General features: G+C 37.8%; 13 protein-coding genes and 2 pseudogenes across 35 annotated transcripts; 8 read left to right on the forward strand and 7 right to left on the reverse strand.

The window, feature by feature from the left end:
- Positions 1-35,987: 35,987 nt before the first annotated feature.
- Positions 35,988-46,868, reverse strand: LOC128019901 (protein O-mannosyl-transferase TMTC4). Of its 4 annotated transcripts, none has more exons than XM_052606234.1 (18): positions 46,487-46,867; positions 46,199-46,394; positions 45,932-46,047; positions 45,181-45,397; positions 44,376-44,460; positions 42,955-43,049; positions 42,682-42,774; positions 42,439-42,600; positions 41,957-42,159; positions 41,497-41,671; positions 41,237-41,368; positions 40,046-40,125; positions 39,816-39,923; positions 39,582-39,723; positions 38,886-39,000; positions 36,617-36,729; positions 36,435-36,504; positions 35,988-36,210 (listed from the first exon to the last, which is right to left on the reverse strand). In XM_052606234.1, the coding sequence occupies exons 2-18, from the start codon at positions 46,358-46,360 to the stop codon at positions 36,062-36,064; spliced, it is 2,217 nt and encodes a 738-aa protein (XP_052462194.1). In that variant the 5' UTR covers positions 46,361-46,394; positions 46,487-46,867; the 3' UTR covers positions 35,988-36,061. The 4 variants fall into 4 exon arrangements, with proteins under 4 accessions (XP_052462194.1, XP_052462193.1, XP_052462196.1 ...); XM_052606233.1 differs by having other exon boundaries at positions 46,483-46,866; XM_052606236.1 differs by lacking the exon at positions 41,237-41,368 and having other exon boundaries at positions 46,483-46,867.
- A 2,003-nt stretch (positions 46,869-48,871) lies between these two features.
- Positions 48,872-52,754, forward strand: LOC128019913 (phospholipase D1-like; annotated as a pseudogene).
- A 10-nt stretch (positions 52,755-52,764) lies between these two features.
- LOC128019362 (phospholipase D1-like) lies at positions 52,765-65,903 on the forward strand (annotated as a pseudogene).
- Positions 65,904-66,358: 455 nt separating this feature from the next.
- Positions 66,359-152,158, reverse strand: LOC128019899 (sodium leak channel NALCN). Of its 5 annotated transcripts, none has more exons than XM_052606230.1 (46): positions 152,039-152,158; positions 149,041-149,132; positions 148,821-148,882; positions 148,087-148,227; positions 146,718-146,900; positions 141,794-141,877; positions 141,551-141,690; positions 141,333-141,461; positions 137,784-137,935; positions 135,205-135,347; positions 134,529-134,633; positions 130,534-130,620; positions 126,433-126,564; positions 123,474-123,641; positions 121,394-121,585; positions 120,198-120,335; positions 117,157-117,231; positions 99,809-99,945; positions 99,163-99,304; positions 98,799-98,872; positions 94,868-94,969; positions 94,664-94,733; positions 94,471-94,562; positions 93,907-94,029; positions 93,646-93,702; positions 92,902-93,022; positions 91,242-91,373; positions 90,688-90,855; positions 90,060-90,164; positions 89,860-89,966; positions 85,433-85,553; positions 85,243-85,341; positions 85,058-85,151; positions 76,652-76,758; positions 76,489-76,563; positions 76,190-76,309; positions 75,730-75,798; positions 75,463-75,611; positions 75,154-75,247; positions 74,792-74,924; positions 71,791-71,906; positions 70,538-70,695; positions 70,154-70,304; positions 69,296-69,445; positions 69,085-69,196; positions 66,359-67,219 (listed from the first exon to the last, which is right to left on the reverse strand). In XM_052606230.1, exons 3-46 carry the CDS (start codon positions 148,860-148,862, stop codon positions 67,077-67,079), a joined length of 5,232 nt encoding a protein of 1,743 aa, XP_052462190.1. In that variant the 5' UTR covers positions 148,863-148,882; positions 149,041-149,132; positions 152,039-152,158; the 3' UTR covers positions 66,359-67,076. The 5 variants fall into 5 exon arrangements, with proteins under 5 accessions (XP_052462190.1, XP_052462188.1, XP_052462189.1 ...); XM_052606228.1 differs by having other exon boundaries at positions 69,085-69,199; XM_052606229.1 differs by having other exon boundaries at positions 69,085-69,199; positions 151,982-152,118.
- A 6,858-nt stretch (positions 152,159-159,016) lies between these two features.
- Positions 159,017-198,108, forward strand: LOC128019914 (integrin beta-like protein 1). Of its 2 annotated transcripts, XM_052606261.1 has the most exons (11): positions 159,017-159,198; positions 160,448-160,650; positions 167,136-167,282; positions 167,973-168,095; positions 169,132-169,272; positions 177,354-177,494; positions 178,094-178,240; positions 187,098-187,214; positions 191,264-191,410; positions 194,290-194,403; positions 197,829-198,107. In XM_052606261.1, exons 1-11 carry the CDS (start codon positions 159,107-159,109, stop codon positions 197,915-197,917), a joined length of 1,461 nt encoding a protein of 486 aa, XP_052462221.1. In that variant the 5' UTR covers positions 159,017-159,106; the 3' UTR covers positions 197,918-198,107. The 2 variants fall into 2 exon arrangements, with proteins under 2 accessions (XP_052462221.1, XP_052462222.1); XM_052606262.1 differs by lacking the exon at positions 187,098-187,214 and having other exon boundaries at positions 197,829-198,108.
- A 639-nt stretch (positions 198,109-198,747) lies between these two features.
- LOC128019915 (fibroblast growth factor 14-like) lies at positions 198,748-326,145 on the reverse strand. 3 transcript variants are annotated; one of them, XM_052606265.1, is made up of 5 exons: positions 325,972-326,145; positions 241,120-241,230; positions 238,775-238,878; positions 203,294-203,492; positions 198,748-201,640 (listed from the first exon to the last, which is right to left on the reverse strand). In XM_052606265.1, the coding sequence occupies exons 2-5, from the start codon at positions 241,169-241,171 to the stop codon at positions 201,501-201,503; spliced, it is 495 nt and encodes a 164-aa protein (XP_052462225.1). In that variant the 5' UTR covers positions 241,172-241,230; positions 325,972-326,145; the 3' UTR covers positions 198,748-201,500. The 3 variants fall into 3 exon arrangements, with proteins under 3 accessions (XP_052462225.1, XP_052462224.1, XP_052462223.1); XM_052606264.1 differs by lacking the exon at positions 325,972-326,145 and adding an exon at positions 324,135-324,888; XM_052606263.1 differs by lacking the exon at positions 325,972-326,145 and adding an exon at positions 251,938-253,207.
- A 6,577-nt stretch (positions 326,146-332,722) lies between these two features.
- Positions 332,723-334,485, forward strand: cfap97d2 (CFAP97 domain containing 2). The gene is made up of 5 exons (XM_052607167.1): positions 332,723-332,908; positions 333,202-333,282; positions 333,411-333,529; positions 333,603-333,783; positions 333,991-334,485. The coding sequence occupies exons 1-5, from the start codon at positions 332,813-332,815 to the stop codon at positions 334,156-334,158; spliced, it is 645 nt and encodes a 214-aa protein (XP_052463127.1). The 5' UTR covers positions 332,723-332,812; the 3' UTR covers positions 334,159-334,485.
- Positions 334,486-334,689: 204 nt separating this feature from the next.
- On the forward strand, positions 334,690-355,760 carry LOC128019917 (1-phosphatidylinositol 3-phosphate 5-kinase). Of its 7 annotated transcripts, none has more exons than XM_052606268.1 (42): positions 334,690-334,850; positions 336,960-337,150; positions 338,342-338,389; positions 338,565-338,723; positions 340,044-340,153; positions 340,402-340,573; positions 341,500-341,707; positions 343,031-343,114; positions 343,216-343,354; positions 343,427-343,584; positions 343,680-343,791; positions 344,634-344,781; positions 344,867-345,085; positions 346,133-346,195; positions 346,758-346,887; positions 347,077-347,257; positions 347,339-347,413; positions 347,492-347,599; positions 347,676-347,816; positions 347,991-348,117; positions 348,335-349,575; positions 349,843-349,943; positions 350,083-350,154; positions 350,312-350,483; positions 350,589-350,767; positions 351,056-351,169; positions 351,262-351,370; positions 351,456-351,610; positions 351,698-351,794; positions 351,902-351,962; positions 352,045-352,185; positions 352,275-352,395; positions 352,483-352,578; positions 352,884-352,967; positions 353,054-353,148; positions 353,255-353,314; positions 353,520-353,696; positions 354,333-354,436; positions 354,533-354,661; positions 354,804-355,065; positions 355,147-355,221; positions 355,315-355,760. In XM_052606268.1, the coding sequence occupies exons 2-42, from the start codon at positions 336,970-336,972 to the stop codon at positions 355,428-355,430; spliced, it is 6,324 nt and encodes a 2,107-aa protein (XP_052462228.1). In that variant the 5' UTR covers positions 334,690-334,850; positions 336,960-336,969; the 3' UTR covers positions 355,431-355,760. The 7 variants fall into 7 exon arrangements, with proteins under 7 accessions (XP_052462228.1, XP_052462232.1, XP_052462231.1 ...); XM_052606272.1 differs by having other exon boundaries at positions 344,867-345,034; XM_052606266.1 differs by lacking the exon at positions 334,690-334,850 and adding an exon at positions 342,827-342,853 and having other exon boundaries at positions 336,943-337,150.
- Positions 355,761-355,907: 147 nt separating this feature from the next.
- Positions 355,908-377,902, reverse strand: LOC128019918 (serine/threonine-protein phosphatase 6 regulatory ankyrin repeat subunit B). 3 transcript variants are annotated; one of them, XM_052606274.1, is made up of 28 exons: positions 377,466-377,902; positions 372,428-372,511; positions 371,178-371,256; positions 370,794-370,864; positions 370,393-370,593; positions 369,734-369,821; positions 368,729-368,871; positions 368,423-368,635; positions 368,259-368,337; positions 368,047-368,161; positions 367,881-367,963; positions 367,103-367,166; positions 366,352-366,420; positions 363,845-363,985; positions 362,804-362,869; positions 362,395-362,506; positions 362,028-362,099; positions 361,627-361,828; positions 361,460-361,547; positions 360,835-360,952; positions 360,544-360,763; positions 360,342-360,429; positions 360,160-360,243; positions 359,770-359,915; positions 359,564-359,646; positions 359,109-359,188; positions 358,815-358,906; positions 355,908-358,458 (listed from the first exon to the last, which is right to left on the reverse strand). In XM_052606274.1, the coding sequence occupies exons 1-28, from the start codon at positions 377,490-377,492 to the stop codon at positions 358,214-358,216; spliced, it is 3,153 nt and encodes a 1,050-aa protein (XP_052462234.1). In that variant the 5' UTR covers positions 377,493-377,902; the 3' UTR covers positions 355,908-358,213. The 3 variants fall into 3 exon arrangements, with proteins under 3 accessions (XP_052462234.1, XP_052462235.1, XP_052462236.1); XM_052606275.1 differs by having other exon boundaries at positions 355,908-358,361; positions 377,466-377,901; XM_052606276.1 differs by lacking the exons at positions 355,908-358,458; positions 358,815-358,906; positions 359,109-359,188; positions 359,564-359,646 and having other exon boundaries at positions 360,331-360,429.
- Positions 377,903-380,820: 2,918 nt separating this feature from the next.
- On the reverse strand, positions 380,821-396,828 carry LOC128019919 (splicing factor 3B subunit 1-like). Of its 2 annotated transcripts, XM_052606277.1 has the most exons (25): positions 396,672-396,828; positions 395,761-395,933; positions 395,565-395,666; positions 395,297-395,411; positions 390,884-390,963; positions 390,590-390,778; positions 388,887-389,124; positions 388,581-388,793; positions 388,338-388,459; positions 388,037-388,234; positions 386,194-386,295; positions 385,932-386,111; positions 385,751-385,837; positions 385,358-385,628; positions 385,104-385,249; positions 384,827-384,973; positions 383,559-383,684; positions 383,250-383,471; positions 382,982-383,164; positions 382,774-382,885; positions 382,411-382,531; positions 382,187-382,318; positions 381,822-382,094; positions 381,499-381,715; positions 380,821-381,386 (listed from the first exon to the last, which is right to left on the reverse strand). In XM_052606277.1, exons 1-25 carry the CDS (start codon positions 396,697-396,699, stop codon positions 381,228-381,230), a joined length of 3,936 nt encoding a protein of 1,311 aa, XP_052462237.1. In that variant the 5' UTR covers positions 396,700-396,828; the 3' UTR covers positions 380,821-381,227. The 2 variants fall into 2 exon arrangements, with proteins under 2 accessions (XP_052462237.1, XP_052462238.1); XM_052606278.1 differs by lacking the exons at positions 395,297-395,411; positions 395,565-395,666; positions 395,761-395,933; positions 396,672-396,828 and adding an exon at positions 391,267-393,140.
- A 1,186-nt stretch (positions 396,829-398,014) lies between these two features.
- coq10b (coenzyme Q10B) lies at positions 398,015-407,957 on the forward strand. Its single transcript, XM_052606283.1, has 5 exons — positions 398,015-398,183; positions 400,519-400,671; positions 404,913-405,105; positions 405,218-405,319; positions 406,529-407,957. Exons 1-5 carry the CDS (start codon positions 398,083-398,085, stop codon positions 406,694-406,696), a joined length of 717 nt encoding a protein of 238 aa, XP_052462243.1. The 5' UTR covers positions 398,015-398,082; the 3' UTR covers positions 406,697-407,957.
- A 1,280-nt stretch (positions 407,958-409,237) lies between these two features.
- LOC128019921 (60 kDa heat shock protein, mitochondrial-like) lies at positions 409,238-414,658 on the reverse strand. Its single transcript, XM_052606281.1, has 11 exons — positions 414,497-414,658; positions 412,811-412,986; positions 412,360-412,695; positions 412,181-412,276; positions 411,992-412,085; positions 411,741-411,909; positions 411,457-411,556; positions 411,049-411,294; positions 410,789-410,963; positions 410,505-410,683; positions 409,238-410,122 (listed from the first exon to the last, which is right to left on the reverse strand). The coding sequence occupies exons 2-11, from the start codon at positions 412,982-412,984 to the stop codon at positions 409,964-409,966; spliced, it is 1,728 nt and encodes a 575-aa protein (XP_052462241.1). The 5' UTR covers positions 412,985-412,986; positions 414,497-414,658; the 3' UTR covers positions 409,238-409,963.
- Positions 414,659-415,294: 636 nt separating this feature from the next.
- On the forward strand, positions 415,295-422,722 carry LOC128019924 (MOB-like protein phocein). Of its 4 annotated transcripts, XM_052606287.1 has the most exons (9): positions 415,295-415,463; positions 416,963-417,121; positions 420,075-420,137; positions 420,324-420,424; positions 420,862-420,904; positions 421,081-421,167; positions 421,308-421,387; positions 421,649-421,760; positions 422,207-422,722. In XM_052606287.1, exons 1-9 carry the CDS (start codon positions 415,461-415,463, stop codon positions 422,336-422,338), a joined length of 780 nt encoding a protein of 259 aa, XP_052462247.1. In that variant the 5' UTR covers positions 415,295-415,460; the 3' UTR covers positions 422,339-422,722. The 4 variants fall into 4 exon arrangements, with proteins under 4 accessions (XP_052462247.1, XP_052462245.1, XP_052462246.1 ...); XM_052606284.1 differs by lacking the exons at positions 415,295-415,463; positions 416,963-417,121 and adding an exon at positions 419,242-419,392; XM_052606285.1 differs by lacking the exons at positions 420,075-420,137; positions 420,324-420,424; positions 420,862-420,904; ... (2 more) ...; positions 421,649-421,760; positions 422,207-422,722 and adding exons at positions 417,223-417,312; positions 417,709-418,344.
- Positions 422,723-422,786: 64 nt separating this feature from the next.
- Positions 422,787-435,728, reverse strand: rftn2 (raftlin family member 2). The gene is made up of 9 exons (XM_052606282.1): positions 435,262-435,728; positions 429,158-429,338; positions 428,104-428,212; positions 427,300-427,465; positions 426,421-426,639; positions 425,332-425,438; positions 425,135-425,238; positions 424,968-425,046; positions 422,787-424,336 (listed from the first exon to the last, which is right to left on the reverse strand). The coding sequence occupies exons 1-9, from the start codon at positions 435,398-435,400 to the stop codon at positions 424,139-424,141; spliced, it is 1,302 nt and encodes a 433-aa protein (XP_052462242.1). The 5' UTR covers positions 435,401-435,728; the 3' UTR covers positions 422,787-424,138.
- Positions 435,729-441,374: 5,646 nt separating this feature from the next.
- Positions 441,375-498,372, forward strand: plcl1 (phospholipase C like 1). Its single transcript, XM_052606280.1, has 8 exons — positions 441,375-442,444; positions 481,589-482,212; positions 483,953-485,641; positions 489,265-489,627; positions 492,407-492,610; positions 493,673-493,748; positions 494,678-494,787; positions 495,651-498,372. Exons 1-8 carry the CDS (start codon positions 442,271-442,273, stop codon positions 495,816-495,818), a joined length of 3,408 nt encoding a protein of 1,135 aa, XP_052462240.1. The 5' UTR covers positions 441,375-442,270; the 3' UTR covers positions 495,819-498,372.
- Positions 498,373-551,901: the final 53,529 nt, after the last annotated feature.

Consider the following 551,901-nt stretch of genomic DNA (forward strand, 5'->3'; position numbering starts at 1 on the left):
GAGGTTGGTACTGGGGTTTACTCCTATGATAAGTGTACTGTAAATCTCTTTGGGTATACGTGTGTGCTAAATGGCCACTTTTTATTTTAGGGCCAGTCGTTGTGGTCAGCAGCCCTGTGGTGTTTGTGTAGCGATCTGACTCCCGTCGTCAGGTTTCACTCCTCAAGACTGTGACAACAGTCTCCAGTCATCCACTGATCTGAGACAGTGTTACAATGTTGGCGTTGGCTACCTGAGTTCAGCCAGGCCATACACCATGACAGAGCAGCCCACTCATGTCCTGTCTGGCTTCAACCATTTGGATAAACAGTTTAGACTTTCAAAGGCTTTCACCAATCTGCACATTTTGCCAGGCTCGATATGGGTCTACATTCTAGTGTCAGCTGAGTAATGTCCTTGACTTCTTTTGCTAAAATTATGTTTGTGGATTGTGGTTATGAAGTGATGAAATTTCTCTTCTGTATGGTGGAAGAATTAAATCATTTCTGAAATCACATTTATAAAGGATTTATTTTGCAGTGAATTACTGTAAAATGCTATCTAGGTTGAATGACTTTGCTGCTCTCTCTCTCTTCTTTTTTACAGCGTTCTACAGTAAATTATTCTCAAGAAAATTGTCCCTCTGTGAATGAATGTCACCACACACATCTGCCACTGCTTCAGACCCCAATTATCATCCTGAGAGTTTGAATTTGAACATTAACTAAATGGCAATGGGATTGTGTATATTCATACCACATCCTGATACTGAAAATTAAACAGGGTTCAGAATTATCATGTTATTAATTGGCCCTTGATACACAAGCCCAATCAAATTTGTGGTAAAACCACTTAGCCCCATGTTAAGGATTAATGACGGCCATTCGAAACAATTCAAAGCTTAATCAGTTTAACTGAGGAGGGTAAATTTAATATGATAATTGATCAGCATAAAGCAGAGTCGCATAGCAAGAAGGGTATGCAAATGAGTGACCCTTACCTAGTGACTAATCAACTGATGCACTGACGGCTCTGTTTTCATCAGGGAACTTTAAGGAACTTACGAGTTAAGGATGGCAAATCTTCCTTGGAGTCAAGGGAGTGAACTTTCCCCGTCTCACACTGGGCCCTGTCGCAGTCAACCCACATTTCCATAATTTGAAGGTTCCCCTGCCATGATAGCGAGACGCAAATAAGTGTTTCTAATGATATCAAATGGAGTTGTAGAGGACAGTGTTTTAATGCAATGAAGGGGCTCCCAGTGGGACTGTTATTGCCACTATAGAACATCAGTTACACAGTTGCAACAATAGTCTCTTAATTGATTCATTTAATTAGCAGGAGATGGAGCCAGTGCTGCGTCTTGTCATCTTGTATCTTAGGGGGTCCCGTACAGCCTGTGTGCTGTCTGCCACTTAACAGTCCCTGCACTTGTCACTCTCCTATTAAAGTGTAATTATATGTAAATTAAGAAAAAACACAAAACCTGTCAGAAGTTGCCCAATGAATCATTGGTAGATTTGACCGTGTTTCTGGAACGATGATAAGAGGAGAAGACAAGATTTTTTTTTTTTTTTTTTTTTTAAGTTTGTGTGGGTGAAGACGTTTGTTAAATTAATTTGTGTGAGTATGTGTGTGTTGGCCATAATTTGTGTGGGACTAAAAGTGTTTCTTCCTCATTCCCTGGATGCGATCACACTCATCACCTGACACTGGCACCTGCAGAGTAAGAAATTAATGTTACATAAATAATTTTGCATCTAATAAAGGAGACCTTCCTCACACAAGTTCCGCCATTCAAACAAGCAGCATTTTTTCGAGTTGTCACCAGTTTTAACTTCTTTCTGACATTGTGAATGACCAGTATTGATGGACCGCTCGCAGTCTATGGACGTGTTATTAGTTAATTCCAGGAAAAATGGAGGATGTGTTAAAATTGAGGAAGATCAGAAAGGGGGTGGTGGGGAATTCTGGTCTCCTGAAATGCTCCATTCAGAAGACATAAGTAATTGTACATATTACATTCGATCGCCCCCTAAAAGTGCGGTAGGCCCGGTGCAAAAAGTCTTGGGGCTTTTTCTATTGACTTGTGCACAGCAGTTACTCTTTGATAAAAGTGCAGAATATGGAGGCTTCTCTGTTCATTTGGGTTGGCCGCCCATTTTGCTTTCACAGTACTGTAACATGCTGTGCATTTAGGTCAATACGTGGAAAGAGGGTTTGCGAGCATCATGAGGCTGGTTAATGGACAGCCAAATTCATATTAATTTGACTGGATGCATACTAGTTGAACCAAACAATGAGGAACAGCGACCCATTAATCCTATTCAGCTGTGTATCCTGTTGTGAGACTACTGTCATCCCATACACAGGCTTCTCAGATTAATTAATTGATTGAACTGATTTGCCGGCACTTACAGCAGCAAGTGTGCTGTATTTGTAAATGTTTACTTTTAAAGGTGAGCTCGTCCCCTCTCAAGAGTGCATTGAAAGAGGAAGGTTCTAGTCGTGAACGGGGATTATCATTTTCTCAAATCCCATCAAATGCTCTTATCGGCGGTCATCTCAGAGGCGAAACGCTTTTTGCAGCCCTTTCATGCTGACTCAGCCCGCAAAACGAATCTCCATGGCTTGTATCAAAGCGTGATTGTTCTTTACACTTTGTTTCTGTGTGTTTTGGCTTTCTTTTCCTGTCTCAGTTACATAATGCATACTCGCCCCCAATTTGAGAAGGACGATTAGAGGTTGAAAGAGGGATATCTAAAAAAAAAAGAACAACTTTCTGGCCTGCTCCCGCTCTTTGCATTCATCTAGTGTGTTTTGAGAGGTATTGTGTTCAGCGGCTAGGGAAAGCTGTGGAATTTCCTGTTCGGGGTAGGCCAACGTGCAGCTCCGCACTCATCCCCCGCCCTGGTGAAAGAGCGCTTTCAGTGAGAACTTGGAGTCTGATCAGTAAGCTAAGAATATCTTGCGAACCTCAGGTCAAAACTAAATGTGCTTCAATGGTTGACATTGCTGTGTTTATTCGTAAAAGGAAAGTTAGAATGGACCAGTTGGATGGGGATGCCCCCTCTTCACCCACAGAAAAAGGGCGTTGCTTTCATTAATCATAATGATGGTTTGAGCCTTGATTTCATTGGCTGTGGTAATAAACCAAATATAATTTATAGCAGATTTCAATTGGCTAATAGGATACACAGGAGAGAATCTGCACACATCCTTCCTGGGCAAAATCCAGTGACTGAGAAAAGCACCAGTCATGATTGTATGAAAAATGGGTTGGGGGTTGGTGGGGGTTGTTATTGGTAATCACATAACTTGCTTGTATAATCATTGATAAAATATTTATTAGTACCACATCCAAATCAATGTGCTTTCTGAACATATTTTAGTACTGTGTTTTAGTTAAGTCGAAGTAAACAGTAGGCATACTTTATCAAATGTGTTTTAAGATCAATGAATTTTCGGATTCGAGGATTATCTGTGAACTTCCTGTTCCTTGATTTCACATTACACAGGTGATGCTTTGCAAATCGTATCACCATGAGAGGAAGCTTGTGTATGTTATGTGCCGCTTCTATTAAGTGTACACCATTTACCTGAATTATATATTTTTAAAAAAACATGCTTTTGATTGTGCAAATAGGGAGTCACGTTGTGCTCTCAACAACCAGAGCATGTCTTCCTTTTTTGCATTTACTGGAAAACCGATTTAATCGCATTAGATGCTCAAAGCTCTGAAACTCTTTCACATAATATTCTACAGAGAACGTTTCTGTATGCTTTTATGAACTGAGTTTGTCTCCCTAATATACAGCTTGATGTATGGTGTTCCTGTAGAATGACCTCACTCCCATGACTAATGACTTCACTTGGCCGATGCAGAAAGGGTCATGACACAGTGGATAGAGGAAATAGCCAGTAAGTGCGAGGTCACCCCACAGGAGGTTCCTTTAGAGTGTCACAGTAGTGTCACCTGCACTGATTCTCTACTTCAGACCTGGCACCTGACTCACTACTAGAAAACACTGCACAGTCACCGGTAGAGCCTTGCATTTAGCAGAACCTGGCCTCACCCAGGAGAACAATTGCCAAGTGTCAGTTTCAATAAAAAAAATTAAGACAAATTGAAAGAGGAAACAATTCGTTCACAACAGGACACGCGGCTGTTGAGGATAACCTGCCTTCAAAGATGATGGCCTGTCCGATCAGACTAGTTTAGCGGCAGGGCACTTCAAAGCATCTAGGCTCGACCAGCTTTCCTGCCATTCTTGTTTTTGGCTCTCTGGTTGCTATAAGTAGCCCAGCATCCTGTCCCCTGCCGTCTCAGGTGGATTGACTTTGTTTGTGTAGTTGAGACGCAGGGATTTAGTGCTCCTTGGAGCCTCCAGACGACTGTTAATAGGGGTGGCTGGTTTGTTAGCACTCATGTGTCATATATCACTCTTGAACTGAACAACTGAAGACCCCTATATACTCATGGCAAAGTTATTTTCCTTCTTAACTTTAGTGGGTAAAGAAGTTTGAAATGTTCCCGGATCAACATATTTAGATGATCCTGGATCAACATTATTGTCCCAGCCCTAACCCTAAACCTAACCCTATCCATAATTTATTCCTAAAATCAGTGGGAAATTATAGCTGATTAACAGGGGTGTAGAAGCACCTAATCCTGATTGTAAGCCTAAAACAGATATTTCCTGAAAAGTTATATCTCTGTTCTGATTGGTTGACTGGGATGTTGATCCGGGAACATGTTGTACTTGGTGAAATCACGCTCACCACCCCTAAAGGTAGTACATGAAATGACGATAAAAATAGAATTAATATATGAACATGGAAATATTTTTTCTTCTTTATCAGCAGCAGCTGTTTGGAGATTCTAGACTTTTGTCTCTGGAACAATGCATAGTTTTCCATGTTAATTACGCAGGCTGAAGAGGAGGAGGTGGAGGAAGAGAAAGCAAAAAATGAAACTGTATAGTCAACTTCATTTAGTGGTTTCTAATTGCACCCTACAGCCCCCTGACAGTCTGCAGGGGTCTCTCTACGAGTGGGACGCAGCAGTGTATTTTACACACGCACACACACTCCTGGATAAAGAGAGTGGCGAGAACATGAAACGGGTCAGAGATTAAACACTTTCTTTACACTGGTAATTAAGCCATCATCAGGCTGAGGGGCGTTTATTATCAGCCCGCCGCTCATCTAGATGGATGTGAATTCTGAGTGAGCTCTTAAGACTCCCATCCACACAAACACACTCGTGTGCACACATCCACACACACCCGCGTACACATACACACACTCATTTGTCTCAGCATAATGATGTCTTCGTGCACAGGGAAGAAACTATGTCAGGAAGCGGACAACTCCAACTCATTTATTAGGGCCTTTTATTCCTCAATATTACGTTATTGCTGAAATGATTGTATGGGCAGGGAGGTGCGTTATTTCACACAAGCTTTTATCATTTGTGCTTGCTGCGCTGGTGGATATGATTTTAAATGTATTATTTGAATCATTGACATCAAAAATAAATTAATGCTGGTTTTAAAGACATGATTTTGATTGTATCCTGACTGATATAAAAATTGGACAGGAAGAAAAGTAGTATTTGAAAAGCGCCGGCACATACAGCAACAGATGCAGCTTTATATCAAAGCATGTGTTTGTTTAAATATATACATACTTACAGTGAATTAAAGTAATATTTGAAGTCACAGTCAACATTTACCTTTCATTTTGAGCATTCATTTGTCTTTGTCATTCTTTGTGTTCACAGTTGATGTGACACATGTGTGTCTTTGGTGGTCTTGGACCAGTCATCTCAGCCCACCTCATGAATGGCACACATGTTCCATTGTAAGACCTCTGTGCATAATTGCACACAGTCACACCAACAAGGCGGCAAAAGTGGCACTTAGTCCAGTAAATTACCTTGGTCGAGTAATTACCAGCTTGTTCTGTATTTTTGTGGTCACCTGTTAGACCAGCTCCTGTCCAGAATGTACTGCTACACCTGCACCTTTTGTCAGGACCCCATAGCAGTGTCTCCAATCATCTCCTCTGCACCTCCCCCATCTTCTTAATGACTTTCAACTTTATCTCCCTTTCCACCCAGCAGAGAGGTTGTCTTCCACATTCATAACCGCACTGCTCTGATTACAAGGGAACAGGAGAGTGGTGGAGGTGTGTGGCACGCAGCGCCCGCCAATCGCTAAGTGTTTATGTAGTAACGCTTTGTGTCATTGTTATTAATGACTCGTGTTTCAGATATACCCATCTGGAATGGGTGAGGTGGGGCCCAGAAGCAGCCAGAGCAATTATGTGCCCGTTGGCAGCCGAATGGGACAATGAGGGCAGATAGAGGAGGAAAGCTTGGAGTCTGCATTGCATTATGAAATAGGCTACAGGAGTATAATCCACCAGGGTCTTTGCGTGTGCCGTGGTGTGTGCCAGGCTCCTAGGTGGACAATCTCAGAGACAGTAGGGAGGCCCGGTGTTATTTCTAGGCACATTTGGCATGGCCTCCATGGGTGTTAGCCTGTCAAACTGGAACAGAAGTATTAAAAAAGCAACTTTTGATTCCATGACTTTGGATACTTTGAACAAGGAATGGAAAAATTAAAAAACAAAGACAAAGGGTGAAAGCATTTTATGGATGTTGGCTATATTTTTTTATGCTGTCAGTCACTGGTAGGCTGACATAAAACCATTTATGGTAAACATAAATATGTGTGTATGTAAAATATGTTTAATTTAACAGAGGCATTAGTAAATAAATGTATAATGTAAAAAAAAAAATGGTTGGTTTCAAATAAGTTATTTAGAATTTTCTAATAAAAAAACCACAAAAACAATTATCTTGGTTTTGACAAAAATATAAAGGAGCACAACTGTTTTCAGCACTGATAAAAAATTACAAATTAATAATAAAAAAAACAAATTATTGAGCACCTAATTAGCATAGTACAATTATTTCTAATCTGGAATGATCATGTGACACAGAAGACTAGTAACCGCTTTATCATGACAGGAATAAATAACATTTTATAGTATATTAAACAAAACAAAACAAACAAACAGAAAAAAACAATAACAGATGTTTTAAACTGTAATATTTCACATTATTAATTATTTTGTCTTTAGGTTTGAGTACACACAGTGTCTGAGCCTCTGTTCGGCTAATTTAAAGATTGTAGGTTCAGGCCAGAGTGTGGGTGACCCATGAACTGACAGGTACCTTGTGAACCATATCATCATTGTGCCCTCGAGCAAGGCACACAACACTAACTTGTTCTACAGGGCCACTGTCCTTGCCATTAGTACACTGTTTGTCACTTTTGTTAAAAATGTCTTCTAATCAGCCTGCTGGTCATGTTCACAGATCTTAAATAGGAAAGCCAAAAAGCCTTGTTTTTTGAGGCCGGTGTTATGACGTGTTTACCTGGAATAATGGTGGCACCATGCCCAGCTGCCATATAGTAGGGATACAAGAGCTGGCCAGAGTCAGTGATGTGAGATGTCTCAGGTTGGATATCGAATGAGACTGTGAGTCCAGTCAACCCTACTGATGCTTTTATTGTGTCACTTGAGCCCCCTTCAGACTGCACGTCGGACATGGCAAATTGCCGGAACATTGATTTGGGCATTGAACCCGGGTCGGGGACCTAGTAACATTCCCAGGTTCAATCCCAGGACGAGCGCTGTGTGAACAAAAGCCAGATCTAATGCCGTATCGTAGTGATGTTATCGCGCGACTCTTTTACCGACTGTTTTGATGGAAGATCAACGTTCGCAACAAAAAAAATATGTGCAATTTGTAATGAAGCAGAAATCAGTTAGTTCCTCACTTTCTGCACTGACGCCGAGATCGTTCGCCAGCTTCAGTGAAAGTATAAAGTGCCTAACGTTTTCGACTTGTACATTACACGTCATGCCCTGATGTCACGTGTCACTACGGGACCTTTGTGTGTGAACACGCGCACATATCCCGGGTAATCACTGGCAGTGTGAAAGTGCAAAATCTAGCGACCCGGGAACAATTGCCGGAACACTTTACCCGTGTATTTGCGGGAATCGCAGTGGGCTTTGTACAGCAGCTTACCTGTCCTAACATAGTTTTGGAATCCTTGATTTCCTCCTTAATTTATGATACTAAGTAAAGATGAACACTCACAGTCAAGTGTGATTTGGACAGGTTGTTGCAAAGCAGCTTCACATTAATTAAACAGCAAAATAACAGGTTAACATGTTGTAAAAATCCATACATTTTAACTTCTTAAGGGCATTTTATCATGTTTTTTTTATTTATTTTTACTAATATTGATTTTAAGAAAGCACTTTAATCTGTACTTTATATCAGTGTTTTATAGCACTCAAACTATTTTATGACTTTGGTGTAGTTGCCTATAAAATCAGAGGACATTATCTTACCATTTTCTGTTTTTACAGCTGACTTACAGTAGTTCACTTTGTTCATCTAAGCAGTTCTTTTGACTTAACCTATGTATTGTAGGATGCTGTTGTGTTTCTTATGCCGTGGTTGCCATGGTTATATATGTACAATAGCCTTCCCAAGGTTGTGACCTCATGTGACCTGGGATCAGGAGGAGAATGTGGGGCTTCCTGTGAAGTATAATGGGAAAATTTGAACTTCCCAGACCTTCAAGTGTTCCTCAAAAATCTGTGATTTACGTTCCCCAGTGTGGTTTCCCTGATTGATTTTATGATGGAACTTCCTAGTTTTCTCCTGAATTGTATGAAGGGTGTCCGCACCAGCTATATATACAACTGCTGGACAGCTGGGGAAGATGATGCAATGTCCAAGAGTGATGGGGAACATGCTAAAGGTTATCATGAGGTCCATGTAATGAGGACAAGGTCTGAACTCTCACCCTTCCTTGCATTAAATATGAGTTATGATAAGACCATGACTTTCACCCAGTCATGCAGACACAAACACTTCTATGATTCACATGTATCAGGCTGCCAACCCATGGTAGGCGTTCCGTTCATTCTATTGATCGTGCATTTTGTGTATTGTGTGATTGAACAAGTGAATAACGCTAAATAATAACCAGAGTTTTTTTTTTCTTTCTTTTTTTTTTTCGTAGTTATATGGTTTACTTAGTTTTTGCAGCTTACTGCTATCAGGAACACAACTGCTTATGCAGTACTAAAGTTGCAACAACAAGCACAGCAGGCACTTGTTGGTTTGGTGCTTTTTGAGTTCAAATAGAACCAAAAAAATAAATTAATGTTTTAATAGTTCAATCATTAGGGTATTCAGTAAAGATCATGTTCCGTGAAGATATAACAAACAAATAGAACAAATCATACATCAATGGAAAGTTTATTTATTCAGGTTTCAGATGATGTATTAATCTCAATTTCAGAAAAAATGGACACTTATGATTTGTGGTCCAGGGTCACATTTGTTACATGTGCTGAATAATACCACTTTTAATGTATTGTCATGTAAAAATGTTTCCTCCAGGAACCCGAGCTGCGTCTTGGGGAACGCCTCCAGCGTGACGTCTCTGAATAACATGTGTAATCATTCCAATGGATGCGCGAGACATCATAGGTGGGTGACGTCAGAGTCCAGGATGCATAAAAGCACGAGCGGTGAAGCCGGCTGCCAGCCTTCTGTTTTCAGCATGTGTGTGTCAGTCGCTATCTGTTTGTGAGTCTTATTTATTGTCGTTTGTCCACTGATAAACTCCATTTGTCAAAGCTTCAATCAAGAGAAGTTTTGGGGGAGGGCAGGTAGCGTTCAGGCTGTGTGTTTTCCCTGCCAGCAAAAAAAAAAAAAAAAGGGTAGGGACATATGCAGCTCGTGTGTTGTCTGCTTGAGAGTGAAGCGTGCAATGTCAGCTCTCGAGGGAGTTGATGGCTGCGATAGGAGCGTTTTGCTTCACTCTCAGAAGGCTTTCTTTGAGGAGGGAGCCTTCACTGGCATTTCTCGCGGTGCCAGCCCCACTTTCGCAGAGGCGGAGCAGTGGTTGTGATGGTGGGTTTCACTTTCGGATCCGCTGGAAAGAATGTAGATGGGCAAGTCCCTATCTTCTTCCTTAACCACCAGATCCGACGCCCGCTTTGGGGGGTTCGGAAGCCTGTGTTTGCGGTACTTTCCCCCCAGTGAGAGGGTGTGATGTGCTGCCTGTCTTTCTCTGAGGAGATTGATGTGGAAGGCGTTGATAAGCTTGCCAGTTGCACAGGCACCAGTTGCACAAGCATCAGTTACACAAGCATATTTTGCCTAATATTATAATAAGCAGCATTAATGAGGATTGGAACTCGCGCAATAGGCTCTCGGGGGGCTGACTGTGCTTTCTCGCTGTTAATAGCGGGAATCCCACATGATATGTGCGGGTTGCAGACGGCTCGTCCTATCTCCACCCATGTTCACTAGATCTAGAGCTTGTTCTGGAAGCCCGTGCTGTGGTTTCTTTGCCCTCTGAGGCAGAGTTCGCTGCTGCTGCATGCACTCTCACCAGGGCACACTCCGAGGAGTGTGTCCGTGTGTACGATCTTGCGGTTGCGGACGCACTGCTACTGAGGCACGGCAGACAGATATGGCGAACAGGTTGGAGGCGGCTCGTCCTATCTCCACCTGTGTCGAGGCTTGGAAGCCTGCACTGCGATTTCTTATCCCTCTGAGGCGGAGCTCACTGCAGCTTTCATCTTTTCTCTGAGGAGATTGATATTGTTTGCATGACTGAGTAGCAATTTTTTTTTTAAAAAGACATACGCACCGCCGAGGCAACGCGTGTATTACATTGTTTCGTTTTGATGTGAGTTTTTCTATACCAGACCATGTTGACTCATCTGGTTGTTGACTACATTTAATTCTGAGGAATAAAATTACATATTTATCTGACTATGTGAAGTTACCTCTACAGAAATGTAGCAGTGCTAAGAGGCTTGCGACCTCCTGGGAGGTTTCCAGAGCAGCTAGTTCGGCTGTCTCCTGCCAGTGCACCGCTTCAGGGCACTGAGCTAACTGCTCTGATGACACCAGAGATCAGTCTTGAAAGGCTGATTCCCTTAAGCCCCTTTCACACTGCACATCGAACCTAGCATATTGCTGGAACATTGCCGGGTCGCCTTCTGTGTGAAAGCAAACACGTCCCTGGTTCGATTCCGGCATTGAACCCAGGTCGGGGACCTAGTAACTTTGCCGGGTTCAACCAGGGACGAGTGCTGTGTGAACAAAACACTGTAGTGAAAGGCCACAGAATCCGGTTCTGGTAGGCCCCAAGCAAGCTCTGGTAATGGAACAGAAGTAGAATCTCTCTATGGACAGAGGCCATCGAGGTCGTCCCTCCTTGTGTTGCAGAGTCTGGGTCCTACAGCCGGTACTTCACTGTTCCGAGGAAGAATGAGGTGTTTTGTCCTTTTTTAGATCTGCGCTTTTTGAACAGCTCAGTCAGGGGACAGAAGTTCAGCATGCTTGCACAAGCCAAGTCAGAGGACTGGTGTGTCACAATCTATCAAAAAGATGCACTTATCTCCATCCTTCTACATCTGAAGTTCCTGAGGTTTGTTTTGGGGGCAAAAGCTTTTCACTCTCACCCCACACTTTCACGACTCAACCACATTGACGATTGGTTGATATTAGCTCAATCAGAGCAGATGACGGTTCGGCATCGAGGTGTTGTTCTCGCTCACATGAACAAGCTGAGGTTTAGACTTAACGTCAAGAAAAGTGTGCTTTCTCCAGTTTTGAGAACCACTTATCTGGGCGTGGTGTGTGATTCGACCACGATGCAGGAATGTATGTCACCTGCTCGGATCGAGTTGATTCTCACTGCAGTCACGAGAGTGAGAGAAGGCAGGTCACTGTCACTGTCAACCAGTCTCAGAGATTGCTGGGTCTGATGGCTGCTGCGTCCAACATGAATGCTATTGGCCTGCTGTACATGAGACCCCTACAGTGGTGGCTCAAGACCAAGGGGTTCTCCCCGAGGGGAAACCCACTTTGCATGCTAAAGGTCACGAAGCAGTGTCAACGTGCCTTAGACATGTGGAGAAAACCTTGGTTCTTGTCTAAGGGCCCGGTGCTGAGAGCTCCTTGTCACCACATAATGCTAGCGACGGATGCATCCCTCCACGGCTGGGGTGCGGTCATGAGTGGCCACCCTGCCTGCGGTCTGTGGAGTGGCTGCCATCTGACATGGCACTATTTAACTTCCTCCCAGACCTAAAAGGTCACCATGTGTTGCGGCGCACCGACAAGACAGCAGAGGTCTCTTACATCAACCACCAAGGAGTTCTGCGCTCACACCATTTATACAAAATAGCGTACCAGATCCTTGTGTGGTCCCAGGGTGAACTCCTCTCACTGAGAGCAGTCCACATTCCTGGGCATCTTAATATGGGAGCATACATCCTGTTAAGGCAGGGGCCGAGGCCCAGGGAATGGCGGCTTTACACTGAGGTGATGAAACAGAAGGAGAGGTTGACCAGACTCAGGTGGATCAGTTTGCCACTCGAGAGACATTGTACTGTCCCATCTGAATTCCTCTGACTCATCCAGACACATTGGGACGCCATGGTACAGACATGGCCAAGGCTTCATCTGTACGTTTTTCCCCCGATTGCTCTGCTCCCAGGAGTTCTGGAGAGAGTGCGTCGGGACGTAGTCCGGCTGCTGTTAGTAGCCCTGTTCTGGCCGTGCCGGGTATGGTTCTGGGCCTGATTTCTCTTTTTTACGGCACTCCGTGGGAGGTTCATGTCAGGAGAGATCTCTTCTCGCAGGTGGAGGGTGTGCCCCTGCATGGAGCTTAGAGGCTGTAGATGTGGTCTCTGAGGAGGCACAACTCTTAGCTTCCGGTTTCTCAACTTAGGTTGTTGAGACCGTTCTCCAATCCAAAGCTCCCTCAATGAGGAAACTGTATGCATTGAAGGGGAAGCTTTCACTTCTTGGTGCGGACACCGCCAGCTCAACCCTGTTAACTGCAGGGTTTACCCACTCCACCCTGAAGGTCTACGTGGCGGCCATGGCTGGCTACCATGCCCCTCTCGGTGGCCAGTCAGTGGGCACAAACCCTCCGGTTACATGTTTCCTCCATGGTGCGCTGAGGCCCCCGGCCAGAGGATGCTTATGCTAAGTGGTGATCAGGATGCTATCTTAAGCCTCAAGTCCTCTGATCTCCTCTCTCTTGGGGGTCAAGACTCACTCCTTCTGAAGTTGGCCACTGGACAGGTTGTCCCCGATTACTGTCAGGCTCCTGTCTCTCCTTCTCTTGCTCTAGCTGTGCTCTTCCACACTAGGCAGAGATTTGAAAGTCTGGCGGCATGGGCATTCTCATTCCCCAAAAGTTCTCGATGCAGCTTGAGTTCCTGAAGAGGAATGTCTAAGGTTATGTATGTAACCCTGGTTCCTTAAAGGAATGAGACGCTGTGTCGCAGAGCCACACTTCTGGCATCTCTGGCCGGCGCTTGCTTCATCCTTTGAGGCTGGCTGCAGGCTTCGTCGCTCTTGCTTTTATGCTTCCTGGTCTTTGACGTCACCCGCCTATGACATCTCTCCCATCCATTGTACTGATTACACACGTTATTCAGAGACGTCATGCTTAAGGTATTCCCCAATGGTTCTCGACGCAGTGTCTCGTTCCTTCGAGGAAACATGGTTACGTACGTAACCTTAGATGTTTTTTTTACATTATTCATGTTATTTGTTTTTAAGCAGTTTGAGATAACCTATATAAAATTAAATTATGATTTCAAGACAAAGAAATGAAAGCAAGACAAATAAGCATTTTTTCATAAGTTTATTTATTAATGCATTTGCTTAAAATAAGTTTTTTTTTTTATAAAAAAAATGCAAACTAATATTATTATTTTTTTTGTTTGTTTTGTACAATGTTTCCGCCAAAGACTAATCATGGCTACATATAGACTAGAAGGCAAAATTATAAATCAAAAGAATTAAAATTAACGACTATCATCCCCAAATTAAATGTAATATTGCAGTTACATCTTGATCGCTGCCTAACATGTTAAGACTATGTTCAAGCATCCCAAATCTAAGCACATGCTTAAAAAATGAAGCATCCCTGATGAAAAGTTATTTTTGAGAACAAAAGCGCTGTGAAGATAAACTCGATGAAGGACATGGTGAATAACTTTTCAATTTGGGGGGAGGGGGCATTTTGCAGGGTCAGTGCCTAACAAACCTTTAAATGATTATTAAGCTGACCCAAATTCCTCAAAGCTGCTAATAACTGGCATAAAGGAAGCCAGGAGCAAGCATGAAATATGTGTAGCCACCATGATGGAGGAGAACATAAGTGGGCCACCCCAGGACAGATGACAGCCTGGGACAGATACTACTCTAGGCTCAGTGGCGAGAAGAATGACAGTGCATCATGTGTGATATGAGAAAAGAACAAAGGAGTATGTCATTTTCACTAACTCTGATTGAAAGCGGGCAGCAGTGCTTAGGTAATTAGACTCCTGTGGATAGGGAAAAAAAAAACGACTGGGAACTCGTGAAAACTGTGCACTGGCCTCACATTACATTTTTTATTTTTTTTGTTACATTTTTTTTTTTAGATGGGTTTGCCTTCCTTTTTGTGTGAGTTAGTTTTTTTAGTTTTGTTATTTGTGTATAAGTTCTTATTTGCCACATTCTTTTTTTCAGTCATTGTGCCTGTTTTCAGTGTTAAGTGTCCTCATCTGAAGATTAACCAAAAAGAGAAGTTTTTTTCCATGACTTTACAAAGTGGATAATGAGCAAAAGTGCTTAAAAATGCCTTTCAGATCCTTTTTGAAAGACATTTCATTTCCTTTAGTCTCCTTTGCAAATAAGATCTTTTCAAAGGCCAAAGCCAAGGGTGCTAACAAAAGCAAAGGCTGTCTACATCCACAGAGTAACTACATCAAAAAAGAAACCAGGTCCAGGGCCTAATTAAAGGGAGAGATGAGTGTCTCCTGGCATTAGCTCACAATAAGGGGCCGCGGCAAATCAATGGATACCCAACACTATTATTATCATCAACAGCAGTGAATTCAGGGTGATTTGACAGGGACAAAAAAAAAAATATATATATATATATATATGAAAGACAAGTCCAGGAAACTCCAGACACCTGCGTAATTGAACAGCCACACACACTGTGGACAAACTGTTTGAGAAACAACATGTCCTGGTTTCTGTAGTGATTTTAAACACATTACATTTAATGTTTCAGTGTCTATTTTTGAAATAATAATAGTAAGATAAGATAGTTGTTTTACTACATTGACTGGCTCTGGCTGTTACTGTAGATATGGTGTGTGTGTAAAGACATAAGTGGAGCTTTGTGTTGTTTGAAGTAGTTAGTCTCAGCTTAGCTGGATTGGGTTGCTCTAAAAACATGACCTTATGAAAACATTCTAGTTCTTGTGCCTAGGATTAGGCGTGACTTTTAGGTGCTTCAAAATAGATTTTGTCACACCAGTATACATTTATAAGTGGTGTCTTTCAATAAAGTTTGATGCAGCAATGCATTTAGGCAGCTTGTTTGAGAATATTTAGTTATACAAAATAATTCAAGAGCACTGACTGAGTGAACTTAGTGGAATTGTTTCAAGTCCAAAGCCCAGTAAACACATTAACATGCATATACAGTAGTTCAGCTTAATATCAGCTCAATTGTTTGTTTGTGTGTGTGTGTGTGTGTGAATATGAATATGCCTTCATCCAAGCATAAGTGTAAAGCTGTGAATTGTACCTTTAGCCAGGTGTTGTTTACTGGTGCTACTAGGCAGTAGCATATGGCTTCAGTCGTATATATATATACATATATATGGTTCACACGATAAATGCTTTATCTACCATCTACAACTCTCTCTCCTCCACGTTCTCATCCGTGGCTTCATTTCTATCTCTGCATCAATTAGAACTGTGATTAATACAACAAGCAAGCAGTTTAGAGGTAATGGGAGACAATTAACATCTCATTGCACCATAAAGGGCTATGCAAACTATGCTAGCCACTGCTTTTCTCTGCCTGGAATTGAAATGAGTGTTTGTCTTCATTCATACACTATCTAAAGTGAAGTGGCCCACAACACCATTAATCTAATTAGAGTGAGCTGAGAATGAATTCATGTCTCTCCAAAGAGCATGAATGCAGCGTTGTCACTGGTATTTAGCGCTGTGCACCCGAAGCCTCGCACTTCCAGTGTCGCTCTCGAAAATGAACCGTGTGCGTACTGAGACTTGTTGCTGTTTTTCTTATTTATTTATTTTTTTTATACCTCTCCACACCCTCTCTCTCACTCGCTTGAATTATTAGGACATTGCAAATACAATTGTGCACATCAGTGAATAGAGCCGTAGATGTGCTGTCATGGGCATTACAGGAGGAAAAGTCCTTGGAGTGCTGTTGAATTAAATGATGCATTCTGATTGACAGCTACCTTGAGACTGGGCTGATGGAGTCGTCAAGGCAGAATGCTAACAGGCTGCCACCACTAGCACACACACAAACACACAGCGCTTTGAAGAAAAACACTCGTGGGCATGTATAATTAGATGATATATATTTGAAGGTTATAGGGTGTATGTGCTGTAAAGTTAAAAAATGAAAACAGCTCCACAAATAAAAACAAGCCAATTAAAAACAACAGGGTGTTATTTCAGCACCATGCTAAATTTCAAAGCACTTTACCATTTTGTAAGGGAGATCTTTCTCACCCTCATGTTGTTCCAAACTCGTATGACTTAATTCTGACTGCGGAACTCAAAAGCATATTTTGAAATGTTTATGTCCACGCAGTTTTTCAAAATCTTACTTTATGTTCTACAGAAGACCAAAAGTCATGAAGGTACAGGGACAACATGAGGATGATTAAATGACGTTGGGTGAGAATGAGAGCCCCTTCCCTGCTGTCCTCTCACATCAAAATCCACTGGTATATTTGGTTAGAACTGCTTTGGACTATTTTGCTTGTAAACAGTGATTGATCTGTGATTCAGACGAGACAACTTTTTCACTGGAGAAAGCAATATTATGGATATACACGTGTGACGTGTAATGTACGAGTCGACAACGCTAGGCACGTTATACTTCCACTGAAGCAAGCAAAAGGTCTCGGCGTCAGCGCTGAAAGTGAGGAACTAACTGATCTCTGCTTCATTACAGTTTGCACATATGTTTAGGTCGTGAATGTTGATCTTCCTTCAAAACAGCCGGTCAAAGAGTCGCGCTATAACGCGCGTCATCACTTCGACACGGAATTAGATCTGGCTTTTGTTCACACAGCGCTCGTCCTGGGTCGAACCCCCCAATGTTACTATGTCCCCGACCCGGGTTTCATTCGGTAATCAATTCCGGGACGTGGTTGCTTTCACACAGAAGGCGACCCGGCAGTGTTCTGGAAATATTGCGGGTGCGACGTGCAGTGTGAACGGGGCTCTAGTCAAGTTGTCACAGACAGATAAAGAGAAACTATGCAAAAAGACAGAAATCAACAGACAAGGGGATAGACAATTCTGATGCATGTGATCTCTTTCATTATAACTGTTGGTTGTGTAACAGTGTTTTAGAGGGAGACTCTTGAATGTGTGTACACCAGGTCAAGGGTCACGAAAGGCTGCGAGTGACCACCCAGTCTCCACGTTTAGTTTCCGGACTTCAAGCGACCCCCCCTCACCTCCCCCTTCTTTTCTTTCTTTCATTTTCTGGCCCCTCCTCACAGCAACACTGGTTTTCATCTCTTGAAACAAAAGCTAACTGTTATGCTCAGCACTAGATCAAGGGCCTCCTTTTTTTCCTCCAGGAGAGGTGGAAAAACAAACATGTGTACGCCGATACCTTCTGTCGCTTCCAGATTCACATCTGCAAGCTCCACCACTCTTCAGCTCCTCCACCCAGCTGTTGGAGAGCCTACACACACATACACACACACTCCCATGGGACCGGCCTGTTTATCAGCCAGCCTGCCAACCACATGATGGATCCTACCACGAGCATCAAAAGTGACACTTGGGAGGGTGGTAGCACGGGTCAAAGCCGCACACGAACCTAGGGACTGGGCCAGGATGCTTGCTCTCAGCTGCAGACACTAATGTGTACGGATGCCCCTGAGAAAACTGTACTGTTTATACAGAGACTGTGATTCTCCCATTAGGTGTTCCAGCTTTGATGAGCACATTTCATCTCAGAATGGTTGATCAGCTGGAAGTTCCGTACATTTTTCTAAACTCACGTGATCGGCTCTGTTGGATCTGACATACCATGTCATGTTTTGATCAGGTCTTTGATCCCAGACACTATTAGTTGGCATCCCTTGTCTCTAAACAGTGGTCTGCCACTCTCGATTTAAAGTCATGTTCTGCCAGAGAACAAAGTATTTGGAGAGGTTTTACACGATCAACTAGTATCATCTGAAAAACAAAAAATAAATAATAAAAAAATAAAAAACAAACAAGGTAAATATATACTACTTTATGTACTATACAGGATATACTTAGTAATAGTGTAAGAATTTTCAAAGGATTATAATTCTAAACCTTTTTGCCAATTTTCAGTTGTGGGAAAATCCTGAAGACTTGTTTTCTTGACTTCTGACAATTATTTGTTTCTGTTTGAAAGTAGACACATAAGTATATATTATTTTATTATACATTATAAGATAATTACTATAATATACATATTCTTATAGGCCTATGTGTTTTTTAAAGTAAAATTACTAATTTTAAGGCATTTTGACAATAATAATAAAAATATGTATTTATAAATTCATTTTTGCAGTGGCTTTCTCTCCACAGAACTTTCAGTTTTCATTTATTTATTTTTTCCAAACCACAAACATGGGCTTCCTCTTGCACAATAGAGAAATATTGTAAGTTTTCACCAAGTTGTACCTCATAGTACATCATGTTCATGATACTTGGTGTAATGACATTAGTGAGTAGTTCAGAAGTATGAAAAACGGGACAGACTGTATATTGTTACTTAATATTTTCCTGATTAACAGTAGCTATTGCTATTTTAGTTCCCCAGCTTAAAAAAAAAATTGAATTTGTGGTGGTCTGAGCTAGTCTGAGGGCTTTTTTTAAATATATATATATATATATATATATATATATATATATATATATATATATATATATATATATATATACCTTATTCCTCTATTCCTTATTCTTTTGTTTTCCGCTCAATCTCGTCCTCCTTGAGTGTATTTTAATGAGCGTTGCTGTCCCGCTAGCGTTCCGTCCCTGGCGGGCCGCGTCTCCAGCGTGCTTTTTAATCGGGTCTTGGTGCAGAGAGAGTCCAGCAGAGTAAAGCTTCATTCTAATTTGGTCAAGTCTTATGGTGTCGCATTTCGCTCGGCCTGCGATCCTGAGTGGCAATTCAACAGTGTAGAGCAAAGTCTTTGTCCTTTCCTTGCCTAAAAGCTCAGTGCCTTTTCTTCTGAGGGCGACAAAGAGAGCATTCTTTTTATCAAACTGTACAGTAAATATGTTATCATGACTATTTTTTGACAGCAAATGTTACGTGAACATAGGTACCATAACAAATGATCCAATCTAGCATAATTGCACAAACTTGCACTCTCTTCTGACAATTAGCTACAGCTGGAGAGTTTGACTTGGAAACGGTTTATCGGAGAAGTAACCAGTGACCGGTGGAGGTCTCTTATTCGACTCTCTCAGTCTGGTACAAGTTCACGTCAGCAAGCAGCTTTTATCTGGCCAGTAATCTCTCAATTCCCTGGACGGTCATGATTACATGGTCACGCCGCTCATGGAATAAGATAAAAATGAGCAGGCAGATCTCTGTTGATATCAAATGTAATTAAGTTGTTTACCATGATAAATCTGGAACTACTCTTTAAGTGACAGTGATTGCAGGTCTTACAGAGGCAGAGGAATCTTTATTGTGAATAAACTGCTTTAGCATTTACTTTGGCTAGCACAAGACAATCTTTATTTTTTTATTATGAAGTAAATCCTAAGGCTATTTTAGCATTTGAACATGTATGAAGGAAGATTTCAGTGCACTCTACCTGTCAGCTAGATGCTACCTGTGAGTGATCTGAAAGAGGTTCTAGGTTCTAGCTTGCATTAGCCTTTTAGAAAAGGGGTTCTAACTTGCATTACTAGCAATGTTTACCTGAGCATCACCCTCCAGTATCGCCATAAAAAAAAAAAAAAAAAAAAAAAAAAAAAAACACGTTGACTGATGCTTTGATAAAGACCTAAATACGTCAGAGATAGGTTGCCATCTTCTGGATTCTCCGCAAAACTTCACCAGATACGCAAACGGTGTTTATGTCATTTCCTCACCTGACCTGTGCTGTAATTAATGTTTTGACATGTGAGGTGAGTATTTGTTTTGAAATAATGATATTAAGAGAGCCAAACAGAGGAAGGAGATACAGAGGCAGTAATATTTGGCTGTGTAGCTCCATTCGGTATACTGTACATCGGTGCTCGGTGAATCATGCTGTGGGTGGACTTTAATTAGCATCGCTCGCGCTGGAGTGCAGCCATCAGCCGGTGACGAGAGGAACAGGCCAGGATCTCGTAGCGTGTGTGAGTGTTTTCTGTGTGAGTGAGTCTGCTGTAAAGGTGTGGCTGCTGAGTAAGTCTGTGTCCAAGCTGAGTCGGCACAAGCCCCGGGAAGTGCCAGAAGACAGCGCTGGCATCCAGTGCTCAGCACTGTGGTGGTGGTTGTGTCCGTCGGGCTGGGAGACGCAGAGAAACACTGCCCCTCTGGCCCTGCTGGCTCATGTCTGACTGAGCTGCCAGGTGAGCAGAGCACCTTTGAGCCTCAAAAATATAATATCCTCCTATCCAAGCCGGGGTAAAGGGCACCTTTTTCTCCTTTTCACAATTTAAATATGTGAACATTGGCATTGTTTTTCTAATAGCTGCCCATTAGTAGATTACACAATTACACAGAACTGATGTTTTTTTTCTTTACAGTATTTTTTTTACAGCTAGATTATATATATATATATATATATATATATATATATATATATATATATATATATATATATATATATATATATATATATATATGAATTACTTTTTTGAAGGATTTTAGCCTTTCTCTAATTGCAGATGTTGCATATTATACTAAAAATAGTTAAGAACAAACAGAAAGTATTCTGAAAAGCTTAACCTTTTGTTTGAAGTCTTCAGCAAGCCCCCAAATTCAGAGCCACTCAAACAAATAAAGCAGTCCGTCATTCAAGATCACAAATGAATCTCTTCACATAATCCTGTTTTTCAAGAGGTCCATAATTAAAATAAAATCATTTAAAATGTGTATTATTAAATTATATTTTTTTATCATTTACATTTGATAAAATTTGGATAAAATAATGAGTATCAATTATGGTCGAGATATTTGTTATAACAGCACATCCTTGTTCAGCCTAGTTTGTTCATATCATGTTTTCTGTGATATGAGATTGTTTGATTAAAATTAAATCTTTGATTTGTTCTAATGAAATCAGCATGGCCAGTAAAAAATAAAATAAAGTTATGCTAAAATAAAAAATAAATAAAAAATACTATATTGTTAAGATTTTTTTTTATCTTTTTATTATTAAATTGTTTACATTAGACAATTATATATACAGACTTTGCAATTCAATACTCTAAGCTATTTAAAGACCCCTAAATCGCAGGGTAAATTATACATTAATAATTAAATATTACTTAAATAGGTTCAGGAAACCATAACATCTTCCAGTCATTTCTCCACACTCTTAATTTTACTGTCCTGAACAGCTAAATAGCAGAGTGTAATATGTATATATACATGATACACTGCATGAAGAAGCTTTAGATTTGAATCCTTATGTCTGACAAAATCCCTTGTATATTTAGTAAGTAACAGCAGCATGTGCATGTGGGCTGAATTATTGCTCCATGAATGCTGCATCTCATCAGATCTGCTTTTTAAGCAGAAAAATCAGCTGACACACTGAATTGTTTTCGGGCCCCTCAAAGTCTTTTATAAAGCCTCGATTTGATTGCTATGTTTATTCCTTCCTTTTCTGTGGACCTTTGTGTTTGCTCTCTGTTGTTAATAATTTAATGGACTTTGAAACCAAGACAAGAGTGGAGGAGAGACACTGATCCGTTCTTATATTGTAAAACAGATGTTAATTCTGGTAACTTCTCTTTTTCTTTTCTTTTGGGAAAAAATTAGTAATTTATTTGTTCTGTGACTTATCCCAATCATTAACCACCAATAGACCACCTATCATTGACTCTTTTATATCTAAAGTACTGTTAAAGCATTATAATAAACATTATATGTAGAATTTAAGCACACTCTAAATGTTCAACTTAAGTAGTTTTGTTCATATCTTTGTTATTAAAATGCCTTTCTGTTTCTATGACTTTAGCTCCTATATCAACCTCATTTGCCCTCTGATGATTGACAGGTTGTTGACAGGACTATTGCCGTAGTATTTAGCGAGGTCTCAGAACCCCCGCTGCTAAAGTGAATTTTATTGAGTCGTTGGTCAGTCACACACATAAAGCAAAGTCAAAGCAGTCTCTAAATTCATGCAAATGAATGTATTTTACATCCTGTCCTGTGCGATATGCTACTTGATCGCTTTGTCGAGAAAAAGGAAAAAAACAAAGGGTGCATGGAAAGTCAAGAGGACAGTGTGCCCCTTGGCCTCTCCCTACCCTGACGTAGAGGCCCAGGCAGTGTGGAGTATATCATCAGACCTAATTTACAATCTATGGATTTCACCGTGTGGAACGGGGCAAATATGAAGTGGTTAAGCGCTTGGCTAACAATGCTTAGCATTCAGTCAGAGGGGAATCTGTTGTGATTATCTAATGTCTGCAATTATGACTTATTAATGAAGAGATTAGCCAGTGAAGTGAACAGAGAAATAAACATGTAACTCTTTCACAGGGTTATGAGGAACAAATGACTGAGCACATTTAAGCAAATAAAGCAAACCAATTAAAACTGTGTTGAAATGGTAGATTTTTATAAAGAAAGAAATATATTTATGGGGAAGTGTAGGCGTGAAATAGATGAAATATGTATACTTTTGTGTTTGCAAATAATTAATATTTAAAAAAATAATAATTCAGTATTGGATGCAAGGCAAAGTTATTTCATGTTATGTCTTCAAACATGCAGAGGCACAGAATTATAATATTCTACCAACAGATGGAAAGAATGCTCATTTAGTAAACGGCTTTTTGATTTAACATGTAAATGCTCCTGCTCCGATGTTATCCATCTGCATAATTAGCCTTTTTAGTAATAAGAACACAGTGAGTGAGACATTAATTAGACCCATTTAAATGTTTGGAAATCCAATAGTGCATTAACACACAAAACGGGGCCTCCTTGGCTCCAGTTTGACAGTTTATTTATTTAGATAGTGTTAATTATATAACACTTCCTCCCTTTGTATCCTTCCTTTTCGATATGCACATGAGCGTTTTCCATCAGTGTAGTTTGTTTTGAATTTTGTACAGAATTCAAGATTTATATATTATTATTTAACGTCACATGCATGTTGTTAAACTGTATTGACTAATTTGTAATTTGTGTGTGTGTGTGTTTGGGAAATCAAACTGTGACTTTCTTTTAGATGGGGAAAAATCAGTTCTTTTAATTTAAACTGGTATTTTTATGTAAGAAATGTCAGAAAGCATTACAGAAATTTGTCCTATTTTTATATATTTTTTAATATTTGTTTGTTTGCTTGTTTTAATAAGGAACAAGCCTATTTCCCATATATTTTTATTTTCTTTTATTTTTGAAAGGAAGAGAGAGGTTTTGCCTTTACCTCTCCAAAGAGCTTTTGTAAGTGGTTTCTTGGACAGCACTGCCCCCATTGGTCAGTTCTGCAGCTGCAGATTTGTATGGTAGAGACTCTGGAGCTACATATTCTGTTGAACTTGATTTTTATCTGTAGCCTGATAGTATCTATTTGATGAATAAATTCCTACAAATAAAATAATTTTAATATTGTTCCACTTTTACAAGTGAATGAGTTAAAAAGCAAAAAAACATTTGCATTAGCTAAAACATTTTACAAAATGTTTTGTGCGTGAAGAAACTGAATTATGCTTGAAGCTTATATATATATATATATGCTGTATAATCCAGCAACTTTAACAAAGAATGTGAGATGAAAAAAAAAAGAACAATAAAGGTCTGATTAAAGGATTTTCACTTTGTGGTGCAAGCAGCAGGGTCCTGAGCAATTGTCTTTGCTGGGCAGTTGCTCAGCAGCAGAAGGTAATGGTGGGCTGGACCCCCTTTACCCTCAGAGCCTTCTGTTAAATTTGGCAGAAAAACACTGGGCCCAAGAAGGAACAAAGACGAACCTTTCCTCATAGAAATAGGAAAAGGCTTTGAGAAGAATGGTCCAATTTGACCCAATCTTCTAACCAATTTGCTATGGAAACATTTGGCCTTAAATTACCAGAAGCGCACTGAGGCTTCTCATATACTTTGCCTGTATGGCAGATGTTGCACATTAATTGGCATGTGCGCGGCTCTGACCCAAGGTCCCTAACTGAGGGTTTAAATAGCTTATCTATTATTTGTTGTTACTTGGCCGACTCGGCCGGCACTTCCAGACATGATATTTCACGCTTTGCAGTTTCCAGTGTCGGCGTGGGCTTTTGGGGGGAGCCCAGTGTTTCAGTGGTGATGTCGTAACAGCAGGTAAGCTCTAAACACCATCTATCAGGCACACATACTCGCCTCTCACACGGCCAGAGCTGTGACTGATGGACCTGTCTGTAGTATGGATGTTTAGCGCAGTGGCAAGCCATATGCCATTGGCACCGTTACCTCCTCGCTAAGCTAAAGACGGGTGGTGCTGAGTGAGAGAGACCAAGAAAAACACACAGACACAGAGAATGCAAGAAGCCCCTAGCGATTGACATGAGACCTATACCAAGTCTCCATTTTTTTTCTTCTCTGATTTCTGGAAAACCAGATGATAACAAATTCACCGACATCCATTCCATTCGATCCTGTCCCGCCCTATTCACCCCCACCTGCCTTAAACCCTAAAAAGCAGAGGATATTGTTTTTTTTAATAACAGTGAGAGAGTTCTGATGTATTTTTCCATCTGTTCGGAGCGGCCCACCGCCTGGCCGAGTGGCCGCCCCCCTTGTGAGAAGAGCACAGCTGTTACTGTAAACCCTGTCCAGAGAGCAGCTCACACCCCTCTGCATCTCTAAAGGATCAAATGAACAAGTTTGGCTCAGTGCAGTCAGCCTTTGCAGCTGCAATTTCAAACCTCTTTAAATCATTTTTCATGCTTACCAGAAATGAATAATGCACACATTAACTGGTGCCAGTTAATAAATTTCCATCTCACTGCACCTTTTTTCCCCCCTTTTCCAATAAGATCCAATGCATCTCATTTGGTTGTGCAAAACAGCTAAGAGGGCCCCCTTAAAAAAATGATTTTCTCCATTTGTCTCCCTGAGCAACAGAGCACTTTCTTTATTTTAAACAACCAGGCTACAATAAGTTATCCACAGTACTACATCAAGAAGGTGACACTTAATTATTATTATTTTTTTTTTTGCAATTATTTTATAGCGATCGGAGTATAACTTGTCTATAATGAGAATGTTTTTCATTTCATTGTGGTATTATATTAAATATAAAAAGATTGACATAATAATTTCATAGGGAGAAAAAAAAACATTTTATCAAAACTGCTTACTTAAGTCATGTGAGCCGTGAATATGCAGCAAAAAAAAAAAAAAAAAAAAAGGATCTATAGAGGACCCCGTAGACCCTTGTTAGAAATAAGTTAAATAATTTAACCTTTTTATGAATTGGCAAGGTTAGTTCAGGTTGTACAATGTCATTTTTAAGACATCATGGTAGCCTACTTATGAATTCATAATTCTTGATATTGTTGAGGTTTTTTTGTGTGTTTTGTTTTTACCTTGAAAAATATAAAAACCTTTTGAAAATATTGAGATATATACAGTCACATGTATTAAAAGTATAATGTATTCAAAGGGAAATGTTATATTCATATAATTTTAAATAAAATATTTTATTACTTTTACAAGATAGTTACACATCATCACTTTAAATAGATTTTCCCCCCTTTATAAGACAATCTTAAAACCTACAAGAATACAAAGAGTACAGATTTTTTGCTGTTAAAATTGAATGGGCTTTAAAATCAAATAAATAATTTAATCAGAGAAAAAGTTTAAATACAAAAACACACCCACATATGCATCTTAACTTGTTTCGTGTCTCAAGGACTTGTGAATGACAGGACAGGGTTGGCAGAAAATGTCTATGATATTAATTCAGCAAACCCAGACCAGCAGCTGGCATCAATGGCCTCTACTTGCCCATCGCAAACAATTAATCAGTAGGGCAGAGTTGGACGTGGGGACTGTTGGTGGCGGTATCACATATGACAATCATTTTTTTTTTTTTTTAATGCCTGGGAGTGTATCCTAGTAATTCGAGGAGTGCTCCTCAGATCAGGGCGATGACAGTGTCAGGCAAGATGCTCCCTAATGAGTGCCATCCCAATAATCACACATGTGCGTGAATCCTCACCCGGTGTCAGAGGAGCGGATGTACCGTGCCGGATGGCAGCTACTGTTCTGGGAAGATCTGCAAAATGTACATCAATTATACTGGAAGTCGAGGAGCCGACATCACAACCCATTAGTTTTGTTTAAAGGACTGCAGGGTGGGCCAGGGAGCACTTTAGAAGAGCAACATTGACAACATCTTGTCGGATTGATTAGCAGTCTGTCAGAGGAGCTCTGAGCTGTAAAATGTGATTCAGGGCTTGTTGATCTAAACACCAAGCAACTAATAACGTTCACAAAGTGGCACGTGTCAAGCACTGCGACTATGATCTAGCCAAAATATTGAAGCTTAAAAAAATCAGGTAACTGACTGTAAAGAGAGAGAGAGAAAAAAAGATTTCCCTTGTTTTCACTCAAGATAAATTCCACTGGCTCTTGGATTCAAAGAAGCACAGACAATTCCTATAAAGAACTGCAGGTTTGGAAACAGCGAAGCTTAATTGTTAGTGGTCTGAACTAGAGATGGGGGTTGCAAGAGAAATTGGCTCATAATGGTTAGATGACATCAGGAATTGGAAAATATTGCATTTTCTCCTCATTTAATCCACTATTAAATCATACTAGAACCATCTCAATCAGCAATTAATACATTAATTAATTGCCATGCTGTGCTATTCCCATAGCAACATACTCGCTTGTTGTGAAGTTGAGGTTAAATTTAGCATGCTTCATAAGTTCATTGCTAGATCAAATTTAATTTATTGTTCTGCTCTAGAGGTTTTATCTGAAACTTGCATCTGATAAACAAAAAAGGAGGCTACTTACAAATTGAAAGGCTTAAACTAAAAGGTTATTTTGCACTTTTGGGACTGACTATAAATTAGAACATAGCCTAAATCAATACTATAATATTGCTTAATACATTGCAAATTACCAAATAAACTATTGTTCAAAAATTTAGGATCAGGATGATGTCTTTTAAAGAAATGCATAGTTACAACAAGGACACATTAATTTGATAAAAAAAAAAAAATACTGATACATTTGTTACAAAGTTCTTTCCAATAAATTCTGATAAAATAGTTTAAAATAAAAATATATGTTTCCACAAAAATATCAACAATTTTCAACAAAAATAATACAAAATGATATTGAGCAAATTAGAATAATTTCTGAAGGTGCAGAATGTTACAAGAGACATGAAACTAGTGCATTTTAAGAAATTGTTGCCTGGGTAGGTCATTGTACTCTACCAAAATATTTAACTATGCTGTGGTTGACCAATAAGAATCAAGTATTTCAAGCTCTAATCAAGACTAACATATGTAGCCAATTCAAATTTACATTTGAATAAATGTAATTATCTATGAAGATTCGGGAGGAGCGCGTCAGATACTTAGCCTAATCATCACAGGTGGACCACAATCAAGTAATCAATCCCACAGTATAAATATCGCTGACTTACCTCTATCCATTGACGGTTTATCAGCATGCTGGTTCGCCTCGTCAGTCACCTTATCACAGACCCAATTTTCGTACCAACGAAGAGTGCTACACAGGGGATTTATAAGACCTGCTGCTTTTGCCGGACCCGAGATCATTTCTACCCAGCCAAACACGGCCGTTGAGCAGCATTAAGCGTCATCGCGACAGCTGCTATCCTCGCCAAGCCACACATCGTGGCCAATAGACCGTGCAACTCCGAGCTTGCCTGCTCGATACACGATCGCGCCGCCCGAGACCGAGCTCTCGTCGAGCGCTGGATTGCAGCAGAAAGAATCCAACCACGGTTCAGCCTTTCACCACGGCGTTCCGGCCGAGTGGCAGTTTGAGGCCGCTTCCTCTAGCGGCGCGCAGACTAATACATTTCCAGGCGAAGACGCTAAAAAAAAAAAAAAAAAAAACAGGTTCTTCTTTTTCTTCATTGGATTTTTACGGCAGTTTGCATTCAAAGTGTTGCATCTAAAAGCAGTTTTGCGGCTAAAGTTTTGTTCCGTCTTCTTCTAGTAGTGTTTTACGGAGGTTTTGGCAAACCAACGTAAAGGTGCATTACCGCCACCCGCTGATCCGGGGTGTGGATTCCGCATAGATTTGGACTACAGATACACCGTTCCGTCGGATGATGATGCCACTTTTAACCACGAAGCCAAAGGCATTAGGTTAGATTATTGTAATGCCTCGTTCTCAGGCCTTCCAGCTAAATCGTTGAGCAAGCTTCAGTATACAAATTCTGCCGCACGCTTGTACTTCTCCTCGCGAACACATTACACCGGTTCTTTCACAATTACACGGGCTTCCCGTAAACATGAGAATTGATTTTAAAATTCTTATCTTAACATACTAGGCACTTCATGGGACTGCACCTGAGTATTTTTGTGAACTCATCAGTCCTGATATTCCATCACGCTCTCTTCGCTCTACTAACTCTTCACTTCACCAGCCATAATGTGAGCTAAAGACCATGGGGGAAAGAGCCTTTTCATATAAAGCCCCTACGCTATGGTATGTACTTCTTCTGCATGCACCTATGTTGGGCGATTTTTGTTGATTAAGTCACATTTATTCAAGACCGTCTGTCTTTAATGAATTATTGTATTGCTTTTGGCGTTTGTTCCTACAAATAAAATGCATTATTATTATTATTATTATTGTTACATTCGCCTTACCGCGCACGTTTAAACCTCGCCGAAATGATACAGACATAAGTTCAAAAAAAAAAAAAAAAAAAAAAAAAAAAAAAAAACGTAAGTCTCTGTATAAAAGCGCCTGCTAAATGCTTAATTTAATTTAAACATTTTCATTTGCATGCAAGTCTTCTGGTAGGACCAAATCATTTAGGGACCTATTTTACCATTCACTGGCGTGATCACTCAAAATTAATCTAAAACGCATCTGCCCTCGTGTTTTGATGCAGGATAGCAAGCATGAGTAAAATTACCATCGCCTTTTAAGGACCGTAATACGGAAAACCGGAAAGTAAGTCTCTTTAGAAACCACTTGGAAGCAAATAGCACATAACTGCCGTTAACCCATTTGCTGCAAGCATCGCCAACGGCCCCAGTCTATGTTTCGTTTTCACAGCACGTTAAACATCACTCTCTTACTTGATCTGGATAAGCCGCGCATCAATTGAAGTCCAAAGACTTTGGCTTTTATATCTGACCAATATTTCGATAAAACATAATTCCAGTGATTAATTTTCCATCATGTCAGGAAAACTATTCCTATTCCTGAACGGTAAACGTCAAAGTGTTAGCTCGTGGACAATGTTGATCATGGATCTAGTCAGAAAGAATCATGAACAGAAACATCTTTATTTTGGGTATATAATTTCTGCCTCCATGCCAAAAATGGGGGGTATCTTGTAAGGGGTTAACGTTACTGCTATAATCATGTCTTTCGGTACAACGCCTTACAAGACTAAACATGCTCAATCGTTTCCAAAAGCCTCTGTTTCCACAGTCCATAATACAACGTGAAAACAGCGTTCCAAACGTATCCACTCGGGAGTCCGTCTAAAGAGCCCGGAGGCCAAATGAGAGGAAAGATGCTTTTCCAACAGGAACATAATAAGGTGGACAAGGCCTGAGGAATCGTCAAATCAGGCAACAAATTGCTAAGCTGGTAACACAGTAGGCTACCCATCCATTTTTAGCTTGCCCCATCAAATATTACTAACACTTTTTACTCTTCCAACAGCCAACATCTACAGCAGCCGAAGCAAGTAGCCTTTTATGTACCTCCTCACTGCCGCAGCAGTGTCTGCTCCCGCAGGGGCCTTTCCTGTACCTCCCCACCGCCGCTGCAGTGTCTGCTCCTGCAGGAGCCTTTCTTGTACCTCCCCACCGCCGCTGGAGTGTCTGCTCCCGCAGGAGCCTTTCCTGTATCTCCCCACCGCCGCTGCAGTGTCTGCTCCCGTAGGAGCCTTTCCCGTATCTCCCCACCGCCGCTGCAGCGTCTGCTCCCGCAGGAGCCTTTTCCGTATCTCCCCACTGCCGCAGCAGTGTCTGCTCCCGCAGGAGCCTTTCCCGTATCTCCCCACTGCCGCAGCAGTGTCTGCTCCCGCAGGAGCCTTTCCCGTTCTCCCCACTGCCGCAGCAGTGTCTGCTCCCGCAGGAGCCTTTCCCGTTCTCCCCACTGCCGCAGCAGTGTCTGCTCCCGCAGGAGCCCTTCCTATACCTCCTCACTGCTGTGCAGTGTCTGCTCCCGCAGGAGCCTTCCTACACCTTCTCCCTGCTGTGCAGTGTCTGCTCCCGCAGGAGCCTTCCTACACCTCCTCACTGCCGCGCAGTGTCTGCTCCCGCAGGAGCCTTTCCTGTACCTCCACACTGCCGTAGCAGTGTCTGCTCCCGCAGGAGCCTTTCCCGTTCTCCCCACTGCTGTTGCAGCGTCTGCTCCCGCAGGAGCCTTTCCTACACTTAAATATAAAAAAAAAAAAAATAAAAATAAAAATACCACACATCACCTCCGCCTAAAGGCATGCCATGCATCTGAGGTTGCGGAGATGGCATCATGTATCGACAATAGCCAAGACGATATTAGGCCCATTCTCCAACCAACGTTTTTTATAATAATCATTAGGCGGCCTACCTTAATTCGGCCTACCTTAATTAATCAAACCGCTCCGTTATCCCATCTCAGCACTGCATTTCCCGCTCGCCCGTGCCCTCAAAGGACGATGTGAGCCCGTAGGTAAAAAAAAAAAAAAAATCATTGGACAAGCGAGATGATCGTAGTGCCGACTTCATGAACTAGCAGTATTTAAATATAGTATTTATACTTAATACCAGTGTATCAGTACTTCCGAAAGTGTATATATATATTATTTTTTTTTTGATTATGGGCGATTCCATAGGCTCTTTTCGTGCACCTGCATGGTCAAAATGGTAAATAGTAAGCTCAGACAGTATAAAGAATCTTTCTCTTACTCCACCCATGCACGATTACATCGTCGATATGTACCATCGATCTCACGTGCTGACAATGACCACATCGCCGATACATGGCACCCATTTGGGGTACACTGGCACAGGAAATCCTAATTTATTTTTGCACGCTTAATTTCGGATACTATGACTGCACCAAGATTTTTTCGGACTCATTATCGGAAGCAGCTCATTGGATGTGCTAAACAATTATCCAAGTAAGCCTCACAGCGTCTACCCTCGTAGACAAATAAATCATCCTTAGTATCGAACTCCCTGCCAGGCGCTGCAAGAGGGCTCCCGGTTGAACCAACCTTTGCCTTCTCCATCCAACCATTATAAATCATCCTTAGTATCAAACTCCCTGCCAGGCGCTGCAAGAGGGCTCCCGGTTGAACCAACCTTTGCCTTCTCCATTCAACTATCAGCAAAGCTTACTCGTTTGACAACGCAAATATCCAAATCCTGCCAGATGCTTTCCCACTTAATCAATCTTGGACTTTCCATCCAACCACCAGCGAAGCTTACCCGAAAAAAAAAAAAAAAAAAAGCGACATTTACCTATCGAACACCAATGAGTACATTGCAGCCCAAATAAATTTTCCCTTCGATGGCAAGATGTACCCATTCAATACCGCAAGTTACGCTTTCGCCGAACACTAACGGGCTCTTCGCAGATAAAACAATCTCAATTTTCCCTCCGATGGCTGGAGTGACTACCCATCTGGTGTCGCAATTTTAATAAATATAATAAATGAAAATACAAATAAATATAGAAAATAAGTAAATAAATAAATAATAAATAAAAAGACACCGGATGCTGGCCATAGCCTCCCGACCAGATAACCTTACCTTTTTTCAATCCTATGGCCGGCAAGGCTTCTCTCTTCGATGCCAAGAGCTTGAGCTCCCATCGGATGCTGACGAGAGCCTCCCGGCCAGACAACCTCACCTTTTCCATTCTGCGGCCAACAAGGCTTACCCGTTCGTTGCCTGGAGCTCACACTCCCTTCGGACGTAGGTGAAAGCCCCTGGCTACCTGCTTTTCCATTTCTGTCTTTCGTACGGAGAAGTTTACCCGCCCAACGCATGGAGTTAAGGCTCCCATCTAACGTAGGCGAGAGCTTCCCGGCTAGACAACCTTACCTTTTCCGTCCTTTGGCCAGCGAGGCTTAACCGTTCTATCCGGGAGCTAAGCTCCTGTCGGACGAAGGTAAGAGCCTCCCGGCCGGACAACCTTTTCCGTCCTTCAGCCAGAGAGGTTTACCCGTTCGATTCCTGGAGCTAAGCTCCTATCGGACGTCGGTCCGAGCCTCCTGGCTAGACAACCTGACCTTTTCCACCCTTGGCCAGCGAGGCTTACCCGTCCGATGTGAGTGCTCCCATCGGACGCCGGCGACAGCCTCCTGGCCAGCCAACCACGACCCTACTGTGTGTTTCAGGTTACTAACCTACAAGCAAGCTGCTTAAATGCTGCAAGTACCTAACACACAATAAACTCTCCTTCCTTCCTATGGTCACCAAGGCTAAACCGTCTCTTGCCAGGAGTAGCAAACTCCCTTAAACGCCGACTACAGCCTAACGACCACGCAAACTTACCTTTTCCAACCTACGGCCTGCGAGGCTCACCCAGTTTGTCCCCGCCGGACGCTGGCAAGAGCCTCCTGGCCACCTATCGTTACCTTTTCTGTCCGCCATCCGGAGAGGCTTACCCGTTCGATGCGCGTGCTCCCTTCGGACGCCGGCGAGAGCCTCCCGGTTAGACAACCTTACCTTTTCCTTTTCTATGGTCAGCGAGGCTTACCCGTTCGATGTGTGTGCTCCCTTCGGACGCTGGCGAGAGCCTCCTGGTCAGACTTGCTTTACGTTTCCACCCTACGGTCGGCGAGGCTTACCCGTTCGATGTGTGTGCTCCCTTCGAACGTCGGCAACAGTCTCTCGGCCACACAACTTACCTTTCCATTTGACGGTAGGCGAGGCTTAACCGTCCGACGCCACGAGTCTCGTCCTCTCGCCAAATCCTGCAAAAAAAAAAAAAAAAAAAAAAAAAAAAAAAAAAAAAAGCTACCCTCAGCTACTCTCACATCTTTTAACCCCGTCTGGCGAGGCTTACCCGTTCGATGTTCTGAGTTTGAGGCCCCATCGGATGCTGCGAGAGTCCTCCCAGTCGGGTTTTCCTTTCCAACCCTCCCCGTCCGCCGAGGCTTACCCGTCTGTCGCGTGCGCTCCCTTCAGACGTCTGGCGAGAGTCTCCCGGACGGGCCTATGCTTGCCAGCCGCAAGTGAATCTCATCCAGCCGATGCCGTGAGTCGGGATCTCCCTTCGGATGTTGCCAGAGTCCTCCTTGTCGGCTGGCCCAAAAGCTTTTTATCTGCCTAACCGAGAGGACCCAGACGTCCGTCATCCTGAGTCTCAATCTCCTGTCGGAGGCTTCATGGGCCCTCTCGGTCAGCGTTAGGCCCTTCACCCACTGAATAGCAGGGGCTATCAGCCAGTAGGGCCCGTACGCCGACACCGTGACCTATTCCGGTCGAGGCAACTCGGGTCCTCCCGGTCGGGCACCACAACCACGCCGCTCCTCCTCATCGGCCGGCAGGGCTCACCGATCCAACGCCAAAAAACTCCAGTTGAGCATCGGCCCGAGCCCTACCGACCGGGCGCCAACTACCACGTAGTTCACTAGCTGCAGCTGGTAGGGCCTACTCTCTCAACGCCCAAGTCGCTCCCTCCGGAGTACGTAGGCCCTTCCAGCCTGCCAACGAGATAACTTCTCAGAAACCAAATCAGCCCCCGCCAGTACTCTGCTTTTTGGGGGGCATTCTTTAAACTGGCGGCTGTCCTCCTGTACATTTGCCTTTTTGGGGGGTACTCTAGCTTCGGGCAATTCCCGAGCTCGGAGCCCTTCCCCGGACAGCACGCCAAATACGCATACCATACCTCAGCTAATTATATGTAAGCGTGAACTAGTGAAATGTAATTATCTATGAAGATTCGGGAGGAGCGCGTCAGATACTTAGCCTAATCATCACAGGTGGACCACAATCAAGTAATCAATCCCACAGTATAAATATCGCTGACTTACCTCTATCCATTGACGGTTTATCAGCATCCCTCCTCCACCCCATCTCCTCACTTCAAGTTCACTTTACAATATACGGGGAAGGGGGGGTACTCTAGCTTCGGGCAATTCCCGAGCTCGGAGCCCTTCCCCGGACAGCACGCCAAATACGCATACCATACCTCAGCTAATTATATGTAAGCGTGAACTAGTGAAATATCCTATTGGTGTAGTCTTGATTACATTAAAAGAAAACTTGATGGGTAGATGTTCCCAGACAGTATTTTTCATCTGACTCCAGCATGTCAATTATATATGTACATTTGACAATACCATATATTGAATCAGTACTGTCAAGGTTCCGTTGTCCCAGGAACTCATTATTTGATAGTTCCTTTGATAGAAGCGGACAGTCATGCTTTTATGCAACACGGTGATAATATTGCTGGCATACCGTGTGAAATTCAAGCAAAGATGGAGAAACACCAGTCCAGCCATGTTGGTTTATTTTCAGCAGTGTGAATGAAAGTAAAAGTAGGAATAGCCTGAAAATACAGACAGACAGTGGTTACACAATAATCCAAAGTTTGTATTTTATTTTATTTTTTTATTGTTGCTCAAAAAAGCGATTCTAGAAATACCTTTATCTATATATTCCAACTGCATGCTGATATTTCAGATCTAAGGATGGTATCATTAGAACAACCCTGTCATCTTAGCAGCACTGTCTTTGCAATCCCGCTCTTCTAAAGTGTCCCGTTGGCCGGAGGAAGCAGGTGAAAAAATAGAAGCACAGTGCCTTTTAAACTAAGACAGAAACTTGTTGACTGAAGTTGTGTCTCGGGGTCAGCCATCTCTCAGCCCACAGTGCCCCTAGGGACCGCGTGCTACCTGCTTTGAAGCCTCCATTCTGAGCTTCACTGTTTTCTTTGCCGTCATGACCGCCTGCTTCCTACTTGGGTTGACCCAACGGCCCCCCGGCACATCAGAACACAGACTCACAAAACACCTTTCTGACATTAACTACAGCGGACTCGGAAGAACAAAAGGCCACGATCTGGTCCTCAAGACACGCATGTTAGATTTCGCGGAAGGCTTGTAAATAGACACGCTAACAAAAACCATTGGCCTATGGTGTGTGTGATTCCAGATAATTCAACATTTTAAAGTGCAATTTGTTGCGATGTCCACAGTGGGGTACATTCTTGGTGGATGGCCAAGAGTAACATACTTTGCAATTACAAAGTGTAACAGACTAATAAATAGAGGCCCAGCTGACATAACATGAGGTCAAAGATGAAAGTCAAGAGAGTGGATATGTTCCATATGTCTTGAGACTACAGTTACACGTGACAAACTCATTTGAGCCAGTAAAGAAACCATAGTTTTGACCTTAAAAGACGATAATGTGGCCAGAATCAAAGAACTGTGTATACAGCATCTGTATATGTTCAAAAAAGACAAAAGCAAAACAATAATAAGATGAATTCATTTATTTAGTCATGTAGTGACCGTAAAAAGACTTCGGTGGCATGCAGTTATCAAAGACGTGTTATCCAACAGTCCTTTGCCGCTGTTCTAGTTTGCGTTTTAGCATGTTGTAGTTTTCCTTGGTCCCTGGAGCGCTGGGATCCAGTCGAAGAGACAGTTCATAGTGCCGCTTTGCTGAGTCTAGTTTTCCCCAGCGGTGATAAAGAACAGCTGCAAGAGCACAAAAAAGACCTGTCATTTAAATCAAGGGTCTGTACAGTAACCCAGCATTGGTCCCCAGTGAACGGGAGAGGAATCACAGCCACAGCGCTTTGTTTATTGATTCAGCCACACCGATTTATGCCTGTATCGTGTAACATTGCAGGAGTCAAAACTTGCACGACTGTTTGTTTTGTGACAATACTAAAGTGCCAGCGGGATTCTGGGAGACTTACCAAGATTACCATGGCAACTGGCAACGTTTGGGTTGATCTTTAGAGCATTAAGAAAGAATCCTTCCGACTCCTGAGACACAAAGGAACATTGGTTATTATAAAGTTCTTTTTGTATCAGAGAAATAGTTTGGGTAACATTTTCACAAAAAGCAGCACTACATGGAAAAAAAGTTTGTATTAACCTTGTACTTTTCCTGTTTCCCAAGGACATTGGCGAGGGAGAACATGATGGTGTGATCTTTTGGCAATATCTTTAATGCTTCCTTTCCAATTAGCTCAGCCTGAGCCAGATTGCCTGTAATGAAAAGACAAAATATTAAATATAACATGAACTGTTACCTCACTAAGACAAAGCATTGCTGTTGCTCAATAAGTTATGATTGATAACTCAAACTGCTGGGCTTTTACCTATTGTAAAATAATTCAAACTACAAAATGGGGGGGGGGGGGGCATAGAATGGGTTCTATACACGTCAACTGATTTTTCTATTGAAACCTAAGCACAATGCAAGCTTCCGATGTAGTGTTTTCCCATAGCAAACTCTCTGCTAAAATTTCTAATAACTATCAAACACAATTAGTTACACTATATTATAGTATAAGATATCATATTTATGAAAAGTAAATATAACATTTTAGCATATTATATTAAAAACATAATTAACAATTCTTATTAACGCAATCCAGGAACTCTAATATTAATATTGCTTTGTTAAGGTTTCATTTTCCGCGCTACACCGGAAGTTGTGTTGGCCAGTGAGGCTAATGTGGAAGCGTTCGTGCATAGAGTCTGTTACACAGAAGTAGTTAACTTGGGATGGACTTTTGACTTGAGCTTGCAAGTAACTATCTAGAAACCACTCAGAACATCCTAACAAGCAACGAGCAAACACTATGAACCCCTGCAATGTGCTAACATCACACAGAACATCTTAGTACTGTAGCTCCATAGAACAAATGTAAAAAGAACATTTTGAAAAAGAACAACTTGTTTTTAGTGCCACACTCTTATAGCGTATGTGCCAAACCATTTCCATCATTAAAACTAGCCTATGGAGAAAAAAAGAAAGAAAACCTACTAAGAATTGTGAAGCTGAAAATTGTTTATATTTTTAGAAATAGTTCTAAATGTCACAAAAGGGCAACTGTATAGTTGTCATCCTGTGATTTCTGTTAACTGTGCAAAACGCCTCCAGAAGAGTTTTTCAACTCCACACATGGCTGATTCTTTTAGTTTCCTAATTAGAGGGCAACACAAGGGCTACTGACTTATTGATCTGGATGTCAAAACTCCCTCTGACCACAGACTCCGATAGATCTTCTCTCACGGGCTGGCCCTTAACAAATTTATGAGTTGCTGAGGATTCTTCCTCACCGTTGAAACCTAAACATGACTTATGTTTTATGTTTGCACACTTTCTTGGTGGGTTTTTAGTTTAATATTATAGGGAAACAAAAGAATTAGAAAGCATCTCCAATTTCCAGTTTGAAATCATTGACTTATTTCTGGGAGGGGTTTTGGGATCAAGTAAGGCTGGAAAATGCAGTGGGAGATGATGCCGGTGCCAGGATTTATAATTTCTGTTTTTTTGTTAAGGAAAATGGACCATGCCAAGACTCCTGGGAGATGCGTTTGAATAGACGGCTTCTGTCAGGGAATCGCACCATTCTCCACACGGCAGGGAAGAGTGGCCTTAAAACAACACACAAGGCTTTTAATACATAAATTTCAAGCATTGCTGATTCTTGCTCTTCCGGTCTAATCATGTTGGATTCTTATGCCGGCATTTCCTGGATAGGACAGGAAATTAATTCTGTAACATCTCGTAACATTTCTGTAGGGCTGGGCAGCAATTCTGTTATACTTTCCCAACTATACTATAGTATGTGCTCTTTATATAATGCAAAAAAGTATTGAAAGGTTATTAGATACTTCTAACAAAAAGATAAGTTATCCGTCCCTGTAGGGTCTCTGACGAGATAAGGGGGTGAAGATGGGATGCAGGAGTTAATTGTTGTAAAGGGTGAACTAATTATGCAGCATGGCCCCATGTGGCAGCATGCACCTGATGCTCAGCATCTGCAGAAGGGAAGTTCACACCTCTCTCACACACAGCTATGAGCCATGGCTATACTTGGGACAGCCTTGTGTGTTGGGACAAGGCCAAGATCATCCATTAACCCCCAAGGGCATGGTCAAGGTCATGTTTAATGAGAACACTCACTCAAGTCTAAGCATACATGAACACGAACTGCCCCGTCTGAATGTAACAATACAGATCTATACTGCATTGCTAAACTGTGATATATGCAGCAACTAGCCAATCAGAATCAAGTATTCCAGATGACATCTAATGAAAGAAGTATATCAGCTGTAAGTACACTAAGTTTATACTATTTATGGCAGTATGTACCGACCTTTTAATAAATCATTTTCCATCTAAACCTTACCAGTGTTGTCTAACAATATGACCATGTTGTTCCACGCCAGACTGTGGTCAGGCTTCAGCATGGTGGCGTTCTTCCAGGCGTTCAGCGCATCAATGCTGCGGTTCAGGTCTGCATACTGGGGATAAAACAAACAAGCACCAATCATAAACAGTGGGCCAGTGTGTGTCAAAGGCACTTCAAACAACAACAAAATAATTCTCAGGCCTTAGTATATCATTCTTCAAAATTGTTTTATTCTTTTAGATAGGAGAAAAAAAGGGCATGGAAATGATGTAGATTCAAACTTGCATTTTCTGCTAAATCAACAATGCTAAACGTGTCAGAAGCATGTGCATTAATCACTACGGCACATGTCTGATTAAAAAAATACTGTTGATAATTCATGGAGTAAAGTAGTCAAACCTTCATTAACACAAAAAATAGCATGTCATTACACATCATAATGGATAATATTTAGAGCGAAATAGCCAATTTCTTGCCATAATTAATAATAAATTGCACCATGTTGCTTTGTACTCACACAGGAAGGATGAACATTATAGCCCAAGACCAAAACCACCCTAGACATATTAAAAATCCATGCTGTAATATTACTGAAATTTATGTTTAGAATATGGGGAAATGTAATAAGTAGGAAAAAATGCTATAAATGTATTGAATGCTTTATACAAATTAAAGAGAAGGCACACCACTTACCAAACGTCCCAAGTTGTAATAACAGTCTGGGTATTTTTTCCTGAATCGAATTGCATTCCAATAGCTCTGTTCAGCCTTGTCAAACTTTTTCAGACTGTTCTGCACAATACCCAAATTCATCCAAGCTGCAGCAAAATCAGGCCTAAACCAATTGAAGAAACACAGCAGAATGATTTACAAGATTAAAGGTTACACAACTACACAGAATATATTTGAACTTAAAACTTCACTCACTGGATATGAACCGCAGATGACAGGAGCTCTTCAGCTTCCTGTAACTCATTTCTTTCCTTTAATATATTGCCAAGATTGTTCATGGCATGGACGTACTTGGGGTGTAATCTGTAACAACAAACAAACACAAAAAGTGAACACTACCTTATCTGACACGTGGTTTAAAGTGTTGAAATCAGGAAGAACCGAGTGATTTTTTAACAGAATCAGGGTTGTTGTTGTTTTTTTACCTCACTGCCTCTCTGTAGTACTTGACTGCAGCACTCTGGTTGCCTCTGTCAGCAAGGTTTTTGCCAACGTTATAATGCACCTGTGCAAGGAAGGAGAAAGTTAGAGAGCTCATCAAGCTAATGAAGTCACTGGTGTGCAAAACTGGACTGAATATAATTTAGAACAAATATTTTATCAGCTTTTTGTAATTTTGTCAAGTCAAAACCAAGCTGACTCACAGTAAACATATTAAAGGTTTAGTTTCCCTGGAGAAACCTAATGTTAAAAGTCCAGCTCAAGGCATTTTGTGTGTTGATGGGTAAACTGAAGTTACGGAAATGGATTTCACCAATGGAGGGGAGTTATAATGGAGGGATAAGTTCACCCAAGAATAAACAATATGCTAGTCTCACTTGAACCAAGTTTTGTTTCAAGCAAAGGAAAACCTTTGTCTTCTCTTAGCTTATATATAAATTCTCCAACATTTATTTTATTTGTTTATAACAAATCCTCATTTTGAACTTTTAATCCATGACCGGTGTTTCGTTTTGCTCTTTCCTCTGCGCTTCCACTTTAGTCACTTCTCACCAAAGTTAGAAATTACGATTTATTAAGTAAAAGTTTTAAATATGGGTATTATTCCATGGGGAAGTCGTGGCCTAGTGGTTAAAGAGTTTGACTCCTAACCCTAGGGTTGTGGGTTTTAATCTCAGGCCGGCAATAACACAACTTAGGTGCCCTTGAGCAAGGCATCGTACCTCCAGCTGCTCCCTGGGCACCGCAGCATAAATGGCTGCCCACTGCTCCGGGTGTGTGTTCAGTGTGTGTGTTCCCTGCTCTGTGTGTGTTCACTTTGGGTGGGTTAAATGCAGAGCACGAATTCTGAGTATGGAATACTTGGCTGAATGTCGCTTCATTATACGTACACAAATGCATCATTTCTGTTTAGAAGGCCCTTATTCACCCCCCTGAGATGGTGTGGAGTACATGTTATGCTGGATTTATGTACTTTATTTTCCTTCAAAATCTTGACCACTATTCACTGCCATTATAATTCTAATTGTATTTGTCTGAAAGAAGAAAGTCATATACACCAAGGATGGCTTGGTGAGAATAAGGATAGGGAGGGAGAATAAATCATGGAGTATTTTTTTTTTTGGTGAACTATCTCTTTAAATTGCAGCATGCCAGGGTGAGGGTTGTGCTCTCACCTTGGCATTGAGCGGGCAGACAGACAGGGCGCTGGTGAAGAGACTCTGTTCAGACCTCCAGTGTTGACTGCGCTGTGCAGAGCGAGCCACGTTCACACACAGCAGCATCAACGTGGCCGCTCTCAGCAGCCTCTGCGGTCATCCCACAGACACGAGACATGAACACAAACTCAACGGAACATTAGTAACACTGAATTATGGTCTGATGGTGAATATTAGGAGGTGATAAGTGGGAAATTGGTGTAGAACAGGCCACATACCTTGTGTTTCTTCCAGTGGAAGCTACAGTAGCCCACAGTGTAGGCCAAAATGAGGCAGTAGCCCGCTGAGGAGAGGTACAGCACCCGCTCGGCTATCACAAACCCCACCCTGAAGAACAGATTACTGGCTGGCAGGAATGGAATCGCCAGCAGTACCAGGCCAAATGTCAGAGTCCTAAAAACACAGAGTATAAAATACACTACCATGCACATTATGTTGAGCACATGAAACTAAAGTCTTTAACATTTCTATTTCAAATAACTGCTGTTATTTTGAAACTTCTACTCATTAATTAATCCTGAAAAGCTGTATCATCGTTTTTAACATGCATAATAATACAAAATGGTTCCTTGAGAACCAAATGCCATATAATGCCATATTATAAATGTCATTTTAAAATGCATTCAAATAGTAAACAGTTTCCATATGTCTAGATAATGCTTGTTTTGCTGTTCTTACCTTCTTCTATTGCTGTCCTGTGAGCACAGAGCTTGGTATACCAAGCCCATCAGACAGCACCACAGCAAAAGAGGCCAGACAATCCTCCAGTCAGTTGCTGATTGAATCAGAGGCACACAGCCCATTGACCAATCAAAACACAGCCACCAGGGACACAGCAGTAACCAGGCATTCAAGGAGTAGTAGTAATTATAGTTCACAATCTGAGAGGAGGGAAAAAAGCACAGAAATACTCTATTCTTTAAGGAGTATGTGGAAAAATATGGTACAGTCTGTCTGGGGTAAAAATAACTATTAAAATTATATTCAAGTATTCAGTTTATTTTGGTTTTGACTAGGGTCAGCACTCGGCAGAATGCCATTATTTTAGTTGTGAGTACCAGTGAAAACATATCAACAGCATAACAAGAATATTATCCCCCCTAAATAAATACACACTTCAAAGGGGCCATTCAAAAACCCAGACTGAAAGGGCTGCTTACCCTCAAGATGGCATTTTCAGCAAAGGATGCTGGGTTATCCACCTCAGTGAAAGATGGAGGCCCAGTTCCCATGATTCTCCACCTCGCGTACAAAAGAGAGGAACCACCAAGAAAGAGAAGAGCCAACCTCAGAAGCAAACCACCACTCACCAATCCACCAATCTGGGTGGAAAACAGGAAGTAGAAATCAATCCAAAGATAATTTGGGCCAATAGAGTGACACTCTGTGAATAAGTCACTTACATCAGCTGATTTTCTCCTGGACAGCAGCCGGTGAGCAAGCTCATAGATATCCAGATTACAAACCATGAGAATATCAAAAGCGGCATTCACTCCCTTCGGACACAGAAGAACAGGATATTTGATATTTTATGGATGACTTAAGTTCTGTATTGTAAAAATAGATGAGAGATTATCTTACTTATATATATATACACACACACACACACACACACACATAGCATATTACTTTATTTGACCTGCAACTCTCTCAAATGGATACATATTTTCACTCACCAAAACCGTAATGCCTTGCTCCTTGCAGAGCATGGCTACAGCACAAAGAAGAATGCTGCTAAATATCCACAACACAGAGAACTTTTTATCACCACCTACAGAGAGAAATGAGTCTCTATATTAAACCATATGCTTGATACAAAGTGAAAGATACTAAGTAAGAGATAAAGTAAGAGATTCTAACATGCAGTGTCTGTAAAGGATTCATTTTTTCCACGTCATTATTCACAGTTTGATGTCATCACAAACTTTTATGACTTACTTTCTTATCTATGCAATTATAATAAATGGGTCCTCAAGCGAGATGAGATGATTTTATGTCTTCAAGCAAGATAAGATTTTAAGCTTCAGCAAACAAATCAACCATAAAAGTATCCTTAAAGAAGTCTATAGGGTTTCTAAACTAATCAGTATGATCTTTTCAATGACTTGGTGGATCCATTTCACAGAAATGGTCTGTTATTTGTTCACAAAATCAGTGATTCAATGATCTCTCTGAATAGGTTAACAGTCCACTGGATAGAAAATTATCATTGAAAAACAATAATGACTTAAATTCCAGTCTGTTTCTCACACAAAGCGTTTGTAGACAATACAGTGGACAAGTTGAATGGACCACTTATATGATGCTTTTATGATGCTTTTGTTTCCTTTCTGGAATCCTGAAAACCTCAATTCCCAAGCAGAGGCTTGGAGCAACCAGTGCAATTTCAAAATTTCTCCTTTTATGATCCACAGATAGAAAACAAATCATATGGATTAATAAAGGCGATAAATGATTGAAATTTTAAAGTTTGGAAAAATTATTTTGAAATTGTGTGTCACAGAAATCCCCTTTCACACTGCCATTCTGGCAAATACACGGGTAAAGTGTTCCGGCAATTGTTCCCGGCTCACTAGATTTTTCAATTTCACACTTTCACACACAACCCGTAAGATCCCGTAACGACACGTGACATCAGGGCGTGACGTGTAATGTACGAGTCGAAAACGTTAGGCACGTTATACTTTCACCGAAGCAAGCGAACGATCTCTGCGTCAGCGCGGAATGTGAGGAACTAACTGATCTCTGCTTCATTACAGTTTGCACATATTTTTTCGTTGCAAACGTTGATCTTCCTTCAAAATACCCGTTAAAAGAGTCGCGCCATAACACGCATCATCACTTCGACACGGCATTAGATCTGCCTTTTGTTCACACAGTGCTCGTCCCGAGTTGAACCTGGCAATGTTACTAGGTCGACGACCCGGGTTCAATGCCGGAATCAATCCCGGGACGTGGTTGCTTTCACACAGAAGGCGACCCAGCAATGTTCCGGCAATATGCCGGGTTGGACGTGCAGTGTGAAAGGGGCTTAAATTTCACATAGTGGTATAATAACATATGTATAAGAGTATAGTGCTTTAGTTTATCAACTGACCTTGAAAGGCTTTGCAGTAAACCAGAAAAGAGAGCTGAAAAAAGAGGGCACACAACAAATCTGCTCTGCCAACAATGCCAGCCACCTACAAGACAGAGAGCCAACAGATGAGATTATTCACAAGATCAGCTCCAACTAAATACTTTTGGAGAGCTAAAGTACACTGTCTCATCAACCATCATTTATAATCAAGCAGGTCACAGCCATGAAATCCAGCCCAAGGTCGTTCATTTTTTTAAAAGCAGCTACACATTTTGCACCAAAACAAATTAAATCCTGCTTTTACAATAAAGGTAAAAAACAGGCAGCATAAAAACATCCTTCGCAGCCCTGTCGTCTGTGAAATTGCCTTTATTTCTGGCAGTGCCAAATTAACGGTGAAGGCAGGAGGCAGCAGTCATTACAGAACTGCAGTCGGCCCTGGCTGGAGCCCTGGGGCCACCTTCTTTGATTCATCCTGTAGGCCCAAGTCAGTGGTCTCTCTGAACCGCACCCCCTCCAGGTCCAGAGCCGGTCTTTCTGAACCTGATTAAAGAGTAGTTACCAGAGCATTGGCAGACTCTACCGTTCTCGGACACATCCATGGCAGGTCAGAGCGAGCATTAAGTAGCTGTTAATAGCCACGGCTGACTGTAGAGCCCAACATATGTGATGCACACCAGCTGCGTGAAGCTTTCTTCTCCACAGATCTTGTAATGTATATTTCATGTAACATCAATGAACATTGTGTTATTGGGCATTGTAGACAGAGATTGTTTACCGGGTAGAGACAGCCTGCTGAATCATGTCTTTCTGCTCTACTTACACTTTCCGTGTGAACTGGATGTGCAGCAAAGAAGAGTGCAGCCAGGAAGGAAGCTTTTGGGGAACAATTGTGTTTCACTCCTCTTCCATCGTGAACCAGGCCGCCAATTAATATTGCAAACACATCGATCATTAACACAGAAATAACACAGTGCAGGGCAATGTTGAGCATGTGGAAGCCAATCGGATGCAGTCCACCAGCCAAGAGGTAGTTGATCCTAGGAAAATAAGAAAAAGCCACAAATCACAAATATTAAAACTAATTTTTGACTTGTGCAATGATCACAAAAGTTTGGTATATTTCTGAAACACAAAACAGCAGAGATGCGATGACATACAGACATCACTGCATTGTAGAGTAACTTTTATGGTTGAGTTGATCTAACGGGGCTTTACTGATGCAAAACAGTGTCATTCTCATTAGCAGCATGCAGGACATGAATTATGCCTCCTATATAGATTCCTCACAGTTGCAACCAAATGCCAAAGACAATTCTAAAACGAGTTTGAAAAAAGGCAATATATGCATCCAGTTTTAACGTCAATTATTGTGGTATTCGAGTGAGGAAGCACTCGGAGGACCTCTTTTGATTTCCCACTGAGAATAAAATTACCACGCAGTCTAGTCCACACATCTAATACATGAAAAGAGGTTTGACAGTGTTCACTATAAGCAGGTTGGAATATTACCTTTTAATCATCAGTCACCCAGCAGTTATTGAAAGACTCTTTTGTCTTTGTAGCAAACGTACCTGAAGGTCAGGACGGTCAGCGGCCGGTAGGATTTGTGACTGGAGTTGCTACTTAAGTTACTTCCCCAAAAGTCATTTTTCCAGATGTTACTCAAAGGAGTGTCAGGATTCAAATCCTACGAAGAGTAAAAATTGCATGGGTTTGCTTTAAAAAAAAAATAGCTATAGAAAATCTGTTGAGACAATGTATATAAACTGCAATAAACTAAACTACTGCTCATATAATAAACAAATACATCAATAAATAACCAGGTTTGAGCTTGATACCTTGTTATTGATGATGGCTTCTGAATCATCAAAGACAAAGTCCCCATTATAGCTGTTTATGAAACAGATCAGGGCAACAAAGGCAGTGACCAACCGGGAGTGCAAGGGTCCCAGTTTTGGCAGGGGGATGTGATGATCCCAGTAAGGCTCAGAAAGCACCATTTTTCATATGGTTTCTGTTCATTTTGACCCACTACTGTGATGCAGAACAAAGAAAGTGAGTGGAGGGTTAAAATAGCAAAATAACACTCCAAAAAAATAAGAAGCGAAGATACTGAACATACCTACTGTATGCATTACAGAGATCTTTTAGAAAAGACGGCGTGACATCTCAGCACGGTTGCCTGTTTTGCGTCATGGCTGTACACACAGATGCAGGCAATGCATAGCAACCGGCTGTCAAAGCGAGCAAAGGATACGAAACCATTCACACTTTCTACGTTGTCTGCACGCGCGAGAATGACGATCGTCAAAACATGAGTCACAAATAATAGTATAAACGTGCACTGGCGTCAATAAATGTCTGCCCGCTGAAGAGAACGATTTAAACCTGTCGAACCACACAAATGTGAAAATAGAGGCTTAATAAGTGGCTAAATTATGGCTGATCCCCGTATGAGTCTCTCGCTTGTACTTCCTGCTAGCGCGCGGAGAAGAATAGCCTGTGTAATGTCACGTGATCTGAGCCAGCCAAGTGGATATAATGCAAGGAATCACTCACACAAACTAAAATGCTAAACAGACGGTTACATGACGTGAAATGTCAAGCAGTGAAACAGAGCGATATTTTATACTTCATCTAAAACTGTTAATTTCCTAATTGGGCAACGGATTTAAACAAAATGTCTAGAAATATAAAAATTATATATATGTCTTCTAGAAAAGGACACGCCATTTTGAATTCACAACCGAGTTACAATAAATATGTTCTCAATATGCATGCATAATGTAAATACTAATTGTATGTCAACATTACAAAAACATCTGAGCCCAAATCAACAGCAGATTGACGTGGAACAGCATTTATGTGGTCCAACAGTCCAAAATGAAGGAGTGGATGAATTAAATGTCACAGTGCTCCCTAAAATTTCTCTCTGGCAAATAGCCATTAAAAGGATGAAAAGATAACATTTTACTGGAGGGCCGGCTGTAAGTAAACAAACTACATGTATCAGCACCAAGAGGTGTCACTATAAAGTGTAGGCCTACTATTGGGAGGAAGCACTATAAAGTACTATTAAAGGAATAGGTCACCCAAATATAACATTTTAGCCTACCCTCAGCATCATAACAGTAAAGAGTCCAAACTTGACTCCAGTCCGTCAATTAATGTTTTTAGCGAAGTGGAAATTTGCATGTTTGTAAGAAACAAATCCACCATTAAGGCACAACTTTAAACCTTCACTTCTGGTCAAATTACAGTCCATAATCATTCATATGTTTCATCTAGTGATAAAGTCTGTCCCCTGTTTCCCACCAACATATTTGTTTAGAACTTTGATTAGATCTTGTTTAGATTTGGTCTGTGCACATTTTTATCCTAATTCAGACTAGACAACTTAATGCAATATTATGGATAAAAGAGTCATATTTTAACTGGAAGCAATGGTTTAACGTTAAAAACCCCTCTTAATTATGGATTTGTTTATTGCAAACAGCTTTTCAATTCACAAGACCTTAACTGAAAGATTGGAGCCATCTGGCTTACTTGTAGATCTCTGTGGTGTTTTTCAACTGTTTGACTCTAATTCTGACAGCACCCATTCACTGCAGAGGATCCTTTGGTGAGCAAGTGATGTAATGCTAAATGTCTCATATTATGATGAAAAACTAATTATTGCATGGCCTGAAAATGAGTACATTTTCATGTAACCATGCGGGTCATACAATTAGATTTCAAACCTATGACAATTGTGTTGCATTGTATATCTAAACATGTTCATGGAATTGGATAAAGGCAATTAGGCTTAATCTTGAGTCACATGCAGTTTTATATTGATCATCCAGTTTTGTTTACCTATAAAATACACCCTGAATACACAAGCTCTGATATAATTGAGATTTCAGCTACAATATAGACAACTTGTCATAATGATGATTGTCTCTACTTTTGAACTGCTGACACATCACTACTCACTCAGCAACACAAATACCACTGTGGCCAGTCCTCGTCTCATGAGGAATAACATCACAGAGCTGTAGCTGTAGCTGTCTGACTCCTGGTACAAACATTTCAAACACTCACACGAGTGGCAGAGCTTTAGGCTTTGAGCCTCTAGTGCAAGGAGAGTCAGGAGAAGTGTTTTTCCCCCATGGGCTTCAAAATGAGGTAAGGACTCTTTATATTTTCTTAGTTTGCCTTCCTGCTGTTCCAAGCTCAGATCTTTTCCCCTCTTCCAGCTTTGTAATTCACTTTAATGAAAGAATGTGCAGTTATAGCGGTCATTGATTTAGTCTGATGAAGAACATTTGTACAGTAATGTGGTCTATTACCTGCTTAATGAATTGCCTCTATTGTCTACTGTCATAGACTCACATCCTGTCTAATTACTCCACAAACTAATAACCTTATTTCTGTCAGAAAACAGAAAACATTATTTGCATTTACTTTATTCATTACATTTTTTCTTAAAAAGTAACAGATTTGTTGCAGTGTCATGCATATTCCAATAATTTACAAACAGTTTTTCAAATTCGTGTAGGCAATATTATTTATTAACTTTACTTCTAAAAGAAATGAATACACTCTCACATAACACAGCTTTTTCACCAATAAAGTTAATATAATACATTTGTTTAGTTGCAGAAAAGGTTTGTGGCCCATGACATTGCGTGATATCCAGCCATTTCCTCACTTTCATGCCATTTGACCCTGACCTTTCATTTCTTTTTTCATTACATGTACTGTCAGATTGCAAAAAAAAAAAAAAAAAAAACAATGTCTGTCTTGAAATGATCCACTCAAAGGTGCTGAATCCCAGCCTGTATACAATAGAGTTTAGCCATGGAGATGTAAAGAGGATAATCAAGCATCCTTTTAAGCACTTCCAGGCACTTCATCAGGAGCTGCTCAAATTCAGGGCCCTCTTAAAAATCCCCCTGCCAAGCCAAATGTAAGATGTGTTGTACTAATTTCCTCTTTATATGCATACATTCTCTCACAAACACACCACAAGTCTTGAAAACACAATTCACCCCATTGCCGCCGAGTGTTTTTCTTTTTCTTTTGGGTGGGTGTACTCAATTTGCCCCAGATGTATTCTCGTTAGCGCCCTTGAACCCTACGAAAAACCCTTTTCTCAGCCTCACTGCACTGTTACCTCTCAGTTAATCAAATCAGAGGTGCTTTCATGCATACACTCCAATCTTGTGAATTATTATAGGTTTCCTCTTTTTGACAGTCACTCGATCAAAAGGTCATTCAAAGGCTGTAAACTGTTTCATGGAAAACACATCCCAATGTTACCACAACATTACCCAACGTGTTTTATGATATAATTGCTGTAATTATATTTAAACCTGTTTATCTCAGTTCTAACAGCTGCAACTTGAGGACTATCTTAGGAATATATTGAAAAGGCCTTTAAACTGGACACATCCTGCAACAGTAAGTCACAACTCAAACATTTCTCCTTGTCCCCTTACAAAAAGTACTGTTGCACTACCATGTGATGGTAATGCAACGGCATAACTGAATGATCAAAGAGCATTAAATAATAGTGTTATTATCATGTTACCATGCCCAAAAATAGCACAATATTATGGTACTTTCTGTTAGTGTATAGTGAGTATATAAGATTATATATTTTTTTACTAACTAATTTTACTAATATAATCTGTCTGTGCAGTATTGTTGTTATCGTGGTGTCACATGATGGCAGAATGAAGGTTCTGGAAGGAACTCTACCTGCTGTGTCCACACTCATTAAAACAGCCTCTTTTGTAGAAAGTCTCTGAGAGGTGATTCCACACTTAGCTTAGTGCTTCACAGGCTAATTCTCTGACAGTCACACAATTAGCATTCGTTTGCAGGGCTAATTAAAGAGTACCTGTACCCGGAAACATTTGCCCCCTCACAGGTTTTCACCTCACACTTCCCTGGCTAATTATTAAGCTAGAACAGGACTGTACAAAGCAGATGTACTTAATTTTAGTCATCATAACTAAAATGTTTCAAAGAACTTATATGATGATATTTTGGAAGTAACGGTGGTGTATGGCTCAATCAAAGCTGGATTGAGGCTTATTGATGTTAACTGAATTTTATTTCAACTTGAATTTCTGGAATTGAGTCAGATCTCATTTATTCAGGATCTCAGACCAAAAGTAATTTAAGCATGTACATAATAACATGAAATAAAAAAAACTAAAAAAAACGCCTCATTCGTATTTGTTTATTTATGTTAATTTGCCTTGACAAAAGTGAAGGTCTAATCTAAAAGAAATCAGGAGGAAACACATTCTCTGTATGTTACTGGTGCAGACCCAAAAGCGCCTGTTACCGGTGGTCCAAAAGGTCCAAAAAGAGAGCTGTTTTACATGTTACACTCAGGAAATCATGATACTGTAAGGAAAACCAGAATTTTTATTTTTCACCTTTCACAATGTGAGGATATAATATCTTTCTGAGAAAAACACTTCAATCAGTAGTGCGTGATCTTTGTCTCATGGTTTCACAAGTAAGAACACAGAGCCCTGAAATGAATATTGGTGAATAACAGATGCTGATGTAGAACTTCTTGAATATCTTCATCTGTCCCTGACAGTGTTATTGTTTTTTCTTTGACGAGCAGCTACAGTAACATTACACTTACATAATTCACATGGCTCTTTAAAGCAAACACTGAAAGAGTCAGCCCCGGTTCGGATTGCGGCCTTGCTGAGCTTTTGGGTCATGGCATGTCTTCTTTTGCGGTTGTTTACTTATTTAGGTTATTATGATGTTTTCCCACAGCTGATAAAATGGCTCTCCCCCTTGTTTCAACTCTCATGCGGTGAATGCTTCATGTTTCAGATGTCTGGTGGTAAAGGACTCCTTTGTTCTCTACATGAGGCCAGAGGATGGCCAAGTAGGCACTGTGATTCTATACGATAAGGGATTTCACATCAAATAGGGACCCGGGAGACCGAAGTCAGGCATGGAGTCATGATTGAGAATCTTTGCAGGCAGGTTGAGAATTTTTTTTAAATATATTTTAGCAATTTCAGCATGCAATAATTGCTTTTGAGCATGCTTTCAAAAGCTTTATATACATATATGTGCATATACTGTATATCTGTGTGTATTCTCAGTATTCTCTAAAAGCATTTTATTTATATATTTATTTTATTTATTTTTTTATTTAGTTTTGCAATGACAAAAACACATATTAATCAACAGTTTTTGTTTTGGACAGGGCACTTCTTATCAAACCGTAATGGGTCTTTCACACCTGTCAGAAAAAACACTACATCAAAATGAAAAGAAATTATCCTGCCACATTAATTATTGACATTTATTAAGACTCTGATTTAAAACAATAGAAGACGTCATTTATTATTTCTAAATATATTTAAATTGTACAATATTTTTTATTTAAAGTATTACAGTAATCTCAGGAATTCAGCTAGTCCCTCATTCTTTGTTCTTTTTATGTCTACGTGAGTAACGCTTGCCAGAACATTTTCTCTTAAATCTCTGTGAAGTTCCCTGACACAGCTCTTAAATGAAGCGCCCTGTGCTACTTTTGAAGGTTTGTCAACGCAGCTGGATACCTTGATGGCATAGCTGATGCCCTGGAAGGAGCAAAGGAGGAAATCTTCATCACAGCCTGGTGGCACAGATTAAAATCATTTTCAATTACTCCCCATGGGCCTAGCTTTTACAATTCTGTGAGCGCTTATGTCGCACCTTTTAATGCACCATTTTTATTTTATTTTATTATTTTTTGTGACGGAAATGTGATTTGAGATGTTTTGCAAATGGAGAGGAAATCATAAATGGTTTTATAGTACTGTGGTCTCATTGACTAATAATTTTAACAGTACCCACTGAACCAAGCAAGAATATATCTTTAAAGGAATAGTTCATTAGCAAGTGAAATTTCTGTCATGATTTACTCACCCTGTTGTTTTAAGCTGGGTGACTCTCTTTCTGTGGAGGAGAATTTTGAAAAAGATTGCAGGATGTTCTTTAAAAATTCACCTTTTGTTTTTGAGAGATTTAAGAAAAAGCAATACATGTTTGGAACAACGTGAGGCTGAATGAATTTTTTGGGTGAACTATCCCATTAATATAAAAGAAATAAAGAATGAAAGTTGTATAGAAGTTGTCAGAGCATTGATTGGGTTTGATACAGCCATCAGGTTAAGCCCAGAAATCTTCCTCAAACGACCAGTAGTAGACGTGAACATGTGGAGATTAGACCATGTCCTCAAGCGGAAAGCAATGAGTCTGAACACCTGCTCAAATCTGGACTTCATCCAGTTTAATTTTCCATCTCACATATCCATATATTATGTTGCACCTCACAGTTCACCAAGTTCTCTTTGGTTTTCCCAGTCCAAAAGTTGTTAATGTTTTAGTGATGGGTCTCAACACCAAGAACACTCTGATGGGACTTCACCCTAACATCAGGGTGAGTCGATCAGTATGTCAGACATTGTCAAAAGCAGAATCTTGTCCAGAAATGTGAGTATTACCGAGGGGACCTGCCTCTCCAAATCAGCTTTTCACTCTTATGTCTACACACATCTCTCCAAGAACTAAGATTCAATCAAAACAAATCATAGAAAGCACAAGAGTACCCAGCATGCCGATACCTCAGGACACAAGAATAGCATGATACTTTGATCATGTTTGGACACTGCCAAAATTCTCTGTAGTAGAATGAGAAGGATTGCTGTGTTGGGAACCCTACGGATCGTGTCTGGAGATGGTCAGGTTCTTCCTTGCCGATCTTCTACATAAGAGCCTGAGGCTGCGAGGCTGCGAGGCTGCTTTCTCCCCTGGTGCCACAGGAGCGCTGTGGTATTCATCACCGTAGCACCCCAGGCCGCTCTGTGACTGACGTGCTGTCACATTATCTTATTGGAGCGCTGGTTGAGTCTAGGCAGAGGAGTGACTCTGAGAAGAGTCTTGGGATCTACACCCCAAGGATGTGTGCGACGAAGCAGCTGGGTGGAGGTATTCCTGCGCCCTACTGGTGTAGAAACACCTGCCAGGGGCAGCATCCTCCAGAGGCTTTACCAAAGCTGGTGGAGACGCAGCTGTTTCACACAAATGTTGACACCATCTACATTCAGGCGTTATTTTTGGCCACTGTGTTTCTTTAACTGATATTTGGGACATTTGGTCAATTGGCAAAAGAGTTTGGCGAATTGGGTCTTGTAAAATCTACGTGATGGAAGGATTCATTACATCATAGATCTAAAATAAAAACTTTCAGCCAGGTTATCCTCATAGTCATATGTTCTGGTTGTATATTGGTTGTATATTGCATATCTTGTGTTATGTAATACTTCATTTGGGTACTTCATGTTTGGGGTCGGAATGATTTTTAAAATGTATTTGAAACGCATTTATTTGATCAACCATAAATTTGTGAAATATTGTTACAATTTAAAAGTACTGTTTTCTATTTTAATATAGTTTAAGATGTCATTAATTCATGTGATGGCAAAGCTGGATTTTCAGCAGCCATTACTTCAGTCTTCAGTGTCACATGATCCTTTAGAAATCAGTCTAATATCTGCTTAATTGGTGCTCAAGAAAGTTTTTTTTTTTTTTTTTTTTTTTTTTTTTTTTTTTTTATCAAATCCTGATGAATTTTTTTTTCATGATTCTTTCATGAACAGAGTTCAAAAGAGCAGCATTTATTTGAAATAGAAATCTTTCGGAACATTGTAAATGACTTTACTGTCACTTTTGATTAATTTAAAGCATCCTCGCTAAATAAAAGTATAAATTTCTTGTGAGAACTGTATTGTATAAGTAGCATATTTTGCACAACAAACATACAAGAAATAGTGACAACTGTAAAAATGTTAATATTCTGAACATAAACTCAGTCTTCATTGTTCTTAAGCCCATCTCAATTGACTGACAGGTCATCCGACACCCTGATCATATGCCTTCCAAAGCATTGCTCTAGGCTCATCATGAGAAGTTGGCCCTCAGCACAGTCTTGCTCTATCCCCCAGCCTCACTCATGTAAGACCACCACTATACACAGTACTCTATAGGCAAGCATCATTACTATACTACATAGAATTATTAATCTCATAACCCATTCTGCTCCATCACTATATATAAGAAGTTTTTGTTTTTTATTTATTTATTTTAAAGTTTTTTAAGTCTCTTATGCTTGCCAATGCTGCATGTATTTGATTAAACTACAGTACAAATAGTTATATTATCAAATATTATTACAATTTAAAATAACTTTTCTTTATTAATGTAAAATGTAATACATTTATGTGTTTTAATGATGGCAAAACTGATTTTCAGCTGCTATTACTCCATCACATGATCCTTCTAATATATTGATTTAGTGCTCACTAAACTATCAGTGTTGAAAACAGTTGTGCGTTGCAAGATTATTATCTTTTTTTGATTCTATTAGGAATGACAATAATATTAGAACAAGAAAATCCTTGTTATTTTTTAGGGATTTATATTCAGAAAAAGGGCAAATCAGAAATAGATTTGATCACTTCTTCTCAGAGGAAGTGTAAGTGAATTGGACAGGAATAAACTTCTTGTAAATATGACCCATTGAGGGCCCCTCAATGTTTTGTAACATGCCATACATATTGCCAGCTGGGTTTTTTCTGATATCTGTCAAAGACCTCAATGGGGGAAGTCGAAACACACCTGAGAGATGCCTGCTAAAGCCTCCACTGAACATGTGTACCGATGCACAAATCAGTATTAAAAATAACATCTTCTGTTTAAAGCTACCCATTACAATGTAATGTAAATTCATCTGTAGAACCGCTGCATATTTATTTGTGTGTTATGTTATGAAGTAATTGTATTGATCTGTGATTCATACTTGAAAGCACTAACAGCTAACCTAAATTAAAATTGTAGTGATTTATATTTTGAAGCTGTTCTAACAATGGTGCTCATAAAGGACTGGTCCAGACTGCATTTCAGTTGTATGCTCACTGGGATTGATTTTGTGGCGGGTAATTCAGGGCCTCTGCCTTCTTATTCTTTTCTTTTTCCAACGAGCAAACGTAAAATTGCAATTATGGAGCATCTGGGGCACCCTTGAAGGGCCTGTGGATGATAATTCCAGTCCTTCTTGCTGGGCCTTTCCTTCCCCCCTGAGAGCTGCATTAAACATAAAGGCCCTGCATGGATGAGTGAGTCAACAAATGACTGGGGCCACTAAATGGGAGCTTGATTTTGTCTGTATGCCACCTCTCCCGGCCTGCTGCCTACCTGCCTGCCACTGTGTCATTAAATATGGGTCTGAGCTTTTAAATAAACATGATTTGAACCCAGATGAAGGCACTTATTGCATTTACAAAGGGTCTTCTCTTAGCATGCTTGAGTGACTGTATCTATCAGTGTGGGGCTCCTCAACTGTAAAATCTTTGCTAATATACATGAAACTGTTACAGCTGTTAGTCTAACCTTTCAAAACGTCTCCTAAGGAGCACAGTGATATTTGCACTTAATAAAATTATGCCCACCAGGAGAATAGTGCTCTGACATTTGCCATTTGTCAAGTCGAGGGCAATATGATCCCCCATGAGCCATTAACTCGCACACATCAGAGGGCATTTTACCCTCGTTTAGACTGGAGTCACTTACACTATTGTTTAAGTCATAGCTTCCCTGGACTGATGCTGCATGGGTGGCAATTACCATTCTCCTTTCATACTGCATGCTGACAGCTAGCCTGGCATATTAGCCATATAGTTAACATGGAAGTTTCCGTTGTTTAATGGTCCAGAGTGTGTATGGGAAAGGTTGTCTTCGCTGTTTGGCCCTGGATTGTCCACCAGTGAGAGTTCAGAATAAAGACTAAGTCCATTTAAAAAAAAAGAAATACTGCAGGGTGTAGACAGAATCAAAGCAGACAGACATCCCATGTTGCATACAATATATGTGTATGTGTTTTAAAATAGGATACCAAAGGTGCCCAGAGCTTAATATTTGTGGTGGAGAATAAGTGTTGCTAAACTAAGGGAAATAGAAATATATGATATATTGAATGGATAAATTATAAAATGATAGATAGATAGATTCCATTATATGGACAAATACACATAGAGGCATTTTTCTAGACATCTTCATGTTCCACAGAAGAAATAAAGACACAGGTTTGGAACAAAATAAATAGGGTGAATAATTAATGAAATATTTTTTATCTCTTTAAACTTTAAAAATGTTTAAAGAAATTGTTTTATAAAGTAGTTATTAAATATATGAACCTTATAATATGAAGCAAAGTACATCAACAATACTTTTAGTGCATAGAATCATTGGTATGCAGCTATTAGCTTCAAAGCTTATTAAATAACACGTGTTTCTTATGTGTATTCATTTTTGTCGTGTAGCAGTCAGTTGCCACGGTAGAGGAGGATGAGGACATGAAGCTTAACGCAGTGGTAGAAGAAATTCAGACGGGAGAAAGAGGAACAGGGAAAGCAGGAGATTCGGGCTCAGCGGAGGATCCAGGGGAGATCTGTGTGAGCTTCATTTTGACCTTAGTGGAGGAACGGGGAGAAAACAACCTAAACCTTAAATTAATTAAAATAAAGTGTGACCATTATGTGTCCAGTAATAAAAGTTTGACATGGATATAACAAATGCTTTGCTGTTACACAACAGAAGCTGTGTTTGTGTGTGTTCTGTGTGTAGAACATTACAGTAGGCTTAATTCCAGTTTAAAGTCTTAATTCCAGGACACCTCTCACTCGGGAATACACCAAGAGCCTTGCTATACTTTCCAGCATACTCACATAGAACCAAACACATCTGTGTGACATGCATATATTGATACGTAAATCCAGTATATAAATTTATACACATACAACTAAACCGAAGCTGACATGATACAGCTGAGAGAACTAATCAGTCTTTATAAGTTGATATATACTACTACTATACATACTATATATATATATATATATATATATATATATATATATATATATATATATATATACACACATACATGTACAAGCGCTGGTCATATAATTAGAATATCATCAAAAAGTTGATTTATTTCACTAATTCCTTTCAAAAAATGAAACTTGTATATTATATTCATTCATTACACACAGACTGATATATTTCAAATGTTTTTTTTATTTGGATGATTATAACTGACAACTAAGGAAAATCCCAAATTCAGTATCTCAGAAAATTTGAATATAACTTAAGACCAATACAAAGAAAGGATTTTTAGAAATCTTGGCCAACTGAAAAGTATAAAAGTGAAAAGTATGAGCATGTACAGCACTCAATACTTACAGTAGTTGGGGCTCGTTTTGCCTGATTTACTGCAGTAATGCGGCGTGGCATGGAGTCGATCAGTCTGTGGCACTGCTCAGGTGTTATGAGAGCCCAGGTTGGGCTCTGAGTTTTTTACTCTGTTCTCCCTTAGTCTTCATCCGTTCACTGTCATGTCTAGTTTCTTTCTGATTTATCTGTCACTGGGCATTCTCCTAATTTGAAGTTTGAATTTAAATATATTTTGCTGGATTCCTACTGTGTTTTGCGCCTATCTCCTAAGAGCACAAACCTATGACAAAACTCAACAAACCTTTTGATAATTCGGAACAGTTTAGTTAAACCCCAGATGAAGCATATCTGCAATATCACAGCCAAAATATAATCTATTTTTTATTTTTATTTTTGTAATGTTAGCGCTTTAGAATTTCAGACAAAAACAAACTAGAGAAACAAAATTTACAACTATGCAAATTAAATGATCCCTCCAACACCGAAGTGAGGGAAAGAAGACATAGAAGTTGTTTCCAACAATCTCTTGACTGAGGTAGATAACTTAATTTTTGTATCTGTTTTGTGAATGTCAATGTCAAGATATCAAAAAGTCTGAGATTTTAAGATTAACTAAATATTTAGCATTATTTAAACAAATTGTTATTTTTATTTTTAATTGCTAGAATGTGCACAAATACACCCTCCATTCAGAAGTCTCAATGTAAGAACTAAAGATCACAGAGCATGCATGAAGCCGAGGTTTTCACCCTCTCTCAAGTCTTTTTGAAAAGACATCTTTATTAGCTTGAGCTTAGCACCCCCTGCAGTTGCTCATTGTGTCCTGTTCTGAATGCTGTCAGCATTCAATGGCCGCCCGTACTCTCAGCCCCCTTTTAGAGCAATTAGAGGCCTTTTTACTTTGATTGTTCAGTAATTGAATTGGTTTGAGGCCTGTATGATTTCCTTTGGATTATGCCAGTCATATTTCAGGCTTGGCTACCGATCAGACACTCTGCTGGTGAATAATTAAAGGAGAGGAAGCCAGGTGTGTGTGCGGCAGAGAAAGACAAACAAAAGCCAGTTGAATGCCTCTGATGAGGTGTTTAGTGGAAATGAGAATTTACGGCTCAAAGACAGTCTCATTTATATCATTTTCTGTTGATTAGGTAACGCCGCTCATCACATTCACAACAAAGAAAGTATTGTAAAGTGGGAACAAATCCTGTCAGTGATTTGTATGGAAGGAAGGAGATATATTGACGACTAGCGTATACGTGGTGCATACTAGGTAGTGAATACGCAGTACCGTTCAAAAGCTTGGCATTGGATTTTTTATGCATTTATTATGCAAGAAGGCTTATCAAAAAATACAGTAAAACATGAATATTGTCAAATTTTATTGTTATCTAAAATAACTTCTTTTATGGTAACATATTAAAAAATTTTGTTTAATGCAAATCTGAATTTTCAGCAACCATTACTACAGTCTTTAATGTCCCATTATTCTTTAGAAATATTTCTAATATTCTGATTTGATGCTCAAGAAATATGCATTATTTTTTGTGGAAACTGTTCATTTTTATTTAAAGATTCTTTAATGAATAATAATGATAAAAAAACAGCATATATTTGAAACAGAAATCACTTTATAAATATTTTACTTTCAGTTTTGATTTACGAATTTTCTTCACATAAATACGACCAAACTTTTGAATGGCAATATGTTTATATAATAATTTTTTTTTTTGGCCTAACCTCAGAATTAAATCAGAATTAAGGTCATAAATAAACATTTGAATTCACATTGTAAAATACATCATCCTGCAGTCTTATCTAAACTTTTATTACAAATAACAGCTGACTTTTATTTTCGTATTTACAAATAATGCATTTTTACACGTGCTAAACTAACTTGCTATTATCTACTATCACAGAGCTAGAATTAGCAGCTATTCTCCACTCTCTAATCATATGATCAGTGTTTTAACTTTACGCTTATGTTCTGTACCTGTAATATGAAGAAAAAATTGAATTAGTTTAATTCAAGCCTTTTTTAGAACTGGTTATTCAGAAATGTGATTCACTATCAAGGTCACTGGAGTTATGAGTATCTCTTGGGCAGCTGCCAACAGCCTGTGAGCAGAGTTAATGTTAGTTCTCCCTCATCAGGGCTCAATGGATTTTAATCAACACATTATGCCAGTTGTTAATTGCCTGAGAACCATCTGTTTATAACCACACAGCCCAGATTACCGCTTACCCACAGTGTAAGCTGACATGGTGTACAGCTCGCTAATTTGCACCACAAGCATTTCCTTTAACAGGGGTGAAAACGTCAAGAAAACTAAAACTTCCAAAGAAACTCCAACTTAAATGAACAAAATCCGTTTTGTGACTTTTGATGTAATGACACTGTTTTATACAGAACAGAACAGAAAGTCTAGATGAGTCAAAAACAAAACAATGTGACCAAATATTGTGAAGAAGAAAAAAAAAAGTAGTATAATTGGTAGAGGGTGGCAACATCAACATTTCTTTTGTTTCCCCCGGAAACAAAGCTCGTCTCATGTTCAAACGACCTTTGAACCATGTTCGAGGCCCAGTTGAAAACAGTCTGAGTATAGTCTAGTTAGGACAATAGCCATTAAAAACCTACTTTTGGAAAAACCTTCGCACACATAGCCATCAATTTACTGTAATCAGTGGCACTGTCTAAGACTATACAGAAGAACAGAGACTTTTATTCATCCTCAAACAAATGCTCTCTGGGGAGTGGAGGGACCAGGCAGGGGTTGATGGTCAGCCCAACAGGCTTTCTGGATGTGGCACAGTAATTAGCGCTCTTTAGGGGTGTGATTTTTGGAGTCAACATCGGGCGTTTCTGTCTGATCCCAATCAACTCTCCTTTTATTTGCTAGCTGGTGAAGAAGCGTTCGGGGGTGACGTGCTACCCCTGCCTCGTGCCCAAGTCTCTATCCGCACCCATGGTGCCAGCTGAGTACAGTGGCAAATCAGCACAGGGTAATGTTCAGGTGAGATATCACCACCAAACCACATCGGTCCTGCTTTGAACCGGCAATATTGGCGAAATCATCCATGTCCTTTCTAGAATCATTTTTGAGAATCCGAGTTTGCACTATGTATTTAGAAATATGTGTTGTGTGATAACTGAAACCATCCATTGTGATTCTATCCTTGCCAGTGGTCTATTGGGACAAAGGTCCACGAGGAGTCGATTCATTTAGTGTATCAGCCATCCAGAACAACAAACATTTAATCTACATAGAGGTCAAATATATGACCACAAATGTATATCAACTTCACAGTTTGGTATAAGGCATATGTCTGGTCTTCAGTGCAGAGTAAAAAAAAAAAAAAGTTTTTTAGGTGCTCAGTAAACTTTAAAATATGAACTTGTATTCAAATTTGTATTTCAGAAGTGCTGTTTTATTCCAACTATCAGTTCATTGAAGAGTGCTAAAGTAAAATATAGAAAACAGTGTTGTTGCACTTTAAAATTGTAATGTTCCAGTTTTGGTCATACAAATAAAGCTGTGGTGAGCCTAAGGAACCTCTTTCAAAAACATGAAAAAAAAAAAAACATCTTACTGACACCAAACTTTTGATTGATATTGTTTAGATATGTACAATATCATGCACATGTGTTAAATATGTGAACCAACTAATAAATCGACTGATGAGATTTTGCTTCAGATGCAGTTCCTGTGCTATATTTGCATTCCAAGCCATCAAAGCAATCATGCACTTTAATTACAGGTAATAACCCTGCGAGCATGCGTCTACAGTAATCACCAAATTGCCACAATTAAGGGTAAAAATGCAACCTGAACGACAGCTCGCAGCAAATTACACGTGTAATGTGTAAACAACCCCTCACGGGCTACAGAGAGACGATTACAACCCCAGCTTCGACTCTCAACACTGGGCAAGATAAGAGGAGAAGTGAGGGTGCTGTGGTCACTGGGGTTCAGCGAGCGATGTGATTGGTTAGATGACAAAGAATTAAGAAATATGATTGGTGCAAAACAGGAAGTAGATGAAAAGAAACCCCTCTTTCTCCATTTCAGGACAATGTGCAGAGGGGAGCACTCCATTAGAGGCTCAAATGTGTATGTGAGCAGACTAGTATGTAGAAAAATAAACCTATACTATATCTGTAACATTTACAAAAATCATGTCCGTGTAATTCATTATAACAGGACAAGAATGAAGAAAGTGTGTTCGGATGTATTTGTATTTGTCTGCAGTGGACGATTGCTGGATCAAGTACCTCTCATTCTGTGGTCTGCGCACTCATGCTGAGCTGGATGGGAGTCTGGTCACTGAACACATTTACGTGCAAAGCAACGTCATGATCATGGACGACTGCCCTGTCATTATTGGTCAGCCACTCACATATCACAAAGTTCTCAGGAAATGATATCATTTTTGCCAGACATTTCAGGGATTTTATTCTTTATCATTTAATTTGAAAATATTACTGCTGAGCAGAAAATACATAAATAGTTCCACATGTTAGGACCAAAGTAGCAGTGTCATAACTGCTTGATATTTAGATTAGTAGTTGACAAATAATATATATTATATATATATATATATATATATTATTTTTTTATTTTTTTACTGGCTAGAAATTACTAAGACATCTTAAAAAAAAAGGCTATAGACTATATTTAAATGTAAAATAGAAATAATAATAACATTAAAAATTCAATTATAAGTAAATATTGAAATAAGTGTCATAGATATCCTGTGATACATACAATGATAGAAAAGCAACCATTACTTTTGTCTTTTGTGTTCAATTAATGCATCATTGCTGAATTCATTGAATTATTATTATTTTCGAATTATTTGAAACAATTAATGACTCTTAACTTTTGAATGGTAGTATATTACAATTTTGAAATATTAAGCAGCAACTGTTTCATCATTGATAATATTAAGAAATGTTAGCACCAAATCAGCAAATTAGAATGATTTCTGTAGAATTATGAGACCCTGAAGACTGGAGGAATGATGCTGAAAATTCAGCTTTGCCATCACAGAGATAAATTACAATTGAAGATATGTTAAAATAGTAAATGCAGCCTTGGTAAGCATAAGATACTTTTTTAAAACACACACACACAAACACACAAACTGAATTGTGGTGTACAGTGCCTAGACGTATGGACAGTCCATCATAACCCTTTAACTGCCTGCTCGACCAAATGTTTGAGCACATTTTGAGACCCTATATTTTATTGAGAGGAGCACCTAACTTAATTTAAGCTGATTGAGCCATCTCTACCATCTGGTTGAGGTATGTTATGCCAAAAAAATCCACTAGATGTCAGAGTGTCAATCAACACCACGAAGAAACAAAGAAATCTCCCCTGTAATGTGAGCCCTTCTTGGTGAATTGTTGCAAGGTAAGCATATTTTTTTTTAACATATTACACTGTAAGAGCCCTAACTGTACAAAATTATGTTACTTGGTGCCATGAAAAAACGTTAGCATGTTTTTAATAATTTTTCAAAAACTTGCTCAACCAAACGGTTGATTTGTCACTTTATGGTAAACGTAGAAAAGCTATGCCATGTTTTCAGATCATCCATATCTGCAGTCAGAATGTACAATTTGCTGAAAAATAAACTTCTGATCATTCATCGCTATGAATATAACACAGCTCTTGTTTATTTTTCGTTATTATAATGACAATTTCATTTTTTGCCACTTTTAGATATTTTTTGAAGTAAATGGAATGAATTCATAGAATTAATGTGTAGAAATCATAATTAATAGAGGCAATTACTTATTAAATGACAAATGCTTATGTACTAACATCACTAAAAATGTAAGAGGTTGTTATTTATTGCTTTGTTGTTGTTGTTTTACAATTACTAAATGGATGTCAATAGTTTCTATGGTACAAGAACTTCAGGCCCATGTACCAGAAAACTTGCAGTGCTGGGGGCACTTCATCACGATGTTAGAGATCCACTGCAATAGAGGATCCAGATAATCACCCCGTCCGAGAAGAGGTAGCTGGTGACAGTGCTTTTGAGTCCCTGGATGAAGATGATGTTCCCTCAACAAGCATGTCCTCTACTAAGGAAAAGACAAAAACACTCCAAAAATCCTTTCCTTGAAGGAGCCAGAGGATACTCCTGGCTCAAGACTTACACTCAGCATTGCTGGTTTACAAAGAAATGTTCATTTAGAAATAAATAAAATCCTGTTCCACTACCACACTTGACGACATGTTTCTTGAATCGTAAAATGCCATTATACTACTATCTTTTGCTATTTTTAGTTTTAGTTTTTTTAGTTTTGAATGCAGGAAGAATGTTTGTTTTGTTACTTTTAGTTATTTCTGTTATTTATTTTTGTTTAATGTTTAAAAAACAAGAAAACATATAATTTCCTGTATTAAAATGAAAACTTGAAATATTTTATGGCATACTTCAATAAATAAAGAAGATTCAATATACAAAACTATTTTATTTAGATTGTCTTTTAATAAATTAGTACTTCACATTTTCTCATCTTTATAAGTATGTTTGAATTCCGGCATTTTTACCATTGAGTGACATCTCAAACATTTGGCAGAGTGGATGATAATTATAAAAATTAATTACAAAAATTATGGGATGTTCTGAAAAAGAAAAAAAAAGATTGAGTGTGGAAACTAGCGACATAAGAAGACAAGAAACGCAAACAAATAATTTTTCAAATGCCTTTTTCTTGGTGGGGCAGAAAATAATTGTATGTGCAGTTAGATCTAAATATTATACTATGCTTGTAATATATATTATTATTGTTCTTGTTAGGTTTGTGCACACAAGATGGTCTTGCAAATGCACGTTATGTCATTTGAAATATTTAAGCTGTAAACCTGTTAGTCGCCACTAGGGGCCACTGCGGTCAAACAAAACACATGCAATTGCGGACAAGTGCAGAATAACAAACACCAACAGATGTTTATGAAAAGCAAAGTCACGCCTGTCTCCTCAGTCATCACAAATGCATTATTAAAATGCGATTGACGTCGCTCAAATCCTGTTTGTCTTTATCAGTTACAGTTATCCTCTTGTCCTTATGAATACGCTTTGAAGAAGAAAAAAGAGAAATCTCAGGGTTTTTCACTGAAATGTCCTTGAGACTCTCAGTAGAGGTCACACCCCAGTGCAGATCCAGAGCACGCTCCCAACACTCCCCACAGGGCACAGGTATTAACCATGATAGTGGGAAAAGCGAAAGAGTCTGATAGGTATCTGGGATCTGCTTTGGCTCTGCAAACATCAATGACAGGAGCATGCTGGGTAAGAGAGACCGTGAGATGGCTGTGGTTGTTGAAGACAGAAATTCAGCCCTCTGTCATGGATGAAGAGAGTTATCAGGCTGGCAGTTTCGCTCTGTCTCAACGGAAGTAGTGCTTCAGGTCTGCTTTCCTGTTACAGGTGAGCAACATGACAACAGGATTCCCCTTTGCAGTGGGAGATTTCACAGTCCTGTGAAATACATCATTAATATTCATTGGGTGAATCCCAAAAATAAATGTCTGACACTATTTTGACATTTTTCTTGAAGTAAAAGCCACAAAGATACAAAAAATAAAAATAAAAATAAAAATCATAAAAAAGGCTTCATTTTCTCCATATTATCCTGATATATACTTGCATTATTTTTATGATTAAGCAATTTTACCCATTCAATTGGTACTAAATTCAAATGTAAAACTAAACATTTATACACAAAATATTTTTATGAAATCAGTTTAAATATATTGTTAATTTTTGCTTTATTAAAATTTAGAATTTTGTTGGGGAAATATGCTTAATTCTTATGAAAATAATGTAGACATACTGCATAAAATATTTCTGTAAATATTAGTCCTAATATCCAGTAATAAAGTCCAGTTTCTTCTCATTATGTGAAATATTTTTTTTTTTATTTTTTTTTTCAGGTAAAATATGATCTAGTTTATACACAGCATAATTTAACCTGTTTATTTAAATATATTATCATATATATATTTTTGCTCTGTTACATTACAAAGTGTGTTATTTTGAGTGTGAAAGCAATCTCTTTTTTAGGCTTGTACTTGGCTTGCTGGGAGACAAGACAGACATCAGTGAACCCATCAGTGACCGATTCTACAGGGAACTCTGGATGGTGACTGCAGCCAAGAACGCCAGTGAAGATGACAAGGTAAATCACTCACAAAAGGTAAGAGCACAGCGCTGACCTTCCTCACCACACACTCGAAATAGCCCTTGATTCTTTCTGAGAACAGAGCTTCTTTTTGTTGCTGATTTTAGAAATGTGATTAACTGGCTTAGTCAGATGTTTACTTGTGCTCTGATTCTGCCTTTTCAGACTCTTTGAACCTGTGATGGCTGTCCTCTCTTTTGATGCATGTCATCTAATGATGCTGTATGTGCTGTCAGTTGCGTGCATACTTCTGTAGAGCAATCGAGGAGCTATCTATAGATGCATGTCTAAACCTTCATTCTTCTGCTGTTTTTCTGTTGTCCCTGTAGGTTTATAACCGAACTCTCTTAAATATACCTAGACACTGCAGCTGTTGTAAATAATTTACTTTGTTCTTCCGGTAATTATTTATTTATCTGCATAGTTCTTTTCGGATCTTCCTGATAATTAATCCAGGGAAAAATGCTTAAATTAACAATACAACCACCTCAGATAGTATGAGACACTTTTAATTTAAAAGCACGCAATAAATCGCTGCAATTTTCATTTTTACAAAATATATTAAGTACATTATTTCAATATATTATTTCAATTAATCTTAGAACTTACATATGTAGCTTTATCATAATAATTAAATATCTGGAAAAATCACAGTCACGTAGACACATAATACAGTTACATTCACTGTCTTGCCATAACTGATGCAAGTGTTTGCATGTTCTAAACTGTAAACCCACAGTTTTACAACACAAGATAACTGTGCATCTTATGAAGACAAATGATGGTGGCACAAAGACAAACAAGGAGAACGCTATGGCTTTGGTTAGGTGTGTCACATGAAGCATGTGAATTCCCTAATCATTACATCTAGATTTCAGTTTAACAGACTCTTACATTACGGAACATAAACTTCCTGAGGACACTTTACAGCTGCTCTTTCTTCAAATATATTAATCATTCTCGATACAATGCTCAGTTTTCCACCATAGTAGAGTGAGCATTAACATAGTTTATACTGACAATGTCTTCGTTTGAATTAGCAAAAGGTGGCTTGAACGGGTGCAGGTGATGCTTAAATCAGTGTAGAAACACCTACGTGAAGCTAATACAAAGAATCATTTCTTATGCCATTTAAGAAGCAAAAACAAAAGATTCAGCCGATTGATCCTATCTTAAGAGAAAAGGATAGAATATTAGCAAGCTGCTTTGCTTCATATATCGATGAGGTCATCGCCGCTTTCATCACTTTCCACTGTCAGCTGGCGAGTCCACCACTTTTTGACTTCAGACCCTGAGGAGGCCTCATCACTCACAGGGTTCATCTTACACACCATGGACTTCACACTCGTGCGCCCTGCGGGACAAACACAAGACTGCGATGTGAGTCACGGGTTAACCAGCCACACAATGTGCAGAATACTAAATACATGGAAAAATAAACAAACAAGTCTCTGTTCTTTTTCAAACAAATTCAGAGAAACTTGGTAAATTGTTTATTATATAACACAGTCATTTAGAATTTACACTTTAATTGGAAAGTCCACTTTAGAGATTTTACCAACTATATGCACCTATTCATCTACATGTCAACAAATCTTATTATTTGCAATTTAATGTCAACTAACTCATTAGATTGGCGCTAAAGTTAGGATTAGTAGAATAAACTGACACGTACTTATAGTTATAATGTCTAAAGTGGACTATCAAAGTATTACCTATAAAAATCTTAAAGCATTACAATATAAAATATTACAAATAATTTACTAATAAATTAATCAATTCCTGTATTCCTCTGCAGGATAGTTATCATAACATCCTTTAACAATACTTAGCATTACTTATATTGCTAAATACAGTTAAATCCATATATATTTGGACACTGACACAATTTTCATAATTCTGGGTCTGAATGTTATCAAAATAGAACTAAAGTTAAATATTCAAGATGAAATTGAAATGCAGAATTTCGGGGGATTCAAGGGATCGAACAAAAATATTATGTGTGACGTTTAGCAATTGCTATCACTTTTATACACAGCACGCTCAAATGTAATTGGACAAATGAATATTATCATAAAATATTAATCTTGAAAGTCTTGTTGAGAATCCTTTGCAGGTGATGACTGCCTGAAGTCTGGAACCCATGGACGTCACCAACGACTTGGGTTTTCTCTTTGGTGATGCTTTGCCAGGCCTTTACTGCAGCTGTCTTCAGATGTTGTTTGTTTATGGGTCTTTCTGCCTTGAGTTTTGGCTTCAGTGAATGAAATGAGTTTCAGATCAGGTGATTGACTTTGACATTGCAGAACATTTCACATTTCACCCCTTGATTGCTTTTACAGTATGTTTTGGGTTATTGTCCATCTGTACTGTGAAGCACTGTCCAATCAACTCCTGCCTTTGGCTGAATCCGGACAGCAGCTTCTGTCTATTTTCACATCAACAATAAACATGCATGTCCACACTATCACATTGCCTCCACCATATTTTACAATTTTTCTTCCTGTTATTCTGGTACAGGTTGGTCTTAGTTTAATCCGTCCAAAGAATGTTTTTCAAGAAATGGTCAGGCTTTTGTATATGATGTTTGGCACGGTCTAATCTGGCCTTCTATCCCTGAGGCTTGTGAATGGTTCGCACTTTGTGGTGAACCATCTCTACTTGTTCTTATGAAGTCTTTTCTTGACTGTAGACTTTGCCAATGACACATGTACCTCCTGGAGAGTGTTCTAGACTGGATGTTGTAAATGGGTTTTTCTTTACCATGGATAGGATCCTGCAATTATCCACCACTGTTGTCTTCCGTCAACATCCAGGCCTTTTTATGTTGCTGAACTTATGTTGATCTGATCACTTGGATTGTTTTTTTTTTTTTTTTTAATGGTCTGTTTCACTTGCATGGAAAGCTCCTTTGACCACATGATGTGAGTTTGCAGCAACAGCTTCCAAATGCAAATGCCACTCTTAGATTCAGCTCCAGACCTTATACCTTCTTAACAGAATTATATACTTATTTTTGGTCCCTTGAAAAAGGGGGGTGGGGTCTATATATTAAAGAGCTAAGTCCTAAACCCTTCCTCTAATTTGGATGTGAATACCCTGAAATTAAAGCTGAGAGTGTGTGCTTAACTGTACCTCATTTGTAAGACGCTTTGGATAAAAGCAATACTTTTGTAAATGTAACAAACTTGTTTAGTTGTGCAAGTGTTTGGTGCTGACCTGCAGGCAGTCTCCACTGTCCCAGCTTCCTCTGGGGTCGGTCGGCGGAGTCCTGTCGGTAGCTGCTGCGGTCTGACAGGGTGGGGCTCAGTAAGGTCTGCAGGCCACTGTTCTGCTGGGTCCAGACCAGGAAAATCATTTCAGATCATTTCATTACAATGACACTCAGTGACACGCAAAGTCTTTGAAGAATAGACACTAGTAGGGTTACCTCTGGTTGAGTGGGATTGTCTTGGTTATGGGCGTTGGTGTCCTCACTGGGGACGGTGGTCTCAATGCTGGGAGGGTTGAGCAGCCGTCGGAGGTCTTGTTGTTGGCTCTCTCTCAGACTGAGAATGATGCTACATGACTGCTGCTGCTTCTGAAGGAGGGAGGTGGTGTCAGTGTTTTCATTCAGTTCATCCTGTATGTCTAATATTAGCTTCCATCCCAGTGCCACTATGCTGATTTTCGATTTATTCTATTGAACAATGACAATAAAAGCATTTGCACTGAATATCAGCAGTTACATCAGTGATCCTATAAGAGGATCTGTGTTAGTTTATAGCTTTGACGTTGGCTACACATCGCAAGCCAATAGCACCTAACTCTGACTTCCTGTTCAAAACAGATTTCTTTATGAGAAGAGACAGCAGTTCTCTCAGTGCCCGTTTATACAACGCCTCCAGGCAGCTATTTTGGGCACCAATTCATATCTACGTGAATGAGAAAATCTCAGAAACTGCTTGCCAACCTCACATTTCAATGATCTTTTCAATAAATGTTGTTATTCCACAAAAATATGCGATGCAAGTTTTCCAATATTCTGTGTTTGGAGAAAAAATTTAAATAAGTCTCACTCAGACAAAAGTTAATGTCACACTGTCAAGTTAGACTGACAGACTGACATAAAGTCCCACAGCAAGGAAAAAAATAAATAAATACCAAATCTACACTACAGATTTATTTCCACATAAGTGAAATCAGATCTGGGTCATGTTGAAATGTACTGTGGATGTAGACAATGTCATACCGCTGATCTGTTTTCAGATAATTCATGTGTGATGTGTGTGTGTTTGTGTGAACTCACGGCTCGTATGCGTTTCAGGCACTTCTTTAACCACATGCGGATGGTTTGTTTGGCTACCTCCTCCTCTATAGTGTATTCAAGCTGCTCTCGCGCCAACAGCTCCTCCAGCTGAAGACTCTTCCGGATATCAACTGAGCGGTATGACAGCATGCTGAAACACATACACAATCAATGACTTCATATAGGCTGCAGATCAATGGACCAAATGAACAACACAACAGCGATGGATTGGCCCTTTCAGGGTTTGTTCTTTTTAAACCAATTAAAAAATGAGTTTTGATAGTAAGTCTTCTATATAGCACATTTTGATTTGTTGTGTTATGAACACTTTTGTTTTGCCCCAAAAAAAATGTGCTGTAAAGAATACTAATGGTCCTTTCTAACCTCAGTACATCATGGAAGGTGACATCTCCTCCATTGTGCAGACGCTCCATCTCATAACACATGTGTTTGAAGAGAAGCTTGTCTTTGTCCAGGTCAACTTCCAGACGACCTCTCAGCAGGCGGAGCAGAAATTTCACCCGAGAGGTCGGAATCACTCCCTGTTTTCAAAAAACCTGGGTAAACACCTGCTAGATATTATGGCCAAAAGGCTATGTAAGAACATTCTCAGACTTTCACTCTTGCTAGTGAGCTGCCTACCTAGAAAGCATTTTAAAGGATTACAGTCAAGTTCCTTTGGTCAATTTATAAGGACACATCATATGTATCCTTAGCAGAACAGGCAATCTCAGAATGAATTGTGAATGGTGAAGAAGTCAATAAAAATATTTATTATAAATACATAATCATTATCATTAAATATTAGTTTATAAAAAAATTGTCAGTTTTGGAAATGATTTGTTTGCTATTTCTATGCATATTAGAGTAATTTAACATGCTAACAGCCATTTTTTTTTGATGAATTAAAATATACAGCTAAATCAGAAAATAATAATAATAATAACACTAATAATAATAATAACTATATATATATATATATATATATATATATATATATATATATATATATATATATATATATATATATATATATATATTTATATATATAATTATATTTATATATATATATATATATATATATATATATAATTTTTTTTTTTTTTGCATCTACTAATGAAAAACGTTTTGCCTATGTAGTGTTCTAAATCAGCTTTGTGTGATTCCATGACGGTCAGGACGTTGTCTTGGAAGGTCTAGAAGACATTGAGGAAACTCACTAGAATTTGGACCAAAACTCATGTGTCTAATTATCATATTAACATATTCCTTCCTGTGCTCAGCTTATGGCCTCAATTGTTTGTAGCTCATCCCACTGCTGGTTGATTCATTAAGGCCAGTAAATAACTGGCGTGCCTCATTTAACTCATATACACGAGCAGATATTACTGATATTACGACCTCTCGTCTGCTCTCAATAAGGCTGTTTCCACCTAATGAAGACGAAAGCTCAACACCTCTCGCTATCTGTGACAGGCAGTAATAACCTCCAATTACTCTGGAGGTGAGAATGTCGATGTGTCTGATTCATTCATTTGCGGATTCAGAGGCAATGCAGAGAGCACACGCGAGTATTAATTTAATGTCATCCTCGCTGACAGCCGGTGATCACAGGCACGTCCCCTCCTCCTCCTCACCTCCCGCTTGTCATCCACCATGTTCCAAATAATCTGGAAGTGACGCAGGTCATTGTAGCTTAGCAACTGGTCCTCTTCGGTAGAGTAGAACAAAGAGAAATTCTCCACAATGATGGCTGAGGGGAAAATAGAGTGATTATGGTTGGGATAGCTTTCAGATAGGCTCACAGTACTTAAGTAAAAAACTCAAAAGAGACTCTAAACAAGTGTGCAAATGCAAACCGAAAAGCTGATGCATTGCAAGCTAATGGTCATGTTATACATACTTAACTTGTGTTCTTGCATTGCTGTGGTCGTATTAAACATCAAGGGCAATATAGTTACCTTCAAATGCCTCTTTTAAATTTTCAAGCTATAATAAGTTGACCATTAATGCTAATGACCATATAGCAGCTTTTGTGGCAACACTGGATATGCAATTAGCTGGGAAAAGCAACTAACACATTGAAAATTATATATTTCAGAGCATAAAGATGAGCGATGTGTGAGTTAAGAGTTTTGTGGGCCTAACCCAGCTGAAAAGACCAGCTAGGACTATCATGATTATGTTGGTTGAAGCTATAGTACAGGTCAGGGTTATTAGGGACCCACCGATACCATTTTTTCAGAATGAGTCCGATACTTTCTTTTTTGCCACTCACGTGCCACAATACGTGTAATTTCACAGCATTTTTGACTTTTTATATATATATATATATATATATATATTAGGTACAGAAACAAAATAATAATAATATGAATCATGTTAGCTGGCTTCATTTAGCAAACATATATTAACTTCAGTTATTTCCACACTTAATTATACCTGTTAAAAGTATTGTATAAGCTTTTGTTACTTTCACTGTTTATTTTAATGGCGCATTAGAGCTGTTCCATTGCAGAAGCTCAATACTGTAATTACAAAACATTTTCACAAAATAAAGTACGGAACCACTCATTATACATTATGCAAGTATGAAGATACTATTTTGGTGATGTAATTTGTGTCATGCACACTGTACTTGGACCCTCGTCTAGAAGTAAAAACCAAAATATACTTTGGCCTTTAAAAGCAAGCTAAACATGGGCAGTGCTTTAGATAAAGTTGTGTATGCTTGACATATAAAATAAATGTTATTTATATTGAATGCACTAATGGAGCAAACATCAATCAAGATCATGCAACGTAAGTGTGCTCTCTCTGACTCTCTCTCTCTCACTCTCCTTACCATCAAATGAGTTGAAAAATAATGTACATTTTACTTACTTGCTTTTGAAATATCCGACTGAACTACAAACTTTCCAGTGATGTCTATGAGATATTCACTCAACAAGCTCTAGCATCTGTGTCGCCGCGCGCTCTGCTTATCAGCTTGTGCATATCTGCTTTACAGGCATGGCTATTGAATGTTTAACATGATATGAATTACTTATATGTGCTTCATAGACATCCTTAATCTCTAATAACTCCATTCTATGCTCTGTTGTTCTGTTGTCTGTATTTTTTTTTTCTGGACACAACTCTATTCACACGCTGTGTGATATTGGCTTTTGGTATCAGGGCATTTTTACATGTAAAAGTATGAGTACGAGTACAGGAGCACAGTATTGGGCCCGATAACGATACCAGTATCGGTACTGGTGCATCCCTAGTTATTATAGTAAAACAAAAACAAAAACACAATTTTTCTAACTTGAATAAACTTAATGTTAACTGAAAAAGAAGAAGAAGAAAAAGAAAAAAACACTTAAACCTTATTTTAGTTTTCATGGCAACATTTCTCACTTTCATTTAGTTTAACTTGATATACTAACATAAGTAAAACTAAAACATATTTAAAAACAACAAAATTAAACTAATATACTACTAATACTAACAAACTTGTAAAAAGGACAAAAACAACAAAATTACAAAAAAAATTAATTAACATAAAATTAGAAAGTACTGATAAAATCTCATTCAAAATATGAATAACTATAATAGTATCTCAATGATACTAAAATAACACTGGTGCAGGTGAAGGTGATGAAGTCACCTATGGAAGCTAAGCTATGGAAGTCTAAAATTGCTAAAATTCAATGTTAATTACACAAACATTTGAGATTATGTCTTACAAATATTTTCGAGTCTCATACGCTCACCAAGCTTGCATTTATTTGATCAAAAATAGTAAAAATAGACATAATGTGACATATTATTACAATTTAAAATAATGTTTTCTATTTTAATATGTTTTAAATGCAAAGCTGAATTTTCTGCAGCCATTACTCCAGTCTTCAGTGACAGAAATCATATGCTGATTTAAGGCCCAATTTATCATCAATGGTGAAAACTGTTGTGCTGCTTAATATTTTTTGTGGAAACCATGATACTTTTTTCCCCAGTTTTCTTTGATGAATAGTAAGTTCAAAAGAACAGCATGTATTTGCAATAGAAATCTTTTGTAAGATTATGAAAGTCTATTCAGATCAATTTAACCCATCCTTGATATTGATCATTCTCTGTGTCTATAAAGGCCTATATACTTTTAAACTTCTACTGCATTAAGCTACTGCATAAATACTGCATTTGTCTAGTACATCAATTATATTTGGAACAAAGCATTCTAAAATCAATTCTGATTGGTGCACAACCCTGCTTGCTAATTAAGTAGCCTGTTGGGGACACCAGTAAACCACAACATAGGCACAGTGTGCACATCTATACAGTCCATGAACCAAGAGGAACAGAGACAGAAACTAAACTGGCTTTGGCCCAAAGTGATTCAAAGCCTCATTCATATTCATTAGTGACCAGTGCTGAGCTACGAGTGTGAGTCTCTCAGAGGAACAACTATAATTTAAAAAAATAAATAAATGAAAATAAATAATTAACATGAAGGGACATCAGGAAGAACAATGGGCAGTGATATTCTATTTTATGTGCTAGTTTGGCTAGCGTCTAAAGCAGGAGGAAATTAGATGCCATCCTGGAAGATGGAACAGGATATTGTGTCAGCAGTTAGGGGAAAGACATGCTTACCTACGAGCAGGTTGAGCATGATGTAAGCGATGATAACATAGAAGGAGCAAAAGTAAATGAGGGCGCCAGCATAGTTCCCGCAGTCCGTTTCCCAATAGCGATGTTTGTCTGGGGTGCAGAATGGCGGCTGCACCTGGGGAACAAGGCCGATAAACACACATAATCAACATATGGGGCTCGCAGCTGATGTGTTTTTGTTTAAATAAATCATTCAGAAGTGTGTCAAATAAAACTAGATGCTGTACAGTTATATTGCAATTATATCTGATTTATTTAACAGAATTGTTAACTTTTTTCTAAACGATTTTCACAGCGAGCAAGCTTGCTTGCGGGCAAAATGGAGCTGCCATAAAATCTCTTACCATGCAGTCATGCATGATCTTATTCCAGTCTTCACCTGTGACTATTCGAAACAGTACAGTGATGGCTTTCCCCGCGGTGGAGAAGTTTGCGTGCCTGTTGGCGAGAGAGGAAAAAGTAACAGCTCACGCAGAGTCACTTCCTCTCATGCTGTCAGCTGCACCTGAAAACTGATTCTACCAAATGCAAATAGGACATTCGAGCAAAACGTTTAGACAACACCAATTATATCAGCGCTGTGGGTAGTACTAAGTGTGTTACAAATCTGGCACAGTCCAATCACTGTCTCCATGTGTCACAAGATGGCTTACCTGTTAATGTTCTCGCCGTATTTGACAGTGCCGAAAAGGACAACACCAGCGAAAGCGTAGCACAGCAACAACAAGAACATGCCCACGATAATAAAGAAACTCTTGTACATGCTGACAACCACAGTTAGCAAAAGCATCTTTAATGTCACCTGTAAATAAAAGACAGTTCAGTAGTGGAGGAAAATGCCCTGAAGGGTTTGAAGTGGATATATCATTTTCATGTTATGGCACATATTTTTACAAGCTTAATCATTTATGTATACTTACATGCTTCCCACATATGGTGAAAAACCTGAATACTATCACACATGTGCCCATCATGTACGTGTAAGCATTCTGAAGAAACAGAAATACAATTATTTACAGCATAAAATACATTAAAATCAACAAAAACAAAAATTAAAGCAACAAATATTAAATTTAAATAATGTATTTTGAAACGTTTGTGAATGCGAAATTCAAACAACAGACTGACTGAAGATGTCATTTCATTTGGTATCAGAGTTTACTAGAAATTACATAATCTTTAGCATAATAACTGAAGATGTACTGTACACATCCAGTTTTTTATTTTAATTTTATATTCATAAATATAAGCGCCTTAAAACAAATACATTGTTTTCTGTTTTTCAAAAGGAATTCTGGAATTACTTTAAATGTTTATTGAAATAATTCAGGTAAAAGTTACAAAACCCTGGCTGAAAATGCATGACATTTTAATGTGTACCAGTAAAGCAAAGTGCAAAATGATCCATATGACTCCCAGGGACGTGACGAGTAGGTCATATCTGTTTCTCCTGCTCTGCCAGTATCCAGCTGGTGACATAGCTATCAGCTTCATAGTCACCTGCAGAAGAGCAAATTTCATTATGCCATGACCGTACAATACTTACGAAAGACCTAATGAACTATGAGGCCTCAGGTGAATTATTGTAACTTTTTTTGTGGCTGGAAAGAAATCTTGCTTTGACTGACTCATGAAAGCACAACTAAATGAATTTGAAATATATTCTTTAACATGTTTACCTCCAGAACAAAAATGAAAGTGAAAACCACAGACATTGTGGCCAAAGGAACAGTAACCGGGTCAACTTCATCCCACTGTAATACATACACATACACAAAATTAATTTGTCATTTTAGTGCAGAAATAAAACAAAAATGTATTTGTTGGCATTACCCTCCTCACCTTAACCGACAGGAGGACAGACTGTGCTAAAACCAGTACTGCAATACCTCGCTTGAAAAATGGATGTTGGGTAATATCATACATTTTTGCACGGAATCCACCGTTTTCTGTAAATGGAAGAAAAGGAATTTCAGTTTTGAAAGAACAGAAAATTAGGCCTTTAAAGAAGGATCCGGAGCTTTGGTTATAAAACAAAGACCTGGTTAAAATTCCCTGACCTTCATCGTAATCTCAACATTCTCCTTTATAATCAATTAAAAGACTCGCTGAAAGAAAATCATCTCAACTGTTCATTCAATGCATTTGGTAAAAGCTTTACCCTTGGCATTGCTTAGAAATCCACTACATCATCGTTTTGCTGTCTTTTAGCTAAAGGTCATGAGATCTGAGAGGCATTCATCATACACCATAATCACAAGTTCATTTCAACAGCCACACAGTGCAGACAGATGATTTGAAGCTGGTTTTAGTGGAGTTGGAATTGATGTGGTTACTCTGCCGAGTGCTGACGAAGGTATTGATTTTTCTGTTATTGTACAGGGCAGATTACCCGTCAGGAATCACAAAGGAAGCTCCACCTTCTGCCATCCACAACTCTCTATAGCTATCCCTCATTTTAGGTATTATATGGCATGCACTGAACATAAATGCAGCATTATTATTTAAGTATTATTTGTACACTATTATTATTATTTATTATTATTACATTTACATTTATTCATTTAGCTGACGCTTTTATCCAAAGCAACTTACAATTGCTATATATGTCAGAGGTCGCACGCCGCAACAAGAGGTTAAGTGTCTTGCTCAGGGACACATTGGTTTCTCACAGTGGATTCGAACTCGGGTCTCTCACACCAAGGGCTTGTGTCTTATTATTATTATTATATATTACAATTTGTTATCAATACTTTATATTAACTTTTTTATATTTTAAGCATTTATATTTATATACATTTTTAGTTTAAATAATTTGGTCAATTTTAATACCTCAATTTCAACATTTACATTTTTTGCACACTGTAAAAAATTTTGCCGTTAAATAACAGTAATTTTCTGGCAGCAGGGGTGCCAGTAAAGTACTGTTAATTTACAGCTCTTAACCATTAATTTACCACTCTTATTTTTTAACAGTATTTTACCGTAAATTCTACCATGGAAATTAACTCCACTCCCACTGCTTCAAACAGTTCGAGTTTTTAAACTAGCATTCCTACGATGTTAGTACTATGAACTTATTTCATTTGAGGCCACTGAGAAGGAATATTTCTTACACTTAATGTGCAGTAATAAAGTAACCAAATACATGACTATTACTCAAATCACTGCAGCTCATTGTCAGCTGTATTACACATGTATGTGCTGAAGTACTTAACACAGAGATCACCACTGTATCAGCGACTCCACATTTACTGCCTTTATATAAAGCAGCAGAAAATCAGAATTTGTGGCTCATCATTGACTGAAGCACAGGCTCTACTCTCCAGCACAATGGTGAACAACGAAACTACACAACTAACAGATCTCTCTTGTGCAAACACACATTAATACAGTCAAGTTCAGTATTTACTCTCATTATCAGTGTATGACTTTGCCTAATTTTTTTTCTATGGATGTTCACAAATATTTTAGTTAAATTAACTTTTTTTTCATTTGGTAAATCTGACGTTTACATTTTACAGTATATTACTGTTTTTCCTTGACTTGACGGCAAAAAACTGTAGAAAAACACTTTTTTTGCTGGCAACCATTAATTTACGGCAAGAAACAGTAGAAAAACAGTTATTTACTGGCAGCAGGGGTGCCAGTAAATAACTGTTTTTCTACAGTTTGTTTCCTGTAAATTAATTACAGTTTATTACTGTTAAATTATGTTTCATTCTGTTTTTTCTTCATCTTAAATCTTTAACCCTTTAAACCCCACAAGAAAATCCTCAGTTTTAAATGAACACTTATAATGTGTGCACACTACAGAGTGTTAGAGTAACACTGAATCAGTGAAGTTAATGAGATAATTCGGTGATTAATTGATGATTGAGCATAAGTGATAAACACCTGCAGAATCACTGAAGGAAAGAGAAACACAAGAACTACAAATGACTTCAGCCACAGCCTTAGATGAAATCAACTGAATAAAAGAATACATCAAATCTCTCAAGATCTGATTAAACAACTACTAAAACAGCTTCACCAGATTCACAATACTAACCAGACTGACTTTATTTCTGTCAGATGTCTACAGAAGAACTTATGGAGAGTTAAATAGGTTTAGGTGTTTTTTTCACTACCATGATGGAGATCAGTGTTTACTTTAGTTGGGCTCTTGAACGTGACTTTTCAACAACTAAGGTTTTTTTTTTTTTTTCATGCTGTAACAATGCGCCTTTGGAACCTGTTATAGCAAAACAAAAGTACACAGAAGAAAAAAAATCTGATATTGTTGTTTATAGATTGACAAGAACAAATACTATTATTTCTGATCTAATCCTGTATCTCTTCTCTTATTGAATATTGATACTACAGCATGAGAAGGAACACTGCTGAGCCATAAGTTATGAAAGACTGTTAAGAAAATGTCACTCATAATAAATAAAAAAAAAACCTTTGCTGAAATTTAGACAGAAATATCAAGAATCAGCGTATGAATCACAACAATGGTGACAATCCACAAAATAAATGAACAGATCAGTTCTGAACATCACAACACATGCTACTAAAACTTAAAACAAATGCAAAATTATAAGCACATAAGAATTCAAGAAAATAAGTGAACAATTCAGGGGCATAATTTATTCATGCCGCAATGCATGCTGGGAATCATGGATGAGTTTTATCCTGTGCTGGTACCCAGCATGCATTGCATCATGAACCTTTTGATTGTCACTATTGTTGAGATTCATATGCTGATTGTTGATTTCTCTCTTTGAGTGTTGTGGGGACTGCTGCCCGAAATACTTTTTAACTAAAACTAGTCGTTAAATCCATAAATACTGGTTATCACACTACTTTTCAATCTTACAAAATTGAAGTGTCATTCACTCAAATATTTCAACACCAAATTAATATTTGATTATTATAGCAACACTTTAAGTCTAGTAGATCATGCCTCTTAGAAACAACCATAATCACTTGACTATCAAAATTAATACTGCTGTAACAGATGCATCATAAAGATACAAATACAGCAATAAAACAAAATGTAAAGTGCAAAAGTCAATGATCAGGAGCCAAACTAAAGCAAACACTGATCTCCACAATGGTTATGTCAAACGAAACAGTAACATTATCATCTAAATCTCTTTAATTCTCAATAAGATCTTTTGATCTCTGTTCTCTGATCTGACAGAAATAAAGTCAGTCTGGTTAGTAATGTGTGAAGTTGGTGAAGCTGTTTGTTGATCGTTTAAATCTTCAGTTGATTTCATCTAAGGCTGTGGCTGAAGTCAGTTGTATTTCATGTGTTTGTCTTATGTTTTTTTTTTCTTCAGTGATTCTACTCATTAACAGCAGCTGTTGATCAGTGTCTGAATTCACTCATTAGTGTTCATTCTCTCTGTCAGGTGGACTATATTAGTAAACTCATGTAGGGAATAGTGAATGAGGGTGTAGGGTGTGATTTGAAACACAGACGCTGATGTCGACTTTGAACGTTGTTAATTTTACGATATATAGCAGCAGGCTACTTCTCGAAAACGATGAATATTACCCAGAATGCACTGTTTTAATGAAAAACAGTATTTTACTGTCGAAATTTGGCCGTTTTTTTACAGCGATTTTTAACAGTGCAAGCAGAAGTGTTTTGTCTGTTTTAATGACTTATCAAAAATCATAATAAATCAATAAATAAAATAATAATGAATGAATGTATGAATTAATTAATTAATAATAATAATAATAATTAGTAGTAGTATTCAAACTGCTCTGCCCGGCTGAATATATGTATATTAATTATTTACACACATTAGGCTTCCAAACTCTGGAATAGCCTTCCTGATAATGTGTGGGGTCCAGACACACTCTCACTGTTTAAATCTAGATTAAAAACGCATCTCTTTTGCCAAGCATTCGATTCATGCATCTCTTAAATTGTGACTGCAGTTGTATCAAATGCACATTCTTATTCTTTAGCTTGGGTTAAACTAATTAATTTTAGTTTCTTGGAACAGCAGCTATGCTAATGATGTCTCTATTTGTTTCTATGTTTGCCACCGGATAGGATTTACATAAGCTCCAGTCTGGATCCAGAACACCTGAGAAGAGATGATTGTGACCCCTCAGAGGACCCCAGAGGATGCTAACCCTAAATCAACAACAGAACTAACAAATATTGCTACAAGTGTGACTGCATCATATAATAATTGCTGTTATAATGTTCGTCTGGCTGACTACGTCTTGTATTATTTTTTCTGAAAAATCCTGTCATACGCGCACAAACTGATAGTCACCACTTATAAACTTCTACTAAATATTGTAGAAACCTAATTTTCTGTAAAGTTACTTTGTAATGATTTGTATTGTAAAAAGTATTATACAAATAAACTTGACTTGAATTAAATAGAATTTAATTAATTATGCTCGATAGTGGTAATAGACGAAAAAAGAAAGGAAATAAACCATTATTCAAATTTGATCGCTCTTTGAGGGAAATTTTAATTAGAAAGGCTGCATAACTTGCAGTGTGCCCCACAAAAATGCATTTTGTTTTGTTGGAACAAAATTAGATCAGTACTTGAGGAAGAGCATGCTGCCTCCATTCTGATAGCAAAAAGCCCATTGTTTACAAAGGCAGCATAGATGAACAAATCTATTGAAGTTTACAAAGAGCTGCTGCATGTTTTCCTATTGGTTAAAAGGATAAATGAACAACTCAGATGTACTAAATGACTAAAAAAAAGAATAAAAAAGCACTGAAAATCTGTCCATTGCACACTTTGGAGTTTGATTCAAAACATACACTTGTCAGTAGATTGGAGAAATTTTTTTTTTTTTTTTTTTTTTGTCTAATTGCCACATTAACTATGCTTGGATAATAGCCTACTATGATAATTATTCTTATTCTTTCCTGCTGTTATGAAACATGTCTTTGAAGTGTCTGTTTCCAGGCGAGCCAACTGCAGTCAAACATAAGAACATAACAAGCTACCGTCGTCCTCACAGAGCGAGCGTGCTGTCAAATCAATCAGTCAGTCAATCTACGGGAGATACAGACAGAATCGCTCTTCTCTCTTCGGCTCCGAGGTGCCCACAGAGTGCAAAGTCATTCATACTACAAGCAGCTGCAACTTCTGACTCAGAAATGGAGTGGTTATTATCAAGTGTGTGATTGCCTTTGGTGTGTACCCACCACTGAAAGCTTAAGTTTAGTTTGTTCTGTACTACAGCAGAAGAGAGCTGATTAAATGCTTCAGAAAACACATGCAAAGCAGGGATGGCTCATTAGCCAGCAGAGGAAGAGTGGAAGATGGAGGACGGGAGAGAAAAAAAAGAAAGAAAGAGATGAGAGACTGCTGCTGAATAGTACACTAGCTGCTCTGATGACGTTTTTCTGTGCATCTCCACTGTCATTTTTGGCTGTTTCAGTGATTCAGAAAATTCAAACTCCTCTTGAAATAAGAAGTAGAGCTGTAGTCAAGTCCGGCTTTGCCGAGTCCAAGTCAAGTCCAAGTCCAGGACTATTCGAGACCGAGTCAAGACCGAGTCCAAAGAGGTTCGAGTCCAAGTCAAGTCCAAGTCCAAAAGTTTCGAGTCCAAGTCCAAGACCGAGTCCAAATGAAAGGAAAAAGGGTCCTCTTCAAGACCACATACTTAACTACTGATAATGTTTGTGATGCGAGAGAAAGCATATCTCCTATTCTAAGAAAATCATTTTACATTATTATTTGTAATGATCACAAAGCATGTGCAAAGTAACAACTCTGTAGGACAGGGGTCTCCAAACTACATCCTGGATGGCCAATGTCCTGAAAAGTTTAGCTCCAACTGGCCTTAAAACACCTGTGTGTCTAGTAAGAGCTTGATTAGGTTCAAGTGTGTATAATTAGGGTTAAAGCTAACAGGGGCGTTAAACAAGATCCTGGGCCCTATGCATAGGCAGTCCTGATGGGCCCCCATGGCCCCCACCCATGAAAATATCCAGGTAAAAAATATATATTTCAGATTCATACTTTTCAAGGGCCCTCTCTTCCTTTGGGGCCCTGGTAATGAGTACTGGTTTTACCCCCAGTCCGACCCTGGGAGCTAAACTTGGATAAACAAACAAAGTTTGGAACTGTAAGGTCAAATAATTTTTATGTACTTTATTTTTTGTTGACATTATATCTGTGGTCAAAAATGTATATGACTATGCCTAATTGGCACAGTGCACAGACACACGCAAAGCTCGGGATATGACAAATGCGCGCAGCAAGGCTAGAATGGATACGTTTGGCTCTACTGGACATGCGCACATAAATACAGCAAAATTTTTGTCATACTATGCTTGTGCTTGCATAGACTAGTCGAGCTCTGTCGGAAACAATCGACTACTCCAGCATGCATTAACCATAAAGCATACAAAGTGTTTGCAAGTACGACGTGAATTTTAGAATTACAATATTGCGTGTAGCTGTTACTATATGACCTTATCTATGTTGCATGTAAAAATAAAATATGTAATGTAATAATTAGGGTTGTGCCTGAAGCCGAATATGGCACGGATAATGGCTTAAAAAACGAATAACGCTCAAGGAATAATTCTGCCTGAATACTCGGCTAAAGCTGACAGAGTCTGGTGTTTGCTAGATAACAGGTGAGCCAGGGCATCAGCGCCAGAAGTGAATGAATGTAAACTTTATGAGTGAAAAGATCGCAAATCAAACACCGCATTGTTGTCGCCTCTCTGTGCATCTCTCAGAAATCAGAGCGTTGCAAGAGTAATTTGACCTATAATAATACATCATAGCTACACGTTATATTATTTGTATATATTTAAAAGGCAAATATTGAAAGCTTAGGCTACCATGATACGAATGAATGGAATAAGCACAGCGCGCTCGCCAATCAAACAGCCGCGCTGCGCGTCTCAGTCTCTCAAAAACCAAATCAGTTCTCTCTCAAGAGTAGGCTAATGATCAGCTTAGATACGGATACATTGTCTACTTGTCCTACATGTTTGCATCTTTACCTTTTGCTGGTTTGCGCGGAACACACACATCTGTTTAGTGAAGTTCATTAACATTAAGACTCGCTTAAAGTGTTCTGCGTAATGAGAATGTGCGCATTGAATGGATTCAGTCGTGTTCAAATTATCACTAAACGTTTGTCAAGACATCTCTCTGCTTGCATGATAAATATTATTTTAGAAATTAATAATTATTTCAGTTTAACACGACATACTTGTTCAGTGATAACTACGAAAAAATATATAAAAAGTCATAACAGTCTTATCAAGTAACTGTACGATATTGTATCCGAATGCAGATAGGAAACATTTTGTGATTGTTACAGATACAAATACTGGCTGTTACATGAAAATGTAAATATGTAATGTCATATATAAAGTTTTTAAAATTTACATATGTAATTGTTGCATAAGGCTATACATTAATACGCGTTTATTGATTAAAAAAAGGCTATCTAGGTGTAGACGTAAATAAAACACAATCTAACAGGTAGAAAATTAAATTAGAAACATCTAAACTTTTCAGGTCGCAGTAAGTGCACCACTGGTCATGCCCATCCTTTCCCAAAAGCTAAGGCAAGATGGAGAAACAGTTGTACAAGGATAGCCATTTTTTAAATGAATCTATTAGCAGAGCTACTGCAAGTGATTTTAAGTGCTGGAATTCCATTTATTCTTTGCTGAAACTTCTGCGTCATCATGGAGAGCGGGTCATGGTTGCCCAGCAACAGCAGACGCCACTGGAGCGCGAGCGTAGAGTGCAGGCTACAGAGTAGGCCTACTTTGGAAATAAGGAGAGCGGCGCGCCTAGCGTTTTCCACACGTTTTCAGTCGCGACATCATGCAAATGTGGTTTTGTATTGAAGGAGAAATTTTTTATTTTATTTTTTTGCTGGACTCGGTCGAGACCAACTAGAAGACTTGGCGAGTCCAATGGCCAAGTCCGAGACAAGTCCGAGTGCAAATTCAACGAGTCCGAGACAAGTCCAAGACCGGACTCGAGTACTACAGCCCTAATAAGAAGCCTTAGTTATCATCCGATCTCTTTGACAGAGAAAGTATGAGCATTATGACTTTGAATCAAACAAACTAATGTAATTTATACATCAGTGTAATTAAAATACATCAGTATTTTTCTTGGTACTTCCACTTTTTCATACATGATGGCGCACAAACTACAACAGAGCAACATTATTATGGGGCACAAATTGCCATTTTATTTCTGGAGACCTCAAGTGAGCACTTACCTGGACGTGGGGGGAGGTGGAGGGGCTGAGCAATCTTCAGTCGACTTTTCAAATCTTCCCATCTCCTCTGATCCACGGTCAAAAGAGCAGTGCCCTAAACAAACACATCCAACACATCTAATCAGGGACCAGCCAACAAATCTTCTGTAGCTTCTTATCAGATAACAGTAAGAAAACTACAATACCTTATTTTCATTAAAGTTGGCTATGACAACACCAACAAAAAGAGTGAGCCCGATCATACAGCCCAAGAACACAAAGACGTGGATGTAGATGCCATGAATCTGTTTTAAGAGACAATCAAAGGTCCTAAAGAGTGCAGTCCTGATCTGTCAGTTAAGTATACAGTTTAGTGTCTTAATGAAGGAAACTTACCGGTCCCACTCTGTGTATGATGACGTCTCTCACCTCCACCCAACCCTTCAGTGACAGCACCTCAAACAGAGCCAGCATGGCATTGCCTACATTATCGAAATTGAAGTTTCGAGGGTTTGCCCTAAAAACAGCAGTTCAAAAGATATTTGGTATATTTATGTGTTTCTATTTTAAGAAAGAAAAAAAATCACCTCTAAATCAAGTCAAATATTAAAATCTTACAAAATGAAGTAAGTAAATTTTTAATTTTCATGAGCACATTAACTTTATTACTGTAATGCAGAAAAAAATATATTAGAAATGTAAAGTATGTGTGTACAAGTATAATTGTAAGCATACATCTTATTAGTATTGTTGTATACTGAAATTAATTTATACTGTTTTAAAAAAGTACTTGCAAAGAACGATTTTCACTATAGTATGTAATGGTCATGAAAATAATGTCACAATGGAAAAACAAAGACATTATTATTATTATTATTATTATTATTTTTAGATATAAACCACAAATGTGCATAAAGCAACATAAAGCAATGACATGAATCAACAAGAAATGTTGAATCTAAGTAATTGAAAACAGTTTAGGGACCATTTCTCACTATTAACTAGTATTAACTAGCATACTGCTAGCATATTTACTGTTTATTAGTACTTATAAAGCACATATTCTGCATGATCATATACTACATCCTTAATCCTACCCAATACCTAAACTTAACAACTACCTTGTAACCAAATAATTTTGTCAACTCATATTCTGAGTTAAATATAAAGTTCCACTGCTCTTAACACATGGAAAAAACAATAAGGGGGAAAACAGCTTCAGCTGTTCCCTGTTTTATAATCTGTTATGATGTCTGTCTGCCTGTCTTTGTGTGTGTGTGTGTGTGTATGTGAGCGGACTGGAGATGCACTGCTCTATGGGCTGAACATAAACACAAAACCCAGAGGATCAAACGCCCTTGTTCTTTTCCTGTTACCATGCAAAATTCTCAAAGGTAAAAGAAAAAAAAGATCTCTCTGTTATTCAGCCTAAGCAGAAACATTACTTGCTCTAGAATAGCTATGGACCCATGTGTGCCTTTTGCTGGTCTTCATTATTTAACGTCTCACAAATAATGTGCCATTGTGTTTTTACATCTAGAGCAATAGCAGACTCATGGGTGAGTGGGTGTATGATTGTGTGTTGTTTATGTTTATGCCTAGGGGAAGAATATATCAGCCCCCTGCTCTGTGCCCACAACAAACCATACAACTGGACTGCAACACTCATGACTGCTAATGGGGAAAATACAATGAAAGATAATGAAAATGTGGTGCTGTTTATGTGATGAGAGCATTCATCATACTGGTTTGTGCTGTCATAGATGAGCTGTTACTACAGGGATTTCTCAAAAACACCTAAATACTGAAGATGTGACAGGTTAGGTTTGTTTAATTATTCTGTGTTTTTAAAAGGAAATACATTTTATTAATTTGTGAAACAATTAGTATTTCCAATTTTAGACAAATGGCAAAATAATCATTTTGGTAACACTTTATAATAACTGCATGCTATTAATCATTAGTTAAGCATTAGGAAACAGTTAATTAATCATTTATAAAGCATTAATAAACATTTATAAGCAGTTTATAAATACAGATATAAATGCTTTATACCTGATTTAAAAGCATATCTATAATGTGTTTAATAATTGTTTTTTCATACTTTATTAATGATCAATTTATCATTTCTAAATTAAGTATAGCATTATTTACACACCAGTTATTAAGGAGTTGTCAGTGGTTCACTTAGAAATTGTAAGTAAATGATTAATAAATTATTCAAATGTGCATTCATACATCTTTTTATTCAGACATATAGTAATAGTTACTTATAGTGTTAATAAATGGTTTATTAACATGTATTTCTACTGTAATTCAGAGTTAATTCAGGTAGTTATAAAACATATGTAGTTGTTAGTTAACTATTTTTGTGAGCTCATCTAAAGTGAGAACTATTTATGCCTTGTAAAGCTTATACAAATGAGATTTAAAGGCTGTTAATATTTATATGTTCTGCATCACTGTGTTGTGTTTGTTTCCGTTTTTTGTTTAGAAGATAACTGAGCCTTTAAATATCCTTTATAAATGCTTTACAAGGCATAACTAGTCCTCACTTTAGATGAGCTCACATAAATAGTTAACTGACCACTACTAAATGCTTTATAACTACCTGAATTTACTACAATTCTTGTGATCTTATGAATCGCTGGCAACTCCTAAATAACTGGTTTGTAAATAATGCTATACTTCATTGAGAAATGATAAATTGATCATGAATAAAGTATGAAAATACAATTATTAAATACATTATAGATATGCTTTTAAATCAAGAATAAAGCATTTATATCTGTATTTATAAACTGCTTATTACTGTCTATTAATGCTTTATAAATTATGAATTATCTATTTACTAATGCTTAATTAATGATTAATAGTGTGCAGTTATTATAAAGTGTTACCCTATAAGTCGCACCTGAGTATAAGTTGCATCAGTCCAAAAATACGTCATGACGAGGAAATAAACATATAAGTCGCACTGGACTATACGTTGCATTTATTTAGAACCAAGAACCAAGAGAAAACATTACCGTCTACAGCCGCAAGAGGAGCTCTATGATTTCAGTGTAGGCTACAGGAGCACTGAGCAGCATAGAGCGCCCTCTCACGGCTATAGATGGTAATGTTTTCTATTGGTTCATTTCTCTTGGTTCATGTCAAATTAATTTTGATAAATAAGTCGCACCTGACTATAAGTCGCAGGACCAGCCAAATTATGAAAAAAAGTGTGACTTATAGTCCGGAAAATACGGTAGTTGGCAGGGGATTGCTTCTACAACATGTCAAGGTATTCTGAGTCTTTGTCAGGGTGTTCCTATGTGTTTGGTATTTTGAGTTGCTAGTGTTCTGGGTGGTTGCCAGGGCATTGCTATGCAGTTGGTAAGGTGTTTCAAGCTGTTTGCAGAGTATTCTGGGTGGTTTCTAGGGTGTTGCTATTTTGTTCTGATGAGTTTTGGGGTGAGTGGTTGCATATTGACCCTTACTAGACTCAGTGATAATCTGGTCACTAAATATGACTTGAGTCCCTTCTATATTGTGTTTCTTTGTACTGTATGCATGTGTTTGTCACTGGACAGACAAATTCAACAAATTGCTTAGTAAAGAAAAAAATATTAACAAGTCACAAATTTTATGTATCATTCATGTTTTAAGCACAAATGGTAAAGGGTAGAATAATCTTAAAGGGGGGGCGAAATGCTATTTCATGCATACTGAGTTTTTTACACTGTTAAAGAGCTGGATTCCCATGCTAAACATGGACAAAGTTTTAAAAATTAAGTTGTACGTTTGAAGGAGTATTTTTGTTCCAAAAAAACCTCTTCTGGTTTGTCACAAGTTTCGTAAAGTTTTTTTTCGAGTATGGGTCTGTGTGACGTTAAATGGAGCGGAATTTCCTTATATGGGTCCTAAGGGCACTTCTCCCGGAAGAGCGCGCGCTCCCGTAGAGCAGAGTACTGAGAGCAGAGACGTTCACTGATCAGAGCAATTCACTGATCAGAGCGAGAGCATCGCGAAAAGTCACAAAAGAAGTGTGTTTTTGGTTGCCAGGGCAAGACAACCCTGCACAGATTACCAAAAGAGAAACAGCATTAAGGGACCAGTGGATGGAGTTTATTTTTACAGAGCATCAACGGAGTTGTGCAAGTGTTTTTGTTTGTTCCCTGCATTTCGAAGATGCTTGTTTTAAAAAAAAGGCCCAGTTTGACGCCGGATTTGCACATCGTTTATTTCTTAAGGATAATGCAGTCCCAACGACAAAGGGTCACGATCGTGTGTTGGAACCGCATGCGGTGAGTAAAACTGCTTCAAATATCTCTGTGTTGTTAACTTAGCTAGCGGCGCGTAAGCACATCAAGTAAACAACATGCGATGTTGTCATCAAACTGCACTTTCCACATGTACAGCTTAAAAAAAAAAAAAAAAAAAAAAGATGACATAAAGTGGAACTTAGTCATTTTCCAAAACCGCTAAGCAAATATATACAGTTTCAGTACATACCACATAGATACGCCTTTGCTGATGCTGCTCTTGTTAAATTTCAACCTCTGGATCTGTGTCACAGCTTCCAAACGCTCTCAACGCAAAAGCCTACTGGCGCTCGTGATTCTTTAGCTCCGCCCACACATCACGCCTCTAGGCGCTCGTGTTTTTCCAGGAAAAATCGGTACAGACTATCTTTCTCTTATAAATATAATAAAAATAAAGACTTTTTGGAGTTATGAAGGATGCAGTACTACTCTATAGGTACTCAAGATTTACAGGATATTGAGTGAAAATGAGCATTTCACCCCCCCTTTAAGTATAAGCAACAGTCCATTTCATACCAAACTCTTGGCACCCAGAATCCTGGTTTCTTCTCGCCTGGCCTGAGCTTTAAATTCAGGTTCTTTGAAATGCTCACATTGATTCTAAAGATGCCATGGCAGTCCTCCTGAGAAAGTACACAAAGCACATCATTTCAGTTAAGTACAGAAGATCCTACTCTCTGAACATAGTTTGAAAAGTTGCAAGAATTATATTGTACCTTACTGGATATATGGGGATCATTACATTTGGCAAGTTTTCCAGCAAAGAGTTGCACCCCAAAGGTTGCAAACACCAGCATTAGTGTCAGAAGAAGAATAGAGACCTGTTTGGGAAATCAATAATCCTGTCTACAGCAAAATGGCTTTCCCACAAAATATGGTCAGTTTATTAATCTCACATACAGTAACACTATAAAAGGCTAAAAGAAAAGTACCCAAGAGGAGCAAAGCTTTAATAAAGAAGGTCCATGAAGAAATCTCTCAGACAAATACTGCTGAGTTAATGCATTACATTCCATTACTGCAAAGAAAAGAGCTTCTTAATTTTTTATTAAAGAGGTTATATCACAAAACATTTTAAATAAGTGTTTGATGTACTCAGAAAGCAAACCTCTTTGTTTCAAAATATCATCATCTATTGAAACAATGCTGCAAAAAAAGACACTGAAAAATAATTTTACAAAAAATTATAAATGCTAAAAAAAAAAATTTTAATAGGGATAATGAGGAAACAAAAAATTTAGCACAAAAAATGTATATTTTATAAGAATTAACAAATAGCCAGACATCATTGATCTTCTTTTATTAAGCAACTACAAGCAGGAAGTGGGCTGATTTAATACTCACCAGGAAGATCTCTTTGAAACCCTTCAGGACCTCTCGAACCACCTTCCTCATTTGGGGCACCAGTTTAAAGATACGCAGTGGGCGTAAGCAGCGTAACATCATGAGAAGCTGGGCACCAGACTCAGGAGGCACATTGTTTGGTAGCCAGCATAAAAAGATCAGACTGACCTACAGAGTGGGCAGAAAGATCACCTTAAAGGGCACAACTCTTCATTTAATCCTGATCTTGAATGTGAAAACACTAACTGCAGATAATTTTTTCTGCTTTATTAATATGAATGCAATACGTATTACTCATGAAATAGTCAGCAGCGCCGTTGTAGGCTGTTTTACTAAATGCAAATAATATTTGTGTGGGACAGGCATAATTCTTCTGAAATGAGTAAACAGGATGAAATTGACGTGGCTGGGTCATATAAATAAAACACTGTTTAGGATCATTAAAACACAATCTTCAGAGCCTTATTAGAGAAGTGAGTAATCAGCTAGAAGGCTGCCTTTCACATGTGTAGGAATGTGGGTTTTTCACAGGAGAGCTGAGAATGGAGTTTTACTAAGTAGATGAAGATGTCCATGACGCCACCGAAGTCTCGGATGACTGCAGTGGGAGTGAAGAACAGACCATCTGCCATGATCTTCAGGTTCAGCTCAAGGCTCATGAAGATGACAAAGACGTATTCTCCAATCTGCAGGGAAAGGGGTGGTTTAGTGTAAAAAAGAATACAATTTTTCATAAATCAGCTTTTTATAAAAAACTTAACTGAAGGTTTGCACAATAGGCATTTGACTTGAACAGACCGTTCTTTGTATGACATCAAAGTACCTTGAGAGCAATTAGAGAGCATTTTTACAATTTTTGATGCGATGTCAAATTATTCTTGCTGTTTTGCTTTTTTTGTTAAAGCAGTGTTGCTGTTGTTAAGTTATACAGCTACAGGTGTGTTGCTGTGTTGTGAGTTATACATCAGATATGAGATCACTTCCGTTCCGCTTTTGTGGGCGATGGTAGTGGTGTTAAATATTTATTGAATTCTCAGTTAAAAACTCTATAGGTTTGTAACATTCATAAAGCTCTTTATTCCAAAGAAACTGCAAGCTAGTCAGTGTATTCAGTAATAAATCAATGCATTGACTAATTTACATTTACTTTACTTAAAGTAATTGACAATGACAGTGACAGTGCCAAAATTCTCATTTAGAAGATATAAGCATTCAAAGTTTGCAGTTCGTCACTTTCGCCAAAACAGCTCAACAATTTATTTTTGAGGTCACATCGTACTACATCTTCTCATCAAATCTTCTGACAAATCAAATAGTATCGCATGGAGCGGGTCATATGCGCAAGTCGCCATATATTAAAAACTTTAATCTACACAGCCTCAGCATGATTATGATCACAATTTGTTTTACTAAAAGTTTCAATTTGAATCTAGGGGGTAATCTATTAGAGTCTGGCTGTCAAAAGCGGCTTTACCAAGCTCAATGGATCTGGCTCGAGCAAAACGCTATTGGCTATTTATAAAGGAGGCGGGGCTGCTAGATATGTCCCGCCCTCTCCTCATGTTTCAGTTGAAACCACACCACATAGAATAATGCTGTGTGTTACAAGGCACTTCAGGGGACATTTAATTACTTTTAAAAGCAAGTACTTCACTAACTTTACTCATGTAAAAATCGTTCTTTACAACTTTTAATGGCATAATATTTGACCAGTGGTATCAGTACTTTCACTCAATTAATGGAGTTGTGTACTTTGTCCACCTCTGGTCATAACACAAAAACTGATGCCAGGATAAAAATCTTTCTCCTGTGATCTTGAAAATACCCTTATCGGCTAAAGATCAGGTCATCCTGGATGGTCTGAAGTGGAGTTTCACTCAGTGGTGTAAAAAAGAGACAGAAGACTTTCAAGAGTGGCAGGACAATCAGTCCCATCTTTCTGTCTCATAAAGTACAAGATCGTTGAAACAGAGGCACCCTAAAAACATTCACTTTCAAAGTCAACTTAAATGAACTCAAAGTAGACTAAATCAGTGGGGAACATGATAAAATGTGCTCAAAAGGGCAAAACAAGTTAGAGTGACACTCAAAAGTGCTGGAATGCAACAAAAATGAGACATAATGACCAGCCTTCAGGAAAGGGATGAGGGAGATTTACAGGGTAAAAATGTTGTGTGTGTGGGATAGAATGGTGACCAGATGGGTTTAGAATACCTGCAGGGTAGGGACATGCATGACCCTAGTAAAAGGGGACTCAAACATCATGGAAATACAAGAGCAGATGGTGACCACGATCATCACCCAGTCCAGATAGGTTACCAAGCCCAGCAAATCACTGGAGAACACACACAGACACACACACATGCAAGGTTTAGTGCAGGTTAGATGTGCTACTCTTTTCCTACTCTGCATTCTTTATACTCTTCAGTCTGAGCTTACATAACATTGTCTTAATTTTGCAGATCTTTTGAAACTGGTGAAATCCTGCAAGGACATTGCAGCCCAAAAGTTTTCATCTAATACCACCCTAACCCACCCTGCCATGTCTAACAGATCAAAACTTTACAAAGCCCATTCTCATACTATATTTCTAGAATCGAAACAGACATACAAATGAGGGAATCTCAAGAAAACACGTGCAAGTCATATTTTAACCCCTAAAATATTAAAAAAAAAATTAGAAATACAATTACTTTCATAACAAATATCAACCCAAACCCCCGCCCCCCAAATTACTCATTTTTTGCACTTTTTTTTTCCACTGTTTCACAATTAAAGTAGTCAAATTTTTGAATTTAAATAATATATTATGATTTCTTTCATATTACATATATTTTTATTGATTATTTATTGCAAAAGAAAGATGTAAGTGTATGCTCCAATCTTTTTATTTTATATTGAATTGTGTACATTATCAGGCTTTCATGGTGCAAAAGCCCTAAACATTTATGGACTTACTATAATTGATGGTATTTTGTGCTGTTCACTGCACCTGTATTGGGATCCGTTTTTGACCTATTCATAAAAAGCCCATTAATACAATGTCAGCAAAGAAATGTAACACACATACATGCACTCACACACACACAGCAGTTTGTGAAACATGACATTTTTTCAGTGATTATGGTACAAAGGGATTAGTCATCTCTCTGATGCGTATGAAAATACTGTTGCAACTAATAATATACTGCAGTGGATTTGTATTTGCTTTGTTCTTACGCATTGAAACGGGCCCGTACAATCATTCGGCAAAAGTTTCGGAAGCGATGCTCTCTACCAACGATAAAGAGCGGCTTGTCAAAGTAAGGATGGTTTTCCCGGAGTTCCTCCTCTTGGACTTTTCTGGAAAAAAAAAATCTAAAACTTTACAGGCATAACAATAAATCATTTTCTCATCTCATCTTCAGTAAACATTGCTTTTATTTGTCCAGCTTTGGGATAAAGTATTGACACAAAAAGATCCTGGATGCACTGAAAGAACCTTATTAGTTCTTGTAGCATATTGTATCTGTAAATCAGATAAAATGTGATCTGAACTCTCTTTTACAGTCCTTCCTTGCCTTCTGAACATGGCAAATAAATACAGCCGACCTAAAACAAAGGCTTTGCTTCTCTGCAATATGTCTTGTTGTCATATACCGATGGCACTAAACCACCATCAGCATACAGTACGAGAGAAAGATATGGTGTAATAACTCCCACATGGCATGGTTCGTTTGGGGGGAGATAAGATCTGTTCAACTGACCGCGTGCCAAGGAGAGTGTACGGAGTGGCAGAAATACCGTTTCATCTCAGCCTGTTCCTTTTTCTCTTGTATCATCTTGATTTCACTGTCCTCCCGCTGGGCGTTACGGTAGCGGACCGTGCTGGAGTGCTGAAGAGTTCACACGCATGACAGAGTTCACAAATAATCACAGATAGCACTGTCAGCTATTATTCTGTGGTATCTGAGTGTGTATGTGTGTGTGTACGCACATCTTGTGTGAGTGTTTCCAGGGATTTCCCTCTGCTGATTCTCTGGCTGGTAGAGCCGTGTCGAAGGGACCTGTGCCAGAAAGAGCAGGTTAACACAACACACTAGCATAATGTAGTGCACATTAAGACTTTGCATCCATCCTATGCAACTTAAATAAATTAAATAGATGAGCTTGTGAAAGTCTGTCAATGTGCTTTCCTAACCGGCGTTCTTGGCGGATGTGATGCTGGACACTGAGTATGGATCTTTCTTTAGTTGGCTGGCCCTCAAAAGAGCCACTCTGCATACGTTGTGTAGTGCAGGCTCTGAAAAAATACACAGGTCAAGAGCAAATTAATAAAATACAAAACAAACACAGCGTGGTATACTTTTTTTATGCATCAGTGAGACTTTTGTTACTCTCCAATATTAAGCCAACATTAAATCAAAACTTCCTTCTAATTTAATTTCTTTGTCTTACTAGGCATGATTTATTTAAATAGGTTATTCATCAAAATCAATCATTAGGCAATCAAGTCCCATCCTAAAAGATTTCAACTGACTATTTTGTTCCACTCAAATAATTCACATTACAAAAGCTAAATGGCTTTCAATTTTTGCAGGGCACTACAAATGCAAACAAGTTTTACTATATATACTGTAAATGCATAGGATTGTGAGATGTTCTTCAGTAAACAGCCCTTAAGCTACGCCACTATTGTCTGTCATGTATGCTGTTGTACATCAGACGCAGCAGATGGTTTTATTAGCTAACACTGTGTTATGCCGGTGGAAAGAGTTCTAATAAACGGGTGCCCACGGAGAGGAAACTAATTAATCCTTTTTTTCAGAGTGGTCAAACGTGACCTGTTGTGCGCTAAAAATTCATGTTGGCAGTGAAGTGAAGACAAAGCAATAGGAGGGAATTAAGCTCCAAGGAAAAATTTGGCATACTTAGTATAGATAAATGAGGTTACATATCTACTAGACTCCAGTTCCACTTCTGACAAAAATTACAAAACTTCAATGATGATCAATTTACTCCATTTACTCCAAAGAAACTTTTAGTATGCATGTGGGACATTCTCAGCAAGCGACCCCATTTGTGTTTTCCCATGAGCTAATACTGATTTATTTAACAGCATACATACTTTAAAGAAAATATTTGCTTGTTTTAACTCTTTAAATTTCAATCATACTATAAAGTTTAATAACTATAAAGTTTAAAATGAACCATAATTTTATCTTTAAACGCAATTGATCATTCAATTTCATCATTCATCATATTAAGTTTCAGTTTTATGGAATATAGAAACAAATCTAACCAAATTTTTTATTGAAATAAAAACACTACGTATTAGGGATGTAACGGTACGTGTATTCGTACCAGACCGTTTCGGTACAGGGCTTTCGGTACGGTGCACGTGTGTACCGAATGACCGGATGCAATATTTTGTGTGCAAACATATGTAAATTTTCGTGTTTCCAAACGAACATATTAAGTGGTAAAGTAAAAATAAAACCGAGGAACGTACCGAACCGTGATTTTTGCATACCGTTATACCCCTACTACGTATATATATATATATATATATATATATATATATATATATTAGAGGTGCTCCGATCACGATCGGCCGATCGTTAATGCGCATCTCGTCAGTAAAGCCGGTTATCTAATCAGCGGTTAATTCCATCAGGTGCGTGATTTCACATAGAGCAGCTGTTACTACACAGAGCCGTTGATGCGCCAAAAAACGCTGAAAATGAAGTGGATTTGCGCATCTTCTCTATTAACAACGGTTCTGTGTAGTAACAGCTGATCTATGTGAAATCACGCACCTGATGGAATTAACCGCTGATTAGATAACCGGCTTTACTGACGAAATGCGCATAACGATCGGCCGATCGTGATCGGAGCACCCCTAATATATATATATATATATAGTTAAGAAGCCCCTTATGGTGCTTTTTCTGACATTTATTAAAGGCAAATCATTCCAAGCTATGTCTGGAGATGAAATCTAACTGGTGAGGCTGTTGCTATAATTGGTATTGGGAGATTGTTCCGCTGCTGATATCCCATTGGCTGTTTATGCTCCAAATCAGTGCTGATCTATGTATGCTTTGAAAATCCTTCTTCTGCCTACCACTTCCTCTCTATTGTCCATTAATTGCAGAATCATGTACCAGAACACAGCTAATGACAATTTCAGCTTCAAGAGAACATGTTGCCCTTATTTAAGGCCACTCAGAGTGAGTGCCTGGCTGATGAAGGATGTGCGTTTGTGTGTGTGTGTGTGTGTGTGTCTGTGTTTGGTTTGTGTGTCTGTGTGGGTGTGTGTGTGTGCGTGTGTATGCAGACAGATTGAATGCCCCAGACGGCACAGACGACGTGGGATGGCTACTGATGTGCCGTCTGTCTGCTTAGTAAGAGGAGGAGGGGTGGACAAGGTGAGGTGTACGTGTGTGTGTGTGTGTGTATAATACAAGGGACGCGGGGAGGCAACGACGTGATCTGAAACTTAACGACATGCAAGTGCAGTTGAAGCATTTGTGGGAATGTGCGGCTGCATCACTGCCAAATTTTTTTATATTAATTTGTTCATCCATGCTCACAGGTGACCCACTAACAGTTCTATTGATATGGAGACGCCATTATCTGCTCTGACTGCTGGGCTGGCTGGATGAAAAACATGGAGTCGAAATCATGGAAATGGAGGATCGAAATCAAAACATATGAATTAATGTGTTTTTGCCCAAGGCTTCCAGAGAACAAAGCAATGCTCTATTATTATTCCAGCTGGACCATCATATATCATTTATCATCATATTTTATGAATAAATATCTTAATACAAACTCATGTCAACATTTTAAGCTAATGAAAAAAAAATCACTGGGTCTCATTTATTATCTCAGTGAACATAAAAATTGCTATTGTAAATATGTGCACTTATTAAAAATTCATTAGCATTGACTTTATAAAAAAGACTATATGGAAATAAATTTGTATCCTTGTTAAAAAAATATATATCAATCCCAGCCATAGATTTTTTTAAAAGGGGGGGTGAAATGCTATTTCATGCATACTGAGTTTTTTACACTGTTAAAGAGTTGGATTCCCATGCTAAACATGGACAAAGTTTCAAAAATTAAGTTGTATGTTTGAAGGAGTATTTCTGTTCCCAAAATACTCCTTCCGGTTTGTCACAAGTTTCGGAAAGTTTTTTTCTAGTATGGCTCTGTGTGACGTTAGATGGAGCGGAATTTCCTTATATGGGTCCTGAGGGCACTTCTGCCGGAAGAGTGCGCGCTCCCGTATAGCAGAGCAGAGAGAGGCTGTGCACAGACAATCACTGATCAGAGCGAGAGCGTCGCGAAATGTCACAAAAGGAGTGTGTTTTTGGTTGCCAGGGCAAGACAACCCTGCACAGATTACCAAAGAAAAAACAGCATTAAGGGACCAGTGGATGGAGTTTATTTTTACAGAGCATCAACGGAGTTGTGCAAGTGTTTGTACCCTGCATTTCGAAGATGCTTGTTTTACAAACAAGGCCCAGTTTGACGACGGATTTGCGTATCGTTTATTTCTTAATGATGATGCAATCCCAACGAAAAAGGGTCACGATCGTGTGTTGGAACCGCAGACGGTGAGTAAAACTGCTTAAAATATCTCTGCCTCCTTGTTAGTGCATCCCCTCCCATGCCGGAGACCCGGGTTCAAGCCCCGCTCGGTGCGAGTCGTTGCTGCTGCTGCTCTCGTTCAGTTTCAGCCTCGGGATCTGATTCTGGATCATAAATAAATGGCTGAATCTGACTGTTAGCCATGGTTTGTTTTGGATGATGGTTTTTTCCTCAAGGTAATGTCACAGCTTCCAAACGCTTTCAATGCAAAAGCTTACTCGCGCTCGTGATTCTTTAGCTCCGCCCACACGTCACGCCTCCAGTCGGTCGTGTTTTTCCGGGAAAAATCGGTACAGACTATCTTTCTCTTATAAATATAATAAAACTAAAGACTTTTTGGAGTTATGAAGGATGCAGTACTACTCTATAGGTACTCAAGATTTACAGGATATTGAGTGAAAACGAGCATTTCACCCCCCCTTTAATAATATTAAAGATCTGAAATTGCTGTGAGAAAATCACAAGCTCACCGCAGAATTTTATTGACAGTGGTTTCCTTTTCCATGAGGTTACGGGCCCAGATACTAAATACTGACTTGCGGAGCTAGGAAGAAAAAGCGGTTTAGACAGTAAGATGCACGAAGGAGACACAGATCAATACACAGTACAATTCAGATGGATATATTTGCAAACAACTATTATTATATGGGTAAAGCTGAATTTGATATCAGCAAACAACAACATCCCAACGTAATCAACAAAATCTAGTTATATAACTGCTGGTTATTTAAGTCTTGTTGCGTGGGAAATAGATCTGTTTCTTTCAGAACATTCATGAGCTTATTATTTAGTCCCTTTGAGAGGGCAGACTGTAGGAGTGATGGAGTGTGGTACCTTCTGATCTATGTATTTATTATCCTCAATGGCAGACCTCTTGGAATGGTCGCAGGATGAGGATGACGCTGAGGGAAGGCGACGGAACAGACAGCTGGGGTCCTGCTGCTGTCGGTCGATGAACTGCTTCATGAAGCTCTCCCTGTGACACACGCCCACGGCACATGCATAATGAAACAGTCACACGCAAACACACGAGGGACTTCATGTTTTCAGAGGATTCTTGAGGGTGAAGTAGGAGGCATTCAGTGTAAAGGAATAAGTATGTTTGCCAATATGCTTGCTGTATTTAGAAGAATGAATCTGTCATGTGTTTAGAGTCAAATGTGAATCCACATTTCAATCTGTTGAAATTCTAGAATAAATAAGATTTACACGTTTTCTGACTGATCTGACTGACACTTTCCCAAGGTTTTGCCAAGGCATCCTAAGAAGGCTCTTAGCATGTAGCCACAAAAGGTTGTTGCTACATGGCTGCTAAGGTGTTTAGGGTCATTGCTAGGGTGATCTGGATGGTTGTTAAAATATTCAACATGACATGGTTGCTAGTTGGATGCTAAGTTTTCTTTTTTGTACATCGAATGAAAAAAACTCCATATCTTTAACAATTCAAAAGAGATGAGGTATAATTCAGTGGACACGGTACCTGATTCTGGGCACAGTGAAGTCTGATGGCAGTTTGGAGATTTTCACCATCTGTGGTCGATTGGGGAACTTCTCAAAGATCCGTAATCGCAGAGGAAGTTTCTCTTTCGTATCAGCATTGGCTTCACTCTGTTTCAGCTGGGGACAGAAGCCAGAAGACTCATTTGAAACAAATGTTCCATTCTGTGACTCCACATAGAGACTACACATTGTGTTTTCACACATAGCCTTCAAAACATTTGGTAGACAGTCCAAAATTTACATAAGTTGTCCATTGTCCAGTTGTCTCTACTTCTGATTCCCCCTTTTGAAAACTCAGCTGGTCTATACAAGTAAAATGCAAAGATAGTGTATTTTACATTCAGTTCCTCACTTCTGTTTGTTTGAGAGGACGGGGTTAGCCTGTTTGGTGCACTGCTATGAATTAATGTGCCCCTTTGAGGCTTAACTGACTTTATGTGCCATAACCTTTTATCTTTCTACATGTCTATCAAGTAACATAAAGGCCTCAGAAGATTAAGTCAGAGTACACTAGAGAATCACTTCTCATTCTCCTGTCAGAAGAAATGCATAAATTAAAGTGAGTAAGATAAAACTAAGATGACAGATTGTTTCATATTTTATAAACATGCCTATGAATGCATATTAAAAGAAATCCACTGAATGCCCTACTGATTAAAAACAACAACATGTAACTACAGTTTAATTAATTGTTTCATATTTTCTAAACATACCAATGCATGCATATCAATTAGAAATCCACCGAATGCCCTACTGATTAAAAAAACAACATGTAACTACAGTTTAATTAATACTAAAACAATATTCTAACTAATTAAAATGTTAAGCATTATTTGATTTCCTCTCTCTCTCTCTCTCTCTCTCTCTCTTAGAGAACAGGATATTTGTTTGGCAGCATTTAAAGCAAAACATTATGTTAAGAGAGTGCTGTTCTGCTAGGCTGCCAAGAGATGGCAGCTGCACACAGTTTCAATGCAGTTATCCATCCATTACAACACTGGCTGTCAACTAGTTTTGCTTCAGGACCTAGACGTCATTCGGAAATGCAAAATACCTAAATCATGCACCAAAAATAAATACATGAAAAAAAAATCCTTATAATATATAGACATACTGTACATTTACATTTAGTCATTTAGCAGATGTTTTTATCCAAATGTATTTACAAATGAGGACAACAGTAGCAATCAAAACCAACAAAAGGCAATAATATCTAAGTGCTGTGACAAGTTTTGGTTAGCCGTACACAGTACATACATGTGTGTACGCGTGTGTGTGTGTGTGTGTGTGTGTGTGTGTGTGTGTGTTCGTGTGTGTGTGTGTGTGTTATATTGGTTGGTATCTTTCTAATTAGCTTCTGCATAGTGTCGTACATTTTGGTCCAAATAACATAGACAGATATTTAAAAAAGAGATAACAATAAAAAGTGTTCTGTGAAGTGTTCTTTATAAGCCTATTTATATTGCTACTTAAATATTTATAATACTAGGCATGATTATGTGGTTAGTTATATTATATTTTCTCACAAACAATTATCGGTTTGATACCACTGCTGCAATACAATAAAATTCAACACACTGCCTTTTAGGGAAGCAAAAACTGAAAATGTGTATTCAGAAATAACTTTGTCCTCACTCACACAAACAGGCTAAAACTGGTCAAACAAACAGAAATTGCACAAATATCAGAGAGCAATTAATTTAATAATAATAATAACAACAACAATAATAATAATAATAATAATAATAATAATACTAATAATAATAATAATAATAATAATAATAAACACATTGGAATTCTTTTTCCATTTGGTGTTTGTAGATAAATGATGCATTTCTGATTAGGAGTGAGAACCACCCAAATTAGGCTCTCTGATGATAGCTTACCATTAGAAATAAGTGGGCTGACCTGGACCATTAAGAAAATGAAAAGCATTTGGCAAGAGTAACCAAGAGGAGCCATCAAAAATAGAAATGCAAATAATTACATTAAATCATATTACTGTAGTATGACTCACATTTTTTTTTTTTTTCATTCATCAACTGATTTGGCCATACATTCAGACATCTGTAGTGCATCACATGATGTTCTTTCAGAGTTACAGACAGCAGGTCATGCTGCTGGAAGTGAAGCACTAGTGGAGAGAGGTTGTGCTAATGTTGCTGATAGTAAGGACAATGCTGTTGGACACTTGAGCCAAGAGAAAATGTGCTCAGCATGGGTCTTGACGATTTCAATGTATTAGGGTGAGAGTAAAAACCGACTAAGACCAAATGTGACATGCCAGTATAGTAATAATAGCTTCAGCACCACCAATATGCTGCACCCTGAAATATAACCAATTGTGAATAAAATCAGCCTAAACCAATGTGTGGCGAGTGGGGCGGGGCCGAGAGGCGTGGGAACGAGGAGTGAGGCCAGGTGTAGTGATTGGAGATGAGCTACACCTGAGCCCCACCGCTAGTATCGAGTCCCACGTAGGAGATGGAAGGATATAAAACTGGAGTGACGACCGTGAAGGACGAGAGAGGACCAGGCCTGGGACATTATTTTATGTTTGGCTTTTTATTTATGCGCACCAGTCGTCCGTGAGGGGCTGGTGCGCCGTTTTGTATTTACTTTTGATTATTAAAATGAGTTTTTGATTGTGCGCTGGTTCCCGCCTCCTTCTTCCCGATGAATATGGAGATTTGCATATTATTACAGTGGTGCCGAAACCCGGGAGAAGGAGGGACGCGCTGCTGAAGATCCCTCGCCGCTGTGGTGAATCCGCGGTGCCCTCGAGCAGGCGAGGTATGTGCCGCCAGGGACGCTCGAGGCGGTGGGCTGGAGCGAGTTGCCGGGGACGGGCGAGCTCGCTGCCGACCGCCCACGACAAGGAGGGGCGGCTGCCGTCCGTGAGGGAGCGGAGGAGTCGGCGCCGTTCGCCAGGGGGCCGGAGCCTGCCGCCTCCGTGACGGAATCCGGAGGGGCAGGGAACGGGGGACTCCTGCCGCTGCCCAAAATCGGAGGAGCCGTCGCCGTCCATCGGGCGGCGGAGGAGTGTCGCGCCATCCGCCGAGGGCCGTCCAGTGCCACCGCCAGGCACCGCGGAGGAGATCACCCAGCTGGTGGAGGGCCGAGCAGCAGTGCGTCTGGGAACCGGATTTTTTTTTTTTTTTTTTTTTTCTCTCTCCCCTCTCTCGTCCTTGTCGCTCCTCCTTCCATCTCCTTTTCTCTCGCCTCGTCTGTCCTACCCCCAGGTTCCTGCAGGTCCCCGTGAGCGGTCCCCCCCGGAGGGAAGGGGGAGGGGGGGGGGGGAGTAGAGCGCAGTCTCGAGGGTACCCCCCGGCCTGCGAGGGGCGATGGGGGTATGTGGCGAGTGGGGCGGGGCCGAGAGGCGTGGGAACGAGGAGTGAGGCCAGGTGTAGTGATTGGAGATGAGCTACACCTGGCCTCACTCCTCGTTCCCACGCCTCTCGGCCCCGCCCCACTCGCCACACAATGCATGTGGCAATTACGAAAATGTCCACAGGAATCCATTGTTTATGAACCACAAGCATGCAACAAATATTCAAAATAGTCCTTAAGTGACAAAGAATACATAGGGAAATCAACCATTTGAGGTGCTTTCATATTCTTGGCTGCTTGCTGGAAAACATAAAAGCTGCTTTAGTCTGCACTCAGGTAAAGTTTAATTTCCCTGTCTCCTATTCAAAAAATAGTCTACATTTGTTTTAGGGCATCTTTATTGTAAAACGGTGTGTTTGAAATCTTTCAGGTCCCCAAGGTTCCAATCAATAGCTCTGCACTCAGCGGGGTGGCTTCAACTCTGCACTTTACTCAGCAACAGCCTCTGATTAGCTCTCACACAGAGGAACACACGACTGCAGAGAGAACAAGCACTCCTAACTAAATTTACATCTCTCTAGTATAAATGTGAAGAATCCTCTCAGCTTTACAATGCCAGCCCTCTTGTTTATTCCAATCTGGTAGCTAAAACAAGTGTTTGTATAATTAATCACAAATTATTCAAAGTTTGAAGACATCTTAAGGTTACTGATACTTTAAAGCAAATGTTCACCCAAAACATAGATCAAATCAAAAGAGATCAAAGAGTCCCAGACCTGTACGACTTTTACCAATAGTGTTTGGTACCATTTCGAAAAAGAATACATAACAACTTAAGTTGCACTATGTAAATCACATAGTACGTAACAAGTGTTAACTAAAACTAAAATGTTAAATGGAGAAAAAAAATATATAAAAAATCTTGACCTTCTTGACCTTGACCTTTTAGAAAAGAAGATTAATAAATAAGATAACTTAAGTAAAATTCTGTTCAGTTTAGGCTGCCGCACCAAAATGACTAAAACTGAAATAAAAATTAAGTTAAATATAAATATAAAAAACAAATAAAAATTACAATAGCACACAACAAAACTATTCAAAGTAAAATGAATATATAAAAATGAAAGCTAATTAAAAATATTATAACAAATATTATATAGTATATAAATAATACAAAAACAATACTGACCTAGTCACTGTAAGCCTTATCATGGAAAGATTAGTGAGATTTTTCTAAATATCTCATTTGTGTTCCACAGAAGAAAAAAAGAGAAAGCCATACTGGTTTGAGTAAATGATGACAGAAATTTCATTTTCATTTTCGAGATGTGGTAAGTACATGTGATGGAGTGCTGAACAGGTAGGCAAAGCAAAATTCAATCAGCATTGCTAGAAATGAAATCCACTCTGATCAATATATAAATCAATATGAAATATGTGAAAACATATGGGTTCACATACATTGCATACAGTGCAACAAATCATGCTGATTTGCATATTTACATGATTGCCTGTAGCTAGCTGCAGTCCCCCCCGATGGCTTGTGGTTTTATATATATATATATATATATATATATATATATATATATATATATATATATATATATATATATATATAAAAGAATACATAACAACTTAAGTTGCACTATGTAAATCACATAGTACGTAACAAGTGTTAACTAAAACTAAAATGTTAAATGGAGAAAAAAAAAGCTATAAAAAATCTTCACCTTCTTGACCTTGACCTTTTAGAAAAGAAGATTAATAAATAAGATAACTTAAGTAAAATTTTGTTCAAATTTTGTTTTGTCTATACTAAGCAAGCTATGATGACTATATATATATATATATATATATATATATATATATATATATATATATATATATATATATATATATATATATATATTAGTGGTGGACATAGATTAATTTTTTTAATCTAAATGAATCTAGATTAATTAAAATGGCTCATTCGAATTCTGCTGAAGGCATTCATAATATGTGTGTTACCCAAATAAAATTGACAAACAGTAAGTCTTTGAGAAGGGGTTTATCAAGCTAGGTGGTGCATTAGAAAAGGGGCTCATCTCCTGTTTTCAAAATGCATCACAAAGTGCTTGAAAATGTTGTAAACTAATTCCACATTGCACAAGGTGCAAACAACCTTAAGCCTGTTTCACACCAATGTTTAAGTTTTTTTTCAAGTTTGTAGGTGTCAAGATACAGAAACCAAATAATTAAATGTAAAATAGCACTGGATAGTCTTCAATGTAAAAATAAAATATACAATCAAACCTACATTTATTCAGACACCTTCAACATTTCTCACATTATTACAGTTATATATCAAAAATTATATCTGGTGTCTGAATAATTTTTGGTTTGACTGTTAAAACTACAAAGTAATTCAGTCAAGAGCAGTGAGTGATTTTCTTTCATTTTCTTGGATTAACATTACAGCAGCCAGTAGCTAAATTAGGCGCAGTCATATATATATTAGTGGTGGGCCGTTATCGGCGTTAACGTGCTGGGTTAACGCGAGACTCTCATCGGGCGATAAAAAAATTATCGCCATTAATCTATTCTCAAAGTTGGGTTGGGATCTGGGTCTATACTAAGTAAGCTATGATGACTTTCACCTTGATATTTTATATACCCGACTGGCTGAGGTCTGCTGCACATCGTCACGAAAGCTTATCTTTTTCACATGTTTTTAAGCCTTACCGCTTGTCGATTTAAACATTAAAGCATCCAAACACAAGACGCGGAAAAGCTGAACAGAGTAGCGCGTGCCGTGTTAGGTGCACACGAGAGAGAGAGCCGGGTAACACGGACAGCGACACTGAACCGAGCTCTCTTCTGCGAAGTTCTCCTCGAAGTCCCTCCTGCACCTGAACGAACAAAATGCAAATCGCAGTTTGCACAAACAAAAAGATGTGAAAGAGCACAATTCAATACTTGCGGTGTTCTGGTGTTCAGGGCTCACGCAGAGGCATCTCGAGACGCTAAAAATAAACGTTTTCAAGTGCTCTTGACTACTTTGTAGTTTCAACAGTCAAACCAAAAATTATTCAGACACCAGATATATTTTTTTATATAAAGCAAAACTGTAATAATGTAATAATCTGTAATAATAAGGTGTCTGAATAAATGTAGGTTTGATTGTATATTTCCTTTTTACATTGAAGACTCTCCAGTGCTTTTTTACATTTAATTATTTAGTTTCTGTACCTTGACACCTACAAACTTGAAAAAAACTTAAACATTGTGTAAATAGCACAAATAAATAAAAATAAACGAACATACAAATTAAACAATTTCAAACAGGGCCCATTGGTACAACCTTCAGAATGCGAATGAGCCATTTTAATCGAGATTAATCTAATTTATCTAATCTAATTTCAAGATCACAGTGAGATTAATCTAGATTAAAAAAAAATAATCTATGCCCACGTGTATGTATATATATATATATATATATATATATATATATATATATATATATATATATATATATATATATATATATATATATATATATATATATTAGTGCTTTCAATCAATTAAAAAAATCCCAAATTAATCGCTAATTTTTCTGAAATTAATCACGATTAATGCTACCTAACATCAAAGTTTTTAAATATAATTTTATATTGCAATAATTTCACATCTTCAAATGTATGTACAAACAAAATAAAGACAGTATATTTTTTACATTTGTTTAATGTACTGTTAATATATATATACAATTTTTTTTATTTTTTTTTTATGGCATATGGCCATAGCTCTTCATAATGATGAATCATATGTATCGTTTTCCATAAATCACAGAGGTGGGAGCCGTGCATCTGAAATGAATGTGTTAGCCTTGGGAAACATTAGGGTGATCCATTCATTCCTATTCGCACATTCTTCCAATTTCAGGCTCAGGTGAACCATACCAGAATATTCTCCAAGTCCCCCACCTTTCAGTAAGACAAGGGTCCAAGTTATTGAACAATTGCTGCATGGTCTGTGAAACTTTCACAAAGGAGTCCATAATAGTGTGCTCCCAACGTCATGAATGATTGATTGGTCGGTCTACAAATCCAAAACAACACTGGACCCCATTGATAAATATTCATTGATTGAATATTATATTATATGGGATCACATAAAGATGAGCAAATGGTCTAGTGCAGGGCGACTGCATATGTAAATATCTACTGAATGTATGGGTCTATGAGTACATGCCATATAAAAACATGCATCCATCGCCGCGCCTCACTCCCGGATCATCGAAAATGGGCAAAAAGGCGGGAGCTGGTTGCTGAAGCCACACCCACCTAGTTCGATGGCAGGGGCAATCCACCTGTCACTCGAGTGGCCACGCCGTTAATTATGCAGAACTTTAAGGCTTAATGCTATTTAAACGGATGGGAGGTAAAAAAAAAAAAGAAAAAACACTGCCTCACAGTTGCATGAAGGGCAAAATTAGGTATATAGACCAAAATATATTTTTGTACTGCTGTAAAGGCTGTAAGGCTGTTTTTTTTCTGCTGTAAAGATGGACATTTTAACATGGGGAGTCTATGGGACTGACTCCCTTTTGGAGCCAGCCTCTAGCGGCCAGTCAATGAATTGCAGTTTTAGTCACTTCCTTGTTGGCTTCAGAGAGAGAGAGCGTTCTCTAAATGACTAATTTGCTGTTTAAAACTCCTCATGTGAGTGTCTGCATCATATACACAGTTTGCCGCAAGCGCACCGCGGGTCATGTGACCAGAACTAACCAATGAGCTTCATCCTTTCCCGTAACAACGTTGAAAACTCAGCCAAGATGAAGGAACAGCTGCTTATAGCTGTATATGGATTGCCATTTTGAAATAAATTTAGTAGCAGAGCTACTGAGAGGGATTTTTTGTGCTGCAAATCCATTTATCCTTTGCTGAAATTTCCGCGTCTTCATGGAGAGAGCACGTCATGGTTGCTTAGCAAAGGCAGTAGCCTCAGGAGCGCTTCTGCCTGAGCGTTTTGGAAAGAAGGAGAAAACAGCGCGCCTAGCGTTTTCCACGCGTTTTTAGGCGCGATATGTGAACGGCCCCTAATCCAGCTATAAGTGTCTTTAGAATTGTATTTTCCACATAATATGACACTTAAAAAAGTTAAAGTGTGAAGTTGCAGTTTAGGGTTAGCGATGCCATTATTTTATCCTATTTGCAAAAAATTTGGACTCATTTTGGTTTATTTTTTACTTTATTTTTTTGTTTTTTAATAGTTTTCATAGCAATATCTGCATCGCTGGCACTTAAACTGACAGAAAAATAAAAGCTTGCAGACAGGTTATTGCTAACAGAATACCACATTCGGTAAGGCAAACCTTATGGGTCGTGGCCTAATGGTAAGAGGGTTGGACTCTCAATCGAAGGGTTGTGAGTTGTAGTCTCGGGCCGGATGGATTGTGGGTGGGGGTAGTGCATGAACAGCTCTCTCTCCATCTTCAATACCACGACTTAGGTGCCCTTGAGCAAGGCATCGAACCCCCAACTGCTCCCCGGGCGCCGCAGCATAAATGGCTGCCCACTGCTCCGGGTGTGTGCCTGTGCGTGTGTGCGTGCGTGTGTGTGTGTGTGTGTGTGTGTGTGCATGCATTTCGGATGGGTTAAATGCAGAGCACAAATTCTGAGTATGGGTCACCATACTTGGCTGAATGTCACTTTCACTTATCAATGCTATCATAAACAGAAGCATTTAACACTAGTACACAGTTCTGTAGAACAAGTAGGTTATATAATTAAATAAAATACACAAACCCTAGCCATGAAGAAGTCTATGCTTTTTCATTCAGTATAGTATTTACATTTTCATGAAGTCTAATCATGTTAAAAACATTCATACAATAGCAATGGTTATTAATGAAAACTATAGGCTAACAGTAACATGTATTGTTGCATGAATAACCTTTTGAGGTTCCATTTCAGTTGGGCTGCCGATTTAGTTCTAGCATGCATGATAAACACATTACACGTGCCACTCTACTCTAAACCAGACTTGGTGAACTTCCATAAGCAGCTAAGGGGTTTAAAAGGATCATTTTCTCCTTCTCATTTAGTATCTAATGAGGCATGGTGCTGCATAGGCTATAAACTCCCAGACCTCTTAGAGACACACCTTTGCCACCGGAGAGGCTGACTGGCTGAGTGTTTAGCATTGCCAGAGTGGCGCAGCATGGTAAAGGCAAACCATCTGAGGTTACTCAAAAAGCTGTTCTACGGTGACATTGAGGCAGTTCTCATGGCCAGCCATATCTTTGACTAAAGCTTCTTTCATAGACACAGCTGTATCTGATTGTTGCTCCCTCCAGTGTAACTAAATGTGGCTACTTTGCATTTATTTAAGGATTATTCAAGGATTAATGTCTGCAATTGGATGACACAGTGTCACCATCACAGTGGCCAGACTGCAGACTGCAGTCCAGATCTTTCACCCATAGAAAACATTTGGTGCATCATAAACAGGAGACAAAGAAGACCTAAGACAGTTGAGCAACTAGAAGCCTATATTATTCAAGATTGGGACAATATTCCTATTCCTAAACTTGAGCAACTTGTCTCCTCAGTCCCCAGACGTTTGCAGACTGTTATAAAAAGAAGAGGGGATGCCACACAGTGGTCAAGATGGCCATGTCCCAACTTTTTTGAGATATGTATAAATGTTATATAACATATGTTATGTATATGTTATGTAAATAATGACATTCTGATTGATGTAATTCAATGCAAACCAATCAGGTTTGAAACAAATATATCACGATATGCAGCACAAACTCAAATTTATAAATAAAAATAAGGATTTTTAAATATTGTGCAAGTTGCCCACTTCAAATGAAAACTTATGATTTCTAGGTCTTCACCTAAATCTAAAACTCAGTTGGATATGAACAGAGAACATAAATAAGATTGTACAAATTCTAATGAAATTGTAAATACTCATGAAATGTTATGAAACAGTGTTGAAATATGACCAAATTCTGGTCTGCGCAGCCTAGGTGAGATCAACTGAATTGGAATGTAAGAGTAAGTACTGTAATTACTTTTTGATGAAAGACAATAAAAAAATACAAATAAATAAAAAAAATTCTTTGGAATAATGCAAACTGATGAACTGTGCATAATAAGACCAGGAAAGTGTCAAAGCAATTAAGGTCAATTTTGATTTCATGTTGAAACCTTATCATAAAAAGCCACAGGGGACCAGCATGTGTGTTTGTGTGCAAGTGTGAAAAAATGTTTATGCCACATCTTTTAGACTGGGTGTGATAATATACAAATGTGTGTACAGTATGTGTGTTTTTTTGTACATCTGAGCCCCAATGCATTTTTTTTAGAAATTTCTGAGCAGGACCAGATGTGCTTTGTGGAGATGAGTGCAAGAGATGGGAAATTAACAGAAAACAAAACTAAAAAGAAAAAATAATTAACGGACATGATATCGTCTCTTGTGAAAAGAACACATTGTATGCTTTGACTGCTGGAACTTAATACTCTTAGAAAAGGAAATAATACAGAAGTTCAAAATTCCTGCAGTTTATCTTTGTTTCATTCAAAAACACAGCAAAAATATCATAGCCAACTTTTTTGTCTATTACTAGACCTGGATATATGCAACAAAAAATGAGCTTGCTTGGACTGGAACTCTGGAGTTTCTTTCTTCCACACTTAAATTGACTTCAAGCAGCCAGGCAGTCAGGCTAAAATATCAGTCACACGGTAACTCATTTCTGCTGGAAGGGTGAAGAAACCTGTTAAGAATCTATCTAGGTCATCTTAGAGTCTATTTTAGGACCATTAAAATGTGTCACATTATTTTCATGGCAATAAAATATACCCAAGTAAATTTTGATTGTTTTAGTTCATAAAAAAAAATTGATCATAAATTTGATTATGATAGTACATTAAAAAGGAATTATATCTTTTTAGTGGGAATTTAGAAACCTTACACAATGCAAAATACTAATAAAAATAATAAACCCTACAAATAAAAAAGAAATATGATCTGACTGATATGATCCATTGAGATTTACACAGAGAACGTATATACCGCCATATGGAGCAGGGGATGTAGGCACTAGATGGCAGTGTGGTTAGACCCAAAAGACCCCAAATATCTGACACCAAGCACATAAACAGTTGACACTGTGACCTTTTCTTAAGTTCATTCTTTAGACAGTTAATGTGTCAAAGAAAACATTCATTCTGACCAGCTACAAAATAGCTTCTTCCAACAGGAGACTGTTAAAGACAACCACTGCCTTTTGATAACAGCAGCACTGCTTTGTAGAAAAAGTTTTTATGAATGGACGCTTCTTCTTCGCAAAATGACTCATAGTTATTGTATCTAATTAGTGTTGCTTGTTACAGTATTGTACTATTGCTCGTGCTTAGGGTTATGAGTTTTGGAAAAATTGTATTGGTGACATTTGAAGAGCTATGCAGTGAGCCTTTATTGTCAACAAGTACTGCGGTATACTATACCATTATACATTTGACAAATGAAAGTTTGACATGCTAGAAGCTTTTGATTTAAAGTGTGATGTCTGTAGCTCTTGAAAGAGTTCAGGGACCTCAGTCAACCAGCCAACCATTGTCCCACTGCCAGATTCTCCCCCTCCTTCCCTGAGGGAAAGTTCTCCATTTGATTTCTGTCAATAAAAAGATAAACATTTCCCCTATCAGCTCTGGACACTTCTCAAGCTTCTAACAACCATCCATCCCTGCCATCAGAGAGGCCGAATGAACAGACTGCATCAGGAGATGAGGCACACAGGTGATGTGTAAGAAGCAGCGGTCAGAGAGAGAGAGACCAGCTTATTCAGGTCATGATGACACTGTTCCTTCCCCTCTCCCTCTACCTCTCCATCTCCCTTCACACATGCACTATTGGTAGTAGTTTGGGGGAGTTTTCAGGAGTGATGATATTACTGCATCAAGGTCGAATTGCTGCAAAGTGCTCTTCTGCCATACATTATAGTTATCATTTTTTATCCGCTTAGAAATTCGCCACGTTTTATTTTGTGCCACCATACTTACTCGTGTAACTACTCATGTAACCGTCTTTAAATAGTGAAAACATGGAAGTGTTTGGTGGCTTCTAAATTTATCCCTGTTTGGATCCTAACAAATAAGTGGTGTTAAGCTTAACACTAACATAGTGGTGCCACACGCTACATCGACTGTGTGAAAGCACTTAGACGTAAATTACTCAAAAAAAAAAATTAAGCAGCAAGAAAAATTTTCCTAGAACACCAAATTAGTGTAGTAGAATAATTTGTGCTCATGACACTGAAGAATTGAACAACTTTTGCTGTAAATTCAGCTTTGCTATAAATTACATTTTAAAATATATTAAAATATAAATTTTAGGCTGTAACAACATTTCACAATATTAGTGTTTCACTGTATTGTGAATCAAATGAATGCATCCTTGGTGAGCATAAGAGACATCTTTCAAATACATAAAAAAAATGTTTTATATAGTCTATATCATCATACTTAGGGGTCCTTGGCATCAAAAAGCCCCTGATATAAGGCACAACCTTCCCATTCATCTCAAGTAACCTCATACACAAAGATCTCTGAACAATTCATAATATAAGCGTAATTTCAAGGCATAAATGCATTATTTCAATCAGAGTGCTAACAGGGGCAAATTGCAGCCTGAACAGGTACGGACAAGTCTTGACAGAGGAAAGAGGGAAGCTCATTAAACACTTCCTCTTATTTCTGGCTGATCTGTAACGTGTGGAACACACTGGATATTCATTAGCTCTCCCTCCTCTTATCCTGTCAGGTTTAATTGCTAATGATCCTTTCTGTGTGTGCAGGTGCCTGCCGTGATGCCTGACAAATTGAATCTACCCTTAAAAAATGGAGACTTCTATAAAGGAGTGCGTACAATTTCCAAGGGCGGTCCTTTATTCCGGTGGTGGTTGCTTACAGTATCTCATTCCTGTTGGTTGCAAACTACAGATGAGGATATGATGCATAGCTATGGCTAAAACACTGAGCATCTGTGACTTGTGCTGTTGCTGAGGGAATCTATGTCTGAAGTTGAGCTGGAGTCGAGACTTGTGGGTGGAGTCAAAACGGCCCTTCTGTGGCCATAATGGAAGAGCTCTATTCCATGTTTATCCATCAGTGCCTGTTAATCCACAAACATCCAAGCCATTTGTGTCTGTAACTTTGAAATGTGCTTCAAATAAAGAAAAATCATCTGCCAGTATTGACAGATTCATGCCATTTTCATGAATCTCATGTACTGTAATCAGCAAATGATGATGAATGTTACCATGGGAGAATCAGATTGATTACCTCGTTGTGTGGTAAATACCACCTCTGTAGAACTGTGTGTATGTTTTTTTTTGTTTTTGTTTTTCAACACCTGTGATGGCGAATCTTGTTGAAATTATTCTGAGCAAATCTAAAAATAATTTTGTATGAGTAAGGCTTAATGCACATCTGAGAAGAAATTTATTTTTGAAAACTTTTTGGAGAGGAGCAACAAGGTCAGTTTAAGCCATGTTTTGAGCTTTCCTTGCTAAAAACAAAAAAACAAACAAACAACCAAACGTAAAACAACAGCTTAAACCATCATAGTTTTTTTATTAAAATAAAATTAAATTAAATTAAATGTGCAGACAGCAATCAGCAATCTTTCAGTTCCTGAATTACATTAGTCATGTACTTTATAAAATATATGGCAGCTACTGTTCCACTCATTAAATGCATTTTTCTAACTGCATATTCACCTTAAATGCACAATTTTACCGACCAGTCTTGTCCTTTGAAGGGTACACAGAAGCAGCAATACTGACTCTCCTCATCTGGAGTGCTACCAAAATGAAGCTATGTGATGTTCCAACAAGTAATGAGTCATCATTTCAGTCCTCTGTCTCCACAGAGCCAGTTGTCTAATTATAGATGCTCAAACTTTAGGTTTAAAGATTTGCATTCTTAGCTGCCAGCTACTACTGTATGCCAGAAAGATCAGTTATCATAGGCAATATCAATGAATAGAGATATGGCCCATTCAAAGATCTGAATAAATGAGTCCAACAAGCAACACTACAAGCATATCCTGAGTTTAAAATCACTTTCAAATGGCCTTAAAGAAACACAGTATCAAATAACATTATGGAATGCCAATAGATCTTTCTGACTGAAGAATTGTGAACTGTTTCCCTGTGAAAACAGTTCTATTCTCTGAGGGAATGAATGAGGGATACAGTAACAGGCTGCTCATTTTACATAGGGAAAATAAATAAGCCATTGCTCATTGTATGGAAACTGGTAAAGTGTTTTTAAGGCACAATTGGACAATCATACAATAATGACTCTCTATTTAAATTCAACTGTGACCCCCCCCCCCCCCCCCACCCACCCCACCACCAAAAAATAATAATCATATAATAATTCATTAATTAAAAATACACACACAGACACACACACACACACACACACATGTTAAACGTCAAATATGGTTTGAGTGGCTGTAATTGTGTTGGATTATACAGCAAATTTCGAAATAAACCATTAAAAAAATAATAATAAAATAACACCCTTAAAACCACCCGGTGATACATTCTCTAGATTTGAATTCTCTAGAACTGTCCGTGGCTTTACCTTCAATCAAAGTGAGATACTGTTCCTGTCCTTAGAGATGTGTCATGTCTGATAATTATAGCATGAAACAAGATGAAATATCTTGAAACAACCCTAACCCTACCCCTTGAATTTATGTTGCAAGATTTTTCAGAAATTAGTATAATATGCTGATTTGGTGATCAAATTAATGCATACTGAAAAAAGTTTAAAAAGATGTTTAAACCCAAAATGTTTAAAGGGGTCCTATTATGCTTCACTTTTTCAACTTTAGTTAGTCTGTAATGTTGCTGTTTAAGCATAGAAAAATCTGCAAAGTTACAAAGCTTAAAGTCCATTTCAAAAGGAGATATTTTATTTAACAGAAATCCCTTTTCAAAAACTACAACAAACGACTCGTTTGGACTACAACACATATTTGTGATATCACAAATATCGAAGCATGGGAAGAGACCTGGTTGAGCTGCACTATAGAAGGCAATGAGTGTTATCACTATGTCGGAGACACGCTAGCTTTCCCAGGGCAGATGGACTGGAGTGGTTACAATCATCCAGGTTTAAATCAATCGTTTAAATCAAATTGATTTCATTTTGATGCAATATTTACACTGCAGTGTATATATTGTACCTTAAAAAAAGGAGAGAAGTGGCTGACTTAGTGAAGTGGTGTCAGGATAACAATCTCTCCCCAAATGTCAACAAAACTAAGGAGATGATTGTTGATCTAAGGAGGAAGAAGGAGCAGCACTCAGCACTGTGCATTGGTTGGACAGAGGTGGAGAGAGTGAGAAGTTTTAGATTCATGGGTGTTCACATCACTGATGATCTAACCTGGTCTCACAATATTACAGAGCTGGTCAAGAAATCATGTCAACATCTGTACTTTTTGAAGAGGCTGAGGATGTTTTTTCTTTTTTTTTTTTTCTTTTTTTTTTATTGGTCTTATGAAGTATTCTAATTTGTTGAGATAGTGAGTTTCTGTTAAATGTGAGCCAACATCATAAAAATTTAAAGAACAAAAGACTTAAACTACTTCAGTCTGTGTGCATTTAATTTATTTAATACACAAGTTCGACAATTTGAGTTGAATTACTGAAATGATCTTATCCACGACATTCTAAACTGAAATTCACCTGTACACAACCTGGAAGAGCTGTCATAAAACCACTGTGAGGGAAAGGACAAAAACATGTCCGGTTGTTATTTGTTCAGCTAGAACTGGTTTTGCTCAATTAAGGTCAGCCTTTGAATTGTGCTTTATTAAAGCCACCTGTAATCTTGGAGAGCAATCACATTCTAGCACTCTATTTTTTGGATTGCCCCCATGCTTGAAGGACCTATAAAATAGGCAATTTTACAGGTAGAACCGTGGATCAGTCAGCTGTGTCTGAGGTATAACTGATCTTTGCATGTGAAGATGCCTGGAGCTTGACAGCCTGGTGGACTGAAGGACCACATAGCTCATGTCATTTATGTGAGAAAAGCATGGAGAAAAAAGAGAAATCACAGGAAACCAGTCCTTCCCTTTCAATCTACACTATTACTTTTACAATTTCTCCAATTATCATATTTCATAACACTGAATATTGTTATAACAAATTGCAAATGTAATCATGCAAATTGTGATGAGCTGCTGGTTTCTTTTGGTTTTTATCTCTCTCTCTCAAAACATTTTCAACAATTGCTGAAATATGTTGCTGATGTCCTCAAGGAGAGAGGTGGCATGCTGTTATCCACTGAGACTTCTGACCTCTAATTGCTTTGAAAAGCCATTTCCTATGATATTTGGCACTTTCATTTGCATCCTATGAAGAAGGTGCCTTGTTTTTTCTAAGTGCACTTGCCAAACGGTTCACAATTTCTCACGTTAATTATGCTATGAGTCATCGTTACCTGCATGTCACAGCCCCATAAAAAGGTAAAAATAGACAGAGAACAAGATGGAGAAGTGTACTAATTACATGGTTCACCCTGTTTGCTGATTTTCCTCAAATGCAGAGAAGAAGACACATTAAACATTTTTTAAGGCTATTATCGTGCTGGTTGATGAATATTTTTGGTTGTATTATGATTCCATGGTTCACAGCACAGCACAGTTTTAGTTAGGGAAAATCTGACACTGAATGGAGGGATTAAACAAGTTGGTTTAATTCAGATTTGCTAATTGTGCTGTGTAAATGTTTCAGAGTTCTTCCCCCAGGAAACTAGATAGGTTTAAATATTCAAAATGTTACTGATCAAGAAACATTACAAAATATAATAAAAAATAATGTATAACTGTAATACTAGTTTATTTGTTTGGTTTCAAATGGTAGTGTATAACATAATATAAGCAAAGTTAATAAATGTAATAATGTCTTACCTGTTTTAACTTTTTCAAGTCTTCATCCAACTCAAGATTGTCCAAAATAACAGCCACAAAAAGACTCAGAAGGATCTAAAAGACAAGAACATACTGAATTTAGCTTTCATTACAATTTACCAATACACCTATATATGCATTTAGAGTACTGTTTGGACAAAACAAAAAAAGACATTACAATATATTTAAGACCAATCATTTATTAATCACATATCTTAACTGAATATCTGAAGGTCCCAGACGTTTTAAGATATAAACACTGTGATGTGGCCTCAATATTCTCAGTAGGTGTATTGTGCTCATGGGGTGATGTTGACAGATAATCTGTTTTACAAACATGAGCTCTGTCCAAGACATAGTTATAATCCATCAATAAAAATAATGTTTGATGAAATAAGATACTGTGATAGTCATGTCAGAGCCCAAGGAAAACAAAAATGTTTCACAATAAACACAGCAAGCACATGAGGTAGAGTCATGCTCAGGATAACAACAAAAATCTAAATCAATCACAGCTGACTGTGTCTTAGATGTACTCAGCGCTTTGATATTTAATGACACTTAAAAATGCATTAGGCATTGCGTCTTTTCTCTCCATCATAATTTAATTTTTTTATTTTTGGTGACAGGAAATGAATAAATGATTCAGCCATGTCTTGATTACATGCTCGGTCTGTTCTGTCATTAGAATGCGCTCTCATTCAAATGTCAAATTTAAATGGCTGGTCCTCACTCACTCAATCTTGTCAAAAGTCAAACAAAAGGAAAAAAATCATTACGACCATAGCACAATTATATCCCAAGTACATTTTGTTCTCAACAGAGGATATTTCCAAGAAATGTGTAACATAAATCTATAGATAAAGACTTAAAGCATAAATACTTCATTATCTTTGACATGACATACAGCCAAGTATGGTGACCATACTTAGAATTTTAACCCATGCTGCCCCGAGACTCATACTCACAGCCTTTGGATTACAAGTCTGACTCACTAATCATTAGGCCATGACTTCCCATTAAGTATGCTGTAGAACTTTTTATGGTGGACTGCAATGGCAAATGTTTGCTTGTAATATCTGCAATGAGGAGTGGCAGGGGCTGTGATGTGGCTGTAAAATCCCCCAAATATGTTTTTTAAAAAGTGACATGACATTCAGCCAAGTATGGTGACCCATACTCAAAATTCGTGCTCTGCATTTAACCCATCCAAAGTGCACACACACAAGAGCAGTGAACACACACACACAGTGGGCAGCCACTTATGCTGCGGCACCCAGGTAGCAGCTGGGGGTTCAGTGCTTTGCTCAAGGGCACCTAAGCATTGGTATTGCTGGCCCAAGATTCAAACCCACAACCCTAGGGTTAGGAGTCAAACTCTCTAACCACTAGGCCACAACTTCCACCTTCTTGGTCATGGTGTCTCCTCTGCCAGGTAAGTTTTTTAAGTATAAAAATATGGGTGAAGGGAGTGTTTGATGTAAGGTGTGAAAACTGGAAAAAAGATGTGCATAAGGATGTTTCCAGAGGCAATTTACTGATATATTTCCTAAGCAAGTGTTGTTTCTTATCTTTCTGTTCATGATTAGGAGGCAGCACAGGAATTTATCCGTGTCCACTCTATACACTATACGATTGCTTGTAGCCTAAAAAAACCCTTGGAAGTCTTTATATTTACTGACTGAAGAAAACATAGCAGACAGTACTCAACTGCTGTACTACAGAAAGTCCTTCACACAGACTGATCCACTTTATTCACATTCACTAAGTACCTTAGACATTCAGCTAGAGTGCTACATCTCTTCAAACCACACAAAACTGCCAATTAGAGGTTGGAATACTGCTTACACAAACATCCAACCTGCTACAGAATCTCTGAATATGGTCTCTTGATGGCTAGGTAAGCCAGAAGATCAAGAGAAGCAAGGGAGGACAAAGCATGATTCATTTTCTAACAGTCTGGTTAGCTTTCAGTGGAACAAACGCAAGGTGTCTTTATTTTAGGTGCATTTGCTTTGCTGGTGTGTCCGTGAAATTGGGAACACATGGAGCATGCACAACACGTTGAACTGGTGTCCTTTATGGGATACCATAATGAAAGACAATGTCAAAAGTGATGAGGTGGATCAGGCCTCAGACAAGTCACATCACACACTGCCAGCTCTCTTGTTAGTGTAAATCTTATGTAAATCCTATGAACACATGCTCCCATAGTTTTAACCTGCCCCAAAAGTTTAGTTTCTAGAATTACATTTTGAAGCCTATTATTTCAGTACACTGAAAATGTATTTAACTGGATAGCATCACCACAATACTGTATGCCATATTTTTGTAGGTTAAATCCCAGAAAGTAGTTAGAATTTAGCACTTTATAACTTCCAGTTCCATTGTCCTGAAATCAATGGATTTTTTTGATTGGGTTTTTGGTTTAAAACCTGAAATAAGATTTGTGGTTAACACAAGCTTAAAATATTTTCATGTTTTATTCTATAAGATAAAATAAATTTACTTGTTTTGAAAAAGGAGGTTGCTTCCAAGTGTTTAAAAGAGACTACAGAGGTTGTCGAGGACCTTAAACATCACACTGAACAGGAAAATTAATCTAATCACTAGTCCAGTTTCTCATTGTGTTTATAATCACACTCTTAAAAACTATTATCACTTTTTTGGAAACCTTATGGTGGTGACATTGAAGTCATACGACTGTGGTAAAATTAGTTTATAGCCTACGTTTACATTTTGACTTCTGGTGATTGTATGTAGGTTTCAAAATTTGTGTTAAAGTTGTGTTGTGTTAAATTGTGAAGATTATGATGATGATGAACAAAATTTGTAAAAAAAAATTTTTTAATCTTTCCTTAGTCACAAAGCTTGTTTTTTGCAGTATTGCAAAAGCCAATGGAAAAATCCAATTGGGTTTTTGTCAAGGGAGCCAAGATGATGCTAACCTTTGAGTTGGCCTATAAAAATATGTCATTATTTCAGCACTTTATAGGAGCCCTTTTTTATCTTACAGAAAAACTACAAAAAATAATATTTACCAGTGTGGCAAACAGGTGATAGAGTATGAAGTATATGGCCACCACTGGAGCCCACATCGGTCCCACTGCCACCAGAGTTTGGTCCATGACATCCACCCATCCCTCCTGCGTAAGAATCTGGAACATGGACATAAATGCCTGCAAGAAAGAAAAAGAGAAACGATCAGCCTGTATTTTTTATTATTCAGAATTTTTTTTTTTTTTTTTATCAGTCCTTAACCTTGACAGCCCAGTGCCTCATCTGGTAATTTTGAAAGTCATATGCAGTTGGAATAACATGAAGGTGTAAAAACTATTTCTGACTGAACTAAAACTTTAATAGTTCATAGGCATAATAGATAGGAATAGGTTTCATGAATTTAATAGATGGTGCTAATTGTCCTGACTCTTGATTTGACCTTTCCAGTCATTTATCAAAACAAAATGGACATTTTAAAAATGAGCAGAAGCAGAGTAACAATTTTATATTTGTCGCTTTTCCTAAATATATTCTCATGTTTATACAAGGATATTTGACTTACAAGACAGAGCGCAACATTCACTGAAATGGATGCAAATACAGAAAGGAAAAACTTCATCATATGGAGATATGAGACCACATTTTCATGGCCTTTTATCCATGGAAGTCAAATGGAGGTCTAAACCCAGTTGGTCCCAAATCCGGTCACAGACACACTGTTTCTGCGTGACTGCAGATGAAGATAATTTTATATTTTGCAACAGTTCTATTGACAAGAGAGCTGAGTAAACATCATTATCTTCAATGGTTATCGTGCCACCCGTCTTGGAAATGAGCAGCATCTGTTTATGTGAGTCCCTCCAAATCCCAGCATGCATTGGGATCAGTGGAGTCCCACTAATAACGTAGGATAAAAAGACACCACTAATGAGAACCCCTCTCATGAGCATGTAGTATTCAAAAAAACTTGGAAGAGAGCACATCTACTGACAAATTAAGTATTATAACAGATTAAGAGATATTTTGGTCCACACTGGTTTCTGAATTATTTTCTAGATTTAACCAGTGTTTTTCTGACGTGATAACTGTTAGTATTTTAGTATCTCAACTATTCAAATAAAAATGGTCAAGATACCAAGATCTGCAATTATAAGACAGATTTCAAGAACTTTATTTGCTCCTCCAAGACTAAATTATTCTAACTACTTTCTGTGTCTCAAGAGAGAGGGAGATTTACCCGTGGAAATGTGGTGAAACGATCCAAGTCCTCCACAAAGCAGAACATCTGCAGACTGATGGCAGACATCACTATGAGCAGACTGGCAGTGAACACTACTAGACTGCCGAGTTTCTTCCCTGGACCGAAAATCTTATACACAAAGTCTTCCAGTGCTGGAGAGATCTTTATTAGGCGGACCACTCGCAAAACCTGCAGGTAAGAAGGAAAAACATTTACATTTTCTTAATTAAAAACAAACTTAATATTTACTTAATCCACATCTTGGAATTATAAATCAACTAATCAGAGCATCAACAAATCAATAAATCCAGAGATGCATCTCATTACACCTGTTTTAAATAAATATCATCATGAAAATGATCACAAGAAGAAGGCCCATGGAGCATATTTGTTTTATTGATTTTTAATGAGCCGACACTGATAGTGGGTTTTTCACTGTAATAACTTGGCTACAAATTGCATTGTTGCTCATGCAGTTACTAAATTACTCTAGGTGACAACAAATTTGAGTAATGATGCATCTAGCCTGAGTTTTGAACAAGAGCAGAGAATGGATATTGATCCATTTGCTTCTAGCTGAATGTGACCTGAGAGTCCTACTGCTGTCGTTACTTTCAAACCTAGAATAATCATCCAGCAATCCTCAGGAGAAGGTTTTTCTGCACAACAAACACATCAACAAATCTGCTTCTTTGGGGTTATGTAGCTTCAGAGATCTAAAACTACGGTGCCCATCCAAGGGTGCTGACTATTAGTCATAATTATTTTTTTTTACTCTGTTTCAACTCAATTCTAATCACAGAGTTTCCATAGCTCAGTTGATAAAGAATGGTGCTAGTAAGACAGGTCCGGGTCTGTTGTGAGTGCGTTCACGACGCTGCTGACGTACGATGCTGCAACAGTTTGTGTAATGTACAAGAGATTTCTTACTGCATAGTTTGAGAACCAATGGAAATCGAGTACTAATTGGTCTCTCCAGAAACGTAAATGTAAGACCTATTGAATATGGCAAACTGGAAAGCAAAAGCTTAGTTTGACCTTTACAGTCAAACAACAAAACATGGCTGGTCTTTCTAATAAGGAGCTAGAATGATTATAAATGATTAACATTTTGCAGATTCTGCAAGGTTTATGTATTCTAATGACCTCAACTTGTTACACACATTGCAACTATGTGTTACTTATAAAATATGTGCATAATTCACATTGATAAAAAAACATCTTCAAGCACATAAATATAGATAATGTAATAAAAATGTGGCAAAAAAGATTACAGAATATTCAACAATGCAAAGAAGCGATTATGTTCAAAATGTTTTAGGATATGAGTTTGAAGCCAGACATTGCTATTACAATGACTCATTTCACTAATGATAGAAAAATAAAGAATGCTATTTACAAATCAAATTTAGCTTGGTGACTGCTCATGGTGAATCATGTGTCTTCATGGCAGTTTCATAATGAGCCCAGACATGAGGGGAGGATATGAATATTCACGGACAGAGCTCCGCCCCTCCTGCAAAGAGAAAACTGGAGGGGGAGTGCAGGTTGTGTCCTTAATGAGGCTTGTCAACGTGAGCGGTTTTCATCCATTCCCATTTCCTGCTGTTGCCTGGAGATGTATGAAAACAAGCTCCACCATGGCCACCAGTATACGTTATGCCCTCAAGCACAGAGCCTTTTACAAATATTGTGGCTGCCGTGTCATGGCCTTAGTAAAAAATAAAGAAATAAACTTTTCTGTGCATAATTTGCCAAAACGATACTATCGGTAGTTAATTATGTCTGAAAAATAATCTGAGAAGTTTTGAACAATGACATGCAGTATTGTACATGTTGTTTAAGATCAGCTTGGTAACGTGTTGGCAGTGAGAAATTACATCACCTCAAACTAAGTTCTACTATCAGAGATTACTAAAATGTAGCATGCTATCATTGGTCTCAAATCACAAATTTCCAACACTATACTGTAGGTTGATTAAGGCGGTTTTCAGGAATGTGCATGCAGGTAGTTGCACAGTAAATTTTTAGTAATGACTAGTTCAAGATTATCTTTGGATCAGTAACTGTTTCTAACCTGGAAGTAGGTGAACTGCGAGTGGTAGAGATCAGGATAAATGTGCAGGGTGGTGCCCACTACAAGCAAAGATTCAAACTTGTGTAGAGAGGAACTGATGTAGCCAGTGAAGCCCAAACACCAGATTTTCAGAAGAGCTTCCAAATCAAACAGCACAGTGAAGGCGACCTGAAAATGACAGAAAGAGACAATGAGAGGCAGGAAGTATGATAATGGAGAGCTGTTCCTTGTGTGCCCATTTCTTAGTAATTGCTTTTTGAGTGTCCTTAGATCCTTTGGTTTTTGCAAAGGGAACACGTATGTGAATACGTGCACATTCAAACAAAGAGGGTTGAAGAACCATTTCCATTGACAATAACTCTGCTTTTCATGTATAAGATACGGCATATAGGAAGTGCGTAATAGGAAATAAATGCAATCTTAGCGAACAAAATAAAACTAGTATCCCTAATATGGTCTGATCCAAATAAAGAGCAGCATGGATTAATGATGAGATGGATCAACCTGTGAATATGTGGGGTGCTTCTTCCTCCTTATCTCTGTCTTTCAGATTGGAGTGGGCGGGTGGCCACACTTCTCTATCTCTTTGTTCCCACTGTGCCACCTGCATACTGATTGCAGAGGCAGTGCGTGGCAAACAGGACACATATACGCATACATACACACATATCAACCCAGCACTTGGTAAAATGGAGTGATGCCCACAAGCTGTTTTCGCCCACGATGTCACTCAGTTGATTTAATCTCTGGGTTTTAAGGCGACAGAAAGTGATGAGGATTAGTATACAGTATATGAGCTTTCAGCTAAATCTGCTGATGCATTTGAATGCAGTAACAATATAAGGGTTCTTCTGCCCATCTCATAACTCTTGATAACAGTGCAAAAGTGTGTCTTTTAAAACTAATAAACATTTAAAAGACAAAGAAAGGGAAGAAAACCCATCCCAGAAAAGTTTATTATCAAGTAGCATCTTGACACTAAATAACTGTAAAAGACATGAAGACTTTCATAGTGGGATTCACATTATGCAGCACTCGTGGCACCTGTAGCAAATGAGCTCTTAGGGGGAAATATTAATAATTACTCATAACTTATCATTAATTTTTAATATTTATATCAGTTTTAGGATTAACTGTAGCAGAATTAATTTCACAGTTGACAGTTGGTACGAATGATGTTTTATCAATTCAAAGAAAGATTATTTTCCTTGCAAGAAGGATAGCTTTCTCACGGTTAATACTAAACAGCACAAGAGCAACAAAATCAAAAGTGACCTTGATTTGTGAACAGTGAATACAGAGAAAAATCAAGTATATGAAAAAGGTTAATAAATGGGAATAGGTATGACACAGCCAAAGCATAAATATAGGATTACAAGAAGGTAAAAGTAAATGAGAGAGAAAGGGAGCAAGAGAGAAAGAGAGAAGTGGGGGAGGGTCTTTTGTGGAATGGCCAATACAAGGCATGAATTTTGAGCGGGATCAATTTTTTCTTTGTCTACATTTACAGCCCATTTGCATGTTTATTGCTGGTCTGGAGAATTGTTGCAGTTGTTGTACCCAAAGTATAGTAAAAATAGCAGCATTTCATAATCACACAGTGCACATGCATTGTTAAAGAAACAGAGAGCAGATCGTTTTGACACCAAGAAAGAAATGGCTAGAAGATATTAAAGCAGAGCTACATTCTTTCACCTGGATATTTTCACAGTTGCTGGAGCGAGGAACAAGGAACGCGGAGAACGCAGGAGAATTGCGATACACAGACTTTAATCTTCTTACACAGGGTTACACAAAGCAGGCAGAAACACACTGTAGCACATCATTGACGAACAATACTGGATACCGGACATGGAAAAACGCAGGGCTTAAAAAACAAAGAACTAATTGGGACACACCTGAAATCATTGAACATAACTGATACAAGGGAGAAAAAAGGTCATTTGGAGAACAGGTGGAGAAAAACACAAGACACAGGAACACTGACAGACATAAGCATTTAGAGTTTAACTAATCCCCATAAAGAGTTGTAACTAGACTAATGCAATAGGGAAACATACATGTGACACATACATATTTATATACATTTTATATCTGCTTAATTATGCCCTAAATAAAGAAAATGTATTTATGTGTGTGTATTATGTGTATTGTAAGTGTGGATTCAATGGGCCATAGTGAGTGTGCTGCTGTTGTGATCATCTTCTCGTTGGAATGTATTTGAAGTCCGATGGGGCAATCAGAGTACTGTTCTGTTTAGCCTCTTCTGGATGATGGTGGAGACCCTTGGAAATTTAGCACCCATATAAACATAGACTGCGGGGCCAGGTCTGTAATTCACAACATTTATTCCCGTTCAGAGTTGCATTAATTGTTTGTCAAAATCTAGTATTGATGATGGGAGAGTAGGAACGCTGCGCATCTTCTCCAGTACATCCCAAAGATTCTCAATGGGGTTAAGGTCTGACTCTGGACTCTGAAGTGATCAATCCATGTGTGAAAATGATTTTTCATACTCCCTGAACAACTCTTTCACAATTTGAGTCAGATGAATCCTGGCATTGTCATCTTGGAATATGCCCGTGCCAACAGGCAAGAAAAAAATCTGTTGTTGGAATCCCTTGTAAAATTGCTGCACACATTAACCCTCTGGGGTGTTTTGGGGGCCTGGAGAAGTTTTTACATGTCCTGACTTTTGTGCTTTTTTCAGTTGCTTATAAACATATGAATGGCTAAAGTCAGAAAACACCATATTCAGTAAAAACTGGGCTACGATAATACGTTAATAGCATGTATGTACATTATTGTGTTTTTGAGAAAGCAACGTTTATGGTGGCTAGTGAAAAACTAAAATTTTGAAGTCATTGAAATAAGGTCATAAAACAAAAACAAACAATTTGCGTTTGTAGACCCCAGAGGGTTCAACAAATTTCTAAAAATCTATTTTGACAGGTCTTACCTCAGCCAGGTAGAACTCATCATTGGTAAGTTTATGGTCCTCCCCCTTGTGGTAATTGCTAGCAGCTACTATCACGTCGACGGCCACCATACTGAGGATGAACATGTGGAAAACTGAAGATCGCATCAGTTGCTGCAGAAAAAAAAAGATCAGACACAGTGTTGTCAAAAGCATGTCTTTTGAGGCAACTTTGTAACTGTGTTGTAAATTTTAACTGTGCACACACTTCAGTCAAATGAGATGCATGACATCTATTCCTTGAGCTGCAATATTGAGCAATTTCTTTGAATCATTTTATATATGAAAAAAAAAACGTAAAAAAAAACGTAAAATACGTTTATATATATATATATATACGGCAAACATACGGCAAAGATCACCGCAGTTGCTATAGTTATTACCTCTAACAGTAAACAGAACACAACGAACCACAAAGCCAAACCCTTGCTAAAATCACACTTGTATTAATATATTTTTGCCATGGAGAGTACAAACATAACAGAAAACAAAAAAATGTAAACCAAACTGGACAGAGGATGAAAAGGCAATTATTGTTTTCGTAAGTGGTTATAATAATTATAATAATTAGGGATGCACCGAATCCAGATTTTTGGGGTCCGGCCGAATACCGAATCCATTCTTTAAGATTCGGCCGAATCCGAAACCAAATACCGAATCCTACTCGCATCCTTATTCCATTAACACAGTAAAACACATTTGAATGAAGTAAACAACGTCCACAGCAATGTATTTTTCATTTTATTTTATTTTAAATGTAAAAAAATTTTTTTGTAAAAAGAATAGGCAACATTATGCCAGGATGAGAAGTGAGAATTTTTTTTGGACAATTACCAAGATTATGCTTACCCAAGTAAACAACCAAAACCTTTCAATAAAAGTGCAGCAACGCAAAGAAAAGTGTTTTTCTTTTCTTTTTAAACATCTGAATATGTTCGGTGAATAACTGAAATTAATGTAATTGAGCATTAACTCAATAAACATGGATAGTAAGCTGTTTAGTTTTCGTTTATAACTGTAGGATAGGCTAGGATTAGAACAGTAGCCAAATATTACGAAAAATATTACGGAAGATCACACACATCTCCTGCATCATAATTAAATTAACGTAAAACCTCTACTCCTTCACATGAAATGAGAGTTTAATTAGAAAAAAAACAAGATGCTCTGCATTAACAGGTGACAGCCGGTTGGGAGTGTGGGAACGAATGTCCCCAGCAGTACTGAAAAGTCTTTCACTGGGCACAGAGGTAGATTTTTGCCATTTTTGCCAGAATTGGAAATCGCTGCTGGTTTGTCTTCCACCACTGAAGAGGATCCTCTCTAAGAGGAATCAAAGGCTTATCTCCACGTAAGCACCCGATGTGACTGGCTTGGTCTGTATTGCTACGGTATAAATCATCCCAGCCGCTCAAGATTCCTGAACAGTTTATAAAACTGATATAAACTCATATAAACACCTTCACACAATCAACGGCCGCATGAACCCAGCAAGCCTAGGGTTCGGTTTGGTGAAAAAAAAGCCGAAACCGAACCCCGTCAAAAAGCCCAGTATTCGGCCGAATCCGAATCCTGGATTCGGTGCATCCCTAATAATAATAATTTTCAGCCTTTCATCAACCATTCATCGTCTCCAAGGGATTATTCCGATCATTAAAAACACGCCTTGGTATTTCCTCCTCTTCAATTAACACTAAATCAAGCCATCGTATTTTGAGTTTAAGTTGACTTAAGGGAGCTGTTTTGGTCCCTTAAATTTATTAAGGTGAAATGGTCACTAAGGACTTTGAAGCAACGCTTAAGGGAACACTTAGACAATTAAGGGGAAAAACTTAATAACAGCCATAAGTTCCTTAAGGAAACCCTTAGGGTTTTTTCTTGCAACCCAAGTTACACTAAGGGTACCCTTAACCTTATATCTAAGGGATTTCTTAGCTTAAGGTATTTCATGCAACCGGGCACAGAACTTGATCTGAAACCTACTCCAGTGGTTCAAACGAAGGTTTGCAGAGAGCCTCTAGCACAATAGCCTAATATCACAGAGAGACGCGAGATTGTACTGGAGGCCTCAGCCATTCAGTTATTCTGAATCAATCCGAGTACAATCGTGATTAATTAGATTCAAAATTTTAATCTATTGACAGCCCTATTAGCAATACATAAATAAATATGACCTGACCATTTCTTTGTGAGATTCACTCAGGATTCTGTTCAAAACTGCGGCAAGATCTGTGCCCCGTAAGGCAAACTATTGCAGCATTTCCACCGAAATTACCCGGAACATTTGTACCAGGAACTTTTTTCACCCCAGACCTGTTGCTTTTTGCGTTTCCACCATGGTCTAAAGTACCGGGAAGATTAGGCAAATAGATTGGCGACATAGGTCTGCGCGCGTTTCTCAATACAAAGTACACTGATTTTGTACATGCATCCTCTGTAGTCCAGACTTTGTGCGTTTGACTCGGCAGTGTGATGTCCGTGACAATGCAAGTCTGGTAATTCTGCAAACAGCAGAGTACTTGATAACATCAGTCAGCTCTCCTTGACTATTGCAGTTTTCCTCAGTGTATATTTACAATAAAACAAATTATGATATCAAATACCACTTCCTTCTTTCGTTTTCATTTGAACATAATAATAGCCGCAGAAATGTAAGGAAATGTGTATGTATACAGTCATTACAATCAAACGAAATATTATATCAATTTGCCTTTTTTGTTTTCATTTTAACATATAGATAAATTGAATACAGACCAAAGATTACCTGTTAGATTTACCCAAATTGAATTCTATTTTATGTTAAACCACTAAAGAGACATCAGAGCCAGCGGCACATATCAGAAGGTCTAGCCAAGGTGAGGCTGCTCTCAGCGGATACATGAGGACTGAGCTCCCGCTGATATCGTGGAGCTCACCGTCTCCAAAATAGGCTAAACACATTTTTAAATAGGAATTGTCTTTATAAATAAACCACAGATTTGAGTTTTAAACAACTACATTCTCACCTATGATGAACTACACCTCCACCAACTTGCTGCGCTCTCTCCCCATCCAACCAACTGTAAACTTTGCCCCTCTCTGAGGAAATACAAAAGCTTTTCTTTACCTGATGGGTTCAACTCATAGAAACCTGGCCCCAGAAATGTCATCAAATACCAGTCATTGGTCTTTTTTACTTGCACTGAATATTTTCAAATGTTCCCTAATCTACAGTTGAAAAGGCTTGTTTAAATTAAATGTAAGCTTTTCACCAGGATTATACTGTCAATTCTTAACCCAAATGTGATGCATTAGAATGTATCTTTGAATATGAACTTCTATGTGACTCTGCTAAAGACCTATTTTCACTGATGATCTCTCTTCCTCTGTGTAGGCAAATCTAAAAGTCAGGACTGGTTTTTAAAGGTAAGTGCCATTACACTTTCTCCAGAAGCTGTCCTTTCAGTTATTATGTTATTATCAGCCATCAAAAGAACACTCTATTCTATGACCCTTCAAATCCAACTCATAATTTCTCTGCAATATGCATAATTTTATGCAAAAAGCATAAAACACAACATTGGCACATTTTCAAAATAATAAGCCATTTAAGTTTTTGTCTAATAAAGTCAGTCTGAATCCTAAATCAATCCCTTTTATATGTATTAACAAGTACTGAAAATAGTGTAGAACAAAACCAGAATATGGCAAATGGCAAGTTGATTTCATAAATCAATGCATATTTAAAGTAAAACAGAAAAAAAAACAACAACAAACTCTTGTGCTTCTGCAGATGTATTCAGCATAAGATTGAACCACATATGTGGGTATGTAAGTTTGTGTATCTTGCATGTGCTAAATTGGGTTCACAAAAGGGGGGGAAGGCAAACTTTGCTCTGTTCATTCCACAGTCTATTCATACTCTGTCAAAATCGTACCAGCTAGTTTGAGCAAAATCTAAATGTGGCTACTGCGTTCAGGCCACCTGCAGCACATTACTTGCACTCCCACACAGCAGTGTATCATTAGATGTGGCATTCAGGCAATACTGAGGGTGTGCTGATGTTCGGGGGCATCAGTGTCATTAAATCGCATGTCTGGTACCTGGAGGCAAGCAGGCGCCTGGCCATGTGGTTTATTCACGTCCACAGCCACAAGCTGCCATCCTCCAGACGCGTCCTCGTGAAACATCTGCCACCAGCAGGAGAGATGGAAAGAGAGGAAAAGAAAGGAGAGAGAGATTGTTAACAACTGTGAATGATAAGCAGTTTTTGTTAATACACACTCACACCAAACTAAATGCCATCAAAATACATATTTGACATCAAATAATTGAAAGAAAAAAAAAAAAAAAAAAAAAATGAGGGCTTCGAAGACAACTGACAATCTAGAAAACAACGGGCAATTACATGATATTCAATGGAATTGTCCACCAACTTCTTTACCATTTCATAAACATAGGCAAGGTCACAAGAAATTGGCTTCATGATCCAGCAAGCATCTATTCACATTTCAGAATCTAAATGCACCATGACTTCACATGACGAGGATACAAGGAGACAGCAGCGGAGACAACAGGGACTAGAGGAGGGAGGCAATGTTACAGCAGGCACCTTGAATCTGGCAAACAACAGAGGCTACTCATATCCATATGTACACAGCTCAGAATTGTCAGACGGCTCTGTACTTGAATATACATGTCTATATCACATATTAAATGTTGCCGTACATTTTCTTAATATATATCAAGCTTCAGACAACATTTTGTGAGCCCCTCCCATTGTTCATATCCCAAACCCTTCATTAGAAGTGTAAGTCTGCTTATGGCTGTTCCTAATGTGTACTGCTGCTGTTCCACTTATGTCTGTCTTTTAACAGTTCAGAAGAATAGATAACCAATTAAACCCTTGAGAAATGACAGTCATTAAGCTGACAATGCCCCTTCAGCTCTGACAGATTAAAAAAGGTTACCTACATAAATAGATATTTTAAAAGTTGCCCCTCATAGTCTTGTAATTATAACTTTGCCGTCCATGTGGTAATCTTCTTAAGGGTCTTTCTGAATTATATAATTTTTGTATAAGCCAGTCACAAAAAGGATGGTGCAAATCTTGCCCAAGAGTATCATCAGGCCCCCAGAGAACCTTATTTTACTTTTATTTCTCTCAGATTAAAGGCATCATTCCAAGTCTTTTTGTCTAACACTTAATAAACCAAGGTTTTGTGTACCCTTAGATATCTTTCTTCATATCTTCATAGACATTTCAGTATAATTAAAATTAAGATACAGAAAGTTTTTTTTTTCAAGGACACAGCATGAGTTATATCTGAAGCACATACATCATATAGTTCCATGGACAAATTGCCTTAAAAATTATAAAGAGTCTTATTGGGCTTTTCACACTTTAATTTGTTAATTAATTTTTAATCCTGGACAGTCAGGGTTCGACATTTCACACTTTAGATTTATTTTCTCAGAAGCTACACAGCAAGATGCAAACCTCTAATCAGCACAAAAAATAAAAAGGCAAGATTCTTCACAAATGTGAGCCAGTAGAGATGATGGACAGATGAGACAAATATTAACCTTTATCTAAGTGATTGGAAAGCAAAATGTGGAGAAAAAAGGTAACTGAAAATGATCCTAAGCATACAACCTCATCTGTAAAGCTTGGTGAAGGTGGTGTCATGGCATGGGCATGTGTGGCTGTCTCTAGAACAGGTCCTCTTAATTTTAATGATGACTTAATGTATGATTATTCAATAAAATGCCACAAAACTCATTAGAAAGTACTTCATATTGGACCAGGACAATGACCCAAAACACCCTGCCAGTTTATTCAATGACTTTATCAGGGCAAAGAAATGTAAAGTCTTAGATTGCCCAAATCAATCTCCAGATTTAAAACCGATTGAACATTAATTTCACCAGCTGAAGAAGATACTAAAGACATAAATTTCCCAAAACAAGCAACAGTTGGAACTGGCTGCATTAAAGTCTGGGGAAAAGCATTTCAAAGCATAAGAGTCTGATGATGTTTATGGGTTGCAGAATCGCTGCTCTGATTCCATGCAAGGGTTCTGTCACTAAATATGAAATTTTAATCTTTTACATCTGCCTTCAACTCAACTGCTCCAATACTTATGCTCAAATCAAATAGTGGGATGAACCATAAAAGTGCTGTCCATTTTATTTCTTAAAATATTTGGTTATTTGGTATGTGTTGAAAGACCTAATAATAAAATGTGACATTCTGTAGTTTTGTCGCATATTCATCTTTTAATCATGTTTCCAAATGTCTTGATTTCACACCAGAGAAAGCTATTTAGTCTTTACTGTTCCAATACTTATGGAGGGCACTGTATTACACATTCTCCTACAGTAGCTTCCACCAAACCCAGACTCACCCATCAAGAATGTCAAACAGAGAAGCATGAATCATCAATCCACAGAACATTTTTCCACTGCTCCAGAATACAGTAGTGGCGTGTTTTACATTATTTTATCTTATTCTTGATGATGTGAGGCTAACATGTAGCAGCTCGGTCATGAAAACCTATTCCATGAAGCTCTAGCTGCATAGTTTTCTGCTGATTTTAATGCCAGTGGAATATTGAAGCTATGGAAACAGCAGAGCATTAGCAACTTTAGCACTATGCACCTCAGCACTCGGTCAGGGTAAGCTGCTGCTGCTCCTAAAAGCTTTCACTTTACACCTGTAGTAATGGGACAGATCGAAACAACTGAATTAAATGATTAATAGTTTTTCAAACACTCTACTTATCAAATAATTAACATTGATAATAATAGGATTTTTTTTCTTCTTCTTTTTTTTTTTTTTTGTTTGGTTGTTGTTGTTGTTGCACCAAATCAGTACATTAGAGTAACTTCTGAAGGATCATGTGACACTGAAGACTTGATTAATGACCGCTGAAAATTCAGTTTACCATCACAGGAATAACTGTCATTTTAAAATGTATATTAATATAGAAAAAAAATATTTGATCAAATAAATACATGTAGCCATGGTAAGCATCATTCACAAAACATTAACAATAATAAGATTTATTTTGGATTACAGTGATCATAATTTTAGGGATCCTTTGTTTTCTTTGTGATTTGTTTTTTGTTAAGTTTCATTCTGAGATCACATGTATCAGATATTTCTTCATGAGATTTACTCCCTTAAAGCAGTGCCGGAAGAAATGTTGTGTGCTATAGTCATTATATTACCCAGAGGGAACTTCTACAGCCATAAGACTTGAATAATTGTGGTCAGGTCACTCTTGTGCTGACAAAAGTGTTGCCAGCTTCACTCATGCCAGCCTCCAAGGTTCTGCTCCAGGACTGTCTCTGGCACTGTGACTGACGCAGTCAGGGAGACACTATGCCTCAGTTCACACAATTACACACACAACTTTTCACACTACGCCTCCACTCCAGATTTTCTGTGCATTTGCACCATTAGCTCGGTTAGTGTGAATTTCTCACCAAACATTATGTAGGTGATGGTTGTATAAAATCAACAGGACAGGTTTCCCCACAGGAGAGGACTGCAGGCAGGAAAGCAAGAACATTTAGGTTTAATTGATTCTCTCTATCCTTAAAGTTGATCAGTCACATCAAATTTAGGGTGAATGACAGAACTGCAAACAAACACACAAACACACACACACACACACTTTTCCTCTCTTTCGGTCTGTTGCATTTTTAGCAGCGTTCCTCTATGACTCACCCTTGAGTCTGCCAGCCGCCCAATCAGATCTCTCTCTGCCGTTCGAGGCACCCACCTGACAAGCAGCCAAATTTTTTTTAAAAGAACAGCTTGCTGTTGGGTGTATCCTGCCTGCTGCAGGCCACAGAAGCCAGACTCACAGCCTCCAGGGAATTATGGGAAGAATTCTTTCAGATGTCCGTGTGTATTGGTCTGTGCTTAATAATCATAAATGCTGATATTGAATGTTTTAGTATTTTTGCTTTAGTTGGTTTAATTACATCTGCCCATACATATTGATTAAAGAGATGAACAAGTGTGGGAAATGAATCATACACCAAAGCTCGCTTTTTGTGCACATGTGTGTGAGTGTGTTTGGTTTACCTGTGTAGTAGCTGTTGACGTGGTGCTGCTCCGGGACCCCCACATCTGCTGGAACTGCACTCTGATCTCAGCAAAGGTTTCTATAATCACAGCGATGAACACGTTCTGGCAACATGAGTAAAAAAAAAAAAAAAAAAAGAATTAATGAAGGGCCATAAATGATTCATTGCTTATGTTTGTTGTCTGACATATATTTATATATATATATATTTTATAATTTTATATTTTATAAACTGATGGATGTTTTTTAAAGGTTTCCTTTAGTAATCAAAAGATGCAGATTATCAATAGAGCTTAATTTGCATTGAACCACGAACTTTCCTTACCTGTGTAAATAAAAAAAGGTCCACAGTACCTTTCAAACGTTTGGATTCAGTTTTTTTTTTTTTTTTAATTAATATTTTATTCAGCAAGGATAATTTATTAAATGTAAAAAATAAATTATTTTTCTTTTTTTTATAAAATAAATGGGGCATATTTCATAAACCTTTAAAAAGCTTCAAATAAAAAAAAAAATCTATGTACTGTATAAGGCCCAATGTATAATAACACAAAATATATTAGATACCTAGAATAACCCTCACTTTTCTACGTCTAGAAATGAAGAAGGACCCATGTGCAGATTATGACTAAGTTTTTGAAGATCGCTGGTGTGAAAAGAAAAGGATTTTTCCACCTTGACCAGCCAGGCGAGGAAGAAGATGAGAGTGATGAAGTAGAAATATGAGCGCCAGCGTGGGAAGCTGTCGATGGCTCGATACATGATGAAGACCCATCCCTCCTGAGACGCAGCCTCATATACAGTGAATATACTGGTGCCTGAAAGAGGAGACAACAAGCAGGGTCATGACAGGGACATGAGAAGACAGAGGAGGGGGAGGAGCCCGTTTCTAAGATGTTCTTGTGCCCCCAGAGAGGTCCGGATGGGCACTGAGACATAAATATTCAGACATAAACACAGTCTTGGCATTAGTGAACCTTGTCAGATGCTTCCTATTACCCAGCTATGCATTTCTCTCTCCAAACAGCTGAATGAGATGGTTATTCTGACTTCTGAAGTGCTCTTTGGTGCTTGTTGTGCTGGAGAGTAACAGTATCTGTGTATCAAAGGAACTAGGCTAAATGAAGAACTACATTACACACTCAAGGAAAGATTGCTTTCATGGTTATGTTGTATTATGTCTTTTTAATCATACAAGTGTTAAATCATAAACTTATTCATAAAAAATTTGAGGAAAGAGGACAAATCCCCAAGAGACTTAAATTAATAATCTTCTATTATTTACAGTATTATTTAGTAATTATGTTATTTAGCCACCCTCACACAGTTCCAAACCTTGTGTTATACAAAAGGAGATGTTTAGCTATAAAAAAAAAAGAAAAAAAGCATTTCATTGTCTTTTCCATACAATTAAAAATGAATATGGATGAATGTCATTGTGGCACCATCACACAATAAAATTACTTAAACCAAACTTCAATATACTTATAGATACTATAGTATATAAATAATACAAAAATTACACTGTTACTTAAAAAGCATATACATCATAAACAATTGACATCCAGACAGTGTGGTGCTTTCTACTTCCAAGTCCTCAATGATGTTATCTCTGCACTCACAGTGACCCATGATGCTGTGCTGTGATTTGGCTGCCAAAGCCCAGCAGGAATCATGCCACTAAATTCTGCTTCCTGCCATTTCCCACCAGGTCCAGAGGCAAAATGTGCCAAGGACACTGGCAGAGGTCTGTAAAGGTTAGCTTCACCAACCAGACATCATATACTTTACATGGACCTACAGTACAGTATATTAATGAAATACACTATTTCACTTGGCTTTCTCTCAAAACATATATATTGTTAAATCAATATGGAATTCACATTAGATAAAGTACATACTTCAGAACAAAATTTTACAGAGTCTTTACCTGGATGAATTAGAGGGAAATGCACTTGGCAGACTAAGGACTCCCATTAAAAATCACTTAAGAATAAGTCACTGTGGCCAGTGATGCCTAATAAAAATGGAAAAATAAACTCTAGAGCATACTAGGACCTACATTTCTAAGAAGAAAAAAACAATAGCTCAGCAATCCTTAAACACTAATATTCCAAAAGATTTGACTGAGTTCCTACAGCGTAGTTAATAGTTTTTAATTAATTTAATTCAAATAAAACCAACACAAATTAGACTTTTAATGTAATTAAACGAGATGCATTTAAATAATTAACTTGTTTAAATAAATAAATAAAAACATGGTCTTTAATTTTGTGGTGGAGTCAGTGAAAATGTTGTCAGTCCAACAGGAACAGCAGAAAAATAAAAATGCATTAACCCAAACATTGGACTTTTTCCCAATTGTACTTCATGTTTCTGCATCCCTGAATCTTGGAAGCCCAAAAAAGGCATTGTTGTTGAGGCTGCAAACCTTACTGTGAACGCGGATGAATGGATGACAGATCACTGATGCAGGAGTGGTTCTGGTTGACTTACACATGACTTATCTGTGTACTGAACTCTATAAAGAGGAAGAAGAAGGGCCCTTTCGCAGATGTCAATATTCTGTAAGTCAATGGTTGAAAGCCTGTTCAAAACAATTTTTAGGATAAAGCCTCCCTTCATGGCTATTTGGAGATTAGTGGCACTGCTCTGTACCTTTCTAGTGGATTTATCTCAAATGGGAGCGATAAAAATGTGGCATGGTGGTTCGTATAGATCAAGGTGCTTAAATAAACTGGTCTATTTGTGAAGCTGCCTTCACGATGCTTGAAATATAAGCTTTGCTGAAAATAATACATTTCCTAAATGCAGCAACAGAGGGCATTTATCTGTGTATGTCTGCTTGCGCATTATGCATACATCAACTAAAAACGCTTCAGCCAACAATGCTACAATTAATCAAACTTAGTCAAAAAAGGACTTAATTGCTCTAAATCACTATGAATAATTACAAAGGGCAAAGATGCTTTAATTTTCCACAGACAACTAAAACTAAGACAAGCGACTTTAAATTTCCTAGTAAAAAGGCCAGGGATAATGATTTTGGTGTATGCCATGGGTGTCCGATATGGCTTTGAGGAAATAATTCAATAATAATCATAATTCATCATTTTTAGCAACAGCAGTGCAATCTTTTCAGTGCAAACTGGAGATAAAGAAAAACCAATAATTAAAACTCACAGAAACTAAACAAAATTACAAACATTTTTATCATGGCAGATGGACAAATGTGAAACATCACAATGACTCACCAAGCTCATTGAAGCCACTGTATCCGAGTTCCTGTCTGCTGAGTCCCAAGTCTTCCAGATCCACACACTTAAACCCTGCCGGACACTGATAACCCTCCCCATTTGGAGAGCAGTGTGTATCAGGAATCGCCAGGCTGTTCCATGTCACATTACTGGAAATAGACCAGAGTGTGTTTCCAAAGAATCATCATCAAATGTTAAATCTGATCAAATGAACCATTATTTTGTAAGAGGCCATCTGGTGTTTTCTCACAGACTAACAGTGTTATACTGCTCCTCTCTGGCAACATTTACACAATTAGCTTTTGGGACTGACAACCGTATTCACTAACAGGTGCGACTCAAATTTCCCTATACATGATACAGGAGTTTAAATAAGTAAATCAATATTTAAAGAAGTATAATAAATAAAACTATACTGTATATCATACATAATATTAATTACTTGCATTAATACTTTTAGCAATAAACCCAGTACACACGAAAATTAAGAAAGAAAAACATAAAATACCCGTTTTCCATCTTTTCCCAAAATAATGACATTTTTACTCTTCACACTAAGTCCCGTGCAAATCATGCTGGGAATCCAATTTCAGTAATGTCAACAGCTAAAACTGGTTTTGAGTTGAGATTTAATGCAGAACACAATTAAAAGGCAATGAAAAGAAATCAAGTTAAGTTAACAATTTTGTTTAAATCAGTTTTTTCTGTTTTTCTCATTGACACACACTGTATTTGTGACTTGATTCTAATAAAACAGTTATTTGAGAAGACTTTCATTCAGGAATCATCTATTAAATTAAATTATATTCATTGGAACATTTTTTTTTTTACATGAAATACATTAAATACTATTTGCCAAAAGGTAAAATATATATATATATATATATATATATATATATATATATATATATATATATATATATATATATATATATATATATATATATATATATATATATATATATATATATATATATATATATATATATATATATATATATATATATATATATATATATATATATTGTTTTAAAACAAGTCCCAATGTCTTAAGCAGTTTAAGCTCTCAATATATGTAATAAATGTTAAAGAGATAGTTCACCTTCAGTTGCTGGTCCCCATTAACTTCCAATCCATAGTATGAAAAAAATATATATGTAAGTCAATGGGGACCAGGAACTGAAGGGGAACTATCCCTTTAATGTTTTAAGGGTTTTCAGATATTTAACAAGAAAACAAGAGGGAAAACAACGTTTTTTTTAACTCAATCCTGTTTTACAGTGACAAATAACATTTGTATTGAAGCTTCATGGAATTGTTTTTTTGTTTGTTTTTTTTTTTTTTAAGAAAATTCCTACTATTTGCATGCTCTCATGTGATTTTATATGTTGCTTAGGTTACAGACTGTATCTGTTCTATTTGGTAACTGAACTGTATGAACAAAACAGTATTTAGCATTCCAAAAAATAAATTACAACTTTTTTTAATATTGACATTAATAGAAATGGTATATCTGGAAAGATGGTAAACATATATCTATTCTAATACACACAGACAGCTTTAGTTTGGGCCACAGGTGTTACTTTAGGAGCCACTTGATGTCTCTAATGAAAATTAATGGTTTCAAATTGGCTAGCCAGACATACTTTCAAATTGTTTATTAAGGACTCTGAAATGAGTAGGGAACATTGATTGCAGTATCACAAAGGACAATCAGAGGCAAAGCGAATCAAAATAGCTCTAATTATACAGTGATAACTAATCCACCATAGAGATCATCCCTGTGAAAAACGATAACAAACTCAACTCAAAATATACTAATAACACCATAAATTATTAATTTTATTTGAAAATGGACATGCCTTTTGACTAATATTTCTTCTTTTCTCTATGACTTAAATAAAAAATACACTTAAATGACAAATAGAGATATTGTATCATATTGATCACCTGTCAGTAAAATTCTATTTTCTATGTCTGTAATTGAGAGAAATATGTGGGACATTTTCTGAACAAGGTGATGATTGGCAAAGTCATGAGGTCTGTTTTCATCCATATTTAGGCACCTGAAAAATAAAACGCTATCTATGACATCAAATCTAATGTATGCCTAACAGACACAAGTCTAGTAAACTCCCTTGCGAAATTAATTCCATTGAATCCCTGTGGGATTCAAATCCCTGCTACTCTGCACCTTGGACACGTACTGTAATTCTGCAAGATAAACAACAAGTTTTTCTGAAATACACTTCCACTTGCATGATGCAGGAAAATCCTGCCCGTATACATATATTATATGGCAGGCAATATTCTTTTGCCTGTGCAAATACCCTTTTGAATGATAATATGTTGAATGTCAAGGTCTGGGTGAGATATCTTGACTTTCAATATAGGAGCTCTTTTCTCTCATGCACATAGATGGAGGCCAGGCTGCTGAAAAGAGGCGAGCATGTGCACAACACCCAGGCAACACAGGAAACGTTAATTATAATGATTAGTGCTCAGCACACTCCTCTGTTGCTGATGGTTTAGACTCTTTGTTTTATAGCCGGCTCTGACATGCCACTCATTTGCAACGGAATATTAAATAGGCCTGGGTTTTAAAAGAGAACCACCTCCACAGCTCTATGCACACACTGCATTAAGATGGCGCTCAACCCTGCTTTCGTCACACCCTTAAGTTGCGATGCGTGCGAGTGTTCCAGCAAGATTTACTGTTCATTTTTAGCCATGAATTTCTGTTGGCTTATCAAACGCCTCCATGTGAAATTAAAAATTCAGACAAACATATCATATAATGTGGCTGTTCTTACTGTTTAGTATTTATGAAGCCGTGACTTCACATGATGAAAATGATGATCTGTTATTAATACCATTTACAGCTGCTGATGGGATTTATATTCCAAAGAACAGATGTGTGTGGGAGGTGTACAGCAACAGACGCATACTTCTTATCTTGTGTTGATGCAAGGAAAAACTGCAGCATAATGTTAAATCACCTGATTCATCCCAGGGATAATAAACCACAAGAAGTGGGATAAAGCTCACCACAAAAAGAGAAGTTCTTAACTTCTTGGGCTATTAAGTTAAATCCAAGACTGCTGATTTTATTGGATCTAAAATTCTACCATGGGAAGTTTTTATCTCACAATTCTGACATTTTTTTTTTTCTCACAATTCTCAGAACTGAGAGATATAAACACAGCAAAAATAAATGTGATATTAATAAATAAACTAAAATTAAATAAAAAGTTGAAATTACCTTTTTTATTTTTTATATTGTGGAGAAAACAAAAAAATAGAACTGCGAGATGTAAACTCATAATTCTGAGGAAAAAAAGTCAGAACTGTGAGATATAAATGCAGAATTGTGAGATGTTATCTCAAGGAATTTATATTTAATTTACTGTATATATATATAAGAATTCTGAGAAAAAGTGTCAGAATTATGAGATATCAAGTCATCAAGTTACCTTTTTAATTTTTTTATTCTGTGGTAACAACAGGCTCCATAGTTTAAAAAGAATAGTGATGAAACTTTCTTACCCTTTCTGTGTATCATTAGTGACGCAGTGATGATTGAAGGTTCCAAACATCTGAACCCCCAGGATTCCATACAGGAGCAGAAAGAATAACAAAAAAATGGACACACTCCAGATCTGCTCCCCTGATCGCCTGAAAGGAAGTGAATTTTATGTGGCTGATGTGAAAACAAGCTGACATTTGTCAAATTATTTTTTCTTTTTTGCTCATGGGGCTCTTACTTGAGAATGTTGGTTATGCGGGTACGCGGCAGTTCAAATCGGAAGTAGATTCGGAAGGCTCGGATCATAATGAGGGCCCTCGGTATGCGTAACATTCCCCAGGGTGACATTTGGTCCACAATCTCTGCTATTTCAAACACCTTGAGACCATTCAGATGAACAAGTGGGTGAGCGGAGTTACATATGGAGCTCAGTTCTTTTTAATTTGAAAGGAACATTTTATTTGTAAAATAATCTCCTTACCTGAAGCACAAGTGAGACCCAGAGGAAGACCACCATAAAGCCATCAAACATGCACCAGCGGTCTTTAACATAGGAGTTCTCTCCCTGGAAACAGAGGCAGGTGATAAGACACAGGCTGTAAAGGAAAGTCCACTGGTGAGTGGCAGCTGGTCCGCCAGTTTAATGAATAATTGTGGCAGCTGTTAGCAACAGAGCAGACAAAATTCAGCAAACAGAAGGGTGAGCAGTATTTATCCTGCCACGCATCACCTAACAAGTGTGTGCCCTAAACACCTAAAAGAAGTGGTACAAAAAATATTTTAGAGCTATCAAACTATGTCTCTAGTGGAAAAGCACACAAAGAGTTGAGTGAATAATAAAGACAAATAATATTATTATTGAGTAATAATAATAAAGACAAACCAATAACAGGAGCTAGGAGTACTTTATATTCAGGTAGTGGATGCATAACATGCCTATATATTTTCATTAATGTTACTGGTCTCTTTTAAGCATTTCTTTAAAGCTTTCAAAAGTTAATTTAAAATAGTTCTATTGTAAATTCATGGTTTGATAAATAAAATAAGACATTTATAATGTGACTAACTCATTTCAAATTTCTAATGTGACTAATTGATTTTTATTTCAAATATATGTCTCGTGGTTTCCACAAAACAAAACAAAACATGAGCATCACAACTGTTTTCAATCAGCATATTAGACTGATTAATGAAGGACCATGTGAAAAAGTATTTTAAAATAGGGGGGAAATAGCAATATTCCTGTTTTTACCAGGGTTGTTTTAACACACAAATATTCCATATATTCTCTTAATACATATAAGGTCATTACAGATTTGATTTAAATAAATAGCTGCATGTCACACAGCAAGTGACATCACAGGGTTGGTCAAGTCAACTAGCTATTCACACATACAGCTGGTGCACAGGTAATGACATCAGAGGTGTGACATGCTCAGGTTTGTTTGCTTGAGTGCAGATTGTATTCACAAACTGGTGGCTTTTCTTTGATAGAGATACTTCGGTCGCTGAAGCACTTGTTCTCCCAAGACATCTGCCCAGAAATCTCCTGGTATTTGATATGGTGCTCAGATCTTACATTACCCACAAACATGATTTATTAAATGGATAGCTTATAAACTATTAGACCTCACAATAGCCACAAACATGATTTAATAAAATGGATAGCTTAAAAACTATGTGAAGGTCTGACTCACTTTATTAAAACGCAACTGGCATTGATGTAATATTTCAAATATTGTTTATACTGATGAATGAGTTTTTAAAATGAAATAGATGGCATAATTCACAATAGATAATGAATTATTTGCATCGATTCAATCCTTAGACTACTGCATTAGCAACTAATGCTGTCTCAGAGTCCAGAATATACCTAATAGCAAAAATGTACCAGCTAACATTTACAGAGAAAACAAGAAGTCACTGAATTTAACAGATCATAACCTGCACTCAATATAACTTTTTTCTGTAATGCAGTAATATAATGCATTACTAATAATATTTGAGTAATATTCTTACGCGTTACAATCTCAGTAACTCAAGTTACAACAACATATTATAACTCAAATTTAAGTGGTGAATTTACCAACACTGCAAACAGCACCAGATAATAAATACTGTGGGGAAAATAGTTTGTGTTTCCTGTTGCTGTAATTCAATGGTTGAGATGACTGCAGAGACTACATTTGTGAGACGAACATACTCCCGTTCATCAAAAGAAAAGGACAAAATGCATAGTGAGGTGCAATCGATGTGCAACAGCGAACTCAACAGGGAGAAATAGCATGAGTAACTGAAGAAACACCTGGACTGGTGCCACTAACAGTAAGCTAACGGAGAGAGCTGTGGGTCATCAGAAAAGAGAAAGAATGCAGCGGATGAGCATGGACAAAGCAACAGGAGTTAAGTTAAGCTACACATAACTGTTTTTATTATATTATAGTATATATCATAAAAGAAATGGATACCCAAAATATATTTGACTTCAATCATTAACAGATAAAAAAAAAAAAAAAAAACGTGACATGCAGCTGAGTTTGGTTAATTTTTGTGTGGCACAGTGGGCTACAAACGATTTCACTGAAAGGAATAGAATAGAAGGAGGAATCCCCCATAGAAGCCCATTATAAGGTAACAGCTTAATGTGGTTTAACGTAGCCTACCTTAACAGCAACCTTGCTTGCTTCATAGGCTATTCCGTGTAGCAGTGTAGCAACACTGAAGCCAGGAGTTAGTAATTTATCTTCCAGTTTAATTTCTTAACATCAATTTATTTTTAGGCAGGGCAGAGTCACATTTAAAGTAGGCCTATGACACTTTTTAACATTAAAGCAATGCATGATGGCTTTTGAGTGAATTTACCGCAAATATATTACAATTAAAATGATAGAAACATGGTTTTCCCCGGTCATTGTTAAGGTAGGCTACGTTAAACCACGTTAAAGCTATAACAGACTATGGGGGAGAATTAAACCTGTTAAGCTGTTTCCTTATAATGGATTTCTATGGGGGAGATAATGCATAATGTGATATTATTTAATTTAATTCTTATTTAAATACTCTATCTACAATTTCAGTTAAGGCACAAAACCTCAAACAAAATCAGGCCAAAACGAAGTTCGTTTTGAGTTCGTTTCAGCAGTTCGAAACAGCTGACCAAAGCAAACTTTCTGGGGGAGTTTGTTTGGCTCCTAAACACCTTTGAGTTTCTATTGGTCCGTGGCGATTATGCAATCGGTGGGTGTGTTCTGAAACTCCACCTTCTTTGATGATGATATTTTTTTACCCGGTTAGTTTCTCATTCAATGGAGGTCAAGCAAAAGATAACAATGTCTCTGGCCTAGTCACTAGCAAAATCAATACACTGGAGTGTCAAATAGCTGAGCTGGCACAAATATAATCACACCTGTATGATCGCTCGTGGAGAGACTTTAAAGATTCAGAGAAAGCATTTAATTCCTAGAAAGAAATTGCAATGAAGCTTGGTGTGAATGACCAGGAGTTACGCAAAAAGCGACGCAGAGAAACATCCAAGAAAAGTTTTCTAAAGCCTTGAAAAGAATGAAAGGAAAGAGTAAAGATATAAGGTAGCAAGTACCAAATACATGTGTTTCAAATAAATGCTACACCCCACTACTGCTGCTGTTGTTCTTCCAATAAGCAAATTTAAAGGGTATTGCCAAACGAACATACAATAATATATAAAAAATGTGTTACAATTTTAGTTTAATATAATAAACACAAATAAAATAAATCCTTTTTTCCATATCATGCTAAAGTTTTACAGACGATGAGACATTCACACTTCCCATAAAGGACTGATTATGGTTCTTATGTATAGCAAACATGATACTTGACTCTGAACTGCGTCTAACCATTATTCTTTTGTTTATAATATTCTGACCATTGGTGCCCATCTCACACCTAGACTCCATACACTTCATCATTGTTGTGTTTAGGGGATACGTGCGAGAGTTGCGGGTCATGTTTACATTAATCTACACCACGCCTCCAGCAGCGCAGGGGTGTCAGAATGTTCGGAAACAGTATACAGTTGCTCAGCCTTTTCAAACTTCTTTTGCCCCCAAACGAAGAATGAAAATGAACTACGTTTGAAGTATACCGGGGCCTTAAAGAGTGTCAGTGGTCCACTTGAGATAGGTAGGTGGGGGTAATACACTTATAAGTCTGCAATCCGCCATAAAGCAAGAAGAAGAATGCCTCAAGCACCTGCTGTTGAGAACGGCATAGAAGGATGCACTCAGGAGAGTTTCTAACAGTTCAGACAGTGCGTGAACCAGAGGTAAATATATATAAATATATATATATTACAAGACTGATAGACTGCAATGGTTTGAGTTACAAATCTTGGTTGGTGTTCTACTGAAGGAACACCTACATCTTGAATGCCCAGAGGGGAAGCAGATAAACATCAAATTTCATTTTTGGGTGAAATATCCCTTTAAGCATTTTAAAGTGTCCCCCACACACACATACAGCATTGCAAGCGTTGCAGCGCAGCCTGTTCATGACTAAAATATAGTCAACCAAACATATAGTTAATTTAAATAGTCCGTTATACAATCCCTGGTGTTCAGCCTGAGCTCGGGCCAAAAGCATATTTGCTCATGTGAAGAGGATGATTTTTTATTTTTTAACCTAAACTACGACGTAACATAAAATTTATGTAGACCTACATACCTGTATCTAAATATGATTTTATACATTTAGTAGACCTACCACATTACTCTCCATCGGATGTATAACAAGCAGCAATAAACTACACTTTGACATTTAAGAATGCCTAGTCATACTTTGGAAATTTTTGGGTGAAAGTAACTCAAAAGTAACTAAAAGAAATGTAGCGCATTACAATTCAGAGACACTAATACTGTAATGTAACCAATTCCTTTCAAAAGACAGTAACTAGTAATATATAACGTATTACATTTTGGATGTAACTTGCCCAACACTGAAAACAAATATACTGGCCTAATTAACTCAGTGGAGGTCACTGTCACAAGTATAATAATGCCGTGAGTTACTCTATTTTAATAAAATTATAATGAATGTACTAACTTCGCATACAGTATAATTACTGCAAGGTTAATCACCCTGTCCTCACACAATCTCAGGTCTAAAAGAACAAATTAATTACATAAACCTTACTGCTTTCCATGCCAGAAGAACGATAAAGACATTTCCAGACATCTCTGTGCAGGTTCTGGAAGCAAATGATTCACTTTCTCAATGTCTCTCTGTGTGGTTGTTATCCATGATTCACCAATTAAATGCTCCATACACTATTTAGCCACCTGCCTATTTTAGTCACTTCTGAAGGACAGTCTTTTTTCCCTCATCCAATTTCTGTTATAAATCATGACAATGCTGATTTAGTGTATTACCTTGATGATGCCTCTGATATGCATTTTGGCGATCATCTCTGCAGTGTAGAGGAACATCAACAGCGTGTCCAGGGCGAAGGTGACATACTGCAAAGGCGGGTAGTGCTCAAAGGTCATAGGTGTATTCATACACACCGAAATGACACTAATTATGGCACAGGCCCGCAGGAGAGAATGCACCCACTAAGGACAAAGAACAATCCGTTTTAGAGTGTGGAACATCCTCATAGTTTCAGTTTTGTACCTTTTCCTAACACAGTGGATACACTCTCAAAGAAAAAGGTCCAAAAACAATCACTGGGATGGTACACTTGCAAAAGGTACACTTCTGTACCTTATTTACCCCAAAGGGTGCATATTAATATACTAAAGATACATATTAATGTACATATTTATACCTAAATGGTACCTATTACTACATTTTAAAAGGGTACTGCCCCAGGTGACAGCTTATGTTGACAGAGAGCATAGTGTCTATTGGGATTTGTGTGCTATATATACACATTTTCTTATACCAAACACATATTCAGTGAAAGTTTGGTATCTGCTGTACAGTACCGGGTGTTGGATGAACAGCAAGTTAAATTTCAATTTGTTCCTCACAAAAAGCTCTTCTATGGTCTTAACACAAAAGATGGACTACATGAAGCTTGAAAGTCCCGAGTCATTGTATACTTTTGTTATAAGAAAACGAGTGAACATTATTCAAAACTCCATTTGTTAAATGCAAAAACAAAATCATATAGGTTTGAAATGACAAGAGTTATAAGTAAATAATTTAACTTTTTGGGGTGAACTACTTATTTAACAATAGTTATATAGAATATTATATTGGACCAATGATATTTTAATGTGGGTGGGCCAAAACCAAGCCACTGTCAAAATGTGGATATACATTTATACTTATAGATAGTGGACACTGCAGTTTTTTACTTAAATGTCTGATGCTTCTGGAGTCTATGCGTTCAGTTATTTTAGCTGTACAAAACAGACAGTTATGCTGATTGATATTGCAAAGTATCATTTGTAATCTTATTATTTTAATGCATTATCATAATCATAAACTCAATGGCTTGTAGACTATTTTACTGTTTACTGCACTTTCTTATACATCTAGTTATTTACCTACACCCAATAATGAAGTCTCACACATTTAGAGGAAATTGCTTCCCCGCTAAAGAAATAAGGGTGACATATGATCTGGACAAAATAACAATAGTAATAATGTAAATGTGCCTTATTGTATGAAATTGTACCTAGCTAGGACAAGATTTAAGCTTGTCAAGTATCTTTTCTGTGCGTATGTGTGGATCACAAGTTTATGTGTAGAATATCCACATGGTAAAGTTTCAGAGAGTTGTTTACATACTGGTTTGTTGATCCAAAGAATGTCAGCACTGTCTGTCAGTGTTTCATCTGGCCCAAAATCGGTCATGGGCTGGGCCTCGACCCGCGAGCTCTGCTTCCTCTTCAGCATGCTTGGGCTCGCTGTGCTATAGAGAGAGTGGATCTGGAAGACAAAAGCACATCGACCACAAATGCTCAATTAAACCACACATCAGCCAAAGCTCAAATCTGTTTGTAGCCATGAGATTTTTTTTTTATTAGATGCTAATTCTATATGTGCTGTAAGAATTTATATTACAAAATTGAATTTGGCAAAATAAGAAGAAGTTACAAAAGGCTACATGCTAATTACTATAATTATGAGGTCTGAAAAAAACAACTCAGATGAAGTGTCATGTCAAAAGTCCTAAGCAAAGAAACATCTAGTAACTAAAACATGCAAACAGATTTGAGCTATGTATTCATTGTGGCTATACAGTACGACATGAGGACACAGCTCTGTATGGTACCGGACATTATGTATCGCACAGCCACCATTAAACAAAATCAAGCAAATGACGTACATAAAACACAAACTGTTGACTTGACATAGAAATACCAACTTACCTTCTACAAAGATCACAATGGATCTTCAGCGTAACACAAACGGCAGGCGATCGATTATGAGACTGCATAACATTGGCACTAGAGTCATTCTTACCGAGGACAATAATAAAACATGGATATCACACACTCACTGAAACAAAGCGCACATACCAACGGGAAAAGTAAAGCTGAAATTGCTCCAGCACTGCACATAACATGCGTTCAGGCATACCCTGTAAATAACACACAACAGTTAGTCAACATGGCATATGGTGTACCAAACGGGTACAATTATATAGACAAATAATGTCCACCACATCAGACAAGGCTTATATGCAACACTGAGTGGCGGAGTCATGGACGGATGGGACTGTGGGACCAGGTTACTCACGGTCAGGCTCCTCATTGGTGCATTCATCCCCGGCATAGAGAGGAGTTGAATTCAACAAGAAAGACAGCTGATTGGATGAGTTGAGGTCTAACCTGCAAGAACATCATTAGCCTTTTATTCTTTTTTATAAAAGAGTCGCGTCAATGAATGCTGCATCGCACAACAGCTGAAAACTTGACCTTTACATGTGATATCAACACAAAAGTAACAAAACCACTCCAGCTATTTGTCATGTCCAGTAAGGTCAGGCAGGCCTTCATGTGTCAAAAATTGTATAACATTACAAAGAGCCTTTCCGAAGTTGATAAACATTTCAAAATCAGATGTAACATACATCAAGGTCATTCAAAGGTCAGTTTGAACAATGACAGATTCATATTTAAAGTCTGTGTTATCTGCCAGTAAAAAAAAAAATGATAAAACTTGAAGCCTAAAAATGGAAACTTGAATCTTAAAAGTTTTTACATTTATGCCAAGAACATAGTGGTCTCCTAAGAACAGCTTTTATGCAACCACAGGCAATTCAAAAAAGCAATTGCTACAGTTAGCATAATAGATAGAGGCTCAAAGACAACTGAAAACAAAATTGCAGGGTGTAAGTGCAGTAATGTAGGAGTAAGTTGCAGAACACTACAATTAGTTTCACTTTTGCACAAAGGACTATTTGCCTAAAGGCAGGATGCAATCTCTAAACACTTTAATGCTGTCTGCCTGGTGTCGTGAGTTGTAAGGCTCATTTGTTACATATGTGGTTTTTGTTTTAGATTAGATTGGATAGGCTACGAGAAGGACAATTATTCCCCCAAATACTTTTTTGTTGCTAAAATTTGCAACAGAATATAAAGCAGTATACAGAACAACTAATTAGGTTGGATATCCAATCCCAACTTCATATTTTCATTTGATCCAAATCATAAGAACTAAAGAAAATAATAGAAATAGGAATTCAGTGAACTGCAAATGAATTAGAGGTCCCGTTCTTCATGATCCCATGTTTTAAACTTTAGTTAGTGTGTAATGTTGTTGTTAGAGTATAAATAATATCTGTACAATTCTTAAGCTCAAAGTTAAATGCCAAGCGAGATATTTAATTTAACAGAAATCGCCTACAACGAACGACCCGTTTGGACTACATCCCTGAGGACAGCTTGCTGAGGACAACTTCCTCAATCTCAATCAGTTTAATGCCGGATTCGCACAAAGATTATTCTTGAAAGATGGAGCAGTTTCCTCTTTGTCTGGAAAAGGCGTTGTTTATGGGCCACAACTGGTAAGTGTATTTTATAATTTAAGTTGGTGCGTTTAACAGTTTTTGTAACTTATTACACAAAGGGCAACGCTGTTTAACTTTATTAACTAGATGGTAGGGCTGTGCAAAAAACCGAATGCGATTTTCATGCGCATCTCGTCAGTAAAAACACTCCTGTGATCATAAGTACATCTCCAGCACGTGCGTTCAGTTCAGGATTGCCAGGTTTTCAAAATAAATCCTGCCCACTTGCTTCTCAAAACTAGCCCAATCGCGTTTCCAGGAGGGCCGCGTGAGCTCAGCTTGTGTCGAATCACATCACAGGAACTGCTAGCCCAATCAGAACTCGGTACGTATTTCTGAAGGAGGGACTTCATAGAACAAGGAAGTCATCAGCCCGTTTTTATGACAGTGAAAACAGCGGTATACAGATAGGTGAATTGTGTGAAAAATACTGTTTTTTTACATGCAAAACATGAACACATGTTATATTGCACACTGTAAACACAATCATAGCTTTAAAAAAAGCACGAAAACGGGACCTTTAATACTAACAAATTTCTCTGTGTATGAGCAAATAAAAATGTGTACAGCACCAATAACCGGAATAATATTTTTTTTGCTCATGTTTTATTTTGAACAAACCCATTACCATGGTCAGAAATTAACCAGGGCTGAGGGCAAAATTATGACACAGATATTTTAAATGTGTTGTAAATGTGCCCCATATTTATTCATATTACTTTTTTTTTGTAGATATACACTTAGTCATACCAGCCAGCCATCCATCTAAAGTGTTTCTCTGTCTACCTTGAGACCTTACATAGGACATAGAGTCTACACATAGACCCTAAATATCTCACTCAACAAGCTGTCACATATATGTATGTGCTACAGAGGTGATTTCACTGAATTTGACAGAAATAAGATTTTTTTTCCCATGGAGAGAAAGAAAAATCCTAAAAGAAAATCAATCTCTGTGCGCAAATATTGTTTATACCACTGGTTGCTGCATAATTCCTGGTTAGGAGTCCCTAGAATTAAATCAATAATGTATTTATCTTTCTCTATCTGTCTCTTTTCATGTTCAGCCTCTAAGTTCTGTGTTTTTACCAACACAACCACCTAGCCATGTTCAGATCCACATCAGCAATCTAAGGTTAATCCGAATAACCCCATATAATTATGCAAATAAAAACCCTGCTTCTGTTTGACTTAGGTATTCAATACAAGACCTCCATTTTTACAGACCACTGCCAAAAGCCACTTGTCTTCAAAGATGTATCACAATTAAAACAAAACTAACTCGAAATCATGTCAGCATACTTGTGGCTACTTGGCACACCGGAACGCAGTGACATCATCAGCCATGATACATGAGCATCATGCAGGGAGATTCCTCCTGCTGCTGCAGGGTTACCATGGCAACAGATGAGAACAGAGCTACTGCCGCTATAGCTCTGGCTAAATAACCTCTTTTCAAGAAAACACAAATAACACCAAAAATAAAGCCAAATCGATTATGACATTGTGTGAATTACTGTCTAAATTTGTCACAAGCTTATCCGAAACGGTTTTCAATCTATGACCGCGCTGAATTATTGAATAAAGGCCTTTCGACTGCGTAGTCGGTTGTATACACTTCCTGGTAAACGTGCAAACAAGCCACATAAAAGAAAAGACATATCTTACCTAAAACTCTAGTCGAATACACATGTCGAAACGACAGAAAAACGCACTGTGACTTACTGGTTGTTGAAGTATCGCCGTTAACGCGGTGTATAATCCATGACTCGCACTGAGCTCGAGCTTCAGGCACAGCAGCCGCGCGACAGATGCGCACAGGACGCGCGTGACCCGCTCCAGCACAGCGCGAGGGATGAGATCTCGCAGGCCTTCACGTGTGTAATATCAGTATTAACATAAACAAGTTTGCTATTATTTTAATGGATGTTAAAAGCTGATAAACTGTCATTGAATTGAAACACTTTGAAATCTGAAATTTAATTTTAAGCGAACGTTAAATGTTCTTCAATAAACAGCAGCTCTGAATACTAATATTGATTCACTTATATCATCTTATCCTGAAATTGCCATTGGAAATAATATATAACAGCTAATGATAATATTCCGTTAGAACGGGACTTTTAATAGCACTGTATTTTATTACTCTTTCGTTGCTTTGACTCTACTAATTTTCAAGTCGCCTTGGATAAAAGCATGTTAAATGAATAAATGTAAATGTAACGTAAATGTAAATAATATAGACATGACCGGGACTAGTTACAAGAGGGGTTAGTCACAAAAGCTATTTGTAATGTATTTGAGTGAAAAGTCTGCCGTGATTACTCAATGTTGTTGTTGTTGTTGTTGTTTTTCAGATTAAACACCTAACAAATCCAATAATGATATAACACTAAAACAACAATTAATATAAATTCTCGTTTCTCATCATCTGAAATGACAGAAATCAAGGGTTGAAGGGTTAAAGGGTAGTTGCCTGGAGGTTGTTTTTTAATAAATGTCAGAGGCAAATTGTGACATTTTTATCTGGGGCAAGTTGTCACGTGTCTTAAATGTTAGACTTTTATTGTTAAAATATATTTTTTAATGAGTTAATGATAATTTGGTTGTCAAAAAATAAGTATTTGATATTAGGTAGTAAATGTAGATTACGGTTATTACGGATTACGGTGGATTACACAGTCTCACCATCACCACAGAACCGTTTAAAGTTGTTTTTGACCTACCAACATTGGATCAAAGTTTGTGTTCAAGCCCTGATTACTCGCTTCCTCTTGAGTTTAGCCTACATTCCATACGTTAGGGTCAGCATACACCCATTAATGTATGGATTCCAAGGGACAGTGCTTGAATAGCTATGTGAAAACACATACCTCTTTGTAGTTTTCTACTTTTGGAGTAACGTTCAGGAAATTAGCTTGTAAAATGTGAATATTTTCCTTTAATTATTGAAATGTGTGTGTGTACAAACCGAGAACAAGCAGAGGCTCGATAACTTTTTTATGTATTAACAACCAAAAGAGAAAAGAATAAATATAAAAAAAATAATAATAAAGAGGGACTAGGGTTTTTCTTGTAGATCATAAGCCATAATAATAGAAAGCAGAAATATTGCATTTTTCTTTTTCATCCTTTTAAAGGGCTTTTGAATACAAAACAAACTCGCTATGAAATGCATCAAAGGCTGATTTTACTTTCAGGAACCTAGATTTGTGCATATAAAAGTGTCCCAGCGTAATGATGCTCATCTTTATCATTGTTTATTACAGGTCCATAGATAATGTTTTTAAGGGTGAAGCTCAGGAAGTGCTCATGTACCTTTACAATCTTTTTCTCAATTGAAATTAACCTGGGTCCTTATTTTTGCTCTGAGGTTAAGTTGTTATAAAAATGGATAAACTAATTTAACCTAATCAAAAGTTCATAATCATCATAACCTGCTGTTATTTGATCCGTCAGATTATGCTTAATATGTGTACTGTATTTATGAATTTGTTTATTTGTCAGGAAAAGTCAGCTATAACTATTTTATTTCATATTTCATTTTTATTTCAAATAATTATTTATTAATGGAAAGTGCAGCCATGGAACTACATGAATCATATAAATCTGGAAATATAGTTAAATTTCATTCCATTCAATTAAATGTAAGTTTATTTGTATAGTGCTTTTTACAATACAAAATCACTGCAAAGAAACTTTACAGAAAATTTAGTTTCTACAATATTTAGTAGTAGCTCATCAGTGTTGACTGTCAATTTATGTGCATATGGCAGAAATTTACGTAAATATTCATTAAAGACATAGTCAAACAGACGATGAACGCTATTAACGGCAATTATTATATGATGCAATCAAACTTGTAGCTAAATTTGTTAGTTCTGTATTTTGTTTCAGGGTTGGCATCATCTGAGGTTCGCTGAGGGGGTGACATCATCTCTTCTCAGGTGTTCTGGATCCAGACTGGAGCTTGTGTAAATCCTAGTTACATCCCATGGCAAAACAGATAAATATATAGAGACATAATTAGCATAGCTGCTGTTTAAACCAAGTAAAAATAAATAGTTTAACCCAAGCTAAAGAATAATAATGTGCATTTGATCAGATGTAACTGAAGTCCAAATTTATGAGATGCATTATTTGAATGCTTGGCCAGAGAGATGTGTCTTTAATTTAGATTTAAACAGAGGGAGAGTGTCTGAACACACATAATATAACATAATATAGTGTGATATTTAAGGGGTCATATGCACCGGCGGCGCCAGGGGGGGTCTTGGGGGGTCTCAAGACCCTGCCAAAAAATGCCTTGACCCCCCATTTGACCCCCCAGCCTCTTCCTGATTAATATATATATATATATATATATATTCGGGATAAAGATCCAAAAATGTTTCTCTTCAAACTACGCAGAACAATAATAAATAATTATTATTTCGACATTTATTCATACACTGAACCGAGAACCGTTTCTGTCGGACGCGTCCGATTCGAGAACCGATGAGCTGATGATAACTGCGCATGCGTGATTCAGCGTGAAGCAGACTGACACAGAGCGCATCTGAACCGAACTGATTCTTTTGGTGATTGATTCTGAACTGATTCTTTGCTAATGTTATAAGCGCGGGTAAACCAAAAGCTTGAATGAAGGGCAATCATCGCCAATGACGGCATTACATCGAGCGCAAAAGAACCGGTGAACCATTTTTTTTTCAGCTGGTTTATTTGATCGAATTGTCCGAAAGAACCGGTTCACTTGAGCACCTGCTCCTTTGCCCCTTAAGTGCCCTTTTGTCAAAGCAAAATTTCCTCAATTTTTTTTGTAATAACATAGACTTTTGTGAATGCCTGCCCACGCCCAATCATAATATTAGTACAATTTATTAATAATAATTTAGCCGTAAATAAAATGACCAACATGATGACAGTTCACCTGACTACGACCTCATCCAACCTAGAAGATTCCTCATGCTGCACGCGCATTTTTTAATTGCTAGAGGATATTTTCAACATCGTGGCAGCTGGTAAGTGGTGTTTCATTCTCAGCGAAGTGATTTTGGTGTTTATTTACTTATTATTATTTTACAAGAACGATGTGATGTGAGAACATGCAGATACGTTGTTTATATCGCTGTGTGTAGCCTGTAGTGTAGAAGTAACACTAGCGTGCTGTTTGAGGGAGAAAAGTTTCACAGCCATCGAGGGGTCTGGTCTTTTTTACGTTATTTGAATAAACTTATTATATTACAGTACTTATTTATTTTTAACACGTAAAAATAATTATCACAACACTGGTAAGGCTTATTCAGATTTTCTCATTCTCTGAATTATCATTATAAAAATAAAAACAATTCAGAAATGAATTAAAATATAATTATATTTTAAATGTGATGCAAATATTTTTTCTACAAAAGCAACAGTGTTTACAACAGCAAGACCACTTTAGCCTGTAAACTCAATAATATCTATCTGGAAATAAATGTAAAAATATCAATGTCAATAAAAATGCATAATATACCTGACATGAAAGTGCAGTGTGAAGGATAAGAATAACAAATGTAGCCTGTCATTTGTTTACATTGCAAAGGTGTTTTTGTTGTTTGGTAGCAGAAATATGCAGTTATTAGCCATGTCCACTGTATTTTTTGTTGGTTTTCATGAGACCCCCCTTGAAAAGACCAGGACCCCCCCATTGCCCCCCCAATCAAAATTGTCTGGAGCCGCCACTGGTCATATGACTTTGCTGAAAAATAAACTTTATTTCGTTGTATATGTAAGTAATGTATGTAATGCAATGAACAATGGGTTTATGAACACATAAAAAACACCTTATTTTCCACATACTCTACATTATTGTTACTTCTCTATGCCCCGCCTTTCTGAAACGAATAGATTTTATACAAAGCTCATTGTTTTGAAAAGTGAGGTGTACACTGATTAGCTATCTATCCAATGCATTGTGATTGGCCGAATACCTCAAGCGTGTGATGGAAATGTTATGCCCCTTACCATACTGTGATGCCGTGTCCCGTTGCGATGAGATAAAACCAATACAACCCATTACAAACGAGGCATTTGTAACATTCAGTGGGGACATAATTTATTATAATGACATATACTGTCTTTTTACACATTGCATCGTGCTACTTAACCCTACTTAAGCTTCATCGGAATGGTCCGAAACTTGGTGACTTTATTGGTACTTGGTATATGAACACCGAAAAAAATTGGGGACAGGATTTGAAAAGTCTAAGTGGTCATAAAAAAATAGTCACACTCAGGGTCTTCGGGTCAAAAATGACCCCCCATAGTAAATGAATGGGAAATTTGCAAAAATATGAAAATATTTTTTTTGTGTGTACAATCTACAAATCAGCCACGATGCAGAAAAAAAGCACACAACAGTGAAGGGGTTAATCTCTAAAACATCAAGAGTGCAAAACAGACAAAAAAAATTCACACACACTTATACACACAAAAACACACGCACAAATGAAAGTGTATCAGTGCAAAAGCTAATTTTGGGAAATGTGTGAAATAAAAGAAATTATTCATCAATGTAAGAAATAAAGTGCACAGCAATGAAAGCATGAGGCTGTAAGCCATCAAGGTTGCAAAATAGACACACTCACTCACACACACACACACACACATAGGGAAATATGAGACTGGTGAAACTATAACAGAGAAATGTGAGAATATGTGAAATAAAATCAATGAATCAAATAAAGGGGAGACATTGGATCCAAAATGCAAAAGTCACACACCATGTCTCTTTCTTGAATACACACACACACACACACACACACACACACACACACAAGCAGGCGCGTACGCACGGACGCATACGCGCACAAACAGAGTAAGGTCAAAGGATGGAATTCTTCCCTAGTAACCTCCAGGTCTATTCGAGCGACCCAGGCCCAGTGTGACACTTTTTTTATTTTTCTATTTTCCATTTACATGTACTGTTTGAAAATTATTAAACGTTTGCTGTTATTTTTTTTTGTTCATAATTGCTGTTGGCAATTTTGAAGAGTTACTGTTCATTGAATTGCAAAAAATAATTTTAATGGAAATGTTTATAATAAAAGGTTAATAAAAATATGTTATGATTGAAATAATGTAATTTTGTTTTATTAAGTTAGAATTAAAACAATGGGTAACAAAATGCTTTAAAAAAATGCGTTCTCTTTCTAGTGCAATGTTCAGGTTTGACTGTATTATAAAGTAAAACTGGCACTTAAAATTACCATTTAAACCAACCAAAAAAAAAAAAAAAAAAACTTGACAAAAATAGTCTTTGAGAATCTGTGATTATATATTAAAATCCACAACCTGAAATAAATAGGCAAATATGTGCAAAAATCACTAGAATTCACAAGCCTTTCTACAGAGAGCTGTACATTCTCTATAGTGGTAAAAATGTGCTATTGCATGATAAAAATGCTTAATTTGTCCACCGGATGGCACCAATCTAATTAAAAAAATTGTTTACTATAGGCCTTGGCTGTACTTTAAAATAAAATACAGCATTGATAAAAAAAATTGCAAAAATTATATATATATATATATATATATATATATATATATATATATATATATATATATATATACATATATATACATTTTCTATTATATTCAATGTGAAAAAATTGATCATAATTATTGCATGAAAATTCATTATTATCATAAAATTCTCTCAAAACACCAAAAAAGAAAGAAAAAATATTATTGAACAAAAATACATTTGATTGATTTTACTGAAAAAAATGTATACCTGAATCCCGCCCTCCGGGTCATCTTTGACCCGAAGGTCCTGAGTGTGACTCCTAAATGAAGAACCCCAGAGGGTTAAACATAAAACCATGTCTGCATTTCTGATCAGAGAAATGGCAAACAAAAAGCGCTAATCTATATTGCTTAAAAATCATCAGTGCTAAATTCTTTAAATATGGAAACATACTTACAGGCTGTGAGTCAGCATTATTTGTCAGAACACCGTCATTGTAGGCTACTCTCCCGGGAAACAGTCCTTCTCCTCTGTAAAATGTGTTGCACACATCTGAATATTTGGTTTGAAGTATTCTGGAACAGTGTTGTCAATAAAACTTAACCACTGATTTCTAGTTGTGTCCTCATTTGGAAGACCAAACAAAGTAGATTTCCTTTCACGATGAAACACACAGCACTTCCACTTCCAGCACAGTGAAAATCAAAGTTACACCCAGAGTCTCTTTAAGACAAGTCATGTCACTCTGTGGCCATCTTTGAAATGCATCTCTTTGTATGGGGAAACATAAAATTTCCCAAAACTGTTCACTAAGCTTACTATTAAATTTCATATTTCAAATCAACAAAAAAGTCTAACAACAACTGTGTCATAAATGTTAAGCATAATGATTCAATATTAGCATAAACATAATTGATATCACAGTAAAATAGATTTAAGCTAAAACGGTCTTTAAAAATTTTCTTTGTTTAACCAATTGTCTCCATTTCATTTTTTGTGTTCTGTTTTTACAGTGATTGCTTTAGCAAATCCCATTTTTAAAGGACTGAAGCAAATATCTTTATGAACAACTGTTTTGAATTATGGTGATAAAGTTTTCTTTTTGGCATTCATCTCTTCCTCCTGCCTTTGCACAGAGAGTCACAACTAATCAAAGGCATTCATATGAAGTATGAAACCTCTGAAGTGTTCAAGCTGGATTTGGCCAGCATGTTCTCCCTCTGTTTGGGAAAGTGAAAATTCCTGAAGTCACTTCACTTCAGGTTTCTTTTGGGGATCTAAACATGCATGCAGAGACTTTGGTGAACTCCGTCTTAGTTTTTTTTCTTCTAATTTTGCTCTCCGCCGTTCAAGGAAGTTTACGGCAGTCACTAAGGTGAGTTTAGCTGTCTTGTTTTTCAATCATTTTGACTTTTCCACTGTGCAGCCACTGGATTTTTACAGACGGGAAAGTTTCTGTTGTGTGCTCACAGCTACAGAACTTGTCTAAGGCTTGTAGATTTCAATCTTAAGCTATTTACTCTTCTTTCTTTTTTCATTGCCGGCAATGTTTTATTTATATTTACTTAATGGCCATTTAAGTCAGTTTTTTTGCTTCAAAGAATTTACGGTATTTCCTTAAAATAAATATATGTACTCTTTGATCTCTTCCTGTGGTTTTGGCTAAGTTCCCCAGTTGCAATACTGAAATTTTTACAAATTACTAAGTGGTTTATACATAGCAGTTGCACATTCACCCTAATGTGTACCACAATGCATGTTTATGCGCTTGCTGCACATAATCAGAGAAGGACTAGAATCAGATTGAATATGCTGTTGTGGCTGACAGACTTGTTCCATTTAATTGCAACCATACCCTCTGAACAGTGTTTGCTTTTTAAGTGTATTTTATTACCCTGTAATGTGAGAAAGGCCAACTGCAGAGACAAGAAGCAGGCGGAGTGTGTAAGAACACTACCAAATTAAAAAAAAAATTCTTAGGGAAACTTGGGTGGAAAAATAATAAACAGTGGAATACCATTGTTTATTTTCAGTAGGATTGTAATGCAGTTCTTGTTCTTGACTTAACCAGAATACACTGCAATATACTCTTTGATTATATATAATATAATATAATATAATATAATATAATATAATATAATATAATATAATTTTATCCACAATTGTAAAGAAATTTGAAGATTAAAGTTATTTTTACAGCTTCCAAATTCAGATCTAGCAGACACATTTGTATGCACAGTGTCTACACAAGTTTGCTGTTCTCTGTGGGACTGAGTGCTAGCAGAATGATATCTTATGAGTCATGGCTCCATTTCCACTGAAGTGGTGATTTCCACATGACCTGCATTATAGAGATTTTTTTTAATCTTGAAATATTAGCTTGCAAGCATACAAGAAGATGCAAACACAGAATCTGCCAAAATCTGATCCATCCTCAGAAACCAAACAAGATTTTTCCTCCAGAAAGCGAGATTAGACTGGTTGTCATTACTGGTGAAAGGAAGGATTACAAACCACCACCCACCCATCCACCATCTGGCATATGTTCACCTTCAGGGAAAGAACATAGGTTTGATGTGGAAGGCAAAGGTCACAGGGTGAATGAACACTCTTGTGTCTTGCAGGCAGGTGGGTGGAGAGTGTAAGATCTCCCCTGAATCATCACTGAGGCGCTGTCGGACCCCCGATGGTTTGATCTGTAGTGGGAGAGGTGAGTGTGAGTGCGGGATTTGCATATGCCAAGTCACGGAACCCGGAACATTCTATGGACCACGTTGTGAATGCCATGCCTGGATCTGCCCTGCATATGATGGGAAGATCTGTGGAGGTAAGAGCTGTCTCACACTTTCCCAACACAGCATTCCCACTTAGTCCTTCACTTACTGAATGTCATGTTTCAATATCAAGTGTCTTCTGCAAAAAAAAAAAAAAGGCTTTGTAGATGTGTGCAAGACACACATCCAGCTTCACTAAAGGCCCTCGATGTTCCATCCAATAGTGCGTCATTAGCTACAAGTTCTCATTTGAATTTCACAGTGCCTCTCTACAGCCAAACATAGGCACTTTCAAAGGAGCCTGTTTGGATGCCATGTTGTTGTTTTTTTTTTTTATTTTATTTTTTTTTTTTTTGACTGCTTCAAAGGATAATTTTCACAGATACTTCCTTTACTGTGTTGAATGCTATTTTAGTAGTTTCCACTGGATGGTGAGTGTGTGCAAAATTTGATGTGAGTCCAAAGAAATCTATTAGCAAAGACTCATGAATAACCTGACTTCCAAACCCTTGACTAACAGCACCATGACCTACCGACAGCTTTGAAACATTTTATAATAAGGACACAGTGGTGCTGCTAGTGTAAGGTATTTACACTCCATAGAGAGCAACTGTGACCATCCACTTTCAAGCTGCCTTGGTTCTGAAAGTATTATACCTTTTTATTTATTCCATTCACTTTTTAGAAGTTGTTCAATCATGGCTTCAAAGCCATGAACCGAACCAACAAATGACATATTTTTGCAACATTTTCGGTCTCTACAGTACAAGTGCCTTCTCTGTTCAGGATTGTGGGTAGTGTAGTTTTTTTTTTTTTTTTAAAGGAAGTTGAACTAGGACTTCTGCAGAATCATATATGATCTGGGATTGGACTCTTTTGAAAGGTTTATACATTACAACTAAAAAAAAAAATTTTCCATGAAGAATATGAATAGGGATTTTGATTACTTTACTGCAATTGCTCTTTATAGCTGTTATTATACAGTAGTTCTTTACTCTGATAGACCTGATAGACCATGATCAAAAACACCCATCTATATATCTATATATACCACCTCCAGTTCTGATCTGTACACACGAGAGAGAAATCTTGTTCATTGCAGTTTGGGATATTCTAGACCTGTATTTTGATGTTTTGTGCCAATTGTTCACATCCCTTCACTTCACTGTAACTGAAGTTTTAGAATAGCATCAGATGAAACGTATACCCCAAATGCTGTGAGAAAGGCAGTTTGTCTTCCGTTCAATCTTTTTGACCATTGCACAAAAATATCAGGATATGCAATCTGAGCAGCATTGTTTGTATATTGCTTTGAAACACTGTCTTGTCATTTCAATCAGCATACAGGGCAAATAAGGTCTTGTTTACGTGCTCCAGTTTTATAACCACAACCAGCTCTTTTGAAAAACATATAGTAGACCTTGACAATAAGCTGCATTTCTTTGCCTTCATTTTATATTAATTTGATTTCTCATTACAAGATCTGCATGATAAGTAGAGCATTTAATAAGAAATTGCGGTTCTGACTTAAGAAGAAAAACCTGTCTTCGTCTCTGGAGAGTTGCATTTGTTCTGGGAGACTCCATAAATCATTTTGCTTATAAACACCTGTTTTTGTTCACTGACAAACAGATAGACATGATAGCATGTCTTGACCCAGCAGTAAGACTGCATACTAGGACTTTAGGGTGCACAAAAATACACAATGTTTTCACTTGACAGCTGGTCACAGGCTTTGTGTGATTTATTTTTTGGGGGTTTGAACGCATCTCCAGTGTTTCAATTGGCTACATGTGATTAACATATGTGAATATTTATTTTTCATTTGTTGTCACCAAATAGCACAAATCCAAATGTACAAGCATTTCAATGGGATTTGAATGGTTTGTACAGACTGGGAAAAATGGAGCACAATTTCATGGTTTTCTTCTCTTTTTATGTGACCTGGTTTTGCTTTTGTCTTCTACTTTATTGGGACAGAGCTCAACGTGGCAGTTCCATTCCATTTTCCTCACTCATTTCCCCCTCTCTCAAAGCAAGTTAATTGGGGTTTCAAGAAGCCACGTGAAAGATTTGGCACAGCGCTGCATTAACTTTTTCCTCTGTAGCTCTTTTCCATCTGTTGAAATTCTCTCAGCGACTTGGTGTGACCTTCAGTTTTGATCCTGCTGTGTGATGCATTGTTCTTTTTTTATCAAGCATGTGTTGCCATCTAGAGACCTTTCCTCTCCAATGAGGTATTTGTGAAGAACCGATTTATGTTCACAGAAAGTTATTTTATATACATCAATGTCTATCAATGGCTGTGATTTATGATACCCTTGAGATCTTTAGCTTTTTTAATGTGCTAGACTGAGCGTGTCAGAAGAGTGATATTCCATGTTTTCAGGTCCCAGTGGAACTCGGTCAAGATGTGTCTTTTTGTTGTTGGACTTCTGTTCTTCACAAGAACATTCTGATGGGGAAATGACATATCATCAATATCACATAACCTTTCTTTTAACTTGAGTGCCACATATTTAAAAAAGCTGCCTTGCACAGTCTAATAAAGACATTTGCACATACGATAAGTAACCAATAGCACTTTTTAAAATGCTTAGGTGAAGTGTGCTAATAGTTTTCTTACATATATGGCCTTGACAGCAGTGTTTATGGTTCTGGTGAACAAACATGTGCATTCTAGCAAGCCGCTGTCACCATATAGTTTGAGTACTAGCTCAGGCAGCAGGTCTGATTCATACTTCAAATTACATAGAAAAGGTCACATGCCTTCCAGATCAGTATGCATTTGGCGATACAAAGGAACAGGAAATTGTGTCCGAACAGGGGACAACACTGTCATTTCACTGCAAATATGAATGATGATGCCAAAATGACACTTTCATTTCCTCTCTGGTATTTCATCCAATTAATAACACACTATCAAATGTCAGGTGAGAGGAAATAGGGAAAAGATGAACATGACATGGGCCGGACATGAATGCACATCTCCAATATGAGTGCTATACAGCTCAAAATGCTAGACCACAGATCTGCCAAGTATCATTAATCATACATTGTCTATAAACGTATTACACTCAGTGACCCTCATTCTTTACATGATTTGGCCTGTCTTCATCGCTGCAGGTCTGCTGTAGGTATGCAGCATTATTAACCAGGACAGATGTCTCCCTCACACCCAGCCCAGCCTAGCACATAATCATTTCACGCTCTACAACGCAAAGCAGGAGAACAACAAGGGGAAATAATTACCTCAATGTCTTGTTTTATACAAAGCTGCTGTTTAACAGGCTTGGAGGATAAAATGTCTTCAAGATCAAGCTAGCACATAAAGGCCCTGGTTTACTAAAGGTTTGTGTGGATACAAACATGTGCAAACTTCAATGAATTAACAAAGAGCCTGCTGAAAATTGCATGTTTTGTAAAGCATAAAAAAAAATCTTGTCGGTTTTTGTGGATGTTCCTTAATGGAATTTCGAGTGCCATTTCTCTTAGACTGCACCTTGTTTGTCTCAATCCAGTGTTAAACTTGTTCGAGTAATTCCTCGGTGCAGCCCTGTTTTATTTATGTATTTATTGATTTATTTTTTCTCATTATGATTTGTAAATTTAGGCTGCATTTACACGAAAAAGTCATTGGTGCAGAAACTATTTTCACTCATAAATAGCTAATAAATTTCACAAATAATTACAAAGAAATTAGCAATTAACAAGTTGGATTAAATGTCACATTTTGACATTCTTGAGCTGAAAATGTAAGCATTCTAAAATGAGCTGGATGCTGCCTAAAGACAACATTGCCTGTGATTCTGAGACAATTCTTTCTATTCTTGTTTCCTAAAACAAATGATTGTAATCAGAGTTTACACCCCATCTTCCTATGTCAGTATTTAACATGAACAGCACTGTCTGCAATCGGAACAGCTATTAGCATCTGATGACTCATTAATCTGCTCGCCGTCTACAATTTATCTGATGTGGACACACTGTCTATTAATACTGTTCACAGCTGTTTAGAGTGAGTCATACGGCTCAGGGTGGATATGACCGTCTTGGTCCATCAGCTGGGAGGGGGTAAATTATGCCCCTGGTGGCACAGAAGCCAGGACACAGTGGACAGCAAGGACCAAACTCTTCCTCCCACATTTAGGTGGGTGGCAGTTAATGTCAAAGTGATTGTGTCTGCATGCAGGATGGCATCAAATGCCTTTCAGAGAAACATGACTACGAAAGTTAAGAACATATTAAATGGCACTAAAGAAGAAATGTGTTACTTCTTTTGCTTTGATCTTGTTTTTAGAATACTAGTGCTGCCTTCTGTTGAACTATTATAGTTGAACTTGTTTAAAAAACATTGTTGTGTTTGTGTATTTTTATTTTATTGTATTTTACTTTATTAATTTACTCATTAGCTTTTTTGTCTCATCAATTCCCTTTTAATTTTTACAGCTTTCCCGCAGGTTAAACAGTGGGTTTAACAAGTAAGCAAAAAAAAAAAAAAAAAAAAGTTCATTTGTCCTTTTATTTAAGGCCACTGGTGTTCTCAATGTTAAAAACTAGTCATTTAAAACCCCATTAAAGGTCAAATATTGGTTCAGAGGAAGATACCACACCACATTTTAACTGTTATTCTGTAATGTCTGGTAATGTCTAAAACTGCACCAGTCACATGTAGTTCCACTGCTATAACAACCTGCCTGATGTAGTGATGAGGAATGCCTTGTTAAAAGATCACATCATAGCCAAATAGCTGGGCTCATTTCTTAACATTTTACAATACCAATTTGCTTTTAATCTATAGGGCACAGGACAGATGTATGCTCCATTTGGCATTAGCAAAAATCTTGCCTTTCCCTCCAGATTGGCTATAAAAACACTAAATGTTTGTGACAAGCTGCCAAGACTCTCTGGTAATGAGTACAGGAGCAGAACAAGGCTATTGTTAAGAACTGATGGATAGCACTTGAAGGCTACATCAAATTTACATGATGGATAAGTGCAGGGAGTGATTGAAGATGACACTTCAGAATGTGCTAAGGGAGCTGAATTTACTATAACAGGATATATTGGTAGTGTATTTTGTCTGCCTTTTTTTTTTTTTTTTTGCACATCCATTTTCATCCATAGAGTCAAGAATAATGATTTGTTCGGCAATGAATGGCAATCATAACAATGGTCTGCCATAGAAAAATAACCGCACTTTTGGTATTGTTGCATGCATATTAATAGGAAGAAATAGGAGAAAGAGACAGTGGTGGGAAATTAATGAAAAAGTTCATTTAAGTATTTGTAATAAATAGAATTGCTTATATTTTCTAGTAAGAGAGTTTTGTAGAAAAATCTGAAATTTTTCCTGTCATTATTCACTTAGCGACACACAGCTGCCTATAGAAATAAGTGTTGAAATAACTGTGAAACTGCAGGACAGACTTTATTTACATGGTATTAAATCCATTTATGTCTGTCAAACAAGAGTTCAATGGCGTGAGAAGCATTAAAGTGATTTTTACTGACCCTGTGGTTGCAAAGATCTGCCGAACTTCATGACTCAACCTAAGCCAGACACATTCAGTTCTGTTCCTGGGCGGCCATGTCCCAGAAAGTTTAGTTCTGAGGCCAAGTTAACACTTCAGAACCAACTAATCAAGGTCTTCAGGATTACTGTATTATTACATGCAGGTGTGTTTGATTAGGGTTAGAACTAAGCTCTGCATGTCATGCAATGGAATATTTCCCTCACCCAAGCTTTGCTTTGTTATTTAATTTGATCCATTAAATCAACTGCACAAAACTATTAGGTCATTCTTTTAATACTTAATTTTCTTTCATGGGTTTAAAAAGGATGTCAAGCAATCTGCCTCATTTGGCAAGCTTCTACCATATGGCACATAAATTTGTCATTGGCACCCGCAACAAAAAATATGGACAATGTTTTCATCTCCTTTTTAACACTTCATAAGCCCATTTATTTCACTTTGTTAACCATGAGCAATTTTATGGCTAGAACGTCATTTAGCAAATGGGTTAACAAATTGTCTTCACATGCATTAAACTCTGAACACGACCTGTTCAGGGATGACTCTGTGATCCAGTCTGACTGAGCATTTTTCATTTTAATGAGTTCGAAATTTAAACAAGCGTAACAATAAAATACTTTTACACTGACCAGTTTGCACACATCTAGTGTCTAGGGTTGTGCAATTTCATAATACCGGTAGAGTGGAAGTGTACCAGAAGGAATCTTCAACACCTTTTAGCTGTGAAAAGCACACATGTGAGAAACTCCCATCCTCCTCTTTGTCAGGATTTCCTAGGTAGGCATGCACACATGGAGAGTGTTAATGTCTTTCACATCACCCTGGCCTTCACCCATCTCCAAACACCTTCAAATGTGTTACTAATCACAAACTTGATCTCATAGTACGCTCATCCAACACAGTATCACTTGTTATCAACCAATAACAGTGTGGGCCTGTACCATGACCGCTTTTTACTCAAAACAATCAATAACTGTATTCGGTATCTGTGTCCAATGCAGATAATGGGATATGCAAATGTGGAAAGTGTTTCTGTGATGAAAACTGGTTTGGGGAATCCTGTCAGCACCAGGAGGAATGTTCACTCTCCAGCAAAACCAGTAAAGACCTCTGTCGCAATGTCCAGGGTGTAGTTTGCTCCAATGCAGGTAAGATGTATATGATATTTGATATTGCATGGGGACCTATAATAGAACTAAATGTCAAGATATGTGGCATGCAGTTGTCCAAACATTATTTCTGGGTGGTCTAGAAAATAACAGCCTGCTTGTATTTCACACCTTGCCCCAAACCCTGTACTTAACCTTTACTCTGACCTGAACATTAACTTTAGGTGATGCATCTCCATGTTTTTTTTTTTTGCAGGGGGGGGGGCAGCTGGTTGTAGATAGGCCTGCTATGTGACACTTTGTCATTAATACATGTGTGAACGGGAAAATGATATGTATCAGGATTTGGCAAAATCCACAATTCAAGAATCAGCTTGTTTTGGGAATCATTTTTATTCACACTTCCACTTGAAAACTTATTATGAAATTTTATCAATTAACTATTCATTTTAGGTTTATATATGTACAGTATATAGACAATTCATAATGAAATATAAATTGACACTTACCATACATTTTTTTAATTGTATTCTATCTGCATCAAGTTTGCAGTCTCATTTCAAATTCAGGAATTCTCAGTTCATACTCTTGGCATGCATTTCCATATTCCTTGGGTCTGTAGAGTTTGTGTGAGTCGTAGTGTGTCTTCATATGTAGAAGTATGCTGCTGTGGAGCAGTGTGACAGCATGAGATCTCTGGGTTTTGACATTGATGAGTCTGACCGACAGGCACCTGTCACTGCGGCAGCTGCATGTGCCATAATCCCGATGGGAAGAGCCTGATCAGTGGACGCTACTGCGAGTGTGACGACAGCGAGTGTTTAGATGAAGACTCTCTAGAAGTGTGTGGAGGTATGATCACAGGGTGACCAATGCTTTTAAGTGAAAGTGACGTGACATACAGCCAAGTATGGTGAGCTATACTCAGAATTCGTGTCCTGCATTTAAAGTGCAAAGTGCACACACACACACAGCAGTGAACACACACCCGGAGCAGTGGGCAGCCATTTATGCTGCGGCGCCCGGGGGGGGGGCACCTGGGGGTTCGGTGCCTTGTTCAAGGGCACCTAAATCGAGGTATTGAAGGTGGAGAAAGCGCTGTACATTCATTCCCCCCACTTACAATTCCTGCCGGCCAGAGATGCTAACACGCAACCTTTGGATTACGAGTCAGAATCTCTAACCATTAGGCCACGACTTCCTAAAAACCAAGCCCAAAGGTCGCAGGTTCGAGTCTCAGGCCGGCAGGATCTGTGGGGTTTGACATTATGGTTCTAGGCTGATCTACAGTGACCCAAAATGTTTTTATACACATTTCCATTCATTTTACTGTTTTACGCTACTGCATATTATAGGGCTGTGTTCAAAATATCGATACAACGATGTATCGTAACACTCTGTCAAGAATTTATTTTGGTGAGCTATACTTTTAAAACCTGACACTTGCCTACACCAGATGTAAGTGTCATGTTAAAAGCAAATAGAAACCATTATAATCACTGACGCTGTTTACAGTGGACACAAATGCCCATTCAACCTGAGTCTATGTGTTTGAGTCTCCTGACAACAGGACAATTAGATTTATTTGGGGGAAAAAAACCTACAACCTTGTGTAATTTTCATTTATCTTACACAAGTAAATATACTGTGTACTGTATATGTATATGTATATATGTATGAAAGCCACTTTTAATGCTGGAGATCCATTTTAGAAAAGCATATGGTTTTCAATAGCATGATATAAAAATGATTGACATCCTCATTCACTTAATGCTAATGTTGTCAACTATAATAATGATGAGGTATTAAAAAAAATAAAAAATAATAATAATCTGAAAACTCTGAAACTGAATTTCTTTCTTCTCTCGTCCTGTGTTCGTGGTTGCAGGCCATGGAAAGTGTTACTGTGGAAACTGTTATTGCTCGGCTGGTTGGCATGGAGATAAATGTGAATTCCAGTGTGACATCAGCCCATGGGAGAGTAAGCGGAGATGCACATCTCCAGATGGCAAGATCTGCAGCAACAGAGGTCTGTCTTTGTGCAAGCATTTACCTTACTCTGACATAACCAATATTTTCAGTCACCTTATAACTTTACCTAATAATAGATTCACTTAGGTTATCCTTAATGCTACTGCAGGGGCATCTAAATCAAATTAGATTTCACAATTTTTGAGGGGTTTTCCACAGAGAATCTGTACTGAAATAAGTCTAATTGTTCCATCAGTTGTATACAACATAAGTAATTTCACCTGACAAGCACAAATGAGAGTGGGACAATGCATTCTCCATTAAGACACGTCAGGCTGCCAAAAAAGCTTTGGCACTCCAATTGCCGGTGAGCCTCAAGGGAGCTTCTCTCAAATTGATTACAACAAAAGGGTGAAGTGGTACACAGCATAAACTCAACCTCCATCTGAACCACTGTCTGTGGTTAACTAATCTGCCCGCAAACCGTGTCCACTCATCAGAAGCAACCATGCTGCTTTTCTGCCTCAAAAGGTTTCTAAAAACAGCAGCATTTAAGCAGTAGTTACATATTCCGAGTGTTCCTAGTTTTTAACACTTTCCAATAGGGTATACAATCCCTCATGGCCTTCCTTATGCATACTTATCCTTACATTTTACCATGCATGTATTTTTATCATCCTATTTAATTTATCTTGCTCTAAAAGAGTTCACTTGCTAGTTCCAGTGCATATGGTGAAAGATATCAATTATTTTGGGCTCTTTTAAGCAATCCAGCCTCATTTTGTGTATTTTATATTCTGTTAAATATATGTTCAGCACTGTGAATGGCAGGTCTCAGTGGATCGCTGCTATTGTGTGAAATGACAGCCTCTTTTAGTCAGTCAACCTCTCAATCCATGATATAGCTTGCCCTTCACTTTGAAATACAACCATGCAAAGTTATATATTTAAAAACATTTTGGAGAAAAAGCAAAAATGCTTGTGTTTTAAAACAACTACTGTAATGAAAGCTACTTTTTAAAACCAGCCCAGAATGTAGGACCACATGTGCAAAGCTCTTTTTGCAAGATTCTATTAAATGTGATTCTGACACATACTGTATGGGATGCCAAAGGGAGGCCTCAAAAAGGGGACAGCTTGCAGACAGGCCAGTAAGTAAAGAGTTGTTACATTTACAAATGATGTCTATGAAGAAAGCTAAGCTGGTTGGTCCCTTAGATGGGATACGTTCTCAGTCTGGTCAAGGTGTTGAAACGCTATCCCGGGCTGAAATCTTAGAGGTAGAGACAGAAAGGACAACAGTATAAGATGTAAAGCTGAAGTTTATTAAAAAGCAGTGTTAGAATTTGATTAATAATGGAGACAAGTGGTGTAGTTGATTTATATATAGTATAATATCAATAAAATATAAACATTAGCTTTTTCTTTTGATCAACTGAATGTATCCTTGCAGAATAAAAATTATTTATTTTAAAAAGAAAAAATCTTACATAACTCAAACTTCTGAATGTTAATGTATATCCACCCTAGTGAAAAATTTATTTTAAACACATTTACATATTTATGTTCATAATAAAAATAACCAGCAATTGTACTTTTTGTATACTAAACTGGTATACTTACTTATACTTAAGTCTGCTAAATGCACTTTAATTGTGGGTAGTACTGCTTAAGTCCAACTAATGATATACTGAAGTGTATTTGATTGTGCTTAAGTAGAACTTGCATGTATATTTTAGGTACACTTTAAATATCTTAACTTTTAAAGATCAATATTATTTAAAGTTCATACAATCCTCATCAGTAGTGACACTATAACATATTTTAGGCTTAATGTTAAGAAATGGGACTTGTGCACAAATAATACTCCAATTAATGTTTAATTTAAACCAATTAAAGCTGCAGTCGGTAACTTTTGATGCTCTAGTGGTTAGTAAACAGAACTGCTTGCGTCTTGCAGAAAAACATCGTAGCCGGAGCTACTTCTCTCTGTTTAAGTCTATGAAGAATCACAAAGTTACTGGGTTACTCCGCCACGGTGCCCCCGAAGCAATCTAAAATAGTCCGAATATAAACACTTATTATAGGTGCACCCTAGTGATTCAGGACAAGCTAAAAACATGGTTTGGAAAATGGATTCATGGTGTACTCGCTTATTATATAAATTTATCTACATTTTGAACACAAACAAAGTTACGGACCGCAGCTCTGATTGGTTGTTTCTTACCGGGAGCGGATGACTTTCTGCAAATGGCAATAGGACCACTGGCAGGAGCCAGAGGAGCTTGATTTTTTCACAGATTATCTGTCTCATATTCTACTGTCAGGACATAATGACAGGTTTAACAGATATGTAAAAATATATATTTTTACAAAAGTTACCTACTGCAGCTTTAAATCAATTAATATATATATTTTATATCAATAAGTATCGAGTGATATGTCAGTAAATATGTATACTCAGTATGAAATAAATATATTACTTTTGTACTAGGGCAATATTGACCGATGCAGATTTAAAAAAGATCTAATATTGGCTAATAACCGATATTGTGGATCTCTAATTTACCAAAGGTTATGTAATGATTATATAACTAGCATTTGGAAGACACACTTGGGCTTCAGTTAATCACTTCTTCCTTCCCTCAATGGACTCCCACTGAGTCTTAACCCAGTGTAAGCAAGTCACTGATAAGGTTTACTGAAGTGTGGGCTACATGTATAACTGTATTTGCTTTTCTTTGTTTTACACTAAGCCACAATATACTCTTACAAGCATGACTTTAATAATACAGCTCATTCATATTTAAGCATTTTCAGGAGGTTGCAGAATGCAAATCAAGTGCAATGTAAGGTCTAAATTCACAAGAGGACAGATCTTTGACAGGCCTTTAAATTGTGGCAGGTACAGTGGTTTAGCCCCCTGCTCACAGGACGCCAGCTGGCTCACTTCCCAGTGTGCTTCCACTGCACAGATAATAGAAAACAGGATTTCCAGTTGTGCTTCAACTGGTCTGACTTGGATTCATCAGAGTGGAGGTGTTTCCCGCAGCTCTGTTGCCATGACTGTCACCCCAGCAATAGATTAACTGGAATTTAGAGTAAGCATCCTCATCAATCCTTGCCATGCATGGCCCCTTTATTGTCAGCTGGGCTCTGGAGGATTTGGCCCCCAGGAGAAATTTGGCTTTCCTTGTCAGCATCACTTCAATTATAGTGCTGTGCAGCTAACTGTTTCAGTCAGCCCTAATCCTCCTAACACAGGCAAAACAATTTGAACTCATATTCCAATGAACGAAAAATGGCCTTACCTGGCACAGACCCTTTGGTTTTAAAACATAAAACATAGTCTGTCCTAAAAGTAATTCTTTAATAAAAACTTCTAAATACTTTAATAAAAAAAATAAAAAAAACGAAATACTGAGAAAATCGCCTTTAAAGTTGTCCAAATGAATTCATATTACTAATCAAAAATTAAGTTTTGATATATCTATGGTACAACATTTACTAAATATCTTCATGGAACATGATATCTACTTAATATCCTAATGATTTTTGGCATAAAAGAAAAATCCATCATTTTGACCCATACAATGTTTTTTTGGCTATTGCTAAAAATATACCCCAGCGACTTAAGACTGGTTTTGTGGTCCAGAGCCACATATATCACCATTTCCACAAAAATATTAAACAACACAGTTTTCTAGGCCTATTGCAATTATCTTTTGGCAGGTCTTCCAGCCAGTTCTCTCAAACCTTTACAATTAATCAAGAACGCGGCAGCAAGATTAATTTTTAATGAGCCGAAAAGAATACACATCACCTGTTTAGCAATTTGCAATGGCTACCAATAGCTGCTCGCATAAATTCAAGGCATTGATGTTTTTCATACAAAACCACCACTGGTTCTGCACCCATTTACCTAAATTCATTACTTCAGACTTACCTGCCCTCTAGAAGCTTGCGTTCTGCAAGTGAACATCGCTTGATTGTGCCATCCCAAAGAATTACAAGGTCACTTTTACAGACTTTTGAAATTAATTGTTCCCTCCTGGTGGAATGACCTTCCCAACTCAATCTGAGCAGCTGTGTCACACACCTGGACTCATTTAGTGTTTTTGCCCCAGTGACCCAGTTTCTGTCTTCCGTGTTTAGTTTGATTAGTTCCCAGGTGTGTCAATTCTATTCCTCATGTGTTCCATGTCCCTGTTAATTTAGTTATTCCATCCACCTGTGTTTCCCGATTATCTGTTGTACATAAGCCTTGTCCTTCAGTTCTGTTTTGTCGGGTCTTCTCACTTGCAGCTCACTTGTGACATTTGCTACTTACGTGTGTCTACCTCTGTGCTCCATGTTGGATATCCCCTGTGTTGGATATATTAAAAACCTTATTCCGTTTATCCTCGACTCCGTATTCCTTCAGGCAGCGTAAAACCGTGACAGAAGACCCGACCTCAAAAGAGAAAGTAGAAAACTGCGTCTTTCCCTCCGTTTTGCTTTCGTTTTTTCTCAGTCTTTTTGTTTTGTAGTGTTTCTATGGATCCCCTCTATCGTCCCGAATTCCTCATCCTTCTGCTGAAGCAGGAAGGACGTTCTCTCGAGGACCATACCAGACAGTTTATTCTATTAGCTAATGCCACCAGCTACCCGGACAACGCGCTCTGCACCTTCTACAACACCAGCCTGAACTCCAAATGCAGAGCGTTGTCGTCCGAAGATGGTCCTCGAGAGGATTTCGCCGCATTCGTGGAGTGGACTCTGGCGAGAAATGGGTCACCTCTCACCGTCTGCCCCATAGAGGACCTCGCCAGCCCCACTCCCGACCCAGAGACCAGCCAGCCACCATCACGCCGCACGGAGCCAGAGCCCACCACAGCCGCAGAGTCCGAGCCATCCACTGACAGGGAGCCGGATCTCGAGAGCGCGACTGACCAGGTGTGTGAGCCGGCAACACTGTGCATCGTGGGAGTCCTCGTGGAGATCGAGGGCGTGGAGGAAAGCCCTGCCCACACTCCTGCGACTGAGGGTGAGCTATATGCAGTCTCTGAAAGTCATATGGAGCAAGTTCTGGATCTGATGGACTGGTCTACGGAGGTAATCCCTAATATTCCTGTTTCCCCGCTGGTTCCGTCCAGCCCTGATTCCCCTGTATACCCTCTCAGTCTCCCACTCCTACCTCCTCCAGTCATTTCCTCTGCTCCATTTCCGCTGGTTCCGCCCAGCCCTGAGTTTTCTGTTTCTCCGCTGGTTCCACCCAGCCCTGAGTTTTCTGTTTCTCCGCTGGTTCCGCCCAGCCCTGAGTTTTCTGTTTCTCCGCTGGTTCCGCCCAGCCCTGAGTTTCCTGTATCTCCGCTGGTTCTGCCCAGCTCTGAATCTTCTGTTTCTCCGCTGGTTCCGCCCAGCCCTGAGTTTTCTGTTTCTCCGCTGGTTCCGCCCAGCCCTGAATTTTCTGTTTCTCCGCTGGTTCTGCCCAGCCCTGAGTTTCCTGTGTCTCCGCTGGTTCCGCCCAGCCCTGAGTTTCCTGTTTCTCCGCTGGTTCCGCCCAGCCCTGAGTTTCCTGTGTCTCCGCTGGTTCCGCCCAGCCCTGAGTTTCCTGTTTCTCCGCTGGTTCCGCCCAGCCCTGAGTTTTCTGTTTCTCCGCTGGTTCCGTCCAGCCCTGAGTTTCCTGTGTCTCCGCTGGTTCCGCCCAGCTCTGAATCTTCTGTGTCTCCGCTGGTTCCGCCCAGCTCTAAATCTTCTGTGTCTCCGCTGGTTCCGCCCAGCTCTGAATTTTCTGTGTCTCCGCTGGTTCCGCCCAGCTCTGAATCTTCTGTGTTTCCTGTATTCCCTCCCAGCCTCCCTCTCCCGCCTCCTCCCAAACCTGCTGGTCCCTCTACTCCTCTTTCGCTGGTTCCGTCCAGTCCTGATCCTCCTGTCCTTCCTCCCATCCTTCTCCTCTCTCCTCCTCCTAGACCAGCCAGTTCCTCGTCATCCCTGCTGGTGCCAGCCAGTCCCGCAGCTCACCCTCAGTCCGCGCCATCGGGGCGCGGTGGTTCGCCGCTGGACTGCCAGTCTCCAGCTCCGCCTTGGCGTGTTAAGGCCCTGTCTCCGCCTCCAGCCTCCGAGCCCTGGACTCCTCCTCGGTCCTTCGACCCAGCGGCTCCGCCTTGGCTCTTAGCTCCCTCGTCTCCACCGTGGCCTGTCATCCCACCTGCTCCACCGGGCTCCCTCGTCCCTCCGGCTCCACCTTGGTCAGTCGTCGACCATCCGCCGCCTCGGGACTCCACTCCTCTGGTTCCACCTCGTCACTCCATCCCTCCGGCTCTGTCAGGCTCCTCCTTCCCTCCGGTTCCACCTCCATCCTCGGTCGCTCCGGCTCCACATCGGTCTGCCAGGACCCTGCCTCCGCCTTGGTCGCCTGAGCCTTCTGCTCCACCTAGGCCCTCCGGAACCTCGACGTCCCCCTGGCTCTGCGGCTGTGCTGCTCCATCTTGGGCTCCTCACCCACCGGTGCAGTCTCCGCCTGTCGGCCCCCTGGTGTCGTCGACCCTTCCTTCACCATGGCTCCTCCCGCCGTCGACTCCACCTTGGATCTCCGTCCTGGCTGGTCTCTGGTGGACCATCTGGCTCCTCCTGCTCCTGTCTCCTCCCTGGCTCTTCCCTCCGTCGTCTCCTCTCTGGCTCCTCCTTCTGTGGTCCCTGTCTGCTGGCCCCCTCCTGGGAGTCCGTCCTCCACCGGAACCTCCTCCCAAGTTCCCACCCACGCCTCCCTCTGTTGTTTCTACGGTGCGAGGACGCACCTACCGGGAGGGGGGAGTACTGTCACACACCTGGACTCATTTAGTGTTTTTGCCCCAGTGACCCAGTTTCTGTCTTCCGTGTTTAGTTTGATTAGTTCCCAGGTGTGTCAATTCTATTCCTCATGTGTTCCATGTCCCTGTTAATTTAGTTATTCCATCCACCTGTGTTTCCCGATTATCTGTTGTACATAAGCCTTGTCCTTCAGTTCTGTTTTGTCGGGTCTTCTCACTTGCAGCTCACTTGTGACATTTGCTACTTACGTGTGTCTACCTCTGTGCTCCATGTTGGATATCCCCTGTGTTGGATATATTAAAAACCTTATTCCGTTTATCCTCGACTCCGTATTCCTTCAGGCAGCGTAAAACCGTGACAAGCTGAGTCCTTAGCCATCTTCAAGAATCGGCTACAAAACACATCTCTTCCATATTTATTTGACCCTCTAACTTTAACACTCACTATTCTAATTCTATTCTTTAAAAAAAAAAAATCAAACTACCTTTCTAATCTTTTTGTATTCTATATATTTTCTTTTTATTTATTATACAATTATAAAAAGACCTCTAACACTAGCTTGCTCTATTCTTTTTCTATTCTGTTTTCTTTTTATTTATTATATTATTTAAAAGCCCCTGCTATGTGTACTGTGTTTAAGCTAACTGAGGCTTGTTATTGCACTTATATGTCATTGCTCTTTTGTTGTTTTTGATTGCTTCCAATGTCCTCATATGTAAGTCGCTTTGGATAAAAGTGTCTGCTAAATGACTAAATGTTATTGTTTTCCACTAATAATAATAAGTAATGTTTCCTGACCACCAAATTGGCATATTAGAATGATTTCTGATGGATCATGAGACAATGAAGATATTTATTCATTATAGTAATATAATGCAAATTCAGCTTTCCATCGCAGGAATAAATTTTAAGGTCTAAAATAATTTTAAATTGTAAATAATGCACAACATTACTGTTTTTACTGCAGTCTTGATGAGGATAAGAAACTTATTATGAAAACATCATAAAATGTATTCTAAGGTATCATTAAGTAATTTTCAATGAGCAATGATGGCTTGAGAAAGGCTTGTTTGAGCATTTTTTTAAATGTTAAAAACAGTGTAATGAAATCATCCAAGCAGATATTAATTTTATGAATGAATAAGCACCACAATTAGCTTCTTTTATTAAATAACGTTGTGCCCTTTGTGGTATTTTTTATGTTTACTTTAGTCTTACTTTACTCCTGTAAAGTCTTGTATAAATGTGAGAGTCATGCCTGTTAATATGATTATCAATCTCAAACATAAATCTACCCTAGTTTGACTCTCAAAGGAGGTTTACCATACTTTCTCCCTGTCTTTGTAGGCACATGTGTATGTGGCGAGTGCACTTGCTATGATGTGGATCCCTCAGGAGACTGGGGTGACATCCATGGAGAGACCTGCGAGTGTGACGAGAGAAGCTGCCATGCCGTGTACGACAGATACTCAGATGACTTCTGTTCAGGTGAAGCAAAAATTGAAACATTTCTGTAAAACATCTCGTTCTTATTATCACTTTATGTTGTATTTATATCATCTGTATCCCACTCGTCACTCTGGCAGTGTTTTTCTCCGATTGATATGGTCAGTTTTGTCTTTATCAAACCCCCTCGAAAGGAAATGGTTTACATTCCAAAATCCAGCTGCAGAAATACTGACAGTTGCTGGAAAACAAGGCAGGGTAGAACTGTTCGGTATCCGTTCACTCCACCTCTTCGTGATTTTGCATTAACACAGGACATGTAGATTATCCTGAGCTGAAGAACAACAGATGTGGTTCAGAAACATTTCAACATCTGTTTCTAATGCTGAGGAATAACTCTGCGGTCATATGTGCTTAATTCTTATGTTCGCCTCAGAGGACCAGGTTGACTATACATTTTTTTACATTCATTGTTAGCCAGATCTGTGAGTGATGCCCTTTAACATCCATAAACCAACACACATACACCACCAAAGTATAATCTTTTTCCTTTTCTGTATCTAGGGCAGCTTCATGGCAGAGCTTTGGTCAACCGTTCATCCATTAAAGGACTCTAAATCCTGCTATGTGTCTGTTTGAAGGTCACGGCCAATGTAACTGTGGCAGGTGTGACTGCAAAGAAGGTTGGTCTGGGAAGAAATGTGATCATCCTCTCTCCTGTTCGCTGTCTATGGAAACCAGTCAGAAGAAGTGTCGGGGAACCTCCAGTCTGCCCTGCTTTGGCAGAGGTAATTATGATTAGTGTCTATTCATCTGTGCCAGAGTGGGTTCCAACAGCAGCGTTTCACAGATCCGAGGTGTTAGGTGGGTGGGTTGCGTGGTAGGCCAGAGGACTCTTAAAGGTGAAGTGTGTAATTTTCGACTCTCCTGATTAGTTGCTCCATCATGGTGTGATGCAAAGCTTTAGCGGAAATAACAATGCTAAAATTAGCAATCACTTTAGCATGCCAGTCTGAATGGATTGGTTTGAATGAAACACATGTTGTTACGTAATATTGTTGTGGCAGTATATGTCATTCTTTGAGCCTGTAGATTAATTCGAAATTAATTTGAAACGTGTCTCTTTGGTAGTTTACGGCTAAACACAAACAGATGCAGGATGATGTCTGAATACACAAGACAAACAGTGGATTTTGATAGAGCTGTGTGAATCATTGATTTCTCCCTCTTTGGATGGATTGTTTGTTTGATTCAGATTATTGATTTGCAAAGGTACTATGATAAACCACAGTTTATTTCTGTTTCTACTTGTTTTATTGCTCTCTACTTGATCTGACCCTTTAAATGTCTTTTTCAGGATTCAGTTATATTAAACATAAATTTTTGTCAAGCTAATTTAGACATCACCACATACAATTTTTAAGGGTTCCCTGGCAAAACTTGTTTACATACTTTCCACCAACATGCAGTAGTTACAGTAATTTTTACTGCAATAAAACTTTGCATTTGTGGGTTGTAGATTCTGATAGAAAAATTTTGGCACAGTTGAAGATCATATATAAATTTAATGTCAGTTTTATAGTAGCATGAATATAATAACATGAATTGTAGTAAGAGTGGCGTTTGGCAACTTAACAATTAAAACACATTCATTATTAATATTTTTTAAATCAGTCTCATATGAATCCGTGGTACTTTTTGTAAGGGCAATTATGAACTTCAGGTAGGGGTGCTGGCCTGTCTCTGCATGAGACTTGTTAAAAAGAAAAAATATCACAGTAGATGAATCAGAACTATAGTGCAATTGTTCAAAAAAAAAATGCTATTTCCATAGTTCTCCACTGTGAAAGAAAAGTGAAGAGTGATAATAATAGTCTTGTTTCACTGAGGTGATAATTTAACTTGAATGGATCCTGTGTTCTGTGCACTTGTTTTTTAAAGGACTTCCATCCCTGTGCTCTCTTACACTTTAGCGATGTAGAGCAGATAATATAACTTGTCTCATTTTCAAAGTCAAAAATGTTATGATATTTGCTGTAATGGTTGAGTTAAAAAAGTGTAGCCTACACATAATTCAATTAAAAACTTGTTTTACAATGCTACAGTAAATATTAAATGCTAGTCCGTGTTTGTTGTATACAGTGTCAGTAATGATTAGATCCAACGAACCTAAGAAACACAAATGTGAATGAACATGCAGGCTGGAAGAATAAGGTACATAGCAGCATTTGTGTTTATGCCTCAAGTCTTTAGCACGATTCCTCTATAGCACCTGAAATAACACTGAAACTGGCAGCAAGTCTTGTGTTGAAACTTATAAACGAATGTGAACCAGATGCATTGTATTAAATTTTATTTTATTTTTCTTCAGAACCATGTGTATAAAAAGCTAAATCCACATAGGGATTTCTGGCTTGGATCTTTTCACTCTGAAAACTGTTTGTTCTGGTCTTTTGAGGGACATAGAGAGTAGGACAGGAGTTCTGTACCTCTAATAAAAAAGAAATTATTAAATTTTAACAAAGTCACTCAAATTATTTATTAGTTTTAATTCCTTCAGCTGTATATTTAAAGCATCTAAGGAAATAAAAACTATGAAAGAATGAAAGAATTCCTGGAGGGAAGCCATTTTATTTAATTTATTGCAGTACTGACTGACTGAAGATGTACAATCATGTATTCTAATTAAATAGTCCATTGTTTATTAATTATTTAAATAATTATGATTGGTTTAATTATTAATAACCAAGTATTACTATATTATGCATAACAAATTAAGTAAAGTTAATTTTTAAAGTGAAGTAAAAAAATAAAAAATAAAGTTACTCTTCATATATTATAGTAGATATTTTACCAGTTCCTTCTTTTTTAAGTATTAAATGGGTTTAGATTTTTCCCGTATAATGTTTTTTCACATCACAGCTCAGGATAGTTGCCAGTCAAAAACTTGGGACTGTGCCATCAGCCAATCATATCATTATCCTGCAGCTCCAGGTATTTACAGAGTCTCATTTATAAAACTCTCCGTAGATTTCATCCTAAAAGTGTACATATGCACAAAAGCTAGATTTAGCATATGCACAAAAGTTTTCAGATTTATAAAACCACACCAGAACCTGCGCAAATATCCCTTTATAAATCCCAGTTAGGTCCCAGTTAATCCACCCTGACTCCTCCCCAAAATCACCATATATGGAGCTTACATGCCTATTTTTCATATGCATAACCTCGTCTGCATATAATTTCTATGCATATTCCCATTCATGTGACACCATGTTTAACACCGTCAAAGGTACAAGACTTTAAAGAAATATGAGATTATATGAGGAATATAAATGCCATTTGTGTCATACACATTAAATTTTATAGCTTAAAATAATCCAGTATCCTTGTTATGTTTTAGAATAAATATATCAATATATCCATAAAAACGAGAGTTGATCTCATTCATTTCCACTGGATAAATAATATTTAAATTGTTTAAATGTATGTATATATATATATATATATATATATATATATATATATATATATATATATATATATATATATATATATAATCTAATTAAATTAAATAAATGCTGTTTTGATGACAAGGTGAACATCTTTTAGCTATTTTTAGTTGAAAGATATATATTTATATATATATATATATATATATATATATATATACATATATATACACAGTGGTTATAAATGAGGCCCCTGGTGATTGGCTCAAAAATGTTTGCTTTTTAGAGGGTCCTGCACCAGCCGAGCAACTGCCATTGAGATGAATGGGGGTGCTAAGGGATAGCTTTCTTTAGTTATTATAGACCTCTTGGTGTGTTTCTAGATCTTAAATCTTTTCCTGAATGCAGTTTGAATGAAACCCTGTGGCTTTGCAGTTCAGCATCAATAATCCATAGATTCACTGTCCCTCCACACTGTGAGCTATGAGACGTGGCCAGCAAATGATGATTTATTCATCTGTTTACATAGAATTTCACCCATTATTGGAGCTATAGGGCTGCTTGCTGCATCCATTATCCTGACAGCAGCTAATTATCCAGGTTTCCTCCATTCTGAATTTCACTCCCACAATTAAGAAGGACTGTCAACTTGGCTGAATCAATTCAACATTTACACAGTTCCATGGAGAAGCCCCATATGAGGGATTCCCATGCCACGGGGCAGTTGCTTGAGATTCACAAAGCATCTGACTAAAATTAGATTTTGTGTGTGCTAGCATTGCTTCTTTTACTTTTGTGCCCAAGATTCGTAATTGCCGGTGACTCATAACAACTCATAGCAGATGGACAGGGAGAAGAAAGCAGGATTCAGTGAAAGACCTTGTAAATGGTTTTGAGTGGAGACAAAAGCGCTAGCTGAGATGGCGAAAAGTGAGAATCTGGAGGATTTCTCATTCTCTTAAGCCTGGAATATCCTCCAGGAAACACCTGTTCTGAGAGGGTTTCTGCTGAGACTGGAAGACAGTGTCTACTGCAGATAAGACGATTCTTTTGTGAACTTGTCAGCAGTTCTATTGCTTATGATCTTTACATCTCATTTCATATTTAATAGTATCGTTTCACATGTCATGATTGTCAGGTTTTTGGTAAGGGAGGAACTCAGGTGCAGACAGGGATTCTCAAACAAAGGGTTTATTACAAAAAGGGGAAAAACAAAAACCCACGAGGGGGAAAACACGGAGCAAGGTAAAGACTAAATAACTAAAACAGGACTGGACTAACAAGATAAACAAGGACTCTAAATACTAGCTATAAACAAACACTCACGGTAATACAAACACTTCTTAAGGAACAATCACAGAGTGGAACAATCACAATCACAGGTACAATCACAATGACAATGAACCGACGCAAGACAGAGCACACTAGGAGATCTAAATAGGGGTACTAAGACACGACAGGTGTTACAGATAGGACAATCAAGACACGACTAGGTTAACAAGGGGGGCGGGGCAAGGGAACGAGACAACACAAGCACATGGCCCAAAGACAAGGCCATGCGCTTGTACACAAAACACGGGTCTGTCATGATCCTGCCTCAAGACTAGGAAAAATCAAGGACACGAGGGCAGAATCATGACAGAACCCCTCCCTTAAGGAGCGGCTTCCAGACGCTCCCCAAGGGAACATCAAACACGGGACATGACTGACATGACAGACTGGGACACAGACACAAACCAACAAGACATGACAAATAATAACAACGGTAAACAAGAATACACAATGGCAGGGTTAGGGTGACAAATCAAAAAAAACAAACAGGGAAGGGGAGGAGGCGGGAGTACAAAGTTCATGGGGGACAGACCAGGGTGGGTGGGAGGGGTAGGGATCTTAGAAGGACAGGACGAAGGCTGACGACGGGGGGTACGGGCAGGTCTGGGTGGTGAGGGGCGGGGAGGGTTCTCGGGATAACTGACAGGAGCAGACACAGGACGCGGGGCAACACTTACGGGACGCGGGGCAACATCAACAGGACGAGGGGCGACTACATCTACAGGACGAGGGGCGACTACATCTACAGGGCACGGGGAGACAACATCTACAGGGCACGGGGAGACAACATCTACTGGGCACGGGGAGACGACAGGACACGGGGATACAACATCTACTGGACACGGGGGCACATCAACGGGACACGGGGCCACATCAACAGGACACGGGGAGACAACGGCTGGACACTTAGGACTTCTGGGGACAGGGTCAGGGGACAAAACAGGACTGACAGGGACTTCTAAAATTTGGACAAGACGGGACAAATAATCAGAAAAGGCTTTAGCAGCCAGGACAATTGGCATCTCCTTACGAGATGAGACAGACTGTACAAGAGTCTTTGCTGCAGAGTCGGCCGCGGCTCTCTCCTCCGCTCTCACGACTGCAGCTCTCTTCTTTGCCGGCTCGGGCACGCTCACCGCTGCTGGCTCGGGCACGCTCACCGCTGCTGGCTCGGGCACGCCCACCGCTGCTGGCTCGGGCACGCCAGCTCTCTCCGCTGCTGGCACGGGCACGCCAGCTCTCTCCGCTGCTGGCACGGGCACGCCAGCGCTCACCGCTGCTGGCACGGGCACGCCAGCTCTCTCCGCTGCTGGCACGGGCACGCCAGCGCTCACCGCTGCTGGCACGGGCACGCCAGCTCTCTCCGCTGCTGGCACGGGCACGCCAGCGCTCACCGCTGCTGGCACGGGCACGCCAGCGCTCACCGCTGCTGGCACGGGCACGCTCACCGCTGCTGGCTCGGGAGGAGACAGGGTCACAGGACCGGCAGGCCCCTTCTTCTTCCTCTTCCTCCTCGGGCGCGGTGCAGAGGCTACAGCTGGGTCAGAGGCGGGTTGGGGGAGTTTGGTCTCGGACAGGGCAGACTCAGACGCCGAAGACTCTGAAGCCGACTCCCATGAAAACCGTCTCCCTCGCTTGTTGGGGAGACTGAAGGTAGTGGGAGGTGCCTCAGGACTCTGGGGGGGACTTGCCTGATCCCCCAGGGTTGCCACGGCCAGGACACGACCCTCTGGGACCGTGGGCAGCTGGGTAGGTGGGGACCTCTGGGGCTCCTCCTCTCGCCCGCTCGCTCCGGAACGACCTCCCCTGGTCCCCCGGAACACCACAAGGCGAGAGCCCTCAAAACAATCTCGCTGGCCGGCTGATGCCATCCAGCATTGCCTCCTGTCTGCTGAGCTCCATTGTGTTCGGTTCATTCTGTCAGGTTTTTGGTAAGGGAGGAACTCAGGTGCAGACAGGGATTCTCAAACAAAGGGTTTATTACAAAAAGGGGAAAAACAAAAACCCACGAGGGGGAAAACACGGAGCAAGGTAAAGACTAAATAACTAAAACAGGACTGGACTAACAAGATAAACAAGGACTCTAAATACTAGCTATAAACAAACACTCACGGTAATACAAACACTTCTTAAGGAACAATCACAGAGTGGAACAATCACAATCACAGGTACAATCACAATGACAATGAACCGACGCAAGACAGAGCACACTAGGAGATCTAAATAGGGGTACTAAGACACGACAGGTGTTACAGATAGGACAATCAAGACACGACTAGGTTAACAAGGGGGGCGGGGCAAGGGAACGAGACAACACAAGCACATGGCCCAAAGACAAGGCCATGCGCTTGTACACAAAACACGGGTCTGTCATGATCCTGCCTCAAGACTAGGAAAAATCAAGGACACGAGGGCAGAATCATGACAATGATAGGATATCAAAAAGATATTTACTATATGGTTGTATATCCCTTCACTTGAAAAGCAACAAATGAGTGATTGCACTGACGGAAGCTACTGAGTGTTAGTTTTTACACCATTCATTAGCTCACTAATGTACTCTACAGATTACAGCACAGAGCCGTATACAAAGAATGCATCTTGATTAAACATGCACAGCAGCAATCATTCAACACTCCCAGCCATCTTACAGGAGAGGCAGAAGAGGCCTAATTTGCCACGCAGATGTTGACTGATATCCAGTGTGTTGTAGGAACTGCTTGGTGTGATGAGCGATCTTTTAAAGCAAATCAGCAGAATTAGGGCTGATTGCAATCACTTCCTCTGAGGTTGATAATGGTAGCCTTCTCTGGTGCACATACACCAAGTGGTGTTCTGAGGGAATGTACTTTCTGAATATGTCCAATTTCTATGTATATGCATGCTGTTGAATTGTGGGTTGAAGGTTTAAGTTAAACAGGTAAATGAATATAATTATGTACCAAGGTACCAATATGCTATAGAAATGTGACATTTTCAAAACAAATATCCCATATTAGTGAATTATACACATTGATTTATGAACATAAACAAGCACAGTCCTTTCATTTTGGTGGTCCATATATACAAACCTACACCCATTTGCATCTAAAACCCTACTAAGAAATGGTTAGTTTTGGCTCTTGACATTTCTTGATTGCACTTTAAAAGACCGACAGTGAGAAACCTCCTTACTCCCTCTAGCACCGCAGAAGTCTCATTTGCATGAACCTCTGTATGTGGCAGGTTCATGCTTCACAGGACACATCAGGATACACTCAGCACGGCTCCGGCATGCTTGTCATTTAATGTCAGAGCTGCCAGTGGTCTGTGCAGCTAAACACTGGTATCTTTACGAGCGTGATTGTCCTTGTCAAGTTTGTGGCAAAAGAGTGAAACAGTCTTGGCATTCATCAACAACAATCATTCCTGATATGCCAAAGAATATATTTTCAAAATGGCTGTGCCCAATTCACATTTGTCCTAAATAGTATGAGAGATTAGAATTAGTGTCCTGCATTAAACACAAGCATCACAAAGGTGCATTTTGTAAGTTAACTTACTTTTCGAAAGTGTTTTTTAAAGAACAGTGCATACTTTTTTGGCTATATTATCTAGTTGTCAACATGCAATTACCAGGTGTTCCAATGTAGAAAAGCACACCAATACATGTGATTTTATTATGCAGTAGAAATCTGTAAATCATGTCTCAAGAAAACTGCTGAACAGTGACAATATTGTATAAGTCCTAGTCTAACACAGAACAGCTGGCACGGCTCCCTGTACAGCGTTTACTTTAAATCCCCATCTCAGGGTTTAAGCACCATGATCATAAATGTATAATAATGTAACTCTTAGAGATGTATTAGGGCTCATATTATTGGAAATTGATGATGCTGAGCCATTATGATGTTTAACAATTTAGAAGAACGCCGCTTTTGTCTTGGCACCTCCGCAAGCATGGCTCCCTAGAGAACTGAACTTGCCGGATGGCTGTCTCTCAAATATAGTGAAGGAATTAATTGTTTCGATTCGGACCAAAGCGCAGTACATGATCAGCGAGGGAGCCATTAATCACAATGAAACTGCCAGCGCTGCTTTCTCCATTTATTCACATATAATGCAACAAGCCACTGTGAAAGCTTATGGAAAAGATACACTTTGGCTGTCTAGTGCATCATGGGTTTCGTACTGTCTGTATAAACGCACTGAATAATGAGCAGTATCAATTTATGCTCAGTAGTTTAGTTTGTCAGTATGATATCTTGAACATTTCCACTTGTCGCTGACAGTTCCGTATAAATTGGTACCGGTGATGGATAGCACTATTAGAGGTGTAAAAATGAAAGGAATAAATGTTTTTCTTTGCGTGTTTTGAGCACTTCTCTGTTGCAGGCTTAGCTGTTAAATGTGCGGTAGCTATTGCAAGCCTAAGGGAAGGACTACATGACGTCACTCAAGCTAATCGATCAATGAAAAGTGTTATGACATCAACAGTTACCGTGGCAACAGCAGCATGCAGCTTTTATCTGCTTGGCAGGCTGAGGGGTTGTCAGACAGGGCGTTGCTTTGTTGTTCTCCTCGCCTGCACGGAGCTGGAGTTGTAACGGCTGTCAATGTCAAACAACGACAGTGCCACTTTAGCAGACTAATGTGCTCTATGATAAGCGTAGACCGAGGCACTGAATGCTTTCAGTGCTAAGAGCTTTCCAGTTGACCTTGATGAGCCAAATTCAAGGTGAAACGTAGATTTTAACTACTTTCATACAAAATCTTGATAACAAAATACTAAAAATAGCCACGTATTAGATTGCTTTGGTTTTCACTGTCATTTTCCTTTTTTTGGTTTTCTTGCCAGTCACAGAGTATTTGTGTGTTTCAGGGCAGTGTGTGTGCGGCCAGTGCACATGCCACCCACCCGGAGATAAACGTGTACACGGCAAGAACTGTGAGTGTGACGACAGGCAGTGCGAGGACCTGAACAGAGAGACCTGTGGAGGTAATACAAAGAAACACAGACAGCAGGACAAAATAAGCATTAACGTAAACTTTGGCACTGTTTGTCCATCTCTAGATTGTGCTGGTCTATGAGAATCCTGTGAAAAACAGAATGACCATAGTAATGTAATGCTCATCTAGACTGCATCTATTTGATAAAAACAACAATCCTATTAGATATTATTACATATAACTTATATTTAGTTTAATCTTCAAATATTTGTATTGATTTTCAACCAGCGCAGGGTGCCATTCAAAGAACCCCTTGTGAAAATGTGATGAAACAAGCATTTCACCCGTGGTACAAGCCAGCATCTAAAGAACGACATTTCCCCTCTTTGGTGGGGATGCAGATTTAATGCAGCTTCTTTCTGAATTCTTATTGTGTTGTGTCACCAAGCGACCAGCCGCCACAGCTCGGCCCACTGCACTTGTGTGGCACAGCCCTAGGAGATGTTTAAATATGTATAGGGCTCGTCTGCTGCAACTGCCCGACTCACAGTCAGACAGATGAGAGCCTGCTAAGGGAGGACAAGTGTGGAAACACGCTGTGCCTCCAGCTCTCAGTTCAGAGAGAGACAGCAGTCACACACACTGATGAAATGTTCATCTCAGCTAATTGCATAGACGGTCCTGCAGGACTGAATTGTTGTTCAAATAAAGGGCAGCCTTCAGATATGCCTATCATGGGATCTTTAGCCCTTGAGAAGCCATTTCAGTTGTATTAAAATGAAAGTGTTTTACTGAAATGCAGGATCATCAATATTTCAGACTGGATTTTACATATTTTTTTAATGTTTAATAATTTTATAAGGCACTTGCCTGAGCGTTTAAGACTAGGCTGCATTGTTTCAAAATATCCTTCCAAATATAAGTGTGAGAAACACGGTGAATTTGAACATGCCCACTCTCGAATTGCATTTACAAGCAGGGTTTGCAGGTGCGCTTTAATTGAAAGGACTGGGGTGCCACTCACCAAAGCAATTAAATGCTCTCGTAGGCTGGCTGATTGAAGCAGTCAAGCATGTAGCTCTACCAAGAGTGCATCAAACTGCAAGCCTGTATACCTACACCCACAAAATAAATGACTGAGAGAGAGCAAGACAAAAAGTCACACAATAATGTCTTGCAGTTTTCTTGAGGTGCTATGGGAATACATGCACACACCACCACCACCCCCAAAACAATACCTGTTCTGTTTATTTAATCACTTTGGCATAACCTCCAAAATAAGTATATTATAACTCTGTGTTAGGACAAGCATATTTCACAAATGAATCTACATTTTGATTTGGCCCACAAAAAAATACATTTTTTTATCTCAGTTGTGGAACGCAAACAATTGTTTTTAATTTTCTCTTTTCTTAGCATTGATTTGTATTTAAAATTTATTTTATATATAAAATACATGCTATATATCTGTAAGTCCTCAGACATGCCTTAGATATTCAGAAAACATACTAAGCAATGAAGAGACTGTTCATTCTCTATCTTTTGATTTGGGGCACATCCTTTTGTTTAGTTTTAATATCTAGAATCCATTTCTGCCCAGCCAGATGTCATCTAGGGGAAATCCTCATTTCTTTACTTTACCGAGCACTGTTCCAGAAACGAGTCATTTCGAAGGAGGAGCTGTTCTATAGCTCAGTGTGCACCTCACCGTGAGTCACCAACTGCTCTTTAAAGATTAAGAGAAAAACACTGTTCAGCTTCAGGGGACATTTCGTTTCCTTACAGCCTACATGAAATAACGCCCATGCATACAGTCACGGCCAAAAGTTTTGGCAGTGACATAAATTTTGTGTTTTGCAAAGTTTGCTGCTTCAGTATTTGTAGATTGTTTTCCACGTTTCTATGTTATACTGAAAAACAATGATAACCATATCATAAGGTTTTATTGGCAAAAATCTATAACAAGTCAATATTTACAGTGTTTACTCTTGTTCTTCATAACCTCTGCAATTTCTCTGGCATGCTGGATATTAGCTTCTGGGCCAAATCCTGTCTGATGGCAAATTATTCTTGCCTTATTAGTTCACAGAGTTCATCAAAATTTTTGGGCTTCTGCTCTTCCACTTGCCTTTTGAGGACTGGCCACAGTTTCTCCATGGCATTGAGATCCGGGGAGTTGCCTGGCCACAAATCCAAAATTCCAATGTAATGATTTTCGAGCCACTTCTTTATCACTTTTGCTTTGTGACTTGCTGCTGTATTGTGCTGGAAAATGCAGGAAACACCACTAAATTGTTCATGGATCATTTGGAAGAAGTCACTCTTGCAGGATGTTTTGATACCGTTCTTTATTCATGGCGGTGTTTTGGGCAGAATTATGAGAGAGCCCACCTGCTTGGCTGAAATGCAATCCCACACATGGATGGTCTCAGGATGCTTCACTATTGGCACAACACAGAACTCGTGGTAGCTTTCACCTATTCTTCTCTGAACAATCAATTTTCCAGATGTCCCAAACAGTCAAAAGGGAGCTTCAGAGAAAATAACTTTGCACCAGTCTCCTGCTGTCCAATTCTTGTACTTCCTGCGGAATTTAAGTCTGTCCTTGAGGTTTTTCTTGGAGAGAAGTGGCTACTTTGTTCCCCTTTCTTGACAACAGGCCATTGTCCAAAAGACGTGGCCTCACTGTGCGTGCAGATGCTTTCACGGCAACCTGCTGCCATTGATGAACAAGCTCTGCACTGCTGGAGACACAATTCTGTAGCTGACTCTACAGGAGGAGGCGGTCCCTGGGACATTCTGAAGACTTCTTCACTGCAGTCAAACCTCTCTCTTTAGTAAAACAGTAAAAAATTAGTTTAGTTTTTTGTGAAAAGTTCATTTTTTTGGACATTGAAGTTGCAAATGCATCTGATCACTCTGCACAATAATCTAGAAACAATGTGAATGAACACCACCACAGCTTAGGCAGCAAACTTTGCAAAACACCAAATTTATGTCACTGACAAAACTTTTGGCCATGACTGTAGATCTCCCGAAGCGGCACTCACCTTTGAATATCAAAGTGACAAGAAGTGATGAGGGAATGCAAAATCAAAATTGTATCAACTTAAAGGCTAAAAACATACTCACCCACTACAGCTTTAAACTCATCTCAATTGGTAACAAACTACTCAAAGGATGACAGAGTTACTGTACATCCAAATGTTATGTTTTTATTTGGAGTACCAATGCATCACATATAAAATGGACCATTTTGTCACAGAGATAAAGTTGGTTTGCCGTTGGATATTTGGCCGCGAAAAAAAAAATGTATAGATGTATAAAAATGTTTTGTCTGAAAATTCAAAACACGGGAAATCACGAGTTGCAACACATCAAGGCATAATAATGTTGTGTTCCAAGCAACCCGTAACCTGTGTTTTTCCAACCTTCTACCCATGAAAGTGCACTGGAACAGCAGTCAAACCCGTGACTACCCACCCGTGAACTCGTACTAGATCGATGTACTCCTAGTTCTGAGCTCTGATGTCACATAGTGCGCGAAACGACAATGGCAGCCCCCAAGGATAATATTGCCTACGGATGCGGTGTTTATGCAAGTGGTACACAGTAAAAAATAGATTTTAGGACAATATAAAGTTGCAATAAAATTTATAATATAGCTACAATTCTTTGCACTCGTGAAGTTTGGCGTGACTTGCCTGGAATGCTACAAAGTCTATTTAAATAATAGGCCTATCGCCTGAAAACAAGGACTGTTGTTCTGAATGCTAATCCTGAGAAAACTGCAAGTATGATATCTATTTAGGCAGCAGAAACAAAGGAATTGACTGCAAGCACAGTTTATGCAGTTAGATCGTTATGAATTACATTTAATCGTTACATTATCAGAGAGGCTATAGAGGTTCATCCCACGGGATTCATAAGTGATACGACCCATAAACCACAACACCACTAGACAGTCTGGAAACGAATCCCTGTCTGTATGAACCAATAATATTTGCCTGGATCAATCAGTCCGTTGCTTTGTTTTGGCAGATACTTTCTTTGGTAAGGAGAGACAGTGATTGTGTGTGCGCTGTGTGTCTCCCCCAGGCCACGGCTTCTGCTCGTGTGGCCGCTGTATCTGCCATGATGGATGGTTTGGGAAGCACTGCCAGTTCCCCCGCAGCTGTGACATGACGGACGAGCAGAGCAAGAGCCTGTGCGAGACGGCCGACGGCGTCATATGCTCTGGAAAAGGTAGGAGATATGATGCTTCGAGCGGCACCTTAAGATGTAAAATTTGTCAGTCATCTTTTAAAAATGAGAGTGGGTTCCCTCATTTGTTTGGTGGGAAAGAACCTGCGTTTTTAAATCGATTTCCCTCATATGGTCCTCTGGTGGATAGCAAACACAACTCAACCATTTCCACTAATCAATTCTACACTTTGGGGAGGGTTTATAACACTTTTAGTTGATAGAGACAGGAATTATTGGTGAGAGAGAGGGAATAGGATTGGTCAATCAAATTTGCATCTCCATAGATGGATGAACACTCACAATGTTTCCCGCCTATTTGTTCTAATAAAAGGTAAAGAAACACAGAAAGTAAAGTCAAGCAGAATATGTAAAACATGTTTGCTGACTGTCTGACAGAAACCTTAACATGTAATTTGCTAAACCAACCTGTACAGCTGGTCTCAAAACTACACACAGCACTAAAAATTGAGCTTTAAGTTTTTTTACACTTTAATAAGAGTTTCACTATGTGTATATGACCTGTCAGCATCCTGGAAAAAAACGAGAAAGCTTAGCCAATTTCTACATGACACATAGTCCTCTGAGTATTCATCTCCTATCTCTGGGCATGTAAAGTTAAGAGACACACTAATACACTTTATACACAGGGTTTGTCAGCGCCAATGACGGAACACAGTTTATTTTTGATGCCAGGTTGTGAAAATGAGATCTGGTTTCACATAGGATACTCAATCATTTTTTCAAGTGAATGTTTGAAAAGCAGGAAAAGTTTGTTCTGCTTGTCATAACAACATCAACATTATTAAGTCTGAAACATTGGAAGAATTAAATGGATTTTCTTTTTCACAATAAAGATTCATGGGTAGGTGAATATGTGGGTTGCTTGTTGTAGCTCCCAGTAGAATAGTTCTTTGGTAAATGACAAGGGATTCACTGTCTGATAAGCTGCCTACAGTTTAATTGATAAGACTGACTTATCAAACAAAAAAACAAATGCATAGTTTGTTGCTTTGACTGAGTGTGGAATCATGGGAGCTGTCGTCTTTATCCCCACAACCGATGTAATCCGACGGGACTTGGGCAGAAATCATGTTCATGGATGAGCTACGTAATGTATTAAAGATTTATTAACATCATAGTATGAAGTAATGTGAAGCGGAAAGCCACTGAAGTAATTGCTAAGGAGAGACGAGGGTGACACACGGTTCGAAAGCATCAGAGCTTTTATTATGCAACAGTCAACCGCTTCGTGCAAATGTGAGGCAAAGCAGCGCTGTTTTATCATACTAGACTCAAAGAAAGTTCTGTTATAATGTTACTCTGTGCGGTCGTCACCTGTCTTATTAAGCGCATAACATATTAAAGCATCTTTGGTGTTTCCATGTTTTCTGCAAAACATGTAGAAATCGAGAGTGTATGACGAGGGTGTATGACGTCATGGGCAGGCGACACAATAACACTATGGCCACGGTCTGTGATGAGTTAAAATGGCTTATTTCTCTGGATTTTAACACTCTTCAAAACATTTGGGATAATGTAAGCACACAAGTCAGCAAAATATATAGCACTGTTCTAGTGGTTTTTGGATTTTTTTAATAAAATAAAAACTTACATATTGTGCCTTTACTGAAAGACCAGTGCCCTCCTATTATGCAATTTCCCTTAATCTTGTTCGTATGAGAGCCAAAATTCATTAGACCACTTTTTTTTGGAGTCATGTTGACTATTATTATGTATTATTATTATTATTTAAAGTCCAATATCTATGTTTTTGCAAAGCATCGTAACCCTAAGTACATCGTAGAAATTATTGCCACTGAATAATGGTCTCTATGATCTGCTCAGCCTTTTGATGCATTTGGGAAAGTGGTCAGTAATTTAAACACAGCAAATGCAATGTTCATTCAAATGATGAAATTAAATTAGCACACAAATTATGAAATCCAATTAACACTTATTTTAAAAAACATTTACTCAAAGGGTGAGATTACACTTGACCTGTTAATTGGCCAAGCAGGCAAGGTTATCAACTAAATTGCGACCCCAAACCCCTTCCATATTGCTTTAGGAAACTGCAGTAGATTATAGACAATTTCTTTTGCACATGTAACAATAACAGTATAAAAAACAAATAATATTGCTTTCTCTAATGAATTCAAGTTTATTTGTATAGCGCTTTTCAAAATACGAATCGTTACAAAGCAACTTTACAGAAAATAATGTTTCTACAATATTTAGTAGTAGCTTATGGTGGTGACTGTGAATGAACAAGTCATCTCATCTGAATCAGCTTTTCACTTTATGGCACCCATTCACTGCAGAGAATACATTGGTGAGCAAGTCACGTAATGCTAAATGTTCTCTACATCTCATCTACATCTTAGCTTGAGGGTGAGCAAAATTTTAGCTATTTTTATTTTGTATTTTTGAGTGAGATGGACATTAAAATTCAACATACATTTAACAAATGCATTTATTTATTATTTTTATTTATTTATTGACATTGAAATGTGACATTTATTTGTAGGCTAATTGTCCAAAACATGAAAATAATTATTGGCTTATCAGCATTGGCCAGAAATGTATTAATGGTGCACCTGAATCATCAGCCAATGCAGAATATTTTCAAATGGCCAAATATCGGCCAATTGACTGGCCTAGCTTGTATATTGGCCTATTCCTGCCTCACCTGGAATTTGACCTTGTAAACAACAGCTGTTTCACGCATTTAGGAAAACAATTTACTCTATTTAAATTCCAATTAGGAACCGTATCACAGCTTCAAGTGTTTTATAATCATGTGAAATAGCACAGGAGATTAAGGGAAGACTAATGGATCTCCAGTCGTTGTGTGACGGAAGGCTAATTTGTTCTTGCAGGCTCTTGTCACTGTGGTCGCTGTATCTGCTCACCACAGGAGTGGTACATTTCAGGGGAATTCTGCGAGTGCGACGACAGGGAGTGCGACAAACATGACGGGCTGGTTTGCACAGGTATGTGTTCGAATGCAGCACTGCTCCTTCAAACACCCACTCGTGCACTGACAGATCTCTTTGTGATGGATATTGAGGTTCTCTGATGTGGCTGCTGTTTGATTAGACAGCTCTGTAAGGCTCTTAGGCTGAGCCGTCCAATCAGTGGGCTCCTGCTGTGTTGTTCTCATCCTGCTTTTCAATGGGAAAGAAGCTCCAGAGAGAGTCAAGGTTTTCCTTAAGAGTAGACTAGTCGTGCTAATAATAAACACAATAAATATTTATTATCATGATAACTCAAGGGCTTAAGGATCCTTGGACAGCTGCTTAGAAACTATACTTATTGGTCTAATGACGTTGTTATTAGTTGCCATGTCATTTAATTAATTATTCAGTTCCTGGTGCAGAGATGCAAAATGTATTACAAAACAAGACAAAAACAAAACTGATAAAAGGAATGCATAAATGTGTCTGTTAAATGTCACTGATTAGCATATTAACGATTTGGGCATATGTCATCATTTCCATATTCATAAGGATTATTAAAACTATTTTCTCATATTGCTCAGGGAAAACCTTCTTTTCAGTATAGATGAAATGCAAAAGCATACAATCAGTCGATTCTTTCCCTTACCTTGGGTAAAAGTAATGGTACCCAGCCTTTATAATTATAATCATGCAAAAATGTGCCTGCCAGTTTCTAAATAATAATTTTCATGGCTTCTTCAGTAAGATATTCTCATTACACCCACAACTGATAAGCGCTGTGGAAAATTGTAATGTATTAGGGAAAGCCGAGGCTTAATTTTTATGCACAGCAGATGCGAATTCCAACTGTTTGGACATTGATACAATATACGGCTCTCAAGCTTTCTTGTGAACGAAAGCTGCTGTCACATACAGCTCTTGTAACGGCATATGTAAACAACCTCACAAATTAGACTTTTAAATTAGTATGTTTCTAAGATACTGATGTTATACTTGAATACAGTGGTTTTTACACACTGTTCATGTTAGAAATAAAAGAAAAATTTAAAAGAAAAATAAATATTAATGTATAAATTAATACAATTATGAATAATATAACTTTATATTATTCTTTTTATTATTATTACAACATTTTGTAATAATAATTCACAAATTTTTCAATAAATTCTAACTTGCCCTATGGGTTCCTGGGCTCCAGTTGTAAACTGTTTGTTTACAAACTGAAGCAGTTGTAAATTTGAACTGGCTGTAGTCGGCATCTGATCATCTTAAAACAATCTGTGACACTCTGAACCTCTTTCAGTTAGTCGAGACACCTACTAGACTTAACTAGAGGGATCACAAAAAGTCCACATTAATTGATCTAATTTTTAGTAATGCTCTTCAGCCTATGTATTTGCTAATGATGTTAGTGACCACTGCGTCATTGCCACAGTCAGAGATACCAAATTACCCAAGCATAAGACATGTATTATTAAGAGACGATGTTTGCGTCATTTTAAGTTTTTTTTTTTTTTTTTCTTTGTTTTTTTTTATGATGTAGTACATTATGATTGGGATAGGACCTTCCTAATCCCTGATATTGAGTCCGCCTGGAAATATTTTTATGATGGTTGTATATCATCTATCAATAAGCATGCACCTTTGCAATGATGCAAAGCATGCAAAAATTGTGTTAAAAATAGGGATAATTCCTGGTTTTCTGAAGCTCTTATCCGTGAGCATGATATTGTATGGGCAAAAGCTAGGTAAACTGACTAATGACCTGCTTTAGGCAGCTTAAAAATAAATGCATAGTCGCTATCAGAAAAGCTAAGGCTGATTACTTTATTGCAAATACTACTAATTCAAAAAATCCAAAAAGTTTTTGGCAGAACATAAAGTTGTTAACAGGCAGTAAAAATACTTCCCTTCATGTATAAATATGGACTCCACTAGTATCTCAGAAAAATAACAAATGCTCAGTTATTTTAATAAGCATTTCTATTTGAATCACAAAATCGTACATGTTCTGATTCCAATTTTATTAACGCAGAAAGGCATTCAAAAAGGAGGAGTTTAGATTTCAACACATCAGAAGCTTAGATGTTTATAAAGCACTCAGATTGCTTGACACAAATAAATCACCAGGCCCTGATTGTGTGGAACCTATATATTTGAAGTTAGCTGCAGATATTATTACATCCCCTTTCATCTTTCATTAAATACCGGTGTCATCCCATAAATTTGGAAATCAGCTTTTGTTGTTCTACTATTAAGGGGGGTCCTGCATTGTTAGATAATTATAGACCAGTTTCAAAGCTCTGTTTTTTATCAAATATCCTAGAAAGTCTTATCAGTGAACAGTTGACATGTTATTTGAATGCAAACAAAGTGTTGTCTATTAATCTGTTGGAATTTTGCAAGTTCTAAATGATATTGTGGGTTCAATTGATAATGGTGATTTCTGTGCCTCTCTTTTTTATTATTTATCTAAGGCTTTTGACACGGTGGAACATTAAGTATTGCTGCATAGATTGAAAAGCATTGGTTTATCAAGTCATGTTATTCTTTGGTTTAAAAATTAATTAAGTGGAATAATTCAATGTGTACAAATTGAAAGTAAACTATCTGACTCATTGGAGACTGCTAAGGTGTTCCCCAAGGATCTGTGCTGGGAACCTTTTATTTACCATTTATATAAACAGTCTCGACAATGACAAAGATGCTAACAGAGTGGGTTGGCCCTCTTTGTCTAGTAGGAGAAAAATGCATTGGTACTTAATTATGTATAATAATTCATATCCTTCATATCTTTGCAGTATTGTACAACAGAAAACTGTTGAGAAATATTTTCTACTTTCTCAAAACTATTACTCATTATAACTATAACTATAACTCATTTTAGCCAGGTCACTCCTGTGAAAGAGATTTTAATCTCAGAGAGTCTTTTCTGATTAAATAAAGGTTATCAAAACCCTGCTTTAATATGTGTAAAAATACATAGCACACAACTACTGGAGAAAAGTTTATTTTTAATTTTTATTAGATTAAAACATTTTTTTATTACTTATTACTTTTGTAATGGACAATTATTTATTGGTTTTGATTCTAAATGCAAACAGGTGACATGTTTAATCAAGTGTTACTCAAAAGTTTACTCAAAATTACACATTTGAATTGGCTTAGTAAGCTTCACAGATCATGATTTTGGTGTACACCAAATTATAATGTACATTTACAAATGCTGGAAAAAAAAGGAGAAATCATACCATGTAATCTTACCAGTTCTGTCACAGGGCCTGAATTTGAACTGAATAGACAAGACCCCAGAGAATGTGGCTCCAAAACTTGCATTTGTACTTGGTTTCCCATTACACATTCTGCCAAGAGGGTGTGAAGAGAGAAAGCATGTCGAGACTTGGAGAGTGATGATTCGGATTTCTCAGTTCTGTCTCTCCTCTCAACTTCTGTTCCAGGGAACGGTGTGTGCAACTGCGGAAATTGTGACTGCTGGGATGGCTGGACAGGAAACGCCTGTGAAATCTGGATTGGAGAGGAGCATTAACCTCTTGTAGACACTTAAAGACTGATTTTGTTGTCAATCAAGACAAGAAAGGCGGCGGCTGCACCAACAGCGAATAAGGGAAAATTGATTTTTGAGATTTGTGCAATATAACTGCATCCAAATTTTCTAAATTAAAGCAGTTCCATTACATGCACATACATAAAACAGCTGTGGGAGATGACATCTATAATCCTCTACAGTTTTCCATATAACTATATATATATACATATATATATACACATATATACATATATATATATATATATATATATATATATATATATATATATATATATATATATATATATATATATATGAAAAATGTGTATCATAACGCTTGCATAGATTATTGACTGACACATAAGCAGTAAAAGGAGAGGATAAGAACATTATATTATTATTCAGGTTGCTGTTTTTCAGAGCTCTGTTTGTGTGCAATATTTTTATGACCCTATTTTATTTACAGTAAGTTCTATGTGAGAAAAAATAAATTAAACAGCCTGATCCCAACAAATTTAACATGCTCTGAAATGTCATCAGAATGAGAAAGCTATTTTTTTGCAATCGGGCTAAACAAATGTAGAATTATTTCTTGTCTTTTTTATTTCTATGGTAACTGTGATATTTAGGGCCTGTTTGCCTGCAAAATGTTACAGGTTTTTTTTAATGAAATTGTAAAAAAGAAATACAAATAAAAATGTTAACGGTATATTATATCGACCCAAGTAATTATAAAAATAAAACAAACAAAAAATAGACCCTATTACATGTTAATATTTGTATATATTGCACAAATATTGCATTGAATTGGTTAGAGATTTCAGTACACCTTTATATAAATATTTTATTCAATATGTTGTCTCTGTGTATACAACAAACACAAACTGTACAGTGCAGACAAACTCATTGCATATATGTATGTAAAATTAGCAGAACATACCAACAGTCCATGATACACATAGCCTACAACATGCAGTTCATATATACCACCCTCTTCCCATGCAACAGATGAAGTAACTGTCAAATCAATGTTCAAAACCAATCAACAGACAATGGAGACCTTCCTTCACCACTGAAAATCAGAAATACGGAGAAAACACAGACATGATCAGCGTTTGCTCATTACAATTTAATGACGTCACGCACACGACCTGAATGGAACCAAACAAACACAGACATTTGAAAGAGGAAAAAACAAGCGAACGTACTAACTAATGCACACATACTCACAAGTCACTTACAAAAATAAATTCAACCTTCGTAAAACCAGTTCACTGGTCTGCAGGGCAGCTATAGCCCAGCATGTAGAGCTCATTGGAGTGAGTGATTTGTTTCGTGTGGAAGTGGGACACCAGCCTGGAACTAATTTCAAATATGAAGCTACTTTTCCTGTATAGTACTGCATCTCATTCTAGCATTAAATTCGACTTTGTACATACAAATATTAAGTCTAATGTGCTTGAACATCTCCTAATATGAAACTAGCTCAAAATCCCAATAAATGAAAATATAGGTCTTCAATTGAAGTGTAGAATATATTTGTATTTAGCAGCATAGCCTCGGTCTACTTCATAACATTCTAAACAGTATTCATCATTCAAACTATGAAAACTGTTAAAGCAAGACAGGCTTCATGTCAGCTCAACTGATAATTGGCTAAGTAGATGTGAGTAGATGACGATTTCAAACGCAAAGTGCCATGGTCTCAATCCAGAGTATGAGAGAGCCTCATATAATCATGCCCATTCAGTGTAGCCCTATGGCTCAAACTAGCTTTAAACATTTCTAGCCATCCCATACTTTGGTCCTTGAGAAGACGCATGCAGGTGATTAGTAATAGGTACCCCGGTTTTATACTAAATGAACAATCGAAGTGAAGGATATCATTTGTAATCTCTTCAAGTTTTAATTGAAACGATTTAAAAAGTCGAGACAATTGTTCTACATGATGAACCCTAGTCACAGTGAGGACAAAAACCGTTACTAAAAACCGAGTTACTTAAATTGTTCGGCTGGATTCTCGTGTTTACGTACTTTGGTAACAATCAACTTCTGTATGTTTGTGGATTAAGTTGCTACTGAATTTGTTTGTGTGTGTCAGTGTCTGGGGCATGAGGCACCTTTAACCCAGCACAGACTGGGTACATGTTTTTGCATGCTGGGTTAGAGGTCATCACAGGCACAGGATGAGCAGTACTGGACTCTGCATGCTGAGCTAGGAAAATCCCTCTCATTTCAGAATCTCTGATAATATCTGGTAGTTAAAAATCTTATTTATTTACTTTTTTTTTTCTTTTTTCTTTATTTGTATACAGTGAAAACATTGTTATAGAAGCCATTTCTTGCACTGCGTCAGCGCTGCAAGAACAGAACATAATACTAACCTTGGCCATGCCTTTGCTGAACAAAATGGGTGTGCAGCCAATAGTAATGGTGCCTACTTATATTGAGCCATTTAACCGCACAGGCCTGAAGTAGACTGTATTTATCTACGGCTGCCACTCTTGTCACATTTAAGGTGCTCACCAGAACTAGCCCATAGTTCAGAGGAGTCAGCATGTCAAAGTGGGGCCTTGACCAGAGGCCTACAAGGCCTATAGATATTCCTAGAGCCCACGCTCTAAATTAAGAGCAAAGAAAAGTGGAAAGTCACCTAGTTACTGGGGTTGAAACCGATTTACACCGTACTAGATAGTGATATGTACTCTATACACCTTCCCCAGCACATGCCAACTCCTTGTGTTGGACTGCTGCGGGCATGACTTGTGCACTCGCCGGCATACTTGTGTCCCTCTCTAGACATTGCAAGAAGAAGACACGAGTACTGAACCTTGGATAATGAGTTTGATTTTCTTTAGGAGGCTCCATCCCCTTGAAAGATTGATGTCTCTTGACCATTATCAACATGAAAGGACTTTGTGGAAAATCCATCATTGTGGTTGAATGACTGCACACTAGAACGCATTGCACACTGCCCCAATAACAAATTTCGTAAGTAACCGACAAAAGGGAAAGATTTGGAAATTCGAGCTATAGAGACTGTGGGACACCTAGAAAGAAGGAGACACAAGAGCGTACTTGATAAAAAAGCAAAACAAAAAAAAAACAAGTTGAGGATTCTAATCCATATATGTATATCTTTACAGTATTACCCCAGAGCGTAGCTGGTGTTACTGTGTATATAGAAAATAGATTTGAAATGTATGGTCTCTGCTGCGACAGGGTTCAAGCAAAGGGTTGTAATGGGTGACTGTTAGCAGGCGAAAGAACCGCCACACAAGCGCCTGCGGTTTTCGATTACAGAAAAAACATCAGCTTTATTGTATGTCAAAAGGCATTCCATATCAGTTAGGGCATTCCTTGGTGAAAGTTTAGCTGGTTTATCCAGTTGCATCCTCCTACGTGCACAGCTGACCACTCTCCCGGAGCCAGTCCATCGTCAAATTAGATCAGAGGAGTGAAGATGGACGGAGGGAACAGGGAGGAGAGAGCAGAGGATACCTGGATCTGATCCACAAACATGGAGAGTCTGACAAAAGAAGCACGGCTCTCCCAGGCTGAGCATGGCTGAGATGGGATCTAGCTATGTGGTGGGCTTGGTTTCCTTGCTGACAGGTTTGCCTCCGTTCATGATGGCCGGCTCTGTGCTTTTACTGGGAGGCACGGCAGGTTTGGGCACGGTCTCCCCCACGTCATGCAATGATGGCTCTCGGTACATAGCGACTGCAAAAGACATTAGAGGGCAAAAGTCAGCCAGGTAACCACAGTCTAATTGGAAATAATTTTGGGGGCCGACCAGGAAATTGACTAAATAATAATTACATTTAGGATAGTTTGCCCCAACTAAGACTCATTTTGAAACCTGAAAATTGGCAAAAATGACCACATTCACTATGGAAACTTTGACAGGACATGTGCAAGTGTTTCAAAGTGCGGACAAGTTGTCAGCTGGGCTCAACCATTTCCTTAGTGGTGATGGGAAGGTGGTCTGATCTCTCAGGAGGCATTTGACTAGGTTCACTGCTTCACGTAAGTTCAAACTTACTGTATTGTTAGCAGTGCCGCTACTGGTGCTGGCTGGTGCCACAGTATTAGCCAAGAAAATAATAAACACGACAGGATGAGAGACTGGTCTAAAATGTGGGCACCTGTACATGGATATAAAGCATTGCACAGGCAGAAACTGGCCACACATCATTGCAAATTACACCTCAAACTGTATATAAAGCATCAATCTCACGCTAGCCAGAGAAATTTTACAGTGTGCCAATAAAAGAGCTGTAAGAAATATTTGAAAAGACAGGTTGTCCATCATAAGGGTACGAATGTGGGTCTTAGATATGTGGTGCTGTGAGTTTTTAATCATTTTGTAATCAGATAATTAATTATACATTTTGATTTGACCTCAAATCGAGACCTTGGTTTTCACCCAGGATTTTACCCATAACATAACAAACAACGCTGATTTTGCTGATTACAGTGTTTCTTAACCAATTTTATAGATTTCTAATTTCAATGCTTTCAAAACAATTAGACTCATGTAATGTGCACCGCATTATTTCCAGGTAAGCCATTTAACGAGCAAATTAGATGAAAACTACTGCTTGTTCTATTTATTGCATAACATGTTCCATTTATTATCTGCAACAAATATCACTTTGTTTCAATTTTTTTTTTTTTTTTTTAATTCCTACAGTATATGTTTGCCTATATGGTACATATTTTCTCGGTTTTCTTGAGTCAATATAGGACCGCTCACATTATGCTAAACTCTGTCTGGCCTCTATCAACAGACTATGATTCAGTGTCAATCAGACTGTCTCTCAATTCATTTGAGACTGCTGTCCCCTTCCTCTCTTTTCACCTCTTCTTACATTATCTCCTCTTGCTCTTTCAATGTCCGCCTCCTCTCTTCTCCTCTGCTCTCCTCTCCTCATCCTACATCCTCTCCTATTCCTTTCCCATCATCTGTCATCCTCCTCCGCACTTACGCTCTCATCTTTATCTCTTCTTCCTAATCTCTCTTGTCTTCTTCTACCTCCTCCATCTTTGTAGTTGTTTGTATTAAACGTTTTGAAAACATGAACCTTGTACTGGAGATTTTTTGTGTGTGGGTTTTCAATAAAAATTATGTATGCTGTCATTTTTATTAAGGCGATGAAAATGTACAGCCTGATTTGGAAACGTGTTCAGATGCCTGCGTTCCTTGTTTTGAAACCTTGACCTTGTGTGTAAGCCATTTGAGGAAAAACTGTAAAAAGGCATCAAGCTAAAGCCTCTATCTCTCAGGGACTTGGGCACTTCATTACCATTCTGCCAGTGTCACAGTGACCTCGATGTTAACCATTCTCTTGAGGTTTTCAGAGCATGCTTTACCTTCTAATGGCTTGGGCAGGAAGTGAGCAGCTGGTTTAGTTTTCTTCACCCGGTTCCCCTTCATGGCCTGGCCATCTTTATTTAAGCCAAGGAACCATGCTCTCCCCGACTCCTGCTGCCTATACAGCATGGATGAGTAGATCACATAGTAGTTTTCAAACACAGACTCTTTAAACTTGCATTCCGGCGTAAACAATTCCTGTAAGAAAGAGAGACAACAGAGTATTGGTGTCACAATGAAGCTGTGGGCATTTGTGTGGGATTTAAAAGAAAAAGGGTTCAATAAACTTAACAAATTTCAAAACATCTTCACATGAATAAATGAAATAAACTAATCTTCAATTAAAACTACTTTTATCACTTTTGAATAGTAAAGTATAGATTATATCTCTTTACCTAATTTATATATATATATATATAACTAACTATTATTACCTGTATTAATAATGCATCAATTTAGCATTTTCATTTCTATTGCATCTTACAACCTTCCTCCAGTTCGATCATAAACCCAAAATCAGGACTGGGGAACCCTGATTATCACATACAGTTTTACGTCAGATGAGGGACATTTCCTATCAGAACCGCTATTGAAAAGACTCAATAGACACTTCTGTCTTGGGCAGCGTGTGCGATATGGTGTCCACTCCAAATAACATCTATATGATGTATATTGTTTAATTAACAGAATAGAAACTGCAAACACTGATACTTTCCAAAATAATATTCAAAATCCTCAACATTTTCCTATTATTCTGTATGCATGGTGAGCCACTGCAGGTCTGTCTGCTGATACCTGAATGAGCATACAGACAAAATAATTGGCCCCGAGACAAAATGTGATATTCGCTCATGACAAATTAATCTCTACTTTCACCTTCACTCTAGGTGCCATGCTCAGCCATGCAAAGTCTATTATTTTCTTCTAATATCCATATCCAGTTGCACAATCCACACTCTGGCAAGGGCATTCCAACCTTTTCTTAACCATTTTTCAGCCCATCTGACTGCACACCTAAAAAGAAACTCAGAGCAAATTGTGGGCATACTGTACTCCCACACTTCATTTGGCTCCACAAAATTTCAATTTGCAGTTCATTTGAAAAGTTTAGGATCATGCCAGACTGTGAATCTAGCAGGAGCAGTAAACATTATCTGTAAATATTAAATCTAAAAACAATTTCTCAAAATGAACATGGTTTTCTCTCTATTCAAACTACAGTTGTAAATCTGGTTAAAATGCATATTTTCCTAAACATCTCACACTTCCTTATCTAGAACATTATACTCCACCAGATTACAATAATAAAAAAAAAAAAAAAACAGGACAGCTGTCACACAGAGTTGTGAAATGAAGATCTTTTTTATGGCTCTGTTTATTTGCTTTCAGATTTACATATATGTCATATAGCATTATCACTAAAATAATTAAAATATAGCTATTATAACAATTTCAATGATTTACTAAAATAAAAACTCACTATGTATGTACAGTAGCAACTATATATATATATATATATATATATATATATATATATATATATATATATATATATATATATATATGTATACACACACACACACACACACACACACACACACTGTATAATTATTGCATTCTGACTGATTTAAGGATTTTAAAATATTGCAGTACACAGTCTTCTCCAAAAGGACTTAATTTGACCAGTGAAATCCATTCATCTGTTCTGTATAACCCATTATTTGATGCCATCTGTAAACACTGTGTACATTGCATTACCCGGCAAATAATTGCATCGATTAAAGCTTCCAGTCTTGCTGTCAATTCCATAACTCCACCACTTCAATAATCCTAGGAGCACTTCTCTCTATTGGTAAATAACACCAAAACTATCATTTATAAATCTACAAGTTCCATTAACACCCATCATTAAACTACACATTAAAGACCTCATGTCTGACTAAGACAGCAAGTTCTAAATGCATAAATATGTGTCTCTTCTAAAAGTCTCTTCTAATTGACAAATGAGGCTGATTTTACAGTAATGTACTTCCTAAATACTTTTTTTACGAAAATAATACTGATGAATATGAGATTTAATGTCTCATATATTTAAAATGGTCAGTAAATCAAAAATGTTAATCCACTAAAATATGTAATAAAGAAAGTTAAACCTACTTTCTCCCAGTATATTCTTTCAAAAGATATTAAAGGGGGGGGGGGGGGGTGCTATTTCATGCATACTGAGTTTTTTACACTGTTAAAGAGTTGGATTCCCATGCTAAACATGGACAAAGTTTCAAAAATTAAGTTGTACGTTAAGTTGTTCCCAAAATACTCCTTCCGGTTTGTCACGTTTCGGAAAGTTTTTTTCGAGTATGGCTCTGTGTGACGTTAGATGAAGCGGAATTTCCTTATATGGGTCCTAAGGGCACTTCTGCCGGAAGAGCGTGCGCTCCCGTATAGCGAGGCTGAGCACAGACATTTCACTGATCAGAGCGATTCACTGATCAGAGCGAGAGCGTCGTGAAAAGTCACAAAATAAGTGTGTTTTTGGTTGCCAGGGCAAGACAACTCTGCAGAGATTACCAAAGAAAAAAACCGCATTAAGGGACCAGTGGATGGAGTTTGACCCAGTTTGGCCCAGTTTGACGACGGATTTGCATATCATTTATTTCTTAAGGATGATGCAATCCCAACGAAAAAGGGTCACGATCGTGTGTTGGAACCGCAGGCGGTGAGTAAAACTGCTTAAAATATCTCTGCCTCCTTGTTAGTGCGTCCCCTCCCATGCCGGAGACCCGGGTTCGAGCCCCGCTCGGAGTGAGTCGTTGCTGCTGCTGCTCTCGTTCAGTTTCAGCCTCGGGATCTGATTCTGGATCATAAATAAATGGCTGAATCTGACTGTTAGCCATGGTTTGTTTTGGATGATGGTTTTTCCCTCACGGTAATGTCACAGCTTCCACATGCTCTCAACGCAAAAGCCTACTCGCGCTCGTGATTCTTTAGCTCCGCCCACACGTCACGCCTCCAGCCGGTCGTGTTTTTCCAGGAAAAATTGGTACAGACTATCTTGCTCTTATGAATATAATAAAACTAAAGACTTTTTGGAGTTATGAAGGATGCAGTACTACTATATAGGTACTCAAGATTAACAGGAGATTGAGTGAAAACGAGCATTTCACCCCCCTTTAAAACAAACCGGATCCTAGCAACTGTTTCGTTTTTTCATCACAGAATGCATCACTCCTTGCCAAATAAATATATTAGAAATATAAAAAGGTAAAAGTATTGTAACCAAACACAGCTTTGGACCCAAAAGCAGAACACAGACTAAAATTACGCAAATAAAATGTATTTATTGCCAAAATCAAGCAACACAATCCATCTCTCATTTGCTGCTGAAAATTGTTGGCTGAGGTGAGCTGGAAACTAAACAAGAGTTGGCAGAGTTGAGTGAGTAATTTGTTGGTTGGATATGGCAGGCAAAATGCAGGCTGAACGCAGGTGGAGTGAGATCTGAAGCACAGAAGAAACAGAACTAGAGCTCCAACAAAACACATAACACAAATCTGGTCTAAAGACACTGGGAGGCCTTAGACAGTACCACATAAACAGACTGAACGATCTAGCAGAGAATGGTTGAAGACCCAGGGTTTAAATACTGGCAGATGAGTTGACACACCAACTCACAGACACTCAAAAAAGGAAAAACACAGCTGGCCAAAAAAATCTAAATCCCTGACAAAATGTTCAGTTGTTCAATCATTTTATAAGCCATTCTTATCACACAAAAGTGCTAAGTTGAGTTTGCCTAGAATTCAGAATGCACAGTAATGCGGTAAAAGTATGTGCAACTGTAATCATCTAAATTACATAAAGAACAGAAATGTCCAAATAGAAGGAAATTGTCACACTTTAGTAGTTTGGGGACCAGTCTTCACTATTAACTAACTATTAAGTACGTTTTCTGCCTCCTAATTTGCTACATATTAACAGTTAGTAAGGTAGTTGTAAAGTTTAGGTATGGGCTAGGGTTAAGAGACAAAAAAATATGGTGATGCAAAATAAGGTTAGTCAACTAGTTAATGTTGAGAACTGGTCCCTAAAGTTTTACCCCTTAATCCTTATCCTAATACGTATCAAACTTAACAATTAACCTACCTTACTAACTATTAATAACAGCCCAAGCTCAATCGAAACCCAACCCTAAACCTACCCAATAGTGTTAACAAATGCAAAACTGATATAAAAATGCATTTGTTGATACAACCGTGCCATTTGAACTTCCTTATATGCAGGTCTGAACTGTTTCGTCAAAGCATAGTTTCACAGGATTTGTACTGGAGCTATTCACCACACAAGTGCAACTCCATACTGAGTGAGCTACCAAACAAACCTACTGAATATGAAAACCCATACTTATAAAGCTGGATATGTGACGCTAACATTCAAAAGTATCAGTTCTGAAATCTCGCAGCATGTTAAAATTGTTTTGAATATATAACATAATATTCCTCAAGTAGTTAAATAAAAAGTAGCTAAAAGTAGGCTTCATTAATCGAATCTGAAAGTTGTTTTACTGCCTCTAGTATTATTTCAACTGGAAACTGCAGCAATTCTTATATATAGCTAAGTTTTTCAGTTTTGCAGAAATGTATTTAGAGGCACGTATTACAAATGAGCCTATGTTGATTAAAAAGCAGCAAATTGGGTGTTTATTGAGGCAGAAGTCGTAGTTAATGATTTGTTAATAGCGAGAATTGTACCTTAAAATAAAGTTTGACCATTATTCACCCATTTCTTAGACTTCATAATACATTAAAAAACATAAATGTTATGAAAAATCTTAGAAACTTTGTCATATCACCCTGTCGCCCAAGTCTGGTTACCCATTTTCTAGGTTAGAACCTGGATGGGAAAACTATGTTGCTGCTGGAAGAAGTTTCAGTGAGAGGGGTGCTTACTTGTGGTCTGTGTGGGTCCTAATGCCACAGTATAGTGGGGACACTATACTGTCAAAAGCACCATCCTTCGGATGAGATGTTAAACCTCAGAGGTCCTGACTCTCTGTGGTCATTAAAAATCCCAAGATGTCCTTCGAAAAAGAGTAGGGGTGTAATCCCGGCATCCTGGCCAAAATTTGCCCATTGGCCTTTGTCCATCATCATGGCCTCCTAACCATCCCCATCCCCACTTATTGGCTTCATCACGCTGTTTCCTCTCCACCAAAAAGCTGCTGTGTAGTGGGCATACTGGCTCAATATGGCTGCTGTCTTATCATTCAGGTGGATGCTGCACACTGGTGGTGACTGAGGAGATTCCCCCTTCCTTGTAAAGCGCTTTGAGTACCCAGTTACTAATTATTATTATATTATTGAATGAATCGATGGAGACAGAGCGACATACAAACAGACTGCCTACAATCCACCACTCATTACTCCAATTTCAAAAATGATTTTATTGCTCTTAAAAATGTTCCAATAATTAAACAGACAATAAACAGAGATGTGCAGTCATTTGGTAGTTTTGACATCCTTCAATATTGTGGACTCCAATCCGGTCTCAATAAATCTATTGTTTAATTCTTGTTTTTGTCTCTCTCCACCCGTTGTGTTAATCACAAGCAGAATTTAAAAACAATAAAGTGATACTGACAGCTAATTGGTTTGAAAGGTTACTGCTGGTAATGATTGGTCTTTTATTTGGAAGGAGGCATTTTCAGCTGCATTTTTTCTAACAACATTTCATCATAAGCATATCTAATCTGGGGTGTGTTTCCAAAAAACAATAGTTGCTAACCTGTTAGTTGGTTGGCAATGGGAAATTGCATTGCAAACAACAAAGTTGCTAACTTGGTTAGCAACTATGGTTTTGGGAAACGCACCCCTGATTGGTTAACTTACATATTAGAAGAGCTTATTCTATGTGTTAATTACAAAGTCTATAGAATAACCAAGACGTGTCACTCGTATAGTTTTTAGGGAAAAATGCAATGCTCAATATGGCCACTCTATCAATGGAAGCCCCGCCTTCTAAGCAAAAGAGCCAATCGCTAGTCGTTTAAGTCATTGTCTGCTAGAAGTCCTGGTTGCTATAGAAACAGTCAGCATTCAGGAGATGCACTGGCTGGTCTAGCCTGAAAAATAAACCTTTTTTTAATGCAATGCTATTGGAGCATAAGAAACAACATTTATGAGACAGTTGTTGTCAGATTTCATTGGTGATTTCAAATCTGAAATTTAATCATAAGCTTGGCAAACAGTTTTGGAGAATTTGATGTTTTCCCATTCAAAGATACAGTAGCTGTTCTTTCATGCCCGAGAGGCATTTCAAAGATTGCTGCAGAGTGAAATTAATTGTCTTAAAGGGAGTTTGGTTAATTCATAACTAGTGCACATAAAATATCTACATCTGAACTAAAATAAATAAAAGATTAAAGGAACAATTAATTGTATCGTTTTAGCATTACATCTATGTAGAATGCAGTTTTGAGCAGGCTAAACCTCCTTTGATGCTAAACTTGATAGCTGACTGCAAACGTCTCCCATGGGTCGGCACAAAGAGAGCCGGCGGTCAATACAATGAAAGCTTTATTTAATTTTACATCCTGGCCAACAAATTAGACTGGTGATATGTGTCACACTGTCTAACTTTGATCTCTGACAGAAAACACTATGAGGAAGAAGCAATCCATGCTTTTAACCACCTTCTGCCGATGCTCTTTTCTTGACAGCTCTTCCTTTTCACAGCCTACTATTAAAACAGCACATACCTTTCTATCGTGTAACCATGGTAACGCTTGAAAGGCTCCTGCCTACCAATTAAGTTTTTTTTTCCCATCTTTCTTTTTTATTTTGTTGAATAGAGACACCACTATTTTTTATATTTGAATATGCATATACATTGGGCCTTTTGTATGTGTTTCATAAGTACCTATGTGAAACAATTCAACATGGGCAGGGTTGATGATCTCAGCAGAAGCATGTTGAGAAGTTAATTACTATGAAATAATTAGAGGACTGTTACTAAAAACTTAAATATAAGTCCTCTGGCATTTCACTGGGCTATCAACCATCAACCATCTCCTGTGAATGTGCAAATGTGCATCTAAAACTGATGAAATGACTGAAAAAGGTAATTGTTGAACAGATATTAAAGAAAATGAGATGAAAAAGGGGTAGAAGGAAGCAGTTTGGAAGGAAGAGTCGATCTACTGCACCTGCAATTCACCCCTTGCATTTGTTCTGCTTTGAATGTGTGGCCGTAATTGACCTTGGCCAGTGCCAGAAAGGGCAGTTTACTTCAGACAGATAATCAACCCATCCCTCAGAGAGCAGACAGAGAGGGATGGGGGAAAGAGAGGGAGAGCAAGGAGTGAAAAGACAGAAGTGAGAGAAAAGAAAGGTTAAGGGAGGCTGGGCTGAACTACTGTAGGATTACAAAAAAAAAAATAGACAGGGGGAGACAGAGCACAAGAAAGCGAGTGAGACGTGCAAAAATGTGGCAGGCTGGGCTCCCTCGTGCTGGCCTGCCAAATCATATCTCACCCACAGAGAAAAATTGGAAATTGTCTAATGTTAACGGTTGAATCAAGTCTATTAATATTGAAGAGACTGAGCTTCCCTTACATCTCTGCTTATGTTGAAACATCAAAAGAGAGCCAGATAATATGAGCTTCACTGATTTTCCTCAACCAAGCAAACAACAGAAGGGATGCTTTTAAATATGGATGGTACATAAATATGTATCTTATCGGCAGGCTCTGATGAACCTCTTGGCAACATGGGTGTCTTTTCATGAGGAATGATAGGGTAGGGCCACGAGAGGCTTTTTGATGGTTTTGTGCTCATGTAATCAATCTAATGCGGTGCAAACAAAAGGAGGCATATATCGGAAAAACCAGCTTGTTCCTTTTAAAATTCGAGACGAGGGTGGAACTTCAAGCACCGCAGTTTGTAGCTGTATCCCAATGTGAAGTGTGCAGACTCCGAAGTGTGCATTTGAAGTGTGATTGTCCCAATTCAGGATGCACCCTCCGAAGACTGCATTCCAAAGCTGATTGTGTCACCGCGGCGCGACACAAGCTGATATAATTGGAAAGTGACTTCAAATGCACCCTCCGTTTCCCAGGAAAAAATAAAGTGCACATCTGATGAACACTTCGCACACCCAAACAAATCCCAAAATCACTTGCATGCAGATGACGATGGTGTCTATATTTAGAAAACACAGCAGGTGAGAGTTCCGCGGGGGAATTCACATTGAAATGTAAGTATTGTGTTTTCATTTACTCAAATACCTAGCGAAACAAGTGTTAAAAGCCAGGGTTTTTTAAAAAACCTCTCCTATTTTAGGAATATTCTGGAGAAAATGAGCCTGCTGGGGAAAGACTTAAAAAAACACAAAGTAAGAAAGTTACAATACATTACAAATAAATTTTTGCTTAAATTCATTGTGCTGTTGTTGTTAAAAGGCATGGTTTATTTGCTCTGCCTTAGGATTGCAATTGTCTTGGGACAGGTGAGGGAGAGAGTGATGAGCTGGTCGAGATAGTCAGGAAGGACATCCAATTCCAAAGAGAAACAGAGGAGAGAAGAGCACAGAAGATCAGGGAGAAAATGGAGGGAATGTTCTCTGTTCTTGAGAGAATGTTTAACAAATACATTATTTATTAGCCGTTCTCTATTAGCCAAAAGAAAACAGTTGAAAAAAATGGGCACATTACGTTTTTTAAATGTCATATTGCCAATGAAACAACCTAATTTCTATAGTTTATTTTTGTGATGAAAGTTCGAAATGAAATGAATATGTTGTATACATTATTCATTTTTGTAGTGTAATTTATTTGTTAATGAGCCGGAGTAATTTCTGTACATTTTATATTTTTGTTTTGCATATTCACATGCAAATAAAAGAGAATTATGTATATTGTATTTTTTTTTTTAATGCAGATTATACCTTTTTATTTTTCCACAAAACATTCATCTATATATATTTTATTTTTTTCCTGTAAATATATTTTTTTTCACACATTAAAACAAATTGTTCTATATATTACTGAAAGTACTTTTTACAACTATTTACAACATATCTTAGGTTTAACATTAAAAATAATAATAAATAAAAACATTAGTTTTGAGCCCAGCCCTGCCTCCACGTGTTCTGGTGTCTTCGGGAGGTGAATCTCTTGGCGAAAGGCCAGCATCTCCTCAGGGACTTGGAGGACAAGGTGGTGGACAGTGGAATGAGGCATATCAAACACTCGAGATCACTCTGTATAATGTAGCACTGGCAGAGTAAGACAGAAATGAAACACCAGGGTTTAGATTGTGGCACCCATCACTGTCGCCATTCACTTCTCAGAAGATCTAGCAGCACTGTCAGGGCCTCCCTGCCAAAACTGTTAAAAAACCTGTCCAGCACTGGCACATTCAGCTTTATCCTGCAGTACAGGGATCTGGTCTGATTTAGGGAAAGAAGGAAAAGAGAATTTCAGAGCTATGACAACATAATTAGTAGAAGAAATACTGAGATATTTTAGTAAACTACTTAAGCAACTACTAATAGCTTATTGGGAAAAAGTTACTTGTCATATTTATAACCTTAGCTAAAGGGATAGTTCACCCAAAAATTGTCAGAATTGTCCTTTTTGGCTGAACTATCTTTAAGTAAAAGTATTATCTTGCATACTCTAATATACTTAAGGTATTGAGAGTAAAAATAAAGGTATACAGTATCGCTCTGAAAAATAATTCGTCAGAAAGGTTTGCATTACATTTACACTTACATTTAGTCATTTAGCAGATGCTTTTATCCAAAGCGACTTACATATGAGGACATTGGAAGCAATCAAAAACAACAAAAGAGCAATGACATATAAGTGCAATAACAAGTCTCAGTTAGCTTAAACACAGTACACATAGAAAGTGCTTTTAAATAATATAATAAAACGTGTGTTCGAAGTGTGTTCACTTAACTTTGGGACACAGCTTGTGTGTTACTGTACACTCTCTTCGGTTGCAGACATGTGAAATCACACCATTAATTTCTGCCTCAATAATATTTATATTTGCATACTATTCTACTTTTGCAAGCTCTTTGCGTACAAAATGCTACAGTGATACTTCTTGTCAGTCAACTACTGACTTGTAGTGTCGAACATGCTATTAATCCTTCCTCTCTGTCTTTCATCTCTTTGTTGATTATGATTATGAAGTGAATTTTTTTTTTTTTTTTGATGATGATGAATAGCTAAGAGCCCATTGCCTTTTGAAGAGCAGTCTAACCGCAAGCCCTCCGTTCAGCCTCCCTGAAGAGAGTGACCTTTCGGCTGTGGTCGATTTTTAACACCAGCTCCATGAAAGAAAATGTCCCTAGATTTTGAGTGCACTTTAAGTGTCTCTGCTTCAGCTCTCTTGTGTGTTTACTCAGAAAATAAGGAGAAAAAAAATCATGTGAAAACCTACAGCAAACTCTGTTTATACTTTAGGTTCTAAATCTTGAATCAAGCCTCATTTCAATGCAAACCAGATGAGAGGATCAGAAATCCAACATCAACTATAGTATTGGTAAAAACAAACAAATTATTACCCTGTTGAAAATATCTCAGTGCATGCAGTATTTATGCCACTCTTGTCTGAATGATACATCATGCATAAAGCTCTAAGAACAGAGAGACACTAATACTGAATGGCTGGTTGTGGTCCAGTTCACACTGGCACAGGCTGGTACCGAGAGCGGAGAAGGACACCCTTACTGTAGCAGGGTCATTCTCTGAAAACAGTGCCATTTGAGTATTGTGTGTGTCTCTGTGACTTACTACTGATAAATTTATCACAATACTAAACTTGATCACATTATTCGATAAGTTTAAATCAAACTGTTTAATGTGTAATGCATAAAAACATAAGAATAGGAGAATTTTATTTTTAAATGTATGTTTTTCATTAGAACATCAGCCATTTAGCATGTCCCCATTTATCAGTATTTCATTTTGTTTACTTGTATTGGCCTGCATTTGGGCATTCAACTGATCAAAAGTGACAGCAAATACATATGATGTAAATTGTTACCAAAAAAATTCTATTTTAAATAAATGCTTTTTCTTTAAGAAAAATCCACACAAATAGTATACAGCAAAACTATTTTCAAAATGATAAGATATGTTTCTAGAGCACAAAAATCTGATTACTCTAGACTGATTTCTGAAGATCATGAGACAAAATTACTGATTTTACTGTATTTTTTATCAAATAAATTCAGCCTTAGTATAAGCATAATAGAGTTATTTTAAAACTTTTTTTTAATTAACCTTAAACTTCTGAATGGTACTGTAACTGTACAAAAATGGAGGCATACTCAAAAAAAATCAATCAATAAATAAAACCTTATTTGTTGACCACTAAACTTAATATTGGGGGATGTCTACGGCTATTACAGTCTGAGGTGGGAAATATTATTTTCCTAAATTCAGCAGTAAACTTTTTTAAAAGACATGATTTAAAAAATAACATTTTTAGCACAAATGGCACAATTTCCTGTGAATGACAGTCGCAAGTCAGTCTAAGAACTCCACACAATGCTCGCCCTTGAGGGAGATCTCAATGGATAAACTTCCTGTGAGCCAGGGCTGGCCACCAAAGAGCTGTTGATCTTTAAATTGAGGCCAGTCTGGTCTTAAAGGAGTAATCCAGCAGTCATTATTGACTAGCCAGGAGATGTGAGGTCTCTCTAACAAGCTGACAGACTGCAGCAAGGCAGTACTCGGGGCTGTGGCAGTCACACAGTGCACAATTCCCTAGCTGTCAGCCTGAGAGAGATGTAGATGACACACAGTCCAATGCCTTAAGAGAGAATCATGGATTTTGCCTTTAGGCCTTCAGCTGCATCATGGGATTGATTTGAAAAATGCATCAAATATTTGTGCGGTAAACAACAGCATTTTGTCAGCTTGAGGAATCCCTAAGTATTATTCAGTGGCCAACATTTCCTGCATCACTTATTCTGTGGACATTAATAATGCCTCAAATTGTGCAGCTTGATGTCAAGAAGTGTGCTATTTCTTTCCTATGAAAATAGATGTAAAAAAATCCATAGACTTAAATTGAAGTAAGATGACCACCTATGAAGATGCTAAAACTACTTAGAACACACCATGGCTGCAAATCACTCAGAAAACCATAGCATTTAAGCTGAAAATCACTGAAAACAATGTGACAGCAAGGTTTCTACACTTAGCCGCTCACATTTTTTTCATGTGTTTTTTGCTCTTACTCATCCTTCAAAACAACCAACATGACTGATCTTGGGATCTGTACTGGCATTTATTTCTAGAATGACTGTGTGACTCAAGAAAGCCTGTAATACCTGGAGATAAATGTCAGTTAGCATCTCAATGGCAGTTGTCCGACTTGGACTAGCGACTAGGCTGCAGGTACATGAGCTGTGACGTCAAAGGCTGCAAAGATGGAGAACTCCATTTCACACTTTTAAGAGTCCTCTAAAGAATTCTGTAGGGATGTGGGTTTAAGCTAAAAATATAGCAGGGTTGGTTTGAACTTTTATATGCATAGACGTGTCTCCCTCATAGACAGGATTTTCCTCCAGCAGGGAATCCTGTCTGCCAGCGAGCACAGTGAGTCACCTTCCACCTCACATTCACAGCTTGTGTGTGTGAGCAAACGTGTAAATGATTATTTCAAATCTTTCGTCCAATATCTGTTTTGAATCGTTAGCCAATAGTTCCTTCAATCCTATTTGCCAGATTCAGCACATGCAGTCTGGTTTGGAGATGTGCACTTTATCACAAATGAAAATCTAGGGTGAAATTTGCTGGACCATACTCTTTGAAAACTTGCATTTCATTTTGTGTAGCCAAAAATACAGGAAGGATATCAGGGTTTTCCACTCAAATGCTCAGGAAATTGAGGAATACTTTTTTTCACTAGGGGTGCACCGATCAAGATCGGCCGTTCAAATGCGCATCTAGTCAGTAAAGCCGGTTAATCAGCCGGTAAATTCCATCAGGTGCGTGATTTCACATAGACCAGCTGTTACTACACAGAGCCGTTGTTCACTGACTAGCTGCGCAAATCCACATTCATTATCAGCGTTTATTTGCGCAGCTAGTCAGTTAACAACGTCTCTGTTTAGTAACAGCTGCTCTTTGTGAAATCATGCACCTGATGGAATTTACCGCTGACTTGAGAACCGGCTTTACTGACGAGATGCGCATTAATGCACCCCTATTTTTCACACAACCCTAATGCGGAGACAAATAGCACAAATATTAAGCTTTATTCCACAATATAACATATCTGTTGAAACCTTTTGTTTCCCCAGATAACACCGATGGAGTCTGAGTGATATGGCTGTTCTCCAGTCAGAGACTCCAACAGAAGATATTTTTCTTTGTTGTTTCAAATTGGGCTTTTACATGCACCTAGGGAGTCAGACTTTGCCTTTCACTGGTCCAGATCGTTGCTCACAGAGATCTGTCAAACCTTCTACACAGAGGAATATGAACTGCACCACGGGGCATATTTAAACCGTCCATCTCTACAAGCATGGGAATGCCTTTCTTTGGCAGTTAAGAAACCCCATCAGGATAAAATTGCTGAAGCCCTGAGGAAAACTTGTAAATGTAAATGTAGCTACTGAAGTTGTGGTATAGTGTATACATGAGAGATATTATTTTGCTTTACTGTCTTTACAGTACAATTGTGATAATGTAAAATACTAAAGGAATTGTTCACCTAAAAATGAATTCTGTTTTCCTATATTCACTCTTGTGTCTTTTTAAATCTGTTTGGCTTTTCTTTTTCTTTTTTTTTCTTTTTTGGGAGACAATGAAAGATATTTTAGTACTTTTGTCCATTCAATAAAAGTCATCCATTATTGATTTGAACCCCATTAACATTTATTTTATTGACAAACACAGTTCAGAAACAGTCTTCAAAATATGTTTGTGTTCATTTTTGAATAAACTATGCCTTTAATTTAAAAATAAAAAGATATCCCTTGGGAAAGTTTAAACAATTTTGTAAAGGGGTCATATGATGCAATTTCAATTTTTCAAGTGTTACAAGCACTTGGTGCATAAAGAAGATCTGTAATGTTGCAAAGACTAAAGTCTCAAATCCAAAGAGATATTTTTATAAAAGTTAAGACTTGTCCACGCCTTCCTAAAATGCTTCGTTTATAAACCCCCCCACACGTCTACATCACAATGTGGTAATATTTGAATAATGCAAATGTTCTCACAAAGAAAGAAGGTGTACATTTTATTCTCGCTGTTGCTGCCGATGCCATGTCATGGAGACATTGTGTTTCATTGTGAAAGCAAAACTACTTAGTCCTGTGTTCTGACTCATATGATGAGGGGTGTAACATTTCCGTCACACGCATGAGTAATTCAGCCAAACACAACGGAATGGACAGCTGGCCAATCAGAGCACACTTCACATTTCAGAACAATGAGCTTTGTAGAAAAAGACGTGTTTTCAGAAAGGAGGGGCATAGAGGAGAAACAATAATGTGCAGTATATGGAAAATAATGTGTTAGGTTTTTTTTACCTTAAACTGCATAATTTACACATTTCATTACACCAAATTAAAAAAATAATATGACCCCTTTAACCCTCTAAGCACCAAAGTCGCAATATTCTGACAAGATGTCATATTTAATAAAATAGACTGTAGTTCCTAATATGGTGTAATATCTCATTTGTGTTCCCTTCGATTCTAGACTATCTTTACGTCATGTTCCTATTCAAAGTGTTTGAGGTAAGCTACCGTGTCATTGATGTGGAAGCAGTTCAGTTCGTAGCATGCAAATAAATAGTGAGATTTGTGAGACAAAATTGTCAAATGGATAATAAAAAGTCATATTGTGAGGATGTGTTGCAAATGTTATTTGCCGATTCTGACTCTGAGGGGGAATATTTGCCTTTTGGAAATGACGATCAGTCGTCTAACAGTCGCGCTTCTCCCGGTACATCTTTGCAGCTCAATAGTGCCGCAGTGCAAGGTGAGAGTGTTTTACGAAGCACAAATAAATGATCATTTTGTCCCTTTGCACAACGGGGATGGGGGTGGCAGGGGTGGACGTGGTCATAATGTCCATAGGAGAGCTGTTGCTGATCGCGCATGCTCTAAGGGCTGCCGGCAGACAGTACAGGTGCAGTCAGTGTGGAGTAGGTGCGATCTGCGCTGTGCCATGAAATGAGAGGTACCATCCTCTCAAGAACTATAAACTGTGTCAAATAGATACCTGATTGGGCTGATAGCTGGTCAACTGATCAAATATAGACACATGCATTTTACTATGGCACAGTAATACAGTAATAAATGACTACTTTAAGTTTTTTTTTTTTTTTTTTTTTTTTTTTAAACAAACAAAAATAAAAATGTAAATATGTTCAAACATCCATTCACTGAATATTACTGATGAACTGATCAAAAAGTAGGCTACTGTTCACATGCGCTTTACTACTATATAGTGAAGTATTATAGTAATAATTTAGTACTTTTTCCTGTTTTATTGTTGGCTTCCTCTTCTCTGATCATTTGGAAAGAGGATAAAAAGACACACATAAAAAAACATGCAAATAACAAACATCAGTTCAGTATCTACTAGGGATGCACCGGTTGACCAGCCATAAATCGGAACCGGATGGTTTTTGTTTGAAATACGCGATCGGCAATCGGACAGTTTTGGGTATTTTTTCGACCAATTTTTCCGGAAGTGCGCCCACGTGCACATACTACATTGTAATCATTCACTATCATGTCATTTGTGTGAAAGTATTTCGAAATCTGTGTGCAGGACACGAACAGCCATTCAGTACTGGAGGTGCAGAGCTACATGTCTGAGGCACAGATAGCAGGAAGAGAACAGCCGACTGCACAAAATAACAGTCCCTTTCCTGCTCAATGAAGCTACGCAAGTGTATCTGTACCTGTCCGCGCCCTGCCCAAGCGGAGACAGTGAAAGATCTTCAGCTCAACTTCTCACGTGTTGGATGAGAAATAAAACGTACTAAACTGTGACAAAACTTTTGTTTTTTTTTGTAAAGTAGAACATGCATACATGTTTGAAAAGCCAGAAGTAAATGTCAGTTCTGTATAGGATGATTATTTTTATTTTACCTTAAAATTATATTGACTGAATTTGATTTTAAAATCACCTGCAGTAGCACACTGACAAAAAGTGTTTCATTCATCCAATTAAAACATTTTAGGGTAATGATTCACATCAATATTTTTTTTACTTGAGACAACAGTTATTTATTTTTCATTGGCTCAAGTAAAAAAATATAGATGTGAATCATTACCTTTATTTTTTTCATTTTTTTTATTTTATTTATTGGATGAATGAAACACTTTGCATCTTTGTTTTATTCACATCAACATTATTTGATTTTAACATTTTGGAATAATATTTATACAGCATACTTTTATTTAGTCTCTCTGGTAAAGACCAAATTTAAAAACTAAAATACTGAATGCTGATTAAGAAACATCTTATTGTGGTGTTTGGACTGTAGAACTATGCAGTTATTGCCTTTAATTTCACATGGTTACATTTAAGGCCAGTTCTATGTAGTTTCAACCCAAGTCAAAAACAAAAGCTAAATGCTGATGTCTATACCATCTATGTTTGTATTGAATGTAGGTTACTTACAGTGCAATTACTGCCGTTAATTTCAGATGGTTATGGTTATTTTTTTCAGTTTGGCCTATTAAATACCAAATAAACATCTTGTTTATGCACACTTTCCTTTCTTTCTTGTTTGAAAAAAAATCGGAAATCGGTATCGGAATCAGCCAGTTTGCTTATAAAAAATTGGTATCGGAATCGGCCATAAAAAATCATGATCGTGCATCCCTAGTATCTACTATTTCCTGAATATTATTAAATTCGATACAGTCGCCCCAGATGACGTCATACAGGGGCGTAGCAAGCTTTTCAAAAGTGTGGGGGATTGATGTGGTTTGTTTATAAACAATAAAAATTATGAATACAGTGACAGAGGAGTACAAAATGCAGGGCTTAAAGTTCAATTTACTGAATTTCAGGCTTGCAGCGTTTGGCTGGGAAAAAAATAATCCTACATTAAAAAAAAATCAGAAAAGGGGAGAAAAAAAACGTTTTTTTTCTCTGATGTATAAATAATGTAACAATTTACTGTTTTTAAACATTAAAATAATATACACTTTTCTTTCATAGTTCTTCAACAGGTATGCACACAGCTATAATAACAGTATCCCAATAATAGCAATTAGCATTAGTCTAAAAAACTAAATATAATACCGAAAACATTCGACATGTCAACAAAACGATAACAGAACATCTTCCCAAACACATATCAAGCTTATTTAAAAACCTCTAAAGCATAAACACTCATTCAAAATACCTGGAAAAGGGAGATGTAAATAACCATAACCATAAGTTCCCGCCTCCTCAGCACGAGCTGACCGATAACACCCCAAGAGAGGCGGGACTTAAGGCAGAACAGCCAATCATCAGCCGCTCACACTCAAAGCCGGTGTCATGTTTGAGAGGGAGAGGAGGCAGCAGCAGCGAGCGCAGACACAGAGCGCAGAGAAACGGAGGAGCTACTGTAGTAAGGCGTTTGTGCAAAACTGCAGAAAAACTGCAGAAAACGTGCGGGTGTTGAACTCTCTCATCGAGAAAAGTGTGGGTGTTAAAACACCCACATCCCCCACGGGTGCGACGCCCCTGACGTCATAATATGCAAATTAGATACGTCTATTTACACCCCACGTAAACTTTTGGTCATGCCCAACATTATTATAATTTACAGTATATCTCTATCTTTAAGCCCTTTGAAGCCACAAGCTTTTGAAATCTTGATGTCAAAATACTGATTTCTTTCCGAAAAACCCTGGCACCTAAATGGTTAATATCTAATCTCTTCGACAGCAATGAGATAAAAATGGAGATCAGCTGTTGCATAAACTACACAATGGAGCAAATATCTAACAATGTTTTTAATAATATAATGCGTGCCGCCGCATTTGTGTGTGCAATTGAAGAGCATGTGCTAACACTGTATGACAGCTGATAGGACAGGAAGAAAAAAAATTTCTGACATATGGCCTGACTCTGATCTCATCTGACTGCAGTTCACTATTGTTCCACTGAAGATCCCTCGTCATCACTACTTTTACCATGCCCGTTTGACTAGTGCCTGATGCTGAGGCGAAGTTCTACATAAAAAAATAAAAAAATCAAATAAAATAAAATAAAAACCTTCTTGTCAAGAAAAACAAATATATATATATATATATATATATATATATATATATATAGTATACATACAGAAATTAAATGCACAATATTTTATTCATGCTATGGCACATCATATACATACAGAAGTTAAATTATCAATATTTTCTTCAGCACTTGCATTAAATTCTTGTTTGTGGTCTTTTTTGGGGCTTCACATTAAAAGTGACTGGTCAAATGCAGTTTACATACAACATACAGTGACATTCTTTGTCAGATTAGGTAAAGCAGATTATACTCATGTGAATCCAAATAATTATAAGCATGCATTAACCTTAAATAGGGCTTTATTCATTGACCTGCAAAGGAATAATGCATCTGTATCATCACTGGAATATAATTTAATCCTAAACTATGCAATAGCCTACATTTATGAAATCCAATGCAACTGTTTAAATTAATCAGACAAAGTGCCCTCACAGAAACTATGAGATTAACAGCAATGGGTTTACCCCTTAAAAAAATTTGTGTACAATTTAAGGTATAAATATTTACTACGTGTGTCTGGTTATTAGATTTAGTCAGTATTATATACACAGAGGGAAAAAAAGTGTCCAATATATATATTTATTTATTTTTTTCCTTCATATCTATGAGGGCTGGGCACATCTCAGCCGCTCTGACAGACTTAAATGTTGCACTCCTAGTCACAAGCTGCATCCCAAGATGTTTCAGGTATTTAGATTAATGATGTAACCCCTTAAATGAAATAAGAGACGTCTGCTAAACGAGGGGCTCGCTCCGCACAACAGCAGCATCTTTACACCTCATAAAAAGACCCTTTATGAACGTGTTGTAATTGAGATCTACGGTCAACAACCCCGGATGACATGCAGGAGTTATGACTCCCGGCAGAGCATTTGGACTTTGTTCAGTGACATGTGTTAGCGTGTGCACTTGTTTGCGGAGTTTATTACAGGGTGATCATTTTAATAGGATACCCATTAAAATGAGAAGCAACTCTCTGTGCATTATGCCAAGTAACACTGCTACAAAATGACAGTAATATTACCCACACAATGCTTTGGCATGCAATGTATCACAAAGGCCAGAGATATTTCAATACTAGCACTCATAATACAATTAGATCCTGCTCAAGAATGCAGGTCGATGGAGGAGTACTTAGGCCTAAGTTTGGATCTTTGGATTTTGAACATGGTTTGCAAACCAAGCCAGCGGTCTTTCTTCCCTAAACTCATCTGTTCAACAGTCCTGTAGATCCTGTGGAGCCAATTTTGAGCAGATCTAAGCCAGGCAGCACAGTCCAAATGTACTGTGTGGTAGGAGAGATGTGATTATGTTGGGGGTCTATCTGTGTTTATAGAGAACTGAGAGATGCCACCCCACACCGCACACACACAAACCATCTAAAGCCCAGAAGAGAAAAGCTGCCAGAGCTGTCAGAGCAGACGTGTATGTGGGAAGGGGAGTGGGTGTTCGTGTATGTTTATAAAACAAGACTGTGGAGGGATCCCGAACAGTTGAAAATATCTCCCCGTCTGGCAACGGGGATGAGGCACGCTGTTAAAGGTAGTGTGTGGGTTGAGCGTCTGTGCTATGCAGAGCGTTACCAAACGAAACCATCTGCGCCTCAGAGATATCTTCTGAGAAACAACTGGAGACGCTGTATCTCGCTTTTCATCTCATAGCGGGTGCATACAGAAATGCCACAGCTTGCGCTGAGAGCTTAGAAACACATTGAGATGCTCCAATCCACAGTTATAGCTGTGACATATATACACCATAACTCAGATTAAAAAGGCCAACTGACTTTGATTTAAGAAGAAACTTTGTTTCCACAAGTAAACTAGCAAATATTGTAGGATTCATCTCACTCTGGATATATGAATAAAGCATAAATTTAAGGATGCAGTATATTTAATGGTATTGCATAAACTAAACACAATTATTGGGGGAGATATTCACATGCTTATAAAAATGTTAGAAAAACATTTGTCTGAGATCTGCGATCATGTATTAATGCTATTGATTAAATGGAATGGATGTTTTACATTAGCTAATAATAACCTCTTTAAATGTAGTGAGATTAATCTGTCATCTGCTTTTACAGTACATGGGTAATCCAATGAAAACGTGACCTTGTCTTTTTTAATCATTACCTCTGTGTCCTGCCATTTCACCCTCTGTGCACCTCACCCTGCTACAACAGCAGCTGTTGTTTACACTTGTTTTTTATTTTTTGTTGTTGTTATTTATGACCAACCCCTGTCAAAGTTCTCATAGAACCATTAGTCTGAAATTAGAGCCTGAATATTTAAAGCAATGTTAGAGACTGATACAAGTTGTCAATTGATAAAAAAGTATAGCCCCAAGACTTTAATATTACATGAATGCATGAAAAAAATACTTCCTTGCCTTATCTGTGCAAAACTATATCCAGCTCCAGTCATTCTGCAACACGTGCACAAAACCAAAATTGCTTTATGTTGGTTAAGCATAACAAAGGGTGTGTCTCAATCAGCTGGCTATTTCAGTAGTCAAGGAACTGATCCGGGAGTTGGCCATTTTAAAGGAAAGGACAATTTCCTTTACTGAATTTGTACTGAATTAAAATACTTTGACTTGCCCATTTCAAGTGCATTATTGTAAATGTCACATTTGTTTAAAAACCACTGAGAAAGGAGTTCAAATTATTTTCTATGGTAATTGGGGCCCTATGATTTCTTCGATGCGGAAAACACGGACGGAATCACAGAATCCAATCATAAATATGGAATTTACTGAATAATGTGGAATGTCACAGAATTTGTCTTTTTTTTTTATTAATTAATCAAAAGTAGGTCATTACACTTAATTCAAAAGGTCATGTTGACTAGTATATGTAAATATTGAACCTGTTGCATGTTCTGTGTGTCTGAGTGTGTGAAGGGCACAGATGTTCGGTTTCATTTACTACACACATACTGAGGCTCGCAGTCATTTCAGCATCTGTTGTCTCACTAAGTGAGGACATAAATACATTAATAACATCTCCAAAACTGTTCTGAGAGTCACTTTACATGCATTTTACAGTTTAATTTGAGTAAAACTAGCGTCATATCATCTAAACATGAACAGTAAAGGTATTAACGGCAACCCGTCAAAAAAAAAAGTCTGGTTTAATTTGAACACATTTGTACCAGAAATATGTTACTATTGTTCAGTATATTGTAGTCTGCTACTAATACTATAATAAAACAAACATGATTTTTTGTATAATCACACAACATTTCTTCCATGTTCCCTTTGTTTGCTAAAAAAAAATTAAGTTTGCTTAATGTTATATAATTTCAAGATAAATTTAATTAATGTATATAATTAATGTATATACCTTCATCTGATGACCAGAAACATTTAAATACTCAACACAGCATTTTTGAGGCGGAAGAAAAAACATTTCATAAGGCTATTTTAAGAATAAGTTTGAATAAATTACGCAATAATTTAAATAAAACGGAATTTAGGAAAACAATAAAATGGATTTCATAGGGCCCTAGGTAATCGACAATATGATTGCTGGAACATCCCTACAATGTTAGAAAGAGATGAGAAAAAACACCAGTTCCTTTGATGAATTGTGTTATTGCATCTCAAGAACACAGAGTGGGAAGTTCCTGTGCTTTATAGTTCTTAAACCCATTGGTTTAATTTCCTATAAAAATAACTAAAATTACTGACATTAATTCACAACATGAACAAATAATGACAACATGTAGTTATGACATCAAGCAACAGAAGACAATATTGGAATATTTACTGCCTTTCCTTTTGTAATGTGGTTTGTGATGTAAAATTAATCTGAATGATGTGAAACAGTATTGATTTCTGTACAGTGCTTTCCTTTTGAGAGGAAATAAAAGATGCTCTAGAGCTCTAGGGTCTGTGTGCGTGTATTGTTTGCTGCAAGAGGTGAAGGAGTGCTGTGTTCTTTACATTTTCTGAGCACAGCTTCATCTCTGTGATGGCCCGGTGCGACGACAAAGTTATAGAACAGATCTGTGGGAAGCTGTCTGTACTCTTGGCCTGAGGGGCTGGCATGGAAACATGCTTATTGAGCATGCAATGGTGCTCATTAAGTTTTCACAAGCAATTCAAAAACACTGTGTAACAAAAATATGCAGTACTTTGTTCTGTAGACAAGTGTGAATGGAGGAAAAAAGGAATAGTGAGATAAAAGGATGAAAGAACATTGACAGGGACATCTGCAGAGAAGTGGTTATTCAAGGTCTGAAGTGAGATTGTATGACAGCCTTACAGCCAAGCAAGCTAATGGAAAAATCAAACACTCTTCACTAGAATGTCCTCCCTTTTCAAGTATTGATGAAAAATCTGATTCATTTCACCAATCCATTTGAGCTATCAGTGTTCACGGAAGTCACTTTTTTGCAAAAAATTACATATTTAGATAAAAGTTAGTTAGGCACACATCACTATTGCTCATATTTATTGTTCTTCTAAGCAATCAATAAAACAGACAATAAAACCATTAGAAAAATCCTATAAAAAACCTTAGGCACAATGCCATAGAAACTTAAGAGTGGGCCTGTATATTATTACCTAAGTATCCACACAGAACATCTTAACAACACCCTCATATAGTCCCTTCTGTGATAAATGTCCTGACCAACAATCTTTTTTCATATGATGTGTGAAGGTAAAAAGGTTTAAAAAATTTGGGTGTGCTAGCTTACTAGGGTGAACCCCTCTGTATTATTACTGAATGACAATTGTCTGTTGAATTTCTCTAAGCTAAAAAAAAAAACCTTGCTGGCAGGTTTAACATCTGAAAAAAAGAAAAGAAAAAAAAACCTTAGCGTAACACAGGCTTCCATAACAAAGCCTGGATATGTACAAGTGGTTGATGCAACTTTTGGGCAACTTATAAAGCTGGAAATACCAACGGCTCAGGTGAACTTGGCACAAATCTCTATATTAAAGATCTGGACTATAGCTGCTGAGAAGATCTACAAGTATATTGCACAAAACAACAACCAGGACCCAGATTGAAAGCCTTAACACTGTATTTTTTATTAATTTATTAATTTATTTATTTTTCTCTCTCTTGACTGATGAAATTCATGTTTTATGATTCCTGTGGCTTTTGTTTTCTGTTAACTTTTCTATCCATTAAGTAGCCCATTGTAAAGAGACTGTGGGGTTAGGACGAGGGAGGAAGGGTTGGCAGGGATGTTGAATTGATGTGTTTTCATGTTCTCATATTGTTAACAATATATATTTTTTTTTTTATCTAATATTTGAATTGTATTCAAAACCTACAATATATAATCTGATAGTTACACAATCTAGAAAACACTTTCCCCTACAAAGCTTCAATTAAGTTTTGTTAGCAGACTTTACTGTTGATTGCTACTTTTTTTTAAATGGTAGCCTGAGGCTGATGCTATTTGAGTAGCTTGGAGTTAGGCAAGCTACAGTTTCAAACTCAGTTAATTGCTGAATGTGTTTTTCTGTAGACCTTGATGGCTTTAACATTGCTATCTACAGCAGCATAAAGAAAAGGCAAGAGTTTGTGATGCTTTTATGAAACATTCATCCAGCCCTACTACAAAAATATAATAAAATAAAATTACCGTTGGAATTTTTTGAAGCATCGAAAATACATTTTGGTCCAAAAATAGCAAAAACTACGACTTTATTCAGCATTGTCTTCTCTTCCGTGTCTGTTGTGAGAGAGAGTTCAAATCAAAGCAGTCTGGATATCCGGTTCGCGAATGAATCATTCAGTTCACCAAATCGAACTGAATCATTTTAAACGGTTCGCATCTCTAATACGCATTAATCCACAAATTACTTAAGATGTTAACTTTTTTTTAATGTGGCTGACACTCCCTCTGAGTTCAAGCAAACCAATATCCCGGAGTAATGCATGCACTCATCAAATAGCCAATTTTTTTAAAAATATATATATTTTCCTTAACACTGAAATTTTTTAACATTCTAGCAGACATTATTACAATAAAACAAAATTTGATTTAAATTTTTTTAATGATTTTTGTGTCTTTCTCGGATGGTTTTAAACGCTTCCATGCTGCTGTCATGTTTGTTGCATTAGTGCACCCCTCTATTTGATCCCATCACGTCATTGTTCAGTACAATTTATTTGGTCTTTTGGCTTAATTTCGGATGCCGAACATTCTGTGCATCCCTACTTAGCATGAAATAAATGTATTTTAAAATATATTCATTAATATATTCATTTTTCAATAGGGAAAGCATGTCTGTAAAACTGAAGGTGGGCAAGGCTGGGATTCAATCCATAGTAAACACCACCCACGATCAGCATCTTCTCTAAAAAAAATAAGATTCTAAGCTAACTACAGGTTCTCCAAGTCCACTCTGACAGTTGACTATACGCAAATCAGTGTTATCAGGCTGTTCTGCTAAGACACAACTAATTTAATCTTTTCAATTAATGTCCTGGTCAGATTTGTAGCTCCTCTTTTATCATTCCATGGGCTCATTTGCACATTTTATCTTCAGACAGCAACAGGCTGCACTATGCTTTGACATATACCACCATTAGAAAGACAAATGAAAGGATATATTTCTTCATGGGTTATAAGTCTTTTCACAAGTGAACATGTTTTATGGCCTTGGCTTGCATTATTGAATACTATATGGAAAGTATAAGCAGAAACAATGGCAACTATAGGAAGCTTATCCTGTGGGAACTGGCTATTGTGCCCCATGAACTTAATTTATCATGTGCAAACAAGATTCACGGAGGAGCAAGTAACATCAAGATCTTTCTTTTACTACAATATAATGTACATACATCAAGAAGTAGCATTCAACGTGGAGCAGCAGAAAAGACTTGCATGATTTGGGATGTATTATGCATTACCAATAAAAATGTCTGCCATGCATGTTAAGCAGTCTTGCCTTTTGAGTTTAATATGCATGGAAACCTTCATTATCTTCTATGTAATTTGCTCATAAAGTACAAGTGAGCTAACAATAGCGAGAAATAGTTTCTGCTCACGAAACACTGAAATAGCACTTATAAATGCACAATAAGTGTTCTCAGAGATGTATAATCAAAGAGCAATTGCCGTTACAGACATGACATCAGAAAAGTGCTATTAGAGATTGGGAAATCCACTTATACTTACAGGCATGACAAAAAAGGACCTGGATTTTTGGAAAGCAGTAAACTACAAAGTTAAAAGAGTTAAAACAGTCAAATATTCTCATTTGTAATTACTTTGGAAGATAAATCTGAATCTTGATTTTCTGATTCATCCAATGAGTTGTAGGGAGTATCCTTTTATTGGTGTGAACAATGTGAGCATTCAACAATCGCTTCCTCTAAATCTGTCAACACACTACCAACTCACAGTCTAGTCTTGTCCTCAGATTGATCAACTACAAATTAACACAGTTATGCATTGTGTCTTTATTATAGTCTCATTATAAAGATCATAAACATTCACTGGGAAGTTAAACAAATTTATACAGTACGTGTCGAACATTGCATTCAAAAATCTTATAAATGCCTGATATTATTTTTAAGGGAGGTAGTTGCACATGCACTTCATTTTATCAATTGTTGATAAAACAGTACTTCTTATTCCATTTATACTAGAGACTTCACTCAGCAGTCTTCCTTCCCACACTGACAGCTCCATGCAATACAATCTTTCTATTCATAATATAAAAAGACTAAATATCTATGTCTACTCAAACAACCTCGGTCAAGAAAACAGAAAATGTTTTCCATAAAAGCATAAGCCACTAGGGCTTCAACAGACAATGTCTTAAGTGAAGTGTAACGGATATGCAGATCATCGATTCATGTGTTTAATTCAGATTTTCCAAATGAAACTCTTTTTGCACCAAGTGCCTGGCCTGGCACCAGCCTGGCTGGACTTAAATTATTTACGATGCCCATGCAAGCTTCAAAGAAGAAATGAAAATCCCCAACCACATTCCAACACTGGAGACAAAGGAAACCTTTCGTATAAGTTCCTTACTTTCATTTTATTATTAATATGTATTTTTAAATATGTTTATGGATTGCATAAAATGGTTAATCCTTGTTATGTGGAGAGTATAAGTGCTAAGCTTATACTTTAGGAAATGTCTCCCCTCACTTTAACCTTCTCAAAGAGAGCCATGTTTCTGCAACCCCCACTTTTGCAGGTCGTAAAAGTTTACGACCACACAGGACAGGAGAGAAGCCAAATCACTGGCTTCTTTTGAACAATGCATTCTATGGAATGTTTTCATTAACTTTCTGTTTTTATGTTTTATACATGTATTACGTATTCCCTTTTGGTACATTTAGATGTTTCCCAACATCTGCAGTGTTATCATGTGTTAAACAAATCTTTAAATATGTGTAATTCTACATTTGTTTATAACTTCATGTTTTGATCACATATATCTATTATGTTTAGTCTTGTTCTAATCGTCATGCTCTGACAGACCCATTTATCTAGCGCAAAGTAATGAAATATGTATGTTGAATTACAAACTTGCTAGAATAATCCCTGGAATTTGGACAAGCCCTAGATCTCCAGGGGGGGGGGCTGTCTTCACAGAGACAAAGGAACTTTTCCCTCCGTTTCAGATCGCGGACTTTCATTGGCTGTTTACGCGAAAAAGGGGCGTGAACCATTTCAAGCCATAAGAACGACCGAACAAGGTCCGCCGCTTTCTTCTTCCTCTTCTTCTCGTTCTTGGTTCTCGGACACGCTGCTCTCCTGTGCGACCCTCCGCGCGGCCTCGTGCCGCGCTCATAGCGCAAACCCCCTCAGCACAGGAGCTGAGAGAAAAAGACATTTTAATGGCTCCTTTGGAAGCTTTCGTTTTCGTTCTTTTCTTTTCTTTTCTTTACTAAGTTTATTCAACTATTCGCCTCTCCACGCAAGGAAGACGAATTCTGACAATGTTTGTTGAACCTTTCAAATACCGCGCGAGGACAGAACAAAGGACCACGTGCTCCACGCTCACGCAAAGATCCAGCGAAGCGTGCACGCGCGTCACATGGCCTCCGGCACACGCACGCTGTTTTCAAAAGGACAAGCGCACAAAGCTTCATAAAAAGACCACGCTCACGCGCTGGGCCATGCAAGTATCACTTTTCTATGGAGATTTAAATGCTGGTTTAAAGTGTTGTTATGATCTGATTTGTTGTTGGCTTCCAAAAGTTACTGACTGTGATTTTCATACCTGAGCTCCTTATGTGATCTCATTCTATTTTCTCTCTCTCTCTCTCTCTCTCTCTCTCTTTTATTTGGATTCGTTATGTATTGTATAAAGCTTACTGTTTGTATTGTCGTACGCATATTTACTCTGTGTGATTTGTAGTTTGATGTATTACTAGTTTAATTATTAAAAACCCATATACTGACGATTGGCTTGGACTCCACCCCACTCACATTACGAGTCACTGAAATGTCTGATCTATAGCTACAAGCTCTAAATTTAGAAACTAAATTTATCATAAGGATAGGATAATATTTTCATGGCCAGAGAATACTTTTCCTTGAATTATAAGGCGTGATAACTTTATTGAAAATTGATAGGTCTACAGTGGTTTGCTGGACATACCACGGTTTGATTTGCAGTAATTTACAGTAAGAGATATCACAATAATTGATATGAAGAATGTAATATTGACATATTAATGAGTAAGTTACAGTGCCCTGTGATTATTTATTGTTATAGGCAATTGAGCTATTTTTCATAATCAATCAAATTTAATGTAACTGTCATCTGAGATCTAAATTAATCATATTCCTGATTAATTATTCAAATTCCCTATATATCATTTGAGTTAATTATTCTGTAAAACTCATTGTTGTTACAGAAGCCTGACTGCTCACAACAACATGAAAATCCTCAGACATAGCCAAAGCTTTTCCTCCTGTGCCATCAAGAAGATCCTCCACCTCTCAGACCGTCTCCTGCTCTCTAATCAATACTGCGTTCTTTCCACTCTGTTGCACTCAGATTATCTGTCAGAGACACATAATGCATAGCTCCAAAAGTAGGCCATCTCTTTCTTACAGCATCCTTTTTTATGAATACATAGGCAGATTTTACAAGGTGATTTTACCTTACACAACCCCCACCCTTTCATTCGAGGACTAATGTAGCTACCAGCCTCCATTATGAATGCACGGCCCTTCCACAAAGGAAAACTGGACATTCAATTGAGTGGACTGCTCTACATTTTTATTCACTTGTGAACTAACAAACTTACATTACCATCATGTCGATAACTAAAAGGCAGTTGTAACGACCAAATAGCAAATTATGTTAGATGTTCTTTATAGATAAAGGCCTTTCATCTATCTGTGAATGACATCTCCATCCTAACTGCTTTCCAGAATTATAAGAAGGAAGCTAAACTCCCCCTAAAGCAGGTAAAAAAGCTTTACAGAACACCATTCTCTTGAGAACATACATTACTGTTCAATTGTTTTGGGGTTAATAATAATAATAATAATAATAACAATATTTTTATTCAGTAAAGACACATGAAATTGATCAAAAGTGACAGTAAAGACATGTATAACTTTATAAAATATTATTTTAAATAATGCTGTTCTTTTGAAATTTCTATTTATCAAAGTAATTTCAAAAAAGAATTCTCGGTTTCCACAAAAAAATTTTTTTTGTTCACAGCCTGTGTTCCAAAGCTCATAAAGTCATTATATGGCTGAAAACAGATGACAAAAATTCATTTAAATTGAAAACGTGGCCAAACTTGCCTGAAGATACGGCCAGCCTAAAATAGACTAAACTGGCATGGATGTAATGCCACTGTCGGGGAGCAAGCAAAGGGTTCCATTTAGATGTTGCCTTACAGTGAAATTGCTTTCGCCTCCATTAGTCACCTGACCTTGTTTTGCCTATGTGTTTCCAAATAAGACCCCTCTCTGTTGCACAAGCTGGCAGAAGGAAACTTTATCAGTGTGTCAAGCTCCATCTCACTGGTGGGGCTCCATTAACTCTGCGACTGGTCTTTCACACGGCACCTTCCTCCCAAACCTCCATCCACCTTTGACTGCACTGGTTTCGTAGGCGAGCTACTGTAAGCGGAGTTCTATATCAATGCCAGTAAAAAAAAAAAAAAAAAAAAAACACTGACATCTTGTCATTGACCCTTAGGCTATGTGATGCAAAAGTGCTTATGCTTAGTGACGGTCTATTCAAAATTGTATTGTCTGCACAATGGACATAGTTATAACTATATATGGGCTAAAATATAATTCATCTTAACAGAATGAAAATAGGCCTATTTATACATGACTTGTCCCCTGATTCTAGCTTGCTTTGACCTTATTGTTCATTATTGCATGAAGATGGTTTCTCACCAGTCCCTGGTTCCTCTCTCTGCTGCCTTTGTATTCAGGTAGCACTGTTTGGTGAAGCTTATTTAAAAAAAAATTATAATAATAAAAAAAACACTGCATGTTTGCATTTTCCATTCAATAAGGCGTTTCATCATAAAATATTATGCTCTGTGATTTTGGTTGCTTGTTCAAACAAAACAAAACAAACAAACAAAAAATGTGTAGGAAGATTTAGACGTGAACGTGAGAATAAAACTCTTGAGAATATAATCAGACTGAGCCATCTGCCATCACTGATAAAAATACCATGGGATGAACTCACTCATATCGTCTCTGTTACAGTTTATAACCTCAGGGGTTTTTTGTTGTTGTTGTTGTTTTTGGTCTGAGTTTCCTTGCCCTTTGGAGAAATGTTCCCCTTAAGACAGGAACAAATATATCAAAAAATTGTGAAGGTATTTTATTAATTTTAATGGCACTGATAATTTTGCAATCGTCAGGTAGTGGCCTTCAGTGGGAGGGCAGGGATTGGACGGTGCTTATCTCTGACTGGACAGGTTATGTGAAACCTCTGGTTAGATATGAAAAAAAAAATGCTGTAAGAAGACAAGTTCTTATCTTTAACCAACATATACAAGAAATCCTGGCAACCAGTCAACTCATAGCAGGAAACATTGAAAGATTTGAATGTTTTTATAACCCACTATTATACCCCAACACCAATTAATGAGATTACAAGTACTGTAGATAAACATCAAGTGACCGGAAATATTGTCATTACTTCAGGAGATGACAGATAAGGTTACATTAATTCATAGGACTAAAAGCTCTATCACTTAGTAATATGGCAAAAAGATCCATAATAAGATTCATGCATTACTGCACAATGCTTTGGCTGCATCATACAGTAAGTCTTCATAAAATAAATCAAATACTTGACTAATCAAATTGGTTCTATAGTGCACTGAGCTTTATAAGCAACCTCTGGTAGCAATAGTTCAAACTACACAATCACCAAAGGGATGTAAGCCTACAGGGGCTAGTCTACTGATGTGAAGAGTCAATCTAACACTCATGAAAGGTAGCTCTAACAAGTGTAGCAGGGCGAGAAAGCTATAGACCTCAATCCAGAGGAGGACAAACAGCTTTGAAGAGAGCCAGAGATCCACGAAATGCCAAATCACTCGGCCATATAACGTCATAAAGAGACTAAAATAAATGAATATGCCTAATGTTCTTTGCCATTTGTTTTAATAGTTAAATGCAAATTTCTCATTCACTCAAGCAGACAAGTATGTTTGCTTTTTAGAGCTTTGTATTGTTTTGTATTTATATAATTGCATAACTGTCACACCTGCAGCCACCCATAAATGGAGCTTGATTATTATTCCAAAGGAGGAATCAGCCTATGAACATCAGCGGCAGAGTGGAAAGCAGAGTTTGAGCCCTTTGAACAAAAGAGATGGATTGAAAAATGGAAGATTATTGAAGTCTTTCTTTTCTCCCAGGCATGAATCCATTGTGGTGAAATTCAGGATGCTTCGATACTATCAGGTCACTTGTACTCCCGCGCTTGACAGAAAAAAAAGGCTCGACAGACAAAAGACCAGGATGCAGTGCTAGAGCTTCTTAATGGAATTCTGCTCTATTCAACAGGACTATCGTATTCTCTCAGCCTGACTCTAAGAGAGAATAGAGATCAACTAATCAAAGTGGGCCGTCAGTGTGCCTTCATTTATGTTTGACTGATGAAGGCAAATGAGTAACGATTGATCGTACACTATGAAATGTTATTAATCTGTGATTCAGTAAAGTCCTGGAATGACAGAAATGGACACACAATTGTTTCAAAACTCATATTAGCCACAGCAGACAAGTTTTAGTGGTCTCTGAATAATAATAAATCTCATTCTGGTCTACTTTCCTGCCTTTCAGTCTTTCCCAAAACGATACAAATGCTATTAATTCCATTTATTATTTCTATTAATTTAATTTAGCAGAATGTAAAAATCCCTATTAAGTATTTAGCTCTTCAAAAAGGTTTAAAATTGTTCTCATGTTTGCTGTAGCGCTAGAATTAAAAGTAATTTTTAATACACATCTGAGGGCATCTATAAGTGCCTTTTTTATTCACTATTGAAAATGGCCTCTAATGGATGGAGGGTCAGGTAATAAAGACACATTCTTGTAGAAAAGAGAAACAATGACAAATGAATGTACAAACCTAAGAGAGCAGACAGAGAAAAAGGAGGGGAGCTTTCTCTGCCATTACTTGAGTCATTCACACAGGAACAGAAAGAGCAGAAAAGAAGCAGTGATAGAAAGCTGAGAGAGCGTGTGGGCACATCCATAGAGTTGATTAGTAAGCCCATTAGGACCAAGAAAAATGTTCATTCTATAAGACTCCCCAGTGAAATATGCTGGGTCAGCTGTGGCTGAATTTCGAATCAAAGCATGTGGAATTTATCAAGCAAAACATTTCACATCGAAGTCCAAATTATGAAACAATAGTCTAATCCAATTGAATTGATCTATTTTAAGTGCGGCTAAAATGTATGTCCAGAACTATCTAAATAATTTTGGTGGTCACACCACCCTTTCTCTGTATGCAAAGTTATCTGTACAGTATGTGACTATTACATTTACAACTACATTTAAAGGCACAACATGTAAGATTTTTTATTAAAATATCCAAACACTACTAGAACAGTGTTATATATTTTGGTGAGTTGTGTACTTACATTATCCCAAATGTTCCAAAGAATGTTTAAATCCAGAGAAATAACCGTGTCCATAGTGTCATGCCTGCCAATGACATCATGACCCCTCAATTTCTGGTGTTTAACATAGAAACACCAAAGATGATTTAATATGTTGTGTGTTTTAACTGACAGATGAATCGCACAGAGTAGCATTATAACAGAACTTTCCAATGTATTTAGTATAAAACAGTGCTGGTTTTTTTTTCCAATACATGCATGACCGGAAGGAGCGGAAGTGATCGGGGTGGCATAATAAAAGCTCCGCTGCTTTCAAGCCATGTGTCGTGTTCGTTCAGCAGCCTCATTTTGCTTTGATGGCTTTCAGCCTCACACTGCTTCTTTCTACTACGTTAATAAATCATTAGCTCATCCACGAACATGATTTGAGTCACGTGGGACTGCATCGGCTGTGGGGATGAAGATGACAACTCCCATGATTCCACACTCCCATGAGTCACGGCATCATCAAACTTCTTTGTTTGTTTTGAATTTGTGCTCTAGTGGTGAAAAATGACATATTGTGCCTTTAAATGTATTAATTCAGAAGACACTTTTATCCAAAATGACTTATAAATGAGGTGATTAATTCTAAGGAAGTAGCAGCATAAGAAGTGCTATAATGCAATTCCAATATTTTGGGCGCTATAGATTGTGTATCGACAGCATTCACTCAAGTGCTCATGGAAAAGATGAATATGTACTATGCAGTACTCAGTCAAATAATGACCAGCACCTGAGAGGAAAGGAAACACCTCACTGATTGCCATGGTTGCCAGTAGTTAATGACCATCTGGTAAATGTGGACACACTGCGCTGTAGGCTAAATGTAATGTTTGATGGTAAACATCAAGACTTTAATATAGTACAAATGTTTCAGCAACAGATTTTGCTAAAACCACTAATGCACATGCAGGTGTGCATAATTGTAGTTTGCATTTAAAACTAAACTATAAAAGAGACATGCTCTATTATGTATTATAGCTAACAAAAAAAATATCTATTGAAAGTGAAGATGATTCTACTTAACTTAACTCAGCTACCCGTATACCTACCCTGGGCTCTTTATTACTTGGTAGCAATGGTACTCCCAACTTCAAGAAGTTAGCAGCACCAACAAAAATTTAGGAGCACGCACTGAATATTAAGAAGCATCACAACTTGAGAGGAAGGGATGGCAACATCCTGATGATTAAAAGCTTCAGCAATTGAACCTGATTCTGAATTCTTGACCATACAATGCCCAGCATTTCTTGTTATGGTGCATCGATCTTTCATGGCCAATTCCGATTGCTAATGATTTAGAAGCGAGTAAGCTAATTCTGATTCTTTTTTTTTTTTTTAAAGCAGGAGACAAGAAATTTTTTAAATATGAGCTCATTAACAAGATGTTCATCTGTTCTATTACAGTCTGTATCTGTAGCCATTTAAAATTAAAGACAACCACAGCATTTTAATCATGATCCAAACAATGATGCTGAATACTGTACATGAGCAGTTTCAGACATAAATAAGAATGTATTATTTCAAAATGTGATGCAAAAACAGAATGGTCTGACTTGAGCTTTGTGAAATGATGCTACATAAAACATCTGCAAGAAACAAAAACAGCAAACGGTCTGAATGAAAATGCAAATTCACTCTCTGACAGCAAGCAGTGCTTATAGAACTATATTATATATATTATATATAGAACTAAATTCTTTATATAAGCAATAAACAGAGGCAAGAAAAACTTTAAACTTTTCTCAAGACAGTCAGTTCCCCTAAGAATACATTAATTTAAACCCCCACGACCAATTAAATATTTAGGATTTTCTTTATGTGTTTTGCACATAGAGAAAAGTGAGCCTGCGTTATGCCTGCTACAGTACTTTCTTCTCTTTGCGTCCATCTTCAGCATCTCTAGCCTCTGTTAATGGCTTTTACAGACTTCGTAATATTTCCACAAAAATTTTATTTTGGAAAATTATTTCAGTGCAGTTTGTGCAAGTCAAGAACAGAGATCAGCTGAAATAAAACAAAAACCGGTCGGTTCCAAGTTAGTTCCCTGTCACGTGACATCCGAGTTCAGCGGAACGGAGTGATTGATGACTAATATAACCAATCTAATATAAAATGCGCATTAAAGTTAAGAATGTAAAGATGAGGCTTTATTGGTTATGTAACGTTGGAACAGAATGGTGGACCGGTCACTGTTTTGGCTCACAGCAGCCATACTGTGTAGTAATTCGAGAACGTTTCGCAGAGAAATGAAGACAGGTCGCACCACAACAATTATGTGCACTCTCACAAATGCTGCCAAATATATTTTGGGGTCACACAGATTACATATGAGGAGCATATACAACCAAAACGGTCGCAATTTCGAGCTCTGCTATCTGGAAAGAAAAAATGTATGTGTATAAGTCCAACATCAGTTATTACAGAATGAAATAATAGATCACAAGATGTTCTGCCCAAACATTTGTGGTGGTCACAATGACTCATCATTTCTCTGCCGTCAGAATATTTCTTCAGATGAGTTTGAGCTCAAGGTGTATAAAGCAGTAGAGAAGAGGGTATCAGCTTTGAGCCTGAGCTGATGTGTCATTGTAAATGAGATGGCCATCTCAGAGTGAACCACTGGCAGTTATTGCAAGCGAGACTGGGCAGACTACAGATTTCAAGTGTCCAAAATCGCAAAGTCACGATGTTTGTAAGTTAAACTATGTTAGATTTAAAATCCAATCAATACCGGTTTCAGAACCAGGTGGGCCTCTCTATAAGACATACTTCAGTCTAATTGCAAATGGCTATTTTACCAAATTTTTGTGTGTGATATGTATTTCTATGGCTATTAAATAATAGCATTTTTAGAATAGCTAATGCAAAATCAGTTGCGTATCAAATCTCCCATGTACAATCACTTAGTTATTACATCTATGGGATACTGCCATAGAAGGATGCTGCTTACAGTATGTAGACAGTAGTTCACTAGGTTCTGTAACAGCACAACAGAGTCTGCAATCTGTGATGCCTGAATTTGTCACAAACATCTGAAGTTCAAGCAATAGGATTGTTAGAATTGTTATCCCAAGTATATGACCATATACTCACTGATGTGTACAGATGGCCTTCTCCATTCATGGCAATGTACAAGCCTGTCTTCACAGACTGAATAGCAACGACCCGAAGGCCCACAGGGATGAGGTTGAACAACGCTGTAAAGACAATACAGGGTAAACAAACGTAACTTTCCCTTCAATTCAAAAATCAACATATTATTTATAAAATAAGAACTGAGGAATTCATGTAAAATTTGAACATTACAACAAAACTTACTATTTTTGTAGAAAATTTGTATTATGTAGTTGCTAAGGTGCTTCTGAATGTTGCAATGCAGTTATAAGAGTGATTAGGATGTAGAAAAACCTCTAACCCTAATAATACTGTAATAATAGCAAACATCAATAAAATGATAAAAAATGGGCTTCAAATCTAAACCCATAAACTGAACATGGCCCGCACTCTACAGAGTGCATAAAAGGGGATAGTGTGGAGTATAAAACTGATAAACAGAAATTGAATGGGGGCCTCATATTATGTAGAATAATTGTTTTTATGCCCAGTGGGCAGCAACAGAAAACTGGCGCTACAAGCTGGAGCATAGAAGGCTGGCGATTCGAGGCAGTAGTAGTGTGTGGCAGATTTAATGGATCTTTTGTTATTGGAGCAGCTCTTCGGTCTTGTTAGGTAACAGCCATTGTTTGTACTGGATGGGAGAAACCGCCTAGCTGGTGACACTAAGTGCATCCAAAGGGGTGATTTAAACCTACAGTTTAATGAACTCAATTCAACACACTGGTAATTGGCAGAGCTCCCGGGGGTGCTTGAATTAAAATAATTTCAGAAAAGCCCTGGTCCGGAAGACTCTGGCGTGGCAAAATATGAGTTGGATTGTTACATCAAAGTGAGTTTCTGGAAGTGCTCCATGGGCACACTGGAACAGATTCTTAGAAGGGCACAAAATGGACTTTGCATCCTTGCCTTCCAAAGAGAGCAAGATATTGAATGCTACTTCATTCTTTTCCTCTTCATCTCTGTATCTATATTTATGTAGTCATGAACTGTCGTTTTTTTTATATATTTTACTGTCCACTTATAATGTTATCAAGATTTTTACATTAAAAAAACATAATATTTTAGCACTAATAGGCTATTTTCTGTCCTGTTTTGAACCCCGCTCATCTGTAATATAATGGACGCTACTGCAATTATAAAAGGTAAAAAACGGATAAATACTCAGTTCATATCAAAGGATCTGTAATATTAGACAAAGCAAAAGTGTTCACATTATAAAATAAAAAAAAATGTAAGCCATCTTTACCGGTTTGTTTCTGTGTAAACCTCCATTCGTCTCTCTTGTTATTAACACTAAGTGCGCAAATCAGTGGGTGGGGCTAAACAGGCAGTGATGTAGAAGCAGGCATTGATATTCTTCTGCAGAGGTGGGGTTTACCCATGTTTTAGAGCGGCACATTCCACAAGTTGTCATTTTGGTAGATCGGCTTCAATATAAGCTGTTTTTTGACTAATGTGAAAATGTTAAGTTCTGAAACATACAAGATGTTTTTTTTTTACTATGAAGACCTCTTATATGTCAAAAGATCAAGGGAATTTTTATTTCTCAGTTCATGACCCCTTTAAATAATAGATGAAAAACAAAGGTGTCGGTTCAAAGAAAACATCTCCAATTATTTGTTTGCTGATCACATTTGGTTTGACATTTTTATCTAGTTCATTCATTTTAAGTGTGCCTTATTTGTTCAAAACTGTCTAAATTCTTTTTGGAGTATATCTACATTTGGGTTTACAACTAAATAAAAAAAAAGGAAAATATAGTTTCTGATGTTGTTTGATTACTTCATTGAAACTTTGGTTACTTTAGTAAAAATGTAATTTACCAATAATAACCAAACAATGTTTTTATATTGTTATATGCCAAAAGTACAGTTATTTTCTGCATCTGTGTAGATGTGTTTCTAAGTGTAACAAATGTCATCTCTTGCGTGTGTGACTGACAGAAAGCCCTCTGTGTGTCACTCTTTCATTACAGCTGCATATGAAAATCAAATTAAGCAGCTGGCCTGAAGCATTTGAAAAGCAGGCCCAGTAGAGGCTAATAATACACCACTGCCTCCTGAGTTACCACCTCACATGCACACACATCTCCCCAGGGACCAGCCTACTGCCATATCAGCAACAGTGATAACTACATAAAATGAATCAGTAACAGGGATTTTATAAGTGTCTGTAGTAAAAATAATGATATGCATTTGTGGTCACATTCCCTTTTAAGTGTAGCTGTAGCATTTTGAGCACCAGAAAAAAATCCTTCTGAAACATGTTCATGTTTTGACTATTTATTATGTGCAATAATGATGAAATTAAAGGGAACTCACAAGAATTACTACTGTCATCCTTAGTCCCATCCAGAGATCCATCTGTGTTCATTTGCAAGTAGTATCCCTGCCTGCAATATAACCTGGTCACTATACCCTTGAGCTGGGGATCTGTGGAGAAAGACAGAAAACACTCAATAATCAACAAACACATATTGTTACATTAACGTGATGAGATAACCATAAAGCAGAACAGTAGAAGATATAAAGATAATTATAAGTTGATATCAACAGGGAGCTTAACAGAAAAATCAGTGAGGTAACCATGCAAGTGATCTCGCTCTTCACATGAACAGTTTGAGTAGCACTGTAATCTGGTTGCCAAAAAGAAGGGCATGGTTTTATGATTATACATTTTTTTGGTGTACAAATTGTCCCAGGTCTGTTTTTGGACAGAATTGAATTAAAAATAAAGATAAAGGAAAGGGTATCCACTCCTGTGTTCCTTTTGGCACATGAGAGTGGAGATCTGAAGGAAATAACAAACCAAAGAAGTTTCTATCAGAACACTGTCCTTTACTTCAGAGTTCATACACAGATTCGCACATTACAGCTACACTGTTTTTTGAATTGTGTTCAATCTGAAGTATCGATAAGGGAATGTCAAATGTGTACATACTAGACGGTGCTAATTGAAAAGGACACAACAGCAGTTTGCTCTGTTAGAACTCATCTAAATACAGCAGACACATGGTGGAGGAGCGTTCAAAATCAGCACCAAGCATTCACACCAAATTATCTTATTCCAAGTCTCCTGAAGCATTACACAGAAACATGCATCACTCCAGGATTGAAATTAATAACTGTGTCTTCAAATCTAGCACAATGTACCAAATTTGAATCCAGACATCAGCTAAACGGTCATAAAAGTTTGGAATGACATGAGGGAAATTGTATAACAATAGTGTGAGAAAAAACATACTACTGTTGGTTGTTTACCTCTGGGGAGGCTGTGATGTTCTTTAGCAAACACTGCTCGAGGGTAATCACATAAATAGTTGCGAGTGACACCAATTTCATGACACAGGAAGGAAAAACAGGAGAATTTCTCACAGTATAAAGTGTCGAAGCCTAATTTGGCTATAAGGCTCTCTTGTTATACACTTAACCAGCCTTGCTGTGCTTAATTCCAAGATGGTAAACAAATTACTGCCTTGTCAAATTGATGTAGATACAATGCTGCTGTTTACCTTTGGCCTGCTGTCCTGGATTTGCCTGTGTTAGGCCAGGGCAGAGCTAAAGAAACTGACATATCAAAGGTAAAGAAAAAAATAAAAAGACAGAGTAAAAGAGAAAAGAACAAAAGGAAGAAGGAGAGGGTGAGTTTAAAGGGAAAGATAGATACAAAGAATGCTAATCACAGTGGTGCTTTATGATATCTAACTCCGCCTACGCAGTGATACTGCTGAAACAGCATCTTAAAATGCTTAAAGACAGCAAAAAGCTCCCCAGCATTTACTTGCAGGAAAAAAAACAAAAACAAGATATCAAAACAGATAGACATGAGCTACGGTTCCATATACAGTGCATCCCCAAATGTAAGCTTGCCATATTTAGGGGATGTAAGGAAAATTAGATTTGTACAAAATGTAGGTAAGTTTTGCCCATGCAAAACTCACCACCATGAGACGCCAGGATGTTGCTACATGTGGTTGTAGCAAGTGTTCGGGCTCTTTTTTTAACATGTAACTATGCAGTTGCTAAGGTGTTCTGGGTAGTTCCCAAGGAATTGATATGTGGTTGCTTTGCTCCGTGTTTTGCATTTTGCTATGAAATATGTTTGTTATGGTGATACAGCTGGTTGCTGGACCAAGTCAAAAGAGCCAACCTTCAAGTGTCTATGATATTCCTGTTTTAAAGTAATCTATTATGGGACTTTTTTCAACTGTTTTATTGTCCACCAGGAAAAATCATGGAAAAGTAATAGCACAAATCTCTTCAAAAAGCAATCCGATTTTAAGTATAACTGTAGCACAAATGGTACAAGACCAGTTTTGAAACTTGTCTCTACATATTAGAAAAAGCTAAATCGATCTAAAAAAATGCCATCCAGGATATCAATTAATGGAATCATTAATGATACAGAACATACATCTCTCACTCCCTCTATTGATAAAATTACTTCAGTTTTAAAGAAGATTGATGTTCATAACATCCATCCTGATAAAAGGTTAGCAAGCAGGTGCACAGTTTTGTATGTGTGGTGGAGAGAGAGAGACAGAAGGAGATAGACAGGTGGAGGTAGCTGTCATCAGACAGACGGGGATGGGGGGGCATGTCTCACTGCACACAGCACCAGCTGCAGACTTAACCACATGTGATTGACCCACTATAGACTTTCAGGAATCGGAGAAGGGCTTTTCCAGCTTTCATAAGCACACTCACACTGTTCACAGTCACAGGAAGGATACATACTGGAACTACTAGTTTTATGAAATTCCTGCTCTCTTCTACAAATGTTGATCATATATTATGAGAAAGATATTGCAAGAATACAACAATATGTGTATATTTATTAGGCATGAGCCATTTAAGTCAACTGCTGTCATCTCCCAAACATTTAAATCAGTACCAGCCACTTCTGAGTCTGCAGAATCAACCTCTGTCTTCCCAGAAGCAGCCAAGAGTTCTACTGATATTTCTGTTCCAGCCAAACCCACTCCAGTCTTTTCTGAGATGGCAAAGTTGGCAGTCAAGTCGCTTCCAGTCATCTCTTATTCTGAGTCAACTTCCGTCATCCACAAACCAGTCACATCCACTTCTGTTATTCAAGAGCCAGTCAAGTCAACCATCAGCATCTTTCTGTCAGTCAAGTCAGTTCCTGCTACTTCTGAATCTGCAGAGTAAACCTCTGTCTTTCCAGAATCCGCTGACTGTTCTCCTGTTATTCCTGAGTCAGTCAAGTCAACTGTTGTCCTTCAGTCAATTAAGCCTGTCCCAGTCACTTCAAAGTCTGCCAGGTCAGTTTCAGCCACCGCTGAGTCCACGAAGTTCTCTGCAATTCCATTGGCCGAGTCAAACAAATAGTATCCACTCATCGAAAGTTGAGGAAGAGGAGAATCTGTGCTGTCTACAGTCCTTCCTTCTCAAGTCCCAAATCCTATAGTCTGTGGTCACAGAGTATGAACTGAAAGTGAAGCTCCTGAGTCCATTCTGAGAGCCCACTCCAGAGATATCAGTTCCTTAACCCCCTTTAGGGGAAGTTGTTCCTAAGCCCGCTGTGGAGAGAACTGAGCAAAGGAAAACCGTGTTTTTACTTCACTTCCAAACATTCATGGATTTGCACTATGCTGCTGCCTGCACTGTCTCCACAAACAGATAAGTGTGACATAATATATCTCTTTAAATAAATACAATTTAAATTCACGTCCCGCACACTTTAATGCCCTTTGAATGGAACATATACACTCGTTAACTGGAATCAAGGTGGAATATCCGGTGATGTCCACTTCACAGGGCACTTATGGTCGAATAGAATAAGAGAAACACACGAAATATGCAGATATACACAATATACAATATGCACTATACAATGCTCAAAACTAGCGTTTGAATCATCAATGGCAAATTCTTTAAATTTGTAAACGTACTTACAGACTGTGAGTCAGAAGCGCCACACTGTCCCTGCAAAGTTGTTATTGTCCCACTGTATAGAATAGGGCTGTCACTTTTGTGCAAAATCGTGTTTGATTTTTACGACATACATGTTCATTGAATCGATTGTAAAATCGATTTTCCATGTCTAAAAAAAGATGTTTCCTTTTTCAACGTCAAATAACGGACGAACATAAAGAGAGTCAGCAATATTTCTTATTTATTGGCATGAAGTTTTGTGCAGAATAAAAAACAGCAACAGTGACTTAACATTGAAATCATTCACGCCAGAGGTTATATTTGCATTTGGTGTGAACGCAGCATAAGAGGTTTCTTCGACGTCACTGGGTCTTATAGGCGCGTAAAATCGCGTATTTTCTGTCTAGCTTTCGCAGCGCTTACTGCACTTTCGGAATTCTTTATTTTCTTTTTCTGCTTGTTTGTTACATCTATATTTTTTAATTGCTTAATTCTTTTAAAATTAATACATACATATTTGTACATATTTGGTTAAAATCGATTTTCCATGTCTAAAAAAAGATGTTTCCTTTTTCAACGTCAAATAACGGACGAACATAAAGAGAGTCAGCAATATTTCTTATTTATTGGCATGAAGTTTCGTGCAGAATAAAAAACAGCAACAGGAGTGCAACATTGTCGAAAAAATATATATGCAGAGGGGACGGCTGCCATAACAAAAGAAAACCATCACTGCAGGCTTCAACTCGGCTGCATTTATGATTTAGGCAATTCAAAAATCTCCAAGATTATTTTATATAATGATTCAATCCATTTCAAACAACTGTTTAAAAAATGAAACTTTAAATGGACTTGAGAACAGGCCATGTGTATATTTTTATTGAACATAACCGACACTTAGGCTAGGCGGCACTAGGCAGGCATAATGAAATGCGCAAAAAAGGCTAGGGCCATTACAAATTTATTGGACAGGAAAACAAGTCGATCAACATTTTCGGGGTCCAGAGCAGAGCATTTTTTATTCACTATATGTCCAGCTGTTGAGAAGACGTGCTCCGACAGTACTGATGTCCCAGGGACACTCAGGTACAGCTGTGCAAGGTGGGGGTATTACTGCCAATTTTCCACCACAAAAGCCGGTCGCTGTCAGCTGGCAATATTCCTTTCACATATTCCTGCTCCTGTAACTAGATGCGGGAATGAGGCGAATTCGTGTCTACCGCGCCGCAAGACCTCCAGACGGTCGTAAACGTGTCTTTACATAGACTTAACATTGAAATCATTCACGCCAGACGTTATATTTGCATTTGGTGTGAACGCAGCATAAGAGGTTTCTTCGACGTCACTGGGTCTTATAGGCGCGTAAAATCGCGTATTTTCTGTCTAGCTTTCGCAGCGCTTACTGCACTTTCGGAATTCTTTATTTTCTTTTTCTGCTTGTTTGTTACATCTATATTTTTTAATTGCTTAATTCTTTTAAAATTAATACATACATATTTGTACATATTTGGTTAAAATCGATTCCCTATTTTCATTTTCGAAACTTTTTTTGGTTGGTCCAATCGATTGTGCAATCGATTTTCGAACCAAAAGTGACAGCCCTAGTATAGAAACAGCCACTGACATTGTTGGCTACTCTCACAGGAATCAGTCATCACAGCATCTCCACAACATGGCGGCAGCAACAATACTACAGCAAGAACCAAAGTTACGCCTTCTTTCTTTGCGTGAATATTTGGGGGGCATTATGAAAATCTTCCCAAACAATAACTTAAACATGTGGTGGGTGTTTAAAATGAGATGTTTTAGGAGGGCTTGGTTGACTCTTAAATTGTATAAAGAACATCTCTTTGGGTTTGAGACTTTAGTCTTTGCAACTAATTCTGAATAATTTGTAATATGTAATTATTATTATATGAAACAAGTATTTAGAAGTGACTATGATAACAAAATTGTGAATATTCATTACCGTTATGAATTGCATTACCAAATATGGCACATGTCTAGTATGCACAGTGCACACACACACATTATTCTTCTCACCGCTTTAAATGACAGTGGATACCATGTCATATATTACTACATCATGGAATGTGGCAAAAATTAAACATGCAAAACCGAAAAGTAATTTAGTCATTATATGTGAATTGACATCAAGTTCAGAAATGTACACAGTCAAGGACAAGCACCACCTTACACTCAAGACTAAAGGAGGCGCTATGAACTTTCAGTCAGAACAAACTAAGTGTATGCAAGATTCATCAAAATTTTTAATGATACTTAGCATTGGAGAGAGATTAAAAGCTAGCGTTACTGGTGGTCTTCATTTCCACTGAGTATTCTAATTGGACACAAAACGTAACGTCCTAACAGCGTGTTGGACCATGTTTTGCCGGGACGAATCTGTTATATTTATCACTTATCTAGATAATAAGCATCAAACACTTAACATTCACAGTGGATAAATGCAGAAACACAAAAAGACAATAAATACTGCAGAACAATTGCTTGATTGATAAAGACGGCTAATGATTTCTGCACCCTTCCTGGCTTACATGCTTTTAGTGAAACTTCAATACAAGGTTAGAGTTATACCTTTTGCCATATAAGAACCTTTCACCTACTAAATTTATAAATTGAGTTTGCAACAGGGCATTTTAGTAAGCAATCACTTTACAACAATATTTATTTTTTCATGGCCATAGGACATAAAATGTCCTGTGGAGTAAAAAGGGTAAAAATTGCTACATGGCAGCACTCTGAGATGCAATCAAACAGATAACCTCTCTGTTCTGAACCAGTGTTAATTTTGACACGAAATTTTAATTTAGTTTTAGTCTTAGTCTTTTGACTATAATTCTTTTTAGTTTTAGTCAAGTTTTAGTCATCTGATTTGTTTTAATTTTAGTCTTATTTTAGTCGACTAAAATTGCTTGGTATTTTAGTCGACTAAAATTGCTTGGTATTTTAGTCGACTAAAATAAGATTAAAATCAATAACAGATTTACTAGACAATTTTTTACAGCTGGTATAGGAAACAAACTTAAACAAAATATATAAAACACAAATTCAACTTTATTTTAACACAACTGTGTCTTTATTTCGATTCAAAAGCTTTTATGCAGCAACAAACACTGTCATGATAATGTAAACAATAACTAGCTGCCAATTGACCATCAATAAAAGAAAAATAAAGTTAGGTCCAGGACCTTAAAGCTTACAGCTGAGCTGAACAATAAGTTCATACATTTAAAGTAAATATTTAATAAGTTGGCAGCTAGGTGGATAAAAAAAGTAACAAGATTTTATAAGGTATTCATTTGTCTAGCAATATTGTATGTTTTAAATACTACAATATTGCTAGATTTGTATGTATAATGATAGGATGTGAACATTCATGTTTCACATGACTAATATAGAAATATTTGTGATATTGTCAACAAGTAGAACATTATAAAATATACTAAACATTAGTATTAATCAAATGTATTTATCATGATATTACGTATTAGTATTGTGCTCGCATCTAATTTGAAGAAGGGACTATTTTACAGTACTTTTCGGTTCGTAATATTTAATGCTACAACATCTACGCACTGCACTATTCCAATTTTGCTTAGCTCAATAAACAAAAGAACATCGTTGTAAAATTACATTTGAGAAAATGTCCGGGTGGCTCGTCTGTAAATGTCTTTTCAAATTGGTTGTGTTCTTGCCACGAATGAGCGCTCTGCGTGCTTTACACTTTGTTTTGTTTTGTTCGTCGTCAAACGTGAAGTGAGCTGTGGACATTTTGTCGCTCTTTTAGACCGTAGGGACTTTAAGCAACAGCTGCGAATGGAACGGCTACAGCGACCGGAAGTTTGCCGTCACACCGCTGTAGCCAAGAACGTAAAAGTCACTAAGCAACGGTAAAACAGAACAGCGCAACGCAGCATTAATTCATTTATTGAGATCCAAAAAAATATATAATTTAAAAAAGCAAGAGAAGGATTGCTTTTGGCGTTAAATGACAATCTTTTGTCAGAAGAGGAGTTTTTAATATTGTATGATGTAAATAAGTCTAAAAACATAACATTTATTTACCTAACCTCTCACGTTGTAGCGACTCCGGCAAATCAGCTGTTCTCCCGTAGTAGACCGTTAAATTAGAACGTCACAAAGTAGCAGTTAAATTCGCGCAGGCGCAATACAACGCCAGAATGGCGTTGCCGTTCCACCAGAGGCTGTTGCTTAAAGTCCCTATCACCTCTTCGAATGCCGACTTCCCGGGAGCTCATAAAAACTGAAAACCTTCGCTTCACGTCTCAATAAGTCAGGCTCTGATTGGTTCTCTTCTCTCATGCAGTCTGTTCTGTTTTGCCGGTTCTTTTGCCGGTTCTTTTGCTCATTCCTCGCATCTCTGCCGTCTGCTGATTTGATTTTCGTCACAGTCTATTTTCGTCTCGTCCTTTATTCGTTGACGATAATGTCAATCAATTTAGTCATAGTTTTAGTCTCCATCAGTGCCTTCTATTTTAGTTTTCGTTTCGTTTTCGTCGGCAAAAATATATTCGTGACGAAAATAATGACGAAAATATTTAGTCAACGAAATTAACACTGTTCTGAACAAAGAGATTTAAAAAATGAAAGATGCACTTGTGTTTACCGGATTGATGGAGACCTTTCATGTCTGAAGATATTTTTCAGATTTTATTTCTGAGGTCATGGACATTAACAAACAACTCAGACTCCTCATTTTATTAGAATCGCGTCTTTCATATATTCAGATATGGTTGGTTAAAAATGGCAAATATACCAACTGTCAGTCAATTTTTATATTTGACCTATAAGGAGCCAATTTCATTTATAGACCTTTATTCTGAGATACCTATATGCCAGCCTAAGGTCATTTGCAGTTTTACAACCGTTGTTTGCTATATTGTACAATATGGCTCCAGTGAGATCTCGGGTAAAAGCTAAAACACACTGTGCAACAACAACTGTCAGTCTTTATAATGCACATTTTAGCTAAGATTTTGGTCACAGCTGACAGCATGGACTGGGCATTTAATGTCAACAGCCTGTGTCCATTCTTTTCAAACTGAAATGGTATCATACAAAATAAAACAAGACTTTGTGTTGGAAAATCTTTGCTTGAAAATATTAAGACATTCATGTTCTCTTGCACACATATATATTACCAGCGTTCTCCTACGAAACAATAATGACAAATAAAATGTACAGTGAGTGAGCACCTAAATTAAAAGGTTTCTTGGGTCTACCACTAGTGTTATTTATACATTTATAGAAGTCAGTATTAGCATGATAATGTTCAATCAATGCAACTTGACGCAAATCTCTGTAATGATCTGGATACGCTAATGCCTTATCAATAATAGCATTCTGTTTGAGAGTCTAGAAAGTCAGATATATCCGTATGAAACAGTATATAAGAACTGTTCCTTGTTTAATGTTTTTGATTGGTGTGCTGGACAAATTATAAATCACAGGCTTGAATTCCACACTAGCACTCCAAAACAGTACATTTCTTTTAGCAAATAAATTTTGCCATGATGATCAACAACATTGCTCATCTTGCTATACATTTGACAAACCTAAAGGACACAGAAAATACGCTTGAGCAAGGTCTTTTTTCTTTTCTTTTTTAACTACTATCTTCTCTGATTTCTTTTTAACACACTGCCACAAGGCAAAATGTCTGAGTTCATGGTCTGTACTTGCTTTTTAATACTCAGGGGAATATATATTTTGTCTGCATGTCTCGACAAATGTCAGAGTTAAAATGGAGACGAATGTAGCATCTCACTGCCTTGTATGATGCAAGGCTATGTTAAAAGTCTACTCAGAATGTTCTTAAATGTTCTTAATGCTTAAAGAAACCTTATTTTCATTTTAATTGTAAATAGTGATAATGTTGGTAAACTTAACATAAATGCCTTGTAAGAAGATGCTTTCCCCCCAAAAAAGTTAACACTGGGATTGTAAAGGGAGGCCATGAGCTGTTTGCCATCTGTAATAAGATGGCCGTCACAGGTGCACGTTAACCGAGACGTTGCAGGCCTAATTCATCACTCTCATTTTCTCCTGGCAACAGCTACATCTTTTACTCACTACTTATTTGTGCAAGATTCGCCTCTGGACATCTCTGATAGGTACTATGATATACAGTATGCCAAATCGCCACCTGTATTATAGTTTTATCAGACTGTAGCTCAACTATTGGATAAGCTGCCAGCCTACAAGGTTTTATATATATTTCTGTTTGCAAACCAAAAATGCACACACAACACACTTATATTTTCTTGTTCTAAAAATGTGTATATCCCTTGTGATAAAACATTAACATACTAACTCAACAATATACGATTGTCCTGAGCTAACTGTCAATTTTTAAGATTGTCTCCTGAAAAACTGCTAATCATTTTCTGATTTTCTGTAAAGCAACCCTACGTACTAGAAAATTTTAAATTGCTATTTAAATGTGATGTATGAAAAATAAATCTTTTTTTTTTTTTTTGTAAAAAATACTTACATTTAGAATAATTAATCTTTACAGTAGGTCCCATCATAATTTAATTTTTCATCTAAAAAAAGTCTACATTACTGTTCGGGTGACAGAAAGCATGTTTTTATTTTAATCTTACCTAAACTGAATATTATGTCATTGCCATTTCTATTAAGATAGCTGTCATTGGATGTTGTTTACTGATGATGTGACAGCTTTTTTTCCTTCAATTGCATTCATGAAACGTGCAAATAATTCAACATCAACACCTCCCGAGGGTACAGAAAAGATTCAGATTGCCAAATCTCAGAATATTACAAACAATGCATATACATCTAGTTTGAATCAAAACAACATCTAGCTGTGATATACGTGGCCTTCAGAAACTGTGGAGAATTGTTTTGAGAATTATTTTGAGAGTATGACGTACATATATTTAAGTTGAATACGTGGTTTCATTACTTACTTGTCTTATTACTGACTTAATAATTTGTGTTAAAAAAAATGACAGATTTGCAAACTGATGGAAATAAAAACAGTCGGTCAAGGAAATCTGTCAAGACGCAAAATAAGTCTTAAAAACCCTGTAAACTATTCTGGTCAAGATTGCAGCTCCATGCCCTTGTTGTCAAAGCTGAATGTGAAAATGAAATGAGGGCGTTATTATCTCAAGACATTAAACATAGCATATACTTCTTATGTGCACAATTATGGTTCGTGTACAGAACTTCCCACACCTTGTCGTCGTAGTCTGCGTTTCCTGAGGCCGAAGATTCGCACTTTGGAGAAGATGTCGACCAGATTCCCATTGCAAAGCCCTTTATTCTTATTGGGGCTTTTTCTCCTTCTGTTGGTGGATGGTCGGTCTATATGCTGCTCCCGTGCCTGTCTCTTCTGGCGGATCAAACCGCTGGCAATCGCCGCTGCCATGTCTCAAAAACAGGGCTGTTGAACCCCTTACACACACGCACAGAGAACAACAACAAACCGCCCGATCGGTCTCAATTATTGTCCCATTTTTGCGACTGTTTGTGTGCTCTGCCCTCTGAAATGCACGGATGATGATCAAAGATATCCACACATCACCAGTGGCGAAATAAGAAAATGGATTTGCATAATGAATACAAAGGTGAAGTGTTACTCAACTGTCCGTATTTCACATGTTGTCCAATTTTCATTTCGGAGTCACGCGGCTCGCAGGTTACTTTTCATTCCTGATTTCACAACGCTTTTCGGAAAATTATTATCATATGAGTTGTCCGGCTCCTCCAGATTGTAGAATATGAAAATATATTCAAGGCACGCCTGAGCGTCTCACTGATCCGTCACTTTCCTTCCTTTATGTCTGACCCGGTCCTGGTGAAATTCAGCACCCTGGCCAGCGACATCCACTCCCGGAGTCTGAACAAACAACGCGTTTTTCGTTCTGAGCTGTCAAGCGGAGAAAAGCGACCACCTTCGTCTCCCAGGTGGAGCCCTGCGACTACACATATTAATATGTCTCACATATTTACCAAGTTTAGCAGATATCCACGCCAGTTCCGTTCAAACGTCCACTCATCTTGAGAATAACCGACGGCGCAACGACGGTGAATTGAGGTAAGTTTGAACTAAGGTGTTTCTTGTTGATAAGGGATCTCCTCAGACGTTCACTCCCCATTCAGTCTCATGTTCTAGGTCGCGTGGTTTTTCAGTAGCGATGTGCGTTTTTTCCCCCTTTTCTAAAGCAGCAGGAGAGAATGTAAGCAACACCGAGCTGCTCCGGTGAGGATTACGTCTACTTGGTGTGACAAGAACGAACAAATAAATAAACTCAAATAAAAAGTCTTTGCCTGAAGCGGGAGCATACAAATGCGCAGCATAAGTGCTAACGTTAGCAAGGAAAGAAAACGTATTCAAGAAATGCTCCTCTTCATCCTCCAGTTCGAGCTCATTTAGCGTCTCCAACCGTTTGGAGCGTGTGAGACGCACGCGCTTCCCGCCTCAGCCTCACAGATCAACGGCATCAACAAGTCTTGACGGCCACGCGCTTCCCGCCTCAGCCTCACAGATCATCAACAAGTCTTAAGGACAAACCCCTCCTTTGCCATCGTTTCCAAAACGTAAAAAAACACCCTTCAGTTAATGTCAATATAGATCATGTATTTTCTGATAAGAACCGATGACAACATTTAAATATTTTCCAAATGTATCTAGTAGAATTTATCAAATAATGTTTCTAGAGGCTAGTTGGTAGATGCCAAATAAGTGTGTATATATATATATATATATATATATATATATACACACACACACACACACACACACACATAGGCTATAGACATTCAGATGCTATTCGAATTTTAAAAAAAAAACGTATTTTAAAGTGTATTAACGACAATCAAGCAATGTGTTTATTTTATTTATGTTTATTTATTGTTTGTTTTTGTTTTTTGGAGACAGAAAGCATAAGAATTGAATGTCTAGGAAATGCATTTCACTCAACTCCACCGACACGCCCCACGAGATCGAAATGAAGTAGAAATGCATCACACCTCTGAGGTGCTATTGAGACCCCCAGTGCTTAGACAAACACACCTATGTAACGCATTGCATGGATGAGTACCTGTTTTTTGCTATAGGCATACATTTATCTGTCGCCTGTTTCTTTAATCATATGGTAATGAGTGTTGCGATAAGGGCTGGGGTGCTAGTTTAATATCATGCCCCAATAACACAGAGTATTTTCTCATTTAGATTAATATCACCAGAGAAACACAATCACAGAGGAGGAATTAAAAAAAGAAAAACTCAAGAGGGCCATCTGCTGTTTGTCCCTGCAATGAAATATTCAGTCTTTCATCCCCCTGCTGTTTTCAACCCCTTCCACCCAAAGAAGCAATATAACTCTGGAGTGGTATTTCCAGACCAGTCACTGCTTGAGCAGATTAAAGAGAAAATACAAAAATATATGGAACATGCAATTCAATCTAACAATATATAGATTACATGTATAGACTTTCGCAAAAGCCATTTTGCATTAAAATGGGGAAAAATTACTATTAGCATACCTTAATAAACCATACCAACACAAATATTCTAGATTGCTAAAATACTGAGAGCATAAGCTGACTGCATCATTGCCGGTGGAGCAGCCACTGCAGTTTGTGCAGCCGCCAGCAGCGGACACTGTCAGCTTAACTATGTCTCCTTTTACAATAGCACAGACAGATCACTAGGTTTCATGTCTAAGCCATTAACATAAAGACATCTATAATTCATTTGCATTTAAATGTTACTATATTTGAAAATGTATGAATCAAAATGACTTTCTGAATAGCTTATATATGAAAGCTGTTTGTATATGCAAAAATAAAAAAACAAAGACAAGCAGTAACGTATTAAAGCCTTAACAGAGGTATTACACTCTAACATCACATAACAACAGGTTATGCAAAATTAAAAAAGTAATCAACGAATCTGTGGTACAAACTAAAATATATGTATATACACACACACACACACACACACACAAAAGTCTCAGTAATGAGATTAATACAGAAATGGATCATTCACTTCAATAAAAGGAAGCGTTCAGATGACAAACGGACTACACAGCAAAAACCCAGGGCAAAAAGACAGACCAAATAGGGAACAAGCATTTAAATTCTAAATCAACTTGCACACACAAGTGATTACTGTATTTCTTTAAAAAACAACAACTGCATTGTCATCAGGATGAGAGTGTGCACATACCTACATGCTTTCTCCTTCTGAACGTATGAGACTCCATAGCAAACCCATTGCACATTCAGCCAAGGTAACAGCGCATTTCCCTGCCTGGCTGTCAATGACACGGCCCCATTTATAGGGTCTATAGTCACAGATAACATTATTAGTAGGATCTGCCCCAAACAATTGCTGTTCAGCCAGCTGAGGCATTCTCCTCTGAGGCTTCAGAGGCAAATTTTTAAATAACAATGTTTCACCTTGAACTTTTAATGATGATGAGCTGAAATAAACTATTTTGCTCAAGTTTACCAAGAGGATAATGTGGAGGCACCCATGCGAACAGCACAGCTCAAAGATCATAAGAGAACAGATGTGTAATTCAGAAGCAGCACTTTTGATGTAGAACTAATTAACTGCTACATAAATGTGAGCCAACTCCAGCCTCCCACACTGTCCTCCACCTGGTCTTCTATGAACATTAGCTGACAAGATGAATGAAACACGAAAAGATGAATGTCCGTTCTAGTAAATGCCATATGATACAATACATTCAAAATCAAAGAGAATGGAGAGCTGGCCTTTAAAAAAAATAACATGAGATGACTGCAACTTCTGTTTTATACAAATGCAGCGCTCTGATGTTGTCCACACATCATCAAAGGGAAAGAGATGGATGAGATAGCGGTGGCAGGGAATAAGAAATACAAATTTACTAAAGCCCGGAGGAGCAATGAGAAAATAAGAACTACATCTTACTTCAAAAAATGTAACAGCAGACATAGACACCAAATAAACAAGTCGATCGTTTGTATCACTATGGAAGGCTTTAGGGCAATATGGCTTTTATTAGTTGTCGTGATGACAGAAGTTGTAAATTGGACTTAACATCATATGCGCCGAGTCAAGAGGAAAACAGGAGATTTACTGCTTTGTTTAAATCAAATTGTTTCACACTGTTGGGGTGGAAGAGAGAGCTTAATTTAATTCAGGACATAGTAATGATTTTTGGTTAGTGTTGTCATCTGGGTTTAATCGGCTTTGTGAAATGTCACCGCTCTGAGAAGACGTCGACATTGATGAAGATGCTGAATGTGGTGGAGAATGTGGTGTTTTACAGAGAAATCTCACCATGCTGTACTGTAATGATTTAGGTTAATAAAGCAGACTTGAACAAAATTAAAGGAAAATGAGAAATTAGTTTTCTGCTTAAATGGCAGAGAATGACTTTCTCTCTCATATCGAGGGAATTATTGGATAATAAAAGAGAGACATTTAAAGAAAACAATCTCATGCTCTCATTTTCATGATAGTTTTTTTTTTTTCTGCTACAAATTTATAGACAGCTATTCTGAGTCATAAACAACAACACTTAAGCAATATTATTGTAATTTTGGTAATATTTTGCCTAAAAACAATTGTATTTTCTGTATGACATATTCCTCATACTATTTTGAATGCAGTATGTTTACTGTGCACAGTTTGAAAATGTTCTGTCTGTGTGGAAGGACCTACTACATTTGGCAAAATATTCAGTACACATGCAGAGGACACTACGTGGGATTTTGTAGCCCACAATGCAGTGCACTCAACTTTACCTTTTACTTCCTATGTGATTAACAAACCAGGAGTAATATCATGATTTTAAAATATTTAATTTGAGTCATGATTTAATAAGACAAAAGTGAAGAATGTGTACACAAAACATTAAAAACACAAAATAACCATATTTTCTTTCCAAGATGTTAAATGAATATGACCTGCTGAATTAAACACACAACAAATGGAAATTATATGTTAACAAAGTTTTCTACATTTTACATCTGTGCTTATTTGTCTATAAAAATTGTCTGCAGTATACACTGCAAAATAAACTCTAAAAATAAGCCAATTTGACTGTATTTCAAAGATTATATCAAACCTGATTATCTCACTTTAAGTAAAATGCAGAAACTGATTTGTAAAGCCTGTATCTGCAAGCCAGTGTTATTCTGTTTTATGAAAAAGATAAAAGAGACGAGTCAGTGTTTAAATCAAGCTAAAAGCCGATGTAAGACGAGCACCTGTGTTAAATCAAATTGCGGATAAGTTAGACAAGAACAAAGGGGATCTAGCAAATCAATACAAGTCTGTTTGAGCTTGAGGGTTTTGCCATTAAGCCTGACATTTAAATATCAACAACAAATCTCATTAGAAAGGTGAGAATGTCAAATGTATCCTAATGTAGTCAAATGAGCAAGGATGCTTCCCTGTAAATAACCATATATAATCTTTAAATTACAGCCATTTTATCATGGGTCAAAAATACCAGTATAAAATAATGCATAATATGTCCTACACATACACACAAACATTATTTATTTTATATAAGTTATCATTATTTAATAATTGTTAATAATTATTGGTGTTCATATAGGGTTAGGTATTTCAACTTCAGAGTTCTGCTGGTATTTTTCTTATTGATTGGATTTACAATCTCGTAACCACTGAAAACACCTTAGCAGCTGCACAGCAATTAGCCTACTACAGTCTTGGCAATCCTAAATGTTTTGCAGAGCTGAGCAACACACATTTCACTCTGAAAATGTACAAATCTATCTTTTTTTTTTATACTGACACATGACCCCATTTTAAGATGCTCAGTATGTGTGAACACTGGGAGTTCTGTCTTACATGAAAACTTTAACGCCTTCAGAAGTGTAAAGTAGCATTGTGACTTCCTAAGATAATTTTCAGCTAGACTGGAAAGAAGTGTGGAATTCTGAGAGTGATAAAAGGTTTCATGACATTACTGAAATTGTGGGGGCTTTTTTTGTACTGAAAATGTCATTGGTTTATAGTCACCGTGGACATGTGTTCCGTTGTTCCGAGAAGAGCATTGCTCAGTGATGTACACCACTTCAAATTTGGCTCATCACTGACCCCTGAACAGTGATAGCAGAGTGAATTTCTCATAACACTGGGAGAGAGTTTAAATGACAGAAAAGAACACAACTCATCACATGCCATTACTCCCACCAGAGGGATGGGAAATGCCAGGATGCGCTTCAAAGAAATGGATATAGACAGAGCTGCTCCCTGAACGACAGTTAAAAATTCAGCTCACATCTCTGCCTGTCCTTTGATCCGGTTTTAAGTATGCAACACTCAGAAGTGTCTTGTCAGCAGTGGAGCAAAAAAAAAAAGCTCATCCGAGGAAGCCTGGGCACAGACTGTGAATTTAAATGAGCTGATTCTCTGCCTGGAAAGCCCTCTTTTTTCTAGTCCGTGAGAGAGAGGAGGAAAGGACTCTGAAAGTAATCTCCCGTGGAAACCCAAGGGACCTCCAAGCACACAAAATGGGCCAAAAGTGTATAGCCTTGAGAAACCCCTGGAATGTTATTATTTTCAGTTCAGTTGAAGAAAAAATGGACAAGAGTTGTTTGTGAATTGGACGCTTCTTATGCTGTATATGTTTTCAGTTTAGCAAACAGCTCAAAAGAGTCATTTCAATATGTAAACTGGACTACATTGTTTGTTTCATATTATGCTGAACCACTTTTTCCCCATCTTTCTCTCTGATAAAACCCAAATGCTATAATCTCAAACTAAAGCCCAAGGGTAGAAAGTAGCCTACCTATAGCCTGCAGTACCATGTGAACTATTCAAACAAGATGACAGACTTTCAGAAAGGCTGTGAGAAAGTGAGAATACCCCGAAGGAGAAGTTGGCACACAGGGAACGTCCCTTCACTATATCGTCCGCAGTGTATTTGCTCCCACACACCACATGCTGTGGCCTGTTTCTTGCGCTGGTCGGAACCAAATAATATAATGTAAAAACACACCCACCTAAAATCCTAACAAAAGCCTTCGGGACACCCACACAAACCCCTACATATAAAACACACACATAAAAAAAAAAAAACTTTAACCTTGAGAAAAACAGACAGCAACAGAATAAGCTGGAAGGAGAGACACAAATCACTGCCCCTTACAATTCATGAGATAGATGGGATTTCTATAAGGTTCATCCATTGAATGCTAATACCAGGCAAGCTGCTTAGACTAATGCCCATCCTTAATCTGAGCCTTTTCCTCTGGACTGCCGCTTTCAGCAGTTACATGGAAAATCCCGGTTGGTCAACTTACTACAGTGCAGTTTTTTTACAGAGGATTTCTTACAGTAGCTTGCTCCCAAGGATTTGTTCTCTTGGCTGAATTGGAATGCATAATGAATTCACACACTGACAACATTTGTTATAGTGATCTCCATTTTTAACGACAGGGGCAGATTATAATGTGATAGAAACACATCTGAGTCAATATTCTTCTGAGGAAGGTTTCTGAATCTCTCATGAACAGCCTTAAATGGGCTTTGTTCCATTAGTCAATGTGTTGCTATTCAGAGAAGCACAGACGTGACTCTAAAAGCATGCACACACAAATGCCTTATCAGTGCTGCAGTCCTTTCAACTGACCTGGATCCTGCTTAAAAATTTATTATGTTGCAATTTTATACTGAACTGTACTTTTGTTTCAGACTTAAATATCACTTTCCTTGAAAACTGAACTGGAATACCTAACCATGAGAAATCTCAAGCTACGTCAACAAAAACCTAGTGCAGGCTGTAAGTCAGGTCAATGTTAAATCAATAATTTTTGTGTCAGAAAGAGAAGAGTGAAGAAAATTCTCCTTTTGTGTTGCACAGATGCAAGTCATGCAGGTTTTGAACAATGTAAGTTGAAAATTATTACAATTATTACAGAACTGCAGTATTTAACATTCACAATCCAGGAACCCCAACTCAGACTCTAAATAAACCTACGGACTCTAAATATTAAAAGATAGATTTGATCAGTAACGTTTTATAATAAATGACATAAAAAATGATATTAACAACATTAACATTATATAATAAGTACAAGACATTTAGAAATGTCAGAATAAAATTTAGTAATGTTACAAAAAGATATTAGCATTAGTTAAAGTGAACGAACAATGAACGATACCACTATGGCATTTATTAATCTTAGCTGATGTTAATATCTACTGTACATTTGCTAACAAACTGTGTTAGCAGAAGTGATACCAAAAGTTCTGTGTTGTATCTCTTCTCCACAGGCCCCCTGGAGAACCTTTAGGGACCCCCGATTGAAAACCCTGTTGTTGTTGTTTTTTGTTTTTTTTAATTCAACAATATTTCAACAAAAGAAGTAATTCAACAAAACAGTGAAATAACAAAAAGGCTATATGTCACATGTTGATCACATACACTTCCTCAGTCCTGCTCCACACTACCTGTGCTAATGTTGCATAATCCTTTAGTATTTATGTTACTCCTTATAATAAACTTTTTTATCTAGACCTCAACAAAGTAATTAGATTCAATGCTTTTGCTTCCCTGCAGAGGAAACCTTAAGTCCCACAGAGCCTTGAAAAACCGCTGACCAGCTGTTAATGGCCAGGGGAAGGTCAGCTGTGGAGAACACAGAGACAAAGACCAGACTTGGAATCTTCTCATCCGTCAGGAAAACAGATTAGCTGTCTAGCGTCTGGCCTACAGCAAGCAGAAGTCCACATAATACTGTTAGTGGCTGTAGCACAGGTGTGAACTAAGATACTGTAACAATATAAAAACTTCAGAATCACGGGAAGGAGGAGGCGGGAACTGGCGGACATTTAAATCAAACTTTAATAACCAAATAAACACAAAACCAAGCACAAAATAAAGTCCAGGCCTGGTCCTCTCTCGTTCTTCACTGTCATCACTCCTCTTCTGTATCCTTCCCGATCTCCTCCGTGGGAGTCGAGACCATTGAGTGGAGCAGGTGTCGCTCATTTCCAAATCACTCCACCGGCCTCGCGCCATTCCCATGGCTCTCGGACCCTCCCCACTCGTCACAGATTTGTACAGTCAACACTTCCACAGTTAGTATCTCCAGGATGTGTGCAATAACCCTGCCACACTCTGCTCAAACACACTGCTTGTTTACAGTGTGCACAACCAGAGCAAACACAAACCAGCCATTATGCACCCGTGATAAACTCACATACTGACATATTTACAGCAAACAGATTCTCCCTTGAAGGAAAACACACATTTAAATGTCATATCCGAAACAGACAGTGCAACACTGGATATCTGAAGAAGCTCTCAGATCCACAATACCACAATAACCCCCACCACCATGACCCTTTTTTTATTCAAAGCTTGCAGGTTATTTTCCACAAGCATCAACAATTTGCTTTGTTAGGGCAAAGCTATAACAACAGAGTTTTTACTTTACATTAAAGTGATAGCTCACCCAAACATGTTTCTTCTATGACAAAAGAAGAAATGCAAACTGCACTTATGCTCTGTGCTCTTTAGAACTTTCCATCTTAAAAGTATATAAAAGAACCCTAAAAATTATCCATATGACTTCTGCACTATAATCCAAGTCTTCAGAAATCACACAAAAGACCATTGCAAGTGGAATCAGATGGTCTGATTTATGAGCAAATCATTCTGATTTGTGAAAGAGAAAACATTCCTTCACAAATCAGACACTGCTACTTTTCTCTTGAGCTCCAATTAGCTCCATACCAAGGAGAGTTACTGTAAGGGTCCTACAGTATCTAAATTTTCATTGAATAATTTACTTTAATTTTATTAAATTCTCATCTGTTGCTCACAAAAAGTCGTCATAATGCTTCAGAAGTCATTTTGGAGGCTGGTCCACATTCACTTGTGATATATTGGAAAGAGCCACCAAAATCTTCAAATATTCTCCTTTTACTTTCTATAATTAATGGTAAGTCGTTTAGGTTCCGGTAGACATGACAGTAAGCAAATAATTACATTTTGTATGAACTATCCCTTGAAGTGTGTTGTAGAATAACTTTAAAACTATGTGCCATAATACTGGAATACACAGTCTGAAAGGGGAGAAATTTTACAGAAAAAAAAAAACTTTTCACAGCAGACACAAGACCAATTATAATGATCTATATATTTATTAGAGTCCGAAAAACTAAATTGCCAAAGTGCTGAAATCCATTTATTGAGTTCCATATAGGAATAACAAGTACTAACAGTTGTGTAAACCAATACTAAAAAGGTAGGATATAAGACACATTTGTAAAGTCCTTGATGGGAAATTGCAAATGGAAAACAAAATGTAATAGCTTTTAAAGTAACAGCACACAGGAGTGAACAGTAAATGCTTGAAAATGTGTGTTTTTGGTGATATTTGTTTTATGCTATGCTGTTATAAAACCACAAGGGGGAGGTCAAGAGCGCAGCAGAGACCAGCTCAGTGACATCAGTGAGAAATCACAAATTCTAATTGCAAAATGTGGCTAAACAATCCCTCATGACAGCTATTATCTGTTATGTCATGCTGTGATGACTTTTTCAGCCTTTTAGCTGAATCATGAATACAACACAAGTGACAACAGTCATATTATCCCAAACACAATCTTTATCTTAGGCCCTCACAGTTTTAGCAGTTTGGCAACGTCTAGAAATGCTCTTTCTGTACTTCAGCCGTTTCTGAGTCTCAGGTATCATTCTAACAAATGTGTTGCAAATACATTTGCCTGAAAATTAGCATTCTAATGAACAAGGCAGGCAGGATAAAAAAGCAGATTGAGAAAAAAAATCCTGCAATGTCTTTCCATACACATTTAAGACAGCAAAGATGCCCTCAAGTGGTCAGATCGGGCTACTTCAAGATTTAAGGGGGGGGGGGCACTGCAGAGACTGCAAGCAGTTCCTCGCTGATTTAATCATAGCATGTAAAACACAGCACTGACCTGCGAAAGACATTTACTCGTATTTTAAACACACGCTCATTGCATATAAACAAGAGACGTCAGGTATTCATGCATTAAATGGCATCAAATTCATCACACACTGGCACATCATTCATGAGCAGGAAACATCTGGTACAGAGCTGGATGACATGCTTTCTGTGAACTGCTGCAGGCTCCATTTCTCACATTCTGAACCATTAGGTAACGGCACTGTGTCCTGGCTGTCAGAGCTGCATGAGGTGAAATGCAGACTGATCTATTGTCCTTTCCTCACCCTGCTATGACATCATCAGCAAGAAGATCTTTTGGTGCATGTCATTAGGGAGTGTATTATTTCCCTTCCAAAAGTTACGTAATACAGACGGCTCTGCATAGGTGCTCACTGCTCTAAACCACACCAAGGATTACAGCCTGAAGCCAAACGCGATCCAATATGAGTGCAAGTGCATGTTAGTGTGTGTGTTTGTGTGTCACGGCCCAAATTACTACAAATATTCTGTGCAACACTGTCACACAGGCAGTGAGAGAATGAAAAGCTTTATTTGATATTAAGGTGAGGGTGAGAAGCACTAATCCCACTGATCCCATCTGTTAACTGTGTCATTCATTAAACACATCAGCATTTTTAATTGATCCAACTATAGATGCTGCATGTTTAATCTGCCTTCTAGTTGTGTAGTTAATAGGTTTATAAATGTATCTTCCTCTCACGCATGATGTCCCATGATCACCCTAATATTGACAAGGTCACCTAGTCATACAAAATTTTGACTGCTTTTGGTGATTAAAGATACTTTTGTAGTTTAAAATGAAAATCACAATGATTGTGTGTGAGAAACAGACCAAAATTCAAGTCCTTTGTTGGAAAAGCTTTTCTCTTTGCTGCAGCTTTTAAATCTCATTCGTGTTTACTCAAATTCAAACTTTTTTTATGTATATTTTTGGTCTGTTCCTTAATAAAAAGTTATTTTTTTAGCTTCAGAAACCTTGGGAAGCATGGCCCACTCCAGCTTTGAATTTCTGCAAAATATCTCCTAACAGAATTTAAATGGCAAGAAAGTGAATAAATGATGAAAGGATTAACTATGGAAATAAAAACTTGGCTAACATTACAACATTGCAGCTAAAACTACATTTTTAATGTGATACTAAAGGATTGCTCACATTACCAATATTTTGACAAAAATTCCTGAAAAAAGTTATATTGTCTATTGTCAATTCTGTAGCGATGTATGGTTTATGATGCTCTCACAGATGTCACTTTCAAATCAAGCAGTTGGTCAACGCAGCAAATTTGCATGACTAATTTGAACCCGTTGCAAACTCTGCAAGCAGAAATCTTTTGCTTGTATTATGTACATAAATGAACCCAGGTGAACACATTTAAACAGGTTGTGAACGCTGTTTTGTTTTCACACTGTTAAATAGAACTTTTTAACTTATAAAGTCCAGTACAAACATTACTGCCACTTGTCAACGGCAGCTGTGACAGACCAGATCAATCAACCATAGGCTAGATTGTCCCATTTAACAACATTTAGTTTGAACTACATAGCCTTCGAAGGCGTGGCCTTCACCAGTATTAGCCTAGCAACATGCTATCGCCAAATTCTACTTAAATCAGGCGAGAGTTGCTTCTTCCATGTAAACCATTATTTGTATGTTGTACAAAGTTGCTACCTATTTAGAGAGTTCTGAATCAGTCATTAAGGGGGTTTCTTGGAAGGCAGCTTTCGGAACAGAGCTATATCATCTTGACTGTGAGAATCTATTGTTCTCTATCCTGAAGAGCTACAAGATTCAGGGTTAATAGAATGACAAGAGTAGACATCTTAAAAGTTCAATTTAGAGATTGGATGACATCTTTCGGGATGGAGAAAGAGTGGTAATGGAGCATGACAGGATACATCTTTTTCAAAGGAGAAAGAGAGAGAAAGAAAGAAAAAAGGAAAGATAAATGTAGCAGTGCTCATGTTGTCTACTCCACAGTGACCTTTTAGCACTAGCTATTTATAACCACAAGAGGGGAGAAAAGGCGGGTTTTGTCCTCTCCCTTTTTTCCCCACCTCCCCCGTCCAGGTCTTAGTCAGTCTTATTGAATGGCTTAAATGGGATTGCTTCCAATCATCTATCTTGAGTAAAGATTCATTGGCATTCTTCTTTAGCCACAAATACATGATGCCTACCAGGTCGTGATTTACAACACCCATCAGCTGACATCCAGTGCTTTTCAGTGGACGTCTCTTTTTCACTTAAATCGTTTTTTAAAAATGATCCACAAAACACCTGATAGTCTCTATAAGACACTCTTCATGGTCTTTTTTATAATCACTATTTTTATTGCTCATACAAATACCATACTAAAATACAGTTTCCAATGCTGTGCAGCTTCAGAACAATGACTTTTTATAAGCAGGTTCTTTAAATGAATAAAAGAGTGTAACAAGAAAAGTCTGATTCACAAACAAATAAATCATAATCATAAATATATATTTGTTTCTAATTTATGATAATTTTACAGTTAATATAAACCTAAAAATGAATATAATTCTTTCATCATTTACAGTACAATAATAATATATTACACTATTAACACTGGGATTCCAAAAACAATGGATCTTTATTAAACTCATGATATTCATTATTCATAATGGAATGGAATTTCATTATGTGGAAGAGAGAGAGAGAGAGAGAGAGAGAGAGATAAGAGACTTTTCAAGGTTTGGAATGACATTAGGGTGAATAAATGATGACAGAACTTTTATTTACCCCTTGAGGCCAGTTACTGGAATAGATTGCTGTCTCTTATAAAAAATAAAAAATAAATTGTTTAGCATTATAATAATTTTTCAGTGAAGTAGCATTTTTGTTTTTAAAAATGTTTGTCTTAAAGTACTAAAAGAACTGTTAATGGAACCAGTAAGTAAATGGAATCGTTAAAACTAAATGAGAATCAAAACCATAGAATTCCTTGATAATTCCAATCCCTGCTTGTAACACCCTAGCAAATACTAGTGCTTGTACAAAAAATCTGTTTGGTGTAGTGGTTGTGGTTTAAGAGGGCTGAATGAAAGGGTGGGGTTTGGCTGAAAGCAGCTCTCAAGCGACCAGACAGAAGTCTGAGTGTGAGCGACAGACGCCAACAGATCTGGGATTCCCCAGTTTACTGATTCTCCACACGTTCCCTCAGCCTGACTCTCATCTGCCCACTTTCTCCCTCTATCTTCTCTCTCTTTTCTCTCTCTCTCGTCCATTCAAAAGATTAAGGTGAATGTCATGATGCAGAGGGAGACCACCGTTGTTAGGTAACAGCATAAGAGCTCCCTAAAAACTTTCGTGGATGGTTTATGGCATACTGTATCATCCCACAGGTGCATCCATACTGCATCAAACAAGCTCAAACACACACAAATATTTTTCACACTAACGCCAGCATCCAGTGGGGCATCTGCACTCTAGATGCCTGCAAGCACACAGTCACTGTTTACCCATAATCCATCAGTAAAGGTCAAAAACTATAAACGTCAGACTGCAATTCCTAGAACCCCACTATTTATGACAGTCTCCATCTACTATGTCTGCTCTGAGCCATTTCTAGAGGACGACAAAAAATACTAACACAGCCAATTTAACACTTCCTCATGCAGAAAGCTGCCAAGCAGAGCCAGAGTAAAGGAAAGCGTGAATGCATGCGTGTTTGGTGGGGGGTCTCTACGATAGGCTTCTAACAGTTTGCAGCAGCAGCAAAAATGCCCTCTGTAAGTTTTACTCATAAATGATTAATCTTATCATGAAGGTGGGCAAAGGCAATACGGCATAAGGAAAAGGCATTTTAAACCTCCATCCCACTTAGACTGCCATAATGTAAAACTGTGTGTCCTATGGGCTTGACCTCCTTTGTGCCCATGTTCAGCCACTGGGGAGGATCTAGCTGCAATATTTCTGCTAGAATTACTCAATCAGGAAGAACTGCACCAACACACCATCAGGTGATTAAATACCCTAAAGAATCTAAAGTTTTAATAGATCAAAGAAAACACGATCAAGGAAGCCATCTGTCAACATCCATTTTCTGTGTCCTGTATTGGGGTGTAGTATTATTGCTGTACTGTACAAAAGCATCTGTCTAGAACACTCCTGTTTCTGTAGTTTTAGCATTTTGGCACAGTTTACACAGCTAAACGAATGTCTGCATCAGATCCGCTGATGGTTTTCGCCAATAAGGATCTACATAAGCTGGATAGTGATATAAGAGAGTGGATGGAACAATCTTAAAGCACACATTCAATTAAACTAACTCACCAAAGTGTTACAGCGGGTCCATCGACTGAGAGCTGGCAAGAAGCATAACTACTACTAAACGCTGTCTAAATATTAGTATGTTCTAATTCATGATATAAGAGACAGAACTAGTTTGTGTGGTGAGTATAAACATGAGATTTTTCAAAAACATAAAAAAAAAATCTTACCACAAATATTGGAATGCTAGTGTGTGTTTACATAAACATTTGTCTGAATACTAGTTACAGCAGTTTTTTGTGTTCAGGTTTGCTTGTGGTTACAATGATCTTACAACTTTCCTCTTGTAGATCTGTCAGCTCTCCTGACAACTCATAAACACATCCATTATTCGCTATACTGTACACTGGGCCACACAGATCAATCAGATAGCACTATTTATTTATTTATTTATTTATTTATTTATTTATGGCCATCAGGACTGAGGAGAACCAACAGGACAGCAAAACAAATTTTATGGACCCACTTATTAAGTGGCCTCTACTAGGTACTATATTAAGTGGTCTTAACTACTATGTACTTACATTTTAATTAATAATTTAGTACAATGTACTTATTGTGTACATACATGTTTTACATTGTACTTATATTTAAAAAAAAATGACATGTAATTACATCTGTATTTAATTTCTGTAATTACATTTATAATTACACTGTTGACCCATACTTTACACCTTAATCCACCAACTTACCCATAACTTGAACCCTCTCCCTAACCTTACCCCATCCCACCTCAATAGCAGCAAAAGTGTTTTACAATACAATATGAACACAATAAGAACATTGTACTTATTTTTTTATTTAAGTACATAGTAGTTAATGCCACCTAATATAGACGGTTTCAACGGCATCAACATAAACAAACGTTAATGCGCGTGAGCGCTTTTGTGGACCTAACTTAACTTCCGGTATAGATTCCAAATAGAATCAATAACAACAGTCAAGTCCCTCTAGAGTAGATATTTTTTGATAACAAACAAAATGTGTTTTCTGTGTGGATCAGGCGGACTTAATGAAAATGCTAATTCATTATTTGCCAGCAGGAGATGTTTTAAAGCATAGACATAAAGCGCGAGAAATAGAGGTTTCCCCAGTAACAGCTGTAAACAAAGCAGAGCTGGTACGCTCACACGCTGCTTTATCAGGCATATAACATGCAAGTCTTCTTTCAGAAATACAGCGATATAAAAACACCCATGCATCGTTTTGATATTTAAACATAAATGTAAGGAATTATTATTATTAAACGTGCAGTACGTAACGTTACGTTAGTCATGTTTATTTAACGAAGCCTTTTTGAAAATCGATCAGTTTTAAAATTGTGGCGAGTCTCCAAAAATAAATAAATGTATGGGGAACACATCCCGCAGCACAACCACCTGAGCCCAACTTCAGTCTACTCATCACCTTGGCTTTAACTGCGTTTGTAGATGGCACCGCAGCCAGACCGATATACACAACACAGACCGGAAGTTAACTTAGGTCCAGGCGCGTGCGCCCGATGAAACCGTCTATAAAGTGGGACCAATTTTATTTATTGCAAACCTCTGTAATTAAATGATGACTATTTTATAATGGCATAAACAATTGACACATGGCATAATGCATAATGAATATTATTCCTGAGTCCCAATCACTCCATGAAAAGGACAAGTTAAGAATATTATTTGGTGAAGGACTTCCTCTTTAGTTGTAGTCATATTTATCAATTATTGTAGTCATATGCCACAAACTAAGAGGCAATGTAATGAGTGAACACATTTACATTAGTAGTACCATTAATGTTTATATATGTTTTTATTCTGTTGTTCAGTGTGTCATGCCAATAAAGCAATATGAATTTAACTGAAATTGAAAGTTTTATCACTTATCTTTTAAATTACTTGAAAAATCTAAAACGTTGTTATTAGTATTATTAATAAAAAATAAAAAAAAGTTTTTTACTTATTGCAACCTGCTTTTTTGTTATCCCAAACACTATAGTTTATGTATAGTATCTTTCAACATTTGTTTCAATGTGCTTTGCCTGCTCTCTGACAAAACATCGACAAAAAGCACATAATGGTAATATGAATTTTCACCAGCTAGTGAAAGTGTTCAATGTCCACAGACAAATTGGATTTAGCAGAAGAGAGTGGTTATTGATCCATTGGTCTGATGTAGCTTACACCAAATAGTTGATCAAAGGTCGTACAACATGTCCTTGTGAGAGGTTACACATCTGGTCCATGCCAAATACATTGATGCCCTGATAACCACACAATGACAACCCCAGCGTGTATCAGATTTTATGGGCATCGCAATAATAATAATAATATTAATAATTTATCATTCCATGACAGCTGATGCATAATTAAAAAGTTCATGCAAGATCAAGATCCTATCTCCTAACAACTGAAGAGACGGGCTTGCAGTGACGTCAAGGGAGGCGACTGCTCTTTGACATAGACACTATAAGTAAATCCTATGACACAAATTACAAAGACATAATGAGAGCTATCACTAGCTTTACTATCACATTTTTGTGATATGCACTAGACCTCTGAGTTACTCATTTGTCACTTTGGATAATAGGCACCGATAAATGTATTAATGTAAATGTACCCAAGCCACCAATTACAGGCAATCTATTTTATCCTATAGAAACAGGAACGGATCCAGTGTGGTCTCAGTGTGTTTTGGGCCTTTAAATGATGGATGAGGTTTAAATACAGCAGGAATTATCACGGGGCTCTGATTACACAGTCCCAGGAGAAAGGTGATATTGAAAAATGGCACAGTTGAGCTTTGATGATAATTAAATTCCAAAGACTTCAAAAGACTTTACTTTTGTGGTAAACACAGAAATCTACATTTAAGATAAATAAAGGTATAAGCAACAATTATAAGAAAAACGTCACAATTTGAGATAATGAAATCATATTTCTAAGAAAAATGTTAACATTTGTAATCTAAAGTTGCAATTACGAGAAATAAAATAAGAATTATTAGAAATAATGTCACAAATGTGAGATATAGAGTGGCATTTGTGATATATTATTAAAATTTTGGAAAATAATGTTTTCATTTTTTATGTACTTTTCTTTTGTGAAATGTGCTTCTATATTAACATTCTGAGCAAGATACTCTTTAATCAACAATCAGCAGAATTCTCATCATGACCTCCACAAAATTGTATCTGTTCAGGAAATTATAATTTTTTTTTACAGTCGTCTAAAAAACTGGCTATAACTTAATTTAAACTTGCACACCACCTCTTCATGCATGCACTCATTGAACATTTCACACTTTCTTTTTAACACTGGCTCTATAACCCTGGCACCATTCCACCCTTATTGTCAGGCCTCTTTCATGCTGGTTCAGTGGATGTCTAGCTGTGATGTGGGAATGTGTCAAGATCTGATTGTCCCACTATAATAAGCAAAACACATTAACTCCCCTCCTCTCAAGCCCAAGACCCAAGCCAAAGTTACAGCCTAATGAGGAAGATCCAGAAACATTACGTACATTTTTTCAGGTTAAGTGGCAAGCTGTCAATTACCACAAAAAATAACTGGGACTTGTCTCTCAGTTACATAATAGTATATTTAATAGAGTAATGCACTATTTGATGATACTTAATTTATTTTGCCATAATTATAAAAAAGCCAATTATTTAATTTAATATTCTTTACATTTACAAAATTTAGATTTTATAATATCATGTTTACTGTTTTTCTCACACAGTAAAGTTATTTCTTCATATAAGGTATATATAAAAGGTTCTCTCATAAGAAACACATTGTGAGGTGCTTGAAAATAAAAAAGTCTGAAAACCGCTGCCTTATTTTGTTTACCCCAAAGAGATCTGCATTTGCATTGCATTCCATTGGAAGTGCATTATTGTACACAATTCACTTTATTTTATTAAACTAAAGATGCCAAAATATGCTGTCAGTACAACTTAAAGGGAAAATTCTGTCAGAATCTACTCACCCTCAAGTCATTCCAAAACATGTATAACAAACCTATCATAATTTTGTTTTTCTGTCCATAAATAAGAAAATGTTGTTTGGAGTCCATTGACTTTCACTGAACAAAAACTATGTTCAAAACATCTACTTTTGTGCTCTGCAGAAATAAACAGAAGTCACAGTTTTGGAACAACATGAGGAGATGTACAGTTAATGACTGAAATATTAGGTTGTTAAACCTGTATTCCATTAAAGGTGTACAATGCTGTGTGTTTGTATGTGTGTGTGCTTGCTGGTGGGCAACAAAAATATAACGTGATTTGCAAGAATGAACTGTATGCATGGTGACAGTTAAGGTCAATCCCACAACCAAACCTGTAACTGTTTGACACCCAGACAGGGACATTCATTTATCAAGTCAAACAGTGGCTGCAAATGACTCAGACTTTTCTCTGGAGTGGTGGGGGAAAAGAGGGCACAATGGAACAAAGCACATGATATAAGGCATGATATAATCCCGGTCAGGCTGCAGTAGACGAGCTGAATTCAGAGAAGGAAAATGATTCATAAGTGCTCTTCTCCGTGCCGCTTCATTCATTATAATTCATATTGAAATATTACAGAACTCAGCATCTGTGAACAAATCAATACATCTCTGCACCTCGAGCCAAAGATGGGATGGACGGCAGGAGGTTAAGAGATGTCCGCCACAGAAAAAAAAAACAAACAAAAAAAACAATAAATTAACTTTAGCTTTATTGAGCTTCCTCAATTATTCACCAACTGCTCTATTAAACCCCAAGGGCCTTTAAAGATACTGTAAGGAGATGAGGGAAGCATTCTGAGCCGTGTTCACTTCCAGGTCTTGGCCCATCTGCTTAATGACAGCTCTCTCCACACGCAGCAACCCTCAGGAGACTGTCGTTAAGAGACCTGCCTCTTATATCTGTGCGCATTTGATATATGGCACTCATAGCCATACGTCCTTAGCTCTACATACTCCAGCGAAGCTCAGCTAGTGAGCAGGTTATCCTGCAAAACACTGACTTCACCACAGGGACTTGTTCTGCAGGTTAAAGAAAAAAAAACCTCCGCCTGATATGTGGCGCCAGATGCTAATTTAGCGCACTAGCGGGGTAGAGTTCTAAGGGGAAGGAGTGGGGAGTGAATAGGGCATTAAATCATAAGCTGAGCTCAGGGTTTCAGAGCGGCAGAGATAGAGAGAACTATAGTAAAGGAGAGAGAGAGATGTCATCTCGTTTAACCTCCTAGCGGGCTCTCAAGGGACCATCAAGCCTCCACCTGCACCCACAGCCTCTGAAGTGGGTGGCACGCTTAGTTGGAATGCATGTGGGCAGCAGGCTAAGTGTTTCTATGGGTAGCACAGAATCTTCTGACCTGCTGGAACCCACAAGAAACCATCCCATAATTCTGAGCATGCACCTGTCATCTCCCCTGCATACAGGACAGTACTTTGTAAAAGAAGAGCTATCGGCACCTCAGCTCACTCAAGAATGCCAAAGTAAGTGGCTTTGATCATCAGTCTGGTAAAAGCATCAACAGTTGCCATTATCTGTGAAGCAGAGATGCTGTTAATTGGACAAGGCCCCGCTGATGTTCTCCTAAAAGTACTGATGTGACACTGCTAATTATACTACTGTATTTGTGATTAGTGTAAATCTGTGTGAATTGAGGTAATCCTAAAATGTGTCAAATGTCCACTTTCTGTCATATGAAGTATTGGGAAATAACAACTGGGTCTCATGATAATTTGTATGTATTTTATGTAAAAAGTGGTTCTGTAAAACATTCATTTACTACAAGTTTTAAAACAAGTTTTTTACATGCAATAAAAAATACAAATACTTACGTATTTTCAGTATTTAAAAGGGAAAAAATTGACGTATTGACTGCACCTAAAAATATTGGTTCCTGGCTCAAGGTCCGATGTTGGGTGTTCCTTGTCATCATGTAATGCTAACGACAGATGCCTCTCTCAAGGGCTGGGGGGAGGTCATGAGTGACCACTCTGCTCAGGGTCTGTGAGAAGGCCATAATCTCACATGGCACATTAACTTCATGGAGATGCCGGCCATGTTTCAAGCCAAGACTTATGGGGAGATCATGTGCTTGTCCGCACAGACAACACATCACAACACATCAAAACACCCTTTACAGGCTGGCACACCGGATCCTTCTGTGGGTTTAGGGGAAGCTCCTCTCACTACGAGCAGTCTACATCCCTGGGTATCTAATTCAGGGGGCAGACATCCTATCGAAACAGGGTCTGAGGCCTGGGGAATGGAGACTCCACCTCTGAGGTGGTGGAGCTCCTTTGGAAAGAGTTTGGCCAGGCAGAAGTTGATCTATTTGCATCACAGGAAATGACACACTATCCACTCTGGTTCTCCCTCATGCATCCAGCTCCACTTGGGCTTGGGTGCCATGGTGCAGACATGGACGAGGCTTCGTCTGTACACTTTTCCCCTGATCGTACTGCTCCTGCGAGTTCTGGAGAGAGTACGGGGTACGTCTGCTGCTTCTGGCAGGCACTTTCTGTTTTGTGCCTGGAATTTGCCTGGCAAGGGCATTCCTTTACCCGAGGGTCGGCTGTGTCCCTAAGGTTCCCACTTCTTCACCAGGGTCCATAGTACTACAGGCATTCTGTCCTTCTCTGTTCATCGAAGCTAACTTGCGCTCTGCCAGATGTGCTTCCTTATACTTCCTGGTTGCTCACATCACCATGCCCATGACGTCTCGCTGCTTAATTGGATTCATTTTACAAAAATATATATTTTAATGCTGTATTGTTACCCCAATTTGTATGTTTTAAACATTTAAGTACATCTAAATTGTATGATTTTAGCATCAATAAAAACTTACAAAAATGTACTTTCTGTGCTTGTAAATATTTATGTATTAATACCTACGTATAAACATGAGAACAGACTGGAAATAATGTGTTATTTTAATGAATCAGTTCATTTAGACAGTTCGTTGAAATTACCTGGTTCAAAAATTACTCTTCAGTTAATTCAAGGCTCTATGCATGAAGCTTGTATAGCATAATATGTATAACATTAATTTACAAACGTATAGTTATCTAATTTCTGCCTTTCATCACACCATAATAAAAATATGATAATGAACAGCTGCTATATATATATATATATACATATATATACATATATATATATATATATATATATATATATATATATATATATATATATATATATATATATATATATATATATATAGTAAATGTATCATTCACTGAAAAAAAAAATCTATGAAATTTTACTTAAAAAAACAGCAGCAAGTTGAGGAATATACTAATAGAGGATATTGCAGGTGCTTGATGTCATACACACAAACACAAAACACCATCATGGTAATACACAACACTTAACTAATGCAATAAAGATTAATTTAACAACACAAGATGTAAAATATATCTCTAATGTACATAACCGATCAGAAAATATATATATAAAAAAAAAACATTTTCAATAAAAAAAAGAAAAAACATCAAATGTGAGCTTTCACAAAGAGAATTCTGAGAATGTCAGCATTACTGTTATTTATGGTATCTTTTTATAGAGATAAACAGCATGCACAAAGCACAAAAAAAACCTGAAAACTAGGGTCCTTCTAAAGTGTAATGAACTGTAGGCTGAACTACTAACATGGCCTGGGGTCAAGCAGACTGCTGAAGGCTGGATTCTGAGTGTGCAGTCATGTAGGATAACTTTAGGAGAGGATATCACAATGATATACAGCTCACATGATTCATATACAGGAAAAGCAGCATTTATATAGGGCTTAATTTCTATTAAATACAATAAATTGATAAGACAGAAAGACTTACATAGATTTTGAAACTGTATATCATATTATAGGCTATCATTACAGCTGGCTACACATCCCTTACAGAGTGTCATCAGTGATCTTAAAAAATGTGGTTTTATAATATATATTATATACTATCACTGTGTTACTAAATTACTCATACTGTGATATAAGATTTTGGTCATACCGCCTACTCTCATATTGCACTCTCTCTGTCCCTTCATACTCTCCCCCTACTCATATACAGCAGCCTTGGGCTTTAGAGAGCTAATGATAGGCAGAAGCCACTGAAACAGACTGAGAATGCTGAAAGGAGTTGAAATAATAAATAATACATTTATTATTTCTTAAGTAATGAAAATAAATAGTAAATTGCATTAGTAATAGTATTCAAAATATGTAAATAATCTTATTTTATTACAAATAAAGAAAAATCTAACTATGAATTATGAATTTAATAGTACTGTATATGAGCCCAATTACACAAATTACACACAAAAAAAACAAATGATTTAAAACATGTCTTTCTCTCAAAAATTGTAAACAACTTGTTTTAGATGCTGACAGATGCTGTGTCAGTGTCTATTCATACTCATAAAAACATGTACTGTATGTGTGTTAGAAACACATTTCATGTACGAATATCACTAATGAGATCACACTGGGGAAGCACATTTTACTATTGTCTGCTCAAATTCATCACCATGGACAGCTCCAATAAATACAAACACCTGCAGAGATGCAGTTCTCATGACATCCATCTCCATTATGCCCTTCTTGCTGGATTCTGAAAAGTGGGTTAAATACTCCAAACATACTGGAAAAGAAGTTGCTACATACTAGGGTAGAACAAAAGGATAATTCCAGCTAAATCAGCCCATATAGTACCTTTACACAATGCTGCTATTTAGAGGATGGTCCATAGAACTAGACCCTGTCTCTTGATGTTACACAGAGTGGTCACAGAACTACCGTACATTCTATCACTAGCAAATGACAAGATTTATGGACTTTATTATTTTTTAGAGCCAAAGAGATTACAGGCCAAGTTCTCCACATGTAGTTCTTACAGACAGCAACAGCACATAAACTGGGCACAAAAATGTATTTATTTAATACTACTTCAGATGGATGGATGGATGGATAGATAGACAGTAAAAGTGAGACAAATGTGTTTATTAATTTAATTGTACTGCCATTTCTTTCAATAAAATGCATCACTATGCTATTGTGACTAACAGCAATGAGTGTTATAACCAAGCACATTATTAGACCTGGGCATCACTAACTTATGCACACACATACCCAGTGTTTCTGGCTCTGTACAGTATTGCTTGGTTAGTTGGAGACATCTCCAGTGGGAGAGTGCTCTTTGGTGCAGTCTGAACTGATAAGAAGCCAGAGATGTGGGGGTGGTGTGGGCTGGGTCATGCTGACTGCAATGAACCAGGACTGATTAGGTTCAGTAGCGCTGCTTGCAATCGATGGGTTCAGGAAATCAGATGTGGTCATAAACTGTACAGCCACCACCTAACCACTGAATGTTTAACATGGATCTAAAAGCACTAAGGTGATTTGGCAAGCAATACAAGCAAAAAAGCATCACCAGCTATGGCCTACTGTAGTCTGAGCCTCAGACATCTACAGTCCACTCACTGACCATCTGATGCATACTGCTCACAAAACTGGAATGTGAGTTCTCAATCTGGAAAGCTTTAACCTGGGGTGCGTTTCCCGTACAACGATGTAACTCACTGATTAGCCACCATAGTATGACGCATTGTTGTAGAAACTAACTAGCCAGTCATGACTGTTTCCCGAAAATGGTCACATCTCCATCGTTTGAACCACACAAGTTCAACAATATAAGGGCAATTGTTAATTATGTCACACGAATGTGGTGGAGTAAAAACTAATAAACTGCTAATGAATTGATTCAAGATCAATGCTGCTGTATTGAACATGGCACCTGATTACTAAATTACTATATTTTGTTCCCTGTCATTTTGCTTTATGTGATGTTTGATTCATCTCAGGCTCCCTCTTACATCATACTCCAAGGTTCCATTATGAGAGAAAATTGTTGCATTATTCCAAATAAATGGATTATTTTACGTGATTAACAAAACCCAAACATATCCACAAAATAAAAGAATGAGATCCACAAATAAAAACAGTTTCACAAACATGAATTAAATTCACAAATAAAAATTGAGACTTACAAAATAAAAAAATATATTCACAAATATATTTTTATTCTACAAACGTATTTGTGGATTTTGAGACATTTCTAGTGTCAAGACGCACACCAATCCACAAACATATGGACTCCACTCACCATCTACTCAAGCCAATCAGATGAAAGCCACACTTTGCTGGTCAATCGTAGCATGTTCTCACTATAACAATAATAATAATAATAAACACGTTGGTGCACAGTACATATAGGCACTGTAGCATATCGATTATAGAAATGTTTAAATGTATCAGAAGTATTGAATATATATTGGCTAATATTGAATAACTAATTGTGCATGCTCATTTTTACATTTTGCATTTAATAACACTGTTCAATCTTTAGGAAATATCAAAATGAAATGATACTAAATATCAATAAATTAAATAAAGAAAATATTTAAAATACATATAAAATTCTGGACTTTTGGTCGTACCTAGGATAGCAAATTGCACTAAAGGACGTAGAGCTTTTTCACATTTGGCTCCCATACTCCGGAAAAGCCTTCCTGATAATGTTTGGGGTTCAGACACACTCTTTCTGTTTAAATCTAGAATAAAAACACATCTATTTCACCAAGCATTCGAAAAATGCATCTCATTATCTTGGACTGCATTTATTTCTGATCAAATGAGAATTATTATTCTTTAGCTTGGGTTAAACAAATTAATTTTACTTGGTTGGAACAGCTAATTATGTTTACACAAGCTCCAGTCTGGATCCAGAACACCTGAGAAGAGATGATGTCACCCCCCCAGAGCATGATGCTAACCCTGAAACAACTACAGAACTACCAAATTTTGCTGTAAGTTTGATTGCATCATATTAATTGCTGTTAATTTTTTTTTACTTTATTTATCAGCTATTGGCTGACATGAAAACAATTCTTAGCTTAACATATCAGTAATATAACTAATATAATCTGTTCAACACATCAATCCAGCACAAGCTTTATATAAGAATTATTTGCATGCAGTGTGGCAGAGTACAAATGATTCTATGGAAAGCACTGAACTGATTTGATCCATGAGAGTCTGCTTAGTGATTCACTCATTCGGAAAATAGTACACACTTCACACAGAGTCACTGTCAAACATAAGAGTGTAATATGATAGTTGTAAATACAGTGTGTAAAAGGTGGCAAAGATCATACACAGCCTCCATTAAGCGATGAATATCCCCTTATTTACATAGCAGCAGTCACATGGTCCCCTGCACTTCCTGCACTCAGACATACACTTCTGCAGGTACGTTTGAGAGCAAATTACCTCTTTTTATGCGCTCTTAAAGCGGTATAATGCTTAGTAATGCAGCTCATTCACATGATTGCTAGGCTTGAAAGTGAATGGGCAGAGTACCGAGTGATTAAGATCTCCACATTTGTCAGGATTACTTTCCAAACACGCAGCAAATGTAAATCACAACCGGACGCTGAGTTCCGCTATGGCGGGGTTTTCGGTGGCTGACAATAAAACACTAAACCTAATTACATGGCATTTGATACAGAACCATAGTAATTAGCAGTGAACTCTTTTGAAAACTGAGCATTTCCTAAAGAAGGGCAAATGGAGACAGAGAAGACCAGGGCATGACTCAGAAGGAAGCCAGCGATCAATCAGAAGTGGATCTTCTTTCTTCTTCTAGCTGCATAGAACACGGGCTCTTAACCAAAGTCCATTGAGGAATGCAAGGCTTTTAGCTCAAATGATGGAGCTTAAGATCCGCTGCTTCTATTTACTAAATTTTATTAACACAAGCATGTGGATGTTATCTTAATCAAAACCAATCTGAGCAACTCAAGTGTTGTCTGTTAGGTGATGTTGCAGGCGATTCCAACTAAACAAATTCGGAAATGCATTTATCAGAAATCCCCTGCTAAGTGTGTAGGGAGCAGTCAACACTACGCAGGGACCCTGTGGGTCAGAACACAGCTCAAGATGTTGCCAAGTAGGCCATTTTTTGGATCAACATTATTGGTCTTATGAATTATATTTCTTTAAACGATGACTTGACTGGATATTATTATTATAAAGCCATTTTCATCTGATTTAACATTACTTAAATATTAAAGGTATATGTTAGCAATAGTGTTAGGGTTCTGTTTTTGATGGGAATGTTGTTCTAGGACCAACAAATGATACTGATCCTGGAACTCATCCTACTTCACATCCCACTTATCATCCTAAATCACAGTCACCATGTGGCACTTGTGTCATAGAGCCACATTACACAGGAGCATACGTGTTCACAGATGCACAGTTTATGTGCTTTCTGTGCCTATTGCATGTTGGAATGCCACACTAAAGATTCAATGAGTCAATGCAAAAAAAAAAAAAAAAGCAGGCATATAGCATTTTACTGTTTCAGCAGCATAATCTGATTTCACCTGTCCATTCTCATGGAGGCATGGAGGAGTGATAATTGTTACTGAAGGCCCATTCTCTGACTGTACATTATTATAAATCTACGCTATTTGATACAAAAACCATATTAAACATATCTAGTTCAAATTTGATTTTTAACTTAATTCAGTTGAATGGGTTAGAAGCTTACACCACACCATACACTGATATATAAATTAATTACTTAAACTAAAATGATAAACAAGCATAGTGTATAAATAACAAAATCATTAAAGATTTAAACACTTGAAACATCTCATAAAAGTACAAAATAGCTGCTGAAACAAACTAATAATATACTAATGAAATAATATAATAATATATATATATATATATATATATATATATATATATATATATATATATATATATATATATATATATATATATATATATATATATATATATATATATATATACACATATATACTCATTAATATGTATTGTTTAAATGAAGTAGAAGACTCCAAGCTGCTGTTTGTATGCTTTTCCTTCTATTCTAGCTTAATGTGGAGACACAATTATAAACCATTAACCATATATAGACTGACTTCCGAAAACACTGTAAACACTGTGGATCTGTGGCACTATCAACATTGCTATGTTTATCTGAGTTGCATGACACAGCACCTTTTGTGTCTGGGGTTAGGACTATCCAGTGGAACCTTTTGGAAATGTTTGGAATGAATACTTTTGTGATTCCAGTTGTGGTCAGAAATTACACACAACTGCTTTAAATTCATCTGATTTGCACAGAATGACTTCACATGGAATGCTGCAATAAGGCCAAGCTACCTCACTAACCAAAGCCAATGCTCAACATTTTTTTAAGAGAAAAATATTTTAGAAATTCAAAACATTCATAAATATTCAACACAGCTACTCAGTGAGCAATAACCGCTCCACATCTCAAGTGTCCTGTTTAATATGGGTTTTATTTTCCTGTCTTAAAGCAAATAGTGATATCTGTCCTTAACTGTTCTAACTGTAAGAAAACTGTTACAATTCACACTTCTTTAAAACACTCATTACACCCAGGGATAACAGGGAATGGAGTGCAAACTCCATTGCAAAAAACTATGAACGTCTACAGCACTCCCACACAAAACATCTTCATCATTCCTCAGTGCACCCTACAGGTGATTCATTGTCACCCTCACAGTGGAAACAGACCTTTAACCATAGTTGCCAAGTCCGCGTATCATATGCCACTTTGGACTTCTTTTTTAGTAAAGTTTTGTGAAAAAATTCTGGGACGCGGTTCGGGGTTTTTTAGACTTATTTTAAAGAATATGGTTGCTTGTTAGGAAAACCTGACAAGTAAACTCTTTTAATCTATGTGTCCTGCTTTGTTGCACTTTTGCTTTGCAGATAAAAGGTTGGTTTCAGTTTAATATGTGTCAGGCTCCGTTATTGGTAATAAATAATTGATAAATAATATTGATGATAATAAATTATTTAAAAATATATATTGGGCTTGTTTTTGAAGATGCGGTTGCTTATTTGTTTCCAGAGAGTTGGCAACTATGCCTTTAACTAAAGCCCAGAGGTGAGGAGAAATGTGCCCAAAACCACCTCTTTCCTGAGCTCAGCATGAGAATGAGAATGTAGCACTTTAAGTGTATTTTTACGACATGCAAAACAGAGTGAAATTATTTAAATAAGTGTTGAAGAGAGGGAAAAAAGTGAGAGGGATGCTATTAAAACCTGTCCTGTGGAGCCGTGGATGTATGGTTAATATAGGTACAGGTGATGTATGCTCAAGTCCAACCTGTTATTTTGTTCCTGTTCTCTCTCACTAGCCTAAAATAACATAAAAGAGCCTTCTCACTGTACATGAGTCACTGTGTGGCACAACAAGAATAGCAGAACATCCTTCACTGGGACATTTTCAGGGTGTGAGCTACTCACAGCAACACAGATATGACCATAAAGTTGACTAAAGGCAAAAACATGTTAAAAACAGCCCTGCTAAAATCACTTTAGGTGTAGTATTCATCTGTATAATTCAAAAGTAGAAGTTTAGATTGCTTTGTAACTCTATATATATAATTCTTAATCTAATTTTAATCTAATAATCAAGTAATTTAAAATGATATACTAAAACCCCCATGATGCAATCACTATTAATTACAAAAATATAATAATACAACAGTAAGTTCCTAATTTCCAATTTGATTAAATGAGACACCAAGAGTTTTAGTCTTTCTACATTGCTACACACAAAGTAAATGTCTTTACGAGTGAGTGTCTGAATCATTTATTCAAACGATTTGTTCAAAAACACAGTTCATTCAGATGTGACTGTGATTGAGTCACTGAATCAATCACTCAACCAATTTATTCGAAACTTGATTCTAATTAGGAACAAAGCAAGTCTGGCTGAATTCGGAATAGAATACTACCATACCACTCTTGCAATTTTTACATCAAAGACATGACAGAAATACTAAGACTTTTTTCTATTTCAGCCACTGTGTTTATGAGAGAGTCATTGAATCATTTAAAACCCTTGTTTCATCCAGAAACAAAACAACACTACTCTAGGTCTTTCCCAATACCCACATTTGCAGTCTTGGTCACTTGAAAGATCATGCATGTGGCGGGAAGTAAGTGTGCAAGACTGTGCCTGTTCTGAAAAAATGTCAAAGCTCAGTGTCTATAAAGTACACTAAAGTACACCAAGTTACACAGGGCGTATTACACAGAGTACTGAAGAGACATTCAGAAGTTTATTTTAAAATGCTAAGCACTAAAAATCAAAATGTGTAAATAATGCTGTAAAAGCTTTCTTGTATTTTTACAACACTATAAGTGTGCCCCATCAGGTAGTCAAAAGTTCTGCACACACTTGCAGTCTTCATGCCCACTTGAACACTTGGTCTAAATGTTGCAATCAGTAGAAAGTTACTGTTCACTGAACTGAAGCATAAAATCAATGTCACACTCACAATCATGCTGTTGGTCCAAATATGACAACTCGTTGTTTCTTTTGCTGTGCTACAATACATCAAGTAGCGGATAAACATTGGTGCAGGAAACACCGTCAGACCATTGCAGGACAGGATTCTCAAAAAATGCAGACACTGAATAACTGAACGCTCACAAGCATGACAATTTTTCATTTGCAGTATTTTTTTTAATGGAAAAGGTTCTTGATTCCCAACCCTAATTGTGAATAATTCAATACTATTTCATATTAGTCCACATTTGTCATTTCATTGCGATGGCAGTGCTGCTTTTCACCATAAAATACTTGGCGACTTCAAACACAAGGGGAAGGTTAAGTGTCGCCTCAAAAACACAGAATTATCTAAAACTCCAGAAGCTAAAAATGTACGAACCTCACTCTTACAACAAACAAACAAACACACATCCTCACAAAAACTGAAAATAATTCTGTCCCCTATGCATACTGACTAAACTAAGCTTGGATCACTTGGAATTGTCATGTTGGAGAGTCATGAATAAGTCATGAAGTCAGTAATAAGAGGTTTGTAATTCCCTTGCAGTCACTTATCATTAGCGAGCTGAAAGTGGAAACAGCATCAGTCTGCAATTAACCGACATGTAGCTTCTGCTACTGTGCGATGCGCGACAAGCACATTTTCCCATTTTCAAAATTCCATTGTTTTTCCTCCTTATCTTTGGTACACACAGACTGGCAGAAAATGTCCTGCTGAACAACTCTGTTAATCTTATAAACAAAGGTATGACAATGGTCATAAAACCAAACAGGAGGGATTAGGATATCACGTTGTACTCTTACTGCTGACTGTAAATCCATACTGAATGTGTCTTGGGGCAGGGGCTGCTGGGTCCTTTGCTGACACATGCATTTGTGGCTGTTAGAGATGGCTATTATCGAGAGAAAAGATGGAAGCTGAGGTGATATGATAATGACATCCGTAATTGGATTCTGCACAGATCTTAACATTCACCCAGAAGTGTGGTTCCCAAAGGTTGGCCAGCATGCCAGTGGTCAGGAAATATCACTTGCATGGGGACTATAGTCAAGTAATGCAAGTGTTTACAAATTCAGATTAAGTAGCTTTTTAAATTAAATAATATAATGTTTATAATAGTAATAATAATTATAATATTGTTTTATAAAATAGCATTTATGTATTAATTTTTTTTTTATTGATACCAAGTAACACTGTGCCTGTAATGGAAGCATCTGACGTCATACTGTGACTAGGAATGCACAAAGGTAATTTATTTATTTATTTTTCAATTTCAACTATTTAGTGAGTATTGGAACAATTGCATATCCACCTTAGTTTTAACAAAGCATGGTGATTTTAACTAGAATGTATAAGGCTTTCGGTGTATAAAAACTGTCTGGTATGCTGCTTGATATTGCAAACTCGTATTTGTAATATTTTTAATTCCTTATCATAAAAATAAACATGCTGTTTATTGGTGCAAATTATTTTACTGTTTTCTGTACTTTCTTTGTCATTCTTCTAGTTATAAACCTATTGCAGCTAATGCATATAACACTTTCACAGAAAGTGCTTACTTGGGAAAGATATGGTTAAAAACAAAGATGATTTAAATAAGTAGGCCAGAGACCAGAAACATCATGAGCTGGATTTGGTGTTACAGACAGAAGTTTATATAATAATTTAAAAGAGAGCAATCATGTTTTATCTCTGTGTATAGCGCACAGATCCAAGGAAAAAAATCCTTTAGGCACAAAAAAGATATTCCTTTCAGGTTATTTAAATATATTCCAAACTTCATAGCAATCAACTCATGAATTTTCGTAGATATAAAACACTATATTTCAGATGGATTGGGAAAATAAAAGTGGTTAGAGTAAATGCAGTAACAGCTCTGTTGAGGTGCTCTGTTTATAGTTTATAGTGAGGCCCACACGTTTTATTGCAACAATGGTGTAACTATCTAGTAACAGACACAGCATACACTACAATTTACTATTTATCCAATCCAACTACACAGTGTGTCAGTGAAAATAATGTGATATTTCCACTTCCCTAAAATAAAAATAATAACAAGTAGATTTCCTTTTGTAGCATGTTACTTTTGATAATTATCATATAAAGCATTATTTTTTGTGATAAACAGTATTTTATCATATTATATTACATTACATTATATATTTACACTTTAATAGGCACATATAACTAAACATATTGGCTTGAATAGAGCCGAGATAGGCAGGTGTGTGTTATGTAGACAGTCCAGGTCATAATAATACACTCATGTTTCATCTAATGGCTCTGGATTATGTCTGGGAAAAATGGGGCTTGGACTGGATTAACAATATTTAGGGGATGAACTCCTTTTTCATAACAGATGTACCACAAAATGGTGGGATAAAAGAGCATCTGACTCCAACATTCCAACAATAAAAGATAAGCACAAACCAAATTAGAGAAATATGATGTCTGATTTAATTAAAAGTGTGTGTCTATGTAAGGCCAGCATTTGGAACCAGGGGTTCTGTAAGGGGGTAACAGCAGACAGTGGGGTGATTCACACCCGTGACTCGGCACCCTGAAGACTCACTCAGCGCCACGGAGCCATCAATAGTGTGTTATCAGCCCCCATCAGGTGACATGCCTATTCTTAGCATTTCCATTCGGCGCTCAGAGAAAAATCGCAACCAGAGCAGGTGGCTTCAGGACACTGGCGCTAAACACCATGACTGTTATAATATCAGCCCTGGACATACACGCGCACACATGCATGTGATGTACAGACACTGATATACACTAACAGCCTCATTGAAGCCTACAAGGTGACAGTAAGAAAATGTTAATGTGCTGTGTAAACGTGTGTGTGAGCTGGACTATGACTTCCTCTCTCTGCAGGGCTGACGTCACCTGTGCGGTCTGGTCTGGTTAAAGGTATACTCCATCCCAAAATGAAAATGTTGTCATTGATCAATTACCCCTATGTCGTTCCAAACCCATAAAAGCTTTGTTCATCTTTGGAACACAATTTAAGATATTATGGATGAAAGCCGGGAGGCTTGTGTCAGTCCCATAGACTGCCATTAAAAAATACACTGTCAAAGTCAAGAAAAGTATGAAAAGCATTGTCAGAATATTCCATCTGCCAAACGAACAAAGCTTTTATGGGTTTGGGACAACATGAGGGTAAGTGATAAATGCCAAAATTTTCATTTTGGGGTGGAGTGTCCCTTTAAAGTGAGCAGATCTCTGTCAGGAACCAGAGCAAAGAGAACTTATTATTATTACTTTCCTCAAATTGCAGTCAAAATAGTACACTTCAATAAAATTCAGTGAAACGTTTAGTGTAAGGAGCTAATTAACTTCTGAAAATATTTACTGTCAACCTTACGAAGTCCAATAAATATTATACAAGTGGTTTTATTATCCATATGGCAAACCTGATGTCTAAATACAGTTTAAATCTATAAACATGAAATAAGCAGCTATGATGTATAAAAATGCAAACGAAGAAAAAATATTAATAATAAATAAATAATAATCATGAAATATACCTTAAAATGGTGATTTTAGACTGAACCCACCCCAGAGGTCTATCAAAATATATTTGTATGTAAAAATATTTTTTTTATGTAAAAGTTACAATCTTTAAAACTGTGTAAAAAAAAAAATAACAATAATAATAATAATACTACAGAATGGATATTAGGGGGCTACATTTAATAACATAAGCCATCCCCTGTATGTTAAAGGTACTTTATATGTAAGATTATGTTGGACATAGTCATCAAATACATCTAAAAGATTTCACTATTGACAAAAATTAAAAATCAAAAATCGGATTACTGCATCTAAATTATCGGACAGCAAAGTCCACAACATTGATGCAGAGTGTGGGTGGTGTAGGTTGTGCACTAGTGTAGGTATTATATCTACACTTATACCTCCTCTCTGCTCCTGTCTGTTCTCTTCATCCTCTCCCTTTTGTTCACTCAATACTCAATGATATCACCCTGCTGCCCACAGCCACATCACCCTGCAGCCCAGACTGGTTGCCCACTGAAGATAAGCAGGGTTGAGACTGGTCAGTACTGCATGGGAGACCTCCTGAGAAAACTAGGTTGCTGCCGGAAGAGGTGCTAGTGAGAGTGCTAGTGGTCTGTGTGGGTCCGAATACCCCAGTGTAGTGATGGGGACACTATACTGTCAAAAAGCACCATCCTTCAGATGAGAAGTTAAACCGAGGTTCTGCCTCTCTCTGGTCAATATAAATTCAATGGCACTTCTCGTAAAGTGTAAGGATGTAACCCTGGCGTCCTGGCCAAATTTCCACCACTGGCCCTTGTCTATCATGGCCTCCTAATAATCCCCATCCAAGACTCTCTCTCCTCTCCACCTATAACTGGTGTGTGGTGAGCACACTGGCGCTGTTGCACTGGTTGTGGTTGAAGAGAGCCCCCCCCCACACACACATGATTGTAAAGCACTTTGAGTGTACAGCAATACACAATAAAGCGCAATTTAAAATGCATCATTCATTCATTCATAGTAGCTGCTGTGCACTGGTGAACTATGAGCTGGGCCACCTCTTCAATCTCTGTTTATCCTACACAAAGAAGTTGCTCTCGGAGTTGCCCGGTTATAGCAAACACAGTGTTTTTTAGCTCTGTGTCTTTCTCATGGCCAGTACAATAAAACAAACAGCAGTATGGAGCACTGCATGGTCCAGTGTACTGAATATGTGCTAATGCTTATCTAAGGAGATCTAATAGTTTGAGGTTGGGAAGTTTTTTTTTTATGTTTTTGAAAGATGTCTCTTATGTTCAACAAGGCTGTATTTATATATTTAAAAATACAGTAATACTGTAATCCAAGTAATATTGTGAAATAGTATTACAGTTTAAAATAACTATTTTATATTTATATTTTCAAATGTGATTAATTCCAGGATGACAAAACTAAATGGTAACACTTTAGTATAGAGACCCATTCTCACAATTAACTACTTGCTTATTAGCATGCCTATTATTAACAAATTGGATGTTTATTAGTATTTATAAACTACATATCCTGCATGAACTTATTCTTCATCCCTAATCTTACCCAATACCGAAATGTAATAAATACCTTACTAACTATTAATGAGCAGCAAATAGTTAGAGGCAAAAGTCATAGTTAATAGTTTGTTAATGAGAATTTGCTGAATTGTCAGCATCATTACTCCAATCTTCAGTGTCACATTGTCCTTAAGAATCATTCTAATTTGCTGATTTGGTGCTGAAGTGCCACTTATTACTATTATCAATGCTACTATGTATGTATGTATGTATGTTGTATGTGTGTGTGTGTGTGTGTGTGTGTGTGTGTATATAGAAAGAAAGAATAAAAGAATAAATAATTTGCTCAATTAGTAGGCCTGTGTGCACAACACTTCTCATTTCCCAAAATCCACAGCGGCTGCAAGATTATGATAACACACATAAACTTCAATTACACAAGTAGTCCATATTACTTGCACTTTCAGTCCTTGTCTGGAAGTGAAACAGAAATAATATATATATATATATATATATATATATATATATATATATATATATATATATATATATATATATATATATATATATATATATATATATATATTATTATTATTATTAATTTTTTTTTTTTTTTTCAGACCACAATCACCTTAAATCACATTACTATATAGTAACAGTTTCTGAATTTGTAATTAGGGACTTCTCAGGAAGACGGAAGGCAGTAATGTTTCACACTTGGTTAGAGCTGGCGCTTCACATATTACATAACCTCCAGCTTTCTGTGCCTTGAGGGTTCTGCTAAAAGACTTTTATTAATTTTTTTGGTATCATTATTGCTGGGTGACGCTGTGTTCACACCCTATGTAGATATAAACTACCAGTCATATCTGCTCAGGCGCATGACCCTGTAGGTTACTGAACCACATCAAGCAGACTATAACAGTCACGCAGTCAGGGCTAATACGCTCTGACATTAACAAGAGGTGGATAAATTGGTTTGATGTGTCAAGTACTCAGAGTGGAGGAAAGCTATCTGGGTCAAATTCAGCTGACGTCCTTCCACACTTCCTGTGCCAACCTGACCTGAGCAGACTACGTTACACAAGGTAGGGACAGCCAGCGCTAGTGACAATTCCGGCCATCATGTAAAAGTAAAAAAAGTAGCAATATCATACTGAGATACAATGGGAGAGAAACAACACCTGCATCCACTGAGTTTCCCAACAGTAACTCGTTGTCATTCCACTCAACAGTCACTTTATAATAACATAGAGAACCCTTCAATAAAATAATAATATAAACATTACATGGCTTTCAGAATAGTACACAACTGTAGCATAGTGTCCTATAGATACAGTAGGAAAAGATATTCGGTCCACCTGTAGGGGTAAACAAATTCTTTGTTAATGATCTATTTTCTATCTGTGAGGTCACGCTCTCCCATGCCATTAGACTGGAGAGATTAGTGAATGCACAAGTGAGGAAGTGGCTGGGACTGCCGAGATGCCTTACCAGCATTGGCCTGTATGGCAATGGAGCCCTCTCCCTGCCAATCTCAAGCCTGGTGGAGGAGTACAAATGTTCCAAATCAAGGCTGGAAATGACTCTCACAGAATCACAGAGGTGCTGCTCCTACCCTAGCAACGGGGAGGAAATGGAAGCCGTCGGCAGCGGTTGTGGTGGCAAAGGCTGCCCTCAAACACCGGGATATAGTGGGGCAGGTCCAACATGGCAGAGGGGGCCTTGGATTGGAAGCAGCAACACCCACATGGCAAAAGGCTACTCCAACCGAACGGCGGCACATGGTGGTGGAGGAGGTGCGCCACCAGGAGGAAGCAGCCAGGTGTGCCAAGGCTATCTCCCAAGCCCAGCAAGGCCGTTGGATGAAGTGGGATGGCGTGCAGAGGAGAAAAATCACATGGAGTGAGATGTGGGGTATGGAGGCTAATAGACTAAGTTTCATCATCAGGGCCACATACGACGTCCTGCCCTCCCCAACTAACCTACATCTCTGGTATGGAGAGGACCCAGCCTGTCCCCTGTGTGCAGGTGCAGCCCCAGCAACCCTCAAACACATCCTGGTGGGTTGTAAGACAAGCCTATCTCAAGGAAGGTACACCTGGCGCCACAACCAAGTGCTGAGGTGTTTGGCTGCCGAACTTGAGAACAAGAGGGCAACCACCAACCTCTAAATGCCCAGACTGCCATCCCGCGGAGAACAACCTTCATGAGGGAAGAGGAGAAACAGTGGACTAAGCCATCACTCCCAGACTCTGGCCCACTGAATGCAGCCCGGGATTGGGAAATGCGGGTAGACCTTAACCAGAGGCTCACCTTCCCACCCGAAATTGCAGCCACCAACCTGCGCCCAGATCTTGTGCCAACTTAGCAGCTGAAGCAGAGGGGTGGGGCTGGAATGTGAAGGTGTGGCCAGTGGAGGTGGGATGCAGAGGTTTTGTAGCCAGCTCTACCACAAGGCTCTTGAAGGAAGTAGGGATCAGAGGGCAGTCCCAACGAAGAGCAATCAAAGAACTTGCCACTGTAGCGGAACGGAGCAGTCACTGGCTGTGGCTGAAACGTAGGGACGCAACATGGGCTGCCAAATGATCGCATGGTGCCACCACCGTGCGACACACACCCGAGTCTGATCAACCCGTGGTGGGCCAACCCCGGCAGAGGGTGTCTTGTCATAAGTGGTCGAAACACCCAATGAGGTCGGGCACACAACTGAAGATGTGTCACACTGATGGCACCATGAGAAATTTCACCCCACACAAGATGGCATCCCCATTCAATTGTTGTGCTGAAAGTTAGGGATCTTTAACATCCAGTCCTACTAAGAATCATTCAGTTTAGTCTGATATATAGTTGGCAAATGATGTGAGGGGAAAACTGGGTCACAAATAATATGGTTGCAAATCTAACTATATTAAGTTGTCTAAAAACTGAGAAGACAGACAATTAGATTATTGAATTAGGTAAACTAAAATTAGATTATTGTCTTGCAGTGCAAAGATGAAATCGACAACACGCCAACAGACAACACAGAGAAGGTTACTTATGATATGAAAAAGTATTAGCTTTCAGATTTTGTCATTTTTTAAGAAATTCAAACAATAAATACCGTTTCGAGGCTCTTTAATATGTTGCGACAGATCACTGCAGTGGCTTGGTTCAAGCGGCACGTCAACCGATCATCTCTTCTCTACTAGTTATACTGTAGCACAAAATACACATGAATGAACATCAAAAGGTATCTTGTTTCAACCATAGAAAGATCTCAATAAACACCATTTAATAAATACCAAACAACAGCAAATTCTGCGTTATGATTGGTCATTTTAATAATGCTTCCTTTTCCAAATATAGCCAAATCTATTGAAAATGTCTCTTTGGTTTCTTCATGGAAATGATTTAGAAACCTAATAAGAAGCTTAATTTTACTGATCAGTTTTTTAACGTTCAGCTGCAATGCCACACTCACCATTTTTCTGACATCAGCTGAGCATTCAAAGGCTCTACCTACTCTGAAATGAGATAAATGTTATTATCAGCTGAAAAGAGTCAGGTGGGTGATACAGTCTCTCCACATTACTTTATTTAATAGAAGAGCTATTACTTCATGTGTAGATTATGTAATAAAATGACTCAAGTTCTATCACAAAAGCACAGAGATGGACTCGGACAGCCTTACTAATTAAAAGAACCATTCACTTCTGAATAGTAACTGCAATGAAGTGGCTGTTCACAGGCTGGCGTTTAAAACAGCAGACAATCATTAGCAAACTTAGAGAACTATTCTCTGAGTTTGCCACTATGCTTTACACGGACCCTTACACTTTACAATTAGGTTCCATTTGTTAGCCTTAAGTAACTGCACAGTTAAAGGGGTCAAATGATGAGATTTCGAGTTTACCTTTCTCTCTGGAGTGTTACAAGCTGTTCGTGAATAGATATAATCCCTAAAGTTGCAAAGAACGTTCATTCTAAAGTTACGATTCGTCCACGCCCTCCTAAAACACCTCGTTTAAACACGCCCCCACATGGCCTTCCAAAAGAGGACACAACTAGAAATCAGTGGTTAAGTTGTTTTTACAACACTGTTCCAGAACAGTTAGACCCAAATATTCAGATGTGTGCAGCGTATTTTACGGAGGACTGTTTCCTGATCCTGGGAGAGTAGACTACAATGCCGGTTGTCCTGACTCACCGTCTGTAAGTAAGATTACATATTTAAATAATTTGCTACTGATGATTCAACTGCGAGTTTTGAGCAATGTAGAGTAGCGCTTGTTGTTTGTTATTTCTCCAATTACAAATGCAGACGTGGTTTTATATTTGCAATGCATAAAAAGACAGTATAATTAAACGTAGTTAATTTCAACATTTAGAAATACATAATTAAAATCAAATGCATTTGTTAATGTTACTTATTGGACTAATGTGAACTAACTATGAACAGTTTAATTTGTATTACCTAACATTAACAAAGATAAATAAAAACAGTAATAAATGTATTGTTCATTGTCAGTAAGTGTTAGTTAATGCATTAATTAATGCTAACTAAAGGGACCTTATTGTAAATTGTTACCGATAAACAGTTTGACAATTTGCTTTTAATAATAAACCACATGCTGACCAGGTTTTTATAAACAATAAAATGTGAAAATTGCCTCATTGCTTAAATTCTATTCTTCCATTAAAGCAGGGATGCTCAAAATTCAGCCCGTGGATGAATTTCAAATGGCCTACAACTTGTCTGTTAAAAAATATTATATGTCGCCCGCCAAGCATAATGTACAAATAATGACACAGTTTCACAGTGTCATCACAAAGTGACACCACTAGATTTTAGGCCAAAGATGAATGACAACAATTTTATAACTCACATGCGCTGCTGTTTCTTTAGCGCATGAAAATTGCCAAACGCACCAAAATCAGAAGAGCGCTGCTCGTTTGAAGCACACTGTGTGGGTCATTTTTAACTCTGCCCCGAAAAGACAGTTTAGTGCAAGCTCAAAATAAATGCGTTTACTCACTGACTGGTCTCAATAACATGACCACTAAACAGCACTGTGACAGCCAGTGAAAAGCGTGAGTTTGGAGCAGAGGCTTCCAACACAAACCACAATGACTTGGTGAATAAGGAACACTTTTCAATCCACAAATCAACATTTACAATGGAATTACTGTAGCAACTCTAACTGTGGTATGGTGGCAGAAATGTTGGTTAATGACATAATTTCATTATATTATTAATGGAGACATGAAGGCCTATTTAAATCATTTTTGTGCATATATATTTATACTAAATGAATGTGTTTATAGACTAAATACTATAAAGCCATTCTAGATCTGCAAAGAGAGCGAGAGGGAGGGAGGGTGAAGGATCTGGCCACCAGGTGTGTCAACAACATAAAATCTGTGCCCCTTTAAAAAAAAGTTTGGTCACCCCTCCATTAAAGGGAAAGTTCTCTCGAAAATGGAAAGCTATACTTTCCTCACCCTCAGAATGTCCATTTTTTTCTTTTCCATACAATGAACAAGAAGAGGGTGATTTAAACTAAAAAAAAAGCTAAAAAAAAAAAATTAATAAATAAATAAATAAATTCCATGCATCATGTGTGCAATATTTAAAGACTTTTAATGGCGTGTGACAGCTTTGTGTTAAGAACAGTTTAAGTCATTATTTGCAAAAAAAATTCACTTCATAATTTTGACAAAAGAGCAACGCAGACATTTATATTCTTAAAAAACATACTTTTGTATTTCATGGAAGCACTTTTGGGTTAATTATTCCACCGTTCTGGAGCAACAGTTCATATTGCATTTGATATTCAACTGAATTACTCACCTCTTTGAAAGATTTGAATGAGGTTAAAATAACAGCTCTATGTAATCAGCCTGTACGTACAACATGCCTGGACTTGCCAGGTTGAAGACAATTAAATAGCCAATTAACAGCATGCTGTGGAGAGAGGCGCTCAGCTGTGCACCAGTGGTGATCGACTCCAGCAAGTCCGCCTGTAAAGCATGGCAAAGGTGGAGTATGAAGCTGTTCTTTCAGGGATATGGCCTGCACACAGACCTCAAAGAATTATCAATCACAGCCAGACATTTCCAGCAAGTCAGCAATACAGCGGCCACACAAGAAACAGCAGTCTAAGTGCCACCCATGGGCTACAGTAGAGAGATAAACCAGGGAGATAAGACCATTTGTAGGCAAGCAGGAGCTAATAGTACTGTTAGTCCTAATGCCTTTTTGGGATAATGTCTGGGGCCAGCTGGCATCAAGAAAGAGGACATGTTCTCCTCTGTGCTGCTACTTTTTTCCCCCAAGGATAACAGAAACTGGTTGCTTTAAGTTGAAATATGACTAAACATTATTCATATTTGCTGTGCGTGTTATATATTGTGTTCGAATAAACAGAATAAAACAATATTAGTGATGCATTGTGTGGATGTACTTCATATCAGTCTAGAGGACTAACACTTGACACTGTATCTGTCAAGCCCTGGTCAAACAGCAAAGCCCCTTAGAGGACAGCACTGCACAGTTCTGCATTACAATGCAAATGAATGAATAAATAATAAATAAGAGTTGTTGGCACCAAAAACAATAAAAATGTAAGAGTCATTGAAAATAACCCTTAAAAACAAAAGCAGTGTTCCTGGCTACAAGACTGCTTACATGAGCATTCAGTTGATCCAAACAGGAAGCCAAACCCTGAACGTGGGATGCAGCATTAGACTGTAGCCAGAACTCTAAAGGCTGCTGGTTAAGAGCATTTCAAGGCATTGTTTAAGCAAATAATGGCCAGTGATTAATTTCCATGACACACAATGTATGAATAAGTAATAAATGTGCTAAAACAAATACATCATGAATATTTCACAAATACATTTTTTTAATCAACAGTCAATGAAGCCAAAATTGGTATTTTTATAGACTTTTTTATAGACTTCTTATAGTAAAAAAGCCCTAAATGAACGCATATACGGTCAGAAGTATACTGCACTAGGCATATGTTCAAAACTATAGGTTTTATGAACAACAATAACAATATCTTGTATAAACAGCTCTGCAATAAGGATAGACATAAATGTTCTACATTTGCTTTTTTGTTCTAATTTCATGTGTTATGTCATGAGTACACACTTACTTATAATAAACTGAGTAAAGGGTTATGCGTATTTGGCATGCTGTCCAGGAAGAGGGCTCTGAGCTCTGGCTACTTACTCCTGAGCCCAGGGTACTCCCCCTGACAGGGGTCCGAGGTCAGCGTTTAGCCAAGACCCAAGCGCTCCCCCCAAGTGTTCCTCCCTGTGCTGGGTTAGGGTTTACAGGTTTACAGTGTTGTTTTAACCGAGCTCCAACCTCCCGCTCTCTCTCGTGAGGCCAATAAGGAAGTGACTAAAACTTTCTTTGACAACTGTGAGGGTGGGTGGATTTTTTTATAACTCATCCGTTTAAATTATATTTAGACTTAAAGTCTGCATAATTAAGGGCGTGGCCACTTGAGTGACAGGTGGATAGCTGCTGCTGACACTGCCATCGCACTAGGTGGGCGTGGCTTCAGCAAGTAGCTCCCGCCTGTTTGCCCATTTTTGATTATCCGGGATAGAGCTGAAGATCTTTGCCCGAACCCGACAGGACCCAACGGGACACACCATCAGTGAGCGCAGGAACGCGCTGAAAACATCTAGATTCAATCATTTTCCTTCACAAAAACATGTAAACCTAGCCTAATCTCTGTGAGTAAAGGTTTTTCAAATGATAACTAAATATTCATTGAGTCTTAAATGCATAATGTGGACGGAGTATTTACGCTAATGTTGGCATTATTCTTTTATTAAATATCATCTAGTGCGAAGCAAATCTGGCAGAGCCTTTATCTTAATTTCGTTATTGCCAAATACCAATATTAATTTAAAATTTATCTTTTTTTTAAATGACTTGTTTTTATTGGTGAGTTGGTCTATTTAAAGGTTAAATGAGCCTATGTCTAGAATACTGAGATGTTACGATGTCACAGAGGACTTATTGCAACTTCCAAGTGGTCTAGTCTACGTTAGTTATGAATAAATTATGTTAAAACATGTATAAATGACTCATTCTTGACAAAAGGCAAAAGAGCTGTGTGCATGCGCACATTTGAATAATGTCGGGCTGTAAACGGGTTCGGGCTTTAAGTCTATGGTCTATTAATACAGTCTATGGTATTAATGTGTTTCTCTATTTTTCATGTCTATGATATTCAAGAACTGACTGCAGATCAGCACAGAATTCAATGATCTTGTTGATGGACCGCAGCAAGTTCTTTTGCAGTTGTATCCATCAAAGTGCTATATAAAAACTGTGATAATTAATTAATGTCCATGACAACAAATGAGATGTGGGAACTGAAACCAAGGAACACATGAATACAAACTAAAAGTCCATGATAAAAAAACTAAAACAAATGTTTATATTTAGCATATATTTAGATAATATAGACCGAATATATATTATAATTTAATTATTAATATAATTTAAATCAGAGGCTTATTTCTCTACAAAAAGCTTTAAATTAATTTGCAGCCTTAAATATAAACATACATTGGCAAAAAAAAACAACAACAAAGGGTTAAGCTGTCATGTTATGCTACTGCGGGAAGAACATAAGAGACAGAGTAGAAATCACTGTCTTTAATCACGAAAGCACATGATAATCTAGGAGCTGGGCAAACACACATAGAAACAAGCAGAGCACACAGACTGGGACTAAAATACAGGGGATGATTAGGGAAACAAAGGTGCATGGGATGACTAATCAAACCAAAAGAGGAGAGGAACATGACCAAATAAGGAAAAAACAGGAACAGCAAAGGGGCAAAACACGACACAGAACAGTCAAGAATCCTGACATTAGCTAAATGACCCTCCATAAATAGCTGATTCGCAGATAATCAAATTTCTTTTTAAATCAGTTCTTCCAAATAAATAATTTGAAGGAATCAACTCACTAAAATGAATTTGACTTTCCAGTGCAGTATATAAGAGAGTGCATTTAAATATCGCCTCAGCAAGTGTGTGGAATACAAAATGAACAAAAATTATAATTTGTCATATAAACACACATATATACATATCCATACAGCAGGAATATATCTGCAGGCCATGAAATTTTCACAAAGATGAAAGAATTTTTAATAGTCCTCAGCAACCATACTGCTGGAGGGATATGACATTTATTCATTCATAATGCAGTCAAGGCACAATAAAACACAGTCACATTGTTCTACTGACACACACACATGTGCCTGAACCAGGAAATGACTAACTCCCTGAAATGAGTAATCCGGAGTATGAGTCCCAGTCGCATCATTACAATGATGTGGCCCCATTAACTCTGGATATGATTACATCAGTTCTCCTTAAAGACATATGTACATATGTATCAGCCATAACACTGAGGTTTGCTTTAATATTAGCTTTAACATATACCTTCTTATAGCACAGACATCTATTTGATTTATACTGCATGTGCTGGAAGCTGTTAGATTGATAGTCAGAATATATTTTTGTGATGTTTATGATTTAAAATGCATACAAACATATACTTAAATATGGTTATCAAATGGTTGTACAAAAACAAATGCAGTGCAATATATAGATGTGCTTACTGGGGAATTTATTGTTGATAAGGTTTTGTCACTTTTTAAGAGTTGCTGAATCAACAGAGGTATCAATAAAACATTAGGAGGATAAGCCTATGTTCTCTTTCTCTTAATTCTGATGTTTTCTAATATTAGGACATTTTTCTTTTTATGTTAAACAAATATTATTGAAGTATTTTATGGCTTACAATAAAATACTATTTCAATCTTTCTTTCTTTTTTTCTTTTTCACATTTAATTCTTAATCATTTTTAAGTGAAAATTGTTTCCTACACTAAATAAATCCTACACAAATTGTGTAAGTGTGTGTGTGGAAACACAACATACTATTAATTCTCAATTACTGTTAGCTTCTCAACTGACCAGCCTACCTTTGCCAAATCATATTAACAGATCTATATGAATATACATATGAATCAACCAAGATGGTGAAGCTGAACAAAATACATTTTTAAAAAATACATTTGAATTCATTTTAAAAACTATTTCTTATGTAACTTTAAAAAATTTAAAAGCCGTTATTTAGCCTACAGATAAGTGTCCTTGTCTGTTACCCTTACCTGTTGGCATCAACACTCCTGCATGACTTCAGGAGGGTAATCAAATAAGGGGCTGTGTGAATCAGAGAATCCAACAACAAAACTGACCCCTGATCTCCCCTTAAGTCACCACTGCAGCAAACTATAGCCACCTCAGCAGTCATGTACTTCAAGGACACGCTAGAGTCTCTCTATAATTAGATGGTGTCCATACACAAACAGCATTCTAATAGTCCCCCACTGTAAATTACATGAATCCAGGCTCTCGGATTGTAAAACAGATTCAATTAATAATAATTTGGATATATAGTTATAGTCTGTAAACATAAAAAAAAAAAACTTTTTCAATAGTATATTCATACATTTAAAGAATATACAGTATGTTCAAATTCTAGCATGCAAAAAATTTTTTTACATATATGTATATATGTATATATGTATATATAAATATATATATATATATATATATATATATATATATATATATATATATATATACATACAGATTTTTTTTTTTTCTGTTTAAAGCTATACATACCATTACATATCATAATGTCTAAATCCATAACATGATAAGAACATTACAGCTTTAAATAACATGCACGTTTTAACTGAAGAATTCGTGTAAGGGCTTTTATAAAATAATAACCTTCACATTCAGCTGTGAAATAATCCAAAAACTGGCATTGTAACCTTTAACTGTTTCTGAATGAAAATGAATTTGTATAGTAATAAACATTATATCACAGATGCTGTCAATCAAGCTTGACTTGACCCAGAATATTCCTTTAAGACTTCAAGCTCCTTCTATAACTCTGTCTGACTTGTCCATCCTTTACTCCAAACTTTTACCTCCTCTTCGCCAGAGATCCATGCAAACCCACAACATCCATTTGTCAGTGTCATCAAAAGATTCGGTTTCTGAGAGATAAGAGTTTTTTTTCCTTCTTGACTCATTCTCTTAACGGTCTATCCATTCAGAATTGATGAAGGACAGAGGGAGGTCATCTTAAGGGATTCAACAAGACACTGGCACGCAGAATCACAGGTCTATACTCCCCAAGGGGATCAAGTTCTCCTGACACCTGCCTTTCTGGGCAGGTCCAGTGTTTAGATGTTGCCCTCGCAGGGAAAAAGGATACAGGCCGATAGATTGAGAGGAAGCACAGTTAGCCACAAACAGATTCCCCCCTCTTTTAAAGCCAGCAGAGCAGTCCTCTGTAAACACACTGACATTTGATAGAAGAACATTACACCACAGTGAATAGTGCTTTGTGTGCTTGTGGGCTTTACCAGCTACCATATGTTATAGAAGTGTTTAAAAAAATTTACACATTCAGTAAAAAAAAAATACAATCTGTATAACTGAATCATTATCCTTGTGTGGATTGTTGCACCACACACTTAGCTTAGGTTTCATTTCATATGCCTGACAAATGTCTTTGCTGATTTGTAGGTGTAAATCACTAGACACACAATGCAAGTTTAAATGAGCTTTTCAAACTGAAGTCTTGAGGGCATCAAGTGGATGCAAGGGTGCCGTAAAAAAGTCAAGAAAAAAGTAGCGTACAAATGTAACAAATATATAAATAAAATTGACCAAATTTAATAATAAATTTGTTTCTTTCCTGGAAATCAGGAATACTCTAGCAGTTATAAAAATGACTCCATGCCAAATTAATAATTTTGCCAAAGCAAATATACTGTTTAAACGCTACAAACCTCGCCATGATAGTTCAGTCATGGTGCTAGCTAGATGCCAAGGCATTGCTACGGGGTTGCTAATGATTTTGAGGCACAATTCATAAAAAAAAAAAAAAAATCTACTTTTTACTGCAAAGTTTGAAAAAAAGAGTTGAAAAGAGTGACAATTAATTTAGGGTTTTATTTCCACCTGTTCAATCACTTTTAAAACAAACAGCACACTAACAATTCTAAATAGGAACAACACACAACCCCAAGTATAGACAACAATAATGATGATGTCTGCATAAGCAAGCACCGCTAATAATTAATGAATCCTGCAAACTACACTTTCAAAAACTGCATGCAACGTAAAGTTAAAGTAATGTGATTCCGCTTTTTGGCGGGAAATCTTGGTGCATTGGGAGCTGCTGTTTCAGCATCTGCTTAGTCAACCCAACAATGACTGGTAACTTAATTACTTCCAGACCCCTTACTTGAGCCTTCTATAGGAAATAATGCTGCGTTGGGTAAAACGATCACTTTTGAATCTCCGGAGGGGAATAAAGGATGCGGCAACTCTGAACGCTGCCCACACTCTCATGAGACCAGCTGGCTTCATTTGTATAAATGAAATCAGTGAATTACAGTAATAATAGTGGATAAGTTATAGAGGTAATTTATTAGCCTCTACAGTCATGTCACAAATGAATGGTTCCTTACTTTAACGTAAACCGGGGCTATGTGGATATTGCATAAGAGACTGGTTAGGTCTTATGGATATATCATTGCCATTTTCAGTGTACCAGTCCTCGGAGCTATAAAGATATTAGTAGGAAAAATTTTGCTGCCTGGTTCATTGATCCAGGACTTTGAACAAAACCCCCATCTGTCTCTTTTTCATATCCTTCTTTTATCTCTCAGAGGCCTCTTTCTTTTTCATAAATTAACCCATCATTTTGACATAATATGTCGCTCTGTCTATCTTACCCTCTCCTCTCTCTATCTGATACCTATGTATCACACAACACTTCGAGATACAGAACGTGACATACTGTTACCCTGCAAGGGCCGTTGTTAAATGTGTAAAAGGATGGTTAACCCAAAATGACAATTCTGTTGTCATCTACTCAACTTCATATAATTTGTGTTGATTCTTAGTACCATAAAGTCATAGTAAAATCATTTTTCTCCAACGTATAAATAAAAACCCTCAAAAAAAAATATTTTACAAAAAATAAGCCAGCTTCTTAATAAGAATCAGGTCTTTATTTCCAACCCTAAGAGTAGTTGAACTATCTCTAACAACTGCCCACTTTGACCCCATATTCGGATGTAACTCACAGCACTGGTAAATATCAATCTGTGTTCAAAACTGATCTTTCCCATGCAATCCTCACTACAGTATACCCTCCTCTTTGCCTTTTTCTCGCCGTTCCTTAAAAGAATGATGAATCATGTAGCAGCTGCTTAGCCCACTCAATGGAAAACATTAAAACAATTTCTGCATCAGTTCCCCTGTGGGAAAGCCAGTCAGTGCAACAGGTTAAATGCCTGTACGAGAGGATGTCAAATATGATAATTACTCAGTTTTAAACCCATAACCTTTAACAGAAGACAAGAGCCCTTGAGAAAGTTCAAAATATTGTTTTACTTGTACCGCACAATGCCTTTAACTGCCAGAGAAAGCAGACCCCCTCATGAGGCCAGTGTGACATCTCATTAACTGCTGCTATTTGACTTAAACTAATACAACGTTTCTAAAGAGACAGCAAAGGTGAAACGTTACAAAAACGTATAATGTTGTAACTAATTGTGCAAAAGTTCTTCTGTGAGAAAGATTGTGACTTGGGATGAGTGGAAAATAAAGTGAAGTTAAAACATCACTGTGGTCTGGAAGCCAAAAGCAAATTATTAAAGTGAACTTTCTAAAGTAGAAGAGAGGGCACATTTTTTTATTATTGTTGTTTTTTCCTGAGTTTAATGGCCACTGTATATTTTATACTGACACCTATGAAGTTTGTTTACCTGTTGTTGCCATTTAACTGTTTTTACCCCTTTTTGTCTACATACTTTTGTAATTAAAATTCAAATTGATATAAAAAAAATAACAGCTGAATATCCATGTACATCACATAACATCACGTAACATAAGTATTGCCTACAATGGGTTGTGAATAGCACTTGATGTTGACTTTAAGGGAGGAAGGGTCCAAAATTCAGGAATTGTTTTAAAGTCTTCTTTTATCAAAATAGCAAGCAACTTCATAAAAACAAACATACATCCATTATTTCCCAGCTTTTTACATAACTCCTCAATATTAAACATCTAAACAAGACAAAGACAATGATTCAAGAACACTCTATTCAAACGGATTACAAAAGGCAGTTCTGAAGTTCAGTTTCTTTAGTCAACAGATCCCAACTCTGTTGCTATGCCACCTCTGAAAGAGCCAACTATATTTAGATGGCCATTATTATGAGGGTTTTCACGCATCACGACCAAGATAGATGGAGGAGGTGTAGTGACGACCTATCTTATGTTTGTTAAATGAGCGTTACACAGCACAGTGCCAATGTTACGTCCCTTTCGATGTGTGACATAACCTTGGGTGGACAATTCCATTAAAAACTCACCTACAAATAGTTAAACAAATCGTTATTTCCAATTGTAGAAATGTTTTTTTTTATAGGACACTTTAAAGGACACGCGCCATCTGGTGAATGAAAACACTTAACCACTGCGTGTTACAATAGAAGACTAACATATATGGTAAAAACGAATCTTTTTAGCCATGTAATAAGCGGGATAATGATCAGCCTGTTGGGGTTTATTCTGAGACAACAACCGGATGGATGTACATTATCCTGCTTATTACACAGCTCAGTGGAAAACTTGATTCTGATTGGTCAGTCGCAACATTCCAAGGTATGTTATTCCTCAATAACAACCAGTAAAAGCTGATAACACAGGCTCATCCAGATAACTGAAGTCAGCGCTAAACGCTTTCTAGGAACAGTTTTTATTCATGGAAGCTTTACAGTTGGTTATCTAATAACATTTTAAAACTCAAATCAAGATGCGTGTACATTTGCTTAATTAGGTGATCCTGCTGTCGTTTGCTTGCTCTTTCTTGTTTTGGTGATTGTTTTGTACACTGTAAAGGATTATAAGATACGATTTTAAAACAGCTTCTTAAACCAATGTCTTTTATCGCCATAATTGTGTATGTGCTGAAATGCTGTGTAATAAGTGGTATGACTGTACCATATCCTGTAAATATCCATCTAGTTTGAACTTGCTGCTTGCTAGCAACTGCTTTCTTCAAAGAAGCCTTGGGTTCAAATATTTCAACTCAAATCTATATTTTGTGTATCTATATTAAATCTATATTTATTATTAACTTATGTGGCTAATAGCTGCGTAATAAGCAGAATAATGTATATCTAATCCTAAGTGACATGAACTGAAAGTGAAAGTAATATCAAAGGAAGATCACATTATTATATTTTGATAAAACATTACAAGTATTGCTTATTTATTTATTATTTATTTTAGAATTAAAAGCACCCATGAATAATTCAAAATAAGACCAGGAATGTGTATTATGAAAATAAACAGGGTAAATTTAGACTTTAATAAGGTAGTGTGGAGAAAGACTCACTACTAATGAGCAAGTCGGGGCTCCTCTTTCATGGACTACATCCAAGAATGTCCTCTCGGGCTCTTGTAGTCCAGAGAGAGGAACGCATCCTCGTTTGATGTTAATGTGATGTACTGACTGAGATGTGAAATAAAATCAAGGAAATGATTTAGCAAAGAAGGACATTTCTGCATCAAAATGCATTGTAGGTTTCGGAAACAACTTTCATATCAACCAGCCATATTTTACAGCTTTTGTCAGTTGGCTTGAGTATAAATAACAACAGTATAAATCTAAAGAACCGCTAATATTTGATGTAACAAGTGGAATGATATTTAAATTGTTATTTGCTGTGTGGGAATCATTAGGCACGGGCAGATTGCAGATCCAAAAGCCAAGACTATTTAGACTCTGTTCAGTACCACAGATGTTTTTAAATGGTCCTGTGTTTATGCTCTGTAGTCTGAACACTGTCAAAGGTTTCTCTTTACAATGTGATTTGCAACATTGCGACTCGCGCCCATTCTCGCTGTAACTGTCTGATTAACAGCTTGATTATAAAGGGAGCCCTCTTTGCCTGCTTTCTGTATAGGCCTATAATCTATTCACAAATTCTGTATAAGCATGTAATCTATTCAATTTAAATAATAGTTTTATTTTTCATGCTGTTAAGAGGACCAATGGTCGCACATACATTGCAGCGTTTCAGGAGAGACAACTGCATTTAAATGTAGAGTGAATCTGCTAAAATATCATTCTACAAGTCACTCCCCGTCCGATGACTGACATAGTGATGAACATAGAAGCAGATGATACCAGAAAGAAATAAAGCTAATATGTCAAAAACAGATCTTTATTAAGTGTAATACAGTCTAAATAACTGTATTAAATGATTTAGTCACCTCTGTGTCTGTGATTACGTCAATAGCCACAATGCGCAGGAGTTATTAATTTCAAATGGCTCGGGTATGGAATTAAATTAGTGCTGCTGTGGGATAACAGATTGCATGTTCTTTCAAGTACTTCGGTAACGTGTTTACCAAACAGGAGCAGGACTCTGGGACAGATTTTCAGAAGGACAACATTAACAATTTGTTAACGTTTGCAATCAGTACTACTATCACACACTTTTGTTCAACCGAACAAAGAACTTACTTTGCTAAGAGTATATTGGGGCCTTAAAGAGCAACAAACTGGCCAATGACAAAATCAGTCTGCACAACAGTGAGATCAGAATGTGTGTCAGAGTTGGCAGCCCTGCAACCCTGCAGCACCAGGTCTTCCCATCTCTCCTCTCACCCTCCAGACAGGTAAGGAGGATGTGAGGGGATGCCAGACGCAGTGAATGCATAATCATAATCAACCCATATTGACAGAAAAACACACCTTTGCTGTGACACTCATATATTTAACTCAGGTGCTGTCCATTTCGTCTGATCATCTTTGAGATGGTTCTACACCTTCATTTGAGTCCAGCTGTGTTTGATTATATTGATTGGACTTGATTAGGAAAGCCACACACCTGTCTATATAAGACCTTACAGCTCACAGTGCATGTCAGAGCAAATGAGAATCATGATGTCAAAGGAACTGCCTGAAGAGCTCAGACACAGACCAGAACCTTTCCTAGAGCTGGCCGTCCGGCCAAACTGAGCTATCGGGGGAGAAGAGCCTTGGTGAGAGAGGTAAAGAAGAACTCCAGATATGCAGTTGGGCGGTGGAAGAACGTCAACCATCACTGCAGCCCTCCACCAGTCATGGCTTTATGGCAGAGTAGCCTGACAAAAGCATCTCCTCAGTGCAAGACACATGAAAGCGCCCATGGAGTTTGCTAAAAAAACACCTGAAGGATTCTCTGGTCTGATGAGACCAAGATAGAACCTTCTGGCCTTAATTCTAAGCAGTATGTGTGGAGAAAACCAGGCACTGCTCATCACCTGTCCAATATAGTCCCAACAGTGAAGCATGGTGGTGGCAGCATCATGCTGTGGGGGTGTTTTTCAGCTGCAGGGACAGGACGACTGGTTGCAATCGAGGGAAAGATTAATGCGGCCAAGTACAGGGATATCCTGGATGAAAACCTTCTCCAGAGAGCTCAGGACCTCAGATTGGGCCGAAGGTTCACCTTCCAACAAGACAATGACCCTAAGTACACATCTAAAATAACGAAGGAGTGGATTCACAACAACTCCGTGACTGTTCTTGAATGGCCCAGCCAGAGCCCTGACTTAACCCCAATTAAGCATCTCTGGAGAGACCTGAAAATGGCTGTTCACCAACGTTTACCATCCGACCTGACAGAACTGGAGAGGATCTGCAAGGAGGAATGGCAGAGGATCTTAAAATCCAGGCGTGAAAAAATTGTTGCATCTTTCCCAAAAAGACTCATGGATGTATTAGATCAAAAGGGTGCTTCTACTAAACACTGAGCAAAGGGTTTGAATACTCAGGACCATGTGATATTTCAGTTATGTTCAAAAATGTCAACAATTCTGTGTTTTTCTGTCAATATGGGGTGCTGTGTGTACATTAATGAGGAAAAAAATGAACTTAAATGATTTTAGCAAATGGCTGCAATATAACAAAGAGTGAAAAATTTAAGGGGGTCTGAATACTTTACGTACCCACTGTACATATGCAGCGCAGTGATAAGTTTTGTCAGACTGGCCCTAGCTTCGGATGTCTGTCTTCCCTGATATTTTTATGTGACGGCACATGATTTACACTTTGATTCATTGTTTATTTACAACCATGCAGAGAGAGGAAGAAGAAAATGAAGAAAGTTCTGCTCAAATCAATCATGTCCTTGCACACCCTGGTGAGTGAATTAGGGGGGGACAGGATGGCAGATTTTGTTTGTGGATTCAAAAATGTTAATCATGCTAGATCAGCATATTTGCTGTGGTGTGTGATACTGACTCTCTGACTCTGATCTCTGACTTACAGTTGTTCTCTAGGGAGGTTTCTCTGTCTTTTTTTCAGTATATTAAAGGCTGTTGTCCATTTGACTGCACATTTCTTTGTTCTTTCCCTTAATGAATTACACTTAATAAAAAATATATATATAATTTGTTTACTCGTATGGACATATGATTGGCAAAAATGTAATTCAGATATGTGAGCCTTCTGACTTGTACTTGTCAGAATTGAATTATGCACATGTTGACAAAGTGAACCATTACTAGTCAGATTGTATTACAGCTGTCTAATTGGAGTTTTGACTAGTCTAAACTGCATTACAACTTGTAACACTAGAGGTATTAAAAGCAGGAACAGAGCTGTCAGAAGCAACACAAAACAGCAGGTACACCAGGTTGTACTTACACTGCATATCAGGTTTGATTGCAATGCGTATGCGTCTTTCAAAAATCACTATAAACCCTGAGGTTTCCATTTTCTAGTGCCCTCAATATCAACCAGCCTTCACCATTGGGGCTGAACAGCCAGAAATGAGCTTGTGAATGCTAACCATGCTCTTATTCTTCTTCAGAGGTAAGCAGATGCTCTGTGGCACTGGTGACCAACTGGAAACACTGATATGCTGATGAATACTGATAACCTTTGAGAAATGTCAAGTGTTACCAATACAGTACTTCTCTATCACTTAGATATCATGTCGTGCCTGATATTGTCAACAGGGTCTGGCTGTAGACATGCACTTGTACTCTCAGAAACCTGCGCTACCGCAAGTGATGGTTTTTCTCAACATTTTACAAAAGTAGCCATGTTGTGAAGACAAAAAAAATTACAATGTCACTTCACCACTCTCCGCTATCTGTGACCTCACTTACAATCGACACAAATCGTGCATGTTGCCAATGGATATGATACACTGTGGATATTAAACAATTAAAATTTTAGTACCATAAAGTATAAAGTCCTGCAAGTCAACTGTAGGAGGAAAATACAAGTGTAATCAGTTGCCACATAACTGCAGAATATGAACACAATGTGCAAACTTTCACTTTTCCTCTCATACAGCAAAACGCTTAATGCAGCATAAAGGACTATGATTATAATATGGCAAAATTTTATATAAGTCTTATTGTTAATGTCTGAGAGTGTAAGTGCATGTCTGCGGCCAAACCCTTCTCAATATTGTTCTTACAGTTTAGAACAGACCATGTTGTCAATTTCCAGTAAAAACAGTCTCACCATGGAAAAATAACACTTGTTCAGTGCTGCAAAACAAAAAAAGCTATACATAAAAATATCAGTTTCACTTTGAGCATTCCCTAAACACTGTAGTTACAACAAAACTTGTTGTTACTGGGTTCGGACGGAGGCCTTCATGGGCCCCAGCACATCTCTTATTGACAAGGTAAGCTTGTACCTACGGAGTACAGTTTTATTCAACCAGTTCTGACTCCCAATGCGTCAAATAATGCCACTTGCATAAGACCCCTGCAAGTCACTATGTAGACACCAAAGGGGCCTGCATCTTTATAGCGAAATGCCTGATAACCATGAAAAACATATCTTGTCAATACAATGACAGGCCATCATGAAATTAATTTATCACAACATCCTGATTTAAAATGAGTCCACACTTTAAACAACACCATATTGTTTTATCGATTAAACATTGTTCTGTGTATCTAATCAGCTGCCCCTGTGTTTTAAAAAAAGTAAAGGATACTTCTAGGAGTTAAAACAGTAGATTTATTATTTACACCTATCATAACCAATAAAGACACTATTATTAGGACCCTGTTGCATGCAATTGTATCTACTCATTATATTTCTATGGTGTTTATTCCTTTTGACCTAGAAGAATATTCAAGTTTAACTTTAAAAATCTTTTTGTTCCTTAAAAGCCCAATGTCACCTTCAATCATTTTCCATCTGTCTCTAATTCTCCCCGGAAGCCTCCTCCTCTCTATGGTCCCCTCTCTGTTTGAAAGCATAATTATTAAAGAAGGTACTCAATTAGTCCTAGGGCAGATGAGTAAACACTAACAGTCCTCTAAATAATAGTAATTCTCTATAAACATACAATTAGCTGTGCAGTGATGCTGTCTGCAATGGTATCATTACCAATTACAGTAAGAAAAAAAAATGCCAAGGGAATTTACTGTATTAAAAGTTATAAGTCTTACATAGTAAGAGTAGCACCGCAAAAAGAACTGCGGAATAAGTTAAGCAGCCAATAATGCTGGAAATAATATCTTTCAAAAGGTCAGCATAAAATGTTGACAAAGCTAGCTAAGTGTAAACGTAAGGCTACAAAGCACAGGGGATGTCAATGATGATGGATGAATACGAGACTTGAAGATTAATGCATTTTTCCTAAAAAGAGCAGTTTGGAGTTGCTCCATACAGCTTAGAAGCAGTGCTGCAAAAGGCAGACATATTCTGCAAGAGGCAGTGTTACAATACTGTCAGCTGCACTGCAGCAAAAATTACACAGCACAACCTCCAGTAGCTCAGATCCCTGAGTAGACTGCTGGAAAAAGAGAAGGAGAGGGAGAGAGAGAGATCTACTACTTGCACATATACAGTCAAGCTGAGAGACAACTGTTCGCTTTCACACGTTATTCATACTGTTTGCAATCCAAACAGCACTACAGTCACCCACAAGGTAAGCCTGACAGCTAGCGCTAGCAAACCAAGCACTACAGTAGCTACAGGCTAGAATAGAGCTAATATACATTCAATAATATTCAGTTCAACCAAAAACGAATAAACCTATACTACAAAGAGAAAAAAAACCTTAGCCTGTCAGTCGGCACACATGCTTTGACACACTGTGGTAAAATCCTGAAACAGTGATGCTACTTTTGCATGCAGAAGTCTATTTCAACACAAAAATCTGCGTCTTACTCACGGACACAATTAAGGTTGTGCTAATCACTGAAAGCACTGGTGTTTTTAAAAGTTTTTGTGGTTATTTTAGTGCTACCAAACACACTTTCTGTGTTTTAAAAAGCCAAAATGGGTATCTGGATTGCAGTCCCTGAAAAAAAGTATGTCAGGTCATGGTAGTCTGCTGCATCCTTCATAAAACTCATCTCTTTCAGCACAGTCACTGCAACATTTACCTGAAGTTCATGAAAATAACAATGTCTGGTTTTGAAACCGAGATATATCTCATCACCTATTTATGATCCACTATCCATGCTCTTGAAGTTGGTAGGAGTCATTGCAGTATGCGTCGTCACAGACGCTAATGTCTAAAACACATGTTGCAAATAGTAACGCTTACATAAATAAGTGATCTCACATACCATTGCATTCTGAATGTTACAATTCTGAATGTGTTACAATTTGTAACGCAGGTTAAGCAACACAAGTATGTGCTGCATTCTCACCACAAGGGACAAGACACCACTGCAGGCATTAGCACAAACTGTCTTGTATGGTCAGTTTTCTCTTTTTTAGGTCAACCACTGTCATGCCACAGCAACATTTTGGGCTATTTTTCAAACATTCACATCTGCGTTTGAGTGTCTGGCCAATGAATGAAAGCAAATTGCCAAATACATGTAGTCTGGGGGGAGGGTCACTCCAAAATCAATGCTGTCTGCATCATTCACAAGAGAAGTGGCGTATGGTTAGGAATCACTATAAAGCCTCTCGCTGGGTGATTCGCATTGATGACTACATAAGGAAACCCAGACAGGTTACAGAGAAGGAGGAAACTCTATAAGCAGTTCTTACAGATAAAAAGACCTGGTTGGTGCAGAGGAGTTGTTTGATTTCAACAGGGTGCAGCAACCATTTTAACAAAAGGAAAACTAAGGTCTCTCATACACAAAAATCATACAAATAAATGGATATTTTTCTGTAATTGTTGCATCTGTGGTTATAGGTCTATGCTGTGCCTATTTAGGGGTTTTCCAACTTATTGGAATGCTGGTAGAGGAAAATAAAAATCAATTTCACACTTGACTGTTTACGTCACCACTATCACGGCTCAACTTTGCTCAGGTATATCAGAATGTAAACGGTACTATTTTTAAGAAGGTTATGTAAGTGCAAGCTCCATGTGCTACTAAATTACTCCATTATCATGTGGCCTGAATCAAGTCTGATGTAACAAATATACAGGACCTATTCAGTCAATGTGATTACCACAAATTACATTTCAAAGGAAATTATGTACCAAACCATTAAGCATGAGGACACAGCCAGAACAAAATAAAAGGAAACAAAAAAAATCTCATGCTTGAGGCATCTGATAGGCCCTGGTCATAATAATAAAACTGTACAGACAGTTTAGAGTTTGTTTAGATAGATCATATGCTTACTGCATGCTTACTGCTATTTCTTTCCGTGTCTGAAGCATGAAATGAGTAGGGTGCTCATAGGCAACCCTTTGATAAAGGGGAGCACTGATAAATACCGTCAGAATAGCCCACAGAACGAGGAATCCAACTCCTCAGAATGGGAGAGAACTCAAGCGCTCGAAAGGAATCACCATGCTCACAATAACCCTCAATGATGAGGGAAGCAATGCTTTAACGTTTGTCAACAGAGACACACTGTTTGTGTGGACCCCAAGGTTTACCGTGGTCTAAGCCATCTCAGAGAAAGGGAACAAGGCTAATAATGCGTAACCCTTACCATACAGGATTTTAGAAAGTGCTCAACACGCACACTTACCACCATGTGTATTTCAGAAAGTGCACATGCTTACCATGGCATGGATTTAAGAACTTCCCAAGCATCTATCCACAGAAGCCCTGAAATACTGAGCCAAACAGGAGAGGCAAGCTCAAAGATAACCCTCTGAGGTGAGGGGAGCACTGCCTGAGACAGCATTGCAAAAGAAGGTTCTCGCAAATGCCACCTATACTTCCCGCTCAATGGCTCAGCAAGAGGGGATATCCTGGTGACCAGGAAGCCCCTCAGGGTGACTTAGATATGGCGTACCACATTGGGCAGCCTGAAAGCATAAGCCCAGCCCAGACATCCAGGAAATTTTTGCCTTGCTGTGCTTTGCCGGGGGCCTGAGGATCAGGAAAGCTCCTGCAGAAATCTGTGACCCAGCCGCATGATCCAGGAAGCATGAAGCCAGAACCAAGGCTATCATACCTTCTGGATACAACATCGATGAGTGAGGTAAACACTGCAAGTCGAGCACTCGGTTTCTGATTCCAGCAGAGGGGGGTGCTCACCGAGGACCTAACCTATAAAAAGGACAGAAACGCACAGGTCCCAGACAACACTGCAAAGAAAAACTGGCATATGGATTAAACACAACCACCAATGCATTAAATACATAGACTTGGACCTTCATGGAATTAAGGATTTGAAGGCCGTTGAGTGCACCTTCAAAGAACATAGCAGAGCCAGCCTGCTTAGTAGCACATAGAGCAATATCCATGGTGCGGCACAACTCAGCTACCTTGTCAGGAGAAAGACCCTTGCCTTTATCCAGGTCTTTCAGCAGGTCAGCCTGATATCCCTGGAGCACCGCCATCTTGTGCAACGAAGTGACAGCCTGACCTGCTGCTACATACGCCCTGCTATTCAAGTGAGATGTATCCTGAAGGGGCTTGGATGGCAAGAAGGGAGTCTTTAGAGATTATGTCTGACCCATAGAGATAGCATCCAGCTAACTTCCAACATCCTCTCATACGAAGGGCAGGAGGATTGTGAATGCTCAGCCTCAGCTTCTTCACCCCCCTTCAGACATCTCCTGCTCTTTCTGGGTGGAACCCAGCAGAGCACTGGCCCCTGGGTCAGACAATGTTAAAGCTATAACATCATCCTCCAGCAGCTCACTCTCGTCCAAAGCCAACGAGCAGGAGAGGGAAAGCCTCTCTTTAAACTCATCGGCCAGATCCACCTGCGATCCCCATGAGCTCATTCTCCTCCGTGCCTCAACTGCGGCGGATTCTGAACCATTTGTAGCAGATAGCTGCCCCCCTTTCCTCAAAAAGAGAGAGACAAACGTGATCAGCATTTTCTCATCTGAAAACGTTTGCAGTGCACACAGATTGCCCCCTCGAGGACATTGCATGCATGCTCTTCGCCCTAACAAAAAATGCAAAAATCAAGTGTGTCATCAGGTGTCAGATAACGCCAACACAGATGCAAACATTCTTTAAACGCCTTTCTAGTGCTCACCATAATGTAAGGATAAAGATTGCCCTTACCACAGAATGCACGCTTCAAACAAAACATTCAGTGAAGACGAAGAAGAGGATGACATGTTCTTCCAGCACCTATTTATACTATATTTACAGTGGTAGTGATGTCATGGGCTGTCGCCGGCCAACAAGTAGTCTGTGTTTTTTGAATGTATGCTTCAGACATGGGTCATGATGAGGCGTTTCCCATAGCGACCCCTAGATGACGCATATCGAAGTTCCCTTGAATGGGAACAATTAGTTGCACTGGAATTAGAACTGGAAAGATTCTACATTTTTAAATAATTCTGTAAAGTAATTTACAGAATTGCAGTTGAGAGAAATTAAACACAAAAAGGAATATTCATTAATATAACAAAAGTTTTGCAAGAACACTTAAATAATGACATGATTAATTCTGATAAATTCTGATTAATTTTTACCTGATATGTACAAAACATTTTTATCTAAATAGTTTTCTCAAAATTGCAAACTTTATTTTCTATTTAGTTATATAGCTTGACAGTGTCCACCACATTGTTTTCAAATAACTTTATATCAATAAATATTGGCATATATATATTATAGCATTCTGGGAAATAGTGATCCACAGACATTGGAATTCTGACTGATGAACTATTAAGTTATAACTGATGTTAAAATTCTATATTATTTTGTATAAATAAATAAAAATAAAGCAGTAAAAACCAAAATCAGTTATTTTAAATATTACAAGTGCAATAAGGCATAATAACATTATAATGTACATTATGACGGAAAAATGGATTTTCATTCAAATTATTTAATTAAATCATTAGAGTCAAAAGAAATCTAAAAATCAAAAGAAATTTCAATTGCATGTTAGGTAATCTAAATATAAACTTAGAGCAAATAAAGATACAGAATAAAAAAAAGTGTAATATTGGCCAATAACTAACATGTTACCAATATATTGTGCATCCTTAAAATATCAGTTTTTATCTAGTAACATTTTTCTTTAAATTATAATTACATTTCTCCATTTTGTGTGCTTCTTTGATTTAAATGGTATGGAATAAAAATTTAAAAAGCATTCTCAATTCAGTTCTGAATGCCACACAACCATGCTTACTCCAGCATCTCTGATCCAAAGCTGAGCACAAACATGGTCACAATCACAGAATCACTGTGTGACAAAAACATTCCTTGTTCATATCATTCATTTTGATTTGATTTTCTATCATAAAATGTAATCTGTGTTACTCTGAGCGAAAGCCTATCGCTTCATATGAATCCATGTCCTGGAGCATGAAGAAGCTTGTGCACAAAAAATCAGAGCACTGTATCATGCTCATGCTCAGTCATGTGACCTGGACTCCAGAGCTGAAATAGTGCTGAGATGTGTCGTGGGTAAAACAAAGACAGGTTTAAATGCATAATTCCCTATCCCACTACAGTAGCCCAAGACATGGTAGACTGAAGAAAGACTAATATTGGCAACCTGGGACCCTCCAAATTGCCACATGAGATTTATTGTGGAGGTCTGCAACATACTGTTACAAGCCATGAGAGAATGATCCACTTTAATCAGTGGGGATCGTTTTTGACAACATAAAAAAAAGGTTGAGCACACCTTTGTTAATGTCACAGTTGTGATGCATGCAATGATGATGATGATTTATTCCCGCTGTATGTGATATGAATGCATCACATCTCAGCAGATAGAATAAAGGAGTGACTTTCACAGATCATTTATCCTTGAAATGACAAATATGACTCCAGAGAAATACCTCCTGATTATATAAATGTGATAAGTAACAGCAAATTGAATGCATTCAATAAAAGTACAACACAGATTTATGGCTTCTGGAAACTTTAATGATACTCAGAACTAAAGCATAAACATGAATGTAATCTGAATTACAGCCTTAATAAAAGTAAAGTAAATACTGTAATAAATGTATATTTTAACATTTAATTCAAGAGCTATTTGTAATGCATGTGCAAAACAGTACGTATACATGCAAAAATGTAAATCATAATTTAAGTGTGGATATTTTTAACATGCTTTAAAGTTTAAAACTAGATCTAAGTCACTTGTAACTTGTGTGAAGCTTTTTGATGAATAATGAATTTGCAAAAGAAATTATTACATAGCAAACATAATTCTTTCTATGCAAAAAAAAAAAAAAAAATTAAAATCAGAAGAATTCTTATAAACTAAGAGAAAACGGTATTTGAATCCACATGAAAGCAAGATATTGCACTTATGATATATAGACAATGGCAGATTCACACAAGACATAATCCAGACTGTTGTTTAACCTTTGAACACTGATGGAAGTACAGAGAGCACTTTGTCCTCTGAGGGTATCAAGGCTAATGCCACCTTTCAGGGCAGCCGGCCAAGAGCAGTCAAACTATCCAGCTTTGTTGTGCCGTGTGGTGCTGCAGCATGGAGCCACAGGAGCAACTTGATGGCAGTTTTATGTAAATGTCCACTGCGTCTAATGTGTTGCAGAGGTCTGTATTTGTTTTAATTGGACTCCTCTATATGTAAAGTTTATTCCATTTATGGGGCCAGAGAGAATCCTAACACAGGCCATGAATATTATCGGCAAACACAGCTTTAATTGTAAAGAAGCACTTTTGGAGACTAAGAACAAATCTTTAACCCTGCAACATGCTGCAAGAGCAGCAGTCAGTTACATCAGACGACTGAGACACTGTGGGCTATTTCAGAAAAATAGCTCAAAAAGTAGGACTTTTAGTCATAAAACAACTAGCTAAAGTTTCATTATATTGATACAGCGGAACTAAAACTGTTGTTGTCATCGAGACAAAAAAGAAACTATATGAAAATCTTTTCCAGCTCTTTCTAATTAGTATATTTTGCAATACAGTGGATTTCAAATATTACTCTAACAGCAACAATATATTCGGCACAAACATGAAAATTGCATGATGCAAATATACTTTAGCAATATCCAGATATTACACAACCCAGCAAGATCTTTTTTTACCCCTTATTGCAAAATGTGCAAGAAAAATATTAAATAACAAAGAGGTGATGATGACATGGCTATGAGCTACAGAAAAAAAAATTAAGGAACCAACAGTTTGGGAAAGTGATGAACAGGGAGAACAGGATTCACTGTATCACATAACCTCTGTCTGCAATGTTTCCTAGGTGATTCTTCATTTAGAGGCAATTGACTACTTGAAATCTTGAAAAATGAAATTTCTTCACCACATGATGATCATGACCTTCAAGTGGATTTCAGTTTAATTTGTTGTGTGGATTTTTGTCCACATTGTGTGTGATGGTAATCAGAGTTTTCAATTTATTATATATATTTTAATATTTGGGCACAACATGGAATTGCTAATACAACAAGTAAGCTAGCAGTCAGTTAACTATTCAACTTAACAATTAACCCTCTCAAGGCAGGCGTTGCAGATTTGCAACAGTAAAGTAACTAAAAACCTTATTACTCCAGATACATATTTTATGAATCTGGAGTACTAAAAACTTTACTATAGGTTACTAAATTGACTAAGTTACTAAAACTTAATTTGAGCCTGAGAGGGTTAACTATCAAAATACTTAAACTCTGGCTAACTCTGGATTTCAAAAGTTAAAGAAACAAAATAGACATTAACCAGGGAAGCGTCATATTAAAATTCTGAAAGGAAGAAAAAATAGGCTGAGGGATAGAAGTACAGAGCAATCAGTGGATTGTACTGTTGATGAAACGTCTTTCTTAAAACCAACTTTTAAGAACCATAAAACTGTTTTTTTTTTTTTTTTTTTTTTTTTTTAAGTTGTGAGCTGAGAAAATGTAATGATCTCGGATTGTAGAGGCTGTCAAGTCTATCACTCACAGCATTGTTTTCATCTGCATTAAATTCGATATGAAAACTCTGATTACGGTCTATAGAAGCCATGTTATTTAATTAAAGGGATAATTCACCCAGAAATGAAAATTTGATGTTCATCTGCTAACCCCCAGGGCATCCAAGATGTAGGTGACTTTGTTTCTTCAGTAGAACACAAACCAAGATTTTAAACTGAAACCGTTGTAGTCTGTCAGTCTTATAATGGAGGTGAATGAGAATCACGGCTAAAACATACAATAAAACTGAAAAGAAACATACACAAACAAAACCAAAATAAATCCTGAGGCTCATGACAATAAACTGAAGTGTAAAGACACAAAATGATCGAAAATGAACAGTATTTATATCTTTTTTTAAACCTTTTTTCACGCAATGTCCAAACTGCTAAAACTCTCCTGAGTACATCCTGTTGTGTGCGTTCTCAGCAGCAGGCACGTGAGGAGTATTCTTCTTCTTCTTGCCTTATGGTGCATCGCAGACTTATAAGTGCATTACCACCACATATCTTTCAAATGGACTATTGACACTATCTACAATATCACTTAGGAGTGTCAATGGTCCACTTGAGAGATAGGTGGCAGTAATGCACTTATAAGTCTGCAATCTGCCATAAAGCAAGAAGAAGAAGCCTCCTCACGTGCCTGCTGCTTGAGAACACGCTCAGGAGAGTTCTAACAATTTGGACATTGCATGAATCAGAGATAAAAATGATATAAATACCTTTCAGTGTCTTGCAAAGACCAATCTTTTTGTGTCTTTACATATCAATGTATTGTGACAATCCGCTGGGTTTAATTTGGTTTTGTTTGTGTACATTTTTTTTTTTTTATGTTTTAGCTGTGATTCCCATCCACGTATATTGTAAGACTGATAGACTGCAACGGTTTCAGTTAAAAATCTTTGTTTGTGTTCTACTGAAGAAACAAAGTCACCTACATCTTAGATGCCCTGGGGGTAAGCAAATATTAAATTTTCATTTTTGGGTGAACTATCCCTTTAAAGCTATTATAATCTAACTAGAATGATTGTTAAAGAAAACGTTTTTAGAAAAATCATATAACATATCCTGTACAATATTTTGTTTACATATGATGAACTTCTAAAGTTCAGGGTATAATTTACTAAATTTGCACTTATGTCACAGAGATGCTTTAATTGTAGCTGCTTTACTCTAATGCTGACAAAGAAAAGTAACTAATATACCACGGATAATACAAAGGGCTTATGCAAAGATCACATGGCTAAACAAAGTCTTTTCTAAAACTGTTTTAAAAACATTATCCTAACAAACACAAAAACACTTTTCAAGACTTCAGTTTCCCCCTCAGTAAAGTACTGGAGCTGTACTGTATGTGACAACAACAACAACAAAAAACTACCTGAAGCATTACCAAGATAGCCACTGAGTGAACCAAGACACACTAAAAAGGACCATCAGGATTTCACTACTAAGAATCAATGTGGACCACATTTGTAACAAGATTGAGACATTCATGAAGTCTTCTAAATCAAACAGTGTTTGTACCAGCAGAACCTCTGTGTGATACTAAAACTCTTTTAGACTTATTAACTGAACTAAATGGCTACAGGTCTGTCTATCTGACATAATATTCACTTAATACACTTAGTATAACTTTAGAGGAAATTACTTTAAAACTTGAGCTTGCCAAGCTACTCATTATATAAAGCATTCTCTACCATTAATTGCTCAAGTTTCCTTTATTTTTCTACTAAAAACTGGTGACTCAGAAAGTTTTTATTTATTTATTTTTTTATCATTGAGTTAAAGGTGCCGTATGAAAGCTTTTTACTCTACTAAAGCATAAAATAGCATAATATGTTTGCAGTTGAAACATGCTAATTTAACATGTTTATCTGAAAAACAATGCTACTGTCAGAATGTCGGAATTTGTTTTGGTTTGTGAAACCAGCCCACTTCCGGTTTACACAATTATGTTTCGGCACCCTGGGTTGCCAGCTGGTGGAAAACACAGCATATTTCATTTCATTCATTTTCAAGTGCGCTCGTTCCTGTTAGTGTCATCAATCTGGCAACCTGCATGTGTGTTAAGTCTGAGGAGGATGGGCCGGGTGAAAAAAACCCTCTCCAATATTTTTAATTTGGACTGCAATACCTAGTTCAACCACTCAGTGTCAATCCTACATACAGCACCTTTAAAATGAACAAATCAATTCACTAAAATGAATCAGACTTTACAACAACACTTGAGAAAGAACATTCAAGATTGTTTCTTATTATTTCCTAAATTCACTTGTGCACAACAGTTTAACAAATAACGCAATACAGCATTTTGTCATGCTAGTAAGAAAAAAACAAATCCTATACACAAAAGACAAACTGTTTTGAAATCAAAGCTACTGTCACACTACTGAAAATGTAGTTATAGGTTATTAGCATGAGCTGCTGTTCTGTTTGTATTCCACCATGACTGCATCTAACTGTTGCATATTGTCCAGTCACATCACTAGTTGACACGTTGCATTGTTGTGCATTTGCATAAAGTTGAACTCTGCTCAAATTTGGCGAATCACCAGTGGTCACATATATTGTCTCAAATCACCAACTGTCATTGAAATTAATAACTTCTGGTCACTTTGTTGCTGTGAATCGTTCTCAGTGTAAATGCCCTGAACAGGCAGTTTGACAGCATCCATTCCACTAAAAACCCTCTAGTCAAGAGTCCCTGATAAACACAACAGGAAAGAGGTAGTTACATAGTTAGTCTGTTGAGAGGGAAACACAAAGGAAACAATTAGGAAGCAAAAAAAATAAAAATACACCTATACACAAAAGACCTCCAAAAAATACAATCTTATGATTGGATACAGTATGTATATGTACATTTTGTATTATATTGATTATATTTTTTACCATATTTTATTTAAATACCAAAGCATCTTAGCATGTGCACATTGTGCAGGTGTTTGTGAACACATTCATGAGTTCTTGAAGACTATTAAAGTTACAATTTCACCAGATTTAGAGATTGATTTGAACTTCACTTTAGAGATTCACTTCATGCAGCACATTGCAGTGAAATATTTATTTTGTGAACATTTAGGAACATAACAGGGAGTGGTAACATGGTATCATATGTGAACAGAAAAAGAGGGGCCTTTTAAGGCAGTAGAAGCTTTGTAAACAGGACTGTAATTTTCAAAGTGCATTTATGGCAGTACTGCGGAACATCTAGATTTTCAAGGGCACCTTTACCTGCACTGGACATTACTGTATGAAAATGATTGTTATATGGATGAGGGTCAGATTGGCCATGAAAGTGAAAGAGTATTGATTACAGCAGAAGACTAGATTTGATTTTGCTTGTAATTTAGTTGCATGCATGTACAGGAAACATGAAGTGCTTTGGCCACAAGTATTTGTAGGATGTGACTCAAGATTTAAGCAGAAAAGGAAATAGCAACTCAAGGTATTAGCATATTTTAGCTGCTCAAACTTCACACACACACACACACACACACACACACAAAAAAAAATCTAAATACTTAGACACAGTTACAGCAATAATCTCAGTGGTTAAAACGAGTGGACTATCATAGTAATTATATTTATACTATGTTGTGTCCAAACGGGCACAACGCAATAAACCTACAAGTGATTTCTTGCATGTAAATCTAAGTCCAAACTAGCCATGAAGGTAATAAGCAAAAGTACGGTTGCCTGGTTTTAAACTCTGCAGCTTGGAGCTGTATAGCCTAACTCACAGTAAAAGCTGCAGTAAAAGCCTGTTCCATAACTATACAGTTTATTACACATAAAATATGTTCAGATTGGCTGTGACTGTGTCACATTGTGCAGTTCTTTCACCTCACGTATGTAAATTACTTTCACCTGAAAACTTCACACTTAATAAATAAATGGTTTTAAGCATTATTAGATACTTCAAATATTACACTACTGTAAAATTTTGGGGTTTCAAATAAATTATGTCCTTTTAAACATTACATTACTCAAAGAGTTCTGAAAAAAATCATGTATCATGGTTTCCACAAAACTACAACTGTTAACTATTAAACTAGTACAACTGATCTCAACATTGACATAAGTATCTTGGATCTTGACTGATGGATCTTGACTGATGAAAATTCAGCTTTGACATCACACTTGAATGAAAGGACGGGCCCAAGTCATATCTATGGAACAAACAATTATGGGCCTTAAGAATATTGTACCATGTAGCGATATCTTATCAACCACCCTCTATTCTACTGTACAGTACACTAAAAAATATAATTTTAACCTTGGAAAAAAAATTTAATAGGTTAACAGTAAGTTCCCGTACTATGTAACGGGAAAAACTGTAAAAGATCTAACCAGACATTTAATGTAACTTTACAGTAAAATGCTTTTAATTGTACAGTTTTTAGAAGTAAACAATAACAAATCAATGTATAATTTACAATCAAAAACAGTAAAATGATATTCCCAGAATTCCCTGCGTGACACTCCACATTTTAAAGTATTTTGTTTAAATGTGCTGTATGTAAGTTTTTGACTCTACTAAAGCATAAATATTCCATAATATGTTTGCAGATATTTAAGAAGCATGGTGAGATAGCTCTCTGAAAAACAGTACTAAACTCAGTTATTCTCCTTTGAAAATGTGTGTTCCGGGTCGGAATGTCGGTCTATGTTTTGGTTTATGAAACCTGCCCACTGCCAGTTTACCCAAATGTATGCCAGTTGGCGGAAACACAGCGTATTTCATTTCAATCATGGAAGCTGGCAAACTAAAGGGTTCGGAGCATCAATCTGGCAACCTGCGTGTGTGTCAAGTCTGAGGAGGAGGGACCAGGTGAAAAAAACCCTCTCCAATATTTAGAATTTGGACTGCAATATCTAGTTCATCCACTAAGAGTCAATCCTACTGTACATTTACTGGTTTACATTTAAATGTTCTTATTTGTAAATTACAGTTTTATACTGTAAAATGGCCATGAATGTGTTAACGGCATTTTGTCTTTTTTTTTTTTTTTTTTTTACAGTGTAGTAACCACATAGCAACACACTAAAAATCACTCAGAGCAACTTACTTAGCAACTGCATAGCCATGCTCAGGCAACCACTCACAATACCCCATAATAAAACCGAATTCTGCACATAAGAATTGTTTTCTTAAAGCAAATTATTTGTTCATAGTATGTGACAAAGATGGTGTTTATAATGTTTCAAATTCTTGTGTTTCCCCTATGAGCCACAGTTTTGAATTTTGAACAGTTATTACAGGCGCTGTTTTGACTATAGTGGATTAGTAGTTAGCAGGCAATTTGGACTTTTGAGCAGGGTTTGAGCAAGCTTTGATCAAAAAAAAAAAAAAAAAAAAAAACTAAGGATGGCTTACAGCAAGACTGGACTGCTATCTCAAATTCTACTGATAGTCAGCTAGAGTCCGCATAATGAGGCATAATGCATCCATCCCACAATAAACAGAGTTATAAACTAGAGGAACAGCCAGATAAATAGACTAATGCATCATGCTGTTTAATTCAGCAACTGTCACATTATTTCCACACAAAAAAAAGAGCTTTGGTGCAATTTTGCTGCAAGTTGTTCTTACATAATCTAAAGACAACTCAGACAGTCTTGCTTCTGATTTGTGTGTCATGAACCAGCAACAGACATGTCCACAGATAAATCTCAACACTGCTAATTCAGATCACGGTTGAAATCTATGGTATACTGGTCTACGCTTAAAGGAATAGTTCACCCTAAAATGATCATTCTGTCATAATTTTCCTACACTGATGCTGTTTCGAACCTCTATGACTCACTTTTTTCTGTGGAACACAAAAGAAGATATTCTGCAAAATGAGGTTCCGTGTCCATAGTGAAAGGCAATTGGGTTTTAAAATATGGACATAATAGTTGAAGCATATATCTAAATACCATCTTTTATGTTCCACAGGAGATAAAAAAAAAAAAAGTCAAAACATTTTTGGGTGAACTATGCCTTTAACAGTTGCAGTAGTTAGTACAGTCTGAACTGAATGAGTGTATGTTTCTCTGACCCTGTAAGTTGCGATGCAGAAACATGCAGTAAATATATATATATATATTTTACATTGTGTGTGTGTGTGTACAAACTTAACCATATTTTGGAGACTAATTTGTAAGCAAAACCTGACAAAATCCTCAAAAACCTCAATTTGGGGACGTCCTCATTTGTAAAACTGGTATAAAAATAAAGTAAACAAAGTTTTTTAGAAATTGTTAAAATGCAGAAAGTTTTCTGTGAGGGATTGTGGAAGGGTGGGGTGGGTTGAGGTTAACAAGTGTATGAATATATCTGTAAATAAAACAATAGAAGTCTATGTAATGTCCCCATTTAGACAGCTAAGTGAACGTGTGTGTGTGTGTGTGTGTGTGTGTGTGCGTGCTTTCTCATTTAATATTATTTTGCCACCAGAAGTCACAACAGGATCCAGTCTGCCAGTTCTGCACAGAGGAGTGATCTAACAGTGTTATGACAAACTATTCTATAAATAAATGCCATCTGAGAACAGATTGTCTATTTGAAAGTGAATCCTATGAGTCTTATACACTCTAAAAAGAACCTAAAACTAAGCTACATCCATTACAAGCATTCATGAATGAAAGATTATATGCACCCCTTCGCTTGCATCCCGAGAGAGGAGCTCTGTAACACCACGCAGATTCCAGCAGGTTGAGAACCAACCTGTGTCTACCTCAGTCCTACAACATCAGCAAAAACAAACCTTCATTGCAATCCACATTGCGAAGTGCAAGACTTTGTCCCTGCCAGGAAAACATTAGCCAACACAAAGCTATCAGAAAGTGCCATCTGCTGGAACAGAAGGCAGCCATTGAAACCACTCTTTTAAAACTCTGGAAAAACGTTGCCTGTGACTTTTTCCTAAAAAAACTGAGATAAATACTGAGATGAATTCTGTTGAACACAACAGAACTAAACTAGAGTGATTACAGTTCATGCGGCCCCTGCTGCATGCTGTGTTTCTAAAAATACAGTCTGTGTTCTGTAGACTATAAGCAGCAGGCCTCTTCATTAATGTTATGCAGCTAAGACCCTAATAGCCATGGTAAACTAATCAAAAACCTCACGCTTTGCTACTTCTAATCACTGACAGAGTAAAGAAAATGATGGATTCATCTCACTACGAACACATCACCCCGGACATTACTGCTAGAGATAGACAGTCACTGCTGGCTTTGATTAAACTTTTGTCCTAAATTGCATTTTACACTAACAGCTTCCATTTGAATATAGATTTACCTGATAAATTTCCTCTTTGTAACCATTAAAATGTCTATAAGATTTTTATCTAATCAATAAACGTGTGATATTTCAAACATTGCTTTAGGTCCTTTCTATCAAAAAGCCAAAAGAATTGTTCTCAAAAGTTGGTAGAGCAATATCAATAATCACTTCACATCAGTGCTTTTGGAATATATACACAATGAGGTGGTATGGTACTATAATAAACCCAATTACAGTGTCAAGGATGATAGACCGTCCATTAAACTACATTGGAAAAATGTGTCATGTCAGCATGGGAAAACTGCTATGATCTACTACGCTGCAGTGTCAACGTCTGGAAAGAAGGTGTCAACATCAACTTAGGACTCCCGCCCTTCCCCTCATGCTCTGCATAGTATTCCTTTGTGTCCATATTTGTCAACAGCTTTGTTAAAATAAAACTGCGCAAGTGTGCTCTGCAGACTGCCTTGTTGTGATTTGTTTTTGGGGAATGTGTGTCGAATAGACTGTATCCATCTTGCTGTGAAACAACAGGGGGGTTGTACATGTTTTGACTGGAATACTGCAAGCTGATAATCTCCTCATGAACAAGTGAACAGAAAGAGACATCTGACATGAGGTCTTTGCACTGCACACAGTCACATAAGAATAATTGCTGCACAGGAAAACCAGAGAGTAGCATCACTTTAAGTGATGCAGGACTGAGAAGGATGCTGCAGCATCTCTGAAATGAACCCGAAAGCCTGTTTCACACACATACGGCCCGACTAAGACTGTTTGACCTGTCTTAACACTTCATACCTGTGGGATTTAGTTGAAAAAAAGTTGCATGTTGAAGCATTCGCCTGTAATATTGGTCACAGCTCAAGTTACCCTCAGCTTGCCTGCATTCACTGACTTGCTGCACAAATTTGACTGCAGATCAGCACACACAGAGGGGAAGAAGACGCAATGGCACTTACCACTTGGGTTCTTGTTTTTCTTAAGACTCTTGCCACAAAGACACTGCAGCATATGCGTTCCTTTGCTGAAAATGTTCCAAAGAAACCACATTGATTTGGGCGAGGAGCGATCCAACAGCTTAGACACCCTGATAAAGAAAAGATCCCTGCGGTTGCATAATAAGAAGAACACAATGGGATGCTCAGTTTTCCAGTAGTAGTATCATACAAAAATATGTAATACTATCCAAGCGTCTTCATGCAAGAGGTAAAATATTCTCTTAAGACCTGGCAAAACAAAGGTATTCTTCTTAGTAATAAAGGGTGGTCGGTAATAAAAATAGATACTCTATAAATTGCATGTGCTGCAGAGGGGGAACGTGCAGCCCGTTCTAAACTAACGTGAAAGACACGGCGGATTCTTTGCGTTCCCTTTTAGTTCATCACTCAAACGAAGGCTGGATGGATGTGCACGGCATCAGAAGCCTGGAAGGGATGCATCCCATTTAAAAGCAGCGATACCTCCGAGCAAAGCGCACATTTCCAGCATCAGCTCAGTGTTGCTCAGGGAAGTCTTCCTAAAACCTGCTGCTGCTGCTGTTGCTGCTGCTGCTGCTGGTCAGTAATATCCATGAGCTTTCATCAATGTGAAAGCACTGCACTGATGCTGATGCTGAGGATGCGGTTGGAGTGCGGCTTGATGTTTCACCGGTGCATTACTGATCCCGTTGCCTCCCGAAACATCTCGCACGTATTCCTCTTTGCCTTGTATCGGTGTTGGATACAGACAAGAAGGAGGAGGGGTTGAATTGAAAGATTGCCTTTCCATTACGTAAAACACGTGGTTTGGGCTCTAGCATATGACTGACGTTTTCGGCATTTCGGCATAGAGTAGCGTTGGGAAATCCGATGCATTTTAGCGAATCGGTTCATTCGAATGGCTCGTGTCGGTGTTGAGGTTCGTTTGAATCATCGCTCAAAAAGTCGAATGCCAAATACATTTTCCCACGTTCAAATCTTCTCAATAATAAAAAGAAAGAAAGAACGTAAAATAAAAAATAAAAATCTTACAATTTTACTCTCAAGTGGAATTACAAACAATTCGTAAATGGAATCGGTTCATTTGAACGGCTTGGATAAACCTGTTTGTTTGAGTCATTATTCAAAAGTGTTTCACGCGCGGCATATAAGTTTCATTCGTTTGCAGTCAATAAATATTTGGCTAAACGACTGATATATTCGATTAAGAAGGCTATTTGGAGAAAATTGGAGAGCGTAGAAATATTCTAGAAGAAATCTTTTTTGCAGCATGGCACAGTCTTGAAAAGAAATTCCATAGTGGAACCATTCAGTGGGCAGGTTTTTTAATGTGAAGGACATTTTACAGTTTTCTGAACAACCATTTTCCACTAAAGAAACTTTTGTGCAATGGAAAGCTTCCATGGATGTTAAATGTTCTTCATGGAACCATCGATTAATAAACTTAGAATAAACTATTTAGAGTAAATGGGATGCACCAAAAATGTATTCCAATCTAGCCACCTATCAATAATTTAGCATAAACTTTCATATTAATGATAAATGTAGGCGTTGCAGCAACATAGTGCCTAAATTGGGCCTCTTTACAAACAAAGTAACATTATAAGAAGAAAAAAATTGCACATAATAAAAATGCATCATCTAAGGCATTACACCATTTCAAGACTCATAACCTGCTTAAATAACAGGTTCCAGGTCATTATGATAATGCTGGTGTTTAACATAATTGTTTTCCTTGAACAAAAACAAAAGAGCAGTGTTCAATTAACAGAATGCTCCACGCTTTGATTTGCTGCATGAATCTACTTTAACGACCTACTTTTGTTCAGCCCGAGACTTGCCACTCTTCTGTGATGTCTAGGTCTTCTGGGAGGTGGGCCCCTTTATGCCTCAATGTTTCTTGACTTAATTCCCCACAGAAAGTCTGACACAGCCCAATCATTCCCAATACAAGATGATCACAGAACCCAAATCTATGAGTCACCAAAGCAAGGGCCACTTCCCTGATTAAAGCAACACCACATTGCTGTGAATCTTTAAAAGATGAGCAAAGTACATCAAATTGTGCTCTGTCATTGTTTGAATCATGTGTGACACCTTTATGACACAAGTTTGAGTTTTGTAATAGCACTTTGGAAAGATGACATTTGGCCTGGTTTTAGTGCCTGCAGAGACTGTCTGTTTAAGAGGTAATGCAGTACTGAGGTTTTCTTCTCTGCTCTCAATGCCTGGCCTAGTATTGATCTGTTTCTTGTAATGTAAAACATCATTGTACCCCAGGGAAGATCCTCTGACAGTTTTGTCGGGATTCATTATCATACTTCTTTTTGATTATACTGTAAATTCCTCATGCTGGAAGATTAAGATGTGTTGTTATTGCTGTACTGTACCTTTGCATCAATAATAAAAAAATTAAAAAATTACTGCTACTTTGCTTAAAGACTTCTTGCAACATGCAAGCATGCAACATGCAATATCTTTACATAAATGGAAGACTAAAATTAATTTATTATTAACTCTGGAAAACTTCATTTTGAATGGTCATTCTGGGCATATTGGTTGAATATTTAATGACTGAACTTTATTTTGTGACTATATTAAACTATTTCACAGGGCTAGTTTTCTGTTCCACTCTACATCTGAGCTTTCTTTTTACTTCTATAATAAAATCATTTAAACTTTTTTTATTTATTTACTAAGTAGACATGCAATAAAAGGGATAATGTAGAGTCAGCTGCTCATTATCATAAAGAAACCCCTTCAATCACTTCATAAATTTTATGATAATGACCATCTGACTGCATTTTATCCCTTAAATAACTCATAACCCCATTATGAGTTACATAAGGTATACAATTTTTTTTTTTTTTATATGTTTTTTTTTTTTTCATCTAAACTCCCACAGCTTAAATCAAAACTTTCCACTCTAATGGAAAAGGCTCATGGGCAGCAAATGAAGTTTTAATGTGAATCTTATTTGATGAGCACAGTGTCTGCACATCCTCTTCCTGTTCATATGGTCACAGTGCTCCAGTCTGTCCCTTTCACGTTTACTTATGACACCAGAGTACAATTCACTTGAATAAATGACCCTGTGTGACCACGTATATCTGGCCTGACCTTCCCTGCAAATAAATTAAATAAATTCCAGTTTGTGGCTGTGAATGTAAGAGTGTTTTTCTACCAATAATGACAACGCTGACCCAGGTATCTCTGAGAATAAAAAAAAATATGTTTGTTGACCATGTTTACAAAATCACCTTGCAGCTAGGTGAAATAAGATCTTTGAGTAGTTTTGTTCATTTTCGTAAAGGCAAATACAGTACAAGTGCCCCCACAAGTATGACTAACAGGGCAAGAGTACTGAACCTGCCAAATCCCACACACATATGAAACAGCACCTCTTCAAACAGTCACTTAGAGATGTTTTATCAGAATGACACAGTGCCATCAGTGCTGGCATATGCCTGCTTTTACAGTCTTTGGGTTTGGTTCTACATTCATTTCAATTTGTACAACTCATGTTAAAAGTCTCTCTTTGGACCAGTTCTTTAAAATTACAGCTCAGTGTTTCATGTGGTGAATGAAATGTAATTTAACAGAATCTAACAAGCATTTTATCTGATCCACTAACTGTTGAACATAAATCCTTGAATTAATTTGTCAACCCATTCCAATGCTAATTCCCGTTCTTTTGGCAATGCATTTGGCCCAGGTCACCAAGAAATCAAGGCTGCATAGCATGAGGGATGAAATATTGTGGGATTATAGAAATATGCGATTTATCCAAAAGTACCCAAGAGTGAGAGCGTAATGCAAGCAAAACATAAAATGTTATTTAAAAAAAAAATGTTCCTTGGTTGAACCTGAGGCAAGTTAGACCTTTTACTGTCAGAGCTGCTTTAAAAGCACAGTAGTGATTGAGCCGCAATGGATATAGTGGGCATATTTGTCCATCATCCTTACTGTCCCAGTGCTGCTGATGCACTTTTTCCCCTTCCATCAGATGACTTAACATATGCAGGTCTTTGATTGTGCCCATGGATATTTCCTCACAGCAGTACTTTAATGACATTGTTCTAAACACAAAAACTGCTCGTGGTCGGTGATAACCACCTCTCGGTGTCCAAACTGAAAGGAGCAACATGTTCCATCACTCAACATAAAAAGCAGTGCTCTAAACAGTTTGCTGATGTTCACAGTATGTACACAGTATGTTACTACAATGCAAACATATAAAAATCTATAAGAAAAAGCAGTAAAATATTGTTCAGATGAATAAATCAGAGTTCAAAAAGACCATCTCTGCAATCGAAAACTCAAAACATACACTCGCACACAATAATCTGATGTATCTGTATGCAACATGTCCTAACATTAATTTGGTCAACTGAAGCACTAAATCAAATTTATTAAATGGAGAATACTCACTTCAGATTTGTTCAGTTTATTTTCAACATATTCTGTATATTTGTATAATACTGAACATGTATTAGTTATTTTGTATAATATTTTGTACAATAAATATTTAATGTACATTTAACACTGTCCCTGGCGAACAATTGCCCATTAGTGGTTTTGCATAACACTTTCGATTTTTTTTTTTTTTTAAATTGTCATACAAGCAATAAAATGTCTTACATTACTCTACATTTGTTTATAATTTTTTTTTTGTAATTCATTAATTGAATCTGTTGAACATGAGATGCCAAAGTTTCATACTTAAAGGTAGGCTGGGTTTTTTTTTTTTTTTCTTTATTTCTTTCTTTCTCATATTGATTCTTGCTCTTGAGATTAAGATAAGCAAAAAATAAATAAAAAAAGAGGTTAGTGTTCATGGTGTCCTCTGCTATTGTTGATACGCATGTAAACAGCTGGCACAGGCTTTATTGGCACAAATACTGGGCATCAGACAACACAGAGTTTTTTTTCAGTTACACTGTAAATAAGAGCAAATGTTTTACACATGTTTCCTCAGCAGCGAGAGATCCTGTCGAGGATGAGACGTTCACTAGACGTTACCCCTGCTGGGACTTGTTGCCTTGATCACTTTCCATCACATTGAGAGAAAAACACAGATCTCACAGGCTCCTAAAGGAGCACGTCTGGCTCTTCATTGTCAGTAGAGACCAGTGCTCCCCAGCAAAACAAAAGGGAACAATGGGTATTTGTCTCAGGCAACGTTGCCAGTTGAAATGTCTTGAGAATGTGCCATGCTTCCAGCTTATGACATTTGTAGAAAACAGGTGACAACACTAAAATTAAGCATTAAAAAATCTAATAATAGGCTTTGAATGCTTTTATTCCTCACATATATTGGCAAGAGTGGAAGCAATTACTGGATAAATCCTTCTAGCATTCATGCACATGTCTCTCCAGTTCTGGCACATTAGTGTAACAGGACAATTTGCTGTATCATAGCACTGAGCAAACATCTGAATTGACCATCATTAATGACGTATGTTCCGGCAGCTGATGTTCAATTTGCTCTTGAAGTTCGCAGAAGGCAAGGAATAGATCATACACTATGCTTGATAATTAGACATCAACAGGTCCAATTGCGCAAGAGGGAATTTTTGCACATGGGCATCATCTTTGGGGATGGGAGCTTACTAAACACGCTTTCTGCTAATGATGCCTGCTTTGCCCGTTCCCTTCTGAGTTTCCCTGGAGCTAATTTACTGGAACATTGCCACCGTTGAGACTTTTCCAGGCTTTCGGTCCCTTTGCATACAGATTCAGATAAGGAAGGAAAGCAACTTATGTATGTCAAGCAGAAAGAAAAATGCAACCTTTCCAGGTCACATCATCAGAAAAGATGATTCATCCTATAATCTGACTCACTAGCCAACAGGCATAAATTAGCAGCTTTTAATTATGGCAAGCATAATACATTATTCATCATCAATATTACATCGGATCATAATGATAATAACAGAATGCAGAGAAGTCTTGCTTTTACAGTATGTCTATTGTCTACCAATTTAACTGTACTATGCTAAAAAAAAAAGGTCATGCACCATCCTAGAGCAAATTCAATTGCTTAAATTCCATGTAAAGCAAAATTAAATGTGTTCTGAGTTTGTCACACCACAGAAAAATCTATTATTAACCAGGCAAATTTGAATGATACAAAGGTAAATAAAATAATGTATAAAAATATATTAAAAAATAAATAAATAGGCAGTATTGCCTTAACATGGACTTGAAATGTTGCTCTGGAAATTTAAAGGAGTTCTCATTCATAAATCATGTAAACATTAGCTTACATTTCTTTCAGATTTTCCTCCTAAAATTCCCTACAAGAAACAATAGACACAAATGATTCCATTTCTGATATACAGTATAAGTAGAGAGATAAAAAAAATTATGTGGATCATAGACAATTTGGTCTTTGAATGATTACTTTGGTATATAATTTGGTTCTTTTTACCAATAAGAAAAAACCTAGCCATGCACAGAATAGTGTAGAATACACAAGCTGCAGAACGACACACCTGCAACCTCCCACAACATCTTGTGGAGGTGAGTTCTGCACTGGAAAGCAGCAATTATATTTTCCTTTGCATATTTTCCAAAATCTTGATCAAACTTGTTACAGAAAAAGGCTATTTGTTACTGTCTGATCAATCGTACACACTAGGCAATTATTAGAGAATCATAAATGCCTCAGCTTCGGGGTTAACTAATCATATTTTGCTTCTTTCTGTCCTGTATGTCTCTCATTTGTCTATATATTTATTTATTTTTTACTCATCACAATACCGATTACTGGAATCTGGAAAAAAAAACAGGACAGAAATCTATCAAAATGTGACATGAAATGTGTTTTTTGTTCAACATGCAGTAATGCAGTAAAATGAAAGCACAAGACGTCTGTTTGTATTATTCAAAAAGAGTAAGAAAGGGAAAGATTGACGACTGTCAAATGTTACAATCCTGTTTTATCAAGTTGCATCAAGTCGGTGTGATGTTCTTTCTTCAATGGAACAGGAAAAAACCATAAAAGTACTTGCTCATTTAACTTCTAACTGTATAACTACATTACAGTGTGCCTTTTTTTCACAAATTTTTTTAACAAAGGAACAATGTAAAGATTACTCACACCATTTCCTTTGAAGAAAGTCAATCATACAGATTTGAAACAACAGAAGTAAATCACTATAGAATTTTCTCTTCTGAATCAACTCCTCCTTTAAAAAAGGCAAACAGAATGAGCGCTATCAGGAGCGTGCGTCACTGTCTCCTGAGGGTTTCACCATCTTGTAATCCTGCTCGCAGCAGTCTGGACAGCTTCATTACTCACCTAAGCTACAAATTAGACACGTAAGATTTTATTGCCTATCATTAAATCATGAAGCCATTTTCAAGGCAATAAACTCCGACCTCAGTGGAGAACAAGTGACTGATATTAAAGTAAGTTATCATATAGTAAGAAACCAACCAAACCAATGCAGTGAGGCGACTCTGCAAGTCATTCATTTTCATTAAGAAGTGTCACAGAAGTCCTGTGCATTTTTATCAGATAACTAATGCTTAAACTGTGAATTTTATATTACAAACACACAGATAATTATGCTATGAAACTTTACAGCTCTAAAATCCATTTCAGTTCTTTCCTCAAGCATCTCGACTCCTGTTTAAATGCAAGTGATGCAATCTTCACACCATCAAACCCTGTATGTTAACCACTCTCTCAATATTGTAGCAGTTCATAAACCTTCACAAATATGACATTTCTGAAGAAAAGGCCATGAGATAACTGCTATTTAAATCAAAAATCAAGAGAATAATTTGCACTTCCTTAATCATTATATGAACATAATCACTGCTGCTTGAAGTGACGAATGGAGTTCAGTTCAGAAGAGGTTATGTTTACATGAACCACACCGGTACAACAGAGTCATCTAAGTAACTAAGCAACTGTAGTCAAGTTTTAAACTCTTCTGTTATAAAGCCATTATGTTAACTTCTCTAAGCAAAATGCTAATATGCTTGCTCTTTAAACAACTGTACAACTATAAGATAAACAATCCAGCCAAAAATAAATGACAGAATTCACGATATTCAAATTCATTAATGCTTAATGACCACTAATACATGAACTAATCTACTTACATATGCTGTTTTTTTATGTCATTTCTTGGAGGATGAAGTCACTCACATAACATTAGTCTTTGCTAGCATATGAGATCTGTGCCACCTCTTAAAAGGTTACACATAAGATTAAAAGGTTGCTTAAATTCTGTTGGGATCACACACACCATATATTAGAGGTCTTGCAGCGTTTGCATGCTGCTGTGCTAAAACAACAGAGCCATCCAGGACACAGAATATTCATATCGGACAAGGACAGTATGTAGGCCAGCCTCTAAATGGGTGAGGTGCCCTCTCGGTGGAGCTGCTGTGTTTAACTTAGGAAAGTTTTGACAGCAGGAAAATGATTGGCAAACGCATTTAGGAAAATAAACATTCATCAGACTGAATGAATGGGTCCCGTTTACAGTGCCTGTTTCATAAAAGTAGACCAGCTACACTTTCTTTTTGAATGGCTGCCATGGCAACAACCACATGACTTGCTCAAAACTCAAACTGAACTCCTGTCTCTGTTCACTGTGGCTTTTGGTGCAGGTGGATTCAGGCTATAGCGAAGCAAAGTAATGCAACATCAAGCTTACCAACCCGTTTTGCCCTGTGTTAATAAATATCTGCAATACAGATGGGACAAAAACTGCTATGAGATGCACAGGAGCAAGGTAAAATGACAAATGGCTGGTTTATCTAGGACATGGTACAATATTAATATGCTTTTGGTTATTCAGTGGTAGGCTATTATTTAAGATTTAATGGAGTACCATGTGGATACCGTGGCACCCTTTTTGTGAGGAATATGACCTATTTGGCAAAAATTCCTTATGAGAGTATATCAAGTGCTTCTATGTATATAGTGTTATAGATTATTTGGTATTAAAATATGTTTGTTTGGAAATGACTATGATAAAAACAAAAACTACAGCATAAACTGTTATCATATGCGTAATATTTCAAGGTTAAATCCGCAAAGCCAACCATCAACACAACTCCACCGAAAACCTATAACCATCTTCTTGTCAAGCTGAAGAAAAGACAGGTAGGAAAGCTAAACGACCACCAGAGGGCGACATTTACACCGCTTCATCCTCAAAAGGAAAGCTTAGGAAATGTCTGCATATCAATTTTGTTAGTAAACCAATCATTCTCTCGTCTTATCATAACCAGCTTGAAGAAGAACGGGTTTCGAGAATCAGAAGGGAAAATCACATGCTCCTAGATAAAATGTCCCATATAACGCACACCGGCGGAGGAGTTGACTGTAGAAATGACTATATTAAAAAAAGGTAATATATACATATTACATATGAAATATTATTTAATAATATCATACAGATTGCACTTCATTTTCTGTTTCAGCCTTGGCTCAGAAAAAAGACAGCTGGAGCTGCTTCACATCACTAAAGAGAATCGGGGTCTCCTTCAGCGTTTGTCCACCTGCGGGCCCCGTTACAGCGTTCAGGCGTGGCACGAGCAGTGGCTCCATAACCTCCAGCTCAGGGAGACTATAGGGAGATATCCACGTCTGCACACAGCACAGGTCATTACTAAATATTACTATTACAAATCTGACTAAAATGTGCAGTAGAGCAGATATTTCCCATTTTGTCCAGTTTTACGTCAGCATACTTAATAATTTGATGCAATTTTTAATCTATGCATTTACTTATTTATGCATTCTGTATTTGTACATAATGCATAATTATGCATAGTCTGACTTGGGTCTTTTCATATTCTGTGTTAATAGGGATACTCCTTGCCACCAATTTCAGCAGACAGACTTGGGAAGGTAGAGAACAAGAAAACTGCTAGAAATAAGCATGAAGGGCCTGCTGACACGAGGAATGAGAGGAAGGAATGTGATGAAAAGACAAAATCTGAACACAAAGTTACTTCATCTGAAGATGAATACTAGTTCATGGAAGACAGGGTGTAAATATTAAAAATTAAATAAATAGTTTTCTATGTGTCTAGAAAAGTAGAAATATTCCTGTCAAATTAAGTGAAAAATAAGTAGCCCACATAAAAGATTAATGATGGATCATAACCGCTAGGGGTCAATGTACAGTCAATGTTCTGAACACGTACAGCTAATTTAATCTTTTTGCTGTTTTTGTTTTCTTTTATTTCGCATTAGCTCTCTTCTTTGTTTTTGTTTTCTATTTCGTGTTGTATTGTAATTTCGTTAACTTCATGAAATATAAACATCCCATGTTAAATAAAAGCATTAAACCAATAACATATAACGAGATATGACCATATGATTCCTTTAAATTAATTAATGAAACACCTATTTTATCTACACATACGTCTTTCATAATAAAAATAGTTTATAAACTCTAAAACTGTAGATGAAAAAATACTATAATGCATATGATAAATAATATTTTAAAATGACCAGTTTTTATCGATTAGCTATGCCTAACTTTACGATCACGACAAGTGCTCACACTGCTCGAACTCTCTGTAATCGACTAAAAAGCTCTGATCAAGTCGCCTAACATCACAAGGGTGGAATTACTGAAAATGTCTCTGGATTAAATGCATTAATGTTTAGTGACATCTCTAAAGAGCTGACATAGACATGGTGTAAAAAAGGCGGTAGAGGTACGTCTAACATTTATGCTATCCTGTGATGATATATGTACGAGTTCATCAGACAGCTAGTTTTGCTAACTTTACTGTGGCCTTTGATGGATGAAACAGGAAATTTGACGTTGTTAAAGAAAACTATCGTGTGTGTCTGTTAAATATATATTGTAAGATATCCGTAAGCAAAACTGATCTAATGATAAGTCTAGCAGATTAAACTGATGAGTTACTCTCAGATAAAAACAGCCTCTACAGCATCTGCTTAATAGTGACACAGCACTGTGTTTATATAGATTAATTTTCTCTGTTTCATTCTATTATGTGTTAGTATAATCGCTAATGGGCATTTTGCAATACGCTAAAATTATGTTATCCAGTTCACATGTGATTTGTTTTGAATTCACTAAAACAATAACACAATAGCGCTCTTTTATGCCGTTTTTGTAATAGCACTGCGCATTTATAGTTAACAGTCGTAATATTAGCTGTACATGTAACGTTATATGATTAAAAAATATATAATAAACGCCAGCGGAATGCGAATTGACATGTCCTACTATGGCGAAGGCTTGACTGCTGGACGTTAAGATATCAGGAAGTATTGAGAATAGTCTTACCTGATTGGGTGAAAGACACACGTTGGTATGTTGGCGCTCATCACGTGGCCAGTTAACGAAACCAACGAAGACGAAGGTATGGCTTATGAATATTAACAGCGTTAGTTGATTGGACGCTCTTACCGGTAACGTCAGAACAGACTTATTAATATTCATGAGGAAGCTTTCGCCAAGTTCGCCATAGTACAGTTCTCTAGCAATCATATGACTTGTTGCAACTCGTGTTCGTGTTTTGTAATTTTCCGGCTTTTGTGTAATTTTCTGTTCCTGTGTCTGAAATGAGTGGATAATAAATGCTGTAGTGATTGGTATCACTTTCTCAGCTGACTTGCCTACAAAGACCAGGGTCCTGTACCATGAAGCCTGGTCAGCAGGTAAGTTTCAGTTTAGTTTGCACCAATCCTGGGTTTAAGGTACTATGAAAGTGGCTTGGCTTTTAGTGGTCTTCATCACCGTGACCAATTGATTTGACCAATCAGCTTCAAGCAAAGTGACACATGTCTGGCGCAATAAAGCCACTCCCCCAGTATCTCTTCCTACAAATCAAAGGACTCTACATAGTAAATTATTTTTAAAGATAAAATTGTTTTTTAAAATTATTTTATATGGTTTATTTAATTATTATAACCAAGCTAGCTTAGTTTAATAGTAATTAAATTACTTTTATTTTAAATGAATATAAACATAGATAATATGTGATATAAATACGTTTTAGAATCAATATCTTTAAACTCATATTAGTGTTTTTATACCTATAAATATGATCAACTCTATAAACTAACTTTACAACTTTTATTTGCACTAGGGCAAGATGTTTTCTTCAGGTTTCCCTCTTTCATGGAAAGATTGTTTCATCTCATGTAAATGTGTTTAAATTCTTCATATTATTTAATCTTTGGTAGTGAATTGCAATTGCAATGACACTCTCTTGAGAAGTGAATCACAGTTTCAAGGCATGTGATTGGCTGTTCATCACTGATGCTCCTGCTCCATTAACTCAGGATCAAGCCTAAGTTGACAGAGGAAGTTGATGACCAGCTTCATGGTACAACTAAACCAGATTGGAGTGGTTTGGTTTTGTCAACTTGAAACTAATCTCGAATTCTGAATTTGTTCAACTACTTCATTGTACTACAAGCCCCAGGACACTGAGTAATCATTTCATAAATATTACCGGTAGTTGACAGAATGATCTGTCCTTGTGATCCTTTTTTTTTTTTTTTTTTTTGGTCAAGTTTCGTTTTGTAGTCAGCAAATCTGTGTGATCACATGTCTTCATTCATAGTGTTTTTAGTGAGGTCCACATTATATAGCTCATGACTGACTTCTCCATTAACTTAGTGCTTTAGAGTTACTGTGACAAGTTTTATTTAGACATTACTGAGACATTGTTTATTTACACACTAGACATCTACACACTAAGAGTACCAACCCAGTGTTTATATAGTTTTCAAATTCAATAACACATATATTATTGTATTTGAAATTAGTTTGGATTGTCCCTCAGGGGCAGTGACATGGCTGCCGAAGATAAGGCTTCCTCCTCGTCCTCTGCGATGGACTGGAGCTCCGAGCAGCCACTCTCACCCACCAGTCCGTCCCATCTAACGCACTTCAAACCCCTGACCCCCGAGCAGGAGGAACCGCCCCTGCGCTCCGCCTACAGCTCCTTTGTCAGTCTGTTCCGCTTCAGTAAAGGTGAAACAGAATGTTTTTCACACCATTATGCCTTAATCAACATCTGCACATGCATTTCCATTTTTCTATTTTCATTTCACCAATCATAAGGTTGGTTTCAAAGGTTCACTGTTTGTTTTCTGCCATTAAAACAAACTGTGTTTTCTGCCATCTGATTCATGGATATCATCCTACATGAAACTGTCCTTTTTAATGGGTTGATAAAACTTGAAATTGAATGCATAGTACTCTGTATTCCTTTTTGACTGCTTGGTTGCACATTTAAAGCATAAACATTTTTAGCATTTTAATAACTTTTATTAAAAGCACAAGGTTTTATATATATATATATATATATATATATATATATATATATATATATTAGTATTCATTTTGGTTTTAGTGAATGTGCTTTAGGGAATCGATTGAACAGTCAGTGAAATTGAATAAATGTAATGTCATGTGACATTGATCAAAATATGATCACATATTGGGATCACATGGGACACAGCGCCTATTCTGTGTGCTCTCATGTGGACTTTTTTAACCCATAGTTTTTTTGTTTTGTTTTTTCTTGTCCCTGTTTATAATATTAATAGAAAATTCCTGCTGGAAGTGTTGCAGTACAGGAGTAAAATGGACAGTTTAATATGAAATTATAAGATGGTATCACTTTCTCAGCTGACTCGCCTACAAAGACCAGGGTCCTGTACCATGAAGCCTGGTCAAACAGAGCTTTGAGAAATAATATTGAGGTGCACTCTGTCCAGTCAGCACATAAGAGTTTTACTCAGAACTGCTCATAGGGCTAAAAGGAATAGACGATCTCTATAAAATTAATAGTTCACTCTAAATTAAGGGGTAAGTAACTTACTGTGAGGAACTGATGTGCCCTAAGAACACTTTAGAGAAGTAAAACTCCTACTGCATGTGCACTTAATTACGAAAAGGAAATCTAGTGGATTTAACAAAATATCAACATTTGTATTTGTGTTGGACATTTGGTGAATTGTGTTTAGGTAATTTATTTGATCAGGTATCAGAAGCTGAAGAAATACTCTGACAGAGAAGTGTCTGGAATTCTAATTTATTTTCTTTGAAAATACTTGATGTATTGATTTATAGTTAATCAGTATAATAATCCATTAAAATTTTACATTCAAAGTACATTTAAAGTGATCAGCTCTTATCTTTCCCTTTCATTCCTTTTAGAAAAAACGGGTGCAAACATTGCACCAGCAAAAAAACTTGGTAAACTTGGTAAGTCTAGATTTTGTACGAAAATACAAGTATAGGAAAAAATGATTTCAGGAAAGAAGAAATGTCAACACAATGCAAAACAAACAGTTTCTTTAAATCAGCCAATCACCACGAAATTAGAAGTCTTCTACCTTTTGACTGAGACAGAGCTTGTTTGTTGCTCTCAATTGTTCAGAGGATGGACGGCCTCCTTCAGTGATGGAGAAAAGTCAGTCGGCTTCATCATCACCACAAGGGACGCGACGCAACTGGTCCAGCCCCTCCAATTCTATACATGGCTCCGAAACCCACAGGAAACATTCTGAACTTTTCAGAAGAACCTCCACTGCTTCAGGTACAAAAACACAAGATTACATATACTTGTGCAACTGTACACATTTCTTTTTTTGTTTTGTTTTTTCAGCTGTCCACAGTAATTGTCCAGGTTTTTACATTTTTGTTACATTGCACCTTTTGTTTTTGAGGTGAAATACGACCCAGACATGTATTCTTCAATAGAAGACAATGTAAAAATCATTAGTTTTTCTGTAGACAAAACCATTGTTCTGGATTCCTGGAAACATGCTCTTTTTAGAGATAGAAAGTTCAATCCTATCAGTGGTTTCTTGGATTGATGACTAGACACTGCAGCGTGGTTCTCACATGGTTTTACAGTGAAGATAACAGTGATTCAAAGGCTAGACTCTGCCCTCATATGATCCATTCCACTCTCAGGAGGGCCACCAGACATTTACTATTAAGGAAAATTAAGGCAACGATTCAGGAAGTCCATGGAACTGTAAACCTGGAAAACTACATTCTGGAGTTATGACTATAATTTGAGTGGTAAACAAGTATTGTGAACCATCACTTTTTATTTGGAGGTTGCAAGATGATTAGAAGCTGAATATTTTGTGAGTGCTGAACTATTTTGAAGATAAAATATATATGATGTACAGAAATCTTTTAGGCTAAAGTTCCTGTATGTTCTTTTTTTTTTGTTCACAGTGGACTGGGAAGGTGAGGATTCTTGATTTTATTTCATATGCACAAAGTCAGTTTCATATAAATTCTGCTTCATTCATCAACACTGAGTTGAGTTATGTGTGAACTGCAAAAATAAGCAATTTTCTTTATCAGTATTTTGTATTGTTTCTTGAGAAACCAATATACTAAGACTTGTTTTAAGAGCATGTATCTTTAATTTTAGTAGGTACATTTTCCTTAACACACCGCCAAATAGCTTTATCTTATTTTAAACATAAACACCCACCACCCCAAAAAAATTATTCTCAGGTGTGTGTTGTTTATATAAGGGTGTTTATATATGTTTACTGGGAAAACATACAGAAATACTGGTTAAGAAAGGAAATTTTGCAGCATATAGTTTTAAATGAATCACATTTGTTTCATGTGAAAGGATGTCAAATGTTGTGAGCTGAACATTTTGGTTATGAGCTTTAGTTGAGTAATTTAACATGCTTCATATTCCCCAAAATCCTCGCTGACATATGGCGGCTGACATAAGCAATCATTGACAGGATATTTGACTGCAGGCTTTGTTTTTGAATGGGCATGTGTGCCATGCATTTTCACCTGTATATTGTACTTTAGAGTAGATTTAACATGTTGTTTTGTACTTGACTGTTGCTTTTTTGTTTTATTGCATTCATAGAGGGTCGACGGAAATCAGAAGCACCTCTAGGCAGCCACGATCCCCGATCAGCTGTCCAGCTGCGCACAGCCCTCAAGAGACTCAAGGAGATCATGGAAGGGAAAAGTCAGGTATTGATTTCCAGGGAACTAGTCCACAGTTTAAATTTGTTTCTGTATTTTTAAGACTTTTTAAGATATATATACGACATGGGGCATGTTCGAGTATATTTTGCATTCTATATAGATGACTCTAAGCTTATAGACAAAAGTGCCAATCCACCTTCTCCAGAATTTCGTAAAAGTTAGTTTTTTATTAGTTTTTTATTTTTTTATTGCAGGTGGATGTAAGTGATATTAATCGTGTTTTTATGTTCCAGGACAGTGATCTGAAACAGTACTGGATGCCGGACAGCCAGTGTAAAGAGTGCTATGACTGCAACGAGAAATTCACAACCTTTCGACGCCGTCACCATTGTCGACTCTGCGGTCAAATTTTTTGCAGCCGATGCTGCAACCAGGAAATTCCTGGCAAGTTCATGGGTTATACGGGTGAGTGTTATTGTGGTGTTCACGCTGGCTTGTGGACGTAGCCTCTTTGAAGAGGCTTTCGACAAGAAGATGAGCAACTATGTCAAATTAAGAGTAAGACTACCCTTTAGCATGCTGCGTGTGCTTGCGGTGGTTTGACTTTTTGGGGTTTTGATTTCAATGGTTGTAGAGTGACTTTTGAACTTTGTGGACTTACTTTGATTTTTAAAAAAGGTAAGAATTTGTGTTTGTGCACTTTGACTTCTAGGAGGAACGATTCTTTGAAACTTTGGTTATTCTTATATTCATGTTGGTTTTGGAACAACACACATTTAGCTGTAGTCAGGGAGCGCTAGTTTAGTGGTCCTATTCTAAGGGGGAAATCATAAAAAGTTTCAGATAATAATTTTTTGATGCAAAACGCATTTTTATGGCTGTCGAAAGTCCGTTAGAAATTAATTAATTAATATTTAAGCAAATTACCATGTTAAATACCGTATTTTTCAGACTATAAGTCGCATCAGTCCAAAAATACGTCATGACGAGGAAAAAAACATATATAAGTCGCACTGGACTATAAGTCGCATTTATTTAGAACCAAGAACCAAGAGAAAACATTACCATCTACAGCCGCGAGAGGGCACCTGACTATAAGTCGCAGGACCAGCCAAACTATGAAAAAAAGTGAGACTTATAGTCCGGAAAATACTGTAATTGTTGTTTAAATTAAACGCTCTCAAACAGATTTACTACATTTTAATTTAATGTTCTTATTTCATTCTAATGTCCGCTTTAGTTTTTAAAATAAATAAATAAAACCGAATCTGGGTTGAATTTGAAAGATTGGTTGAAAAACACACAGCTTTTTTATAAAAACTGAAATGGCTAATCTTGGTGGTCTAATTTCTCGAATCTTGTCTCTTTTGGCTTTTTCCCTCATACCGCAGGTGATTTACGGGCTTGTACGTACTGTCGCAAGATAGCATTGAGCTACGCTCACTCAGCTGACTCGAGCTCCATCGGAGAAGATCTCAGCGCCCTGTCAGACTCGCCCTGCTCAGTGTGTGTCCTGGAGCCCACCGAACCGCGCACACCTGTGGGGGGCCGCAAAGCCAGCCGGAACATCTTCCTGGAAGAGGACCTGGCCTGGCAAAGGTAAGAAAACAGAATCAGAAAAGGGCCGAGGCATAAGGACATATCACTATCTATTCCAGTGGTTCCTGCTCACTTTACCTTATCCCTCTGGTGTTTCTCTGCTCTGCTTTCACTCTGCTTTCTTACCATAATCATTGCTCTTGCTGTTTATCTCTTTCACTTGAGGATCATGGAAGGATTGGCTCTCCCAGGTCGAGCTAGTTAAGTAGCTACCTGATGATTTATGATTTTTCTTCCGTTCATCATATAAAGCACAGACAAATTTGTAGTTAACAAATAGCATGGGATGTAGAAAGAAAAGTGTACAATTTAGATGCTGTTTCTTAGTTTATTATATCCATAAAAATATTTTGCGATTAAAATTGAAAAAAAAAATCTGATGAAATCTCTCAAAAAGATGTTTGGGGTTTTATTTCACCCCAAAAAAAATCATACATTTGTAAAATGTTACTTCTTGAGAAAAAAGCTAAAAAATTAAACTGTTTAATGCTTTATGCAGGGATCACCAAACTCGGTCCTGCAAAGTTAAGCTGCAACCCTATTAAAACACACCTGAACATGCTAATCAAGCTCCTACTAAGTATACTTGAAACTTCCAGGACTGTGTTTGGACACCTCTGGCTTAATGCATGGAAGTAATGTTATAAAACAATGCAATAAAACTCAATTTCCTAAGAAGTTCTGTTTTCTTTATGCAGAATGTTTTTTTGTTTTTTGTTTTTTTTTGAGTCAAATATGACCTGGACATGTTTTCATCTTGCTAGCATCGTGGACTGGAAGACAGTATTTAGACAGGGTGGACACAAGTCCACAAATATTGTAGTCACACTTCCATGCTGTGTGTGTTTTTATTGTACTGTAGTCAGTATTTACTCTTTTATGAATCATTATTGCCACTAAGCTTTTTAATCTGACAGTAAATCATTCCAATTCATTTTTGCATTCAGAAGGTAATTTCCCCCTTGACATACTAAATTACTAGAAACAGTCAGAGGACTATTGTGATGCAAATTAACTTCAACTCTTTCTGCTTGCCTATTTTCAATCAGCTGGCTCCTGCTCGTGTGTTGTGAGTCTGTCTCAATGCTCATCTTTTCTCCTTTCTCTCTCTATGCATAGAAAAAATTCCATTGGGATGAGGAAGAAGTGAGTTTTAGTGTTACTTTTGTTTTGCATGACCTCCTAGTGAAGACATGCTGCTCTTAAGTGTGACTCTGTTTCATGCATAGCTTGAGTGTCTTTATTTATGTAGTATTTCAAAGGGAAATGGTTAAGCGGTTGCTGAGGTTCATTTGTATGTGTGTGTATGTGTAATTACTCTAGTCATCAGGAATCTCAGAACAGTGCTCTCAGTGCCAGACTTACAGCAGTCCAGGATGATATGGGCAAGTCACCAGCCAGAAAGAGGTGTTTACCATGTATTCTGGTCAAAGATTTTCTTGTTCAATCCTGTGCTTATTTTTTTAAGACTATTAATACAATATTTACCATTTATTGTATGTGTTAAGGTCAGCTAGTGTGACCAACCTGTCCTTGGACCGTTCTGGCTCATCCATGGTTCCTGCTTACGAGAGTTCAGTTAGCCCACAGAACAGCCGAGCCGTATCCAAGACTGACCACAGCGAAGAGGAGAGAAAGATCTTGCTGGTACAAACTGTCTTTAACAGGTTCCTCCTCAACTTTCGAGTTGTAAATTATAACAGCTGATTATTTTTGTAGGATTCTTCTCAACTTAAAGATCTATGGAAGAAGATTTGCCACAACAGTACAGGAATGGAGTTCCAGGACCATCGGTACTGGCTGCGTACTTACCCCAACTGCATTGTGGGTAAAGAGTTAGTCAACTGGCTCTTACGAAATGGCACTATTTCAACTAGGTAAGAACCAATAAAACTGGTTTTGAGAGGGTGTTTTTGTTTGGTCAGATGCTTGTATGCATTTTAAGTGTTTAATTTTTTCCTGATATTTCCAGGGCCCAGGCCATAGCTATTGGACAGGCTTTGGTAGACGGCCGCTGGCTTGACTGCGTTACCCATCATGATCAGATCTTCCGTGATGAGTATGCCTTATATCGCCCCCTCCAGGTGAGAAGAAATATTCCGGGCAGGTTTATATTTGGACAGTTGTTTAACCCTTGTGCGTCTTTTTTCTTTTTCTTTTTCTTTTTTTATCATTTTCTTCATTTTGGCTTTGTTAAAGGGATAGTTCACCCAAAAATGTAAATGTTGTCATCCTTTACTCTCCCAAACCTGTGTGAGACAATAAAAGAAGATATTCTGAAGAATGTGGGTTTCCAAACAGTTGACGGTAGCTATTGACTACCATAGCATTTTTTCCAACATTTTCAGAAAATAGTTACACTTAAGACCTGAAGAACATAGTTGCTCTCATTCAAAGCAATGAAAAAAGGCCAAATGAACTGTAATCGGTGTTGGTGTATTGATATGTATGTCAGTGTGGTTTGCATGTGTGTACTGAGAAATGTGTGAATGTGAATGTTTTTGCTAATGATTGACATATCCAAGATTGTAATAGACAAGCAATTATAGATAATCTGCTTATCATTTTTTCTAAGTATTAACTAGCTTTTATAAAGGGCTAAAATCCCGAAAATAAATGCATTTTTTGTAGTTTCAAATTGATTGATCTGACCATATGACCATATTTTTCTTACACAGACTTTTTTTTTTTACTTTTTTTAAATTTATGCATAAGGATTACTGTGCCAGTTGTCTTTGTCAAATCTAATACTCGGTTTATATTGAAATTGCATGACTAATAATGTAGCTGGGCATTACATGCCAACTGAAAACACTATTTTTGTAATTCTGATTGGGCTTGTGTATTGTTAAGAGCATTATACAAAAAAACTAATTGGTTTGATTTTATCTGTTAATATGTTAGTAATGCGTTTGTTGAATTTCAGAACACAGAGTTCTCAGAAACCCCTTCTCCAGACAGCGACAGTGTGAATTCCCTGGAGGGACACTCCGAACCTTCATGGTTTAAAGACATAAAGTTTGATGACAGTGACACTGAGCAGCAGGCTGATGAAAATGAATATGTCACACCGAGTAAGTATCCCATGATTGTTAACTTCCTATATCAGTCGGTATGTATTTACCTCACCAGCTTGCTGGGCCTCTCACAATTTTCCAGATTCGGCCAGCCCCAGCAATAGAACTTCTGTCAGCAGTTTCCACTCTACAGTGGACAGTGACTCAGCTGCCTCCATCAACATAAACGTTGAGCAGGACAATGTCAATTTTCACATCAAGAAGCAGGCCAAGTACCCACATGTGCCTCCTTACCCAGCCGAGCAAAAAAGTATGGAGCCCCATGACCCATTCACCCCAGAAAACGACATCCATGCACCAAGTGAGGAGAGGCGGAGAGGCCCATTGGCCATCTTTGTATGCCTCTGTCTGCTTCAAAAGCAGCACTAACTCTAAACCCTAGTGAGCTGCATCACTATATACTGCACATAGGCAGCTACCTTGTGAGGCCTACAGCTTACATGCTAAGAAATCCCAATGATGACCTATTAAAGCTGCAGCAACTTCACATTCAAGGTCAAAGAGTGGATTTAAAATGCTGACAGTAAAATTGTGCAAAAAGCACAAACAATTTAAGTTATGAACAATTTAATTGTGCCTTAGGGGGCAAAATAAAGAATGTAAATAATAAAGAAAATGCATAAGGACCTCTTTATTAAGCACAAAAATAAAATGCCTTTATTATTAATTCATTTTAATTGTTTTTAAATAAATTGTAACTCTGAATAAAAACAAAATCCCCATAGATTTTCATAATGCATTCTGGGATTGCTTTATGCTCGATGAATGCATGTCCCACTGCCTTAGACTGAAGCTAAAATGAGGCATCTTTAGAGACAGCCCAATTTTACATCAGAAGCAGGGTGGTGATGTGTGTAAATCCTATCTACTGTAGGTAAGCAGCTCACTAGGGTTTGTAGCAAAACCGATGTCTTGCTGAACTGAGACTCACCATTTAATACTAGTCTGACCCTCCAAACTATAATTAACAGTTGACAGCCCTAACTATAGCATATAGTATAGGACGAATGAGTTTTTCCTTCATAGTTTCACATGATTTCCTTTCCCAGTACAGCATTTCATATTAATACATTTACAGCTTGTCATACTCCCTCAAAAGCATGACTTGATTCTACGTAGCGCGTGCCTCCGTTACAAAGCAGTAATACTGTTGGAAGTTAATTTATTGTACTAGACTGGTGCATGGTTTTATGACAACTTTTACTCTAATTAACATTTACTTTAATTACATGTTAAATCTATATAATTCAGTGTCCTCTGATGTCTACACATGACTGTTCTGTCTCACATGCTCTCTCTCTCTCTCTCTCTCTCTCTCTCTCTCTCTCTCTCTCTCTCTCCATGTCAGTGGAAGTCCTGCTCTCTGAAGACGGAGGTCAGCAAATATCCATCAGTGATGCCTTTATTAAAGGTAACTGTTTTTCACATCCTTTACCGTAGTTTAAACTTAATACTTCCATTCAAATGTTCTGATTCGCTAAGACATATATGGTTTTGTAGTTAAAAGGATAGAATGGACAAAAGAACTTAAGGTGGTAACCGATTATAAACGAGTATTATGAAAAGATAAATCTGAAACCATTTGATCATAAGGCCTGTCAGAAATTCCCTACAAGCAAATCACACATATGGGACAGAAAGCATGGCATGAAACTTCATCCAAATTTTTTTCATAAACTGAATGCAAAGCTGTCATAACTGCATTTTTAGGATTTTTCAATGAACAGAGAGTTTGAAGAACAGCATTAAATAGTCATTTGTTAACATAAATGTCTTTACCTTGATCCTCTTTTGTCAATTGCTTTGGATAAAAGTGTCTGCTAAACGCATAAATGTAAATGTACTGAATTTGGTTTTTGGTCAATTGAATGCATCCTTGGTGAGTAAAAATTACAGTCTCTTGAAAAAAATCTAAATGGTGGAGTGTCCATGAATTATTGTCTCACCTATGCTAATGGGGTTTTCCTCTGTAGAGTCTCTGTTTAACCGGAGAGTTGAGGAGAAAGCTAAAGAGATGCTCGTCACACCTCTCGGCTGGCATCACAGCTCTCTGGACCAGCTGCGGGAAGAGAACGGGGAAAAAAAAGCAATGGAGCGTTTACTGTAAGACTTCAGAGGATTGTTGTTTTTAATGCATAAGATGTTGTTTTAAGGTTGGTTACTGGCATTAATTTACAATTAGGAGCAAAATTTAAAAACATTTTTTTTTCACAAGCATCACGTATAAATCACATGATTTATGAGTTTAGGGACTTCTGGATGTGCACATCATGATGAATGCTTCCTCTTCAGATCTGCTAATCACAGTCACATGATGGCGCTGCTGCAGCAGCTGCTGTACAGCGAATCACTGTCTCTCTCCTGGCGTGACATCATTGTACCTGTGGTGAGGCAAGTTGTGCAGACGGTGCGACCGGATGTACGCAACTGCGATGATGACATGGATATTCGTCAGTTTGTACATATCAAGAAGGTGAAGAACAAAAATGGACGGAAAATCAACTAATCTAGTTTGCTTGACAAATATATCTAATATGTGATTTTTTTTTTGTAGATTCCAGGAGGGAAGAAGTTTGACTCTGCTGTAGTAAACGGCTTCGTTTGCACAAAGAATATTGCACACAAAAAGGTTTGTATTGATTGAACATTATGCCACAGAGATGGTCGTGTAATATTTGTGCTAAAAGTGCCTGGGCTTTCTCAACAGATGAACCCTTACATCAAAAACCCCAAGATCCTTCTCCTCAAATGCTCCATTGAGTATCTGTACAGAGAAGAGACCAAGTTCACTTGCATTGACCCAATTGTGTTACAGGTAAGGTATGATACTTATCTCCAGCAATACGCTGAAAGCACGTGCAATAATTTAATTTGCAATTTGCTCGTTCCAGGAGCATGAGTTTCTGAAGAACTATGTTCAGAGGATTGCTGACGTCCGACCGAACCTGGTGCTGGTGGAGAAGACTGTGTCCCGTATCGCTCAGGACATGCTGCTGGAACACGGCATTAGCCTTGTGATTAATGTCAAACCTGTTAGTACCTTCTTTAAAGCAGTCTACATATTATTTGTCTCTTTAAAAATGTACTCCACATAGTTGACCATTGATAATGCCCTAATCAGAGAGGACATGGCAAATGGGTTTTTATGGGTTATTTTGGTCTGGCTGGTGAATGTTTCAATTAATATCTCTCTTTTATCACCACAGCAAGTCCTGGACCATGTGAGTCGATTGACTCAAGGAGATTTAGTCATTTCAATGGATCAGCTTCTTACAAAACCTCGTTTGGGTACCTGCCATAAATTTTACCTGCATTCCTACCAGCTTCCAAATGGTGAGTCTCCATTTCTATTATTTCTGATGTATGTCAGGTTTTACTAACTTTTCATTTTAATTTAATCAATACCATATCATTATTAATTTATCAGTATCTGATGATATTATGTAACTGTGCATGCTCATTTCCCCTATTTTTAGATTTTGATTTTGCCATCATGAAGTTAACTGTTATTGTTCATTTAAAAAAATCTTTGTAAAATTCACTTTCACAGATGAAATGAAGACCCTTATGTTTTTTGATGGCTGTCCTCCTCAGCTGGGCTGCACCATCACACTCCGTGGTGCTTCAGAGTATGAGCTGGCACGTGTGAAAGAGATCATCATTTTCATGGTGTGTGTGGCTTACCACTCACAGCTGGAGATCTCTTTCCTCATGGATGAGTTTGCTATGCCTCCTAGCCTGCCTCAGAGTTCCTCTTTCCCATGTCTGCTGGAAAGCACCACTTTGGAGGAAGAGGAGGAAACCGGTGGGGAATGGGAGAGCCGAGATAATGATGGTTCTACACTGGGGGATGAGAACCTCACACTCCTTCCAGAAGGAGACTTTGAGCCAGGGCTACAGGAGGTCATCAAAGCCCACAGTAGAGTGCCTTCCATCTCTGAATCTTCTCATAAAGATGGAGAAAGCCCCAGAAAAAATATAAATGCCTCAGTTGCTTCCTTCTCTGGAGGAGAGGAAGAGGTTATAAAGACCTCCACCCCTCTTTCATCCTTCACTTCAAGTCTTCCCCAGCCGGTGTCACCACCTTTCCTTATTTCAGAGCTGAAAGAGACATCACAGGAAGTGATTAAAGGCTCGGGTGAGGAGGAGAAGAATAAAGAACTAGAGGAGATGGTCCATCAGGACAGCACAAGCTCTGAGACCTCCCTCCCACCAGCCCGGCTCTTCAGGGACCCTTTACAGGATGACACCGGCCTGTTTGTCGCCGAACATGTAGCTTCTTCAGATGACCGCCTTAAATCCATCTCAGCTTTGTTTAAACAGGAGCTTAAAGACATTATCCTCTGCATTTCACCGTTTACTACCTTCCGGGAGCCGTTCCTGCTCACGGCTGATGGACTGCATTGTCCTAGCCGGGATTATTTCCCAGAACAGGTTTACCTCTCTCCTCTTTTGGACAAGGACTCGAAAGAGCTGGACGGACGCCGCAAGAGGCAGCTGCTGAAAGAGTCCGGCCCGAGTTCTGGCAGCCTGACCAACGGTACTGTGTCGCACCAACGGACCATCCAGATTTCGTCCTGTCACAAACTCACAGGTGCCCGTATAGTAGAGCAGCTAGGCAGTAGTCAGGAGCTGGCACGCATGCTGGCTGACTATCGTGCCCAGGGAGGGCGCATTCGGCAAAGGGAGGGAATGCAGTTTTGTGAAGCTCCACCCACAAAGACGCCAATAAAGTCAGACAGTGAAGAAGATAAAGGGGTAGGACTCAATGAAATGACCTGGGCTACTAAGGTGAGGGTTTCTTCTCTGCTAGTATGTTTTATTCTGTTACTTTATTCCACATTCTGGACAGTGAGGCACTTTCAATGTTTAGTGTGCACAACAGGGTCTGAAACTTTTAAAAATTAGTTTTTGGTCAGTGAAAGAACCTTATGAAATCCGTCAAACTGATAATTTATGAGCTGTATGATCTTTTCAGTTTATGAAGGCAGCTGTTTTTGCAACTTTTTTCCAAAACTTTAAATGCAGTATCCTGATTATTTGTTTGTTCTGTTTCAGTTGGACTGTTTAAATCCAATCAACCATCAGAGGCTCTGTGTGCTGTTCAGTAGCTCATCGGCACAATCTAATAATGCCCCAAACCCCTGCGTCAGTCCATGGTAAACTCGGAGTACACTTGCATTGTCGTATTCATTTAAGATGTATTAACAGTAACATGACTAAGTGTGTTACTGACTATTTTCTGGATATGCAAACAGGGAGGTCTAGGTTTTTATTGCATCTGCTATGTAATTACAGGATTGTAACAATGGAGTTTTATGGAAAGAATGACTTGACTCTTGGCGTATTTCTGGAGAGATACTGTTTCAGGTAATGTATTAAACCACACAACTATTTTTGTTTCCTTTTTACCTGGAAATTGTGCATCACATGTTTGTCACAGTACCAAAATTTCAGGAGTCAATGCAAGTGAATCATAGTGTATTTGTAGTTTACTTTGATTTTGTTTTATATGGGTGTGATTCAGACCCTCTTACCAGTGCCCCAGCATGTACTGTGAGACCCCCATGGTTCACCACATCCGGCGCTTTGTCCACGGTAACGGCTGTGTCCAGATTGTTCTGAAAGAGCTGGATTCGCCTGTACCTGGATATCAGCACACAATCCTCAACTACTCCTGGTGCCGTGTGTGTAAACAGGTAACACATGGGAGCATTCGGATTATAAAAAATTTGAAAATCGAACCAATGTACGATATTATGTCCTATAGTATTACTCATGAATTTCTACCGATTTTGTTTCAGGTGACTCCTGTAGTCCCTTTGTCTAATGACTCCTGGTCCATGTCCTTCGCCAAGTATCTAGAGCTCCGTTTCTATGGTAACCAGTACACCCGTCGGGCCAATGCCGAGCCTTGTGGCCACTCCATCCATAAAGATTATCATCAGTACTTCTCCTACAACCAGATGGTGGCTTCGTTCAGGTGTGCATCTTCACAACATAGATCTCTTTATATCTGAATATGTTAGGGGTTGCACAGACTAGTCGACTTTAATGCTAGTCACTTGTGCTATTGAGGGCACAACAGAATGAGAAATCTTCGAGATCCACATTGACATGCATATTCTTTAAGCGCTCCACAAGATGTGTGATTATAAGACACAAGACGTACAAATCTGAACCCCTTGTTCAACCCCTAGAATATGACTACCTTAGTGCATTTTTATAAACTGTTAATCCAAATGTATTCATGCCCTTCTGTCATCTGTAGCTACATCTCAGTGAGGCTATTCGAGATCTGTCTGCCTCCTCCAAAAATCATCATCAGGAGCCAGGGTCCCTCTAAAGCCAACTTGCAGCAGGATCTCAAAGACTTCTCCCATAAGTAAGATTCCCTACTGAACTTCTCTTGCCCAGCCTCATAAACCTCCTCCAGATATCAGCTCAATTCATTCATGAATTCTCTAACATTTGTAGGGTGGCTCAGGTATATCTGGCCATAGATGACCGTCTCACCTCCTTAAAAACTGACACCTTCAGCAAGACTAGAGAAGAAAAAATGGAGGACATGTTTGCACAGAAAGACGTAAGTTTCCTTTCAGGACTTTACTTGTGTAAATACAATTTTTATACAATGCTAAGTTAGTTTAAAGAACATTTTTCTGTCTAAGATGGAGGAATCCGAGCTTCGTGGCTGGATAGAAAAGCTACAAGTGCGTCTGCAGACCAGCGCGATGGACTCGCCACAACAACTACAGGCTGTTCTGGAGTCAGTGGTGGTCAAGAAGCAGGGTTTGTGTGAGACCTTGCAGTCCTGGAACAACAGGTGAGGACTGTATTCACAGGGCCATAGAGACTGAAACTAAACATCTGCCACCAGAACAGTAGAACTTTTATTTTATCTCGTCTCCAGACTTCAGGACTTGTTCCAGCAAGAAAAAGGCAGGAAGCGTCTGTCTGTTCCTCCCAGCCCTGGCAGACACAGGCAATCTACATTAGATGAGAGCAAGGTCAGTCAGTCATTTAGCAAATCCCTAAATAGTTTGCCCTAAGTAGTTAGCCACCTCCTGGACTTCAAATAAATCTTTTCCATTTCCATTTTGTTTTTGATTGATAGACTAGTGCCTTGGAGACCTCTCCTCGTAACCCATCCCCTGTGGTCCCAAATGGAGAGAAAGGTGAGTTCATCTGCCTTTTATTCCTCTTGGAAAAATAGCTCTTGATTGTTGCACGTGGTCAATTCACAGCCTTTTCTCACAGAGGACCGTCACCTCAACACTTTTCCGTCAAGTTCAGGGTCTTCATCATTACTTCAGTTACCGTCTCCGGGTGAACAAGCTCCAGATGTCATCACGAGCGGACCATCTTTTCCTGATCTGGACTCTGTCAGCATCCCCGAGGGTAAACGTACTTCGGACACTTCCTTGTGATTGAGATCCCACATGACCACTCCACCTGACTTTCATCTCTCTGCTTCTTCTACTGTTTAGACATGTTCGAGGGGCACTTACTTGGTTCCAATGACAGTCAAGTAAAGGAAAAGTCCACCATGAAAACCATCCTGGCCAACCTGTTACCAGGCAACAGCTACAATCCCATCCCGTTACCTTTGTAAAGCTGTTATGATATTATGAGTATGAAACCAATGCTTTTCTTTCTTGAGCTGATAAAGGTCTTTTTAATTTCTTGGTTTGTTAGTGACCCAGACAAGCACTATTTGATGTATGAGCACGAGAGAGTTCCTATAGCTGTGTGTGAGAGAGAGCCCAGCTCCATCATTGCCTTTGCACTCAGGTACACAGCTTTCTGCACATGTATAACTAAAAAGTAGATATGGGTATTTTCTTTTTGATACATTACACTGAAATGTCTTAAAGGGCTTTATTTTTATAGTTATATTTTTTGGTAGTTTATTTAAATTGTTGTTCAATCAGAGGAAACATCATTTCAACTAAACAGCCATTTTTGCAAATTAGATTCAGTGAATCAGCATTATGAACGATTCACTGAAGCGGACAGTGAGATTTCTGTGAACGAATCAAACTTCTCAGCAATATCTGCATTTTAAATAAGACACTCTTACTCTTTCCATCATCCAGCTGTAAAGAGTATAAAACTGCCCTCGAAGAGCTTACAAAGACAACAGCAAAGACTGGAGCTGATGACATATCTCAGGCCACTAGGTGCATCATACACTCCTCCTCTGCTGTATTTTCTCTGTGTATATTAGTAAAACAAAAGCTGACTTCCTCTTTTTTGCCATCTATAGTTCCGGAGAAAGTAGAGCGAAGAACAGCCCGGCCAAACCTAGTGAAAGCATCACGTCACAGTTGAGCCGCAGCAGCGTTGATGCTGACCCACTCAGTAAACCTAGCTACAGTTTACCACTTACAAACACCATTTATATTTTGCTCTGGCTGATATGGAATCACTTATGGGACTAAATGTTATATGGTATATTTTTTTGCAGAGGAGCTTGAAAGTGGAGACAAACAAAAGAAGCAGACAGGAAACCCACACATTGAGCTGCGTAAGTATCAGGTTCAAATAGCTGACTGAAACATTCATTATACTTAGGTAAATATGTTGACCCTCTGACATTAAGTAATTGTGGGTCACAGCTAACCTCTTTTATTAAATTTGTAAATATATTTTAGAAATAAATTAGCTATTTAATGATAACAGTAATAATAATAATAGGTATACATAAAATAAAAATCATATTTATAATGCAGAGTTCTCCGACGCAAATGCCAAGTTTTACTGCCGGATTTACTACGCGGAGGAGTTCCATAAAATGCGGGAAGAGATAATGGAGAGCTCGGAGGATGATTTTGTGCGATCGCTCTCCCACTGTGTCAACTGGCAGGCTCGTGGCGGGAAGTCTGGTGCAGTTTTCTATGCCACTGAAGGTGCGACCTAATCTAAGATCCTTCAATGCAGATAATCATTCATGAACCCCCCCCCATCCCCCCACCACCACCAATTAAAGGGTTAGTTCATCCAAAAATGAAAATTATGTCAATAACTTCTTACCCTCATGTCGTTCCAAACCCGTAAGACCACCGTTCATCTTCAAAGGGTCAGTCAGAATTTGTTGAAACATCGAAAATACAGTTTGGTCCAAAAATAAAGTCGTCATTTTTTGTTATTTTTGGACCAAAATGTGTTTTCTAACACTAGAATTTAGATTACTATTAGAATTTTCTAATTCTAACTGACCCTTTGATGTCACATGGACTACATTTAAGGATGTTTTCATTACCTTTCTGGACATGGACAGTAGACTGTACACACATTTTCAGTGGAGGGACAGAAAGCTCTCAGACTTCATCTAAAATATCTTAAACTGTGTTCCGAAGATGAACGGAGGTCTTACGGGTTTGGAGCGTTTTAGGCTTGTTTTAGGTTTGGTGCGATATAAGGGTGAGTATGACATAATATTCATTTTTGGATGAACTAACCCTTTAAGGTTGTTTTTTTTTTTTATTATGTGAAGACTTTTAAGTCATTGGATGTGTTTTGCTAAACTTGCTGTTTCTCCTTAGATGACCGGTTTATTCTAAAGCAGATGCCCAGATTAGAGGTCCAGTCCTTCTTAGACTTTGCACCCCACTACTTCACTTACATCACAGGAGCAGTTCAGCAAAAAGTAAGGAAATGCACACATCCCAGTGATGTCTGAAGCAGCGTTTTTTGGCCTGTTTTAGGTTTTCCTCTCAAAACTGTTCTTGCATCTATTTAACAGCGACCCACCGCACTTGCTAAGATTCTGGGAGTGTTCCGTATCGGCTACAAGAACTCCCAGAACAACACAGAAAAGAAACTGGACCTGTTGGTGATGGAAAACCTTTTCTATGGGCGAAAGATGGCACAGGTACATTGATTGAGACTTTAAATTTGCAACTTGTATATTTCTGATAACTGATTTGAAGTTGTACTGTGACAAAAAATATTTCAGTTTGGGTCTTTTAATGTTCACATTCTTTTACGTGGTCCTGTTACCTGTGTTTGTGCAGCTGTTTGACCTGAAGGGATCCCTGAGAAACAGGAACGTGAAGACTGAACTTGGAAAGGAGAGCTGTGAGGTGGTGCTCCTGGATGAGAACCTCCTCAAACTGGTGCATGACAATCCTCTTTATATTCGCTCACACTGCAAGGCCATTCTGCGTGCTGCCATCCTCAGTGACGCCCACTTCCTGTCCAGCCACCTCATCATTGACTATTCCCTGTTGGTGGGCCGTGACGATGCCACGAAGGAGCTAGTGGTGGGCATCATAGGTCAGAAAATCTTCTCTGTTATTTTAAAATCAATATTGGATTTTTCTTTAAGTGTTTGTTAAAACTCTCCTATATTTGAAGATTACATCCGGACTTTCACATGGGATAAAAAGCTGGAGATGGTGGTCAAATCTACTGGGATTCTCGGAGGCCAAGGTACAGTTATACTCTCCTAAAACATACATAGCCATGGTATTCTCAGAAACTGAAACTCTTACCTTTTATTTTAAACCCATGTTTCATCACCAGGTAAAATGCCCACGGTGGTGTCACCAGAGCTGTATCGAGCACGTTTCTGTGAAGCCATGGACAAATATTTCCTCATGGTCCCTGATCACTGGACAGGTCTTGGGCTCAACTGCTGATGGACAAAAAGGGAACATTATAGCTGGAAAGGGATATGCTGCTCTCTCATGTACTTTGCGGTGATTTTAGACCAAAGTGAACCCTGTATTATCTGCAGTGGTGTCTGAAGCTGGGTGAAACTGAACCCTTCTTTCTATGCTTTGAGCACAAATCGACCAAATCACATGTGCCAAGATCCAGTTCCAGAAGATCCACTGAAATGAAACGGCTGAACTTTTTGAACCCTGTTAAGCTGTAGTGTTTGTTTATAACCTATTAACTGTGGAAGGTGTAAAAGTTTATAAATGTACAGAGATATTGAATTAAAGATTATTCATACTGGTAAAAAGTGTCTTATGATATTTAACTTTATTGTCTGATCAGTTATGCATTATAGTATTGCAATATACTTTGAAAAAGTCAAGTGGAAAACAGACCTGTTCTTTTCATTTTTGTAATGTATTTTCAAATGGATAAAAAAACACTCGACACAAAACTCTTCTTAAAACATTTTAATAGTCAAACAATTTATATAAAAGAAACTTGAGCTGACAAAAACCTTTAACATTGTAATGAAGGAACCATAATCTAGATTGTCACACATTTCAAAGCTTTTTTTTTTCTGTTATAATACTGTTTGACTCATTCCTCTGCATCCTCCCATTCACAAACCATCTAATTTAAGAAAAGAAAATCAACCATGTGCTGCTGTTATAAGACAGTTGTGTGCAATATTTGCTCTGGTGATGATAATGTCCATGAGCTGATAGGTACAAAGTCTGTTTTCTATTGTAAATCACACACACATAGGCGCAAACATCAGGACCTGGTAAAAAAAGAACATTGGCTTACAATTGGCAGGTGTGACCCAAACTTATCTTTACCTCTTCAGACTTTCATTACTCTCCAATACATACATACAAACATAAACCCAACTCTGAAAATGCAGAACAAGGCACTGGACACGGTGGAGAAACTGGCACATTGTGGACAAAGGCAAACAGACAAACATTTCCATTTTGAATTGGTTTTAGAAAGTTTCTGACAGGCAAGATTTTAAAACATCTTAGCTAAAAACTCTTTATCTTTTCAATATGTATTTCTGAATTAGAAATCTTTTTTTTTTTAAAGGATTGATATTCAACAAGTGCAAATTATAAAAATAAAAATAAAAAATCAGAAGGAAAGAAAAAAGAAGACATGGAATGTTATTATATTCCATTTTTGAGATGAACAGTTCACCCCAAACTCACAATTCTGTCATTATTAACTTCTTCTAATGTTACTTCCCACCCCTTATGTTGTTTTTTCTGTTCATGGGACACAAAAGGAGAAGTCTTTTGACGCAATACATTAGCTTTGTGTGATGAACAGACTAAAACTGAAGTCCTTATTGACTGATAAACTCCCCTTCAGCGAGCTTTTGACTGCTGGTCTCTGGAGTTCAGAGTCCAGTTACAGATTGTTCTTTTGAACTGGTTCTTTTTGATGATTTGAACCAACAGCTCACTGAAGGAAGAGATTATTAGTGAATTAAAGTGTTAATTTTGGCCTCTTTCTCATTCAAAGCATTTGTATGATTTCAGAAGACTTGGAATAGAGTAGGTAGCTCTTCTGGAGGTATTTCTTTGTCATTTTTGGAGCTTGACAGACATCGTCACTATGAACTGTTGGTGTATTGAAAGAGCCACATTAAGATAATTTCACTTTTGTGTTCCACAAAAACAATGACATGAGGAAACAATGGCAGAATTATAATTTAGGTGTGAACTATTAATTTAAGCACCCATTTACTCCTATACATAAGTGCATACAATTGTAGTACCATTGTTATCTAAAGGTTAATAAATATCGGTGCAGGCTTGAGAACATCCTGGTTCACATAACATAACATGCCACTAGAATCTAAAATTCAACCTGATTATTTATGTATTATTTAAACACTCTCTATGTCTCTATATCTGAGAAGGAACCTAGTGACAAAAGTGTCACACTCCAAAAGCGTCAGATGTAAGTAGACCAAGGCCTAGAAATCTACTTATATCTATGGGATAAAAATGCTCTTTTCACAATATAAATCTCAAAAGCCTTCTATTCACAATGTGTCACATACAATGTGTGAAGTTTAACTGGTGTACGATCTGGAAAAGCAGTACTTGCATTGGATTTTCATCACATTACACTGGGTTTCATGTACTTTTCATCTAACTTGTCTTTAAGGCTGAAATACACTACACAATTTCACAGATCTGAACAGATTTTTAAAAATGTTAGGCATCAAATCTGCAATACGGCTGACTTTTGGCAACTGCACTGATCCATCCGGGCACAAACTTAGGAAAAAGTTGCATAGTGTATTCCAGTGTTTACTTACAAATAAATACTAAGGGAGATTGGTAACAGTGACGGCAATTCCTCTGTAGGTCCAAAAATTAGATTTCTCGTTTGGTCCCACAGTGACAACACGGGTGAAATGAGTGTAACTTCCACATGGTTTGTGCTTTCAAAAGTCCACAGACTAAGACACACCACGCAACGCACTTCACATTCTCATCCTTCAAGTGTGAGAAGTCAGTCAACATTTAGCAATCTATCATCATCAATCAGCCTGTGTTAAAAAGTGATTAAAATGGCTTTCGACGAAATCTCCTGTGCAAACAAGTGTGGCAGAACAAAAGTGGACCGTGACTTATATATGTTATAATCTCTTGTTTCCATAATCAAAAATCCATACAACTTCTGCAAGGTTCATGACGATCTGTCCTTTAAAAACTAACACCAGAGCCTCTAGAAGGAGCCGGGGTCAAAATGTCTCTGAGTCCGAGTCGTTTTCAGTGGTCGTGCCCTCGCTGGAGGGGCAGGAGGGGTCTCGTGGACTGCGGGGGTCTTGGGGGCTCTTGGCCTGGCGGGGCAGAGATTTCAGCAGGGCACCTGGGGAAGGAGCTCCAGAGCTGCAAGGGGAGCAGAAAGGCATCATGGTAGCCAGAATGAGAGCCAGACAGTCAGCCACTTCCCTGCTGGGAGCGCAAGCCAGAGCAGGGGTGAGACCTGCGGGGAAAGACAGCCAAAGAGCAAGATATACAGGAAAGGGGATGGGAAAGCAGAAAGAGGTGAAAGGAGAGATGGAGCGGTGGAACAAAAGGACGGGTGGGGAGGTGATGGACGAAAGCATCATTCCATTAGTGCCTCGCTAGATATGCAGCCAAACACATGGTCAGGGGGCAAAAGAGGACATGCATGACACCATCAAAGCTTTGAAAGTAACACAGCGACTGCCTTAGCAAAAGCCTCTATGTCACTAACAAAAGAAGAAGAATACAGAGACAGGCAGAGAGCGATCCACATACACTATCAATCTCTGCTTAAACTAAATCCGCAGAGATTTTAGTTTGAGGAAGACGCACCATTCTCATCAAGTACTTGAACACTGGCCCCACGAGAGAGCAGCTCTTGCACTGTCTGCTTCATCCCACTCCGAGCAGCCAAATGGAGAGGTCTGGGGACGTGAACGAGAAACGAGTGAGCATCGGTTGCTTCTTCAATCATTTCTAAGAGCATGGCACAAACGACATCATGGGTTTGAATCCCAGGGAATGCATGCCATGAAGTGATAAAATGTATTGCTTAAATGCAAGGCAAGTTGCTTTGGATAAAACATCTGCCAAATGCATAAATGTAAATATAATAGGGGAACCCACGTTTGCAGTGCAGCGTTGGTAGCAACGAGGGCAGAGTCTGGAAGTTTGCCAAGAATGAGCAATGCACATTCCTCCATTCCCTGGACAGAGAGCAAGCAGAAAATTTTTTTTTTTAATCAAAAATACTGTTTGCAAAGTTGTTTTTTTATATCTGGCACAATTTTATTGTTTGATAATTATATGACGTTTTAAAACCCTCTGATTACAGTCACACATAGGTGTCTGCATACCTTAAATGGATTTTTTTGTTTTTGAAAAGACCAAATTATTATAATAAACATCAATAAAATATGGTATTGGATAGAGTAGATATAATGAAAACCTTTGCGCCAGTGAACTATATAGTTTATAATTTCTTTGTATAAATTCTTGATAAATTATAAAAATTATTATAGATAATTAATTATAAAAATTACAGAGACTGATGACCACAGCAAGCAATGGGCTATACTTACATTACTGCAGGCTAGATGGAGTGCTGTATTGCCCTTCTGGTCAGTCAGACTGAGGTTCACGCTGGAACCAGTAAGTAAATCTTCTGTTTAAAACACGCCACACTTTGCATAAGCACATTCAGTTGAGTCCATTTTCATACTTCATTTATACAAATGAACAGAGGCATAATGCAAATAAAAGGCATGAAAATGTGTTGAATACATACCTACAACCTCCACCCTTCCTTTCTCTGCTGCCATAATCAGGGCACTGCGTCCTGATTGGTCAACCTCATCCACAGATGCATTATGGGCCAGGAGAAGCTGAACACAGTCTACGTGGCCAGCGAATGCAGCTGCGTGGAGAGGCGTCCTGATAAATAGAGACAGCAGTTTTTAATAGATTTATTTAAAAAACATAAAAAAAACTGATTAGGCACATTTCACTTCTTACACTGGTCTGTTTCTCAGGACTATCTTAAATTTTCCAAGCCACAGTAGTAATGACATTTAACTGTGTGCATGAAGGTGTATGAAGTCCGCTCTCAAGTTCTCAGATGTGTATAGAAATATATATTTTATTTAAAAAAGATATAATAATAATAATACTAACTAACCTGCCCTTGGAGTCTTTGCAAGTTATAATCTTAGATCCCATGGCTTCTAATAAAAGGCTGGCACAGGTCTCATGGCCATTGACCCTGCAGGACAGAGGATTCAAAGACAGACATGTTGAAACAGAGAAAAAAAGGTGCAAAAGAAGACAGGGATGAAGAAAACAATCTCACAGCAGACATACACAGCACAGTGCAGCGGGGTGAAGGGGTTCCCATCAAAGTGACGAAAATCTCTTTGTTCGAGTAGGACCTCCACGCAACCCTCATGACCTAGAACACATACAAACACAATGCCAGTCCACTATAATTCACCAAAGCTACATTCCATTTACTGATAAATAAAAGCGTCTTTTTAAACTCATAATGAAGGCTGTTAAAACCAACCATAGTAACAGGCCCAGTGTAAAGGTGTGTATCCCTGGTTGTCTCGGAATAGGGGTATCGGGGGTTCAGAACACGCAATATTGAGCAATTCGCTCAACCAGGATGCGTGACCCCTCGCCGCAGCCAGGTGGATAGCTGTCCGACCCTTGGAGTCCCCCTGCAGCACGGATGCCTCCAGCTCCAACAAGGACTGAACACATTCCTCCTGTCCACACAAGAGCTGATAGAAAGAGAGAGAGTTTTTAAAAAGTCCTTTTTATCTTGCACTTGAATCAAGATCAGGAAACTCACCCCCAGGTGAAGCGCAGTCAGACCTTGATGATCAGCCAAGTCCACACTGGCCTCACGCTCCAGGAGAAGAGACACAGCATCCACATGACCCCCAATTACTGCCAGCATTAGAGGGGTCCTGCAGACACAAACACACATATAACGAATTCCCATTAATGCACACTCACCTGCAAGAATATCTTTAATTGTGTTCAGTCGGTCAGCCATTATTAAATCAATCAATAATCATGTCCATGGGTAAATGGTTCTCATAATATTAAATAAATTAGGGAGTTGATTAATTTTATTATTCGTATTAGTACGAATAGTAAGTGTGTTCAGGTTTGATTTTAGCACACTAATTTAGATCCTCAAAAAAAAAAGAAAAATAGTTATATGCATTTTAAAATTCTTTAGTTGCATAGTAATTTTAAAACAATTTAGTCAGCAACTTTTTATGGGTAGCAATTGGGTAACTTTTGTTTTAAAATTTGTTTGTTTGAATTTTGTTATTTAATTACTTCAGCTTGCCATCCTACAATACCCTTAAGCTGAGAAGTAATAAGACATGACACACTCATTCCACTCCAAAATCTCGGTGACATTATGATGAACGATTTTTAGAGTTATTAAATGGACTACTCACTGTCCCTGAGAGTCCGCTGTATCTACCAGATCTGCATTATCAGAGTCTTCCAGCAGGAGGCGCACACATGATGTATGACCATTCATTACTGGAGACAAACAAGAGTGGATTAAATACTGCATGAATGTGTACGACTGTGTAATATCCCCCACACACAGATGTAATACCTGCAAGGTGAATAGGTGTACGTCCTCGGATAGTATCTCTGCTTTTCGGCGAGGCCCCATGGTTCAGAAGTGTCAGAGCGCAGTCAGTGTGGCCCCTGAAGGCAGCAAGAGCTAATGGAGTCCGGCCCACCTCATCCACTTGATCCACCTCGCAGTGACCCTCCAAGAGCACTTCTAGAGCCTGTGCATGACCGTGGTACGCCTGGAAACAAAGACCAACTGTAGTATTAAAAACATGCAAGCTATGCTTTCTTATGCAAAAGTGTGCTTCAGGATGCTTAAGTGTTCACGGCGATAGCCTTGGTATTGATATATGCCATTGATAAAGTGTTATGATTAGTTTTTAGCATGTTGCTATGTGTCTGTTAGGAAGCGTTGTAAAGGTGCAAATTTGGACTCACGGCCAGATGCAACGGGCTCCTGGTTTGGCTGTTCTCTATCTCATCTTGTCGGTTCTCATCTTTGTCCAAAAGCTGAAATCAGATTTAATCTGGATTACAGCGGTTTTCATTAAACCCAATAAAAAGCTGTTCTGAATTCAACTGGAACAAATTCATTCTTGCAAAATAAACATATGCAGTGCACTAGGCGTCCAATCGGTTCAACAGACAGCAGGCATTAGCAAGCACATCATTTTACAACATGACTGGACTACCACAAACCGAACTAAAGTCATTTGCATGTTAAGTTACACATTTAAATCTACAGTAGAGACAGATGCAGGAGTACAGATGGAGGAAGTGCCCTGAGGCATATTTGTGTCCTCACCAGTTTCAGACAGTGTCTGTGGCCGTACGCTGCAGCATAATGAACAGCACTGTAATCTTGTTTATCTTGGAGTGATGGGGCGGCACCATGCTGCAACAGGAACTCAAGACACCTGCACACAAAAATATTAATATATATTCAAATACACACACACACACACATACCATAAAAAATGCAACTATACAAAGTAAAAAAAGATCAAGTGGAGTGAGGAGTGAAAATACATTTAGTTTGTCCCAGACATGAAATGATGAGGTAACAGACGCACGCAGACACAAACACCTAATGTTTTGGCATCAGAGCAGCACACATGTAAACAGCACGAGAGACGGTGAGACAAGGAGGGGGGACACAGAATTGAGGCTGAGCAGACACGGGCCACTCTCCTCTTTAACTCCAGAGAACTCACAGAGCTGCCTCCTTCTCCCTCTCGGCTTGAACTCCATCACTCTCTGGTTCCAGGACCACACGCCGCCTGCAGAAAAAAAAAAAAAATCACACACACCTCACAAATCTTACACACAGATCATCCTTACTCAACAATAACTCTTCATTTTTTTTTGTTGTAAACAAGTTGTAAACAAAACTGTATTACCATTACCTGACTTAATATTTGTTTTATTACTAACTATACAGCCAATGTTGGGGCAGCTGTGGCCTGGTTAGAGTCTTGGACTTGCCAGTTCGAGTCTCACTGCTGGTAGGAGTTGTAGGTGAGGGGGGGTGAATGAACACTCTCTTCCACCCTCAATACCCATGGCTGAAGTGCCCTTGAGCAATGCTGATTCAATAGTTTAATAATAATTTGATATGTTACATGCAGTAAGTCTGTGGTATCATGGTGTAAATTAAATTAATTACGGTTATTGTCTCATTACTTCTTTGTGCCGTTGAATTCTAGCACCTAATCTAATTAAACAAAGCAAAAAAGGTGTTTCCGTATGCCATATAGAGTCGACGTCCAACCCTTTTGTCTTTGCACATAAACTACCCCAATGATAGGAGACTTAAAATAGCCTGTGGTTGCCATGGTAACACAAGTATGGCTGCTAGCAGTCTCTGGAGATGGGGACTGAAACCGCACTCGTTTTCACCTGCTGTAGGACAACAGCTGCCTGTGTCTAAATCACTTAATCGGGTTAGACATGCATTTACAATTGTCAATTACATGTTGTTTGGCCACAGCTAGCTCCATTTCTGCATGGTAAACAATTCATGTGGAGATATTTTGACCATCAGTCAAGGTGTATTTCACGCCACCATAGACTTATGAGCTGCAGATTTTCCCAGTGAAATCCCTCGTAATATCTTGCTGCAATATAAGTCTATTAGTGTAAATGTTTATTTTAGCAAACTGAAGGACAAATCAATTATTTTATTGAATCTTTTAACTTTATAAAGAATGGAGGAGAAAATCACAGATGTCGCCGTTTGTGTAAATGTTGTGTACCTCCTGTCCAGGTCCGAAGCAGCGGCGTAGTGCACAGCAGAGCGCCCCCACTGGTCAGTGGCATTAATGCAGGTACCGCAGGACACCAACGTCTCCAGACACTGAAAGTGCTGGCTAGCTGCTGCATAGTGGAGAGGGGTCCTGTCAACACCCACAAGTCACGACAAAAGAGAGGGAGAGAAAAAAGAATTTGACAAAAATTAAGAAAGTTTCAGTTTCAGAGTACAAACAAATTCCACAAACAAAACAGCTGAGAAAATGTAAAAAAACAAACACAAAAAAACAACATATATATATATATATATATATATATATATATATATATTAGTGCTGTCAATCGATTAAAAAAAATTAACTAATTAATCGCACAATTTTTTTAAATTAATCGCGATTAATCGCAAATAAAAGACTGAAACTTTTTGGATATGTGAATGTAAAATGTAAATAATTAATGTAAACTCAAGACAAAGAAACTATTTAAATTCAAAATATGATTGTTTATTGGAATTTTTGTTTAACTTGTAACACAGATTTTCTCATGTAAACAACATACCTGCAATAAACCATCAATATCCTCCAAATTAACTGTTGGCTTGAAAGCCATATTTATTACAGAAATAAAAACACAGGCATGTAAGTACCATTTGAATTTCAAAACAATCAATGCCAATAAAAAACAAAAATGATTTCCATGTTGAATTCTAAGTGGACTGCAAAAAAATTCCAAAGTATAGTCATTGCCAGTGCTTTAAGTGGGCCAGTATGCACCGGTACTCAGTACCGCCACTTCCAAATATAGCTCTTGAGCGTACCGCCACCTCTCCGTGCGCCCAGAACGTGCTTGTAGCGTACCGGTACGCTCATCTGGACATCTGTTTTAATAGAGGTTTTAATCTTTTACCTGCACTGCCGATTTTCAGAGCGCCCTTCACAATGCAAGCTTCCTAATTCATCCCACCCAGAGCAGAAACTACATTACCCATTCACCCTTAAGTTATACAAGTGAATAGCGCATGTGTCGCTTTTCCCACTGTAAGTGTCAACAACTCAACGTGGCCGGAGAAGGTGTGTGAAACTCGTTGTGAGTTATACTAAAGCAAAATCTTGAGTATTTATTGTCTGATAAACATTAAAAACTGCGGAGGTTGAGTCGTCCTGCAGCCCCTGCTGGCTGTTCATTGGCTGCAGCATCTTTTTTTCTAAGTTCTAAAAAAATACCGTAGACGGCAAGGCACAAATTTAGATATTCATTTATCTAATTAATCTATAGCCTATGCACAAAGACAATATGATCTTTTTGTCCCCTTTTTGTTTTAAAGCTTGATGAAGAGAGAGAGCGCAAGTTGCTGCAGCTGCGAGGAGGACAGTGATGCACGCGTACAGGAGTGATTGACAGTTCGCGGCACTGTGTACAAAAAATACTCCGCTACACAATTATTTCGTTATTTTCGTTTAAGCTTATTAACGTTAGCGTTACAGAAAGGTCTGATTTACGCACTGTTACAGTCATTGTTTTTTTTTTTTTTTTAAATAATGACATTTGAGTTCATGATTTTAATGTTGCTGTTTCTTGTGGCAGACTAAATGAAGAGTAATGTTTCTTGTGGCAGACTGAAGAGTAATCCGGCAGAGTTTTATACTGAAACTTTCCGTCTAAAAGTCCTTCCTTGGTCTTATCCATATTTCTTTGCACGTTGAACACACATGGCCACAACTGGAAATAAAAAAAACTGCAACCGCGTTAATTGCGTTATTTTTTTTTTAACGCGTTAAATATTTCAAATTAATCGAATGCGTTAACGCGCTAATTTTGACAGCACTAATATATATATATATATATATATATATATATATATATATATATATATATGTATATATATGTATTTAAAATTAAATGACTCAAACGATTAATTGCGATTAATCGCATCCAAAATAAACGTTTTTTTGTTTACATAATATATATGTGTATGCTGTGTATATATTGAAGAAAAATATGTTGTTTATATATTAAATATATTTATATATATAATATAAGAATATTAATATATAAATATATAAACATAAATATATTCAAAATATATACTGTATGTTTGTGTATTTATATATACATATGTTCCGTTCCTCGTTTTGTTAATTGATTATTCCTTTCCTCTCATTTCTTTCCTTGTGTTTAAAAACCCTGTCTGTTCAGTTCCTTCTTGTCCGCTATTAATGTGATGTTCGTATGTTTGAAGATTTGTGTTTGGTTGTGCCCCTGCTCTCCTGTGGATTATTAAAAGTAGCCTTTCTATATCTCCTTCATCATGCACTTTACTCTACATACCTGCATGTATTACACTTAATGCATAAAAAATCTTTAAAAAACATGTTGGTAACATGCACTGAACAGCACAGATATATTTAGTACTGAATGTTTATTAGCACAACTCCAGCTGAGGAGAGGACAGACATGTAAAATGAAAAAAAAATATCCCTATGTAAATGTCTTGCTTTTACCAAGAACTTACCTTCCATGTTTGTCCCTGCGGTTATGATCGGCTCCACTGCTGAGCAATAGCTTCACACATTCCACATTACTGACAGAGAAAGAGAGAGATAAAAAAAACTTTGCCATCAGCACGAGTATAAGGAAAGATAACAGGTCCAATAATACCAGCATTTTTCTAAACAATGGACAATAAGGTAGTCATTAGTTTTTGTATGGTATTTATACATAATTGGGTATTTTATTTGGGTATATATAACTTCATGACTTCGACATTTTGTATCACAATCCACATGATACAACAGCAGTTATAAAACGTCCAATCAGAAACAGAATAAGTAAACAGATCCCTGTAGAAAAATCACAAAACTCAATATAAAGTCACACCATTAAAAGGTCCAGTCTCCTTATTGGTAAATACTCTGCATCAGTCTATTTAAATTTTAAATATACAGTTTTTAAGTTAGATTTCAGCTAAGCCAAATACATACATACACATACACATACACATACACATACACATACACACACACACACACACACACACACACACAAACATATACATACGTATATGCATATATATATATACTGTGTGTGTGTGTGTGTGTGTGTGTATATACATACATATATATATATATATATATATATATATAAAGTAGTCTTAGCCAACACCAGCACAACTCCAACTGATCAGACACATATTTTTTTCCACAGTCCCATTTTGCACACAAAATCCAGATCTGCAAGAAAGACAGAAAGACAGACAGACTCACCCGCCAGCAGCAGCGACGTGCAGACACGTCCTTCCCAGGTTGTCTGGTGTATCAATTTGAAAGCCTGCAGACAGGACCGAATCATTATTGAGAGGGCACATTATTCTATACCTCCATCCTGTAGAGGAATGGAAGTATGGGGAGGGAGGAAGGATGCCATGCAAGGAAGAGGAGAGTGTCTCCACACCCAGAAGCAGACAGCCACAGTGTCAGACCGCAAGAGGGGAAAGAATGACACGGGGGGGAGAGGAGTCCAAAAAAGAGACAGTGTGAAAGAAAAAGACAGAGAGAAATAATGTTAGTTCAAGAAAAACAAAGACAGTGCACACAGGATAGACACGACAAACACACATCACTCACAGAGGTGAGAACACAAATGTGTGCAACCAAGCAGAACAATTCAGATACAGCATCTACAATCTAAAACTACAAACCAACAATCAAGAGTCAAGAGTTAAGAAAGCACACAGATATAATGAATGACATGTCAGACCTAAGCAAAGAGACATGACGAAAATTCATCAATTCAGAGACAAAAACTCAAAGTCAACATAAAAAACCTAATTACAAAAGGAAGCATCCCTTTTATGAAAGTCATTTATAAAGTTTTTCTGAGTCACATCAACTTGAGGGGTATCTCATGGTACAGTACTTCGTCCCTTCCTCATCTCAAAATAGACAATATTTTTTGTATTTAGCCGAAAATGGTTTCCGCCAGGTTTCCAATGTAATATAAAGGTAGTGCAACTGTAGCTTGATTCGAAGGTGTAGTCTGTACCTGAGGAGAGAAGCTTCCGGCAGCAGTCAGCATGAGCATTCAGAGCGGCCAGATGCAAAGGAAACATGCCATGCACCCCTCTTCTGCAGAGAAGGAAAGAGCATATCAGAAACAACAAGATGTTTTACCATGATTGTTTAATAAGGATCCAAAGACAGGGTCAAACCTGGTGCAGTCAGCTCCACTCGTGATTAGAGTGTTTATTAAAAGTTCATGGCCGTATCGAGCAGCGACATGCAGTGGAGTGTTTCCATCCTTATCGACACAGTCAATCTCTCCACCTGTATCAGAAACACACACTTGTACTCTCAGTGTACGTGCAAATCAATCACAGGGGAACACTAAGCTTTAAATAGAGCTAAAAAAAAAAAGTCCTACCATTTTGGATGAGTGTCTGGGAGCGTGTGAATCGTCCATGAACTGCGGTCAGATGAAGAGGGCTTTTCCCATCACGACTCTGAGGAAACATCAGGAAATGTTTACTGGCGTACGGCACACGGGATTTGGACTGTCTGTCCATATGTGGTCCTAGATGGACATACCTGGACGTTGACATCAGCTCCGCTGTTGACCAGGAACTCCAGACACAGCGCGCCATGAGTGGACGCAGCAGCAAAGTGGAGTGGTGTGAAGCCCTTGTTATTCGGATAACTGACATTAGCACCATAGTCGATCAGCTCACTGACCACTGCATCTTGTCCATTAAAACAGGCCACATGCAGCGCTGTGTTCCCAAAGGCATTGGCTTCATCTATCTATGAGTAAAGCATGCAATATAATAGTCAGCTCAAACTAGATGTTTTTCCCATGCTTGCTTCCCTATAAGTATCTATTCTTTTCCTGGGTACCTCCACGGCCAGGCTGAGCAGGTGTTTGACCACAGCGATCTGACCTTTGGAAGCAGCTGCGTGTAGAGGCGTGTATCCCCTCTTGTCCTTGCAGCTGATCTCGGCCCCTTGACTCACTAGTAAACACACTACATCTAAGTGACCTGCAGGAGTATACAGAGAATATAATGAACACTTCAACACAGATTTAGCAGATTAAAAGAATAGTTCACCTAAAAATGAAAATTCTGTTATTAGTTACTTTCCCTCATGTTGTTTCCAACCCATATGACTCACTTCTGTAGAACACAAAAGGAGATGACACTGTGAAAGTGTCCATTGTCTATCAGGCTCCAAACCTCATAAAAGCTCCATAAAACTATTTCATATGACTTCACAGTCTCAAAATAAGTCTTCAGAAGACTTTTTGTGCATAATAAGTATGTACAGGTATGCAATATTGCCAACTAATAGTATCTAAATATTTTTTGTGATTTTTGTTTGCTTATATTTTGAGTGTTTTTTGCTAGACAAATCGATTTCCAGGAGCATTTTTAACTTTATGTGTAAGCATCATTTTTCATGTAAACATTACATTTTATCAATAAACTCAATTAGAATAATAAGATACTATTGGCTGTTACCAATCAAATGAAACCAGTATTAACAAAATACATTTTTGAACTACAGAGACGACATAGAAGCTGCTTCTGACGTGGCATTTAGATGTCAGTGAATCATTCCTTAAAAAGATTTGTTCAAAACAGCTTCAAAATGGCTGATTCGTTCAGAAAGAAGCATGCCTTTATGAATGGGTTATGCACTCAAACAATTTGTTCAAAATCCCAGATTTGTTCATTAACAAAATGATAAATATCTCTCTTAGTCTTAGGGTGTTTTTAAAAAAAAAATGTATGAGTGCCATACTTGATAATGTCAGTTTGAACACCATTAAAACGACAATTCTCCTTTTGTGTTCCACTGGAAAAGAGCATACACATCACAGTTAAAGTTTCAATCCCTCACCCATATATGCTGCCCAGTGTAGTGCACGGCAGTCTTTCTTGTCAAAGGCATTGATGTTGGCACCCTTGGCCAGGAGAAGGCTAACCATCTGAAAAGAAAAAGAGGAAATTAAATAACAGTGATAAGAAAGAGATGGAGAAATCAAGTCTCAATAGGCAGTAAAGCATGAGTCATGAATGCGTCAGTAATTATGGGTCTCCCGAAGCTCTCCCGTGTGCTGCGTGTTTGTGTCACAGTTTATATAATGACTTCTGCATTGCTGAGAACACAAGAAAACTCTAGTTATGTTGACAACGCTATGCAAGAAAATGTAAAAATCTACAAAATCTAAAAGCCGTCATTGTCTCAGTCTTTGTACTTGCATACTTGTACTTGATATTTATCGTGGACAAGACTTTGCTCCAACAAATTAAGAAGCTCATTTTAGTTCTACTGTGGCCACAATTTACTATTCATCCCCCCTTTAATTTAAATAATGAATGCAAATGAAGAATTTGTTTTAAAAAGAGGAGCAAAAAATGGTAATTAGTGAAAGGAGAAAATTGGTTAATAATTTTTAATTTGTGGATACAATATATACTTTTTCCCTTATGTTATATTAAGAGCTCCACAGTATTGCTATGAATTAAGCAAAAACGATTGTTTTCTACTTGCAGTACCTCCGTGTGTCCATTAAGGGCAGCGTGATGCAGGGCGGTGCGTCCCCCGCGATCTGAAACATTGACGCTGCTCAGAAGCGGGATGATCACCGCAGCACAGCGCAGGGACTTGTTGGCGGCAGCGACATGCAGCGGAGTCTGCCAGTTCTTATCCCTTGCGTTAACATCAGCAGAATGTCGGATCAGTACACGAACAGCATCCTAGATGTGTGCAAAACATAACAACAGCTATGACACTATATCGTGTACTTCAGGCCAGCTGCAATAGGATTGACCAATCAGCATCCAGTGTTGGAAAAAGGAGCTGCTGCATATGATTAGCATTGTTATAAAAGCATCCTGCTGCGTGACAACATCACAAAACATTGTAACATGAGTGTGTGTTTAACAACTTAGCCCACCTCACTACGTGATGCCACTGCCCTGTGGAGTGGAGTCAACCACATGTTGTCTTTGGCATTGACCCGTGCCCCTAAAATAAAGTAGTACGAGAAACAACAAACAAATTTAAGGCTCAATATGCTGTATTTGTAAAGGGGTAGTTCATTCAAAATCTCGCCCTCATTGCAAACCCATCCTTTATGTTACACAGAAAAAAAAAGAAAGAAAGAAAAACACTTTGGTTTGGAATGAAATTGTAATATATGATGACAGAATATTTACTTTTGGGTAAACTATACCGTTAATGTACTTTAATGGCATTTATTTTATATGAGATGCTGTAAAGGTATGATGGAAGGGAGTTGGGAAAGGAATGGAGGGAGAGAGAAAGAAAGCAGCTCTACCTGACACAATGAGGAGCTCTGTGATCTCAGCATCGCCGAGGAAGGCTGCTGCATGAAGGGGAGCTCGCTTCTCAGCGTCCTGAGAGAGAATGAAAAAAAAAAGCTTTGAGAGTCCAACACATGGACAGAAAGGGTGGAAAGATTCTGTTCAAAATCTAATCAAAATCAAGTCTTCTGCTCCATGTCTATTGGCTTTAAACCCATCTACATGAGTTGATACATATTTCAGAATGTAATTTATTCCTGTGATAGAAAAGCTGAATTTTCAGCAGCCATTAAGCATACTCTTCTGTATCTTCAGGGTGACATAATCCTTCAAAAATATTTCTAATATGCTGAGATGGTGCTCAAGAAACATTAATTTAAAATGCTATGTTGAAAAACATCGTGCTGCAGTTACATTTTTTTTGTGGAAAACCATGATACATGATTTTCGAAGGATACTTTGATGAAAGCTTAAAAGACTGATGATGAAGTTCAAAAGAGTAGCATTTATTTTAAATAGAAATCTTTATAAATGTCTGTACTGTAACTTTTGATCAATTTAATGCATCCTTGGTAAATAAAAGGATTAATTTTACGCCAAAAAAAATCTTACAGATGCTTAACTTTTCAATAGCAGCGTATCTTGGACTTAGAGATTTATAAGGGACAAATCATATTTTACCAGTTGTGGGATAAACAAAAGTCTAATGGCTAATAAAAAAAAAAAAAAAAAAAAGGATGTGCCCTTCGATATGTCTTACCCCAACATGCTGTTTCAATAGGAAATAGGCTTCATCAACACTAGAAAGACTAGAATGCAGTATAATGATTGTCTGTCATTGCAAGCGAGCCACAACAAAAGAGCATTGACTGGCTCTTTACGATCACTGATGGAGATGTCAGTGTGTACTAATGTGCTCACACACTTGCGGTGGTGACATCTCAACATGTCCATTGTCTGAACCTGTTTGCACATGCAGACTGAAATCGTGACTTTGACCAGCGGCTCTTTATACAACATTTTGACAGCGAGCTAATTTTTGCTGGAGCCATTAGGGCGGACAAAGAGAGTCAAATAGAACAAATAAATATTCTGGAAAAAGAATGGCCCTGAAAACTGTTTTGTGTGCTGTTGCCTTTACTGAGACAAAATGTATATAAATCTCTGGCTGTTGTCCATGGGATCACCCGACTACTGCGCTGCAAGAAACAAAAAGATGAGATATAGTCATGTGAGAAGAAGAATAAAAGAACCTGATCCATACCAGTGCATTGACATCTTCTGATTTACATATGAGGACACGAATTTCATCGGGGTCTCCGTTAAAGATGGCTTGGACAAGGGGTGGCTGTGAAAGAGAAGAGATTATTTAAACATGGTTTTTAGGCAGCACTCTTGACAGCACTTTCAAGGTAACAAAGATTTAAACAGATCCCAAATGCAACCCACTAGAGAACCCAAGGAACCACTTATTAACACCCTAGCAACCACAGGGAAACACACTAAAAACCACTCAACATACAACAATGTCCTGGCAACCACCACAGCATTGTGGCAACAAATATGCAAAGGCAAGCACCAGGTTTCCATCAGAAAGTATACAGAAAGTATACAAGAACCTAGATTATTCTGGTGAAGATTACATAAATGTTATGTTTTATATCTTTGGAACAACTTTGTCATTCAAATGATCAGTTCTTGAATCAGCTTCTCAGCACAAATCTAAGATGCAAAACCACACAGCCTTCACCATTTCCATGACATGGCGTCATTACAGGGAGGCCAAATCGAGCCCCAAAGAGCCCCGAGGAAGCTTTGCAGTGTGGTCATTAATTCATGTTTCCGCTATGTAATTATCATCTTCAATCCTTGTTTATGGAGCAACTAAAATGATGCCAAATATATTTATAACCTGTATTTTCCTGAATTCAAGTGCCAAGCTTGATATATTCATATAGCAGCACACTGAAAATCACCACAATCTGACACATGCGTGGGTCAATAGAAGTATAACACCGAGGTGGTTTGAGCCAAACTTGGCTGCATCTAAACTTCCAGTGTCTTTATCTGCAATAACCCCCACATCTCACTTCCTGTTGCTCTTTTTCACCTTCTCAGAAGCGATACAGAGGAAGCGTGGAAAGCACTTTCACTTCCGCTATACAACAGAACACATGCAGTCAAGGCAACATGCAAATGAACATACAGGGTACCTCAGGGCTCAACACTATGGATGGCGATTGAAAAGACAGGGATGCAACCCCCATATGAATTACAATCTGTAATGGAGTTACATTATGTTATTTATTTTTAAGAAATGTTTAATTAAAAACAACAACAACAAAAATTCTGACACTTCAAAATATGCTTCTAAGAATAGCTTCTTTCACTATGATTTTCTCTTTAATATGCACAACTACAAACAAACTCTCTGTGTAGACACAACAGGAGAAGTGTTGTTGAGGTCTGCTCTATTTTCAGCTGCTGAAACAGTCCATCACACACCCACTCACTTCAAACTCATTTCATCATCCGTATAAAACGATCTCTGCTGTGCCAATTCACCACAGGCCATCAGTCATTTTTAAATTTGGCTCCACATTTACTACAAGTCAACCATTTGTTTCAATTGCTTTCTTTTATTCCTCACAAGACATTTGAGAAGAAACATTTCAAGCCCAAGGTGAAACATCTCCTGGGCTATGAAAGAGCACGTTCTAGGCAATTACACTTTCTTAGGGGATATCATATTCAAATTTTTGCAATAATAAGTTCAACCGTGAACCCCCAGGTTTCCTTCTATTCGGCACATATTTAAATCACGAGAATTCGCAACTACAACATTCAATAAATTTGAGAAAACAGGAAAAAAAAAATCACATGTACAAGATCAGGAATGTAAAATGTATAACAGAAGTGGCCTTAAACACTCTCACACTGGCACCAAGCAACATGGGCCATCCTTATTGAGCACTTTTATGAGAGCATTAATTGAATCTATGAGGATACAATGTTGAATTCTCTTAACTATGAGTTGTTGACTCTTTCTAGATCGCATGCACAACCCCACAGCTCTCCTCTTACTGGAAAGAGAACACAACAGCTGGTGACAACAGTGCTGTCTGTGTTATGGCAACGTAAAAATTGGGGACAAGATTGCTGAGCGCTGGCCCAAGCAGGGATCTGGATGCAGCTCATCACAAATGAGGACATTCCCCGACCTCCCAGCACTGCTCCATGCCAAACTCTCAAACACTAAAGCCATTGTTGACTTTCATTAGGCTACACAACCTCCTCCCCCGCCCCCAGCTCCCCGTCCCCTATGGCCAATAGAAGTGAGCTGGACTTCTTTCTTAGCCAATGAGGGCTTGGGTTTCTTCACTTTTGACAGCTGGATCACTGCAGGCTCTTCTTTAAAACAAAGCAGACTGACTCCTTAAGAATCATGGCTCTAAAATGAGGAACTGTTGATGTCGCACAATAAATGAAATGCGAAACTGAAATGTAGTTCCTTGTGGCAGCATTTTAACCCTGACATTAAAGGTCAGCATTAAAATGGATATTTGTCCATGCATGCATGTTCATGCTTGCACTTGATCTTCTGGTGAAACACCAGACTTCTCTTTGCTGATGTACGATAGACTTCTCCAAACATTTAGTCCAATGAAATTCACATTCAGATCTGCCTACATCCAAACAACAACCGATGGATAGCAACAAAAAGGTTTTTTGTTTTGTTTTGTTTTTTTAGAAAATATTTTTCACTCAGATGTCCATCACAATATTAAAGAAAAGATCTGTTGCTATTTCATACATCACAACTTTAGACAGACCATCCATTCTTCAGATCATCAGATTCAGGGGTTGTGTTGTAGGCTCTTCTGGATAAAATGTAAACTGAAAGAATCTAAACTTTTCTAAGCTGTCACAAAGTGCATTACAGAACTCTTATGGACTGATGTGTAAGGCATAAACACACTATCCTCTATTTCCTCCCTCTTGGGTTCTCTGAACTTGTGTCATGTAACCCTCCGAGACTACAAAAAAAACGTGAGAGGGGAATACTGAGGTTCAACAACTTCCTGTCCCATCCCCCTTTGGGGCAAAGTATGGAAATCAAACTGTACACAAGACCAGAATGACGGTAAACATTACTGACACTCAGAACAATTAGTGTCACATATGAACTTTTACTAAATAACTGTCCTGGGTTTAATGCAAGTGACTCCAAAAATAATTTCAACTTGTGTCTTAGTCCGTAAAAACAAACAAGACATGAGTTTACATTAATGCACTTTTAATGGAAGTCTAAGGGGCAAGTCACTGCTCCAGGATAATTTTAAAATACAAACGGTCTTTACTGCCAGTCTGCCACAAGACTTTACAACAGTATATGCATGTGATGTTCCTCATTTGTAGGCCGCTTTGGATAAACGTGTCTGCTAAATTAACTTTAAATGTAAATATGTGTTAAACTATTATCCAATCTTTCATCTCCTGTCATGACAGAGAAAAATCCACTCACTTCAACAAATTATTTAAGTGTACATAAAGCATAAATGTAGTTACACCAAAGTACAGCCGCTTAAAACAGTAGTCCCTCCACTAAAGACTGATTTGACTGATGGAATAATAATTTAGAATAAATTATGAGAAAAACAGAATATATAAAATTACTGTAGTTATTGACATTGTTGACCAAACAAAAACATTTTAAAAAATAAAACAATGAAATTACACATGCTTGATTAACATCTTAAGCGAATTTATATAGACGCATTTTGTAGGAACAAATTCATTTAAGTGCTCTATCAAAGATATGAGCCCTTTGGAATCTTATGCCATTTTTGCAAGTGCATTACTGTGCACGCAATTTTTGTTTGCTATTACAAATTTAAGGATGAGTTGGCATTCTCTGTGGCAATTGACAACATGAAGCTGTCGATAGCTGAACTTGTTTGAATCCAAAACATAGCTTCAACCGTGTAGTGTGCAAAGATTTCGTAGATTTTTTACTCTCTACAGTCTCACAGCTGAAAAATCTTCTCAACCCTGTCATGAGGTTCACGGGGCCCCTGATAGACATCGAGTTACTTGTTGAAAGGACAACTTCCTAGAACATTTGCAATAGCATCTAGATATGACGGCATCACATGACCGTTAGGGAAATATGTCTACTCTACTGAAAAATCTACTCTGCTCACATTTTGTGCCCACCACGAGACATGAAAACGAATAGTTAGTCGAGTTGACTAGAATCAAAAGATGTAACGTAATTTCAAGTTTGTGAAGTATAGTAGTAACATTCAATATATCACCAATGAAAATCTTATTATAGTGAATTCTGTCTTTTACTAACTAGAAATACTGCACTGCAAACCCAAAAGCTTAGTTTGAAACTAAATTATTGCTATCGTCACAACAAAAGTTTCAAATAAGTGAACAACGGTGATGTTTGTGAGAAAAGGAACTTGACTATCTGAGCTTTAACTGGGTGGAGCTCAACCTTTTGTTTGTATGCAACATATACTAGTTAGTTAAAACAGAAATCTGACTAGGTGTGCTCATAATGATCATTAATTTGGGAGGTTTTCTTCTCAAAACTTGTAATGGTGTGCAGATTAGTTTTAGGAGCCAAATCAACATCAGCATCATGACACACTACAGCAGACAGCAGGAAGTTTGTTCTCTCTAGATAGAAGCAGATAATTTTTCTTACACAAATGATGCAATAGATGAGAGCAACACTCACTTTGCTACACTCACTACTTTACCATAATTTTATCTCTGTTAAACTCAAATATGAAAGACATTTTTACACTGGTGTTGATAAAACAAATATAATTTATAAAGCACTAAACAAAAATTGAACTTATTTTTTTTTAATTGAACAACTGAAGTGGAGCAATTTCTTATAAATCATTTCCAAAGTAGTATCAGGTTCATGACTTGCTCAAATTGCTCAAGTATCCGTTTTTGACTTTCAGAAAGAAGAGAATCTTCCCCCAAGAACTATGATTTTGTTTAAGTAAGATGCATGACAGCAGAAACAGACATGAGCACTTTAAACACACTCATATGTGCTGTCACGCATTTTTAATATGCAATGCATATGCTGCATATACATCGTGCAGTTTCAGCTGCAAGCATATATGGAGCATTACATATGCATATAGTGCATTCACTGAAAACGACATTTAATCATGTGCAAATCCCTCAGTTTAATCCAAGCAGTATGTCATCCTCCAAATAAAACGATCATTTTGCATGTATGATGCGATCAAAAAACCTTGTGCAATTACCTGGTCGACTAGTTTAAGAACAGCCATATCATGTCAAACTGCACATCCAAACTCTTTGAAAAAACCTGGAGGTGAAGATTAGTAAAATCCAGAAGTGGCTGTGCGCTTTGTTCACGGAAGGGTGATGCTGCACAAAGATGTGGTATCAAAAGCTTGCTTCCTGCTTTGCTGTGGCTCGCACCCTCCAGGGGCCCGGGGTGATGTGACGGCCGTGGCCGGCTCTGCAGGCGCTATCTTCGGTCAGCAGGAGCAGCTCCAGCCGCTGCCTCACCACCAGCGCTCCGAAGCTCCGGGAAAGAGGAAAGGGGGAGGGAGGAAAGGATGCGCAGGCTGCTGTAAACAATCCGCATTTACAAGGCAATGGCATCCACAGCGATGTCGATTTCAGATATTTACATCCCTCTCGCCTATGTATTGCGTAATGCATTCATATTCCTTATAAGAAAATACAGGAAGTCAGAGTTTTTTGTGTGCTTCCCCCTAGCTAATTTATTAATACTACTATTGGGAAGGCCTTACTTATGAATATTAAGAGGGGCACCCAACTTTTCAACAGATTGGCTAAAAGGCAGATGCTGTCAGAGTGGGCGCTGTTGGAATGACCAATGAACGATTTCTTACTGCGGATTTATGAATTAACTACTGTTTCAAAGAAGATAAATTAGGATGGGTGACTGCATGCTTCAAGGAGATTAGGATGGAACGTCTTCGCAACCTAATTAATATTCATAGCCTTTAGCGTCACCATAGTAGGATTCGTAGTTTCGTATCCTCCTCTGTATTTGATGCACAGAATTGTCATCTCTTACGAAAAGCCATCATCGCCTCACCTCGCTAGCCTGACGTTCTAATGAATCTTTTCTGTAAATGACTCGGTCACACTGATAACTCCGACGCATACGTGAATCATTTTATGAACCGACCCGTTCGAACAAACTGATTCGCTAAAATAAATTAGTTCTCAACACTAGTCCTCTCTGGTTACTCGCAGAATACATATATCTCGTCTTTTGGAGTATATACAGTATTGTTCAAAATAATAGCAGTACAATGTGACTAACCAGAATAATCAAGGTTTTTCGTATATTTTTTTATTGCTACGTGGCATACAAGTTACCAGTAGGTTCAGTAGATTCTCAGAAAACAAATGAGACCCAGCATTCATGATATGCACGCTCTTAAGGCTGTGCAATTGGGCAATTAGTTGAATTAGTTGAAAGGGATGTGTTCAAAAAAATAGCAGTGTGGGATTCAATCACTGAGGTCATCAATTTTGTGAAGAAACAGGTGTGAATCAGGTGGCCCCTATTTAAGGATGAAGCCAACACTTGTTGAACATGCATTTGAAAGCTGAGGAAAATGGGTCGTTCAAGACATTGTTCAGAAGAACAGCGTACTTTGATTAAAAAGTTGATTAGAGAGGGGAAAACCTATAAAGAGGTGCAAAAAATGATAGGCTGTTCAGCTAAAATGATCTCCAATGCCTTAAAATGGAGAGCAAAACCAGAGAGATGTGGAAGAAAACGGAAGACAACCATCAAAATGGATAGAAGAATAACCAGAATGGCAAAGGCTCAGCCAATGATCACCTCCAGGATGATCAAAGACAGTCTGGAGTTACCTGTAAGTACTGTGACAGTTAGAAGACGTCTGTGTGAAGCTAATCTATTTTCAAGAATCCCCCGCAAAGTCCCTCTGTTAAAAAAAAGGCATGTGCAGAAGAGGTTACAATTTGCCAAAGAACACATCAATTGGCCTAAAGAGAAATGGAGGAACATTTTGTGGACTGATGAGAGTAAAATTGTTCTTTTTGGGTCCAAGGGCCACAGGCAGTTTGTGAGACGACCCCCAAACTCTGAATTCAAGCCACAGTACACAGTGAAGACAGTGAAGCATGGAGGTGCAAGCATCATGATATGGGCATGTTTCTCCTACTATGGTGTTGGGCCTATTTATCGCATACCAGGGATCATGGATCAGTTTGCATATGTTAAAATACTTGAAGAGGTCATGTTGCCCTATGCTGAAGAGGACATGCCCTTGAAATGGTTGTTTCAACAAGACAATGACCCAAAACACACTAGTAAACGGGCAAAGTCTTGGTTCCAAACCAACAAAATGAATGTTATGGAGTGGCCAGCCCAATCTCCAGACCTTAATCCAATTGAGAACTTGTGGGGTGATATCAAAAATGCTGTTTCTGAAGCAAAACCAAGAAATGTGAATGAATTGTGGAATGTTGTTAAAGAATCATGGAGTGGAATAACAGCTGAGAGGTGCCACAAGTTGGTTGACTCCATGCCACACAGATGTCAAGCAGTTTTAAAAAACTGTGGTCATACAACTAAATATTAGTTTAGTGATTCACAGGATTGCTAAATCCCAGAAAAAAAAATGTTTGTACAAAATAGTTTTGAGTTTGTACAGTCAAAGGTAGACACTGCTATTTTTTTGAACACACCCCTTTCAACTAATTGCCCAATTGCACAGCCTTAAGAGCGTGCATATCATGAATGCTGGGTCTTGTTTGTTTTCTGACAATCTACTGAACCTACTGGTAACTTGTTTGCCACGTAGCAATAAAAAATATACTAAAAACCTTGATTATTCTGGTTAGTCACATTGTACTGCTATTATTTTGAACAATACTGTACATTTACAATAAAATGCATTCATTATAATAATGTCGACAGTTATTCTGTTTGTAGCTTACGAAGTTAAAAGAAAGAATATAGAACACGACACTGACAAATGAAATGTTAAAGAGAACATTTTCAGTCAAGATTAGCCCAAGCATTCAGTGCGGTCCACAATAAAGCACCGCGCTGTTTTCAATTTCATGGAAAACAGCAGATGTTATCAGAAAGGGTGAATGTAAAAATGTGTAAAAATTGTGTCTGAAATGTTCTAAAGTATGTCCTCGCATTGCTTTAGTCTGAGAAACTCCAGCACCCTCATGTTCGTACAAAACCACAAATGACAATCTTACATCTGCTGTGTTGTCTGAGCAGAATGTGGGAAATAAGCAAACTAAATCTCATATAATGAATGCATCTAAATCCAGATATACCCTTTCACAAGGAAATTAAACAGACAGAGAGAGATAAAAACCAATGCCTAAGCATTTAACTACAGGTTAAAGCAAGAAATATTCCCTGTGCAAAGGTCTTAGTTCACACTGCAGCACAACTGTTTTTGTTTTTTCAATTAAAATATTAGAACCGACTTTCCACGAACAACTTTGTTTGAAACTTGAGTTTGTTCAGTCTTGAGAGGAAATTACTACAGAAAGTGTAGATGGAATAAAAATCAAGACTTCTTTAATTGTGCTAAACAAATGACAGAGGAGATCACGGTCCTTTAATACACAAAACTTTTATTCAGCCAAACTAAGCAACATTATAATAAGAACAGATGTGTGACTGAGCAAGAGCGAGCTTGACAGACCAAGACACAAGTCTCAAGTTAAAAGACTTACTGAAGATAAATCACATTCCTCAGAAACTCTGCTACGATATTTACGGTCACTGTGTATGGTGCCACTCCATAAAAACAACAAAAAAATCTAATCCAAAGACCTAAAGGTGTCACATTTGACATTCTTTTTTTGGATATTTTTCTGTTCTTTCATAAGAAATGAATTTTAGACCACATAATTTGTGGTACTTCTTGTAATCTACCAGAGAACATAAAAAAGACCTATAAATCATGAATTAGACACAGATACAGGAGAAGAGAGTGCACATGTAAGGGTAATTATATTCACAGGAAGTACTCCAGCTCATAGCGAACGTATGAGTTCTTCTCATCATTGTAGACAAGAGGATAATGTGCGATCAGTGCATCCTGGGAGCCAATATAGATGGAGTTGTAGATCTTCCAGTACACATCACGCACTTTGCGTGCAGGATGGAACAAACCCTATTGAGGTAGAATACACATTTTGCCATTAGATAAGTCAATGATAAAAATCACAAAAAAAAAAAAAGTGTAAAAAAAAGTGTACTGATTCCATGTTTGAATGGAAATGTACCTGCAAGCAATACTGCAGCATGCGGCAGGGTCCAATTGCCACCCGCAGACCCTCGAGGGCCCCCATGACGGCTTGGATAACATGAGGAGACGTTTCGAAGACATTTGGCCAAACATAGTTGAGCAAATGATTGAGAGAATCTTCACAGCCAAAGCCATAAACTCCCAGAGACATATGCTGCACCACAGCACTGGCTGTCTGCCTGTGTACAAGATCCCTGCGATGGAGCACAAATACAGAAAGTCTTAGAAGACTACTGAAAACAATCTGCATGTTTTAAGCGGCAGCTCTCGTGAAAAGCAGTAATTATTTTCCCAGCTTACCGGTCCATCAGAGCATCCTCCAACAAAGGAGTGACAGCGTAGATATAATCTTTGCCCATTTCACCAATGTACTCGAACAGAAAGGACAGAGACTTTAGGACACCGTTCTGAACATTTAGCTCGGGAACACGGTACTCGTTCATCAACGCAGGAAGCACAGTGAAAGGCGAACACGTCTCAGCCACGATAGCGATGGCTACCGTTGTGCACACACGGTTCTGACGCTCCTGCACCTTCAGATTGTTGAGCAACGTTGCCAGCACATCGTGAGGACTAGAGAATTAAGAACGGAACAAGTTCAAAATCAACATTTTTAAACCTCTAATGACAGATTCGGTGTTACTGAGAAGGAATTTGTGTTTTACCCAATGGCCTTGGCAATGTAACCGAAGGTATTGACAGTAGCTCTGCGGATGGCCTTCTTGTGGGCTTTCAACAACTCCAACAATTCAAAACAGATGCGCATCCATTCCCTGGCAGACACATACTCTGCACCCCTGCAAAGGACAAGATGATGTGTTCAGGGAGGCATTATTAAAATATTTCAAATGTTAAGAGCTCACATTCTGCAGGGAACTGTAGGACTGACCTGTCAGCGATTCTGCCCACTAGATCAATGCAGTTCTCTTGCACCTTCTCATGTCTGTTCTTCAAGATGGGAGTCAAACGTGGAAGCAAGTCCTTGATAGGCGGCGTCATCTTGTGCATACCTGCCAAAGCGATATTTACACACTTATTCATACAAAAAAGGAAAGCAGGAGGAAAAACTCAAATTTATGCAATGCACTGAAATTATTTTAAAATTAGAATAGACGATGTTTGCAAAAATAAAATGTACAAAATAAAGATTCTGTAATTGAGTTCGGGTAATTTGTGGTCATGGGGAAATGTTCTGCACAAAGTTTAATACTTAGGGTTAGACCAGTAATGTAGCACTTTGACCAGCACTCACCAATAACATTGACAATAGCTTTAAGGGCTCCAAGAATGCTACCGAGCACTTCGGGGTATTCTTCTCCCAGATACTCATATAAAACTACACCCAGATGGCCCATGAGCTTTTCCTACAAGGAAAATTCCAGAGCAAGATATTAGTATACAGTATCGTTTAACCAATCCAGTAATGTCCAGTCCAGAAATGTACATATGGCAATCCTCACCTCTTGGCATGTCTTCATGACCACCGCTGTACGAGAAATCAGGTCAGCAGCCTGTTGACGGACTTTGGCGGATTTATTGTTCAGACGCCACAGCACTGTACCGCAGATCTGAGGCAAGTACGGTTTAACTCTCTTGCCCAGTGCATTTACCACCGTACCGAAGCCGTTTAGCATCACAGAGTCCTGGAGATAACAGGGGAGATTTATGATGTAAGATCATAACAAAACAGAACAGGATATCTTAGATGCAGCAAAGTCTGTAACTCACCTCAGTGGTCTGTTCCTGGAAGGCGTACAGGATACCGTCAATAAGCTGCTCCTCCAGTTTGTGATCAATGTCAGCTGCACCAAGGTTGCCCATGATTTTCTCAATGGTCTCCATGACCATTTTTCTGTACTGTTCAGCTTCATCCTTCAGGTCATCCACGATACGGGAAATAATCTCAGCTGCCCCCACCTTATTAGCCAGCTCCACTGTAGTGTCCACTAACTGTTAAACAAGTAAAAAGACAATCGAGGTTAAATGCGTGTTGTTAATGGTTAACGTTATTTCGAATTACGTGATGATCTCACAAACCTGTCTGTAGTTGCGCCTATCCAATGCCATTCGGTGCTGCCAGAAATGTTTAAAGAAGGGGGGCAAAATCTCTGTTTTAATGTAATTCGCTTCCACACCATCTGTGCCACAGCACTGCTTCACCACCTGAAATGTGCAAGAAAAAACGTTTAGCCCAAAATGTTTTAGAAAGATTAAACCAGTGGTTCCCAACCTTTTTCAACTCGCGGCCCACACAACCAAACACATATGTTTGCGCGGCCCACTTCAAAAAAATTAACTGACCCCGCTATTGTTGGGTTAATAACTTAGTACTCCGAAGCTAGATTTTAAACTGTATTTATTGAATAAACTAGGGCTGTGCGATATGGACAAAAAAAAAAAAAAAAACTATCGCGATTTTTTTTTATCAATTTTGCAATTGTGACACACATCGATATGCTTTTACAGTCATAAATGCATTCAGGATTAATTTGAAACATATTTCCAAAAGAAAACCAATCAGAGCTTTATCAAAAAGTCATCTCTAGAACAGACATAAGTCAAAATTATCACTATAGTGAAGATGTAAAAAAATGTATAGACTTTTTTTTCTTTTTTGCCATGCATTGTTCATAGAGCTCATTAATTGTAGCGGTGCCTCAGGTGTTTGCAGTGTATGCGGTCAGCAGTGAGAGCGCATAAATATAACGCGAAAGCACATTAAAATAATCTCTCTGTTCGCAGAACAGAATCTCTCTGTTCGCAGCAGATTTCCTTTGCTCTGTCACAAAACCAGTCGTGCTTGCTCAGATACACGCTGCTTTGCGAGGAGAGAGTGTGCACACTTAAAACGTGTCTCCTCTCACTTAAACTGCATCCTGTTCACTAACAAATTCACTCTATGCTCATGTGTTAGACATGAATTATCGCACGTTTTTATTTCTAGCCTTTTACCGCAGTGAGAATGCTCTGATCCGTCAACATTGGCTCAGAAAAAAGGCGCATCACAGACAGTGTGTGAACCTGGAGTTAGGCATATGCCCAGTCTCTGTTCTCGCGCTAGGCGCAATGCATTCTGATGGGATCGGATACGGGAGGTCAGGGCCGCGGAAAATTGTGGTATAAATCGATTTAGAAATCGCGCACGCTCAAATCGTGATTTTAGGACGTTTTCTTTTAATCGCACACCCTAGAATGGACTGGAAATGAACAGAAAATAATTGGCGGCCCACCTGTGGGCCGCGGACCACAGGTTGAAAACCACTGGATTAAACTTTTCATGCTTCTGAATAGCTTTCCAAACCCACCTTGAGGACAATCTTCTTCATCTCCTCGTCGGGAGACTGGAACTCTCGAATGAGGATAAGCATCACTTCTCTGGTGTAATAGTTGGCATATTCAGCATCCATAAGAGGAATCAAATATCCAATGGCTTTCAAAAAGGCAGCAAGACCCTAAGACGACACAGAAAATACTGTTAAAAGCGTAGTTACTAAGAATCTTTGGGTTGCAGCCCAAAATGTAAATTTGAAAGCAAATATTACAAATGAGGTCAAATTTTTTGTTGAACAAACACATGCTCACCTTGCCTCTGTGTTGCCTGATACCTTTCCAAAGAGGTTTCAGCACAGAATCAAAAGACTCAATACCGTATGGTGTAGCAGCTTCAGCCAGGGCAGCGATAGCCAGAGCGCTGATGGTTCGCACTTTCTGCTGCTCATCCACGAGACCTGAGAAAAAAAAATGAACAGCTCGAGACTGGCCCATACAGAAGACAATATAAAAGACTTTTGGTACACCCACATTTAGAAAGATTAAGACCAAAACACCATACTAACCATGCTCTATAATCTCCACCAAGCTGCGGAGATGGGGCAGGATAGCACAGCCCATGAGAATAGCGATCTGCTGTACGATCTTGATACCCGTGTGACGAGCCTGCCAGGATTTCTTGCTCTTGCAAACAGCCTTGAGGAAAGGCAGGAGAGATGGAATGCCCAGAGCAGACGCCACGACGGCGAAAGCACGAGCGGTCGTGTTTCTCACATACTCGTCCATGTTGTCAATGTCAGGCCTCATAGTGGAGATCATAGTGGCCAGACCAGCAGCCTGTGAAAGAAGAAATGCAGATTCAATTAAAGGCCTTTACAATTTCTAAATTAATTCGACTACTGTTGGGATGCTGTTATCAACCAAAGATGATATTAACCATTTACGGTCAACCATCTTACCTTTGCCAAGTTGGAGATGATCTCTCTACCCTCTACTCTAGCATAGTAATCTTCATCAATCAGCAAGGGCTCAATCACCACAAGAATCTTCAAGAACAAACAGACAGGAATGTTAGAAAAGACACATGAAAGGTAATATATTTCTCCACCCAACTATTAAAATGAATGCTTATGAACTTACCTTGTGTACATATGGTCGAACCAAGTCATCAAGTTTGTACAGGATACGATCAATGACTTTGACCAAGAGATGACGCTCCTGGTCCTCCAGTGTTGGAGACATCAGCAATGGCAGGATCTGGTTAAAAAGGGGTCCTGCACCAAACTCTCGGGCTTTATCAGTGATTTGACGAAGAGCAGCCTGAAAGGAGAGAGCTAGTTAGAGATCCTTGTTTTATGATTATGCGTGTTACAGTCCATCAAGTGTGAGAGAGGATAATTACCTTTCTCATGGGAGGCGTTCCATTCTTGATCTTCAGGAGCAGCTTCATGATCTTGCGTTCCTTCTGTTCTTCTGGACTGAGGGTGGACTCGTCAACTTCAACCTGAAGCAGAGATCGGATGATCGGTCAAAAATATATATTTTTTGTAATGATTTATATAATAATGATGTTATGATTTTTTTATTGACTACGTTTTGATAATGCTACTAATGCTGTTATTACTAATAATATTTACATTTACATTTATGCATTTAACAGATGCTTTTATCCAAAGCGACTTACAGTGCTATCAATTTTTTACCTATCATGTGATCTCGTGGAATCGAACCCCCAACCCTACACTTGATAGCACAATGCTCTACCAATTGAGCTACAGGAACACTGGTTTAGTAGTGCTTGTAAAGCATCACTATAATTATCTTGCATACTTTTTTCTTTCCATACAAATTTCCTGCAGCATGTCACAGGTCCATGAATGAGGTATCAAATCATTGGGCTTAATGAAAACACTATTATGACTTTGATAAGTGATTATGCGTATGATCTTTGCACTACACTCATAGGCTCATTTCACTAATAAGCAGTCAATAAATGGTGATATTCCAACTTCCTATCCATGCCTTAGCAACCAGTTACAGCACCCTAGGAACCACCCTAAAGACTTCGTTACACTGAAAAATAATAAGATGGATATCTCTGAACCTTAAAATTGTAGATACATGGGGATGGGCTCTTTGGACTCAAACTGGCAAGTTTTCTTTAAATATCACCCTGGTAATCTAGCCATTTAGAGCCCCCTAGTAACCATATAATATTATTGATCCAGTGATATCTCTATACCAGAACAACAGAGACATGAGGGTGGACTCAAATTTGAGTCAGACTGGCTAGTAGTCACCATGGAAGCGGTCTAAACACGTCATTGCAACTATTGAGAACACATCTAACACCCTTATGTTATAAAGCTATATCAGAACACCACAGTGACATCTGGGTTGTCACTTTTGACTCTGACTGTCAGTAGGCTTTAGCTATCATTTTGGTAACGGACTAGCCATGCTCAAGCAACCATTTAAAACATCCTAACAACTGTACAGTAAACCAAATATGTAGGGCTGCATAATCAATTTCTAATGCCACAATTATGTAATCGCTCAAAGCTACAATAATTGTCCACTTAAGTAATTCTACACCTTTAAGATGTTTTTTTCTTTCGAAAGGTTATCTTAAAAGTTTTTCCATTACTGTATTTTTAGTTTTAGGATAACATTACCATAGATATATTTTTTTTTTAAAGAAGAAACCAATCCAATGTATAGATGACATTTGAGGCTTAATACTATAGAAAAGTTCAGTTAGTGTGCTTTCAGCTTGTTTATTTTGACCTAAAAGTAAGGAATGTGGATAGAGATTGGTAGCCAATTAATTGGAGCATACCTAGTAATTAATAACTGCAATTACAATTTCAAGGGAATAATCGACAATTATGATTTGTCATAATTGTGCAGCCCTAACCACAGCATGCACCACTCACATTTTCTTCAGAATAATTATAAAAAAAAAGAAAAAGTGTTTTGCATTTTTTTTTAGTACTATTACTAATTACTTTTAATATGAATATTAATAACTTATTTAAAATTTTATAATAATATTTTTTAAAGATTTACATTTATTTTTACATTTAATAAATAAATACAAAAATGTATGCATTTAGCAGACGCTTTTATCCAAAGCGACTTACAGTGCATTCAGGTTAACATGTTTTACCGAACATTTTTAAAAAGAATCCCAAAATTCCCAGGTTTTCCACAACCCTAGGATTCCTGGTGTACAATGAACTCACCAGAAGTTTATCAAAGTACTGGATGTCATCTGGCTTGAGGAAGGGCAGGTTTCCAGAGGGCTGATCGTTGACTTGTTTCATAGATCTGTCCTCTGTTTGCATGTGGAAGCCAGTCATGCCTCCGATGGGCGTGGGGGTTGCAGCTAACTTACGGGCTGGGGTGCGAATGGGCACATAGCCTGCTGGTGGAGGCAGTACCTAGGTAAATTGGTAGATGAAAACCAGTTAACAACAACAAAATATAAAATTAATTTTCAGACAGAAAAAAAGGTATTCTGTAGATATCAATATGGTTACATACTTTGTATCCTTCTGGAAACATGGCATCAAGTTCATCATCAGTCAATGGGCGATTCCTCTCATCAATCTCTCGTTCCCAACGCCAGGCCTGCAGCTGTTCTGGGGTCATGCTCATCAGGTGACCTGTAAACATTAAAAATTTTACAGCAACTTCCACAAAATGACCATCCCCAACCAAAAAAACCTACAACATCAAGACTGCATTTATATACAACAAAAACAACCAACAGTATCGGTCCAGTACCTGGGGTGGGTGTGGCCATATTCATAGCAGGTGTGCCAAGAGGGGTTTTTCCAGGGGTGAGCAGAGGAGTTGAAGAGCCCATCTGACTGACTGGTGTTTCATCCCATCTTGACTTCCTTTTGCTTGCACCTGGGGTGGGCGTCTCACCCACTGACTCATCTCCTCTATCTGTACGTGGAGTCTCGGCCCAGCCACTGCCATGGCCAGGTGTCTCTAAAACACACAAAATAAAATGGTTTTAAATCACTAGGCTTTAAATAACTACTGTTAGAAAATGCACAACAAGCTGAACAGAAAATAAAAGACCTCTCTCTGTCTTTGGTGTCTCATCCCAGCGGTTCTTGCGCACACTGGAAGTGGCCCCTCCATGGCCGGGAGTAGCATGTCCAGGGGTGTCTCGACCCGGTGTGGCAGCTCCAGCTGGGGTGTGGCTTGGTGTGGGCTCCCACATACGGGTGCTTGGAGTGGCTCCCGGGGTCTCGCTACCTTTGGCACGGCCAGGTGTCTCATCCCAGCGACTGTTGGAAGGTGTGTGTCCTGGAGTCTGGGTAAAGAGAAGAACAGGATTATCAATATCATATATAATGAGCAATTGGGTTGTGCCGATAGACGATAGCATCGTGTATCGACGCAAGCAGATATCTCTGTCGATAGTCAAGACGATATTAGGCTCATTCTATTAATTTATTTTTTTATTAGGCAGCCTATTGTAATTCGGCTATCAAACTGCCCAGCTATTTCACTTCAGCACAGCATTTCACACACGCAAACAAACACACACACACAGCGCGCATGCAAAAGAGGATTAGAGCCCTTCCCTGAAGAAGTTGTAACAGTTTGACTCTGATAACTTGTTAAATCCATGACAACAATTTGCTTTTCTCATACATGAGATTAACACTTTCTTGGCGTTACAAATAAAGTAAAGACAATAACAAGGTGGCAGAGCAAACTCATCCCTGGTGTTTCTCACGTAGTCCTTCTCTTAAAGACTGATCACTTATAAGGCACACTGGTCATGATGTAGAAGGACTACGTGGGAACCACTATGGATGATAAGTTCGCTCTGCTGTCTTGTTATTATTTTCATGCACTCCGCAATGTAATGTGATGCGTGCAAAAAACAGTTTTGGCCGTTACAAAGTCTACATCTACAAACAGGCGTACATCGTCTGCAGATATGAGGCATTTCATTGCACTTTAACAAGTAATCTGAACGGCCTATGGCTATATATGTGCAATATTTTAAACGAGCCCTCACTAATTGAGTTTAATGCCACAGTTATGTTAGAACGCATCTCATTCTTGTTTCTGTGGTGGTGCGTAGAGCTCATCCGGAGCGCTGTATGACTGATGCATCAGTTCATCAATTCAACTTTACTCCAAATATATGAACTCCCCTGTTTTGAAGACTTTATATTTAACGTGTTCGTTTATGTCCAATATAAGTGTTAAACTGTTGGACTTTAAATTAAATCTACTATCGATTTTCACCGTTGACATTTAGACTGCTAACTTCTGTGTGCAGACGTGGCAGATTTGTCACAGGACACGTGATAAGACAGTTGCGTCCGACTATATATGAACTAGCTGTTTTAAACACAGTATTTTTAAATTTAACGTTAGTTTATTAGTATGTTTGAAAGAATATACATTTTTTTTATTATCTGTGATTAGATAGGCTCTCTCTCGTGCACCTGCGTGGTTTTAAACACCAAGTAGTTGTGCTATGACAAGAACAAAGAGTCTCTCTCTTGCTCCACTCATGCACGATAATATTGTGTATCGTTGATCTCACGGGCTGACGATATGATGATCTGAAAAATGGCCATATCGCCCAACACTAATGAGAAATATATATTATATATATATATATATATATATATATATATATATATATATATATATATATATATATATATGGCATTTTATTTCATTTAGATGAAGAAATAATACATTAAAATAATTGTTAGGTGCAACCCTGGTGCGGTTAAAGAAAACGGACTCACATCAGAACCTCCATCTGCCTGGTCCCAACTGGACACTTTTTTGGGTGTGGTGTTGCTGGGGGTGTGGTCAGCTGTCTGGTCCCAGCGTCGTTTGCGTTTGGCCGCAGCAGCCTGAGATGCAGCAGAGCCATTCACTGCTTTCAGCTCTCCAGATTTTGCTTTCTCTAGCATCTGCAGCCTGATTTCTCTCTGAAGAAAACACATTGAATGTTTTAGTCAAACAGAAACATCTCTCAATCTACCTTTTTTTTTTTTATTAACATTTCAGTTTCACTAAAAGTCTATGTTAACTACCTCTTCTTTGGACAGATGTTGCTCCTTCATAACATCCATGTATGTCCTGACCTGCATCTTGGGGTCCGGTGTTTTGCCCCCTATGCGAAAGAGCACCAACATGATGCGAGACGGTCAATCCAAGTAAGTCTCAAAACCAGCGTTTTCACACACAAAGCACTACAGTCAACTGTCCCTGAATAGATGGCCTTAAATGTTTAAATTAATATCCTCTCATAACACAAAACAACCCTAGATAATAAAAGCTAAGCACTCTTAGTATACAGTCATACATTAAGAACAGGCAGGTACAAAGAGGTTTCAGTTGCTTTTAAGAGGAGATAAGCAGAGGATATAGCCATCACTGATGCAGGGTCCTGGGCTGTGCTCTCCAGAATACGTACACTTTCAGTGCCAAGGGTCCCTCTGCAGTCAGACTTCAACCGGCAGAAAAGAAGCCTAGAAAATTTCTCTTTACCATTAGTAACACTTTGGAAAAGGGTTTGAACTCACACACACAATAGCATACCACCTGTTCTGCTCTTGTAAATCATTTAAAAACAAATAGGGGAAAAACCACTATGCAAAATTGTAAAATGTATTGTACTATACGTGTTGCAGCCAGAGACACTGAACACTGATGGGGAATTCTAATATAATATTTCAATTTAAATCAGAAACAAGTTAAGAACTTAAAATGCACAGACGTGCATACTTGTACATCTGGTTTAATTAAAAAAATATATCTACGATGAATTGGCATGAAAAGTTCAAATGAGAAAGGAGGACATGAAGTTGAGAAGAGACAATTTGTCCTTGATGAGGCTTTGAAACCATATATAACTTCATAAAAGCAAGAAAAATATTTAATGACACCATTTTGTATTCCCCTGAAAGACCCTCTGGCCACACACCAGAGCAAAACTACTAACTACGGTCTTGATTTATCTGATAAACACGCTGCTTTTTGTTGACCATAACCTACACAGGACGAGTTGCTGCACCCTTAAGAGAGTGCAGACAGGACTGGCATAGCAGTACTGCTGTAGGAGAGAAATTAAGGACAGTTAGTATGGGCCTGTGGAATCTTGGTACACAGATTCTTCAATAGATATATATCTCTATTTTATGACAATAAAATAGAAATATATTTACACAACAGTTTTGTAAAGCTTCCTCTGTCTGGGACTACATGCAAGATGTTTTGCCTGATCCAGAATCAATTGCCTCCCATAATCTGACCCCGACTGATGCAGTTTGAGTGCGTGCAGCCTGTTGTAACATGTTCTGAAGTTCCTAAATTCCTTGCTAATTTGTATTGGTATGAGCACCCACAGGCCAAAGGTTTAAATATACTAATATGGCTGGAAAACATTTTATTGGATGTTCAATTTGGCCTCACTAGGATTTGTACAAACTACAATCGGCAAGCACAGTAAATTGTCAAGTTTGTCCACAGGCGCCTCAAGATTATTTAGTGTTTTTGGAAACATTACTGACTTTGACACATCATGGGTGTCTAGCCAACATGCCACTGGGCATATACAGAGTATATTATGAAACAAGAGAAAAGTGAAAAGAAAACTGACAGCAACTGCCCAATGAAGTACACTGCAGTGTCTGGCATTATTTAACTTAAAACTGTATGTGTTTGAGCTGTCTGACTATTGTATTTTGCCTGTTTCACACCAGAGAAAAAAAAAAAAAAAACTTAACCCTTCGAACAACACACCTACCTGCAACCTATGTCCTGATGGGACAAATTAAACCACCCAATCAACTGTCTCCCAAAACTTTTGCTGCCTGACTCATTTAAAGGGTTAGTTCAGCCAAAAAGGAAAATTATGTCATTTATGACTCCCCCTTATATCGTTCCAAAGCCGTAAGAACTCCATTCATCTTCGGAACACAGTTTAAGATATTTTTGATTTAGTCCGAGAGCTCTCAGTCCCTCCATTAAAACTGTGTGTACGGTATATTGTCCATGTCCAGAAAGGTAATAAAAACATCTTCAAAGTAGTCCATGTAACATCAAAAAATTCTAACGGACCCTATGAAGCATCAGAAACCCATTTTGGTCCAAAAATAGCAAAAACTACAACTTTATTCAGCATTGTCTTCACTTCCGTATCTGTTGTGAGAGAGTTCAAAACACTGCAGTGTAGTAATATCCAGTTCGCGAACAAATCACTCAATCTAACTGCATGTTCTTGAACCAGTTCACCGAATCGAACTGAATCGTTTGAAATGGTTCGCTTCTCCAGTAAGCATTAACCACAAATGACATAAGCTGTTAACTTTTTAATGCGGCTGACACTCCCTCTGAGTTCAAACAAACCAATGTCCCGGAGTAATTAATGTACTCAAACAGTACACTGACTGAACTGCTGTGAAGAGAGAACTGAAGATGAACACCGAGCCGAGCCAGATAATGAACAAAAGACTGACTTGTTCTCGAGTCAAGAACCGTTTCTGTCGGATGCGTCCGATTTCGAGAACCGAGGAGCAGATGATACTGCGCATGTGTGATTCAGCATGACGCAAACCGACACACAGAGCACCTGAACCGAACTGGTTCTTTTGGTGATTGATTCTGAACTGAATCTGTGCTAATGTTATGAGCGTGTGTAAAGCGAAAGCTTGATTAAGGGCAATCATTACCAATGACGTCATTACGTAGATCGTAAAAGAACCGGTGAACCGTTTTCTTCAACCGGTTTATTGAATCGAACTGTCCGGAAGAACCGGTTCGTGGAAAAGAACCGAACTTCCCATCACTACTGGTGATCCGACAACCGATTCAACCAGTTCTTGACTCGAGAATGATCGAGTCACTCATTCGTTCGTTATCTGGCTCGGCTCGGTGTTCATCTTCAGTTCTCTCTTCACAGCAGTTCAGTCAGTATACTGTTTGGGTACATGAATTACTCCAGGATTATGGTTTGTTTTAACTCAGAGGGAGTGTCAGCCACATTAAAAAAAGTTAACAGCTTATGTCATTTGTGGATTAATGCTTATTGGAGATGCGAACCGTTTCAAACTTTCATTCAGTTCGATTCGGTGAACTGGTTCAAGAAGGAAAAACAGCAGATCTGTGACATCAGGTGGAACTTTTGGAAAAGCAGCGATAGAGTGTTTCCTTGGTTACCGCTATAAACAAAGTAGCACTGTGCTTATGGACTTTAAATGCATTATACAGAGGCAGTTCCCCACAGAGATGCATTTGTAGAAACCCCCAATTTATTATTTAGGATTTTCTTCTGCAGTTCGTGAGCAAGTCCAGAACAGAAAACGGTTGAAAAATAAACAAATGGCCAGTCGACCAGTATAATCTGTTCTACACTGCATCAATTAAATAAGCCCCTTTCACACTGCCATTCCGGCAAATACAGGGGTAAAGTGTTCCTGTAATTGTTCCCTGGTCGCTAGATTTGGCACTTTCACACTGCCAGTGATGACCCGGTATATGTGCGTGCTTTCACACACAACCCTTGAAGATCCCGTAACGACACGTGACATCAGCGCGTGACGTGTAATGTACGAGTCGACAAAGCTTGGCACGTTATACTTTAACTGAAGCAAGCAAACGATCTCTGCGTCAGCGCGGAAAGTGAGGAACTAACTGATCTCTGCTTCATTACAGTTTGCACATATGTTTTCGTCGCGAATGTTGATCTTCCTTCAAAACAGCCGGTAAAAAAGTCGCGCGATAACGCGCGTCATCACTTCGATACCGAATTAGATCTGGCTTTTGTTCACACAGCGCTCGTTCCGGATCGATTACCGCAATGTTACTATGTCCCCGACCCGGGTTCGATTCGGTAATCAATTCCGGGACGTGGTTGCTTTCACACAGAAGGCGACCAGGCAATGTTACGGGAATATTGCGGGTCCGACGTGCAGTGTGAAAGGGGCTATACAGATTCACAATTGTTAATGCTAACAAAGTTACTCGCCGATATTCTGACATCATTTTGTATGAATTTGTCTGTTCCAGCACAAGATGCGGCTCTCTGTGCATGCTGTACACACAAAACAGTTTGCGAGTACTGAATGGAGTTGTCTTTTGCAGCTTGCTTGAATGCTTTAAAATCACTTAGAATTTTTAATTAGAAAGGCTTAAAAACACCTCCAAATGATCACAAATCATTTGATGCAAATGAAACACCTTTCATGGCGACACAGCAGTGGCCCGACAAATTCGTCAACTGTCCCAAGCTTTTTTCATGATGGCCCTGGGCCATGGGGCAGTCTTTATTGTCGAGCCCTGGTCTAACAGGTCAGTTGAATCCAGGGAGCAAGTTGTTGGGTGGTGTTCAAAGGGTTAAGCAACAAACAAAATTGGTCTGGACCAGAACTGGTCATTGGCAGAGTAAATGCTGATCGGCATGGACAGATAAAATAAACAGAGGAGAATGGTGGTGTAAAATTTACCATCAGCAAATGGATCGTGCCGCTCTGGGGAGATGATCATCTTTTGTCTGCGTTTCTTGTACTCGTCCTCACGGTCTGAAATCTTCTGTGGTCTGTGTTCAGCAAAGGGATCATACTACAGAATGGGCAAAAAAAAAAAAAAAAATTATTGAATGATCACAGTTCTCTTTTAGATTCTTCTACAAATGCATTTGGGAAACCAAGAAATTAAGCTTGATTAATCAAAAAAAAGTTATAGGAACTCAAAGAAATAACATCTGTTAATTACCTGCTCATCTGACTGAGGAATGGAATTGAGTATTGCCACCGGTGCATGATATCCTGGTTTCTTCGGTCCAAGCAGACTTGTGGATGAATCTTCATCATCATCCTGAAATAAACATATTTGGATTCAGAAACTCTACACAGTACTTACACATGCTGACATAGGCTGATCTAACACTATTTAAAGTGTTATCACTTACATCTTCCTGCTCGTTGGCAGCAATTGAAGTCACATATCCAGCAAAGCGGCTGTCACTGCCTCCGTAGATCTCCTGGTCATAATATCCAGTGGAATCAAGCCCGACCCCCTGCTCAGCTCCCTCCACCAGGGCGGCTTTCATCCCCTGGATTTCCAGGATCTGAGCCTCAATGTCTAAGAAATAAAAAAAATACAACCAGAGATCAGAATCCCAAAATACCTATAAACAGTTGAGCAATAATTCATCTATGCCTCATATTACATATACTTACAGCAGTTAAACTCAATCAAGCATTGATATAAAATTCACCTTGATGTACTAATACAATAAAGTAATATACTAATCTTGTATAAATAATAATAATTAACATTTTGTTAGAGGAGCAAGAAACAGGACAATTATCCGCACAAGTAAATGTTTACATAAGCACGGTAAATAAACAGACAATGAATACTAATCATAATTCTAAACAGATATCACTCCATTGGATTTTTTTTAAATAAAGATAAACAACCTTATAAAGGTACATTTTGGTCTGTGTTTGCCTGCATGTTAGCAACGCCATTTTGGTTTTAATATATGTTTAATATGTTTAACCAGCGTATCTTAACATTAACTTCCAATCGTCTAAAGCGCATTTCTGCACATAAATATTACAAATAACTCATATCAAATCACAATACAAATTACTGGATGGTGTATTTGTTGATATTTCTCATGTGCGCCACGGTTAGGTTTGATTCAAAGAACAGACGCCATATTCTATTCACAGCCTCAAACTGACCTAATTCTACATTTTCTCGCTAATTCCTCTTCCTAGTACTAGAAAAGAACAGATACCCCAAATCCAATGTGGACATGTATGACAAAATCTGATATATTCTTCAATAAACTTTGAAATATGAATTTACCGTCATGTGTTTTGGCGATCTGCGCCATTTTCCTGCTGTTGTGTGAGCCTCAGTACCGGAAGGCCTTTGACTGCACATCCGACTCCAATGCGCTCACGAGCAGGCGCGTTCCCTGCGGCACCACCAATGCGCATGCGCAGAGCACAAAAAACTAGTCAAAACAGCTGGCAGACGTCAACACTGTTTAGTATACCCCCAGCTCTGCTTGAAAAATGTAGCTATAATACGGTAGATTTTGTGAGATTTCTTTGTACGTGCATTTTTGTTAGAGGCTCCGAGATACAGGTTAACTTAATTAATGATTTCAAATCCCAAAGTTTCTTGTCACCAGTCACATTTTCTTGGTCAAATGAACAGTAACAGTTACGCATACTATCATGAAAAGCGAAATAAATAAATAAATTATATTTTATATTTTTACATTAACAGTGTAATCAATTTTCTATTTATTAAAGCCAACATAATTCTAATCAAGTTAGTATTTTTAAGTATTTTACATTTATTCTAATATAATAACTGAAGCCAGTAAAAATTTAAACAACATATTTTATTTGTGAACGTTCAGTTATTCTTTTTAATAGTTAACTATTCTTTATTTTTATTTTTCGGACCATCAGTCATCAAAGCTCTGGAAATATTGGTCACAGACACAGAGACCAAGCTGATAACTCACTAAAAACTCCCACAGATCGTGTTTTCAAGTCATTTTTGTCAAGTCTTATTTTGATGTAACAAAGTGATTTTAAATATATAATTGTTTATATTATAAAGCAGGAGTGAGTGTGAAGCAAACAATGTATTTCGATTATTCCTAATTAAATAAAGATGAGGTCAGAAATAAGCATGCGTTTTTTTATAAAAAAAACAACCACTCACTTTGGAAAATACATTGTTGAAAAACATGTTCCAAACTGAATCAGGAGTAACGTATATTCTAATAGCAATTTCAGTTATGTAATGGCAAACAGCAGTCTTAGTTTAGATCAGCAGTTTCTTTTTCACTACAAGAGATATAATAAGGGACAGACATATGCATTTAAAACTATATAAAGTACTTCTTCCAAACTTTTTTTTTTCAATGTATTTTTTCCTTTTCAAACTTATTACTGCTTTTACATTATGTACTCAAACAAATTTAGCTTTAACCTTTACTAACTATGCACTGTAGGTCGCGCAGCCTGGGCAACCCAATCCCGCATCCCGTGACAATTCTGCGCACGCAAACCCTCTTCACAATTAAAACACTTACGTCAGTAGGCTCACTATGCTACGGATGGAACACTGAACCAATCAGAGGCCAAGAAACGCACTCTCAGCCAATGAGATTCTAGGGCGGGTCTCCGAGAAGGCTGGTCTTCGACACGGGAAAAGAGTTCTCAACGGGGGGAGGCGAAAAAGAGGTGAAGTGAAGATGGCGAGAGGGTCCCGGTGTTTGAGAAGAGCGGTAGCTGAGTGTATTAGAAACTTACCGTCCACAGCCAGTCGAGAAACACCGGGCAGGAATGGAGTGAGGTAATTAACGACGGTTTAATGTTTCGCACTGTATATGTGCACTTATGTGAAGATCGAACCGATTAGTGAAGTAACTCGCGAGCTGCTTACGTCAGTTGGACGGTTAGTTTCGGTCTTACAAGTGGAGCGAATTTAAGGCCAACTTGACAACTTTGTGTCAATAAAGCCTTTATATATTGTCCAACGGTGTATTAATACTTATGACGAGGTCAAATAAACGTGTGAAAAAAGATAAGAAAAACTAACTTTAGGAGTGGGTGGGAGGGAGTCACACGAATGGTTGCCAGATAATAAGTGACTTCAGTGGCAAGGTTATTATGTAATTGACCAGGTGTATGATTTAAGGGCTTTTTTATTTTTGGAATAACCTTTTTTCAGCTGGCGTTTATTCAGACTTATTTATCTTATGTTGTTTTAAACTCCGATGCAACCAAATGTTTTTAAGGGGAAATAACAAAAATGTAAGACTTTAACTTTTCTTTTGAAAAGCTGGTCGCCAGCTGCATATAGCTGGGGTTAATTTAGATTTATTTAGTTAGTTATTTAAGATAGCTGCAGATCAGATGCAATCTGATGCTTTTATTAAGCAATGGTTTTTATTAGGGTAATGCTAAACACATTTTTGGCATCCATCATGTACATATATAGTGCAAAAATCGTATAGTGTTCATAGTACAAAAGATTTCACTAGCAATTCTTTGCAGGCATGTGTTTAGAGGAGGCCGCGGCATGTGTGACATCACAAGCTGAGCTGTGACGTTTATCACCTGTGGCTAGGGACGTGGTGTACCCCGACCAAGTACTGGGCAGCCAAATGCTATAACTGCTTGGCGTAAGGCCATGTCAAGTGTCTTGTGTTGTCTGTTCCGTCACTGTCGACTGTAGCTAATAGTTACACCATGCTTAACAGCTCTTGGCTGCGCTTTTGCCGACTTGAATGAATTTGGCTGCCACTCTTTCCATTGAGGAGATATTGTGCCATTTATAGAGCAAAGCCTCATCCCCTTGCTTTTCAGATATGTGTGTGTGATTGATCCGACACATCTTAATGGGATGGGGTTTTACTACTCCCCTTGATTTGATTGTGGTGGTCCGTGATCACGCTTTCATATGATTTGTGTCTTTACAAATGGAGAGCAGGTGAACATGCCATGGGATAGCTATTCTATAATTCCTTTAACCTTGGCCACGCCGTATGAATGCACTACTCCGTTTTGTAGTTAATGATGAACTCCGTGACTCAACAAATACACTTTCTAATGCACAGCTGCTTGTATTGTGGATTGCTTGTGTGGTCTAATTCGTAAGGCTCGTTGAATCACAATTGGCTTTTTTGAGCTCATTTTTAGCATTTCAAAAGCTTGTCATTCAGAGCCTTTGCAAATTCAATTAGCCAGTGCATAACAAAGAAGACAATACAGAAGCCCCTTAAATCCTACATTTAGTGCATATTAAATTGGTTAAATTTAGAGCATTGTATGTAAACTAGATGTACTACATCTAGGCAACACATACTTATCACATACTTGTTTGCATTTTAGAAAGGTTTCTGTTAACTCAGCTGTTGTTGACAGCTGTCATTAGCCAGCTCAAATTTTCAAACGTAACAAAATGTGTCTCATAAGAAATTATAATATAATTTATTAACAATAATACAGTTTGTAAGTTTAGTAGAGGATGTGTGTAATATAGTGTTTCATTATAGTATTGTTTTATATAATTTCTTTTCTAATTAAAGTGTAATTTACAGTTTATTATAACATATAAACAACCAGTCATAAAAAAAAGTTTCACCAGCACAAACTTAATTACACAAAACTTGATTCAAGTTGAGACAGACATCGCTTAAAGTCATAATAACTTGCAGTTCAGTGAGTGTGTTTATTCAGACGGATTCATCAGACTGAATCAAACTGGTAGTTCAAAAGTCCTACTGAACTGTTTTAAGAGTTGTTTCATGAAATGGAATGGTTGCACTAAATTCTGTTCTGTGGCCCACAAAGGACGATTGCAGTAGTCTAGTCTTTTTTTTTAGGCAGAAAATGCATGTTATTGGCTTTAGATTAAGGCCAAAGAGTAAATTTCACTAATCCTCTGGATAAAAAAAGCATTGTCTTGATTAAGAGTCCTAATCTTGTTAATTGCACACAGCTATCTCTGTAGCTCATAGGTTCTCTCTGCTCTTATCTGACTTATAGGAGACATCTGCTATCTTAAGACATCCAACAAGCTAACCCGGTCTAAATCATTGCACTAATCATTTCAAGTACACAAAGTCTTGTACAGTATCTATGCAGCTGCTGAATGACATGCTTTCACCCTGTTTTGTCAACAGATATCTGTCTTCATGTGGAATTCTGATGACCCGGGTGCCGCCCCTCTTCAGGGCTGTGTCAGGTCGTGCTTTGGTGGCTCCAGCCAGGAACTTCTTCAACCTCTCAGAGTCCTTCAACAAGAGAAAGGAGTACTCTGAAAGACGTATTATTGGGTATGTTCTCAACCAAGTTGGATATGGTGCACGATCTGTTCCTATTTTTCATTTTTATTGAGGCCCATGATTATTTCAGCCCCAGTGTCCCTGAAAATGTTGTTTATGTAACAGGGCATGGGAATTAATATCTGGTGTTAGCTTTCTAGATATCTGGGGTTATTGGAGTATGGAACTGTAGTGGTTACATCATCACAAGTTACTTACCACTTCTGAAGCCTGAAATTTAAGAGCGGGGGGCTCACTTTCAGATCAGCTGTGCTACAGAATTTAGCTCTAATGCTAATACAGTGCATGTGTACATATTGAATTTGATGAACTTGTCTATCGTCAATGAAGTATGTTCTATCGATATGCAGGTGTATACAGGGTCCCCGCGGGTCCTTAAAAAGTCTTGAAATGTCTTAAATACAATTTTCGATTTTTAAGGTCTGAAAATGTCTTGAATCCTGGAATTTTCCATATGAATGTCTTAAATTTCATGTGGGATCTTAAATTTCATGTCCGACTCGTCATTTTTATTTATTTTTTCAACCGCAATTTGACCAGCGTAACATTTGGGGGCAGCACTTCGTGGGTGCAACCTGCATCATTCCATAGGCGACATACGAGTAAGTGATTGATGAACGCGTTGCGTTGATGGTTCGCCACCACGGCAGTTTGCGAAATCGCAAGCATGGGCAAAGACGATAAAGCTGTGGACATGGACAAGACCACGATTGTCAGGTCTCGCTATCTTGGTTCTCAGTTTTTGAGCCCCTCAACGGCAGAAGACTTGCTGTAGCACTTTAAGGTAAGACTCTAAAAGTAACATTTAAAATTATTTGAATATGTTAAAATGCTTCATGTGTTTTTGTTATTTCCTAATGAATATTTGGGACAATTTATCGATGCGTCACAATTCTTGGATTGATTTAAATTTTTCTGAATGCATTGTGAATTGATTCTGAGCTTAGTTTTTGCACATTGCGCTCTAGGCTAGTTTTTAACCGAACACTCAAATGCTCACGACGAAGAGCGCTCGTGCGTTCTGCTGAGTCTGAGAATGTAATTGATATATTGCTTTTATGACGCGAGATTAATGTAAATGCCCCACTGCAAACACCCTTGTACTTCGCTTCAACCTTTTCGAACTGTATTAATTATTATTTTATAGTAGGTTCAAGTGGTGTGTGTAAGGCATATAAATCATGCAGTGGCATCTGCTGTTAAAAACTAAACTAAGAATTGATTCGAGAGAGAATCGCGATGCATTCAGAAAAATTGGAATCGATCCAGAATAATTTCTCGATTCAAAATGCATCGATATATTGTCCCAGCCAATCAGTTAAAAAAATGTTGTGGGTGGGTGACATCTAGGCATTGGACTACTTCATTATGGATGGAAGGCAGTGCTGTAAATAACTTTATTATATAAAGCATTCAATATGCATTATGCTTCTTGCATTTTTTTTTATGTGAAAAGTAAAATTGAATTGAATTAAATAATGTAGCCCAGTTCAGGGTTAGACTCCACATATCTGTTTTGTGCTTCTCAATTTTAGGTTAACAACGTTGACACTGAACCCTATCACATAGGCCCAATTTGTGAGCATTCACTATTATGGCTTAACTTGTTTCTCAAACATTTTTTCTTTCAAATCAAGGACCACTTAGCCAATAGAAAAAAAATAAAATAAAAAAAATAAAAAAAACTTGACATATTTGGCTTAATGATCATCCCTAATGCATGTAAAAATGTAGGCCATTTTAGTCTTCTGAAACCATGGCTAACTTCACCTGCTAATAATGTGCATGATTAGAAAACAAGTCATGAGAAGTGAATTGGAAATGTTCAACGGTGTCACAGTCCATGTCAGTCATTTTGGTTGATGACTTTTGCTCACAGACCCTCCTTGGTAATCTGGCATACGTCCAGTGGTCCCCAGACCACAGTTTGAGAATCACTACTTTAGACAAACCATCTAATCTAGTGTTCCTGTAGCTCAACTGGTAGAGCACTGATCTAGCAAGCAAGCAAGTTTGGGGGTTCAATTCCCCGGGAACACATGATATGTAAAAATTGATAGCCTGAATGCACTGTAAATCGCTTTGGATAAAAGCGTCTGCTAAATGCATACATTTAATCTGAGTGAACATGAATGAAAATGTTATCATTCTTGAGGTGGATTTGTTTTGATTTTATTTTTTTTATAATTTCAGGAGGGCACCAAGGAACTTAATTTAAGGAACCTGCTTTCTGTGTCAATGGATGTATCCACAGTAAATTGGAAAGTCATGGATCTCCTACAACTGGAACATGCAATAAATTTCTGATCCTGATCTTTCCTACAATTGTCTGTCATTCATTAGGTCTATGCATAGATTATTGAATGTGCTTGCATTTATCTTTGTCTGAAATGACATAGAAAACACTAATCAGACCCTGAACAACATTTTCTTGGGGGAGAACCCCCAAACCCAGCTCAAGGCTATTAGGCAGCAACATTTAACCATAATTTAGATCAAGTATGATGAAATGGGCTTTTGTAATGTCCTGGGGCTGTCTTCCATGTCTTTTTCAAACTGCTATGAGGGGCCAGAATTTAGAAATTACCTGAAGTACCTTAAAGGCTGATAGTTTATACATAGTCTACCATGTCAGGGTTGTAAGGTCAATCAGTACTTGGTATAAAAGTTTTCGCGCCCCTTTGACCTGTCTTGAGCGTGGTTGTGATGAGTTGTGCCACACTAATGCTTCGCCACATCAATCTGTGTTGTCGGACTGAACATTTCCCTTTTTTTTTGTTTAGATAAAGTCTTAAATTTTCATTTTAGAGGACTTAAAAAGGTCTTAAAAGTCATTAAATTTGCTGTTAAAAAATGTGAAGATACCCTGGTATAGCATAAATGCATTATTGGATAAACTAACACACTAACAGCAACCAAAACAACTCACTTGGGTGTTGTTAAACGAGTACTTAAACTTGAAATGAACCACCTAGGTCACTGTTCTCCCCCTTTTCAATTAATTATATATGCTTATTTTTTCATTTATTTAAAAAATGTGATTGTTCCTTTATGTATTTATTAAATTTAATGTAAATGATGAGCCCAGACTGCCAAGAATTATGTAGATGCCAGTTAATCAGATTGAAACTGGTGTTTTTTTGTCTATGATTGCCATGTTTGTGTGTGGTATGCATGAGATGGTCAATGAGTGGATTGAAGGTGGTCGGAGGTCATATTGTCTAGACTGAGACTAGGTTGAAAATAGATTATACAGGAAGGTGGATCTCCTTGCTGTTGGTAACCAGAAGGTTATAAAGAGTGAACCCCATCCCTACTGTACCCTTGTTGAAGGCACTGAATCCTACGTAACTTCAGGGGAAAGTCCTTGCAATAAATGTACCATCAGTAGCTTTTGATAAATGTGTGTACTGAATGACTACTTGCATATCCAGGAACAGAACTGAGCACCTTCGTGTTCAGGACATTTGTGAAAAGATCATATTTGATGGATCGTGGCTAACAAGCAGACAGTGAGGGACTTCAGTCTTTTCTATTAAAATTTTATCTTATCTCTTATCTTTAACTTGAAGCTCTTAAAATGCTCCAAAATGGGACCTTGAAACTTAAGATATGTCCACGTTTACCTCGGTTGGACTCTGTGTACACAAAACTGTCTGTAAACAAACAGTGTTTGACCTTTCTTCTGTCTTGATTCCATTGTGTAGTGACGTTCAGCAGTGAGTCAATCCCACACTGATATAGAGCACTGTCATATCTGATTGGTTGTCTGAATCGACCATCAGAAACTTTTCAGTGGCAGCACTAAATCTATTTTCAACTTAAATAACAACCTTTAGTTTTTGAACTCACACCTGTAAAGTGGTCTATTTAAAGCTGCCATGACACCAAAGTTAAATTAATAATAAAAAAAGGTCATTGCACTCTTCAGACTATGACTGCCGAGTCTGTGGTGTAATAACTAAAGCTTAGGGTTGGTAATCAGAAAATGAATGAGCTGTCACTATCGTGCCCTTGAGCACTTAACCCTGGATTACTCCAGTTTATTCAGTATACTGTAAGTCACTTTGAGTTACAGTGTCTGCTAAATGACTACTTGCCAGCATAGAAAGATCCTACCCCCTAAGAAGTCTACTCCCATTACAAAAATGAAACCATTTGTTGTTAATGTAATTTGCACACAGAGCATTATTTTATTATCTTGGCTAACTTTATTTTTCTGTGGCACACAGGTACTCGATGCAAGAAATGTATGAGGTCGTAGCCAAAGTAGAAGACTACCTGCTGTTCGTTCCCTGGTGCAAGCGCTCAGATGTTATATTCCGCCGCTCAGGATTTTGCAAGGCCAAGCTGAGTGTGGGCTTTCCTCCTGTGGTAGAGAACTACACCTCCCTCGTTACTACAGTTCGCCCTCATTTGGTCAAGGTATATTCATCAATTAGTTTGACTGATGGCAGATCAATACTTTATAATACTGTTAATCTAGTGTATGAGCTGAAAGTTTTTTTCAACAGCATTGTTTTGATTGCATCTTAAGGCATCTTGCTCTGATGGAAAACTTTTCAATCACCTGGAGACGGTGTGGCGCTTCAGCCCCGGTCTTCCTGGCTACCCCCGTACATGCACCCTTGACTTTGCTGTGAGTATTACAAGCACAGTATGGTTTATCATCCTCAGGTGAAGCTGGACTGCAGTGTATATTTAACCTTTAAAATTAAGTATTTTTAAAGGGATAGTTCACCCAAAAATGAAAATTACGCTATGCTTACATTCTATGTCATCTCCTGGAACGACACTCTCTTGAACATGCGTACAGCAGTAAGCAGAAGCTATAGAGGATTACTGTTTATAATTTTATGGATATTTTTCATAGACAAATACATCGATTCACTTCAGAAGGTCTTTATTAACCACCGCCATGTGGAGGGCTTTTTATGATGGTCAAAATCTTGACCACCATTCACTGCCATTATAAAGCTTGGAAGAGCCAGGACATTTTTAATATGACTGGTTGTATTTGTCTGAGAGAAGAAAGTCATATACACCGAAGATGGCTTGAGGGTGACAAAATCATGGGGTAATTTCCAATTTTGGTTGAGCGATCCCTTTAAGAGTGCTAGCCAAGATTTATTCTGGTGCTCATACTTAAAGAGGTAGTTCACCCACAAAATGAAAGTATTGTCTTTTGACTTTTGTTCAGTTTTGAAATACAAATATTTTTAATGAAGCCTTCTCGTGTATCATGCAAGTAAGTTTGAGTGTAAGAACCAGTGAGGTTTAAATTTCATTCACCTTCTCTTATTTTTCCAGAAAAGTAAAGATTTTAAAGCCTGGAACCAGCTTTGAAATGAACTGTAACATATATGAATTACAACATTTGATTCAAAGCAGAAATGATTTAAAACTCCTTTTCAAAAAGAATATGTAATGGGGCTTTATTATGAGGAAATGAAAGATCTGCTTATCCCATTACTAAGCATTACTCATACTGTACTGTAAATTAATACTAAAACTGTAAATGAATCAGTAAGAGTTTTGCGTCTTGATTATGCTACATTACAAAAACACACTGCTTGGAAGATTTTATGGTAACTGCTGCAATGCTGAAACAAGATCCACCAATCAGTTTCATAGCCTCTGAGTTTGACTGTTTATAAGTCATCACACTGACTTTCACACAAGCAACCTCTGTAACAACCTCAGAGCTTATGTTAGGTCTGTCTTGAAAGGTTTATGGGTTTTACTTATGGAAGCCTAGGTTTATAAATGTCCAATTAAGACCGTCTGTGAATCAGTTTTTCTGCAAACCTCTGCCAATAGTTCATTCCCTGCTTCTGTCTGTTCCTAGATTTCCTTTGAGTTCCGCTCGCTCCTGCATTCTCAGTTGGCCACTGTTTTCTTCGACGAGGTCGTGAAGCAGATGGTGTCGGCCTTTGAGCGGCGGGCGTCCAAGATGTACGGTCCGGAGACACAGATCCCACGTGAACTGATGTTCCATGAGGTCCACCACACGTAGTTCATTCCGCAGCTTCAGATGGATGAGGGAGGGGTTGTTGTTCAGGGAACTGGGGGTTTTATTGAAAACATACATTTAGAGTATTACAAAGACAGTTGAGAGATCGGGGCTCTGTGTGCCTAAATATCGTCAGTGCCTAGTCCAAACAAACCAGTTGATTTAATATTTTTTTAATACTAAAAAACATGTGGCTGGATCTTATCATGGAGTGCTTGATTGTGCCCACTGAGCCCTGCTCCACTACCTCCATGTTAACTTTTTTAAAACCCACTATCTGTATGAGCTGTATTCTTAACATCAGGACCTTGAGATGCTTTTTAAAACAGCTGCAAAAAACCATTACGGCTCCATGAATGGCACAATAGACAAAGGTCATGGGTTTCTTCGCAAGGACATTATTTTGAGATATTTTAAAGTGCATTATGGAAAGATTGTCATGTTACACCATTTATATGACAGGTGAGCGATGTATTTATTAAAAAGCTTTTAGGTGATTTCAGGTGAAAGGGACGAGGAGACTCTGCTTGAGTGCATGGAGACTGACTGTTGCTGGAGGACAAATGCACAGAGTGCTATCAGGGTATCAAGGCTACACACTGGACTCAGGTCCGTGGTGTTCTTGCATACCAGCACAAAAAAGGGCTTGAAAAATAAACGCAGAGAGGTTGAAAAAGCATGTCCCTTTCACCATTTTGCGCAGTTTAGTTCTGGCAGTGGATCTCCATTTCACTCCTCAGATGATTTTCAGTGTCCAGATTCTCTCCTAGAGGTGTGCAATATATTTGTATGTTGTTTTTAACAGAGTGCTCACCCATCTACGATATCCACTGCTTCCAAAAGGGCCCAAACTCTGGGAAACGGAGTGGAACGTAGCGAACCTTTTCCAGACCTCTCTTCTGATTGTAGTGAGGTATAAGTCGACACAGACCTTTAAAGATTCCAATCCTTATCCTGCTCGCTTCCTAGTGCTTACTGCCTTTTACAGAGAAGGTTACATATTATTTGTCATTATCTTAAAAACATGTATGCGAGTATCCTGTATTTATTTTGGTTATGGGTTAACCACATGTACATATCCAATATAAGACCACAGACTAAACTTTAGTGTACAATTGAGCTACAAAAAACTAATGGATTTTTTTTGGGGGGGATCTCTTATTTTTGTTTGTTTGTTTTAATTGAAGTGTTTTAATTAGTGTGTTGTGGGTGAATCTGTATCCTGCCTGCATGGTTTATAAACTATTTTTATATGTAAAACCTAGCCTTGTGTGTGTGTGTGTTTATCAACATCTGGTTCTGTCTAGTTTCCACACTTAAAATAGCGTGATCATGTGAGGGATAATATTAGATGGCTTCAGAGTAACCTGTGTTCTGACCCCTAGTGGCCAGTGACAGTAATGGCTCTATCCAGTATGCTGCCTACTATTTTTATTATAAGTATGTCACATTTCAAGTAATCATGCAGTGGTGTAAATGTCATACTGAAGCATTTCACATTTGAAAGAAGTGATTGCTATTTATTTTTGCATTGTTACAGAATAATTTCTGAATTTTTATTATTGCACAAAACATGCATACTACTCAACTTGAAGAAATGTATAAATACTAAATTAATAATATAAGTTTTGTTATTCCAAAATGGCAAACATGTATTAAGTTATTAATTGTCAACATGACAATACTCTGAAATCAGAATCAAAAAATTTCTTAACATGTTCCTGGTTGTATCGGTGTATTATAAAGGAACAAATGTAAGTCACTTAACTTCTAAGATGATAGCCTTTTCAGACATAACCAAGACTGCTGATGTTTCAAGAGGAGTAGTCACTTCACAATCCAATCAATTCTCAGGAATGGAACACAGAGTCTTTAGTCAAAGTCAGGCTGTCACTACAATAATTTATCACTGTTTTAAGTTGATTTATACAAATATTCTTTAGTATATAAGGTTTTCCTGAGAGGAAAGCCACTGATTGGCTAAGACATTAATGGGACGAAACTCATTTCTTTGTGGACACTGAATTTTATTAAATAAAAAATACAGAATTAATGAATTATACAAAACTGTCTAATGATCGTTGCACACATTCATAGAGAATGTAACTTTAATCTCTTAATAAACAGCATTAAACACTATTCTATACCACTACTCAAAAAAAAAAAAAAAAAAGTGATCTTTAGAATAATTTCACACTAATTGTATTCAATATTTCATGAGGCATACACTTGTGTGGCTGTTGTAAAAAATCATCCTTCCACTCAGCTTTCTTACCAAGTTAACCAAACTCTAATCTTGACCAAAAGATGTTCAACCTCCAGGTTTTAAAGTGACCGTTCACCCCCCCTCCCCCCAAAAAAAAGAATTTAAATCTTGTCGTCACACATATGATAATTTGAGAGAGGAAAGAAAAAAAAAAAGGATATCTCCAGTGCTGTTCTGTGTTGGTTCAATCTTGTTTTGGAATTCTTTGACTTTCAAAATATAATATAGCGTTCCACAGAAGAAAAAAACCCCCACAGAGGTTTAGAAAAACACGAGGGTGAGTAAATGACAGGTTTTTATTTTTAGGAGAACCATCCCTTTAAGAAATGAAACCTGGAACACAAATGTTATCACACAATTCTTTACGCTTACAGCAATGTAGTTCTAGTCACTGAGAAAAATTCATGTAACAATTGAAGGCAAAACAAGTACATGCTTCGTCACAGTTTTTCCTCACATTTGAGTAATCCTCAAATGAGGGGTTTATTTTTATATGAAACAAACATTGTACAAAAAAAAAAAAAAAGTGTTACTGATCGTGGAAGTGCAATTATTATTATTTATTTTTTTAGATATAACTGGTCAAAAGTTCTTACTACTTCCTTGCTTATGAAGACAAACTTGAACCTGAACGTCTGGCTTTTTCAAAACTACAATGCCGCGCACAATGACATTCATAAAATACAATAGCAGGATAATATGCAATGTTAAATGCACTTTCCCATTAGATGTTGGTGAACACAATGTTACAGAACAGGCAGACACTCTCTCTGGTCACATTATCAAGAACTTGTCTTTAAAGCAGTAGGGTGACATCTTCAGCCATGAGTAGAGAGATGATATTGGACATAGTAGTAGAAGGATGGGAGACTGGAAGGTCCATTTCTTTTGCTCCAAGATCAGACCACCTTCACTCAATTTCAGAAGGTTTTTCCAAGTTGAAAGGGAGGGGCAAATCATGTCCCCTGCCCACAACCCTTTCACTAAAGTCAGTGCAGATCAGTTTAGAATCCCATGCCACCCATACCTCCCATACCTCCCATTCCACCCATTCCTCCAGCTGGCGTGTCCTTCTCCTCCTTTGGTATCTCAGTGACTACAGCTTCAGCAGTAGCCAGCAGAGATGCAACACCTGCAGCATCTAGCAATGCAGTCCTCACGACCTGCAGGAGGAGACAAAGACAATAATCTCCCTCAACATAAGCGCATTATGTTTTTGATAGGGATGCACCAACATTACAATTCTGGCTGATACGGAAAAGTCCATTTTTATTTTACAGCCAGTAACTGATAAATGGCAAAAAAGATCTTAAATTCAATACAATTTGTTTAAAGTAATAGTAAACTATATAAAAATAGTAAAGACGCTTCTAACATCAGACTGACTCCAAACATTTGAACAGTAGTGTGTTATAATGTCGATCAATATGGTGATAATATATTGTACATATCAGATATTAATTAACAGAAACCGCTCTGATTATTCATTCATCATTATTACTAATTTAAACCAATAACCTAAGTTTGTGAATCACACATACACACCTTTGTGGGGTCAATAATGCCTTTTTCGACCATGTTTACATATTCTCCATTCATAGCATCATATCCAATCTCTGGAGCGCTCTGCAAGATCTTCTCCACCACCAGAGAGCCGTCAACTCCTGCATTCTTGGCAATGGTCATTGCAGGAATACGAAGCGCACTGCGAATAATTTCGATACCTTTAAGAACCAAAAAAAAAAAAAAAAAAAGTTAGTCTTGAGAAGTTAACAGGATTATTTCTTACAGGTCATCTGGGAGGAAAAGATCTAAACTTCAGTCTTTACCGATCTTTTGATCATTATTGGCTGGCTTGATGTTGTCCAGGGCTGGGATGCAGCGCAGCAGGGCACATCCTCCTCCAAGAACGATTCCCTCCTCCACAGCGGCTCGAGTGGCGTTCAGCGCATCAGTGACACGGTCCTTCTTCTCATTCACTTCAACGTCACTTGTTCCTCCAACCTAATAAACAGAATGATCATTTTGGATAATGATGAAGTATACAGTATACTAATAAAAAGATGCTACACGTTTTCTGCTTTCATACCTTAATCACAGCCACTCCATCAGAGAGCTTGGCCAGACGCTCGTTGAGTTTCTCCTTCTCGTAGTCACTGTTTGTGCTCTCCAGCTGTTCAGCGATCTCATTCACACGCTTTTCAATGGCTGCTGGATCACCACGGCCTTTGAGGAGCATTGTGTCATCCTTTGTCACGATGACCTCTCCGACTCTGCCAAAGTCATGAGTCTGGATGTCCTCAATGGCCAGACTCATAGCCTCATCACCGAACACCTGAAAACACACAGATCAGGTTTGTTAACAGACTTTATGAGGCTATTATAGCCAATGGCAACTGCCACGTGAGATGATAAAGCACTACATAAATGAGATGTTTTAAGCGAGCTACTAATTCATGTAATGAATTCAGATGAAGACAAAAGCCTAGGCACATACCGTGCCTCCAGTGGAAATGGCCATATCCTGGAGCTGGTTTTTTCTGTTGTCACCGAATCCTGGAGCCTTGACTGCAACGACCTGAAGTCCAACCTTCAACCTGTTGGTGAGTTTAAGAACTGACCTTTAACCCAGAATCTTTAAATAACCGACTACTCCTATAACTCAAAAGAACCATCCCTTAAAAAAAATGAGTTAATAGTAAATGTAATAAAACCTTAATTCTATTTCATATTTATCCATTCCAAGCATTTCCTGAGCTAAGGTGTTTTTAAGAGACCAACCTGTTGAGAACCAGAGTGCTGAGTGCCTCTCCGTCCACATCTTCAGCAATGATGACCAGAGGCTTGCGATGCTGGTTGGCCATTTCCAGTGCTGGCACGATACTCTGTACACTGGAGATCTTCTTCTCACTCAGAAGCAAAAAAGCATCCTGGAACTCACACTTCTGACCTGCAAACAGAGAATATATGTGGTTGTCATTCCAGCATTGAAATTGATATAAACACATGACCTTCTAATACAAAACACACACCTTTAGCTGTGTTGATGAAGTAAGGAGAAATGTAGCCACGGTCGAACTTCATGCCCTCAATGATCTCAAGCTCATCATGTAGGGTTTTACCATCCTTTAAACAAGAATTACAGCCCAAGTATCAAGTATTTTAAGGATCACGCCATCATTCCTCCTGTACTAAACATTACTTCCACTGTAGCAGCCTACCTTCACTGTAATAACACCCTTGCGGCCCACTTTCTTCATAGCATTGGAGATGATGGTACCAACTTCAGTGTCTCCATTGGCAGAAATAGTGGCCACCTATACCAAAAAAAGATTGACAGAAGCAAAAAGTTAAGAGAAAAAAAAAACATTTAGTGCTCAATTTATTGGGCACTTCTTACCTGGGCAATTTCCTCTGGTGTTGTGACCGGCTTGGAGAGTTTCTTGAGTTCATTGATGACTTCTTCCACCGCCAGCATGACTCCTCTACGGATCTCCACAGGGTTGGCTCCTTTGCTGATGGTGTCAAATCCCTCTTTGGCAATAGCCCGGGCCAAGACTGTGGCGGTTGTGGTGCCGTCTCCAGCCTCCTCGTTAGTATTGTTGGCCACATCCTGTACCAGCTTCGCCCCAATGTTCTTATACCTATCCTTCAGGTCGATACTTTTGGCAACTGTGACACCATCTTTGGTGACTTTGGGGCTGCCCCAGCTCTGCTCAATGATAACGTTGCGACCCTGAGGGAAAGAGGCAAATCTAGTCGTTTCTGCCATTGATTTCAAATGTGACTTTAAGAGGAGTAACGTATTAGCTGTTCTCCAGGCAACTGAACAGTCATTGAACTCGGCATACCTTTGGTCCCATGGTGACGGCCACAGCATCAGCCAGCAGGTCAACGCCCTGGAGCATCATGGCCCGGGCATCTGCTCCAAACTTGACTTCCTTGGCATATGCACGGGTCAGGTGTGGGGCCAGCGCCCTGCACACTGGCCTCATCTGTTTCATCACACTAGGTAAACGCAGCATTTCTATAAGAAAAAGTGTAGAAGCATAATATAAAAAAAGGTTATTCATGATGTGTGTTAAGTTCTACTTTATCAGAAAAAAAAGATGGTTTTCAGAAACACTCAAATCATTTAGACCACAGTTTTCAAGGGCCCTTTATCCAGTTAATAAGCTTTATGAATTAAAAAATTGTAATATATATATATATATATATTTTACCTGAAATATATATTCGAATTTGGCATGACGAAAAAAAAAATATTTATTTGTTTAAAACAATGACTTTTAGAAGTCACAAAATCACACTTTAAGAATTAGGCTTTTTTTTTGTTATTTTGTCATTAAAAATAATTTTAAGTCATCTTGAGGCAATCTCAGAATATTCTTCTGGTTACCAGGTTGAGAACAACTGATTTTACACAAGCAGGTAGCCCCGCCCAAATCCCGTGGCATTGGCTGATGTTGGAACAGAGTCGTTTTTGATTGGCTGATGCCTGATAGTAGAGGCATTTATGCACGACATTTAACCTCCCCACCCACTTTCAAGCCACTGAGAAAAACATAATAATAATAATACAAATTTAAAGTCTTGTGTCGAGGTCACATGGGAACAAGTCCGGATACCAAAAATTAGTCTTTGACACCGTTGGTACCTGAAAGCATTATATAAATCTTTACCCGATTCATTCATTCATTCATTAACTTATCCTCATGATATTTTGTGTCAAAAATATCAATGCTTTCCGTTCTCTGGTTCGCCTGGACAGTAACTGCAATGTTTCGAAAAGCTAGATTATCAACTATAAAGTGGGAAAAGCAGGTAATAAAGCAGTGATAAAAGCAGGTAATAATTACAAGAATCTGAAATGTTGATGTAACGTACACGCGTCATTCAAAGCCTGTAGTAGGTCTCTCATCCACCCCACGTGTGTTCAGGGCGTCACAAGGTCAAAATCACTCCGCGTCACGACAGAGACCTCATTTCATCTCAGTGCCTTCAAGTTACAAAATTCCCGGGATTTTCCTTTAGTTTTAGCAAAACTAACCTTTGTAGCCTTGACACCGATTAAATATTTCATACATAACGGGGAAAACTCTTAGGCCTCATTTTCACAGAATCTGTTATAGTTAGCATGCAAGCTATAATCACCACATTTCACTGAACTTTATCATTTTGCTAATAACGCAGTAGTCAAGGCAGTAGATATATAATCACCAAGGAATGCATGTGATGTGTATAATATATTTGTTGCTCTCGTCCCAGTTACTCTGAAGAGCACCATCAGAATCTGCCATAAAAGTATAGTTCTACAATACGACAGGATCAAATGAGAGCTAATTACACAATAAACATACAAAACTTACAACTCCACAAAACCAACTGATAGTTCTAGCATTACGAAATGAGGTAACGTCCCATATCTGCCTCTTGGATCTCATTAATCTTTATATTACCAGGCCAGTAAATAGCGTTATGCAGTATAGTATGTTTATTGGCTTTTATAAATGAGGAGAACGAGTTGACTGACTTACTGCAGAGTGATCAGGAGATGAACGAAAGGATGCGCGTGTCCGTGAGTTCAGCAGACTGTGAGTGATATAAGAAGAAAAGAAGCCGCTAAGAGTTGCTGCAGACTGAACTCACATGTGTTCTTCATCCGGGTAACCTCCCTCCACCCTGGCATCTGAATAACACAACACTATCAAACAATAGATACGCATTATGCTCTTAAATACATAGATACTTTCATTTTTTTTTTCAATAGCCATTCACCATATTTCGTTTATACCGAATGAGCATATAACTAAAGTATATGAAAATAAACCAACTGAATTTTTGTTATGCTAGTTACGGGGCGTCAAGTTCGAGAATTTTCGCAGATTCTATTGGAGAAAAAAAGACGTCAGAGGTCAAAATTGTGCAACAAGGAAAATTATTGCATTTGACTTTTTTTTTATTCGGTTAAAAGTCTAACATATCTAACATATTGATTGAGTCAATATATTTGTATTCATGTTGTATAATGTTTTTTTCTCGTATTTAGAGTGAGTTAGTATTATTATTTTATAATTTAGGTACCTATTTAGGTAGCCTTTTACTACTTTTCTTTTGTTATTTGTAATCAACTTTAATTTTGCATTCTTTGTCGCCATATTTTACGTTTGAATCACTTGTTATTGTTCTCTGTACTGAAAGCCATACATAAACATTACAGATATTACAGTTGTTAAGTGCTATGTCAAGCGTATAAAACACTTGGTTTCCAAACTAACAGTGGCTTTGAAACATGAAAAAAATATTCAAATGTATTAATGTAACGTTTAGGCGACCAAGGAATATTCTCGATCGCGGGGCGGGGGTCGATTTAGCGTTACCTCTCGGCGCATGCGCAGTGCTATTCCAGACATTTCTTCTTCACGTGGATCGGAGGAATCAAGTGGTCTAGTGTGACTGTCTGTTGCTGATCTGCGGACGCGCTTTTCATAAAGATCAGAAATGGTAAGACTTGTATGTTAACATATATAGCTGCACCATCTGAGTTAGTTGTTTCTGTGATTAATTTGACTTGTGTGACAGAGATAGCACAATGTTTTATAAGCGTCCATCTATTACAGCTGCAAGGTCACGGTTAGGAATGTATTCGTGCTTTGAGTTAATAACAAAATGATGCGATGCCAAGTTTGTTACTTATTACATGCAATGTTTATATAAGAGGTTTAAAATGGCTGGTTTGCTGTGAGCAGGATTGGTGAGTTCACATGGAACTCGGTTTGCTTTCATTAAATCTTACCAGTTCGTTGGTTTGTAGACGAGTAACGTTATTGTTTAAAAGTGTTGTTTAAAAATGTGGTATGTTTATTTTACAACAAATACAATTTTAATTTATATGTCAAGTCTGTAGAAATGATCATTTCTGTTCACGTGTAGAAAGTATTTTTATTGCAGGTTTCAGTAACATCTTGCATATGAAAACTCAACATATTTCCATTATCATAACTTCAAGTTGTCACTGCTAGGCTCCAAGATCAGTACAACCAATAGCGTTTCAGCAAGATATGAACTTCCGGGTCATTTTGAAAGGAGGAGAACACATGTCTAATGTGATGTACAGTAACTGTGATTCTTTTGTTTTAAATTAAAATTTAGGCTTCGAGATGACATTATCTTTAGAAATGTTTATGACAGTTTATTTGTCTGTTAACCTTTTTTTTTTTTAAATGACTATAATAATACTTATACTTTATTGGCTACCAGACAATAACGAAAGACATTTGTGACATACATTATGAATTGCCTTTAAATGTGTTATGAGGCCAGACTAAATGCAAAACTGATTAATTCTAGAATCTTCTACGTTCCTAACCATTCAGCCTTGAAGTTTATCACGCTGCTAGTCCTTCAGCGGGATAGTAAACATTTACAAAACCTCTGAACTTCTCTTCTCCCCCACATGAACCCTAAACATCTCCTATCCCTCACACATGACCTTCACTCAAGGACACACACACACACACACACACTCACACACACACACACACACACACACACACACTCATCTGTTCTTGGATAAGCAGCTGCTGTTGTCTTTGAAACTTTGTGAACCATAATGATCAGAGCATTTCTTCTCCTAGGTATCTGTTTAAAGTATGCATCTAATATAGTAACTTAAAATTGTTGTCTTATATATTGTTGTGAACCAGAGCTCTTAAGAATTCAGCTGAAGTCAAGAGCGTATAGTAGTGCATTTTAGGAAACCATTACTAAGAAGCCTGCTTTTTTTTTAATAAAATGTTTCCAAAATAGTTATATTATTTGAACACCTTTGATCATAGATTGGCAATTTAGCAAAAACTAAAGAGAGAGAAAAAAAAAAGTAATTTTCTGTTTTCTAGTCTCTAATTCCCCCTAGTGGTACATTTGTGGAATGCTGCTTTGTAGTGTTGCCAAACATACACTGACTATTTCTACCTTGTACTAAACATGCCTTTCCCCCAAAGCAGGCTTTCCGGAAATTTCTCCCCATGTTCGACCGTGTGTTGGTGGAGCGGTTAGCTGCAGAGACTGTGACTAAAGGAGGTATCATGATTCCAGAGAAGTCTCAAGCCAAAGTGCTGCAGGCTACAGTGGTAGCAGTGGGTCCTGGATCCACCAACAAGGTGGCTTTTTAACTTATATTTTATGATCTAATATAAGTATTTCATTACAGTGTGTGAGATCGAGGCTGTATTTCAGAGTTTAAATGCTGTCTGTTTTTTAGGATGGGAAAGTAACACCTGTCTGTGTCAAAGTTGGGGATAAAGTTCTGCTGCCGGAGTATGGAGGAACTAAAGTTAATCTTGAAGATAAGGTTTGAACATTTTGCCATGATTAGATTTGTCTTTACTTCTTCACTTCTTCATTATGTACTACTTACTATAAATTAATGTTTATACATTATTTAAACCTTTTTAAAGCTCTTGGCATTTTATTATAGACCTTAGTCAGGTCAGTCACCATATTACATTTAACGCGAATGAAAAATGGAATACACATTATAAAGGAATTGCATCATATAATTTTCATAACTCACAACTTTTAAACCTATTTTATGTTTATATATATATATATATATATATATATATATATATATATATATATATATATATATATATAAAACATGTAACCAAATAAAAAATTTTTTTATTTGTATAATAGTGACTTGATTTTATAATGACTATTCTTATATTTAAATTTTCTTTTGTAGGACTATTTCCTGTTCCGGGATGGAGATATACTTGGCAAATATGTAGAATAAAGTCTGCTTGTTCAACCATCTGTCAATCTGGAGTTCATAGAGAGAATGGTTGTTTAATGTCTCTTTTCTTTTTCTTTTTTGTCATTCGATTGTAAATAAGTATGATCAAGTTTTGTTTAAAATAAAGTGTTGTTGATGTTTCATCTTACTTCTTCATGGCACAGTTTGGAACTGAACATGTGAATGCTGAAACATGAAAGTGGACTCTAGTCTAAATTGTGTGTTTTAGGATATTACATTAAATTCAAGAGTCATGAATGGTTCGTTTAAGTGTTTGTTCAAGTATGAATTGTGTTCTTTAATTCGAACATTTTAGAAGTTTATAATGGAGTCAGATGGATTTTTGTAATTTTTTTTATTGTGATTCTAAAGTAATTAGTGAACTAACTATAGGGGTTGGAAATGAATGTTTTACAGAACAACTTTTTATTCCCTGAATAATTTCCATTGAGTTATGAATTTGTGCTGCAGGATGTGATCAGAAGGTATAAATAAAATAATTATTGTACAGTGCCTTCTGAAAGTAACCAGACTCCTAGACCTTTTTAATCAGAATTATATAATAAAAGTGTTTTTCAATTGCCATGACATTTGTATTCATCAATCAATAGGTACACATCTACAGTGTTGTTAATGAATATTTGTAAGAAACAAACAAATAGAGCGCACTCTAGGAATTGTCTTGTTTACTGTGATTATCATTTACATAAAAAAAAAGCATAGAATAGATAATTTATTTGTCTTCAGAGAGGAAATTAAGTTTCGCAGTGGGTACAAGAATCACACAACAAATGCAAGAGGGTAAGATGATGTGGCTGATTTCCAATGTGTTTAAAGCACTTATAGCTATAGGAACAAAGCTTATTCTAGTCAGTGTTCCTGCATATCTGCAATCTGTACCTTCAGTCAGAAGGAAATGGAATAAAAAACAGACGGAGTGGGTGATCTGGGTCATTTAGGATTATATGTGCTTTCTGAACCATAGCTAAAGTGAAACCCTGACTGTCTGATAACTTGCAAGTAGAAATAGAAATAAATATGAACGGACCAAAGGCTTTGTGTTTGTACTAGAAGGTCCTTGAGTATTTAAAAAAAATAAACTTCATGGCTAATAATCCCTGCAAAATAAACTTCATATATATATATAGTGCTTATGGAAGGAGTGAAAGGCATATGAGATCCCACCTAGGAGTTTCCACACAGGTCAGGGACCAACTGCTTGAACAGCTTATTACATTATTTTTTTTTTTTTTTTTTTTTTTTTTTTTTGGATAACATTTTTTTTTTTTTTTTTTTTTTTTATTCAGTTGCATAAAATCTTTGATTTGAATTTGAGAATAAAAATGAGACTGATTATCCCTTGGCTATTAAGTAGCCTATTAACATAATGGCTGTTAATGCAATAGGCCCCATGTCAGTTAAAGCAGTTTAAATACAGTAATACAATTGTTTTAATACATGTTACTTGTCACTTTATTTGTTGTCCAGTATTTGGTCTTGTATCTCACCTCCTCCTGTAGTAGCGCTTCTTGTCCAGTGGGGGCGCGCTGTCAATCAAACTAAATCTGTCGAGATGGTCATGGCGGAGGGCACAGCTGTTCTGAGGAGGAATAGACCAGGCACTAAGGCGAAGGTAAAACGAACAGCGAATAACACTTCAAAGCGTTCTTAACACTCAAATCTTTTCGTAGAGTATATTCTAATGGCAAATTACGTAAAATAAAATAAAAAGATTTGTTCTCCTGCGAGCGGAAACCGCAGATATGCTAAAGAGCTAAGCTAGCAGTTAGCCGAGAGAACTAATGATTCCCAAATCAAGGGTTTTAGCTGAATATCCTGTTCAGTTTCATTGGTCATAATAGGATTTATTTTCCTTTTTGAAAGTACTTTTATATGTAGTGAACTGTGAGGCAGGACGTGTCCGAAATGGCTGGTTTTAATAATCGAGTTATTTGGCGAGCTGAAGTCAGCTAGCAGCCGTCTGAAAGTAAAGTTACCCGGATGAACTTCACTTCTGATGCTCAAATACACTGGATGATTACATTTAAAACACAATTAATTGAATATACTATTTTATATTCGAGTCATGCAGCTTTCAGCTATTTTACACTGCTGTTTTCAATCATTAATACGTCAAGAAATTGACCTAAACATTATACAATCTATGCTTACAACGTAGAAAGTGTTAAAATGTCCAGAAGCTTAGAAGTCTATATGTATCAAACGTACTGTCAACAGTAATTGCTTAACAGTAGTTAAACAGTAGTGAATATTCCAGTGTTGTTTCTGTGTTGTTAACTCGTTTTATCCATTAGGACTTCTATAACTGGTCTGATGAGTCTTTTGAAGAGATGGACAGCACACTGGCAGTGCAGCAGGTGAGAGCTTTTCTTACTTCAATGAATCACAAAAGGAGATTTTTGAGAGGTGCTGTTTTCCAGACAGTGGTCATGGGCTCTCAAGCTCCAAAAAGTGACAAGAGTACTGAAGTTATTTACTGAAGATGAATATATTTTAAAGTCATTTTGTTTACTCGTTTACCTGTTTTTTTTCCCCCTTTTCAGTATATTCAGCAGAACATTCGCTCAGATTGTTCCAACATAGAGAAGATCATGGAGCCTCCAGAGGGACAGGATGAGGGGGTGTGGAAATATGAACATCTCAGGTATATTATTAGTCTGAATTTCAACTCGGATCCTTCATTTCATCCTTAACATCATCTAGTGTTGAAATAATGTGTAGCCTATTGTTTCTGATGACAAAATAGATTCTGCTAAATATTAGGTGTCTTTAAAAACGATGTAGTACTTTATGTTAAAGTTGTATTACAAGATGCTTTTGCTGCTGTTGAGCTGAGATTCCGTTTTGTGGCATGGTTAGGTATAGGTATTGTTTTTAAATATACATACAACATAAAAAACATGTATGAACACAGTAATGACATTGTATCAAAGTTCTTATTTAAATGTTAGGACATAGTAGTTTAAGACACTTAATATAAAGTGGGTCTGCAAAATGTTTATCAGATGCTCTTTGTTGCTGTGTATTGGGAGTTACTGAATTGTGTAAATTGGAAATATTATGTTTTATATATACATCTAGACAGTTCTGTTTGGAGCTGAATGGCTTAGCAGTTAAACTGCAGGTAATTATCTTTTTTATAGTATCACATCACAAATAACTCAAGTAGTTTGTACAGCACTATTCATTTAAAAGTAACGCATGTCTCCTTGTCAAATACCAGGTTGTTTTATTTGGTGCAAGTCTTTACAGTTCTCTATTCATGAAGACAATACAATGTGTGATGTCTGTGCTCCACAGATCGAGTGTCATCCTGACACGTGTACCCAGATGACTGCCACTGAGCAGTGGATCTTTCTGTGTGCTGCCCATAAAACCCCCAAAGAGGTGAGTGTCCTCTGTGTTTAATTTAGACCAAACCATTTGTTGTTGCAGACCTAATTCATTTCTTAACAGACTGAATTAGACAAGCTCAAATATGGATGATTGTGTCTTATGGTGATTTGTTTGTTTACGGTGGCTCACAGTGCCCTGCCATTGACTACACAAGGCACACTCTCGATGGAGCTGCGTGTCTTCTCAACAGCAACAAGTATTTCCCCAGCCGGTGAGTTATTGAACATCTAATCCGTTAAAGCAGGTGTGTTTAATGCTTCTCCTAGATATGTCTGTTTGTAGAGTTTAGTTCCTACAATGCTTGAAAATTGACTTGACTAGTGTCAGATGAAGGTTTGATCTAAACTACAGGAAGGTAGATCTCCTTGAGCAGATTTGAGCACTCCTGAATCACTACGTTCATTTCTAGGATTTTCTAACAGGCTGTTGATGTTTTATGTAACCATTGATCGTCTCCCTGATTTCCATATAGCGTCAGCATTAAAGAATCATCTGTGGCCAAACTGGGCTCGGTTTGCCGTCGCATCTATAGGATTTTCTCCCATGCTTACTTTCACCACCGCCAGATTTTTGACAAGTATGAGGTAAGAAAGATCACTTATGTAATTCATAAGCCGGAGTATCAGCTTTGCTTCAAAACCTACTGCACTGCCTATTTAGGCATCGTTTCACAATCCTGAACTTCAGTCATGAAAATCATTTGGTAATAAAACAAACTATTTTACTAAATATCTGTGCGCTGTATTTTTCTGCTTAACAGAGCAGCTGTAATCAGGAATTGCTACCCATTAAGAATGTTTCAAGTGGACCACTAATGAGATTTTTAAGAGGGTCATTTCTTTGAAAGCAGCTCCCAGAGTTTTTGGAGTCATTACTTAATTGAAAGTGAATGCTAAGCTTGATAATGACTGGCCATGACGAAGCAACTACTGTTTTTTCAAACAGCATTGCCTGCTGTGGTCAGTAGGAGGCATCTTAAGACCGTTCCCTCAAATAGACATTTTATCAAAAGATCATCTCTTTCCCACAGAATGAGACTTTCTTGTGTCACCGCTTCACTCGTTTCGTGATGAAGTACAACCTCATGTCTAAGGACAACCTCATTGTGCCCATCCTGGAAGAGGAAGTGCAGAGTGCCACTGCTGGGGAGAGTGACACCTGAGCTGCATCTTGTGCCTCTAGCATCCAGTCCGCAGAGGCGTACAACTTTAGTCATTTGACATGTTACTTTTCCACTCACTAATACTTCGTTTGATCCAAATTTCATCATTCAGCTCAGCTGTAACAATCAAAACATTACATCAGCAGCTCCTTGTACATATCTCACTCCATCTCCATTGTAAATCCTGCTTAACCAGTTAGAATTTCCTTTATTTTTCTCCTTCACTAGACTATAAATGAGTCTGGTGGTATTCACCGTCTTTTCTCTCGTTAAGTTATTACATGGGTGAAGGGCTCTTATCCAGCCCACTTTGTCTTTTTTTAAATAAACGAAAATGTATGGTATTTTCATTATGTCAGTTGTTAATAAAATACTTGTACCTAGTCTACGCCTATGCATTAGCTTTTTATGCCATGTTCAGCTGCTAAGTGACCACACAAACAGCCACTTTAATATGAAGTAAATACCCATTTAATAAAACATTACAAAAAACTGCCTGAAAGACATTTAAATGCTACAGTTGGTAAATAATACTGCACAGTTCTGGCATATAAGAATATGTTAAATGTCTTGAGCTCAGCTTCTGAAAGTGAAGAATCATCTCATTCGGTTCATCATGGCTTTAACATTTACAGCAGTTTGATATATACTGTTTTGTGAACTAAAATGTGCTTATTCTATTCTGCCATTCCTCAAAGTGGGATAAACATTGTCAAGGCAACATAAGACGTGAAAAATACAACCCTTAACGTGGATAAAATTCTACAAGAATTGTAATATGGCACCACTGCAGCTCAGTTTGAAAAACCAACCAGATAAAACAAATTTGACCACCTAGCTGAGGAGAACTACTCTGTTTATACTAACAAAAGGAAGTACGGTACTCTGCTCATAGTCCCATAGCAGTTATTGAACTGAAATGCTCATCTTAACATGCAAATCAGAGTGTGATTACATTTCCCTTTTGGATAATGTGAAGAAATTCCCAGGAGATTAACAAAAATTCAAGCAACATTTGAGCTCATGGCACAAATCAGATAAACCAGACTACAGCATCAAATTCAGCATTTAGTTTTCATGGGCTCCAGCCTGAAGCTCAATAGGTTTACACTGCATGTGCTTTTCCCTTAAAATCTAGCATCTCAAGCTATAAGTAGCATTCCTGATGTTTTGACCTGGGAAATTTCTGTAAGAAAATGTAAGCATGTCACAAATCTGCACAGCAAGTAAAATTTGCGTCCTGCAGAAGGGCTGTTTGGACACTCGGTTCCTGAGTTTATGTTGAACTGTGGCAGGTGTTTGAACAAACAACTGAATTGTCAGCTGGTTTAGAGTAAAAAAAATAAAATAAAAAAATAGGAACAGGAAAAAGAAAAGCAAAATATGAACAGTGAGGAAGGACACTCAGTGATGATAAAAAAGAAAAACGTGTTGGAGCTTGACAAATGTGATTTGAACTGGACATGTGGTATTGTGCGAATGCTGTGAAATACTGTTGATGTAAATAACAGGTGTATTTCAGTGCTATTTTTGATACTTTGTGTCAAAGTATCATTGCACAGACTTTGTGCTTAAAATTACAAATACAAGTGTAAATAAAACCGGCCTCTAATACGTTATGGCTTGTTAAAAAAATACATTAAAAAAACATTAAGAGTTCCACAAGTCGGTTTCTAATACAGGAACACAAGTCTCTTGTGGTCTGGTGATGTGGTAAATTCTAGGGCAGCTGCCACTCTCAACCGCCAAAGATTTCTGACAGAACTTGAAAAAGAAAACTGCATCTTTTGAGTTACTCCATCAAATACAGGTGACTTCTGCAGCCCCGTCATCCGGCTCATATCCTCCCTCGTCTAAATGGGACAGCACACTGGGATACCCCCCTCCAAACACAGGGAAACCGCCAATTCCCCCTGAACATGGAGACGACAGCTCTGTGTGCGGTTCATCCACGCCCCGACTCACTGAGTGACTACACACCTCTCGCCGTGTGGATCCCTAAAGAAAGCAAAACAAGATAGAAGTGAAGAGACATTCAGCCAAGTATGGTGACCCATACTCAGAATTTGTGCTCTGCATTTAACCCATCCGAAATGCACACACACAGAGCAGTGAACACAAACACACACACACTGTGAGCACACATCCGGAGCAGTGGGCAGCCATTTATGCTGCAGCGCCCGGGGAGCAGTTGGGGGTTCGATGCCTTGCTCAAGGGCACCTAAGTCGTGGTATTGAAGGTGGAGAGAGAGCTGTTCATGCACTTCCCCCACCCACAATTCCGTCCGGCCCAAGACTAGAACTCACAACCCTTCGATTGGGAGTCCAACCCTCTAACCATTAGGCCACGACTTCCCCTTTGGATATTGTTGAGATACAATATCCAACGCTCTCCATTGATTTTCTATTGCGGTAAGGTTATAAAAACTTTTTTTTGTTTACTGTACACCATATGCTTTTAGTCAGTGCTGTTTTTTTGTCAGAAATGACAGGGAGGCAGCTTGCCGCAATAGAAAGTCAATGGAGAGCGTTGGATTGCGTCCTTAAGATATGTCTAATAGACAAAATTACAAGTAATGCAACAGATTTCCAAATGTCATTTTTTTAAATGAGATTAGCAAACAGGCACCTGGTTGTGTTGTGGTACCGTTTGGCCTTTGACCGGTCTTTGCAGGAAAACAACTTGCTTGGTGGCGAGATTCCCTTCGCTGCAGGAAAAGAAAAACGGTCAGCTGGGTCCCAAGTGATAAGGTGTAAAGAAACACGATTATATGACTTGTACTGTGAGGGTCCCACCTGTCATGGCGAATAATTGGGGTGGGCAGCACACTAGTGAGCAGCCAGCCGAATTCTGCTAATGTGTGGAGCAGAGGACCATAGTCTGTCTTTACATCTGAACCCTGTGACACAAATAGGAAATCATTAAAGACAACATAAAATGGTGCACACTTAACTTCCTTCATGTGATAATGTGATCATACATGCAGTCACACCTCTATAACGGTCCACTGTTCCACTACAACAGTGTCATTGGCAGGGGGCGCTATGCTTTTCTCCTCATAGACAAACAGCCCCTCTAGAGACCTGGGCACCGGCTCACCTGTAAAAACAACCATTAAACATCTACATCACACTGTAGGAACTAATAAATGACTATTCACAGCTACATGTTTACATTGTTATGTCTGGATATGTGTCTGAATGTTTAAATGCCTAACCTGAAGCATGAGTATTATTGAAGATTTCCTTTTATCATTATTATTCAGATCTTAATGTTAAAATTCACGGTTTTTAATGCAGGGGACCATTTTATTCTGTTATTCTATATTTTCACCCACTGAGACAAAATTTGTAGGTCTCATTTAGTCAGTGCTGGAAGTATGTCAATGACCTACAAAAGATAATGAAACTGAACTACTTGTAAGACAGCAAGATACATCCATGTGCATCAACATGTGTGACAGATGAAAGAAGAGTGAATAAGATTGTAGAGCCAACACGGAGAACATTTCTGCAATTCAATTATACATACATATATATAGGTAGACAACACACACTCTATATACACATGAAACATACATATGGGAACATATGACATGGGATAAAAGAGAGCGAAATCTAGAGCTAATTTGTAAACTGCTTTTCATGTTGAAAATGTACTAGCTCCAGATGTCTCAAACACACACACACACACACACACACATCTGATTTAGCTCCTATTAGTCTGGTGTGAAACAGGAAGCATGGTCGTGAGGTTAGGGACATGAGCTCTAAATTTAGTTGTGGTTGGAGACAGGAGAAGGGAAATATGGCTTCGGTTAAAGCTAGAGAGATGTGGAGAAGGATAACAAAGAATGAAAAGATATACTTGGTTAAAAAAAAAAATTACAAAAAAATAATAATCATCAGATGATAGGGCTTCTGGATTGGTAAAAACAATCAGGTAACACCTTGTATGATAATCTTAACATCTTCCTTAGGAAGAGCTAAAGAGGATGTTGACATCTTCCTTTCCCAAACATGTCAGGCGGATAAACAACCAGCTCAGGGAATCAGGAATCAAAACTAAGTCTGAGAACTACCTTTAGGTGTGTCCCAGTAAACAAAGGAGTCGACCAATGACCAGCCCTTGCGGTAGAAAGCTGCGGTCAATTCCAGCCAATCAGCTTCGAGTGCACTGACAACTTGACCCTTCCTGGACACGCGCATGGACAGCGCCCCCTGGTGGTAACAGCAGGCCAGAGAGTCCAGCGGAGCACAGCCCGGAGCCCAGGAGTGAAACAGCACCAACAATCTCAGGTCTGAAAACCATAGGGAGTCTCGTCACGTTTTGTTATGACCAATGTGCAATGTACAGTGCAACTTCATAATCTGGCACATTTCAGTAAATTAAGTCATGCAATGATCATTGCTTTAGACACCATTTTAATAGGTCAAAATCAGTCCATCTACCATAACTAATAAGTGTAACAGGGCAGATAAACGAGGTACGGTACTCGTGTTAAGACACTAACAGCCTCTGACTGTTCTTAATCTCACATGTGGCCCTCAAACGGTTGCCATGGAGAATTGAGAGGTTGGTATGATGCCCAGAGGGTGAGGAGACGCCAGCACTCCACAGAGGAGAAAGATTTAACAGGGTTAATCAAAGTAAGCAGACACCACTCAACACAAAGTGAAGAGGAAGTAAAATCAAAAATAAAAGCAAATAGTAAAGTTATACATTTTTTACATGTATACAAAAATAACGATGTATCTCTGTCAACATCTTAAAGTAAAAAAAAAAAAAAAAAATCCTATTTGCTTCTGGATGAAATGTGACATGTTCTTTGTGAGTTTCACCCAATCGTGCATGATCCAAAGCATTTATAGTCCATCTATGTATCGGTTTTAAATCTATAAAAACGGTTTAGTAAGTTAGACTTCAGATGGTCCATAATGAGATTAGAGGAACATCTCACCTGGGCTGTAGCCACGGCCCTCTAGATCTGCGTCTCCAGTTGGTGTGCGGGGTGGGGAACGGCAGCCCCTCCTGGGACTGGGCACTCCACTGTTACACCCCCCTACTCCAGCCTGCTGGAGCACTGACCCCACAAACCTCACGCCACCCCTGGCATAGCTGTTCACCTGAGGACACACACACACACACACACACACACATACACACAGTCGTATGATATGAGATTATCTAAACATTCCATTATAAGGAACAGAAATGTACGCAGATACATTTTTGAAGAGAAAGACCTTTGACATTTATAGTCAACATGAAATGAAAATTTACCCAATCTACTTTCTAAATGCATGTTAAATTATATTATTTCATGTATATTCTACATAAAGAATGACATGCAGTAGCCCCCACCACACACACACACACACACACTTATGCTGCAGTGCCCGGAGAGCAGTTGGGGGTTCAGTGCCTTGCTGAAGGGCACCTAAGTCCTGGTATTTCCGGCCCGAGACTTGAACTCACAACCTTAGGGTTAGGAGTCAAACTCCCTAACCACTAGGCCACAACTTCCCCTCAAAAAAAAGTTAATATAATTTCTAGTAAATATAAAAATACATGGCTTTTGAAAATAAATATAGATAGTTCCTTTTTGTGGTGGTGCCAGTGAAGATTTTACCAAAACTAGTAAAAACCTGAACTAATAACCCAACTGGTTTTTCAAAAAAAATTACAATTGTTACACACTGTAAAAGACATGGAAAAAAGTACATGTACGACAGACAAAAGCATTTGAAATGAAAACACAGACCCTGTCTATGAGCAGTCCCACTGTGTCACTGGTCAGAGATTCTCCGGGCAGTGGCCACTCCTCCACTCGCAACACTGGCAAGCTGTCAATCACTGGCACTGCATGTTTACTGCAACCACACATCAATTAAGGAAATGCATTTTAAACTCGCTGTATGAATACATTATGCATACTTTATTGTAGTGGACATTTCCTATTCCTGACATGTCATGCATTATCAAAGTACTAAAATGCTAAGATGTTTAATCCTTCTGATCCCAACGGACCACACTGGTCAATGGTTCATTAAGAAACCAGCATCAAAGAAAACTGGTTTCAAACCGCACATTTCATGATTTACATCTTATATAAAGTGATTCTTCAGACGCAAGCAAAGATTTAATGACTACAAAGCTTACTTTTTATATTAACATCTGTCAAGTCTATTTCTAGTCCATTAGAGACAGTATTTTATACTTTAAGCAACCATAGAATAGTAGAGCTGGATATCACAGGATGCAAAGATACTTCTACGCGGCTTTCCTTCAAGAAATGACCAGATGGAGGCATCTTAATAGACAGGAAGTCAAGCTAACAATGGAGTGGATATGCCTGAGAAAGAAGCATTTTGCAGGTTTCTCTTTTCTCTTCTTAAAAGTGCATTCAAGCTTATGCTCTCTGGATTCAGACATCAATCAAATAGTACGCACAATACTTGGTATTACACATCTTAAGGTTTTTCACACTGCAACACTATTAACATACATACAACTGTCCCAGACCTTACTTTTGAATGATTTACAATTTACATTTAAATTGAAATGAGCCTGTCCTGTTTCTTCACTGCTTCTTTGCAGGTTCAGATTGGTTGTTGAAAAACTAAACCATTGTCAGGGGCTTCTTAATTTAATCCACATCAGTACCCCAATATGACTTAAAACAAGCCCATCCCACTTTAATCTTAATACATATTCATGCTGACTCATTAAAAGTTAATTTACTTGGAAGGAGCTGGTCAGGGGGTTTGGGGGTACAGAATAGGGGCTGCAAAGGTCCTTGTCATGGTGAATATTACCTGGATCGTGGGCGGACCAAAATGGCCCGGTAGAGCAGGCTGCAGGGCAGGAAGCGGGTCCGGCCCACCGAGAGGATTATGGGATGCAGGGCAGTCAGTACATAGCCCTGGGTGTAGTATGACTGCAGGGCATGGGGCAGCTCGCACAGCGAGGACAGATACTGTACTGTAGGCCGACTGCCTGCGGAACACAGCACAACAATAAACTCAGTGGAACCCACCATATAAGCTAAGCTATTAGAATTAAAACAATAAACATATGATGAAGCTACAGGTTGTCTCACAAATTCAGACTTTTGATTATGTGCATTGTTTTTCATAGCTTCTTTTGGCCAAGAACTGCCCATTTAAGCCACGTTTCCACCGCAGGAACTTTACCCAGGAACTAGGGACTTTGGGCTGGTACTCGGTGAGTTTCCACCGCAGGAACCAGGAACTAAATAAAGTCACACCTAAGTATAAGTCGCATCAGTCCAAAAATACATCATGATGAGAAAAAACAAAACAAAAAACAAAAATCGCACTGGATTGTAAGTCGCATTTATTTAGAACCAAGAACCAAGAGAAAACAATACCATCTACAGCCGCGAGAGGGCGCTCTATGTTTTCAGTGTAGGCTACAGGAGCACTGAGCAGCATAGAGCACCCTCTCGCGGCTGTAGACGGTAATGTTTTCTATTGGTTCATTTCTCTCGGTTCATGTCAAATTAATTTTGATAAATAAGTCGCACCTGACTATAAGTCGCAGGACCAGCCAAATTATGAAAAAAAGTGTGACTTCTAGTCCGGAAAATAAAGTAGTGTCATTTTCACTATGCGTTTATGTAAAATGAGTGTTAGCCTTGCTTTATTTGAGAAATATTCCCAGTGCACACAAAACTTCCCAGAATACCCTGTTGGTTACGATGTCTACTTCCTTCTTAATTTTTATTAAATTTGTGAAAAATACTTTGTCATCTATACACACACACACACACACACACACACACAATTGGCTTCCAGATTTTCAATAGATCGGCAGTCAAAAAACAATATCGGTCGACCACGATTCATGACTGATAGCACAAAAGTTCGAAGTCAGTGAGACTCTTCAATGTTGTTGTTTTTTTTTTTTTTTTAGTCCCTTTTGCTCACAAAAGCCATTTATTTCACAAAAAAAAAAAAAAAAACAAGTATAAATATTACCATTTAAAATGTTTTTAATTCAATTTTGAATTACGCTGGTGATTGCAAATATTTCAGCAGCCATTAGTCCAGTTTTCAGTGTCGTATGATCCTTCAGAAATCATTCAGTATCATTTCTCAATAACACTTCATCATCAGTCACGATTAATATTTTTGTGCATACATTTCTAAAAATCCAATAATGCAACAAACCAGGATTCTTAGACAAAAAAAGATAAAATAAAAACATTCTAAAGGAACAGCATTTAAAATATTTTGTAACATTGCAAATGCCTTGACTGTTACTTTCTAATACATTTAAACCATCCATGCTGAATAACAAACTCAAAATGTTTGAATTAACAATGTGAAAATATCAGTTTTACGGAATCAAAAACAACTAAAAGTATTAGTAATATATATTATGGTAGCAGCCTATGTACAGCATTGGATTTTCAGATTCCAAACCACTTAGAATGCAGTCTATGTAGGCAGCAAACAGCAAGACCACTCACTCGGTGTTGGAACAGAGCCTATGTTAAGGTTTCTCGAAGTGGCTCTTCGATAGCATGCTACGGTTTAGTTGGCTTTTTTCTCCTGTCTTCAGCTTCTGACAGAAGATCACTCTGACCTCTCCCTCCTCTCCCACAACCCCAAACACACTTCCTGTGTCCACAAAGAGTTGCTGTTTACAGGGAAGGTTGGACCCACACCACACACACACACACTCAGCCTTAAAAACACAACATTCTACTACACACATAGTCTTTCACTGGGGCACACCAGCAAACATGACTTTAGTCTGAGAAAACCCAGACCAAATATCTTCGCCCTGTAAACTCATCCTCAAAAATGGTAAATAGCTATGAAGGAGAAGAGGTTTTTGACTCCCCTCAAGTCTGATTTGGCAGCTACCTGAATGCTGTATCATCCCAGCAGTGTCTGTGGCCAATAAAGGGCTTTGACAGGCACGCATCTATTCCTGTCCCTCACACCTGAGCTTCAGAGAAGCGTCAAAGACACAGTGGTCCTCCGGGGCCAAGAAGAGCGGTGGACTATTCACAAAGATATGAACCCTGGAAAGGCCAGCAATTTGTCCCAAACCCTTGAATCCACCCTCCTCCTGTTAACTCACACAGAGGCCTCTGTTCTCCGCAGTGCATGTGTTTAAAAGAGGAGAATAAAGAGAAAAATAAATACGGCGGCGTGAGAAGATGTAAAGGAGAAAAAGGGTCTGAAGGTGTAAAGGCTTCAGAGGAAAAATGAGAAACAGACAGACTGGGCTATGAGAGAAGGAGAAAAACATTACATTAGTGAACATTACAGTAATTACATGTCAAATTCTTAGATTTACATTTTATGAAATTACATTAATACATGATCAAAAGTTAACTTCAATACACATATTAACCATCCAAGAAAGCCATGGAGTTTACCAAACCTTGGACATTCAGTCATGAACCCCTTTTACCATTTTAAGATTATTTACATGTAGCTTTGTAAATCCTGTTGTACAACAATCAAGACTTGTTATCTGACAAAAGTCCAACCGTGAACATTGCCGGAAACACTATACAGCACTCTTAAAAGTACAAGTTATTTAAATCTATGGGTCCATGAAGGATCTCGAACTGCAAAGCAAACTTTCAATTGAACAAAAGTTCTTTAGAGTAGAAAGAGACCCGTCCTGAGTCCTGACATGACAAGTCTGTGTCTATACAAGAAGTATGCAAAATACAACGGCTGTGGTATTTCTTCCAAGCCATACAAAGTCCATATCAACTTCATGATCAGCCCTACCATGATTTTAGATAGTACACCAAGTAGGTGTACATGCCAAGGTTCACAAGGTTCATGCCTAAAAAGAAGAACCAAGTCCAAAACTACAACTACATCTTATAACCCAAAAACACTCACAGACATAAACATGTCCAAGGTGTTTCCACAGGTTACACTCGATATGCAGACAGAGCGATGTTAAGGAGCCGGTGATGCAGATCTGTCTAAATAACATAAGTCAACCGGTAAGCAGTGTCAAACATTCACACTTCAGGCATCTGTACACTTGGTGTTCTCAGAAATGAAAAACTGGAACAAAGGGTGAACAGACATGCCAAATGACTTTCCCCTCAAACTTCTCACTTCTACACTTGTAGACATGTTTGTATTCAGACAAAAAGCTATCTGACCAAAGAGGTGTTGCACTACAACAGGTTTATTGTTCTGCCATTATTTGAGGCTTTTGATGCATGTTGACTTTTGAGACCAAGTGACAGCACTTCCAGGGACTGTCATTAAGATCTGGACATCACTAGTATCTCACATTGAGCTTTGTCCACTCTTCTTCCCCTGCAGAGTGAGCTTAGTCGGACTTCTCTTCAACATAAGCCCCTTTTCCACTGCGATTCCGGCAAATACATGGGTAAAGTGTTCTGGCAATTGTTCCCGGGTCGCTATATTTTGCACTTCCACACTGCCAATGATTACCTGGGATATGTGCGTGCTTTCACACACAACCCGTAAAGATCCCGTAATGACACGTGACATCAGGGCATGACGTGTAATGTACGAGTCGAAAACGTTAGGCACTTTATACTTTCACTGAAGCAAGCGAACGATCTTGACGTCAGTGTGGAAAGTGAGGAACTAACTGATCTCAGCTACATTACAGTTTGCACATATTTTATTGTCGCAAATGTTGATCTTCCTTCAAAACAGCCGGTAAAAGATTCATGCGATAACGCGTGTCATCACTACGACGCGGCATTAGATCTGCCCAGACAGAGGAGACAGATCCTTAACTGGAGAGCAATTCCAGCTGCAGTGTTGAACCGATTTCCCAATTATCTCCACATCATCCTGTCTTCCTGTGCATGACCAACCTTATTGGGGGAACTGAATTAATTAGAATAATTGTATAACTGTAATATTTAAGAAATAACAGATTTGGAATGAACAACTTCTCTTGCAGAGGCTGAAAGGGTCAACCCTTTGGCCTTCATCTTGACAACAGAGATTCATTCACCTTAGAGCTGCCCGCCATCTTGCAATCTGAGTGAACATTTGAGGCATGCTGCCGGTTTAATAGGGATTTTCATACAATTAAGGAAATTAGCACCAGCAGGTAACGGATTAACACCAATAACTTGGAGATATCGGTAAGGGTTCCCTAATTTTTTCCCCCCAAACATCTCATTTAAGTGCTTCAGAGTACCATTTGTGAAATTTGCTTAAATACATAAATAAAAACTGCCCTTCTACTCCTGTTATGGTAACTTCAAATAGGACTAATCAGTTACCTTAAAATTTAGGTAAATGTAGTTTGTTCTCCACGGTAGGTCAGTTTCAGGTAGTAAATGGTTAGCATCTTAGTCTTCTATAGTGATTGATTTGAGTCCTGGGCAGGTGGAGACACGCGACCCTGCAAAATTGCTTCACATTCCAAGCAACACCCTGGATACAGAACAGATCTACACTACAATCACAAAACGGTAATTTTAAATGTGTGTGACCAACTAGAGATTTACATAATTTTGTCTACATTTTTCTAGACTACATTTCGATTTTAATCCGTTGCCATCAAAGAATTTAGGCCGATCTACAGAAAAGTGCCCCATAGACATCTCAGATTTGATCGGAAACCTATTCTAAATGTATGTGCAGGAAACACATGGTCATCAGAATGGAAGGATAGCTTAAATTTCATAAAATCAAGCCTGTTGTTCGGACAATAAGTACTTTTTCCGCTTTTAATAACGGTTATTCATTTTCATATGCAGGATATAGGACACTCAAGACTTGCTTTCAGGAGATATTATTCACTATCAGGAGAAATTTTAAATATTCTATTAGGTTGTAATATTTGTAGTTCTCTGAAAAAAGAAATTCTATGCTGAAACAAGTTAATCCAAAAGTGGTCTTGAAATTTTAGGGAAATGGCCCTTACATAGTTTTTTTTAAATTTTACAACTTACATTTTCACCAAGGAAATAACTATGGCATTAAAATAAAAGAGAAAGTTTTCTTTAAAACTGGAAAAAACTGTACAGCTCATTTCCAATCATAAAATTATATTCTAGTCCTCCTAAATCACACACAAACAACAATCCCTGAAGCTCCATGAGTTGAATGGATACATTTTCCGCTGCATGCTAACAGATCACTACAAGTTTTCCCATCTCCCCCACTACGGGTTTTCCATCTCCCTCTCAAGGCTGGTTCGCAACAGAAACCCGTACCATTCTTCAAACAACCCGCTTCTCCTCAAGGCAAATGTACACATCATTAAACGTTTCAAAACGATGAATGTGGGTAGTACGAACTTGAAGTACACTGCGCATGGTCCCTTCAAACCAAGAATGAAAGAGGTGGTGGAAAATGCTACACAGAGGAAGCGAGCATGACTGAATGTCATCTCGTGGAACAGACGCGGGTGTATTGTTGTCTGTGCGCCTCAGACGCCGTTAATTGAGGGAAAAACCTCTTGACCCATTTCCACATGTGATAAAGCCCTGGCAGTGTTGCACAAAACGGTATAAACCCGAACGCACTTCAGGACACACATGCCAAGATTCAACATGCCACAAGTCTGAAAGTGCAAACAGAGCTCAAACCATAGCACGTGCCACTGCTTTTGCCAGGAACAACTGGAGCTCTTTCTCATTCATTACACTCGAAAAAAAAATGAAAAATGTAACATGCTAAGCGTTAAACGTCTGCAAATAAACGAACATACTTCAAGTTGTTAGTACCATTTAAAAAAAACCTTCCAGAACAGTAGTCGTTTACTTTATTTTGTAACAGTTTACTAATACGGAGTTAACGCATTTTCATTGTAACGTTAGTAGGAATAACTGGAATTGTATTTTGATGGATTTTTTTTTTTTTTTTTTTGTAAGCGAGCATCACATAAAATCTTTGTTTACTGCACTGATCTGTACCTTCCAGACTGAAGTCCAGCAGCACATACTCGTACACGGAGTCTGTTTTGGTCTCGACCTGTGGTCTCTTTAAAGTGGAGTAGATTTTTCCCGGGCTGTTGTCCTCCGGGTCCTCCAGTTTCCTTAGTCCACATCCCATATTTGCGGGATCTCCAGCACACGCAAGGCTGGGACACGGGGCGACCCACTCGGACACACACTAAGAGGACTCCCGCTCTCGTGTTTAGTGGGTTTGCTCCATATTCCAATTCCAACAACTTAATCCTTTGGGAGTGGCACCGAGAATGACGTGCTGTGTGTCCGATCCCGTTTAAGAAAACGGCTTAAGTCGAGCAAAGAGATCACCAAATCCTTTTGTGGGGTCTTTATTAGACTTATTAAATAAAATACTTTCTGAAGTTGTGCAATAAAGAAATCCAGATCGTCTTCATTAAAATCTCCTTCGTGGCATGGAAATAATAAAGAAAAAGTTGTAGTGGGCTGGAATCATGTTGAAATTAATGAGGGGGCGTGACGACGGAAAACGATTAAACAGGCCGGGCTGAATATTAAACAGGAGGGGGGCGTGTATAAATTATAAGTGTTTACACAGCAGACAGACAACGTACTTCTGTTGTTTCTTTTAGTTATTTTGGTAACCAACTCCTAATGTTTTTGGGAAATTTTTCAAATTCTTATTACACAAATTAATATTTTGAGATATGGAGATTAAGAAAGAAAGAAAAAAAAACAATGCTAACAGTAACACCTATTAAAACGCCTTTATTTTCATCTTATTTTGTAATAATTGTTTTAATAAAGAAAGGGATGTAATAGTCATTTTTACACCCCCAGACAATGATTCATGGCGAAAAATTCCCACCAAAACCAGCAATGAAGCAAATAACTTTTAGATCACTTTCTGGCACAGTGGTATGCATGGATGGAAATTCTATAAAGTGACTTAAAACCACATTAACTGACGACTGTAGCACTAGAAACATCTGTTCAAATAAGCGGGAAGCTAAATTTGTTGGGCATACAAAATTTAAGGGGCTGAGTAGAAAATTATATGTATGAGCATGAGCAAAGGGGAATTTTTCAAAAGATTAAAGTCTAAAATACTTCATTTACTAACCACTTGAGCATTCATTTAACCCATTCCATCTATTTAGGAGCTTTTATGCTATACCTTCCTTAAACCAGCAACAGCCAGTCAGATGTGTTTCTTTGAAGTGTAGTTGTATATTATACCCATCACTATCATAATTTTAAATAAAATAAAAAATAAAATAAAATAAAAACCTGGCTACGTGGTCTGTACTAGACTGAGACTTGTCATGGCACTTGTTGTTTTTCTCTTGTTGGTCTGATTGCTTCTATTGTTCTCATTTTTAAGTTGCTTTGGATAAAAGCATCTGCTAAATGATTAAATGTAATTTCAGTTACCTATTTAAAATCGCAAACAGAAATGCACCACTGTGGCTAGAAACCAAAAATAGAACCTTTTCTCTTTAATTAGCAATAATAGCATTTTGTCAATAAAATAGAACAAAAGAGAGATAAGGAAGGAAGGAGGCCTCCAAATGGGGGGAGCAGAGGAAAGCTGAGACACAACTCAAATCATTCAATGTGTTTATTATGTGGCTCTATTTTTACACAGTTGTGAGTGAGTCAGACCTCACTCATGCTAAAGCGGAACAAAAACAAACATGAAACTAGCAAAGTAGCTGTACCACCTGTCAAACTTACAGTGGAAAACAGTGCCCACCTGCTTGCTGTGAGCACCACGCTGAACAACAATCTCATTAACCAGCCACAAAGCAGCAGATTTCTGAAAGCAGCTCATTTTAGTGTATTTGTGTGTCGCTTTATTGTTTTGGCTCTTGCCGTGCAGAACACAATAGTTATGATTTGGGATTAGTTTCCATAGTTTTCTGAACTGATCCTTTGAAAATATATTCGTGTCAAATTTCCTGTAATTCTTTTTTGATCATGTAGCCTTCAGTTGTCCTGTAAGACAACAGACACCTGATGCATTTATAGATTATTAGAACCAAATCCAAAATTGGAATAATATGGATAGTATTTGTTAATCTTTCACAGAAATTAATGAACAGTATCATGCCAGGCTCAGAAACATCAGTTTTAAGTCTTCTCACATGTCTGTTTGCCTTTGTGCTTCTCAGAAATAACACTGAAAAACCAAGCCTGGGTCCTAGACCGGAAACCACTGTCATTCTGAGACCACACCCAGAGGATATTGGGAAGGAAACCCATGCCTGACAGTGTAGGAAGGAAACAAACATAAGGTAGGTGGTTAAACTGCCACAAAACTGTATGCAAATGTTACGCACTTACACTAATAATTTTTTTTTTTTTTTTAATTAGGTTTTCCAAAAATAACACTCAGTATTAATTTCTCATCTGTCTCCTTATTTTAATCCCAAAATGAATACAGACATTGTCATTTTATACATATCACTCCACATTATAATCCCACCTCTGTTCCTGTGAGATTAAACTGGCCTACATCAGTCACTCTGACACACAATCTGGACTCTATGCACCCTATTCATCTATTCCTGAGCTCCAGTGAGATCATATCTGATGAGAATCAAATGTCACCTCACAACATGAAAGCCCCTGTGGTTTTGAGAAAAACGGGTTTGAAAATGTATGGATGGAGGGATTGATTTCAATATGCAGGTTATTTAAAAACTGACGCTTTATTGTGTTTGATTTAGAGATGGAATTGTATTTTCATCTTGTTTCACTTTGAAAATACTTTTGAAAAGAAGATACAATTTTAAACTTCACATTCTCTTTAACAAATTCTATTATTAATAATATTGAGAAACAATCTGCCAATGAATAATACAAGTAAAATTGCTTAGCTCGGATTCATCCTTTTAAGGACACAAATGACGTTAAACTCTTGGCCTTATGAATAGGCAAATTAATTGTGGTAAATGAACGTTACACGTCTCTTCTGCAATACTTGCGGCACAGCGCCATCTAGCGTTCAACACAAAGGTACAAAAAGTCATTCATCTCATTGTGCAATATCTGTTGTGGATCTTTTGCCACTCACCTTATTCAGTTAGGTGATATTTACCAGAGAGTGGTACTCTGACTGTGATAAATAATTAAAATAAATTATTATTATTTAAAAAACAAAATTTATAAAGTGTGTATGTATATAATACAAATCAAATTTGTTTGAAAATGTTTACTAAGCATTTTTAATTTCATTTTTAGAATAATATATTCTTTTAAATATTTAATTACTTTATCAATTAATTGACTGTAGTCGTCGTTTTTCATTTCCAAACGATAATTCACATGAATAATTTTATTATTTCACTTTGACAATGTAGGGATGACACCTGTTCAAATAAAGTTATAAGCTAAATTTGTTTGCAATACAAAATAATATTTATATTATGATATATATATATATATATATATATATGAGCATAAATTTATAAATGTGTTAGAATCACTAAAATGCAAATGAAAAGTCTGTAGCTTCTTCCCTCTTGTGAAAATGTGAGAGTTTGTAATCAGTTGCTTCTACTCTTTTAATTACTTTCGGTGAAGCACTTGAGAGCATTTTCAACACTCTGATCAAACATGAGAAAAGCAATTCAGTTTTGAATGTTAAGAGTTGTAGAGTGCAAATGGAAATGACAGATGGAAATAAACAGTGCTGATAGAAACTAAGATTCTGTGTTGAAACATTTTACATGATAAGAAGCAATTACGCAATAAAGATTTTTTCAGATAATGTTGACTTCAAAAAACTTTTTTCAACCTTCTATAAAGCTTTTTGTGTAGTGCATTGAGCACTTTTGTTCAAAACCTCTCACAAACACAGTGAACATTTGATTTTGGTTTTGTTTTGTCAATACAATTGAAGCAATAAATGACTTGAGATACAAATACTCCCTGCACCTGCTTTTGTTTTCTCGTTCTACACCGAACAGGGAGCAAAGAAACAGAGCTGAGGAGTGAAGGACGCTGAGATAAGAGCAACACGACCCTGACACACATCTGTCACCCCTCACACTCAAGCTCTTGTTTTGGACACAATTCACTTACATAAAGTAGAAACACTGAAACATTTAAATGTAGTTTACAAGACTACTGGGTAAACAATTTATGTACGGATCTTGATCCTAAATCACAGAAGCATATAAGATGAGCCATATTTTCGAGTAAACTCTGTATTTGATACATTTTCTTACTGACGTTTGAATTACTGTAGTTAATGTTAATGTTCTTAAATTGTTGTAGGACTTCACGTCGTACACTTGAGGACTAGTTCTTAGTCAAAACTATTAAACACTTCTGTGAATAATGCTGTATGTTTTGGAATATTTCAAGATACGCATGCACACACATTTCAGTTATTATAGTGGACATAAATCTAACCTTATTCATATCATTGTGCTGTGTTAAGTGTTAACCTGGTTCTAAAATGTAAACAAATGACAGAAAAACAGATACAACATAATCTTTTATAGCTGAATGAGAATATTAAACCAATTTTTTTTTTTTTACAGAAATACTACATATATTGCTCAGCAGGCTGATTCATATTTAATGGACACTGCCAAATTTTCAAACAAGTAACATGAATAGAATGTGGCAAAAGTTGTGCAGTTGGGTGTGAGCTAGCTTTGAAATGGGAAGATTTAGTTTTCAAACTTCTGTGCCTCATAAACATAAACTCACACACACCAACACACGTATTCAACATCTTACACCAACTGACTGCTTTTGGCTGAACAGGCTGACTAAAACAAACTCCATTTTTACACACTTATATTTCTTGTCCAACGTTTCCATTTCATAACCCTCCTTTGCCACCCAGTGTGCTGAACATTTAAGGTGTGGAAAAGTAAAGTATGATGTTAAAACACTAATCAGTCTTAAAGTGCACATTAGAGCTCTTTTTAATGACACCCTTCCATAGAGAGGGTTTAGTTTAACCATGACAACCTGACGCAAGGGAAAAAGCTGCAGAGAGGTGTAAGAGTTCTTAGCCCTATGCTAATGACCCTCGGGTTCTGTCGACTTCTCACAGAGGACTCTCATCTCCAGCAAGCCCTCATGAGGAACTGACTCATCACAGGTTTTCACAAGGTTTTTTTACATTTATATTTCTCTGTGAGTTTGATGAACCATATTCACATACCTTTGTCATGTGTTCTAAACACACATCAGGCACACGGAGGACAGTCCAGATATCATTTAGGATTACATTCCTCATTGAAGTGTTAAAGGCCTCATGTCAGTGTGGTCCTGACACTGGTCTTCAACAAATAGGCATCATCTAGTAGTGGAAAATATTCATATAGTAAAATATTCATTCCTGCTATAAGGACTTTTGAATCAGAATCAGAATGAGCGAATGAAAGAAAATGACACTCAGAATGAAAGACACTTATTTTGTCAGGGACTGTCATTAATAAATAACAAAATCACATTTTAACCATTATAGACTCAGAGACTGCCAGTATACTTGATATCCTTTGATAAATATTATTATCATTATCACATTTATTCTTGAAAAAGTCTTTATACATAAGCTAATATAAGTTGTTTGTTTGTGTGTGTGTGTGTGTGTGTGTGTGTATATATGTGTATATATGTGTATACACATATGTTAATTGTTATTTTTTGTTAATATTTATGAAGAATAAGCATACAAAACCTTGGAATTTTTATTTTACTTTACTTTTAATTTGTATTATTCATGTATTTCCTTAGAAGTGCAATGTTTTGAATAGTGTTTATTTTTATGATATGTTTTTACATTTTCATTTTGATTGTAGTTGAAGATGCCTCTATATATTTTTTATTAATTTGAGTTATTTTACTACATCAACTAAATGAAAACGAGAAATGTGTGTGTGTGTGTATATATATATATATATATATATATATATATATATATATATATATATATATATATATATATATATATATATATATATATTAATAACATTTATTGTATTTCAAGTAATGTGAAAAAATTTCAAGATTTTTTTTATGGTTTTATTTTTGGTTAAATATAATAACGCTGTGTATTTAGTCTAATTTATATCTTGATACAGTGTCTTCCAAGGTTTTTGGGGAAAAACATATTGTTTGTCACATAAAAACAACTCAGGAGGTTTGTTGAACTTAAACATGTCTTACTCTACTTTGAACTGACAAACCCCCTACCCCCGGTCATTTGGAAAAGAGGTACCCCATGCTTCTTTACTCCTAAACATCTGGTAAACTCAAATGAGTAACGTCACATTCTTGAAGCTCAGATTCATCGGCTCCTCCTCTTTGAAAGACGAGCGTTTAAAGTGTGTGAATATGAGAATGTCTGATTGGTCACTACACCCGTCAATCACGAGCTTACGGACGCGAGGGCGGGCTTAGCGGATGTAAGAGGTTGAGCCAGTGTCAGTGGCGTCTCTCCTGCTTGTCTAACCAAACACCACAGTGAGATGAGGCGAACAACGTCCACAACCAGTTCTCCGGCGTTTTTTTCCTATCATGCAGACACAGAACGCGCACATTCGGGTTTGTTTTGATGCCCGATAGTAATTGGTGACCCGCAATCCCGCCGCTCTCTTGCATACCTGTGAACAAATATGCATTTTTGCACGTGTTAGAACAGATTGTTTGATGTGTACTTGATCAATGAGAGAACTTAGGAACCGGCGGTGGTTTTTAACTTGTTGCGCGGTGATGCAAGTGTCCTCTTGCGCAAGAGAATGATTCATGAGACAGTTATTATACTACACAACATTTTTTCTTCGAGGTGTGTGATTGGCAAAAGTTGCTTTAGGATGGGCTCAAGGAATGAGATCCATTCCCAACCTGCCGTAGGATCTGCGCAATCAAGTTAAACATTGGACTACCGGAGCTACCCAAAGACCCATATTAAGAATTGGATGTGGATGTTCTTTGGTCCAAATATAGAGTAAAATTATATTGATTTCCTAACCAAATAATCCAGGAGATGTCGGAGTCTTACGAGGACGGGGTTTGCGGGGATGGAGCTCCGGATTTCATCCCACCGAGAGCGGTTCGATCAGGCCGGCGGAGTGGAGTCAGCGTGTCGCTGGTGGAGCGCGACGAGGCGGCTCTCCTGGAGTCTGTGAAAACGGTACCGAGGAGGAGCAGCATCATTAAGGTAATAGCGGAAACACACCTGTGAGTTGTTAGAGTTTGGTAGTTTGTAACATACTAAATCTTGTATTTTCAGACGAAATTGTAACAAGAATTCAGATTGTGGAATAGAGTGCGATCAACCGTCAACACGTAGGCTAAACAACAGCATGTGTCCTTGCAGTTCATACAAGACACGTTCACTTCTCACCGAGATGCTTTAGGGTTTGTGACTTGATTAAGAACACAGTCGTGGTACTTTATGGATCCGTGTGGGTTTACCAGCCTAGATTAGGATGCACCAGGGTGTAGCAGCCAAGTCTCAACTGGTTTTGCTTTAGGACCCAGATGTGGCAACCCAACGTTCTACCATAACTGTCTGTAGTAAATTGAATCACAGTTTTTCTTAAAATAAAAAATATTTTCACATTATGTTTTGAGAATGAGGGTGGCTGTCCGTTTTACACCTGGCCAGATTCTGCTAAACACAAAGTAAAAGTTTGACTGACCATACAGAATTTGATATCAACATTTTTTTCATCTTTTTTTAGAAATACTATGAATTGTATGATTTAATCACATTTTATTATTTATTCTTTGCATTGTTTTTTTCCCCTCTTGGTATCTGCAACCAAGAACAGACCCGTGTCCCATTTTGGGTTTAGAACCTCCACAACCTGCTTTAGAACCATTGATGTAACAGTCACTCCAGCATTCTATTGTTCACATTCCTTATGAATTGATATTGTGTTCAGTACATTTTATACATGCATAAATATAACTTTGAGGTCATTGGTTATCATTACAGATCTTTCCGTTGTGCTTTAAGTCCTTGAAGTTTAACCCATGAATTGATCTTGCACAGATTACCTGCTGGATTCACACATCCTCAACTGCCAAATCAACTGAAAATAGAAATGTAATCACGAGAAATGCTGTCGTGCTTGCTTGTAGTGGGATTTTGATTTTGACATATATTGATGTTATTATACATTTTTTATTTTTAAATGACGTTCACTCAAAAACATTGGGGTTTTTAGATCAGGTACGATTTTGCATGTCACTAAACTAATCATTCATTAACATAACCATATATATTTGGACTATTTTTCTTGGATGGGAGCATTTTAGTCCCCTTTAACACAAAATGCAGTAAAATGAAAAGAGCCAGCATGGTTTTCCACAGCATGGTTGTTACAGTATGTAAACAGCAAGGCCATTGTGACCTAAAGGTTGACCTGAAACAATTCCATTTTGCAATTATTAAGCATGGACTATAACTTCAAGGAGATGAATGAAATGGGATTTCGGAAGAAAAGGACATGTCGAGAGGTCAGATTAATAGCAGGAAATGTTTGAAACACACAAATCCCTTTGGGTCTTGGGTTTACTAATGCTTTTAGACAATCATTGATCCACTGTTACGGAGTAATGCAGCAATGACTCTACATCAGTGCTTTGCAGTGAAGGTCAGACAATAATCTTCAGCTTTATTAGTTAGAAGGATTACAGAGCAAGACAGCGGGGCCAGTGACTATGAGGGGTGTCTAGTTATTAGACACTGTACATATATGATTTAAATGAAACCCATCACTTGTTAGTTACTGTTTTTGCAATGTGATGTACAATGTTAACAGCACTTTCTGTTTGCATGGCTGTAATTAAAACTTTTGAAACTTTATTTGTGACCTTCTCTTGTTTAGATTTTAGATTTTGCATTTGCGACAGTAGGAGCCTCCCGAGAAGCTGGTGCTGCTGCTACACCCCACAAGACCGTAATCTGTATTTGGGTGTTGCGCACAACCAAGTTCAGTACTTTCAATGCTCGAGTAGGCTGTTTTAGTTCAAATGAGCAGGAAGTGGCATAGATTAATTGACAGATGGCAAAGAAGCTGATGATGTCAGTGACAGGCACTGTCGATAGAATGGAGAGAGGAGGTGGCGTTCATGTGACTCATCCCAGCCTGGGTTCTTGGTTCAGTTTGTTTGAGATCCAGAATGTGAGTAATGTTCCCTGTCCTCAGCCAAAGTGCGTAGCCTTCCAAGACAATGTCCAGAGCCGTCATTGTTTTTTAAATGGATGCAGAACTTGTAGCTTACTTCTTAATACAGACTTGAGAACTTGTTGCTTGTCTGAAATCTACAGAGCTCCCTCTGTGCAGTTGTGCATGCACAAGAGCACCATACATCAGTTTAATAGGCAAATGGAGTTGATCCTGCAGCATCCCTGAGCATGCATTAACCTAAACTTTCCCCCATGCCTCTATGTTCTTGACCGAGATGATAGTAAAATCTAATTTTCAGTTCTGACTGTCCTTGTGAGAGGATGTCTTAAAGTTTCCCAGATTAATATGCCGTGGATTAATATGGACTTCTAACATGATTCAGAGTTTGCAGCTATTGAAAGTGTATTTGTGTGGTGCTCAGGAGTTCTGGATTATAGCCACTTGTTGACTTGCTAGTTGTGAAGGTACTTGCATTCTCATGAATAAAAGAAATTGTAGGCCTACATACATTTTATTGTATGTGGATGGAATGAATGGAAGAGGTGTTAAGTAGGAATAAGTGGATGAGGTGTTAGGAAGGAATGTGTACTATGTAAAAATTTTGTACATCAACTCAAACTCAATGTACATCAAAGTATCTGTTCCAAAACATACATAAGTGAATTTAAAATGTTAAATTTTAGGTACTTCATTATTGAAAACTAAAACATTTTGTGGACTCTTGAAATCAATGATGTAAGTTTAATGAACAATTAGAACATTTTATAAAATAACCTGGTATTCATTAAATTGAAATATTTCAGTAAAATGGGAGTCATGAAGACCTGTGAAATATGTTGTTTGTTCTCTGAAGGTCTAAGTGACAGAATGAAAGAAATTAAAGAGAGCACAAATATTCAGATTCTGTAAAAAATTCACAAAAGTATATATTTAGTAAAGAATAATAATTTCTAAAATAGCTCATGCCACAGTGTTTTTGTATGATTTTCATGAGGAAAAAAGAAACCACTTTGCAAATTTACTGAGTTTTCACAGTGAGCTTTAGGTTGAGCAGAAAAACAAACTTGGGGAAGCTGGAGTACAGAACCCTGGGGAACACCTCGCTTGTTTTTTTTAGCCTCATGAGCACTTTCCATTTAATCAGTGCTGTCTAACCACAGCTTAGTTCTGTTTTTCAATTTTCCACACAGTATCTACCTCACATTTATTTGCTGTAATTCAAGATACCCTTTTCTTTCTACTTTGCCATTCTCTGCCAATCTCTATCCCACTTCCTTTCCCCCCATGTTTAGCTGTCTCTCTCCTCTCAATGTTCTCATGCAGACAAAAACAATATCTAATCTTACTCATTAACAGGGTTGCAAAAAGGTGGAAAATGTCCAATAAATTTCGGAAATATTCTAGAAATTTTGGAAACGTTCCAGGATTTTTTTTTTTATATTTACCGGAAATGGTCCATCACTTTGCAACCCTACTCATTAAAGATTAGTTCATCCAAAAATGAAAACTGTCATCACTTCCTCTTGTGTTCTTCCAAACCTGTATGAGTTCCTTTCTTCCATAGAACACAAAATGAGAGGTTTTGAAGAATCTACTGGTCATTCTTTTCAGTGGTAATAAAATAAATGGGGAGCTGATAGAATATTTCAAACTTGAGGGTGAGTAAATTTACAGAAATTGTTTAATGTTTTTCATAATATAATTTAGACCAAAATCTAAATTATATTATGAAATTAAATGTTTGCTTTGAAGAAACCCCCAGGCCCTTTTTTCTAGGTAATATGACATGCTTTTTCATATTTTGATCACAGTAAACTTTGTTCTGCAGCATTGCACTCTGTTCTGGACATTGTTGTTTAGAAAGCGTCACTGGCTGCTGGTCAACAGCAATGACAATGTAGCTGCCTTGACACTGTGTAACTGACTTTGTGGTTAACGGGGCTTATGTATGAGTGTTTGCCGGTGTCCTGAAGGCAGACTAGGAACTTTGTGCTTTAGTGTCACTCAGCTACTGGTGCCACAGACCTCTGATCGCCATTACCCTTCCTATCTGACACAAGCGCTCATCTAAGCCTGTGGGGCCTCACTTGTGATCCGCAGCCTATTGTTTAGTGTTTTCAAAAGTACTGATGTCATTGTGTCCTCGTGCTCTACAGATATGTCTGTGATTTGGCTACAATGATCATTACTTCACGCTCTTCACTGAGCGCTTGCACGGATACACACAAGAGCGTTTGAAAGCCATGCCTATCAGTGGATCCATCTATGATCAGATGTATTAGGGATCCGCTGAGAGACATGGCTTTCAAACACTGCCATGTGTTTTTGTGCAAGCACTCGGTGAAGAGCATGAACACAATGGTCCATCAGAGCGGTTTAAGAATACACTCAACAGTGCTCAAAATGCTAGCAGGAAATGCTGGCATCAGCACATTTAAAAAATTTCAGTACTGACATTGGTACTTTTGAAAACATTACTGGTGTGTATTTATGTGTCTGTATTATAAAGTTGGTTTATGATCCAGATTTGCTTAGAAAACTCTGGGTACAGCGACCACTAAAGGTGTTTTATGACTATCTGTATGGGGAATTATAGACAGTCTTTTATCAGAGGATACCATTTTCCTGTGCATATTTCAAAGAATTTGGCTCTGGTTCCTAGCAGTATCTCAGGTGCCTGCATCCAGAAGACTTGTCTCATTATCGCTGTTTTTTTTCATAACATATCCTTTCTTTTCAGTGCCAGGTGAAAACTGGACAGCAATTTTGCCTTGTTTGGCCACTTTGTGCGAGTCGCGGCTTGTGAAGAAAGGGCAAATTAATGCCAAACTTTCTTTTTAGACAAGTTGTCAAAAGCTGTAGAATTTTAAAAAGTTTAAACCTCATTCCCCAAACTTTTAATCTAGCTTCAAATTGGATGTTGTGTCAGCCTTCAAATAGCATTTTATGGTTATCATCTCCTGTCAGTGTGGACACAGCTGGAATGCAAAGATGTTGGGGGAAATACAGAAAGTGTGATTGCGAGAAGTTCTGAGTGAAGGAGTGTGAGAGCTGAAGGAACTGTCTGTTTATAGCTTCCGGTTTAGTAACACCCAACCCGCATCTGATGTTTTGCTTGTCTACTGCATGCTTTTACTTGTGATCCCCTAGATCAGAAGTGCATCAGATATCAGCAGTGTACTACATGCCCATTACGATGACCACAGTATCCAAAAAAGAGACTTTAGGGGATGGAGGAAAGGCAGAAGTGTGACTCTGAACAGGGGTGCAAGGGAAAGCCATGTGTGCTTGGGCGTAAACAGGAAGTACAGTACTACAGATCATATGATAGCATGAAATGAAAATATGAGTAAGTTGAATTAGAGGGAGTAGTGTTGAAATGGTTGGCAAATTTCATCACTAGTGCACTTTTTAGGGTGGAGTTCAACATGTGACTGATCAACTGAGAGCAGCCGTATTAGAACTGTTCCCTTGGTAGACCACGGCCCAGAAGAAAGTGATTTCTGGTTGTGGGGGGATGTTTTGCTACTATTTGATGTTTGGGGCCAACACACCGAGACATGCTCACAAACATGCCATCTTCAGTGATGCATGGTTAACAAATGAGGGAGGATATGACTCAACAAGGATAATTATCTGTTCAGGTTCTTTGCATAGTTGTGTATGCACAACTTGGGTGAAGTTCTCACCCTGTCAGGGTGAAATTTACACTACTATTCCAGTCTGCAGTTTGTCATCGAGGTTTCCCAGCCCTCCCTCGGCCTGGCACACAAGGCACAGAGTCTCGAAAGACTGAGACCCCTATAGGGACAAATTCTCTCGAATACTGGATAACATGCTCATCAAATCTTTTTTTAGTTTTGAGTGTTAACATTAGAATTCAGTAAAAATTACAGTTGTTTTCTATAATAATGAGTTTTCAACCTAGGGTCTATAAAGGTGTATATTTTCACTTATTTGCTGGAAATACTGTAAAGACAGTAATATTGTTAAAATCATTACAATGTAAAATAACTATTTTCTATTTTAATATAATTTTGTATATGTAATTTATTCCTATAATGACAAAGCTGCATTTTCAGCAGGCATTACCCCAGTCTTCAGTGTCACATAATCCTTCAAAAATTATTATAATGTGCTGATTTGGTGTTTATTTCTCATTGCTGCTTATTCCCTTTTTTTTCTTTTTTTTTTTTCTCAGAATTCTTTGAAGAATAGAAAGTTTGAAACAATATAATTTATTTGAAAAATATTTTTTAAACATTTATAAATGTATTTTCGGTCACTTTCGATTACTATGTATCATTACTAAATAAAAAATAATATTATTTATATTTAATTACAGTAGCTCCTGCATGTGTATTGCATGTAAAATTTCTGCCATACCTATCACAGTTCTGCCACACCTATCTCATGTTAGTTAACATTTTTAATATTTACATCAGATTTATACTTTTCAAACTGTTTATGAACATACCGTAAAATGTCATGCACCATCGACTACCCCAAATGCTTTTAGAATGGTGTTTTTATACTGAATCAACTGTTCAATACAAATTCAGTTGTTTAAACAATGGTAGAATGAATGACTCGATGACTCTCTCTCAGTGATTTTAGGTTTATATTTTAAGTATATTTTGCTTTTTTCCACCAAAATAATTTCAGATATCACTACTGAACATTTTATTTTTAAAATATCAAAACATTATTTATGCAGTTGTATCGCAGGTTAACTGCATACACGTCCTGCATTAGATGTGTAAATGCATCTAAATGCCACTTCCAATACAGATTGTGTGCCACCTCTGCGTTGCAAACACAAAATTTTGTTGATACTGATTTAATTTGTTTGGTAACAGGCTTATAGTGTCTTACTACTTGAATTTACTGAATACATATAAGAATTTGAGAAAAAAAGATGATGCATGCTTAAAAAGGCTATAGAAAATTGGCCTTATAAAGGTAAAAATACCCATAAAAGATAAAAAATCAATTTAAACATAATTTCTGTTAATGTCAATTTCTGTTACTCCTGCAAATTAATCAGCACAAAGAATATGAAGAATATCAAAAGCTTTGGGAGTCAGCTGCCCACGGCAGTCCTAAGCATGTCAAAATACCAGTACAATAACATGCATAGCAAAATAGTGTCTTAATTAGAAAATATTGAGATATAATTAGTTTTTTCGTTACTGCACACCCCTAAATGCTTTACAGTTAAATGCATTTTATTTATTTTTTTACTTAATTATTGAAATGCATATGTTGTATTTTTAATAAGAGAAATGTATTAAGTTGATGCTGGTGCTTGCTTTACCGATTTAAACTGATTGTTGTACATCTGAGACGTTAATTCTTTCAGCAAGTTTAGCTAGGAATGTGAGTCCAAGAAAATAAAGGGCAGACGAGCAAGAATGTGATCTTGGACTCTGAATTGCGATGATTTCACTCCAATTCGCAATGGAAATCACTGGCGCGCAGTTGGGCTACCATGGCAACCGATGGGCCTGACTCAATCCACCTCCGTGTTCATTGACATTCAGAAAGCGGTTTTGTAGTCCGGGGTGTGGTCACAACTGTGTCAGCTGAGGTCCACCCAACATGCACTCATGTTCTTGTTTGTCTCTTTTAAGCACGGCCTGGCGTGTGTCTCTTTTGCGAACGTCTGAATGTGATATTTCACTTTGACTTTCACGCAGAGTCACCTATCTGCACTCTGTCAAAAGAGCTGTCCTTCGAATAAAAACCGTCCGAGAGATTCTCCATGCACAAGCACTTATTTCCTACTTTAAATTTGTTATTTTCATGCCTCCTTCCGCCAATTAAAAATGGCTTTTAGCCCTTTAACAGTTGAGAACGCATGTTTAGGTGGTGTGAAAGAGGCATGCTGTTGGAGAGGTGATTTCTAAACGCAGTTTCTGTAACAGGATTATATTTCTAATGGTCTCATCATCCACTCAGCTTTTCCGAGCAGCAGTGAGAGGGGAAATGAGAGGATGTGAAGGTCGACAGCTTGAGGCAGGCATTAGAGCATTTGAAAATAAATATTCCAGGATAAATGCAATTTAAATGCAATTTTTTGGCATGCACTGGATTATCATGGACTCATCCCTCAGTTTGCAAAAATATGCAAACATTGTGTGTACAGTAATGCAATTAGTATGATGCAGGGCATTGGTCTGGGATAAAAAGTAAGTTATTATTACAAAATCACTGATCACCCTATTTGACCCTGATAATGATGTGCTATCAGATTATCACTTCATGATTATTGTAAAGAAAAATATGATATTATGATATTATTCTTAACATGATATTATGTATAAAAATGTAGAAAATTTCAGTAAGGTTCATATTTGACTTAATATTTTATTTATTTGGTGTAGGGAGGAGGAGAGGGAGTTTGTCACAGTTCATTAAAAACAATTATAAAAGAGCTTGCTGTTGGCAGGAACTTGAGATGGATTTTCTGGTTTTCACAAAACGTTGTATTTGCCTTGTTTTTATCTAATTAAACAAATATTGATCTATAAGCAACTTTTAAGCTTACATAACAAGCATTATTTTACCAGAAAATGTTAATATAAGTGATTTAGCCTGTTTGCAAATTTTCCATTATAAGTGCATTACTTTAAACTGTTTTCTGTATTTCATGAAGGTCTAGTTGAAATTTTCTGTGGTAATCAACAGCAGGTCACAAAACGGTTGCATTACTCCTGGAATATTCCTTTTAAGGTGAGCAGAAGGAGGGAACAGGTTGCTGTTGAAGGAGTTAAATGTGAAATTTTCAGTTGCTTCGTATCAGTTTAAATCTAGCCATTGTCTTTTTAGCCAGGGGAACTGAAAATAGAATTAAATGACAGTAACACAGATGGAAGATTCGGGTAGAAAAAAAGTACAACCGCTTACTCTTGAATTCTGAAAATGTATTGTAATCACACTCATAAGTATGTTTTTGGGCTCTAATTTTTTCCATGTCTTTCCAGGCTCCTTCAGTTTGAAACCTCAAACCGAACCCTTTACAAATCAGCTCTTGTATCCATAACAAAACTTTGTTGACTATTATATCTGATTACCCATAATGCCACTATCCACATGGCAGTTTTTAGTCATCAGGCAGTTGTTCTCCCCTCATTTTTCCATAATTTGTTCTTTTGTTGTTTTGGCTAAAATTCATTCATTTCTCATTCTCTATCACTGATGATTAGCAGTTACAGAGCAGGCACTTCTTGTGCCGCACCAGGAATTGCAGTGCCAGTGACCCTGTGATCCTTGACTCTCAAAAGAGCAGGTTGGGCAGTTTCCATAGTAATAAATGGGAAATGTCATATTTTAGGCTTTATCCGTCTCTCCCTTTGAGTATTTTCGTCTCTTGCCTTATCTCCATCTCTGCACCCTCCCTGCTGTCCAAGAACACTTCTATGAGAACTGGAGTTCAACACGTTACAAATCGCTGCTGCCAAGAACCTGGCTTATCGCTTTTCATCTATCTTTTTCTTCCTCCTTTCCTCCATTTCTCGCTCTGACTGTCTTTTTATCTGATCCCTATAGTTTTTTTTTTCTTTTTCAGGGAGAACTAGACAAATGAACAAACAGGATGAGACCAAAACAGACCTGGCATGTTATTAATAACTAACAGACTACTGGATATTGATAGTATTATAATTTTATTTCTGATATCCATCTTCCTCTCTGTCTGTCTGGCACATTGACGACTTTGCATTCGGAGCGATTTTTGATATTGTGTTGTAGTGGTTTTCAAAGGATATGAGATGTGCGTCAATGAAACTGATTGGGAAAAAATTCTCTGCTCCACAAAGACAAAATTTATTTGAGTCACATGTTTGTTTATTTTATATCCATAAATGTTTGATTACGATATGTAACCAGATCTGTATTTTATTAAGTGTTGAAATTTGAAATACTCTGAAGCTCTGACAAACCGCCTTTGTTTTGATCATAACATTTCCCTTGAGGATCTGAGTTTTGATAATTTAATTGAACTTGACCAAATCTGGCTTTTCAAGCTCAAATTCAGACTATGTCCAATATCATGAATGTTCATTTTCACAGGATTTGTACACAAACCTTCAGCTGCCACTTCAGCTTTTGTGGAGCGTATAAATGATTGAACAGACTCCGTAACATACTCTGAGCTGCAGACCAAAACACACACATACACTATGTACAGAAACCGCAACATACACACATACACCACAAAAGTGCAGCGAAACAAAACAACCCTGGGCCTGCATTCAAATACGAACCAGGAATAATTAAATTAATTAGTGTTAAGTAGTGTAAAGAGATCTCTGAAGAGAAGTCAATTTGGTGCTGTGGTTTTGCTGCTGTGGCGTTTTTTCCTTTGCCCTCAGGCTTCAAAGTGTTCTTGGAGTGAGCAACCTGTTGTGCTCATGGGGACAGAGGTTTACTTCTGGCTTGTTTTCATTCCTCTTCCCTTCTCTGTAAAATGTTAAATGCTTTATTTTCATTTTTATTTAATTTTTTTTAATATTGATATAAATTTAGAATTTCTTTTGTGTTTTGTGAAACCTCACATTGTTCTACTTATTTCCTGTATCTCAGCTTTTGAGCATGAAGCTTTAGCAACAGGCTTAGGTAGTTTCTCAGGAATCATGCAAACTGATCAAATGCATACTGTACCTTGAATGCACTGAGTTGTTTTGGATAAAATGTCTAATGAGATGAAGTATAAATGCATACATTAACATAAAATAAATATTTATTTCAAAATGGCCTTTTAGTGCAGATTCTTGCTGCTGTGTGCAATTTACTTCCCTCAGTGGCCTGCTTTTTTGTATCTCATGTGAAACCAGGATTTCTACTAAATACATTTTTTATATTGAATAATTCAGCAGATGCTTTTATCCAAAGTGACTTACATATGAGGAATACACAAGTGATTTTAATGCAAAAATGTACAACGTTGAAAAATAACAGACTTGGCCAGAAGAGAAAAGGAACACCCCATTAACATAACATAGTGCTGTAGATTAATCCTGAGCTAATGACATAATTCTAATCTCATTATTCATAATCCTTTCAAAGCACTACAACAAAGAGAGATTTTCACCAGCATTACAGTTATAGTTTGAATATAGCTGTGTGTAAAAACACACAACTGCTGAATATGGACATTGTTGCCTTCTGATGAACTGTTTTAGCTGATTGATGAATGTTACACTGTTATTGATCTGAACTAAACCAACATTGATCGAACTGACTTGAGCTAAATAATGACACTGTTGTCTTGTTAAAGCTACTTTAACAGACTGTCTCTTAAGCTTTGCTTCCATGATTGATTCAGCTATTTCCTCTTTATTATTTTGAAGCTGCACTGACACAGTTTGTATAAAGCACTATTGAAATAGATGTGACGAATTGGTTTCGTTTCTCATTATCTTAAATATTTTACATTTATTTATATTTATAAACATGCATAATTTGCATCCCAATTTTCCACAATAACCTTGAAATAAATCTTAAAAGCGAGCAAGAAAGATGTTTGTAACCATATTCGCTATCATCATGTTTTCATTCCCATTTTCCCGTCATGTCACATTCGATGGAAAGTGTTGTGCTGGAAGTAGCTTTGAGTCGATGTCAATCGGCTAACCGGTAAATAAACACAGCAGGGCCACACGCTTCACCTTCCACCTGCCCTCCACTGATCTCCAGTCAGATTAAAGTTAAAGCCTTCCAGTGATGACTTCTTAACGCTTCCTCTGCAGTAATCTTTCGGCCTAGTTCAGCTGTGCAAATGAGAAGGCCTCCCAGAGAGAAGGGATAACAGCAAAAAAAACTTTTTTAGAACATTTTCTAATAGCTTTCTATGATATTTGAGGTTGAGTGGTTGCAGGGTGTTGCTATTCGATTAATAAGGTATTCTTAGTAGTTTTATAGTGCATTGCTACATGGCTTCTTGGGTGCTCTGAGTGGTCACTTACTAGCTCAAGTCAAAAGAGCCCATCACCATGTCTCTGTGAAATTCAAGTCTTTAGATATGACTCTGATTTTCTCCTTCAATATGTATATGTATTGATATCTCAGTGTTTCTATAGTTGCCCAGTATGTGAGTCAAAGTCAAGCACACTGTCGCTGAAAGAGTATCCTCTCTGTGTCTATGATTACCCCAGCTGTCAGTCAGATTCTCACTTTGAGCTTCCACGCAGGGGTAGAATTGCCGGAAAAGCTCAGGGTAAAAAGTAGGCCAGGTGGTTATTCTTCCTGATGGATCTGGTGTGGAGTTTCAGGTTCAGTCAGGAGCCTTCTGGAAAGCGTAATCACAATTATGAAGTTCCTGCAGCCGAGTCTATTATTTGACTCTGTATGCCTGGCATAATTAAAACAGCATTAATTTGATTGTTATATCAAATGTTCTCATTCACAATATCCATTTACAGTAATTCAACAATGATAATCTTGTGGTAGCACAGATTAGAAATATTGCAAAGTTACATTTGCACAAGAAAATAGCTTTCGTAACTTTGTATCTATAGTCCTTTTAGCTTTTAATTTAATTGTATGTTAAATAGATGAGTTGAACTGTATAGTAAAAGCAGCCGAGAAGTATCTAGGATGCTGGGATGCATGGGATACAGCTTTCAAAACTGTGGCACTTCATGAAGTTGAAGTAAATGTTTAGATTTGTTTTTTTAGGTTACTAATTAATTGTAATTAATTAATTTGTGTTTTAATGACTTAATAGTTATACTAAATTGTTAAAAATAGCAAACATAAAATATTAGTTTTTTTTTACATTTTTAAAAGTTATTATTTTATTAATTGATCATGTGGAGACTTTTGAAGACTTTTGTAATTGCTGATGAAAATTCAGTTTTGCCATCACACAAATAAATAGATTATATAATATAAAATTATGATTTTAAATTTGTTGTTTTTACTATTTATTTTACTATTTTTTTTTTTTTTTATCAAATAAATGCAGCCACGGGGACATTTGGTGAGCAATTTGAATGGTAGTCTAAATACAATACATTTTTTAATTATTATTAATAAATATAAATTAAAATGCATTTATTCTTATTATTATTATTTACTTTTTCATTTAGAACTAGTGTACTTTTTGTGCTTGTATATAAAATTATATAAAAAAAATTTGCCCTGAATTATAGATCCTGAATATTGACACCATATTGCATAACATTCTCATAACTACATTAATATCCTTCTGCCATAGATGGCTTTATCACTTGCTCACACTCTCTCATGGTGTTGGTGTATCATTAGCATTTCAGTCATACTTAGTCACAGTGCCAGCTGATTTATTACACATTTCCGTGTGTTCGCCTGCTCTCTAATCGTCCCGCTCTATCTTGGTTTCTGCCTGTCACTATCTTATTTAATGTGTCTGCACACTCCCTGTCTCTCCCCTTCTCTCTGCCATTCTCTCCTCTCCCCTGTCCATCCGTCCATCCCCCTTGCCTTGTCTTTCTGCCTGGCTGTTTTGTTTACTGCTCTTGATTCATCATCTTTGTGCCTTCCTTCCTCCTTCAACATCCGCCCCTCGCTTCTATTTTGAAAAAGGTTTGTCACACTTAACTTGTGTGTCTTCGTTCCTCGAGTGAGTCTGTGTGTTCTCTTCTCATCCATCTCTCTTTCTCTTACACTGTCTCTTCTCACATCCCCATGTGCTATTCCCTCTCCTCTATTTCTCCTGTCCTCTTTGAAGTGTCCGTCCTCCTCCTCTTCCTGTTGAGCTGTCTCCAACCTGTCCATTCGTCTCTCTATTTCACTCTCACTCTTGTTTTCTCTCACTTTCTCTTTATTTGTCACCCTCTCCCATCATTTCTTCTCTCTTTGGCCTCATTTCTGTTCACCGTTTCATCACTCAGTCATTATCCTGCTGGCCCATCCATTAGCAAAATCGGAGAAATTCTCATCACAAGCTTTTTCACCCTTATCTTCTGGTTACATAATAGGATAAGACTTGAAGTGTGCAATTTTTTTGGCATTAGAATTGATCATGGTGTCATCATTTACTCACCCTCGTGTCATTTCAGACCAATGTATGACTGTGGAGCACAAAAGGAGAAATGAAGAAGACTGGCCTATTTTGTCTAGACGCCTGCCCATACAGTGAATGTGAAGTTTATCAGTGATGTTAAATATATTTCATTGTTTTGACTACTTTTATATTGATATATTTTATATTTATAGGCAGTCTAAATGTGTTATGCGCAGTATTCTAATTATTTTTTTAACACCAATTAATTTACTGTATTTATTTACATATTTTGTATTTATGTAGTCTGAAACAACTTGTACACTATATTCTAACTTTTATTTAATTTTATGTATTTGCTGTTAAATTGAGTTGTTTGCTTAGACTACTACTTTACATAGAAATATATATATTTTTTTATCATCTAAATAACTTTTGAGCTATGTTCTAATAATATTTAACACCAAAAGTTCAATTTATTTATTTTTTACTGTTAAATATAGTTTGGGTTGTTTAGACTCGTTTTATACATATATTTTTTTATCTATTTATATACAGACAGACAGATGAAATTACCATCATAAATCCCAAAGCTTGTAAAAGACAAAAATAAAGGTTCCTCCACTTTAAAAGTAACCTTTCCATTTACAGTATCAGCGCACACTTGAATCATTGTTATGTATCCTCTCTAACAATATTAATCATAATGATAACAAGGGCTTTGCCCTTACTCCTCTCTCTGGTCCTCATCCTCTGACTGTGTCTAGACTTCTTATTAATGTCAATTGGACTGTGCAGCCCACTGTATGAAAATGAGCCCGGAGGATCTTCCAAGAGTAGGTCATTATTTGTTCTTGGTGCTTTTGTGTAAGTGCATCGCTTTTGTCTAGAACACATGCACATTCATGTAGGTTCAGGTTAGCTTATTAGAAATGCAGTAAGCTGAAACCGTGACATTACATGCAGATGCTGATTTGTTTATTTCAATTTGAAAACCATGTGAAATCAGTGTTAGAGTAGCACATTACATTCAGAGGATAGCATTAAAGCTTAAACTGTGCCCCATCAGCACTTCAATTTCACTGTAGTTGTGTCATCTCAACCCCAATGAACATTTCCACTCCTGTATGCTTTTATGAACTTCACTTGAGTGCCTTTCCCATAAGAGGGAGGTTATATCCGTAATTTCTAAGGTACTGGATCATCCTACTTATAACGTTTAGATTTCAGTTTTCACATGAATCATCAAATAAGGAGCAGTGTTGATTTTAAATCTTTGTCCAGGAATCACTCCAGAATGTTTCTTATTATTTTTCCTTTGTATTCTCCCTCTAGATCATCATCTTTTCTATTTCCCATGTCTTTATTTTTCTCAAACTGCATCCTATCATGTCAACATGTCCTAAAGCAATCATTCCTTTTCTTCAATTTTTCTGTCGCCCTTGTTCTTTTCCATCCTCTCTCAATAATTTGCTGTTTCAGCCATGGAAGCGCCTCATTGGCTCTGTTCCTAGGGAGCTGCCTACCTAGACAGCATTTAAAGTATCAAGCTATTCCAAACACTAGGGAGCAAAATTATGCTCATCATTTCTGTCCAAAATGATAGCAGCATCACATGTATCCTTCAAAAATTAAGGCAGTCCCAGAATGCATTGTGATGAGCTGAGGGAAGGTGGTGAGAAGTACAAATACAATTGTTTTTGCAGTCTAATTAAAAGAGAACACACATGTAAGTTGCTAGCTTAACAAAATGCTAATATCAGACTGACAAAGGGTCTACATTTGCAAATGGCATTAAAATGTTTGGGGTACGTAAGATTATTATTTTTTTAATGTTTTTAGAAAGAGGTCTTTTATGCTCACCAAGGCTGTATTGATATGATCAAATATGCAGTAAAAACATTAATGATGTGAAATAATATTACAATTTAAAACTACTGTTTTAATATATTTGTGAAAATTTATTTCATTTTTTTTTGATGAGTAGAAAATTCAAAGGAATAGCGTTAAAAAGAAAATAAATCTTTTATCATATTATAATTAGGGTTGGAGCTAAACTGCAGGACACCAGCCCTCCAGGACCGAGTTCGGTCCCCCCTGCACTAGTGGTTTTCAACCACATTCCTGGAGGACCCCCGTCACTGCACAATTTGCATGTCTCCTTTATCTGACACCCACATTTCTCTGAGTCTCTACTAATGAGCAGGTGATCTGAATCAGGTGTGTTTGATTAAGGAGACATGCAAAATGTGCAGTGATGGGGGTCCTTCAGGAATGTGGTTGAGAACCCATGTACTAGATTGATAGCTTTGATTGTTTCAGCGTGTCTCACTGTTTTTTTTTTTTTTTTTTTTTTAAGCCTCTCATTGTTCAATTTTATTATGTTCTTTCAAGCTTTTTTTGGACTGTAGAAACACCTCTCTTGGGGTTTGGAACAGAGCTTTTGTTTTCAGTCGTCCTGTTGAGCTTGTTTCCTGAGTTAATCTATCACTTTCTTGCCAAATTCACACCCTGACGGAGAACCTTATTTTCTCTGTATGTCAGACAGTGAGCTGACCTTCACACTTGAGTAGCGGGTCAAGGCTGGCTGCTTAAAGAGTCTGAAAGAGGCATTATAGTTTAAGAGTCTTTTACCCTGGACTCGTTTGCTGCGTGCGATCTGAGCCTGAGCGTGATTGTTCCTGGTGCCGCCCACAGCGTTGGTCTGCTTTCACACTCAATAGTTTTATCAAACCCAGGTGTGTTTGCAGTCACATTACGTCATCACAAACGCACACGGAGAACACAACGCTACTGAGCACAGTTGTAATTTTTTTTTGTCATATTTGTGCTATTATGCACAGCATAACAATTATTTTTCATTATTTTTATTATTTAATTTTAATTAATTTAATTTTGACTTTTAGGAGTATGTTGAATCAACCTGGTCTCTCTCGTGTGTTGAGGAAACAATGATATTGACAGTGTTACGCATGCACGGGATACTTTACTTCCTGAACAAGCGCGCACGCGAGTCCTTGTTGTTTGCACATTCACGTGAACCACGCCACAGCTCGGGAGCAACCCGAACTCAGACCGCCTTCTCCAGGTGGTCTCGGGTTCGGTACCCCAGTGCGCACCAGGGTCCGATGATAGCGTTCACATTAGCGATTTTTCATGCGAACCGTGCCCCATTCCACACTAAACTGTCAGTGTGAAAGCCCCCTAAGAGAAGCTTGTTGTTCCACCGCCTCCATGATCTTCTTTTGCCATCACACAAAAATTATCACTGACAACAGGTGTATGCAATAATTTAAATGCGATATTTGGCTGTGTGCAGGAATTACATCACCTGTGTATTGGTCTTTATATCACATGCCTTCCTTGTAGGCAACTGCAGGTCAGCTGTTCACCATGATGGACTTCATTATAAGTTGAGAAGCATTTGAAATCGAATAAATTTGCGCTTTGTGTTTCATTTAGTCCGATTGGAGCATCTGTGAACCCATGTGCCATGGCCCCATTGCCATGGTAACCATTACCCAGCAGCACTGATTAAAGCGTGTCTCCTGCAGACGCACGCCTCTGTATAGGTCCTCATTACCTCACCATGTGTGTCTGCCACCGACAGGGAGAGTGTAAGTGAGCATGTCCATGTGCATAAGAGAGAGAAAGAGCTGAGAGAGTGAGAGAGAGAGGGGGGGGAAAAATATTACGAATATTTATTGTGTTTAGAAGAGCAGAAGGGAGAAACAGGCATATTTTTTTCTTGCTTATTTCTCTTTAAACTGGGTGTAACTTGTGTTCTCATGTAATTACTCCACCGTCAATCATCTTATTTAGCTAAACTGATAGCATCCTCATGATCTGTATAAAATAGTTCTTGCCAGGAAAGTATGTTTGAACTTGAACAAAAACGAACGGGAAGGAGGAGGCGCAAAGCAATCCTTTCCTCTCTCCCGGTTTGTCTTTTAATCAATTCTCTCAAATGACCTCTTTAATTACTTTGGACGTCATACTGACAGACCACCTGTGGAAAGCTCATGCAGAGTCTGGTGCATATTGCTCTACAAGATAGCAAAAGCCATTTCGTAATGGAAAGCTCCTATCTGATCGAATGACTAAATGCAGTTTGTGGGATTCAGGGTGCATGAGTTTTCATCAACGTGCAAAGTCATGTTGACAAATTCCCGGTTGTTGGTTTGCAGGGTTCATGGCATTGAGTCCGTCAGTTTAACAATTTTTTGAGACATTTGAGAGATTAAATCTGATTGACATGTCCTTTATTTATTCATTTCTTTTAGATAACTAATTTGTCCAATAGCCAGAACCTAAAACATTGTCTTAACCAGGGTATTAACTAAAAATAAAATAGTTTACATTAATTTAAATAAGGTTGAAATTAAATGTAAATAGCAGATTTAAAAAAAAAACATACGCCAGTTAAAATGTTCTTAAATTATATAATAGTATTTGAATTATGCCAAAATAACAGTTTTCAGTGTCATGCCATTTATTCTGGGAACAGGTGAGGAAAAACATGAGTTTCATCTTTTTCATTTTCTTTTTAGTGATAATTAAATGTAGTTCTAACTATAAACACTGTGGGTTTGTATGCAAGCAAAGAAACAGAAAGCTTTTTATATAGGATTATAGCGGGATATTTATGACTGCTCTATCCTTATGTGATTTTGGGCCCTATTTTAACGATCTGAAACGCAAGTGTCAAAGCGCGAAGCGCAAGTAACTTTGTGGGCGGGTCTTGGCGCTGTTGCTATTTTCCCGGCAGGATAAATGGCTCTTGCGCCCGGCGCAAATCTAAAATGGGTTGGTCTGAAGTAGCTTCATTATTCATAGGTGTGGTTTGGGAGTAATGTGAAATAAACCAATCAGAGCGTTATCCAACATTCCCTTTAAAAGCAGGTGCGCAAGTTCCATTATGGATTGCTATTATTATGGCGTTACCAGGCACACTTCAGGAGCGGTTCACAGCCGAGGAGACTGATGTTCTTGTAAGAGCAGTGAAAGACAGAGAAGTTGTGTTGTATGGGGATGGGAGAATAATTAGCCTGAATAATTTGTAAGCTAGATTTATGCATATTTTTTTCACATCTTCGTGGCACACCACAATGATTTCCGTCATCTCATGTGTTAATATTTTTTTAGTGTAACAATTTATGATTTGCAAAAATAACTGTTGCATCTGTGTAGATTACATGAGCAAAGTGTATGCGCGTTGTGCACGCTATACATTATGGTCAAGCATGCGCCCTTAAAATAGCATAATGAACAACGAACAACGTGCAACGCGCCACTGACTTTAGACTAGGTTTTTTCTGGTCAGTGGCGCAATTGTTTAATGGAACAGCAAAATAGCACCAGGGATTGTTTGCGCCGGAACACGCCTCCTTTTTTGCGCTGAACCGCCCAGGGAGCGCAAGTTCATTCACTAGTTTAGCGACGTGCTTCTGTAGAGGGAAAAGCGCGCTTTGCGCGGGTGCAAAATAGGAATGACACATGCGTCGGTGTACAAAGTCAATTGCGCTGGGTGCAAGATAGGGCCCTTTATGTGCTACAGCTTGATGCGTGAGGCACACTTTATAAAAAGACCAGAGTAATTAACACCTGTCAGATTAACACCAGTCTCTCTGTGTGTGTTTGGTGTGGGCTGGTGTTTTGCTGTGAAAAGTTCTGTATAGTAAAGAGCAGCTAACCCCTAAAACCCAACAGAATAAACTCAATTCTTCCTCCTCTCAGCTCATCCATTGGCCAGCATGCACAGTCACTTGTTTTGATGCTTGTTTCACTGACTATGCAGAGACAAAGGCTCATAAGCCAATCATGCATCCCGCAGCAACAGTTGTCCATTTGGGTCGATATATGGTTACAGTGTTGACCTCACACTGTGACCATAATCAACAGGACAAACAAGATATAATAGGATGTTATTATAAACTCACTGAACAAGTAGCCCTTCAGACTGAGTGGTTATTATGAACCCATCAAATCTGATGTGACTGCACTGGTCTCTGAGGACAGAGGGGAGTTTATATGTCTGCATGTGTGTGTCTGATTCTTGAATGGTTTTGCTGATCTGGTTGATTGGTCCTCTGGGTGCACTAGCAGGAAAAATGCTGGAAAACTCCATGTCGGCTGTGTGAACTAGATTCATTGAGATCATGCTTGGTTAGAGCAGTGAGATCATGTGAAAGAACATAAGAGCGTGAATTGCAGACACATTCTGAGATGCCTGTGCTCAAGATGTGGCTTAGTGTACTGTGGGTTAAATAGGGATTTTAGAGAACCCTATAATTGTGTAGGGATTAGTTCCCCCCCCCCCCAAAAAAAAAGCTTGATTATCATTGTTGAAGTCCGTTTGTGGAAGTATTATTGGAAGAGAACATTAAAAAATAAAATAAATAAATGAGAAAATAAAACTTGAATTAAAAAAAATTTAAAGCAAAACTAGCACTAGCTTGCTCTATTCTTTTTCTATTCAGTCTGTTTTCTTTTTATTATATAATAAAAAAAAAAAACTTTGTGTAGTGCTTTAAGTGAACTGAGACTTGTTATAGAGACTTGTTAACTTGCATATAATTGCTCTCTTGTTGATATTGATTGCTTTCATTGTCCTCATTTGGATAAAAGGATCTGCTAAATGACTAAATGTAAAATGAGATTAATATGTTTAAAGTCTTATACTGTTTAAAACAGACTAAAAAACTGAAAATGTGTTTTGGTTGTTCATTTACACGGAAACTGTTCGAGGGACCTGAAAACACAAACTTTTGAAAACCTTTCAAAGCGACAAAATTTGTTAAAATGGTGTCAGGATGTATACGTATCACTGTACATGTGTATGTTTTTATAGTTTTTATTGTTATGCTATCGTACTATCATTTAATATGCAATCGGATACTGAAACTACAATTTTTTTATTTAAATCGAAGATGCCAGGATGTAATGCCCAGTTTCCCCCCGTCTGTGACTCATGGTTTTTAACATGATGTTGATGTTTGCATGGGGCTTGTGCAATCTGCCTTGCAGCACATGGTCTGTGCGGGTTTGTAGAGCCATCCGGGTTACCGTAGTTTAGATGACACAGTGTGGGAACTCGATGCAATATGTCTCCCTCTGCCCTATTCCCACGACGATCTCTGAGCACTGCTCCCATAATCACACACTCACTCATAGATACACATCTGACCCTCAGCTAAGCATTGGGCTTTGTGTGTGTGTGTGAGAAAGAGTTAGAGGATTTCAGTGCATGTATGTGTGAAGAGGCATATTCATATTTTGGTTGCATTACCCCATGATTTGTTAAAATAGGTCTTTTAGCAAATTGCACAGTGTTTATTTACTCAACATGGGCTTACTAATGTGTGTTTATGGTGAAGCTTTGTTTGTGAACTTACCTTACACAATACATTGTGGTACTTTTTTTCGTTAAAGAATGCTGGAGTGCTATGTTAATGAATAATGGCTAAATGATGGAGTCAAAAAGCACCGTACATGTACAGTAAATCGCTTTTAATGCATTACATAAACTAAACAATTTTATTTATATATATAAAATGTATTAAATATTTTTTTTACATGGTTGTGTATTAAGCCACTTTGTTTACATCCGAGTTTGACAATGTGATGGCTGGTGTGTGAGAATAGAATAGTTTATGAGCGTCTGTATATGCTTGTTGCTGACGGCCCCCCAGATCTGTTCTGTCTTTCATTTGTTTGTGTGCATTTGTGTGAATGACGTGTGCAGAGGAGGTCATCTCTCGGAGGAGCGAGAGGCAGAGAGTTGTTGCATAAGCAGATTAAATTATGTAAGAGCCCCCCCCCCCCCCCCCCACAACAGACAAATGTTTTTTCTTTCATTTGTGTGTTGGCTCCTTCCACCGTTCTGACTTTCAGCCCCAGCGCTCCCAGAGTTCCCAGTGTTGGGGAGTAGCTAATTAAAAATGCTGCTAACTTAACTACATTTTTCTGTAGCTCAGCTGCTAAAAACAGTTGAGCTTTTATAGCAGCAAGCTACTTTTGACAACAAGTAGCATCGTGGTGTCTGGTGTGACAATATGCTGCATCACTGTTGAATTGTGAGCATAGATTTCAGCTGACTGAGTCGAGCCAGTAATTAAATTTCCGGAACTGTCCTCTTAAATTTAACTTTGGAAAGTCTAAATACTTTTTTTCTTTCTTTTTTTTTTTTTTTTTTTTTTTTTTTTTTGTTGTTGTTGTTCCTTTGGACATTTCAAGTAGTTAACAAAAATAAATAAAAATAAGTATTTTAAATGCTGCTGTTCACCATGTTTAAGGCTTTTGTCTTGCCATTTGTTTTGTTTATTTGGTTATTTAATTGATTAGTTAGTTAGTATATGACGTTTTGACCATAATTAAATAGCCTAATTCTTTTAGCATGTAATTACACTACTGTTTAAAAGTCTGGGCTAAGAAAAAATTTTTTTTGAAGTCTTTTATGCTTACAGAATCTGCATTTATTTGATTAAAATACAGTAAAAACAGTAAGACTGTAAATTATTATTACAATTTAAATTTCATGTTGTCTGTTTTAAATAATTTTTTATGTTTTTTATTCCTGTGATGCCTGAGCTGAATTTTCAGCATCATTACTCCAGTCTTCAGTATCACACAGTCCTTATCACACAGTATTATTATCAATCTTGAAAACTGTTGTGTTGCTAAATATTTTTTTTGAAAACCTTTAATGAATAGAAAGTATAGAAGAATTGCATTTATTGTTAATAAAATCAGGGGGGAAAAGTGTTCTTGCATTTATCTGCTTTTATTTCCAGTTATTTTATTAATTTCTTCTTTATTGTTCATAGAGCAAACAAAAAACATATTCCAATATAGATCTGTAAAGCTTATTTGGTTTTTCCGAAATTATCTTAGCAATACAGTATACCGAAAAGGGGATGTTTCTTTTTATGCTGAGTTTAGTAATCTCTTGTACTATTATAAATTACTTAAGTGTCACGTTTGATCAATGTAGTATGTCCCTGTTGAATAAAAAAAAATAGTATTGTCCCCAAACCTTTGAACTCTGTTGTATGTCTGTGTGTGTGTGTGTGTGTACATATAGTGACTTTATCACTACCTTGTAGCTGGGGATTCTAGGCCGTTATATAGCTTTCCCAGGGTTGGTGTTCATGCTGTCTGTGTGTGTGAGGTTGTATCTGAATACATCTGTACACTCTGTCAGAAAGCATAGGTGTTGAGATTCAGAGCAGGGTATCGCTTCTCTCTGCCGCTCTACATCTTTTCAATCCTACCTTGCAGCAATGCTATTCAACATCCACTGTGGACCTACATGTGTGTTCTATATTGAGCAGCAGAGAAATATCTTCTTCCGTCCCACTCACACACTCCTCTATACATAGCCCTGGATATTCCACCCTCATGTTCTTCAGTACTCATCCACAGAGTTTCCCTCACCTTTCACTTGCTTTGTTCACGCTGATCGATAGAATGCATGCAGTGTGCTTCATGAAACATCAACAACATTACCCATTTCAGTACAGACAGTTTCAAGAGCTGCAATTAGATCAAACTATGGGAAACTTTGAGATGAACTATTCAGTAGGCTTAACACCAACACACTTTAAACCAACACCCCACATTTCACTCTAAACTGCAATAACCACACATTGCAATTTTTTATATGTGTGTGTGTGTGTATGTGTGTGTGTGTGTATATGTATATATATATTAAATGCATATATATTAAATGCATATACACACACACACATATACACGGAGCAGTGGGCAGCCATTTATGCTGCAGGGAGCAGTTGGGGGTTCAGTGCCTTGCTCCGAGACTCGAACCCACAACCCTAAGGTTAGGAGTCAAACTCTCTAACCACTAGGCCACGACTTCCCTAGTAGCTTAATATCATGTAAATGGTCACTGTGCTATTTCAGCACTCTGGAAGCTCATCCTTTTTTATCTTCTGTAAAAGATTAGATGGATTGCTCAGTTAAAAGGTTGGATAACTTGTTTTTGCATTGCAGCTCATTAGATCAAGAAGTCAAAGCAGAGATTAGTGGACTCAGAACCAGTCAAGATGAAAATTGGCTTCTTTATCTTTGGGCACTTTTATGTCCCAAGTTTGACGATGGTAAGATTTTTTTTATACATATATTTGAAATGTTTGTTATGCTCAACAGCATTTCATTTATTCCAAAATACAGTTAAAGCACTAACATTTGTGAAATATTATTGCAATTTAAAACTTCGGTTTTCTATATTTAAAATGTAATTTATTCTTGTAATGGCTGCTGAAAATTCAGCTTTGCCATTACTCCAGACTTCAGTGTCACGTGATTCTTCAGAAATCATGTTGATTTGGTGCTCAAGAAACATTTCATATTACTATCAATGTTTTTGTATAAACCATGATCTTGTACTTTTTGTACTTTTTGATCTTGAGTCATGATGAATAGAATATTCAAAATATCAGCATTTATTAGGATTTTTTTCTTTACTCTCTTTTCTGATTAAAGCATTAATAAAAGTATTAACTGCTTAAAAAAAGGTACTAAACCCAAACTTTTGAACAGTAGTTTATACATCAACCGTTAGTTTATAAATTAATCTAGTGAGAATGTGAAACTTTTTTTTTTTTTTTTTTTTTAAGTTTTCTTTTTTTAAACGTCTGTCATTGCCGAAAGTTCCCATAGTCGCATAAACACCCATGGATTGCATGTATGTTCTGAATTAGAATCCATCTGATGAAATCACTGGCATGTTTGGGCTTATAGTGTATATTTCAACACACTGTCCTGTCCTTTTACATTGCCCTGATGATGATTGTTTCTCTGAACCATGCATACTCTGCTGACCTCTTCCCTTTGGCAATCTTTTTGACCTCAATTTTCATCTTGATGGCTGCCAAAGCTGGAAAATGATGACATCAGTCATAATCTGTGCCGTTCCCCTCCCTGCTCCATTTCTTTTTGTGTGTGTGCGTGTGTGTGTGTGTGTGTGCGCCTATGTACGTCTGTTTATCAATCACAACAGGGCAACTCCCCTTTCTCTCTTTTATTCCTTCTCCTTTTTAGAAATTCTCAGTTCTCTTATCTTGGCAACGCCCTTGGGCCGGTGGTTTCCGGTTTTTAGATTAAAGCTGCTATTGAATGATAAACAAAAACCTCACATTTCAATAACACATGACAACTTGTCAACAATTATCAATTTCAAATAATATATTCAGCAAACCTTCATGGAAGATGTTTTTTATATACTTTGTGTCTGTACAATGCTATTTTGAACCCCACTGTTGTAACATTCTTCAACACCTCTTGTTTTGTATTCCACTGAAGGAAATTAAATGATTATGAATAAATTATGACCGAATTGTCATTTTTTTGTAGTGAACGATTCCTTTCTTGTTCATGGGTTTTTTTTTAGTCAAACTTGGATGGCAAACCTGGCATTCTCCATGAGTCATATTGTTAGCATTTAACCCCTTCAGACATCAACCCTTCAGTGGCCCAGCTCATCTGAGGTGTTTAGGTGCCCTCTCTCTGGGCTGCCCCATTCCTGCTGGCAACCGGCCATTCACACACAGCTGCCAGTGGACAGACGTTTCTAAACACACAGACAGAAAGACATACACACAGTGTGCCCAGCTAAAGTACACATTGGCTTTCACACACACAGAGCTGTGATAGCGCAATGTTTTGATGCACAGTATGTATACAACTCTAGTAACTCAATGCAGCTGTGCGCTATTTGCATAATGCTTTTAATACATTTCTGCCTGTAGCTATGACATCCCACTGGGCTTTTGTCTTGCTGCTTTTCCAAAGCCATCTTCTCTTTCTCTTTTCGCAAGGTTTGCTCTCCACATCTCTTGCTTTTTTCTCTCTGCATCTTTTTCATGTTGTTGAAGTCCTTCGTGACTGTCCTCTTCCCCCTGGACATTTTTTTTGCTCAGTGTTATTATTTTCCCTTTGTTTACAAATAAGCAAAAGATAAATTATGAGGCCTGAGAGTTCTTTTACCAAAGAAGATACTGTGCTCATTGGGGACCAGGGGTCTTTATTGAATGACCTTTCTGGGTGGCTTTCAAGTTGCATTTTAAGAGTCCTTATTGTACATCTAATTCTCTCTCTTTTATCTGCTTGTCTCTTGTGGTCTTTCCTTTCTTCACTTTAGCTTATGGTTGACTTGAGAATCAATATAGGGGATTTTCAAGCTTTGGCATCACAACTTCATGCTAATTTAGCTTGATAATGTGTTTATTTGTATGATTTTTTGACCGGTTAGGCTTGTCTCTCCATCCTCAGGCAAAAATACGACATTAAAAATTGTAATAATTCAGCTATTCAATTCATAAAATTATGGACATGTGCAAGAATTTTTTTATTACTGGCATTCAGTCCTCCATTGTTTGAATTATATCTGGTGTTTTGAGTGGTGTACTGCTCCACTCAGGATATCCACATACATTCAGGGGTGTTTGAATTGTTTTATTTATTTTGCTGTTTATGAGCTTGAGTCTGTGAGTTGAAGTCCATTTGAGGGGTCCAGTGGCTTGATTGAACTGTATTGCAGAGAGATGTACTGCAACAAACAAAAGAAGGTACGGCCTTGAGGGAAAACACCAGTGCACCTGGTTAAATCACTTTACACCTCCTCAAGTTCATACAGGTCATTGTATAGATCACTGCTGCTGTTTGTTTTGTGTTATCATTTTGTTTTCTCTCCAGCAGTGTGGGTGGCTTTTTAAAAATATGCCAAAAAGAACAGACCCATTGAAAAATAAATGGAGGATGACCTAAAATAGAGATTTTAGATTTTAGGAAGTTCAAGGGGTTTAAAAAAGGGTGAAGAATATGTCCAGTCATGGAGTAAGATGATGTCGCATTTGGATTTTCATGAACAAATATGTCGTCCTCCATACTTCATGTCCTCTTTTGCCTCTCTTACACTCTTTTCTGTATCTTTCACTATACGTCACACTCACAGTCATGGTGCACAGCTGAATTTGTAGATCCAAGCTTGTTGTTTATGCATGAGTAAGTGCCAGCCAGACAGTTAATTCTCCCCTCTCTCTCATTCCCAGCCCCTGGCTTCTCTTTTGCACTTGCTTTGCTGCCTTGTTTGGCACGCTGTAATGGCCCAGATCCCTTCACTTTCGACAGACATAAGATTGCTTCCAGCCAAACATTTCATTTTGTGCACATTTGGTGGGGAAGAAAAATCAAACACGAAAAAGGTGATACTACATTTGGGTGTAAGTTGATTAAAAAACAGTTACACAGTCAAACGGATCTACTGTAACAGACATTGCATCTAATTCTTATTTATAATGACACATTCCCTTTTTTATAAAACAGTATATTTCCATCCACTTTAGGACTTATTTTCATTAGTGCTGCCAATCAGGAAATAAGTCATTTTAAATTTAATTACTTATTGCATAAGTTTATATTTTGTGTTTGCTTGGAAGAATGTAAGAACGTTTAACCTCGAATGATGTAAAATAACATTAACATTAAATATAATGTGTGTGTGTGTGTATTTATCTAATTTATTATCATGTACATATGCACTTTTTAGTTCACTCCTTTGTTTTCTGTGGGTGATGGGACACAAAATACAGATATACAAACCAATGTGCGTATGATTACAATAATACAAAAACAAAATTATAATAAATACCAGTTTGCAGTATTAAGCATAATAAACAGGTTTTTAGCTAAAAATATCTGGAACCGAATGAGAACAGAATCCGTGTGGCCATACCTGCTCTTACGTTAAGAATAAGGCGAATAGCTAAACAACAAGCGTAAATCCATGAGTTGACCTCTTAGGCATGGCCTAACCTCTTCCAGCTTGTCTTCTGAAATTAACTCGATGGATTGGAACAAGCTTTGCTAATTAACAGCCAGAACAGCTCCTCAGGGTTTGAGACACTCAAAAAAATGCTTCTTAGTCACTGAACCACATCCCAACAAGAAATACGACAGTCCCTGGGCCGTTCAGGTTGCGAAAACTGCAGCTGCTTCTTCCTTAGACAGGTTTGCACACTTAAACTTGAATAAACAATGTCAGCCCAGGTGATTGTGAATTTATCCTGGAAGGCATTTTCTACCAAGGTTATGCAGCAGAAAAAGCAGTCATTACTTGTGTAATTATCCAGTTGTATATCCTTCATCTTGAGTTGCTAGGTAGGCGAAATATAGTCTAATTGCTTATTCTTTTTGTACTGATGAACATTTGATGTCACCGTAACTGTTTCATTGTTTAACTGAATTGTTGCTGAAGAGTCTTTCTTTGATCGGCACTTTTAATGTTTGCCATACAGCCAGTTATTAAAATATCCACGGGGGTGAATATTAAAAGTTGCATGAACTTGTTTGTACTATTAAGTCATTCCTATTGTGTTGGTTGTGTGCATCCTGTGTTTTCCCTCTCTTGTTTTACTGCATGGAAGGCCAAACAGATATTCAGGAATTCACAGAGCATAGATGTTCTGGCAGACTCCTTTGATATTGTATCTTGGAATGGAGCAGCAGTTGTTAATAAGGAATGACAGCACTTTTATCATTTTATAAGTCTGCTTTCAGCCTGCACTTGCTCTGGGTAAAGACTCTCAGGAGGGTCTAGACATGTCTTTGTGGCTCTTTGAAGCAGGGTTTTACTTTTTATTTTATTTTTATTGGTATTTATAACCTTCAGAAATGTTCTGCCAAGTAATATATTAATTACACCAAGCTGTTTAATGTTACTAAGCAAGAGAAGGGCATTTTAATAAGTGCCTTTTGAATAAAAACTTGGATTCATATGCAGAACTAGAAATTGACCTATATGGGTTTTTCTATAGCTGAAGCCGATGTTTAGAGGTCAGGGTCAGCCAATGGCCGATATGTGCTGCCAATTTTTAGGGCCGATATCTTGAAGTTTTCCCCTTCATTTGCATGCTAAAATGTCACACTAATATTAAAATAATAAGTTAAACTAAATAATAACTTAGTTAACGCTACCCATTATACACAATATGTACATACACACAGTTAGCACTACAGATTAAACACTATACACGAAATGTACACTATACACTACACTGTACAATGTACTATACAATGTACACCACACACAGAATGTACACATTCTGCATTCTGTAAACATAAACACGCATAAAAATATGCTAAGGTGCAATGGAGTGTACGTGAACTGGATACAGAAATGTCATGGATGTGCATCGGATGGTATGAAAACATAAAAAATTTATCCTAAGTTAATCGAACAAATCAATAAACTGACCAAGTATTTAATATATAAAACAGGTAATGTTATATATATATATATATATATTAGGGGTGTAACGATTATATATATAATACATTTTTATAAAGAAAAATTAATTAAATGGAAAAATATAAAAAATGTAATCTATAAAAAATAAATAATAGTAGTGCTGCAAGCACACTTGCAACCAGCAACATTTGTGTTTGGTATAAATGACACAAAACATCAAAAGTTCATTATAATTTCAAACTTACATCGCGGTCTGTTCATCATTAAAATAAAGTACAGTCAACCAAACATATAAATGGTTACACTGGTCAGTTTAAATAGACCATAGTATACCGGTCCACTCTGCTTTTCTGCCAAGGACGTTTTTGCTCATGTGAAGAGGATGATCTTTTCTGTCTAGTTTACATAAAAAAAATAAAAAAAAATATTGTAGTTTAACATTCAGATACATTGTGATTATGGAAACATTTGGATATGTGCAGAACGAGGCGTGAGCAATAACCTCCAAGTACATCTAGACAAACCCGCACTCGCTCAATCTCGTATGCAAGAACTCATGCACTGACTCGATCTAATGCACTGTAAATGCAGGATTTTTTTTAAAACACATAGGCATAGCGGAACACAAAAACACAAAAAAAGTACTGGTCATAATACTTGCATAAAATGTTTGATGTGAAAAAAGCGGTTCACTGACTGTGCAGCACAACCACAAGCGCCACAGTTAGTTTGGCATAATTTTATATTTAATACTATAGTGTCATTTGAAAACATTGAAATTGTGTTTTAAAGTACAACAACAAGCACCACAAAACCATGCAAGAGGTGCATTCAGTGGTCACCTTGACGGGAAACAATCAACAATGAACTCAAACGTATGGTGCGCTCCCTCCATTTTATCAAATTATCATAATCACATCTATTCATTTTACAGTCCTGCTACTAGCATTTTATTCAGACTAAAACCCCTTTAATTCGGGTGAGAAAGCTTTTTTTCCAAGTGGCTTATGCACATTATAATAATACAGCTGCAGACACATTTTGCAGTATTAAGGCTATTAATTGATCGTTCATTTTAAACGACGATCGATCATGGAAATTATCGAATATTGACACCGCTAAATGCAAATGAGATGGAAACCTGGCTATTGTCTGCATCAAATCATGCTTCCGAACAAATGTCATTCACTGTTCTGGGCAGCTCCAGGACAGCTGTCTCTCCGAGCATGCTGCTGTCTGTGAGCGGGGTGGAGTAACGGAGCCCTCAATCACGCTGCAGTGTTAGTGAGAGCTGCCAACTTCTCCACACCATTTACAGAGTGAGATTCTCTGACTACCTTTATCTTCCAAGGACTGTTGTTGAATCTTCCAAAAGTTTTGGCTTGGGGTCCTTCACATCCGGAAGCAGCACTCTCCACTGCACCAATAACATGGGGCTGCCCACTGACATGCCTGACTTTAAATCGGCGCTACTAAACATGGATATCGGTCGATGCAGATAAAAAAATGACAAATATCGGCCCGATATATCGGTCGACCTCTACGCAGAACTATAATTTTTTGTAATTGACAGTTTTGTGAATGCAAAAACAACATCAGAAGTGTGGTTTACCAGCTGAACAGATGGAACAGACACTGGGCCAAATATTGTATTAGTATTAGCCATTTTACTAAGTGACGGATGAATGCACAGAAATACTGTAGTTTGATTGGATGCACAATCTCTGATGTCATCAACAAAAATAGAAACATTTTCTGTGTAAGTGATATTTATTTTGCTAATTTATCTGTGCCCAATTTAATAGATAGTTGCAGGTTATTATACTGCATTTAGCACATCCCTGTGATTCCATTTGAAACTTTGGCTTAACTAAAAAACTACGTTAAGTTTAGGTCTAAGAAAGTGGGCGCACTGAGAAGGCTTTTAGGAAACCGATAGTGCCTAAAAAAGTGAAAATCACTTTTGGCAGACGCTTAAGTGATGTCTGAGCTTTTCTCTGCTCATTCGGGCAGCTTTGGAGACTACCTGAGGACTGATTGTTTTCAGAATGGAACTTGTAAAGCGGCGTAGACTGATGACTGTGTAGAGTATGTAGGCTGTGAAAAACTGTGATAAGAGGAGCTTGATTGTGGAAATGGCCCGCAATTACTTCAAGTGCTTTACTCTTGATTATCTGAGACCAGGCTTGCTTTGCAATCATGCCTATAATCGTGAGCTGATTTTCTCTACTTTCACAGTTTCTAGCAAAAAAAAAAAAAAAAAAAAAAAACTTTCTGCTATTTAGATAATAAAAAAAAAAAATAAAAAAAACAGTTGAAACTAGATTTGTCTCTAAATAGATATTTCAAGTCCAGTAGAGTTTAACAAAGTATTAAAATGTCAGAATAAAACGGTTCAAAAGTCAAATTTCTCAAAATGGTTTAACATTTCTACAAACTTTTAGTTATAGTACTAAACTGAGAAAATTTGATATATATAATGATGCATCTGTGTAGGAAGCAATAAACCAGTTTCTTAATTCCAGAACAGACAGGTATAACAGACAGAAGGTTTAGTGAGCGTAATCATACTAAAGTCCTGCAAGTTTTAAAACATGCATTTAATTATAAAGCAGTTTCCGAGTGATATGTTGGAGCATTGAAATGAAATCTCCATAGCTGCCCACTGTTATTAGGCAGGAGTTATTCTGATTGTACTGGAATACTTTTCTTTCATATTCTGCTGTACAATTCAATTATTTCTCAAAATTGCTTAGAAATGTGAGGGGTAACTAATAAATGTATTACATTTTACTAGATTACACAACCCTTCCTCTATATTTGGCTGTTTTTTTGCTCCTTGAAAGAGCAGGTGTTTGATAATCTCTCTTTTGCTGTACTCCTATTTGATTTAACACATTTCATCTTTCAAGCTGTTTATAGACCAGCTCAATGTCAGGAGATCAGCACTGCCTCACATTTCTTCTTGTCATAATTCCATTTTGACCCACACATCAGCATTTTCAATTAGTTGGGCTGTATTGGATTGACGGCCAGCTAAACTCATTGTTGGTTAATCCATGAGCGTTCCCCTCTAACCCCACTAAATCACTCTGCATGGATTACCCCTCATGTCTCATGGGGTGGGAGCAGCGCATGCACTAATCCACTGCTATCTCAGAGCTGGGATCATTAGCTGGATTGCAGAGCTGTTTCATGGCTTGCTTGGAGCCGGAGTGGATTACAGGAAGCAGCAGGTGTTGTCCCAGCTGATGAAGACAGTGGCACGGGTGGTATTTTGGGGTGGTGTTAGTGGACTCTGTTGTGAGTGGGTTAATGAGCTGATGGATGGAAATGCTGTCCGCTTAAAGGGATAGTTCACCTTCACATCATTCCAAACCTTTCACATCAATGACTTTCTTACTTTGTTCTGCAGAACACAAAATAAGATAATTTGAAGAACTACTTTGGACCCCAGGGACTTTTAGTTTGTGGACACAAAAAGCTTGGGACTGATACTGCGCTCCTGTACTCATACTCATTAAATTCTCACACACCAAAAGCCGAAACCACACAGCTTGTGAACAGTGCGGTGTCCAGACAAACATCAACAACAGAACAACATAGAGTAGAATTGGAGGTTTTAGAGATTAAGGATGTGATGAAATAAATAAATAATATAATGTTAAACATTCAATATTCACACATGTATAGCTGATGAACGGGAGCTGAGTGGATTGCGGTGCAAGATTTATGCATGTTCATCGCTGTTACAAGATTTATGTATAACGAGTGGTTCCCTGAATTATTACAGGAAAACGTCTTGTGATTACAGTACTGAGCCTCTGCAATGTAGCAGCTCTAATGTACTATTAAAATTAAAGATGAATATGAACAGTGAAAGTAACAAAAGTTTGTACAATGCATTTTAACCAGCATAATTAAGTGTGAAAATAACCTAAGGAAATATGTTTGAAGCCAGCTAAAATGATTCCTATTTTTAGTTCTGTGCCCAGCATTTTAAAAACTACAAATGCTATGAAGATACAGGTATCTGTATCAGGAAGTAGCCTACCAAAAATAAAAGTATTGGTATCGGACTCATTCTGGAAAAAGTGGTATCAGTGCATCAGTGCAAAATATAATATTTTAATAAATAAATAATAACTATATTCATAGATGTTTGGAATGAGAGGAGGGTGGAGAAATTATCACAGAATTTATCTCTTTAATCATTCCACCCTTTCATACTGTTATGGAGAGCATCATCATAATGGCAGTTTTAGTTTCTGCAGTGAAGGATGGCTTGGGTTTCTTTCTTTTTTTTTTCAAGAAAATGTATTTCATTATCAGTTATTTTACACTAATACTGTTAATTTCCCAGTATTGCTCAATGCTTACAACTCTTTTCACATAAATACTGCATTTGCAGCCTCCTTTAACTTGCCTATTTTAATTGAACAGTTTGTTTAGCCTACTAAAACTTTTTTTCATTGACAGCCAAAGACGTCTCTCTGAGTGTGTTTGGTTTTAAAGAGGATGAATGTGAATGTACATCATTTTCAGGAAGCTTTTACTTTGTAAAATAGCAACTGATAACATGCTAATTAAAGCAAAATATCACTATACACTATGGAAGAATAAAAGGACTTTTTTTCAAAAGCAATTGCAAATTGTATTTTACAATTGCGTTTTCCACATGTTGGTGCATAAAGGGTGACAAGTCAAATGCAAATGCAAATCTTGCATTAACGTTTGCATTTGCTCTTTCGCGAACGCACAGTCATTGCCACATTTCAAATGAAAAAGCAAAGTCCATTTGCAACTGATTTTTCCATGTCTTCAGAGTTATGAGCCTGTCATATTTAAATAGCAATATTAATTACCACATCTGCATTTTCACTCTCTCTGCGTCGTGCATGTAACCTGCCAAAACTCAAATGGAATCACAATTACGTTTGCATTTGAATTTCCAACGTCTATATGGAAAGCTTTCAATCAATGTGAGAGGCGGGACTATACTAGGGGGCGTGTTTGCACATAAATGAAAAGACCATTCAAATCTACACATATTTACCTATTTGCCCCCTATATCTTATTCCTATCTTATAATAAATTACCTGAATCAAGATATTTCAGTCTGTTTATGCTGCAATTGATATATGTGACAAAACAGTAAATGATGCTACTCGTAGCTGTCTGTTCTAGATGAGACTTCACTTTACACCAACGATCTAGACACAGCTGTCACAGAACATGCCACAGCCAAGGTGAATTCATATTAATATTCATGTGCGTGCATTGGTGACCTTTCACAGAGAAATCTTGAGACTTACGCAACGCTTTTTATGCCACAGGACGCTTGCTCCATAACTGATTAAAACTGTTAAAATATGAAATAATATAAAATAAGGTGCAAAATGAGTAAATAAATATAGATTGGCACTGTTTTTTTCCAATACAACTTTCAATACATCTTCAAATACAAACATGCCCCCTAGTGTAGTCCCGCCTCTGACATTGATTGACAGCTTTCCATGTAGACATCGGAAATTCAAATGCAAAAGAAATTGCGATTCCATTTGAGTTTTGGCAGGTTACATGCACGACGCAGAGAGAGTGAAAATGTGGTAGTATTGATATTTAAATAAGACAGGCTCCAATACAAAACTTTTTTCATTTGAAATGTGGCAGTCACTGTGCTTTTGTAAAAGAGCAAATGAAAACGTTAATTTAAAATTTGCATTTGCATTTGCATTTGGATTATGTCACAATTTATGCACCCACATGTGGAAAACGCATTTGAAAATACAATTTGCAATTGCTTTTGAAAAAAGTCCTGAATATTCTTCCATATAAAACAGTAGTATTGTGATTATTTAACTATGTAAAACTCATTTGTATTTTAACAAAAAAATTTAATTTAATTTATTCCTCTTATGTCAAAGCTGAATTTCACATGACCCTTCAGAAATTATGGTTTGGTGTTCAAGAAACGTCTCTTACTATCAGTGTTTTTGTGGAAATTGCAATCATTTTTCAGGTCTCTTTGAGAAATATAAAGTTTGCAAAAACAATCTATTTTAAAACGAAAGCATTCTAATAGTCTTTACTTTCACTTTAAATTAATTGAATGCATCTTTGTTAAATAAAAGTATTAATTTCTTAACTTTTGAATGGTAGTGTAAACAGAAAAATCTAGACCTCGCTACTAGTTGACTAATTGTTGCTCATCCTGCGTTTGTCAATATAAAATATTCTTGCACAGCCTTCAATTTGTGAATTTGCTCTGTTGTCTTCCTTTCAGTCCACAGTGTTTGTTGTTAGCTTTAAGCAGATGACCGTAGTAAACACTGTTCTGTGTGAAAGTCTAGCCTCAGGCAGCTTTGGAAAGGTTCATTGAGGACTCAGTAGTACAGTAGAAAAGGCTGATGTCATCGAGGGGTTTTTAAAGGGCAGGGGCTCAACTGTTATTAAAACCAGTCAGGTCTATTAGCAATATATCAAGGGTTATTTCCTCAGTCTGAACCATCACCAGTACCCATATTGGCACATTTTAGTTCTTACTTTTTTTCCCCCTCGTCACTCCACATTTTCTCCTCTGTCCTCAGTTTCCTCCATCCATCCAACCTCCAATTATTATCTCCTTCTCTCTAGTGCTTGTGCTCCCCTTTCATTCTCCTCCTCTTTCCCTTGATTAAGTGGAGATGGGAGCACATCTAAATTTAACCGCACTTCATCTTCCAGCTCCCCACTTGCTGTGTTTAATACTTCTGTTATCCCTCTCAGACCTATGGTGGGAAATTGCTTATAATGTCTGTGTAATTTTATATTGTGGAGGAAAGCTGTGCGTTTTACCTACCTTCTAGGTTTTCCAGCAGTGTGTATGTGTGTGTTTTGTTGCACTTCTCCCTCAATCTCAATTATTCTTAGTTTTTCTTTGCTATGTTTTCTCGCCCTTTTTTCGTATTCCTCAGCTAATAGTCTCTTAAGGCGTGCGTACACAGTGCGAATTCGGATGGTCGGAAGATCGTATGTCAACGCACACGGCACGAGTGAGTTTATCTGAAAATCGTATGGACGACATGATATACGACACGATTTTACAACCTGCGAATTCCAGAAGCAATCGCAAGAAGTTGATAGAAGCGCTCGACTTGAAGCAGCGCTGCACGCACAGAAGGATCACTGTATGACATTACCGCGAGAGCGATATGAGAGCACACATACCCAATGCATTCGAATCGCTCTCGCGGTACTTTGATGTCATACAGGTGATCATTCTGTGCGTGCAGCGGTGCCTCAAGTGGAACGCGCCTAATATAACTGCTCTCCCTCTCTCATAACTGCAAATAAAATATTGATACGAGCCTTGACTGTTTCCTACACGTACAGGTTATTTTTCAGCAATAGGAAACCGGGACGTTTGGTTACCCTGTGTGTGTGTTCTTGTAGGCCTATATGGTTTATAAATATCTGAAATGGGTATTAAAATGTAAACATGGTTTATGAGGACAATTACTGTGCTCTCGTAAACCAAATGGCTTTAAAAAATACTATATGGTATTTAATAGAAATTTTAAACATGCATTTTTCGTGATGGATAGAAGTAGTGTATGGGGATATACAGTAGAATACCGTTATGTCTATGGAGAGTCCCTGTAAACTACAAATGCGTGTGTGAGCGAGAGAGCGAGAGAGAACTAAAAAGGCATTGGAATACGTTGCTAGAAACATCATACAGCGCTCGCTGTTCCTGTCAGACTTCAGCTGCCGTCTTCATCTTTCTTCTTCTGTGGTTTTCCTAGTTCGTGATTGGTCAACTTCAGATAAATCAACAAATCGGCTCGTTCAACCGCACAAATGGCACGAATTCAAACCGATAGCTCACAAACTTTTTAGACATGTTTAAAAATGATCGGGAGGTCGGGAAGTGCTCGTAAGCCACTCTGCTCGGCTCATAATTCATCGCAAATGATACGAGCCGTGACCATACGAGAATACGAGATTTCCACACGATTGAAAAAAATCGCATGCGAACTTGTACGACAGCAAAAATCGCACCGTGTACGCCCGCCTTTACAATCTTTTCCTTACCCCACTTGTAGACCCTCCATTCTTTGTTCAAAAAACACAAAAAACAAATCAGTAAAAAATAAAACAAAGCAAAATGAAGTGGACTTAGTGGGATTAAGTCTGATAGATGCACTTTTAGACTAGAACAATACATTAAAAGCTTTGCAGACTTGTCACCATTGTTTTCTGGAGAACCCTAATTGGTAGTTGGCTTAGATGGATGGACAGGTTTTCTTTTTACCCTCTCTCCTGGTGACCTCGGGTGTCTAACCACTTAAGTTGCATTTTAACCTTGCATGGTCATTCCTGCTAAACTACACACTGTTCTCTCACCCTGATTGCTCCGCTATCACACAGTCTGCGCAAACACCTGCTGACCTGGATTCACAGCGGCAGGCTGTTGTTTCGTCATGCAGGTTCTGATCCAGAAACACAACCGCTTTGAGGAATGAAGTCTGCCAGCTGTATAGAAACAAGACAAACGAAGACAAATGAACATGTCCGAGTGCTCAGTGGCTGCACACTGTACTCTCTGACCTGACCTCATACACTGCTGCTCTGGTCTGAATGTCAATGGGTTTTGCTCAGCCGAAGGACTCCAGAATTTGTGCTTGATTCTTTCTTGACTCAAAAAGAAGTGAATTTTGATAATAACGAAGCTGTAAAAACAAACAAACAAACAATGTCTTGACATAAAATTACATTTTATAAACATTTCCTTCAAACCTGAAGCACAACACATTGCACCTTGTATTTCCAAATACAGGTAAAACAACTGTGCAAAATCAATACTGAAAGTTTACCCATATTAAATTGGGGTTCTAAATGAGACCGTGGTTCTTCCCAGTGTAATCAACTCGCTGACAAGATGCTGACGTGTTGTGGGTTGTTGCCAGGGTGTTGCGGATGTTTTCTGGGTGAATTCAGAAGTGTTGCTAGTTGGTATAGGATGCTGGTAGTGGTTGCTAGTTCCTTGCTGGCCACAAGAGCTCACCACCCAGGTTTATATATGATATTCTGGTCCCTAGACAGATATGGTGGAATCTTTAGATTTTTTTTTCTGCCTATTTTATTATCTTTTAGGTGTGTATGATTTAAAAAGGAATAGTTATGACACCTGCAGAGAAACTGAAGACTTTCCAATGGGATTATTCATGTCTTGATTATATAAAGCCCATTTTTGATATTTGTCTGAAGTTCATTAGCTTCTGCGTGGATACTCCCTGCGTATTTGTTATGAGAGCCAGTCTGATTAGTGCCAAATGGCTTGGGGTGGAAATCCCAGATTACACATTCTAACTACTGCAATGACATAATGTGTTTCTTTTATGAGGCTTTTTTGTGGCTTAATTTTGAGGTATTAGGATATATATAGGACAGTGCTGCAAGCACACATTTTAAAACCAGCAACTATTTAAAATTACAAATACAGAATTAAGAACAGAATAGAAGAACAGAGGGAAAAACGGGGACATTTTAGCAGCTCTGACAATGGTAATACATGGTCCAGTGCTGCTGCTGGCCTGTGATGTAATATAGGATGCAGTTGGTTTATTCTGAATAGGCCAGAGGAAGGACACCATAGTTCATTTGCCTTGAATGACATGAAGCTTCATTAATCTCCAAAATGTGCCTCCATTGTTATGTGCATAAAGTTATTTCAGGCTGAAACATGCCTTATGTTTTGTCTTAAACCGACAGACACAAAGCACCTTTTGTGATGAATGAGACCGTTTCCATCTTGCTTTGTTGCTAAGATGCTTTACTAGAACAGCACTATGTAGAATGACATAGACGTTTTCTTCTTTTGTGGTTCACATTGTTTCAATTTGTTTTCCTTTTTTTTTTTTCAAGGACCCTTCAGTGGCCAAGATCAGTGGTGGAAGAAAGAAAACGGTTTCTTTTAGCAGTATGCCATCAGAAAAGAAGGTGAGCAGTGCTGCAGATTGCCTTGCCTTCATGCAGGGTGGTTGTGAGCTAAAGAAAGTGCGACCCAACTCTCGCATCTACTCAAGATTCTACACTCTGGACTCTGAGCTGGCCTGCCTCCGTTGGGAACCCTCCAAGAAAGATGGTGACCGGGCTCGACTTGACATCTCTGCCATCCGTGAGGTCCGCACAGGGAAAAGCACAGAGACTTTTCTCCACAATGGCCCATCTGATCACCTCGCTGAAGAAGCAGCCTTCTCCATCTTTCACGGTGACGAGTATCAGTCCTTAGACCTGGTTGCACTCTCTGCCGATGTGGCCAACATCTGGGTGACAGGGTTGCGGTACCTGTTGTCTCACCCTGGTGCAGTTGGTGGAGGGAGTGGAGGGGATGGAGGGATGGGAGACGGCAGTATTGGGAGCACAATGAGGTGGAACTGGTTGGCGGCAGAGTTTTCATTGGTTGATGAAGATGGACACGGAATTGTGTCTGAAGATACGGCAGTAGCCACCATCTGTAAACTCTGCCCAGGCATAAAGGAAGCAAAGGTAAGACATTCTCTTATAATTCAATTTAAACCACAAAATAAATGTAATGACCAAATGGGTTCAGAAAATGCCAAACAGTACTGAATGCTTGACTCCCCAAATTGAAAGCAATCAGAAATGCATATACTGTAACAGTTTTTATGTAGGACAAATAAAACAAGAATCATACTACTAGAGCCAGAAATGTGAACAGGCAATATAATTGTTGTTCCAGAGCTGACCTCTCTGAATCATTACTTAGCTTGACTTGTTAGCCAGCCTTGCTGAGGTGCACGGCAATTGTTGGTTTTTCAATTTGGCAGATGTGACAGTAGTTTCATGCATGCGTGTCTGTGTGTGGACTGGACAGCTGGGGACATTAGGAGGAAAGACAGAAGCCACAAGGCCAAGTTTCCAAGTCTTTGTGACAGCAAGTGTGAGGCATCTGCTTCATGTGTCTAGAAAGACAAGTAAAGGCAAAAAAGGCAAGAATTGAGGAGACATGACTCCGTTTGCTCCTGGCTGTATCCAAATTAGAAAAATGGGGGACACCATCTAGGACCTGTGAAAATCTGCTGTCCCTGAATTTGTATGACTTGTGACATTTTGTCTCTCAAGAATCACTCAAATCACTATCTGCCACTAGCTGCTTTTTTAATTTGCCTCTGGTCTGTAACAGTTTTGTACTGTGATTGCTCATTAAAGGGGACGTTGGATGCCCACTTTCCAGAAGAAAAACAAAACGGCTTGATTAATTGAGATTGTTTAGGTTTTTGGGGATTACATTTTTGGGGATTAACGCTCCTTGTTAGTATAGTGGACAGTATCTCCGCCTGTCACGCGGAAGACCGGGGTTCGATTCCCCGACGGGGAGAGCTGGTTCATGGGGGGAAGTCGTGGCCTAATGGTTAGAGGGTTGGACTCCCAATCGAAGGGTTGTGGGTTCTAGTCTCGGGCCGGACGGAATTGTGGGTGGGGGTAGTGCATGTACAGCTCTCTCTCCACCTTCAATACCACGACTTAGGTGCCCTTGAGCAAGGCATCGAACCCCCAACTGCTCCCCGGGCGCCGCAGCATAAATGGCTGCCCACTGCTCCGGGTGTGTGCTCACAGTGTGTGTGTGTGTGTGTGTGTGTGTGTTCACTGCTCTGTGTGTGTCCATTTCGGATGGGTTAAATGCAGAGCACAAATTCTGAGTATGGGTCACCATACTTGGCTGAATGTCACTTCACAAAATAGGAGTGTATGGACTTTTATCATTGTAGGGTGTTAGGGTCCACACACTGCTTAGACATTTATATGCAAACACCAAAAAAAAATTACATTTTGTATCCAATGTCACCATTAAGTTTCAAAGTTATTTTCAAGGAAGTTATTTTCAAGGAAGAAAATCCACACCTCAGCATTTCTTATTCCGGAAACAAACCCCCAGCCCCCCCCCCAAAAAATGATGCTTGAATTATAAGCAGATAATAATTATAGTAGACTGCTTGAACTCAGTAACCATCCATCACCTGACAATAGTCCTTATGTTCTTTTGTTTATCATTTAGTAGATACTTTAATATCTAAAGCAAGGCATTCCCCAGGAACAAGTTCATTAGCACAATGGTAATAGTGTGTGGTTTAATGATCTTCTAATCATACTTAAAGTATGACAATTTTTGGGTTTCTATCTCAGTGTTGTCAATACAATGTGCTGACAACACAAGTAGGTGTGCTTAAAAAAACATTAATATAACTGTCTTTTTTTATTTATCAGGTGCGATTGCGTTTTAAGGAGATTCAGCGGAGCAAAGAGAAGCTAACCTCTCATGTTACACTGGAAGAATTCCAGGAAGCCTACTGCGAGTTGTGTACACGACCTGATGTCTATTTCTTGCTAGTGCAACTATCTAAAGACCGAGAGTGTCTTGATGCCCAGGACCTGCGTCTTTTCCTGGAGACTGAGCAAGGTCTCTCATTGGCCACCACTGAGGGCTGCTTGGAGCTTCTTAGTCGCTTTGAGCCCTCTGCAGCTGGGCGTGAGCGAGGTCTACTGGGCTTGGATGGATTAACCCGCTACCTACAGTCAGCCGAGTGCCAGTTGTTAGACCCTGAGCACCAGAATGTGTGCCAGGACATGAAGATGCCCCTATCTCATTATTTCATTAGTGCCTCCTACCGTTCCTACCTGCTGGATGACCAAGTGCATGGCCGGGCTGATCTTGGGGGTCTCATTCGAGCCCTGCAGGTTGGCTGTCGGTGTCTGGAGCTAGGGGTTACCGATGGGCCAGAAGGGGAGCCACTTTTGGGTGTAGACCATGGTACAGATGGAAAGCATCATCATCACCACCATCATCATCACCATCATGGTTCTGTTACTCTGCGTAGTGCCCTGGAAGTAGTCAACAAGTATGCTTTTCTCACCTCCCAGTATCCTCTGCTGCTGTATTTATGCCAGCGTTGCTCACCTTCCCAGCAACGTACTCTTGCACAACACCTAAAAAAGGTTTTTGGACCCAAGCTTCATACCCCTGAATCTCTGCATGTCAGTCTCGGAGGTCGTGCAACCATTTTACCCTCTCCGGAGCAGCTGAAGGGAAAGGTGCTTCTTGTCGGAAAGAAGCTGCCCCCAGAAGAGGAAGGTTCTGAAGGAGAGGTATCTGAGGAGGATGAGGAGATTGGTGGTGGTGGTCCTCTGGCTGGCAGAAAAATGACTATCCCTGGGGAAGAGGAACTGGGGTTGGTCATTGTTGTTCCCCCACCCCCACAGCCAAGACGCCTCCGTTTGCGGCGTGAGTTGTCTGATCTCATCGCAGTCGCTCGTACTGGAAGTCGGAACTTTTATGCTCACCGGATGAGTGCACAGGCATCCCAGCAGCATTCTCCCCCCTCCACTCCATCTTCACCAGGTACACCTATGACCCTTGACCCCCCTTACTGGACCCTGTGCTCTCTTGGGGAAGGAGAGGCAGGGCGGCTGGCCAGTGAGAGCCCAGAGGAGCTGGTGAACTTTACAAAGCGCAGTCTAACTCGTGTGCGGCCCAGCTCTGTAAGACTAGACTCTAGCAACCCAAACCCACAAGGCTACTGGAAAGGAGGTGTGCAACTGGTGGCACTCAACCAGCAGACGCCAGGTGCAATGCTAGACCTGACCCGTGGCCGTTTTATGCAGAATGGTGGGTGTGGGTATGTTCTTCGTCCAGCAGTAATGCGAGAGGAGGTTTCCTACTTTAGTGCCCAGTCACAAGGCTGCGTGCCTGGTGTACCACCACAAACACTCAGGGTGAAGGTCATTAGTGCCCATAGTCTACCCAAGCCACAAGGCTCTGGTGCCAAAGGTGAGGTCATTGACCCATATGTGGTGCTGGAGCTGCACGGAGTTCCTGCAGACTGCACAGAGCAGAGAACTCGCACTGCTGCCCAGAACCAGGATGACCCACTGTTTGACGAGACGTTTGAGTTCCAGGTGAGTGTGAGACTGCCATATGAATATAAATCTAATTTATTTCATATGTGATGCTGGAAGACTTTATTGAAGCTAAAGCTGACCTTTCTACTATCACTGACATTTGCATAGGGTTTTTGCATTTGCCCCCTAGTGGCAGTTGCAGTGAACTTTCAAACAGGTTGTGATTGTCCTCTACCCTTCTACCATGGTAAAATGAATGAACAATGAATGTACACACTTAAAACAAATGATCAGCAGTACATCTGAAAGAAAAAGATTAGAGATTAAGCACTGAGCCATTAGACGTTTTACATGACACCTTGCCTGTGGGTTTTTGACCCGGTGTTCTGTGGTGTGGTCAGTGACGTGTAAGGTTATTTTAAGCTTCTCTTGTGTGTATCAGTCTTGAGGGCAGTGTCCATTCTCATGTGTCTTAATCAGAATGCTGCACTCCATGAAGCAGCAACTGAGCCAACTTACACTGATTACCTGCTGCATTCAATATTAACACAGTTCCAACAGAGCTCAGATATGGCCTATCATATATCCTAACACACATACTCATTGATCTCCCTTAGCAAGGTGAAAAACTAACATATGTTAACATGTTATATTTTGCCACCGTTTGGTGACAAACACCACTGACAGGCTTGTGTTTCTGTAACAAATTGGCACTGCCTGGGCTAAGCATACACCGATTTCAGAGGACAACAACATGGCTGAAAGCTATTTCTGCTGTTAATGCTTATCTTAGACAGAATCTGAGTTTTATTTTGAATGCTGTTTTGGAGGCATGCAGTTTTCGTCTCCATGTAGTTAGACATGAACATATCTTGATCGAATACAGCGAGTTTATGAAAGGTGAGCTGTCACTGGTTGCTCCATTTGCTTTCATTTCTTAGTATGCATTAATCTGAGCTGCCAACTATGGCAGAAATGTCACATACATAAATAACGTGAATGTACTGACCTGTGATTCACAAACCAAAATTAGGTTAATGGCTGCAGTCTGTCCTCATGGATGCACTGGGATGACGCAAGTGTGTGCAACTTAACACAACTCTTCTTAGATTTGTAATTAGGGAAGATCTACATCCAAACGTAATGGCCTGCTAACACTAATGCTCTTGCCCTGGATTGTTTAAATGTACAGTCAAGATAACTCATTACACTGCACTTTAAGTGGGTGCTAGTTTCTTCCAGCATATTTGTTTCAATGATGTGACCTTTCTTTTAGCAGGGCCTAATTACAGCTGCATGCCACATTTAAACTGCTTTAATAACGAGGTGCAGAGGAAGGTAGTTTCTTTGTGCAGGAGAGGGGTTGTTTTACCTGTGATTTCCAGTGCAATGAAGTGGACACAAACATGCAGCACTCTAGGTGTAGAGCAAGACTGCTGAAACCAATCACCGAATTTTTTAACAACGTTCATCTGAGGAGAGTTAAGCCACGTTTCCACTACTGGAACTTTACCCAGGAACTAGGGAATTTGGGTTGGGACTCGATGTGTTACCACTGGAACTTTACACAGGAACTAGGGACTTTGGGCTGGTACTCGTTGTGTTTCCACCACAGGAACCAGGATCTAAAATGAAGTTCCAGGTAAAAAAAATGCCCCTCAGAAAGTCCCTGCTCGCGAGGTAGCACTTTTTCAAAGGTCCTGAACTTTTGGGGGCGAGAATGTAGTTAAAACTAAAATCTGTGGTTTATTTATAAAGATAGCGCCCATTTTAAATGTTTTGGCGATTTCGGAGACGATCCGTTCAATGCGATCCGCGGGAGCTCAGTGCTCATGTAGCTATCTGACTAGAGCAGTCTCAGCTCGGCTAGTCCTTCTGACATTTGCCGTTGGCTCTAGTGTCTGTTTTGTGGTTAAACATAAAATATAATTAATTTTGGGTAAATCTAACAGTTAAATCTTTGGTCTTTATTCAATTTATCTATAAAATGAAAATAAAAAGTAGTTGCTATAATATTACTATAATATTTAATTTTATTATGTAGAATATATAGGCCTACACATTTCCCTGAACTACACTTCTGCAGCTATTAATATGTTTAAATGAAAATTACAATAGGCAGTGGTATTTGATATATTTCGTCTTATTGTAGATATACAGTGAGGAAAACTGCAGTATCAAGTACGCTGCTGTTTGCAGAATTATCGGACTTGCGTCGTCCTGTCCGCGGGAGCTCACACTCCCGAGTCGAACTCGCAGAGTCTTAACTACTGAGGACGCAAGGCCAAAAATACTTTTGTTTTGAGAAACGCGCGCAGGTGTCAGACTATTTGCCTAATATTCAAGGTACTTTAGGCATCGGTGGAAATGCGGAATTAGTGTGTGTTTGAGGAAATTGTCTTGCTAGCTAAAAAAAAAAAATATATTTTGTCAAGAATACTAGTTTCTGTCAAAAAGCAGAGTGTGTAAGCTCTCAAGAAACACGCTATTGTCATGTATTGAACCAGAATCCATTAGTAGTGCTATTATCCATAAGTTTCTTAAAAAAACAGTAAGTACCATCATGACGTTTCTCTGCTTCTGTTTGCTTGTTGTCCCTTTTTTGACAATGTTAACAACTCCTGTCAAAGCTAGAAACAACAATAATCTTCCAATATGAATCTCCAGACACACTGTACTTCCATGTTTTGTATTAAGGTAGATATGTGGCTTTTGGATTGGTTTCCACATCATACACATATTGTACTGCAAGTAGACAATTATTTAAATCAAAGACTGTGTCATATGTTTATTTGAAGGGGAGGTTTTGAGAAGGATCCAGTGAAATCACAAATATGTCTCTCACGCACACACATTCTGTCCTGGGGAATTGTGCATCTTGTTGTTTGCATTTGTTTGTCTCTTGTTGCTTGGAGCTCAAGGACATCATGCAATTATAAGTCATGGGAGGGGTACACCTATCAGAGTCCCACTAACTAACAAACACACACACACACACACATACAGAGGAACAAATGCACATCCCCTGGAGGGATCCGATAGAATGCTTTTGCATCTTTTCCTGCGTCTCAATGTCACGTTAAATTATAATTATTTGTGTAGAACTTTTCACAATTTGCATTGTTTCAAAGCAGCTTTACAGAAAATCATGACGTTTGATAAAATTTTAATAACTTAATGTCGCGTTTTACACATTACAAATACAGACTTCCTGTTATTTTCAATGTATCTTTTACTATGTGAGTGCGTTAGTTATGTGAACCTCTAACAACAGCTACACAGTCATTTTTGTAAGTTGTTTCAACCTGTAACAATCCCTCAGTTATTCATGTTGTGCAAGATGCATGATTTTGTTGACTTGTGTCCTTGCTTATTAATGTGTATGTTTGTCCTACATAGCCAGATGTTCAGGTGATTGTATGTGCATGCAAACTATTTCCATATTTTAGTAGATGAGACCGTGGAAATGCACTTTATGTAAATTTATCTTTTAGTTACCATATTCTGCAGTTACAGTGGTACGTTGTTTTAGTGCTTGGCACAAAATTTTGCATGCTTCAGATTTCAGAATGTCTGCTCATGTGTCAAGTGTCTGTTTACACACTTAAAGCTGCACCTGTAGAATGTTGCACACCTGAAGAAGCCAAAAAATAGATTTAATGTTTGTTTTCTTCTTTCAGGTGAACATGCCTGAACTAGCCCTGCTGCGTTTCGTAGTTCTGGATGATGATTATATAGGTGATGACTTCATTGGCCAGTACACCATCGCTTTTGAGTGTCTACAGCCTGGTTACCGCAATGTGCCCCTGCTGGGCCTTGCTGGAGACCCTTTGCCCCATGCCAGCCTGTTTGTACACATCGCCATCACTAACCGCAGAGGTGGGGGAAAGGCCCAGAGACGGGGTCTGTCCGTCAGGAGAGGAGTGCGGCGTGGACGGGAGTACGTCACTCTGCGTAACACGGGAATCAAAGTGCTGGATGATGCTTTCCGCCCAGCCAGCGGACCTCTGCGAGAAGCTACAGACCTGCGAGAGGATGCACTGGTAAGGGAGGTGGTGCTTGTTCAGACAACAGTAATACTAGCAATTTGACTTCTTCACTACTTGCCAGCCACACCCTGCTCAAAAGACCAAGATAAAAAGGCTGAAAAGACCATTGGTGCAGCAGGCGCAATGATATTAGGCAGCGCCTGAAAACAGGCTTATTGGAAGTTACCTAGCTGGGGACTATTTTCACGTGCTAATATTTACAGGCAGCAAAGTTCATTGATTATTACGCCAGAATAACAGTATAGTTCCTAGCCATATCAGCCTAGAAAATCGCAACTTTTCATTTTCCGTCAGTCTTGGTACACAACCTAACTACAGAAGAGTCAAGATTTAAATGCAAAAAATTTAGAAACTCTTTAGTCATTTTTGAGTGAGATGCTAACGGTCTAATCAGATTCAATGATCTATGCTAAGCTTAGCTAAAAGTACTACCGCCAGACCCGGAGATTGGCTGAATGGATTGACAAAGGTAAAACTCAACTGTTTAACTCTAGGGGAGTTGGAAAATGAGCCTATTTTCAAAAATAGTGGCTTGTCCCTTTAAAAATCAGCTGACATGAAATTGCAAGTCTCAGTTCTGAACATGTAAAAACCAGACACCTCCTCAATGGAGTATGGCCAATCATTGTGAAAGCAAAGCTCAGTTCACTTGCCATTTCTGGGGTTTAACTTATCTAAATTATGCAAGCACACACATTTCTAGCATTACGATGTGTTGATCGGAATTTTCAAGTAAGCTCAAGAAATTAAACCAAGCAATAAATAAATAATAAAAACAAATAAAAACAAACAAACAAAACCACCACAGTTCTGCTGACCTAGACTCTGTGTAGTCAAGGTATGATTTATGGGTGAATGTAAGGAGAGGAAGGATGGAGGGTAGAGTATCTGTGGGGTCAGGTGACAGGGCCAGGATCCGATGCAACTGCAGTGTGTTGTGTTGAGGAAGAGGAGTTACTCGACATCCATAATTACTGTGTTTACAAAACCTGCTGATCTCTGAGGTAAACACACAACTGGACCCAAAACTAATTGAACCATTACTTTAGTCTTACCTTTGCGCAATTACTGTAATTTGTATAGTGATTATTAGTAAAATGATAAATCTGTTGCCTCACACACCACAGGTATCGAGCATCGCATTAGTTCAGTCAGGTCATGTTAGTCACGCTTGCATCAGCTGACAGTCAGCTGTTACTGACGTGTACCAATCCAGTCTTGACACCTATCACCATAGGTCTATTTAAATTCCCATTCTTCAGCGTCTCTTCCATTGCATCGCTGCTTGCAATTAACTCCCTCCTCCTACCCCAACTCCACCAACTGAACCTGTATCCGATTTAACTTAATTCTTTCTTTACAGTCTCTTCATTGGAAGCATTCTCTATCAAATTTGTTTACAACTCATGTAATTGTGAATTGTTTCTATATATGCTTATAATGGTTCTGTTCTGTAACCCAGGGGGGTTTGTCTTGCTGCTCTCCCCACTCTGTCCAAGCATGGCTGCATGGACAGGCGTGTGGAGTGTTGCCCAGAACATAACCATACCGCCAACACTAACTGTATGCAATTATAATTGTCATAAATATACTTGATGGAAGTGGTCCTGATTGAAATATATTTCCGGCTGTGCTAACCAGACTATTACAGACTTGTTTGTGATATATTTAGCCCAAAGTCATACTTATCTTTCTTTAAAAGCCTTTTGGTTTTATACTTTCTTATCTAATGCAATGACATTCATACATTTTCAGTGTCTAGATTCTTTATGGAGCCACTTTATACTGTACATAGACGTTATCCTTTCATCTCCATTCCTTTTTCTTGTATAATATATCAGCGACACAACATTTTCCACTTTATTCACAACACACCCTATGGACTTCTTTCTCATGCGAATAAACAGATATACAGACTAATCACCAACATGAAGCCTCCTGAACACACACATTCATCTCCAAATGGCTTTGTTAATCACGGTTGTGGCTGTGTGATTCTGCCAGGTAGGAAATAGAAACGAGCTCTCTATCTGCCAAAATTTAATGAAGGGAAATGTATGATAAAAAGCTGAAATGTGATTAGACTTAAAGCTGGGGCTTTTAGCAGTCATACAGACATAGAAAACAGATTAATTGCACAGGTTTATCTGTCTGTATAAAGGAAATTATTCATTATTTTGCCTCTGCCTCATGATAGTAGCTTTGCATATTACAAGCAGTGTCAAACAATATAAATGTCACCATTTTTCAAGTTTTCATACTATTAGCTGTCTTGTATTTTAGAGATCTTGCTGTTGTGGTTGTATACTTTGACTACTCTACTATTCAAAAGTTTGGTGTCTAATTTTTGTCCATTTTTTTTTTTATATTATAAGAATTTTAGCAAGGTCACATAAAATTGATCAAAATTATATAATGTTTAATGTTACAAAAGAGTACTATATGTAATAAAAATAAATGCTGTTCTTTTGAACTTTTTTATCTTTTAAAGAATTCTGAAAAAAAAAAAAGTATTCCACAGAAATATCTCCACAAAAATATGATCAATGCTGAAAACAGGTGTGCTGCTTAAGAAATAGTTCTTGAGCCTTAATCTTTCAAAAATATAAAATCTTTTGGAAAAGTGCTGAATTCATGTTTTTTCTGTTTATTAACATTCCATTTTTTTTGTGCTTACCAAATTGTTACTTACCTTTATCTCTGTCTCTTGGGTTTACTCAAGTATTTGTGTTAACCAAGTGTGTGCCTGTGTGCATGTTTTCTCTTTCTTTAGAGTGCCACAGTGGCTTTTAAAGAGCAGTGTGGGCTCCCCCCGACGGCCACACTGAAGCAGAGCATCCAGAGCTTGGCCACGAGGCTGCAGAATCCAGATGGGCCCCCAAGTGCCACACTCACTCTGAAGGAAGGTTACCCATGCCTGGAACCTTTGGGCACCTTGACTGACGCCACTCGTAAACTACTAAATGGTTATGACACTGTAAGAGATGGTTTATGTAGGCTATTTTAATGTCATGCATCATTTACATGTGTTTTTCTGTCAGGCTGTTGTTGGTTCAGTTTCATAGACCATAATAGGCCAACTTTATGCTGTTAAATTTCTGAGGCATCTCTAATGTACAGATTTCATTTTTCTAAATAAGCCAGAGAGACCTTTCTCTTTATGTAATCAAAGCAATTTCTAAAACATTTACTGCTGCAAATACTACTACTGACTCTGGGTCCTGTTGTGTGTTTGAGTCCTGGAGAGCCAGACAGCACTGACTGGCAGGATACATTATATAAATATCTTCACTGTGAGAGAGGGCAGCAAGGGTCTGCTTAGAATTTCAGTGCTTAAAGTTAGTAATAGAGTTCTCAGATGTGTTTGAGGATTTTTGTCAGAAATTAGACAATAGTTTACATACATTAAAAGTATAGAGCTATAAAATTAATGTATAATGTATAATTTAGCTTGGATAAGTCATAGAAAAATTTAATGCAAAATTAAAAGCAGTTTCTCATCCTTGAGGAGACTTGTGAGATCACTATGGGCATTTTTGGAGAAAATTAGTCCTTTGGGTTCACGTTTTTAAGCATATTAATAAACTGCGATATATTATTTTTTTTTATTTTTTTTATTTTTATTTATATTTATTTATTTATTAATTAATTATTTTTTTTAATGTAATTTATTCGTGAAATGGCAAAGCTGAATTTTCAGCAGCCATTAATCTAGACTTCAGTGTCACATGATCCTTCAAAAATCATTATAATACACTGATTTGGTTCCGTGTTGACAGTTATGCTACTAAATGTTTTTTTTTTCCAGATTCTTTTTAGCAGTCTTTTGTAGATTATATGATGAATGGGAAATTCAAAAGAATGGCATGCATTTTAAATTGCAATCTTGTGTAACATTGTAAATGTCTTTACTGTCAATTTTAGTCAATGCAATGCATCCTTACTAAATCAAAGTATTAATTTCTTTCTGAAAAAAAAGAAATCTTATTAAAATATATGAGCAGAGCATAATATAGTACCTGTCTTCATCCTTCTTCAGATGATCTCTGCTAACAAACAGCTGATAGAAAATGCAGATGGAGTGCATGACAGAATCGCACAAGTGCAAAAGGAAGGTGAGTAGAGGTGTGGGGAAGAAGATAAGTGGAGGATGAATCCTCTCTGTAATTTCTTTCTACCCGAATTATGTTTCAGTCAGGCCTCAGAGGATGTGTGAAAATCTTGAGAGAAAATTCACAGATTCTCAAATTTGCAGAGTAGATCCTGTCATCCACAACACACACATTCCCCATCAGCTGCAGTGCAGCTTTGTAATCTAGTTATTTGATGCAGTATTCAAAGAATGTAGCTTTGGAATGTTTGATTTGTTTTAGTGCCTATTTTCATGATTATACACACAGCATCTCCCGGACATGGCTGCTTCAACACTAACCGTGGTTACTGAAAACACACCTATTACGGAAATATTTCCACATAGTGATGTAGACATGTTGGGGGCGTGTTTAAATGAGCCGTTTTAGTGCGGCACGGCAGAGTCTTAACTTTGATGAATATCTATTTGGATTTGAGACTTTAGTCTTTGCAACTTTAGGGATCTTATCTATGCACAATCCGCTTGTAACACTCCAAAGAGAAAGAAAAACTTGAAAAAGCATCATATGACCCCTTTAAGGTTTTACCATGGTTCCTGCCAAAATACTGCAGTTATACAGTTATTGTTTCTTCCGTAAAACCTTAATAAATGGATCTTACGAAAACAAAGAAAAGTTTGTGAAAGTAAATGCTTAAAACACCCGCTAGAATAATTTCACTATCTGTTCCTAGCCTCACAGATATTATTTGCTCCCAATTTAAAAAAGCTGGAAACACTATATCTAACCAGAGGATGAATAGGTACATATCATCCATAATTTGGCAGCTCAGTTCCTGCAGAAGCAGGTTTGCACCATAAATGGCATTTTGAAAATCTCAAGATGGGGGAAAAAAAAGAGAGAAAATGATACACGTTATTCATGTGTTTGTGTGCTATTTTATGTCCTCTTAGGAATGGTGTTTCATGAAGATCTGCCCAGGTTGGTAGAAAAGGAAAATCTGAAAGGCCGTAAACAGAGTAAAGCTGTGGAAAGTTTTGCTTGGAACATCACTGTGCTGAAGGTAAATAGCCTGACCTTCTCTTTCCTTCCCTCAAATAGCCTTGAATTTTTGGATAATGTGTTCACTCTGGTTTTAGACGAGAGGGAGAAGGGCTTCTGTTGTTTTGAAATTCTATCTTCCAAATGTAAGTCATTTGACCTTATAAATACAGCGTGCGCGGTGGACTTTTGAAACCAGCAGGTCCTTTCTCTGGGTTTGGCCAGTTTTAGTTAGTTGGAAATTTGTTTCAGTTCCATTTGATGTTTACACAGTTTATGGTTTATAATCATAAAATGATCATGCAAAAGCATTTACCTTACACTTGGGACTACAAACAAAAGACATTACAATAAAAGCTATGAAAATCTCTCTTCAAAGTCTTGTTTGGCTATTAATAGTCACTGTATTAGAGCTTTAGTCGATAAATCTTCTATATCCTTTGAAAAGGACATACTTTTTAATGAATTAGTTTTTCTCAGTGAGGGGCAGTGATCTATATATATTTAGACTGAGTTATAACATTTTACATCAAATTTGAGGTAAAAAAAAAAAAATATATGAAAATAAGATTTATGAAATGGAGTAGTTTCTTGGTTTAGTGAGTGATTCAGTAAGTCAAAGACAGTCACAGATTCCTGAATCAATCGGTGCTTTTAAACAAATCTAAAAGTAATTCCAGAATTCACTCATAAAGACTTATCATTTGTCCCCACCTACTTGTTTAATTGTGTAATCTGCATAAAGAGTCATTGAAAAATTCCCACCACTAATGCACAGACTGTGAGCCTGTCTGAAACAGCAAATCAAATTCATGTTCCAGAACTAACTGATGTGCATCTTTACAACAAACCCAGTTTATGTAAATCATGTCTCTCTTTTTTTAGGGTCAGTGCGATCTCCTACGAAGTGCTAAGATGGATGCTTTGGATACGCTGAGGCAGCTGGCATTGGCCTGTGAGGCCTCCGGCCTGACCTTGACCTCTGACGGTCACTACACCCCTCACGGCCTGTCCTCCAGACGTGGCAGTAGCCATGGCAATGGTCGCAGCTGAGCCCTAGAGACTCGCGGTCATTGGGAGCACATTTATTCATAGGTGAATGAATGGTCGAATGTGGGACAGACAGATAGACAGATGTGGCGTCTCAGATGAACTGATGCTAGTTGAGGCATTTGTCCTTTATTGAAGTGGGTGCTTGGTTTTAGCACAGCATTGACCAGATTTTATTTGAGGACAGAACAAGCAATGTTCTTATCAAGACATACTGAATGAAGGATGTAAAAGGAATTCAAGTGAATTCCTCAGCGATATAAAATGACTCCTTGTCAACAATTTAGAAAACATTCCTGCAATATTTAAGAAGACTTTAACATAGAACTTCTTGTAGTTCACAGACTAGAAATGTTCTTTCGAGCAGACAAAAAAAAAGTATCAATCTAAAACTGCAATTAATGTCAAAAACAGAAGACTCATTAGTCTTTGCCCTAGTTCATGACAAAATCACCAAAGTGTGGAGTTGGTTTACTCAGGTTAGCATGAACACATCTCAGAAATACGTTGGTCTGCATCATCTTCAGGGCTGTATCTCCCTCTCTGCTGTCACTCAAACTGATTGACAGGTGATGCCCACCAGCAGGACAGCACCATTTTTCCCTCCAAGACTTATCCAGTCCAAAGTTTATGGGATATAATTGGTGCTTCTCCATTTAAGGAAACCATATCCTCATCTTCCGTCGTCACCAGTGACATGAATCGTCTTAAGCTCATTAACAATGCAGAATGAAAGTAGGCTTTGTTAAAATACTTCTCGGTACACCCTAACAGTGTTAACTGAGCCAGTTTCTCAATGGGAGGACAAGTATTGGTTACACCACACAACCATGTAATGCATTTGGAGTTCAGCACCTTGGATTGGAACAATATTACAAAATGATGAACTACAGTTTGGGTGAAAAGTAACACTTTTTTTCTAACACACATTCCATGGCTTGATTGGAAGAAGACTTCAGATGAGTCTGCTGGTATGGTCATCACACTTTTTTTTTACATTTTTGTTATAAAGACAAAAATGCCACTAAACATGGCAAGAATTATTTGATTAAAAAAGAAACTAACTCTTATTTAAAAAAGAAATTAAGCACTGAAACAACTAAAGTAGATAAAAATCTAAAGTATATACTGTTTTGTAATATCTGACAGTGTGTTAGACAAGGAATACATTGGCAGTATACTGCGATCAAAGACAGACAATAAACTAGTTTTTGAAATTGTACCTTTTTCTTTTCACGTTAACAGAATAACTGAAATTAGATATGTGAGTTTGGGAAAAATATATATATATAATTTTTCTTATGGTAGACAAGTTAATGTGTTAGGATATTGTGTATGTGAACGTACCTGTGCAAGGGTGCTAATGTAATTTTGTGTGAGACGTTTCAGTGGTACTTGTTCTGAATGTGAATCTGATGCCTGATCGGTTCGGACAGTTGTTTTGAAGCAAAACCCTGACTGTTGGTTGATGTCAGACATTTCATTTTAGAAGACCAAATGAGCATATTCACAACAGTGAATATGTATAAATCGATAATGAACAGAATGAGAAAAGTCAAAACATTTCCACATGTGTCTCCGCAAGTCTTTTACTCTCTTTTTGAACTCTTTTACTCTTCTTTGTACTGGTCTCTACTACTTTTTATGTATTTACTTTTCTCTTCCTCTGTCTGTGCCCTTGTTCTCTTCCTGTTCTCTCTGAAGGGCGAGCTATCAGTGCCTGTTCTGTGACAGTTTTTGTGTGTTCACGTCTGAACTGAATGTGTACTAATTCCTAAAGTGTTCCTTAAAAAACAAATGGTTTGCTAAAGAGTGAACAAAAAATGATTATGTAAGAGAATTGTAGATATTATATCTTAAAGCTTCATAGTTATCCCCTTTACTCTGTGTGTGTGTGTGTGTGTGTGTGTGTGCGTTTGTAACACGTAACCCATGTTCCTCATTGGACCTGCAACTCGGAGGATCTGTGTACATGTAAAGGGTCAAAATCTAAATAAATGACCCATTCACAGTATTAGCTCTCCGTTCCAGTTTAGGTGGCTCTTGTGACCAATCAGACATGTGAAGTGAGCTGTCTTACTTTAGACGGGTACCCCATTGAGGAGCACTTTAAACAGAGCAATCCATTTGGACCGTTCTATTGATTCCTGCAGTATTAGGTAGTGGTCAACATCTCAGACGGTGCTATATTACACTGCTGTTTGACGTTAAACATAATGGCTAGCTTAATGAGGAGCATTAATCCAGCTGTCCTAATATGCCGTTTCTGGTTTTTTTCTTTCTCACGTGTGGTTACCATGCGTTTGTTGTCTCTGCTTTTCCTCTGACTCTTAAAAAATTTAATCTATTGTTTAAAATATAGTTTTGTGGCATTCTTGTTAGCAGTTGTTGTCCTTGTATAAACAGAGTATTTATTAATGGTGACAAGTGTGTGTTAAACAAAGTCAACTTCAAAGCTGTGTTGCTTTTATTTTGAAATGATGGTTTGTATTTTATAACTAATAAGTTGATGTAACACAGATGTGCCCCCAGACTAAATAAAGCTATCTTTTACTGACTGCTGTCTCTTCTGTTAACGGTTAACTGTTGTCTCTTATCAGTACTGCTGGAGCACGTTAGCCATTTAATAACTTGTGTTTGTGAATAGGATGCTTATCCAGTCCGCTTAACGTTATTTTGTGGTGAAACGGTAGCTATCAATAATGACTTTGGGACATTATTCCAAGTAGCCAGCAGGTGGAGTTGTTTCCAGTCTTTAAAATCAGAGGATTCTTGCAGGACTGTTGCTACCACAGAAGTTATCTTCTACCTGTCAAGCCTGTTGGAATTATTTATTGAAATATTTCTTATGTGTACCATGTGTATTTTGACTTAACTGCAGTATAGCATCTAATCAAGAATTTCAAGTATTTAAGTATTTGTGCTTCATCAGTGTACGCCAGCACTTAAGTAGACAACGAGTGGATAATAAAACGATTTATTTAACTAAATTTAATTTTGATTAATTACATATTTCTCAGATCTTCATATCTTAAATATGTATATATATATATATATATATATATATATATATATATATATATATATATATATATATATATATATATATATATACATATATATTTTTTGAGTTTCTTACTGAAAAATATATGCATTTAATGAAATCCTTTTCAGTGTGAAGTGGCCTCAAATTTCTCATTGTCATGACAACGCGTTATTTGAACTGAAGCTTTATGCTTTTTATTAATTGGTAATATCTATATCCAATTTGACTACTAGCAACTATTGTAAAAACAACTATAAAATCGTCTGTTTGACAGTTTCCGGATTTTGGTTTCAAAAGTTAAAGTAGGAATGTGTGTGTTTTTTTTTTTTTTTTTAATAAATATAATAGTATGTTTTTGGTTGGATAATTTGACTTTTAACAAAGTAACATTTGGACACTCAAACTTTACTTTTTGCAATTATGATGCGTGAAATAAGATCTTATTTCTCAGATAGGTTGGCTGCTATAAACCGGGAAACGTGTTTTGGCTTTTCCACCAGCTGTTGTTAGCGAAATTACCTCTTGGTGGAGACAGTGACATAGAATTACGGCGAGAAATTAATATCCACACACCTCTCTAGTAGTCTACACATTTAAAAAGGCAGAAAGCAGAAAACAAATTGGTCTCATTTGTCAAATATTTTAATAAAATATATTTATATTTCTTTTCTTTTCTCTATAAAATTTCTTTAGTCACAATTTAAAATAGATATTTTATCACACACACACACACACACACACACACACACAAAAAACGTAAAGTTGTTTGACCTTCACCATAAGAATTGAAGCATGCGGTGTCTCTGTTTCACGTGGCATTGGGCTTCATAGACACGCACCCCACAGGAACAGATGTAAAAACATGTGACACTGTGCCAAGCAGACAGGTGAAATGACAGGCCGACAGTCTCTAATGCAGCGAACATCTGCCTGCTTTTGGTTTGTGTCAGGAGCATGCGCAGGTTTGCCCTCAGATCCTGCCGGAGGCCACAAGAGTCAGAGTGCAGCTATGAAGACATTCTTCAATTTTAATACACTTCGACATTCTATAATGGCGAAATAGATCATTTAAAAAAGATAAATAATTTTTTTTTTTTTTTTTTTTTTTTTAAACCTCCATTTTAGATGTTTACCATGAACATTTAAGCAGACGCTTTTTATATAAATATATTCAGGCTATAAATTTTTTTTTTCTTTTAACCAGTATGTGTGTCCCCTGGGAATTGATCCCACTGCCTTTTGCATTGCTAATGCGATGCTCTACCACTGAGCCACAGGAACTCTAAACCATAGAGCTTATAGATCTAGATAATGTCTCAGGAAAATTTTTGAGAGGTAAAGATGTGTCTGTATTGATGTAGAATATATTTTAAGTAGCACAGTTAATTTAGACCTTGAGTAGCTAACACTTGATTTCTTTGGAGTGACTTTTACTTAACAGCAGTGAGAGCAATCAAATCTCTGACACTAGTGTTAAAACAGCTAGCCATTAGCGGCTTGAGCTCTTGTGTTTTTGTCAGGATTTCTCACAGCAAGTCACATCGCTGGGATGTTTCTTTTGCTAAAGGCGCTCACCAATGATGACGCTGTGCTTCCCAACGCTAATAGGGCTCTGTTAATTTTAGCCTGGTGTGCTCCTCAGAGGAGAGCCACTTTGAGTTTAATTACAGTCTTCCTGAGGCAGCAATTTCACTATGATTTTGGCAGAGAAGAAGGAAAAAAACAGGATAAATGATCACCTCTTAAAAGTGTCTAAATTGCATCTTATTTCCCCCCTCTTTTTAACCACAACAAAAGGGACGGGCACAATAGCACGGCATGTTTCCTCCCAATCTAGCGCGATGTGACCAATTACCAACGCTATTATCTGAGCTGTATTAAAGATGGCACAGGAGGACTGATGAGGTGTGATTGAAAAGTTTGTGATGTAAAGTTTCTTTCCAGCATGTTGCATTTCCTCTCTGAGCTACAGCACATTATTAACTGTCTAGCTTCACTCTATTTGTATGGCTCTTTTCAGAACTGTCCTTTCAGTATGCTTTAAGCTGCATCAAGTATGACTATATTGAATATAAAAATGTGCTATTAACCTCACTTCATGATGTGTTTCAAGATTGTGCCTTTGGTATAGTGTCCTTACCATTAGTAACATCCAAACATACTGCGATCTGGGTTTGGCAGAATCACACTACGAAATATAAATGATCTGACAGAATCTTAATCAGAATCTCAGTAATTAACCAGGGATAAGGATGAAAATGCAACATGTGGATTCCTCTAAGAATTGTTATCTAGCATTATACATTTTCATTATATTTTATTTAAGTTTAGACACTTTAAAGACATTCATTTATTTGCTTCTGATTGAATTGATATAAATCAAACATAAACATGACAAACTATAAGTTATATGTTAGAAATAAGAGAAATATCTTCATAAAGGTAAAAAAGGCCCATTAAAGAGGTCCTATTATAATTTTTCACCTTTTCAACTTTAGTTAAGTCTGTAATGTTGCTGTTTGAGCATAAAAAGATTACAAAGTTACAAAGCTCAAAGTCCATTTCAAAAAGAGATATTTTATGTAACAGAAATCACTTTTCAAAACTACAATGAATGACTCGTTTGGACAACAACACATATTTTTCAGGATTTGTGATATCATGAATATTGACGAATAGGACGAGAGCTGGTTGAGCTGCACTAGAGAAGGCAACGAGTATTATTACTATGTCGAAGACATGCTATCTTTGCCAGGCAGACAAACTTTCAATCACGCTTGAATTGATTTGATTTTGATGCAATATTTACACTGAAGCTCGCAGGCGGCTGTGGTAAGGGGCATGACATTTCCTGGCCAGGCACCGAGTGGATCCAATCACAACACATGCTGGCCCAGATAACCAATCACAGCACATTTCATATTTCTGAAGGCAGGCCTTCATTTGATACAGGAACTATTCATTCAGACCAAACTGGGGAGAGATGTGTTGGAATAATGTAAAATATGTGTTTTTTCAACAACCTAGTGTGAGAGCCTGTTGAACAAAATCAAGACTCTGTAAATTAGCGTAATAGGATCCCTTTTAAATCAATTTCAGGGGTATATTTTAGGAAATAACGTAATAATTTAAAATAACTGATGCTTTAAGTTATACATTGATAATCTTCACCTGATGTCCGGAGTGAATCAATGAGAAAAAATTGTCTCAAAAGAATGATTCTTTCACATATGTAACTTTGCCAGGCCTTGAATTAAGTGAAGGCCAACATTAAGATTTTCCATGAAAAAAATGGCACAAAAAATTATTGTACGGTATGTCTTCAGAAAACTTGGCACACAATTCATATGGCTAATTTTAGCTTTTCCTTTTATATATATTTATTGTTTATTTTTCTTTTAAATTATGCTGCCTTTGCACTGTAAAACCTGATATTTAAACCATACTTTATATTTATATGTATATTATGAATAACATATTAAATAGTAGCATAAGATATAGTTAGTTTAGTTTTAGTCCATTCCTGTAAGACGTCCAGCCACATTCTGTATTACTTTATGTGAAGTTAAGAGCTGACTGATGGGTCAAGCTCTGACCTCTATGAAACAGCAGATTTAAAAAGCTTTTCCTCCCTCAGCTTTTAAAAGAGAGAGTCGATGTCTGATGATCGGAAATCATTGCCTATTGTTTAAGCGTAAGGCAGAGTTGAGTTGTTTGGTTTGTGTAATTGTATCTCGGTATCATATGTGGACTGAGCACCACCCCCCGCTGATGAGAGGATACCTGAGCAATCAGACGACACACCGAGAGTCTTTGTATCATAATCACTCTCATTCACACACTTCAGCTTCATCCTCACGATTCATTATCCCTCTGTCAAAGTCATTTACCTTTTCTTCTTTTCTGGCCCTTTACTTGTGTTACTTCTCTTGAGTCTCAGTTTCTCTTCTCTTCTCTTCTCTTCTCTTCTCTTCTCTTCTCTTCTCTTCTCTTCTCTTCTCTTCTCTTCTCTTCTCTTCATCAGTTGTCTCCTCGTTTCCTCTTGTTTAATCTAGTCTCTTTTGTCTCATCTTTTCTATTGTTTCATCTTCTCATTTCATCTCCTCTCTTCTCTCATTTCATCTTGTTTCATCTTGTCTTGTCTCTTCTCTTCTCATCTTATACTCGTTCTGCTTTTCTTCTCTCTTTGCGTTTGTTCAACACTGTTCTCGTCTTGTTTCTTCCATTCTCTTTTTATTTTTTCACATACTGCTCCTCTTTCTCCTTCTTTCCTCTGTGTAGTACCATCTTTGTTTGGCTCTTTTGAATCTCAGCATCACTTGCTGGGATAAAGAAGAGGCCTGTGTGATTAGCACACAATGTCTTTCAGCCATTTATCTTTCATCATTATAGTGACTCCTCTTCGTTCGTTCTTCCCCGCTCTCCGTCTCTTATAGTGCTGGAGTTGTTAATGGCCCGCGTTGCTTCAATTGGTTTCTAAATGCTTATGAGCGAGGGTCCAACTGTGCGCTTAATGAACAGGTATGACTGGGTAATTACAGCAATCTCAGTCCCCTCCCAAACACGCAGACACACATGCTAGCCTGGACCACACAAAGCCCAACAGGACTGAGGAAACCAGACCCTGCAGGAGTCTGCAGAGGCGGAAAGAAAGGGCAGGAATATGGAGAGAAACTGAAGAGGAAAACAAAGGAGAATGAACAGAGAGATTTAAATGTAGTAACTGGCTATTATCGGCCATTTAGATAAATGCTCAAGACACTGGAGAGCGTAAATGCTGGAAATGCATTTGGTACACAAGTGATGCTAGAGATAAAACATGGACGCTTCACTAAAATGTTTTAATTCTACAGATCCTGAGCACTTTAAATGTAATATTTGAGAGATAAAACTTTTTTTGTACAGGTGTTGGTCATATAATTAGAATATCATCAAAAAGTTGATTTATTTCACTAATTCCATTCAATAAGTGAAACTTGAATATTATATTCATTCATTACACACAGAATAATATATTTCAAATGTTTTTTTTCTTTTTCTTTAACTGACAACTAAGGAAAATCCCAAATTCAGTATCTCTAAAATTTGAATATTGTGAAAAGGTTCAATATTGAAGACACCTGGTGCCACACTCTAATCAATTAACTCAAAACACCTGTAAATGCCTTTAAATGGTCTCTCAGTCTAGTTCTGTAGGCTACACAATCATGGGGAAGACTGCTGACTTGACAGTTGTCCAAAATACAACCACTGACACCTTGCACAAGGAGGGCAAGACAAAAAAGGTCATTGCAAAAGAGGCTGGCTGTTCACAGAGCTCTGTGTCCAAGCTCATTAATAGAGAGGTGAAGGGAAGGAAAAGATGTGTTAGAAAAAAAGTGTACAAGCAATAGGGATAACTGCACCCTGTAGAGGATTGTGAAACAAAACCCATTCAAAAATGTGGGGGAGATTCACAAAAAGTGGACAGCAGCTGGAGTCAGTGCTTCAAGAATCACTACACACAGACATTTGTAAGACATGGGTTTCAGATGTCGCATTCCTTGTCAATCCACTCTTGAACAACAGACAGCATCAGAAGCATCTAAAGACAAAAAGGACTGGACTGCTGCTGAGTGGTCCAAAGTTATTTTCTCTGATGAAAGTAATTTTTGCATTTCCTTTGGGTATCAGGGTCCCGGAGTCTGGAGGAAGAGAGGAGAGGCACACAATCCACGTTTCTTGAGGTCCAGTGTAAAGTTTCCACAGTCAGTGATGGTTTGGGGTGCCATGTCATCTGCTGGTGTTGGTCCACTGTGTTTTTTGAGGTCCAAGGTCAACACAGCCGTATACCAGGAAGTTTTAGAGCACTTCATTCTTCCTGCTGCTGACCAACTTTATGGAGATGCAGATTTCATTTTCCAACAGGATTGGCACCTGCATACTGTGCCAAAGCTATAAGTACCTGTTTTAAGGACCATGGTATCCTTGTTCTTAATTGACCAGCAAACTCGCCTTACCTTAACCCCATAGAAAAGCTATGGGGTATTGTGAAGAGGAAAGTTTAGTTTATACAACTGCTTAAAAAATTTAAACTTCACACTTTTCTCTGAAACATCTCTCCATTCCAGTGGGTCCCTAGTGTTCTCTCTCCATCTGTTTGCTCCTGTCTGTCTTTAGGCAATGGCTGAAGTTCTGCTCGCTTTGGCCGTCTGTCACAACCACAACAGCCACTGTGCACACACACTCCAACCAGGGTTACTTATCGTAGATTTTTATGGAGAGAAGACAAGTGAGTTACTCAAGAATGGGGTAGAGATCACATTAGTGTGGCAAAGTCCAGTAAGAAAGAAAGAGAGAGAGAGAGAAGAAAACGGTGGGAAATGGAAACACCTTAAAATTTGTGCAAATAACAGAGTCAGACTTGGGACAACCACTGCTTGTACACATTTGTTTAAATGTGCCAATTTCTGAAAAATGGAGTTATATGCACAGGCAAACAGAGAGAGGGGGAGTCAGGAAACTGCGTTAGCGATGGGGCGTCATTTTACCAGACGCCGCCTTCTAAATGAAAGCAAATCCTTGAAGGGGTGTTGGGCATCTTGTTTTTGCTGTTCCCCAAGGATGCAATCACGGTGTGCTACTGTCTGCAGGGAGAGCAAGGAGAGGTAAAGGGGCTTGGCGCAGAGTGTCTGTTCTGTATGAGCCCCACGTTTGACATGGCCAGGCAGCCGGTTAATTCATTAAACCAAGGCTCTAATATAAACAGCCATTCATTTCATTCTCTGACAGTGTGCCGTCTGGACAATGTGAAGCCCCCAAATATAACTGCCATACTGTGTTTATATATGTGTGTGTGTGTGTGTGTGTGTGTGTGTTCCGGGGGGAAACATTAATGTTTATGTGTACATGATGTTGTATCGGAGCAGTCAGCAAATACGTGGGCCAGCCAGCTCTTTTCATTCTAAACACAGGACGTTTTGAGAGACGCAGGGAGAGGTTTAACTAATTGACAGGGCTTACTACATTGCTATGGCATTTCTCTGTACAATACAACATAACCGCAGATCTGTGTTTAGGTATACGCACTTTGACACGCTTCTACAATGTAGACAGATATCTCTGACATAAATGAGGCCATTTAGCATTTTTTTAAATCCACGTTTTTATAAACGAATGTTAACTTTTGGCAGAATGATTTACTAATGAGTCTCAAAAGAGATGGTTATAAATTATAATCATAATAATTTAAAATGTAAATTCATTATCTTGTGAATAATGATTACAAATGTAGAAGTTAAATTATATTTATAAATAATACTTATAAATGGGTATAATTTATATACATATATATATATATATATATATGTGTGTGTGTGTGTGTAATTTGAATACCGCATTTTTTTGTCTATTCTATGCATGCAGAAAATTTGTTGCACAGAGTACATACCGCAAACTGCAGATATAATACTTGTTTGCTAATGTGCGATACTGAACATAGCCAGTGATGTGAACATTTCTATAAATAGCCCTTAATTAAGCTGCAGTTACTATTAACATACATTTTTGTTTTTTTGAGTAGTGTGACAAAATTCAACACTGGTTCAGGAAGAATGTTTTATTTTAATTCTATATACAGTATTGTTCAAAATAATAGCAGTACAATGTGACTAACCAGAATAATCAAGGTTTTTCGTATATTTTTTTATTGCTACGTGGCAAACAAGTTACCAGTAGGTTCAGTAGATTCTCAGAAAACAAATGAGACCCAGCATTCATGATATGCACGCTCTTAAGGCTGTGCAATTGGGCAATTAGTTGAATTAGTTGAAAGGGGTGTGTTCAAAAAAATAGCAGTGTGGCATTCAATCACTGAGGTCATCAATTTTGTGAAGAAACAGGTGTGAATCAGGTGGCCCCTATTTAAGGATGAAGCCAACACTTGTTGAACATGCATTTGAAAGCTGAGGAAAATGGGTCGTTCAAGACATTGTTCAGAAGAACAGCGTACTTTGATTAAAAAGTTGATTAGAGAGGGGAAAACCTATAAAGAGGTGCAAAAAATGATAGGCTGTTCAGCTAAAATGATCTCCAATGCCTTAAAATGGAGAGCAAAACCAGAGAGACGAGGAAGAAAACGGAAGACAACCATCAAAATGGATAGAAGAATAACTAGAATGGCAAAGGCTCAGCCAATGATCACCTCCAGGATGATCAAAGACAGTCTGGAGTTACCTGTAAGTACTGTGACAGTTAGAAGACGTCTGTGTGAAGCTAATCTATTTTCAAGAATCCCCCGCAAAGTCCCTCTGTTAAAAAAAAGGCATGTGCAGAAGAGGTTACAATTTGCCAAAGAACACATCAACTGGCCTAAAGAGAAATGGAGGAACATTTTGTGGACTGATGAGAGTAAAATTGTTCTTTTTGGGTCCAAGGGCCACAGGCAGTTTGTGAGACGACCCCCAAACTCTGAATTCAAGCCACAGTACACAGTGAAGACAGTGAAGCATGGAGGTGCAAGCATCATGATATGGGCATGTTTCTCCTACTATGGTGTTGGGCCTATTTATCGCATACCAGGGATCATGGATCAGTTTGCATATGTTAAAATACTTGAAGAGGTCATGTTGCCCTATGCTGAAGAGGACATGCCCTTGAAATGGTTGTTTCAACAAGACAATGACCCAAAACACACTAGTAAACGGGCAAAGTCTTGGTTCCAAACCAACAAAATTAATGTTATGGAGTGGCCAGCCCAATCTCCAGACCTTAATCCAATTGAGAACTTGTGGGGTGGTATCAAAAATGCTGTTTCTGAAGCAAAACCAAGAAATGTGAATGAATTGTGGAATGTTGTTAAAGAATCATGGAGTGGAATAACAGCTGAGAGGTGCCACAAGTTGATGACTCCATGCCACACAGATGTCAAGCAGTTTTAAAAAACTGTGGTCATACAACTAAATATTAGTTTAGTGATTCACAGGATTGCTAAATCCCAGAAAAAAAAAATGTTTGTACAAAATAGTTTTGAGTTTGTACAGTCAAAGGTAGACACTGCTATTTTTTTGAACACACCCCTTTCAACTAATTGCCCAATTGCACAGCCTTAAGAGCGTGCATATCATGAATGCTGGGTCTCATTTGTTTTCTGAGAATCTACTGTTTGCCACGTAGCAATAAAAAAATATACTAAAAACCTTGATTATTCTGGTTAGTCACATTGTACTGCTATTATTTTGAACAATACTGTATTTATATAAATAGAGGTAATCTGCTGATTATTACTTTTCGAAGGCCTATTTATTGAGGTGTACAGAGCATTTGAAATCATACAACACACACGGCTGAACATAGACAGAGGCAAAGTGGAGTGAATGACAGAGGCCTCCTGCTGTGCTCGCACTGTGTTGAATTGTTTAGTAGATCACTCTCTCCTACTGGAGCTTTTAGCTCCATGACTCCATTTCACCTTAGAAAGATTGAGAGAGAGAGAGAGAGAGAGAAAGAAAGAAATATGGAAAGAGGCTCACTTATGTGTGCTTAAAGTAAAAGTGGTTTAAAAAATGTGAGGACAAACGAGTGCTTTAAAAACTGGAAAGCCGCACACTTCACAGCTGTTTTGCTTTCTGCATATTTAAAAATTCTTTAAACTGACAACTGCATGTTCATTACAAATTGTCTGTAAATCATTTCTGAGGAATCAGAAAATGTTTATCTCAGACAGAATTTATTTTAAAGGGAGAACAAATGGAGTCTTAAATATCCTACCTTCATAACAAAGCTATAGACCATAGTCACTCCCTTTACATATGTCTCCTCAAGAGTTGCAGAAGAGATATGACTCACTGAATATTCCAGAATAATTTTAGTCCTTACTGTACTGTATGTCAATAATTAGCTAATTTGCCTCTGTAAAAATTAAAAATTCTGTAAATAAATCATAACTAGGAACTCCATTAACTTCATTAACAAATAACTCAAAAATCTTATTACTGAAGCATCTTGTTGTCAGAACACGGACAAACATACACACTCAGGTGCAAGTGTAAGCTCGGACCGACTGGTTTGGGTAGCAAGCAGACGGATTGTCTGGTGTTAAGGAGCACTGCCTCGTGTGGTTAGCCTGCTAAACACTGGCTTTTCATGGCCCTGTTATTACCTCTCCACCACCGATCCTCTCTCCATCTCCATCTTCTCAGACGTGGCTGCATTCTCCCTCTCTCTCACTGGAGCGCGGAACTGCATTCCATGGTAAGAAGGGCAAAATAAATGGTGGGTTGAACAAACACAACACCAACAATTAATGGTTGCAGTCAACAGTCTGTTCAGAGACAAATGACTGGGCCAGTCCCAGTCAGTGTCCCTTTGACCTGCCCCCAACATCTAATGTTTCATTCGGAATCCATCAATTTACTCGTTCTTGTCTCTTAAAAGGAATAGTCTGGGTTAATTACAGCATGGATAGCCACAAGATTGTTTGAATTTTTCAGCTTGGAAAAAAATGTGCATGTGGGTCTTTTCTACTGTGTAGAATTGTTTATAATTTTTTATTTTCATTTTTTATATATTGAATCAAATATTATTTTTTTTTAATACTGAATGATAGTATTTAACTGGCATATTTTGGTAAAAGACTAAGTGATCATGCAATGAGTTTTAATTCATTTAATTTGAATGTTTGCTGTCAATTTTGCCATGTCCCCAAGGGTTGTGAATAAACAACATAGAATACTAACATTTTTTAAAATAAAAACAAATTCAGTTTTTGTTTCCATTTCTCCTCTTTCAATAATAATAATAATAATAATAATAATAATAATAATAATAATAATAATAATAATAATAATAAAATAATAATAATAATAATAATAAACATTTTCTTGAATTGTTTTAATTAAATGTATTTATTAAGAGACAACAACAGCATACTCCTCAGTATTAACTATATTTACTGTAAATTCAGCAAGTAAGTTGATGAATCTCTCTGATGTTTTGTGCCATTAAGTAGTTTGACTCGCTCTAAAACATTCCATCCTCTTAAATAAAATTTCAGTATCAAAATTAACTTTAAATTTACACCTTGAGGTAAGCCAACTCTCAGTCCCTCACCAAACATTAGCTAACTTTATCTCTATATTTAATATTAATTATTAGGCTACTTCCTGTTGTGTAAATAATCCACTTAAAATAGATACAATTCAAATAATGAACACTTTCTTAAATTACAACACTGGTCAATTTGTGCTTTGTAAGTTCTGAAGGCTTTGCATAACAGGAATGATGCATGTACAGAAATGCGTTTAAATACACTGTATTTAATCTAGATTATATAATGTCAAGCACTGTACACAGCACAGGCTTCCATTGGTAAATACATAGCTGTTGATAGCGCTCAACTAGTATTTAACATGAACTATTGCATAATAATACATGTATTCCCTGTCCAGGCTGTTTTGATTATAAATCACTTTGTTTATCTGTTTAGATTTTCCATTTAATCACTGTGTGTGTTGTTTGGCTGAGACAGACACCTTTCCCAGCAGACTCCTGACCACAGTTTGACCACCAACAGCGCTGAGCTCTGGTCTTAATGCAAAGCCGGTCGGCCCAGCCAGCAGCCATTCAGGGGCATACGCTGCATATATCCACGTGTGAGCCACTGCATGTGGGGTCGCCAGGTCACGGTGCACCATCACCCTGATGGCTCCTGACACAGGCCTCCTCACTCCTAGATCCCTTCTGCAGCCCCAAATAGAGGATGAAAGCTCTGCCCTTTCTCCTTTCCACCCTCCCTCCCCTCCTCCCCTCTCTTCTGTCTCCTTTATGTTTATCTTATCATCAGGGCTCTTTATTGGTAAATAAGGGTAGGCTGCCCGGCTGGTCTCTCCGACGTTAACCGCTGCTGATGTGCCTGTGTAACCATAGCACCCAGTGTTTAGGCTATTAAAGCTGCCTATTTACAATCTGGAGTTTCCTATTGATTATGTCTGCCTTGAATTCTGTTTACCCGGGAAATAAATAACACATGTGCCTTTTTCTCGCTCTCTTTTTCTGTCTCGCTATCTCTCTCGCTTTACCACTGTTTTCTTATATTATTTGTCTCTACCTTCTCCATATTGTGTCCTCTTCATCCACCCTAAACTTTTGTGCCTTGTTTTTTGTTCTTCCCCCTCAAACAATGATTTTATTTATTCAGTGGTCATCTTTTGATTTCTTGTATCCTTTTTTGATTTGAGTTGTGGTAAGAGGACAGCTTGCGAGTTATTATGTTTTACATAAAGCCAACAGCATACTGAACATTAGAGGACATTTTTGAGTTCAGTAGAAGTTAAGATTAATCAACAGCATTTGTGGCATAATGGTAAAAAAAATGTTTAAATGTTTCGGGTTGGTAAGATCCTATGATATTTTATGCTCACAAAGGCTGCATTTTATTAGATGAAAAATACAGTAAACCTTTACAGTAATTTATTCCTGTGATGGCATTTTCTGATGAAATTTCTGAAGCCATTACTCCAGAAGGATCATTTGATGTCACGATGGATCATTCGATGTCACATGATCCTTCAGAAATCATTCTAATATGCAGATTTGCTCAAGAGTAATACATTTTTATTATCAAAGTATAAAAAGTATTAATTTTTTTATTTTTTTTTGGAAACCATGACACTTTCTTTCAGGATTTCTGAGATTAAATAAAAAGATAACATTTATTTGTACAGCATTTTTAAAATATATTATAGTATTATGACATTATAAGTGTCTTTACTGTCACTTTTGGTTAATTTAATGTATCTTTGCTGAATAGAAGTAACTTCTTTCAAAAATAACTAACTAAATAAAATTAAAATAACAAAACTGGTCTTTCTTTCATTCTTGTAAAGTTATATCCAATTTAACATTTTTTTTTGCTTTGACAGCACAAAGCCATACACACTTAAACAACTGTAAAAATTATTTATAAAGCTTTACATTAAAAATGAAACATATTTTAACAAAATTTAATTAATGTAAGTGCTTTTTATAAAATAGCTTTAAATTTCTAATTTTAAATCCTAGAAAGTGAATTTGCCCTACTCACTTCCATTATTAATTCTTCATTGCAACCTTGAATTTAGCTTTTTAAATAATTGGAAGAGTCTAAATTAATTTTGTGCTAATCATACTTCATATGCTGTCGACTGGGCTTAACATGTATTAAACCTGAAATATTCCTTTCATTTGCCACATAATCATACTTTACCCATACTTTGACCCAGTTGCACTATAATCAAGGTAGAGTTGGAGAAAATGTCACCACTGGGGAGAGAATACATAAATCACAAACAAGCATAGACTCACTCACATTCCCTTTAATGCACTTGTATTTCTGTATTCATGTGCTGTATGCTTTTAAACAGACACACATACTCGCTACCACTCAGCCTGCTATGCTGTGCCTCCTCTCATTGGTAACAGAACCCTGTGTTAGAAGGGTGAAGGCCTATGTATGTGTCATTCGTTCCATCCCTCTCTCCCCCTTCCCTGATCACACAGATAGAGATGCAGATAAGGAAGCAGTTCATGTTCATATGTTTGTGTAGCGCTGCACGCCACACTGCTCACACCGGTGTCTCATTCAGAAAGACTGCATTAACCTACTCTTTGCTACCCAATCCCATGTGCCTTAATCAGGCATTTGGAGTTAACCCTTTGTGCACTATAGCAGAACTTTCCATGCCTGAATTTAGACTAAACGGTGTATCAGAAGGTGGAATTATGTGATGTAGTTGATTCATTAAACTGGCATATTTTTCTTAGAGCTTATTCTTGGAGATTCTCAGTTGGGAATCGAATTAATCCTTGCTGTCCGCTCAGCTTAGAAGTGTTCCTCTGAAAGGCTGAAACAGGCCTTTAATGAAAAGACTATGTGAGCAGCTGACTGAGAGCAGCTGACTGAGAGCAGCTTATGTTTGTTCTGCCTTTGACCATTATTTGGAGCTATTTAGAGTGATCTCACCAGGCTAGCGGTGCTGTCATGCTAATAAAGCTTTTCTTGATTTGAATCAGACTGACAAGAAAGAGACTGGACCAAAAAATTTACGTTTTGGTTAATGTGTATGCTTCATTGTTAGTGCTTATTGCTTGAGACATCAAGGGATTCCACAAGGCTCTGAACGTGGACCTCTTGTTTTGTCCTTGAATGTATGGCTACACCATATTCTCTACTTATGTTTGACTACACACTCAAATATTTGTATAGCAGCAATTTGCTATTACCTTTGTATAGCAGAATGTCTTGATGTGATTAATATCTTTACTAGATCCTGTCTTCTTTTGATCCTTGTCTTTGCCACCCTGTTGGAAGTCTTTCATTTATGTGCTGCACACTTCAGAGAAGGCTCGCCTGTTTACAAGTTCAAGGCTCTAGTTTATCTTAACCAAGAAAGACAATAGTAATTATATGTGTGAAGTGAATTGAGTGTTTGTATTGGGCCGTTGGTGGGTGGATGGGGAGCGCTGTAATCTTAGCTAACTTGAGTACACAACAGCATAAACAGCAAACAGATGAGATCTCATTTGGTTTATCAAAGCCTCACATCCAAGTCTTAAAGGTATAAGTTATGTGGTCTGGATCAGTCAGTGGTGCTCTGTATTATGGCTGTTTTGTTTGTAACCTCTAGAGGGAGCAAGAGACTTAGCTAAACGGTCCTTAACACTATATTAAAAACTCCATTACAGTGTGGTGGAATATTAAAAACCAGGGTGAACCAGTTTATAGATTAAAATGTAATCTTAAATTGGATTATGAAATATTTGCTATATTAAATTGTTTGGGTAAATAAGATTACTTTTTATACATTTGCAAATTTTTATATATCACTATATTACTATTATTACATTTTATATATTAATGTATGTATGTCTGTGTATACAGTAGAATATATATGTAATTATTAACAAGTGATATTTATAATTTTTATATAAGCTTTAAAATCATTTTCATTTAGTATAACGATCAATTATATATATATATATATATATATATATATATATATATATATATATATATATATATATATATATATATATATATATATATATATCAGTATATTTATTTTTACGTCTGGCTTAATCTCATATGTTGATCATAAAATTTGTGAAGGAAAACAAAAAAGTCAGTGTTTTAGCATTTTATTGCCCACTGTATATTTTCAAGCAGGCGGGGTTTGAGTTTAGTGTTTATGAATTTTGCCCTGGTTTGGACACTGACCTAACATGGACATGAAGATGTAGAGGTGCATGCAAATTTGTGTGAGTTTAAGACTGTGTGCATGAGTCTGCAGCTATTTTTACTGGCAGAGCGTGAGGTGTTGTACTGTGAAGGATCCATCAGCAGTGCAGAGCACCGCTCAGAAAACCAGTCTTAACAGACACACACCACTGACGGAGACACATATGTATGTGTGGTTAATACAGAGAAAAAAAAGAGGTGAAACTGAGTCTGAAACTACTCTCTTATTTCATCAATCAAAATTGTGCTATTACAAAACATTACAGATAAAAGCTTTGAATGGTATTCTTTGTTGGTGTGAATTTGTTAGTTTTATTTCAGTATGATGAACAGGAAATCACAGGTTCTGATAAATGCAATTTTCTTCAGAGGGGTTCATATTTAAGTAAAGTTACAGTAAGAGAAACCCAGTGTGGGTCCTGTTGTTTTTACATCTCTCAGCCCGTCACAGCCACGCAAGAACAGCAACCCGTCAAATTATAGACTAATCAAAATACACTCTGTATCCGTGTAAAATAGCAGCAGTAATTGCTATCTTAAGTATAGGGGAACCTTTTGGAATGCGTTTTTATGAGTACACAAATGTGCTGTGAAAGTGTTTCAGCAGTGTGTGTGTTTTGGGTTGGGTCTGCATGTGTGGTTCATCAGAGAAAGTGGGAAAGGCATTGAAGGTGACACTTTGCGACCATAATCAGAAAACCATGAAAACCATGGACGCTCCACATTAAAGCAAACACTAACCTGTTACGCTGACCCTAGGCCAGTCTGGTCATTATGGTTACAACAACCATGAGCAAAAGTGTCGCACAGAGAGCTGATCTGGAGTCTGCGGTTAAGCGCAGGGAGTGTGCAGTCACCGTAATGATGCACTTCCCCTAAAAAAAACCTCCAGCCTTTTTAAAATCCAGCCTGGCTTTTCCAGTTCCACTCCATTACAGAGTTGAGCGAACATCCCAAATGCTCATCCAAGAGCTTCTGCCTCCATGTAAACAATGCAATCCCCATGATTACAGCAGGGTTGAAGAGAAGGGAAGAAAAGACAGTGAAAAAAAATCAAATCAGTGGCCACATGTAATTGGGCGGGCTGACCATTTCACGCAATTTTGACAAAAAAATTATTACCTTTTTTTCTTCAAGAAATAGCTTGGGATCAAGAGAAATTGTGTAGAAATGATGGCGGTGAGCAGTTTTTCCTCAGGCATGTGCCTCCCTGGCCTGTGCGGTCTACACGCCCTGGTGACAACGGCCAGTGGCCCCTGATTGTCTGTTCTCAGAGGGGCAGGGCAGGCGCTGTGGGCCATAGTGACCACGCCAAGTTCACACTGGCCCCACACAGGCGCCTGCTCTCCGGGCCAGCTGAGGTCATAAACAGTGGACAGAGCAATGCTCACCAAGGATACAAGGCAGAGAATGGATCTTTCTGACCACATAAAGAGTAGGCACGATTCACTCGGTGCCCACAGGGAGAACACATTCCCACGGACACTTGTTTTTGTGTATCATGTTTGGAAAAACGTAACATATGGCATATTGATATTTAATATATTAATAATATATTTTTTTAAAGAAATCTTTTATGCCCCCCGGCGCTGAATTTATTTGATAAAAAAATACAGTAAAAACAGCAATATCGTGAAATAATTTTTTTAATGTATTATATAAAATTTGAAAATATAATATAATATAATATAATATAATATAATATAATATAATATAATATAATAAAAATGTATTCCTGTGATTGCAAAGCTGAATTTTTTAGCAGCCATTACTTTAGTTTTCATTACCACATCCTTTATAAATAATTCAAAAATGCTTATTTGCTACTCAATTATTAATCAGATATAATTATTTTTATTATAAATATTATGATCAATGTTGAAAACTGTTCTTGCTGCTTAATATTGTTGCTTTACTCTCTTTTTTATGAATAAAAAGTTCAATATACAGCATTTTTTTGTAAGTGCAAAAATTATTTGAAGTATTATAAATGCCTTTACTATTGCTTTTGATCAATGTAATGCTTCCTAGCTGAATAAAAGTATTGTTGTAATTATTTAAAAAAAAAAAAAAGAAAGAAAACTGACGTGAAGATCCTCCTATCAACCCTACTGGGAAAGGGCATCTCAGGAACCATACTTCAATGTTTTGAGTCTTACCTACTGTATCAGATAGGTCCTTCAATGTATCTTGGAGAGGTGAGGTGTCCAAGTCACAACATCTAACTACTGGGGTGCCTCAGGGCTCAGTTCTTGGACCACTTCTCTTCTCTGTCTACATGGCAACATCAGGTTCTGTCATTCAGAAACATGGCTTTCCATACCACTGCTATGCTGATGACACTCAACTCTACCTCTCATTCCATCCTGATGATCCGACGGTAGCTATTCGCATCTCACCTTGTCTAACAGACAGTTCTTGCTGGATGATGGACCATTACCTTCAACTCAACCTTGCCAAGACAGAATGTGATACCAGCAAACCCATCGTTTCATCACAATTTCACCATCAAGTTAGGCACATCAACCATAACTCCTTCAAAAACAGCTAGAAGCCTTGGAGTTATGATTGATGATCAGATGACTTTCTCAGACCACATTGCTAAAACTGTCTGATCCTGCAGATTTGCTTTATTCGACATCAAGAAGATCAAGCCCTTTCTTTCCTTGTTCAAGCTCTTGTTCTGTCCAGGCTGGACTATTGCAATGCCCTCTTGGCAGGTCTTCCAGCCAGTTCTATCAAACCTTTACAATTAATCCAGAACACAGCAGCAAGATAAATTTTTAATGAGCCAAAAAGAATTCACGTCACACCTCTGTTTATAAATTTGCAATGGCTACCAATAGCTGCTCGCATAAAATTCAAGGCATTGATGTTTGCCTACAAAACTACCACTGGCTCTGCACCCATTTACCTAAATTTGTTACTTCAGACTTATGTGCCCTCTAGAAGCTTGCATTTTGCAAGTGAACGCTGCTTGAATGTGCCATCCCAAAAAAACACAAAGTCACTTTTACGGACTTTTAAATTAAATGCTCTCTCCTGGTGGAATGACCTCTCCAAATCAATCCGAGCAGTTTATCAATCCTTAGCCATCTTCAAGATTCGGCTTAAAACCCATCTTTTCTGTCTTTTTTTGACCCTCTAACGTTAACACTTACTATTCTAATTCTATTCTTAAAATAAATCTAACTACCTTTCTAATCTTTTTGTATTCTATTTTCTTTTAATTTATTATGCAATTGTGTGTGTGTGTGTGTGTGTTTGTGTATGTGTGTGTGCAAAGACCTCTAACACTAGCTTGCTCTATTCTTTTTTATTCTATCTGTTTTCTTTACTTTTTATATTATTTAAAAGCCCATGCTTCGAGTACTGTGTTAACCTAACTGAGATTTGTTGTAGCACTTATAAATCATTGCTCTTTTTGTTGTTTTTGATTGTTTACACTGTCCTCATTTGTAAGTCGCTTTGGATAAAAGCGTCTGCTAAATGAATAAATGTAAATGTAAGATGAGTAAATTATGACATAATTTTCATTTTTGGGTGAACTATATAATTCAACTTTAAATGCACTGTTTCATAGTGACGTGTGAGTGCTGAGTTTGGTGGAGTGTGAGAGTGACAGCACTATATGAAGAGATGCAAGCGTGAGATGCTCGTGTGGCTCTAAATCTGCTTATAAAAACATATACAGTTCACTCCCAGCTGCAAAATTCATGTTTGATAGAGGATGCATGTGTTGTGTCATAATCCATGCCCTGGAAAATGGTGGCTGCCTTGTGCGCCACTTTCAAGACCATCTAAGGCACCTGTCTGTATGATCATAGAGTAAAAGGTGAGCGGATCAGGTGATCAGTCATGTTTCCATGGATACGATGATCAAGAAACTTGATTATAAATTTTGCATTAGAGAAGTTTTGAAATGTTTTTACATTTGTGCATGCTTGTTGTTGGGTCTAAGAGAGAAAGAGAGGAAAATTCATGTGTGTTACAGGAAAATCTCATGTGCTGCAAAAGTTTATAAGAAATGATTGCCTTGACTCCATGCTTAACTTAATTTAGTTGTGTATCTTATACTATAGGCCTTGTGTTTCGAGTAAACAACGCAAAAATAAATTAACTCTTGCGACTTGAACGAGCCATGGTAAAGTAGTTTCCATAAACAATTCAAGCAAACTCAACAAATGGAAAGTGCGTGTGTGTGTGTGTGTGTAAAATTCTGGTGAAGGTGGGGTGGGAGGTCTTATGGGAGTTATATAATGTCATAAATACTTGTTCAGATCCTTGAAGATAAGCTATTGTAAGAGGATGATGAGGAACAGAGCGATGAAGATAACCATGGCCATTAATGATGGCCTTTGCGATAGGTCTCTAAGAAAACATCAAATGTGTAAAGCTGTGAGCAGCTGTTAAATGGATGAATGCTTCTGGTTTTATGCCATCTGATGGCCAACCTCTATCTCTCCTATCTGTGCACTGTTTCACATTATCTCTCTGTTCATCCATTCATCGGCTCACCTGCTTGTCTGTCTTTAGCCATTGTTTGACTCATTCCTGCATGAATAATGGTTGCTGTCTTTTTACCATTGAAATGGTTGTGAATATCATAATAGCAATTAATACATTCCTTATGAATCTAGCTTTTGATCACTGATGCTGGTGATTTATTTATGCAAATTTTAATATACGGCTATTCGCCTCAGCTAATTTATTCTTTTTGAAAATGAGACCAATCAATCACTAAATCGTGGACTAAAGTGACCAATTAATAAATGCATTTATCATATTTCATAGTAAACATTGATAAATAATTCTGTGTCTTCAAGACAGACCCACAAGCCAATAAATCCAGTCCTTAATTGATATTTAATTTCCATCCTTGCTTTGAAGCTCAGGTTGACTGTGAAATCGCATTTGAGAATGGGTTGATTTGTAAGCCTCTAATGATAAAGACATTAATCATGAAGGCTTTTTCAGCCACATAACACAAAAACTTTATTTGTGATGTCCCTGTATGAGCTCTGTCATCAGCCCACTGTTTTATGATCATCAGACCGAAGGCCATGGCAGGTGAGGACAGAGATTGGGCGTTAATGTTTGTGAAGCCCTATTTACGGTGGGGGTGGATTAAACGCTGTTCCTCATCAGGCAAGTGTAGCTCGTCCTTGATCGCTTTAAGAGGTTGTTAAAATCATTAAAAGCACAACTCATCAGCACTTTTTGACAGCCCTAGCGTGAGAATGAGCTTTCTTACACCCTCATCTCAAAAATGACATCCATAAAATATTCAGTTCACCTTTAGCATTACCTCTTTTCAGTGTCTGTTGAAAAACAATAATGCCGTAAAGCGCTCGTTAGGTTTACAGTCACCGTAAAAAAAAAAAAAAAAAGCAGCGGTAAAAGACTCTCCGTCTTAATGATAGCATTGTTTTATTGTGATGAGACGTATGACTGTCATCAATAGATGGGGAGGGTTGCGCACATGATGCTCTCCCACACATTACAGCTTTAATAGAGAATTAAACAACATGCAGGTAGCACAACAGACCAACAGACACCGCACTGCGAAGCCATCGATTTTCATTGCCTTGTCTCCTCATTGACTTTCATGCTAAAACAAATGGCTAATTGAGGACTATGAGGGAGGTCTGGTCATTGTTTATTCAATTATATATGACTTGTATAATAAAAGGTGATGTGATTTGTCTTAATAATGTGCTTAACGGTTATGATACCTCTTTGCCCGCTTCTATATGGAGACTGGAGCAGTTACATTACGTAGAAACATGTTTAGTTTGATGTGAAAGACGTTTGCGGAAGAAGATTTGTGTATTGATTTGTCTATTATAATGGCACAGCGTCTGACCTCTGATCATCATGGTAGCACCTGATGAAGACGGACATTCAAAAGATGCTTTTTTACAGCCTGACTATAATAATTGAAACTTTATGAAATTGCAGGCCCTAAAAATACGATATACCAGTAATCATTTATCAGTCCTAGCATTTAATGATCCCACACTGTGATGGAGACTCAACAAATGTTTGCAGTAGACATATGAAGTACACACAAGATGTGCAATCAGTTTTGTAAAAATACATTAAATACATTTACTATAATGCTGGAGCTTTAAATCTAGGAAGCTGGGCACCTGAAAAACTTAATTGAGAATGGTATATTTGTTATATTGATTTGACAAAGTGTATTTGTTTTATTGATTCTAGCTCAGCAGGCATTTAACTAAATAATTTTAATGGCTGAATCATTTTTGATGCTGTTATCATTGGATGACATAGTTCAGAATGCCAGCCAGTGACACTACCAATAAAACAGGATGTTTATTAAGTGAGACGTACTTCATTACATTGCTCCATATGGTAATAAAACAAAACATGCGCTATCCGGGCACTTATTACATACAGGTAAACTTTGACCAACCAATAAACATTGAGGAGCTACAAATGCTATCAGCATTTTTTTAAACATGATTTTACACCCAGTATGTCTAATAAAAATCCTTTTTCAAAGTCATACTTTGTTCTCATTAACTCAAGCTAGGTGGGACTGCTAGTGCACCTTTTAACAGACTGACCTTTGATTGCACTTCAGGACAGTTAAGACATTGTCCATCACAGTCCTATTAAATTAAAATGACATTATGCATTCTGTGTATTTTGCCGTTTGAATCCCATTAATTGATTTTTGCATAGAGTTCATATTCATAGCTGTTGCATTCATTATTTAGACGAATGGCACTACGTTTGCCCTTCTGAATCAATTCTAATTGAATGTTTCTGTGGTTATATGGTGCAACAGGTTCGCAGTCAAACCACAGGATGTTCAGGCACTATATTATTGCTCACTATATTCCTGATGGGAAAAACATTTCCACTAGTGGTGAGGACTGTGGCTAAACTGTGCATGTATCCCAGTGGCATGTGGTACTGGGTGTCTCTGGCTTCCCTCATTCACCTAAAGTGGAAGGCCAATGGATGTTTTCATTCGACTTTTGTCAGTTGAACAGTGTTACTATGGCAACATCCAATCAAGGACAAGAAATTCTGTTTAGTGACTACTCAAATCCTTAAACCGTTACTGACCAATCCCGCCTTCAGCACTATTGTTTTCTGATAAGTGTCTTCTTTTTCAAAGCTGATCTGTGTGTTTGAATAGTTTGTAACGCAGTTTTACAGAGATATTTTATTTTGAGATTTTTTTTTTACATTGTTTGAGAGGATACAAGTGCTACTTTCCCCTTTCCAGATCTTTAAATAAATGTAAATAGGTACATGCTATAGATTCATCTGTCACCCTCATTACTCATTCCAGTGAAATTTTAAAGTGACTTATGCTGGGTACACACCAAAAGATTTTTTTTACATCTTATAAGATTTTCAAAATGAGAATCAAACATGAGGATAAAAAATCCTAGATTTAATCATTTTGCTCCTAATGTGTGGTGTGCCATGATGTGACAAAGACAGCATATATTAAACATGTTGAATATTTACAATTCACAATCGGGCAGCTCCGACGTTCTTCTGATCAGGTTCGGACACTCTTAACACAACTTACACCAAGAGAAAATCTGCTAAAATAATCTGTAGAGCCATCACAGTAATTGGGACATAGCTAGGATTGTCGGAAGGGGGGAAATCAGCCCAAAATCAGCCTGATTATCTTTTGGTGTGTACCCAGCATAACTTAACATTTAAACAATATCTTGGGAGTTCCTTCAACGGGATAAAAAAAAAAAAATCAGAAACAACTTTTTTTTTTTTCTCACAAATGCAAATTTATATATATTTATATTTTTTTTTTACCTTGTTATTGCAAGAAAAGGCATAGGAGGTCATTTAATATACTTTATCTTCAAAACATTTTGTACTTTTTTTGTAGTGGGTTGAACCCAGTGTGACCAGTGAGATAAATATCCCCTTATGAAATCCTTGTGTGGTTTGGAGATTTGTTTTAGACAAAAAAAAAAAAAAAAAACACAATGTCTGAGTTCACCCTTCATAAGTAGCTGGTATTTAAGTATAGGCAGACATGCACACACAAAAATACATAACAAATCACTATATTGCCCTGCCAGTATTGTATTGTGGTCATGTGCACACAGTGCCATGCTCAGGCAAAATTTCAAAGGCATTACATGAAACTGTCTTTCTGACTATTTTAGTCTTGTCCAACTGAAAAGATTAGTCCTTTTGACATGTGATATATAGATTTACAAATCCCTTCGTCATTGCTGATAGCAATAACATGTTACATCTTGACCCTATGGATATCTGTTGTATGCTTCCATATACTGTATCTAAAATCATCTAAACCACGAAAATCCTAAATATATCATAATAGACACCACTCTTAAACAGCACACCCTCATTAAAATGTTTGGTAATTAGTGACCACAGCAAGAGCGACCAGCTACAATACAGCTACTCATTACAGGCACTCTTAATTAATGGGGTACAATCAGTAGGCTTTCCACATGGAGTACAATAAAAAACAGCATTAAAACCACAGAGACTATGAGTCCAAATGTATTAAAATGAACAAAACCAATCACACCCTTTTCCATGATGGGAAATCACATTTAAAGGATGGTATTTTCTTTCTGTGGCAAACCATGCGGTATGTTTGATTCATAAAATATCAGTAAATCAGAGAATATTAAATGTAAAGCCGCACCAAATGTGTAGAAAATAGCCTTGCTACTCAAAAGTGCATGCTAGTTGCTCCACACAAGACCTTCATCAACTTAAAGATGCAAAATGAAGATTAACATCAATTGGTCCTGTTTTCATGCAGTTTAAACCTGGAATATATTATGTCCATAGATAAATCAAGATAATTCAGCCCTACTTTATACAAAAGGCACTTTTCCCAAAGGGAAAAAAGGTCTGCTTGGAACCTGAGCCTTAATTCTCATCTGCTGTGTACATATTCGTGCAGTTGTTCTGGAAGTGCACATACCATTGCTAACTGAATGAGCTTTAAACTAGTATCAAAAGTCACCCAAGCAAGAGGAAATTGGAACAATTAAGAAGCCATGGGCAGATATAAAGACATGGCCATCACCTTCTGTTAGGTGTAGCACCTAGGGTCCCGGCATTGGCAGTGGGGGATGTCCATTTTGATTGTTTGTTAATTGTTTGTGTGGTTTAATAAAGAGCACAGTAAATGTGGCACCCCCACACCATTGAGTCACATGGTTGAATGTGTGATGGGAACAGATGCTGAACTAATGACAACCTGGTGACACCCAACCGCATCCTACCGCCTTCTCAAACTGTCTGTGGGCCAGACCCCCCACAACTTTAAGTTTCTGTGTGTGTAAATCTGTTCTTCTATCTGCTGATGGTGTATAATGGTGGGGAGGATGGTGACTGGGATGACGGGTTGAATGCGCATTTATGGTTTAGACAGGAACAATCCCGTCTCTTGTATCTAAACAGCAAACCTCTGTGGAACTCTGGTTTACCATAGAAAAAATACAAAGCAGAGGGAATATGATAGGTTTTGAGGATGGAGGAAGGGAGAGAACAGGGCTTCAGTGATGGATCTCTTTGAGTAGTTGAGGTAAACTAACCTCTTTGAGTTTCTATTATCTTGTTGTTCTCTCTTGGTCCTGCTTAATGTGGTGCAAACACATTCAGAAGCGGTTCATGATGCCACAGCTTGCAAACAGATGTGCTACCCTGTGCCCGGATGCCCTTTGCCAGTCGTACGCAGCTCTCCCACCATTCCATTCAAACCATTGTGTTTGAAGTCATCCAGGGTTATCTGTTAATTTGGACACAATCTCTGTGCTTGTTTCCTTTTTTAAAGAGAGTCTCTAGACAATCATGTACAGTATATGAAAGTCTTTCAGTGATTCGTAAAACCTCACATACTGTATAGCGTATAGCATTGGCTCAACCAATTTTGGGTAGGTTAACCACTTGGTGAACAATGGCAGATTAGGGAAGTATTTGGGAAACTTTACTTATTAAATGATATTTTGAAATGGCTTCCTGAATTGCAGGATCTCTGTTGCAGTGACCTGTGTGCAGGCCTTCAGTATCCACTACACACATTCTATGGGTTTGGCTATTTTACCTTAAAAACAATCTGAGAAACTATCATCTGGCAATAATATTATGTTTTATGATGGACATTAAACTATTAAAACAAGGACTGCCCCCATACACAGTAACAGATAAAAGCTGCTTTTTGAAATACTAGACAATACTGTATATGTCCAGGGAGTGTTTGGAAAGTTGCAGTTCCATTTGAAAAAACAAAACAAAAACAATAAAAAGGTGCTTGGGTGTATATTTGCACTTTCATTTATTTCTTTGTTTATTTTGCATTTTATTAGAAACCCCAGTGTTGGATCTTTAGTCTGAATTTGAATTTAGTGAATTTAGTGTTGTATGTCTGCTTTCCTGATGACCTGTAACCAACTGGACAATAGAAAAACTGGAACATGTTTTTGTTGTCATTATTTCCTCTGATTATCTGTTACTTAGTCAGAAAAAATCTTTCTCCAGTCTCATAATCATTTCTATACATCAAGAAATGGAGTGTAGTCTGACAGATAATCAATGACATGCATGTGTCCTTTTCATCTTCAGTGTAATGCTGCATGTTTATCCTAGTGGGGCTGAAATGTGTAACTTTGATTCTCGTGTTGAGTGTATGAAGGCTTCCTGATTGATGAAACACAGACATACAGAGAGACAAACAAACATATGGCAGGAAAGAGGCCCATACATAAAAATCCTTTCTCAAAGGCCTATGGGTGGAAAATAACTGCTTATTGATATAGATTCAGATACCAAGAGGGCTTTCGACAATTTGGTTTTTATTTAACCTTAAGAGATCGTTGTTGTTAAGTTTCATTTGGCAGCCGCTTTTTAATGGAACAGCCTTTATTTGTGGCTGCGAGGCAAGCTATGAGGGACATACTTGACGTTTGGCAGCTTGTCGTCTTGCTTGGCCCTGATCAGTCTCTCAGGGTCTGCAAGCAGAGTGCAAAATCATGTTGCCTAACACCATGCTGTTTACTGCCCGACCCACCAGCAGCCCTGCTAACACGGCAAACATCTAATAAATAATACAGCGCAGCAGACGGGCGGGGGAGGCCACCAGTGTTTGTGTGTAAATAAAGAAGTAGGAATGGGTTTGGTAGAGAAGAGTGTCTATTTATTTGCAAAGAATGCAAAATGCAGCCCCAATTGTGTTCATGTGCAATGTCTTTTACATAAAAGGTTATTGAGTCATAACAATGCCTCTGTAAGAGGTGTAATAATTTGGTACAGGATGATGAAATACTTAGAAAAGTAGAAACATACAACCCAAACCTAAATATTACCATAAAAGCCTGAACCTAATCGTGATTGTGAACCATAAAATAAAAAATAAAAAAACATTAAGGTTGTACCTGCCATTATCGTTTTTTTTTTTTTTTTTTTGCCATTTAAAAATTATGAATTTTAATGAGAGTGTTTGAGAAACAATGTAGTGCACTATGAAAAAAATCTAATGATTACTTTTTAAAAATTATTTGATAAGTATTATATAAATTAATTGAAAGTAGTTTTTTTCCCTTTTCCTTTGGCTAATGTATTTCACTTTTTTTATTTCTCTCATTGTTCAGAGGACTAAAAACATGTTTGTCATTGACGAAGTGTTATATTCCTGATGTACAGTACATTGCTGCACCAGTGCTCCATAATATCTAGTACCTGCACAGAGCTAAAATAAATTCAGCAGTGCCATTCATGCATAAACTAGCATGTTTTAAAGCAGTTTCTTACATGTTAAAGACATGGCAAATAAAAAGTTACTCTATGTCCTGTCCTGTGGAGAGGGGTAAGAGTTAACAAAATCAAGCCATTAGGGACTGAGTGGGGAAAAGCGAATGAAAAACGAGCTACAGTCTCTTTTATTGTTGAGTTAATTAAATTTTCAGCTCTAATTACAATTAAGCCACTTAGTATGTATAATAATGTTTGCATCACAGAGCAGCACAGATGCAGTCCATCAGCACAATTAAATATTAAACCGGTGGAGGCTGCATTAATAGTGGCACAGCAAGAAGCCGCACTGTCTGCGTGCCAACCAATGCAACCGGGACTCCCTGTACGGGTGCTCGGAGACCCGCAGAGCATCGCCACCATTCCCTGCTGCTGAGCTGTTTAGCAGTGCGTAGGTATTTTTGCCCTTTTTTCAGTTAGTAATGCCTTTACACCAAACACTCCTCGAGGTGAATATATAGGTCACTTTGAGGAGCATCCAGTGGAAAAAGCATTACTAACTGGGCAAAAAGGTGGGGAAAATACTGACACATGGGTAAACAGCCCTGGAGAGTTGGCGAGAGTGTTTTTGAGCTGTGAATCAGTGGTCTAATGCAAAATTAGTGTTGTGTGGCCAAATTATTCATGAGACAGGAATGAGTGCATTTTAAGCTCAAATTATAAATTTCTTGACTCATCCCTGTCCTCTTCTTTCCGTGTGTGTGCTAATGTCCTGTCCTCTATTTCCAACGATAAAGTTTTACTCATCAAGGTGTTTTGCATTATTTAGGATACGGTGACCGCCAACAACACTAAACAAGGGTTTATTTGGTTCTGCTTTGTCAACCGCTTTGACAGCATGGATGTTTCCTCTCAAGCATTTAACAATAAAATGTAAACTTGGTTCAGGTCACATCGGTGCTTTTTAAAATGACCGACGTTTTGACCCAAGTTGCAGTCTAAATACTTTACATCTACAATAATTATTTTAATTTTAGCTGCAACCATTCAGAATGATCAAACAGTATTGTTGTGATATAAATCAGTTGTTTTAGCTCAGTTTGTTCAGCCATCCGCTGCACGCTGATTGTTGGAGTCAGTGCATCCTCTGGCAAGCCCGAGTCCTCCATTATGGGCAGAGAGGAATGTGTAAGGGTGCAGGATCTTTGAACTGTAAAGTCTGGCTTTTGGCTTGGCCGGCATCAAGACATGCCTGGATAAATTTAGCAGCTATAGAATAAACCTAAATAGAAGGCTCCTCTTGGGGTAATATTTGGGTGTTGCTGCCCTACATTGCAAACACTGTCGATTCCAGCGAAATATTTCTGCACTGAGGCACACAAAGTAAGCATAAACACAAAATATATATGAGAGTGAAAAAGACTGATATGATAAACTTGTGGTGGCTTGGGTGTGTGAAGGTTATTATAGTTTTATAAATTTTGAGTTTTAAAGGTGCTTAAATATATATATATATATATATATATATATATATATATATATATATATATATATATATATATATATATATATATATATATATATATATATATATATATATTTATTTATTTATTTATTAAAAAATGTTTTAATGATTTTGGTTATTATTTAGTTTCATAGTTTTAGTTTTCAACCATTATAACATCACAATTTGTTCCATCTGCCCATGATGACACATTCTACACTAGGTCTGGCTCCACAGGGCCTGGCCCACCTAATCATGAACTTGGTCCACCCTGAAAACCACCAATACTCCCACGACCTCAACTGTCTGGCCCACCTTATGTTTGAGGTCTTATCAGACATGATACACTGATAATCAGGAGTCGGGAACGGTAGACTGCTTTAATAAGACCAACCAGCATTGACTGAAAATGTGAAAAAATAATTTTATTTAGTTTGTGTTTGTATAGTTTTAGTTTGAATCAAGTGTTTTTCCACAGCAAATTTTCAGTTAAGTAGGTTGTTTATAGTTCTAAAAATAATATTTTAGTTTTTAAAATAGTTTTTATTACCGTGGAAAATAGGAATTAGCCTAAATAATTAAGTTTGAAGACTGTTTTCCCCCGTAATTCTTTAAATGTACCAAAAATTAAACATTTTGATCAGAGAGTCCAAAAGCAGTCTTCTTTTTTTATTTTAAAAATGCATTTATTCAGCAAAAAATGCATTTATTAAAGTGACAGCAACAATATTTGTAATGTTACAAAAGATTTCTATTTCAAATAAATGATGTTCTTTTGAATTTTCATCAAAGAATCCTAAAAAATATTGTATCAACAGTCTAAACAAAAATATTAAATAGCACAACTGTTTTCAATATTCATTATTATAACAAATGTTTCTTGAAGACCAACAGATTTCTAATGGATCATGTGACAGTGAGGACTGGAGTAATGGCTGCTAAAAACTGAGCTTTGTCATTACATGAATAAATCACATTTTAAAATGCAAAAAACTGTGATTTAAAATTATATTTCTGTTTTGGTTTTTGTATTTTTCCTCAAATAAATGCAGCCTTGTGACCATAAGAGACTTCATTTAAACACATTCAAAAAATCTAACTTTGGACTGGACTATATTTCTGTATACTCATTTAAATGTTGGAATAGAACTATGTGCCTGAGATGAAAAACATAATGATGCCATCAAAATTTGAGATGTTTAGATTACAGAGTCAGTCTAGGGGTAACCATTACACACAAACACAAACACACACCCTTCACAATAACCAAATAACACACGGTACCTTCTGACAAACAGAGCGTGGCACACGCAAACATATTCAGAGAGCCCCAGTGTGCATGAAACACTACACCGGCACGTCAGACCCATTCTACACAACTCACTTTGACTCATTACCACAAACAGCAAGCTCATGGGTGAATATCTGTCAATAAATTATGATATCCCCTTGTTTTTGCAAGGTTTGAATGTGATTATCCAAAAATGTCTTGTATTTATTCAGATATGAAGCTTAGGTCACATTTATTCAGTAATCAGTATTTTTTTCAGTTTGAGGTATGATAAGCTGCTGTTTATTGTTCCCTTCAATAACGTTATCTACCTTGCAATCTATCTGTGTGTGTGTGTGTGTGTGTGTGGGTGGGTGGGTGTGCTTGCATTTGTGTCTGTGGGTGTGGGTTAGATGGAGATGTTTACGACGAGGGATTATCCAGCAGTCCAAAGGGCAAATGATTGCTGTCTTTGAGTTTCATCCACACTGGTTCATCACCCTGCAACAGCCAAACTAAAACCTTTCATAAGATGATCAGCAGGGGTCGTCAGTTAGAACAACACTCAATAGCTGAAGTAATAAAACGTACTTTTATGATTATCCGAAATATATGTGTGTGCTTTCTAAGTGGAATAAAAACAGTCTCTGTCTCTATGATTGCAAAAGATAATTTACAGTCATTGAGACAAGGCATTATACACTCACTCAAATCTATAGTGACACAGGTAATGCGTAAAAGTAAATATGGAAAGCCCTGCTTGTTTGCACAAGCAAACAATGGAATTGGCACATGCAACATAATTCAGGATATAAACAAAAAAAAATATGAAAAATACAATACAAATACAACGCTTTCCTCTCATTTGATGTAAAGACATATTTAGTGTTTTTGGCAACTAAAGCAAAGCTGTCAATCATGAAACAACTAACACTCTTTTTATGACATGATAAGGGAGAAGTTCTGTTTTGGATTTAAGAAAAGTTCCTCTGCAGTTCTCTTAAGACCCTCTAGAGGCAGTATCCACACAGCTGCCATGCCTGTTTTATTCCCATTAAGGGCTTTGTGTTCATTGCGTGACATTCCCTCACCTGAACATTTTTAATGCTCTCTTTGCTTTTTGCTTGTAAATCTCTTTAATATTTTGTAAATGATCTTGACAGCATTTGGCATGCTGGTATATACAGCTGCACAGACTGATTGTTTGGTTTCAGATGAATAAAGTAATATTTCATGGATGAAAACTGCAAAAAAATTTTTGCTGGGATAGTTGGATTACAAAGCAATTTTACTGTTAATTAGGTTTACTGATAATTAGTCCTTTTGTAAGATATTTGTTCATCACAGGAATAAATAAAAATTTTAAATATAAAAAAACGTTCTATTTCACAATTTCACAGTTTTTGCTGTATTTTGTCAAACAAATGAAGCCTTGGTGACCATAAGAGACTTCTTTCAAAAAGAATCTTACTGATTCCATACGTCTTTTAAAGATGATTTCAGATTAATATAATTAGGCCTATTGGATGTAAAATAATACAAATTATTTGGCTGAAATAGTAGAATTTTTGAAAAATGACAAAATAAAAATTGTACTGTCTTAAGTATTAACAAGCATTGAACACCTGTGATGAAACTTTGATTGTTCACATAGATCTCGTCTCTTTGTAAGATACTATATTACATGTAAGGCCAGTAAATTGTTCATCCCAACGGTTATGTATAAACACATAACAGTCTACCCAAACAAGTGTACTGAAAATAAATATAACAATAAAAATGTAAAACCTAATTTAAATGCCCAACAGTGAAATACAAATTTCTCATTCATTTTACAAACACAGTTGAGGCAAATGGATGGACAGTCAATTCTTCTGACCTAGAAACAGCCGTTTCATTCTTTTTTCTGTATGAAATGCACTGTTTAAAGTGACCATGATTTGATCTACTGTGAGTAAAATTTTGACCTCGAAATTGTGTCACAGTGTGTCACATTGTGAATTAAGTTAATACCGTTACATTTATTGAGTGTTACAATTATCCCTGCTCCTGGCAAGATGATGGTAGATTGAAAGGTAGTTAATGAATGTTGGAACTACAGATTATAGTCACTCTGGCGCTTGCTCTGTACAGACTGCTTGTTAGTGGCTTGGTGTGGCCATCATGTCATCATCTTCAACCTCCAAGGTCACAATGTCTCTGTTTTCACCATAAATGGCCACATTTTATCCCTGATGTTCTCCCTCTCTACACAGTCTCCATCTTGCCTGCTTTCCTCTCACCCTCATTGTGCTGTATCATAATTTGCCTAACTGAAAGCAGGTGGGAAAATCATTTGATGGTGAGTGGGCCAGATGTGCTGCTCCCAAGATGTTGTCAGATTTGAAATAATTTTTCTCAGCGCTATTCAAACTTCACCAACTGACATGGCTCCGTCCCATATGCTGTCTTTTTCTCTCTCACTGTGTTTCACACAGATCTCATCAGCTGCATGGCTCAACAGTGATTATGGAGCAGCTGTGAGTGGAGAGGACGATGCAAAGCAGTTTACACACACACAATTGCTATTAATGTCCAAGACTCGAGGGGCTCCTTTATTTATTTATCTCCCACAATGCCGTTCTGTGGACGTGAAGCGCAACTGATTGGGTGCTGTTGTGTGCAGCAGGATGCAGCAAACCGTGAGGGACACACCTGTTGGTGTACACATCTCAAGAGCTGCTTTACGTACGTTTCTGGAACTGTCTGTCTGTCTGTGTCTTTCTGTCTGTGTGTTCTGTCTGTCTGTCTGTCTGTCTGTCTGTGTCTGTCTGTCTGTCTGTCTGTGTCTGTGTCTTTCTGTATGTGTGTTCTGTCTGTCTGTCTATTTGTCTGTCTATCTGTCTGTCTGTTCTTTCTGTCTGTGTCTATCTGTGTCTTTCGGCTGTGTGTTCCGTCTGTCTGTCTGTTCTATCTGTCTGTGTCTTTCTGTGTCTTTCTGTTCCGTCTGTCTGTCTGTTCTGTCTGTGTCTTTTGGTCTGTGTGTTCCGTCTGTCTGTCTGCGTCAGTCTGTGTCTTTTGGTCTGTGTGTTCCGTCTGTCTGTCTGTGTCTTTCTATCTGTCTGTTCTATGTCTCTCTGTTCCATCTGTCGGTCTGTTCTGTCTGTCTGTTTCTTTCTGTCTGTCTGTTCTGTCTGTCTGTGTCTTTCTGTGTCTGTCTGTTCCATCTGTCTGTCTGTGTCTTTCTGTCTGTCTGTCTGTTCTGTCTGTCTGTGTCTGTCTGTGTCGTCTGTCTGTCTGTTCTGTCTGTCTGTGTCTTTTGGTCTGTGTGTTCCGTCTGTCTGTTCTGTCTGTCTGTGTCTTTCTGTGTCTGTCTGTTCCGTTCTGTCTGTCTGTGTCTTTTGGTCTGTGTGTTCCGTCTGTCTGTCTGTTCTGTCCGTCTGTGTCTGTCTGTTCCGTCTGTCTGTCTGTCTGTCTGTATGTCTGTGTCTTTCTGTCTGTCTGTTCTGTCTGTTTGTGTCTGTCTGTTCCGTCTGCCTGTCTGTTCTGTCTGTTCTGTCTGTCTATGTCTTTCTGTTCTGCTCTTTGCCATGGTTAATGGGTCTTAAGAATAAGTGACTCTACTGTTAAAAAAATCTAGACATATAAAGTTTCAGTAAAATACTTTCATTCTTTACTCAGTGTTTCAGAAACTTCACAATCTTTAGTCTGTGCATTGCCTAAGACAATGAGCTGCTCTGAGTTGTTTTTTATGATGTTATGGTGACAGACAACTAATATCAACCATACGCCACTCTAGACAAAGAATGGGGACATGATCTCATAGTCGGCCTCTCTCATCCACTAATGACAAGGACAGCATTCTCTATCTTTCTCTTTATTTTCTCACTCCTTGTCTACTCTTGTCTAACCTTTTCAATTCCACCCACACCCCCACACTGGGGACCAGATGCCAGTGTTAGCCAGGAGTCTCCAGAGGCTTCCAGTAACATACTGGTTTATAATTAATGAAATTAGCGCTGTTATCTGTTGTGAAGATCCCAGCTCTGGAATTAGACATTCTGCAGAAAGAGAGGGAGAAAAAGCAGGACAAGGGATGGGAGACTGGTGGTCAAGAATGTGGGATACCAAAATGAGAAGAATGCCACTAATGAGGAAAAGGAATAGAGGAAAAGTGGATTTGACACAACAAATGAGTCTCTACCAAAGCAAGAAAAACAAAAACAAGGGAACAGGGATGAGCAAGAGGACAAAGCCATTTTGAGCAGAGGAGAAATGTTTTAGACCATACTTAAACTTAACTATGCCTTTTCTTTGTTAATGCAACACACCATCAAAAACTCAACCAGCGTATTGTATATCACAGACTAATATATACAGTAGATGCTTCTTCAAAACAGAGCTACAGTTTTACTAGTCTATATCAATATTAAGAATTGAAAATGACTGCTTTAAGTTAGGTTGAAAATGTCTTTCTAGTTTTCTATATTATTATGATTATGAATCATTATATTAGCATGCTTTACAATAAGTTTAGGGTTAGTTAATTAATGCATTAGTTATTAAGAAATAATGAGGACACTTTTTAAAGAATGTATTATTGTTTATTTATAGATATACTGTTGTTTTTTGTTAATTCATGTTCATTCATGATAAATTAAATTAAATTTGAACGGATTTAAATGTTAAATATATATATGTGAATATTTACTTAAAGTATAAAAAAATTATATCTAAAGTATTGCATTTAACTGCATTAAATTGAACCTTACTGTAAAGAGTTACAATTTATTTTACATTATAAAATCCACAATGTAATTCAGTTAATCTGTCTGTCAAAAATGCAGGTTTACTTGAATACATTGAACAAACAATTAAGGGCATTTTTCACATAATCTATTAGTTCTGGTTTGGGTGGACAGTGTTTGGTCCTGGAGGAGTTGCAGTAATGACAGGGAACAGCACACATTCGGCATTAAATAAGACACCGCGTCTGCAGATACGGCGGCCCACAGGCAGCCCTCCAACATTCAACCTCAACTGCTCCTTAGGGTCACTTTAGCCAGAGTGTGTGGGTCCTGATCCGCCCTGTGCAGATCACTGTTCACACATACACAAACACACACGCACACATGCCAGCGAAGCATTGTTCTGCTTCATAGGCACATAAACGGACAGTCAGTGTGTTTTTAGGGAAATGTAATTAGCATATTCATAAGGAAAAACAAATCATGGGACATCACGGGAACAATTGCCACATGTATTGTTGTGCGTGCACACATCCAACAGACGTTTATTTAGACAGGGTGGGTAAATTGTTTATGTTTGGAGGATATTATTCATGCACGGCATGGCCCTGTGGTCCAGTGGCTTCTGTAATGACTCTGATTAATGGAGCCTTATTAACAAAAGGTGGATTGTTCATACCCCGTAGGCGCCATGTAATGCTGCCACTCAACACTGCTGTAATGGGCTGTTTGAGGAACACTGATTAAACAACATTACACGCTTATTAAACTCTTTAACTACACTCAACAGAACTGGGTTAGCAAAGAATGATTCTTCAAGACAGATGGACGGATCAATTGATTGATGGCTAGCTGGCTAGGAAAGTGAATGAATGGATATATATGTTGGTATATACTAACTGCAACAGATAAGCAATACATAACAATAGTAAATAACACGCTTTAAATACATTCGGCTATAATCTAATATTTGTATTTGCGGTTGGAGGAGTCATTGATGCGTGTTGGCACATTTCCAAATGCTCTCCCTGGACAGACTCCTAATTACGGCTGCCCGGGCTGAGGCTGCCTGTGTGTGCTGCCGCTAACCTCATTCCGGTTATCTAGTCCTCGCCGTTAACTAATCCAATCAGAGCTCATTTCAAACTTCACACTGGAGCACTAATAGAATAATGCCATCATATTAGCTCTGCACTGAAGGGGGAGGCACGTTCGACAACCCCTCGCGCGCACACACACACACACCACAGGGCTTGCAATAATAATTATTATGTAAATAAATACGCTAGCGGTAATCACATTCATGTCACTGATCCAATTAGAGCGCTGATACTCGTGGACTCTGTGCAGACCGGTGCCTGATAGGTAGAGTCTATATGTCTGTCTGGGCCCCTAATGCTGGAGCCAAACTTCTGAGCTCACCTGATCTATAATCATCCATCTACCTACTGAACATAACAATCAGTATCACCAGTAGGATCTGGATTATATTTCCTTCAAGGCAGTTTTTTTTAGGTTTTATATTATTGAAATAATTAGAAATGATAAAAATAAAGATTATTTATAAAAAATAATTAAAAAGTATATAGTGTACATTCTATACTAAACTAGATATACAAATGTATAATAACTAGACGTATATTATATTTTAAAACTGATCAAATATGACAGTAAATTGCTGAAAAACAAAACAATACGAAAAAAACAAAAAACATAACATGTGACACTAAAGACTGGAGTTACGAATCACCGGAATAAACTGCATTTAAAAATATATTTATAGAATAATATTTTAAATAATGTTGTAATCATATTTCACATTAATACTTTCACACACACACACACACACACACACACACACACACATATATACATACATATATATACATATATATATATATATATATATATATATATATATATATATATATATATTTATTTTATTTTATTATTATTATTTTTTTAATCAAATAAATGCACCCCCAATCTTCATGACCCCAAACTTTTAGAACAACATACAACATACAGATACATAATATATATATATATTGTTTTTATACTTTATATGTAGTATTAAAAGCATCTATATAAGGAGATAATATTGTTTATGTACAGTATATGAGTTTGACTTTTCAGTTTTAGATCCTTGCTTTATTTTGTACACTTGTAAAAACAGATACAGTAGATACTGTTATTATAATATTATTCTATCAGCATTGCTACAAGATGACGTCAGTCTTATTTTTGCTTTTGCTTTCACATCTGCTTATAATTTTTTAGATTTTTAGTAATGTTTATAGTGACTCTGAATTGTGCCATTGCATGTGTTTCATGTATATGAGGAATCTGCTGTATTGAGTTACTCGCAGAGAGCTCCTGCAGGCAAGGAGACTGAGTGTTGCTGCAAAGGTGCTGCTTATGGCACATCACGAGTAGGCGGCGAAGCCACATATCAGCACAACAGTCCACAAGTAAACAAGTAAAAGCTAACCCTTACAAACAAACGCTTCTGTGCCTACACAATGAATATGTAGTAACGGGAAAGGCCTATTAATTTAAGCAATCCCTGTTTAGTGTGCATAGTGCCATTGGCCCTGCTGAGAACACTATGGTTAATTAATCATTCTAACGAATGGCTCCCAGAGTCGAGTCCCTGCCTTTTACATCTCAATCAGGTCATTCCTGTTTATTTATGTATTGTACAGGAGGAGGGGGAGGGGATGAGCCCAATGAATAGTGCATATTTTTTCTCTCTATTTAGCAAAAAGCTTTTACAATGACTATGTGCATCCATATGGATCCAAGTTCTGAAACTCCCCATGACCTGAGAGAGAGCACATGCACACACATTCAAAAAAAAGTGGGCAAAGGGGTTAAACAGATACAAGAAACCTTATATACAGATTTGGAAAATATCTGCATGTATTTTCCCCATATGTATTCTTTATACCCACCCCCCCCCCCCCCCTTCCCCCTGCAACTCTTTTTCTATTATAGCCTTCTTTTTCCCAGTTGGTCGCACGCTATTAAACAAACACTCTTAATATTTGGGCTGGCTGGCAGTTTGAATTTCATCTCATGGACGCATCTTGTTTCTTTCAAACATTGACTGTTTTGACATTCACTTCAATTAAGATATAAACAAGCAGGCCTCTTGATGGTGATGGCGGAGCCACTAATTTGCCTAATTGTTTGCAGTTGTCTGGGAAGCAGGGGCCTGATCGGCTGAACCAGAGAAGGGGAGACGAAGAAAGAGAGAAGGAGAGAGAGAGAGAAGGAGGGGAAATGTAAGAGAATGAGGGAGAGAGAGAGAGAGAGAGAGAGAGAGAGAGAGAGAGAGAGAGAGGGAGGGACTGAGTGATTAAGACTCTAAAGACTTCCTTCGCCTGTTTATGTGCTAGATCAGCTTCAAACATGGCAAGTAGACCACAATTACAGATTTGGACGATGCAAGAGGGACTCTGGGGAGGCAGTGGAGTGAGGATGTGGCCCTAGAGGGTGGGCATCCCAGACCCAAGGGACTAAAAGAGAAATCCAGATAAGCACCTCCAGTAAAGTGCTGATAAGAGTTTATTCATCAGCTGCTTGAACAGGCGAAAGAGTCGAATGACAGAACTAAACCATTTTGAAGGACTGGCTCTGAGACCATGAGTTTGCTCTGATTTTGAGTCAAGTGGATTAAAAGAACAACGACAACAAATAGGTCGATAGATAGATATACTATTAATATATACATTTTAATATAATATATACAACCCCTAAATATTCAAAATATTGTCATGCATACAGACGAATATATACCATACAGGGGAAAAAGTGATACTGGAAAGACATCATGTTTACAAAATTAAATTATTAACTTATATTTGTCATTGTCCTAAATCCAAAATAAATGATTGAAATATTATCTGGAAAATATTTACTTTCTGTGAAGTTCACACTGTAGCTTTTTCTACCCAGTATTAAAATATAAGAGAAAGGTTTTTTTCACAAATCAGAACTTTTCACAATAAATGCCATTCTAAAACAGGTTTAGAGAAAAGTGTTTAAGGTAAAAAGAAGACTAACTAAAAAAGATACAACACATATATAAACTGTGTTTGAACATATGTACTATATGTTGCCATAAAACAGAGATGAACAATTACATTTCTTAAAAATATATGTTACTGTTACAATTCATTTCCCCCCCACTTGTAAACATTCCTTCAATTTTCCTGGAGTTAAGTTCCTTCTTCAAGTGCATGTTGATTATAGAAGCTCATATAGCTAACTTTTTGCAAAGTCCAATTCAGCAGTTACTAGCAATGACCATTGTCCACTAGAACACACCACCTAACAATTAAAGATGCATGTGTAAGGTGTCAACTTGACCAGATGATGCAGAACAGTAGTCAGTCGTGAGAGACAGTAGTGACCTTTGACTGAACGTGTCCCCTCTTCCCTGGTGAAAGTGTCCTTAATGAATAAACCAATGATTCATTCACAGATAATAATGATGTGTGGGTGGGTGAGTGATGACTGTTTGAGTGGTCATCTATTAGGGAGAAGGTCATTGCCCTTAAAAGCCATCCATGGCCACTCAAACATGGAGCCAGATTCATCATTAACACACACTTGTGCTGTAAGTGAGAAGAATCATTACCCTGAACTGTTGATAATTCAATTTACTTTTCTGGACTTTTTAGTACAAAGTACATTTTTGGAGATTATATGAATTTCCATATTTTTACTTAAAAATGTAATGTTTAATTCAGTGTTTTACATGCTGTTTCTTTCTGATTATTTGTACAATTTATTAGTAATTTCTGATTGAAATTGATTCAAAGTAAATCCCGAACCTTCTGTACCAGAAAGAGCAAGAAATATCACAACCTGGATTAAACCTGTGTCACCCAAATTACGGCTCAGTGTATTATCTCAACGCTAATGCTGACTAAGGTTCAGTGCCAACACTATTCATATAGACATTTTAATATTAGTATTTCACATTTTAAGATGTTAAGAGACTGTACATATGAATTAGGCTGAGAAGATGCATTTGCGTTTATACACAGTGTCACCTAATCTCATGTTAATCTTGAGTACCTATAGAGTAGTACTGCATCTTTCATACAGTATATCCAAAAAGTATTTAGTTTTATCATATTTGTGAAAGAAAAAAAATACAGCTTTCCGATTCTTTCCGGAAAAAGCCGAGCTCCTGGAGGCGTGTCGTGAGCGGAGCTAATACTGATGTTTCGTGTGGTTTCCCATATATTCACTTATGTGCTGATTTCCAAATAAATACAGAAATCTGATGCAATTGTACTTACATGAATGGGGTATTTTATCAGAGGGACGGTTCCATGTTTTAATAGCAAACTATGTGTAAATCCAGCGTCGACTTGGGCCTTGTTTATAAAACATTCGTCACTCAAATGACCAGAGCAAGAGCTGAAGATCTTTGCCTGAACCCGACGGGACCCGATGGGACAGTGAACAGTATGGAATTACATTTGTTTCAATAATAATGAACGAAACTTTATAAAACTGAACGTAACTTTTTCAGAAACTATCAAAAATATGCCATTACAAAAGAAGAAAAAAAACTATGAAAACAATAAAACAATTAACTCAGTCGCACAAATCTAGCAGGCTCTACAAATATGCTTCATTCTTTGTTAATGTTTTTCAAAGATTTGTTTTAATCATCAAGCTCATCTTTACTGAGACAATCGGAATGTCAGATATTATTTATATATTTAGTAACAAGGCACGACGTATTACATACAAATCACCGCGAGAGTTTTTTTAATATATATATATATATATATATATATATATATATATATATATATATTTAGTAATGCAGAGAACAAAAACATATAAAGGTATAAACATACATCACATAATATCCACCACAAAAAAATATAAATAAAATAAAAAGAGGGCCAAAATCTAAACAAAATTAAACAAGGAGATCAAAGGCAGAGCAAATCTAACAGCCCTCATAGCTTTCTTATTAGACACTGAGATTACATTCAAATGGTTTTCCATTTCTTTTACGAAAACAAAGAAGACAGGTTTACAGTTGGATAATTTGCATTTGTGAATGTGAAATTTGTTTAGGAATTTTTTTAATTAATAACAAAACTGTTATTTTCGTGTGTGGGGTCAGAGTCATAATACCCAAATGTAATGTTTTTCATCTGTACTGAGAAGCCTGGCAAAATCTTACAGTTGACAAACACACCAATGTCATCCCAGAGTTTCTGAGTGTAGTGACATGACCAAAATAAGTGTACAGTTTCTTCAGAAACTCGAACAAATAGAGCATGTAAGATCAATATCAGATTTAAATCTTTGTATACACTTCTTTACAGTGTACAACCTGTGTATGAGCTTAAAATAAATGTCTTTCACTTTGTCTGTGAAAATTTTTTTTTTGCAGTGGAGACCAGATTTAATCACCATGAGAGCTTTATATATATATATATATAAAGTTTTGTTCATTATTATTGAAACAAATGTAATTCCATATAACAGAGGCTGGCCTCTGGTGATTACGTTTTGGTTGCACCAGCAACTAAAGCAAAGTCTGAGGTGTGGAAAGGTTTTGACCTTGTTTATAATGAGAATAATGAGTGAATAATGACGCACCATCAGTGAGCGCAGGAACGCACTGAAGCCATCTACAGTGGATTCAATAATGTTCCACGACAAAAACATGTAGGCCTAGCCTAATCTTGGTGAGTAAAGGTTTTTCAAATGATAACTAAATATTCATTGAGTCTTAAATGCATAATGTGGACAGTTAATGTTGGCATTATTCTTTTATTAAATGTCAGCTGCTAGTGGCGAAGCAAATCCGGCGGAGCCTTTATCTTAATTGCGTTATTGCCAAATACCCATCTTAATTAAAAATGTTTTCAATTTGTTAAAAATTACTAGTTTTTATTGGTGCGTCTATTTATAGGCTAAATGAGCCTATGTCTATTTAGAGTGCTGTGATGTTAAGATGTCACAAAGGACTTATTTTATTTCTTTATTCCAAATTCCAAGTGGTCTAGACTACGTTAGTTATGAATAAATTATGTTAAAACATGTATAAATGACTCATTCTTGACAAAAGGCAAAAGAGCTGTGTGTGCGCACATTTGAATAATGTCGGGCTGTAAACGGGTTCGGGCTTTTAAAAAGCTGTCAATCAAAATGTACTTGTCAGAGTCAGGCCGAAACATGTCGGGCTCGGGACCTGTCGGGCCTAACTTTTAAGGCCCGATTACAGCTCTAACCAGAACACACAAAGGCACTTGATACACTCTGTTGCTGCCCCAGAAAAACAAACTGCATCCACTGTTCATGCAACGCTGGGTTGTTGAGAAGGCTGAACACGGTAAACTTTCCCTCACATCCAAAAACGCACTTATTTGGAGGCATTCTCGAACAAATCCTACGCAGCGCTGCCAGTGATTTTGAAGCGCGTTGATGTGCGCGGTCTCACTCTCCTCTGGTCAACATGTGCACGGGCGCGCTTCTCCGGGAGAAATGTTCACATAAGGAGTTCTGCTCTATGTTCCGCTCTTGTCTACGTCATTAAATCCACGATCTAAAAAAAAACAGCTGAAACTTTAGTTATGGTCATAGTCAAAATATCCAAAAAGCAACTTATAAAACATTTAAAATTTCACAGTGGATAAATGATACCCTTTGAAACTTTGCACAAGGCATATAAACAGTAACTGGAAACAAATAACGATCCTGGGATTTTACAGTGGATTAAAAGAGGATTCTTAATTATCACTCTTCTGTTGATTAACTCTAGCTAGCACTCTTTACGTTTTGACCAAAGATTTTGTTCCCCCATAATGATTTTTTAATGCATCCTTAACCTTTGTGACCTTTGCTTTGGACAGGCCAAAGTAAGGCAGTGGGTGGCCATATAAAGTTTGTGCCCTTACTTGCTTGTGCCTGGCATTGGGCCGGAAGATGTGCAGCAGATGAAAGTGTCCCTGTTCAGCTGTGAAAGCTATCATCGCAGCCATCTACAGACAGAACGCTGCATGCTGGGGGTGGAGAGGAGACAGCAGCTCAATGCTATCACCAGGGCCATCGGCCAATGGCAGCAAACAAGAGAGGCAGCGCTGCACGCGCTCAGTGGTGGCTAATTGAGTGTGACTGCGGAGACATGGGCATTGTGCTGCACAGGTGAGCTAATACAGCCGCCCACACAGTGTAATGCAAAGACAATGGCCACACACGATCGCACACACACACAACATGTATGCAAGACTCAAAATAGTGAACAATTTGCAATATCTCGCTTTGAATCATAGCATGAATATGAATAAATGGACTGTGAGTAAGGTCTGTATCTTGTAGCCCTCTTCTTTGGTTATCATTCCCTTTTTCCATGACGGAAGATCTCTATGATTCCGCAGGCCATATTTATGTAACCCAGACCTAGACAGAGAGTGGAAAGTTAATACCAACTGCATTGAATGTCTTAATGACTGACATTTAGCCATTAACTACTGCGGGGTCAGATATCACATACCAGCCTGGGAACTCATTAATCACTACTTAAGGAGAAAAGAGAGAGAGATGAGGACAGAGACTGGTGTGAGAAAATGTTACATATTGATTCAATTATGTTTCTTAATGTTTTTTTGTCATAGGAATGCCAGGTGCCCAATCAGTAAGGCTTGAGTGCCCCTTTATCATCACCAAAGCATTATCATTAATACAATTATTGACTTTTAAACTGAAGCTGGGGTGATCATAGAGAAACTTTTGGATGAGCAAAAAGACAGAAGCCCTGTTCCTATGTATTAACTTATATTTCACTACAGGCGTCATTCATACGAATAGTAGGTAGGTAAAGAAATCAAACAAATGACTAAAACAAAAACTAAAAACTTAAACTTTCTCTTTTATTTCTCTTTTAAACTTTCTCATTTAGGAACTTCAATACAGCTTTTCCGTTTTGAATAATCTTCTGTTATATATAATATTTTAATCTTTCTGTTATGAATAATTTTTAAGTCAAACTAACAAGAACATCTAGCTGGATTTTTTCTTCCCCAAATGGGCAAGTACTGAAAATGGTTTTTTGGTTCAGTTCTATTCACCCTCTTCCCAGCATGGACTGTGACATAGGTCATTTATGTGGTTTATTTGTCTGTATAATATTTGACAGTTTTATTTGCAAAATTGTGTTTTTTTATTATTTAGTTATCAGTTACTTTGTCCTATTGTCTTGAGTATGTTCCTCTACTGAAAACGATCAGTTAACTGAGTTTACTTAACATTCTTTCATTTCACATTCCAAATGTTAAGTTCTGTGTGTGGCATCTCAAGTTGTCAATGTGATGTGATATGCACATCACCCAAAGAAAACATGAGATAAAGAAATTATGTACACAACAAAAAGAACATCACTTCTCTGAATGCTTATCGACCAGTGGCCCTCACTCCAATAGTAATGAAGTGATTTGAAAATCACCAAAACAAAAATCCACCAGCTAGGCCTGAGCCCACTTCTCTGCGACTGGATACAGGATTACCTGACAGAGCACCCCCAGGCAATGATAGTGGGCCTTCACACACCCTCCACCATCACTCTGAGTACAGTTACACCACAGGGGTGTGTGCTCAGTCCCACCCTGTACTCCCTCTTCACCCACGACTGTGTTCCTATCTGACACCAACACCATAATAAAGGATGACATGACTTTCACGGACAATGACGAATCAGCCTGTACAGCAGAGATACAAAACCTAAAGGACTGGAGTTTGAGGAACAACCTGTCTCTGAATACTTTGAAGACCAAGGAAGTCATCATTGACATCCAGAGATCCCATATTTGGAATTATGTTCCGTTCTTCATCAGCTGATAAAAGGGTTCCCAAAATCCATTTTCTAGGGGTTCACATCACAGAGAACCATACCTGAACTGCACAATTAAACAAGGCACAGCAGCGGTTGTATTTCCTGAGAACAATGAAAAAGCCGGACTGCCACAAGAACTGCTGGCAACTGTTCTATGCCACTGGGTGTATACAATGACAATAAAGATTCATTCATCATTCAAAGGGAGCAGTTGTTGTTGTTTATTTATTTGATAGGGACAATGAATGCTAGTGAACATTTGTAGTAATACACAATGTAAATAAACCGGATTATAGCATCATTAGTAATTTAGATCAACAGTATGTATGTATGTATGTATTTTAAAAAATTACACATACAACACATATTTAAAAAATTGATTTGTCAAAAAACACTTTTTAAAATGATTTTGCAAATAGCTCTTTTAATCTGATGTTTCAGTTGGTAATTATTACAGTTATGGCAGTTTTTATTTCATGGCAACTTGAAATTCTTAATTAAGCAACATCCATGCAAACCTTTTTTCAACAGGGAGGGCCACTGTTCTCTCAGTTTACTGGACTCTGGCTATTCTGAGCCCTGTTCACGAGCTCTGTGTCTTTTGCTCGGGATTCAGTGCTGACCTTTAATACCATGAAGAGGCACAATGAGCCCCAAGCCCATCATTATTTTCTATTTTATACACAGATGTTCCTGACCGACAATCACTGGAGCCCACAGATTGTAAACGGCACCATCCGCAAAAAATGTCCAAAGAATGTGGCCTCACAGGCAATGTTTGAGACAGCTATACATAGTGCCCCTCCAAAAAAAACTCCATTCCACAGTGGCTGGGTTAGCGGGAGGGGGAGATCGGAGACATGGCGGGCTCTTGGGGTTGGTCTGCTCTGTCAGATGTTAACCAGCGTTGGGTGATTGAGTTGGCGGAAGAAGAGTATTATGTGACAGCTTGCTGATGAATATTGAATAATGTGTGTAAAGCTACATTAGCGTGGGATTTTGTGGTAATGTGACAAGTGTATGTGTGTGGCACACATATACAAAAGTGGGTTCAAATATATTGTGTTGGTGCAGATGTAGTGTTAAGACAAGCTGACTTAAGTGCTTAACAAACAATATTTCATGCAATATTATATGACTCTTTCTGCAGGTTACATCGACACACCAGTAGTTGACAATAAGTGGCTTTATGAGTGAATTAATTGTTTTTGTGAGTGAGTCATTGAATCATTTACTCAGTCGATTTCGTCAGAATACTGATGCATTCAGGAATAAAACAAGTGACTGTAATTATGAGTGAATCATTGCTTCATTCGCTCAACAGATTTGTTCAAAAACGCTGATTCATTCATAAACAAATCAAGTTCCTCTCTTGAGGGAATAATTTGATTTCTTTTACTCAACCATCGATTTTTACTATTCATTCAGAAACAATATAAGTGATTTCATGATTGAATCACTGAATCTTTTACTCAACTGATTGGTTCTAACACACTGATTCATTAAGGAACTAAACAAGTGATTTTATGATTGAATCCCTGAATCTTTTACTTATTCGATTGGTTTTTAAACACTGATTCAGTCAGGAATAAAACAGAGAAATGTATTTATGAGTGAATCTTTAATTCAAGGATTTTGTTCTAAAACACTGATTTATTTAAGAATGCTGACATTACTGTGTGTGTTGCTCATGGACATGCAATAGTCTGCTCTGCTTGGAATTGTTTACAATGGTAGAGACAAAGTAACTGGCAATATTATGTGTAAAATGTACTTTACATAATGTTAACTATTTATATTAATAACTATAGTTATATTAAGCAATATCATGCTCGCACCAGGAATGCTATTATTTTACTCATCAAAGCTTATTATCTTTTACTTAACACAAATTTGTAACCATTAACAGATTTCATGCAACCCCAGCACTGCCCTAAATGTGTTGGTGCAGGGTGTCAATCTTTGGTTCTTGGTATAAAGTTTTAAAAGAATGACAGCCATCAGTCAGGCTTTAATACAGCAAACAATAAAAGGACAATCAGTGACGGGGAGATGGGCTGCTCAGTCACGTCTGGTACTGTGGTTAATGTCTGAAGTAAGTCCAGCACTTGCCAATGTCACGTCTGAATGGGTCAATCATTCATAGATGATGTGTCACTGCATAAGGAGGATATTAGAGGGGGCATATGGAAATGCTTTGAGAGAATGACATGTTAATGGACAGCCTATTGTTTAGATACTATGTCCATACTGTAGCTTTGCTTGTTTGAGGGTGTGCTGATAGGAACTTAGCCAAGCTGGGAGTGGGATGTTTTATTGTGTTATCATGATTTCATGAACTAAAAAGTGTTAATTTAGTATCAATAAGATACTATTATACTTTTATTAATATTTTGATGTAGGTTATATATTTCTATTTTCATTCTAATTTAGTTAACGTTTCAGTCATTTAGATTTTTAAAATGTAAACGTATTTATTTGTAATTAAAAAAGAAATGGCTACAAAGTACTTTTTTTTTTTTTTTACTGTGATGAATTTTGCAGCTCTGTCTTCCGTTAAGAGTGCTTGACTGTCAGAAAGCATCAGCTATAGATGGGGTGGAGGCACTTCACCCCGGGACCCCCTCGAGCAGGCCTGCCCTGCACACCTGTCATCGTGCCCTGGCCGCCTTTGGGCATGAGGCGGCTCTGATGGCATCTTAGAGGATACATTAAATGCATTCCTTTATCAGTGTCACTCACATATATTCCTATTGGTTTTAACTTGAGTCAGGTTTATAATCTGATAAAAGGAGAAGAAAGTTTAACAACATATATTTTATGACCAAACAGTTTTCCCAAACACTTTTACTGTCTGCGGTCTAGACTATAAAAACAGTAATTAATTAGCAAATATCTAAAGAGGTAATTACAAAGTGGAAGATCTAGCCAGGCATACTGTCATAAATTCTCCCTCTGTACTCTGGTATAGTATACTTAGCAACTGTATAGATAGGGATTATACAGTGGTGGTGAATTTAACAAAACCTTCCCTTTGGGGACATCTGTGGATGTCAACTATTGGAAAAGTAATTAAAAATATTTCATCATAAATAAGTGAGTAAAAATATGTTAGTAAATAATAAATCTCTTTGCATCTTGATTACACAGAGCAATATCAATTTGTTTTGCAAAATCTAATATCATATAGCCTTTTACGAGGCTTTTCTCTGACTATTAACATTATTAAGTTATAATTTTTTAAAATAAATATTTTATTTAAGGGACGCCTATTTAATATGTGGACTAATCTTAATCGAAATATTGCTCTTTGTAAAGAATGATCATCAATGTTTCTTTTTTGCAGTCATTTTTAGTTCTGTATGTTCTTTCTGAATTACAGGAAACTGCAGATTCTGAAATCACCTGTAAAACTGTAGATGAAGAGTGGGCAGCGCTGGATAACTCACAGATAGTATGTGACTGTCTAATGTGTGAGTTGGTGTGTTTGTTTTTTATTTTTGATGGATGAAATCATTACATTTCCTCTCATGTTTTTTTCATGTTACAGAGGAGATTAGTTATTCTGGGATTTAGAGAAATGTGGCGCATTATACATTTTTAATTGCAGCAGCTGTTTGGACTCTTATATTGAATTGTGTGCTTGACAGGGATACTGATTAAATCAGACAAATCAAACCCACTATCACTCTTGTTATTTTTTTATTTTATTTTTTACCACAAATAGCTTTTTTTTTTTTTTTTTGCCACACATACCTGACCCCACAATGCATCTTCTTTGCGGACTCCATAAACCCAACAAATGAAAAGATCCCACTTAGTAAACAAGGAATCCCATCAGGTCCCTGCTTTTGAGGTCCTGATATCATACTTTGCGTAACATGGAATACAAATATTCCTTGCTGTCAACCTAATTAGGGGCACCAATCAAACGGAGACTGCTTTTTCGGTTGAGGTAACTGAATGTTTGTTCATGAGAGCTGATTGTGTTGTGCTCATTTGAATGTTGTTGTTGGGTGCATTAGTGTCATCGTATGACACTCTGATACAGGCCAGTGACAGATGCCCTGCTTTAGCCTGATCTCTCTCGGGAAGTCAATATGACAGCTCACATTTCCTCCCATCCTCAATCTCTCACTCAAATGATGAGCAGAAACTCCACTCAGCTTTTTGTCCATCTTAATATCTGTGCTTAAAGGGTTAGTTTTTTTAATTTCACGCAGAAATGAAAATTAGCCCATAAATGACTTACCTTGAAGTCATCCAAGATGTATATGACTTTCTTCTTTCATACAAATCCAGTCAATTATTTTAAAAATTGTCTTTGATCTCTGTCTTTGAAGTGATTATTACATTCTGAATATTGATATTTGTCTTACAAAAATGCATCTTAACCTTTTAAAGGCAACATTCATCCAAAAATTAAAATTCTGTCAAAATTTCTTTCTAGACCTGTGTTACTTTTGTTTACATTCTCCAAAATGCCAAATATTTTTAATTTTATTATTATAATTTTTTTGTCACCGAACTGACTTTTTTTAAAGTGTAAAAACAGTTAAAAGGTAAGTTAAAAAAGCTTTAATTGGAAAAACATGGGGGAGAGTAATTGAATCAGTGTTATTTCGTCTATATACAGTACTGTTGTAGAATTTATTAATATTTTCTAAATTATTTTTTCAGTTTTCAATTTAATTTTAGTTTAAGATTTGGTCACTTTGTTTTATATTCCTATTAAACTTTTTATTATATTTTATTATCATTTATTTTTATTTCTGTCTTAGTTTTAGAAATGTTACTACTTGAATTAATTAAGTTAGTTATCAGGACAATACACATTATACAATATTTATGTACAATGTTTGTTTTTTCATCTAATAATGTGTATATATATAGTGCCTACATATAGTTTTTATAATCTAATATTTAGATTTGATTTCAGCTTTATTTCAATTAACAAAATAATTTTTAATTGTTTAAATTCTATTGTTTTAGTGAAGAAAAACACTGGGCAGAACTATCTATTTAAACTTATAGGTGAACAAAAAAAATGGGTTGTATTTTTAAATGTGTCAGAAAATCTGTTTTGGAGGCTTAAAATGCGAAAGAAAAGCCAAATGGTTTGAGAGGAAGGAGCCACTCATATGAAACTTTGCGCTGGGTATTAGTGTGTTTATCAGCGTGTGTATTAATGTGCAGAAGTGAGATTAGGGGGGTGGGTAGCGAGCGTGCCAACGGGAGACCACAGGTGTGTGTTTGCGCTTCACCCCACTGAATTCTGGGTAATAACAGGCATTGGTGCACCTGCGTCCTGTGCCGCCCCCTCTCTTTCACCTCTAATGGCCCCTAATCACAGTGCCATCAGGCCCTAATACCCCAGCAGCAGTGCCCTGGCAGCTGCCACCTCTCCCCTGGCAGAGAGCTGTCAATCTCAGTTAATCTGCTCTCCGTCCATCACCCTCCATTCTGTGTCTAACCGCTCAGTTTCCATTTAAGACACACAACATCAAAAGTCCATAAATCTCCAGAGCCAAACCGAGACTAGATGTGTATTTGATGTCATGCAATCCCGTAGTGTTGCAAACCATTTTTTTCCAGAATGTTTTTGTCACTTAATATGAGTCCCTGGCACAATTTAAAAAGCATTAACGAGGGCTGATACAACAAACAGAATCAAACTATTTGTCAAAAATGCCACACACAGACCTGCTCGCACACATTGATGTAAACACAAAACAACACAGGGACACTGCATACAGCCACAACCTCACAGCTCTCCATCACAAGGAGTGCGACATCTAAACCTTTCCCACAGAAACAATGATGCCTTTTATTGTGTCCGCTTAAAGCCCTTGGCCACATGGGCCCCTTGAGTTTCCTCACATGCACTTCTTCTGTGGTTTGATAATTACAAACAGACAGCACAGTGTTAGAAAGTTTAGATGATGCTTTGGTGGGCCAGTATTTATTCAAAGGTGTATACTTTACTCATTCCCAAGAGATGCCCACTCACCCGGAGGCTCTGACCTGATTATCATGTTCACCCGTCAAACTGAAGAAGTTGCTGGGATCCTTCCGAAGTGTTCGTATCAGCGTACCATAGATCACGTACCATTTTCACTATACAAATTGTTGCAAAGCAGCTTCACAGAAAACGAAAGTTTCAATATTACATTCAGGAGTAGCTAGTCAGTGGTGACTATGTCAGTGTGATGTCTATATGGCAGATATGTATAGAAAAACAAATCATGAAGTTAGTTAATGACATGTATTCAAACAAATTGGAAACATTATTCACAGCAATGATATATGTAATGATCAAACTTTTAGGAAAAAGTTGTAGTTTTGCATGTTAGTTAAGGGCTGGCATCATCTGATGTCATCGGAGGGGTTGTTTGGTCATCTCAGATCTTCCTAATGGCTGGATCCAGACTAAAGCTTGTGTAATTTCTATAGTTATCTTGGGACTCCCATCCTGTGGCAGAAACAGAGAAGCAAATAAACAAAAGTTAGCAGAGCTGCTGTTCAAACCAAGCAAAGAATTATAATTTGCATTTGATCAGAAATAACTGGAGTACACGTTTATGAGATACATTATATGAATGCTTGGCTAAAGAGATGTGTCTTTAATTAAGACTTAAACAGAGAGAGTGTGTTTGAACCATGCTATTCCAGAGTTTGGGAGCCAAATGTGAAAAAGCTCTACCTCTTTTAGTGGACTTTGCTATCCTAGATTCTACCAAATGTCCGGTTTTGCGACTTTAAGGAGCATGACGGATTGCAGCGTTATAGAAGATTGGTTAGGTATGCTGGAGCTAAATCATTTATGGCCTTAAGTAAGTAGTACTTGACTAGAGGTCATGAATTCATAAACTAGCTTTTCTGTATCGGAAACAGGTGATATGTTCATAGATTGATGTTTCCAAGGTGTAAGAATGCTGTTTTTGTAATAAGTGAAATATGACTTTCAAAAGACAAATTGCTGTCTAATATAACACCCAAGTTTTTGACTGTAGAGGAAGTAACAGTACATCACTCTAAAGGCAAATGGTTATCTGAGAGATTCTGTGTACTGTTTTTTTTTTTTGTCTAATAAGTAATATATTTTCCAAATTTAAAAGGAGAAAATTATTGGTCATCCAATCTTTTGAATTTTTTTTACACACTCAGTTAGCTTAGATCATTTAGAAGTTTGATCTGGTCCAACTGAAATATATAGTTGAGTATCATCAGCATAACAATAGAAAAAACTCATCCCATATTTTCTAATAATATTACCAAGGGGCAACAAATATATTGAAAAAAGCAGAGAGCCTAAGACAGATCCTTGTGGCACTCCATATTTTAGTGGCATTAATTGAGATGATTTCCCATTTAAATAAAACAAAGTGGTAACGGTATCTAAACCATGTTAAAGCCTGCCCTTGAATACCTGTAGTTTTGTAATCAAGCTATGAGTATGTTATGATCTAGTGTCAAATGCAATACTAAAATCAAGTAAATCTTAATGAAATGCAGCATTGGTCTGACGCAAGAAGCAATTCATTTGTAATTTTAACAAGTGCAGTGTCTGTGCTATGATGGGGCCTGAAACCTTACTGAATTTATTCATAAATATCATTTATTATATATATATATATATATATATATATATATATATATATATATATATATATATATATATATATATATATATATATATATATATATAAAATAAAATAACATTTGCAGAAAGGAGCACAATTGAGCAGACACAAATGTTTCAGAAATGCCAGAAATGGAAGATTTGAAATGGGTCCACAATCTGTCAGTTTAATAGTATCTGGTTGTGGTTTCTTAATATGAGGCTTATTAATAACCGCCAGTTATTCGTCATGCCGGGATGTTACCTAGATACAACAATATTTTAATAATATTGAGAAGATTCTGCTAAAGGTAACAGTTCTTTCAGTAATTTGGTGGGTACAGGATCTAATAAATATTTTGTTTGTTGTTTGTTGGTGTAGATGCAGTGATAAGTTTTTTTTTTTCAGCCCTTCCTGTCCTATAATTGTAAAGCACGGACATTTTTCATTGAGTATGATGAATGAAGCTGAATTTGTTACATTTGTTATTTATATTTCTGATGCTAACTATTTTATCGGTGAAGAAGTTTATAAAGTCATTACTAACTGCTCATAGAAGTCATTACTACTAAATTGCTCATGTACTGTAAGTGGCTTTATCAGTTGTAAGATGTCACAGACACTCTGGCAGTAAACCTCATTGCTAGTCTCACAGCTTATTCTATCCAATAACTGCTATCTTAGACATGAAGAGACCATCTGACACGTAAAGGGACCATTCAAAGATAGTTTTCAGATTATGACCCGCAGTCTTAAATTGTACAGAATAAATAATATAGGCCTACCTATAAATAAATAAATACATAGATCTAAATAAATACCTAAAACATTCATATGTATAAACAACACATATAAATATAAATATGGAATACATCTACATAACTAGAACTTTTACAATCCAATCACAAAGATATTTCAATCAGAAGAACAAACAACAAATAAGGGGGTGTTTGTGTAGAGGCTTCAGTTATATGTTCATCTTACTATCCATTGTGCTCATATTGTATATCATTTTTCAAAAATAATAATAATAAAATGTATT

This window comes from Carassius gibelio, chromosome A9 (assembly GCF_023724105.1).
Source record: "Carassius gibelio isolate Cgi1373 ecotype wild population from Czech Republic chromosome A9, carGib1.2-hapl.c, whole genome shotgun sequence".
In the NCBI taxonomy this organism is placed as follows: Eukaryota; Metazoa; Chordata; class Actinopteri; order Cypriniformes; family Cyprinidae; genus Carassius; species Carassius gibelio.

What these genes read in the sequence shown, in the direction of transcription:
- LOC128019901 (XM_052606234.1), bottom strand. Translation starts at nt 46,360, where the DNA reads ATGGTGCTTTCTGAGCCTTACTGGGATCATCACATCCCCCTGCCAAAA. An exon ending in TCCACTGGAAGAAACACAAG is followed by an intron (nt 41,369 to 41,496) that starts GTATGTGGCCTG and finishes GGATGACCGCAG; the next exon opens with AGGCTGCTGAGAGCGGCCAC. An exon ending in GGAAACAGGAAAAGTACAAG is followed by an intron (nt 36,505 to 36,616) that starts GTTAATACAAAC and finishes TTTGTGTCTCAG; the next exon opens with GAGTCGGAAGGATTCTTTCT.
- LOC128019899 (XM_052606228.1), bottom strand. Translation starts at nt 148,862, where the DNA reads ATGTGCAGTGCTGGAGCAATTTCAGCTTTACTTTTCCCGTTG. An exon ending in GTTTCACCACATTTCCACGG is followed by an intron (nt 120,336 to 121,393) that starts GTAAATCTCCCT and finishes TCTTTCTTGCAG; the next exon opens with GCATTTATGTCCATGTTCCA. An exon ending in TTCTGGGTGCCAAGAGTTTG is followed by an intron (nt 85,554 to 89,859) that starts GTATGAAATGGA and finishes TGCTGTTTTTAG; the next exon opens with GGCAAACCCTCGAAACTTCA.
- LOC128019914 (XM_052606261.1), top strand. Translation starts at nt 159,107, where the DNA reads ATGCATGCAGAGACTTTGGTGAACTCCGTCTTAGTTTTTTTTCTTCTA. An exon ending in GAACAGAGAGACCTGTGGAG is followed by an intron (nt 187,215 to 191,263) that starts GTAATACAAAGA and finishes TGTCTCCCCCAG; the next exon opens with GCCACGGCTTCTGCTCGTGT. An exon ending in TGACGGGCTGGTTTGCACAG is followed by an intron (nt 194,404 to 197,828) that starts GTATGTGTTCGA and finishes CTTCTGTTCCAG; the next exon opens with GGAACGGTGTGTGCAACTGC.
- LOC128019915 (XM_052606263.1), bottom strand. Translation starts at nt 252,130, where the DNA reads ATGGCAGCGGCGATTGCCAGCGGTTTGATCCGCCAGAAGAGACAGGCA. An exon ending in ACGCAGACTACGACGACAAG is followed by an intron (nt 241,231 to 251,937) that starts GTGTGGGAAGTT and finishes CTTTCTCCACAG; the next exon opens with ATCCCCAGCTCAAGGGTATA. An exon ending in CCTGCCCAAGCCATTAGAAG is followed by an intron (nt 201,641 to 203,293) that starts GTAAAGCATGCT and finishes TGTCTTTTGCAG; the next exon opens with TCGCTATGTACCGAGAGCCA.
- cfap97d2 (XM_052607167.1), top strand. Translation starts at nt 332,813, where the DNA reads ATGCAACATCAAGCTTACCAACCCGTTTTGCCCTGTGTTAATAAATAT. An exon ending in ATGAGATGCACAGGAGCAAG is followed by an intron (nt 332,909 to 333,201) that starts GTAAAATGACAA and finishes TAATATTTCAAG; the next exon opens with GTTAAATCCGCAAAGCCAAC. An exon ending in CACGTCTGCACACAGCACAG is followed by an intron (nt 333,784 to 333,990) that starts GTCATTACTAAA and finishes CTGTGTTAATAG; the next exon opens with GGATACTCCTTGCCACCAAT.
- LOC128019917 (XM_052606266.1), top strand. Translation starts at nt 336,970, where the DNA reads ATGGCTGCCGAAGATAAGGCTTCCTCCTCGTCCTCTGCGATGGACTGG. An exon ending in CAAGTTCATGGGTTATACGG is followed by an intron (nt 340,574 to 341,499) that starts GTGAGTGTTATT and finishes CTCATACCGCAG; the next exon opens with GTGATTTACGGGCTTGTACG. An exon ending in AAACCCACACATTGAGCTGC is followed by an intron (nt 353,315 to 353,519) that starts GTAAGTATCAGG and finishes TTTATAATGCAG; the next exon opens with AGTTCTCCGACGCAAATGCC.
- LOC128019918 (XM_052606274.1), bottom strand. Translation starts at nt 377,492, where the DNA reads ATGGCTGTTCTTAAACTAGTCGACCAG. An exon ending in GCTTCGGACCTGGACAGGAG is followed by an intron (nt 362,870 to 363,844) that starts GTACACAACATT and finishes TTTTTTCTGCAG; the next exon opens with GCGGCGTGTGGTCCTGGAAC. An exon ending in ACAGACACTGTCTGAAACTG is followed by an intron (nt 362,100 to 362,394) that starts GTGAGGACACAA and finishes ATCTGATTTCAG; the next exon opens with CTTTTGGACAAAGATGAGAA.
- LOC128019919 (XM_052606277.1), bottom strand. Translation starts at nt 396,699, where the DNA reads ATGGCGCAGATCGCCAAAACACATGACG. An exon ending in AACATCTGTCCAAAGAAGAG is followed by an intron (nt 390,779 to 390,883) that starts GTAGTTAACATA and finishes TGTTTTCTTCAG; the next exon opens with AGAGAAATCAGGCTGCAGAT. An exon ending in GAGGATGCTCTGATGGACCG is followed by an intron (nt 381,716 to 381,821) that starts GTAAGCTGGGAA and finishes GCTCCATCGCAG; the next exon opens with GGATCTTGTACACAGGCAGA.
- coq10b (XM_052606283.1), top strand. Translation starts at nt 398,083, where the DNA reads ATGGCGAGAGGGTCCCGGTGTTTGAGAAGAGCGGTAGCTGAGTGTATT. An exon ending in TCTGAAAGACGTATTATTGG is followed by an intron (nt 400,672 to 404,912) that starts GTATGTTCTCAA and finishes TGTGGCACACAG; the next exon opens with GTACTCGATGCAAGAAATGT. An exon ending in TTCGCCCTCATTTGGTCAAG is followed by an intron (nt 405,106 to 405,217) that starts GTATATTCATCA and finishes TTGCATCTTAAG; the next exon opens with GCATCTTGCTCTGATGGAAA.
- LOC128019921 (XM_052606281.1), bottom strand. Translation starts at nt 412,984, where the DNA reads ATGCTGCGTTTACCTAGTGTGATGAAACAGATGAGGCCAGTGTGCAGG. An exon ending in CCATTTCCACTGGAGGCACG is followed by an intron (nt 411,295 to 411,456) that starts GTATGTGCCTAG and finishes GTGTGTTTTCAG; the next exon opens with GTGTTCGGTGATGAGGCTAT. An exon ending in CAATAATGATCAAAAGATCG is followed by an intron (nt 410,684 to 410,788) that starts GTAAAGACTGAA and finishes TGGTTCTTAAAG; the next exon opens with GTATCGAAATTATTCGCAGT.
- LOC128019924 (XM_052606287.1), top strand. An exon ending in AACAAGTATTTCCCCAGCCG is followed by an intron (nt 421,388 to 421,648) that starts GTGAGTTATTGA and finishes ATTTCCATATAG; the next exon opens with CGTCAGCATTAAAGAATCAT. An exon ending in AGATTTTTGACAAGTATGAG is followed by an intron (nt 421,761 to 422,206) that starts GTAAGAAAGATC and finishes TCTTTCCCACAG; the next exon opens with AATGAGACTTTCTTGTGTCA.
- rftn2 (XM_052606282.1), bottom strand. Translation starts at nt 435,400, where the DNA reads ATGGGATGTGGACTAAGGAAACTGGAGGACCCGGAGGACAACAGCCCG. An exon ending in TTACTGGGACACACCTAAAG is followed by an intron (nt 425,439 to 426,420) that starts GTAGTTCTCAGA and finishes TTGTTTTTACAG; the next exon opens with GTGAGCCGGTGCCCAGGTCT. An exon ending in AACAGTGGACCGTTATAGAG is followed by an intron (nt 425,239 to 425,331) that starts GTGTGACTGCAT and finishes TTTGTGTCACAG; the next exon opens with GGTTCAGATGTAAAGACAGA.
- plcl1 (XM_052606280.1), top strand. Translation starts at nt 442,271, where the DNA reads ATGTCGGAGTCTTACGAGGACGGGGTTTGCGGGGATGGAGCTCCGGAT. An exon ending in ACGAGACGTTTGAGTTCCAG is followed by an intron (nt 485,642 to 489,264) that starts GTGAGTGTGAGA and finishes TTCTTCTTTCAG; the next exon opens with GTGAACATGCCTGAACTAGC. An exon ending in CGCACAAGTGCAAAAGGAAG is followed by an intron (nt 493,749 to 494,677) that starts GTGAGTAGAGGT and finishes ATGTCCTCTTAG; the next exon opens with GAATGGTGTTTCATGAAGAT.